We start from the raw sequence: 459,227 nt of genomic DNA, 5'->3' as shown, positions 1-459,227 counted from the left end.
CCCGGTTGTTGCTTCGGCATCAGTCGTAGCCTAGTCAGAGGCCTTCGGGCAGCTTGACAACATCTATGTAGCAGTCGGGTTGCCCACTAACCTGACAACTACTCTCTGCACAAGCTTGCTTGCTTTGGGGTCCAAGAACCCGCACTTGGCCAGCGTGGTGGACTAGTCCTTAATCCCTTCCTTCATTGAAAGGAGACCCGTGCCCCAGCAGTGGGTCGTGATGATATGAAATATTCTCTGTGGATGTAAGTACCTGCACTTGGCTCTCTCGAATGGAACCTTTCTTTGTTCATATCCCCATTGGTTTAAACTGCCTTCCAAAGCTTGGACCATTCCCCTCTACGCTGGTCCACTGCGGGTTCGTGGGTTCTCATATCTAGATGTGTTAAATCTAGATTATGCAAGTTTCCTCACGATGTTTTTCTTCACCGTAAGAGCGATGGTGGTATACATTGCACAATTCAATGAATTCATTGGTACATGTCAGCGCTGGGATTCGACTCGACTCGCATCTCTGGCGTGGGAAGCGTGCGCTTACCCGACTGAGCTACCACCGCTCTGAGCATGCTGATTATGAGCTGATAATGAGATAGGTACGTAAGCCTTTCTACACCAGTCTTAACTTTAGGTGAGTGTAGTTCTAATATTATCGTCGTGTATTGTTGTCTCGCGATAACCCCTCGCGCGCAGTATAGAGGTCACACGGACCGCGCATCGCTCATCGCTGTCACATTGTCCGGTGGGCTATTCTGGATGCAGTGCTATGAGAGAGAAAAATATCAACACATAACAGTATACACAACTGCACTGAAGGATACTATTAAATACCTAGATAGGTTTCCGTTTTGGAATTCCTAGCTTGTTACTGAATTATGGGGGTTTATGTAGTACCTACCTATATTTGAACTAAATCCGTAAGCTTCCGTTAAGGTAAATATGTAGGTACCTTACTTGTTACTGAACTTAATATTTTAACTATAGGATGTTCAAAATTGGTGTTGATACAAGCAGTGTTTTTTGTATCTCAAAATAACTATTCGGATGGGAGTGGACATTTTTGTAATGGAGTGGATATTTTTGAAATGTATCGTGCGATGTTTTAGTTTTGAAAACTATTATTATTACTTGTGCAATATTAATTTATAAATATTTATTACGGCGTTAAATCGTTGCTTTTAAATGGAGTCTAGTGAATATAATTTTTCGATGTTTGAGTCTCTTTAAGGGAAATTCGTAGTTTAACATTTAAGATAATAAATATACTGTGATTAATATAATTAACAATCTTGTGTAACAAGGTTATTTGTGATTTGTATTCAGTTGTCGTCTTGCCAAGTAATTTTATCAATTATTTAACGTGTCGAAAGCAATTAATTATTTTATTTGAATTTAAATACCTATCGCAGTTCATTCAACTTGATATGATTTAAGTAATTTAAGTTTTTAGTACCTATGAGTTAAGCATACTTATTTAATATTTTACAGTAAATTAAATAATGATGTACCTATCTACTTACCAAAATATATTACTTATATAATATTATTGACATATATAAACTTCCTTAACTTTTAACAACGTACATCACTGGCTATAGGTATGCATTGACTACGCCAACGTTATTAGGATAAGTGTCTCGACAGATGGTTTTTGATACATCAACTGTGTACTTACCTAAGTGTTATTGAATATATCTACTTACCTAAATTAAGTACTATTGATTGATATTTCAGACTAAGGTATGTAACAGTAAAGTAAGTAACAATCAACATACTTCATTTCCTTATTTTATACGTATGTATATAAATATATCTTACTGGCATTAAATACCGTAATTAGATCAAAATTAGAAAAGCTTACAGTTTTGTTGTAAAATTGAACCATTGCTGACAAAAATATGTCAAATTGCCATATCAAAATTGTATATTTGATGTACCTAAGCTATTTTGTACCGACCATACTTACATATAAATTTCATTGATAGTGAACATTGGACAATTGAACATACAAATAATTATAAATAATATATACCTAATGCTTCTTAAATTTATACTTGCAGTTTCATTTATTTGTTTATTTCTAGGTAAGTACATAACTGATTCTGAAGCGTCCATACTAGTCCATAGTCAAGCTAGCTTCAGTGATCGTAACTGATCACTGAGGTTAAGCAACACATGGCATGGTCAGCCATAGGACGGGTGACCGATGTCGAGTGGTTCTGTTCTGGACGCTTCCGTGCTTCGGACAGCACGTTAAGCCGTGGGTCCCGGTTGTTGCTTCGGCAGCAGTCGTTAAGCCTAGTCAGAGGCCTTCGGGCAGCTTGACAACATCTATGTAGCAGTCGGGTTGCCCACTTACCTGACAACTCTCTCTGCACAAGCTTGCTTGCATTGGGGTCCAAGAACCCGCACTTGGCCAGCGTGGTGGACTAGTCCTTAATCCCTTCCTTCATTGAAAGGAGACCCGTGCCCCAGCAGTGGGTCGTGATGATATGAAATATTCTATTCTCTGTGTATGTAAGTACCTGCACTTGGCTCTCTCGAATGGAACCTTTCTTTGTTCATATCCCCACCCCATTTGTTTAAACTGCCTTCCAAAGCTTAGACCATTCCCCTCTACGCTGGTCCACTGCGGGTTCGTGGGTTCTCATATCTAGATGTGTTAAATCTATGCAAGTTTCCTCACGATGTTTTTCTTCACCGTAAGAGCGATGGTGGTATACATTGTACAATTCAATGAATTCATTGGTACATGTCAGCGACGGGATTCGACTCGACTCGCATCTCTGGCGTGGGAAGCGGGCGCTTACCCGACTGAGCTACCACCGCTCTGAGCATGATGATTATGAGCTGATGATGAGATAGGTACGTAAGCCTTTCTACACCAGTCTTAACTTTAGGTGAGTGTAGTTCTAATATTATCGTCGTGTATTGTTGTCTCGCGATAACCCCTCGCGCGCAGTATAGAGGTCACACGGACCGCGCATCGCTCATCGCTGTCACATTGTCCGGTGGGCTATTCTGGATGCAGTGCTAGTGTAGAATGAGATGAGAGAGAAAAAATCTGCAGCAAAATTACCTTTCAATTTTAAAAAAAACTGCACTCTGCCATCATAGGTAAGTATTTTCATCGCATAAAAACATTATTACTGAGGATTTTATTGGAAAAAACTTCCTATTATTACTTGCCTACCTACTTAACTTAATCACCACCCAGATAATTGGTTTTAAAATTGGTGGAACGGTGCCGGTGTTATACAGCAAGAATAAAGTACCCAGATATTCTGTAATACCAGCCGAGCAGTTTTTAGGTGCTTGATAGGTCACAAATAATTATGTGATGATAATACAATTGATGAATATGACATCTTCAAAACTGCAGCCCAGTCTATAGCTCCACAAGAATACACCCCTATCACACAACCGTAGCACATTCGTAGGTACACATTATCACAGAGTCGTTAGTCTATACATAAACAGTGGCCGTCCGATATTACTCTTCAGTGTACCTTCGTCCATCGCCCGTCTGACACGTACTGTGGTTCAATAATAGACCCCCTGGAGATCCGATCTAGTGATTTATCAAACATGTTGTGGAAAGCAGCCTTTGTTATTGCGTTAGCAGTCGGTAAGTGTTTGTCGGATAATTTAATTAACTGAAGGTCGCGAAATTACTTAGCAGGGTTTCTTTAGGGTTGTTTCCAGGTGGTTTTAAAAAAATATATTTAAGAAGTTTATTCTAAAAGTTTTGCATTGCATTTTATTATCAACCTGTTGGAAATTGGACAACATTTTAAGTAGGTAGTTCCTTTGTGTGGGAGCTTTTAATTAAGTTAACGTAAGTAAATAAATGATTACATGATGAAGCTCATTATTATTTAGACTATAGATAGGTTTTAAAATAAAGTGTAGTTAAGAAAGGTCAGTGACCTTAGTAATTGATTTTACCAGTTTTATCACGCAGGATATGTGCGCAGAAAGTCTGTGACCTAAACTTGTGACCTAGATCCTAGCAAGTCCTGGATGTGGATCGATACAGGTGGATGCTGCCACCTGTTCGTAGGGTCTATAAATAGTACTTCACCAAATTATTAATTAATGAACTACATTCAAATAAGTACTAATTATATTTACGTAGGTAGGTTGTTAAATATTTCGTTGATCCTTGTTGGCCATCTTGTTGCCCAATTTAGTCCGGGTTCTTCGTTTTCAAATTCATATCGGTTTCTGTGATTGTATTCTACATCTAGATAGCGTAGCTAGTTAACACTAAGCTCCAGACACTAAAAGGATATTTTAAGTTAATCATCGATCAATAAATTGTATCTCAAAACGATTTCTTACATATTAAACTTGGAACTCGGTAGGGATCCGAACTTGGGACCTCTGCCCAGTCCGGTCGATAACATCGCCAACACATGAATGAAACTAACCACAACTGTTCACACAAGTCGGGCACGAGTCATTCATAGTCTGATTCACTGCGATCCCTTCTTCCTGCCTTCATGCAATAAACTACGTCCATTTACCAATTTACAAAGCAACGACCAATCACTCGGCTACATCTTCAGGGGTCCGGGCCGTGTTGTGACGGCGTATAACCGAACTAAACTTAGAAACCCCGGATAGTTATTATTGATGCATACTATGCATAGATGGAGCTTTCCCCGTGAGCTTTTCTTTGATTTGAAAGGTTTTCCCGTGGAAATTTCAGGTTAAACTTTCATTTAAATCGGCCTAGCCGTGTTTTAGTGAAAGAGTAACAAATATTCATCCATTCATGATTACAAACTTTCACGTTTGTAATATACCTACAGGGATGTGCATTGTAATATTACATGATGACCCGCTGGCGGAGCCATTACACTAAACTTTATCGTGGGGCGCCCTCCGCTCTCTGCCACTGAAGTGAGGTAGGAGACGGAGGATGGAAGAAGAGAAGAAGCGATAGACGCCTATGTCCAGTAGTGGGTGTGTGTTCACTGATTTATAAATTCTAGTGAGAAACATAAACTTGTAAGCTAGTGACAAGAATTAAACATTTAATACTTTAGTATTTAAGTACCTAACTTTATGTATTATTTGTTTACATCCACTGGAATTGTTCGAATGGGGTTATCACCGGGTTATATCAATATACCTATGTAATGATAATAGCTTTTATCAGTGAATGAGCCGAAGGAAGGTCAATGTACCCGACATGCTTTAACTACATATCGCATCTTACCTTGATTCTTAATTTCCCCGAGTTGCTCTTGAATTTTAAGTGAGAATTAGGTTGAGGCTGCAAAAACCATGTAGGTGTTAATAAAGATAGGTACTTATAAATACTTAATACAAATAAAGATATACTTAATAATACAAGTAATCCCGAAAATATCGTGACTACCAGTATTTTTGAGATAAATGTTGCGCAGATTATGTTGATCTTCCTTTGGGCCCATGACTGATACAACTCTACTCTGTAACTAACTAACTAACCTGAGTATCTACTTACTTACTAAATACCCTTAGGTGTACAAGGTTCTATAATTAAAAGAGATCTTAAGGCGGTAAAGATCGAAATTGATTCTGAAGAAGGCAATGATACCATCAGTTGCTACACTGATGAATGTAAGTATAAGTAAAATATAATTTATAGTGGTTCCTGTTGGATTCTTTCTTTTTCATTGCTGTACCCACTAACTTTTTTTTATTTTCTGATTGTAAATTATGACCTACCATCTATGTATATAATGTGCTGGTTTGTTCGTCTAGTAGGCGTTATCCTATTACGTTGGTAGTTTCTATATTATGTAGAGTAGAGGGTATTACTTATTTTAGTTGATTTTTTCTTCGTCTTGTTCTAATTGATTTGTAAGTAGTTCTTTCTATAGGCACATCATTATTATATACTTCAACAGTCTGATTTTGTTTTGTAGTGCTTTGAATGTGTACTTACGTAGGGATCCTAAATTTTAATAAATCTTCGTGTTGTATCTGTTTAGATAGGTAGTTTTAGAGATGAGCTAAATTACATAACTATAGGCTCATGTAGTCTATCTGTTACCTCTATATCAACATCACCAATTCTAGAAGACACAGTACTTACCTACTTAGTTAACTCAGTGTATATGAATTATGTGGTTTAATTTTCTAGAGCATGTCGTTTTCACCTGGATAAGTGGTAGTCCCATATTAGGTGTTATTATATAATTTATAAATTTCAGTCAGGTCAATTTAATTAATTAATTAAATACATTATTAATAAAAAGATATTAGCTGTCCAAATTATAGAAGTGGTACTTACCTAATTCAAATAAAAAAATAACCCAGATATAGAAGTTTAAGTCGTCCAACTAACAGAATGTGGAGATCGCCCATTTATCCAAGTCCCACTTACCCAGGCCTCACTTTACTTACCAACGCGGACTTTCCAGGTGTGACGGCGGAGTACAAGCTGTCGGATGAACAGAAGAACAAATTCCACGACATGGTGCTCGCCCAGTGCCAGAAGAACAAAGCCGATGGATCTGCACCGCAAGTAGAGGTAAGTAGTGGTACAGGGTGATGCAAAAAGGGTTGTTCAGAATGATCACCTGAGTCACGCCTTTTCGGCTTAGTATACCCTTTTTGCAACCACTTGTACCTATACGCATGCGATCACTATCATCTCCTCATCTCAACCCGTAGTCGTCCTCTGCTGGACATAGGCTTCTCCCAAGGAGCACGAACACTATGTCCTCTGCCTTTCTCATCCAGCCACTACCGGTCATCTGTCTAATATCGGCAGCCCAGCGGGCCGGAGGGCGCCCGTGCTACGCTAGCATATTTGTAGTCTCTACTCGAGAACTTGTTTACCCCACCGGTCATCGGTTTTACTTTAAACAAATTCCATACCCGAGTTCCTCAGGTGTGAAACTGACACTAACTACTTATACCTCTGTGCTTATGTTGAGAGTGGAAAATATGCCATAAAGATCGGAATAAAATCACGGTCTCACACGTCATGAGCACGGAATCCCTTTCAATTACTTATTGATAGGAATCAAGGCTTTGTTAATTGAACGTTTAAATCGACGATTATGGAGATTTCTGATTAACTAGCTTCTAATCAACAACAACAATCCCACCTATTGTAAATTCAAATTTACTCGTTAGGTTTTAGGAAGTAGGTACGAGCTATTATGTATACATACATCTACCGATACATGAACATATTAGGTAGGTACCTAATCTGCTAGCTAAAGTATCTCAATAAGTACCTTCTATAATGAATATTATAATTTGGTTCCAGGCGGCAGGCAATGACTTCCTCAAGTGCTTCGGGGACATCATCGACCCCAAGACCCTACGCGACGAGATCGAGGCCGCCAAGCCCAACGGAGCCCTCGACGAGGTCTTCAAGAAGTGAGTAGAATAGTCTTCTTCTTCTTAGCGTGTCGGTGACAAACATATACTATAGCTTGACTTTCAACTATTAGGTTTCTCACCGCGGTTAGAGGACTTCATTGAGTAACACACGAGTCCGCGTTGTTCTATGGAGGACTTCCAGTAAGATTAGCATTGTCAGTCAAAAAAATTAAAAGACAAGCAAGAGGGTGAATATCGCGAATTTCCAAAAGTCGTAGTTAGGTCATAAAAAAATTGTGTGACCTCCTATGTCTCCGGCACATATACGGCGCACCCTCAGCAGTCAGCTGATAAACCCTGTTCTATAGCTCTACTGCTATCGCCGACACGATAATACTCGTAAGCAGATCCGGTTATTTGGGTGGAAAATAATACCTACTAACTCTGCACCTTTTTTGCAACAGTTTGTTCTCAATGAGACATCATCTCATAAATGTGTGCTGTTAGTTTAAATTAATAAGAACCTTTGTTTTTTATGTGATTGCCTACTAACAACCTACCCAAGTTATTTTGCTTTTATTTAATTGTCACGAATTTTTGTTTGCTCCTACTTACAGTCATTACTTTTGTGTTATATGCGGGAACCTCTTAATGGCATCGAGTTGTTATGTGTTCATAAGTAATATTTAGTTATTAACAAAATGCTGTTGGTTCTCCACGGAAATGTAAAAATAAAAAATAAAATAAACCTCATTATCCACAGGTACTGCGCCAAATCGGCCCAGCTCAAGACCTGCGTGCACACTCTGACCGGCACAATATCCCCGTGCCTGGACGCCGGCGCGCGGCAGCACCTGCCGCTCTTGGACAACGGCACCGACCAGCTCCTCGACTTCGTGTGCTACAAGGACGGCGACCGGATCGCATGTAAGGGCTGGTAGTAGGGGATAGTTGGGTTGGAGTTATGGAGGTTAGAGGGACGTGCAGATGCCGTCAACTGAGGAGACAGGATCATCAACTGTACATGCTTGGATATTCTGGATAGGTGCAGTTGAATGTGCCAGAATATTTGTAAGGGATAAGGTTTCAACGTTATAGAATGTAAGCGGCGAACTCCCATTTCAAATCGCACGAAAGGTCCCCAAAATTTCTTGAAATAGCGCAAATACAACAATACTTTACAACCACCCACTGCTGGATACCACAGCCACTATATAAGGGCTGCCGCTTGAGCAACTAACACGCGTTCGCACTCTCGTTCGTTCGACAGCTACCTTCGCTCCTTTTCTTTTATAATAACTGCTCTATATCTTTCCCAATTCCAGTGTTCATCGCGGAGCAGGGCCCCGAGTGCATCCAGGCGAAGATGCCGGCGATCAGGGCGTGCGTGGAGCCGCTGCTCGGCAACGAGGCGCAGGCGGCGCAGCTCGAGACACTCACGCTCAATGTAAGATGCCTAATTACTGTTTGTGTAGTTAGAGTAAGGCCAGCCGAGCGTAATTTTGTGAGTTTCCCCGCCCCCCTCGTCCTCGCGCATCAGAATACGCGACTCACAAAATTACGCCTCACCCTTATACACTCACGGGCAATGAAACAGTTCCACTCACAAAATGCTGACACTAAACGACCTTAATTATTTCAAACATTTAATTTAAAATTTGAACAAAATATTATTGTTTTTAGTTGCTAATATCCTGATGCTCTGTTAAATGTACTTCAATGTTGCAGAAGGCGTCCTTAAGCTAGCCTTTTCCGTTTAGGAGTAATTTGGTGTTTTTCTCAGTGGAACCTTTTCATTGCCCGTGAGTGTATATATACCCTGAGGTATCCGCGCAGTGAGACGGGAGGGAAAATTGGCTAACTACCGCGCTCTATATCTAGTGAGGCGGAGTACCCAGTAATACAGGTTTTTAACCTGGCACAGGGGCTCTGGCTATTTTACTGTACTGTAATGTTTTTGAACAATAAACTATTTTCATTTTCATTTTCATCTCTCGCGTCTCTATATCTGTCTCTCTCTGTCACGCTTGTGGTGGCCTCACCCCGCATAAGTACCTCAGGGAGTGCACAGCACTATTGGTCACACTATAATCAATGGGATCGTAGGTTCACAGGGTACTGTAGTAAATGCTTGAGTACCTGGCTAGTAGGTGGATCACTAGGTACCGGTACCTACACAAATGTGTTTTCGCGGGGTTTCTAGTTGCCAATGATCAGTTTGTATGATCGTTCCCGAGGAAACTGCGGCGCGATGTGACGTTAAGTAATTTGGTAGATATACCTCCAGATATGATAAAGATAGTTAAGCACCAATTATAGAAAGATTTGGTACTTACCTAATAAGCGAAGTCATGATGTGTAGTTTCTAATCTAATCTGCTGTGCGCTTATACACCTGTATAACCCTTCCTTCTTCCCTCCCCAGGAGCAATGCGCGAAAGCGGACGCGTTATTCGCGTGCGTGGTGAAGGCGCTGGAGCAGTGCGACACGCCGACGCCCGCCAACATGGCCGAGGCGCTCTTCCGCTTCGTGCGCAAGGGGTCGCCTTGCAAGAGCGTCGTCGTAAGTATATTATTAGGGCGTCTTGCACAACAAAGTTAAATAAAATTAAATAGTTTGTCTCTTGCTCTGACAGTATAAGGTCATAGATTTAATTTAGTTAAACTTTGTTGTGCAAGACACCCTTATACTCACAATACAATAACAGTATATATGTCGCAGGCATCTGGTTTAATCTCCTTTTTGATTGAACCACTAGCCCGTTCATTGGATGGCGCTACTCAATTGTATGACTAGGCCGAACGTTGATTGTACAAGCGTGTCAAAACGTCCAACTAGTTAGCTGACTTAAAATCAGTCAGGTGGTGAATAAAACAAATATGGCGTCTAACAGCTGACACAAAAAACACCTATATTGTTAGTTTTTTGCAAATAAATTAGCTTTAAAGTGCGTTATTTGTGTTAAAATAGTGTGACAACATGGATTTACCTATTATTAGGCCGCGGGCGGATAGTTTCAAACATAAAATTGTGGCGAAACTGGATAATTATGATCAACAATTTATTGTTATTGTTTAGTTAATTTGTGAGATAAGAGCTTTGTAACATAGTCTTTTTGTTGACTGTTGTCTGGTCATGTTCACCCTAACCAGACATTAAAAAGTTGCTATACTAAATCCCATTCAACGACTTCGCTGAATGACGTTTAGTCAAGACGTCGAACGTTACAATCAACGACTTGACGAGTTGTCCTTAAGTCATACAATTGAATAGCGCCATCCAATGAACGGGCTAGTGGTTCAATCAAAAAGGAGATTAAACCAGATGCCTGCGACATATACATAGGAGCAATGCGCTATGGCGGACGGCGGCATTGTCTCTCTGAGAGCGGTCAGGTTCTCTATGGGGGTACTATTGTAAGTACCTGCACCCCGGCTCTCTCGAATGGAAACTTTGTGCATATCCCCTTGGTCTGAACTGCTTGTTGTGAGTTCAACCCTAGATAGCATGGTCTGTCAGACAGGGGTCAGGTGTATTTGGTCGACTGTAATTCTTATAGATGAATGGATGAGGTAGTCAGATTAGCGCTAATCGCTGGATCCAAACGAAAATAAACCTACCTACATAGGTAGGTACTTTAGATAGGTATTTAACGCAAACGAAATAGTTTACGTACGAGCTTACACAGAAATCAGCGCCTGTAGCGGTCATGATGATGAAACGAACACTAAGGAGATTTAGTAGATGACTGGGCACCTACTATTATAATGAAAAAGTTGAGGCTCAGTTAGGTAATAGCACCCACAGCGGTAACGCACTCATTGGATGATGAATAAGTTCTTTGTCATAAACAGGCTTTTTTTGTTTCAGAAAAACTAAGGTGTGGATTGAAGTCTTCAAAGCAAAACAGATCTTCTCCCTTCGTACATACTACATACAGTGCCATTTTCAATGCCCATGACTTTTATACTATCTAAGTAGTGTTAATACTCTCGATTGATTATAAAAAGCTTTAATTTAATTTATTCGTTTGAAATTTGGAAGACAATGCCAATTTAGCAGTTACCAAAATAAGATGTTTTCGTGGAAAAAAATTACCATATAACCTACCTATACCTATAGTAGCTAATGTTTACGGACTGAAATAAAACAGATTAAATTACCATCCCTTGTTTATTTTCAGCACAACTCACACAAAGTTATCACAACACCAACTAATCCCGTTACAATAATAGCTGTTAAAGTTAGAACCTTCATAAAGGTCTAAATAATCTGCTAATCTCATTAAACTTATTCATAAAAGGTAGATATTCCGTCAAGTCAATGAACCCGACACACGAAATCAAGCTAGCTTTCTGCTTTATTCCAAGTTTAGGCAATATCATGGGTCAATTGCCCCCTTTGTCTAATGACGAAATAATTAGGCCTTACTACAGTAAAAGTTTTGTTGTGGAAGATTTCAAATTATTGAAGTCATATTTTTATAAGCAATAAGTTTATCTGTGTTGATATTTGCACTATTCAGGTTAAGTACGGGGTTGGTATAGCTTTACATTTCACATAATTATACTGAATGATTATTAATAGTCATGTTTGCTCATTTGCGCATTACAAAATCAAAATAATAAATTATATAAGTATAAAAAATATCGTAGCAAAAATTCTATATGGTGTACTCTAATATGCTACACGAATTTTTAATTCAACATCGAAGTGGTAATTTTTTGGCCACTTTTTTAGCACATGATATAAAAGGGTGTGAGAATGTTTAACATTTGTTCACATAAAGTTATATTTGGGATTTGGGACAACCACATGCAATGAAGCGTATTGGCACCTATTTACTTTCACATTCACTTATAACTACCCCTATTGCTCAAATACTCATGCTTAGAAAACCAAACTTGAGCAAATACATAATAATATTATATAGTTTGTATTAATGCTTACCTATTTTTTGTTATGAACCTACATCTACAATGCAGTATCAAATGAAATACATAAAATACCCAAGTTTCATATGCACTAGTTACACTGTATACATAGATATGTACTAATTTGCGAATGGCCATTTTACTACATCTAGACAAACAATATTATAACTACATTGATGCACATAATATTTACGATAGCTCTGGATATTTTGAATAACAACAAAGCTCTTTATAATGCATTTTTAACACACGGAATGTCACGACATCATCCATAAAAAATTTAAAATTGTATTTCACTTTGTGCTCTCTATATTTATTACCAGACTGGAAGCTTACTGCTTGATTAAACATTAGTATCAAAATAAATAATCTACTTAAATTGTAATACGTATTTCTGCTATTACAATAATTAAAATGAATGGATTGCTCGATCGAGGACGGACAGGCAATATATCTCATGTGATTTTTATGATTATGTATACAGAAAAAACCGGACTCTTATCAAATACCCTGTGCGTATGGTAAAGCCTTAATTAAAACTGCCTATAATTATAATTAAACTGTTTTATATATCACAAAATTATACCACTCAAAGCTGCAGGCCACATCAAAAACACTTACCAAAGGAAATGAATCAATACATAAAAAACACTACATATTATTATTACAATAACGTGATCTTTGATAAAACTGCCCAGGCAGAAATAAGAGTAACATAATATCATCACTTTCTTTTGAAGGCAAGACTATTTCTACTCGACAACAATAGCTAGTTTTATTATTTGCTTACAGCAGGTCTCTATTTGACTTTACTTTTGTAATTATACTTTTGAAAATCAATTTCTACCCTAGACATCAGTACGCTTTCAAATTGATTCAGCAACTTAACCTTTTACGTTCTTGTTAAATGTTGGGAACTTGTGTCTTATCGCAATACATGTAATGATGGCTTATAGACTGTAGTTTCCTTACATGAGGTAGGCAGCGATGACGGATGTGAGGATGGTGGCGGTAGCGATGGACAGGCCACTGGCTGAGCCTGGCTTCTGCTCTGAAGGGTCCTGGAATTGAGTTTTTATTTATTAATTACACTTTTATGAATGTTGCAAAGACCCCATTAGAATACACAACACGGGGAAAGACATCTGACAGAACCCTTATTATATTCGAATAAGGGTAGTGTTTTGTTTGTATCATGTCTTTTCCCGTGGAATGGGATATAGCTAGGCCACTAATAAAAGATTCACATTGAATGTGTATGGAATGAAAGACAATAACAAATGTCATTAAAAAACTATGAAATAATGAGGGACGAACACAACGCATTTCCCCTATGTAGGTACAAACAGTTAACATCTAACTCTAAGTGAATGTAAGCGTACTATCGTTCAACAGACGCTAAAACCCGGCACTATTTATCAATGGGGAATTATAAAACGAGCGAACAAAAAAAAACTTTGCGACTGATGATGACATACTGTTTTAATAACTTGAGCGGTATGAATTTGAGTAAGCGAAAAATTAACTAAACTGACGACGAATATTGATTTATAATAAAATCCAGAACGAGCTTACAAAAAGTGGACTGTGATAAATCCATTTCAGATATTAAAATTTTATCCGAGCGACTTAATTACTAAGTGAGCGACTGGAAATACAGAGAGGGCAACTTCAATATTAAGATATATTCGATTTTTCTAAGTGAGGTTATACTTAGCGAACTACTAAAAAGTTCACTTTGAGCCAAGTTTTGTATGCTGCTTTATTAATTATTATTGGATACTGATATTCTATTTGAGGGCTTATGTTTTTTATTTTGATACGCTTTTTAATGAAAACTACAGATTTTTAAATGCACTGGCAAAAAGGATCGTGCGACTGTCCCGAATTTTTCAATAGATATGTATGCAAACACGTTTTGGGGCTATCAATTCGGCTCAAACTAACAACACCACCACTGGAAGCAAAATGATACCCATTGGACAAAAAAGAAAACGTAGCCGGCCCAATAAGTCCAAGCCCGCACTTATATACCAGTGACGATGAGTAGTAGGGCTCCTCATACCTATCAATGTTTCTTAGTATTAATAACAAGTTTTTTTTTTAGTTGACTGAAGCGTCTTATTTAAATTTTTGTTCATTTTATTGAAATAAATGCATGCATATTACTTTATTTTTATGGAGTACATTGTTTTATTTAATTACCCTTATATTTCAATAATAAAATTTCTCAACTAATAGAATAGTGTTTCTTCAAATAGTTATTTCATATTATTTTTATTTTTTAAATGTGAGCTCATTATACTCTGCTCATTAGTGTATTTTTCAAAGTGGTTTTTGTATTCGAAACACTTCATTTAAGATAAAATGCCGCTCAGTATAAAAAATACATTTGCCAAATATTGAAAAAAATGCAGGACGTAACGTTGACACTCAAACAAATATTAGGTCGCTCAAATATTATGAAGCTGCTCATTTTGTATTTTAAGTAACTCAAATTAATGTTTGTAAGTTGCTGTTCTGTTGATTTCTCGTCACTCGCAGTCAGTCGCTCACTTAGTAATTCTATAACCCAAATTAATTAATTTTGACACTTAGAACTGTAATTTACAGTCACTCGTTTTATTGCTACCCTTTATCAATGAGCCCTAATGATGCGCTTGGACAATACAAATGGTGGACCAACTAGTAATGGCCGCGGTCACATCTAACTTACACCTCGCCTGCCGTTCTTGTTTTTCTCTCCGTGTTCCTGATAAAATATTTATTAATTAGGAAGGTTTATATGGTAAATAACCAAAAACTTGCTGTACTACCACATAACTGTTTAAATCTAAAATTGATGATAAAAATATCCTTTTTTCGCTAAACAGGAGTTAAACACAGCCTAAGTTTTTGTAGTAAGACTATGTTTAACAATATTTTGAAATCTTTCAAAACAGTAGAAATAACTAACGAAACTATAATAATATGCCACTTTTTAGCGGCTTTATTTTCGTACAAAACTATGCTTATGCGCTAGGTCATATGGCCTGTATTTTTAACCAATACCTCTCGTAAGAAATGACAATAACAGCCTAGAATACTCACAGGGAACTTCACACAAGGCGTGGCCTTGCGCGCGAACTTGAACAGGCTCTCGACGATGTTGGCGGAGGTGGGCTGCTCGCACGTCTCCAGCGTCGCCACCACGCACTTCTGCAGCTGGGACAGCTGCTTGCACTCCTTCTCCTGGGGACGGGGAGGGGGTGGGGTTAGAAATATAGGGTGTTTGATGGAGAGCGTAAAGAATGGATAGAAAAATTATAAACGTTGACTATGAAATGTAGACCTCAATTAGTGTCTAATTCGCTAATAAAGAGCTAATTTCCTTGTAGAAGATGCCGGAAAAAATAATACCTACCTGTCATTAAATATCGTGAGTTGCACATTACATATCAAATTTGCAATGGAAATCGTGTTGCATGGATCGCCACTGGTAGACCTAATTCTCGTAGCCCTTCGATGTAAACAAAGCATGCAAATAACGTTGTCGAAATCCCATTTTAGTAAAAACATTTTTCATAACTCTAATAGTTGCATTGCAAAATAGATTTCCTTTAAGTCGTGTCCCAAAGGGACATGAAATGGTTCATCAATATTCCCCAAACAAGCAAGTACTTACACACATATTTGTGGGCGAAACGTATTTTGGGCGGATAACAGATGTCTGATAGGTAATAAACTTATAAATAAATTTAAAGATAACTATACACAACTGTTTAAGTTTTGTAAAGTCCTACCATTAGAAGAAAAAATTAAGTTGTCAATTTTAAAAGAAGAAAATCATCATATTTCCCAAATAGTTTATAAATCCCGCCCCAAAGCACTTCGAATTTTAACATCAACAAAAAAATGTATCTTGCCTAAATATCGGAATTGCTTTGGGATGAGACATTGGAGATACTTACTGCCCAAAACCATTAATGAATTGCCCCTAGATATGCAAAGTGTATATTTAAATTGTGGTTATAAAAAACAACTGAAGAGATGTTTCATAAAAAAATTATTGTAATCTGTACTGTATTCTTAACTATCTCATTGAATAACTTATAATATTTAATAACTAAATACCTACCATAAGTGATAACTACTAGCTAATTACTAATATACCTACTTGTTAAATAATGCATGTGATATAAAAATATTTTACTATTAAGTAGCTCTTAAACCCTTAATGGATTTCTGCTGCTTGTATTAGGCATATTGTATTTTTTTTTGTGTAATTTCTTATTCAATAAATAAAAAAAAATAAAAATAAATGAATGATAAACTCACATCAAAAGCGATGGTGGGTATGGAGTCGACACTCAGCTCGTTGGGGTCGAACTTGACGTCGCTGCCCATCGTCTCGTTGAAGCAGTTCTGGATGTCCTCCTGTTTCGACTTGAAGCAGTCTGGGCCGCCTTCCGCTATGAACACTGGGAATGGGAATAGTCAGGGTTAATTATTATTAACTAACATGGAAGTTAATTTAAGGTTTCACACTCCTTTCCATTTAAGGAACAGGTGAATTGAACCAATTTTCATTAAAATCGGTTCAGCCGTTTTGACGTGAAGAAGTAACAAACATACCCACATACTCACAAACTTTCGCCTTTATAATTGTTGTTGCAGTCCTATGGCACCCCAGAGGTGCAGAGGGTCTCCACTAACGTCCGCCACTTCCGCCTACCTTCGGCTGTACTTTTGGCCTCGCTCCAGCTTAGTCCAGCGGCTCGCACGCAGCTCGTTTTCGATGATTCGGCGTCATGTTTGTACAGGGCGTCTACGGAAGCGCTTGCGATTTAAAATATATCGCCTTTATAATATTAGCAGGATAATCAACTCACGCGCGATCCTGTCGCCGCCCTTGAAGCACACGAACTGTGCGAGCTGCTCCGTGATGTTGTACACCGTCTTGAGGTGCTTCCCCTCGTCCGCCGTGAAGCAGGGCTTGGCGGCCTCGGTCACGTTCTTGAAGCAACCCTCGAAGGATGGTGTCTTGTCGCAGTATCTGACTTTGTTCATCATCATGAACCATCACGGGTCTTCTTCCAACGAAGGAAGGATTTAGGCCACGCTGGCCTAGTGCGGGTTGGTGGACCGCAACACACGCAAGCTTGTTTTAAGAGAGTTGTCAGGTAAATGCAAAACCCGACAGTCAGATGTTTTCAAGCTTCCCGAAGGTCTCTGACTAGGCTTAACGACTGCTGCCGAAGCAGAAACCGGGAACCAAGCAAGCCGTTGTTCATAGATAGATATAACCAACTCACGCGCGATCCTGTCGCCTCCCTTGAAGCAGACGAACTGTGCGAGCTGCTCCGTGATGTTGTAGACCGTCTTGAGGTGCTTCCCCTCGTCCGCCGTGAAGCAGGGCTTGGCGGCCTCGGTCACGTTCTTGAAGCAACCCTCGAAGGATGGTGTCTTGTCGCAGTATCTGGTTGGTGGTAGATAGATATGTTATTAATTATTTATTTGCACACAAGAGCAGCTGCTGCTACTCTCGGGTTTGTTATCGACGTAGATATACGTCACTATATATCGCGATTTGCCATAAATACGGCGTTGTGATTGGTGGATTAAAAGAGTTGATCGGCGTCAATAGCGAACCAGTGCAGCCCTTTATTGACACAATTAAAGAACTTGTAAAATAAAGGTACAAAAGGCGAAAACTATTTCTTTCAGACAATCTTTGGGTTGGAAGGATATGTGAACCAAGAGGTTTATGTATACTAAGAATGATATTGATGTTCTATTTATCAATAGCAAAAAAGCCGTCATAGTGTTAGATTAGGAGACAATTTCTTGGGTGTCACAAACGTGCAGGTTGCTTATATTCAGTGTGAAGTTTTTTACACTGCGTGCACAACTGATTAATTTCTTTCCAAATTATCCTCGGAAAATTGTAACCTAAACAATTTGTTTCCTCAAAAGGGAGGAAATCACCTTGAAAATCATTTTCCTTCCAAAACTTTAGCCTTGTGTTTTATGGCGTTTCATTTTCCCTCCAGAACATGTGATGTTGTAAGCCAATTTAGCCATTAAAGCCGTTTCTACTAAGGTCAATGGCCCATGAAAGACAATAATTACATTACTTAGCCTAATTTACCTCTGATCACACACAGATCTAATACTTTTTCTATGAGATCATCACTTGCCACCGTCAAATTTAATTGACCTCAATGTGTGAACCGCGATCTCAGACTCTAAGGCACTGAGGATAAAGGTTAAGTACCTCTCAATAGATACATAATAGACACATTTGGCAGTTTGACCTTACCACAGTCGAATGACCAAGGAATGTATGTAGCTAGGATTCTATTTTTATCTCGCTGTAAGGTCTGACAAAGACGTTATCATTCGTTTATGAAGCATACTTCACCCGATGGGTCAAAGTTACAGTATAAACGTTGGACGGTTCATATTATTCTACTCTTTTTGATTGTGAGGGTGCTAGGTAGGTAGCTTGTGTCTGTCTGCACGAAATATAACATTTATGCATGTGGTTTTAAAATTAATGAGAATCGGAGACATTACACTACACACATTATGGCGACTAATGCTGGATGGTGGGTTGGGTTTTTTGCAGTCGTGAAGGCCAAATTATATTCTGTTACCTACACTAAGAACATCATCGAGGTACAAAATGATCCAGGTATTTGGAAGCCCATGGTTAGGTAAGTACAAACATTGTGTTTGCGCGCCTGCGTGTGTGTGTGTGTCACTCACTTCTTGAACACCTCGTCGACCTTGCCCTCGGGCTTGGCGTCCTCTATCTCCTTCTCCAGCACGGCGCGGTCCACCAGCCCGTTGATGCACGTCATGAAGTCTTTCGCCGCGTTCTGGAAAAAACATTCAATCTTATTCATTTGTCCTTCCATCTTGTTCCATCCACTGAAGTACTATCAGAGGATGAGGGCTACCGCTACGTGGCGACTCTCTCGTGCCACACAAATTTTCGATACCACCTACTGAGTATAGTGACCGATACAGTATTCTCGGCCGAGCACTCAGTTCATTGGTCAAGGATCGGCCGAGGATACTGTCTCGCCACTATACTCGGCAGGTGTAACAAGAGTGTTTCGGCAGACATGAATACCCATACATAGTTATACCATTATCTAACTCATAAATTATTGTATTTAATAGTTTTTATCTCGTCGGGCTCTGACCAGAAAACCTGAGGTAAATAGCCAGTAGCGGTTTTTTAGTACACATTTGTAGTACACATAGAAATGTGACTGCCTACTACCGGTCACACAAAAATGGTAGCAGGACAGAGTTATACTGCGCGAGTCGAATAATATGCCTAACTTTTAACTGCCAGGATACAAATAAACAGTGTCTGTTTTTAAGGCATAATTTGTCCTGCGTAAATCCTTATCATACACATGTAGGTATCATATATCATAAATAATCAATCGCCACAGAAAAAGTTAAAATATAATGTTATGATGTGAAGTGATAGTATTGCTATTAACTATTGATAAATATTATGAATAAATAGGGTAATGTGGTGTGTGATATGCATTTGTAGGTCACAGTTGTTGTGTTTAGTTTAAGTGATAGCTGATTACTGTACAGTGGGATACATTTGGCTTTTGTAGCGTAATTTGCGGGTGGAACTAGACTAAATTTAGTAGTATAGTGGTGTGATACTTTACTTTCATAATAAGGGTCATGGTCATGTGGGTACGCTTATGAATAACTATAGGTATGTAGGTATAGGTAGTACCAATTAAAAGGTATGTTAAAAAAAAAACCAACAGTAGGTAGGTATCAAAGAACTTTTAAGTGTGAACAAACTCTTTGTAGTGGTTTCATTATAATCTTTGTTCCAAAGCAAGCATCTTGATGAGTCAATGAAATGAAACACTTTTGTCATTTAAATAAGGTATTTACCTACATTAAAACAATGGCAAACTCCCAACGCTGAATCACAAAGATCTAGGGTTATTGAACAGTTAATAACTCGTTAGCATGATTATAATCCCTCTAGAGGAAACGACAAAACTACATTTTACTAATTGCCTATTATTAACGCGTGAGAGACAATCCAAGATTTCCATTTAGGTATATAGGTAATTATTAAGGAATATAAATATATTTTTTATATGTTTATAATTTAAATATCTGTATGCAGTAAGTACCTAATATAATAATAAATATGGCTACAGTTTTTGACCAACCCATGACCCATGAACTTAGACAAGTAAATATAAACTTAGGTGGTTGACATATCTTTGCCCATGAACAATAAGTAGGTACCTATTCGTTTATTTTAATCTAGATTTAACATGGGCAATGAATCGGTGGCAATTACGACATCACACACTAACTACATCAAACAAGGTCAACGCCCTTGTTACCTACAATGACGATAGCATACTTAGAATGACAATATACGAAGAAGATGGAGTGTCAGTGCAAAAGAAACGTTATGACAAAATATAACACCCCACTTCTAGCTCTTATTTTGATAAACCTATTTCGGTTAGAAGATTTGTAACATTATTCATTAGTACAATAGTTGTCATTAGGTTGAACTTAAAACGCTTTGACAGTAAACAAAATGTAGACAGTTTTTATTGCTTTGTTTTTGTATGTGACACAGCATCTTGTTCGTATATTGTTAATCTAAGGTAGAATGCGCGTGCGCAAGCGCTTGGAAAACTTAAGGAAATTACCGACTCGACGCTACCCAAGGTGAGTGAAACATGGTAAACACTAACTGCTTAATGAATGATGCATTGGAATTTTATTGTTACATAATTAAGTCTCTGCAACGATCAGCTTCATTAATATATTCATTACAGCAGTTTCCGAAATATCAACCGTCTTTCTGCCTTCATTGCACCTTTGCCTACCCTTGAAGGTATTCCAGGCAATGTTTAAATACATTGAGTCGTGTCTTGTAACTCACTTATCGACACACGAACGGCCGAGCCGGATGCATATTTATCAGTTGAAATAAATAATTTAAGATAACGAACGATAGAGGTCAAACGAGAGAAACTACGGAAGGGCCAGCCACCTCGTAAACAAACCAGATGTTTGACGGCTAATGGGGACTACCTGAGTTTGCGATTTGTTGAGCCGCTGACGGTTTCGGAACTCACAGAAGGATGCACAAATACAAAGTAAACTCAAAACACTTCTACTGCTTTAAACTACGTACTAGTTTCCGTATTCTTCCACACATTTCAGGTACTAGAAAAACACGTTTAACCATACAACTAGTACGAAAGGAACGTAACATCTACTAGCTATACTTACTTGCTACTGTTGCTAGCGAGCTAAGTACCTAGTTCATTTATACACCTAATAATTAAGCCGTCCCCAAAGCATTTCGGCTACAGATTCTGACTTATTTAAGTTGAAAATGGGAAAAAAACTTGTAGTTTCCTCAAGTACTTATTAAAAATCGACCTTCGTACCGGTGTCAAGTAAATGGAGGAGACCAATTAGACACGAGGAAATAATACTTAACTGTTCTTTACAAGTGTTTATAAGTATCAGGAAAAATTTGCACACATTTATCAGGGTGATGGAACAGGTGGCATTATGTGTGATAGCTGTTTCAAAGCCTCATCTGCTTTGCTGGAAATTTATCAGCACTACAGCTGTGCCCGCTAAGCTAGGCAAGATATTATACTGTGCGTTTAATGTACAAGCATGTCCATAGATTAAAGATATTATAAATTGAATAGTTTAGAGGAAATAAATTTTAATATAAGATATTCAGTTCAAAGCCATTGTATGGAAAACTGCACTCACTTACCATCATGAATTTAATTTAATCTTTTTAATTCTGTATTAAAGAGATAGACGTTATTCAAATCGTAAAGTACAATTTGATGAGTTATTTATTATCGTCATTCATGTTTAGTTCAAAGTCCGAGTGAGTACTAGATATCAGGAAATGATTCAAGAAGTTTGCACATAATTTACGTCTAATGTTCATTTGAAATCGCATGCTAGGTATTTGGTTTTCTGTTAGAGGAATCGTTAGTTAATTAAAATATTCTCCATTTATGCATCCATACGTATATGTATATTATGACCAAGATATTATGTTTGGCACCCACTGCAACAGACAGATACCCAAAACCAATGGCTATGGTAGTATTTATTTGTTTTCGGGTGAAATATTTAAAGCCCACAAATGCATTTTATGTAAATGATAATTAAATACAACAGTAAAATTCCTATATAAGGTGATTCATTTAAACTATTTATCATATCACATTGGTAATGATAGTGATGTACCTATTAACACAATGTGAATTAAGATTAATTTTAGATTATCATATTTAGGGCAGCTGATAAACCACATTATTATTTATACACATGGATTAAATTTAGGTAATGTTCATATTGCACATCCATAAGTTACATCAATGGAGTAGAATTGTACTTGTAAATATTTAAGATATAGCCTTGAACACAGTAAATTATGTGTATACTAAAATAGTTTTGAAGTACAACAAATTTAAATGCATGTAATTTGTATTCACTCTACGTAGTATGTAACAAACAGATTCTAACTATATTTCTTTAAATATATAACTAGTAGGCAACAAAATGGAGTAGGGATATGGCTGGCTGGATGAGGAAGGCCCAGGACAGACTGATGTGGTGCTGCATAAGAGAGGCCTGTGTCCAGCTGTGGAGAACTATAGTCTCTACCAGACAACCAAACAAATGTTTTAATGTTTAACACATATTCTATTCTCTGTGGGGTGTAAGTACCTGCACCTGGCTCTCTTGAGTGGAACCTTTGTGCATATCCCCATGGGCTAAACTGCCTTCCTAAGCTTAGACCATTTCCCACCACCCTGGTCCACGGTGGGTTGGTGGGTTAACATATCTAGATATGCAGGTTTCCTCACGATGTTTTCCGTCACCGTAAGAGCAATGGTATACATTGTACTTAAGTTAAAAGAACTCATTGGTACATGTCAGCGCCGGTGTTTAACACATACATATATAAATTCACCTCAACATTGCTGAAAGCGTCAGGCCCTCCATTCTTCTCGCATTTCTCCTTGAAGACGCGAGTGGTCTTGTTCTTCAGTTCCTCCACTTGTCCTTTGTCCACCTTCCCTTGCAGCTCTGGCGGCAGAGAGTCCACTGCGCTCGACAGTGACTCATCTGTTTGGCATACTGCTGTGCCTGCAATTATTGTGTTGTTTTGCTTGTAAATGAATTGTACTGTTTATTTACTAGGTTTTTAGGTATTGATGCTTATAGTTATGACAGTTATACTGAGAATTGTTGCTGACTAGTGTCAGCAAACTGATGGCAGCTACAAAATGCATTTAAATTGACACACACACAAAACAATTTTAAATTGATTAATATTTAACTTAATAATATACACTTAAAACATACAAGCAAAATAAATAACAATATCTCATTAAGTTATAAATAGTTATACCTAATGTGGAATTGTGGAATATCTCTTAATTAATGACAAGGAAAACAACCATTGTTAACCAGTTCTTCAACAGAAACCAGAAAAAAATACAGATTTGTACTTTATTTTTACCTGAATATTAATGCGAAAAAAGAGAGTTATTAACTAGATTAATTTAAGTAAAATTACTTAGATATTTGGGTATTTACGAAAGACGCATGTTAACTAGAGTACGGGAACGGCAATATTCAGGGATCTTGGAATTTTCCAATAAGAACAATAGATAGGTTACGAAATTAGGTCTTAATAAGTACTTACCGATGAGTAAAACTGACACAATAAAAAACTTTAGGGCCATCTCGAAGCTGCAGGCGGCAGGTAAAATCACGCAAACCCTAAATTCATAAGCTGCTTAACGACAAAACCGGTTTGGCCGAAATTGTTTTGTATAAGACAAGGTTAAGTTATTATTTTCAATGCCCTACTTTACACCTAAATCACTCCAGAGCAGACGGAGGACGATAATTATTATGGCACACACAACAACAAACACTTCTGGTACGTTTAAATTCACCGGAAATAATGAAATTAAATTTATTTTAGTGGTAGAAAATGAATGACTGCGTGAATCTGCCAATGTTCGTCATTGAGTGACACTGACAGGTGACAGCTGACAGAGCTAACTAGGGAAATTTTGACATTTGCATTTCACCTGTCACCTATATAGTCTGTGTTAAACGAAAAGTTATTATTCTGAGCTATAGTTCTGGCTCTGCCAAGAGCACCGCTACACATCTTCATAAATCTAAAAAGTAACTAAATTAAACATAGATGTACTATTTCAAAGCTATAACTTTATTTACTAACTTAAAAAGATCAAACTTAGTTAAGTACCTACCTATGTAAAAAAACCAGGGCGCCACCAACGCCGTCTATTCATCGGCCCACCTTGCCCTCGCCCACCTTGCCCTCGCCCACCTTGCCCTCGCCCACCCATTCGAGTAGTCTGATAATCATCCGTGGTGGTCGCAACGAGTATCTCCTCTTCAACCAGTTCGGGCGCCACATACACCTCATACACGAAGTACAAAAAACCAATCGTAAAGAAACTGACGAAGCACGTCGCATACTGCGTCATGCAAGCAGTGTTGCTGCAGACGGCACATCTTATACCTGAGGTGATGAGGAATGCGAGGCATAGAGGCAGGATGGATATAGTTTGCAGGGCGCAAGTGATGATGTTATAGAAGAACTGCGTGATGAGCCGCAGCAGATGTTCCGTCATCACGATTATGGTCATCAGGGTTCTGGCGACGATGAAGGCGATGCACGCACACACTGATTTCATCTCGTGCCACGGGTGGCATACTTTTTCTTTTCGGTCCATGGTGTGGTTTTCTTTTTCGGGAATACCTAGTTACAACGGTGCAGCAGTATTTTCTAAGGTGATTTATATATATATTTTAGTCCTTCAACAGTTATTGCAGATGATAAAGTGCCTACAAGCTATGATTTTATTGTAATATCAAACAGAACAAAGTGCAAAATACCATCGAAACACAATAAAACTCAGTTTAAATCTTTTGAAAGTGGTGAATTGGTTTTGTCTTGGTTTTGTCACTTTCATTATTCCCTTGTGTCACCATGTGTCACACCTTGTAATAATGATGAGATACCTACATACAAAGTCCTTGCCTACAACCTTGCCTACAACATAGGCGTACGTAGAGGATCGCGATCGTCGGACCCAACATAAGGAGGCCTTTTGGCAGCAGTGGCAGTTGGGTGTTAAGTAGTTCTGACGTCACTGCTGAAATGCTGAAGTAGCAGTGATCTGAAGTTGTATAATAGAAGCTGAAGAAGGAAGGCCGAGTAAATAAAAGAAAGTAAACATAGGTGGTGGAAGTGGTTTGATGCCAAAGGGGCGGTGGACATAGTTGTACTTGCACTTGTGTCCTTCGTAGAGGCCTAACATTGTCTGATGATGATGCGGGATAGTCTACAAAATAGTAGGTACCTACAGGTAGTTACCTCATGCAATACAATTCGGTAAACCACTAGAAATAAAACCAGGTTTTTATAGCATTGAGCATTTTGTTATATTGCTCACGGCGGCTGCTCCGCCACAGCGCAGCTGTCTGAAAACGCTATCAGACGCGATTCAGCATTGTAATCATCTATGTTTATTAAATACGCCCATATTAAGTAGAGAATGAGTATCGTAGCTAAACTACAAGCACAGCCAGCGCGCGGGGAGGGGCATGCCCCCCCGCTGCCACACACGAAACATTTGAACCCAGAGGTGAGGAGGAATATGCAGCAGAGTGGAAGCAGCGAGCACAGTTGAAGCAGAAACGTGACGAAGTTGTAGAACATCTGTATGATCATTCTCATGATGTGCTCCATCATCACTATCATCGTCATGAAGGTGCGGGCCAACATCAGGCACGTGCATGTCATAAGGGAGCAACATTCTTCAAGGAATTGGCACATGGTTGCGGTTTAAGGTATCGTCGGGCTAAAGTGATCGGTGTAACTTCATTTCACGTAAAATATTGGAGAGCTTCCTGTTTTATCTGAAAAGTAATAACGTTCGAAATCAAATCAAAATAACCATAACAATAACCTTAAATTATTTAAAATAGTCTAAGTAATACCTTCCTAATCCAAATCAATTTATAAATTTAGTTAAGTATGTTATCTTTACCTAATTTACACAAACGTTAGGCCAAACGTTGAAAATTATTCAGAATTTATGAAAAATTACGCTTAAAAACCACTTATAAACTTGAGCATGGCGTTGATTTGACAAAAACTTGACAATATCATACAAACAATGACTATGAACCATAGAACAACGCGGACTCGTCAATGCTTATGAACACGAGATGAACACTCGATTCCACGTTGTTCTATGCTTACAAAGAAGGAAAGTCGTTTAATCTATGTTTCTTGTTTCATAGACTAGAATATTATAACTGTTTACCAACACACCAATATTTTGTAAACATAACCTGATTTTTGTTTAGCAATAAAAATCTACACCAGTTAAGTATACCTACCTATCTACACCACACATAATTCTTCTTCTCAATATTCTTCCTAGCACAATGTGCTTGTTGGTAGAGGAATGCCGCAAGACTGTGACATGTTGCGCGCTGATGTGTGGTCGGTTAGCCATGATGACCTGCTCCATGTGCGACCAACTCTTCAAGCTCTGTCTCTACGAGTGCTCCGGTGCTATCGGCTTCTGCTTACAGGTAGACTTGGGCATATAGCATGGGTGTTAGCAGTATAGTTGGTTCTAAGCTGTGGTGGACCACCAGCTCTGATGCGATGGTTTAATTAATAATAAGTTTAATAGATCGTATGTAGAGGGACCTATTGATAGCATCTAAATTCATACGAGTCCCAGCTTTTTTATTTATCTATACTGCTACTGGTATCTACCTAGGTGAATGCTTTTGATGGCAAGATATAACTTAGCTTTTGAATAGGATGTAAGTACTGTGTACTGTACCTCCACTGTAGCATGGTAACGCATGCTGCATAGACCTGCCCTACATTGGACCTAAATTTTTACAGGTCGTGGCATTAATCCCGCTGGCTTGCACGTTTCTCTGTACGGCGAAGTTGCGATATTACATGTGCAGTTCATTAATATGCCAGTCACCCAGCACTGGAGCCCTGGGCCGACTCATTGTCCTCATCATACTGTGTGTCCTATACTACAGACATGTCTATATGAACCCCAACTACAGCCATGTTATCTCGCAGAAGTTCTACAAGCTCATGGATATAATGAGGACTAAGGAGAGCGAAACAGCATCATGATTCATGGTTCTGGAGAGAAAGGTTGCCAAATATCATTTATAACACACATCTCAACAACCTACCATCGCACAGGCTCGAGGTTGTACAGTGATCTGCGATTGCCTGACGACGAGTTATGCGATATGGAAGTGGTGAACATAAGGTAGTTAGGTTATCTATGTTCTTATGTATCGTATATTGTATAATGTGATGTGATTATTATTTCGAAATATTAGTTAATAAAATAACAAACTTTTAATGTTAAACCATTTACAATAATAGTTAACAACCAAGAATAGTAATCAGCAATAAAAACCATAAAACGTAACTAGGAACATCAATAAACTTTAAATATTCACAGTTGCCGTAGAACCCGTCTCTTCTAAGTTGTGCATCAGTTTCTTTGAGCCATGATAGTTTTTCCAGGGATTCCCCGTCTGGATCAGCTGGTGCTTCTCGCAGTTTCCTTACCGCAGTGTTATTTGATTGTTCAAATGTACTGCCCACTATCGGCATTGTTGTGGTGAATTCGGAAATAAATAACACTGTTGTTAAGCACATAAAATTTTGATTATTTAACATTTTCTCTGAATATGGGACGGTTTCGGATGGTATCGCTTGAGAATTTTGACAGGCACTTTACTTTTACTTTACTTTGGCACAAAGCCACAGATCCCTAGCCAAGAAATATATTCTAATTATTATTCTGAGAGTTCGTATCCGAATACCTGACACTGGCAGAAGTTATAAATTAACGAAAAGGGAAGTTGAAATTCGCGCGCTTGCAACTTGCGAGTTGCGAGCACTAGCAGCTAGCACTTGCGCACTTGCGAGTGAAGTAGAGTCAGTGGAGATGATAGGTAGGTGGGTAAAGCCAAAAACCAACAAAGGAACAATAATAAACACAGTTACCATTATCAGCAATATCAGTTTGTTACACTCCAGCCATCAAGGCACTGCACTGCCTACCTATCTACCTACAACGATTTCGTTCGAGGAGAATTTGGTATCAAATCGTAACTAGGTAAGTAAGTACTTAAATAAAACCGAAAATTACTTCAAATAACAAAAATCGTTAATTTATTGAATAACACACCTAAATTACACATTAAATTATAAATTGCAAATTAACATCAGTATTAGGTATTTGTTGAGAATAGAAACAATAAAAGCTTTGTGCAAGAAGTTTCCCCTTGCGTGCATGTCGAGAAAGTAGGTTTTATATCTCGCGGTGGTGGAGCAAAGAGGTCGGTACAAAGGAGTCTGCGGCAAGGAGTCTACAACTTGTAGGCCTGCCGCATCATCAGATCGAAGTAGCAGTCGTTATCGATCGACACGCTGATTCCGCTGTAGTAGTTCATGAACTCTTCCAGAGTTACCTGAAATAAGAAAATAATTTCGTATTTTTACAGACTCGGATGAAAGGACTGCAGTATGAATAGTTGTAAAAGGCGGCAGAGGGATATTATGGAGCAGTGATTTATAGTGATCACCAACAAGACTTGTTCAGTGGATTACATTTTAAGAGCTCATAGAGGTCACTTCACAAGATGTACACTGTGTAACATCTAGGCTTATAAGTTAAGTAGGTAGGTTTCCATATAATTTGGTTTTCAATTTACCTTTCCGTCAACAGTTCCCTCCACCTCAAAGTTGGCGAGGAATTTGTTCATAATCACATCTCCGGTCTCTTCACCACTCATGTATCTGAAATAGAATTAAGTAGGTAAGTAATCGGTTTCAGATTTTAGACCTTTCCATACCTACGTGCACGAGATACTGGACGAGGCAAATGTTCCACAACATACGCTGAGCTGGGTCTTTTTGAAGTTCTGGACAGCAACCTTTGTTTGTTTTGTATTGTAATTTTCTGTATTTGTTGTTGTTGTCAAATAAATGTTCCTTTCTTACTAGATATCTCTATAATCTCACCTGGGATGCGCGTTGAGCGAGTAGACGCCGCGGATGTCGTCGATGGTGATGACGCCGTCGCCCGTCTTGTCCAGCTTCTTGAACGCCTGCTCCACGATCGCGCGCCGGGACTCCGACATCGGTGGCTGGAATATGGAAACAGTCCACGTCAGGGGTCAGTCTCTACAAGGTAAATACAGTGGGTAGTCCGAAAGAGGCACTCAATTTCGAAGGTAAGGAGATCCAATGTCGAGATCTCACCGAGATAAACTACTTATATCTCGGGTGAAAATTTGCTGCCATGTTAACTAGCTCGGGGCTTGGGGATGCCAGGCTTCACATTAACATACTCATGTCCTTGTCTGCTGTGTTCATGTGCCAACCAACCAACAACCAGTGCCAACTTAACTTGCTTGGATACTGGTAGGTTACTAATGAAGTCAAAATCCATATAGACCGATGCCCTTAAGGACAGGTTGGATAAAGAAATGCGAGAATAGAGAAAATAATAAATTTCTATTGTTTACTCACACGAATGTGCCTAATAAATTCGTCCACACTAATAGAGCCGCTGTTGTCAGAGTCAAACTGCTTGAACAACGTCTCTGTGTCCTGAAATTGATAGCAACAAAACGTTAGTTACATTTTAAACAAATGAAAGTGTTGGTTTCTGGCTGTTGTAGCAAAGAGTATAGGGGTAAGTAATATGGGCGTATTTAGGTAAGCATAGGCATTTTTGAGGTTGAGTAGGTACGATAACCCCATTATTCTGAAGACATTTAGTTCAAGGACCCTGAAATCTAGTTTTAGAATCTAGTATGGTTGTAATGTGAGCATCTATGAATGGTGATATATCTTAAATATGTTTCATCACCTCGTGGCTGAGGTCGAGGCCGGTGTCCTTGATCCCCGCGTAGAACTCCTCCATGTTCAGCTGCTTGCTGCCATCATCGTCCATGCGGCGGAAAATTCTGGAAGAAACGCGATATTAGTTTAGGAAGAGAAATATGGGGGAGAAGAGGTATTGTTGAGATAATAAAATTATGTCACCATAATTAGATTGATTAGTCATCCACTGCTGGATATTAAACTTCCAAGTCAATAGCCTACTATGAAATCATTCAAATCCCAAGACAATTCGTTCCATAAAGCTAATATGGGAAAAATACTTAATTGTAATAAGAAATTAATAGGTATAGCACGTGACGCGTGGAAAGAAATTACATCCATAAGAGGACAATCTCTTTATGTAATGACGACCGAATGGCGTAGTGGTTAGTAACCCTGACTACTGAGCCGATGGTCCCGGGTTCGATTCCCGGCTGGGGCAGATATTTGTTTAAACACAGATATTTGTTCTCGGGTCTTGGATGTGCCCGTAAAATGGCAATAGGCCCGCCCCCTATTACATTGGGACTAACATAACACTCTGGCGAAAAGTGGGTGCAGCAATGCACTTCTGCCTACCCCGCAAGGGCGCATTAGTACAAGGCGTGAGTGCGTGTTTTTTTTTTCTCTTTATGTAAGTACTTGTAAGGTACAATACAAACTGAAAAAAAACTAACTGTAAACATGATACCTATTCCGGTGACACCCCCATACGGGCACCCCCAGCGGTAGATAAATCAGATGAATATTCATGACTGTAGAAAACTACCGGTACAATTATTTATACCTATACGACACCGTTTCCCGTTATTGTTATAACAGCGGTTTTTTTTTTCTATAGAACCGCACAAAACAATGTAAAATCGCGTGTTGTCTCATGCTCTGTCCCATAGAACATCTGCAAGTAGGAGAGCGAGATCCCTTCATCATCATCAGCCTATAGCAGTCCACTGCTGGACGTAGGCCTCTCGCATAGCACGCCACTGAATGCGATCTATAGCGAAATCCCTATTGCCCAATCATTCAAATTCACAGGAAAAGCTAGTAAGCTATTATTTTTTGTCTACAGCTAGCTAGCTACGTTGTTTACTGTCCCTAACTCGCTAAACCTCCCAGCTCGAAAAAGGTATATTGTTAGCGCTATTCTCTGTGTCTATATTACTCCTTTACCTGCCCAACCCCATGATGCCCGAGGCGCCGCGGCTCAGACACAGCAGGCGCAGCTTCTCCAGCGGGTCGGTGGTGCTGTTCAGCGCGCGGCTGCTCTTCTGCATCAGCTCCTCCTCCTGGCGGGAGGTGGCCGACTGCGGGCGGTGCCATGCGACTGTGGGCAGAGAGGAGTGGCGTTTTCTGAATTAATGTTCTCCGCAGAAAGCATGGGTAGACGAATCTCGGTTGACCTAAAAAATATTTTGGAGGTTGGAGGTCAGTAAGCGTGGTGCAAGAGGGCTGTATGGATCGTCCTCGAGAAGATGGACTGATAATTTCATTAGTTACGGTTGTGAATAAATGAAGAAGACCGTGGGCAAAGTGACGCTTCTTGAGAGCAACCTATGTCCAGAATGTTCAGGTTACATTTATGTCTAAAATTTCGTAATGGCCTGGCAGACCTTTAAGCCTAGATAAAATGACCTTTGTTTGCTATTTATTTTCTCATTTTCAGTAAGTAGCAACATGTATACCTACTTACCTAAATTATACGGGGTGCGACTTGGCACTTGACCATAGAAACGTCGCTACTGTTGAAACGTCTGATATTACAGACTGCATGGATATGAGCAAGGTCACAAGTGTTGCATGGAAGCAACACTACTGCAGTAGCATTAGTTAAATTTTAGACACTTGGGCCATGGGCCAAGTGCAATTCCTGCACTATAAGTTGGTGCCATATTTAATTTACCAAAGTAAAACTGTAAAAGGTACCTTGGTCTGCTGAAATATCTTTATAATAACTAGGGATGTAGCCATTAACTACCCTACCTGTACTAGGTGCTACTAGTATAAGGAAATAAAATCTGAAACTCTAAGGCATTTCCTGTCTACAATAATACTAATGCAAGATACGTATCATACGTATTATTGACTAATAATTATAATACAGATTAATCATACTTATACCAGATTTTTTCCAAAGAAGTAAGTACTTATCTAAATCACTTCTAGTAAGTACCTATACTTAGTATAGTAGTTAACTAGTTAACCTAAAGCAATCTAAAGTTAGTGGAGTGTATAATGAAACGGAAATTATGTACTATTGGCCCGGATGCCCCTCGGATTGATCGCCTTTCTACACCACACAATTTTCTTACATTACACTTTAGAAATGCCTTTTATTATCAACTAGATGTGGGAAATGCGCAATAAAAAGCCTATAGCCTATGTGCCCTCTGCTGTCGCGTAAGCTCTCCACACCAAATTTCATTAAAATCGGTTTAGTCGTACACACACATACTCACAAACTTTAGCCCTTATAATACACTCACGGGCAATAAAATCGTTCCACTGAGAAATGCACAAAAAAAAAACACGCACTCACGTCTTGTACTAATGAACTTGAACTATACTCCCTTGCGGGGTAGGCAGAGGTGCATTGCTGCACCCACTTTTCGCCAGAGTGTTGTGTCAGTCCCAATGTAATAGGGGGCGGGCCTATTGCCATTTTACGGGCACATCCAAGACCCGAGAACAAATATCTGTGTTTAAACAAATATCTGCCCCAGCCGGGAATCGAACCCGGGACCATCGGCTCAGTAGTCAGGTCACTAACCACTACGCCATTCGGTCGTCTAAATGCACCAAATAACTCCTAAAAGGATAGCTTAATAACGCCTTCTGCGACATTAAAGTACATTTAACCGAGCATGAGGATATAACCAAATGAAAAAGATTGTTTTTTTTAAAATTTTTTTTTTAAAATTGGTTTTTTTGGTGTCGGAAGTTTGTGAGTGGAACGTTTTCATTGCCCGTGAGTGTATTAGTAGAACTAGGAAGTCGTTAGGATATTTAATGTGTTTTCGTTGTCGAATAACTATAACATTTTTTAAAGCATAATCCTCTACTCTCTCTATTACTCTACTCACTCTATTACTAGGTAATAGGTAGCTACCTAGATAGGGGTGTTTCGTGCTCATATGTCATGAAGGTAAATTATTAGTGATTGTTAGTATTGTTACGGTAAAGTGGATAATACCGAACATAAATACACATTTCTCTGTTATTTTTAAGGTAGTGACATAATGCGTAGCATGTAACTTTGCGAAACTGCGTGGGGGTCAGTCTGTCCCTACCTTAAAAGTAAGTATCGTAACATTAAAATTGTATCACAAACAAAATCTCTGCCAACCGTGTGTAAGACATTCAGTTTCTTCATAAAACAACACCTAAGAACGCCAGCTCCGTCTACGTAATCTAGGTCTAGGTATCCTAGGTCCAATGACCCTGGTCCAGCGTGGCCCTCGGTCGAGCCAATGGGCAACCTAGGTACACTATAGTACACCCTGAGTTCCACCCTTACTTCAAAATTATTCCTTACTAGGTAGCAATTAAGAGCTTTCACAGTCCACTGTGGCGAGTCTGCGAGTGTTCTAGCTCACGCGACAAGCATGGTGGTTGACGATCGATAGTAAAGTTGTAGCTTTAATAATGTAATGTCCGATGTGGATAATTCTACGCTATTCCTTCTGGCAAATGCCACTAATTGATTATTTCAACTATAGATTTCTATTAGAAATTCATAGATATTAGGGTTTATGATAGGATCATAGAGCGATTGGATTACAGTGTAATGGTGTAAGTAAATTAAGTTTTACTTTCCTTGTATCCTCCCGAATAATTAAAATATAATAAAAGATTAAACAATAAGAAATAAACAATTAATTATAATATAAAGAAATAGATTTTTCTTAAATATCGTTGAGCTTTTCATCTATGAGATTTGAAGGTATTTACGTCCCAAAACACTTACTATTCGAGTGTGTTTTCTTTTTCCGATACATCTTCAAACATTTCCCTGTCCGCACTACTGTCAGTCTGTGGCAACACTATCACATGTTCACGCGACTGTACCAACCAACGTCTTCGGGCTGCGGGAGACTAAACTACACTGAAGCAGAAAACTTTTTAACGGCTTCAGTGAGCGAGGCCACAAGCACACAGCACCGCTACCTACATGGTACACCGCGGTTCAAGGATAGTTCAAAGAAAAGCCGCATCTAGTTAGCCATTTTGTTTACAAAATTCTCTTACAAATTGAAAAGCACAAGTCATTGCGTGCTTTCAGGTGGGTTTCCGAAACTTTATGCCATTTTACGGCATCGCCCGTGACCCAAATATGGGAACTATTCGAACGTTTGATGAAATCTATATTTGAAAATTGTTTCACGACTTTCAGGTTTGCTAAGGTCACTGATAAGCGTGCGTGTTGATATAATCTCAGGTCTACAATCTCAATTTCAGTGTTATCTACGGAGAGGACTAAAGCTCTAGTCTATGGATAGTTGAATACATAACATTGGTATACTGTAGCTACATACATAGACAATTTCTTACTTTCAGATTTGCACCCAGTCTGAAAACCTAAAAATTTAAATTACTTAACAAATTTAACCACCCGCTTTGATATATTATGTTATTGCATGGATGATTCCTCCAAATTACTTTATAATTTTATTACGCTAAAACCTCCCAATATCCCTTGTGTTGGGAGGTTTAACTAATAATAATACGATCGATCGCTAAGAACAATCTGTAACTACAGAATTAGACAAACAATCTTACGATCAGCTGGTTTATGCTGCCCACCTAGAATAAAATTTATACTTAATTAGGTACTTATTTTTGTTTGATCGGTAGTTTTCAAACTAGAGCCCGGAGCGAGAACCTAAACCAGAATACCTATGTCGTTTTTAGGGTTCCGTAGCCAAAATGGCAAAAACGGAACCCTTATAGTTTCGTCATGTCCGTCTGTCCGTCTGTCCGTCTGTCCGTCTGTCACAGCCGATTTACTCGGAAACTATAAGTACTACAGTGATGAAATTTGATGGGAATATGTGTTGTATGAACCGCTACAAAAATATGACACTAAATAGTAAAAAAAAGAATTGGGGGTGGGGCCCCCCATACATGTAACTGAGGGATGAAATTTTTTTTTTCGATGTACATACCCGTGTGGGGTTTCAATGGAAAGGTCTTTTAAAATGATATAAAGTTTTCTAAAAAACATTTTTCTTAAAGTGAACGGTTTTTGAGATATCAGCTCTCAAAGTCGTAAAAAGTATGTCCCCCCCCCTCTATTTTTATAACTACGGGGTATAAAATTCTAAAAAAAATAGAGGTGATGCATGCTAATTAACTCTTTCAACGATTTTTGGTTTGATCAAAGTATCTCTTATAGTTTTTGAGATAGGTTGATTTAACTGTAATTTTGGTTAAGTTATTTGCTACGGAACCCTTTGTGCGCGAGCCCGACTCGCACTTGGCCGGTTTTTTTTTACTATACTTACAGCATTTTATACTAAAATGCTGTTTAACTTGATATTGTCAGGTTTGAAACTTACTGATAAACTAAGAAATATGTTTGGATTTTAATCATGTTTCAATGTTGTTTTTCTAAGTAAGTTGGTTTTGGTTAGGTAGGTAACCAAAATAAAATAAAAAACTGTAGTGAACTTACTGACGCTATCCATGGTTTCTTTCACCTCCTTAGGTGGCGCCTCTTTGTAGTTGAAGCAAGCTGAAAAGAAAAGAAGAATACTTAGTCAGGCAGAGTTTTTCATACAGTTCTTCCTATAAACATGAGTGTAAGTCCAGCTCAATGACAACCCAGTCAATCAACCACAGCGCTGTCTGACTGTCGTAGGTTGTTTCTGCTTCAGTGGAGTACTCAGGTGAAGTGGAATGGGATAGGTTTAGGTTCGCCGCCTGTCATTGGACTCATAGGTAAAATGAGTTGTGAAGCATCAAATCAGAGGGAGTTTTACACCATTCGATTACTTTTATGTATTTCACATTACTTAATAATATTCTATCATTAATAATATTCTCCATGATGTTAAATTATTAATGAGCAACATACTTAGATTTATCAACCTACCCTACCCTACAGTGATGTTTATTTTCAAACGTTCAACACATTTAACCCATACACTAATTAAATAATGTACTTACCTATGATGTCATGTCATATAGTATGTAGGTATAATTAAATCCCATCAAGGGAAATTATGAGAGTGCTTACTTAGTAACAATAAACTGTGACCTAGATGCTCTGATATGGTGTCCCCATTTTAGCAGAACACTGTTATTTTATTCACTATTCTATGTTAGAAAGCATACTATCTAAGTACACTTTTTAATAGTGGTACTTACGTACATAATAGTACATACAGTAGTAAATGCATTGGACTGTTTTCAAACTTCGAATCAATTTAAAAGTTAAGTATTAAATGATTCGTATTAATTTAGTCAGAAAATTATGTAATAGCTAAGGTAAAGGCCTTTCGAAAAGAATGCCTCCGATGCAATGTGAACAGACTTTTACAGGCAGGTAGGTAACTAGTTACATTATTGCAATTTTAAGTCCAATTCCGAAAATGGCTAATGTTAGAAAGCTTCGGAATCCGATGGTTTCAATCAATTTCCAAGGTAAATCGAAGTACCATAAACCCATATAATTATGTAAAATCGATCAGTCTGTCTGGTCTCAAGGACAAGTCTCATACATATTGTATCAGTGAGGCGTATTCACATGGCATGAAATAGATTAACAGCTTTTATCATCAGTACACTGATACACTGAATTGACTGAATCTGAAGAATAAGATGTTTCGGATTCGATTCCGGACTTCAGGATGACAATTAATTATTTTGTCCACTCTTCAGTTAGTACCTAATTCAGACTTTCAGACTTATTAAACAATTAATCCATAATTCTAACTTTCCTATCTATTAGTCGAACTTTTATATTACGAGCTTTTTATTCATGCTTTAATTTTTTATTTCCTCAAGTGCAGAGTTAAGCTCGGGAGGACTCCGAAAAGCGGCTTGCATCCCTCGAGTAACATGTATTGGACGCACCTTAGTTTAAAATACATATTATGTACTTATATTAAAAATGTATGTGTCCGAAACGGTTCATTCACAGTTGACTAACCCGTGGAAGGGTCATCAATAGAACGATCATAAATTTTAGATTATGTGTCAAGATACAAGTTATTAATTCTTACCTTTTACATATATCACTCTTAAATTATTTAATAACGAGTTCTAATCAAGACCAATCACCTAATGCACAATTTTCTATGTTGGTTGTCTTTAATTTGCGTAGGCGACAGAGTAAATATTATTGCTTCCTAAGTACTTATGTTTATCTTATCACTGATCACTGAAGCTGAACCAGGTAGGTACTCGTATATAGGTACTTAAGTTAATTAACTGGGTAGGTAACTGAACTTACCGCCAAAAAAGAGTCCTCGTTTATTTTTAAACCAAAGGGAAGGGCAAGGAAAATCGTGATGATACTGCCAACTGCCACAGATGACAACCGAGTGTTGAATACTGGCGAGTGTCGCACGGTGGCATAATGAAAGTGATCGATAAAAACTCACACACTACTTAAATAATTATGAACTCTATCAGTACAAACTGTGTGTTTAGTTCTCACCTGTGTTTGCAGTCGTTTATTTTATTTCATCCATCAATTTTACATTAGGTTACGTGAAAAGAAATCACTGTAAAACACACACACATACACACGCACTCACATATACACACACAATAAGATCCCTAAATTTTTACGATATTTTTTTCTGTTTGATCAATTTAAAGTGTGTAAGTATAGCTGTATATGTAGGTACCTTTTTTATTTTATTTCTGGCCAGTATGAAATGTTGATATAGGTGAGCTTTTATTTCCGCGAGAGAAGTAGGCGGAGGTCGAGTACAGAGTGTGATGCAACTGCACACTGCAGCAGAAGGACTGATGCTGCGCAGTATTTGCAACATCCGGTTTTTGACGCAAAGCAAAAGTTACCTATTTAAGTAATTAATACTTATTTATTTAATTTTTTACATGTATTTTTTTCAATAACCTGTCTTACCTATTTACTTATTAGTAGAAGGGTTAGTCACTTCACAAGTTCACATAATCATGATATCACCTTAAAGTAAGAACCTAGATACAAATATTAAAATAAAATAATTACTTGCTACGCTTTTGCTACGATTCTGCTACGAGTGTGCTACGATCTTGCTACGCTCGTGAAATGTTCATGGAAATGGAACGATTTTCTACTGACTGATGTTGGACATAATAACGTTATTTTCAATTTTACATACAAATTTAAACTTAAACCGTGTCTACTGTCTACTAACAATCTCGGAGTCTTGTTACTTGAATAAATGAATTTAATTATTATTATTATAGCACCTTTTTCGTAGCAGATTGAAAATAGGTAAGTACTGAAATAAAAACCTAAGTATCGTGCTAGGTAGATAGGAATCATAATAAAGCGACATCATAAATGTACAAAAGTTAGTGAAGCAGAACAAAAGACATGGGTGTGCTAGACGAGCTATTGTTTGATCAATGATCCAATATAATATCAGTATACCGTATACCTATTATACGTATCTAATATCGAACGCAATTATGCGTAGCTATGCGTGACGAAACACATGTCATAGCTAATTTAGGGGAAATAGGACATCCTGATATTGTTATATTCAGCTATGCTTACTAGCCTACCTATTTACCTTTACCTATCTAATAAGTAAATGAAGTAGTTAGCTATTCCCGTGAGCTTCGCATCGCCATAAGGTTATCCCGTGGGAATTCCGGGTTATACCACCTAAGTATTCGATGTGTTAATCCAGAGTGTCAGGTAAACACACGCCAACTTTAAGAAAGAAACACCTCAATTTTGCTGGCATTCTGCGTGGCCTAGACTAAATCTGAAGTAAATGCTCCATAATATACACTCGCGAGCAACCAAATCGACTCAAGCCTTGACGGCGCAAACATACATTAATACAAGTAAAATTATGAATAGAAATAATAAAAATGATATGTCATTTAAAAGCTTAAGATGTCAGTTTTAATTTGATATCATTATTATTGAAATCCATTCATCATTTTTGAAATAAATGATGTCTGAACGCAATTGTAGGAAAAACGGGAATTTAGGAAAAAAGGGTATGGGTATCGTATTATACAAATTAAACAAAAAATGTTAAGATAAAAATTTATTTATTTAAATCAATACTTTGTATTGCCCCCTCTTGCCCTAATTACAGCCTGCAGCCTGTTTCTCATAGACCTTATCAACTTTTTGACAGTTTCCTGAGGAATGCCGTCCCACTCCTCTAATAAAGCTGTCTTCAGCTCGTCCACGCTTGCAGGGACTGGATTCCTGGCCCGAACTCTTCTTTTGAGCTCGTCCCATAAGTGTTCGATGGGATTCAGGTCAGGACTGAGCGCAGGCCAGTCCATCGTGCGCAATTCCTTCTCTCTCAGAAACTGCCGACTGACTCGTGCCGTGTGGCAGCGGGCATTGTCGTGCATTAGCACGAAGTCTTCACCGACAAATTCTGCATAGGGCACAACATGACCGAGTAGAATGTCGGTGATGTACCGATCAGCTGTTAACCCGCCTCCTCGGCCGCCTCCAGGCACGAAAACAAGTGCGGTTTTTCCCTCTAGAGAAATACCAGCCCACATCATGCAGGAACCGCCGCCATATGCTACTGTTTCAGCGAAACAACATTGGGCAAATCGTTCCCCCGGACGCCGGTAGACCCGGCCTCTCCTGTCACTGCCATGCAGACACACTCTGCACTCATCAGTAAACAGGACCGACCGCCATTGCGCAATGCTCCAATCGAGATGCTCTCGAGCAAACTGAAGACGCGCTTGTCGGTGGCCTGCAGTCAATTTGGGGCCTGATGCAGGTCTTTTTGGTGTCAAGTTGGCTTCCTTCAAGCGTCTTCTCACTGTCCACTCGCTGACAGCCACTTGTCGTACACGTCTCAGTTCTTGCTGCACATCAACGCCCGTAAGGTGTCGATTGCGCAGCGAGGTTGAGACAATGAAGCGGTCGTCTCTCTCTGAAGTGCAGCGGTGGCGGCCCGTTCTTGGTCTTCGATTGAAGGCACCAGTCTCTTGGAACCGTCTGTATACTCGGGATACAGCAGACTGGCTCAAGTGGAGCTGGGCAGCGACTGCTCGCTGACTTAACCCTTGTTGCAGCAAGGCAACAACTTGAGCAGCTTCTTCTGGTGTGGTATCCATGGGTTTGCGAAAACAAGGAATACAATGCAACGAGATGTGTACCGGTCAACTTGCAACAAGCGACTGATAAGGTACACCGGATGTGGAAAGGTTTTATAGCGGGATCAGGTAGCGCAAGGCGTGGATTCCTAATGAGGTAATTAACACTGACGGGCAATTAAAATGCGTCATTAAATCTGCGCTTAGTTTTTTTTTATGGTATTGATCTTAATTGAAAGCCTAATTCTTCAGCTTTCGAATGACATATCACTTTTATATTTACCATTTATCGTTTTAGGAAAATCAATGTATATGTGCGCCGTGAAGGCTTGAGTCGATTTGGTTGCTCGCGAGTGTAGTCTGGGAGGCGGTATACCTACTTACCTACATTACTACCGGTTGTACCTATTAGCCCAACTTGCTTTTCTTTTGACCTTTTGAGTAACCTCTGTTGTCAACAGGTGAACATGGAAGACTGTTACCAGAAGCAAGTTTTTCCAAAGGATTTTCTTTGAGAGGTCGGTACAGAGACCAGTGAAAGAGTACGTCCTCGCCTCGCAGGATACGGAAGCGTGGTAACTAGGTAGGTACTTAGTACTTACTGAATACAATTATTTTAGACTTACCGGCCATTGAGGCGCTATTCATCTTGCCTTGCGTGAAATCAATTTTGAATTAAATAAATATTTGTTCTCCACTATTCAATATTTTTATAATCTATAGATAAAAAATTAACACTGCACTGAAAGAAACTAATGACAGAATAAGTAGGTATTATTATCTATGGTTATTATTTGGATTTAATTTCTTCCTTTTTTAAAGGAGGTAACAAGCCGTGCGTTTATTTTGTGTACCACGTCATAATCGAATTTTATATTCGTTGCTATGAGGTTGCTAAACAACGCTTCACAGGAATGAGGGAATCATTTTCTGGTTTACCCTACGATACGTACGAGTATTCTGCTTTTGCTGTAAGGGAGAGTGGCTGTAGACCTACTTCGTACCTATCACATATACAATAGGTAGTTACCAAAGACTTACGAGGATACGAGGTAGGGACAAACATTATAATATCGTCTCTAGCTCTATCATACCTTCTGTTCCAGCTTCATGGTTTCAAGAACTCTATCTAGACCAGGGAAACCAGAAAAGTACGAAAATGGTTTGTGCAAAGCTTTAGCCGTTCTTATTCTGAGATAATCTATACACTCCGTTCTACGCAACGCAGTTCAAACGAAGATCCGTTGCAACATTTTTTAGCAATCAATACCTATCAATAAAATAGTTTTATTCCATAAAAATAGTATTATAAAGTTTTAAAAATATTCACGTACTCGATTGTAGTGATAACCAAGTGCAAGGTCGTTATTATTCTTAGTGATAAGTTCATAACACATAAAATACAGAGTAAAACGGAACGCACTAATTTTTAGGTTATTTTCTTGTTGACTTTATTTAAATTGATAGTTTTTCTTTGTTTTACTTTAATTATAGTTATTTGTAATAAGTAACTATCTAATACTACAACAAATAAACAAAAACTATGTCATCAAGGAAAAAAGGCAACGCCCGTGGCAATGGAAAGCGGACGAATCATCATGTTGATAAAGATTACGCGGAACGATTTAATGAATTGGCGGTGGATTCCTCAGAGGAGAGCTCAAGTGGCTCCCAGTCCGACGGGGAAGGCACTGAACCAGCATTCACAGTAGCCATGTGGGACCTCAACCATTGTGACCCTAAAAAGTGCTCCGGCCGAAAGTTGTCACGACATAACCTCATAAAGAATCTCAAGTTAGGCCAACGATTTCCAGGACTAGTTTTGTCTCCAGTCGGAACTCAGTGTGTTAGCCCTAATGACAAGGACATCATGGAGAAGTCTGGGCTAGCTGTGATTGACTGCTCTTGGGCAAAAATCGATGAGACTCCGTTTGGAAGAATGAAGTCACCGTGCCCGAGGTTATTGCCATTTCTAGTAGCAGCAAACCCTATAAACTATGGTAAACCGTACCAGTTGAGCTGTGTGGAAGCGTTAGCGGCAGCTATGTTTATTACTGGACACAAACAAGAAGCCAAATTCTATTTATCTAAGTTCTCTTGGGGACATTCATTCTTAGAACTAAATTCAGAAGCACTAGATCTCTACTCACAATGCACTGATAGCAAGAGTGTGTTGGAAGCTCAAGAAAAGTTTTTGGAATCAGCGAGGAATGAAAAAGATGAGCGACCTATGTGGCCACCCAGTGAATCATCCTCGGGCAGTGATGATGAAGAAACCTAGCATAATATTTACGAATAATTAGTTTTAAGGTAATTAATAAAACTTTTAATTGTTCATATTCTATGTAATATAATGTTATATTTTATTCAATCAATCTCTTTTTACTTTCATATTTACTCAATCTTACAGGATGCTCGAGTATGTTCATCACTGAATAGAAGAAAGAGCTCAAGGTTATTTAATTTATTAATACTTGGTAGTCTAGTTGCATGGAGAATAGGTAGAGGAACATAATTTTTTCGTTATTGATTCCAAACATTGTACTGTATGCTACGCTAAAAAAGTACAATTTAGCGCCATCTAGTTATTCATACTCGAACTGAATCAACTAGTGAATGAGTAACATGTAAACGCTTCAATCTATTTCGTAATATCTCTCCTAGATGGCGTTATTTCTACAAAACCTAAACTACATAATCATCCAATAGATGGCGCTGCTTGGTATATTGTTTTAGGGGTCCGTGGTTCAACGAACCATGTGGGGCCAAACTACACCGCGCGGCTTGAAGCGTCCGTCAGTTAGCTAACTTTGTGTCGCGCGGCGGTCGTGTCGCTCAGTGTCAGTGTACTAATATCGCGGGGAATTCTCCGAAATAACTACTTTGTGTGAAAAAGTTGTGAAAAGAGTTTGTTTTGTGTGTTGTTTGTCAGTGTGAGAGGATTCCTGTTGTTGGATACTTGGCAAGTGTTGGACGAAAGTTTTTAAAAGGTAAGTTTGTAAGTTATCCGCTAACTCCAGTGCAACCTGTCACGCAGGTGGCTTGAGTCACTAACCTCTGAATCAAATACAGCCTTCCAGCGATTTACTATGAAGTTGTAATTAATCTTGTAATGATTATGATTTTTTACTAGTGGTTTAAAGGTTGTTAAAGTTTTGATATAAGTATTAAGTACATTGATAGAGTCCTCAACTATACTAAGGCGGTTAACTTATTTATTAAGTCAGCCATGGACTAGAAGACTAATTAATGACATTGTCAATAGTTATGGAATGGATAACTCTACTAAAAAAAAAAAAACACGCACTCACGCCTTGTACTAATGTACTCCCTTGCGGGGTAGGCAGAGGTGCATTGCTGCACCCACTTTTCGCCAGAGTGTTATGTTAGTCCCAATGTAATAGGGGGCGGGCCTATTGCCATTTTACGGGCACATCCAAGACCCGAGAACAAATATCTGTGTTTAAACAAATATCTGCCCCAGCCGGGAATCGAACCCGGGACCATCGGCTCAGTAGTCAGGTCACTAACCACTACGCCATTCGGTCGCCTACTAAATACATACTATACTATTGTAGTATTTAAATTTTAAAGTAAGTTTTCAAAAAATTCTACAAACTGTAACAAAATGTAGGTATGTAGAGCTCTCTAGAGCTGTACCTATCTATCTGTATCTTCTACCTATCTATCTAGTAGCATAGTAACTAGGTACTTATAGAGTGGCGTGTAAAACTAAACAACGAACATGCTGAAACTTTCAAAAGCACCTATAATTTATTACATAGCTCCTGCATACATAAGTCTAACAAATGTTCGGTCGGTGGGTTCCGCATTGACAAATGTTTCTGAGTTAGAGATCCTTTTCTACCCACAAACTTTTGCCTTCATGGGGTACAGACGAGGATATATCTGTCGTAGGTAAGTATCCAAGATATGTGCTTTAAATGTTAGATACAAGTACAAGGCGAAGAGTGTTACATAACTTTTACAACTTCATTTTATAATTAAGCACATAGTTAAAAAAAATATGAAAAACGTAAGCAGTTGAGGCATACCGATCTGCCTACTAACACCTCAGGAGAAAAAACTCGTTTGTTATTTTTTAAATGGATGGCCTATTATTAATTTTGATGAAACATAAATACTTACTAAACATATTTATTATGTCAAAAAGTAACTGCAACTTACATAGGGTAAATATGAAATACCTAGGGTTAATAACTTCTATGGAGGTCGGACCTTAACAAAACAATTACCTAAATAGGGAATATGCGTAATTTTTTTTTATACTTTTATTGGATAGTTTTACATCACTTTATTATAGTAAAAAAAAATTCAACGCCAAAATAAGTAATTTAAGGTATTTTAAAGAAAGTTAAAAAATTACAACCATCACGACCACTTTGAAATTCCCGTCAGGATGGCGGGCTGTCGTGACGTCATAATCGTTTAATTTCACGGCTCAGAATAATGAGTCCCGTCAGTTGGCATAGATTTTTTACCTAATCAAGTAATCACAGAGTACTTTTGTATTTTCAACAAACCAATGTTGTCATGGTAACAAGCGAAAAAGGAAGTGTATAAAGTGTGATCAGTGGCTGTTTTGTAATGGTAATAAAGTGTGACCAGAGGCTCTTTTGTAATGGGAGCTCGTAAATAGCTGCTAGTAGCTCTTTTTTTGAAAAGATGGCTCAGGAGTTTCTTGCCTCCGTTCTTCTCCTTAGACAGAAAGAGCCCCCCTTATCCGAACGGAGAGTAGTTTGTAAAAATTGACGTTCATCAGAAAATTTTATATTTTTACGATGAATAAAAAATTTTGAGTTTGAGTTTGAGTTTGAGTTTGAAATGGGAGAGCGCAAACCAGAGGACTTTTGTACACAATATTACGCTATTATGGCAATATGAATATAAAGTAATATTTGTATTGTATGTAAGTACTTACTGTAACTCTGGTTCTCAGTAAGAGAGACTAGGGTTAGTGGGTCATTCTATTCTATTATCTGTGGGGGTGTAAGAAGAAGAACCTGCACCTGGCTCTCTTGAATGGAAACATTGTGCATATCTCAAAGGTCTAAACCCCCTTATCTAAACTATCGAATAAGAGTATAAAAATATATGCATATTCCCTAATATTTGGGCACACGGCTCTCGACTTTTCAATAGTCTTTGCTGTCCTTTTCCGCAGCTGGCCACAGTTTACTCGTTCATACTGCGTAATAAATTTAATGTGTCCAGTTCTTCGGATTACGAGAATTCTTCCATAACTTAATTTAGAAAAAAATGACAACTTTTGAAATATACTAACGACTGCCATTATAACCTAAAAGTAGAAAGAGCAACTTGTGTCATGTTCATGTCATAATACTTACAATACAAATTTAATTTTATTGTGTTGCAATATGGAGCATATTTGAGTGGCTCGTTGACTAGCGAATGGCTGTTTACGCCTCATTGCAATAGAACAACTAGTGGCAGCCCATACACTACCAACAAAAAATATAAAAAGTCCTAAACTTTGCAAACAAACAAGCATATCAAACAAGAAGTGGAGAGGTTATAGGAGGCTAGGATCTACTCGTATTGGAAGAATTTTTATGTGATCCATCGTATCTGATCACAACGAGCATCACAAATACTCGGTGACATTAACATTTCTTTGTTTACACTTGACATTTATTTAACTACAGTGAAACTATAAAGTCCTGAAATTAAATGAGGGCACTGCTATCTTTCATGTAGCAACCCTATATAGCGAAACATAACTGACTTGTATACGCAAACGCAAAGAAGTTATTATTCTGAGATTGATATATAAGAATTATGACGTCACATCCGCCCTAAGAAAATGGGTGACGTTTCTCGGAAGTTAGAATTTACCGAAGCTTTTTTGTACTTTTCAACTTCATTTACTAGCTCAAAAATAAATTATAATCAAAAATTATTATGGAGTCGTAGTTATGAAACAACAAAGTTTATTATAAATAATATTTGACCTTTATTTGAACCACTTGCATATTCCCTATTATTAAATGATCTACCTACTGAAATAAGGGATGAAACAAATAAGGCAAGATTCTCAAGATTGTTAAAGAAACATTTGTTAAGTAAAATATAGATACCTATTGTCTGATGTTTAAACAAGTATCAAGTTAAATTTATTGTTAAGCACTAAGTTTCTTAAAAATAGAATATAATATAATTAGTTTATTAAGAGTGAAGTCTGAATCCACAGACAAACCAGTAAACTGGTTTTGTGGGTCATTGTTAATTGTACTGTGTTTTTTATGATTACTTAATAAATACATTGAAACAACAAAAACAACATGTGAGACTCTATCATGTACCTGCCTGCAGTAAGGTTTGTTTGTACCTGCTTATAGCTATCAGTAGGTACAAAGTTTACAGAAATTTAGTTTCCCATTTTTATTCCTTTCATGTTTCTTTGGATAGGACCTTGGGGTGAAGCTTTGATCTTCATTGATAAATAATTTGTAAAAAGTTTGTTCCTCTTTATAGGTAGAAGATATACAAGTTTCCGCTTTTCTTAAGCTAGAGATGGGTTTTTACGGAAACATTTTTGTTATATCTACTTACTGGATAAAAAGACAATGTTATAAACACTACCTATCTGACGGTACTAATACATTTCTCTACAAAATGGAAACGAACTCAATCCCATTTAAAAGTTATGGGGTTATTTAAAAGTTATTTTCCATCTTCACCAACATTCCTGGTACCTCCCCTAACCTAACTTTAAACTCGCAGCACACTCCAAACCCATCCAAATCAATCTCCGTAACCCAACTTACCTTACACCATCTAGCCACAGGACGATCTTTGAATCGAGTCTACCAAAGGAAATAGTGCGTATCTATGTGCGAAAACAAAAGAGAGACTATCGACCAAACGCTCAAAACTGAGGGGCGAGTGTATACCACCCTCTTTATGAGTCAGAGGGGAGTACCCTAGGTAGACGGCCCTCGCGAAGTGCACTTCTATATGTATCGATCAGGGTTGTTTGGGCCCGAATTTTCGGCGGCAACGTGGTTTGGTCGTGGTTAGGCCTCTTCTGTTGAATGTACGGTCAGCTTCGTAAGTAGCTCCTAAGGTTGCCTGTAAGAGGTCGCTTTTAGCGATACGGCCGCCTGTTGTGCATTGTTTCTAGTCTATAAGTATGTTTTTGTATGTCTGATTTATGTGATGTTCAATAAAATAATATTCTATTCTAGCTCTATACCCAAGTAACATTTCATTCGAGCTTAGGTTGTAAGAAATGCCTTTAGGTTTTATAAGGGTTGTGAAAAGGTTAATGCTTTGCTATCTGGTCATATTGAGTACTTGAGAATGATTACTAAGTCCTAAAACTAATTGTTTATTAATACAACCTTGTAGCTGCTGATAAGAGTTTATATTAACGTTATTTTAACATGTATTTCAGGAGCATATAGTTCTAGGATCTTATAGTTGTCGTAGACTCCTGATTTACTTCTAGAAAAGCTAGCATTAATGCTAAAGTGAGAGCTTAAGGTTAAATTTTTAACCTTGATACAACCATAAAGTTATGGAATATTTAAATTACTTTTAAGTATTTTTTAAAACCTATCTTAAACCTTTAGGTTGATAAGAGTTGTCTAGGCAAACAAATTAGGACTACTTGGTGAAAACCAAAAGCATTAAGCACTGGCTATGAGCTAAAGGCATGATTTAAGTCCTACAAGAATATTTTAAAGCTTTAGAGGCATCCTCAAAATATGTTTATTGCTTTTTAGTAATTTCCTAATGGCCGCCATATTTTTTCACTGAAATAAAAAAAAAAACTTACCAAAAAGATACATTTTAATTAATAAGGGAAAATTCAGTAGCGTTTCCTATACTATTCCAAATATATGTTTTTTTTATATAGACAGTACTTTTATTTCTAATATAAATTTACACCAAACATAAAATTTTATCTATTTTTTTTAATTAAAATATCTTCAAATTTATCATTTACAAAAGGCCCGTCACTTATACAGAACTATTATCCGAAAGTATCACAATAAAGTGCTAGTCGCACAAGGTTTTCATATTTCCTGACTTCAGCCTAACTACTTACTATATTTTTTATTAATACAACACTTACAAGTTAGCCATTTTGAGTCTTGGAAAGTGTCAGGTAATGGCGCCATTTATTATAATTATTATAAAATCTTACACAGAAACATTTTAAGACCCGAGAGTTCTGGGAAGGCATTACAAATATCCATCAAATGTGTTTCAAGTTATAGTAGAGTTACATCCAGGACTAATTTAGAACTTAAAAGCTGTCTTTCAAGGTTATGTTAACGTTAAATTAAGGTTGTGAAGGTTTTATTTAGGTTCTGTGTAAGTTGTTCAAAAGGTTCTGGGTTTGAGCTATAGGTTTTGCTGTAGCTCTCAGAAAGGTTCTAAAACGTGGGCCCTTTTTGCACTCAGGAGGTTAATATAAGGTTAATATAAGGTTATCGAGCCTTCTAAGTCTCACGAGTTGATTTCCATACAAAGGTTCTAGAACCTTTTCAAAACCTTTTTAAAACCAAAAATGTTACTTGGGTATATAGGTAAGGTCAACCGGGGCCATTGCGCCACAATACTTTGACTTTCATATTCATTTGAACATAACAAACAGACTATACGCCCTATTAAGCTATAACTTGTGATACATATTAGGAAATTTTATCTAGTTTCGTATGTTGATGCAATTTTGTAGAATTTTAAATATCTTCTACGTGTAAACAACGTTTCTACAAAAAATGGGATTTTTAGGCGCAATAACCCCTAGTGGGGCTAATGCCTCTTTCACTAGTTTTGTGTGCTTGGAAGAGCTTTTTACAAGTTTAAGTAGATATAATGTATAGATGTACTATTAACGTAGCTAATTATTAGCTTGTAAACTAAATACTGCGCTTAGTTAAAGAGAATTAGTTGATCAAAAATTTTCGGGGCTATTGCGCCTACACACCCTAATTTCTTGTAGTGGCATTTACCCCATCCAAGATTCCAGGGGTGCTCAACATTTTATTTATGAATACTTTATAGGTCTTAAAAAAGTATAAATACTTCATGACAAATTAAAATACAGTATAAAAGCATACAAGGGCATATTTTTTCTAATTTGCAATCAAACCACAACTTTAAATTAGTAAGTATACCATTTTTAAAGTCTGACGGAATTTTGCTCTTACAAGGATAATCTTTACAAAACTATTTAGAGTTTTAAAAACAAGTGGGATCATTCTGTTAATATGACTATTTTTTATTTATTGTATGATTATTTTCTATATACTGTGTTAACAACATTATAATGTCGACACCAAATGACGCCAATTTTTTAAAATATTTAGTTTAGTATATATTCAAATTATTTACGTTTTAGTTGGATTACCAATCTAAGAATGTTAATTCTGATACGCTGTTAAATGTTCTTCAATATTGCAGAAGGCGTCATTAACCTAGTATATTTCGTTTAGGAGTAATTTGGTGCTAATGTCACTGGAACTTTTTCATTGCTCGTGAGTGTATAAAATACATTTATCATAACATAAAATGTTTAGAACCTCTGAAAATGGGGCTATTGCGCCGCAATAGAGGCAATAACCCCATCAGCCCAGAGGCATTTACCCCAAAAAAAAAAGCTAAGCCTACAAAATTTTTATTGCATATTGTATCCGAATCTTACATTATTTCAATAAAATAATCAAAACAATATGTAAAGCAACAAAACAATAACAGTATTTACAGTTAGGAAACATAGATTCTTTTAAACAAACACACATTTGGAACGATTAAAAAAAACGTGCCAGGAAACCGGAGGTGGCCAAAAGAAGTGAAAAAATTAAAATGGCAGATTATTTAAGAAAATTTCCCCGGATACGACATCTATTGGTCAGTAGTAAAAGTTTGAGTTCCAAAGATAGATAGCAGATGACTCCAGTAGTTCTAAAATATGTGGTTCGGAAGATAAATGGATTCGAGGCATTAGCCCCATAGGCGACTTGGCCCCGGTTGACCTTACACTTTTCTAGGCCGTTTGTGAGTGACCGGGTTAGTACAAAAGTGCATCTTACCCTAGCTATGAAGCTAACTGTATTTTTGTGTGTAAAATAGATCCTAAATATGTTATTAACTATATAACTTCGAATACATGCTTACGAGTATATTATTTATCTGGGCAGCACTAGGTGCATTAGAGTTCTAACGTTTTAACGGATAATAATTTGTAATAGTCCATATATAAAATAATAACCTCTAACTCGTAATGAATACCATAAATTTATAAAATTCACTTCGTTCCGTTTGGATCTAAACAACCGATACAAATTGGGGAAGACGTAAATTGATTTCACCCAATAAATTCTGCATCTGGAGTCGTTTGCTCGCAACTTTGCTCCCCTCCTTTTATCCTATCATTATATCTACTTCTCTGACTTTAACCTTTGTGATCTATGTAGATGTAGACATTACAGACGCATAAAATATCATCAGTACAGTCAGCGAAAGAGTCAATTACCACTCTTAATATATGTAATATAGAGTTTGTGTGTATTGTATCGATTATAAATAATCTATTCTGAATTTATATTACTCTATCTTATTCAATTAACCTATCTTCCATATCATATAAGGTAGGTACTTACTGCAATTGCCATTGATCATTGCAATAAGTAGACATGCTGAACTTACGAGTAGTAGGTATCTCCACGAATGATGTAATATTAAAATAATACATTACCCCTCAATGGCATCAATAATGTAAGGTTATAAGTACTAAATCATTTAAGTAAGTGGGTCCTCCATATCTATGAAAACTATTGAAAACTATGCGCCGATGATAATCAATTTAACCGGAACGTATAATAATAACTTTACAACATAAATATGCATAGAAAGGTTAACGTTCTTTGCGGTTTCCGTCTTGAAATGGATCTGTCCACTAGAACTATCTCTGTAACCGGTTCTAAAGATATCATCCAAATATGGAGATTCTTGCGGCGTATAAAATACTTATTTCGCAGCAGAAATCTACTTTTTCGCAGAATAAAAAACTGGTCTAAAGGCTGTACATTTATAAGTTTGGTATCGAAAGGTAGTCTGGTAGAGATTGCTATAAGCAATGAGGCCGCCTCTTTGTACTGTTTTAATTTTTAAAGTTTTCTTTTGTTGTAATTTCTGTTCTAGGTGCAAATAAAGTGAATTGTATTGTATTATATTGTATTGTACAATAGATACATACCTAGTGTGTATCTAAGTATGTAATTGTCTCGTAGTTCAAGCAAAATGAACCCTTCATGCATTTGAAAATCTTACAGTCAAAAGTTTAATTTGCACAGTGTTGTGTGGTACCTCCCCTAATATCCATCTTGGGGCCTCAATACAAAATGACGGGAAGTGTTCTTTTGTAATTTATCTACAGGGGGCTGTAACTCGTGATTCAAATTGCCTTGTATCAAGTTACATATTGAGCTTTTTGGCACTTACGATAATTAAAGAGACTCAAAAAACTAATATCTTGTTTAACTTAAGAATATAACACCATGTACACACTTAGTATGCAATAAATCATTTGAATTTGAATTTGAATTTGAACTTGCTTCTAAAATTACGATCTTTTTTCCAGTTGGAAAATAACATTTATGTTTAGTTATTTTATTGCCGAAATTAGACTTTTATGACTACACTATCATTTATTTTAGCAAAATTTATATAGCTACCATCCCAGTATAATAGTCGCAAGAGACCGTTACAAAGTTGTAACGCAATTGAAGTTTGGAAACAGCAGTATCTACCGACCTATTGAAGGTTTACCTTCTCTAATAGAATTTTGATGTCCTTATAGAGATATAAAATTATACTGTTCAGGAGCACTCTTCTGCGATTTCCCATGAAATTGAAGTAATATTGGCGGATGGCGGACAAAATAAGATATCCCCGGCACTATGGAGGTAAAATGTAATATTCAATGTGCCTCCTGTAAAACCGGCTAAGTGGCAATCGAATTGGCGTAGAAGGATTCTGTACCTATTTATAATTAGAACATACTTCAGTAGGTATTCCCATAAAATAAAAGAAACAAAGTGTTCATATTTAATAAAAATTCTAAATTATCATGGAAAACTTTTTATAGTAAGTACATAAAGTTAGAGAGAGAAACACCTAGTATGTACAATGTAGGTTTTTATTTTATAATCTTATTTTCTCATTAATTATGTTCATTACAATATGCAGCCCGCACTTATGCTAAAATGTGACATCACACCATACCACGACGCGACCCCCTACGCTTGTCACTTCAATCCCCGAATCGGCCATCATCCCTTTTTCGCCGTATATTTTAGTCGTTTCTTTGAATAATCCGTGTGCGAAATGTGTAATAATATTCCGTTGACGTGTCACTGAATAATTACCAGAGTCCCGCTTAAAAATGTGCGCGAAATCTCTCTAGCGTGTTCATTAAAACTTTAATCAAGTTGAAATTTTTCGCGTGGTTTATTCTCTGATTAGGGAATTTTGATAAGGAAGGATTGTGTTTGGTAGAATTAGTTGCTGGCTGAAAGTGTATGTGGCATTGAACTTCGTATTCTATGTACCAGGTACCTACGTATAACTATTCAAGTTAGGGTCCATTTAGGGTCCCTCCTTCCCCCTGCTTTCCTGTCTCTGTTTCGGTCTTAGTTTATGTCAGGTAGGTATTATACATATATACGTTTTTGATACATGGTCTATAAATAATAACTAAATAGGGTTCTCTAGGGTTCATTTATTTAAAAGATTCTGCCTGCTAAATTTACTCAGAATAACTTTCTCGGATAATATTTATGAACAAAAACATAAATTAGTTTTGGTATTGTATGTAATAACATTAGTCCATTATTGTTCGCCCAAAACTAGGGAAATGGCATCCCGGGGGCCTATTCTCAGACCCACAAGCAATGCAGCTTTTCCTTATATTATCGAATTGTTTTGAAAGTCGTGCAAAACTTGAAATACGGTATGTCTAAGTGTTTCACAAAAATACAACTAGGAGATTCACTATAAAACATCGCTTTTCGTTCTAAGGCCGATGCTCGTGCATTGTTGCTAGTACTTTTCATATCTGTTAGGTATTTGTTTTGAAAACATTCATTTTTATTTTGGTGAACCTATCATAAAATTAAAGTTGTATGTTTTGGCTTCATTTGTAACTTATATACGTATAACAATTGTAAATTATAACCACAGAATGTAACCATCCTTAGTGCGAAAGTCAGAGAATAGGGGCTTCTTGTTATCTCGAGCCATTTGCAATGTCTTGGTCTTGAAAGTTATTTATGCTCCTGGCTATTATTATATTCCGTGTAGATGATACAACGTGATAATCTGTTATAATAACAATTGTCTTTACATATTGTTTCTCTGTTTGCGCTAGATTTGTGTGTGTCTAAGGATGGGGTATAAATAATGGTTAATTCAAAAATCATACGCTCCTTATGCTATTTAGGTACAATTATGTTCAACAGCAGGAACAGACATAAGTAAATCTAGCATATGTTATATCCCCTTATACCGAATGGGATGGGACGGATAATCAACGAGACTGGAGAGATACAAAACCGATAATTATTGTTTTAGTCACAAGTCACTCTATGTTGTATAAATAAATAAATAAGGTGTTCATGAACTCTACGAATTAAAAGAATATGTTGGATGATGCAATGAACGTGAAATTCGTAATTACCCACCAATTCTATTACATCCACATCAAATCCCAATCTGAATCGAATCAAAGATAATAGAGCTCAACATTTATTTCGTGAAATCGGCTGACTGGCCGTTTGTTCCAGTCACCTTTTTAAAACAAAACACGGTGACATTGTCGCGAATCTCCCGCCGAAACGCCGCCATTTTCCAACATGGCCGCCGCGCGAAACCCCTTTACGACTGCTCCGTGAAAATGACTGTTGCGCGCGGATGTTAAAGTTTTATACCATGTTTATGCCGGCTCTAGCCACACACGGGTGTTATTATTAGTGTCGAAAAGCGCAAACAACTTGTTTTGTTCAGTTTTTGTTTTCATTAGGCGCGCGAACTGGGCGGGGTTACCGAACCGTTGCTGGTAGACAGCTTTATGTTTGCAACGACGCCTTAGTTTAACAATGCGTTGTGTCTAGTTTTACGGAGCGACACACGAAAAAAATAAGCTATAGCAACAATAATAAAGAGTTAAATAAATAAATAACAAATATTGTAAGTTATGAAAAAATTAAACTATTCAACATTTTCAATCTAGTTAGTTAATTCATTTTCATGGCTTTAATTCTACACGCAAAAACACACAGCGACACTACGCATCAAACTTATGGAACTTATGGCGCCTATCTACTACCTCTATATATCTCTAGTATTGGTTGGGTTGGTCGAGAGTAATTATTTATAAGTACTTAGGTACAAATGCCTTCCCTACGGTATGCGGTATTTTCACTAAAACGATAGTTCTAAAACTCGCACTAACCAAACTAACTTCTTTATTGGCGATTATCCGATAAAGTGAGTTTAATTCTCGATGTCAGTCCCGGGGGAATCCCGGATCGATGGAGTGATTCATTCGTCGGGATTGTTTTGGCAACTTTCACTTGACAGCGCAAGGAAAAGGGAAGAAAAGAAAATATGTTGTGCAACTTCAATCCCAAACGTTGCCAACTCTGTTGCTGCAACAGACGGGGAAAGTTGGAATGCGAAGAATATGGCTAGGAATTTTCGAATTTTGTATTATTTTTGTGCTTATTTGAAACAATGTTTATAAATGCGAGTTTAACTGTTTTGATTTACGTACAAGAATTCTGCTGTTGAGTCCATCATTGTTTTTAATAGATTTTTATTTACTTCACACAGTAATTTATCATCCGTTAGTAAATATGAATCTAAATATAGACAAAAACGTGTACTACTTGTTTGGTACTGCGAGTAAGATTAACGTACAACCTTTCCAAAACCGACACGCGAATACATTAAACCAGTGTTTTTCAACCTTTTTCATGACGCGACCCCCCTGGTATTAAAAAAATATTTCGCGACCCCCTTGACCCTTCGGTTTTTTTAACATGTAGGTATGTATAAAGGGGCCAAAAAAAAATTTGGGTTTTGTTTTATTGGCTACCATTTTAAATGTCCTAAATATAGTCAACGTTTCTTATTAGTTATGTTAAATACGAGGTGTTGCAAAAAGGGTATACTAAGCCGAAACCTACAAGTGCATCATGGTATATCTAAGCCCGAAAATGAAATCAGAATTTCAAAACTTGCGAAAAAAAATACACTTTTTGCAACACCCTGTATAATTCAATTCTGTTATTATTAACATCCACTGGATTCACTTTGAAAAATCTGAAATAGTTGTTAATTTAGACGTAATTTTGAAAACCTTCATATTTCATATCAGAGGATGTTAATAATAAAGTTAATACACTCACCTGAAAAGAAAGGTTCCACTGAAAAAAGCACCTAATTACTCCTAAACGGAAAAGGCTAGCTTAATGACGCCTTTTGCAAAATAGAAGTATATTTAACAGAGCATCAGGATATTACCAACAAATAACGGTAATAGTTTGTAAATTCTTTTAATTACATCTTTGAAAAAATTGGGGTCGTTTGGTGACGGAATTTAGTGATTGGAACTATTTCATTGCCCGTGGGTGTATTATTTATTATTATTTTCTGCACTCATTGGAAGCAAACATGACCTGAATCAATAAAAAAAACCTTCTCTTATTTAATAATTTACGGTGGGAGGCAAGATGAAGTAAGAGTAGAGTCGAGCTAATTGTATTCTTCTTCTGTATGTAGGTATCAACGAAAGATTTCTCGGGAAAACTACAGATTTTGGCCGGATTTAGTAGTAATTTGCTATAAAAATACATGCTCGCAAGGATGGAGTAAAATGCTTATGATCGCTGATCTATCTAATAAAGAAATTAATATTAATTTATTTAATAATATAATATATTTTTTTACTAAAGTACCCAGTTTTTTCGACCTCTGGCGACCCCCCTACAGAAGCTTCGCGACCCCCCAGGGGGTCGCGACCCACAGGTTGAAAAACACTGCATTAAACAAATTGTCCTTCCTTTATGAACCGCAAAGTTTCAAAGTTTTCCGTGTTTGTAAACTTATACATACTGTGGATTCTCCTGTACAAGTAAAAACACAATCTTTCAATGCTATTAACTTTCCCGTTTTACAGTATATCGTGCCGTCGAATAAGGGAGCCTACCCATTTGTCAGTGGCTGTCCACTTTTATTACATTACCTCCCTATTCGCAGCTAGTTAATGGCGAAACTTGTATTCGGTTGCCAAAATAATTATCCCCTTATACATTTACCGCCCTCTTCCATGAATATCAAATGAGGATGCAGTCGTTTTGTGGAAACTTCTAGAATTGCATTGGAATGTTATGGGTCTATTCCAAGATGTCTGTATGAATCTAGATAGAATATCTCCAACTTGCATTGGCAAAAGAAGCTACTCTAATACTTTTATCCGGCTTCGTTTCTTCTAAGCAGTTAAAAAGGTCTATTCATCAAATACCCATTCTTGCTTGAGGTCGCCGCCCGTGATCCGTCATAATCGAAACTCCCAAATCTCTTTGTCATTTTGTGAGGCACGCGCCTTTATAACTGTCAACCACAACTGTGCTCTTTGATGGCCCCTTGCAAGTAGGAAACCAGCCTGCGAAGACCCCCGATATCTACCTGCACTGTTCACAATACGATGATTGAGCACGCTTAGGTAGGAGATAAAACAGGTCTTCGCTTTTTTTGTCTACATCGACGGTCTTTTATAATGGAACCCTCTTTGGCGTTTGCTATGTCATTGTCGGTTATAGCCTGCTGATGATCATGTAGAGTAGGGAATGCTGCGAATGTAAATTGTCAGTTCTTAGACGTTTTCTAACAGACATTAGGGCTAAACGCTGTCATTCTTCTAGGTCATCGGTAATAGCTCGGATGGGATTGGCATTACCCATAATGTCCATCATCATCACCATGCTACATAGTGGCACAGTAGGTAGCTTACGGCGACATCATAATAGAATAAAAAAAATAGTGTTGAAAACAGTTTTCTTCTTATTGTTGGACAGCCACCTTTCCATAAGTGCGTCCTGTATGATATTGTTTTAGGGAAATGTTTGCCTATTCCGGACTACTACTACCTAAAGTTCATTTACTACTAGTAAATATACAAAGTTAACTTAATCAAGTACCCTAGTTAGTAAATACCGATATGCATGTATGTAGAAATAAAGATAAAACTCGAATAGGTACGGTGATTTGATTACTTATATATTTTAATTTGAATCGGAGGGTCCAAACGTGACCCGAATAAGTATTAATTACATTTTCACATTTTTTGCTCCCGATCCCGACCCTTTTTTTAAAGGACAATATTTCTGATAAATGGACCAGATTTCAACGATTTATAACGGGATTTATTCGGAAATCCAATAATGGTCCTGTTACAAAGATTAAGCCTATGCTTAATCGAATTTACTAGATAGGATAGGTTAATTTATGTTCACCGGTAATATAAACAATGTTATAGTGTTAACTTTTCTTACATGGCATTTGGATGTAGTGATAAGAGATTTATACTTGTTATCCATACATTATTTATTTATTAATTTCACTTAGGGCCGATTTTTCAATGCTCAGATAGACAACCAGATAGCGTTTATTCGACAGATAGTGAAATATTGAATTTTTCAACCGTCAGATAAAACTTATTCGTCCAATAACTCAGTTAACTGGAGAATAAATCTATCTGCTGCTTGAGCCGCCAGATAGTGCTTATTCGATTGATAATTTGACATTTGAGGTTATGAAGTAAGTAATTTTTTGTGTTTATACCAATTCTAAACTATACAAGCGCAGAGAATAATCGTCTTTTCAATGGATATTTTCGATGATATTGATGATTTGGTGATCGAAAAAGAGGCAGTAGGTAATGAACGAATGTATTAATCCTGTTGAAAGGAAAGTCAGAGTCGTCAAAACGAGGCCTGATCATTACAGCATGTGGGATGCAAAAGAATTTCATCGCCGAAGCATTAATTTAAAAAAAACAGAAATGTAGTAGCACTTCCTTGATAATAAAATATTAAGGTACATTATAGTTTTTCATTTTATGATAAGTAGGTAACCTATGCTACATATACCTAAGTATCTAAGACATCCCTCCTGCTTGGCGGCATGATCTTCTATGTCCAGTAGTGGACGGCTATAGGCTGAGGAGAAAAGAGAGAAACCATCCAGTACTTGATAATAAAACATAGGTGTTATTTCTTTCAGTTTTTATTCATTAAATTTAAATTAAGGATACGTTTAATGCTAATGTTGGAGCAAATGCCTAACACCTTTTCTTCTACATCGTTAAATGAAGGTGCATTTGAGGGCCCAGCTCCAGTTTTGTATATCTCCTGCCTTTGCAGGGAAGACTTCTTCTTACGACTTCTTCTTCATTGTTTTTTTGATGCCCTCGTACTTAAATTAGAGTCCAGCATGAGAACAATTTCACAGACCAATTTCCTGTTACCAGTGGTGTCAAGCAAGGCTGCGTAATGGCCCCAACGCTCTTTGCCATTTACTTCGCTGCAACGATGAACGATGCGCTAGCAAAATGCAACAACCCAATAACGCTTAACGTCCGATCAGACAAAAGCGTCTTTAATATTTCACGCTTTAAAGCAAGAAGCAAAGTCCAGAAACTCCCTGTACTCGAGATATTATATGCTGATGACGTCTGTTTGGTAGCAGATAGCGCTGAAAACCTGCAGCTGTACTTAGACAACTTAGACGAATCGTGTCGCAAATTCGGACTGGTAATAAGCGTGTCGAAAACACAGATCCTGAAACAACCTGCAAGGGGAACATCTGCAAATGAGACCGCAATTTATCTGGACAGAAAACAATTAGAGGAGGTCCAATGCTTTCGTTACCTTGGAAACCTAATTCGCAGTGACAATCGCCTCGAGTCTGAGCTCTCTGCTCGTATTGCCAGTGCTGCTGCTGCCTTCGGAAGGCTCAATGGAAGAGTATGGGACTCACATGACCTACAGCTCCGAACAAAACTAAGCGTCTACAAAGCAATAATATTACCACTGCTCCTCTATTCCTCGGAGACCTGGTGCCTTTATAGAGGCGATATTAGACGATTGGATGTGTTCCACATGAGGTGCCTACGATCAGTTCTGCGAGTCACCTGGGAGGATCGTGTGCCTAACTCGGAGATTCTTCGTCGCGCCAACATGACCGGCATGGAGAGCCTACTTATGAAAGGACAGCTAAGATGGTGTGGCCACCTGGTGCGGATGGACGACTCCAGATTGCCAAAGTCTGTCTTTTACTCTGAGCTGTCGAATGGGAAGCGGAGAGTCGGAGGCCAGCACTTACGGTACAAGGACGTACTGAAGCGTCACCTGGTATCGTGCGACATATCTTGTGAGACGTGGGAGGAACTGGCCCAGAACAGACGCGAATGGCGAAATGCAGTCATGAAAGGCACGGCCAATTTTGAACACGCCCGGCTCCAAGACCTTGACACCAAACGCCAGCATCGGAAAGCTCGCCCAAAGCCCACCTACGACTACACATACAACTCAAGTGGCCAGCTCTTCTGCTACACCTGCCGAAGAGTATTCAAAACAAAGTTCGGGTTCGCCAGCCACTGTCGAGCACACGCCCGGAACTAGCTCGGTGTCGCCGTCGACGGATACGTCGTGGAGGACATCACTTAAATTAAAGGATTTTCAATGAGCGGACTGGTTATACCACTGGAGTTAAAAGAAACTCAATTTTCTTCCATGCAGTCTCCTTATCTTTATTTGTTGCTGCATCGGTCTTTTTATTTTCTATGACATGTTTGAATAAAATTTATCTACCACTCACTAACACAGTAACTTCATTAATATTAAAATTCGCCGAACGCTATCTTTTTTGTGATTCCATTGCGATCCAAAAATAACAAATATAAATACCAAAATTGAAACAACTCAATAAACAACCAAACCAAACAGTCAGTGAGGCTTGTGGCTTGACAGTGACAGTCAAAATAGTAGTCTGTCCTGCTTTAGCACTAGGTGTCTACATATACTTGTTTCACCTTTCCAGAGTTCAAGTAGAAAAATCGGTAAGATAGTTACCTATGGAATAAATCACAATTGAAAAATGGTTTAACAACTACCAAGCCGATAAACAGCCAAATAAATTTATTCATTTGATAGTTATTTGACCTATTATCCTGGCATTGAAAAACCGGCCCTTAATATAATATTATATTTTTTTATTAAAAGTCATTTGTATAGATACAGTATACACATCTACACATAAAAACTATAGTGAGAAATCCATAGACATGAGTGCTAGCCAGCCCTCTGTCTCTACACTCACATCATATTCACTACGCTCGGATGCCATTACGGTGATTGATTTACAAATTTAAAAGCTTAAGGGATTCAGGGACTTTCAGTCTAGCCCCCTTATTCATAGAGAAGTTACAAAACGTTTTAACTAATAAACTGTTTTGTCCCTCTCCAACAAAGATCAATTTGTTCTTTGACAGAGAGGGACAAAACAGTTAATTAGTTAAAACGTTTTGTAACTTCTCTATGAATAAGGGGGTAGAATTTTACCGTCAGATTTTTATATATTCACATAAAGTACGTACCAACTTCAAATAGGTTTAGAGTAAGTACTCTATCTAGTTCAGTGAAATAATGGCCGCTAGATGGTATGTTTGACCTCGTTAGGACGACCAGGTATGGGAAAATTATCCCTAAGTTACTTTTAATGCACTTTATAATTTGTGCTTGAAATCATATGACCTGCGTCCTTTATATGTTAAACTTTGGCTGTGAATTGTGAAGTTGGAAGTTCGACGACAAATTACGACACTACGAATTTAAACCAAGTTTAATGGTTATTTAACCCTTCGTTACTTTACTTTAATAGTCACTAGACGTCTAGACGTATATGTTATTACTTATAATTATGTGTTACAAAAAGTTTTGTTTATGTTGCAAAACAAAATAAATTCGTGTAAGTGAAGTTAAGTATTTACAAATATCTAGAAACGTGCATCAGAAGTGAAGGGGCACAGAATAAATTCAACATTTTATTACTTATTTTACTTACTACCTTCGTGACGAGACCCATAAACGGTTTTACGTTCATTTTACTGACTCCATAATTCAAGGAATTTGGAAATATATTCTTAGAAATAGGGGTATTAATGAAGGGGTGAGAAATTGTATGTATGTAAAATGTCTGAGTCTAGTCTCTATTCGTGTTTGATGTTAGATTTCTTTTAGATTTGTATACCTTCAACTCTGTCGTTGTTGGATTGCAGTTGAAATGCGGTCCGTCTGTCTAGCTAGACCCTAACAACCTAACAAGGAGTTGTGGGTTTTAGGTTTTTACTCTAGTACAGTGTCTTAAATAATTTAAATACAAAACTGGCTGCCTATTTGTATACAGACTGGAACGAAAAGACTACTTTCATCAGCTTTACTTAGGTTATTTTAACTGATTATTTGAATATAATTTATAGCATGAACATTGCATATCGATAAAAGGACTGCAGAAATAAACATGAGTAATTAATTATTCCCTAATCAAAGATGCAAACCGAGTCTCGGGTATCTAAAATTAGTATCGACTAATGCAATATGCAAGGAACAAGGCGCCTGTAATGTGAACATTAGTAGAAGCTGTCTAGGTTAGGTTTGCATGTACTTGTACATACTGAAAATAGTTGCTTGTATTTAGGAAAGTGACCTTAATTGGGACGGATATTTCTAAATCTTAGGTGGAAGGAATCTCACCAAACGCTAAACGTATTTAGTAGCCTGTCAAACGGCTATCAGTTAGTACAAAATGTTTTTTTTTTTTTATAATCTTTATTAATTTTTAGGGATTTTGGTACCTATACATATATTTTTTTTTTTATTTATTAAAGTTAAGTTATGATGGGATTGACATGGTCGCATATGTGTACAAAATGTATTTAAAATTTGATTTAAATACAATTTTAAATGAGTTTAGCGTTTGGTAAAAGTGGCCCTTATAGTTCTTAAATAGGCACCATAAGAGGTTATGTCAGATATTAATCGTTGTTTCATCGATGCACGACAGCTCCCTTTGCGCTAACTATGTCCAATGCCAAATGAGACACAACTCACATATCCAAAATTCGGAGCACTACCAGTGGTCGAAGTTCTAGATTTAAAAAGCTGTTGATTTTGTACCCATTCGTCATAAAAAGTCAAAACATCTGATTTTGTTAGATGTGTCCCTATAAAACAGGTGCTGTCTCATTGATAGCACTGCCAGCGCTATATATGACAGAGGCTTAGTACCAATTTCTCCATAGTTGGTTAGAGCATAACCAGGGAGTACCTAGTGGTTGACTTTTGACATAATAATATCTGTCATGAATTTAATATGGAGATGACGTTTAATTTATAAATCAATCCCTGTCGGTTAGACAACCGACAATGGAGAAATTGTCACTTAGGATATCTAGGCTGCTAGTTACAGTACACATACAATAGGTTCACGTAAATGCACTGGCGTGGTTGCGCCGCCTGATGCGGTGTTATTGTCATTCAAAATCACTTCAAATTTACGCGTAACAACTTAATTGGATATTCAAGTACTATCAAGTATATCCACGCTAGCCGTTGCTCCCCTTATTCCAAAACAATATCATTGTGCTAAACTCGTAGTGTGTGTTTCAAATATTTACTTTAACTTTTTATTATCAAATCTACATAATTTCAAAAAAGGTTTTAGATGTGTTGATATTTAGAGTTGGATTAGTTTGATCACGGGTCTCCGACACCCCAAATTTTTGTAACTTCCCAAATATGATTCCCGAAATATAAAGTATACACTATGCTATTACATTACGAAAAATACGTTTTCGCATCATCCTGTATGCGTGGAGCGTGCAATTTCGCACAGCCGGTGGTTGCTGATGTCATTAATTTGTTGACAAAATACGAGAATTCTGATTTCGGCGGATAATGTTTCGGCTAATTGTAGCGTTAAATGAGGGCTGCGATTCTGTTGGACAAATTGTAGCTAAGCATTTGTAACCACAATCCATTCATATACTGGCGTGAATTGAATGCCTATTTATCTTAAAGGTAATTACCGAATAAATTATTCACAACAAAGTAGCAGAGTACCTACCATACCTTTGACTTTATTATAGGTAATTCCAACTTTCTGAACCCGCGCGAAATAATATGTGTTCTAAATATCATGACTCATGGTGTAGATAGGCCCTAGCCGCATACATATTTTTTTTTGTCGAGATTAAGACATTTCTTTGGCCCAGCAGTGGGAAAATAGAAAGAAATTTCTTGCCAATAGCACGTTAAATCCCTTTAGTCGTTTTATAATTTGGTAACTACGTGCTTTAAATAATGGTTAATGCTAACATAGATAGAAATGCTAGTGAATTTATTTGTCTACATAGTCTACAATTCACAGACACTAATATTTTGGTCAAAGTTATGTGGTATCATATGAACATTCAACCCTTATCGCAGGGGACGACGTCGTAAACCCTTAAAACAAAAGTCTAAAACAATAACATCAACATATTTTTCGAATTTAACGAACCTAAATGGGACATATTCATACACACAACAAAAGTATCAGAAATCTTATTAGCATATTCAGTGAGTACTGAAAATAATCGGCCTTCATGCGGACATTATTGTGCTTCGAACGCACCTACCGAGAATAGAGAATAAAGAGAAGTGACACCGCTATAACTAGGTGCAATCTTCACTTTCATTGTCATTCTTCAGAAATTGAAATAAACTAAACTAAATATTGTTCTTGTTTAGAATCGGCTTTAGACTACAAATATCGTATATCTTTATAAAAATGAATTGCTGTTCGTTAGTCTCGCTAAAACTCGAGAACGGCTGAACCGATTTTGCTAATTTTGCTCTTGAAATATTCGTGGAAGTCCATGGAAGGTTTAAAAGGTAAAAAAGGGTAGGGTAGGGTAGGGTAGGGTAGGGTAGTGTAGGGTAGTGTAGTGTAGGGTAGTGTAGTGTAGGGTAGTGTAGGGTAGTGTAGGGTAGTGTAGGGTAGTGTAGGGTAGTGTAGGGTAGTGTAGGGTAGTGTAGGGTAGTGTAGGGTAGTGTAGGGTAGTGTAGGGTAGTGTAGGGTAGGGTAGGGTAGGGTAGGGTAGGGTAGGGTAGGGTAGTGTAGGGTAGTGTAGTGTAGGGTAGTGTAGGGTAGTGTAGGGTAGTGTAGGGTAGTGTAGGGTAGTGTAGGGTAGTGTAGGGTAGTGTAGGGTAGTGTAGGGTAGTGTAGGGTAGTGTAGGGTAGTGTAGTGTAGTGTAGTGTAGTGTAGTGTAGTGTAGTGTAGTGTAGTGTAGTGTAGTGTAGTGTAGTGTAGTGTAGTGTAGTGTAGTATAGGGCAGTGTAGGGTAGTGTAGCGTAGGGTAGGATAGGGTAATAGGCGGTATGAAGTTCGCCGGGTCAGCTAGTATAGGTATATATACCTACCTTTTTTATTATATTTTACGAGTGATTTATTTTTAAATCTTATTTATAAATAAATATCATTTTACCACATAACTATTGGTATTTTCCAATAACTTAGATTAAAAAAAATGCGCGAAATTTTATTCATTGTTATTATTTATACCAAATATCTCAAGAGACAGATGTTTTGCTGCTTTGACCCCCTTTAATCACTTCTCTATATTTTTTGTTTTGTCCCTGTCCTTTTTAACCCTTTCTCTGTGGGGTCTGTCGGACCCTACACATTAGGGATTTAAAACCTAATCCCTAGACCTAACATGGGTTAAGCGGCATGGATAGACAAAGCTCCAACTGGAAACGAACGATAAAAGGATTATTTCATCGGAATTCATTGTTTTCGGATTAATGTAAATAAATATGGATTCTAGTTGGATCGGTTGATAGGTACAGATGATTCAGCATTCCCAACCAACTCTAGTAGGGTAAAGTGTTACGATAGTTATGTATGAGACGGGCCAATTTATATCCGTTACTTAAAAAGTTACCAGTGGTAGTTACGATCCAGCTATCAGTTTAAATTTTGCGCCACTATCTCTTTCACTGTTCCCTTACCCAGGTCCATAGTGTCCATTTAAATTCACGACGTCACGTCAGTCACTTGTTGCCTAGACCTCTCTTAAAATCTAATCTACCTCCATAAAGGCTTCCCCAATTCATCAAAATGTAAGTTGCCGTGTACATCATAGAGAAGCTAGAACACTAAACTCATTAGAGACCTAATTTGGAATGCTAGACGCCAAAGGTATTACGCCACATGAAAGGGAGTAAGGGACAAGCTTTAAATACCTAACTAGATTACCCTCCTGCTAAAGGGTTAACTGGAAGTGGCTAGACTTCATTAAAATGGGATACCTGATAGGATGACAGGTGATGTTTATGTAAGTTTAGATGCTTACGTTTCGTCTAATATTATGTATGTTGAAAGCTCCAGGCTCGCGAAATATCGCGTCTTCTTGTTTAGAGCTAAATGACAAAAAATAATCTTGTTTTTTTTGGTAGAGCAGCGTAAGGTTTGTCACCGTTTTGAAATACTTATATTATATTAATTAGCCAGTCAGATTAGCGTCAGGCTATGACTGTCTAGGCTAGGGTTTATACCTATTATATGGTAAAAGATTCGATACGTCACTCGGAAATACTCCTTGCGTGCTGCAAAATTCATTGTAGATGTATCATAATAATACGGGTTTGGTATAGGTGAGTTTTAGTTTCGTCCAATTAAGGCAGGTAAGATTTTTTTTCATTGAAACCCCGGGGGCGGTACTTTGTTGAGGAGGGTAGGTGGTCATTAACCCAACAAGATACATTAGAACAACTTGTGCAACAAAAAATGGTTCTGGTGTATTAGGTGTTGGTTGAATATACATAGAACTGCATGCAGATATTAAAGCAGAGCTAAAAACAGAAGTTTCTTTAATTTGTTATCTGTTTCTGTTGTATTTTTTTAAGTTTTTTAATTTATGAAAACCATGTTACCTATTGAAATATTGAAATTGAAACATATTCAGAAGTTTAAATTTTACGATAGGCGGGGGGTTTTAACTTCAAATAGATACCTTTTATAATTTTTTTTTAATTTGGGGACATGATCTCGGTCTAATAATTGATTTCAAAATTTTGCTTCCAGTGATTTCACAATAATGGTATTCCAAAAAAATACTGCGACTAAGTTCAAAATTACCTTTTACCTAATTTGAGCCAATAACAAGTAACAACCCAAAGACCTTCACCGCTGAGAATTTCCAAAAAAAGCCACTGTACCGTTCAACAGAAGATCTAAATTCGATTACAGACTGTAAGTAGTAATTATATGACCATCATCATCAGTCAGGATGGAGGTTCTCGTACGTCCATTCGTCCGTAAACAGGTTTCAGACCTGCTGGACTAGCTTCTGGGAAGACCTTGCTTTTTTTCTACATCCTTCGTAGAGGAACTTACATTCTTGTCTCAATAGTAGTCTTTGATATGTCCAGACTCTTTACTTTAGCTGGAGTAGATTAGGTATTTGTTTTCTTGATTATTACTAAAATTACACGATGATCTTTTGACCATAAAGTCATAGGAACATGAATTTTATTAAACTCTCCATATTTTTGGCTTCTTTCTGAAAGTAAGTAGGTAGCTTAATAAAAAACTGTTGCGAAATGGCAGTTTTGTTCCAAACTCTTTTATTTTTGAGTCTAACTATTGTTTTTCCATTTCAGTTACTTTGCAATAGTCCCGTGACCCTTTTGAAGTGCAAAGTAAGGGAGAAAATAGATCGTTTCGCCCTAAGGATAGATAAACAAAAGTTTTTGCTACATCCGATATCTGATGTTTATACATTGTCTTCTAACCAATCTTTCTATAAAACAAAAGTGTATTTTTTATACTTATCTAGAATTTTGTTTTTTAAGCACTATATTGTTATTTTTGAACTTTTTCGGGTCACTCCATCGGTCAATTATTAGGTACGTTATGCGTCTTGTAATGCATAATCATCTCATAAATAACGAATCATAATATTAAGACACAAGGACGTCAGCCAAACAATATATTATGATGAGTATGGTCACAGTTTCCGCTACAGTCATTGCCTTCATATAAAATTGTATAATAAAAGGCCGTATAAAATACATATACGCAGTACAACTGTTGTATTTATTATGCACGACGTATTTTACAAACTTCAAATAACAAGTGTCAGAAATACGTGTATTCCCAAAATTACCTGTAATAATCCTTACAAATAAAACCACTCAAGAACTCTAGACTGATCACGTACTGTATCTATAAATTATAACTTCCAAAAAAGGTTGTCCAAACTTTGGACTCACCGCTAACAAACATCTTGTCTGAAATTCTTGTTATTTATAGCGTTGCCGCCGTGCCTTCTTCCAACGGTCGATATACCTACGTACATTGTAACCATCGGAAGTGGAAGCAAGTTTAACTCAACTTCTTACATTGGAAAGAAAGTTTTCGATTTGGGATGTTCGGAAAACATTGAAAGTTTCATGGAATTCATCACTTTATTTGTTGCTTTTATGCGGGCTGATTGTAAACGGAATTTTGTATCACACAGTCCAATTGCTTCTAGCTACAATAAAGGTGCCTAATAACAGGTGTCACCTAAATGTGTCGGGTAAAGCCCCTTATCCATATTTCAATCTTTAGGTGCCTGACAATGTTGTTGCTACAACTCGGTTTCCTATGTGTATTTCACCATCAGTGTAGTTAGTAATTACTTGCGGTGAAGTGAATATTTAATGCACAACTTTATGTACATATTTATCACAGCAGATATATTTATCTCCAAGTTAATCATCGTATAAATATTTATAAAACATTTTCATGAATTTTAAAATATATTATTTTTTTCAACTTAAAATTGTATTGTCTGTTCAGTCTTTAACTACCATTTATGTCCTAAATTATACTTGACCATTAAAAATTCGCATTAGGTATTAAAATCTATAAAATATAGTAGCTAATTTCTTATCTAAAATTTCAAAATATGACTCACGATCGTCCTTGTTCATATTGGAGGGCGCTGCCAGGGCGGCCCGCGCCAGCAGCACCACACACATCAGTCGCAGCGTCATCGCCATCATCGCACTCGGCTCTGTTGTCTAACCTGCCACGGACTGACCCGCCGGCTACCTTGACGACCTATTTATAACCTCACCGTCATTCGGTGCCGTTTGCAGTGACGATTTTGGTTACTTTTTTATTTGGTTTAAAGAAAATTTAAATTGGAAAAAGTGAGAGTTTTTATGATAACATCATTGTATCTGTACCTACCTACTACGTACTGTTTTACATCGACATTTGATATCCCTTGTTTAATATCATACAATTTGTCAGTTTCTAAGCATAAACCTGTTCTTTCATCAGAATTCAGTCTTTGCTATTATAATCTTGTATCGTCATTGATTGGACAATTAATTAGCTTTCAATTCACGAAATTAGTATATCCCTATCAGATAAACCTTCTAAATTTAACTAATGATGTAACGTATTATACGAATACTAATTATCCCCCATGCTCCATTATATCCCCGTACGTAATTAACAAAGCCACGGGGTGTTGTTTGCCTCGGATGTATTCTGCGGAATTAACTTTGTAAATCATCACATCGTTGTTCTGAAACAAAAGCAAGCTATGACGCTTATTGAATTTCTGTATTCATATTTTGACTATTAAATAATTCAACATTAATTAATGCATTCACTTATTGGGAATTATCTACTCTGGCGTTAATTGTGGACTGTGGTATTGTTGAAACTATATCATAATCAGGGCGATTAATTATTTACTCTAAATTAGGCTCTCAATATTCATGTGAAACCTCAGTCCATAAATTTTGAAATGGCAGACTTCACACTCATATCTCATTGACTAACGTAGGCATTATTGAAATGGGTATTTAGCCGTTTTGGCAATAGTAGGTATGTTTATATTAAATTTAGGTTTGTTATAACTGACTTTTAAATTTTATTTGTGATTTAATTTTACAGTTGTCTTTTTAGAATCTCTCGTAATACAAGTTGAATTCAAGGCCATGTTAGATAATTTGGTGTTATGAATATAATCCTGAGAGTAAATCATGATGCAGAAGTTGTTTTCGCTGTTTCTTTTTTGCGCACCGTCCATGTATGTAATGTTAGCACCGTGACCGCCCACGGCTAATGCTCCACTGATGTCCTTGGCAATTGAATAATCTCGTCTATTCAACCAATTTGTCCTGGATTCGGCCTACTGCGTCGCTAGTACAAACCTTGTTTATAGTTTAGTGACAAATTTCATATCGGCTACTGCAAAATCGTTAGTAACATCAATTTGATTTTCGCTCAAATTATCATTTATAGCTGTTAGCCCACCAATATTTTTAAACTCAATTCCCGTCATAATTGACTAATTTATATTTTTATCAAATAACGCTGGGTGTATGTCAAAGAGCGATGGACAAATAGACAACCAGTAATTTTTATGTATCTAAATTGTATCTGATTCACCCGCAATTAACCCGGTAGTTGCGGCGTGTGTGATTGCATTGTTGTATGAACGTTTATTGTATTGACCCTTTGAACTGCAAATGCATTGAGTTACGACTTGTAAACAGTTTCTCATTGACTTGTTACTCTAATATCCCCACATTCTACAGGATTACCTAATCAATATAATCTATACAATTTTATTTTATATAAAAAAACTACACAATTTTACACTTAAAATTTCAAACCAAAACCAGTAAAAGATTTTCTAGAAAACCAGGGTTGCAAAAAGCCGTTTAATTTTTTAACAGCACACTCTCCGTAACCAAATTCATTGCGGGAGCAAAACAACGCGTGTCCAGTACACAGATCGATAGTGTTTGAAACATCTTTTGTCGGGGGTCGGACACCCCATGGCTAAGTGCACCCCCCACTGCATAATGCGCGACATGACGAGCGCTTTGTGTTGCCACATCAATGTTTATAATTCCCTTTGTTTTATTTTAGTCATTTGTTACTTCTTGACTTTTTAAAGTGTCATTCTCGTTTGTTTTTGTAAGTGTTTGTTAAGGGCGTTTTTAACTAATTGTTGTTTTATTAATTTTTTAAGTTAAATATAGGTACGGGTAAAAGCGTTCATAAATTGCCAAGGTCCAAAAATATAACAGTACACATTAAGGTTGTCACCCCTTAAATCAAACTTACGAGCACGTACCACAAAAAACAAGTGGAAACAAAAAGAAAACAACAAACAGTCGTCTCATTCGTTTGAAACGTGAGTCATTTCGCGCGTGGCCGCGTAACGGGCGGCAGACAATCATAAAACGGCAAAAAGTTGGGAGTTTAGTTAAAAACATCCAGTTTACTTGTTAACAGTTTCCTAGGTCCCAGAATTATGGCGGAACTTGGTGCTGTACTGCGAATTTATGAGTGGAGACGAGCGGGCGCGCGACATAATAGCAGTTTCACTCCGAATTTGCATATTGCGCTTGCGGTGACTCCCCCAAGTTGTAGCTTATTTCTTTCACACTTATTTTGTTTTGTCCTTCTGTTCTTCTGACTTATAAACTTTGTGTAAATCTAGGGGTCCAACGGACCAACGTTACTTAAAATACCACTGAAGCTAAGAATATCTTCCATTCCATCAAATCCACGAACCCTTTTAGACAGTCAGTGCATTTTAACCGTCAGCTTTTCACCAAAATGGTCAAAGTTCTGTTTAATGGGGGCAGACAGAGCAGCTCTAATGTAGTTAGCCCATCTCCACGGTGTGCATTCGCCTAAATAGATCTCCGCTGAGCTCCGCCGGTGACGCTGACAAAAGATTCCCAGTCATTCGTCGAGAACGCAAAAAGGCGAAACATACTCAGTGAACTAAACTTTTGTAATAGGAAAAAACTGAAGTTACTTCATGACGAAAACTTTTTGGAGTTTCGGAAAGCCGACAAATAATTGAGAAGCAAATTTTTGTAACTCATTTCCCAATAGCTGCGTCTTAGTTTACTTTGCCGAAGTGAGATTTAACGACAACTTTATAGAATACTTACTGTTATTTTTTAAAAGTTGATTTATTGTTTTTTATTTGTTACAGGTTGGTGATTATACCTACATCACGTACACATATGCCGTGGTAAAATATATCAGGTGTAAGTTTCTTTAAATTTAAACTTACAACGAGATTAGTGAGTTATGATAGAAGTACTTAATACATTATTTTCATTTAACATATAGATTAGGTACTTACGTTATACGTATTTCTTGTAAAGTATTTTCGAAGCTATTATGTATTATGTTATTTTGATGTGAAAATTCTATATCTCTTTTACATGCATAGTGCCTGAACATTGAGTTCAAAATTATCGGCTTGAAAGAGGGTCAAATTGTGGGTGGGTCGAGGGGTGGTTTTGAATTAAAATTGCGATCACGAGTCGTACCCCGCACCCCCTCGTAATGATGTAATGATGCCGTCTAGATTCAAAGGGGAATCTGTCACGCATTTCATTAAATTTGATGTGTGTTACATCAATAAGAATTATGCATATAAAATATTTTGTATTCTACTTTGTCAGTTTATGTAAAACTAACTTATACCATTAAAGACATTACAACTAGGAAAACTATTCCTCTAAATTCAGTTGAATTCGCAGAAACATTATTACATTCCTGGAACTTCTACGGATATTACATGAAATGTTTAGGTCTATTATTTTAGTTTGTTGGAAAATACCAAAATGTTATTAAATTAAGTTCACAGTACCGTCTGGACTTGCCGGCACGCAAGCTTGATTAAAATCTTGACAGCATAATGATAAAAGATCGGGGTTGGTCTGATATTAAGTGAATTTATGCACAAGTAAAGTAACTAGCTATTTCAATGAGCTAGTAAAATATAAATTACTTATGTGTAAAATAAACACCAATAAATATAAATTTATTACACCGGCAAAACATTCAAAACAATCTAGCAGACTTTAAAACACATTATTCAAGGTGCATTTAGCCTTAGCCTTATTTTAGTCGAACGACTTACATTAAGCGTTTTAGCAAGTTGCAAGCACTGTCCGTCTTCCCCCAAGTCAACTTAAGGGGTAGGCAAGGGGAGGGGGTGTCTAATTGCTCCGATTCAGAACTACCAGTCGACCGGAGCCATGGTCTTGATTGATTGTTATTGTTCGCAAACGATACGGAAAATCGTTTTACATCCCCTAAGCGCATTTGCGTGTATTTAGATGACGTCATTTGCTTTTACTAGTGTTACTATTTGTATTGGTGTAGATTTTATGTTTTAATTGGCGCTTTGTGTTTATTGACATACTACATTCTTTTTCGGATTTAGATTCCTCGCTTTCAATCAAATTAGTTCGAATCCGGCCTTTCAAATTCGGATATAATTAAATTCTAATTTGTCTCACTCCACTACTCGATGTGTAACAAATGCTTATTTCTGCTTCATTTGCAACCGACTGTTTTCGGAATACCTCGTGCCAATCCGATGCATACCTTCGATTCATTCAAATCTGCGTAACCTAATATGAGCATTGTCTCTTTGTAATAGAGTGTAGTGAGCTCATGTCGGCATTCCGAGCCGTTGAACAGACAGAACAATGTTGGAAGGCTGGCATATTCCCGACACGTGCCTCGCATGGGGAACGGCTAACGATGTTCTATGGCCTTGAAATTCGAACTTCTGCCAGACCGCGGCGTTGCTGGTTGAATTTTAAAGCGTGTTCGAATATCGATTTTGACTGCGATTTCGCTTTCTGTCGGTAACTTTTAAGTTGAAATAATTTCAGGGCTTGTCTGTCTATTCGTAATTGATCTAATTATTACAGAACAAAAGAAACGTTACGTCTTTTACAGATTGTATCTATTCTTGTTTTTGTACTAACTTATTATAACTAAAAACTTTTAGCAGGAACTGTTATTGTAATTCACGTATTTTTGTAAAATGATTCAAGAAACCGGGAAACTCATGGCTAAGAATGGGCACCTCGTTTTGTAGCGGGACTCCGCTACAAAGTTCGAATCTCTTGAAGAAAATATGTGTTCACAAAGTTGCCCCGCCATTCTGCTAGCGTGGGACGAAACGCGAATTTGCGAAGCTTTTGTTCGTTTTAAACCTATAACTTGGTGCAACGGAGAATATATTATGCTACATTAGATTACATCAGTACGAGTATTGTATTGAATCTTTCTCCAATATTGCTAACTCTATTTCATTGGTATGTTCCCTCCCTTCATTTCAATTTATCTTTTCAGTGGTACAATGTGACTATTTATTGTACCATAAAGTAACAATATTGATGCCTACAGCTATTGAGATTTGAGGCTTCTTAATAACGATTTCCCTCACTGGACGCGTCGAGGTAATCCAGTTCAGATTTTGCGGAGATATTTCGCCGGTCTACCCACAGATTCTTCGAGTATATGCTCAAATTTACAAACTTGATTTTGAAATCCACAATGCATAGTAACTGCGGAAATCCAGTGCCTATATCCACCAATAGTGTCTGAATATCGACGAATAGATCAATCAGGATTGGCCACGTTCGTGCCGCCTCAGAATAGCCTATGAAGATACAAGCAATTCACCATATCGTGAGAGTACGCTGCCAGCCATGAGACACTTGTAGAATAATAAAATTGACTTTTAACTATTTTAGTAAAGCAGTTTGATTAGTATAGAATCTTATTTTTATAGTTATTTCTGTGCAAAAGGTTGCTTTCTATTCCTGAAACTTTAAGATGTATCCCGTGGTAATTCCGAGATAAATGTATACATACGCGTGCCATTCAGATTTTTCATAAGGGTATCTCTTATTAACAAATAGGTATAACACTTATTTTGTACTAGTAGCTTTTAACTAAAGGTTTTTAATGTCCCTATTTCCGTAATTTATCTATCAGCAGTGTCATGTTTAGTCCATGTGCATGGTAATCTGAACTGTATTCATATTCAGTAAAGAGATCTATTTCAAAAGAAGCCAGCATCTTACAGATACAAAGTGATCCCCAGGGGTCTATTCTTCGCCTTACAGCAGTCGGCAGTAAATTGAAAATAATGAACCTGTTTTATCTTTACGTAAAAGTAAAATCTATTAAGAAAGATTTACTCATGAAGGGAGGAAAAGTGTTATTATATATTTATTTTATTATTTATTACTTGATATAACAGTACTCGTACTAAAGTGTCATAACACTAAATACATTATCTATGATAAACGGAAAGTTCAGAATTGCTAAGTGCTTACAGCAATCAATAAGTGTATTTCAATATCGTTCTTATTAACCTGTTTAATTAAAGCAGATTATTCTTTCTGCGATAATAGTTATCCTCTGAATTGTAGTAAGTGATAAATAGAATAGCTCCGCGGGTGGTACATGCATCAGGGAAAAGCAAAGAAAAACGTTGAAAACTAAAAGAAAACTCAGTAAAAAGGAATGTGGAAAAATCGCGATCATTTATTAGGACGTCGGGGATAGAAACTATCGTTATTTGGCCGTTAGAACTATTTTCAACTTTTATTTTTTATACATTTTACTAAATGGTTTCTATTTTAGTTTGAAATGCTTTGTTTATTGTTTGTTACGCAAAGGGCAAATATTTACTGAATATACATATGAAGCGAGACACATAAATTGAACTAAAAATTATCATATAATTCAGGCTTGGTAGTGTTTATTAGTAAAATTTACTTATAATTTTGCAATTTTCAATATCAATAGGTGACTTGCATGTCGCGTCAATGCTCAATTCTTGACAATGATAATGTATTGAGCATTGAGCATGAGCATTATAACGTGTAAGGTTGAACGTACACCTACATAATATAAGGCTGGGGGCACACTGGGAGCGTTCCCAGGAATCGAACCGCGACGGCCGAGGGGTTAAGGACCACTGCAACACGCATTTACATTTAATTGAATACAGGAATTTGTCTTGCATTCCGTTATGGAATTTAAATACTGTTCTGTGTGATTAGGACGTCTGTTTAATAAGGGTTTTCTACTACTTGAGATTGTGGGAGTTGAAAGTGTTCTGAGTGTATTTGTAAGACTGTAGATAATAATAATTTACTTACCACAAAAAGTGATGTCAATTTCATATAATGCATGCATTATATGAAATTGACATCACTTTTTGTGGTGCACACACTTGGCCACAGGCAGTCGCATACACACAAAAGTATAAAACCCTGTGTTTGTCGTTCAGGTGTTAAAAATGTTACGTGCGTATTGACACGAGCGTCGTCGAGACTGGGGGGTCACTCTATATGACAAAAAACTAAGTTTCAGAGGGCTGCTACGCGAGCCACGACTCTATCTCGTTGTACTCTCGATTGCACGGCAGCTTATTGTTTTTCGCCAGTGTAGAGTAACCCTCCTGCGGTCGCTGCCGCATACAAATGTGTCCCATCATCGTCTTTTACCACTATTCCAATACCTACTCTCACATATGTATAATATGTATATAGTTTGTATAAACTTACGCGTATTTCGAAGCTGTTTTTTTGTGTGTAGATGTTATATTTTGGGTATACCTACGGTGTTTTCAAACCGGTTTTAAAATTGCAATTTTATCTTCAATGTTAAATAAAATTATAACAGAATTGAAAAGGGATCTAATCCATCAACTGCTAATCCACCACCGCAAGTGATTTCACTTTGTTTCGGCGTTAAATCCTAACTAATATTATAAATGCGAAAGTAACTGTGTCTGTCTGTCTGTCTGTTACGCTTTCACGCCAAAACTACTGAACGGATTTGAATTAAATTTGGTATACATACGGTAAGTATAGACCCTGGGAAAGAACATAGGCTACTTTTTATCCCAGAATTCCTACGGGAAAACATTTTTAAGGCGAAGCGAAGCGCGCCGGATCAGCTAGTATTTAATATTCCTAATAACATTCTCAATACTACCACAGCATATAAACTCAGTAGGTAATATAGCTTAGCCTCTCCCCAGCACGTCTAACATGGCTCTCCAATGGCCGTCGGCAGTGCTAGCACGGCTCCCGGGGCGAACATCGAACATGCTCCAGAGTAGTCTAGAATTAGATCCGTGACATGAGAGAATACGCTAAGCTGAGAGCTAAGTCAATTGTTGGAGGAGACAAGGGTTTTGTGCGTACTGTGTTTCTATGTTTGTCCATAGAGTGACAACGGTCTCGTCGGTATTGTAGGGTGGAGAAGACAGCCTAAATACACTATGTTCATCATTATGTCAAAAATATCTTCTACTACGAAAAGATCGAAAAAACTTTTGTTGTTTTAAAAAACTTTACTAAAATATGGAGACCTGACCACTACCATTGAACATTAGCACACATTAGCAATTAACAATCCATAAGCAGAGTCACTTGCCTGTGAAATCTTGCGTACCTTGTATAGATCTGACAGATCTTAGACATTGTTAAATGCGAACGTGTCAGTGGTAGTATGGTAGCTTGTAAGTTATATTTGTACTTACCACTCATTATTATAGCTAAACGAGAGAAATCAGAATCAGTGTGACAGTTATCATTTGTCAGAGTAAAAGACATCAACGCGTAGCTTGAACTTATTTTTAAAGACTTACCCCCTTATTCATAAAAAAGTTACTGAACGGATTAACTATTGAACTGTTTTGTCCCTCTCTGACAGAGAACAATTTGTTCTTTGACAGAGAGTGACAAAACAGTTCAATAGCTAATCCGTCCAGAACGTATTGTAAATTTACAACAGGGTTAATTAACTTTGAAACAAACGAGTTTCGACTCTTTACGTCAGTTAAAAGGTTGAAATTCGTACATCTCGACGTAAATGTTAAGCCTATTGTAGAGTGTCAAAATGCTCTATGAATTTGGGGGTTAGTTAACTGAAATATCAATTTAGGATAATGGCAATTAATTATGTAGCTGTTCCCTTCTAGTGAGTGTCCTTAACCAGAAAGAGGCACCTGAGTCGTCAGCTCGGGAAAGGGAGAAACAGAGTCTAGTCTTTGCTTCAACGTTTAGCAGTTCTCACCAAGCGGAACATTATCTAAATATCATTCTTATTGCGTAGGTAGTAAAGATTGAAATACGTCAAGATTTATAAGTCGTCGAGTCTTTAAGGGACCCTCTTAGCACACCTGTCGATCAACAATGTCCCGACCTTGAGTGTAAACTAGTTTTCGAACTTCGATGTGTGTATATGCACAATTTTTGTTTTATTACTTATCGGTTATTGTAGCTAAAGATTGCATCTCAATACGTAGGTAAACTTAAAAATATTCACAATTAGTTGTACTGTTATGAAAATTTACATATATTTTATCACGAATTTATTAAACCACTTCTAAGCCTATTCAATGCAGAATTTTAATCATTTCATTATTCTCCCTATTTCTCATTCATTTACAATTTTCATATATTACCAAGATTTATGTTTATAAACCCGCAGCTCTACATTTTTCAAGTGCTTATTTTACAGACATGTAGCCCTCCCCTCCCCTCCCTTACCCCCGGTACTTTAGCAGCAGAGGGAAGAGGGTTAAAGCAAACAGTATTAAACAGCAACACAATCTCAACAAGTCGCTGCTCAGTTTGAAAGCTGCTTACGCGCGTCGGGCGGCACAGAGTAGAGACACATATAGACAATTCAATGAAAGAAAGAAAGAAAAAAAACATTTATTTGCCAAAAACATGCAATACAATGAAATTAACGGTAAAAAATAAAATAGCAGATAAGCAAATAGGATAACCCGAGAGCAAGTTTATGTGAATAAACATATATCTGAAGGGCTAGCACGGGGCGCATTTAAGACGTGACAAGAGTTTTGCATCGCGCTCACTCACATCACGCAGCGTAAAGAGCGAGCGCGACGGAAAACTTTTGTCACGCCTTATTAGCGCTCCGTGCTACAGGGCCTGCACCGGCCGGGGTAATGAAGACGGGACCTTCGACACAGCAGTAAGATTCACCAACCACTGAGGCCTACCCCTAAACTGGTAACATTAGACAGTGTATCTACATTATCTCTCGGTTATGTCAACATCTCTCAGTCATTTTAGGGATTATCGTCAGGCTTAAGTTACATGTATATTACTGTAAGTACTCGTATGTATTTAAAATGTAGAGCCAAGTTCACTTAATATTCCCCTGAAAAATATATTTGTCATTATTTGGAGGCGACATTTGCGTGTACAGATCTTTTCTTTAAAAATGAATATTCTGGACTCTGGCATATATATTATCTTTGTATAATATAGCAATCAGATGTCTAGCTTCGCATCTACGTACCGTTTCTAAAAAACTCACTGTATTTTACAGTACACGTTGCAAATTTGAAAATTTAATGAAGTAGGAAAGCGGCGGTGGAGGCGAGACGCCGCGGTCCAAGTTCTCCAGTATCACTCACGTGTATTAAATTTCAATTATATATGTGTGTATTTCAATTACACAGAGTGGAATTTTGTGAGTGAGCGTCTCAAATATAGTTTTGTACCGTCCCACTGCCTACTTGGGGACTATAGAGGTATACTATTGATTGACGCAATATAAACTTTCAAAGCACTGCTGCGCTAACCACAATAAAATGTATTTCTCGTTGCAACGAACGTATAAGAAATTTGTACTTCGTCAAACAAGAGTAGAATCGCTAAAAACCAAGTAAAACCTAGTAAAAATTTTAAAAGTTTTTGATATATTTTAACGAGTCTTAAAACAACTGTGACACTAATGTCGGGTACATTGACCAGCCTTGGGGTCGAGCATTGATAAATTTCAACCTATGTATGTGTATAAGTAAATGAAACGGCAACTGCTCTTATTGAACTTGGGCCTGGAGGAACTTCCCCTTAAATTAGCAAAGGGTGAAAACTTATTAAATTAATTCAAGTCTTTATTGCGTCGGTTGCTTCACCTATTTGTCTAAAAGCTTCTTCCTTCACAGGCTTAGTACCTTAGTAGGTAATGGATAATGTTAAATAACACGGATGCTCCGTCCGACAGATGCAAAATAAGTAAAGTAGCTAAACCGCAAAAAAAAGACCTGTTCCATACATTTTGGTCGAGTAGGTATTGACATTTAATATGGAACAGCCGTTTTTTCTGTCGCGATTTCAGGTTTGGCCCCATAATGAAAGTTGGTCAGTATGAATAGGAGAACACGTGGTGAAAATATTATGAGCGTCTCCAAAATCACCCTGTCTAACTGTTAAGGTAGCGACTCACTTTACTTATTTGGTCGATGTAAGCACAATTTAAATATTCGGCACGACACTATAGCGAGCACTATACCAGTGAGCAAAATGTATATTTGCATACTCATATTTACACAGAGCGTGGGTAAATTCATGTGAGTTACCACCTTTAGCCTAGTCACGACACTAATCTGACAAAATTCAAAATAATAATGGTGGATTCCCACATTATAGTTGGTTAGTTCACGTCACAGAGCGTTAAACTTGGCTCGTTCTAGTTGCGTGGTCGGTTACGTTCTTTTCTTAGTAACGCCACGGTTCAGGGACCATGTAGAGGCCAATGTCAAGGTCTTAACCAATTATACTTTTAGTTCGTTGATTCAGAGCAATACAGCGATAGAAATGATAGGGTGTTTGAAGTGCATTGCTGTGCGGTTTTATTTATACTTTATTGCACAATTTACAATAGTAATAATGTACAATCCCACCTGATTGTACTTAATGCTAAAAGTATTTTCTGCCAGTCAACCTGCAGGAGGTACAAAAATAGCAAAAAGTACGGTGCGGTTAACTGGGTTCTAGTCGCAACTCTGTGCCTGAGCGTCGATGTAATCCTGATGATAGTTATTATGATGCTTGCGTTGCGTGAGGTCGTTAAATATAAATAAATAGATAGAGATATTACCTACACTTGCTAGGCTATGTTGCTAATACCAATCGGTCGGTAATCGATATATACAGACTTAGTACATAATATTTACCGAAAATGAAAAAAAACACCTGAAAAATACAAGTAGGTTTTTGTAATTACAAAGTTTGGACTCAACGCAAATTAATTAAGCCTAATTTATTGGTTTACCGTCCCTCTTTTACTGGCAATGGTTGTTTTAATTGTATGGCCCTAATAAAACGTTTATCTTATTTTAAAACTTTTTATGTAGGTATATAATATAATATAGGTAGGTATAGGTATCTTTTTGTTTGTGCTGGCCATAGAACAACGCGGAGTCGGGTATGCTGGCAGCTGGTATTCCATTGTCTACCTACTTTGATTGTGTAGACTATCAATAAAGTATGTCTTTGGTGCTATTATAATCTTATGATTTTATAATCTTAACTGTGTACAGTAAATGAATATATTTAGTGTTATGATTTTATATTATATCTGCGTACAGTGAACAAATGTGTGGCCCTCGAATTTAGAATAGATAGTACAAAAACTTTAACTATTTCCAATTTGCCATTATGTCTATAAAGTCATAAGTCTATATAGTATTTTGTTAAAGGCGTGGTTATATCTTGTTGCTCGAGCGTTTTTTATGTTATGAACAAACATTTTTGAGTCTCACCACGCCACGGTGGTGTAAAAAAGTTGTGTTGGCCAGTTTAATGGTGCATGACACGCACACGGGTAAAATTAAACGAATTCCTTCCAAAATATATTTTTATACCCTCTTTGTATTGAAAGACTACGAGTACCTATTATGTTCTGAACAGTAGAAGATGTCTTATAAAACCTCGTACCAAAAACGCCCTCTGTACACGTAGGTACTTCTGGAAAGCGGCAGTTCTATAGTAACGTAAATAATAATGGTTTAGGGTATATGATGTGATTCGGGAATCGGATATGAGTAAGCACAGCTCAAACCCGCTTTATTTCCGATGTGTTACGTTTACTAACATAATATTACGTTATTATGCTCATAATATGTGCCCCGTTATAAATCTAACCACAAATAGTGTGGATGTAGCATAGATGTGTCCATTCAGTATTTCATTCGCGCAACCGGATTTGAGATGAATTTCTCACGTCTCGCGACCTCTTTGAGTCTCCTAGTCTAGTGTATATCTAGTCTAGGTAGAGACTAGATTTCTGTTTCCGACAACCTTATGAAACTTTATAAAAACAAGTCAGCTCAAGTTACTGCTTAGGTAGCTTAGGGATAGAGTAGTTGTATAGAGATATTTATAGAGTAAAATTATATTTCCGAAATGTATGTAAATTCCGCACTATCGAAGTCAAAGCTGCTAAAAGCTAAGCTATTTTCTATACTGTATATGGAAAAATAAATTCAAATTATGTCAGTATTAGTGCTCGTATAGATATTTTTCAGGTCATCTGTGAGGATTGAGGTTCACCTATTTATTTATATTCTACATTTGAAAACCAACACAGTCATTCTGGTATACGTTCAGGTATTGATTGAAAAACTTTGATGAAACATGGAAAATTTACTTCTGAAAACGATACATTTTATAGTAAGACTGTGCAGTTGATATTTCATGTTAAAGGGTTAATTTCGAAAAACCAATATTAGCAACAGCTGAACTACATTTCACTCGCAGCAAAATGCACCAAAACCTTTCCGCACGAGCTCCTTACAAAATCCTTCCATTGGCTTCCTTATCCCCCTCCCAGGCCCCAACAATAACCTAAACCTGTCTGGGTCTAGATACAGACATGTCCTAGGTACCTAGATATACTGCAGATAGCAGATAAGGGACCGGTTTCTAGGCACCATAAAAGTCGAGCTCCGTATTTGGTGCGATTCGTGAAAACTGGGTGGATTGGATGTGGTATAGTTCTGTAGCTGATAATATAAATAATGTCAAATAATTTAATCCAAATTTTTTTACGATAATTGCGATGTCAAGTCGTGATCAAATAAATGACTTATTATCGTAACGTATTGAATATTGATCTTGGATAGAGTTTAGCTAATCAATTAATAAATATTATTATTTTCTTATATCATAAACTCAACCATTGTAACCTATATTCAGAAAATAAATTGTTTGATTTTGAACCTATCGACTTCAATCATTGCATAAGTTGTAAATAGTGTGTGGTCGTTACTAGTTTTTTGGTTGGAGGCAGAGAGAGCTTCTTTCCTAGAAGCTGGCAGGATAACCATACAATATTTTATATATTCTTTAATTTTTCAAAAATAGTTTCTTAGATCCATGGCCGGTACATAAAGGCCAGCAAACCGGCTCTGTATCCTAACTGTATCTCCGGCTATCGCGACGGTGCATATCTCCGTGCTGTACTCTACGATTTTCTTATTGAAATGTAATCGCATTTGGGAAATTATTCCTGGAAAAATCGGCCTTAGATGCATGTATGGCCGATGGCAAGGTTTAAGGTTTGATAACTTTTTTTTAAAGTTTAAAATGAAATCGGTGTGTGTAGTTCTTCATAAAAAAATATCAAACATTCAACAAGTACCTATTTCTTAAGAATTAGAAATATAAATGTAATTCTCACGATTTATAAATATGTTAACTCCTGTGAAATGTGAAAGTACATTAACATTTATAATTACAATTTAGCAAGCCAAATTATGAAGATTTCAGCTGGGACTTGATCGTAGCAAATGTCTCATTTAGGTATTTTACATTTATTGTCTCCTTCTTCGTATTTATTTAACCTTTAATAGGGCAAAGGGAAAGTAGTTCCCACCTTATTTTGAACTCTAGAAACTTGGTTTACTGGCGAAAACCAATGAAAATATATTGATGCTGATTCTGAAGGCAGAAATTCTAATTTTAGTGCTGTCAAAACCTTAATTTCTTTAATTAAAATTCAACTCTATTAGTGTTGCCGCAAATGTCATTTTTAGCTAGCAAAATTTATAGTTTGACAGCGTTAAAATTATAATTTCTGCCTTCAGAATAGCTACCATTGTCTTATTAAAGATTATAGACATTAAGCTAGCCTTTTCCGTAAGGTGTAATTTGGTGCTATTGTCACTGGATCTTTTTCATTGCTCGTGAGTGTATAATACAACAAATTTGATGTCCATTTAAATTCAGACATATAATAAAACAAACCATGCGATGACTTCAATGAGAGACGTATTTTATATTCCCACTTGATTGCTCTTGTCGTTATTACGGCTTCGTATAACAAAGGGCTTCTCTTTAATTAAATGACACTTAACACTTTTTAACTCAGTCCCTTTAAAAAAACACTTCACAACACCATACAAAATTTAAACTATCGCGTACACTTAGGGTGGGTTGCACCATTTAACTTTAACTATTACAAACGTCAAATCCGGGTACACTACATAAATCCGAATTACTTTTTTACGAATATGAAAATAACGATTTTTTAAATTACGAATTTCATAGTTGCGAATAATTCACAATCCCGAATTTTAAGTTTCCGAATAACGAAAATCACGAATAGGATAATAAACGAAATTTCAAACAACAGATTTATTCAAATTACGAAAGTAAATTTTCCGAATATTATAATTTCGATGTTTCAAAAGAATGTTTTTTATTATATCGAAATGTTAAAATTACGAATCCCGAACTTTTAATATTCCGAAAATACCAGTTCCCGAATGTATCTTAGTTAACAAGAAATAGTTATCTATTAGGAATAGTGTGTTTATTAACAGTATAATCCGTATACAATTTAACAATATTGTTTAATCTACATAATATATATTATGTGAAACGCTCCGCTCCGCTTCGCTGCGCTCCGCTTTGTTTTTCGATATCTATGTGCACCTAACACGCTCCTCCTCGCTTTGCTCGTCGTCGCACCTATCTTTAGGTTTAGGTCCTAAGATTTTTAAGTTTAAACACCATAAAAATCCGAGCAATTATTTTGCTCTTTATTTGAAACGCTCCGCTCCGCTTCACTGCGCTCGGCTTTGTTTTTCGATATCTATGTGCACCTAACACGCTCCTCCTCGCTTTGCTCGTCGTCGCACCTATCTTTAGGTTTAGGTCCTAAGGTTTTTAAGGGTAACACCATAAAAATCCGAGCAATTGTTTCGCTCTATATTTGAAACGCTCCGCTCCGCTCCGCTTTGTCTTTCGATATTCATGTGCACCTAACACGCTCCTCCTCGCTTTGCTCGTCGTCGCACCTATCTTTAGGTTTTGGTTCTAAGGTTTTTAAGACGTTTTTTTTTGTTGTTGTCAAAATCACGAATTATCACATTTTCAATCGGGATTTAAATTTTTCGTGATTATAATAAATCGGTATTTTATTTTTGTATACTTAAGTAATCGTGTTTTTTTACGTTCGTGTATTTGACAATCGTAATAACAAGTCTTCGTGGATATAATATTCGAAATTATAATTTACGTGATTTTTATAATTCGGAATTTTAAAAATTCGGTATTGCAATATTTCGTAAATTACACATTCGGTATTTTCAAATTCGGAAAAAAGTTTTTCGGAATATTTGGGTGTTCCCGCCAAATCCCTTGACGAGAGAGTTCAATCTTCAAGGGATTTGACGTTTGTAATAGTTAAAGTTAAACGGTGCAACCCACCCTTAAAGTTACATGTCGTTGTACAAAGAGATACGAGTTGTAGTTACATGGAAATAAGGTTGAAAACCTGAAAACCTATCCGGTTCCAATTCGTTAACGTTATTTTGCCGAAATACACGAGGGCACTTGTTTTACTCTTCATGCCCAAACATAGTGCAGTGGCCGTTCATAGTCCATTAATGAGAAATACGTAAACATGAACACAGATAACACAGAAAGAAGTTAACTCTATACTAGAAAGTAGTGTTCTTCCAATATTTAATGCAAAATTGGCTTAAAAGCGAAGCTAAGAGAGTTTTATCTATGCATTACAGTACTTACAGTAAATTGAATAATGTATTTTAGCATCGATCTAGAAATGTATTTACCGTCATTTGTATTAGGTAAGTATATGTAACCCTAGAGAGCCATGACTTATCTGAAGGCTTTGCAGGAGAATCCTACACACGAGTTCACCAGGAAACTACACAAGATCCGAGTGTAATGGACTCCATCTGTTTTGACTGCGGCAAGCGTTTTCATTTATTCTTTTTAAACTTTTTAACTTCACCCTCCAGTCGTCGTCGGGCAAATCTGTTTTTATTCTCTCTGTACGTTCTTATGTAGGTATACCTACAGGGTTTTACAAAGTGGTGTAGTATCATGAAAGAGGGTCGTGACTAGGGGGGTCATTCAGAACCACTTTCGTTCTAAGATTTTTGAAAATTTATGATTTTACTCATATTATTATAAACATAAAGTTTGCTGTTAAATTTTTCGTTTAAAATAGCACCATTGACCACGTAGCTATAACTACCTATACATACTGAACTGTCTGTGGTGAAAATCCATCAGCCATGAATGATGGAAAGTTTTACCTATTCCGTAAACAGTCTGCTGTGATTGATCTTTCGTACTTGACCTTTCATGTTAACTGGTATTAAATAAGGGAAAATTTCAACCTCAGTGAAGCTTCGTATTAATAATTATAACGCCTTTTGAGTCATCTGTCGAATTTCAAAATGATCACTTTTTTGCTCTCCTACTTCTACATTCTAACTGAAGGTATATAATATGTCGAGTAGACTAATAGGGCTAGTACGTTTGACGTGACAAAAGTTTTGCATCGCGCTCACTCACTTCGCGCAGCCTCAAGAGCGAGCGCGACGGAGAACTTTTGTCACGTCTTAATAGCGCCCTGTCCTACATGGCCTGGCCTTTTTGAGAAAAACGCCTAGAAACATACTTTGTTTATTTGCTGCGTTATTAACAGCCTTTAAGTCATGCGGTTGGGAATTAGTCTCCTAGATTTGAATTAAGTATAAAGGCTATAGCTATGCTTGGGGTTTCTCTGATGGATCGTATCAGAAATGAGGTTACGAGTATCCGTCAGAGGACTAAGGTTACCGACATAGCTGTCAAAATATGCAAGCTGAAGTGGCAGTGGGCTGGTCATATCTGCCGAAGAATCGATAACCGTTGGGGTAGACGAGTTCTCGAGTGGAGACCACGAACAGGCAAACGCAGCGTGGGAAGCCCTCCTGTCCGCTGGACTGACGACCTTAGGTGGGTGGCGGGTAGTGGTTGGATGACGAAGGCCAAGGCCGAGTGTTGTGGCGCTCCTTGGGAGAGGCATATGTCCAGCAGTGGATGATTATTGGCTGATGATGATGATGATGATGATAACGGCTATAGCCTCTTCCACGTGAGCCCAACCTACCATAGACAACTAGAGATACCGTACGCATAGTTCACATCACAAGTCCCAAGGTTGAGGAGACACGTAAGGTTTTCCTTTCTTCCTCACAAGCAGTGACCACGGGAGGCGGCGGTTGGCCGGCCAAGCGTAGGTACCGGTAACGCACACTCACTTTCATACTGTAAATAGTAGCTTTTTTACTAGAGGTATGTCATAATACTCACAATGTAAGCAATAAGACTGCCATTTTAAACTGTTATACACTCACGAGTAATGAAAAAGTTCCAGTGACATGGAACGAACATGGAGATTTCATTGCTTGTAAGTGTATTTTTTTGGTTTTTGATGCAAAGAAAGTGTATTATAATGTAAAAATCATCAATATAAGAATCACAACCACCTACTACGATGTACCTACCCAAATTCCTACGTAATAACATCTTATCACATACATAATATATCACGCCGTCACATTCAAACTAAATCTCACCCACTCAACTCTCAGTCTGTGAGATACATAGGTACGCGATAATGACGTCACAAGTCTCACAAGCCCGGCAGTTCAACGGTTTGTGACGTCACGAGATAAGCATCGAACAAGCTTGTCATTACATTCGTCTGACACGGTCTGACGCTAACTGGTACTGCCGCTACATGGGTTCGTTATAAATGTATCTATATCGCCAATGTATCTATAATGCCATTCACCATAAATACGGCGCTGAGATTGGCTGAGTTTATCGACGTCGATAACGAATCCGTGTAGCAGTAGCAGCAAACATTAGCAATCGACGATCCAACAGCATTGCTTACAAGTCAAATCTGATGTAACTTTTTGGATGTGACAGATGTTTGACAGATAAGCGATAATGTGTCGAAAGTGTTGCGGTAGCTAAACTTGTTTAGTTTTATATTTTACTAATTTTTTTTCGTTTGTTTCAGGAATAAGAAGTGGCGGAAAATATTGTTGCAGAATTGAAAAAGTTGGGACAAAGGTAAGCTTTTGTTGTAATTAACTAATAATGTCCAATCTTGGTCACATAATATTTAATTTTATTATTCACGGAAAACTTAACTATGTGACATCTATAAACTACAACTGCTATATGAGTGCTATTATTAGCATTCGAACATACAGCGTCTACACTCGGAAATATCTGCGATGGTGTTGCTAAAGTAATTACTCGCCTTGCTGGGCTTCAGAAGTTAGCGACCGTTCTTGGCACCACTACGTAATAGATCTATTTTTGGATTTGCTTTTGTGCGATATGAGTAGGTTTCAGACAAGTGTATTGTAAAATAAGTGTCGCTCGCCAGTCAAACATCTGTCAGATCCATACAATTTACGTCCGATTTGACAAGCGAGCGACGTTACTTAAGGATCTTTAATTAATAAATGTTGGGTGGTGGTAACCCCTCAAGTGGTTTGACACTCGAGTAAGATTAGCATTTCTTTGAAGTAGGCTTACCACTAACCGGAGTTGGCAAATCCGTATTAGTTCACATATTATTAGCGACATGATTGTCGTGATTTACACACCATGCTAATTAAGACATTACACGGAACGCTAAGCATGATGTGATGCGATAGACTCACGAATTCACGACACTGTAAGCAAATTAATTCGCGCAATATATAGTAGATTTATTGTATACAGGATGGTTTTTATTAGTGGCCTAGATAGAGCATCTGTAGGTAATATCTGTAGGTAGTAATGAAGACTGAAATTCTGAAAATAAAACAGTTTCTATGAGAGCTCTCCGTGAGAAACTCTCAAAACTGTGAAATTTATATCACTAAGATAATGGGACTAGTTTTCAGGAAAATTTCAGAGCAATTTGTCTTACTTTGCTTGCCCGCGGCAGTTTGGTTTGTAACGGAAATACTAGTTTTAATTGTTCCTCTTTCTTGTACGAAGTCAAAATTATACAGATAAGTTTATTAATTATTGTAAAATATATTCATTGTAGTCACATCGTCAAAACATTAATTCATACCTCAATATTACGATTCTTTAATGCTGTCCTACTGAGTTACCAATTCGCGCGAATTAACAATTGTACTAAGTAGATTAGCAAGTAGCACTGCAGATAAATTTTAAGCTTCTTTTAAGTTTATACAAACGTTAAGTCAACAAGCAACAAGTCTTATCCCCGAGGATTACCGGATTGCTTGCAAGTCGCTAAGCTGGTTTAGTACAGAACTAGTCATTTTCTAATCGTTTCTATTTTCCGAAAGAACGCCCTCAAACAAAGGTTTCTAGAATACTTATGCGAACAGTGACTATACCTAACACGCACTGGATAAATTTGTTTCTTACGACCCACGACACAAGAACGTTCCAAAGTCAAAGACATCACGGCTTCTGCCCCTCACTATACGGCTAATCGGAAAGTTGATACGCGCTAACTGATATCTGATTCTCCAGGAAAGCTCTCCCCGGATAAGCGGGAATTCCGGGAAATATCCGGGAACTTGCGAAGGCTACTCGAGGGGCTGGGGGTCACTCTCTAAATCGACGAACGATTTCATGAAAATTGACATGAAATCGTCACGCTTGATACAACCAGATAGAGTCGATGTTATCGCTGCATTTTTGTTTTTCTTAAGCTTCGGAGTGTTGCGCTAACCACGGCTCTATGTATATCGATGTGTTAATCGTGCCGATTGCACGTCAGCTCTCGTTCGTTAGTTTTCCGTCAGTATAGAGAGACCCCCCTGATCCGTATCACTCTGCATGTAGCTGGCGACGACGGATAAAGTTTCCTTTCAATGGGCTAATGTGTAATTAAAGGGACATTTTCGTAGGTTTTAATCCCTGTCGGTAGAAAGGGATGGTTGGACTGTCTTTGTGTGCGTTGAAGTTGTATAAATATGTTTATTTGTGCATATCTCGAACATGGGTTTTAATTCAATCTATGGGTTATTTGGTTGTCGTCAGTATAACCGTTGAATAGTACAAAATTGTCTACTTGTTGTTTGTATAGATTTTAAATCAATACGTTCGTGTAATCCTTCAAAAGCAATCCCCAAGCACGTGCAAACGGAAACCATAATCATATCATGCAGTAAGTTTTCTTGGAATCGAATGGAAATTTTGCACAAGAAATTCAATAACCCAAATTGAAGACGGTATCAAAAACTTTATCACTTTATCCTATGCAGCTTGCTCGTATCGGGAACCGGTCGGGGACGGCTAAATTAATAAAGTCCTCGCCGTTTTACGATTTGAATCGTCATAAAGCGGCCAAGTCTGACACCGGCCATTACGTTCAAAGTTTTACGATATGGAGGCGGCTTTATACAGCCGGCGACTAATACTTTTACAATCTTTTAAATTTTAACTGTTTCTAAAGTAGGTACATTTGGCGGTTTTGATTGTAATTGCAGTTTGGTAAGTGGGTGCTTGGGCTAACTGTACGTAAATGGTTTCATTAAGTAAAAGTTTTTGGGTTGAGATGTTAGCGTCACACGATATTCCTCTTCAGACTTTTCCTTCGTGCTATACTCGTATATATACTACTTTTGCGAGACCTCATAAGGGATGTTCTTCTTCTCCCTTATCTTATATTTCGGCTACATTATTATCTTTCTACTTTCACCAATAAATGACTTTATTTCTCATCTAAGGCCACTTTCGGGGTCCATGTGACATGAATGTTTTGCTTCCCACACAGCCTATCCCACGTCTCTCATGTTCTGTCATAGCTGGACATTAGTGATGCTGTTTGCCAATATCACCGCGGAATGAATGATGAAGACATACGCTTGGCAATAAATCGAAAGCTAACAAAATCACATGTAATCCGTCAGAAATACCGTAACAAAACGACAGTATGTAGTGAGATTGAGCGAGCCGAATCGCTAGTGAAAGTGATTATAGTTTGATAAAGAATGCGGTGTGATACCAGAAATTCGTGTTTTTGCCTCTTTCCATAACTTGTCTACAACATTATATGCCTATTTAAGTATAATATTGCTTCTTCTCACGCCTAACATGCTACACATAATGTAGTCAGAACTTTAAGTATATACTTACCATAGTAAAGTTTACATGTACTTCTCATATGTGTAAATTGTGATAAAAAAATACAAAGTAGTTATTATTAAATTAAACGTCCTAAATAATTTACGTCCAATTTTGCAATCAGCTAAAGGGTAATGCCTATCCGACATGCCCACGGGACCTAGTGAACTGAATTTTATATTCTACAGGGCCTGTCCCTACATAATTCAAATTAGACGAGTGACAAGGGGCGAAGGGTGGCGGTCAAACGGGGACCCGCCTGGGATGCCAGGTGTAACGGGGTAACTCACAATTTTTTTTTGTTCTCGATTATGTTGTCAACATTAATTATTTTTATTTATGGGGCCATTTCTGAAATACCTATGTGTTTTTTAAAGAATTAATAAACATATAAATAAAGATAAGTATTAAAGTTAAGGATCGTACATACCTTTTATTACATCTACTTACATTAAAAAAATGTACAAATTACAGATAAGAAATATGTACGTACGTAATAAAATATAATTTACCTATTATGAAAACAAAAGCGCTCACTGTTAAAGTAAAGACCGAGTTAATATAATTGTATAAGTATACCAATGTATATGTTGAATGTGGCAACACTAAGGCTTCAAAATGACAGCTTTAGGTTAAAATTTCGAAACTGGCGATAAATCGACCAGTCCAAATTGTGAATTAGGCAAGTACGGAGTACCAACAAGAATTTTCAACGGAATTCGGGGATCGGAAATGTCGGAAATAAATTATTAGAATTGTTTGACCTTTGCCTTTTGAGATATAAACAACACCCATAGGTATCATTATTTTGGTTTTTACAACATTTATGCTTATACACGGTGTTGCAAAAGTGGTATAAGGAAGGGATAGACTCAAGTGGTCATTCTGAACAACTTTATTCTACGTCTTTTAGAAATGAAAATCACAAAAACATGAACCTGTTTTGCTTATCCATAGAAACTTGGTGGTCACGTTACTTTTCACTATGGAAAACCTTTTTTTGCTAATAAGTATTAAAAATTCATTCGTAATGATCCCCAGAGTCACCACCTGTCGGCTTACATCCTTTTTGTAACACTCTGTATATTTATTTACCCTTAGACATTTTTATTTTCCTATTCGTATTGCTACATAGTTAAAATAACATACCATACATAATATATCTCGTGGCCATCGGTAAATACAAGTGAGGGTTTTCCTCTTCCATCGTGTTTTACTTCATTACGCTTTTATTCATATAAGTTTCCGGAACTTGAGGGAAGATAACAGTTTCGGTACTTCTATTTTCGTTTGGCGCAATAATTTTGTGTCTAGAAAATTAAACCGAATTGGTACCATTAGGTATTTCTGCGGTGCGTCATGTCTCTTTAACGGCGATGCACCGCGGCAATGGGGTCTCTCCCTTGCAATACAAATAAAAACCAGTCCTAAACATTAAGGCGAACTTAATTCAACAAGTCCTGAAACTCCTGAAGGAAACTACTTCATATATGAAAGCCATCAACTTACCCGCGTCTGTACTCCCCAAATAATCCTTTAAATTAAGCCTGACTCCTGTCTGACTTTAACTCCATGAATAATAATTTCTTCAACTTCAAATTCAAGTACTTTTCAGGGTTATTTCAGTTCAGGGCATTGGTTCAATGTAAGTCCCGGCGACCTGGGTTCGGTTTGCCATGGTTTTTCAGTTTCAGTTCGTTGATAGGATGAACGGTGAAGACTTTGGTTTAAAAACTGAGATTATCCAATCACACAACATAATATATTATTCCAGTTTTTGTGGTAGGACCCTGAATGTGTAACCCTCTTATTGTAAAACGTAGACTTGACGTAGTCCAGTTTATAACTACGGCTCTAGACTACTGAAAGGTATGAAGCTTTCGACTAAAACTCTTTCTAAGCCAGAATTATTCTACGTTTTATAATAAGAGGGTTTGAGTCTGAAAATAATATGGTAGTTTGCCAGGTTGGATCGCAGACTTCGCTCCATAGCCGTATAGTTAAAGTGCCTAAAAACCTTATCTAAATAAACAGCTTTAAAATGTTCAGATTTCAATTAAGTACTGAAACATTTGAATTTATTTGAAATTTATATCAGGCCACTTTGTTATATGAGTCGTTGTAGAAAATAGATATATTATTTTTAATCCAAATATAAATTTTTAGTTATAGAAATGCGAAAAGTGTACCTAGTGCACCGGTTGATTTTTGTTAGAGGTAAAAGTACAAATACAAAGCAAATTATAACTTAAAATTATTAAGTGAGTGAAAAACAACAGAGTATTTTCTGATGATTAAAATATCACCATCAAACGAGGAAACCTTTTAAAGCAAAGCGAAGCAGATAGTATGGTTGGTACGGTATAAAAGGAACTTAGTCACCGAAAAATACGATGCAAAATAGCTTAACCATTTTATATTAAGAAATTCAAACTAGTATTGCTTTAAATAAGTTAGCGCATAAAATGGCAAGGTGTGGAGGCGAAGTTTATGCGTCCAGACGAAGACATTTTGGCGAGCCGCCTAGTCGCACCCGCGATATACACGCTACAGTAGGTACTGTCACTGTATTGTTAAAATACGCATGGCTATGCTGCATTATAATATTCATTATATCTAAACACTCATGAGCAATGAATAAGTTCCATTAAAATAAACGAAAACGCTAGGTTAATGACTCCGCATTATAGATTTAATGGCTTAATTTATTGGCACCCGTGTCAGTATAAACATATTTCGCTAATCTTAATTCGGTAAAAAAGTAAAAAATAACTTTATATATAATACACAAAACTTTGTATATTAAATACACTTTGTTTAGTTGAGTTTTCTTATGTTTTTCACAACTTTTACACTTGAGCTTGAAGCTGCTAACCTGGTTTGCACATAAACTAATACCACCGCTCTCTATAGTTAAGTAAGAAGAAACAGAAAATCATAATCACTTAGCCAAACCGCACAGTTATACCTCGCCTCGGTATAACCGGTTTAGTACCTTATCCACTACTATTTACCTTTCAATCTATTCATTTCCAATAGTTATCTCATTCGAGCTTTATACATGAAATTGAGATGGAAGATGTAGAGTGCCCAGACGTCATAAAGGGGGTTAAGAATTCAGTTGAATGTTGGTATCTACTGCTCCAATTTCTTATAAAGGTACTTTGGACCATTTTTAACCGACTTCAAAAAAAGGAGGAGGTTCTCAATTCGTCGGGATCTTTTTTTTTTTTTTTTTTTTTTTATATTTTTTTTTATGTATGTTCACCGATTACTCCGCCGTTTATGAACCGATTTTGAAAATTCTTTTTTTGTTGTATTGGGTTGAGCTCCCAAGTGGTCCCATTTTTTTTTCAGAATTTTATCTCACCCCCAATGGTGGGTAAAGGGGTAAAAACAGGGTATGAATTTCCATTTTGGGCACATATTAACCGATTCTAATGAAATTAAGAACGTAAATATAGTTCTTATAACAAAAAAATATGATGGTGACCTTGAGCTGATCTGATGATGGAAACGAAGGCAGTCAGGGGAACTCCTCAACGGTATATAGCAACTACTTCGTGTTTAGGCTTGAATGATTCGTATTGATTAGTAGGACTTTTTGGTATCATTTGCACCTTACTTTTGATTGAAAATTATTACAAATAAACTAAAAACTATTAAATAAAATAATAATTAAAAAAATTAAAAAACCGACTTCAAAAAACCACTAAAATGTAAGAAATAATTTAAGGTTTACACAAATTCTACTCGTATGAGACAGTACAAATATACCTAAGCAGGAACTGTTCTTTTTTGAAGTTGGTGCCATATTTCTTCAGATTACTTTGTCACCGCACCAACATCAAAAAAGAACAGTTCCTGCTTAGGTATATTTGTACTGTCTCATACGAGTAGAATTTGTGTAAACCTTAAATTATTTCTTACATTTTAGTGGTTTTTTGAAGTCGGTTTTTTAATTTTTTTAATTATTATTTTTATAGTAATAGTAAAGTTAGCTTGTGTGGTCACGATCCCGTTTACGGCAAATTGAAGGTTAAATATTTGGCTAGAGTTATTTTGTTCTAAGCCTTTTTAGGAGCGTAGGTATGACAAATGTAACGGTAACGGTTATAAACGATGGAACCTTGTACTAGGACTGCTAAAAATAAGCTACGTATGTAATTTACATAATTTAAATTAGGAAATTTTGAAAAACCTATTTTTTATATCATGGGTTACCCTTCAGACCCTGTCACAGGGTTAAATTAAATTAAATTGCTTATTGGAATCCAGCTGACGCATTCCTCTCTGCCGTTGCGTGAAACTAATCAGTAGGGCTACTTTAGCTTGACGAAAACGAACAAACGAAAGCTGTCATGCAATCCGTACGATTATTACAACGAGATAGAGTCGTGATATGTGGGGATATCTCACACACGGCCATCCGACCCCAAGCTATGGGTATCGGACAGCTGATATATCTACACAATTACAGTTCCCCAAAATTGATAATGCACATAGAAATCTTCGTCATTGTTCGGCAACGGTCGTATTCCCGAGCGTTAGAAAACTATTATGTATTTAGAGTGGTTAAGTGCATTTTCTTCATGAAATTTTAGTAGAATTATGTAATTGGTGCTAAAAGAGATAATTGATTTATCAGTAACGAAATTTGATTCGATAATTCATAATATTCCATAATATTAAAATTTACTTCGAAAATGTTACAGTAGGTACTTTTCAAGTGTCTTACTGAAGCTGATGTAAAGATGGATGAAAGAAGGTTTAATATATAATTATATATTAAATTTATAATTATTAATAATTTAAAACACAAGGTTTATATTATAAGGAGAAATGGATTTCAAACACAGGTTTATATAAAAAAATTGAATTCTCAGTTCAAAAGTATTTACAGCACTGATTATTTCACATTAATAAAAATGTTTACATTAAAGTCTCAGTTCAAAAGTATGTACAGCGCTGATCATTCACAATAATATTACAATTACAAATTTGGTCTTTTTTGTGTGGCTTTATTGGCAAAGTGAAGTCTATCAATGTGACGCATATTTTATTCTTAAATGTGCCTCATAATATGGCATCGTCAAAAATAATTAAAGTTGAAATTAAATTCACATTTGAAAAAAATAACAAGAACGATGTGTAATTGCAGCTCTTTATAATTCCACAAAAGTAATATTGATCTTGACCTTGAGACCCTTGACTGATCGGTGACAGCCACCGACCGCCCAAATTGTTTTCGATTATGTGTCACATGATATTGACTACTATTTCTTTCGAACAAGGATCAAAATGCAAGTGCTTTGTTTAAGGCACTGATTCGGGTGTTTCCGGGAATACGACAGTTTGCGAAGATTTGCATGCGCATTATTAATATGGGAGAACTGTACATAGATAGATAGATACATATTAAATATAAATATCATCACCCAAGACCCGAGTACAAATATTTGTCTTTAAACAAATATCTGCCCCAGCTGGGAATCGAACCCGGGACCTTCGGCTTAGCAGTCAGGGTCACTAACCACACCCGTCGGCCGCCAAGATAAGTTCCGTAAGTTAGTTTTTCGTAAACTAGAGTGACCCCAGACCCAAATCGAGACATTACTGACATGTCTCGATTCCGGATCCCTATCGAGACGAGGGCAGACCCATTTGTATTAGTGCGCGTGAATTTCGCGCCAAATTAGAACTTGTCAAAGACGTGTGTGGGCATTGACCGTAAGTCACTGGTAATCGTTTTGTACTTGTGTATTTGTTTTGGATTTTTGAATAAACAAAGCATAATATGAAAATGGCGGCCACAAAAAATCTAAACCACGTTTAAAAAAATACTTAGGATGAGGGAAACATCTAGTCAGTACAAAGACTTGATCTTTCAGCACCTATATCATCGTTGTCCAATACCTCATAATAATAAAGTTTACACCACGATATATTGTAGTCATTGGCTACACATCAGCATATGTTTCATCAATGGCTGTTCTGGCGGTTCATGGCGCCATAAAGAAATGGCCATTCTCCTTTGGATGAGATGACATGAATATCTTCGCCATTCTTATGTTGTTTGTTTTTCTCAACTCTCTAAATATCCCATTGTCATTTAGGTACCACATATCACTTGTCCCAAGCTAAACTTGCATTTACTTATGTATGACAAAGCCGTATAAACTCGCAGCCAAACACATCAAGAAGTTACTGTACAGGTGCAACTATATTAAACTATACGCTATGTGGAAGTTAGTACGTTGTTAATAGCACTGCAGCATGAGTCACCCGGGATCGATATGGCAGTGTATTCAGGGAGCCTACAGTACATACTGAGGTGTTTGAGGTGTGTTTACGGAGGGGTGTTTAAGTCTAAAGGGAAATTTTGCTAAGGATTTTTTTATTTAGCGGTTATTGTAACTTCATTGTTGGGGAGTCCGCGTTGTTCTATGTTGTGGAAAGACCACAGGCGTCTTGGCAATGACATATTAGTTTCGAAAGGAGTCTCTTCGGATGATGACGTCATCATCTGTTCCTTATGATTTTCTGTTCGGAGAGTTGCTGACTGAGGAATTCTATCACAAGGAGGGTAACACAGTTGGGGGTTTTAACTAATATCTGCTCCGGCCGGGATTGAAACCCGGGACTATACAAACTAAACATATTCCTACTGCTGTAGATAAAATTCAACACTGTATTCTACTGTTTCAGTTTCCACTTCGTACTATCGATTTATCTCAGTGCTATTATTTATGTAAATAATTTAAAACCCTTTTCGCTATTTATTCGCCCCTTAAAGGAATTTGGCATTGGAATTTTCCACGTGAAACCTTCCACAACAGGCTCAGTGAACAGGTTAATATTTATGAAATCGAAAGTTATCTGCAAAGAGTACGCTATGTCTGAGTTAAGCTGCGTACAGACCGGCCAAACGAACGCCAACGAACGGGTTTCGTTGACCTTCGTTGCTGCAATCGACCCTGTATTATCCTAATCCTAATCCTAACTTATATTATAAATGCGAAAGTAACTGGGTCTGTCCGTCTGTCTGTCTGTCTGTCTGTCTGTCTGTCTCTCTGTCTGTTACTCTTTCACGCCAAAACTACTGAACGGATTTGAATGAAATTTGTTGGTATACATACGGTCTAGACCCTGGGAAAGAACATAGGCTACTTTTTATCCCGGAATTCCCACGGGAAAAGTTTTTAAGGCGAAGCGAAGCGCGCGGGAACAGCTAGTGTATGATAAATATCCATCGTTGGGCGTTCGTTGGGCCGGTCTGTACGCAGCTTTAGTTAAATTTAATACGCACTTTAGGGCGCCCTCCCATACTTTATTCATAAAGGCACTTTTGGTAACGCAGATAGAATTGAAATTCATGTCTTATTTATGAGCGCGGTGACTGCACAAATTGATTTCTCGTTTTTACAATGCAAATGTTTTTTGTAGAATATTTTATGTTAATTGAGAATAGTCTACATAATATTGTCTCTTTAATCGGTAACGATTTGCAAAATTTCATAGCTGAAATAAATAAGTACTCCTTTTTGTTTTGCCATAGTCGAGTAATTCGAGTCAGAAGCCAATCATTTCAATAATATCCTACGTAATTTTCTAACCTCAAACAACAAAATGATGCGATATCTTCGCTCGCATTACACAGTTTGCATTCAGTACCCGCGAGGGGCAATGCCTGCTCTCAGTCCGTATAATTCCTGGCGCGGTAATTCTCGTTTTACTGCCGGTAAATGGAGTACAGGCGTCGTAAACCTGCGCCCGAGGAAAAATGCACTGTTCCAAATTCAATTTGTGCGCGCTGCGTGAGGGTCAAAAAATACGTTTAGTGTAATAGAAGTGAATCGGGGCGGGCGGGAGTGGAGGTAGTTGTAGGTTTATATTCGATTTTTCGGCTTGATAATATACAGGTTTTGCGAAAATAGTGTAGTAAGCCAAAAAGTCCGTAATTTTGTCAATTTCTAATTCATGTTTTTTTTTTAAATCGCAAATTAAATTGTCATATAGTACTTTGTAAGTAAAACGAATATTTTTTAAATTTCAAACGTCTTAAATTTTAGAATGAGGCTCTGACCTGCCTAAGTTTGTCAAAGTAAATTAAAGAATATTAGCATTATAATGAAAGCTGATGCTACAGAGCAGAAATAAAGCGTCAGCTATTTTATAAAACGTCACAGATTAGTTATTTTCCGGCCATTTCAGACCAAGTTGAGTTGACTGAATAAGCTAACCAGAATTGGCCCTGAACAATTCCTAACTGACACTTGGCCTAAATAAAGTTTTCAAATGAAATTACTTTACTTATGCTATATACATACCATTTTATTAAACGAGTGAAGGAAGTCGCTTTTAGCATGAGTCTACTTTAAATATCCTCATCTGTATGCTTTTAATAGTTGGGTTTTGATAGTTAACGTTATTTACTTACTCATCAATGATACACCGTAAAAGCTACGATGAAATTCATACATGAGCTAGTTTTATAGCAATTATAATAAATCTTTATATTACCGAGCTTTTGATTAGTGCGAGACGCAATTTGCGTTCTAATAACATTTATAGTAATAAAATTCGTTAAATTTTCCAACTGAAAAATACTCATAATTTTTATATGCCTCGCTGACTTACCTCTACAAACCCTCCAAAGCCATTGTAATTGGTACGAAAACCTGTGACAGAATTTAAAGCATACTTAGTCACTGACTACGGTATCGTGTGGCAATAATATCTTAGACACACGTTTATGCCTTCATTATGCGGCGGCGGCGGCGGCGGCGGCGCGTAACGATATGAAATATGATCTTTTAGGAGCAGCCTGCGCCGGCTAGATAACGCGGCACACACGGGGCACCGTTTGCTTCGTCAGAGAAGAGGAATAATAAACACGCACTCACGCCTTGTACTAATGTACTCTGCGGGGTAGGCAGAGGTGCATTGCTGCACCCACTTTTCGCCAGAGTGTTATGTAAGTCCCAATGTAATATTGCCATTTTACGGGCACATCCAAGACCCGAGAACAAATATCTGTGTTTAAACAAATATCTTCCCCAGCCGGGAATCGAACCCGGGACCATCGGCTCAGTAGTCAGGGTCACTAACCACTACGCCATTCGGTCGTCTCTCAAGGAATAATATACAATACAATACTCTTTATTTGCACCAAAAACAGAAAAAAATGCAAAATAAAGCTTAAAAATAAAAACTTATTGCTTATAGCAATCTCTACCAGACAACCTTTGGATGGAATATACTCTTACTTATTAATGAAAAAGTTCCACTTACAAAAATCCGACACCAAATGACCAATTTTTATTAAAACATTTTATTTAGGTAATTTAAAATTTGATCACTATATTTACTTTTTTAGTTGGTAGTATTCTGATGCGCTGTTAAATGTACCTAATTGAATATTGCAGACAGCGCCATTAACCTAGCATTTTCCGATTAGGAGTAATTTGGTATTATTGTCACTGGAACATTTTCAATGCTCGTGAGAATATAATAGAATGAGATATTTTTTGACACCAAAATACAGCACTCACAAATGAATAAACATTAACAATCTACATTAAAAAGGTGGGTTGTAACTTGGTACGTACAAGATCACGTAAAGTAACGTGTGCACACGGATTTATTCCGATGATGAAGGCTTTGGTATCTCATATATATACTCTATCTTAATGCTCATAAATTGTAATGAAAAACTTGAATAAAAATCACTAATTTGCAAGTGTGAGGATATTTCACTCCCCGTAGGTATATGGCCTTCTTGCCAACTGTGTCTCAAAGATGTCCCACAGAGATTTCGGCCAAGAACATTAGGTAGATAAAGGTAATAAAATATGCAAGTAACTTGCTCAGTTCTTCAGTTAACTTGAGAACTTATTGTTTTGTTTTTGGGTTCGTCCTGCGTAATTATCTGGGCAATTTCACAAATATAAAGGTACAATGGCAGTTGTGAATAGTCAGATTGCATTTTGATTAACTTGATTAAACATATTAAGTAATGCAAATACAATACAGTCATTATAAAATAATTCGTCAATTCGGCTACGAAACCCCGTAGCACGCCTACGCCGTAGCGCCGTAGCGAAACTTACTACGAAAAACTCCACTACAACAAATCTCTAACAGTCATTACGAACCAATAAGATTAACCTTATAGCAATATACCGACTCATTGGTCAATATAACCACCATTAGGGAGTAATCAGCGACGCCGGGACATTGATAGATGGACTGTTTTTACGAAGCAGGGGAGTAACCTGAGGCACAGATGGCCGCCGGCTGTATAATTGCAAGCACCACTTCGGCTAAATTAAAATTCAGGAGAAAGGTGAGGGAGGCGGTTATTTATGATAGCTTATTGGGCTTATTAATATTGAAATCTCCGTTCCCTGAATTTGCTAAGGCTAGCAAACATGATGGAATTTTTGTTGTGGTTTTTTTATTTTCGTTAAAAGTTCAAATTTTGCATTTCATAACCTTGCTCTAAGTGAGAACTTCAAACTGAAACGAGATCTCTGCAGACAATATCCCGCCCCCGTCGCCGAAATATTTTCAGGAGTAGAGCTCAAAGCTAATGAAATAATAAAATATAAAATGCAATTCATTATACCGCCAGCAATATAGTAAAACACAAACGTATTTCCAGACAAAGCCCGACCCAACAACGCAGCAGAAGTTGAAATTAATTTTCAGAAAGAAGTGAATTTGTGAAACAAAAGGAACTACTTGTGAATAAGAGATGAAATTTCGCCATTTTGTCTCTTTCGTTCCCTAATTTCCTGGTGCTGTTCGACTTTGATTATGGAATGAACCTGTCCACCCCTCAACCCTAGATATTGCTTCAAAAATAACTGCCATTCGTACCAAAAGATTTTGTATACTGGGTTTCACGGTATCTTTATCGATGTAGATTAAACTCGTTTAATGCACGTTCTACCAATCACATATCTCGGTTTATCGCGATACATTAACGTTTTACGTCCATAACGGTATCGTGCAGCAAAGACTAGACTAGACTTAGTAATTATAATTATATACATATATATATTTGTTATTATAATTGTAATTATAAAGTACTCTAGAGTTCAGCGAATAGAGTTTTTGCCGGACCTTCCCAAAACCTTGACCTTCCCATTACGTTTTTGTTAAAACTTCGTATCTTACGTAATAATTCTGAAAAAACAAGTATTCGGCTAAAATATATAACTGGTACAAGGGAAAGCTTTCACGATACCATTATCGCCATTATTACCATTATATTGGTAGCAGCTACCATCCCAGAATCATTTACACTGTAAAATGTTACTTACCGCCGTATTTTTCGAAAAGAGGTGTTATCATTTTGACGTTGGCATCTGTGTGTCATTCCTTCCTTCTGCATACGTAAGACATAATTTGAATGCAGTTTTTTAATTGTTGAATTTACTTATTATAATTTTTATATTTACTCGCCATATTGCAATAATTACTACCGATAACATAATGCGTACCTACACGCTGCCATCACCACATGTTAATCAATGTTTTAAATTGTTTATGACGTCACGTATTCGCACTAATATGTCGTTACGTACCATTGGGGAAATGTATGATTCGTTTTTAAAACAATACCTATCCGTTTAAAAGCGGTCCTGATGTTTGAAAACGCCGACATTTAGCAATAGTAATTCCTATCATCTTCATTATCAGCCCTTAGTCGTCCAGTCCACTGCTGGACTTAGGCCTCACCCAACACTTTGTCCTCATCTTACCTGTCTGAGGTGGTGAGTCCTAAGAGGCAACATATTAGCTCTTTTATATGATGGAACACAGTAAACTTTAATATAGCTGTTAGACATTACAGAAATTCCTAAAGTTTGGCAAAAAATACAAATTAAATTGCTTTGAATGAAATGCTCAATGTTGTATTTTCAGGTAGACTGAGACTTAATATAATATTTATAAACATTTTACCATCGATGGATTCCCCAATAATACCTTCACTTCATAACAGTATTCACAATGTTTAGTAGCTCGTTAACAAAGAGCTAATGTTCAAACATAACGGTGGGGCGCGCTCGATCGAAAAATTAATGACATTCATCGGTTTACGGTAATTAATACCTAAGCCCTTTGTTTTGACGACCGAATGGCGTAGTGGTTAGTGACACTGACTGCTATGCCGAAGGTCCCGGGATCGATTCCCGGCTGGGAATATTTGTTCAAACACAGATATTTATTCTCGGGTCTTGGATGTGCCCGTAAAATGGCAATAGGCCCGCCCCCTATTACATTGGGACTAACATAACACTGGCGAAAAGTGGGTGCAGCAATGCACCTCTGCCTACCCCGCACGGGAGTACAAAGTGTAAGTGTTTATTTTTTTTCTTTTGTTTTAGTATTTTCGCTCACAGTGCTACATGGGATAAGCTTTGCGCTTTTACCGAAGCTGTCTTTATTGTCTAGTCTGGGGTTTGATAGTGGGTCCTGTCAGTACGATTTTAATAACTTTTTTGTTAGGTATTTCCTCTAAATTTGGTGAACTATCAGTAATTAGATGACAAAACAATTTTTATATACAATGCTGCAAAGTAAATAATAATGTTAAAAAGCGAAAAATACACAGTCAATAACCTAACGTTTGTTTAGTCATGTCACGCATAACAAATAAAACAAACATAGCTAACAATGGGAATGGGACCTGAAATAAAACCCTAACTAATATTTTTTTCTCAACCTCTAGTGTTCCACTGCTGGGCAAAGGTCTCTCCTTGAACTTTCCACGTATCCCTTTCTTGGGCCTGCTCACACCATTCCGTGCTAAAATAGTCCAGGTCCAGGTGGACTATTTTAACTAATATTATAAATGCGAAAGTAACTGTGGCCTGTCTGTTACTCTTTCACGCCAAAACTACTGAACGGATTTGAATGAAATTTGGTAAATTAGAAATTTGGTCTAGGCCCTGAGAAAGAACATAGGCTACTTTTTATTGCGGAATTCCCGCGGGAAAACTTTTAAAGGCGAAGCGAAGCTCGCGGGAACAGCTAGTATTATATATGTTTTTTACACAAAATTCAAACATTGCAGCTGCAATAATATTTTCAGAACCGCAAACTACAGCCCCGTTTAGCGGATTCATTGTATTCGTTGTGGATTTACCCGTTTGCTCCATATTGCCTGGTGATAGGGCACAAAGTGGCTAGCACGCATTCATTCGAGAGGGTATAAAATTTCACGCATCACCAATTAACTAACAACAACCTCCGCCGCTGTTTGTTCAGGACACGCCAGTGATTTAGTACCTTCCTACTATACAGGATGTTAAAAAAAGACTACAGTTTTTTTTCTACGACTTTTGAAAACTCTTGAAAGAATATTTGGATTCCACATAGAAAATTTGTTGGTGAAGTGATTTTTAAAGCCTTTGTGTAGTTTAATTTTAAGACTTTTGGAAGACCCTGTATATCTGCTACCTCCTCTACTAAATGTTCATAGTTCATACGAATGTGCTTCTAAGTACTTTATGTCTGATTCAGATTAGTATCAGTCGTAGGCATGAGGTTTTTTTTTATTAAAATATAAATTATCCTTCATTGACCCTCCTATTTCACACACATTAATATTATTCCGTTATCTATTTCAGATCTCAAACTGCAATACAAGGGGTGTTTGAAAAAGGTCAGTGACTAATGTATTTTATTAGTAAAATCTAATTTATTTACTAACACGCCTTTAGAATAATTAGTTTTCACAAAACATCTGGCTTCCATCTGACGTGTAATTAATTAAAGCATAAAGACATTGAACAAATGACGTTCCCCGGACACAAGTAGGTACGATCAGCAACACAAGAATTAAGTGAAAATGCTTTAATCTTTATGTAACAACTAGCTGCTGCCGCGAGCTTCGCTTTGCCTTAAAAAGTTTTCGCGTAGAATACCGGGATAAAAAGTAACATATGTGTTAATCCAGGGTGTCAGCTAACTCCATACCAAATTTCGTTGTTGAGCCGTTTTGACGTGAAGAAGTAACAAACATGTACATAGATACGCACAAACTTTCGCATTTATAATTTTAGTAGGATTATGTTTTGCTCGTATAATATCACAAATGAGCTATAAGCGACAAGACCACCTTTTGTACCCTAATTAAGTTTGAATGTAAATTAAATATAATTTATTTCTTGGTGTTTTCAAAAGCAAATAAAGAGCACTCTATTTATCTATCTATATTCTTAATCAAAGCGACTTTCTATTGCCAGCTAGTTTGAGGTCAGGTGGCCGTGTGTGAGATGTCCCAACATATTTATTTACTTATTTAAATACAAAAAGTAATGAATAATTGCATCAAACCTGCAACAGTTTGACTGAACTAAGTATACCAAGATGCAAATGAAAGTACAGCAGTTTTGTAAGCAAGTTCTGTAGCTCACAGTACAGTCGCTATCACAAGTGTACATGTAATTAATTTAAAGTCAACGCCGGACAGTCGACGCAAAAACGTCTGAATTATTCATGGCCGGTGGCTTCGCGGACTGCCAGCTTTCAGGATGGAATATTGTGACTGAATGTACTCACAGCAAGTTACCTGCGTGTGTGAAAGTCTATTTTTTTCTCAGTTATTAAATTGTCAATTTTAAATGTCAGGTTGTGAAATGTGATTATCAGATTTTATTTAGAAGATAAGTTAGTAGGTTTTATGTTAAAAACCTCATAGAAACTAAAGTCACGCAATAACTGAAATTACCTTAATTATTATCCTTAGTATACGTGCCCTAGAAAATTGCCTTGACGGTCCCCCCCACAACTCTCATAGTATGGTTAATTGTGATATTGTTAAGGAATTTACGTGGATTAATTGCTGAAATGAAATTCTTTTTTCATGTACGTAGTACAGAGCTCACGGTTTTTGGCTCGAAATGAAGAAGGTAAAATAAAAACCCAAGTTTACTGTTTGCGACAGAAACTGCCCGTATTTTTGCACTTTTATCCAGATTTTACGTACAAATAATAATAAAAAGGTTATACAGGTAAAACTGTTCTTGTATTCTGGAATATACGCACAAGTTTTAAAGTGCCGTACAACCTGCCACGCAGACCGATTACACCTCTGTGCCCCCCGCTGCGAACAACAGTCCTCGGAGCTAATGCCGCTATTCCCAGACTTTGTAAAATTTTAAACAAACACAGCGGATCTATAGATATTTTTACCGACTCTGTTGCAAAAATAAAGAAGCACATTACTTCACAAGAATAATTATTGACCCTACCTACTAACTCTGCAATATGCTGTTTATATTATGTTTCACCTTTTTATTGCACGGAAATGTTTGTTTTTCTTTCGAAACGTATCCTTGTCACAAAACATAAATATTATTTCACAGATATACATAGCTTAGCTTTGATCAATTACTTTACAAAAGTAACTATTCTAAGAATACTTTTTCTTGAAACACTTCTATTGTCTAGTATCTACCTGATATGAACCAGATCTTAGTACATACATATTTACAAATCAAACCTCTCGATCTGTGCAAATACGAAGTCAAGCGGATAGGAAAAAATGAACACTTACTCGTAGGAAACCTGATCCGTGAACTCGACGGAGGATGTTGTAATTTACATAGAGACAGAAACGCAGGATGTCCACTTCAATAAGTGCAAGCAAGACAGATATCAGCACAATTGATTAAAGGAGATGATAAGTTACAACATTGAGAGTACAAGAAACTATCGCGTCATTATTTATTTTCAACCGTAACGCTTCTCGGCATACGATTGTACGTTATGTTGGTTGTTTTAATTCTACAAAATAATTTAACATGAAAACTTACTGTTATTTTGTAATTGATTAAATTGGTAGGTATGTCTCGATTGCCAATCGTAAACTGTAATAATAGGTACTTATTTTTGTTTAATTTTATTCTTATATTTGCTTTATTATACTTCAGCTAGCATTTTATTCTACGATCGAAGTGCATTTTACCACCAAGTTTATTTCTAAAGTAGGATAGGTATGCTTGTTGAATAACCTACTGACATATCTACATTATTTCCATGTGCTGAGAAATTGTCCCTATGCATGCCACAGTGGATAGGCATTTTAATAGTAACAAGTGAGGTAATTTGCTTGCAAAATGACCACTAGAGGAAATGATATTATTAGACTTGATGGCATGAGGCATTATTTAATCTATTAAGCTAGCTAGCTACGAGTATCTTCTAAAGGGCTCTTGGTTTGGTTGAGGCTTATGTAAGTTTGTAAATAGTTTATTGGTGGATGAAGAAACAGATTGTTAGGTGCACTTACATATCCCAGAGAAGAGATTTACGCTGGGTGTATCGTAGTACCACATTGTACTTTTTATGCAAACATAATTGTAAAATTGGTGGCGTATGACACGAGGTTGCATAAGACGATGAGTCGCGCATTTCTATACATTAATAAATTATAAGCAACGGCCTTCGGCCCGCTGGACCGACGACGACCTTATATAGGACGCTTTTATATATATATACACGTGGCCCGTAGTAGCTGGATGAGGAGGGCTGTGTCCAGCAGTGGATGACTATTAGCTGATGATAATGATGAAAGTATAATGATATGTTATGTTGAGTATAGGTATACCTACAATATATCTTTGTACTCTATGTTATAAAAAGAAAATAGATTAAAGATGTGAACGTTTCCATTGTGGAGCTATTTCGAGCATTCCTCCATTGTGCCGTTGTGTTTTATCGAAGGAAATCCTCCGTGACAGAACGGAATTGCAACCTTTATACTATTGTTCTCGATACGCGATAAGTTATAGCTTTCTTTGGAGATATTATGAGAAACATGTCGATATTTTAGTTCTGTTGTTGCGGCACAGTTTTAATTTTTAAACCGGTATTGTTGCAAACAGAAGCATTTTCAAAATTAACGTTACCAAAAAGTTTTTGTTTATTTATTTAAAACAGTTTATTTTCAAATTTTATCTGTGGACATGTACCTAATGTTATTCATGGTGTTAAAAAGAGTAAAGTAATCCGAAAATTACTGTAGCACTGAGGATACTACAACCTTTGTTCCAATAATTTTCAAAAAAACGTATCAAATATTTTTATAGTTCCTTTGGTTTTTCAATGGCATCAGCAATGAAACTAAATCACAATAAAAGTAATTTATATTCAAAATATTCCAATCAATGAACGACTCCCGACAGTCTTTGGTCTAGACGCGGCTTAAAAAGTAAACTGTAACTAGAATTTATTGATTACGGCGAATATTTGAAACCGATAAATGAGGAGTTTCTCAATAAATTGAGGGGTTAGTTAATTTGTCTGTGACATTGTGGTGGTATAAATATCCCAACTCCCTCCCAGAAACTAATCGGCTAACAAATTATTTTAATAGTTTAAGTTTTACTTTTAATTAATCTGCACATAAACATGTTATTTTACTTGAATTTTACCGTCGACACTAGCGCCGCATGGTCGTTGGTCGTGCTGTATCTATTTGTCACTAAAGTTACGTTCGGCGTTCCGTAAACTTGTAAGTTTGTCGCCATTTTCAGGCTAGCTGTAAATTTTACAACAGTTAGACTTTATGATGTGAGAGTCTTAAAATGTACATATAGTACCCATGTATAGTAGAAAAAAAGTCTTCACTGTAGTGAACACAAATTGTTTATTAACTTTTTAAAAAGAAATCAAGTGTGTAATGAATCATTTAAGTAACAATTTTATAGTCTATTCCAATATTCTCTTTATTTAATTTAAAACTTTCTTCATCTTAGCTTGTCGCTAATAAATACTAGACCTATGGGTTATTACCGTGGTAAAAATCACGCAATGAATCGCATAATTTTATGACGTGTATATTTATATTATACACTGTATAACCCTATAATATATAAATGAAAACTGACCCTATCTCTTTAATATAAACACGCTTAAAGAAATAGTAAGCTTAAATAAAGCTTCAGATCATTTACTTCGGTGTGGTCTCTATTTAAATTTCAGAATATTTCCTTCATCTCCTCGACATAAACTTCGACGTCTCATTTGAATATTTCCCTTTGAACCCTTAGTACTTGCCTTCCATTGCGTATTTAATACACCCTTTTTATAACCGAAACAAGCAAGCTGTCACTATAACTCTTACGAGAACAGCAATCGATTCCTACCATAAAGAACAAGCTGAGCCTTGTATAAAATTGTCTACAGCATCGTAAAGCGTTTATTACCACGCACAAAAGGCTAATATCGACTGAACAAGATGGTGGCATGACTAATAATAGGGATGCTTCGTACTATCGACATCTATCGACTAGTCAGGAAGAAATATTAATTTTGTAGTAAGTATAGATGTAGAGGGTACCTAATGGGTCCTTTTGAAAGCTTTTTAAGCTCCCGCCTGCCCGAGGCAGATCTGATCATTAATAACTACTCTATGATTACTTTGATAAAGTAAATCTTTTTTAGTTTCCGCTGCTTAATATTGAATGATTTTAAGTTACTGCGATGGCGAAAGGATCTGAGACCACTAAATAAATTTATCGGACCATTGATTGAATCGGGCCAATAGTGTAATCTATGAAAGAAAGTGCTTATTATTATTACATAAAAATACAAAATCTTTATAGGTATTTATAAAAAAAAATGTAAGCTCATATAATTTGTCGCTGATTCGATATAAACTCACGCCATCCCTATTGATATTTAACGGCTGCATATTTCAAATAGCTGCACGCTACAGTGAAGGCCCGATTGCCTTCTGTTCATTCGATGCAAATTTATACTGAATCTTCGGATAGCAGGCATCTTGGACGAGCACACAATATGGTGCCTGGTATACGCCCGGCCGATGGAAGCTCTTTGTTTGAACTCTATGGGATGAATGCCTTTAAAAGGTTTCAGATAATTTGCTTCTAGAATTATATTTATAAGCTACTAAATTGGCTTATGGGCCATATAATTTTCCGTACAATATGGTTAAGTGGTTGTTAAATTCTGTTCTGAATGCAAAAAATATACCTAAAGAAATACAGATACACTCACGAGCAATGTAAAAGTTCCAGAGATATGGAACGTCAATGGTAGATGGAACTTTTTCATTGCTTGTGAGATTTTTTTCCGGACATGAAAGTATCAAAAAAATGATAATGTGGTGCTTAAAACCTGACATGTTACGTGAAAACATGATTCATATTTTTAGTGTAAAAATACACCTAGAGTTTTCTTTAAAAGACGAAAATAATTCTTGGTAGAACAGTTACCGCAATCTGTCGACGTTATTTCACAACGTTACTCCTAAGATTTCATATGACGTCTGAGAAATGACGTTCAGCTGCTGGCAGCACCAGTAACCTTTTTACTTTAATGTTTGTGCTGGCAACACTGCGATATAAAAAGCGCGCCTTTGAAAATTCTCCACGTTTTCTTTACTTTTTAATCTCTATGTGCAAGAGAACTATTTTAATCGCATTTAAAATACAACGTTTGTGTAAAAATGTTACGTCGTATTTTATTTCTGACAACATACAATCTATACATAGTTTACATTTTCTACAGAAGCACAGTCTTTACGTGTTGCTTTCAAAATGGATACTAGTCAGTTTATGTAATGTCTGGTCTGGGGGGCTATTCCCTGTATTCTTTAAATTTTTATTTCTATCTCGTTTCGGATTTTTGTATTTTGAGCATACACAGATACTTTACTATCCGTCACAATTTACTTCGGGGGCCTCATCCAAGAGTATAAATTTGCCATATTGAACATGTGCAAGCTTAACTTGGGTCGGACAAGTAAAAATATAAAAAAAAATCAAAATTGTCGTGCGCGTCTTGAGCCCCGTGCTAGCCGTATGCGGGTAGAGAATAGGGCCCCAGTGGGTCGGAGCGGAAACGTGAAATATCGGCCAATACAGGGATTTGCCGCGTTCGGAATCGTTTCTGTTTTACCGTCTTGCACTTTTAGTAATACGGCTTAAAGCTATTGCAATGAAGGAGATATAAATACATACATACATATAGAAAGTTTGTTGTTTTATGCAGCATTTCAGATCCTTATATATGTATTCTAGAAAATAATCAGTATTCAGCTCTGTTCTTATTTGCCAACATATAGAAAGCTAAGTATAGCTTAATATATAACTTAGCACACTTTGAAACTCTAAAAAGTAAACTGAAATAACTTCCATTAAAAGTTACCGACGAAAATCTATTTTGTGGGATATCTCGGATGCTCTCTGACACTTTGACACCGCTCGAATTAATCTGAATGTTGAGCTACTTTGCTAAGAATTTGCAGAAAATATATACCTATTTACTTAAATATGTATATATTTATTAAAACTGTCGACGATTTTAGATAGTGTTCTGGTGTTGTTTACGACAGGCATGTATGTATGACCATCAATAGACTTACATGAATATGCCCAAGTTAAATACCTTGCAAACTTAATTCTCATAATTTATGACTAGCCAGTTTTTTTATGTTGCTAGAATTTATGCAGATTTTATGTATGTATGTACCTATCTAATTAATATGACATTGAAATCGGTGGATAGTCAGGATGCTGCAGTAAGACATTATAATCATAACTGGTAAATCATTGTTTAGAAATAGCACTAGTGTCACAGTTCAATGTTACTGTAACAGCCACTCATTCCAAATGAGGAAAAGTATATTTTCTCGAATTCTCGATATTCAGACCACAACCCTTCCATCCATTCCTCAAATAGGATCTGGAACCCGGCAGCTAAAGGATCAAGAAAGGTCTTCTAACTGGTGCCGAAACTAAGCCAACCAACGATCTTGACCTCCGCAATGCTTAGCAATCCTAACTCGAAAGTATGGTAAAATAATGGGCTAGAGCTCTTGTAAAATGGTGGGCTATGCGAAGTGTCAGTTTGACGGTGATTACGTCACTTCATTCTGAGTAATTGTGGGCCTAATGGCGCTTTGAGCTGAGATTTAGTTACTCGGTTACATTTCGGGATATGTCGATGTAGAGTATGGCGACAAATTAGAATTTTAGTCGTAATTTTATTCTGAACCCATGTGTGACATTTGTGAATTTCTCAAAGAGCCTTTCATTTGTGATTTAGGCTGAGGGAACGACAATTTAAATTCAATATGGTGCTATATAATACTACAGTATATCTTTGTGTTTTCATAAACTCCCTAGTATTTTCATGAAAATCACATACCTAGTGCTACGACATAATACCTACATAATTTCAGTTGAATTGAATATCATTGTTTCAATCCCTCCAGTACATATATACAGGATGTAAATGACATGCTCTCGATAAATTTATCCATATCATACATACTCTAAGAAACATACCTTCGGAAATGAACTATTTTCAATCTCCCGTACGAATACCAAAGCAGTCAAACTATGTACGGAAGATCGAAAGAAAGTTAATTTGCAAACGTATGTTGTTTCTTTAAGAAAGCAGTCGCGTTCACGAGTAGAATACGTCGTTACAAATACTAATATTTGGAAGCGTCACTTCCACATACGAGGCAAGTGGAATAAAAGCACAAAAATATGGATTAAGCTCGGCTTCCTAAAAGCTTCGTTTCGAAGTAGTTTTTACGACATAACAGGTCGCCATAGAGTGCTTCCTACTTTAAAGTTTGTTAATTCAACACCAGGTGAAGTTTCATCAGCGAGGAAGTGTAACACGCGCTCTTGTATAGCGGTACTTACACACTTCTTATCAACACTTCGTTTACATTATGCTGTACCTGGGTTACCTGGATGAATCACTTTTAGCGATAAGGCCGCCTATTGAGTTAGGTATATCCACTGTATAATATGGTTATTTGTTTTCTGTTAAATTAATAAAATAGTATTATATTCTATTGTAACCTAAGAAAGATCCTAGGATTACTCACAAACTCACTAATAAAGGCAAAACTTTCAATCTAGATTTCTTGCGATTAAGCGGTTCGTACGTTAACCACATCACCACATTCCTCTACTTGAATATTATTCTCCCAAAGCACGGGAGGGACTTAAACGTAACCGGTTATCCCGCTCCTGTCTGACAATCTGACGCGTTTCCGGTCCCCCCCCCCTCCCCGCCCACTTCCGGTCTCCGGGAGAGGAGCCTGATACCCGAGTCTATGGTTAATTAATACTAATTACTTTGGTTAACTTGAATTAATGGACAAAACTGGGGGAGATTATAACATGTGAAATTTGATGGCACCGTTGTAATTGTTTCATTTGAATTTATTAAAAGAAAGCTTCACTTTATTAAAACGATTAAGATTTGAGATAATTGTCTAGTTAGGTACTGTTTAAAAAAAACATAGGCAGCAGTGATTGTATAGAAAATACAGTATACCTACATGTGAACGCGTTTAGATTGGATTTGGATTTGATACGATACATAAATCATGGACAGCCGTGGCAGCACTTTTTCACATATCAGAGCTTTTGCACCTGGACAAAGGAAAACGTCCAATAAGCGTTATTCATTTTCCCGCCATTCACTGACCAATAGAATGTCATTCGAGTTTTAAACTTGATTCAGCGGCAACACCGAACCATTAACAAACAAAACAAAAACAAACAATACTGGCCAACAACAAAAACGAGTAGAAAAATAAACTACGAGCATAGAGTAGCTGGTCCAGTCATGCGTGCAGGTAAATGCGGACTAAACTGGTTTCTACTGGAATTAGTGTAGCCGCAGATTGCCTTCAAATTACCCCCCCTTGGGGACATTGTACCCTAACTCCGAGCAATACAGAGTATTCGTAACAAGAAATCAGCCTTTCGCGTGCACAAAATTAATCCCCGAACATGCTATAAATGGCCCAACTTGAGGCTCAGAATATGAAGTGGCTCATTTCCATATATGATTTTATTTAAGCTGTCGGTTATGTGTGTTTGTCCCTCGGAAGGGTAATCTTCTTAGGCCCGAAGTCCCAAAGGGATGGCCTCAGACAACGGCCATTTTCATTCGTCGCTTTTATCGAAGCGTACTTTACAGGGGTCGAAATTTGGATGAAATTTTCCCAAGTCGTTGACGCGGCCGTTAAGAAGGGCTTCAGCAAATTTCTATGCTCTGACTTTAAACTAGTAGGCATACCCTCAAATTCAAAGACAGTATTGTAAATTTACAAAATGGTTAAAATTTACTTTGAAATACACGAGTTTGAACTCTTTATGTTAGTCTAAAAGGTGAAATTCGTATATCACAACTTAAATTTTAAACCTATTGTAAAGTGTCAAAAAGCTCTATGAATTTGGGGGATATTTTGTATGAGGTCGAAATCTACAGCTTGAATATTACATAAATTACATGCAAGACAAATGTCTGCCTGTTTTTTTTTTATTATTTTGAAAATTATTTTGAGCCATGTTCCATCTGAATATTCGTTCAGCAGTTTTATGGATTATACCTCGATTGAAATTTTAAGTTTCAATCGAGGTATAAGACATTGCTTTTTTAATCTAAAAAAAACCATCCCGATCTGGCATTCACGAAAAACGCCTCAAAACTTGATTAAATGGAATGAAACCCAATTTGTTGGGTTCAGTGAAGGCATCGGCTCATTTCCTCGGGGACCCGTTCCGGGTTCGATTCCCGGTCAATAAACATGTGTCACACGACTATTTACACTTCGTTCGAAATGACACCGCGACGTGGAAAAAAGGAAATGATGTTGGTTAGGCGGAGTCTACCATTTTTTGTAATACACTCGAGCACAAATCACTCCGTGCAAACCATTCATAACTAGGTAAATATTTCAGGTAAACTCTTTTGTTCGATGTTTCCTGATAAATGAGAACTTTATCTTGACTTGGCATCATATAACCTACGTATTAGCATTTTGCTCGCATACTCGTACAGGTTGCAGGTTCTATCATTTATACATTTATTCAGTAAGCATCGAGTATATTTTTGGAAAACAAAATTGAGTTCATCGATTTATAACACTGATTTAAATGAATATATTTATTAAAATATGATTTAAATACACTCACCTTCCGTTGCCATTCCATATCTCATTTTCATTGTTCGTGTATTTATTCTATTTAGCTAGTAATCTAATTAAAATATATTGTATTATTTTTTCGGGTACGTAACAAAATGCAAGCAGCTTAACAACTAGGCCACATGGGAAGTATGCCACAGTGGGTGTGGAGACAAAGACACGATGTTCCCGAGTCTTGAGGGAAGCCGTACTGCACCGGGGGTCAGTCTATATGACGAAAACTATGTTTTAGAGCTGCTGCTCGAGCCCCGACTCAATCTTGTTGTAATAAACGCATAGAACAACGCGGACTCGGGTGGCCATTCTTACTCAATGTAATAAACGTGCCGATTGCACGGCAGCTCTCATTTCTTCGTTTGTCGCCAGTATAGAGTAACTCTCCTGGTTTTCAACAAAAACTCTAATTGGTGAACTTCCGTGTGTGCTGTGTCTCCAGGGTTGCCATGTGTCACTTTTCTTTGCCGGAATCTGACGTTTTTTGCCATGAGAATCTGGGTTGCGGAAGTTGAAATAAAGAACTGAATTTAAAATATAGGGTATAGGTACCTTATTATATACCTAGGTGTAGGTAACATTTTAACTTTTTATTTATTTAAACCTCGATGATTCATTTGGGTCTAACCTGGAATATAAATCGTACGACATAAGAAGAATAGAACCTTAATAATCTTCCAGGGCCTGTTAATAAATTCCAGAAGTTATGATTAGTCCGACAATCCAAGAAAGTCTATAAGTTTGAAACCTCATTTTGAAGAACTTTCTAGAATGTTCCTTTATGTAATGTTGCCACAAGCCTTAACGCTGTATGTATGTTAGTTAAGGAAATACTCTCTTTATTTCTTATATATCTTAACCGCATCAGTCCACTTGTGTTAGTTAACATTATTATATTTTTTACTGTGTTCAATGTTCATCTAAACAAGACTGTTAGTTAGCTTTTGTACTTAACTACTTTTGACAGAATATGTTTTATGATTGCTGAAGATATCTGAAAATCTTGTCATAAATATTTTACTTACCTTTGTGTTCTAGAGGTAGGAACTTATTTTTAAATTTAAATAAAATTAATCATACTACACGTATTTAAATTTAGGTGAATCTAGTTAGTAGTAGTGTTAATTAGTACCTATATATCCCAAAAAAAGTAATACCAATACTTAAATGAAAAAATGCAGTCACTTCGCTTCTTATTTGTTAGGTAAGTACTGATTATCACAACAGACGCTCCCACCCCAGTGGTAAGGGCCGATGAAGCAATACAATCAAACGGTAAAGACGTGACTGTCTGTCCATGCCCATGCTTCTGTCTAGACCGGCGAGATGCCATCTAGGTCTCCTATAGCGGGACCTAGTACATGTTAATAGGGGAAATCTGATAGTGCGGGAAAACCAACGAGTTGTCTGCCGACTGTAGTAGATGTCTAGATTAGAATTGTAGAGACGTGTAACTTGCGTGGACGTCAGGTTATTCATAATTAGATACTGTTAAATAAAAAAGTGTAAGTCGTTGCTTTTTTTTAAACTATATAGACGGCCGAAAATGTATAATATTTTTTGCGTGTGTATGTAGGTATGTGTCTGTGCCATCTAGCTCCGAGTGATTGATCGATTCGAAAGGATATGTGCTTCTCTGAAAATGTATTTAGTCAAAATATTTTCATTCTTCCAAAAGTAATATTCCCATATGTGACAATAATCTACGAAACAAAAACGGCGGAGTAAAAAGTATATTGTGGCTTTAAATTCTAAGAAGCTATTTATTCTATTCAGGTAAGGTAAAAACTATTCATTTACCTACTGGTAACCCAGTGACCAAATTATAAGTACGCACTTGAAGCCTATAGTATAAAGCCATACTGCTCAGGTTTCACCATCCGACCCACGGGTCATTACTGGCTACTTACCGCCATGACCCGGAAATGCTAAGTAACTTTAACATCTTCTGACAAATAAGGAAGGAAACCATAAATGTATTGCCCGCTGCTTTTATGTCCTCGCTTCCTTTTTACAATACTTACCCTAAATATACGAGTATATTCTGCTGGGACAGTTAGTCACGGAAAAACTAGTTATGCTATTAAAAATAATTCTTCATACTACCTTTCTACTTTGCAATATCATGATTAGGTATAAAGAGGAATCCCTGAACGCAGCAGCAAATCGGAACCATAATACACAGTTACAGCAGTTGAACAAATCATTAGCCCCTTATCTAAACTCAACTCAAAGTCGCCCTCGCAAAATAGGTAAGATAACATCATAATTTGTGCACATAATTACAGCCCTTCTTGCCACAGTTCCGAGGAGGGAGTCGTATCTGAATTCAATTTTATTCGGAATGAAATAACCAACAAAATGTTACCGTTCCCCTTGACATGACAAGGAAACTCGTAGCTCGATCCCCGAGCACTTCTGCACCCTCGAACTCACTCTTGACTGCTCAAGGACCATCTATGAGTTGCTAAGAAAAACCTACCGCACATGCCTCCAGCCCTGAATTTCAGACCGCCTTTACAGACTATTGTTGACTGGCACGCCTAAACAATGACTCCGTTTTCTATTCCTTCCGTGAACCAGATTACTGTGGTCTCTTTGCTCTCGATAGCTTTGCGTCTTCAAGTTGTATTGTTGCAGTCGCGGCGGGGGCCGGGGCGGGTCATGGTACGGTGGTGTTGAGATGTTAGATGTTGAGGTGTTCGAAGGGTGCTAACGCTATTATGTTCTTTGGCTCTGCGCAGCTCAAGTAGTTGTTGTGAAGTCAAGCGGCGGGTTTTATTAAGCCGATGCGATCTTGTAGTATCTATGCTCTGTGTTGTTTATGGTGCGACGCCCGTGGCTTTTGATCCTCACCTCGAATAACTAGTTAGCTTAGTAGCATTATGTTTTAAAGGTGAGTATACTAACTAGCTTTTGTTTTCAATTATTAACTAGATTCTCCATATTTTATCCTTTTCCACAACTAGAATATGAACTTAATTCCGTAAAGCTCGTGTTGAGAGTTTTTATCCATCGTTCTATTGTAAACTCTTATATTTTTCTTCATAATCGCAGAGCTGCGTAAGTTTAGTTTGCCCTTATTTTTATTGAAAGCTTTCACCCTGGTAATTAGTCTCGCGTCTGAATTAAAACATGCAAATACCATCTTTAGTTTTATAAGAAAAATATCGAAATGAGCGAATAGTCCCAGCATTTGCCACAACCTTCCCCTATTTAATCCTCATTAAAGTCCAAAAGCTTTTGCCATTTTAAAAGCCTCCTGTGCGGACCTCACGTAATTATTTAATATTCAAAAAAGCCAGCTGCCCTGCTTTCAGGAAACCCAATATTCTGTACGACTTCTATTGTTTCAGGCAAATACCTCAGGCCATTTTACTTAGGCCCCTCGTTTCAAAGAGAACTCAAACGAACCTGGGGTCCGGGGCCCGTTTGAAAGAATTTATGACGACTTGTTTTTCTGTAGAACAAGTCTATTAAAGCCCTATGCTCTAATTACTAGTAGTACCTAAAGGTTTTGAATATCATTTAGTAGTACTTACTTAGTAAAATTTATTCAGAGGTTTGCTTACTCTATTTTCTTATTAGGAACATTATTTTATGTACCAACTTAGATGTAGTTTCCAGTGTATTAATAAATCATGAAATATATGAAAATAATCCTTCAACCACAGAACCAACAGAAGCATTAGAAACTTTCTTTGAGGCCTACACGTGAGATCCTAAATGAAACAAACAAATACAAATTAACACTCAAATTTAACTCTTACAGCCCTTCAGATATGAATATTGCAAGTCCAAATTTTCGCCAAGCCAGTTCCCATACAGTACCAAGGCATGGCAGACTAATGGCATGTACCCTGGATTAGAATTTAAGCACGAAACGCCCAGCACAATACAAAGTACCCAATACACCTCTACTCATACGCACGTACGGTTAACACGTTCGAACAACAGGATAAGGGAGAATTGCCATGGCAGCATGGATTTGATTGTTAAATAAATGATAAATAAAATAGGTAAATTATATAAAAATTATGCTTGTATTACTGTATTGTAACGGCTGCACCGATTTTAATGAAACATAACTACAAAATCATATTTGTTTCTTGAATTGTTAACTCTTTTATAGAGTGAATGTAAGATCGGAAAGCCTTTATCCTCATGATCATCAGCCAATATTTGTTTACTGCACTCCTAGACGTACCGACTCCTCTCACAAAACACCTCCTCTTATTTATTTAATGATGATTTTAATCATCCTCATCTTCTATTATTTAATGTTCTTTTTGCATTAACCAGTCAGTATAAATCTTGGCACCTCTGTAGCGGCGATCACTAAGCGCACACACACCACCGTGACGACCACCTCACACTGGAGGGTTACTCCACATATATTGACGAAAAACGAACGAACGAGAGCTATGCAAACGGCACATTTAACACAACGAGATAGGGTCCTGGCTCGCGCAGTAGCGCTCTGAAACTTGGTTTTTCGACATATAGAGTGACCCTACATGAGCTCTCCACAAAAGTTACAACACCTGCATACAGCTGTTTAGAGGGGTATGATCTTAGACGTCTATTATACTGTAATTATTAATTAGTTGCTTGATTTGTAAAGAAAGTGGTAGGTGAATAGGGTTTAGGTAATTACTTATTTAATTACAATATTATTCCACACTAAGAGCTGAGAGCTATTGTAGTTGGATTGATAAAGTACTAATTTCATCCCACGTTCATTTTTAGGAGATTCATCTTGACTGTTTCAATAGCGCAACGTGAACTGGGCAACTACACAATAGCGGAGTATTGGCTGTTACTGAAACAACAGATTATTGCTTTCACTTTGATTGGTTTTTACGTTCTTATGGAAGAAAATTTTATGTTTAGGTTTTTTTTGCAAACTGCTCAAAATGCAATGCTGTTTTACTCATGAAACATGTCATGATTTTTTGTTATTATCTTCCTGCAGTCTATCGCAACTCTTAAACCAACATTTTTTCACATCACACAATGTCAACTGGTAGATAATGCTATTTAATTTCGCATATGTACATAAAATCAGAAGATAGTATAAATTATGTAATAAATGGTCATAATAATACCGAAATATAAGAAAAAACGAAAGCCCTTAATGACATCGTACCTGCAACAATTTTTACACCCCTCGAAACATTGAAAGTGAATCACACAGTTCATTACAGTAAATCAAGTGATACAACGTGCCGTGAAATAACACCTTTATATCATGAAAATGGATGAAATACGAGACGCATTGAGGGGTCAAGCCCCTTTTATACGAGTGTAATATCTCGAGGATACAAAGAGGCTTAGTCCTGATTTGGAGTAGTAGAGGTGAAAGATATCACCGGTACTGAAACGTGATGAGAACAGTGAATTGCTTTCATTGATCTTCGGCCAACAATCTTCTGCTTGAAATAGGTCCCCAGTACTAACTGCTACTTTCAATAACTCTATCTATCGATAGCTGACACCTGACAGTCACTTTCATACTATTATACGAGTATTGTGACAGAATGCAACTTTTTTATGTGTCAAAATCGTATTATGATAGTAATTATTAGCTATCGATAGATGTAGTTAGATATTGAAACTGGCAGTTAGTCATTCAATCAAAAACCCGTCAAAAATTGTTTTGTTCAGCGAGCTGGAGGGTGTCCCACGCTACGAGTACGTTTGCCTTTTCGCATGCAACACTCCAGAACTAGTCTATTCCAACTTTAATCCGTTCTTCAGAATAATGTAATTTTTGAAAGACCTACTGTTTTTAAAAGCGCCCTGTTAATGTAAAAAAATATCCCAGATTTTAAAACTTTTAATCACCAAACTATGCAAATTAACAAGAGACTTAAGAATTTTCACAACAGTATCACATGATTATTCCTGTATCACTTTCATATTTAATCTGTTGAAGTGAGGAAAACTTTTACGACATCATTATAAAGCTCTTATAAAGACTAGTGTCAGATAGTTTCTGACACTAGTCTTTATAATTTGTGTGGCTAGACTTAAAACACTTTGTTCGTGGGAAACAGGAAAATTAAGCTTTAACTCTGAGGAAGTACCGTTGTAGCTGATTCAAAAGCCCTTCATTCTAGTTACTTGATTGATTTTTCAATTATTAGAATGAGCATGGTTATTAATATGAAGTACCTAATTATGATTTTGGAATGCTTTAAACGTCTCCATTGAATTATAGGAATATACATTTAATCGTATATTATAAAACCACGATTATACGACCTACTAATAAAAAAATTAACACAGGAATATAAACTACTTATTGACTTTAATTAAACATTGTCAATATATCCGGATAAAAAGATAAAAAATCTATGTAACATAACTGACTGCCACTCCGCCTGAAAAACGGCGGTGGCGGCGGTGCGATGATGCTCTCTTCACAATAAGCTTTTCCAGCTTGTAATTACTGTTCAGTGAATTTACCGCATCGATACCCTGTGAAAGCTCACTGAAAAGCCCGACGTATGATTCACAAGGAGGCACAAAAGAAGGCTCTTCGCCCTCACGTCGCCATTGTGTAGCGCTCGCGTTATCCCCTCCGATTTATTTATTTTTACACCAGAGCCTTTCAAAGCTTTCATTCCAGACGTGTTGCTACGGCAACGGTTTAATAACGTCTTCATTACATTGTGTGCTTAGGCTTTATATCGCCCACACGTATATTTGCTTAGCAAATGTTTTAAGTAAACCTCTGTACCGCATTAGCAAACAGACAAGCTAGAATCTTTTTACTGGACAAAAATAAACATCTTCATTAAGAACTCTTAAGCCGTGCTATAAACGAACAAAAACTGCATCAAACGCCATCCGACCGAAAAAAAACTCACGACATCAAACTTCCGACATTTTTCCGCGTGGAAACGCTCGTAGGGCGCGTATTCTGGAACAATAACGCCGCCTAAGTAAGTAGTCGGATACCTGGCAGACCACTCAGCGTCTCTCTTAATTAAGGGGGTGATGTTGCCACGAGAATAGCCCCGCAGACGTATTCGTCTGACGCCCCTAGTCGTAACGACGACGGCGGTGTACCTAGAGACTCGTGGCATGGTTTGTATGTTCACTTTAAAATTACGGGAATTGTTTGAAAATATATACTGAAATTGAAATTTGTTGTACTTGTGCATATTATATATTATGTTTCTGTTGGTGGGTTTCACGGGAGCCGTTTTCATCGATATTATTATGATAGGTAATGCTTTTATTTAATGGTCAGATAAATACAAAATTAACCTTAACAAATAATACATGTAAAGAAATAGTTCAAAGTTCGAAGCTACTAAGGCTTGTGGTGTATTTTAACGCAGAAGCTAAGTTTTAAAGTTCTATAGTAATACCCGCTTGGTTTGTTAATCAGGGTGTCCACTATCTGGAAAGTCAGGGAAAGTCAGGGAAAAGTCAGGGAAGCTCTAGGTGGTCAGGGAAAGTCAGTGAAATTGATGGGCCACCTGGAAAGTCAGGGAAAAATTACCTTTTTCTAGCATAATTTTTAGTACTTTCCCTTACTAGTAATACTTATTTTTTACGTGAAATACATAAGTCATAAAAAAAATCTCGATTAGTTTTGGAATATTTTTGAGTGATCCTTACTATTATATAATAATCATATGACAGATGAAAAAAAATAGTAGGAATTCCAAAAGATAGATCCAAGACTCAGCTGGTAAAATTATGTCCCGTATATACAGATTGATGCAAAAGATGTTCACCGTTTACTCCGCCGTTTATGAACCGATTTTGAAAATTCTTTTTTTGTTGTTGTTAGCTACGGTGTGTCGGGACGAGGTGACGTAGTGGGGAGCGGACAAGTAAAACAACCATTAGAGTTGAATGCCTCTATTCGACTGACCAGCGGTGCTTACCCTACAATAATATAAGCTTGTCTATAACTACACGGGAACTGTATCCCGAAGACACATCAAACAGCTCAACCCATTTAGAGTAGGCATCAACTATGATTAGGTAAGTTTTACCGTTAATGGGACCCAGAAAATCTAAATGCACACGATGCCATGCGCGTGGCGGGAACGGCCAGGGAGCGAGGGGCGCGCGGGGCGGGGAGGGCCGCAGCGCTGCGCATACGTCACAGCGCGCGACGAACAAATCGATATCAGCTGACATGCCCGGCCAATAAAACCGGTTTCGCGCATCTGATTTCATTTTATATGAACCTAGATGACCTACATGTAGTTCAGACAGTACCTTATTACGACAGACGGACGGGACAACTAACTTGTGACCTCTTAACAAGCAGCCGTTTTCCACCGAAAGTTCATACCTACATGAAAAATAAGGAATGAAAGCCTTGTCGGTAACGGCTTTTGGCCAACCATTCAAAATAAACTTACAAATAGCCGATAACACGGAGTCTTTGTCAGTCTCACAGCTAATATCCTGCAAATTTAAGAAGGTACATCCATCATACACAAAATTTATATAGGTCGCGTTATCAACGTTGCTATCCAGCTGAGCATCTAACTGTATCGATGATGAATCATCCTGTGACGAAGTAGCCCGACTAAGGTAGTCCGCAGCATTATGCGCGCTAGGCACATATTCTAATTTGAAGTTATATGATGATAGGTAAATAGCATAACGCTGCAAACGGTTAGCGGTGACTTCCGGGATGCCTTTGTCGGGGTTAAAAATCGAAAGTAACGGCTTGTGATCTGTTTTGAGAATGAACGGCTCAGAACGGCCGTACAAATATTGGTGATACTTACGTACACCGAATATTATAGCCGTGGCCTCTTTCTGAATTTGGCTGTAGGCTTTCTCAGGCGAAGTAAGGGAACGCGACGCATATGCGATGGGGCGCTCCACGCCGGGAGCAGCCGCCCCGGCCGCCGCCGGCTCCACCTGGCTCAGGATAGCGGCTAGCCCTGTCGGCGACGCGTCCACTGTCAGAATGAGAGTGGCGTTTGGGTTAAAGTGGGCCAACGTTTCGTCTGACGAAAGTACACGTTTAACCGCTGCAACCGCGTCTTGTTGAGGTTTTCCCCAATGCCATGGGACGTTTTTTTGAAGCAACTCATGAAGAGGGCTCATTATGGAAGCTGCATTTCTCACAAAACTTCTGTAATAATTTACAAGCCCTAGGAAGGACTTAAGTTCAGACACGTTTGTGGGAATTTTAGCTTGTAAGATGGACTTAACCTTGCTAGGGCACTTATGAAGTCCATTCTTATCAATGATGAATCCAAGATAAGCTACAGAATTTTGAAAAAGCGAACATTTTTCCTTTTGTAACACAAACCCTGCACTTTCTAACCTTTTAAAAACTTCTTCTAAGTTAGCTAAATGCTCCGTGTCATCCGTACCTGTGATTAAAATGTCATCTTGGAACAATAGAACTTTATCTAGGCCCGATAGCAGTTTTTCAATGGTACGCTGAAAAATAGCGGCTGCACTTGACAAACCAAACACAAGACGCGTAAACTTATACAACCCTTTGTGGGTATTGATGCAGGTTAACATTTGGGATGCTGGGCTCAGGACCAGCTGATTATAAGCCCGGGAGAGATCAAGTTTGCTGAACTTCTCCCCCCCATGGAGCTTAGTGAACAACTCATCCACAAGCGGCAGAGGATATTTGTCTACAATCAACTGCTTATTCAAAGACACTGAGTAATCAGCACAAAGTCTAACTCGACCGTCTTGCCTCAGGACAGGTACTATAGGACTAGCATAGTCTGATGATGTAACAGGAACCAGTATCCCTAACTCAACTAATTTATTTAATTCATTTTCAACTTTCTCCTTTAAGGCAAAGGGAAGACGCCGTGATTTATAATAAATTGGTTTGGATCCTGGCTTTAGGTTTAGATCAACAATTAAATCCTTACAACATCCTAACGAATCGGAGAACAGAGTCGGGTATTTATCAATTAATTTGTCTGTCAAACTATTGCAAGAGTTAACGGAGGATATCTGTAAGTTGAACTTAGCTATGAAGTCTCTGCCTAATAATGATGGACCACCATCGCGAACCACATAAACAATTATATCAGCTGTTCGTGACTTGTAAGAAAAGGACAGGTTGAGAGTTCCGACAGTTACAATGTTGCTACCATTGTAGCTCTGCAGAAATACACTGCTGTGTTGTAACGGAGTGCCAGAAAAATATTTTAAATAAACTAACTCCGAGATGATAGTCACAGCTGAGCCTGTGTCAATTTCAAAGTTTAAACTCACACCATTCACAAGTACACATTCACGCATAGGTTCACCACGACTGCTACGTATATTATAAATAACACGCTTACCATCATCGCCGTCGGCATCGTCAGAGCAACACTCAATAAAATGATTCACTCTTTTTCCAGGGCACGCCTTCCTAAGGTGACCCTTGACGCCACAACGGCCACATTTATATTTTGCAAACTTGCAATTTACACTTTCATGGCCAGCATAACCACACGCCGAACAACGCACAGGACCTCCGCACTGGTCTTGGTTATGGCTGCCGCCGTCCGTGACGCCTCGCGAGCCTCGCGCGGCTGCCAGCTTGTGCACAGGCAACGCGGCCTGCACGGGGGCTGGCGACGCCTGCGCAGCTCCTAGCCGCGCCGACTGGATGCCCTCCGCCTGAGCCAACGCCTTGCTGAGCGTCAGGTCCGACAGGTCCATGGTGAACAACTTGTCGCGTTCTGGCCCGGACACCATGCCCAGGACGAAGCGATCCCGTAGTGTTTCATCCAGGTTGCTAGAGACGAAGCTGCAGTGGATCGCGAGTCCCCTGACTCGCGCCGCCCATTCCGCCATGCTTTCCGCCATGTGTTGAGTCGCGGCATAAAACTTGTACCGCTCCGCGAATCCACATTTTGTAGTTTGGAAATGATCGTCCAGAAGTTCTACCACTTCAGAATAATTCAGAGTCCCCACTGTTTTCGGCAATGCTAAATCGCGAACGAGTTTATAGGTATTCTCTGACAAACTAGACAAAAGGATCGCACGTCGTTTACATAACGATTTGTCCACTTCACTCCCTAAATCATTGGCAAGAAACCATTGCTCCAGTCTATCCTTGTATAGACTCCAGTCCTGCACTTCATGATTAAACACGGAGAGGGATCCGACCGAGATTTTTGCCATTTTGGTTATTATTGCACGCACGAGGTTACACTTGAACTTTGGACCCGCCCGTCGCCAGTGTTAGCTACGGTGTGTCGGGACGAGGTGACGTAGTGGGGAGCGGACAAGTAAAACAACCATTAGAGTTGAATGCCTCTATTCGACTGACCAGCGGTGCTTACCCTACAATAATATAACAGTTGTATTGGGTTGAGCTCCCAGGTGGTCCCATTTTTTTTTGAGAATTTTATCTCACCCCCAAGGGCACCTTACTTTTGATTGAAAATTATTGCAAATAAACTAAAAACTATAAAATAAAATAATAATTAAAAAAATTAAAAAACCAACTTCAAAAAACCACTAAAATGTAAGAAATAATTTAAGGTAAATTCTACTCGTATGTGACAGTACAAATAAATACGAGTAGAATTTGTGTAAACCTTAAATTATTTCTTACATTTTAGTGGTTTTTTGAAGAAACAACAAATCTTTTTGATTTTGATGTCAATCGCTTCAGAATAATATATTCTAGAGTTGTAGGTTTCGCTTTAAAAAAAACATTGTTTTTGTTTAACGGCGCAGTTTTGATCACAAAAATTGCGTTGCTTTAGGTGCCTATAAGTTCAATCTATAGCAAATTTAGAGAAAAAAAAACTATAAACCTAGTAATTTATTGTGTTTTAAGTGTTTTATGTACAATAAAGTTATACTACTACTACTACATCATCATCAGCCAATAATCATCCACTGCTGGACATAGGCCTCTCCCAAGGAGCACCACAACACTCGGTCCTCGGCCTTCCTCATCCAACCACTACCCGCCACCCGCCTAAGGTCGTCAGTCCAGCGGGCAGGAGGGCGTCCCACGCTGCGTTTGCCGGTTCGTGGTCTCCACTCGAGAACTCGTCTACCCCAACGGTTATCGGTTCTTCGGCAGATATGACCAGCCCACTGCCACTTCAGCTTGTATATTTTGACAGCTATGTCGGTAACCTTAGTCCTCTGACGGATAACCTCATTTCTGATACGATCCATCAGAGAAACCCCAAGCATAGCTCTCTCCATAGCACGCTGAGCGACTTTAAATCGGTGGACCAGTCCTACCGTCAGTTTCCACGTCTCTGCACCATACGTCATCACTGGCAGGACGCACTGGTTGAAGACTCTGCGGAATGGCCGAGGAAAATATGTGACGAAGTTTCCCGAATGCAGCCCAACCCAGTTGGATGCGCCTTGCAGCCTCCTTGTCGAAGTTGCTTCTGCCTAGCCGAATAGTCTGCCCGAGGTAGACATATTCTTGCACAACTTCGATTGTTGCCTCACCAACGGCGACCGGCTCCGGTTTGATGTGAGCATTGTACATGACTTTCGTCTTGTCCAAGTTCATATCGAGGCCTACACGTCGGGAAGCAGCATTTAGGCCACTTAGCATCCAGCTGAGTTCCTGCAGAGATTCTGCCATAATAACGATGTCGTCCGCGAAGCGGAGGTGTGACATGTACTTGCCATTTATACATATGCCATGCCTTTTCCAGTCCAACGTCTTAAAGACTACTACTACTACTACTTAAATATCCTAAAAAATCATGGAGATTGGATAATATTTAAAAGTTGAAGAACGTTAGTGTGTGTGCTAGTGCTATACTTCCGTCTTAATATACCATTTTTGCCGACCCTGCATACATATTTTACGCAATCGAGTTTTAATAAGTGTCAAACCAATGAACGCAAAAATTTGAAATCAAGATTTCGTCTTCAAATTACTTAAATTAGGTTTATATTTTGATCTTTGGTCAGGGAAATTTTCTGAAACGGTCAGGGAAAGTCAGGGAAAAGTCAGGGAATTTTTTGGAGCATTCTGAGTGGACACCCTGGTTAATTTCGCTTACCTAACATCTCTGCACACAGTGTCTTTACTACAGCAGCTGTAAACTGTGGTCCATCTCACCCCACTGCATAGCTAAGTCGGTATTTGTAGTCGGAGTCAGGAGTCAGGGTTCGTAAGTGACTTGGTAGATATTGCTTTGGGGTGCAGCAAGCCTATTTGTGAAATGTCATGCGTGCGATGCGTGTCAAGCGAAGTAGAATCTAAACTTAGAATAATCAATGAAATTGAGTTGACTGCAAAGCTATTTCTAGTTATAATAATAGCTCAATCATAGTATAGTTGGTCTTGTGTAAATTATAGCTTTGCTTTGAATCAATACTATTCTATGCGAGTAGGTAAAAAACGTATTTTAGCTATTGAAAACGGCATAAATACTTTTTGAAAGAAATTAAATTATCAACTACCTACTACTACTCACATAAGTAATTTAATTACAACAGACAATCAATAGTAATTCTCATCATCATGACCTTATAGAAAATCCTTCACGACACAAGTTAATATTAAAAACCAGACTTTCTCACAAAACCACCACCTTATAAGGAATGCCTCGTACATATCTTTTAAATTAACTTTATTCATGGCTCTTATTTCGTTAGGCAGAGATGCTCAATTCGATTACTGTAATTGTTACTTACCGCTCCGTCCAATTATCATTTGATGCAGTCGAAAATAGTCCTTACGGGTTAACTTTTAAGGTTTGTGAAGGTATGTTATGTTGCATTTACACTCAACAGGGTTGTCAGGCCTAGTAATACAGGTTGTGCTACCGTTAAAGTGGGATCTAAACGGGATTCGCAGCTAAAGGCGAGGAGTACGGAAGGGTACTATCGCAGTATATTAATCTAGTTTATTAGTTATCTTAATACGGCTGGGTATAATTTTATACCGAGGAATGTGTGAATGATATTATGAAGCCTGCGGATAAGCTCGCGTCTAGTTATCGTGTTGGTCTTATTTATGCATTCTGTAAATTCAAAGGCGGTAAAAATTAATGTTAAAATAAATATATAATCGATTTTTAACGTGAAGAAAAGATAGGAGGCCTACAGATGTAGATAATTTGTTATTGGCTGATGATCATAATGAACAAAAAACTAATTTATTTTACCTAAATAGGTACGTTAATTATTCCATATTTGAACTAAAACAGTAAAATGGTTTAACAAAATATAACCCCTGCTAAGTGTGGCGCTCTAGTGTGTCTGACTGGGCGATGTAAAACCAAATAGGTTTAAAAGCTGCCTTTACCCCACTGTGAAGCACCCTAATAACGATAACCTACTTCAGTAGTTTAGTTTTAAGGCTTCATCTCACTGGTTCGTTGACCACACAGCGACCACAAAAACAGAAGAAAATATCCAAAATTATACGTACTAGGTCCTACTCACGATAGTGACATGGTATGATGTTTTTTTATCGAAGTGGCGAGTACCTTGATTGCAGGGATGTAAGAAATATTGTTATCAATAATCGATAAAATTAAAATTTTGCTCTAACATTTTGAAAACAATGTAGATAATTATAGTGTATTGTGTTTTAAAGTCTTCAAAATATAATAAATTAGGTGCTAAGAGGGGTTCCGGAAGGTTTCCCAAAGGTCGTTCATCGCTAAGCTATTATAACAAAAAAAGTACTAAGCACACCTCATGATAATTATGAATATTCTCTCTGGTAAGTCACGACACCATATTATTATATCGCTCTTGTAATACGTTCTACTCATAAAGAATTCCGAAGTAATTTGTGCTAGCAACTTAGAGTGGTGTAGTCCATCATAGAACGATGACCCGTTGCTGTAATAAATGCAACGATCGATAAACAACACTAGGGTATCCTGGTTATTTATAGACGAGAAAATCATAAGGTTTTTAAAGAAATTACGGTTTAAATTTTGAAGAAATGGTTTTTCCGTATACTACTAATACTAGTGACAAAAAAATCTTTCTACTAGAATACACAAATAACAGTTACTTTTAAAAACGATCAGTCATCAATTAACCAACTGTTACATTTAACAGTTACATATAACAATTAACATAACGGTAAATTTGAAAGAAATAGGTAGGTACGAGGTATTATTGACATAGGTATTTTAAGTGTGTTCTCCATAACGCTATAGTCATAACTGAAGATCTTTTAGACATCACTATAGTAATAGCAATTTTGTGCTTTGTTCCTAGAAGTTTTCTAAGTAACATTTTAAATTTAGAACATTACTTCCATGAGAACATTACACACTTTAACATATACCTGAACACAGTTTTTGTTTCTGCATAGCTTTTTGGTGTAAACTGATGATCTCATAATATAATCATAAATACACTAAAGATTTGACATAAGAAAAGCTAAATATGGGTACCAACTTACTAATGAGTAATATTACAGTTGATCTTGAAATTGAAACCAACTCCATTACAATTGAAGTGCCTCCACTACACTAACAAGGTTAAACTTATTATAACCGTTAGATATTTCAAATTGTACTGTTATCGGAGCTTCGGAGTTTCTCACTCAAAGTTATTAATCATGACGTTTATTGCTTGAACTTAATTGCAATTAAGTTCACTTTTCGGTATAATTTAATGTTAGTTTATTCTCTTGCAATAAATATGAACATAAGTAATTAAATTTGTTCATGGGATAGAATCAAAAGTGAACCATGCCGGACCATTCAATATGAATAATGTTTTGAAAAGTAGACAATTCTTGCAGCTTGAAAAAGGTATGGCCAATTTCCTTCAACCGTTTTACTCTTTAGAGCTAGATCTAGATCAGAAGAAGACTAACGACATCGCCAACCGTTTCTCCAAATCCCCTTTCTTCTCACATTTTTATTTCCGAAACCAAATAAGAAATCCAACTAACATAGAGTCGTAAAGTTTATTATTTTAAAAAATGTAAAAAAAAAAACTCCAAAATTGATTAAATCCTATCATGTTGTCTAGGGACGCTTTTACACAGATTGGGATCTCTTTTAGTAGATGAGAACTATATTACCATAAACATAGTACACAAGGCAACATCATTGATGTGAAAGCAAACAGATATAACACAACAGAATTAGAAATATCTGCCGCCGTCGTACCACCACATTCTTATCTAATGCTAACATTGCTAATGCGTCTTGGCGGTAAATACGCTAGCAGTGTCAAACGCCAGTGTTCTGCGTGACCCAGTCCCTCAAGGCGGCTATGTTCGTGAAGACAGTCGGAGACAGCGGCAGCGCGCACCCCCGCGCGTAGGACACGATCCCGAACGCCACTCCCCGGAATACTGCTGGCCCTCCGGAGTCTCCCTGGAAGGATAAGGAGGAGATTTGAGTTTCATGTGTAATTGTCTTGAATATTCTACGTGATATGTACTGATATCAGCATCTGGCCCTGTAGCACGGGGCGTTATTAAGACGTGACAAAAGTTCTCCGTCGCGCTCGCTCTTGAGGCTGCGCGATGTGAGTGAGCGCGATGCAAAACTCTTGTCACGTCTTAAATGCGCCCCGTACTAGCCCTTCTGTATGATGTTATATAAAGAAAGTCTTTGTTGTCTTAGGAAATGATGATGTCTTCGTGGGTTTCTAAATTCATTACCGTTTGTAATCGTGCGTTTTGCTATCAATATTGGACAGCGAAGCTGACTAAAGCATATATATAAAGGAAGAATAGCTAACAAATCATAGATATAATCAGCAGGATTAAAACAGGAGTTAACAACTTTTCTGCTCCAAGCATTGTAAATTCTTAGCCTAAGACACCGCGCCCGCGAGATGGACGGACGATTTAGTCAAGTCCGCAGGGTTACCGCTCGATGCGGGCCGCCTCCGATAGGTGGTGGAAAACATTAGGGGAGGTCTATGTTCAGCAGTCCTATAGCTGAGATGATGATGTTGATGATGAAGATAGGGAAGATCCTGACCTGACAAGAAGACACGCCGCCGATGAGGAAATGTCCCCCGCAGAACATGTTGTTAGTCAGAGAGTCGGAGTAGGAGAGGCGGCACAGCCAGTGCGGGACGACCGGGACTTGAGCCTCCATCATGATGCGGGGGATCTGGCGGCCGCGCGGCTGGAAGGGTAGAGAATATGCATATTAGAGTTTTACACATGATGTAGGGCAAAAGTGTGCCGGGCCGCAGCGCAAAAGGCTTTTTATAACGTCCCGGCATGGATTGCGATCCGTAATCCAATACATTAGACAGGTTAAAATATGCAGACAAGAAAAAGGGATAATTATTTGCTATAAGTTGTAGATATAAGAAGTTTGAAATGATGAGCTGATAGAACTTCTTAGAGCAACTTTTGTAATTGTGAAATTACTATTAAATACTGAAAGTTTAACAAAACTTATGCATCCGTGACGCAGGACCTTCATTCAGCGTTGTTTGTGTAGAAATCGTATTAAATCATCGAGTATAGTTATTCATTAGTATACCTCTCTCATCAACAAATAAAAGTTACTCACAGCAGTCAACCCCCACCCAGTCACCGTCAGCCTAACAAGCGGCACGGGCTGCCGGCGCTGCGGGAGTCTGATCGGCCTCACACTCGCACTGAAGCTCAGAGGCCGGGCCAGCCTCAAGACAGCGATGTCCTTGTCGAAGCGAGGCATCCCGTACTGGGGGTGCACGGTGACGTTGGAGACGCGAGCGATGCGGCCGCCGGAGTCGCGCCGGGTCGAACCCACACGCAGGCGGATGGATGATGGGGATACCCTGGGTGAAAAGGGGTTCGTGAGAAGTGGGAGTATAAGATTTATGTTAGTGGTCTTGTCTTGTTGAGGAACTTATGGTTTAGGAATTTTCATCTGTATGGTAAATAGGCATGTTTTCATATTTTCTGTAGCAATGTGGTCAGTGACCACTAGCTACTTTAGAATATTGTTTGGTGTAAATTTGTGTACCTTGTAGTACCTATAAGCTAGCAATGCAAAATTTTGAATGGACTTGATACCGGTCGAACACTCGAAGAAGAATTGGGATAATCATCAGTCGCTCGATAACAGTTTCGAAACTATAATATGTACCATTCTGTAACCTACCCCTGACGCAACTCTTGCACCCGTAATCAACTTACCCTCTAACACAGTGCGCGGCAGTCATCACATAATCCGGGCTGATGATGAAGCCGCCACAGAAGGAGTTGCCGTTGATGACCATGGACGCCTGGTACGGGTGTCTATTGACGGAGCTGGCTCGTCCTCCGATGATCTGCCCGCTGAGTTCAGGACATGCTGCCTCCAGGTCTATATCGTCGTCTGGCGCGGATAGTTCGGTGCTATCTACGGCGTTGCTGTCGGTATCTGCATCTGTGTCTTGCAACTCTGTGGAGTGGTTGTTGAATTGGGTTTTTGTTGTTTTTTTTTAACTATACATATATATAAGGCTTAATTTAATAGACACTCTTATTTAAACATAAAGCCACTGTAAGAATCCCATAAAGGGCAAGATCATAATTATGTATAATCAAAGTTACAGATCTTATGCCGTTTTGTTATAAATGAAGGTCTTATCGCTTAAAGCTGTTGATTATGTTCTCGGATTCTATTTAGTTTCTCCAAATCTCCAGCTTTCATAGATTGGACGTAGTTTATTGAATTATCTCGAACTAGTCGCTGAGCTGGATTTCCTTCCGGGTTATACAAGTTCAATATCAAAATCTTAACATTTAATAAAAGTCTTATCTAATAGCTCATTATATAGGAGCAACATGCGGTTCCCAAGACCATAAAGTACGATTTGGTAATCGAAAAATACGTAAAATGAAGCAATAATGAAGCTTATTAAATAGTCGATAAAAATAATCAAATGCTTACCCGCCGCTACCAGCAAATAAACGAACACTAACAGTCTCATTAACGAATACATTATCACTTAAACAGTATACACAAATAAAATTAATCAATCAGCCTTGTTATTTACCAAATATACATTTTTAATTCAAATTTCAGGCCACTTTTCACAACAACTACTGTAAAGTGTTTCCTAAAGAGCACGCGATATTAGAATGACAGTATTTTGCTAATCATTGCCAAATTTACTATGAAATTGCTAGATTAGCCACGGTGTTCGCCCAATGTCGTGACCTTTTAATTAAGGTTTTATGGGTCACTGAGATTACTGAAAAACTGTATTCAAAGGTAATCTGAAACATTATGCTTATTAGAATAGATTCGTAGTAAACAACACGAATTCACAAACAACAAAATGAAATGAAATTAATAGGGACTTGTCGAAATGTTTGCAATGCTTACAAAAATTCAAATTACTACCCACCAACAGTATTTCGACAGCCACAAAATAAATTAAACCGGAGATTCGAGAAATTTCAGTTATTTTGCCTAAATATTTGTGTACGAAAAATATTTACCGATTGTGTGTTTGGCATAGACGTGTAGGTATTATTTACCTACTAAATAAAATAACACAAAAAAGTCTGAACAATTTATTTACCTATCGTAGGTAGGATGTTAAAATTACTTCTCTATACTACTCGTACTAGGTATAATGAGTCGCGTAGACTTATTCTAACTACTTACTATATAGTTTAACGTTCATTACCACCACTATGATTGTACCGACCTTCACCTCACGACCATCAGACTGTGACGATTCACCTCTTTTATTAATTCTCTCTTTAGCGGGTCAATCGCCACAAAAACTCTTCCGTGTCTAATTTGCATAGAATGCAGGTGATGATTTTTAACAATGATATCATTTAAAATACAGGGTGTTGCCAAAATGGTATAACTAAGCCGAAACCGAATGTTTATTCTCCATAGGATTTATTATTTCTATGGAAAATGAATCTTTTTTTTTCGCGAATTTTGAAATTCTGATTTCAGTTTCGGGCTTAGATATGACATGCTGCACATGCTGGTTTCGGTTTTGTATACCGTTTTAGCAACCTCCTGTATAAATTATTCAGTCACTACTTGCCATGTCACGGTGCTTTTAATTTAACCGTTTTCATTAAGTTCGCACTTCTGCAGTAAAAATGCAAATAAGTGCTAAACGTCATAAAGTCGTAAAGTTCAACGGTTATTGAGTAATTAAGTCGAAACCCGTTTTGGCATCTTCATGCATATTCTATACGGTCTTGCTTGGGAGCTTTTATGTTATTGAACTTGTAAAAAAAGCTATGGCACATCGTTTTGTTGGTATGACCCTTTCTGATGTAGGTTTGATTAGCATTCTGTCATGTTTTCTGTGAGCAGCTCAGGTCTACCTAACATGTATTGTTTTGTTTCTTTAAGATGTAACAAGGCTTTCATGAAGCTTTGAGCTTCTAAAGCCATACTCAACTTTTACCTAAAAGTGGAGATCACCATGATAAAACGTTACACTTTGTACTGTTTTGAAGTTCAATTAAATTGTATATCTGTAAAATTTGGTGTGTATTTCAGTGTGAAAAACTTGCGAAACCATTCGAATATCATATCAATTTACTGGTTAACGCATAAATAGGTATTGATGCGGTATGTACGTAAAGACAGTGTAAGTGACAGGGTTTAATTTGCGACCCGCAATGCTCAGGGGACCACGACAAGGAGAGCGTGGAAAGCTAATCATCTGGACCCTTTCGGCCATCGATTGAGCAAGGCAACTCTAATTAAAATCACATGCGTCAATTTCGGGACCAAATGTAACCGTTTCCTGTAACAGAGCGACAATTCTGTACCGGACGGTAGGTATTTTTTTTTACATTCGACTAACAAATACCTACACTCACGAGCAAAGCAATGGAAAAGTTCCACCTGTTATTGCCGCTCCATTTATGTCACTGGAACTTTTTCATTGCTCATATTCGTGACTCTCGTGAGTGAATTATAAAAGCATATGGTTGAGAATTAGATACCGTGGAGCGGTGGTAGCTCAGTCGGGTAAGCGCCCGCTTCTCACGCCAGAGATGCGGGTTCGAATCCCGGCGCTGACATGTACCAATGAGTTCTTTTCTGAATTTAAGTACAATGTATACCATCGCTCTTACGGTGAAGGAAAACATCGTGAGGAAACCTGCATATCTAGATTTAGCACATCTAGATATGTGAACCCACCAACCCGCAGAGGACCAGCGTGGTGGGAAATGGTCCAAGCTTAGGAAGGCAGTTTAGACCTTGGGGATATGCACAAAGGTTCCATTCGAGAGAGCCAGGTGCAGGTACTGACACCCCCACAGAAAATAGAATAGAATAGAATAGATACCGTGAAATATACTTAAACATATTATGTTTTTGCGATCCTACTGACATGAATTCCGTGCTTCGTATGTTGAGGGAAAATAAGATTCACATAATGATAATGCTGGGTCATAAGGACGGATGACCGGCTGTGCCGCATAGGGAACTAGGTTAAAAACATCAGTCGATACGACTATACAAACTTATTACTCAACATAAATATTATAACACTCACTTGACATATCTCTGCGCTCACGTCTTGTCTATAATTGCCTTGTGACATATTTAGGTTCATTGGCATAAGGGATTGCTTGGACCCTAGACCAGCTCTAATTTGCCACCGTTTTGAAGGCACATACAAAACACCTACGTTAAAACAAAATCTACCCTTCCTGAGGCAAACCCGAGACTTGTAGTCTTACTACATACCACTAACCGATACACCATCCACCTATTCCTCAAACATGGAATGTAATGCGGAAATACATTTCGTTCCTTGCGATGTGCGGTGACTCTGCGAATGTCAGCTGAAGTCAGCTCCAATATCTGGAGCTCTCGAGTCGAGGCGGACTCGGTTGAACCGCATCGATATCTCAAGTTATCGGACCCACTTACTAACTACGTCTTATACATTGACGTCCTAGTTTCTTGAAAACTTGCATGAATTTGGAATTGCATATCTTGTCTTTCGAACTAATTTAGATATTATCTTATTTAGATCTGTTAATAACTCTTTCTTAGATAATTAGGATATTTTTATTTATTTATAATAAGTACTCTGTAGGTTTTGGTAGATATTAGATTAGTTCGGAAGTGGAGCCTTCAACTCTACTTTTCAGTTAGATCGTAGGGATACAGATTTACGGACCCTTTCATGCTTTTTGTTTTGATGACATTTAAGTAACTTAAAACTTTTACCAAGAGTTCAATCATGCGGCTTATATTCAATCTCAAGAAATAATCAATCCAGCTCAAGTGACGCGATATTTTAAATTTAAAGCCAAAGTTCACTCACCGACCCTCTGATCAAAGATTCCCTCGTTTTATGGGTTGGTAAATATTACAGAATAATAACGGCCTCGCGCTTTTGGTAAATATCAACTTAAGTTTTCCCCAAAGATTTAAGCTGTCTCGTCAAAACATGTAGGTAAGCTTTGAAAGAAGTGTGGATCGATTCATTTATGTTCGGGGCCTTCACTCTGACTTCAAGAATACGGAGTTACTGACTAAAGCTGTGCTAACCACGACCTTATTTTGTAGTATCGGAAGGTATGGCAGTGCTCCCGTATACTGTAGTCGCTATGCTAGAGTGTCCTACCTTTACGCACGTGTGTGACGCATGCAGATTAGACGCCAGGAACATTTCTTTTCTCTTTGATATTTTCAGTCTTTTACGTGGATTGACTCAAAATTAAGATACGGTTGTATAAAAAGAAACATGTTCATAATGTGAAAATAAAGAACTAAACTAGTTTACCCCGACTTTTCTGTATATTTTGATTTATTTTCAACTCTACATCCTTAGAAAAATTGTCCCGCAAAACTGGGAATAACTTTGGTAAATTGAAGACGCTCGCCAGATTGTACGCTGACACGTGAAATCTCGCTCCAGTGCAAAGTTCTTGCAATTTTGAGCAATCGGCCAAGTTTTCTTATTCCACTTTTTTCCACTTACCTGGAATTGATTGAACTTCTTGCGATGTAATTGGCAGACATAATGTTCGATAATGAAAGTAATTAAGCCTTTTACGTTCAGAAATGTCCTCTTAGAAGTTCTAGAAATGAGCTTGCCGCGATTTATAGATAGTTACTTTACTAGCACATAAATAACTCGTTTATCGTCAAACGGCTTGGCAACGCACATACATCGGTAACGGATTTGTTCCGGTCGTTTCAGTTAACTTTTTTAGTTTAGTTTTTCTCGTCTGTTCATTCCAACCGTCCGGGAAAACATTCATTTAAAGGGAATTAAAATGGTGACGTTTTAATACACTAAGCACGGATACAGCCATCTTCTTGTAAATCTTTGGCTGAGGTACTAGAGCAGCATAACAAGCTTAGCGTCAGCGGTTCCGGTTCACGAGTACAAGAGACACTCAAGAACGCCCTCCATTGTCCCTCCTATAATATCTGTGCGCCTGGTATCTTCACCTGAAAAATTAGCTGCAGATTTATGTTTTTTGCAAATGAACCAAGAGAACCAATTAACAACGTAAATTAAAATTCAATGCAAGATATCACTTGATTCAGAAAATTCAGCCAATGAACATTGACAAAAGACCCTGTAATATTGATAAATGCGACTCACTCCCTTCTCGCAAATAAGGGAGCTTTGTTTCCGCCTCCAGATTATTTACGTCTTTAGATTTAACTCGCTTTTGTTTGAAAACGTTTTATCATTAATTGGACTTATAATTACTTAGTTAATATCTTACTCACCATAATTACGTTTAAAAGTTTCATTTAAATATTTATTATTATTTTTTCCTCCTCAAATATTTATAACTCATAAATGACAGTATATTAATTGTATGGATCATTCCATTCGATTAGTCTCAAGAACCTTATCCATGTTAACCATCTTTAGAATTTTATAGGCCAGGAAAGATAACAGATTAGTCACCAAATAACCGACCTAATAGACTTTTTCTTGTTTCAGATGTACATAAATAGATAAGGACACAAGAATCCACTTCGAAGTCGGTTTAAAAAGGTGAGTAATTAATATTCCCATATGATAAAGATAAGGATCGAAGTAAATGAGTCTCTTTCAAGCTCTATCCCACGCTATTCAACAATGTCTTGTAATTATTCATTACTTTTATGAAAATATAATGTTAACTAGGTAAGTAGTAAATAAAGTAGACTAGTATTGTTGATAAAGTATCATTGAAGAATAGGACCCAATTTGTGAATCTTAATGTATGCAATTTTAAAATTAGAATAACTTATCTTGATTTAAAATTAATTTCGAACCTTTTTCGTAGGTACTTATAATATTTTTTTGTGTAAGATACTGTACAAAGTTGTGGTCATTTATGGCCGAATTGAAAACCAGAACCAATACTTACTTTAATATCGATCCGAAGTACAGCTTCGTTTATATGCCTTATTTAATTATGCATGCAGATTAAAACCTCTTAAATACATAACAGAAATGTAATAAAAACCAGTAGCATTCCAAATGACATTATCCGAAGATCAAACGATTTTACCCGGCGATAATATTTTTATGTGTTTCGTTCTCTCGTAAAATGCCTGTTAGAGGTGCTCCCCCAAATATTGTCTTCGTTATAGTTATATTATCTGTGGTTGTAGTAAACGAATATGGCCGCTTCTTCCTTTATGGTGTGCGTGATAATGATGATATTATTTGAGGCGGTTTTTGTCTTTCTTTTGTTGCTGGTAGGGTTTTTTTGTGTGAGCCTTTATAAAGCGTGGCAAAAGCGTTATTGTGAAGTCAACTTTTAAAAGACGCGATCGAATTCGTCCATCAATTTCTCTCCACATAACACAGAATATAACTGAACATCTCTCTGTTTAACCTACCTACATAGGTTGAGTCCCAATTCGACTGTATGTTTTTTTCAGCGTAAAATCACCAGCACCCAATCATTAAAATCCTGCTGCTACGAGACCCGAATACGAAATTCCATTTTCAAAATTATGAAAATTAAAAATGGAGCGAGCACAGATCTTGTTTTGCCAGTGAACCGTATTCAGTGATCGATGTCCGTACTGCGTTTGTAATAGGGCTGGGAATGGCGTGGCGGGTGGTGTCGATTGTCGATTCGTGGCACGTTTAATTGATCGCACCATTAGCAATACGATCTCGATTCTCAACTTCACTTTGAACTACGAATTGCTTTTAAACAGACGCGGTCATTTTCATTACGGGTCTATAGAAACATTCTGTTGTTTTTCTCGCTTGCCTTTTGTAAAATCGTCTGAAAAAGTTCCGTAACTGCGTCCTATTAAAAAAAAACATGGATAAGTAGTTATGCTTTTAATTCTACCAGATAAAATATATAGAACATTTTTTGTTCATATATGACGAAGAAAATTCTAGAAAAAAAAATATATCCCTGCCGCAGCTCTTCGCTTGATAAATTGACATCATTTCTGAGACTGGCTTTGGAAAAACGTGGCTTATTTTCTAATTTTCCCTCACGTTGGTACTGACATTAGTTTTATTGGATACCATAATTTTTTTGGCGGACCCTGAAGTCCTTTTTATTTCTACTCTAGCGTTAAAATAAATAATTTTAAGTGCACGAAGTAGTAATTATGAATGCTTAAGGTAGATAGGTTCAAAATATAATTTGCCTCCACATCCTTAGATTCTCGTCAGGACGAAAGTCAATATTTTTATTTTATTTGCATAACCATTTATTATTTTTAACATTTTTAGCTCTTTGGATGGAAGTATGATAATATGATAGCCTTCTAAACCATAATTTGGTAAAAAAATATTATAATTTTACTAGTATTTTCAAAACTAGGTCACAATATCGGTTGGTTTCATCAATCGTTCAAAATACAGTTTCCATCTCATTACCCAGATCGCTTCACCCTTTGGCTTGAGGGTCACTTCAGGACCCTAGTCATTGTTGAACCCTAATTTGTATAGCTCTCAGCACTAATGACCCATACACGTATTTGTTTGAGGCTGTTCTCACACTGCCTGTATCACGATGCGTGTGCGTGAATTGTATGAACACATGAACGCACGTTGGTAGATACGTTTTCTGTGTGTTGGACTGTGCGTGTTTTCTATACGAGCGGAGATACTTATAAGGAACGAACGTTTGGACACGCATTCACGCAACATGATGCGCGCAAGTGTGTGTTATACCTACGTACCTTAAAATTGGTGTGAATTCACGAAGACTGTGTTATACCTACGTACCTTAAAATTGGTTTTTATTAATTCGGAAAGAAACGAACAACTTTTTTACTTCATGATAAGGTAGAGCAAACTTTTTGGAACCTAAAACTTTTACAGCAAATTGCATAGGTACACAATAAAGAGAATACAGTGAATTTACTGCACTATCTAAAGCCTTAATTTAAATGCTTAGTATTTTCCGCTACATTATCATTAATTACGAAACAATTTCTATGTGAGAATTAAATTTCGCACCTTTGATCATTTAATTAAAATAAACCAAAAGGACTTTTACACAGTGTTGTCGCAGGTTTTTCTTACAACATTATAATTATGAAGGTATCTAATTCATAATTAAAAACATTATATTATATGAATGCACCAACGTTTATATTTCACCTAACTTACAAGTTACAATTTATTTCAAATATTTGCTACACTACCAATCTCTTTACGAAATTGGCGCGCTAATCAAGTAAGCTGATAACAAGACTGGGTAATGGGTATCGCTTTCATCAAAACCTATTTTCACTCCAATATACTTCAGTGGGCTACAAATGAAGGCTTCGCGAGAGGCTCCAATCCGAATAGCTCAATTCCCTAATCCTGATTAAAAGTTGTTTGTACTACCTACTGCTCGGTACAAATTGTTAGCAACAACAGTGTTGGAGACTAATTGTAATTTATCGAATTTTCGATGCTGGCTGTAGATTTATTGTAAACAAAATTTGATCTACGTAGGCATAGGTATAAACAGTCACTAGAAGTTCTTGTTTTGATTGCAATGCACTGTATATACGAGTGTGCCTGGCTTTACGGTACCATCCAATGGAAGCCATTGGCTTTTGCCCTGATTATCTATGCTAGCACATAGCAACTTTTTTATCCCGGAATTCCCACGGAAAACCTTTAAGGCCAAGCGAAGCTCGCAGGAAAAGCTAGTAATTGTATAATTGCTATAGAACCGCTGGGTGCCTAGTTGCCTACCAGGAACACACACATATCACGGAGATAACTCGTTGATTTACATACGAGCGAGAGAACTTCGTGCGAGTACAGTTACACGCGGCGCCATCTGTCGGCGACTTGCGGAACTCTTGCAGAACTGTACGCAATGACAGTGTGCTGTCTTCTTGTAATTTAATACTTGACTTGTATTTGTATGTAATTTATTGTAATTTTCGCAACTACCATGTAGCTTAATTAACCTGCTATTCCTAGTATTGGCTATAATGCTATCCATGGATCCATCGAAGATTTGTTTTGCGAAGCTCAGTCCATTCGGCCACAGACAGACCCAGTTCAATTTATAACTTATAACACAATTTTTTATGTAGGTTAGGTAATAATAATAAATTATCTAGTCTTCACAAGTCCAGCTGAATATGTTTTTGCTTGATAAATTGTGAGCGGTCTCCGAATACTGTTCGTAAATGTAGCTTTATCTTCGGGCGCACAAACTATTTCACTGCCACTATAAATAATGCTACACTGAATTCTGTCTGTCCTGTCCACGACTTCAGACTTCCAGCATCTAGTAACTGTCTCTTGTGCCTAGTGCTTAACTAAACTAATAGCAACTTTGTGCTGGCTTTTAAGTTGTTGCAATTTAGTGTTGGAGCTTGGTTATGATTATTACTTATGAGTAAAACTCAAAATATTGTTATAAGACTTCTAAAATGGTTTTATGTTTAGGTATAACACATCACATCGTGAATGATTTGTGTTGTGTTGTACCTATAATATGTATTTAAAATTTTCATTTCATTATCGAGAAACATCTAGAAACATAAGTGAAAAACAAGCTTATTTTTGCCTTAAAAGGTTTACCCGTGGTAATTCTGGGATAAAAGTAGCCTCTTTGTTAACTTAGAAGGTCAGCTTACTACTTTTGCCTAAAATATTAATTCAAAGTAGGATTATTATCATTTCGCAATAAGGGGTAAGTATCTAACTATTAACGTGTACCTACCTAGCCAGAATAAATATAGTAATGCGACTAAAACACTCCTTCCAGCAACAATTTAATCTGCCCCAAGCTGAGGTAATCCTAAAAAGTAAAAACACTTTTACAGGTTTGCTGTAAAACTTTTATGGAACATTCATTTTATATGCTCGTTTTTACAGTGCGTGTGTCTGACTCCCATGTTTATTAAAAATTATAGTATTTATAGTAATGTTTAATTAATAGCTGAGTACTAAGTTTAGTACCGACTGAAGTGAATGAACTGATCGGAAATTCTTTTAGCATTAATTCCACCGGATTCTTCACTATTGTTCAATGTGCAATTCAAGTATAAATTTTCAAATAAGTTTAGTGATATCGGTTTATTGCACTAACTTAACGGGAGCATAGAGTATATTATAAACGCAGGTACCTTCTATATATGTGGTATGTGTGTACTTTTGACATACAATATATTCACTTTTCATCTATAGCTGTAGATAGAGCGAGGCATGTAAGCTTATACGCTATCGCGATCTGAGGTGGAACGGAAGAGATAAATCATTGATGTCCTGACCCTTATACCGCAGTCCATGCTTCAAAGTCTATTTTAATATACTGTACGACAGAGATATGAAACAACGGTGAAAAAAGAGATCATACTTCGATATTACACACGCCAAAGAGAATAACTATCCAATATCCAAGAGAGAGAATCCTTAGCTCGGTACTAAATTATTCATCAGCTATTTTTACCACCCAAGGGCTTAAGTTGCTGGATAAAGTTGCCTCAATAACGGTTTCAAAGTAGCGTACTCAAGTTTTAGACAGAAGTATAAGTAGACGCATTAATAAATATTATTACGGCACCTTAGGCTATGGCCACTGTAAAGTTGTCGTAATGATCGCAGGATCGCTGGCTACTTAACTACCGTTCTAACAATATTCTTGCCTTCTAACAATTTCCTTACTCTGGTCGGCACTTAAATGCCATAAACTTAGCTCAAGGGCGCTAGAGGCCAGCATTTCACGTTCCATGGTTGTGTTTAGTGGGAGGAATGAAAACTTGCATCCTTAGGTTTGTTTAAATCAAATCAAACTCTTTATTCGTGTACACAGGTAAATGGAGATCTTATACAATTGGTAGTAGGTACATTCCATGTACTGCTTATTAAGCATACGAACATTAAGGGTCTGTTCCACAATGTCTGGTTAGTGGCTACCTGACGGATAAAATACATGCTGTCACTTTCTGTTATTATTTTTTAGACAGTGACAGCATGTATTTTATCCGACAGGTAGCGACTAACCAGACATTGTGGAACAGGGGCTTAGTGATATAGCACACTAGTTAATACACATGCAAACTAATAGTAACAGGCAAATGTACAAAAGAAGGTATCCAATTAACAATATTATCAATCAATAATTAAATTTAAATTAAATAGGTATTAAATAATAGCTAAGGTGAGTAAATAAATAGATTGTAAGTAATTAGAAAAAGTCAATGTCATAAAGTAAATAATTTGTAACCGAGTAGTCCATTGTCAATCTCATTCGTTACCTATATTGTAGTATCTCCAAAAAATTCTGTTATCGTATAATAGCATTTATCAGTCAATAATTTAAATAATTTTCTTTTAAATAATTTTAGGTCTAAATCTCTAATACTGTTCGGTATTTTGTTATAGATAAGTGGTGACATGCAGAAAACACTTTTATTCATTAAAGCAGTCTTTGAGCTTTGGATACATATCCTATTCCTATGGATCGAACGGATTCTACTGGAGTGATGTACATCTGCTGCTTTGATGAAGAGATTAGGATTTGTTTTTACAAATACCGCGACTTTGTAGATATAAAGACTTGTTAGAGTTAATATTTCATTTTTTTTAAAGTACGGCTTACAGCTGTCTGTCGTTTTAAGACCACACATTGATCTGATAATTCTTTTTTGCGCTTTAAATATTGTATCTTTTTTAGTGCAGTTGCCCCAAAAAATTATCCCATAACGAAGTGTGGATGCCACATATGCATGATAGGCTATTATAAGTGTATCCATATTAACAATACCTCTCAGTCTGAAAAGCATATATGAGTGTTTACTGAGCTTTGAACAAAGATCATTCGCATGATCTTTGTTCAAAGCTCCACCAATTACGGAACCATTTATGCCACCAATTACGGAAGCTACAGATGTAGATACCGATACAAAGTAACTGTTCTGTTTCAATATTCCTAATTTCGATTTACTTACACACAGTATTCGATCCTTCCTAAAGTTATACCTGTCTAAGATGCCAATCTGATTCGATAAAATAAAAACTAATTTTATTCCACAGATGGACAACCCAACCGACAGCAGAATCCGCAGGCGGCGCAGAAGGTGAGTGCCACCATGAGGGGCTGCTGGCGCGTGCTGGCGGCCTGGCTGCTGCTGGGCGCGGCGCGGGGCTACCTGGTGCTGGTGCCCGACTCGGCCCCCGCCGGCCACGCCGTGCTCGACGCCGCCGTCTACAAGCTCGGCTCTGAAAGGACCTACTCCATCGACGTGCACCGCACCGCCAACTTCGTGCACCACATCCTGCGAGTGAACAGGACATCCGGCCTCGTCACGCTGAGGAAGCGCCTGCGCTGCGACGGCGTCGTCTACCCTAACCTCTTCACGTTCTACGTAGACTCCACGTCGGACAGAATCAGAGATATTGACTACTACAGTCTCCCGATCAGGGTACTGGTGACGGGCGAGGACTGCAGTCGGCGACATGCGGATCTTTATGATATAGACTTTGATAGAGTCTACGATCAGAGCGACTCGGCCCTGCAGTATGAAGACGAGCCCACGATCAGGGATAAAAGAGAAGCCCCCTATCAGGAGAGTGTAGACTGGAGGTTGCTGGAAGAGGATGAGTTGATGTCTAGTCACAGCGTGCTGTCCACGGCCTATCCGTGGTCTAACGCTCACTTCGAGGAGTTCCCGGTAGACAAATACAGGAACAGACACAAAAGATCTCACGCGCTACTACCGTTCGACATGGCCATAGAAGTGAAAATCACTGAAGCGAAGCAATGGATCTCAGAAACGTACGCAAGCTTCTCAATACCAACCACGGACCGGTGGCAGGGGATCTGTCTGAAGAAATCCCAGTTCATCAATTCCTTAACGGCGTTCTTGCCGCGGACAGTGCAAAAGACGTGTAAAGTGCAGTTTCTGGACGTAAGCGACCCTCGATTCATGATCGAGAACAGCCAAGGAGACCTAGTCGCGAGTGATGACGTGTGTATTCAGGAGCCGATGTGGAAAGTTTCCATTCTCTTCGCGTTCAACTGCGAGAGTCCGTTCATCATCGACTCGGACCACCGGCTGAAGATCGTGTACCACCACCAGGAGCTGAACGACACGGACCTGGCGCGGCGGGTCAAGCGGGAGCTGCGGAACCAGTCGCCGTACTTCGAGCAGGCGCTGTACGTGGCCGCGGTCGCCGAGGAGCAGGACCCGGGCGTCGTGGTCACCACTGTGCGGGCCAGGTGAGGATTTTTTTCTCTTTTTTATGCGCTATGGCAATCTATAGCAGTGGGCTGTGGCTGTAATAAGCAATCTCTTGCTCTACTTTGTATCTACTTGGATCGTTGTAGTAGGCCAGGTTAGTGACGTCATCGTTTAACATATTCATAGTCTTAACCGCCATCATCATCATCCATTAACGGTTTTAATGACGCTCTTAATCAGTTTATCACTTTGTAAGTTCTATTAATATGGCGGTTGTATTTAGCGCTTTATTTTATGCTTCAAAAGCGTTATTTATATCAGTCTAATGAAAATGTAATGGCGTAGTTTTACATGAATAGTAGTCTCCATTACCTGAAAAAATAGCTCGGCGGCGTTTTCGCCTTCGCTCCGACAAAGTTGCGCCGCCACCGCAACCAATATAAATTGCCCCGCAGCGGGCGCGAAACCATTCTCTAGGCAGATTCCTACCTTAAAATAAGTGCTCATTCAATAGTTGGTAAACTAGGCCAAACTCCCTCGGGATATAGATATATTTCCGGGAAGAAGAATTGCTTTCACAATCGAACTGAAAATGCCGATACGGTTTGGTTAAACCGCTGAGAAGTTATATCCAGACTAGCTTTTTAATTGATCCGGTGTGCCATGGCGCGAAGGTAACGAAAAACTTGTTTTGTTTAACGATCGCGACATTGACGTTATGAGCCATTGCACTCTGTCAGATAATTAACACATACATACACAGCGTGTAATATTTACTAGAATACAAGGCGACTAACTACTGTTGCAGCATCAAATGAAAACTAAAAAATAAACTCAATTATTTAGATAGTTAAAACTATTCGACACATCTAGTTAACGGCTAGTCCTTATAAAAATTGACGTTAAAACTTTGCACATATAGTGTCGCCCTCTATGTGAATAAGTATGATGGAGATTCCGTCAAACGATGCGATACGTTTTTTATCGCAAATGATACTGTGATGTGTGCGCAGAACAATAGTCGGGGAAATTGGTGCAGGAATTTATGATGGGAATATTGCTTTCTTTTCGCACGTCTATTGATAGCATATTTTAATAGAAATAACTGTTTGGTAATAAACTTTAATAGAGGAAAAGGGCAAAGGTCAATAATCGGTGAACGTGACTTCCTACAATTGAAGATATAGAAAAACCAGCGCTTATTGTGAGTCACCTCTGTGCTTCCTTTGAAGTTACAGTGCCGATGTGTTGCAATTTTAACCCCATTTTTGACCACATTTGATACGTAGCACAGATCCAACCAATTATCACCATCTCTACCACACAACTTCAACCACATTTCTCCCCCACAGAGACCCAGAAAACAGTCCAGTCTCCTACTCCATGTCAAGTCTCCTGGACTCCCGCTCTGCCGGCATGTTCGCCGTAGACTCCCGGACTGGTGTCGTCACTACGCAGGCCAGGCTGGATAGAGAGAGGCTGGATGTGCACTACTTCAGGGTGGTGGCGCAAGATGACACGTTCCCGCCTCGCACTGGGACTACCACGCTTCAGGTGAGGGAGTTATTATAGGAATTAATGAATCATCAAATATGTATAAATTTACTGTGTTTCGTGAATATATTTTTTATGTTGTAAATAAGCTGGATGATGAAAGTACAAGACTTCTGTGTACTGGCTCAAGATGTTAATTACAACGCTTGGTGAGTGTCAAGATTTTGTCAGTACTGTGTAAGTGTACTCATAATTGCCCACCAAAAAGTCTCGCAAACAGAGCCACTGAGCCATACAGGCGGTAGGCACTAATAGGTTACCTACTATTAAATACTACAGAAAAAACTTCTCTGTAAGGCCAAAATTAATGGCATAGTAGGTAAGTACCTTAATTCCTATTAAATCTACCATCTGGATACACAAATTACACCCAATTCCTGTCAACTCTTCCAGATAAACGTCCTAGACTGCAACGACCACTCGCCGGTGTTCGAGATGCAGCAGTACGAGGCGTCGGTACGCGAGGGAGCCAGCCCCGGCACCACCGTGCTCACGCTGAAGGCCACTGACCAGGATATTGGCAAGAATAATGAGGTTGGTGCTGTTGAGATTGTCTATATTCTAGACCCTTAAGGACCAAGTGTGAATCAGTGTACATAAAATATAGATAAAAGCAATCGAACACCAGCGCTACTACAGACGATACGACTACTCCCTGAATAACTTGCACTTTTGGACCTCATCCAACGCCATATCTGCTGTGATCATCACTTTCGTCTTGTGCCACATTGTTACTGAATTGCATAGCTGCTCTTACCAACGTCATTGTCTTCGCCGCACTTGCGTTCCAAAATGGCTCAAAATAACTGGCCAGGATAGAACAACAACAATATACATACTATGTAGAATAGATGCAGATTAGAGGAGTTATTATTGCGCTATATAAATAGTCAGAGTACCAAAAACACACAAACATTCCCATTTCATTCCATCACTTTTCACACTTCCAGGTGGACTACTCCATCGAGTCCGTGACCTCAGAGACCCTGAACCCCGACGACGACAACGAGTCTCTAGACAGCTCCAACGAGCAAGTCCTCGGGGAATCCCAGGAGGTCTTCAGGGTCGACGGGAGAAGTGGCGCGCTGCTTACTAGAGCTGCTCTGGATAGGGAGAAGGTGGCCCGGTATACTGTGGTGGTGAAGGCTACGGATCAGGCGAATCCGCTGTCGGATAGGCTGTCTAGCACGTGAGTTTTTTTTTTTCTTTTGGTGTTTTGGTTTGTAAGAACGAGAGCTTGCTTTTGTTTTGTCACTGTAGACCACGTTTTTGAAGTCGACAGTGACTGACAGTGTTACGAAATGGATAAATCATACCATATTATCATCCTAAACCATCACTGCTGGACTGACTTCTCCAAAAATTCGCCACTACAAGGTAGCCGGTTAGGGTTAGATGAAGAATTTAGAGACTGTGTCCTCTGCGGCAGATTCGTCACAGTCTAATGGCTTCTTCGTCCAACCGCTATCCGGCTACCTGTCTAAGTTCATCGGCTCAGCAGATTATAATCAGCATCCAGTTGTATTTACATGATTATTACAGCACTCGTTTTATGTTCTTAAACTTAGCATTAAATTACTGCTGCTATATTTAGTATTGTTTTCAAAACATAATCTCATCTATTCCTCACCTCCCAGTGCGACAGTCCACGTGAACATCCTGGACGACAACGACAACTACCCGCAGTTCAGCGAGCGCACCTACACGGTCGCCGTCGACGAGGACGTCACGGTCAGCGACAACCCCGTCATCGCAAGGATCAAGTATGTCACATTTTGCATCTGGCGTTTCAAAAATTTCTTCAGTGATTTGGTTTGTAAAGTGTTTTCTAGAATTTCGTATGCAGTGCGTGTTAGTTTTTGCCAAAGTTGATTTAATCCTTGTCATCATCAGACAAAACATAACTTACTTTGCTAATATTTAGTCCTTGCTCACAGTAGCAACATGATACAAGGGTAAGAGCCTTCAATCCCACCGATATCCTTCATTTTATTACATCCACGAAGTATTAATTCGCCATATTCATTAATAATTGGTATATTTCATTTATTTTCGTTTATATTTGAAAATAATTGAATTTTTGAATATTATATTAAGTACAGTATGCAATAATTCTATTTTGTCCCTCACAGATTCGTGATATTTTGGTATCTTTACATAACATACCTTTATGTCGATGTCGGTATTAAACTTTGAACCTCTTCCCTCCAGAGCCACGGACGCGGACGTAGGCTCGAACGCGGCGATACGGTACGCGATCATCGGAGGCAACACTCAAATGCAGTTCTCCATAGACAGCCTCAGCGGAGACGTGTCGCTGGTGAAGCCGCTCGACTACGAACAAGTCCGGAGCTACAGGCTCGTTGTTAGAGCTCAAGGTGAGATGATAATATATACTCTATGCATATAATATAATAATATACTCTTTCCCCCTTATTTATAGAAAAGTTATAAGTTAACAAATTGTTCTTTGACAGAGAGGGGCAAAACAGTTCAATAGCTAATACGTCCGATAACTTTTCTATAAATAATGGGGTTTATTTGCAGTATGATCACAATCAGTCTTTAAAAATCCACCTCTTGGTCATCCACAACCTTTGTAAGAGCGCCACAACACTCAGTCCTTCCATTTCTGGATCCAATCACGTCCGTTATTTATACCTATTACAATTTATTAACTACTAACCACAACTGTATCTCGTTGTAATAAACTCGATTGCATGAAAGCTCTCGGACGTCATTTTTTACAACCTACAGTAGGATAACTGCATGTATCTTGGACCTTCTTAGCCTACAAGCCATTAACGTTACATCAACGCACCTTTTCTTCCCAGACGGAGGCAGTCCCTCTCGATCTAACACAACGCAGCTGCTAGTTAACGTGAAGGACGTCAACGACAACGCGCCGCGCTTCTACACGTCACTGTTCCAGGAGTCCGTCAGCGAGAATGTGCCTGTGGGGTACAGCATTGTTAGGGTGAGTCGTGTTTTAGCCGGGATAAAAATAAATACAGACAAATTGAGTGAACCTCCTTTTTTCGAAGTCGGTAAATAATGGAGGGTGTACTTACTACCTTTTTTATTTTCACTTTTGTTTTTTACTGATGTCTTACTGGTAAAATCATTTTGGTCTTACCTCTATTACTTATTGTGAAGTACCTACTGTTTATTACTTCAATGATTACGTGTGACACAGAAAATACATATCTAACGCTCTAAAATTTCTTTCGCATCTGTCAAATAAATACATTGTAAAAGACGCCGTTTTTATCGGTAAATCGCTTGCTGGTCTGCGTATTTTTCTTTTACTCCAATCAAATGGTATCATCCCTTCCTGATTTCATAAGTGACTTTTTACCTCGACCTACATCTCTAATCCGTTCCTTACCCCAGGTGCAAGCCTACGACGCCGACGAAGGCGTCAACGCCGACATTACCTACACGCTACAAGACAAGGAGCACGACGACGCGGTGCCCGTCACCATCGACCCGCGCTCGGGCTGGGTGCACACCCGCGCGCCGCTGGACCGCGAGCGCACCAACAAGTATCTACTGCAGGTGCGTACCTACACACTGGTGCACGGTGCCCGTCACATCGACCCGCGCTCGGGCTGGGTGCACACCCGCGCGCCGCTGGACCGCGAGCGCACCAACAAGTATCTACTGCAGGTGCGTACCTACACACTGGTGCACGGTGCCCGTCACCATCGACCCGCGCTCGGGCTGGGTGCACACCCGCGCGCCGCTGGACCGCGAGCGCACCAACAAGTATCTACTGCAGGTGCGTACCTACACACTGGTGCACGGTGCCCGTCACCATCGACCTGCGCTCGGGCTGGGTGCACACCCGCGCGCCGCTGGACCGCGAGCGCACCAACAAGTATCTACTGCAGGTGCGTACCTACACACTGGTGCACGGTGCCCGTCACATCGACCCCCGCTCGGGCTGGGTACCGCTGGACAGCGGTGCACAAGGAGTACGAATCTAAGGCCTAGCCAGACGTGATACCGCTGTCGCGTGACACGTAGTCAGTACATATCAAAGACCGAACAGCGCTATTGTTGAAATCGTTCTCAATAGACCTTTAGGCTAGCATCGATGTGTAAGCTCGGACGCAGATGTTACAGAGCAAAACAGACAATCTGCTCTGTACTTTGCCGCAAGAAATATAAAAACAAAAAAAACCTCACTAACACCCCTATCCCCCCCAGGTGACAGCAACAGACGGCGGCACCCCACCCAAATCCGCCACCGCATCAGTCACAGTCGTGATCCAGGACGTGAACGACAATGACCCGTCGTTCCAGCCGCCGCAGTATGAAGTGGAGCTGGCGGAGGACGAGCCGCCCGGGACGCCGGTCGTGACGGTTACGGCTACTGACGCTGATGAGGATAATAGGTGCGATAATGAAACGCTAGCTAAGATATGGAAACTTAAGTACATTAATAGTTTTAAGACCATCAGTGTTACACCTAAATATTTGCAATAAATTAATAGCTGATCTATCATCAGTCAAATCAACACCGATAAGCGTGAAACTACACTACAAAAACACCTGCTACATCGTCACTAGAGGTGTTTTATGCATATACACAGTATTACCCCCTAAATAGGTAGGCATAGCAACTATAATGCTGAATGGTGAATCACTTTCATTCCTGTAAATTAATAAATATGTAGGATGTTTCAGAAAGGGTAGGTATCGTAAGCACAAAGTGGAACTAAAAAGACATCTAACTTTGGAAAGAGTTCTTTACAGTTATGACACTTATATGACTAATTCCAATTCCACCATTCTCTCAACAGATTGCACTACGAAATCACGGGCGGCAACACACGGGGTCGATTCTCAATCACATCTCAAAATGGCCGCGGTTTAATAACCGTCGCCCAACCGCTAGACTTCAAGCAGGAACGAAGATACGTTCTGACGGTGACCGCCACGGACTCTGGAGGCAGAAGTGATACCGCCATGGTGCATATTAATATTACTGATGCGAATAATTACGCGCCTGTGTTTGAGAACGCGCCGTATACTGCGTCGGTAAGTCATGTTTTGTAATTAAGATTATTACTTTTATTAAAGCCATCTTTAGGATAGATGAAGAAAGAGTTGATCTACGGCACAGGTCTTTATTTCGGTTGTTTTCTATATCATGTAGCAGTAGACCTTCAATATAACGTCCGTAAATAAAGAAACAATATGAAAATGGCTAACGCACTCATGCTGCATGTCTTCCAATAATCCTTCTTACTCCCACTTATGTAACGGAAGTTGTACCTGCATATTTTATATCTAGAGGTGCACGATTGTTGGCTCATGAATATAAGTACATACTTAATTACACTCAGCATCTCTACCTTTATATACACATTGCCTAATTCCACCCCCCTTCACAGGTATTCGAGGACGCGCCAGTCGGCACCACAGTCCTAGTAGTGTCAGCGACAGACAGCGACGTGGGCATCAACGCACAGATCACATACAGCCTCAGCTCGGAGATATCCAACGAAGCCGTCACTCACAAGGACCACGAGTTTCTGATCAACCCGCACACGGGGGCTGTCACTACGAATAAACTGCTGGATAGGGAGACTATGAGCGGTGAGTTGTGAGGTTTGGCGGTTGATGGCGGTAGTTTCATTCGTTCTCGGACATAATTTTTTTAGTAACGCGCATTTCCCTCAGAATAATTACGGGCCGCGTTCTGTGCCGCGCAAACCACAGATACAAAATAGTGACAGTTTCACGTTCCCGCCCGATCTATGAATGTCTATGGTTTTTTTTTCACTTACTTATTATTATTATGTCACATCGCATCGAATGTTTGCATGATGTTGTAAAAACTTTGCTGGGAACCTAAAACCTGTTTAAGTTATAAAAGATTGTGTGTAAATGTTATACCGTCTTTTATACTTAGTTATAGTAGTTAATAATATATATAGTCGTTAATAATAATAAGTTTAGGTAAATTTAACATTATTTTTAGAAGCTTATCCAATATAAAAGTACCTATCTTCGCAAAAAAAAAAATTGTTTGTGCCTGTGAATCATTAGGTAATCAATCTAGCTGATATAATACATAAGTACCTTTCTCGTCAAGACTGTCAGAAGGTAATCCCCAAGGATGAGCCAGTAATTTAATAGTACTGTGGCCTGCACAGAAACCTGACCCCCTCCCAGCATTGTCACTCTAAGAGGACTCAAGTTGTATGCAGCCACTGAACAATGGACTACATTTACTCCGTATTCTTTATAAGCCCTCGTCTGTCAACCGACCTTTATAAAACGACGGACATACTTAATGTATCGGCGCCTTCTAAAAGTCGGTTGGTCTGCCTGTATTTTAGTAAGCGATATTGCCTATGTGAACTAGATTTATCCTGCTAGAGCAGACTATAAGAAAGTGTAAAAAAAACCACAAGGATAGCATAAATAATAACGCTTACATCCCTCCCAGGCTACCTACTAACGGTGACGGCGCGCGACGGCGGCGCCCCCCCACTGTCGGACACGACGGACGTGGAGATCTCCGTGGTGGACGTGAATGACAACGCGCCGCAGTTCAAGCAGCAGCTGTACAGCGCCACTATTGTAGAAGATGCGTTAGTTGGTAAGTCTGTAGAAAGTTGATAATCCAAATGGTGACAAAATTAAGCGTTGCATATCGTGTAAAGTAGGGTCGCTATTTTATAGCTAATTATTTACCTAGTAACCATACCTGTGTGTCAATCTGATCAATAAGCATAATGCAATACACAGTAAGCGCGTAATGTAGCACAAACATTTCAGACATGTATCACGCACCCTGGTGCCATTTTTGTAAGGGTCTTTAATAATGATAATTAATTAATGACACTATTCTAATCTCAATTCAACAGGAACATCAGTGACTCAAGTCAGCGCCACCGATGCGGACGTTGGTTTAAACGGGCGAGTGCATTACGAACTAGACCCTAAGGACAGGGAGGAAGGTTCATTTGTGATCGACCCGGCGTCCGGCGTCATACGGACCAATAAGGCGCTGGATAGAGAGTCCGTCGCGTTTTATAATTTGAAGACTTTGGCGATAGATGGCGGTAGTCCGCCCATGAGCTCTTCGGTAAGTTGTTTTAATTGTAATATTTGATTGTTATATATTTCCTTTTTTATATTTACTATAAAGTAACTGTGCCAAGTGTATCTGTAGTGCGAGAAAAGGAAAAATAATGGGCATAATAAAACACCAAAATAAATGGGCAAGCACTATTAATTGGTATAAAAATTACCCAAACTTTTTAGACATATTATAATTACATTTCAATTTTACCCTCTGATCATCATTAATGAACGACTGCTACATGCAAATTTAGCAGGCTTGAATTTTGGTGATTATAACAGTTTACAATAACCCAACCCTTCACCCCACAGGTGATAGTCCATGTCAAAATCGAAGACATCAACGACTCCCCGCCACAGTTCTCGAGCGACTGCCTCACGTTCTACATCGCGGAGAACAGCCCAGTCGGCTCCACTGTGGGCGAGGTGTACGCAAGGGACCCTGATGAAGGCGGGAATGCTCAAGTGCACTACTCGATTAAAGGTAGGAATGAAGGATCAATTAATGATGAATGATTTTGATTTAATAGGTGTTATTTGTTTTTGTGTAATACAAGTGTGTGTGTCGTAAGCGTTTTGGTAGGAATGAAGGATGAATTAATGGTAAAGAGATTGAGTCTTGAAAGGCGTTAATTGTTTTGGTGTAATACAAGTGTGTCAAAAGCGTCACTTATGTATGCAGAGGTTTATACTTCTAGAAACATCAAGGATATCATTAGCGTGTTTTGCGGTGCTAGGTGCTTCTAGAAATCAGGTTTTCTTCACTGCAAGGCCACTTTGGTACATCTATTGTAATTTCTTCCATTAACTTATGTTTCCCAACGGTATCCTAACCCACTCAACCCCTTTTTCCCCCTTAGGAGGCGACGACGCAGCCAGCTTCACCCTAGAGACCCGACAAGGTTCCCCGCGCGCGCACCTCGTGACGGCGGCCGAGCTGGACTACGAGAGCAGCCGCAAGAAGTACGAGCTGGTGCTGCGCGCCGCCAGCCCGCCGCTGTGGAACGACGCCAGGATTGGTCAGTGCTGTAGCCAATCAGCGTTTAGTTTTGGACATTGTTTTTTACTATAGCCACAGCGCTTCTAGAAAGAATGAATGAATTCCATTTTACTATACGTCACGTCGCCGTGCCAGCTATATAGTGAAACCTGGGCGCCATTTAAGGTTCTTACCGCTGCATTAGTAGTGGTAGGAACCATAAATAATTGGATGCGAAAAGCTATAGATTGCATCCAGTTGCGTGCTTTGGGAAAGGTCTACGTCCAGCAATGGACTGATTTGATCGCTCGCTGTAAAAAAGCGCTAGGATTGGTTAGAGCCTTCATGATAGAACGCATAGTGGCTGTGCCTATAGTCCCGGGTTCGACCCCTGCCTGTCCCCCGGAGCCCCGGCGGCCCCCGCGCCTCGTGGCCGCGGCCGAGCTGGACTACGAGAGCAGCCGCAAGAAGTACGAGCTGGTGCTGCGCGCCGCCAGCCCGCCGCTGTGGAACGACGCAAGGATTGGTCAGTGTGCAGCGAATCAGCGTTTAGCGTTGTTGATTATTTGTTACTTGACTATTATTTATAGCCACAGCGCTTCTAGAGTGAGTTGATGAATTCCATTTACTATACGTTACGTCGCCGTGCCAGCTATATAGTGAAACCAGGGCGCCATTTAAGGTTCTTACCGCTGCATTACTAGTGGTAGGAACCTTAAATGATTGGATGCGGAAAGCTATAGATTGCATCCAGTAGCGTGCTTTGGGAAAGGCCTACGACGAGCAATGGACTGATTTGATCGCTCGCTGTTAAAAAGCGCTAGAATTGGTAAGAATCTTTATGATAGAGCGCAGTGGCTATGTCAATAGTCCCGGGTTCGACCCCCGCCTGTCCCCCGGAGCCCCGGCGGCCCCCGCGCCTCGTGACGGCGGCCGAGCTGGACTACGAGAGCAGCCGCAAGAAGTACGAGCTGGTGCTGCGCGCCGCCAGCCCGCCGCTGTGGAACGACGCCAGGATTGGTCAGTGGTGTAGCCAATCAGCGTTCAGTATTGGACATTGTTTGTTACTTATAGATAGCTGCAGCGCTTCTAGCGTGAAATAATGAAATCCATTTATAACAATACCCGGAGGCACGCTGTCGTCATGTCGACGTCACGCTCCGCCAGCTATATTGTGGTGGAACCTAAGAGCTATCTAGACCCAGTTTCAGCTACTACAGCATTTTAGCTTTTTCCGCCGCTGTAGAAAGATGCTAGTAGGATTGCCAAGAGTTTTCATGATAGAACGCATAGTGGCTGTGTCTATAGTCCCGGGTTCGACCCCCGCCAGTCCCCCGGAGCCCCGGCGGCCCCCGCGCCTCGTGGCCGCGGCCGAGCTGGACTACGAGAGCAGCCGCAAGAAGTACGAGCTGGCGCTGCGCACCGCCAGCCCGCCGCTGTGGAACGACGCACGGATTGGTCAGTGCTGTAGCCAATCAGCGATCAGCGCAGCGTTGGACAATTACTGTTTTTTAGAGCTAAGCGCAGCTATTTTAACAGCTGCAACATTCTCGCTTTGATACTATTACCTAGTAAAACCCTTCACCAGAGCTCCTCTACTTTACTCTCACTCATTTTTGACTGCTCAAACCCTCTTACTAATACTAGGGGAGTCTGGAGTCTGACTTCTGCGTGTGGTTCAACACACTCCTAATAAATTTATTATTTTTATAATTAATAATTCTGAAATTTGTAATTGTAATGTATGAATTAATTTGATTTTATTTATTATATTTAATCAATGTTAATTTACCAATTAATTCAATTATTATATTTTCCCTTCCAACAGAGATCCTGGTGACGGATGTAAACGACAACGCTCCAGTGCTGAAGGACTTCCACATCATATTCAACAACTACAAGGACTGTTTTCCCGTGGGCCCATTCGGCAAGGTTCCTGCATTCGACGCCGATGTTACAGATAAGGTTTGTTCATTTTTTTCATACATTCTTGAGTTCCTTTTTATATTGACTTCGGACTGAGGGCTTTGGCCTAAAATGGCATAAAAATATTCCTCCTATTGTATCTCAATTGCTTTAAATCTAACAGGAACTGTTAGTACTTTGTGAAAGCGTATCAATGCAAACTTAAATTATAATCCCCTCGTAGCCAGATACAACAACGGCCAATCTCATTGAAAAGCCATCTACGCAGTATATTATATTTCCCAAGTATCTCTGTTGTGAACTCTCCTGGCCCAATATGTCCGTAAAACCAGTCTCTCCTCTCATCAACAAGGTTCATAATCTCCCATTTACCCCACAGCTCCAGTACCGTATCCTGTCGGGCAACAACGCTAACTTGGTCCTCCTCAACGAGACGTCCGGTGAACTGACCCTGTCTCCGCAACTCAACACCAACGTGCCCAAGATAGCTACCATGGAGGTTTCTGTTAATGGTAAATATATCATTTTAGTTATAGTTTACCTTAAATTATATTTTTGTATGTAGATAGAATAAAATTGAACTGACTTTAGAGAAATAAAGAAGAAAGCTAGCTACAAGCGCTGATAAGCACACTGCGACTGGATAAATATCCATAGAAAAATCGGAGTCGCCGTAGCTATCCCCATACCTACAGTTATTATAAATTCAACAAACTTGCTTCATGTTAGTTACTTCTTTTATTGGTAATTGGTAAGTATGTTTAGTTTATTAAATCCTATGGCTATTACCTTTATCCAACATAATTATTATAACTAAACCAACCTCTCATTTTCCACCACTAGATGGCGTGAACGAGGTAAAAGCCGTGATGCAGCTGTCAGTGCGTCTGATCACGGAGCAGATGCTGCTGAACTCCATCACGGTGCGGCTGAACGACATGAGCACGGAGCGGTTCCTGTCGCCGCTGCTCGGCTTCTTCATCGACGGATTAGCGGCGATTGTTCCGTGTCCCAAGGAGAATATCTATGTGTTTAGTGTTCAGGTGAGATTTTATTCTTAGCATGTCGGTGAATACTAGAGCTTGGTTTGTAATTGAGGTGAACGGTAGGTAAGGTAGATAAGATTAAAGCCAGTAAGATTAAAGTCGTCGAAAAATATAAGAGGCCCGTTTGGACAGCTATGAAATAGATGGAATGACAGCTAGTGTCAAATCAAAATAATTAAAAATCCAAACAATAAGGTGGAATTTCACCAAACGCTAAACATATTTAGTAGCCTGTCAAACGTTTGTCAGTTAGTACAAAATGTATTTAAAATTTGATTTAAACATAATTTTAAATACGTTTAGCGTTTGGTAAAAGTGACCCTAAGTAATTTTTGGTGCATCAAAAGTTCTTTTTTCCTTTCGAGCGTTAAATAATAAGCCAGATTATATGTCTTTTTATGTTTTTCATCAAGTAAATCAAGAGTAAATTGCAAATTTCTATAGCTATCCAAACGGGCAAAGGTAGGTATATTTCGACAACTGTAGTACCTAGTAGGCCGGACGCATATACAGTTTAGCAGTTGAGCTAATACGTCACTAGGGTAGTTGTAGGTCAGATATTCCTGCAGCTGTGATGCAGCTGTCAGTGCGTCTGATCACAGAGCAGATGCTGCTGAACTCCATCACGGTGCGGCTGAACGACATGAGCACGGAGCGGTTCCTGTCGCCGCTGCTCGGCTTCTTCATCGACGGGCTGGCGGCCATCGTGCCCTGTCCCAAGGAGAATATCTATGTGTTTAGTGTTCAGGTGAGGTTTTATTCGGGTTTGTTTCCCTGGTATGTCGGTTTCGAAGTTTAGTTGTTAAGTTGATAGTGAGATTAGCGTTAGGTATTCGCTGACTGTCCAGTGTGCGCCGGACGCATATAAAGTTGATGTTTCTGTTTAGATAGGTACTTAAGTACCTTTATATAACCTAACTATATTTGTGACCCACAGAAGATGGCGTTTAGAATTCGTAATCATTGAAATATTTATCTATAAAGAATTAGCTTTTGGACAACATTTTTCTGACTTTATGATTTACTTACTGCACAATTAAATTTCCCCATTTCCAGTCAATCCCATAATGAAAGTTGTTTACTATGTGCTATTTTGTGACAGTGCATTGATAAAATTCCACCCTACATAATATCCATAATATCCAATCCTTCCCCAGGACGACACCGACGTGCACGGCAGCATCCTGAACGTGTCGTTCTCGGCGCGCCGGCCGGAAGCGGAAGTGGGGGTGGGGGGGGACGCCTCCCCCTACTACTCCCCCCTGCATCTGCGGGAGAGGGTGTACTTGAACAGGGCTACGCTGGCCAGGCTGGCTACTGTGCAGGTTGGTTAAAGTACTTACTACGAAAATTAACAAAAACAAACAAGAAACAAGGATAATGAAAAGTACTTTTGGCAAATATGGTTTCAATTCCATGTGATAAATGCACTGGAATCCAGAAAGGCATAGCTAGAAAACCATAAATAAGAGCATTTATGACAGTTTGCAAGATGTAGGTAACTATACCTAGGATTACTTGACAACGGGTCTATGACCTCTAACAAACAGATAATCTGTCACTGGTATCTACCTAAAGATTCAGCAAATTCTTATTCCCCTACAACTGCAACTTAAACACATCTCCCTTCTCCTTTCCCAGGTGCTCCCGTTCGACGACAACGTGTGCGTTCACGAACCATGTCTCAACTACGAGGAGTGCCTCACAGTACTGAAGTTCGGCAACGCGAGCGGCTTCGTGCACAGCGACACGGTTCTATTCAGACCCATCTACCCGGTCACCACGTTCACTTGCCAGTGTCCACATGGGATTACTGGTGAGTTTTGTGTTTTGGACTGCTATCGATTATAGATTGGCAAGTTGCTTGGCGACCCTCCTTGCGGGGTGAAAGACGCGGAGGGGACGAGGTACCCAAGACGACAGCGGGTAGCGGGAGGGGGAGCGGTGAAGGGCAACGCGTGCACTGCATGTCATTGTTACGGCAGTCTCGGCCGCGCAGCCGAGGCGGCAACATGTCTTATATAGTCTGTCATAATTTGAGTGCGACCCACATGAGATCATTGATCCTGAGACCATTAGTCTTAGGATTGGTGTTGAGGCCTTTTTAATATTATTATTAGGTATCTATAATTCGTCAACAAAATAACGTTAAAAACAACAAATCGTATAATGTCTCAATATAGGGGCTTCTTGTAGAACAGCGTACCGGATCAGTCATGCTACGCGGCTAAAGGTTGGTACTGCGCAGTCAGATACGAAAAAGTAAACAACAAAGACGAAGAGTCCATAATGACAGTTCGTCAGTTGTCAGTTCTTGTAACTAGGTAAGCAACCAAAATTTATGTGATTTAATGAAAGTAATTAATGAGCAAAACACAGAGAAAAATTACAAAATTGATGAAATTTTGAAAGAAAATGGTCATATCGTGCTTCGCCTAACCCCATACCACCTGGAATTAAATACTATTGAACTTGTGTGGCGGTACGTGAAAGGCGAGCTCGCAAGAACGTCGATTGACTCTAACTTAGATAAAGAGATAAAAGACTTAAGAGTTGCTTTTCTCTAATTATTCGCCTGAAAAGTGGAGAAATTGTGACGACCATGTCATAAAAAATTAAGACGAATATTATAAATCTGATAGAGTATTTGACGATGTATTGGACAGGTATGTTATTGTTTATTTATAATTTAATGTAAATTAAACATAAAATATTATAGGTGTACACTGAACTAATATGACTGGCGTACTCTGGTACATTATACTTCAAAGTAGGTATAATGTTTTTTGGTTTTTGTCTTAGATTTATAATTGAAGTTAATGAAAACGATGATGAAGATGAGGATGACGACGACGATGAACAAGTTCAAACAGAGAGTGAACATGAAAGTGACATGGAAATTGATTTATAAAATAAAACACTTTTACATAAATAAATTCAAATTGGTAGATATTCTGAAGGTAAACATCCAAATTTTAATGCTGTCAAACTATAAATTTTAAGCTAAATATGACATTTACGCTTAGAGTATATATTTGTCTAGAGAAGAAATGGCCGTGTTCTGAATTCTCCTTCTCACTCAAATCATAGATGTTTCTACAAAATAAAAAAAACCTAATTATGGGGAATTTTATCTTACGATTATTATAAAAAATAATACTTGACATATCGTCGGTTGATAGGAAAAACACACAAAGGCAGATTTTTCTTACATAATACTTTATTTATATTTGTTTTAAATATAATTATTTATTGTACACAAACTGAGTGGATTGTATGATTGATTGATCCGAGCGAAACAACCCTCTTCAAAATGTGCCGAACACAATTTTTGTATGATTCTTTGGTTCCCAATTTGTAGGTCTGGTAGCGTTTATCCATTTTCTTAATGTTTTTTCTCCTGTCGGAAACCTATGAAGCAGAGATAAATGGGTGAGTATGAGCATTATGATTGTGGGCCAAATATGTGATGGAGGTTATTTTTAAAGGAAACACCTAAGTATTTTATAGCTATACAATAAACTTAATATGCATATACAGAAGAAATCACACATTTATTCAATTAGAATTCCCAGAATCTAAGTTATTCATCTTCTACCCATATCAATTATGGCCAGCAGCATCGAATTCTTATATTATAAACTTAGTTACAATTTCTAGTATTTTCTTTACATAATATTATATTGTTTCTGGGTAAAATAAATTTTCAATAACTGGCAACACCATGAGATTTGTTATTATATGGTACCTCGTAATTTTTACTTAAAATTGATACTAAAAGACCTTACAGTATTAAAATTGGTATCGTTTTATATTAAAATCAAGCCAACAGATAGTACTGTAGTGAATGTAAGCTTGTAAAACTTGATATTATCTACTTACATGTGAAAAGATATCTCATCCATAGTTCCATCGTGTTTTCGTTCACTATGCTCTGTACAACCGAACAAACTATACCCACCCATGTCTCACATTCGTTAAGTGGTGATAATATTCTAATAAACTTAATAAACATCCACAAACCACTAGCAAATTAACAATAAATAACTTTTAGAAATTCTTTGTTGTAACTGTCAGCCTTTGTTTGTCATAGTATTCATTGTTTGGCAAAGAGAACTGCCAAAACTGACGTAAACAGGCGCCAGAGCAAAAAGGACAAAAAAACCTGTACAGCTTAACGTTTCTCTCTTACGCTTTAATGTAGCTAAGCGTCTCTTTTTCGCAATGTCACAACTGTCACGATTATACCCCTGTGCATTTACGGGAACACTCATAGAATAAAATTTTACTTACGTCAGAAATAGTTACAAGCTATCGCGAGATTAATCCGGGCACACTTTTCTACGTGTGTAGCATGTCGTGCTACCTCGCCCCCGCCACTTCTTTCACCCCGCAAGGAGGGTCGCCAAGTAACTTGCCACATTATAACAATTCTGCTATTGGTGATTATGAATATTATGATAACATAGCTACGAGAAGGATAGTTTGATGTCACGTGATCGAGAGTTTTCTTAGCTTAGTTTGGATCGTATTAAAAGATTCAGAATACATAAGTTGTTAGTATACTAAGTGAAAAGCCAAATTTCTATTGCGCCAGTTATTTCCCGCGATTACCTATCCCGAAAAAATACCGACCGGTCGCCTTATATTAGGCCTAACAATGAAATTACATACCTACTTCGTTAAATTTACTGCAGCAATTCCGTCTACCCCACAGTAAAGTAGGTACATTACCTAACAGATGATTTATTTAGGTAGGTAAAGTAAATTACTACCTAAATAAATCATCACCTACTCATATATACCTTATATATTTTTTTATCCAGGCTCCCACGACCACTACATGTGCGACACAGAAGTGGACCTTTGCTACTCGTCACCCTGTGCTAATGGCGGCTCGTGCCTGCGCCGCGAGGGCGGGTACACCTGCGTCTGCGCAGCTGGGTTTACTGGTAATTTATACATACTTATAATATCCAGTACAAAATGTACAGCGAAAAGCGGGTGACTCACTTGCAAATCACCTCTGACTACCCCTTCGAACATTACAGTCGTGAGCATATACCTATATGTATATGTGTTATAATATCCATTGGTACGATACAACTGGATAGTTTGTTTGAGAGAACTGGCCACTCAATGAGCAGCATAACGCACACAACACTCTGTTCTCGACCTTAATATAACCGTTAAATGAGTGGCTAATACCGACATTTCTAAGGATGTTGATCTAGCGGGCTGGATGGTTTCCAAAGTCTACGTTAGCCTTTACGTGGAAGTAATTAGCATACTTTTATGGATATCTATTTAAAGCTATCCTCTTCTATCTTGTCTTATACCCTTATACTCCACATAACCCAGAAATTAACCCCACAGGAACAAACTGCGAAACAATCCTAACCAACGCGACCTGCAGCCTCAACGGCGAGGGCACCTACTGCCGCGGCGGCGCGCAGTGCGTGGCGCGTGCTGAGGGCGGCGTGCTCTGCCAGGGCTGCTCGCTGGAGCCGGAGTACACCACCCCGGCGTGCGAGCTGAAGGCACGGAGCTTCCCGCCGCACTCCGCGCTCACGTTCAACGGGCTTAAGATGCGCCATCGACTCAGCTTGAGGCTCAGGTTGGTGTTGTATAGCGTGGGACACCCTCTAGCTCCGCATATAAGTGTAGAACACCTTCTAGTTTCGCATATAGGTGTGGCACGCCCTCTAGCTATCTATGTAGGGCCTCGGGCGGGTGCTCTGCCAGGGCTGCTCGCTGGAGCCGGAGTACACCACCCCGGCCTGCGAGCTGAAGGCACGGAGCTTCCCGCCGCACTCCGCGCTCACGTTCAACGGCCTTAAGATGCGCCATCGGCTCAGCTTGAGGCTCAGGTTGGTAGTTGTAGCGTGGGACACCCTTTAGCTGCGCATATAGATCCTCGGGCGGCGTGATCTGCAAGGGCTGCTCACTCAAGATACGCCATCGGCTCAGCCTGTGTCTCAGGTTGGTAGAGTGTATCGTGGGACTCTCTAGCTCCGCATATAGGCGTATAACACCCTCTAAGTTTCGCATATAGGTGTGGCACGCCCTCTAACTATCTATGTAGGGCCTCGGGCGGGTGCTCTGCCAGGGCTGCTCGCTGGAGCCGGAGTACACCACCCCGGCGTGCGAGCTGAAGGCACGGAGCTTCCCGCCGCACTCCGCGTTGACATTCGGAGGTCTTAAGATGCGCCATCGGCTCAGCTTGAGTCTCAGGTTGGTAGTGTGTGGGACACCCTCATGCTCGTATGTGGAGCATAATAGTACCTACTTCATATCCTACATGGGAGCATGGTACGGTCAGGTGCAGAGAAACCTGACCTCCCTCATAATAACAATGCTTGTGAGAGGGGTCAGGTTTCTATATCCCTCTCAGGGAGTCTGTATTTAGGCACTGGTTAAAAAAAAACATGCGACTTGCTGATTAGGTCATTTCATTTCCAATTTTAAAGAAAAAATCAAAATGGCATTTCGGAGCCAGTCGCTCCATCTATACCTACTTTAGTTCAAGTGTTACTTACTCATATGCCTTACAATTCTGTAACTGTAGGACCTGACCCTCCTCTCATAGTAAAAATACTTCTGAGTGGGGTCAGGTATATCTGCCTCTTAACAATACTTTTGTATACCATTATCTATATTTATTTTTTTATATAACTCATAATTTAATTCATTCATTCATTCCTCCACCAGATTCGCCACCCAACAATCCTCGGGCCTCCTCCTATACAACGGTCGGTACAACGAGCGCCACGACTACATAGCCCTGGAGCTGATCAGCGGCGGCGCGGGGCGCGGGGGCGGGGCGGGGCTGCGGTTCTCATTCTCACTGGGAGGCGCGAGTACTAGTGTCACTGTGGAGGCGGACGTGGCTAGCGGGGAGTGGCATACTGTGCATATTGATTACTTTAATCGGGTAAGATATTATACAGTAACTAGAAGGGCAAGCTTGACAATGCTACGTCTACAAACCTACGTTCTGTTTCTAGCGAAAATTTAGGAAAGTATCTGTTACGTCGTGAAAGAAAATAACCTTCCGGAGGATCTCGTCTACATTCCTATTCCGACTAATCACTTTCACATTTTGACGTAAAAGTATGGCGTAGCTGGAAAGGAGATTTATATCCGCCTAGGTATATAGGTATGTTTTCCTAAATTTCTATCCTGGTTTCCGAGCGCCTAATCTCTGTCACCAAGTTTCGTGCTTCTATACTAAACCTAAACAAACAACTGACCAATAACACACGTTTGTATCCCCAGACGGCGACGATGTCATTGGACGACTGCGACAAGCGGCTCGCATTGGCCGGCGCGGCGCAGTTCGGGGTGAAGTACGCATGCGCGAACACCTCCACTAGAGAGCTGCCGAAACGATGTGATATACCGACGGAGACTTGCCATAGGTAATTAAAATTGCTAAAGAATGCTGCTTGACATCCTACATTACCTACATGGTCGTCGCCGCTAGACTAGCTCTCACAAGCTTGTGTGGCTTACCTAGCTAGTCATCCCATACGTATTTAACGCATAATGGCCCACCATAGAGGCTAAGGCGAAAAATGTGCCCGCCACGATATACGGAGACGCCACCATAACCATCATGCAAAGAGTATAGAGCTACATTTTATCAGGTGCTTTTGTTTGGTTTGAAACCTTTTGATAAAGATAAGATAAAAAGTCTTTATTCGGTGTTTTGTTATATAGCTTTCATAGAAGAAAAGTGTTTGTAGAGTTGTAGATTTTTTTTTATCCTATGTATGTAAAGAATAATAATAGATCATCAGTCCCAATGTCCACAGGTTCCTAGACCTGACGGGTCCGCTTCAGATCGGCGGGCTGCCGAACATCCCCAGCAGCTTCCAAGTGAAGAACAAGGACTTCGTGGGCTGCATCTCTGATCTTTACATCGATCACAAGTTCGTCGATTTGAACAGGTAAAATACTATTAATCTTATTTGTGTCTACGAAGCTTTCTTTGAAACGAATTACAAAATAATATGAATAAGGGTTCCTATAATGTGGCAAGTTACTTGGCGACCCTCCTTGCGGGGTGAAAGAAGTGGCGGGGGCGAGGTAGCACGACATGCTACACACGTAGAAAAGTGTGCCCGGATTAATCTCGCGATAGCTTGTAACTATTTCTGACCTAAGTAAAATTTTATTCTATGAGTGTTCCCGTAAATGACATATTTAGCTTAAAATTTATAGTTTGACAGCATTAAAATTTGGGTGTTTACCTTCAGAATATCTACCAATTTGAATTTATTTATGTAAAAGTGTTTTATTTTATAAATCAATTTCCATGTCACTTTCACGTTCACTCTCCGTTTGAACTTGTTCATCGTCGTCGTCATCCTCATCTTCATCATCGTTTTCATTAACTTCAATTATAAATCTAAGACAAAAACCAAAAAACATTATACCTACTTTGAAGTATAATGTACTAGAGTACGCCAGTCATATTAGTTCAGTGTACACCTATAATATTTTATGTTTAATTTACATTAAATTATAAACAAACAATAACATACCTGTCCAATACATCGTCAAATACTCTATCAGATTTATAATATTCGTCTTAATTTTTTATGACATGGCCGTCACAATTTCTCCACTTTTCAGGCGAATAATTAGAGAAAAGCAACTCTAAGTCTTTTATCTCTTTATCTAAGTTAGAGTCAATCGACATTCTTGCGAGCTCGCCTTTCACGTACCGCCACACAAGTTCAATAGGATTTAATTCCAGGTGGTATGGGGGTAGGCGAAGCACGATATGACCATTTTCTTTCAAAAATTTCATCAATTTTGTAATTTTTCTCTGTGTTTTGCTCATTAATTACTTTCATTAAATCACATAAATTTTGGTTGCTTTCCTAGTTACAAGAACTGACAACTGACGCACTGTCATATGGACTCTTCGTCTCTGTTGTTTACTTTTTCATATCTGACTGCGCAGTACCAACCTTTAGCCGCGTAGCATGACTGATCCGGTACGCTGTTCTACAAGAAGCCCCTATATTGAGACATTATACGATTTTTTGTTCTTAACGTTATTTTGTTAACGAATTATAGATACCTAATAATAATATAATGATAATATTGAAAAGGCCTCAACACTCATCCTAAGACTAATGGTCTCAGGATCAATGATCTCATGTGGGTCGCACTCAAATTATGACAGACTATATAAGACATGTGGCCGCCTCGGCTGCGCGGCCGAGACTGCCGTAACAATGACATGCAGTGCACGCGTTGCCCTTCCCCGCTACCCTCCCGCTACCCGCTGTCGTCTTGGGTACCTCGTCCCTTCCGCGTCTTTCACCCCGCAAGGAGGGTCGCCAAGCAACTTGCCAATCTATAGTAGACTTAAGGAACGCTAATTAAAAGAAAATAAATCACCATCGTAACATAGGTATATATCGGAAATGTGAAATACCGTGACGATGAAGACTGAACACAGCACCGTTTACTTATACCGAGTACGGTAACAAAACCTTCAAACGTCCTGGGTTCGATTCGTTACTATAACTTCAACTGTGTTCTTTGAAACCAGAGGAAAAATAATCAATACATTTAGTACTTCTATATTTTTTCTATTAATTTATTTACTTATCACCCAACCCCCGCCCCCAGCTTCGTAGCCGACAACGGCACAATCCCCGGGTGTCCGGAGAAGCGCGCGCACTGCGGCTCGGCCCCGTGCTACAACGGCGCCGAGTGCCGCGCCCTGTGGGACGCCCCGCGCTGCGTGTGCCCCGAGGGGTATACGGGCAAGGACTGTGCTGAGAGTGAGTACCTACGTGTTGAAATAACACGATAAAATACTATTTGACAGCGCATCTAGATGTATGAACCCACAGTGGACCAGCGTGGTGGGTAATGCTCCAAACTTAGGGCCTATTCGAAGCTGTCCGCGTGGCTAAGAGCGACGAATTCATCCGCAACAGACGCAAAACCTTATTAGCGTGCGGACGGTCCGCGTCGCACTGAACCGGGCCTTAGGAAGGCAGTTTAGACGTCAATGAGACATCGCAAAGGTGAGAGAGTCAGATGAAAGTACCAGGATAGCATAGACCCCGGGTGTCCGGAGAAGCGCGCGCACTGCGGCTCGGCCCCGTGCTACAACGGCGCCGAGTGCCGCGCCCTGTGGGACGCCCCGCGCTGCGTGTGCCCCGAGGGGTATACGGGCAAGGACTGCGCTGAGAGTGAGTAGATGATGGACTAATACAATAAAATGATTATTTAGGAAATCGAGATCTAGCGCATTTAGAAGTGACCAACCCGCAGTTGACAATGGTCCAAGCTTAGGGCCAATTTAGTGCGACGTGGATGAGACAGGCAGACGTCCGCGGCGGACGATAATAAGTATGAAACCTTACAGCGCGTTCAAAGCCTCAAATTCATCCGCAATGGACGCAAAACTTCATCCGCGTGCGGACTGTCCGCGTCGCACTGAACCGGGCCTTAGGAAGGCAGTTTAGAAATCAATGAGACATCACAAAGGTGAGAGAGAAACTACTAGGAATAGAATAGCATAGACCCCGGGGAGATATCACAAAGGTTCCATTCGATAAAGCCAGGTTCAGGTACCAGGATAGCATAGACCCCGGGTGTCCGGAGAAGCGCGCGCACTGCGGCTCGGCCCCGTGCTACAACGGCGCCGAGTGCCGCGCCCTGTGGGACGCCCCGCGCTGCGTGTGCCCCGAGGGGTATACGGGCAAGGACTGTGCTGAGCGTGAGTAATACTCTCCTGGCCTTCACTGTCCACAGCACGTGCTGAGCAGGTGCCTTTTTGACACTCTGGACAGCGACCCTTATTTTTTTCTCTGTTGTCTATTTTTTTTGCTGTATGTCAGGATGTCAAATAAATATTTATTCCTTTATTTTTTTTCTAATGTAAGTACTAAATTTTACTTTCCCCCCTCCCTACCCCCAGCGACTTCCCCCCCCTGGCGGTTCAGCGGCGACGGCGTGCTCTCGTTCAACCCTCTACTACGGCCCATCCAGCTGCCGTGGCTCAACGCGCTGTCTCTGAGGACGTGGCAGCAGGACGCCTTCTTGATGTCCATACAAGTCGGCCAGAATAGTACTGTTGCTATTAGTGTAAGTAATAGGGTTTAGTTATGTTTATAATAATTTGCTGGATATTCTTCGCTATTTCATCGGCCCTCTTTATCCAGCTAGCAGCTTTACTGACTATGCTTAAGCCTTGACTCTTGACTATACTTCATAGTATTCGCATTCCTTTGCATTCCTTTAGGTGCGAGCGAGAGGACCTATAATCTGATTTATAATGGCTAAAGCATATACTAACATGGCTAAAGTGTAACTCAAATTTCCGATACTGAAATAATATCGGTACTTACCCAAGATTGGAGAATGATCACTGATATGAGATAAAAGTATGGGCGCTGTAATATTTTATCTTTTTGATTTTCTTCATTCCAAATCATCTTTAGATAAACCCAAATCCTGATAGGATTAAACACTAATTTATGACATTACATTTTACTTTCACAGTTAAAATCCGGCCTGCTCCAGTATACCTACAACGGCGAAACCATGCTATTCCCCACGGCATCACTGGCCGACGGCGAATGGCACAGAGTGGAAATAAAATGGCTCGGCACAGATATAGCAGTGGCCATAGACTACGGACTGAGGAATGTGCTACAGCCGATGCTAGCCAATAAGGTGCAAGGACAGTACATTGGGAAGATCCTGATTGGCGGGCCGGATTCTACTGCGGGGCTATTGGTGAATGAGATGGGCTACTTCGAAGGTTGCATACAGGTGAGGCAAATGAATAACATAATTTATGCTCTCGACTTAAATCGATAAAGGGGTAGTTTGTGGTGACCTATACCGCCAATGGGACTTGAAAAGCTCATTTTGGTCAAGTTACGTAGTTCGCAGTATACAACAATTTTATCTTATTTCAGGATGTGAGAGTGGGGACGCAACAGTCGCTACTGAACCGCCCGACTGTCAGAGAGAACGTGCGAGACGGGTGCGAGTCCAAGGCTGACTGTGCGCTGGCTGTTTGTCCGCCATTTGTAAGTATTTCTGAACAATTATGATGTTATGGAAACATTTTATCCCCATTTCATCACTCACTACACATCCGCTGCAGGATACCTAAAACATCCTCCTCGTCCTATTTATCTCTAGTGATTAAGGCACATTATGCGTTCACTTCTCGCCAACTACCGTACACTATTAATATTGATAGAAATGAAAATTTTGCTCCGTATATATAAAATGACAGTGACAGTTTGAGGCACCAATCTACACCTTTTTTCACGGGGATGGACATTTGATACAAACTAAAACTTCCCTTATTCGAATGTAATAAGGGTCCTGTCAGATGTCTTTCCCCGTGAAACAAGGTATAAGTCTGGTTGCCAAGTTCTCCGTTCATGGCAATCAGATCACTACTACCAAGCCTACTTAAAACTTACCTTTACCATATTAACCCTACCTTCTACCCCTACAGAGCAAATGCGTGACATCCTGGGACCGCACAACCTGCGAATGCGAGCCCGGACGCGCGGGCCCGCAGTGCGTGGGTGCGTGCGCGCTGCTCCCGTGCGGGGGCGCCGCGTGCGTGGAGCAGCCGGGCGGGTACCAGTGTCGCTGCCCGCCCCGGCACAAGCTCACTGGTCAGTGCACGGAGTAGTCACAGTAGTCACATGGTACAAACCAACAAAGTAAAAGGCTGATGAACAAAAGGTGTAGTGGTTCATGTGGTTGCTGCTTAGTTACCCTGACTGCTATGTCGAAGGTCGCGGATTCGGTCCCCGTCTGGGAGATAAATTTGTAGGTACTCGGGACTTGGGTATTAATGTGGATATAATAATGTATCTGTGTAGATATATCAGCTTTCCGATCTATCTATATCTATAGATAAAATCCTCTATTAAATTACTTGACCGTCACTGGAAGCTTTATTAATGAGAGAGCATTTCCGTTTCCGTCGAAGACTATCCAGTAACCTTCCTCTTTGTGTGTCAATTCCGGTGCTCAGTGGCGCCACCTGGCGGTCGTGCGGTGCAACTTTACTTCGTAAGTTGCTCACCGCGCCCTTCCCTCATTGGCGTTTTAAACTCCGTCGAGGCAACATCGTGCGCAGCAGACTGTCTCTGCGACCGTTTAAATATTAAATTTAAAAAATATATTTTAAATTCAGTGTTGAAAAAGTTAGAACAAAATTTAAAAGTGTAAGTGTAGCACCTACATGTAAGTAACCTTTTAATATTTTTTAAACAACTGGCTTTTAAATTTACATAATCTATACACACAAGGCACACTATAGGCACAAGATCATTTAATTTAACGGTTTCCCGTTCGGATCTTGTTATTAGTGTATATTAGACCAGTTAAAAGATATTTTAATTTTGTTTTTCGTTAAAATCATCCTACCCTCATGTTTGAGGTAAAAGTTTAGTTAAGATTAGTTGTGTACCGGTGTTATTATTGCAGTAGTACCTAATATGGAGCCTGTGCCGGGCCCGAGTCATGGGTCGGTCCCTGTGCCAGACCGGGACGGAGGCACCCCCCCGCGCCGCCGCCGCCGCCGTCGCCGCGTCAGCAGCAGCAGCAGCTCCAGCAGCTGCTCGTCCAGCTCCAGCGACACGTGCTCGTCTGCGAAACGCAGCAAGCGCTCCCGCCGGCACCGCCGTAAGAAGAGTAAGCACGAGAGTCGTACTGATCAAAGGATGGATCAGCTGTTCAAGGAACTGGGTGAGCTTCGCAAATATATTACTCCTTCTGGCAATACCGACTTGCCGTGTGACGGCATGCAGGACAATGACGCAACATCAGTATGCTCTGGAGTTAGCGGGCATCTTTATGATAGCGTTGCAGGTTCACAAGACCTCGACCAACGAGAGGAAAGTCCTAAACTGACGAAAGATTTCACTTTTAGTCTGGAAACTAAATTAAAAGAACCTTCCATTCCAAAAACACCTGACGTTTTTCTAAAGATGCTTTCTGATGTCCAGCGCCTTGGTAGCACTGCTTGGTCAGAGGTTAGGTACGCCGACACGCAGAAGACTTATAATCATACTCCAGGCTTCATAGACCTCGAAACAAACGAGGAGGTGAAAATGTATGATACCTTGCGTAATCAAGCAAATACAGAGAAGGCCTATGCTGCCATCACTTACTGCGTACTAAAGCAAAAAGAGGCATTACAAGAAAACTTACGTAATATTTTAACCTGGGCAAAAGATAATGATGGTATAACGTTTGATACTCTAAATAATAAGATTGATGAGTTGTTCCAAAGTGGCAGTTTCCATAAAATTACATCAGACTTATTACAATTAGTCTGCGGTCACCGGGCAGAAAGCATAGAGATGCGTCGAGACGCTATTACCACTCAGGTTCGGGACCCGTTAGTCAAAGCCACCCTTTCTAGGATACCACCGTCTTCCACATACTTGTTTGAGTCTGAATCTTTCACCGCTGCGTTAGAAAAGGCTGGTGGGGTCCGCAAGGCATTCTGGCCACCGAGGTCAGAACAACAAGCCCAAAAATCAAGTCAGGGTAACAGCCGCCCCTCGCGGGGGCAGGCGACCCGGAGACAAGCAGTTCCATCGCGTGGAGCTCATGGCTTTCAAGAGCCACATTATGTGTCTGGGCCATCTTACAACCCACCCTCGCGGGGTGGATACAAATCTAGTGCCCCCACGCAAAGAACTCAACAACTAAGGGTCGATAATAGCTCATATTCAAGAGCGCCCTTTCAAAATCGAGGCTCGCGGCCCGATAGTGGGAGTTCTAGGGGAAGACAGAGTACCCAAAGGGGAAACAAGACAAGACATAGGGGGTATAAACAATGACTCAGCTCCATTCCAAGCAGGTCAGTTAGCACAATACCAAAATCAGTGGCAACTAATGGGAGCACCAACGATTATTTTGAAATTGATCCAGGGGTATCGCATACCGTTTTGGCAAAAGCCTCCGTTAATTTTTCCAAATGTAAACAAAGGTCCATTTCACACACCTGTCTCGAACGAAATGTCTGCAGTCGTGGAAAAAATGAAATCGCAGGGCATTTTAAAAATAGCTCAACCGTCCCCAAGTTTCATATCCCCCATGTTTCTGGTACCGAAGGCGGACGGATCAGCCCGCCCCATTTTCAATCTCAAAGCTCTGAATTACTACGTCATGACAGAACCCTTTCATTTGATAAACATGTATCGCGTCCCAGACTTTCTACAACCCCAAGACTGGCTTTGCAAGATCGACCTTTCCCAAGCATACTTCCATCTGAAAGTCACGAAGTCACAGAGGCGCTTTCTTCGCCTAATATACAATCAAGAACTGTTAGAGATGACCTCCTTACCGTTCGGTCTGAGCACGGCTCCCAAAACTTTTTCAATCCTATCAAACTGGGTCGCCCAAATGTTGCGAGACAAGTGGAACGTCAGGATATTAGTATTCCTGGACGACTATTTGATCGTACATCAGGATATAGATATACTTCAGGAACATGTTCGACTAACAGTACATACATTACAGACGTTAGGATGGGTAATAAATTTCGAGAAGTCAGTTCTCCAGCCTCAAAAGAGTATAATATACCTAGGTATTCTATGGGCACCTTGGGAAAATCACAAATCGTTGCCACAGGAAAAGATTGTTTCCATGAGACAAAAGATCAGTCGTGTTCTCGATCAAGACACAGTAAACATAAAAGACGTCCAGAAAATAGTGGGGTTACTGAACTTCGCCAGTTTTGTCGTACCACGGGGTCGTCTAAATCATCGACACTTAATAATGTTCCTAAATACCATACCGCCCAACTCGACAAAAACTTACACACTAACTGTAGATGTCATCGCAGAACTAAAGTGGTGGATACAGAATTGCCAAATGTCGTCTCTATTGCATCAACCACCTCCGGTAAACTTCCTGACCACGGATGCCTCGGACGAGGCCTGGGGCGCCCAACTAAACCACCTAGCCCTATCGGGAACTTGGTCTCTTCAGGACCAAAAGTTGCACTGCAACCAAAAAGAGATGCTTGCAATTCTGTATGCCCTTCAGAGTCAAGCCCACACAATTTCCGGCAGGTCGTTATTAATTCAATGCGACAACAAAACCGCAGTCGCTCATTTAAAGAAAGAGGGAGGCACCAAATCACCACCTCTAATGGAATTGACTTATCAAATCCTGAGCTTGCTAGACCATTACCAGATAGTGTTCAGCATACACTATCTACCAGGCAGATACAACAGCAATGCCGACAGTCTGTCGCGACACAAACTACCCCCGGAGTGGCATCTTTTGCCAGCGTGTATGCAGACCATATTTTCAAAATGGGGAACTCCAGTGATCGACCTGTTCGCCTCAGCCACCGCGCACGTAGTCTGCAATTATGCAACTCGAGATCTTACAGATCACCAAGCCCTTCTTCACGATGCGTTCAGCGTGACCTGGCATTACCAGCTTGCGTGGATTTTCCCACCACCGTTCTTGATCCCAAAAGTACTGATGCACCTGAATCACTCAACAGGAGTATACTTAATAGTTGCACCCCGGTGGGAGAAAGTGTTCTGGCGAGCAGATCTAAGAGCCAGAGCCCTATCTGCCCCAATGACTCTGAAGAACCTACAGAAACACCTAGTAGACACCTCGACAGGCCTCGCTCCCCCGCAAGTAGACGAGATTGTTCTAGAGGTGTGGAGATGTGGGGGTGGTCCCAGGCGATAGAGTCATGGAACACTGATCAAATATCACTTTTGAAGGACTCATGGCGGCAGTCAACTTTAAAAACTTACCAAATCGCTTGGAAGAGGTGGGTAACTTGGTGTAGTAGAAAACAGTTGGATGCAAAAAACCCTACAGGTTCAGAATTGGCACAGTTCTTATCCGATTTATATTTAGTTAATAGACTGTCTTACAATACAATTCTTTTGCATAAATCCGTGGTTTCCACCCTTTGCAATACCGAAATATCGAGTGTTTTAAGTTCGCATGTGTTAGTAAAACACGTGCTAAAATCAATTGCTCTAAAAAATCCGAAGGTAAATAATAAATCACCAATTTGGGACGTAAGCAAATTAATTTCCTTTATATCTAACTACGCAATTGACCAAAATAATACTTTTCAAGTATCCCGTCATACGGCTATACTCCTTTTGCTATGCTCCGGTAGGCGTATTCATGATTTAACGTTACTTGCAGTTGATTTGGATCATTATGTAAAATCGGATCAATTTGTAATATTTTGGCCACAATTTGGTTCAAAGACCGACAACAGTAACTATAGTCAGTCCGGCTGGAAGTTACTAGTCAACGAAAATAATTTAAATCTGAATCCCCCCTTTTGGATAGATAGGACTATCACGTTATTGCAGGAGCGACGTGAAGTATCAGGAACTGATAATCTTTTCATTACTGTAAGGGGGGTGGCAAAACCAGCTTCACGTACAGTGATCGCAGGATGGGTTAAAACTATATTTATTTAAGGAAGCCGATATTGAAGCTAGCCCAGGAAGTGTTAGATCTGCAGTAGCTTCTAAGAGTTGGTTTGAAAATCAACATATTGATGATATTCTGGCTCGCGGTAACTGGAGGTCAGCCAATACTTTTAGGAAGTTTTACAGACGTGAAATAAGAATGAATTGTAATAATCAGTCTAGTAGTGTCACACGATTATTTAATCCTATTGATTCTTGATGTTAACTAATTGTTAATTTAAATAATGATTATAGTTCATTACTGTAGTTTAATTAATAAGTGTTCCTAACATAACATTATTTTATATCTAATCACAGGCCTTGTACCTACCTTGATTATATGATTCTTAAATAAAGAGAAAAATGCTAATAATACATTGTCTTTTAATATGTTATATAATTAGTCACATTGGCGATCTCAATTACAGAAGCAGTGGCGTCACCAGGCGATAACAAACAGGTCTCATTAATAAAGCTTCCAGTGACGGTCAAGTAATTTAATAGCAGCGTTTTACCTGAAATAAAACGCATATTAAAGTACTTACCTAACTGGAAGCTTTAAGTCATTTCTGCCTGGTGAATTCGAGCCAATAAGGGAAGGGCGCGGTGAGCAACTTACGAAGTAAAGTTGCACCGCACGACCGCCAGGTGGCGCCACTGAGCACCGGAATTGACACACAAAGAGGAAGGTTACTGGATAGTCTTCGACGGAAACGGAAATGCTCTCTCATTAATAAAGCTTCCAGTTAGGTAAGTACTTTAATATGCGTTTTATTTCAGGTAAAACGCTGCTATTAAAAATCACGCGCAAGGTCTATGAAAGAGCTCAAAACAACTTACCTAACTTCCTTCCAGACTCAAGTATCACTAAAAGCGACCTCTTACAGGCAACCCTCTATCTAATATCAACAAAAATAAACCATCATTCCTCTCCCTCCAGACACGGGCTGCGTGGAGATAGCCGCCCACTCGTGCCCGTCGGGCTGGTGGGGCAACGAGGCGTGCGGCCCCTGCGAGTGTCGCCTCAACGACGGGTACCACCCGCATTGTGATAGGAAAACTGGGCAGTGCCATTGCAAGGTGAGTCTTATTCATGTGACAGTAGGGTTGCATAGTTACAATATTTTAGTCAGGCGTATGGTTAAACAAAAGAAAGCAGCTTCGTGACAAGCATCCGCTTTGGGTATCCGCATATAGGAGGCCCGGCTGGGTTTAAAGTTTTAGTTTTTCGGCAACGAGGCGTGCGGCCCCTGCGAGTGTCGCCTCAGCGACGGGTACCACCCGCATTGTGACAGGAAGACCGGGCAGTGCCATTGCAAAGTGAGTCTGATTGTACGGTCAGGTGCAGAAAAACCTGACCCCCCGCTCATAGTAACAATGCTTCTGAGAGGAGTCAGGTTTCTCTGCCCCTTACTTACGTACTTACAACCAGTTAAACGTGTGTGTAGAAGTTTCAGAATCATCTTTAGGGTAGTTTACCTACGCAAAGAAATTGTCCGCAGCATCAATTGGTCACCTTTAGGTTCTTCCTTATGTAAACCTGTGCTTACTTCTAGCAAGTACCTATATTTTCATAGTATACAAAAAGAGAAGTATAGCTGTCTACAGCATACAATAAGGCGCATAGGTTTCTCCTACATGTTATTCACAAAGTTGTACTTGCACAGAACATGCAAGGTAGTTAATCAAAATACTATTTCCACAGGAGAACCACTACAAGCCTGCCGACTCGTCCGTCTGTCTGCCGTGTGCCTGCTACCCCGCCGGGTCTAACAACAGCTCCTGTGATCCACTTACAGGTTGGTTTACAAAACACACATAGGTACCTTAGTAAAAATCTGAAAATCTGTAAGCTGACTGTGGCGAGTCTGGCTCGATAAACAAAGAAACGACCTCATTCAGATGTCCTCCTCCTCATTCATCATCTAATATCATCATCACTACTGGCTACTGGAGATTGACCTTCCTCTGGAGAGACATATGGCTAAAAACACTCGGGGTCACATTATATCGCTCTAAAAACAAAACACAATAATGATTCAGCCGCTACCACAGACAGCTGATGAGTTACACGAATCACGACTTTTACTCGCGAGAATGTCACAAAAACAATCATTTCCGAACATACACATACTTTACCTTTGTAATCATCAGCTTATACATATACTTATGTTTGAAACCCCAGGTCAATGCCACTGCCGCAGCGGCGTGATCGGGCGCGCGTGTGACAGATGTGCCCACGTCTACGCTGAAGTGGTGCCGAGCGGATGTGAAGGTAATAATTTAATTATCCATTTATATTCATCCTGCATCCATTCTTCTTCTGCCTTCTTTCCTGAATAAAGGCTGTTTTCTTTCGATACGATTCGGAACTAATGAATTTTAATATTCGTATAAACTATTCATTAGGTACTTTAGCCATTAGTTAGAACCATTAACTTTAGGCTCTACAATCTCTACATCCTAAAGTTATACCTTTTAAAAAGTGTGTTTTTTCTTGCAGTTGTGTATGATGGATGTCCACGGTCATTCGCGCGGGGCGTGTGGTGGCCGAGGACGAAGTTTGGCAACGAAGCTATCACGGACTGTCCCACAGGTAAATATATCTATGTATAAACGTTGGCTATAATTAGTCGAGTGTTCGTCTATTAGTATCAATCAATTGCTACCGTTTCAGGCTCTACAGTATAATCATGAAAGTTATCCTAAATGTCAGTATGATGCGTTAGTGACGAATTACTGTATTTGACAAATAGAGAACGAGCGACATAGCGTAAATGGAGTTTTTTTATCATAACCAGCTGTTGCTACAAATATTCTGATATCTGCAGGTTCAAGCGGCAAGGCGTCCCGATCATGTGTCAAGGAGAGCGTGGTGCCCTGGCAGGAGCCTGACATGTTCAACTGCACCACCGCCACCTTCTACCAGCTCAGGAAACAGGTGCGTGCAGAGTAGAACAGGGATTTCAAGGACTCAAATAATTATATGATGTGTACTTTATTATACTTCCGGCGCGCCCTGGGCAATCGGACTGGCTAAAACATTATGTGGGCTAACGTTCATGTCATTTTATTGTTTGCATGATTCCCTACTTGGATAAATTTTTATCATGCGGTTAAGTTTAAGTTGGTATTATATTCGGAGCTATGATTTAACCCTGGGCAGTTACCGACACTATTCTGATTGGCCAGCTATCCTTTCACCACAGTGACAACCCCTAGATGCGCTGTACTGGTCACCGACACGATATGACGACGACTACAGCCTTAGACAGATTACAACCTATTAGTATCTAACCCCATCCTTTCCACAGCTGCACAAGATTGAGACAGGCGAGCTGCAAGTGAACACCTTCGTCGGGGTCCGCCTGGCCGAAGACCTCTCCACCGCTTGCGCCAACACGCCGACACTATATGGAGCTGATGTGCTGGTGGGAGAAGGGGTCTTGTTGGAGCTACTCAACCATGAGATCAAGCAGGCTGGGCTGAATCTTACGCATAGCCAGGACAAGGATTATATACGGGTGAGTGGTGGATAATTAGGGATAGAGACTAAAATACTAGGACTTGAATATCGTCGGTAGATCGAGAGCAACGCTATGGTTATTGTAATGATGCAAAAATCCCCTAAGCTAATGAGGAAGGATATTTTTGATGGTTGACTTTTATTTCGATGTTTTATTATCGATTCCTCTGTGACTTTTTCCCTGACTTATTAGCTTTTTCCAGCTGCAACTCGTCTTAGAATGGTTTCCCGTTTAAATTATATGATTTAAAAATATCCATCATATTTAATGTACTTACATATTAAGTCAAAAGAATAAAGTACCAAAAACCCTCACAATTATTTATTAATTTTTTATTTTATTTTATTTGGAAAGTAATAATTTATAGTACCTGATGATCTAAAATACACATTTGTCCACAGAACATAGTGAACTCAGCAAACACAATCGTGGACACGAAGTACAGCGTCGAATGGCGTCGAATCCACGAGCTGACGGGCCACGGGGTCGAGCTGTTGTTGCAGAAGTTCGACAAATACATCTCAGTGCTGGCGGAGAACCAACGAGACACGTATACGAGCCCCTTCGAGATCGCTACTAAGCATATGGGTAAGTTAGAAGGATTTTAGTTACAAACATTTGTTTTGCTACATTTTCGTCATGGAGTTGATCCTTAGACAACTGAGTTGATCGTATGGTGCGGCGGTCAGCGCTGATTCTGATCTCTGGTTCGATTCCAAGTCTGGCAAATAAATACCTACTTAATTGCTTTCGGATTTTGGATGTATCCGAAAGATTTGTACCTAGTTATTGCATCGAAACTCACATAACACCAGCATAATAGTTGGTAAAATTATTCACCATCCGGCAGAATTTTAAGTGAAAATGTCTTTGAAACAAAATCTAATATTTACCACAATTTCTTCCCACAGTAATCGGCGTAGACGTAGTAACAGCGGAATCGATCTACGGCTTCGAACCCTCACAACTGAACCAGCTACACAAAAACCTGGACTCTGAATCTTACACCACTGAAAGAGTCATCTTGCCCGACACTTCTGCCTTCATCCATTCGCCTATTCAAGGACCAGGGTACTATGGGACTGGGAAGGTGTTGAAGAAGAAAGCTTTAAGTCCTACAGTTTCGTTCCCGAAGTATAATAACTATGTGAAGAATAAGAACAAGTTTGATAAGTACAGTCGAGTGCTGCTGCCGTTGGATCTGCTGGGGATCAGTGATCGCAGCTTTCAGGGTAAGCAGATTGTGTTTACAATAGAAAATTTACTATACTTAACTTTAAGTATTCGTTTTGTGACAACTCTCGTAAATACATAAACAATAATATACAATCCTCGTAATAACAATTTTCGTGCAAATCCACCAAAACAGAAAATACCTGTACAAAAATAAAACTTAAAAATAAAAACAGTACAAAAAGGCGGCCTTATTTATTATTATTATATTGTCAATCTCTACCAGACAACCAATATTTTATGTGAATGGTGGTATTTACAAAGTTGCAGTAGGAGGGATTGACGATTACAGATTACAGCGAGATAACATGAGTCCATCCGCCATTTTAAATTGAGTCTTTATGTGAATACGGTTGGACAGCTTTCCCGTTGGAATTCCTGCATCATACCTTACATAAATTTTATTCTTTTCTCTATTCGCATTCTAACTCACTCCCTCTTTCCAGAAAACCTGGACACGCCCTACGAGTCCCGGGCCGTATTCTCCTACATCCAGTATTCGCGCAACTCATCCCTGCTCATGCCTATGAGTATGGACGAGTCTGTGTCAAGAAGATGGGGGGTCAATATGACAGTTGGGTCGGCCATATTGCAAGTGGCGCTATTTGTGCCTCAGTATGTGTATACGAGGTACTCGGATGGCAGTGTGAGGCAGTATGATGAAGGTATGTGTTTTAGATACAATAGGTCCTGTTTTATTTGTATGATTAAAGGGTAATTTTGGATAATGTGGGGTAGGGCAGCCTCCAATCAGCTTGGAAGACCTTAGTCAAGTAAATGTAGCCTAGCCGATAGTATTAGAATGGAAGCTGATGGTAGAAAACATCTTAGAATGAGAGACACAGGACCTGTAAAATTATCTTTTGCGTAACTCTGAGTCATATACAAAACAGCTCTTTGTAGTTTTCACAGATACTGCAGTATAGTTTCTATTTTCTATTTGTTTCCAGGTATAACCTACAACAACAGAGGCAACCCTAACAGTCCACATCCCCACTCGAATCATCAAAACCCCAACCCTAAAACCCCGTGGCCCCAAGACGATGACCACGCCCCAGTAGTGATACAACCAACGTACAAAAAACAAGAAAACCCATCCAATACCAACATGCAAGAAAATGAGACTGACAACTTACCTGAAAAAATTGACGGCGAAAATGGACCGAAGGTTATGGCGTTAACTATGGATTCTAAAGAATCGAGAAATAGTGGGAATGTTACCAAAGATGGGGTTAAGAAGTTGGTGTATAAGAGTTTGGGTGGCATAACGTTGAAGACGCCGATACGACTGCAAATGTGGCTGGACATAGACAAAGATACGTTTAGTTCGAGGACCAATCCGCAATGCGTTCATTGGTCTACTTTGAGAGGGTAAAGGGTTTCATATAATTATTATATAATAGTTATAATAGTTTACTTTGTAGTCTAGTGTAGATTCTTTACTGCAATATCAAAAAATGTATTTGCTGCCGAATTTCACGTAGATTATGAACTGCCGCACACCTGGACAAATTCCTACACTACAATGCACGGTTGCCCTTTAATCCTATCCTAACTTATAATATAAACTAGCTGTCCCCCCAGGTACGCTTCGCCTTAAAAAGTATTCCCGTGGGAATTCCGGGATAAAAAGTAGTCTATGTTCTTTCTCAGGGTCTAGATTATATGTATACCAAATTTCATTCAAATCCGTTCAGTAGTTTTGGCGTGAAAGAGTAACAGCTAGTTTCTTATATACATCCCGCGCACCCGTCGGCACCCAAACCTTTTGCCACGGTGCCAAACTTAAATAGGTAACAGACACGATAAGAAGAATAACAATATTTCCACCCCCAGCCACGGCGAATGGTCCCGAGTGGGGTGCCACACAGAGATCGACTACGACTGGTCGCCGTACTCGGGAGAGCCGCTGCTAGTCAACTGCACCTGCAACCATCTGTCCACCTTTGCGGTCCTGGTAGATGTTGTTGATGTTGAGGTGAGTTTTCAGGTTTTAATTTACTTAAAGTACGGAGGTTCTATGTTGGAATTCAACTTTTTATGTAGGTATCATCATCATCACGTCCTCACTTCTGGGGCACGGGTCTCCTTCCAATGAAGGAAGGGTTTAGGTCTGGTCCACCACGCTGGTATAGCGCGGGTTGGTGGACCTATGTAGGTATATTAAAGTCGACTACGATTGGTCGCCGTACTCTGGAGAGCCGCTGCTAGTCAACTGCACGTGCAACCATCAGTCCACCTTTGCGGTCCTGGTAGATGTTGTTGATGTTGAGGTGAGTGGTTTCAACCGACTTCAAAGAAAAAGGAGGGTGTTTATTGGTTTTTAAGGTTTTTATATGTTTAGATAGGGTTTATGTGATAATGAGAGGGCTGGTACAATATACCTAATATTGCATAGAAAGCCACTTGCATAATAAGTAAATCTTTGAAAAGCTTAAAATATGATAGTATATTTCATAAATGTTTCATTACAAGTAAAGAAGAAAATTCTGTCTCTAAATCTGGATAACGGAACATCTGTGTCAGTTTTGGAACTTAACGACTTTAGTCTCTATCGAACAAGTATTTCGATATGGTTGCTTATTTGAACAACAAAACAATGGTTTTAAAACTGCATTTCCGTTGAAAACTCATAAGTCATCCCACCCGAAAATGACGACCGAATGGCGTAGAGGTTAGTGACCCTGACTACTGAGCCGATGGTCCCGGGTTCGATTCCCGGCTGGGGCAGATATTTGTTTAAACACAGATATTTGTTCTCGGGTCTTGGATGAGCCCGTAAAATGGCAATAGGCTCGCCCCCTATTACATCATCATCATCATTGGCCACTGCATCTTGACAGATGATTGTTACAGCGGCTGTGGGTTTTGGGAGCCACATTTTCTCATGTGGCTGAACAGGCCTATACGGGCCTTACACTGCTTGCCACATCGGACACAGGCATAATTCGGGTTTGGCGATGCTTCCAGATGTTGATTAAGCCTCTTAGTTTTTAACTTTTCCAACCATTTCCCATCGTGTTTTGATTTGCCCTGATGCAGCAGTTGTCTCCATACTGGTCTGTCCAATGCCAGGGACTCCCAGTTATCTTTATCTATCTCGAAGTCGTCCATATCGCGCTTGCATGAGTCCTTGAATCTCAGTAATGGCCGCCCAACTGGTCTGGTAGCATTGGCCAGTTGTCCCAACATCACTCTACGGGGCAGTCTTTCTGTGTCCTGTCTTTGGACATGCCCCAGCCATTGCAGGCGTCTCTGCTTCAGGATGGCAGTAATGCTGGTCGTGCGTGTGGTGTTGAGGACGCATTCGTTGGTAACCTTGTCCCTCCACGAGACTCCGATAATTATCCGCAGGCAGCGCATGTGAAATGCGTTAATACGGCGCTCCTGTTTTCTGTAGGTTGTCCAAGTTTCAGAACCATACAGTAAGGTACTGAGAACGCATGAATTGTACACAAGGACTTTGGTTCGGGTGGTGAGCTTAGAATTTCTCCACACCCTTGTGTACAGCTTCCCAAATGCCGTTGAAGCTCTGCCAATGCGGGAGTCAATTTCTTTGTCATTGGACAAGTTAGACGTGGTTGTTGAGCCTAGGTAACAGAAGTGGTCAACCACTTGCAGCGTGGACTCGTTGAGTGTAATCGTAGGCGGAATAGTTGTGCCTTGTGCCATAACGACTGTTTTCCTGGTATTTACACTCATTGAGAACATGTCACATGCCCGACCAAATCGCGTGACCAGGTGCTGAAGTTCTTCTTCGGTGTTGGCCACAATTGCGGCATCGTCGGCGAAGAGCAGTTCTCTGACGAGTAGGTCAAGACGGTTTCTCTTGGCCTTCAAAAGGTTTATATTGAAGAGCTTTCCGTCGTGTCTCGTATGCAGGTGCACTCCTTCCTCGGATCCATCAAAGGCAGCAGATAGAAGCGCCGAAAAGAATATGCCGAAGAGAGTTGGAGCCAAAACGCAGCCTTGCCTTACTCCACGGTTGACGTCAAATGCTGCTGATACATCCCCATCAAAAACAACGCACCCGCGCATGTTATCATGAAAGGACTTGATTAGGGCGAGCATCTTCGGCGGGCAACCGACTTTATTTAGGACTTCGTAGAGGCCATTTCTGCTGACGGTGTCAAAAGCCTTGTTTAGGTCGACGAATGCCATAAATAGTGGTTTGCGTTGTTCACGACATTTTTCCTGAAGCTGGCGAAGGGTGAAAATCATGTCAGTTGTCGATCTGTTTGCGCGAAAGCCACACTGTGACTCTGGGTATACTCTGTCAGCCAAGATATGTAGTCTGGACAGTATGACTCTGGCAAAAGCTTTACCTACGACACTAAGCAGTGATATTCCCCTGTAGTTGTCACATACGCCACGGTCTCCTTTTCCTTTATAAAGTGTGACAATGTTGGCATCCCTCATTTCCTGTGGCACGGTGCCCATCTCCCAACAGCGAAGCAGCAGCACGTATAAGGGATTAGTAGCGGCTGGAAGCTTGATCAGCTCAGCTGGTATGTTATCACTGCCTGTACTTTTCCCGGTTTTTAATGCTTGCAGAGCGCGCAGAAATTCGGCAAATGTAGGAGGTGTATCTAGGCTTTCAAGTGTAGGAAAATGAGGTATAGTTCTAGCAGCCTCAGGACTGATGTTTACCTCCTCAAAGTACAAATTGTTGTAGTGCCGCGCCCAGCGATCTAGTTGGAGGGATTTATCGCTTATCGGGGACCCGTCCGTGTCCTTGATGGTCGCACGTTTTCTAGCTACCGGTCCCATGGCCCGCTTGATTCCCTGATGCATGCCTCGAATATCACCAATGTCGTGACAATGTTGTATGGATGTGCAGAGGTCTATCCAATACTGGTTCGCGCATTGCCGTGCGGTACGCTGGAGGTTTGCTTTAGCAATTTTGAAAGCACTCTTTGTGTGGTCGTTTCCGTTGGCAACCAGGTTTATATGTGCTTTCCTTTTGGCCTCAACGAGTGGTTGAAGAAGTTCTTCGAACTCTGAATACCAATCTGTCTTCTCTTTAGCCTTCTTGCCAAATACTCTCTTAGCAGCTACCAGCAGTGTCACCTTTATTTTGTTCCAAAGTGTCTCCAGGTCTATTATTCCTTTGAGGTGGCTGTCCGATAAATGTTTTTCTATAAATTCATGGAACCTTGTTAGTTGTGCCTCATCTGGTCTACGTGGAATATTGAGAATGGCTTGTCTCTTATTTTTGGTCTTGGAAGCATGAAACTTTTTGGACGTAAGACGAGTCTTGGCAATGACGAGGGCGTGGTCGGTGTCGCAAATCGCACTGTGGTAAGCGCGAGAGTTAAGCGTATCGCGTAAGTCCCGCCGTCTGGTGATGATGAGGTCTAACTGATGCCAGTGACCCGAGCGAGGATGTTTCCAGGAAACCTTATGTGCAGGTTTGTTTTTAAAATAGGTGTTGGTGACGCAAAGCTGATGTGTGGCACATAGTTCTAAAAGGCGTTGGCCATTGTCATTTATGTTACCTATTCCATGTTTACCCATGCAGTCTGGCCAGTTCTCGTTGGACCGACCAATTCTCGCATTAAAGTCTCCAAGTAGGACAAGCTTATCGGACTTGCTTATTCCCTCCATGCACTCGCCCAGGCTTTGGTAGAAAGCTTCTTTTACATGTGCTTCGGCTTTAAGGGTCGGTGCGTATGCTGATACTACTGTGATTGGACCAGATTCCGTCATGAATCGAACAGTAATTAAGCGTTCGGATATGCACACCGGTGATTCAGTGCAGTCTAGCAGATGGTTTCTGATAGCTATGCCAACACCATAGTCACGTCTCTCGCCTTCGTCCCTGCCTTTCCACCAGAAAGTGTAGTTTTCCTCGCGCAGACTGCCCTCTCCCGATAGTCTCGTCTCCTGCAGGCCCGCCACATCCACACGCATACGAAGCAGTTCTCTGTCGATGGTAGTTGTTTTTCGTACCGATGGAATGTCGTCGACAGGTTCATCCTGACCAGGTGTCATGGTCCTAACATTCCATGTGGCAAAGCGTAGGTCGGTTGTGTTTGGTGCAATTTTATGTTTTGTTTTGTTTTTGGGTAAATGAATGACTCATCATTTGTACAATTTACTTGCTGCTCTATTTACCCCAATAAAGCACAACAATGAGGGACGGGTCAGTACCTAATTGACTGGGGGCTGCCCAGTTTAAGGCGGGCGGTGACTGGCCAATAAGTCGCAATGGACTTTCCCACCGTCGAGAGACACCCCTAGCGCCCATAATATACGTCCATTTATATGAGCTTATGACTGGTAACCAGTGGCGGATTTACCTATAGGCCAAAAAGGCCAGTGCCTAGGGCGGCAGATTTCGAGGGGCGGCAAATTTAGCTAATTTTTTTAAACAGTTTTTTTTTATAATTGTACTTATACAACTGTACATAGTCCATATATAAATAAACGATTAATAAACGCACTTTAATATATACTGAGGTATACTTTTGTATTTATGTGACCATAAATTTTAAAATATTCTAATAGCGTTTCAATAAAAATTAAATAATAAAAAACTCGTAACACAGGATCTTCGGAGCCTAGCATAAGCACCATCTCTCCACAACTTCGTGTACCCAATATTGTTTTAAATATTACGATGTAGATCGGCTCGTTTCCGAGTTAGAGAAATGGCAAAAGGCCTACCACACGAGTTAAACGAGAAGTTTTCTTTTCCAACTAAAATGAGTGAATTGTTACCATCGACCCTAACGGCCATTTCGTTAAAAAAAAATATCCTTATAATTTAGAATCTGATTTAGTTAAGGAATGCCTACACTTTCAATGCCACGTTTCTTCTGAAAGAATTTCGATAAAACCAGATTCTGGATTATTACTAAATCTATCTTTTTCACTGCAAAAACATAATTTGGAGCATATTTATCAAAACTGATATAGCATTTCGCATGGCACTGTGCACTTTTCTTGCTTAAAACGGGGTAAATACTATCTAAGATCTACTTTAAGAAAAGCTTAATAATCTATTTTGTGCATAGTCAGAACTCATGAAAAATATTTGATATGACAGTATACTTAATTTATAATTTTGCAAAATTAAAATCGCCGAAGAAAATAAGTAATGTAAAATTATTTGAACTTATTGTCTGTCACCATTAACTAATTGTTACATATTTTAATAGACATTTATTGTATTGTTTTTAAATGTGCAATAAACATATTTAACAAAAAAAGTGTTTGGTAAGAGTTGTTAGGGTTAGAGAATGAGCCGTTACAGAGGTTTTAAGTCTTTAAAGCGCTCTAAAGTCGGGTTTTTTTTGTTTTGATTTTAATAGTGTATATGTTACTGTAAAAGCCCGAACAATGGTAAATCCTAGGATTCACCAGTAAATCTTACGATTTACCAACATGAGTTGGTAAATGTAAGGATTTGTGAAAATGGGTCATTTTTTTCGGGCTTTTACCATTAGAATTTGGTAAATGCTAGGTTTTACCACTGACACCTAGTAAAAGTTGGTTTTGGGAATAAAACAAAGCTTAATTATTACCTATTCATTTATTTCAATCAAAAACTTAAATTATTTTCTTTCAGAATTTATATTATTTTTTATGAACAGTCATTTTAAAACCTTTAAATCAACATAATTATTTTAACAATGTGTAATAATCATATATTTTTTCATTTTGTAATTATTATCCACCTCTAAATTATTTCCTAAATAGTTAAAATTAAACTATTAAAATGTCTTCTCAAAAACATAACAGAATGGATATTATAGGTATTTTTTTTGTTAATTATTGACATATATAGATGCGAATTATCATTGAATGCTGGATTATTGGAAAATAACTTTATTTTCACTCATTCACTGAACGATAATTTAAACACGGAAACCGGAAGTAAAATAATTTTCACGTATTATTATTGTTGACGTCGAGTAAAGTAGAATGCAATAATAAATATTTTCTTAAGTTCGGTTAGTTATAAGTTATCATCATCATCACGACTCATTACGTCCCCACTGCTGGGGCACGGGTCTCCTTCCAATGAAGGAAGGGTTTCGATCTAGTCCACCACGCTGGCCTAGTGCGGGTTGGTGGACGCAACACAAGCAAGCTTGTGCTGAGCGAGTTGTCGGGTAAGTGGGCAACCCGACTGTCAGACGTTTTCAAGCCGCCCGAAGGCCTCTGACTAGGCTTAACGACTGCTGCCGAAGCAGCAACCGGGACCCACGGCTTAACGTCCCGTCCGAAGCACGAAAGCATCCAGAAAAGAACCACTTGAAATCGGTCACCCATCCAATGGCTGACCATGCTGGTTGTTGCTAAACCTCAGTGATCAGTTTCGATCACTGAAGCCCGCTCGACTACGGACGCTTTGTTCGACTACGGAGGTAATAAGTTATAACCTGGCTTTTTCAACATTTACCGTGCCTTAATGTAAATCCTAAGATTTACCAAGTGAATAGTGGTAAAAGTGCGAATCGCAAAATCTTTCGGGCTTTTACCATTAAGAGTTGGTAAATCTTAGGTTTTACGCGTAAATCTTAGGATTAACCGTTGTTCGGGCTTTTACAGTAACATATACTTATATATAAACCTGTTTATATCAAAATTAAACTTTCAGTACATAGCGGGTTGCAAAAATAATCTAGTCAATGACAGAAATATATAATTAAGTTCACGATCATCTAATAACAGGATTTAACTGTAACAGCTCGAGTACTAGCAGGGAGATGAGTTAAAGACGAATTACAAGTTCACAATACTCATTTATTCATTGAATCAGTCGTTCTTATATAGCTAGGATTTAGGACACTCTTAACTACTGCGCATGCGCGGCCCCAGCGCTGTACGGTGGTGTAGGCCTGCGCCGGTCGCGGCTGATATATAAACAGCTGGCGCGGGCGCGCAGTCAGTGGAGCGCCCGTCGTCGTGGGAAGCGGACGTCGAGCAGAGCAGCGGGCATCGGGTCGTCGGCGGCACCGCGAGGAGAGCGCGCAGGGCGCGCTTGGCCGATGAGTCATCACGCCGCGCTGTGGTATGCGAAGAATGCGGCTCTGGAATGCCGCCGCGCGTATGATTCACGTCGCATCGTCTGCGTATGCTACGCATAGTACTCCCCCTCAAGCGAAGCGTACGGTTTGCTTTACGGTCCGTCCTGACCGTGTTGTGTAGCTTGTAGATGTAGCTGTAGGTACTGCTGCCGACTCGTCTGCTTCTTTGCTTATGTAAGCTGGCTTGAGGCGGTCCAGTGATATCACTGCCGTGCGTAGAGGCAACCGTAACTTGTAGTATTTTTCGCTCCGTTCCAATACTTCGTACGGGCCGTCGTAGGGAGGTGTGAGCGGTTTTCTGACCGTGTCGTTGCGCACGAAGACGTGTGAGCATGTTCGTAGGTCCTTGTAGATGAATGGTCGCTCTCTCGTTGCTCGTGCCTTCTGCACAGGTGATATCGCGGCCATGGTGTCCGTCAGTCGCCGCACGTAGTCTGCATCTTCAATTTTGGACTGTGTAGGTACAAAAAAATCCGATGGTACTCGTAGAGTCGCTCCGTAGGTCATCTGCGCGGGACATAGCGCGTTCTCGCGTATCGCCGTGCGCAGGCCGAGTAGCACCGTAGGTAGTTCGTCGCTCCATGTCACGGTAGCGCCTCTCGCCATTAGCGCTGCCTTGAAGGTGCGGTGCCATCGCTCTACCTTGCCGTTTGCTTGCGGGTGGAATGCAGTGGTGTGGATCTTGTTGATGCCGAATCTCTTCATCAGTGTGCTGAACAGCGAGGACTCAAATTGCCGGCCCTGGTCGGTTGTACACCGGATTGGCATTCCAAACCGAACCAGCCAGTTCTCGTAGAAGGCCTTGGCTACGGCTTCCGCTGTGATTTCGCTTACTGGTACTGCTTCAGGCCAACTTGTGCAGCGGTCGATCATGGTTACACAGTAGCGGTATCCGTTTGACGGTTGTAGCGGCCCGACGATGTCGATGTGGACGTGCTCGAACCGTGCGGATGGCGGGAACTCGCCGAGTGGGGTGACGACATGCCGATGTACTTTCGCACGCTGGCAGCTGATGCACGTCCTCGTCCATTCGCCTACGTCCTTGTTCATCGATGGCCAGAAGAACTTTGCTGCCAGCTGCTTCTTGGTCGCTCGTATCCCCGGGTGGCACAGGTCGTGTTGCGCTTTGAATGCAGCACCACGGTATGCCGGCGGCAGGTACGGTCTGGGCGTCGCTGTAGACGTCTCGCAGGTGATAGTGTGACTCAGCCCCGGCAGTGCGACATCTGTGAACATAAGATTGGATTGTGATCTTAGTTTTCTTAATTCCTCGTCCGACGATTGATCTGCGGCCAGTTTGTTGTAGTCGATGGCCGATGGACATGCTATCTCCTCTATACGTGATAGAGAGTCTGCCACTGCATTGTCTTCCCCCTTCACGTACCCTATAATTATTTTAACAATGTGTAATAATCATATATTTTTTCATTTTGTAATTATTATCCACCTCTAAATTATTTCCTAAATAGTTAAAATTAAACTATTAAAATGTCTTCTCAAAAACATAACAGAATGGATATTATAGGTATTTTTTTTGTTAATTATTGACATATATAGATGCGAATTATCATTGAATGCTGGATTATTGGAAAATAACTTTATTTTCACTCATTCACTGAACGATAATTTAAACACGGAAACCGGAAGTAAAATAATTTTCACGTATTATTATTGTTGACGTCGAGTAAAGTAGAATGCAATAATAAATATTTTCTTAAGTTCGGTTAGTTATAAGTTATCATCATCATCACGACTCATTACGTCCCCACTGCTGGGGCACGGGTCTCCTTCCAATGAAGGAAGGGTTTCGATCTAGTCCACCACGCTGGCCTAGTGCGGGTTGGTGGACGCAACACAAGCAAGCTTGTGCTGAGCGAGTTGTCGGGTAAGTGGGCAACCCGACTGTCAGACGTTTTCAAGCCGCCCGAAGGCCTCTGACTAGGCTTAACGACTGCTGCCGAAGCAGCAACCGGGACCCACGGCTTAACGTCCCGTCCGAAGCACGAAAGCATCCAGAAAAGAACCACTTGAAATCGGTCACCCATCCAATGGCTGACCATGCTGGTTGTTGCTAAACCTCAGTGATCAGTTTCGATCACTGAAGCCCGCTCGACTACGGACGCTTTGTTCGACTACGGAGGTAATAAGTTATAACCTGGCTTTTTCAACATTTACCGTGCCTTAATGTAAATCCTAAGATTTACCAAGTGAATAGTGGTAAAAGTGCGAATCGCAAAATCTTTCGGGCTTTTACCATTAAGAGTTGGTAAATCTTAGGTTTTACGCGTAAATCTTAGGATTAACCGTTGTTCGGGCTTTTACAGTAACATATACTTATATATAAACCTGTTTATATCAAAATTAAACTTTCAGTACATAGCGGGTTGCAAAAATAATCTAGTCAATGACAGAAATATATAATTAAGTTCACGATCATCTAATAACAGGATTTAACTGTAACAGCTCGAGTACTAGCAGGGAGATGAGTTAAAGACGAATTACAAGTTCACAATACTCATTTATTCATTGAATCAGTCGTTCTTATATAGCTAGGATTTAGGACACTCTTAACTACTGCGCATGCGCGGCCCCAGCGCTGTACGGTGGTGTAGGCCTGCGCCGGTCGCGGCTGATATATAAACAGCTGGCGCGGGCGCGCAGTCAGTGGAGCGCCCGTCGTCGTGGGAAGCGGACGTCGAGCAGAGCAGCGGGCATCGGGTCGTCGGCGGCACCGCGAGGAGAGCGCGCAGGGCGCGCTTGGCCGATGAGTCATCACGCCGCGCTGTGGTATGCGAAGAATGCGGCTCTGGAATGCCGCCGCGCGTATGATTCACGTCGCATCGTCTGCGTATGCTACGCATAGTACTCCCCCTCAAGCGAAGCGTACGGTTTGCTTTACGGTCCGTCCTGACCGTGTTGTGTAGCTTGTAGATGTAGCTGTAGGTACTGCTGCCGACTCGTCTGCTTCTTTGCTTATGTAAGCTGGCTTGAGGCGGTCCAGTGATATCACTGCCGTGCGTAGAGGCAACCGTAACTTGTAGTATTTTTCGCTCCGTTCCAATACTTCGTACGGGCCGTCGTAGGGAGGTGTGAGCGGTTTTCTGACCGTGTCGTTGCGCACGAAGACGTGTGAGCATGTTCGTAGGTCCTTGTAGATGAATGGTCGCTCTCTCGTTGCTCGTGCCTTCTGCACAGGTGATATCGCGGCCATGGTGTCCGTCAGTCGCCGCACGTAGTCTGCATCTTCAATTTTGGACTGTGTAGGTACAAAAAAATCCGATGGTACTCGTAGAGTCGCTCCGTAGGTCATCTGCGCGGGACATAGCGCGTTCTCGCGTATCGCCGTGCGCAGGCCGAGTAGCACCGTAGGTAGTTCGTCGCTCCATGTCACGGTAGCGCCTCTCGCCATTAGCGCTGCCTTGAAGGTGCGGTGCCATCGCTCTACCTTGCCGTTTGCTTGCGGGTGGAATGCAGTGGTGTGGATCTTGTTGATGCCGAATCTCTTCATCAGTGTGCTGAACAGCGAGGACTCAAATTGCCGGCCCTGGTCGGTTGTACACCGGATTGGCATTCCAAACCGAACCAGCCAGTTCTCGTAGAAGGCCTTGGCTACGGCTTCCGCTGTGATTTCGCTTACTGGTACTGCTTCAGGCCAACTTGTGCAGCGGTCGATCATGGTTACACAGTAGCGGTATCCGTTTGACGGTTGTAGCGGCCCGACGATGTCGATGTGGACGTGCTCGAACCGTGCGGATGGCGGGAACTCGCCGAGTGGGGTGACGACATGCCGATGTACTTTCGCACGCTGGCAGCTGATGCACGTCCTCGTCCATTCGCCTACGTCCTTGTTCATCGATGGCCAGAAGAACTTTGCTGCCAGCTGCTTCTTGGTCGCTCGTATCCCCGGGTGGCACAGGTCGTGTTGCGCTTTGAATGCAGCACCACGGTATGCCGGCGGCAGGTACGGTCTGGGCGTCGCTGTAGACGTCTCGCAGGTGATAGTGTGACTCAGCCCCGGCAGTGCGACATCTGTGAACATAAGATTGGATTGTGATCTTAGTTTTCTTAATTCCTCGTCCGACGATTGATCTGCGGCCAGTTTGTTGTAGTCGATGGCCGATGGACATGCTATCTCCTCTATACGTGATAGAGAGTCTGCCACTGCATTGTCTTCCCCCTTCACGTACCCTATCTTCGTGCAGAATTGGCTCACGAAGTGGAGTTGCCGCTCTCGCCGGGGTGTGTCACTACTGCTTGCCGGTCTGCTCATTGCGTAGGTGAGTGGCTTGTGGTCTGTGTAGATGGTGACGTCACATCCCTCTATTAGCCGTCTGAAGTGCTTCACGGCTGTGTACATGGCTAGCAGTTCGCGGTCGTACACACTGTAGCGTCGCTGCGTCTCGCTCATCGCTTTTGAAAAGAATGCCAGCGGTCTCCAGACTCCGTTGACGCGTTGCTGCAGCACCGCTCCTAGGCTGAGGTCAGATGCATCGGTCATGAGTCCCAGTGAGCTGCCGTGAACTGGGTATGAGAGCGTGGTGGCTTCCAAAATGCTTTGGCGGCATTTTTCGAAGGCCGAGTCCGACTCCGGCGTCCATTCAATCGGCGTCTTATCATTTTTCTTCCGGTTGTGTAAGTGTTTATTCAGCGCGCTTTGTTGCTCAGCTTGGCGAGGCAGGCACTCTCTGTAGAAGTTGAGGATTCCGAGAAAACGTCGCAACTCTACTACCGTCTTCGGTTTCGGGAAAGTAGAGATTGCCTTTATCCTCTCTTCTGTAGGTCGTATTCCTTCAGCTGATACTTCGTAGCCCAGGAAGTTCAGTTTCTCTTGACCAAATTCGCACTTGTTCACGTTCAGCGTCACTCCCGTTCTGGCGTGAAATTCCTCGCGCCTGGTTCCTGCAGTTCGAAGCTGTCGTCGACCCACGTATCGGCAGGGGTCGCGGTTTCGCGTACACCGGTGGGCCAGTCGTCTCTATGTGGTGTATGACGTCATGCTTAGCCGGCGCCTTGAGTGACATCGGTCGCAGGATGTCCGGGAACTTCGTCAGGATGTGATGCTTGGTCGGAGCTGATGACGTGGATGGACTCTTCACTGGTACGGACTTCGATGGTGTCCACTGCGAGCTCCGTTATTCTGTCCACTAGTTTTTTCTTGTGCAGGTCTACCAGCAGCTTGAAGTTGCGCAGGAAGTCGGCACCGAGAATCGACGTTTTCACATCCGCCACTATGAATGTCCACTGGAAGCAGCGCCTGAGTCCTAGGTCCAGTCGTAGTGTTCGCTCTCCATAGGTGTTGATCGGCGTATCATTTGCCGCGTACAACTTGTAGGCGCTGTTGACTTGCGTTTTCTTGTTGGTGGCGGCTAACACGGAGATGTCGGCGCCTGTGTCGACGAGGAAACGCTCTCTAGTGTTGCGATCGAAGACACACAGGCGGTTGCTTCCGCTGGCAACACCGACCTCCGCCACGGTCGGTGTCGGCTCTAGTTTTCCGACATTTTCTTCCTCTTGCAGCACGGGGATTCGCAGCGCGTTGCCCTGTCGCTGAATCGCCAGTGGTATTTGCATTCCCACGTATCAGTTCCCGGTCGTGGGGCTTGCCGTTGCCGTGACCATGACCTGGATCGGGACCTGGGACGTCCTCGGTAGGGTCTGCGCTCCTGTTGCCGGCCTCGCAATTCCGCTACTTCCAGCGACAGTTTTTCTAACTGCTTGCTAAGTACGCATAGTTGCGCCGAGACTGTGACGTCGGCTGTATTTGGCGTGTAAGTCGTGTGACTATTCTGTACTGCGGCTATCGTTGTGGGCTCTGAGTACTCCAGCATCTTGTCCGCCATCGCAGCTAGGGTGTCCAGTGACGACTCGGAGTTCACGGACAGCACGACACGTAGCTGAGCCGGTAGGTGGTCCAACCATTCGATGCGCAAGCCTTCTTCAGTTATAAGGCCGTTGCTGAGCTCGCGCATTTTCCGCAGATGCTGAGAAGGTTTCTGATCTCCCAGCTCTAGTCCTCGTATGAGCTGCTGGAAGTTCTTCACCTCGGATTTCTCATACACGGTGAGCAATCTTTGCTTAATCGTCGCGTATTTTCCTGTCTCGGGCGGTCGGTACAAAATATCCGTGACATGTTGAAGGTCCACTGGCTGCAGTTGTTGCAGCACGTAGCGGAACTTCTGGTCATCTGAAGTCTTCAGTGGGTCGACGACAGCTTCGAACTGCAGGAACCAGGCGCGAGGAATTTCACGCCAGAACGGGAGTAGTCGCGACTGCACGGAGATTGCAGCTAGCTCCGCTTGCTGATTGCTCGTCGACGCAGGTGAAGGTGCCAGTACCGGTGTGGCATCTTTGATCAGGTCTTCAGATTTTTCCATCTTCAGGTGTTCTTAAAGTCGGAGGGTCACCACTGTAACAGCTCGAGTACTAGCAGTGAGATGAGTTAAAGACGAATTACAAGTTCACAATACTCATTTATTCATTGAATCAGTCGTTCTTATATAGCTAGGATTTAGGACACTCTTAACTACTGCGCATGCGCGGCCCCAGCGCTGTACGGTGGTGTAGGCCTGCGCCGGTCGCGGCTGATATATAAACAGCTGGCGCGGGCGCGCAGTCAGTGGAGCGCCCGTCGTCGTGGGAAGCGGACGTCGAGCAGAGCAGCGGGCATCGGGTCGTCGGCGGCACCGCGAGGAGAGCGCGCAGGGCGCGCTTGGCCGATGAGTCATCACGCCGCGCTGTGGTATGCGAAGAATGCGGCTCTGGAATGCCGCCGCGCGTATGATTCACGTCGCATCGTCTGCGTATGCTACGCATATAACTATTGAATTTCAAAAGTCAGTAGGGGCGGCAAAAATTTAATGGTCTACGGGCGGCAAATTTGTAAATCCGCCACTGCTGGTAATTGTGGCTCTCCGTGTTGTTATCCGTGCCTGGCACGGGTGAAGTGACCTCTCCACAAGCGCTGTATCGCCTGGGACACAGTTAAGTGACACAGACTTGCCCAGCATCTGTGGCACTCTCTCGACGTCCCCAGCTGAATCCTCAGGAAAGAACAAGTCGATACGTGGGGAGCTGGTTTCGTTGCAGGAACTGCCGCTTTTCAAGTTGGTCTTTACTCGCGCCTAACGGTATTCCAGATCCGGTGCCTCTTCCGCCAACATTGCCGTTCCGAAGCCTGTCTTCTCCGCCGCTGTTGCCGTTGAGGTCTTCACCTGTAACCCTAGGCAGGGGACCGTGTTATACCCCACAGTACTGGGTCCTCACACTGAACTTTGCCATCGCAGCGCCCCGGCCTACTAGGATGCGCAATGCCCACTCCCGCGACGTGGACGCGCCAGATGAGATTTACCCAACTGAATAATAGAGAATTGGACTCTATCATTCGTTGGGCCGGGTTAACGATCTTGATCTTATAATTATATACAATTATTATCATTATCTTTAAAACAGACCGACGCCCTATTACATGGGACTAACATAACACTCTGGCGAAAAGTGGGTGCAGCAACGCACCTCTGCCTACCCCGCAAGGGAGTACATTAGTACAAGGCGTGAGTGCGTGTGTGTGTCATCCCACCCACCAACAAGTCCGTATAAATAATTAAGCTCTTAGGTATTATCTCGGCAACATACCCTAAAACATCATTTTTTTCTTGCAGTTCATCCCCGAGCCATCTCTCCTCGAAGCCGTGACCTCCTACACAGCCTTCCTCATCTCCATCCCGCTACTAACAGTCACATGGCTAGCACTGGTGGTGTCGCGCGCCGGCACCGTGTCCAACACCATACACAGCCATCTGCTGTTCTGCGTCGTGACGTCACACGTGCTGTATCTGGTGGCGCTGAAGGCGAGGACTGAGCTTGTGCAGAATGAGGTGAGAATACGAGGATTGTTGGACATAAATGTCGCCAATAAAGCGCAAAAACATGGTTTTTTCAGCCACCCTGGTCCAACCAATACCGGATACCCAAGGTTGTCAGTCTAGCGGCCTGAATGGCTTCCGACACTACGTTTGGTCGCTCGGCCTGTACTCGAGACCTAGATAATAAATATCATACCCTAATGGTTACTATCAGTCTCGAGAGAAACAATAAGGCAAATGATTTCAGACTGAAATGACTATATTTTGTAGAGATACCACCACCGAAAATTTGCAATTAACAATCCATAAGCATCGTCGCTAGCTTGTTCTTATGTGTCGGTTGTGGTATACGGTAGCTGGACTCGTAGTTGACCCTACCATTCATTTATCCATTATTGTGTTTAACAAATAAATAATATCTTATCTACAGGAGAACCTTCTTATCTCCCCAAAACCACACAATTCAACCTCCCTCTCCATTCCAGTTCGCGTGCAAGCTAATCGCCATGGGCCTCCACTACTTCTGGGTGGCCTCCTTCGCTTGGACAGCTTGTGACGCCTATCAACTACGGCGGCTGGTGAGAGAGCTCCGAGATGTGAACCACAGCGGCGCTCCGTACCATTTATGTGCGGCCTACGGAGCCCCGGCCGTGTTGCTGGCGCTGAGTGTAGCGCATCACCAGCACCAGTATGGGAATAATTTGTTGTGAGTGTCGATGATTTTGTTTGTTAGCTGTCGATCGATGGGTAATTTTGAAATGCTGAGTTTATGTTGGTGTTAAAATAAATAAATAAAATAAATAAATAAAATCAATGTAACATACACTGGCTGACATCGTCTAAATTGATATTTTGTACAAGTTTATTGTACCTACTTCCTTTGGTTCTAGTTACCTTTTTAACCGACTTAAAAAAGAGGAGGTTCTCAATTCGTCGGGATCTTTTTTTTTTGCACAGCCCTTTTTCTAAAGGAACGTCAAATAGGAGCTGTTAAACGGAGCTGTTAGCAACGTTATAAGTTCTAGAAAGATAACGCTACCCCGAAACTTCCCGAAGCTTTCCACCAATGTTTTCAAACTTCCACTCATAAAACACCCCCATTGTTTTAGCTACTTCCAATCATAAAACATCACCTTTTCCCCCCCAACAGTTGCTGGGTATCAGTGCACGAGGGCGCCGTGTGGTGGGTGGTGGGCGCGTGCGCGGCGTGCGCGGCGTGCGCGCTGCTGTGGCTGTGCGGGGCCACGCGCGCCGCCTTCACCGCGAGGGACCACCAAGTCAATACTGGCAACCTCAGGTTATTATTACTCCGTGTACCGTCAGCGAAAGAGATGTGTGCCACCCGATGCAACTATTTTTATTTTATTATCCAATTATGGATGATAAATGACATGAAAAATACTTCACCTTTATGTGTGTGTTCGTCTATCGTCCACCCTTGAGGTTTAGAGCCAAGGCAGATATTAAGGGGCGCAGCCTGGAGCTTTTTACTTTTTCAAACTATTATCGTCGTAGTTGGAGCTCGGGTGCTGAGTGGGAGAGCTATCCACGGCAAGCCTTGAAGTTGGAATGATGATGAACCGGTCGAAGACGAAAGTTATGACCAATAGCACGAAACGTAGGGTTGAGGTAGACGGGCAGGAAATACAATACGTCAATGAGTACATTTATTTGGGCCAGATAGCGTCCTTCGAAAACAGGCAGGAAAAGGAAATTGATCGTAGGATTGAAAACGCCTGGAAGAGCTTCTGGTCCATGAAGTCGCTAATGAAGGGCAACCTACCTTTGTCCCTGAAGCGTAAACTCATTGACATGTGTATCCTGCCTGTCCTAACCTACGGTGCTCAAACATGGTCAGTGGTCACTGACTGAGTCTCAAAAGTCCAAACTCAAGGTTTGTCAGAGAGCGATGGAGCGCAGTATTTTGGGAGTAAAGCGAACAGATCGCATTCGCAACACCGACCTGCGCTCCAAAACTCAAATAGCTGACGTGGGTGCCAAGACTGCTAAACTGAAGTGGGACTGGGCGGGGCATGTCTGCCGTATGCAGCCGAAGAGGTGGGCAAAAAATGCCACCAAATGGATACCCAACAACGGCCGCCGGCGCAGAGGCAGACCAAGAAGGAGATGGCGGGACGACTTGGACAATTTTAACACGGAATGGTGTGAGCAGGCCCAAGAAAGGGATAAGTGGAATGTTCAGGGAGAGACCTTTGCCCAGCAGTGGGACACTAAAGGTTAAGAAAAAAAAAATCGTCGTAGTCCTCATCGAAATACATAATATCTAAAAACAAACGAGCTACTTTACCCACGACGTCGCCTTACTAGTACTTAACCCCTACCATTTCTTCCACAGAACCCTCCTAGCATTCAGCATCATCTGCCTCCCCCTCCTCTCCGTGTCCTGGGCGGCGGCGCTGCTGCTGGGCAGCGAGGCGGCGCGGCGCGGGGCGCTGGGCGCGGCGCTGGCGGCGGCGGTCACGGCGCACGCCGCCTGCGTGGCCGCGCAGCACGCTTGCAACCGCCGCCTCAGGATCAACGTTAAACGGTTAGTGTGACCCCAGTAGCTAGAGAGACTCCTTTAGGTATATTCGGCTGTGCTAAACTACATAAATACGTATTCTCACAACGTATTGCACAGAGAGGTAGACAAAGGTGACTCGCAAGCGAGTCACTCGCTCTTCGCTTTAGGTTGCGAGCCGTATGCTGTTGAGCTACATGAAAGCAAACGCGATTATTTCCGATGCGCATTTATTTCTAAAATAAAGTATAAGTTTCTTAGCGAGTCACGCGCTTTTCGCTTTAGGTTGCGAGCCGTATGCTGTTAAACTACATCAAAGCAAACCCTATTAATGCGATGCGTGTTTGTTTTCAAAATAAGGTAAGCTTATTATAGCAATGTCATTTTTTTTAACTTGAGTTTCTTCGAGCTATAGCCCTGTAAGTACCTTATACACGTCAGCCGCACCCTGGTTAGTCTATAGTCAGCGTCTGCCTGGCTAGCTAACTCCTCGTGGGCGGCGGCGCTGCTGCTGGGCGGGAGGCGGCGCGGCGCGGGGCGCTGGGCGCGGCGCTGGCGGCGGCGGTCACGGCGCACGCCGCCTGCGTGGCCGCGCAGCACGCCTGCAACCGCCGCCTCAGGGTGAATGTTAAACGGTTAGTGTTATCCCAGCGGCTAAAGAAACTCCTATGGGTTTATTGAATAAGGAACTTTAGGTTTGGTCAGTACGTCCAGTACAGTTTTGATAGTATGTCGAATACTATAAACGCTTACGTTTCTCCCAATAAAGTGCACCTCTAGTGAAAACTATCATGAAACTTTTGACTGATAATGTATGCAGATGCCAGAAGAAAAACTAAACTTTATTCGTTTTAGTGCAATGCAAAACCTGTACTAGAGGCTCAGTAATAGTCTATGCTGGACATACACAAGCATCTTAGAAAAAATCCACACCATCGCTCTTCCTCATTCATCTACTACTGCTCATTTCTAATTGAATGTTTGTTTCAGGACGGTTCTGAAATGTATGGGAAAGAAGGTGCCCCTAGCTGATACCTCGGTCATCATTAGCAGCGGTGCCATGACCGGTGTTAACAGGTATGACATACATAATAACTTCTCACACTTTTTCATTCAACATACGAGTAGTTAAAAAAACTCGCGTTTTTCTGTTTCTATGTTATACCTACAACACGTTCCATTTGTAAAGTTACGACAAGCGATTGTGAATGCTGTAGGTATGCCGGCCGTTTACATTTATAAGTATTTTTCGTCTGTTACTTTGGTGACCAATAAAAACAAATTCTTTTAAGGGGACTTAGTTCCATCCTTTACTTCACTACCTCACATCATTATTACAACATCTTCATCAACACCTTCCTCCCACCAGATCCTCCCTGGCGTACCACAGCTCTGCGGAGGCGGGCCGGCAGCTGCGCAACATCGGCATCTCCGCGTCCAGCACCACGTCCAGGTCTACCAACAAGACCAGCTCCAGCCCCTACAGGTGAGGGTATACACTGATGAAAAAAGGAGAGATGTTTGTGGCTTTGTGGGTGGACCCATGTTGGGGGCCAAGATGCTTTGGTTTTGTTTTGGTGCAACCCATGTCGGGGCGCCAAAATATGATTAATAAAAACAAAATGGCTACCGTTATTATCATCTCATTAAGAAGCTATCATACTAAAGACTCACTGATTTTGCTATGATGACTTATGAGACCGTCAAAGTGAATTTACGGTTTCTTTTGAATGAGCTTTTTGAATAACGACGCCGCTTTAGACGGCTGAACAGATTTTGATGAAACATGAAGAATGAGATTACAACTTAAAACAACATATTTCTCTACAGCCGCAGCGACGGGCAACTGCGTCATACGTCTACCTCCACGTCCAACTACAACACGAGTGCGAGCGACATGCCGGCCTACCTGCGCGGGTTCGACTCTTCGCTGCACTCTAGGAGAGATGGTGAGTGTTTAAATAATTGTTCTTCTAGATCAAAATTAAATACAGGGGGACCTTGCTGATCAAATACTTACTTGAATATTTAGGGGGCTCTACTTTAAATGTGCGCAGGCAAATCCACCTAGTTATCTATCGACTTTGTCTGATACGTGCATCGCTCTCTGGGCATACATCTAGGGCCTCCTGATTGGCTAATCCTATTGCAATGAAGACAGCCATAGTTACCCTAACAATTTCCCTTCAACCCGCAGAAGAACCGCGCCGCCGCCGCAAGTCCACCAAAAACGAGCCAGCCTCCACGGCGACGGGCGAGGAGGCCACCGACACCGAGAGCGACGGCTCCGCGCGGAGTCTCGACCTCGCGTCGAGTCACTCGTCTGATGATGAGGAGACTTCGAATAGGAGGAGTACTGGCACTGGTGAGTTGATGCTTCTAGACGTAGATGGCGAAGAAGTTCCCGACGGTTTACATAGATGGCAGCACTTGATTTTTCTAGAAATAATGAGGAAGCTTACGTAATGGCGGAGAAGTTCCCGACGGTTTACATAGATGGCAGCACATGATACTGATAGTATAGTTTACGTTTTTTATAACGAGAGCGACGGCTCCGCGCGCAGCCTCGACCTCGCCTCCAGGCACTCCTCTGATGATGAGGAGACTTCCAACAGGAGGAGTACTGGCACTGGTGAGTAGATGTTTCTAGATTTGTATGTAGTTAGGAAGCTTAAAGCGGAGAAGTTCCCGACGGTTTACATAGATGGCAGCACATGACACTTGTGGATATAGTTTACGTTCTTCTATAACGAGATCGACGACTCCGCGCGCAGCCTCGACCTCGCGTCCATCCACTCCTCTGATGATGACGAGACTTCCAACAGGAGGAGTACTGGCACTGGTGAGTTGATGCTTCTAGACGTAGATTGCGAAGTAGTTCGCGACGGTTTATATAGATGGCAGCACTTGATTTTTCTAGAAATAATGAGGAAGCTTACGTAATGACGGAGAAGTTCCTGACGGTTTACATAGATGGCAGCACATGATACTTGTGGATATCAGTCAGTTTACATTCTTTATAACGAGAGCGACGGCTCCGCGCGCTGCCTCGACCTCGCGTCGAGTCACTCGTCTGATGATGAGGAGACCTCGAATAGGAGGAGTACTGGCACTGTGGTGAGTAGATGTTTGACGTACTTAATGGCGGAGAAGTTTACATGGAGGGCAGAACATGATACCTACTTGTGTATATAGTTTTCGTTCTTTATAATAAGTACTGTTGATATCTCTTGCATCTACAGATTGTTGCAAAAGTGGTAAATATTATTCAGCTTGTTTGGTTTTTGTTCTACGACTTTTCTGACGCAAATCTTTTTTTAAAACACTGCAGAACACAGTTACTAAGATTGTCGGGTTTGCATAAGTACTTCTAAAGTATGTCATCCCAGTTTAGAGACAAATAGTAACAAGCAGGCATTTAGAACTACGTGATATACCGAAGTATTTATAGTGACCAGGCAGCTCTCGACAACTCGGTCATAAACTACTTACTACAGGCACTATACCGTCTATACCTTCAGTCAGACAATAGTCTGACATAATAGAGACAAATAGTAACAGTATAATGTTGTTCCAGTGACCCGCGGCTCCACCAGCAACAGCGGCGCGGGCTACCTGCCCAACATCACCGAGGGCGCGCCGCTCGCCATGCCACCCAGGTGGCCGCATGGTATGGCGGAAGGTAATCTTGTCATGCTTCAGAACTACCTCCATAATAACATACTTAAAATGCTCATAGCATTTTAAGTGCATGACCGTTGTCCTATTAGCATCCAAAACTATAAATATGTAGAATTAATTATAGTTTTTTAAGAACGTCAATATTCTACAAACTATCTTATTAGCTTTTAGTGATAAGACCGCCTTTTGTACCCTAATTAAGTTACATTTTGTTAATTTTATTATTCTGTTTTGGTGTACAAATAAAGTGTATTCTATCTATCTATTCTATCTATCTAAAGGAGATTTGTGTGGGCAAACCATCCTAATCTTGTAAATGTGAAAGTTTGTAAATGTAGATGTAAAAACTACTTGAAATCATTTTGATGAAATTCGTTACGGAGGAAGCTGACAACCTGCATATACACATATACTACATTTTATCCCATAATTTCCAGGTGAAAATTGTTATAAGGTGAAGCAAATCTTGCGGTATAAGCTTTTTAAACTAACTATGTACCTATTTCCAATCAGAAGGCGCGCCCCCGATGGCCCGCTGGGCGGGGTCGTCGCCTGCGCCGCTGCCCGCGCCGGACCTCACGTCTGACGTCTACCGGCGAGCGCCGCCGCACAAGTTAGTACTCTTCTTTCATACTTATAACTTTAAGGCCCTGTTTCACAATGTCTGGTTAATAACTAACTTTGGGATAAAAATTAAAAAACATGCTGTCACTGTCAAAAAAATAATAACAGAAAGTGACAGCATGTATTTTATCTTACAGGTAGCCACTAACCAGGCATTGTGAAACAGGGCCTAAGTATAGTTTACACGAAGGCAGCACTATCACATGACTGGCGTATAGCGTTGGCTTGATATATGTCTTGTGTAAACACCCATAGAGGCATTGGCAAACGTTTGGGAAGATTTAGGGTTCATCATCATTAAACAATCGTCTACTGTGGGTTATATGCCTTCCACAATGAACCTCTGCGTTTCAACCTGTCTAAAGTCATCATTGCAGTAGGCTGAAGGACTACTCTAATACCATTGTCTCATTATGTTGGCTCTATTATTAGGGATAAAGTAGAGATACAATGGAGACCACTTACATTTTTAAATACTCTTACAGCTACGGAGCAATGGAAGACGAGCTCCTATACGGCATGGTGCCAACAGAAGCCGACAAACAGATCCCTTACGACCCCACCTACACCGTCTCACCCACTATGTACCGCCTGCCCACCAACCCATACGGCTCCAAGACATACCTCTCATCGAGAACATCCGACTATGGGTACAGCCCAACTAAATACCTCAGTCCTGAAACTAATCTGTACGGATCCCGAGATTTCCGGGATTCCGGGGTGACCATGCGGGAGCAGGAGGGCTATCCCTCGAATTACCGGGATTCCGGGATAGCAACGATGTTGAAGAATGATTACCAGAGGAAGATGGAGAGTCAGTACGGTGATTACAACGATCGTATGTCGGAGGGCTCGGATAAACATCATCCGCACGATAAATATCTGTTCCCGTATACTGGTAAGTTTGGGTTTTGTTTTCTTTGTTTAGAGTGGCTTAAGATTTTGTCCCGCTAGCTTTGTAACCGTCTTATTTTCTTATGATTTGCAAATTACAGTTACTGATTTCGATGAACCTACTCTACTTTTGTTTACTTTTCAAAGTATTAACTACTTCTTAATTAAACGAGTAAATTATTACCTTATTTCCTTAATCTACGACTTACTCGGTTCCCCATCCCCTATATACCAGCACTCTCCATAGTATAAATATAAATGTAAGTTCTCTAAACGCAATAGAACACCAAAAATTTATTACTTTCCTCACGTTATGCGAGTTCCGCTTACAACACGCTTCTGACGTATTATTTTGCCCGCTTTAGCCGAGGAGGACCACTCCAACACTCGCGCGCTCAACCAGACCCCGCAGCTGAGGCACAGTGACCTGGCGCAAACAGGTAAACTATTCCACCAGACACCCTGTCTGGAAGAAATGTTTGAGTGATAAGACCGTCTTTTGTACCTATGATGTTAGGATTACGTAGTTATGTAATTGTGTCCTGTTTGTGTGTAGGTACAAATAAATACATTATTATACGTCGATCTATTAAAATTATAGATATTTGCTTCTTCATCATCATCAGCCGCCAACAATCCACTTTAGAACTTTTCTACCCCAACCATTATCGGTTCTCAACAGCTCTGACTGACGACATTTCATAAATCGACATTCACATTATATTGATCATGTTATCTGAGTTAAATAAATAATAATAATAAAGAAAGTGTTAAATAAAATTATATTTGTTTGACAGGAGAGCCGCCGCCACAGATGGGGGCGCCACTCGCCAGCATGGGAGAGACTAGCGAGTAAGATATTTTTTGCTCTTATCTAATTCGTAAGCTCTTATAAATTTATTTTATTTACTTACATAATATTTCAGTACCCAACCGTAACCTTTACATAAATGTGTTTTTTTATTTCTTAAATGGGATTAAATTTATGGGTATAGAGTCCGAGTTCCGACAAAGCTAACTTTGCAACAGAAACAAAAAAGGTTTATGTATTTGGTCAACAATTATTTTATTATTCTTTGTATACATATTCTGTCACTGACTGTTAAGAAAAAAAATACTCTCCCATCTTTTACCAGTTGCAAAGTTAGAGTTGTAGAACTCTATTTTCCATAAACTTCTTATAATACTTTTAATTTCATTGTAATTGAATGTTAATTGTAATAATTATCACTAGATGGTGGCGGTTGTATGAGAAACACTCACAATAATCATCTTTTGCTTTGCTAATCCGGTGGCGTTGCTGCGATCATCTGACATCTTAGAGATGAGGTACCTACTTTTTAACTTTATTAAGGGCCTGTTTCACAATGTCTGGTTAGTGGTTACCAGTGAGATAAAATACATGTTGTCACTGTCTAAAAATAATAACAGAGTGTGACAGCATGTCTTTTATCTCACAGGTAGCCACTAACCAGACATTGTGAAACAGGGCCTAAGTCTAATAACTTTGTGCATGTCTGCATTGCATTCCCATTCAGTCGCTAAATGGTTTAATAAACTTACCCCCTTATTCATAGAGGAGTTACAGAACGTTCTAACTAATACACTGTTTTGTCCCTCTCCGACAAAGAACAATTTGTTCTTTGACAGAGAGGGACAAAACAGTTTATTAGTTAAAACGTATTGTAACTTTTCTCTGAATAAGGGGGTTAGTCTATAGACCTAGTGGGTAGAATTTAATCACTGGACGACCCGAAGGTAGTCTGGTGTATACCTAAGAATACATTTTTAGCGACTGAAAGAGGGATAATCCAGTAAATAAAGTAACAATATTAAAATGGCGGCCGTTACATAAGTGGAAATATGAAGCATTTAAATACCTACCATTAGGTACAGATAGCATGGGTCATGTGATCGAGTTAAAGCCAGATAGCATGAGTCCGTCCACCATATTCATATTGTTCCTTTATTCACAGACGTATCGTTTTAAATGTTTGATAAACAATCTGAACTAAATGGAGTGTCGGTGCAATAGCCTATCTCTAAAAACTTTTTTTTCCTTCAGGAAATCTACTACTGAAGATGACGCAGAGACTAGGGTTTAAGACTACAAGATCTGAGTACAATATTTCCATTGAATCTCAATTAGACATTAGTTAGTCTGTAATCTATAAAATGTATTTAATTTAACGTAAAGACTTTAATTAATTTTGTATAAAGACTGCATACACAATCAGAACTCACTGCCATGTTTTGTATGTAATTATTAAATAGGTATGTTATATAGCGATTTTATTTATTTGAAGATGTGAGTAAGTACCTACCTACAGTATATCTGGGTATTAGTACCTACTTAATGGTGTTCTAAAAATATTGAGGCCCTATTTTACAATGTGTGGTTAGTGGCTACCTGTAAGATAAAAGACATGCTGTCACTGTCAAAAAAATAATAACAGAGAGTGACAGCATGTCTTTTATCTTACAGGTAGCCACTAACCAGACATTGAGAAACAGGGCCTGAAGATGCTATTTATATAAAGAATTTAATGTTAACAGCTTATGGTAAAACAATTACGCAACTTTAAAAGGCGAAATTTCGTAGAAAAATATTTAGACTGTTTTAGCACCTAGTGTTTGTAAATAGGAGCGCCTATCTAGGCAACATAGTAGGTAACTTATCTGATATTTTTGTATGAGAAACCAAATAAATAACTTGTAGGTAATTCGCAGAGTACATGTTTCAAATTAAAAGTTAAGAATCTTGTAAATGTGTGTTTTATAGTATTTTTAATGTCTTTAAATTTATGTTTAAGTACCTACCCATGTCTCAAATAACTTAGCTAGGTACCTAATGCTGTAACTTTGTACTAGGTCATTAGCTTGAAAATTACTCAAAATATGTAAATAGATAAGTACATATAATAACTTATAGTACTTATTGTGTGCATTTAGAGATTTTTAACGAAGAGTCCACCTATTTTGTAAATACTCTAAATATCTTATTCTAAAGTCTATGTCGACATGTTTGACCTGTAGTGTTTTGTAAGGCAAAGCTTTATTAGTCGGTAGGTATATTTAACTGTAAGGGTTGCCATATATTATGTTTTTAATGCGTGTAGATTGCCTGCAGTGTGACTTTGCGTGGTGTTAAAATTGAATGTGAAATCTTCTTACTATTCATACTTACCTAAATCATAAAATCAGTCATTCATTTTGCTACAACTATGGCACTTTCGAGTATACCCTATTACCTATGCTTTATGTGTTAGAACATAAGTTTCGTTATTCTTCCTTCAAACCATAGAAAGTTCTTACATAAGATCTTGTTCAGGATATTTCGTTGGGTAGCTGACATTTTGTTTCAAAGATTGTAAGAGAGAGGCTTATGCACGATCCTTTCACTATACTTTAATGTTTTTAACTACCGTGATAAAGTATTGTACTTCTACCCTTCAGAATAAAGATCTACCTATTTGCCTGCATACCAGTGTACCAATACTCACTAGGTAATGTTTTAAAGTTGATCCTTATAATTTTTATGCGTAGGTAGATAGGTACATGTGCTATTCTATTACATTCCATGAATTGATGCATTCCTTTTTGTGATATAATGAATCATCGTTTTAGGTATTTTTTGTACAGAACAGTTTGTATTTGTTCATATTGAAATAATAAAGTATTTTAAGCCAAAATTACTTCTTGGTTGTATTTATTTCATCGTTGCGATTTTAGCTAAATGCTGCAGTTGAAATTTTCTTCAAACCTGGACTAAAAAATATTCGACAGATGGCAGCACTACAGCTTTAACCGTCCACGCTATGATCGAAGCTTCCACGGCAGGTATTTGTGGTAGGTCCACTCTGTGGTGGTAGTGTCCGCGCCACGACTGACGCCTTACGGCAAAATCGGGAACTTACCTAGCCTGTCATATTATTTTGCGGCTATCGTACTAGTAGCAAGTCGCTAGATGCGCCACTATCTAGCGACTTGCTACTAGTCGAGCAGAACTATTATTGCTATATACCTACCTTAGAATAATCACGGCCTCTCTATACACTATGCAGGTTAGACTTTTATCAGTGAACTAGCTGTAGGTACCCTGCGGTGTCACCGCGCCCGCGGTTAAAGATCAGTAAAGAAAGATCAGTTTACAAAAAAAAAACATTAAAATCGGTTCAGCCGTTTTGACGTGAAGTAACAAATATGCACAATAACAAACATTCGCCTTTATAATATTAGTGGGATTTCTCTTAGGTTCCTAGATCAATATACTGAACTAAAGCAGTCGGTCCTGCACCAAGCTCTCTCTAGTCCAGTCGTGTCGCTTATCCTTACTAATATTATAAATGCGAAAGTAACTGTGTCTGTCTGTTACTTTTTCACGCCAAAACTACTGAACGGATTTAAATGAAATTTGGTACACATACGGTCTAGACCCTGGGAAAGAACATAGGCTACTTTTTATCTCGGAATTCCCACGGGAAAACTTTTTGAGGCGAAGCGAAGCGCGCGGGAACAGCTAGTTTATAATATAAATAACACAACAAAGTAACTTTTGTCTATTTATTCATCAACATACATAATAATATATCTACATTTGCACAAATAGTATATTTTAACTTAGATTTACATCAGTTAAATGACACTTAGGACTGATATAATACTTTTTATAAACACTTTGTTCTAGATTTGTGCACAAATGTGCAGGGGTCCTGCTTACACATAGCACAATCTATGGCATTCATTTATAACTGTACTGAATTTTGAAGGATATGATTTACAATTAGGTACAATAAATTATTAGGATATCCATAAATTACAGGGAAGCAAACTAATATTTACAAATCGCAAGTAAAACCTTTAGTACTTCAAAATTCTTTTTTTAAGTAACAATGTTAGATCGGAAAAATTTATAGCACACAAATTACATCGCTTGATTAAAATATATTATGTACATGTTTGAACACGGCTGTTGGATTACATTCAATGATGATAAATGGGTTTCATGGAATGTTAGAGCCTTAAGTGGCTAGAGACTATTACACCCTTAAAACAAAACTGTCTGTGGCAAAGATGTCTGTGTCTGAGGTTGCTATTGAACTAGCCGATTCACAACTGAATGTTTAAAACAAAACCTAATAAACAACTGTATCCAACACTCCCAATACAGGGGTTGTTCCTTTGATGGTGTCTGATGTTTCAATAAAATGCTTTTATTACAAATCAAATTCATTACATTTTTATGTAACTTAATAAATATGTGACTTCCAATTTAAGATCTTAAGTAAGGCAAAACATCAGACACCATCCTAACTTGTAGTATTACGCAGCACACATCAACAGTTAGTGTAATTTACAAAAGTGAGTCCAACACTTATTACTAAAATAATGAAGATTTCAAACTATTCTGACATTTGATATATTGATGTTTCTTGCACCGGAGTTGAGTTGATTGTTGTTGGAAGAGGCGGTGGTAGCACAACACTGAAAAGTAAAAATAAAAGTAAATATACACAATAAATATCAATCACCATTATTTTATTTTAGTATGACTAAGTGGGAATTCCAACTTAGCCCCTACAGGTACCCAAAGTTTACTCGGGAGCTAGGCTGGCTGAGCTGAAATCAAGGGGATATGTACAAAGGTTCCACTCGAGAGAGCCACATACAGGAACTTCACCCCCTATGAGAATATAATAGAATAGAATAGTACCCAAAGTTGAATGGGAACCAAGTTATACTTTTGAGGGGAGGCCTATGTCCAGCAATGGATAAGTTCAATTCACATGAGTTTGCTGTGATGATAAAGTCAAATAAATTATGATAAAATTATAACTCAGCCAAATGGAATTGAAACAATAAAAAATAGGAAATAATCATAATGATAATTACTATTATAAAGTCAAATTCAACTTACTCATCAATTTGAACCATCTTCTGTTCTTCAACTACTGGTTGCCCATCCTGACTTTAGATGTCATGTAAATGCCAACAATCAGACCAAAGAGACCGATGGCAGAACCAAAGATCTCTACAATGAGAATCTTCACAAAGAGTGCTGGGTTGGCAGCGTCAGACAGGGCAGCTCCAGAGCCCACAATGCCCACAGCCATACCACAGAACAAGTTGACGAGTCCCACAGCCAGGCCAGCCCCAAACATCACATAGCCCGCCATCCAGTTCTGCTGCTTGATGGTGAGGTCGGTGAGCGGCTCGGTGTACTGCTCCAGCATGCCCGACAGCACGATGGCGGTGATCAGCCCGTAGATGGCGACGGCTTCGCAGAAGATGACGGAGATCAAGTTCTTGGTCTTGATTCTGGGCGCCTTGACTCCTCCGCCCACGATGCTGGTGCCGGTGGTGTGGATGCCCAGCGCCGCCCCCACCACGGAGAACGCGACGGCGAACGCGATCCCGAGCGTTCCCCACATGTAGGGGGAAGTATTCTCCAGGAACCATCCGAAACTTATTTGCTCACCCTTGCCGTTGAGCAGATAGTACATAGAAAATATCACTACCGCCAACACCACCAGCAACGAAAACAGGTAACTCAGGAAGTATCTCATCTTGAGATATTTATTGGTGCAACTGGAGCTGTTTTACCCGAAATTCCCGTATGGGACGGCCTTTTTCGCCCAAATTTTGGCCTGACAGAAAAACTAGACGAAGAAGTCTTGTGATCACAAGATGTCAGAGACAAAAAATTGTTGCCACATTCAAAAAATAAATTTAATAAAGAAGAAATGTGAGCGTGTTGCTGTGTTCCAGATTACAGATCTTGAACACCTGAAATTTGCAGTTTTCAATCGCGACTCGCATACGACGAATACAAAATTCGTCTTTTCGTTGTCTTCGTACACAGTGTACACAGTCAACAAGAGTGAATATCACTTGGAGCACTTGGAGATTCGAGAAACATAACAAATCTCAGAATAAAGTTTATAAATACGTCCTTGACTTGTTTCTGTCTTTAGTCTGTGTTAGGTACTGTTTTTTTTTACTGAAAAAATAATTTTCCTTGAATCGGAAATAGCCGATATTTTTGCTTTTGTAAGCTAGAAATTGATTTCTTCTTCAAAATGTGATCCGGTCGCTGAAAACTTAACAATTAACTACCCAAGGATATGTGTACCACAGATGAAAAAGATGAGGCAAGGAGAATAACAACGAAATATGTGAAAACATCAACACAACATGTTGCCTGCATACGCCAGATTTATTGTCCGACACTTCTATTTGTTTATTTTTATCGTAAGTTTGATATCCAGTACACTTACTTTAATACCGCTGCTATGTCACGATATTCCATCATTTACGGACCCTGTGGCCGGCTTCGAGACCCGGGGCACGACCTTGGCCCATCGTTTTGTTGCGTGGGAGAACCTCATTGAGGAAACCAGACCCTCCCGACGGCTCGCCGTCAATCCCCAGGAAATAGAAGACCAAATACGCATGAACGAAACCTTCCACAACAGAAGCATGCATGCAAAACCAAAGTTGAGCCATGGTAAATCGCACAAAAACAGAACAAAGAATAAAAAGAAAAAAGTTAACACCAACATAGGCATTGAATACACCATGTATGACACTTCACACTCTGTAAATTACTCAAAAGATCATGTGCACTGGGGCTATGGCAAAAATGTTACCTTGGAAGATGAAAAAGCAGTGCTGATCAAAGATCATACGCGAAAGCAGTGGATCACACTTAAAGAGTTGGAAAGAGGGCCCGGTCCACCGTTATTCCACAACCTTGCATCTGGAACTTGTGGGCCACCAGTATCAGATTATGCCCATTTAGTTATCAAAAGTATGGATAACACTTCTCTACTGTCATATGAAAATGTGGAAAAGATGTGTAAACTTCAGTCAATACTCATAGAAGCAGGCGGCGAAGAATATCATAAGCTGTGCCAAAGGTCAACACACTCGGAGGAGCTTTGCTGCCCGGTTTGGAGTGTGCCAAATTATATAGCATTAATGTCTGGCAAGTATTCTTGTGAAAATTTATCTAGGGAAGATGTGAATATGTCTGTAGTAGTATTGCAACAGTGTGCAGATTATTTTCATAATTTTACTTTGATGGCCTCCTGTGACTTGGACCGTTGTAGAGTCCCTAAATTTTGTTCTGATTACAATGCAGTGTATAATTTACTATTCTATATGCTAGACACAGATGCATTTACGCCCACAGATTCCTCAAAAACTTTTGTAGCGAATGCCATGTTATTTTTGCCATTACCTAGTAGTAGTACAGTCATGCCATATTATAAGAAATTACAAAGTTCAAATTTATCTTATGACACACTTGTCATACCTGCCATAGATTTTGGATTGAAAAATGCTCTCTTTGATTTGTGGATCATACAAGATACTTGGCTTATAGGGTTAGGATGTATTTTTGTATTGCTATGTGTATGGATTTATACAAGATCTTTACTTCTTACTTTGATGTTGTTTACAGCCATTACATATTCTCTTGGTATAGCATACTTCATGTATGTGTATGTGTTCAATTTGAACTTCTTTCCTTTTATGAATTTATTAGTGATAGTTGTAATTATAGGTATTGGAGCTGATGATGCATTTCTCTATATGAAAGTGTGGAGTATGATAAGTAAGCAACTCATCAGGGATAATATAGTTAGTGATGATGATAATGGTCTCAGTAATATTAAAAATATGTCCAGTGCAGGTGAAACTATCCTGGTTCAAGCATTGGAGGAGACTCTTAGACATTCAATGGTGACAATGTTCATAACGACACTGACAACTGCAGTTGCATTTTTTGCTTCTTATGTAAGCTACATTCCTGCTATTAATTGTTTTAGTGTTTTTGCTGGAACAACTGTTGTGGTCAATTTCTTCTTGATGGTAACTTGGCTACCAGTATCAGTGTATATTATAGATGTTAAGATGTGCAAAAGTAAACAGGTATTATTAGATTATATTTTTAAATATATTAAACAAATGTGGGAAGAAGTAAGAATAGTTCTTAATGCATTTATTATCAGATGTGTGGAAAAGTTACATATAGTATTGGTTGTAGTGTTGGGCGCTACAGGAATCTACAGTATTGTTGCAGTATTCTATTTTCCTGGTCTTCAGTTACCAGAATCTAGGGAATTCCAGCTCTTTCAAAGCTTGCATCCTTTTGAACAGTATGATCTGCATTATAGGGATAAATTCTTATTTGAAAGACTGGGTAAGGATCTAGGTACGGGTAGCAGAATGCCTCTTCGATGGGTTTGGGGAGTGAAGGCTATAGACAATGGCAACCATATGGACCCTGCGTCGAGGGGAAAACTTGTATTTGAAGAGGATTTTTCAATATCCGAGCCAGAGTCTCAATTATGGTTATTACAGTTCTGTGATAAATTAAAAGCTCAGCCATTCTTTCAACAAACTTTAGGACCTCTTTTACCGAATTGCTTTATTGAGAGCTTTAAAAAATATATGGATAGGCGATGTGTTGATAGTTTTGATAAAATTGATAGATCTCCGTGTTGTGAGGTTTCCGAATTTCCGTACGAAAAAGAAGTATTTGATCTATGCATTATAAAGGCAATGACCGCGTTGTACCAGACCCCCCGCGAGCTGTTCCTCCCCGGGGTGGCGGGGCCCAAGTTCCTGAGGAGCGCCAGACCTCCCAAAATTGTTGCGTTAGTTGTAGAGTTTGAGAGTGTTGTACCCTATTCCATGTCATACAAAACAATGCAAGATTTCTTCACGAAAGCAGAAAACTGGACTCAACACGAACTGGAAACAGCTCCTCCTGGCATGAAATCCGGGTGGTTTTTGTCGGATTTGCAGTTTTACGATCTGCAAAGAACTTTGGCAAGTGGGACTGTAATCGCTTTGTTGTTGTCTGCTACGTTAGGGTTTGTCGTTCTCATCCCAGCTACTCTGAACTTCGTCATCAGCTTGTGCGCTTTGGTTGCGATGATTTTCTCATCAACTGTGACGATAACGATTTTAGTGTGGTACGGTTGGAAATTGAATGTTTTGGAGAGTGTGGCTATATCGACATCTGCTGGGTTAGCAGTAGACTTCAGTCTTCACTATGCTTTGAGTTACACAAACGCTATCGGCACTAAGTTTGCTCGAGTGAAGTACGCTCTATCGGCATCGGCCGGACCTACTGCAGCAGCTGCTCTTACAACGGGATTTGCTGGTATTTTTCTGTTAAGATCTAAGCTTCTTCCCTACTCTCAAATCGGTACGTTTCTGGCTCTGATAATGTCCGTCAGCTGGACATATGCCACCTTCTTCCTTTGCTCTCTACTCTACATTGTTGGCGCCGAGTCGACCAAAGAGTCATCTAAAGAAGAAAGGAAATCGGTGTCGCGAGTCAGCTCTATATGTTCTGGAGTTCCCAACTTGGAGAGTCATGAGCTAGAGCACCTGGCGGACAGTAGCCGCACTAACATGACGCAGTCCCAGAGCCCGCCGTCGACCGCCAGTGTCACCACTGTACTCCACGAAGACTTGGACATTTCTATATCCAATCACTCGCATGCTAGAATGGAGACGATATCTAGTACTTAAGGAATTAGGCATGGTTAACGACTGAATGGTTAGAATTAAGACTACTTAATTTATTGTAAATAGGTACAATGTAACCTACCTTGATATTAGTGCCAAATTACTATTTTGGATAACTTAAACAAGAAATCTCTATAGATGTTACAGTTACAGATCACAATTTTCTTATAAGTAATGAATGACTTACCTAGATTTTATGATAATGATTTATTTTTATTGAAATCTATATTCATCGTTGCAGACTGTTATAAAGTATTAAACGTGTTTAATATAATTCATGTTGTTAAATTTAATAAAATGACTATTCACTGTAGTAGAAAAAAATCATTGTGACAATAATTAGAAAGACACCATCGACAATATAAAATCCAACGAGCTTAGCTTGCGCACGCGTTTATTTCTGTGTCCAAATATTTATTTACTGCCCCATAAAATGCTATTGCGCCTGGTATGTCACTACTACCGTGTTTACCGCACTTATGGTCATTAGGTATACAACTATAGGTACATACAAGGTACATACCCATGCCGCGCTTGAAGTTTGTCAAATTATACTTAAGTATGCAAAACATGTTGTTGATATGCTGTGTCAGTGCTAGGCGCAATACCATTTTATATATGACTTGGGGTTTATAAAATGACATGCTTGCCATAATTTACTTTACAATATTCCTTGATAATGGCGATTGTGTCAACATTTGAGACTATTGACGAATGTATTTTAGTTACCAGACTATTAAACTATTAATTTAATATGAAATAATAAGTACCTGCCACCTACATAGGTACATATTTCCATGATGTTTAGCCTCACCCACCGTAACTGAAATAGTTGAGATTCTTATCCACAAACCTTATCTAATTTTATAGAATAATATTTATTGCCCGTGCCAAAAGTGTATTGGCTTAGCGTCTTATAAGTACACACCTTGTTTACACATACAGCCCATCGTTTCTATTACCTACTTATTATGGTACTTACTTAAATGTGTTACATAAGTTGTATTAGCTATGATTCGATCATAGCAGTTCTCATTAGGTACACTACAAAACTATCTCTGTTTCAATGTGTATGTAAACATGATGGTTGTCTAGGTTTCTATAAGTACCTACAGTTTACCTAAATCTAGATGTAACCATGTATAATTTAGTAATTTGTGTCTTCAGATAATTATGTGTTAAATGTCGACAAAACTTAAGAAAGTACTTAATAAAGTGTTATTTTGTATTAATACAAACAAGTTTTTTTTTACTTCAGCACTTTTCGCAAGCTGTCACCTACTTACAGTAAAACTATAAAGTCATGAAAACGGAAGTGGATTCTAACTAATTGTTACAGACCGTATTTAATCGATGTATTACATATATTTATTAAAGGACAAATCCTTTAAAATGCCACACCCTAACCGTATTTAATTTTTAAATGTATAAAAAGTCTTAGCAAAGTCTTCGAACTCTTTATTGTCATGACTTTATAGTTGAACTTTAACTTCCTCTCGAAAAAATCTGTTGATATTAGTTTGTTGTATGCAGGTAAAACGTAGCAATTTCAAAGTTATATTTTCGCTAACAAATAAAACATAAAATATACATAGTTCAAATAATATATTTTATAGATTTTTGATATCGTATTTTATAATTAAGTATACTTATCAAAAATTTATTAAACACACAAATATGTAAAAGCTTGAGCTTCAGGAGAGGCTGTATGAACAGTAACTGCTTCAGTTGCTTCAGATAATACCTAAGTACTTAGGTACCTGTAACATCAAAGTCATTCTTTCAGCATTATTTTAGTTGAATTGAATTGAATTTATTGAATTATAGGTACGAATTAATACATAAAAAACAAGCTTAAAGATACTACTTACATCTTTATTCGTAAAATAACAATATTATGTCTAAAACCATGGGCGTACCCAGGTAGGAGCAGGGGGGGGCAGCTGCCCCCCCCTAGCTCTTTCGAACCTAAGATTTTTTCTAGCATTTGTTTAAAAAAATGCATAACTAATATCGCCTTATATGCCTGAAAGTGCTAGGGGAAAATAATAAAAAAAAACATAAATTTTCTGTTTTCCCGAAAAGTAATATGTTTCAACACCACTAACACACATTTGTGCATTACAATATTTTACTTAGGATACCTACTTAATTGACTGAAATAAAAAACAGAAAATATTAATTAATCAATTTCTTAAATCAATCATTGCAACTATATCTTAAAAAAAAATATAATTCAGAAAACTTAGCTGTTTGAGTTATTTTTATATTTTAATGAGATAGTTTTGACTTCCATCATGTAAATGACAACTTTTAAGGGGTGAAATATAAAAAGAAAACATTATTAGCTCAAATCTATAGTTTCTGTCTCTATTATTAGGTATATAAAAAAAACACGCACTCACGCCTTGTACTAATGTACTCCCTTGCGGGGTAGGCAGAGGTGCATTGCTGCACCCACTTTTCGCCAGAGTGTTATGTTAGTAGGTATATACCTATTGAAAATAATAATAATGATAATCATAAAGGGGCAGGGCAGCTTCTGGCCAGCTGTTGGGAACTCCAACTCATAAGGGACTCCACCCATCAGATTTCAGAGGCAGGACCCCTGTACCTCATCTCTGGCTTGCCTTTATTTTGGTGTCCAGAACACTGAAGAGGAACAGGATCTCCCTCTTTTTGCTTGGCTAGCTTGAGGAGTTTCACTAGAGCAAAAATGCTCGTAGAAGGAAGTGTTACCCAGTAAGGTATAAATAGGGATCTTGACCGATAACTCGATTATGTATTTTTTAGGCATTAACAACAATAATATGCACAAACGATGCGTTTCGGTTCGAAGGGGCGAAATAAGTTTAACAATAAAAAAATGTACAAAATGGAGCACACATTCGTATCACTCAGGTTCGAAAGGACTAGAAGATAAAATAAACGTAAATTTTCATGCCAAGTGGGAATTAAAAACGTGTTACCTACTCTGCGCAAAATGAAACAGGTATGAGCTGCCCCTCCCTAGCTGAAATCCTGGGTACGCCCTAAAACACAAGCCATCCAGAACATTTTTATCAGAAACAGCATTGCAAAACATTACAAATATATACTTCACTTTCCGCCATTGTCACGATTTAAAAAAGAAAAATACTTTGGTGTGTTCCAGTTCCAGGACATACTCTAAGGTTCCAGGTTATGATTGAATACTAGAATACTTTTCATGAACTTTCGAAAAAGTCTATGGTTTCTGCGGTTTTATTTTATTTCTTGGCATGAAATGAACTGGAACGCTGCTGGGAGTCGACCAGCCCGCAGCAGGCCGCGTCGCAGATATCTTACTAAAAAATTTCGCTCGGAGCGGGCCGTTTGCCACATGAAGGGTTAAGCGTCATTGCTGTAGAGAACGCATGGAAGTAGGAGTGCGGGGTCAGCGGACCAATCAACAGCTGGTACCGCGAGTACCTACTGGAGCGCTCCTTCCGAGTTAGAGTGGGACAGGGGTACAGCGGGGCGCAGTCGGCGGCGGGGCGCGGGGTGCCGCAGGGCTCCGGCTGCGGCCCGCTATGCTACCTGATGCACGTTAACAGCCTGTGCAACGTGATCCGCCATTGCTCGTCGTACATATTCGCGGACGACCTGTGCACGCTGCGGGCCGGCCGCGACATGGACGAGGTCACGCCTCTCGTGCAGGAGGATATCGACAATATCACCCGCTGGGCCCATGACAACGGCATTGTTATCAATTCAGATAAAACGAACCTAATTGTTATTCAATCTCCTTATTCATGTATTCCTAAGATTCCATGTAAATTGGTTGCACATGACTTCTCTTGTATTCATAGTAATGGTTCAAATTGTAATTGTCATATTCTCAATAAAGTACCTCATGTTAAATACCTCGGCATGTGTATAGATGAAAATATGGGTTGGATAGATCATGTAGACTACATTGTAAGCAAACTTCGTATATTGTTATGTAAATTCAACCAACTTAGCTATAAAGTCCCAAAATTTATGCATAGAGAAAAGAACACTACGTTTTAAGAGATGGGAGTACAAGGGAAAAAAAAGAAAAAAATACTTGTATTATTTTTTTTTATTCACGCGTACTAACAGACGGTACCAACAAAACAAAAATTATGACGTACAAAACTGCCAACATAGCCCCGCTGAAATAGTGATGTGCTTCTTATGGATATTTTTTATCGATAACTAGTAAAAAAAAAGTGCGAGTGTATGTATTACTTTAATTTCAGTTTTACACAATAGGATTTCAGTGTTACACAATGACACCAACGTTAAGTCTCGGTTCAACGTTATGTTATGTTCCTATTTGAACACAAAAATATAATCCATAAAATAAACTCGAGATTTTCCGTTGACGTAAGTGCTATGATATAATGTTGAAATAAAATAAAAGTGGAAAAATATAATTATATTTATTTAGTATAAAATAAAGTGTCTGCAGTAAGTCCCACACATGGAATTGTTTTTTTTTTTCATTTGTGTTCTTAAAATGTTGTGGTAGAAAATGATTGCCACAAATTCGTTTAAGTTGATGTAGCTTTTCAATAGGCACATAAACCAGATCCTCCTTACCGGTCATCTTAACCCACTGTTTACATCTGCAAACAACATTTTTATAATTATTATTAAACAATTAAATATTATTTAAGTAGGTATAATAAAAGTCACTGGTAATTTTTGTATGGAGATCCGAATTTGATTTTCGCTAATTTCCAAAACTAGTAGACAAAAGTTGTTCTGATTGATGAGCTGTGCGTACTAATGATAAATAAAAATATCGATATCGATAAAAAAAAAACATTCATGCACTATTATTGGTTGTGCTGACCCTCCAGTTATTTTATTAGACTTTAACTTTTTTATACATATAAATAATCTAAATCCTATGCTTTAGCCTTTAATTGTAGCTTACCTTTCCTCATCCAGTGGAAATTTGGCCATGAAAATTCTCTTTTGGCCATCTATACGACCGGCTAGCGGCTCTTAAACCACATATTTCACAAGTTTTATAAAACATAATTATTATCAATAATATCAAGCAACACTAATAGTTAGGTACCTCCACACAAACACTGCACTTATCCACAGTAATAATAATATATAAATAACTGTTAAATCTTAATTTATTTATGATTTAAAATTATTTTTCAAACTAAACGATTGACTGACTGTCAATGACAGATGACAAAAGCCAAAGATGTCTATGATAGCGTAAAAAGTACTCTGTGAGCGGTGCTCGCCATTATTTTTCGTACGCGTTCCATACTTATTTTTTTCCAGACTGTCTTTCGCCAGATTTATGTTAAAAACTATTTACCTTTCATTGGTTGATTCTATTATTAGTTATGGTATTGAGTGCTATGGTTCAACTTTTAAAACTCATATAGATAAAATTGAAACTTTACAAATCCGATTCTTAAAACTATTGGTAGACAAAAAAACTAAAGCCAAACTAAATCATGATTATAAAAAGCTTTTTAAAATATGCAAAATTCTTCCAGCATCGTTAAAATATAAACACAATGTAGCCGTAAGCAACCATAGCAGCCAGAACCATAAAATAACAAAACAGCACGGACTTAATACAAGATCCGCAGCCCAAGGAAAGTTTGAAACTACAAGGGTTAATAACTACTTTGGCGGAAGAACGCTAAAAAGACAGGTTCCTAGATTAATGAATGAAATGCCATCTCATATTAGACTCGAGAAGAATATAAATAAAATTTCAGTAATGTATCCAAAGTACCTAATTGCCTATAATGTATCAAATTAACTTTATACCGTATGTATATGTCATCAACACCTTAAATCTAAAACTAATCTAAAACTCTAAAACTAATTGTTCCTGTTTAACTATAATGTAAGCTAGGTATATATAAATGTGCATATGTACTACTAAGCTATGATAAATTTGTTATTTAGTGCGACTCCTTACCCACAGTCAAGCCATATTAACATTTGGTTTTGTGGGATGTATGTAATAGCATAAGTTGTTTTTCTTTGAATAAAGATTTATTCTATTCTATTCTATTCTAAGGTAATAAGTACGTAAGTACTTATTACTTCCATGAGAGAACGCATGAGGGCAGACATAGAATTTCCTCTGTGGAAATAAAATGTGAGCTGACACAAAATCTGTGTTCTGAGTCTTTGAAAGTTTCAAAGTTTAGTACAACCATGGAAGCATGAAAGTATAATAAGTACGTAAATTTTTGTTGACTTCCAACGTTTTTTTTTTTTTTTTTTTTTTCTAAATGAAACCTATTTACTGAAGTCGGCCATAAGGGACTTATTCAGCTTTACCCTAACTGTGGGGGAGGCGCCGATAGGCGCCTTCACCCAGTTAAAAAGAGAGACCTACCTAAATGACCCGTCACCAGATGGAGGTGGTGAGAACCGGCCAGGGATGTACCTGACGCGGGTATAGTACCTGTTTTGGTGGAGAAGGATCCTAGCCCTACGATTCGGACCGGCAAAAGGCCGAGACCGAGTGTGAGTCCCTCCCCCGGGTCTGGGCGGGGTGTGTAAAAGTTAAGTGGGACAGTTGCCGAGGCAGGGGTCGGGGAGTCAAAGGTTTGCAACTCCCTAATACGGACAGTGATCTCATCGTCCGGGTCACAGAGAACGTGTCTCGGACGACGTCGTCTCTGTTTGAACTCAGGGAAAACGTGATAGTTAGCCGGTTGGCTAATTTAGTGGGTTCGTGTGATTAACCGCTTGGTCGAAGTAGCGGTTTGAGGAGACTTTGAGATACTGTCGGATAGTAGGGATTTGCAAATCTTTGTGCAAGTTGAAATTGCGGACGTACCAAGGCGCGCCTGTCGCCCTGCGCAGAAATCTATTTTGGATTGCTTGTAAAGAATTGATATATCTGTTCGAAGCATGAGCAAACACTACGCTAGCGTAGGTCATGACGGGTCTTATGCAAGTTAGATAGAGTCTCACTTTGCTGCGTAGTGAGAGCTTTTTGCTTCAAAACAGAGGAGTTAGTCTTCCTAAATAGAGAGAAGCTCTATTCCTAACCCTACGTATATGACTAGCAAAAGACAGTCTGCTGTCGAAAGTGACACCCAGATATTTGACATGGTCGGACCAAGGGATAGGCTTGCCGAACAGAGTGATGTTGGGTTGAGGAGCAGTGTTGGGCCGGCGGAGAGCCCGTGAAAAGTACACTGCGGTGCTTTTCTCCGGGTTCACCTCCATTCTCCATTTGCGAAACCATTCGCCGAGGGCGTTGGTTGCGCTTTGGAGATGCCCGTGCTGGACTTTGCCTTTAACCCTATCCCTTAAGTAGATCGCTGTGTCGTCAGCATATAATGCTAGCGACACATGCGTATGTCTGGGGATGTCACTTGTGTATAAGGAGAAGAGAAGAGGAGCTAGAACTGACCCTTGCGGGACACCTGCACGAATCGGATGAAGAGATGATCTGGAACCCTCGACGCGAAACTGGAAGTACCTGTGGAGCAAGAAACTGTGGAGAATAAGCACTAACCGATCCGGGATGCCTAACGTGAAGAGCTTAAAGATGAGGCCGTTGTGCCACACCTTGTCGAAAGCCTTCGCTATGTCGAAGAAGAGAGCTGCAGTGCCTTTCGGCCTCTTCCTATGGAAACCATCTAAGATGTATTCCGTGATACGATGAACCTGGTTGACGCAAGAGTGCTGGGCCCTAAAACCAAATTGTTCGTTAGGGATGAGGCCCTGAGCGTATGCTATCTTTTTGAGCCTGTCGGATAGCAGCCGCTCATAGACCTTACCTAGGGAAATTAATAGACTGATGGGGCGGTAACTAGAAGGTAAATTTCTAGCTTTGCCAGTTTTATGTATTCCTATGACGTCTGCTATTTTCCACAGGTCTGGAAAATAGCAGTTCGCCATAGCTGAATTAAATATGGTTACTAGTAAGAGGATAAGCGAGGCTGAGAGGTTCTTAAGGACTCTGTTGGAGACGCCATCAGAGCCAGGAGCCTTCTTGCAATGAAGGTCCTTTATGACTAACTTAACTTCGGATACCGTCACGAGGTCGAGAGAATCTACTGGAGGTAAGCTAACCCTACGTCCTACTTCCTCGTCTACGACTTGGATGAATGTGCTGTCGGGATGCTCTTCCGAAGGAGAGCATTGCGCCTCTAGACTTAGGGCGAGACATTCAGCCTTTTCATCGTCGTCGAAGGCGAGGGAGTTATCAGGTTTCGACAGGGGGGGCATGTCTACTACGGTATCCGATTTAAGCGCGCGTGTAAGACGCCAGAAAGCAGTGTGGGTTGGCCTAATATCATCCAGCAGGCTATCCCACCGCTCTGAACGTAGAGCCTTCATCCTAGATTTGCATTTGAGATGCAGAGAGCGGAGCCTATCCTTGTTTTCCCTGCTTGGAAAGAGATCGTGTGCCCTAGTGGCGGCGTGCTTTGCCCTGAGCAGGGCCTTCATATCATCAGGCAACCTCCAACGATGAGGGGTCATCGCAGGAACCCGCCTGGTGCAGTCAGTGATGACTGTTTGAAGGTGACCGCTCAAGGCATTGATCGCCGTATCTATCTCTACTGTGGAGTTAATTTGAGAAGGTAAGTTTGCTATGTCAGAAGGACTAGCCGAACCTAAACGCTGACTAAGCCTATCCCAGTTAGTTATGGTTTTGGTAGGAGAGAAGAGGGAGTTGGCATCTCCGAGACCCAGTATGACCGGTCTGTGATCGGAGTCAAGCTCGTGTATTACCTCTAGCTTATTTAAAGAAAGAGAAATGTTCTTTAAAAGTGCAATGTCTAAAATGTCTGGCTGATGCTCAGGATTGAATGGATAATGTGTAGGCTCCATTGGAGCCACCACATCAAACATGTATTCATCCATGAAATTAAAAAGAATATAACCGTTTGGGTTATTGACTCTACAGTTAAAAGATTTATGTTTACTGTTAAAATCCCCTGCAAGTATGACATTATTCCCCATATCCAAAAGTGACTTAAGGTCCTCAGTTTTAATTACTTTTCCTGATGGCTGATAGCAAGAGGCAATATACAGATCCGGATGTCCGGTCATAGCCAGCCTGCACACTGAGGCCTCGAGGCTGACAAGCTCCGGGGTATTGACACAACAGACATGAAGTCCACTACGGTAGTAGATAAGTGTACCACCGAGGGTGGACGACAGTCTGTCATGCCGTATGATTTTATAGTTACTAATGTTGCGATTCTTCATGTGAGGCTTTAGAAAAGTTTCCTGCACAAGAAGGATGTCAATGTGATGATCGTTGAGGAACTTGTGAATCTGTTCTTTTTGATCTTTAAGAGAGTTGGCATTGAAGAATCCCAACATTAGTGACCTAGGTTTAGTTCTACAGGTGTTACAAGTCATTGCGAAAGTTTATTGGAAAGGGCGGAAAGTTCCGAGCTTAGATGGTGGAACTGAGCGAACACATTCTGTTGGATCAACAGCATGCGTTCACTCAGTTGGGTTATCGCGAGCTGAAAGTCCCTGTTTGGATCACCGTTGTCCCTCCTCGGGGATGGAAGCGAGGACTGAGACAGCGGTGATGGTCCTAAAGAGGGCGGGCAGGTCGCGGGAGGCGGGGGAACCACCCGAGAGGGTGCATTCATCCGACTCGACGACGGTGCCTGCCTTGGTCCTTGTGAGGCTATGGTTGGGGGTCGAACCCAAGCGTTAGGTGGGGTGGCTACCGACGCGTCCGCAGGGGCCGCTAAAGGCGCTTGTGGACTAGGGTTTTTCTTTATAGATGATGATGAAGTTTGTTGTTGACTGGGCTTGGATTTGGGAGCCCTACGGTTACGAGGGCGCTGGGGGCAGCCGCCATATGAGGCTGTGTGTCCCAGCGTCCCACACAGAACACAACCAGGGGCCTCCGTACACTCCTTGGGATCTTTTGGGCGCGGGCAGTCGTGGGTGTGATGGTCGCCCAGACACTTTACGCACCGCGCCCTGACGTGACAGTTCCTAGAGGAGTGCCCGTAGGATTGGCAGTTGTGGCACTGCGTGGGACTCGACTTCTTGTAGGGCTTCTCAATCTTGAGCCCAGAGATTTGGCATATGGCCGTTATATTGAATATCTTTTTCCCCTCAGGGGAAAGGTCAAGGATGACGAGGATCATGTCGTAAATGACCCGCTTGCCTCGCCCGTACATGCGGTGAACCTCATGCACCGGCAGAGACTGCGCCTTCAGATCCGACATGATCTCCGCAGAGTCGAGTTCCTTGGGAACTCCCCGGATCACTACCCTTAGGCGGCGGTCCTCTGGGAGCTCCCAGTGGTAGTACTCGACCTTGCGCTCGTCGAGAAGTTTGGTAAGAAGGCGATGATCGCCAGAGGTGGGCACCTGGACCAAAATACCATCTCTGGTGTTTTTGGCCTTGGTGAAACCGATTTTGTTTGCGGCAAGGGCCTGGGAAATAGAGTTCCAGGAACCTTTGTCGCGGAGCATCAGAGATGGAGGGGCTCTCGCCTTCGGACCTTTCGGAACAGCGGGAGCAGAGGGCGAGGGGGTAGGAGAGGAAGGGGGGAGCTGGGTTCTGACAGCTTTCGCTGCCGGACGAGGAAGCTTCGACTTCGCCTTCCGCTTGGCTCCAACGACGGTGAAGCCGTCGTCAGGGTCAGCGGATGAAGCGGAGTCCGAGAGGTCCGAAGGATGAGCTACGTCCATAGCCTCAGGCGACGACGACCTACTGTGCTGAGCACATTGGAGGGACAGAGACACGGGCGATGACGGGATGACCCGGGGCACACGGCGAGCAGGAGACGCTGGAACGATTTCATCGGGTGACGCAGGCGAGAAGTCAGCGTCAGGAGATGACGGACATGGCTCCACAGGAGAAGCCGGAGGGCTGATGGCGGCAGGCGAAGCAGGATGGCTGGATGCAGGAGCGGCAGGCGACGCAGAACCAAGCTGAAATTTGGTGAGGACCTTCTGGAAAAGCGAAGGGTCCTCACGTTGTATGAAAAGGAGCAGCTTTTCAAACATGGAGTCCATAGTGGAATCCATGTTGAAAAGAGGTTAAGTGTTACCTCCCTGCCTTGCGGCAGGGGGGCAGATAGAGTACCTACTGCGTACCTGTAAAAAGGTACGCGTGCCTGACTGACCCTAACAGTCCCTAGGCAGGCGCAGGTAGTGCAATTGCGCCTGCGTGTACCTGAGTTCAGGTAGTTGTCCCTACGGGTACCTGAGTTCAGGTCCTAACGGTCCCTACACTAACAGCCCAAAGGACCGAGAAGCCGGGCCGTAGACCGACTCCAAACAGTCCAATGGGAATAGGAAATAGGGATGAGGAGGGGGTGGGAGGGAGACAACTGGAGATCAACTAGGAGTTCCCCCAAGGCTGATGGTTCCAGTCCCGTCCGGTAAGTTGATATTTCCAAAAGGGAAATATCGGGCAGCCGGGTCAGTGCCCCGTAATCGGGTTCGTTAACACCGCAAGGTATCAGCCGATACGACCACACAAGAATGGTGTGGATTTTCAAAATCGTATGCAAGTCCAGAAACAATAATCGTTTGTAAAGAGTCCGGAAACAAGGAGGTCCGTCCTCGGCGCGCGGCGAGCGGTGACTGGCACCGGTCGACCACGGCGAGGGGTCGGGGGCGGCGACGGCGGGGCGTCGCGGAGAGCGGCGACGGCGGGGCGTCGCAGCGGGGCGGCAGGCAAGGAGACTGCAGCGGAGGTACACGTCTGCTCGGCAGGAGCGCTGAGAGGCGTGTGTAACTTCCAACGTTATAAGCACTAAGCACTTTATAAGACATGAACCCCATGATTCTCAAAATAATAACATCTTCTTGTATAGTGATGAAAGTGAACGGACATCTACAAATATGACAGACTGAAAGTTGGTGCCTCTCTCTTGTCAGAGTTGTCATTGTCAGTGTCACCTTTGTTGTGTCATTGTGTCAGTCAGCTATTGCTTGTGAAGCGAAAGCAAATAGGTATTTCGAAAAATTTGTGAAAAAAGTTAAAAATTAAGCAATATAAACAATTTAAGCTTAACTTTTCGGGCTAATTTCACATCATCACAATGTTCGCGTCAAATCCAAATTACACGAAACTCAAAACTCACCTCAGATTAGCCATAAATCGACTAAAACTATTGGAGAAGAAGAAAACTGAGTTGGCTTTAAAAGCGCGTCGGGAAATAGCTGAATATATCGGGGCTGGTAAAAGTGAACGCGCTAAAATACGAGTAGAACATATTATAAGGTAAATATGACGAATGAATACTTAATTAAGTGGCCCAAGATTGGGAATTTCAACAATATTATAGTGTGAGTCATACTAATAAACATTAGCCTTGAACAAAGCTTGGTAGTGATTCATGTTATATTGGTTTGGTAAACATGTCATCTAATCATTGGTACTAAATTAAAAGAAATTATGCAACAACTATATGTAGATGTGGTGTTGGGCTAGCTAAAATAACTAGCATTAAACATTTTGGTTGTTAATATGCGTAACTGAAGTTCATTTTCCCTTGTAAAATAAAACTATATGGACTTAACATCTTACATAGGACTCACACTATGTTTTACAAGGGTCCGAGACTTAAGTTCGACAGTCACTTGCTCGACACACGATTTTTCGAAAAATTTATTTGTCAATCATTTTTGTTCATCATCATAGACTGTCAACCTGTAATGATCTGTACCTACTTTGTATGTTTCTATGTGTATGCAATAAAGAGTTTAAATGAAATGAAATCATCATTTATTCTTTGAAATTCTAAACCTCTTGCTATTTTTTGTGACAATTGCACTAAAAAATTCCATCTCCATTTAAATTTATCGGAATACCGTATTTAGTAATACAGTTGTATCGAACTTGCGACCCCTCGTATAATAGTTTTTCGAAAAAAATAGTTCATTCGAAACAAAAATGAACAACAAATAAATTTTTCGAAAAATCGTGTGTCCGTCAAGTGACTGTCGAACTTAAGTCTCGGACCCGTTTTACAAAGTATCTTTAAAATACCCAAAATCTAATTCTCACCATACACCTTATATCCCATTCCACGGGGAAAGCCATCTGACAGAACCCTTATTACATTTGAATATGGCTAGTTTTTGTTTGAATCAGATGTTTTTCCCCGTGAAATGGGATATAGGTGTAGAAAAGTGCGTATATTTTATATTACAGAGAAGACTACATGGTAGAAGCTATGGAAATAGTGGAGATGTATTGTGACTTAATCCTGGCGAGGTTTGGCCTCGTGACACAGATGAAGGAAATGGATGAGGGTCTTGCAGAGGCCATTTCAAGCCTCATCTGGGTAGCTCCGAGAATGCATACTGATGTCCAGGTTAGTAACAATACTGTTCTTCATATTTTTATGATGATTATTATGATAAAACAAATACAAGCCTAATGCCTAGTTGCACCATAGTATGTTAGATCGTTAACACCTCTGTAACATGGTGTCATCTAAAATAAAAATTCTACATTGAATTCTTGAAAGATCAAAAGTCAACAACTAATCCCTTGTTATGATATAACATGGTGTTAATGATCTAACAAAGTATGGTGAAACTGGGCTAAACATAGCACCCTGCAGGAGGCCAGTCCTCAATGATAGGTGAATATTTTTTTTCAAGAATCTCAACTATTGGCATGTTAGCTGTTAAAAAGTTTAAACCAATATTGGTCTATACAGAATAGCATACAGTCTTACAAAAGTTGTTTCATAAAGGCCACACTACTCTATGCTATTTAAAGTCATCTTAAATCCTATATTTTCTTAAAAACTTATGTTACACTTACAGGAACTAAAGGTGATATCAGACTTGTTCACTCACAAGTATGGCAAGATTTACGCAGACGCTTGCAGAAGTGAGAATGTGAACACAATAAGTGAAAAGTTAAAGCATAAGATGTCGGTACAGAGCCCTCCCAAGATCCTGGTGGAGAAATACTTGATAGAAATAGCTAAGAATTACAATGTGGAGTACACACCTGATGAGCACGTGATGAGGGAGGAAGAAGGTAAGTGTGTAACATGAATTGCATTATTGTTTACTTTGAAATATGCTTAAATATTTACGAATTTCACACATATTTAATTACATAAATACTTCTCTACATAAATGCCTATCTGGATAAAAATAATGGTTTCCAGGATTTTTCTAAATGCAAAGTACATTTATGCATTGTTTGTTCTTGTTCCTAAGTACATATCTACCTTAATGTATAAGTATTAAAGTTTTATCTGTAAGTAGGTATGTAGTAAATATATTCTATTTTGTTCAGACATATTATTATACATGCCTACATATAACAATAACCCTTTTTTATAAGTTCTTTTGTTTTTTAGTGTATTTTTGGTGTGTGGTGCTGGACACCGAATATATATTTTTTGTCTACCCTCAGGAAAAGACGCGCTGCTGATCGACATCGGCGGCCCCCCGCAGCCGCCCGGGTTCATCGGCTACCCGCCGCCGCCCGGCATGCCCATGCCGCCGCAACAGCACCAGCCGCCGCCGCAGCCCTTCCAGTATCCCACGGTGAGATATGTGACTCTTTGTATGGTTGAGACATGGAAAAATGAGGTCCACTATAATAGTGACTCCGTAAGTGGTCTTCTTAGCGAGTCGAGCATTAGCTATTAGTGTTTGACAAACATTAAGCTTTGTGCGTAGTGAAATTACTTGCCAGTCAGATTAGTATCTGTTTTGATGGTTTTAGAAACTTTCCTTTTCAACATTTGTACACATATAAAAAAAACTTCGTAGATTTACTGCCGGTTACTGACCTCTTGCAAGGACAGTCCTAGTCCTCTAAATAGGATCCGTAGTTTAAACATAGACATAAATACATAATACCATTTGTATCTTTAAGCCAATTTTATCCAACCTGTACAATTCCAGCCATCAGGCGGCCGAGCAGGAGGCTTCATAGCGTCGGGGGGCGGCGGTCCCCCCAACTTCGGGGGCCCGAGCCAGCCGATGGGCTACCCCATGCCCCCAGACGCCAAGGACATCAGCAACAGCTTCATGCAGGTACGAATATTTATTTTGACACTTATTGCGTTCATGTTTTTGTGCAGTAAACTGTTGATGCAACAGACTTACCCCCTTATTCATAAAAAAGTTACTGGAAGGATTAGCTATTGAACTGTTTTGTCACTTTCTGTCAAAGAACAAATTGTTCTCGGTCAGAGAGGGACAGAACAGTTCAATAGTTAATCCGTTCAGTAACTTTTTTATGAATAAGGGGGTTAGTTATTTATTTCTGCATGATTTATTCTACACATAAGTAGTCAAAGTTATAAATTATAAAGTCATGTAAAAAGCGTTTAGTCGAAAGCTAATTAAATAGTAATCAGCTACTGAGTAAGAAGTTGCACACCTAAAAGTTTTTAGAATGCTGATGTAGGTACTTTTAAGTATTGTATTGAATATTCTTACGTCCCTAGATATTCTTTTACCAACTTAGCACTATATCAATATTCTCTTATAAATCGTACTGTGCCTGCTTCTTTTATTGTTAGAACTAGACTTGCTTGCATGTATTGTAATGTATGTTATATTTAGTTGTTTTAGCATCGGCTCGTATTATTTTCAGGAAGAAATGCACAATCTTCCACCCGCTTACGACAGCATACACCACAATCAGGTAATCTTACATTTCGTTTGCTTCAAGTCTCATTTCATTATTGCATCTTGATATCATTATATCACAACACCATAGCACCTATTGTGTATATTCAGCAAATTATATCTGTTACCACCACCAGAAAAACTCATTTTATGGATTAACATAGTTATAAGTAAAACATAGATGAGTACATAATCAATAGAGCTTCTATGTACCAATCAATTACATATTTTTCAGCTCATTTATCTTTTACTTGCGAATCTTATGATCACTGGCCCTGATGAGTCATGTCCATAGTTCCGTTATCGATGTAGATAAACACTATACGCGATTTGCGATAAATAACGCGTTGCGATGGAACGGCACGCAAGTGTTTTTTTCTCTTTCAGTTTATCCACGTCGATAACGGACCCGCTGTTATATTTATGTTTGCGTCTGCATTACCTATTCTAATAATAAATCTATTTATGTAGGTTAATTTACACCCGCACCCTCAAACCTTCCTCTCATTGTTCCAGCCGGGCCCCACCCCGACTCCGCAGCCGCGCTTCAGAGTGCCCCCCACCGACCCGTTCCCCGAACTACCGGAGTTGCCCTCAGTGCCGTCAGACCTCATCCTGCCCTCCGTGCCCACGTCCAACAACCACTCTAATACGAATGTACAGGATGCGCCGAATGCCCCCGATGAGATCGACTTTGAAGACCTGAACCGGCGGTTCGAAGAGTTGAAGAAGAAGAAGTAAATGAAGATAAATAAGTTAACCTATATTTTTGTTGTTGTAAGTTTTTATATAGCATGATTTTATTACAATGCTTGCAAGAATTAAGCTGTATTGAAATGGCAGATGGAGTCGTGTTGTCTCGCCCTATCCGTAATTCTTTCCTGCTCCAACTTACATAACGGCTGCCATTTTCATATTGTATCTGTGCGTATATGTTTGTTATGCAAAGACCAAAAATACTTATATAGTAGGTTGGGTTTAAGTATTTGGTATTGTTGGAATATCATGTCGTATTTCAGGTCACAAAGTATTATTTATGAACATCTTATAGCTAGGCTGTGAGGCATGCCTGCCTTGCTGATTAACGCTACACTTATCATAAATTAAGAATTGGTTGAGTCTATGTATTCAATTAATTTGATTTTATAAAACATTGCATGAACGTGGTATTTACAATGACTACCGAGGCCTAAAATTGTCACTAAGAACCTGTAAAGTGCTCCAATCTTGTTGGTATAAATTGAATTTCATTTTAAGTGAGAGTATTTAAGGTTAAAGATGGGTTTATCTAAAGTCTTATTGCAGATCTAGAACTGGAGTCTTTATAAATTAGTTACATTTATTTTATAAGGTGAACACAATGTACTATTGTAATCTTTGTTATCTGACTATTGTAAATTATGTATACTGTATAAATTCTATAATTAGTTTAACATAAAAACACAATGTAATTATTTTAAATATATTTTTTTATTGCAATACAGCACTTTTAATTACATAAAGTAATCATGTTGAAATAGATCAATGGATTCAGCATTTAAGTAATACTTTCAGAATAAAATTCTTGGGAAACATGTATAACATTTGTGAGGACATCATCTGATAAAATTAAACGTGTCGGTTTTTATTGCATTTACTAACATACTAAACAGCATGCTTTATAAGTTAATACATAATATTTATTTCAGTCGTTGGCATTTCATACCGTATCAAGATTATAGTGGTTCAAAAGCAAGCATAGTTTTGGCGGTGACTATCCGTTGACCTAAAGGCACACACTATAAAACGGTACAAACTTTATTACAAATAAAAAGCCAAAACAAATAAAACGCTTTCTAACCTTACATAATCACATGTGCTGTATTTGTGAGTTTCCACAGCCGCAGTCCAGTCTTGGAAAAAGTAATTAAACACATGCATGTTCATAGGTGATAATGATCCGTTTTGAGTATTCTCAAAGCCTAAACGGTTAGTTCCCATTTATCATTATCGTATCTATGTGACGTAACAACTGTGAATTTATTTCGGTTGTATTGAATTTGTATGAAAACCGTTTCTTGCCAATGGAAACAAACCGTGTTAAACTTAGCGACCGCCTTTCCCACTGAAGTTGTTATTTTACAGTCACAGGGTCATATACCAACAAATCTTATAGCGACGCTATCCGAAAACAAAACAAATGGTACTAAACGTAACTTGTATTAATATTTTCGGCATTTAAGCTACAGTGAAAGGAACTTATGCCTCCTTATACAGATAAATTTTGAATTTTGGGCCGCCTTTTCAATAGTCAGATAAATGTTATCTGAGGAATAAAATTGTTTCTCTCACAGTCTATTACAAACATTGAGACGAGGCAGCATAAGATTTTTTCCCAAACAACTTTTATCTGACCATTGAGAAATCTGTCAGTGGCACTTTATTGAATCCCCGTCCATCGCTACAAGACATGATGCTACCCCTTAGTCTTCATCTCCACGGCATATAGCTCATAACAGGCGCAGTATCTCGCGACTGCAGACAGCTATCTTCCTGGTATCTTGTTCAGCTGCGTCCTTCTTCACTCGGTTGTTGAGTTGCACGTTGGATATCAACTTCGCCTGGATCTGCAGCTTGTTGGGAGATTCCGCAAGTAGTGTGCCCAGCGCTACTAGGCCTCTGTGGGTGGACGAATGTGTTATTGTTATTAAGGAGAAATACGAGGTATGGTTTGATTAAAGTCATCGAATATTTTTTATTAATAAATGCAGGTAGGTAAGTATTTCTTAATGAATACAAATTTTGTACGGTTTGTTTAGCTTGCAAAGTGTTATTTTCCTCTGTTGTAAGTCAGTATTTGCCTCGGCCGGCCTTTACTAATGCAACATATTCATTCAACTCTAATGTAAGTACCTGAAGTAAGCCTCATCATCCGTGGTTCTATTCAGTAGCTGCACAATACAGTCAGCTAGATCTGAAGTGTCTTGTTGTTGCGCGAGAGCGACCGACAAATTCAGCAGAAGGGACGTGGCTGCGATCTGAAACGAATACGTTAACCGTAAATATAGCAGCGAAATTATCATTAGTGGTGTTAAAGTTCTAAAACATTGTGTGATCCAGATTCCTGTTGCCTTTATGTAGTTATGACATACATTGGTTGGTGCAAATGGGTAAGTTCAGATTCAGGTTAACAAACACTTATTATTAGTTCTTCAAGATAATATTGTGTGCATGCCAATAAATAAGATATTATGTAAAAGCAAGACAGATAATTTCTCATTATTAAAATGAATATGGCCTTTTCCGAAAAGAGAGAAGTTTATGAAACTTCTCCTTCATCATGATTTGACGACATTTTCTTTTTTTTTTTTTCGTCCCATTACCTGTGCGTTATTACTGAGCGCGTTCAGACACAGCAGCGCATGTAGTATGCTCTCATGCGCAGCTAATACGAGCATCTCCCCGGCGAGCGCCGAGAACGCGTTCACTAGCACACGCATCGCTAGCATCTGGTTGGCGGGTATGTTGTCTGTAATGGAGGGTTAAAGGCACAGAGTTAGTAACCGGACTGTTTTCAATCTGCCTATAAAAATTCATTCATTGTACCTCCGAATACAATACCTTCCGGATAAAAAGTTAATTAACAAACCACTTCTACGTTACGTTGGGCATTCAGCGATTGAAACTAATTTGACTGGCAAATCCCTTCGTGACTAACCCATAGTGTTTTTCTCCAACTAAACAATATTTCTTTTTTAGTTACTTTCTAAGAGTCCATCTCTTACCGCCAGCTCTTACCAGTCACTCTCTCCCACCATGTGATTTTAAAACCATCATACATAATTATGTCTAAACAGCCAATTTTTGAATTGATTTACGAAAGAAGAAAGATAGATAAGAAAAACATAAACCATTACTTACCGGGAGTAAGAAACGAGAGTAGGTATTGTATAAATGCGGGTCCGTTCGTTGTGTCGAACAGAGCGCTGTTAATTTCCTTATTCCGAACCGCTAGTCGAGTCACATCCAACACTGGGAAGAGGATTTCTGAAAATGGGGAGGAAAACTCATTTATTAGGCCTAAATCAGATATCGCTAAAATTCCATATTAATTAATTGAAGACTTTAGTGTCATTGATAAGATAATTATTTATAGATGTAACTGTACCTTTTGGCCATTCGAGAATTTTCTTCAATAAGGCTAACGTTTCCGAACTGTGAGTACTATTCTGAAATAGATAAATAAAACATATTATAGTATTTTGGAAAATAGACGCATTTTTCCTGAAATAAAAATGACATATTATGTATCTAGCCTATCTGAAACCTAGTTAAACATTGTGAGATTTGGCGTTTCGACTTTCTCCGTGTTCGGCATCATAAGGGTCACAGTGACAGTTAAATAAAGTCCATTTTTCTCTCCACCTTTAGTTTGCAAGGTGCGGGTGCCTATATAAATAGAGTGAGTCGCCCGCGCGCCTCAGTTGTAATATCACCATGCAGAAATGACTAGGTTTCAGATAGGCTAGATACATAATATATCATTTTTATTTCAGGAAAAATGCGTCTATTATGTAGTCTGAGCCTATCTGAAACCTAGTTAAACATTGTGAGATGTGTTTATTATCGCATGGTGGAGAGAAAACCAACTGTGACCCATAAGCTACTGATGAGTGTATCAGTAGATAAATATTTGAATCTATAAATTTATAATGCATAGATTTCTAGGTAATAGATATACTAAAAAGAAAGGTATAAGTATACATAAGACTTAAGTACTTCCTTAATATTCCTGACTTGTCAGAAAGTTATGGAAGGTATGTACCTATACATATAGGTAGGTATTTATACATATGGATACACACAGTGCCTCTTCGAAAGCAATACTTATAAGTAATTATTGATCAAAATCTTGTTATTGTCAAGGCAATATTTTTAACATACACTAGCCGAATGGATGGAACCAGTGAAATACTTTGCAACAATATTTAAAAGTTGTAAAATGTAGAATATCGATCCAGGCCGCTGGGGCTCAGGTCAGCACATGCTGACTAGGGTATGTAATTCTGGACTGACCTCAGAAATGCAGCAGCCGACCCTGGAGCCTCGAGGACCTGCTCAGTCAGCCCTGTATGACGACACGGCCTGCAACACCTGGCGCGGCATCTAGTCCTTGGAACGAGGAGTGGTGCTTGAAGGGAAGATAATTTTACTAAATATCTCAGCCTCATCAGCTACTGGAAAAGATTAGATGAAGGCTGTGACACTGGCGGATAACTAAGTATTCAGTTTTTCAAAACATGATGCAGGTCACTATATTCATATTCTAGATTGACAAGTAACACACAGTCTAATTTTGTATTCTAACTAACTCGGCGGTTAACGAGTTCCTGTGCAGTCCTACTAGGAAGGAAAGTTATTTTATAAGCCTTTGCACCGATTTTGTGGGCTACTATCATTCTGTATCATCATGTGTGAATATTATGAGCTCTGGCAGCATTCCTTATTGGTAGATGACATCAATTAATAAAGATTGATTAACACAACAATAACAATTATAATAGTTGATAAATGAAACCCGGCTAACATGTCTTAACTGGGTAAGTAAATGATCAGTCATGCCACCAGGATAAGTAAAATGTTCAGTACTTCATATGAAAAACATTAACAAGGTCACCTTTAGGTATGTTCGTCAACACTAAGGGCAGGTCTCGGCCAAAACCTTAAGGCTTCGCCTTGTTGCAACTTCAAAGATACGTATGTAGGTACCTACTTACATTGTTGTAGGTTCGATTTTAAAACCATTAAGTCAACCTAGATAAAACAAAATAAAATAGCTCGATTAAATAAAGATGGTACGTAAAGATGTTAGTTGTACCTGATCAGACCTGATGCAACGACAGCCAACATAGACTCTCTAATCTGTGGAAGCAACAATCATGGTGGCGGGAACATGGACAGTTGGACGAGCCACCTCGAGCCTGACTTATCAATCAGAACTGACAGTTCGCCAACAGCAGATAGCTTGCGGCTATCTATAGGTAAACTTAGGTAGTTAGCTATACCCAAGAAAAATTCCTTGGACATCGATATTACAGTGGAACTGCGAATAACTGTGACATTCTTTAAAACAAAAAGGCTTGTTGTGGTTGTCCAGCTAAGGAAGGTTACCTACTTCAGCGACCTGGTATTGCATTCTGAAAGAACTGCGAAGAGCTACTATTATGACTAATAATTATTACTTATTTAGAAAGTTTTCAGCAAACTCTAATAAATCAAGCAGCTACCACGTCACCGCTGCCCGGTTATAACTCTGTACTAGCTTAGTAGATATATATACCAGTTCTAGCCTTCAGCTAGAGGCCAGGAGCTCCTAAATGAGATGCGAGTACGAGCATGACACAAGTAATTTTTTACTTGGTAACTAGTTACGTAACTAACTGAAAGATCCATAAAACAGTTGAGGATTACTAAAATGGAATTGTGAAAACGGCACGTCTGCATCTTAACCAGTCAGTCTAAGTAGTTTCAGCAGATACAGTGTTGAAAAAAAGTTATGAAACGTTTGCGCCAGAATCAAATTAAAATACATTTTCAATAGAGAAGCCGTTTAGGCATGAATAGGTACTTTCACCCTTTGGATTGTGCTCCAAATGATGACCTTCGAAATTCATAGAAATTTAATGACGACTGCCATTGTTTATTATCTAGCCCCGTACATTGAGTAGGGCTGCGGCTACACGTGATGTGATACACAGTAGGTATATGCATGTTCCCAGAATAGTGGAAGTTATAATTTTACCAAAAGGTAGTCGTCTCGTGCAAGAGCACCGTTACTCGATTTATTCGATACACAACTAGTAGACAGCTGCTGCGTAGGAGGTTCACGCATTTTTCAACAAAGAGCTCGGATACACACTCACAATCCACTGGGACATAAGGAAGACAGCTAATATGGTGCCACTCAGAAACCGCGATGACACTCCGATCATGATCACCCGACAGTAGGATCATAATAAATTCGGTAACTTGTGAAGCGGTATGGTATAGCAACAGTGACTTTCACGAAATCAGGAATTAGCTCAGTGCTTTTAGGTTGAACACTCGCCGGTGGGATTCACTTTGCTCACAGCCGAGAAAAGAAAATACTCAAAGCTGGAATCTGCCGATGTGTCATGACACTTAAGATAGTGTCTGGGGGGTCACTTTATATCACGAAAAACGAACTTTCAGTGCACTGCGGCGCGAGCTATCTGTTTGTATGTATTAAACGTGCCGATTACACGACAGCTCTCGTTCGTTCGTTTCTCATCAGTATAAAGTAACGCTCCTGTACTTACCGTGCGTCACCATTCCCATGAGCAGTCCAATGATCTTTAGGCAGTTTAGAACAAAAGCTGCATTAGACAGTTTCTTCAGCAGAGACATCGAAATAAAAAATTGATTGCACAACTATCCCCAGGAGCAGTCTACAGGTCACTTTGGGCAGTTCAGAAGAAAGCTGCTTTAATAGAATACCCTACCTCAGCGGAGGCATCAAATTGAAGTGCTATAACACTTTTAGAAGCGGTGCACGTACGTTACCCGATTTGTCGTCATCCATGCCGATGCGGCTACGGCGACTGCAGGTGGTTACTCAGGCTTCGTTGGTGTGCCCTTGTATGGCTATGCTTGGCAGTAAACGTTCGTCTGCATATGCCAAAATCACTGATGAATAGCGCACGTTACTCGATACCTTCTAAATAAGTCACTCCTAATGATGGCTGATGATGATGATGACCGTGCTAGCAATAGTGCAGGCGGTTCCGCTGAGCATAAAATCTCTTCCCAGACAGGGGGCGTTTGGATCCGGCAACCAGAACAGGAGTGCCAGGTGTGCGCAGCGATGCAGGTGGGACAACACAGCGGCCAGGGCAGGAGTACATGGTTGGGTCTATGCAGCGATGCAGGTAGCACAAACCGGTGGCCAGGGCCAGGACCGGGTGTACGCTGCGATGCAGGTGGCACGAGACGGCGACCAGCGCAGGAGCACAGGGCCGGGTGTATGCTGCGATGCAGGTGGCACGAACCGGTGGCCAGGGCAGGAGCGCAGGGCCGGGTGTACGCTGCGATGCAGGTGGCACGAGACGGCGGCCAGCGCGGGAGCACAGGGCCGGGTGCAGGTTACACGAAACTTCAATTTCACCGAATCGGCCTGCCGGTAGGCAGAAGGATACTTCAGCGGGTAGGTACCGGCGGATCACATTACTTGTCGCACATGCCACAATGTCCCAACATACTGAAACTCGGAGCCACGTGCTTCCTGTAAAAAATCCTATGACGGTCCTGGAAAGCTCCTGTTTGTAAAGCCTTACATAAGCTATAATCAAGTGCATTATTGTAATAGCAAAGTTTCTATCAACTGTTTTCTAAAAATATTAGAAATTGAGGGTAGAAAAATATATTTTTATTATTTTTTCCTGTATAAAATTAACATATGCTTTACTTAAAGCGGTCATTAATGTAAGTATCTAGCTCAAGCGCCACTAGTAGGACCGGAATATGTGATCAATCATTACCACGACTATTGAATGGGACCCTACTGCGTGGGATAAAAACCCCAAGCGCCGGAGCATTATGACCAGTGGCTGAGCTTTTAAAAGCAGTAAATAATAGCATTTTACTCACGGCTTATCAACTCAAACCTTCGTTGCGAAATCCTCAGTAATGGCTGCGTCAGCAGCCGGCAGGTCCCGCTCCCCGACGCCACGTGTCGCGGCGGCCGCGCCCCGCGCCGCCTGGTCCGCATCACGCTACAGCTCCCGGCAGCGAGGACTCCGCAAATTCAATATTATATTTTTCCCCGTTCGGAGCGAAGCCGACGAGAACCGTGGCTACATTGAGCCATTTTGCCGAAGTGTTCACTTCAAAAATCAAAAACCAACTGAGGCGCGCGGGCGACTCACTCTATTTATATAGGCACCCGCACCTTGCAAACTAAAGGTGGAGAGAAAAATGGACTTTATTTAACTGTCACTGTGACCCTTATGATGCCGAACACGGAGAAAGTCGAAACGCCAAATCTCACAATGTTTAACTAGGTTTCAGATAGGCTCAGACTACATAATAAACGTTCATAGTAATGTTAAAATGCAATTGAAGAGAAGAAGCAATCTTTAAACAGGTGGGCTTTATTAACAGAAGAAGCATGATATGGATTTTTAGATTTTATTTTGCCTAGTTATAATTTAGTTTATCTAAAAGTTAATACGCAGGTTAGCTGAATTCTGTGTAATTCAAATTTCACAGATGAAAATACCTTGCAGGGCCGTGTAGAAATTTTGCCGCTTAACAAAAAAGTTACAGTGCCGTTCCATAGAAGGGCAGGTGGAACTTCTTCATTACTCGCAAGTATAGTACCTATACATAATGTAGGTAATATACATGTAATGAATGTACTCACCAGTTCTCCCAACTTGACGATGTTCTCTAGTTGCGCTTCACTAAGCGCGGCGCTGCCGTCGCCCAGCTTGCCGTTGAACTCCTTCAGCTTGTCGAATATCGCCTTCAGGTTCGCCTGATCGAAGCTGGAAACATTTATAAAGTATGTCAAGGGGGGTTTAGAAAAATTTTGTTTGGGTCTTGAAGTGAAAATGGTATTTCACCAGCCAGCGCGCTACTATGGGCTTCGGGGGTGTAGGCGGCGTCGTCAGTGAATGGGTCCACGCGATTCACGTAGCTTCAGTGTACGGAGCTTTTAAAACCATTGATAACGGTTACATACGGATTCAACAGCGCTCCATATTAAGTGAACGAAAGATGCTTTCTCGAGCGACATATCACCTGTATCTTTTTATACGTATACGTCGGACGAACCCAGCCCAGGGAAGTCTGGACACGCTAAGAATACCTATAAACTCACCGTATATACTGATCATGCGGTATCAGCTTGTTAGCCATCGCGTCACTGTGGGCCGCAGTGGTATACGCGTTGCTGCCAGTGAACGGGTCTCGGACAAACCATAATCAGTAAAGCTGTATTTTTTTCTACGGATACGCTAAGAATACCTATAAACTCACCGTATATACTGATCATGCGGTATCAGTTTATTAGCCATCGCGTCGCTATGGGCCGCAGTGGTATACGCGTTGCTGCCAGTGAATGTTTTCGTACAATAGGAGGCTTACGGAAGGTGTATAGTAGGGTCCAGCCAACTTTAGCATATCAAGGTTTTACGAATCACTTGGAGAGTTCTTTAGCGCTATTGATCGTTTATGAATAAAGTTTTTTTGACATTTGCTTACAGCAGGCCTATAGGTCTCCCGTAACTTTTTATGAATAAGACCGTAGATCAATAAAAATCTAGGATCTTACCGTATATACTGATCATGCGGTATCAGTTTATTAGCCATCGCGTCGCTATGGGCCGCAGTGGTATACGCGTTGCTGCCAGTGAAGGGGTCGGCGGCGGGCGAGCCGGGCACGTAGCGAGACTCTTTGAACCACTGATTACAGTTACGTACAGATTCAACAGCTCACCGTATGTAGATATCGAATACCGTATCACCTCATTATTGTATACGTCCGGCACAGTCGTACAACATACTAGTTCCTTATAGATATACATCCGGCTAGTCAGCAACAGATCTTATTGCCACTGGCCAAACCTTATTACAACTGTGGCAAAGACTAACGGTCTTATTCATAAAAAAACCTTAAAGTAGGTTTACTGAGCTCAATAGTTACGGAACACTTTAAGCCTATTTGAGGTTTCATAAAAATCTCTATTCATAATCGTTCCGTAAACCTTCAATAACTATAGTGATGCTAATACATTTCACAGACCAAACATTTTGACATTTACCCTATTAAGTTGCCGGTCTGACGAAACCATAAACAAAAATAGCGAAAACTTTCATTCATTTATCAATATCTATTATCTATGTTAGCCACGGCTCGGCACTTAAAAAAATTTACGTTGGCTTAAAGGCGCAGTGGCCAAGCCAAAACCCACAAAAAAAAATAATTAAATTTTTACGTTACCATGGCAACTTATTTTCAGCAAATATTAACTCTCAACAAATGTCAAATCGTCAATAAAGCAGAACAGCTGTTGACCGGCCGCCATGTTTTTGTACAATAGGAGGCTTACGGAAGGTGTATAGTAGGGTCCAGCCAACTTTAGCATATCAAGGTTTTACGAATCACTTGGAGAGTTCTTTAGCGCTATTGATCGTTTATGAATAAAGTTTTTTTGACATTTGCTTACAGCAGGCCTATAGGTCTCCCGTAACTTTTTATGAATAAGACCGTAGATCAATAAAAATCTAGCTCTTTTGTTTTAAGAATAAGTAGGATCTTACCGTATATACTGATCATGCGGTATCAGTTTGTTAGCCATCGCGTCGCTATGGGCCGCAGTGGTATACGCGTTGCTGCCAGTGAAGGGGTCGGCGGCGGGCGCCGAGCCGGGCACGTAGCGGGACTCTTAGAACCACTGATGACAGTAACATACGGATTCAATAGCGCACCATATTTAGTGGTCGAAAGCCGCCTCCTCGTAGGACGTATCACTTGTTTCTTATATTATACTTCCGGCACAGTCGTATAACAAACCAATTCTTTATGTACGGTGACAAAGGCTATTCTCGTTCTAGTTACACTAAAAATACCTTTAAACTCACCGTATATATTGATTGTGCGGTATCAGTTTGTTAGCCAGCGCGTCACTATGCGCCGCGGTGGTATACGCGTTGCCGCCAGTGAAGGGGTCGGCGGCGGGCGCGGCGCGCGCGGGCGCCGAGCCGGGCACGTAGCGAGACTCGCTCTTAGAACCACTGGTGTATTTAGCATTAAGCCCACCTTTTGTGTGCTTATACCTACGTTATACCTAATTGTGTAATAAAGTATTTTTTTAAACAGTTACATACGGATCTTAACAGCGCACTGTATATAGTGGTGGAAAAATGCCTGTTTCTTATATATTTCCGGCGCAGTCGTATAACAAACCAATTTTTTATGTACGGTGACAAAGTCTATTCTCGCTCTAGCCACGCTAAAAACGACCTAGAATCCTACCGTATATACTGATCGTGCGGTATCAGTTTGTTAGCCATCGCATCACTATGCGCGGCGGTGGTATACACGTTGCTGCCAGTGAAGGGGTCGGCGGCGGGCGCGGCGCGGGAGACTCGCTCTTAGAACCACTGATAACAGTTACATACGGATTCAAGAGCTCACCATAGTCACCGTATTTAGTGATCGAAATGAGCCGCCTCGTAGGACATACGTCCGGATCACTAGGATGCCAAGCAGTAAACAGTCGTTAATCTGGTCTGGTCGTCCTTATGCCACGGTGTCAAACCCTACCATCCATCTTGTATTTATAACCATCACGCCAAAAACTAACTAGAAACTCACCGTATATACTGATCATGCGGTATCAGTTTGTTAGCCAGTGCGTCGCTATGCGCGGCAGTGGTATACGCGTTGCTGCCAGTGAAAGGGTCGGCGGCGGGCGCGGCGCGGGGCGGTGCCGAGCCGGGCACGTAACGAGACTCGCCAGTGAACGGGTCCGCGAAACTGGAGGCGAAGAGGTGGATAGTAAGTGAGTGAAAGATATGTATGTATCTCTCATCAACAGTTGTCTTATTCCTATTGTACTTATTCGACTTTACAATTGTAATATAATGTTGTGTGTTAAAGTTATATTGTATTCAATACTACTGTTAATACTAAATAAATATTTACAGTAGATCATAATCTTACACAATTGGTAAATAAAACACTAAAATGAATGGTCTTCCAAACATAAGTAGGATCTACTTATAGTAAGTTTGTCTTACCCATTGCTAGCGGGAGTAGTTTGCGTGGTGTCCAGTTTGGCGTTTGTTATTATGAAGTTGGCCACTTGCTCCAAGTACACTTGAGGAAGATCGTGTCTGTAAAAGAGTTATCATTCATTTAATATATTCAATGTAGCTTTTTAATTTAAAATTAAGGTATTAATGTGCAAGACGCCCTAAATTCCATGACACGCTATGGTGAAACCTAAAAAGCTGAACGTCCACTGCCGGCTAAACTAAGTTAGTTCGAATAGTTGAGCCAGTTTTTCATACATAGTACATAGTTTGCGGTGGACGCACATGTATGAAAAACTGGATCAACTATGCGAACTAACTTAGTATAACTAGTTCAGTAGCTGGCGCGTTTCAAATATTATAGGGCTTCCACTATGTTATTGTATTTTTGCCATATCGTTATGTCTGGTAGGTAAAGTTGGTTTTCCTTTGCATTCGTCAAAAATGTATGGGATTTCAAATGTCTAAAAACCAATAATATAATGGACAGAGTATAGTAGGAGAAACAACATTAACATTATACTGACTGGTGTATGAAGGCTTGCGCAGCCACCCACGGGTCCTGCGTCTTGTTGAACGGCAGCTTGATGGGAGGCGCCCCGTCCTTGATGTCCACGCTGAACACGAAGTCGTACTCCTGGAAGGGATGGAAGAAATATGAATTAGGACGTAACTTACTTATTCCGCTGGCTCAGCGACCCGAAATGAATCTTGGCCTCAGACATTAAAGTGAGCCATTAGGACGAAAAATATTTTTAATTATCCTAATGTGTTTTTGTTTCATTGTCCCTGACTAAGAAGTATCGCTTTAATACGTCTTGACTATGCGGTGAAATTCTTAATTTCAAAGACAGTGTGCGACACTACCCAGTATCCACAGCGATTATCTTAAAAAGATATCTGGTATTGGTTATGTGTGGAAGAATAATCTGTGACTCCGAAATATCGAGTCCTATTTCGAGCAGTATATTTTTTGATATTGATCGATGACGATTTTGGAAAGCCAATCTACAGCAAAATATGGTATCCATTTTTAAAAAAGATATATATGCTATGAGAAAAAAGATATATATGCTATGATTGTACACTTTTGTACCTTCTACAATCTCCAAACCTTCTATTCATTCATGAAAACATACACGGTCTGTGACTTTGAAAAGGTACAAAGTATAAAGTAGCTACTTACGAAGCTTACCATGCCTATACGTTAATCATTATCATATACGTTATTAACTCTTAACTGGAATCTACCTGTCCCTGATACATAGTCTTCCCCTCACTGGCCGGGTTAGATCCCATGACGTCACCGATCTCGTTCCACTTGTGCTCCGCCGCCGACCACGAGTAGCACTTCACGTTGGTGCCGCGCCGCACCAGCTTGGTCTGGCCGTCGGACTTGCCCGGTTCTAGCAGGACCTCGGGGCCTGGTAATCTGGTTGCAAAGATGGGAAATTTGAACAATTTTGTTCATGGTGTGTCGGTGATAAACAGTTGAGCTAGCAGATAGATAACAGAGCTGGTGTATTATAGTACAAGTGCGTGATACTAAATAGGCTTTTTATGCCTATCATCATCATCACCAGCCTATTTCAACCCACTGCACGGTATAGGCCTCCTCCATGTTTTTCTGTCTGTGATTTTTTTAAATCAACTGATGAGTATTTTATTCAGTAGGGACCAACGGCACATATCATGTGGGATTGTATCCGTCGAGCTAGATCGACAACCTTAGGTAGCTGGTAAATTGAATTGATTTGGGGCACCTTTTCGGCTTCGGTGTGTGAGTTTGGTACAAAAGTGTAGGTATACAGCTACAATTGAAGCCCTCAATTCCTGATGTAAATTAACATAAATGTATGTTCATACTCAGTAAGTTTGAACCCGCCGATCTCCTGCTTGGAAGCGGCCTGCACCTTCTCCACTTCCTCTTCATAGGCGGCGAGCGTGGCGGCGTCGGCGAAGCGCGCCGGGTCCGCCGTGAACACACGCACTATGCCGTCCGATGAGCCTGGAAAGATTTGTCAAATTGACAGACTATCGTTATTGAATGGTTGGCTGGCACAAATTGCTTAAGGCAATAAGCTTACCTTGTATGCTTAATATTTCTACCTAACTTTATATTTTGTAACTGAAGTGAGTATAAATAAATAAACATGTCCTTTTCTTATGTATAATTTCACTGCTCCGAGGTAGGCTGGAAGAAATTACTCTTATATTCCATTTCACGGGGAAAGTCATCTGTTACAAATAAAAACTACTCTTATTCAAATGTAATAAGGGTACTGTCAGATGTCTTTCCCCGTGAAAAAGGGTACTTATATAGTACTAATGCCGTCATTTGTACCGTCTATGTTGTGCATTTCCTATTGTAATTTCTGTGTTTGTGTGCAATAAATAATTATCTATCTATCTATGTTGGATATTATGACATATGCCACTGACCAGTGACGATGTCCCCGTTCTCCAGACACTGCACGGCCCACACGCTCTGTGCGGGCACGGGCACGGCTCGCAGGCACTCGCCGCGGCTCCACACCCGCACGGCGCCGTCCTCGCCGGACGTCGCGAAGCACGACGGGTCCACTGACGGGTTCATGCTGATACTGTGGGTAGAGGGGGCAGTTAGGGTATTGGGAATTGGAAACTTTGCCTTTATGACTCTGTTATATTTTTGTGTTATGATTGACTGGATAAATTATGGGTTTATATTGATTTTAATCTGTCAGGCTGGCTGGAGCATAAAAATACAAATACAAGCATAATTTGATATTTTGTGTCCATTTATTATGTATTAGGTAGGTATTAAATTGCCTACTTTCATTTAGAAATCTTATCAAATGAAACCATTGGTTAAGGGATGAAAACCAATGTAAAATTTTAGGGCATGGGCTCCTATTTCCCTATTCAGAGTAATTTATTTCAGAAGGCTAAGCGAAGCTTTCAAACAAAGGCTTTGTGCATGTAAGTAAGATAAATCAATTAACAAATCAAACCTGTAAATGTAGTTAGTATGCCCGTAGTAGGTGTTAAGACACTCCCCCTTGTTGGTCCAGAGTCTGATGGAAGCATCGTTGGAGACACTGAGGAATGTCTCCGGACTCGCCACGGCCAGCCCTCGCACGCAGTCTGTGTGGCCTGGAATTGTTCACGATCATGATAAGTATTTGTTATACTTCTAATAATGTAATCTATTCTGGGAGGGGGCTGTTTGTCCATATGCCTATCTTGAGTGAATTTTTGGTCTGTAGTTAGCCAGCATAAATCCTGAGTAAATTGGAGCTACAAGCATTTTGAACTGATCATTATAATCATGGACAAAATATTTTAGTTTTTAGCAACTACTGTGCCAATTTTAACTACCTGTAAGAGCCTTCACTTGGCTGCCATCTTTATTCCACAGCATGATAGTCTTATCAGCAGAAGCTGTAGCATAGAGTCCGCTGTTGAGCTCTACTATTGCCCATACGGCTGCCTGATGGCCCTTGAGGGTGACGGGAATGCTGCTCGGGTTGTTGATGTTCCATACTTTAGCTGTGCTATCCCAACTGGAGCTGTGAACATGAATAATAGGTAACGCTAAGAATCTAAGGACAGGATTTCAGGAGTGAGGAATGATGGGATATACTCCTGTATGAGAATTATGTAAGTTCTGCTTGTGTATGTAGCATGTATTTACTATCATATTAATAAGGGGGACTTAGTGAATATGACAGCATCACTGATACTTTAATAAAAAACATAAGGAACAATATTATGACATAAATTAATACCTAAAATGTACTATGTATAGTCATCATAAGACCCAACCTACCTTAGAAGTATGCCAGAGTCTCTACCGGGAGCTACAAAGCAGACTGCATTCTCATGACTCTCCAGTGTGATCTGTACAGTGGCGTCCTGCAGGTTGTACCCCAGTATAGTGTTGTCATTGCTTCCAGTTACAACTAAACCATCAGGAAAAGCCTCACAGGGGGGTAACCAACAAACACAAGAAACAAAGTTTTTGTGCCCTTTGTAAGTTACTACGTTTCTGTAATCTTTTACTCTGAAAGAATAATAAATTATAAGTGAAATGTCGTAAAGATTTAGTAAGGATATCACGTATTTTACCATTAAAACAGTCAAGATACGAACCCTTCCGGGTGCCATAGTTTTGCAGTTCTATCACGGGAAGCAGACAATATACAGTATTCTTTTGATGTGGCTACACATCGCACATCCATTGAGTGCCCACACAATACAGCACTTAGTTTATAATCTGGAATAGCCATTGGAAACCCAATAATTATTGTTTTCAACTAAAAACGAGAGAAAGAAACAATAGCGACACTTTTTTACAGAACGAAGTTGTCATGTCATCTCCACAGAGTAGATTTGATTGGCTAGGTTGGTTTGTTTTGGCTAGCTTATCTGTGAATAAGATAAAAATTGCATCTGCAAATTCGGAGTAAGCCTCATTTTTAAAATATTTATTTGAACGCAGCGTTAAGCTTGTCTGTGGTGCTTATGATGGCAGTACTACCAACATAAAAATAAAAAATTCTGACAGTTGCCAATGACAGAAGTCTGAATACCGCGAAAATTTAAAACAAAAGTGCAATGCCAAAAACTTTATTATATTTTCGTAGTATTCCTTTTATGTTATTTTATTTGCTGAGCGATACATATGATCAGTTAAAAATGTTTTACTATGTCAAGCTTGTTTCCAAGGCATTATATTCATAAGAACTTTATCAAAGTTCAGAGATTTATCGTTTTTGTTGTTGCGAAGTTATATATTTTGTATACGTATGTCTATGTTAGTATAGAGAAAGATGGCGTCGACGGTCTGTGTTTCTAGGTGCCGACTCTTTGTAAAATTAGAAATAAATCGTGGATTGTGTTTATCATCTGTTTTTAGGGATTTGTCAAATAACAGGGTGAGTATGGTATTTTATTTCATTGTGAAAGTGTGGCCTTCATAGATAACTTTAATTTGTCAGATAATGTTTCTCTCTTTCAATATTTTTAGGTTAGAAAGCTGTCAAACGTCACCGAAATAGTCCAATATTTTTGTTTTTACTGGTTCTAAATTTAATTTGAGGTATTCATTTGTCTACTAATCTAATAAGGTGGTATTACTTTTTAAATTATTATACACCTTTGTGTTGTTATATGTTAGCGCCAATAAGTTTCTGATAAGAACCGAATTTATATTATTTTTGAGCGGCTAAAACAAGTACCTTTACCTACATACGGAAACATTACTGTACTTATAGTAATTTTATTTATTTGTTATTATTACCACTTTAAAAGTATATACAAGGTACACTGGTTTACTGTTTGAATTACTTACTTAGAATATCTTATATCAGATAAGTATAAGAACTGGATTAAAATGATACTTTCAGTACTATAAAAATAGCTTAATTTCATTTTTTCATTAACATACCTACCTATCTTTCTAAGTAATTTTTCAGATAGCAAGAGGATATTTACAAAAAATAAGATCATTTTTTAGTTCAAATGAAATGAAAATGATACCTACTTATTTTAAGTTAATCTTTGTAGTTTGCCTATTTATTCCTTATGTAAATAACAAAAAGTAGTCTTATTTCATCACTTAACATAAAATTTATAGTAAAATAATTAATAAGAAATGTGAGTGAAAGAATTACTAATGGCTACAAACTCCCTCACACAGAACTGAGCTATGTACAACTTCACAGAGTAATCCTAGATTAATTATCAATAGATTAAAATTATCTATAAAAAAATTGCTATGTATATTTTAAATAAAATCATGAAATTTTGAAATTACTTAATTAATATTTCTAATACTAATCTTACCATCATAGAGAAAAAATAAATAATCTTACCATGAAAAAAGATTTCTAATACTAATCTTACCATCATAGAGAAAAAATAAATAATCTTACCATGAAAAAAGATGAAAACTAGACACATTTTGATGTTCAGCACTGTCAAATACGCAATACTCAATTATTTTGTTTTATTTTTACATTTTCGTGGAGAACCAACAGCATTTTGTTAATAACTAAATATTACTTATGAACACATAACAACTTGATGCCATTAACAGGTTCCCGCATATAACAACAATTGAAATTATTTATTTCAAACTATTTATTATGTGTCAAGCATGGCTTAAACTTTTTTCTAATCCAGTAAAACTTTACTCATCTATTCCTTTATGTAGCTTAGCTAGACATGAAGGAAGTTCAACATAAATTAAACTTCTAGTAATTATACATGGATGTATGGGAATTGGATGAGATCATCAAACTTTATATTCTTAATGATTATAATACAATGACCCTGATTGAACCCATTAATGTGTAGGTCACGGACCAGCTAAATCGATAAGAAATATAATTGACCAATTACTAATAACTACCTAATTAATATGTTTGAAGAGTTTTATCAAATTCATATTGTGAATACAAATTCATTCAAAGTGATCCTTATCGGCTTTATGGGTTCTTGTCATAAACTTGTTGACTGATAAGGAGGTTTGCTATTTTAGTCAGGATGGTATATCTTTTCTAAACCAAAGTTAATCAAATTTATAAAGTTCTTGATTTAAGATTTATTTATTTGAAAGGTGTTTGTCTAATTAACAACTTCTTATTTTTTTTCTCCAGCCTATATTATGATCTATACAAAAGGTAAGTAGGTAGGTAAAATATATTCAAATTGTTTTGTTTTTGTTTGTAAACATAATATACATGGCTAGTATCATTATTTTGTTTATTTTCCTTGTAATTATAATTTAATGTGTGATGAAGAAATGGTTATTATAGGTCATATTTAAGTAACACAATATATTCTTATTTAAATACTATCAACTCCTGTTAAACTAGTTTGGTAAATGGATTTGTAATAACTTGTGTCCCATTTACTTTTTCTGTATCTACCATTAAATTTTCTAAATTTGTTAAAGCATACCTACTGCTAAACTATCGTGATTATAGTATTAGTACCAACGTCTGCTGATCTGCTAAACGGCATTGAACTTCACATAATGTTCATGGCAATTGTGCCACAATGGCAAGTTACTGGAGGTTTACTCTAGTTTGCTACAAAAACAAACGAAAACGTGTTGCCGTGTATTAGGTCGCGGTACGTAAGGTACGTTTAAGACTTCAATGTAGAGTTGAATCGTTATTAGCGCAGCAGAGCGTTCCGAAATTTTGTCTTAGGCTAGAGTTCCCCCTGGTTACGAGTTCACGAAGATAATAGTGTAATTCCGGTAAACTACTTGACTTCTAAAAAAACATAAATAATCTGAAGCATTTAAGTAAGTAAATACATGTATTATATGCGTTTTATTAACTGTACTTTTTAGATTTCAATAACGTCGCATCTTTCAACCTGCTCTCATGAATACGGACTGGTTGTATTAAAAATAACTGTATATTTATTTTCTGAATTCATTTGAGATACCTACTTTTATAGTATGTGGTGCAAAGTTACGATTGGTTGCCATTTGAAGTGTATATGTTTTCTATTACTACGGCCTTTTTAAGATAAGTTTAATGATACGAAGGAACTCTTCGTATCATTAAACTTATCTTAAAAAGGCCGTACTCGAAAACTCGTACACGATCTTAGCTATTCTGGAGGCTGCCAAGACGTCATATTATATCATCAGAGGGTAATATTAACCTCACCATAATCGCATGTATTACACATAGGTTTACAGTGCCACAAACTTATCTGTTCCGGTGACAGCTCACGTAAATGTGTAATATTTCTTCATTCTATAAGATTTTAAGTTTGCCAGTAGTGGTTATTCGCTCTTTTGGTTTCAATAAACCCATCTAATCTATATCAATACCTACATAATTCATTAGTAAATAATGAGATATGGATCAATTTAGTTCGCTCCCACCGGAACAGATAAGTTTGTCGCACTATACAGTATACATTTATGTTACGATGACAGAATATACAACTGTTGATTCATCCCGAGGAATTTTAACAATCGACCATTCCTTATCTTATCAAAAATTCTGACACTGAACTTGGGAGATCGTTTGTTTTATTAATCATTATTATTTATAATTTTAGTATGAAACTGTGTATATGATAGTGAACCAGAATTGTATACCTAATAACCTAGGTACTTACTGACATTTTAACATTGGTATATGGAGGATCTTTAAAGTAATTATGACGAAAAATCGTTTCAGCATATCTCAGATCTCAGTCAGATACTGGTAGTTAGGACGACATGGAACCCTTAACGCCTTGCTCCATGATTATATCCAGGTTATGTTTAACTCCTTTTAATATACTTAATTGATACTTTAATCTAATCTATCTATCTAAGCGTAATTCCTGCTCATCGACATATCAGCGAATCATGCTATAGTATATCTAAGTTGTTCTAACTTGACTGTTCCATTCGTGAAACCTGCAGTAATAAATATTGCTGATGATATTTGTTTCGTCCCCAGGAGTCATGGTGTCGGAGATGGCGGCCGCCTCGTCGGTCCTTCTATACCAGCATCTGCGCCCACGGATCCAAAGCGACGCCAACCAAACTTGAACCAGCTGCCACTGACGGTAAGACTCGGGTATTGAATGCAACACATCATCTTTAATAATAATTTTATTAATTTATACAAAGTTTAAGACCATCACCAACTGGTATAGATTGGAATGTTACAGTTCCCTATGATATTTAGTATTCTAGGGTGTACTTTAAGCTCTAAGATATACGTTTAGGTTACGCTGTTATTTATATTGTTAAATCTAGCACTACATTTACAAGCAATAATTTAATAGCATCAATAGAATACAGATCACATTTGACGTAAACAGCTTAGCTTACAATTAATAATATTAAATTATTTTAAAGACTTATTACTATTTAGACTATCGTAACAGGATTCTAAAACTTCAAACTCCTCGAATACCATCTCACCGAATTTTCCAGTCACAGCTTTACTCTGATCTAGATTTTCGTTGACGTAGTAGTATTTCTTCTCGAAGCTGTGAGGATCATCAGATTCTGCCGCGTTAGTTTGTTCATCAACAGACTCACCCTTTTTTGGGGTTTCGTTCACTGTTTCTTCCTTATTGCAGACAGGAGTGCTAGGCTGGGGTGCCACAATAACTGTCTTTTTAATACTCTCTTTTGGCTTTAAGTCTACTTTCGATGTTTGAGGTGACAACATTTTCTCTTTGTTTTCAAAGGGTGTCTTAGCGATGCCTTTGTTGTAGCTTTCGAGCCGACAGATCTTATTCTTTACTGAATTTTCATCGTCACAAACAAGTGGAGGGTCGTCTGTTTTCATCTGTGAGTTGCGGAATTTAAGACGAGATCCCTTGTTTTCGTCTGAACCTGTTAGTTCCAGACGACTACTGCAACTGTTCGACTTTACTAGCTTGAACTTGAATCCTGGAAAGCCTTCTGTGCGTTTGTTGTTCTCCTGCAAATCTTGGTTTCCAGAGTCAGAGGAAGTACTCGAATTGTTCTGTCTCTCTGACACAATAGTTTTATGTTTGTCGGACGAAAGACAAGAGCATTTTTCTCCTCGGCATTTTGTCTGACATGAGTAGCAGTCCCTGCTACAATTCTTTTGAAGTCCCTTTATTTCCTCCATGATTGCTTTCGTCATCGGACTGACAGTAGAGCCTTGTTTGGAATTCAAAACTTTACCTCCATAGTACGTTACAGAAGTACCACAGTCTCTTATCTTCTTCATTATATCAGGGCTAACATATTGACTCTCACAGCAAAAGTCATGATTTATAGAATCACATAAATATTCATCACTGGAACTGTATGCATTCTCTTTCAAGTTTTTGTGGGAGTACGGACTCAGCCCATCGGTTTCATATTCGTTGTTGGAGCTCAGGTCTCCACTGGACACTCCACTTGAAAGACTAGCATTATCCCATTTCTTGTTCCCGAAACTCGTGTCTATAGTTAGTTGTCGTATCACCTTCTTCCGCACTCCTACTTTGTTTTTAGAATCTTCATTCAAGTTTCTGTATGATGTAGCCCTTCTGGTCAATCCCAACTCATCAATTAATGGTGGATCTTGAGACATTGTTATCGGACTCTTCATCTTCAAGGTATCTTCAAATAAATTTCTTACTTTTTTAACGGTGTCTGGATTTGGAAGTTCTTCTTCTATTATTTCTTTATTGACACGTATAGGGTGATAAAAGAAATGCCTGCGAACTGCATTTTTCTTATCGTTCAAATTACCAGCATTTTCGTTTCTCTTCAGCAGGGTCGGTGCAATTTTGCATGTGTCTGTGCCGGCATTTTTCCTCGGGCTTGGTTCCACCTTTGTTCGTACTGGTTCTATTATCACAATGTTATTGTTTACTAATAATTCTTGGAAACTATAATCTTGTAAGTATTGTAGAAGTCCATCGAATTGAGCCTCTTTGCGATAGTTAGCGATCATACTATTTTTAAATAGTTCTGATTTCATAACTTTGTATCTCACGTGATCAAATTCGTCACATCCTTGGTCGAAACCCTTAGCTTTTATGAGGGTGGCTTGAGTTTTCTGATTTTGGTTGTCATTGTTGCTAAGTTCTACTATCTCTATCTCTGGAGTATCTCTTGTCCAAGATTCTTGTTCCTTTTTACGTGCATTCTCTATTTGAGAGTTATCGTAAATATTGCTTTCGCAATCTTTCACAATTTTTTGAACTGTAGTCTCCTCGATTTCAGAGTCACTTTTAACTTTCTCTGTTTCATCTTTCCAAAGTTGTATTTTACTTTGACTGATTTTTCGAATACTATCAACAATTTTCACGCTTTCTATGGATTTAATTATATTACCAACGGATATTTCTGGAACACATGTTTCGCCGCCTTTAGGTTTGTCATCTTCTTTAGTTCCATTATCTTTATGGTTTTTCTCATAAATAACCTCTCGTTCCTTTATTTCCTCCGTTTTAGTTTTTGTTGGAGTAAATTCGGGTTTGGAATTTTCCTTACTTTCAGGTGATTTATCTATTAGTTTAGACCAGTAGTTTTTCACAGAGTGCAGTTTTTCCTGATATTCTATGTCTGTTTTTATAGCATTATTTAACTTTTCTTTCACACCATGTTCACCCTTTCCTTCTTCCTCTTTCTTCTGCGAAATATCTAACTGAACGGGATACATAATATCTTTAGTTTGGTTCTCAGGTTTACTTTCTGATGACATACTTTGTTTTCTGGTTTTAGAGTCAACAACTTGTAAAATTTGCGGTCTTGTCATATTGCTATTAATTTTTTGTGATGCTGCTTCTGCGGCCTTTTTGTTATCGTTATCTTTGATTATAAGCTTTGGTGGTGGCTTCTCGAACTTATACTGGACAGAAGCTATCTTGTCACCAGCAGCCTTCTTTAGCTTTGGTAAGTTAGTCTTGACTACTTTATTTAATTTAATAGTTATGAATGGATCCTTAGGTGTATAATAGCTTGAAGTATCAACAGAATTATGTTTGTTTTTGTTCTTATCAATTGGCTCTTCAATTTGGATTCTGTGGAATTTTATTTCTGTACAAGGTTTAGGAGTAACTGGTTGCTTCACTGGCTCTTGCTTAGAAATATCCTTATGTACTCTCTTCTTGCTTTCGGTGTTCTGGTTCAATGGCGGATCAATAACAATTGTTTGGTGTCCACTTAGTGGCAGTATAGCAATGTTGGATTCAGCCGATGTTTTGAAAGATTGGACTCGAGTTAACAAAGAGTGTGCTTTGTTATCGTCAACGTTTTGATTCTTAATAAATGATTGATCGATAGGTTTGCTTATGCTTCTCACAACAGTGCTTGGGCTTGGCAAGCGATCTAACTCATTATCTGCTGGTTCACGTTGACGAAGTGAATAATGTTTTTTCACTCCAGTGCGTGCTTTTTGTGACGCTAGATTTATATCATCGTTTGAACGAGATTTCGATAAATGTACTTGTGGTTTATAAATGCAACTATTTATCTTTAGACTTTCAGACTTCGTAATGACTTTAGTATTTCTTATTGTATTTTCGATTTCATTGATTTCTCTTTCGTTTTGGTGTGTGTCTGCACGGAAGTAGTTTATGTCTTTATCGTCGGCATTTGAACTTTCAATTGTTATGATAGACTTTAAATCATCTTCTAATTTTGTGAAATTCTGTATTTCAGGCTCTGAATACTCAGGAAGATAAATACTCGAGGTTTGTATGCTAGTTACGTTGTTATTATTGTGATTAACGTAAGACTGGTTCAGTTGTCCGTAGTTGCCACTGCTCTTGTTTGTCAGTATTTCCCGAAAATTTGAGTGTGCTATCTCATATGTGTTCTCACAGGAAATATCTTCAGGATCTTCTTCTCTTAGCTGAGCATCAATTCTCTCAGATTTCCTTAGGCATTTGCTGATATTTATATCAGGCAAAGAATAGTACTGATTTTCAATTAATGTAGTCACAAAAGGCTCTGTGGTAATGTTTTTTGTAGAAGCACAGTGACGTTGACCGCTTTGGGTAGAATAATCGTCACTTTCTATGTATGTATTGCTAATGTACACTTCGCTGCTTGATTTCTTCTGGACTTCGTTGAATATATTGGTATTAGATTTGTTTGACTGAAATGAATCTCTTCTAATATCTGCAAACGTTCTCTTTTTATTGACTCTTGTGTAAATAGGGTCAGGTTCTTGATTTTTATCTTGAGTGGTGACAGTTTGCGATACGTTCGAAGTATTTTCTAAGTATTGTGACTCGCAATATTCATCAATCTTCTCAGCAAGAGAGTTTGCCAAGTGTTCAAGTTTGTGAGATTTATCCGTCGATGATGCTATCGATATTGAAATATAGGATGTTATGCTTTCAGGACTGGACACAGTCTCATCATTCTCAGAGACAACAGATTGTAAGTCACCTTCGTTTTTATGTTCATTTACTAGAACCGTTGGAATGTGATTTTTATCAGGCTCTGGTACCGGGCTTTTGAGTGATACTTCTTCAAAGTAATCTTTGTCATTAGTTCCTTCAGTTTGTGGTTTTTCTTTTTCACTGTTTGTGATAGATAGACTATCGTTGGTATACGATTTAGGAGTTATATTTTTAGATCTCTCCCGCACTTCGCTCTCAGTGTCTAGGTCGTCAGTGGTTATGTATAGTTGCTTGCTGTCATTAGGTGATACGATCGAGCGTTCCGAATCAGGGGTGCCGGATTTATAGTTTCCTTTCAGATGAGCTTCAAAGTTGTAATGCTTTCGCACATAGTTGGAGTCTAAGCTATCGATCTCACTAGGGTTTCTTGAGTGGCCGATGCTATCCTCCGACAAGTTAGTGTGCTTTATGTCCTCGGTTAAGTTTGGCCAGCTGCCACTGATGGATCTGGAGTGGTTGCTCTCAACTCTGGAAACTGCGTCTTCTTTATCAGATTTGGCTTCGGCGTTTTCCGCGCGGTTGTCACTTTCCCTCTGGGCGTTGATGTCACCAAAACAGGAGGCAGTACTATCTATGTAAATGTTCTCGAGAACTTCCTCCTTTGTTTGGTACTTCGCTCGACCAGGTAATCTGAAAAGCGATAAGTCAACGATTTAGTAAAATTATTATTTACTCTTAAATAATTCTAACAGAGTAAACGCTTGAAAATTAGGTAATGCCGCCACCGCTAAATAATATATATATTTTTTATTTTAGGTACCTAACTCTTTTATTTATTTATTAAATTTAAACCGCGAAACGGCTCGTGAAAAAAGCTGGTGGATTGCTTGCGAGTCACCTCTGACTACCCCTTGGATTACAGTCGTGAAAAATTGTACATATGCAATATGCATGTATGTGTCTTTATTTATTTGTTTTTTCCTTACTTCGTTCTTTAATTAAGAAATTCATTCGTTCATTTATTTATTAACAATAAAACACCCTGTAAAATGATAAATGTTGTTGCACGAAGTTCTTAAACATATTTGTCTATACCTAAGTACACCAAATCGGCGCACTCTCGTGGAGGCTCTCTGTACCACTGGGGTACCTTAGGACTACGACAACAACAACAACAAGTACACCAAATACGATATTTGCGAAGGAAACTTTGATTTTCCTGAATAATTGCGCTTCTAAGCCGTCCAATTACTTTAAGTTATGTTACTTTAAAAGTAGTTTCATTGCACTGTAACGCCTTAATAGGATATGCTACGGCCGCATGACAATATAAATAAAATATATAAGACTAGCTGTTCCCGCGCGCTTCGCTTCGCCTTAAAAGTTTTCCCGTGGGAATTCCGGGATAAAAAGTAGCCTATGTTCTTTCCCAGGGTCTAGACCGTCTGTATACAAAATTTCATTCAAATCCGTTCAGTAGTTTTGGCGTGAAAGAGTAACAGACAGACAGACAGACAGACAGACAGACAGACAGACAGACACAGTTACTTTCGCATTTATAATATTAGTTAGGATTAAAGTATAATGAAAACAATTACCTGTCTTTGAAGCAGGGTTTGTCGAACAATCGTGCTCGAGGAATGAGCTGGGACCGCTTGTTTTTGGCGTGATTCTGAATCTGCAGATCTGTGAACGTCTCCTCGCGTATGACGGCCAAACTCCGGCTGCGGCGCAAGTTCGACCCTTCGGGCTCCTTGTGTTTGCACAGTCTCCCGTAGCTACCGTTGAACTCTGTGTCCGAGTTCGAGAATCTCTTCTGCAGTAACTCCTCCGCCGCCTTCGACCGCGTCAAGTGTTGGTAGAACTCGTCTTGCGGCAGTTGTACTGGTACCTTGTAGTACTCGGCTAGCTTGCTCTGGTACTTCTCGTGTTTCTTCTTGCTCTCGCACAGCTCCTTCTCTTTCTCTTTTTCTTTCTCCTTGCTCTTAGTCAGTTTCCGCTTCTTCGGACGCTCATCCGTGTTCTTCTTGGCCTCGTGTGCGTTCCGCGGGCGGTCGAACTCCAAGGTCTCCGTGGGGTTCTCGAAGTACTGGATGTCGCCGACGGCGCTGGCCACCGACCTGTAGTCGTCCTGGCTAGACTTCCTCTCGACCAGTTCTCGAAGGCGACTTCTTGTGGAGCTGGTGTTGGACGTGACGCTCTCCGGCCGCTTCGGGGAGAAGTCCAAGTTGGAAGACGATCTCCTGAAGAGACTTGTCTTTATGGAGCTGAAGTCACAGTCGTCGTCGTGACAAGAAGCCGCTGAGAAGTTCTGTGTCCTTATCCGGTCTACGTGATTCTGGCTAGAATACGACGCGACCGAGTCCACCGAGTGCCTGCAATTGAAAACAGAAACTGATTAGATTAGGGATCCTTGTTTCCGCGCGGCAGATAATACTGTTAGTTTAAGATTACTTTAGCTCTTGGGACGGTCAATTTGAGTCATTGTTTGTGTTAATGACGTCAAGTCAAGTAGGAATAAGGGTAAATATTGTGTTAAGTATTATGGGTTTACTATTTTTGTTTGCATAGACGTAATATACGAGCCCTGACCGTTTAATAATCTCGAGAGCTTATGGGTATTGCTCGGTTCAAAGGAATGGTTTAATCATTAGCTAGTGTCAGCTTGTGGACTGCACTGGCGGCAGTGTAGAGACGTCCGACGGGGTTGGAGCGATGCCAGGTTCCTGCAGTGGATGGTCATTACGATAGTTTTTCAGGAAGCTTTACAGTTTCACAGACAAATTAACTACCATTGTCTTCAAAGAAAAATATGTCAGGGCCGTTTTCTTTCTAATTGAAGTAGAAAAAAATATCTACTGCACATTCAATTTGTTTATTTAACAATGTATACGAGTATTTATTTAGGCACACAGACAGACATTCATGACACCTTTTTCATATAAGATTAATTGCGTTGCAGATGCATAATTAATTAGTTTATTACGCATGTCTGTCTACATTTATCGGCATTATAAATATATTGATTTATATACCATTAGACGTAAATGAATTGCGACAATCTGCATTACATTGATCGGCAGGAGCTACAGGTGTCCCTATCTTCCTACACAATAAACTTACTGCTAATCAAACTATAACGCCATCCTGACTTTGAAATTAAATTATCTTTTCAGCCTTAATTTGGAAGTTCAGTTTTATGATTGACCCGAAAGCAGCTTTTGCATTAATGAAGATGCTGAATGAACGAACTCTTGAACGAAACGGGGGTTTCCTAAGTACCCACTATCACGGCGGTGGATGACCAAATTATTTCGGCGGCGCCTCAAAATGATGTTGTCTTCCGTTCCACCATTACATTATTCATCGTGCAACCGGCCCACTTAGGCGAAATGGCTGAGACTTCATTTTATTTCATGTTTTCATTAAATATTGCGTTTCCGCGCGGCCAAGATGCTAATGACACTCCGTCTAAACATGTGCAGACTGGAGTGGACATTTTGAATGTGTGTGCTCCAAAGATGGCGCCAAATTATTTACGGAGCACTTAACAGAGGTCAGTATTCACGTGAGGTTAATTTAACCAGAGAAGAGTCTCGGGCATGAGCTAGGGTAGACGACAAATAGACGATGCATTAAAAATATACAAATTTAGTATCAGAAACCTAGATCATAGCGCTATTATTATTTATCATCACTACTGTGTCATCAAGTGAACTACACATGTATTTCAGTATTCTATGATCTCGTTAAATAGTTAAACTCGCTCAACCCGTATGCTAACTTAGTTAATCTACAAAGTTACACTAAATTTTGCACTAACAAAGTTTTACACACACGCTAGCGAAGGGTTTAGTTGCCAGTTCTCTTTCCCTAAACTTTAGAATAATGTTGGAACATCAATCAAACCGAAATTCAATTTCAAGCAGGCCTTTCAAAAATTTCATTTATACGTTATTCCTAATTTACTTTTGCAAAAAAACATGCTGTCCCCAAGTTTTACTTTTGGTCTTCTTGGGTTGAAATGTTTTCAAATAATAATTTTTATAAGTCCTTCTTTCTCGCTTCAAGTTGCAACGAAGCGACAAAGATATGATGTATTTTTATTCAAGCTGACCGGAACGACGTAGGCTACATTGTATCCCGGAATTCCCACGGGGAAGCCTTTTTAAGGCGAAGCGGCGCTAGCAGGTATAAGCTGTACCTACTAAATAATTTTAAAGTGTAGCTTGACCTACTCAGAAAAGCGACGGAATGAAATACGTTTTAACTTTATTCATACAGAGACAGATAAAGCTATTTGTTACGGGTATGCTGTCAGAAGTTTATTTTTTTAAACGGGATGGTTCACGTCGGGTTTTATTAGGCCTTTTTTATTTTTTACAGCATTCAGGAATGTTAACATTATTATTGTTGGCACGTAAACCGTGGCCGGGTCTGCCTAATGCACTCACTTGTAAAAAATTAGTAGAAAATTCGAGTACGAGACCCCATTTGGAGATAAATGTTTCTATTAGGAGCACCAGAATAGAAAAACAATATCAAATAGAAATAATATCTATGAACTTATAGTAAATGTATGTGTTAAAAAACACATCGAAGGGACCGTACAAATCATTATACAAACACATACAGATTTAAAAAAACCTTAGAATCTGTTAATCTGTTTGCGATTGCTTTACTATTTCGGTACACAGTTACATCTTTACTCTATAGAGATACGAAATTAGCCTGTTTGATAGTAACAGCAGGCACCTGGCGTTCAAAATATACGAATAACTGAAATAAGAGTACCTACGATCAAAGAGACTCGGAACACGAACCAAGAAAACGGTGTAACATCTTGGCAGATCTCACGTTAATTCTGGCATAGCGGTCAGTTCCTAAACCAAATCATATTTATTTACAAACCGTTTGACAATTATGCTTTATTGCAATCTGTATTCTTAAAAAAGCAATAGTTAAAATCCCAGTTTTTTAGTAAAATATATAAAAAAATATGAATCTATACAATATTTTAGTGCCGTTTTATTTATTTATATCTAGCGCAAAATATAGCGTAAGAAGAGCATTGATTATTGAGCTGTTATGTTACACGTACATAAATAAATATATTATGTAAAATATTCTTAATTGGTGACATAAAATATAATTTAATATCTTGAATTAATTTCATTAACTAGAACACTTTTATGTATTTGTTCTACTTAGAAATAAATATAACCGATAATCATTACGTAATACATACCTATCTAAGTATATTTCTAGACTTTTTTTATACGAATATAGCTGTAGAAATAATATATCTGAAATAAGTAGTTAGGATTTAAAAAAACGTAAATCCTCAGTATATGTAACGTGAAAAGTTGCATTGGCAACAGCCCGGGGTGGTCTTCACTAAATTTAGAAGTGATGACTTTTCAGGTAAACACTTTCTAAATAAAAATGCGTCACTTACTAAGAAGCTTGCAAAAGCGTCCAAGACATAAATATCTTATACTTATACCTAGTTGTTTTGAAAGAAGTTTAGGTACAATACGACAGAGTGATACTGATACATAAGGATTTCGACTTTTTGACTGACGCAAAGAGACGATACCATCGTTTACTGGTTGTTGTATTGTACACACCTTCCTAACTTTCTAAGTTATATCTATGAATAAAAACGCAAAAACTTAACATCTGTTTGTACAAGCACCAAAAGATCAATTAGTCAGATCATACACGTCGTCTATTCCATTGTAAACACGATTACTTTGGCGTCACCTTGAGTGGAGTTTATAATTATCTGCCCAGTTAATATTTTCACATTCTTCGCCGCCATGTCTAGTCTCGTCTGTTGATGGCTTCCTTGTGACAGTCTACTTGTTTTGTGTGTCCACGACATGCTCCATCTGGCGTATATTAATATCGACTGTCTGTGTAATGTCTGCCCATCTGTCACGCAGACTCGACAGCGGAATGAGATTTGTATGATTCGATGCGATCGTGGCAGGGGGTCACTCTATACTGACGAAAACGAGCGAATGAGAGCTGTCGTGCAATGGGCTCGTTTAGTAAAACGAGGTAGAGTCGTGGCTCGCGCAGCAGTACTCCGGAACTTAGTGTTTCGTCACATAGAGTGACCCCCTGAGACAATTAGCGTATTACTTGCGGACTATCATTCTGTAATCTTCATTTTAAGGTTAATAATACAATACGAGTTTGTGGATGTACTAGAAGCTGTGAAATAGTACATAGTATACATTTAATCTCTTTCTTGTTGCCTTCACCATCCAATAAATGCAAATGATCTTGTTTTCGTTACAGTCTCAAATTAGTGTCTAAACTCTAAACAGACATTTACCGTAACTTAAAGGTGTTAAAAGTTTATGGCTCATTGTCTATCACACGTGCAGTCATAACCGTCCAGTTTAAGTGCCAGCAAATTGTTATTTGTTTTGAAGTGCTTGTTTAGATAATTAGTGAAAGTGGAGGGTTACACTAGCTTGACATAAACAAATGCACGAGAGCTGCCATGAAAACGGTACGTTTCGGTAGCCAGAGTAGCCCCGCAGGGCGGTTCCGAAAGTTACTTTTTACTTTGTATCGGCATGATCTAGTGCGCTTCACATTTTCAGTTACAAAGTATCGCAGTCTATTTTTCTGTTCGGAAATCGTTTAGACGTGTGTCGCGCGGGGGCGGAGTCTAAAATAAGATTTGCGAACCACGCGACGCGACGATCCGAGGGAAAACGAACGTTTTTAATGTTCGCATCAATAAATTGTAGAAGATTTATAATTTTTTATCGTACCTAAGTCAGACGGATGTCGCCGCAGTTATTTTATTAATAAACGATACTGTTTTTTTTTATTTAATCTACAATGCAGTTTTTGATAAACAGTATTCCTATTTTATTTCAATTTTCTGTTATTTATTAACACTTGTGAGTATCGGAAAAGTAGGTTCATACTTTTTAGTGAACATTGCGGCTGAACAGCTTCTAATATTCGGTTTAGACTCAGAGGTAAGGTGACTCTAAATGCTAATTTAACTAATTTAAGTTAGCCATTTAAGCTGCCTTTTACTCGGTGAATAAGAAGCTAAATCATTTTATAGAAACATAATAATAGACCATAAGCAAGAAATGCATTTTTCTCAAGACGTAGAATAGATGATAAGAAAAAGTTATCCTTTTCGATTTATTGCCCAGTTATTACTTGAAGCGTACATCCTGGGAGCGAAAACCTTTCAAGTGAATTTTCCCCAACCACCGGCAAAGACATTGAAATAGACTTTACGACTTTAAGGTTTATTTTTATACGGACAAGATTGAATTTAGCTCGCCATTTCACTCCGCTGTGGGAATTTTTGCAGCCTTAGAATCAAAAGTTAGTTGTGAACTATAGCTGAATCGACTTTCGAGGAATGGATCAATACTGATATCTAATTAAGAACGTGGACATCGAGAAGTAGCGCAGTTAATATAATTAATCATTTCATTCAGGAACTGCAAATATTTTTCTTTTCTCTGCAACAATATTTCCTTAGCGAAGTGGTGCTGTGGCTGTGGGTATGTGCAATTGAGCGTTCATGTTTATGTAGTCACAGTACACTACCTATTAAGATTGAGATCAGTTGAATATGTCACAAGACTACAAGGTAATGTTAGGTGGGACACATGGTTGACCATGCCTTTTTCCACTTTCACTTTAAATTGATACTTAAAATATTGCATCACATAAAAGTTTGTGTTCTGAAACTTCAAACATTAAAATGAATTAAATATCAGCCTTGCGTGTCAACCTGATTCGATCACTCGAGTGAAATAGCACTTCGATGAAATCATTAGATACGATTTTAATTCGATTAAATTAACGGATGGCTTGCCAAAACAACAAATGATCCGTTAGACTGGCGTAACGAAAATAAACTCGATGACAGCAGATTTAAATAAGTGTAACGTACATAAGTAAACTACCTCTATCATTATTATTTATTACTTTCATAATCAATGAAATTACACGAATATCTGAGTTACAATCATCATAACTTTTCAAACTTTTGAAAGCAATAATACAAACAGAAAAGCAATGTGAAAAGTTTATCCCAGATCTGATGAAACTTTCGCATTCGGAAGCTATATTAAGTAAGTACTTGTTAAAATGTATAGATGTATGATTGGAGCCTCCAAAGTCTTAACAAACTTTCCCGAACAACTTAGGACTAGAAGCTACAATCTGCTAAGAATACTTAGCAGCTGTGCTGATTGTTAGTAAGTGAAGGATTACCGACAACGAAAAAGTACGTGTATTTACACGATTGACATTTCCTGTAAGGTAATGAAGAGAACATGTCGTATTTAAATCCTATACCTTTTTTCACGGGGAAAGACATCTGATACAAACAAAAACTACCCTTATTCGAATGTAATAAGGGTCCTGTCAGATGTCTTTCCCCGTGAAACATGGTATAGAGTTATGCATTTACGATACTACTAATATTTCGATTATCACATTTAGGTATCTCCTGTCTTTCAAAACGTACGGTAATGATTCTTCTGCCATAGAATTGAGATTTTTAACAATAAAGTTAAAATCTTTCATGGACGTCACGGTTTGTCTAGTTGTCGTCATCTAAATACCTAGGTACATTTTAAATGGTAAAATAATAACATTGACACTGGTAAGTTGGAAGACAACCATGTAATTTGCCAGCGACTGACTTCAATATCGCACAAGAACAAAAGATATGTTCGTTGACCGTAAACGTGCAAAAACACACTCGTAACTACAAATTATGAACGAGTTCAATTGACATTCATCGTTTTTACAAATCGAGGTCAGTGACTTCTGTATTCATTCAATATATTTCTGTTGTATTGTAAAATTTGTAACTGATATTCTGACTTTATTTTTTTTCTAGATGTCTTACCTACCTTTCTGTGGCTTCAGTTTCATACATTTTATACGGGAAACAATTTCTATATTAAATATAAAAACTAGTTAAGTACTTATTAAAGTGTCAAGTTTCACATCCCAGGGAAGGAAGTTGTCACAAAGTTAACTTATTGGTAAGTAAAAACATCTTATGTGGGAACCGGTTAACTTTATTTATGAACGATTTCGTGAATTGGAGTTGAAAATCTGATAAAATGATAAATGTGTGGTAATAACTGGCGTGGCGCTTATCGCGTTTTGTCTGAATTCGAATTCCATTACCGATAGCCGAATGTGGTTAGTCGCATATCAATTTATAGCTTTTTCATGAAAGTAAGGAAATTAAGGTGGTAGAATAAATTAGATTTTATATACCTATGATATTACATGCGCTTCGTGAAAGAGTCAAAGATAGGTATAGATACCTACACATGTATTACGACCTATGCTATTTACACACAAGTCACCTTTACAATTAAAGTTAATTTATGAACGTACCCATTCACTACATAAATAGTGACAGACTGGGTCGTGTAGTAACTATAATTAGTAACTAGATTTATTAAATAAATCTAATCAAGCTTGCCGCTCTTCCGTAGTACGCGAGTTGTTAATTGAATGTTAGCGACGCCAAGTTGTTGAACAATTATTATATCAAGATGTCTGAGTCTATCCCAGGTGCCGTCTCATAACTAGTACATCTATAAATTTATTCATTTTCTAAATCACACAAGAGAGCCATTGATGTTCCGCATTGATAGGAAACTTTACATAAAATAGCGCAACCTTAAAAAACTTGACCTGACTTTGACTCTATCAATCACGTCTAGGTATTAACTTTTGTTCTTAAGAACAAAAGTTATTTTAATTTTTTCGCAAATAATTAATACATAAAAAAAATTAGCTCATTAAAAATTTAACAAATTCCTACGAGCAATATCGCGACGATAACGCCATCAATGATATAAGTACTTAGTTATTTTTTTATGATCTTGATAGAGAGAGGGGAGATTTATTTAACAAAAGTTAAGTTTGCGTATCAATTTGTCCGTGAGAAACAAAATGTGCAAATTAATTGAAATCTGATGTAGAGTAGTGAATCAGGCTTATTCAGTTTAATTACCCGCATGAACGCTTTATCCAATTCTCACCGAAATGCTGCAACGGTGTTAAGGTTACAAGCTAATGTCACCTGTTAGGCAAGGTTAATTTGGTTCTTAACCGCCTGCCATATAGGTCCAGATTAACAAAGTACCTACAACATTTTTTGGATTTGTTGGCGTAGTATTGTATCTTCTTAAATTGTACAACCCATATAGCCAGCTATCTCATAAGGTTTTGCAAATTTTTTAAATTATTAACTACAAATTTTTGCATGTCGTGTATTTTGCCCTCAGGAGCTTTTGCAATTTAAAAAGTTTTCTCTCATGACACACACAAGACAGGCAAAATTACCTCCGAGAACGGAAAAGTTATACTGAAAAAAAATGCTAGGTACAGCCCATAAAAGTTTTGCTGTCTCATCGTAGCGCCACGACACAAATAGCTGTTACAAAATTAGAAGCTATTTTTACAAAGCAACGTAAGGGGTCCGATTATCCCTTTGACAACAGTCTTGAATCAAGCCTGCCTTCTTATTGCGTCCTCGCTAGAGTAGAATTCCGTGTTCAATAAGGAATCAATAGGCTCCGTAGCTTCTACTACGTAGTCTACATAGGCCCAGACTGGCTTGGGCTAAGATCAATTTATTTTCATTTTATTTTCGTGACTTGTCCGCTTTCGCAGTACCAAAGAGGACGTGACCTAAATGCATGAAACCTCTTTGCAAAACTTATTATGCCGTCACATGCACTGTCTATGACTCTAGAGTCTGAAAGGGTGTGGAAAGCGTTAAATTTACAACCGAAACAAATGCCAACAGCAATATTAAATTAGGACATCAATTATGCCTTGTAATTTGTGACACAGACGTGGTACGTCGTACTCTTCTTCATTCATATACCTAGGGCTACTAGTAAAAGAAAAAATAATCTTCCATCTTTTAACGGTTGCAAAGTTAGCGTGGCCGGCCACTACGGCTTTGTGATTATATTGCATAATGAATGCTACAGGATTCTTGAAACTACAAATAACTTTCTCGTTCAAAACGCCAGGCTCAATGCCTTGTCGATCGGCTTGGTAGCTTCTTGTTCAAGTTTTGACATTGGAGCTTCCTGCTTTCGGATTAACGATACTGCTCTTTGATAAGATGAGATGACTAAACTAAATAAGCGAAACTTCAGTAATACAGTTATAGTTCAAAATACTGTTATGAACATGAACATTATTATAACGATACCATTTAGATATATCTATCCGACATGGGAGGAAAACCTGAATGCAGGTAATATTTAATTTATTACCTACCTCGAATATTTTTCAAATTCGGAACCTATTTTCTTCATATCCCCAAAACAATATTCCTTTGCCACGTGTACTGTGAGCGTATGATAATGCCCTGCGGTTTTACAGCTTCAAAATGTGTTTTCGTTTGGATTGAATTTTCTATCCTCTCGGGATGGAACCCTGGCATATCCGTCCCGTCGCTCCGCAATGTATTGAGGGGAAGACCCGGGGTTTATCGACTCAAATGTGCATTCTCGTGGTGGCGTTCTCTCGCTTGCTGGTGTAGTCAACCATCGACTCGAAAACATGCATTCTCGGGACGTTTTCTCGCTTGTTGCTGTAAGCAGGTGTAGTCAACCATTTTACGATGCCTGTTTCGTTTGTTACACATAAGGGTGCTTCCACGTGAACGACTTATCGGTAGAGTTGGAAATAACTGCTGGTTTTAACAACATGTTGTATCGTTGTGTTAAAATAAACTAACGGTTAATTTAATAGTTAAGTTAATTTTCCGTTTAGTTGTTTTTTGCTTCTGTGTGTGTGAGTAAGTTTTCGTTAAATTAATATTATTTTGTTTATGGCTCTATTGTTGCGTTTTTTATTGGTCTGTCGTAATCATCGTATCATTATTATACTAATATTGATTCTTGTAATGCATATTAACTTGATATTAACACATACGCTGACTCATAATCTTAAACAAAACAGTAAAATGTTTATTTACTTACATTTTCTACCTTTGAAAGCCTAAAACTGTTTAAGTGTTTCTCACCTTTATGGCTATATGGACTTAGTTAAAAATATATATAAGAATAATCATATACTTATCACATTATGTATTCATGTATTGATTGCATTTTCATTCACTGTTACTTTAATATGAAAATGATGTAAATTATCTAATAAAATTATTACACTCATTCAAAATCGAAAGCAAACTTTTCAAAATGTAAACATGTCAAAATTTGTCACAGATCTGATACACAATTTCACAGATTATGCCACAGAACAAAAAAGGAAATGTTATGACAGAATTTATTTTTTAACAATGTTACCACATCAAAAAATAATGTGCCACACACAGAGACAGATACTTTTATAATGGAAAACACAAATATTACCAGAATCAAAAATTTTTTTTTTCTTTTTCACCCTCAGAATAGTAATGTCCTATCATTTGTTTCAGTGACAATTTTTAAAAAGAAAATATTATAGTGTGAACTTTCTAAGGTTTGAATAAAAAAAAGAGGACTGGTTTTAAGGCGCCGGCACACTAGCGGACGCGGCTTACGGATGGACACGGCTATCAGCCCCGACTGATAGTGTGCACGGTCTTTTGGGACAGTTCGTGCCAGATCGCTGTCGGACGTCTGAAAGCTGAACGACAAAGACGTCCGAGAGCGATCTGGCACGAACTGTCCCAAAAGAAAGTGCACACTATCAGTCGCAGCCGTGTCCGTAAGCCGCGTCCGCTAGTGTGTCGGCGCCTTCAAACTTTGTTATAAAAATATTTTTTCAGTAGAATACAACGAATAAGTATATAATAATAACATACTGAGTTTTAACCTATTATTAATACCCATACTATTATTAAAAACATAACTTTTGTCTTCTTATATTATAAATTCCAAAGCGCAATTAAGATAAAATATACACAAAACCTAATATTTTGTCAATGACAACAACAATGTCGGTAATGTTCATGTAGCTTTAAAATAATCGTTATCGATGCGTTCATTCATGTCAAAACAACAGTTCAAAAAAAAACTAAAGGTGCAAACTTCCTGTCGTTTTTTATCACAGGCAATTATGTCTCTTCTGCACGACAAAATAGAACTCATATTAGTTGATATAGGTGTTCCGTTGTTTACGACTTCGTTAATTGTAGGGCTACGCACAAAAACGAGTCTTCACAAATGACAATACAGTTCATTTTCAAAAATCATTTTGAAATCATTTCGTTGTTTTTTGTGTCATAGACAAAAATGTATCTTATTAGCTGGTAAATAGAGTTTAGTTTCAAACATTATCAAAATTAATTTGTAAATCGTGGTGTTGTTTTTTGTGTCATAGACCAAAATGAATCTTCACAAGTGATAATAAAGATCAGTTTCAAATATTTTTAAAAATTAACTTTAAAGTCGTTTAGTTTATTTTAATAAACACAACTTTTGTTAATTCCTAACAACATGTCGTTTTTACAGTTATAGTTTTTAACGACCATCTCTACTATCGGACGTGTGCGTTGCACTATTGCTATCATAACGTTCTATTTTCCTACAAAAAGTCGGTCACAGATTGTCGGTCAGGCACTTTAAGTCATCATTATACACACACAACACACACCTTGTATGTTACCTTTACAGTGTTGATTGACAAGATTGTCGAACTAACAAACCGTCAATGTTATAAGGAATAAAAGGTGGTATGTAAGTTGGACAAGGTACAAAAGTGTATAGCTAGCTATGAAGCTGACTGTACTACTGTATCAGGTTTTTGCCAGTGAGGTGTTTAGGGCCAATGTATTGAGATTCTTCAGGCACAGTCCAGACACGACAGTAAATACCTAACTATCTATCTTCCCGGCCTGGTATCGAACTCGAGATAGTCGTTCTCGTTACAATCGGGTCCTCATCATGACTCAACAAGGGTTTCATATCGTTTCAGTAAGAAAGCTCAGACGGCAGTTAGCTTTTTTAAATACTTTGTTATCCGGATATCAATATTTTACTTCATAATCTCATCTCATAGTTGCACAATTGTTGTCGTTACTTTCGAAAGTTTAAAGAAGCCAAAATACCTATGTCTCTAATATCTGATACCAAACTTTATACTTAGAATAGAATAATATTTATTCAGATAACTATAGGTAGTATTTTATAGTTAAAATTGTTTGCAAACTTTAGCAAAACCTAAACTTGCTTGGCAGTTGAATGTTTTCTACGAATGCACCAACATTTCATTGCACATAGCCCGCGCTCACCGCATATTATGCAACATTTATTTTTAAACATTCCACTGATAAAACTTTACCTGCGATACAATTTGAGATAAACCACTCTACGTACACTGCTGACGTAGACGTATCTAGCAACCGTCTCCCGCAGAACGAGTCCTTGTTCCTAACGCAATAAGGGAGGTTCTTGTGCGATGCGATAAGATAATCTTTCTGACTCATCTAAAGCGAAAATGTATGGAAAATATTGTCACAACAAAAAGAGGTTTTATTATGAAATTTGCTCTAGTTTTTTGACGCTAGTTTGTCTATTTGTTAGGAAAAACTTCTAAAACCGGTGCAGAATATTGTTTGAAATATATTTTTCATTGTTTTCCAACTTTTGCTTTGGACAAAAGTGGCAAGTTAGCCTTTGTTTGAAACTGAATTTTGTCACCGTATTTTGAAAAAACTTTCACGCACATAATGCCTCTCCACTACTTTGTGTTGCTATAACTTTTACGAAACATATGTTATATGCACTTATTATCCACAATATTTTATCTTCGTACCCAATCTAACAACAGCATCCGTGTCCAATTATAGAATGACAAATCATAAGCGCAAAAATATCACCCAAAGACACAAAAAACCGAGTGCTAAGTGTTCCAACTGGCTGAAGATGTTTGAATACAATTTTTTTTCATTAAATCGATGTTACTCGAGCGATTGAACTGCTCTCAGCAGCCCAGTGGAGCGGGCCGCATGCAACGGTCAGTACGGGACAGCACTAGTCATATACATAAAAAACGGTTTCTTTTACTGTTATCTGTTATAACTATAACTATGTTTCGTTGTTTACAAATAAAGGCTATGGTTAGTAGTCATTGATTTGTTGGCACACATTTGATTTTTAGAAATACTTAGGTAAAAGTGATCAGTTAATTGGACAAAACTTCTCGAGTAAAAGCTACGTAGGTAGGTAAGTAAAATACAAATTATAAACATGAATAATTTTACGAGTACATGCATGTCGTGTTGTCGTGATCCTATCTCTAGATAGAGAGGCATATTGTTTCATAAACCAAACCATGGGTATCTCGACTGCATATTTCTAATCCTTATTGCACTGCAATAAGGTGCAGTATGTGGAAAATAAAAGTAGTGTGCCACTTTCTCGTTACAGCTATTATTCTCGAATGTGTAATTGTTAATAAGATGTAGTGAAAACTATATTGCACAAGCAATTACTACAGAATTTCTGTCTGTGCACATTTTAAATTTTATGATTTAAGTTTATTTGGTATCGTGTTAAGAAAATGAGATGCTGACTCGCCTTCATTCCTAATATCATAACGGTAATACGGGAGTGACCCCATACGATTTTATACGTATGATACGAAACATACCTACTACGGTTCTACCTACTTATTCATAGTTATACCTGTCATGCAAAATAGAAATAATAAAAAAGCTTACACCGACCTTAATAAAAATACTTTTATCGCCGGGCCACTCAAATATAAACAAAGGGTCAGAACCGGACATAATTAAAACATGCATTAGTTAATTACAGCTGCAAATAAAATATAGCATGTGGTCCCCCTACACTACGGCAGTAGGACGTAGTGTAGGGCCGTGCGACGCGACACGCAATAATTATTTCGCCGGCCCAAACAGGCTGTCTAGCGTAGTTCCTGTGCCTTTTGTCTTGTTTAAAAACCCATATGTGGAAGAGATTTAAAAAAGATATCTACCGGCCAGCGAATTCGAATTTAGAGTTAGCGCGGTAAATTTTTGGCTAACTTTTGTTATGCTGATTGAATTTACATTTGTCAAGGCTTGGTTTGCCCAATCTAAACAAAAGGTTTTTCGGACATGTTTATTTTAGGTGCGGTGCGTTTGAATTTTGTGTTTGAACTTTGAACACGCTATGAATTCAAGTAATAAGTACCTACAAAGATTTATCAAAGCAGTAAATTTTTCGGTATTTTAACCTTGCACGTTTTGTTCTTGATCTATGACATGTGCCAGTGTACCTGTTAGATTTACCTTAGCGATATCGCACCAGTCAAGATGTTACTCGTCAGAGCTACCACAACAGTTGGCAACATTGTCAAAAGCTGACTTTATGATGATTAATGATAATTCGCTCACAAGTAAGTAGGTTCGTGGCATTGTTTGCCGTTCTGGGTTCTGGGTGAGAGGTCAGGACAACCTTTAAAAACCAAGTTTATGACTTTTGCCCTTCAGCAGAACTAGTCATCTGTGTGGTTATCCAATTGTTTGTTTTTTTATATTCAGGAGGAATTAGCAGCTTCCATAAGTCATAATAATATAACGCTGACTTTATTTATTCAGCACAGCCTACTAAGTACATTATAGTACCTTCCTACCTTTAAGTAATAAATAATCGTGTAATAGCAGTAATATAGCCTACTAGTAAACAGGTTAATCGTTTGAGCATACACATAACGTTTAATTTGAACTGCGAAGTGACAATTACCGTAGGAAACTACGCTTTCAAATTAATCAGTAGTCTAGGGACCGGCCGGCATTGGTTAACCGATGTGAAATGGCTCTTTCCTCTTTCATTCCTCGACTGATATACTTATTTAACTTTGTGGTTTATGAGTAAGGTTAGTTCCTACAGCTATGTTTTCCTGTGGCTTCATTTGAGAAGGACTTTCAATTAATTGCGGTGTATCAGTTTCATATTCGTTTTCAAAACGTCGTAAGGAAAATTTTATATTATCTTTATTTAGCACATTCAGATGTGTAAAGTTTGAACCCACCATTCATCAACAATTAGTACACCCCAAGAGTCTAGCTAGAGTATGGATAATTCACTTTGATTGAGTTTATACAATCACGGGCCAAGAAACAGTTCCATTTACAAAATACCGTCACCAAATGACCCCAACTTGCTTAAACATTCAAATGTTTAAGATTGTAAGAATATTGAACAAAATATTTTACGTTTTTAGTTGATAATATTCTCATGCACCGTTAAACGTAATAAAGTATGTGTACGTATAATGTTAGTTTTTTTTTCCGTTTAGGAGTAATTTGGTTATATTCTCGATTGAACTTTTTAATTACCAGAGTGAGTGTATTATTATCTCGTTGTTAGGATATCCGAGATCCTAATGCAATAAACAATGCAGCTATATTCAATACCCTGAGAAGTACAATTTACATACATCGTGTCTGTTTGTATGGCAACTTATTAATTTAATGTCGTTATAGTTTGAATAATGTATGAAATATGAAATGATTGTAACACTGCTCTAGTAAAATTTGACCCCTGTGTTTATGATCAAGGAGCTAGTAAACAGGAAGTTTTCTACTAGAATACTTATTATTACATAAAGCGAGGATATTTTAATATACCACAGTATTTATGTATTCCAAACTGGTTTTTATGTGACAGTGAAAGTAATGATCTCAATATAATCTCACCTTGATACAGTTTTCGTGTTTGTTCTGAGGATATTCGTCAAGTTGCATAACAAATCAAGTTTGGAATAAGTGAAGGATTTTGTACGTAGTTATAGGTAAGGTGTAATATTGAGTGTAAAAATTAGCACATCACGTTTCAAGGTGAGCCATAAAGTGAATTTCTTCATCTTCTTTGGAATCTATTCTTTATGTATTTGTACAAAGAAAAGTTGATTATTGTCTTTGTTGGGCAATTTATTTAGTGCCAGATATAGGTATGACTAATTTTCAGTATACCGGAGCTCTGGGCTCAAAAAGGTATACCTTCGTATAGTTTCGAAAAAGAATATGTTGTTATTAATATAAGGCGGTGCGTTTAATACGTGAGTCTAATGTACCTAATGACAAAGAAGTCGAAATTATTAGAAGCCTTTTGCAATCTAATTAAACAAGTAAGACCGATACATTCATTTTATAAGACATGGATTTTGGCTGTACTATCCTTTATATTGATTCCGAGACAACATGTTGTTAGTATTAAAAATATTGTTTAAGTTCAGAAATAAGATACACTACATTCAATTTAAATGTGAAACATTACGAGAGAGATTACTGAAAAGTTCTCACTGTGAGAACCGATCTGAAATATCTTAATCTGTATCACTATCAGCTGATAACTGATAACTGTGTTTGCTAGATCGAGAGAAAGAGACACTGGGTAAACGAACACCATCGCTTACACAATAATAGGAGTAGCTCATACAATGGTGTTTTGTATTCATTTTTGAACCCAACCATATGTGAGTATAAAAGAGGCTGTGAAACAAACTCTATCTAGCATCAAGCATGATTGCATGACCCAATTTATCTGATAGCTTTACCCAATCGCACATCTCGCCCAAACAAATAAAAATACTGAAAAAAGACAGAAAAACGTGCGGCGCCAGTGTTTCCGCATAATCTAACACCAGGATCTCTATGTTGTTGTTAGAAGATAATACTGAGAACCGTAATTACACAGCTAACAATTAACCACCACAATGTTTACCAATAACAATCAAACGAAAAAAAAAACAAATGTCACGACTGCGTACTTGAATAAGTTAATTATGCAATTGACTGTACCTTTAGATGCATGTCAGTATTTCCCACGTATATTCACTGAGGTGATGTTTCACTGATTATAATTTTAGCGTGCACTTTTGTCACTCGCGAGGTGGTGGTGGTGTGCGCGGAGGCTGTCGCGCGGTGTCGGCGCGTCTGAGCCTGCGCGCGCGCATCACGTGCGCCCGCCGCCGCGCTGGTGGCGCCGCCGCGCCGGCTGTGCAGCGGCCACTACACGAACTAACCGCACTTTACACGCCCCAACGACTCCACTACTCGCTCACGGTTATCTACTCAAGTGATAATGGTGAAATAGGGAATGTCGTAAAGCGAATGCTCTCTCGTTTCCTTGCAACTTGCAAGACATTATGTAAAACTACGAGTTGCAGTAAACAGTTGTCGCGAAGACAAATAATACGTGTTGTCATCTCGCAGAGCACCTATGCAAGGGGAATGTAAACACTGGGGCGTTGTTTCTAAATGTTCAAGGTGTTTGTTGAATCCAAGAGCGAAATATTGCAAAGCAAAAGCTGAAATGGAATGATCTTCACTCCACAAATGTACTTACATTATTTACTATTCAAATTTGACTCTTATTTCTTCACGCCGAGAACAACGTAGTGTGTTACGACATCACGATTCAATCAGGTGCATCTCGCGAAGGAAGCAAATAGCATCCAAAGTCGTTCGTCATTCTCTTAACGCTGGGTAAAACCCCGTCTTGATCGGTAAATAATGCTTGATTGACAGCACTGTGAAGCTTTTGAAAATAGTTTGTACGTATTAACGTAGCCTAGAATTAAATTTAAAACCGTCTAGACTCTAGTAGACTTATATCTAGTCTTTTGATACGACATTGCCCAGAGCTCTATCACGGTACCCATTCAAATCTGTATCCATTTTCACAGACAGACGCCCGACTTATATCACCCGTGTTCTTCGTTCGACGGTTAATGTGCCGTACGGTGAACGATGGCATTATGTTTTACAAAGCAATGGCTAGATATGTAGATAAGTAGTTAGCGGTCTAGGCACGTCTTCATTTTGCATGTCACCGTGGCGTGCTCGTAACAAGCTCTGTGCATAATTTTACAGCTGTAACACTGGACATGCCTGGAGAACATTATTTAGTATCGCTAATGTGTTGCTTTGATTTTTTACATCATGTGTAACAGTTATTCTGTTTTGTTGCAAGAGAATAAGCTAGTGTTTTACGTCATTAGTAGCATTTAAATGTACTCGTAAGATTAGTAGAATAATGGTGTTAAGCAGATATTTTTAAAGTTTATTTTATGTTAACAATTTAGTATTTTTTTTCTAATGTGTAATTTTTAATGCAATGCCTCATATGTCATTGTAAGATAAAATTTATCGTAGTTGTTATTACAAGAACCTTGCTTAATATAATCGTTATGTCTTGGTTTACCTTATATAGTACTTTTCGGTAGCTTTAGATTTAAGGTTACGTCTCTACAGATAATTAAAGGCTTTAAATATACAAAAACAACATAAACGTAGCCAGAAAGTTACTATAAATAACCTACATTATGAAATTTAATGTGAGCCCTAAAATCTTCGGTTGATATCCGATTTGGAGAAGTCCCAAGTGATTTTAAGTAACGGCACTTTAAAGTAGTTTGACCATTAACCCCGTTTAGACATCTTTGTAGAAACATTTCAGTACCTACGAAAAGGAAATTATCCGAAATCGGTTGAGTTCACTAGGAACTCAAAACCGTATAACCCATTAGATGATCTTGTAAAATTACAATTACTATACCTCTCTTGCACTCTCTAACACAAAGAGGTCTTTAGTTAAAGTCGGATTAAGTTGGATTATTCTGGTAAGGTACCGGCTAATCTTGCAGACATGTCTCCAATCCCATTCTACGGAGATGCCAGCAGTATTCAGTCAGCTGGGGATTAAGCTTCTACCTGTAACGTCCCGGAATAAATACAGACGGGAGTCTACGGTTTCAGGAGCTTCGGGATAGAGAGCTATGAATGAAGTCTTATATGTGAGCTTTCTTATTACATGCTTCAATTACAGGACGACTATTGTTGAATTCTTTGGATGACGATGACTTCATTGTAAATATTGTAATTCATAATAGGTAATTATTACTGTTTTTGTGTAAAAACCTCAAATAGTGGCAGAAACGGATACCGGTCAATCTCTTTTCCAAATTTGAATGCCTCCATCATTAAACCCAAGCTCTCGTATTTCTACGGACGTCATCTTTTTTTTGTGTAATAGGTACTAGGCAAAATATAAATACCCCTCTTGGCCTCTTGATCATGATTAGGTACCTAATCACGACTTTTTTGGACTTCTAACAAATAATAACAATATACTTAATGATTTACCGCTTATACGATGTCTAATTATCTATGAATGATTGAAAATTTAGTATAGTCAGAGGCATGTATGAATACACCAAAGAACTTAATTATAATAGAGGTAGTTTGGTAGTTATAGTATCTAAATTATGGTATCTTGCAGTTTTACGAAAAAAAAACTAATAAGGTCGGTACTGTAACTTTTTTTCATAAATTTTACTAAATAAGTAAATAATTGCCTGAATGTTGTTGTTTCATTGTTAATGACTTTGGCCTTGACGTGACTATTACACTTTCAGTTTTTGTCAGGGTTCAACGGTTATCCTTTTTCTAAATTATACGATTGCGTACCCTTGTGGTACCTAACTACTTCACTTTTAAATAAATCAATGAACCATAGATACACTTTTTAGGGTTCCGTAGCCAAAATGGCAAAAACGGAACCCTTATAGTTTCGTCATGTCCGTCTGTCCGTCTGTCCGTCTGTCCGTCTGTCACAGCCGATTTACTCGGAAACTATAAGTACTACAGTGATGAAATTTGATGGGAATATGTGTTGTATGAACCGCTACAAAAATATGACACTAAATAGTAAAAAAAAGAATTGGGGGTGGGGCCCCCCATACATGTAACTGAGGGATGAAATTTTTTTTTTCGATGTACATACCCGTGTGGGGTATCAATGGAAAGGTCTTTTAAAATGATATAAAGTTTTCTAAAAAACATTTTTCTTAAAGTGAACGGTTTTTGAGATATCAGCTCTCAAAGTCGTAAAAAGTATGTCCCCCCCCCTCTATTTTTATAACTACGGGGTATAAAATTCTAAAAAAAATAGAGGTGATGCATGCTAATTAACTCTTTCAACGATTTTTGGTTTGATCAAAGTATCTCTTATAGTTTTTGAGATAGGTTGATTTAACTGTAATTTTGGTTAAGTTATTGTGCTTACACTGATACATATATAAAATTAATATTCATACATAAAAGTACAAGGCAAAATATCGGGAGAGTTTAGGCTCCATTCACCAGGTGTATAAATTGACATAATAAGTTTATTATATTTGCTGCTACGGAACCCTTTGTGCGCGAGCCCGACTCGCACTTGGCCGGTTTTTATTTGTTTTTTTCGTTATATGTAATTATGTTCTTTATAGTTGAAGGATAATGCCTACCTTGGCGCTTTAAGCATTAATTAAATAGAACTTGTGGGAAAAAGATCTATAAAAACTACAGGATGAGATTTTATCAGTAATTCCCGTTTGCAGTTCAATAATGTATCCGACCAAATGAGCAACTTTCATTATGAAACTAACCCTGAAACAGCGGTCTTTAGAGTAATTTGCCGACGGCTATTATACTGATAAAGGGTCACCCTGTATAAACTGTACAATAACGGAATTTTGTTGGTGGAACTTTTTTACTGCTCTCGAGTTTACCTCCTACAATACGTCCTCGCCACGTCTTCCCATGAATAATTCTAAATTACTTACTTATCTGTAAAATTACATTGCGGTGGTCAAGGTGAATTCGGGTGACGAATTTTATCATAACACTTAAATAAAAACCAATCATTTATAATTGATAATGTTAGCTTAGGTCAGTAACCTTTATCAATGATTATAGGCTATGTTAATCGTACTAAACGTGGCTTATACTTTCGCTTAGCAGTTCCATTAAAAACATTATTTAGGTCAGATACTGTAACATTAATAAACTAGCATAATTTAGAAGGGAATTAGGCCCTTTCAGTAACTCCGATAAGAAAACCTTTTTGAACTGTTAGTCAATGGTTGCATGCTATACACGCGTTACTTTTGAATATTTTCTGTGTCAAATATAAAATAAGATTTGAAATAGTAACCGTTTAGTACTATCTAATAACAGTACAATTAAGTATATTAGTAAATAGGTATCACAGATATACCGTGATGAGTTAATTATCTAGTAAGTATATAAACGGGGCAATTATTGAGGACAGGACGGCGTGGACAACAACAATATAAACAAAAAGTTATGAATGGGTTATTGCATGCAGTGAATTCTTTTTAAAATAAACATCTCATTTGTAAATATTGTTGTCAACAACATGTGGTTTCTGAGTTCTGGTGAATAACAATAAATTTTCCTATAAGTAATAGTGTAATGTGAGCGAAATCCGATAAATGAAAACGGATAAGTACAACCAATATTTGCGTTCACAAGTTTAAAGTAAACAACAGTACTTGGTCGAAACTCGACGACAACTCAAGAACGTTGATGGAAGGAAAACGTGTTCACGATACGTGAAAATACAATTTATATCTATCTAATCTATAGGTACTTACCGAACAAACCACATTCATTCATTTATGTATTCTATTCCACCTATCTATATCCTATACCCATTATACCACTATAAATTATAATTTATAATATTTGTGGATCCTAGTTAGAAGGTTGAACTGTAAATTCTCCCTGATGATGGCTTTTAAATGCTGCATTTGAACATTACGAGGTGGAATTCCGAATTTAATATCTGGTGCTAACTAAATCTGAAAAGCTTCTTGAAAACAGCTGAATTAATGTCAAACAACACCTATCACTCTCAGTAGATTGAATTGGTACAAATATAAGAGTTGGTATACCATCTACAGAATCAAAAGTTTACTATAGGTAGTCTAGACAGAGTTGATAGCTGATAAATTAAACGGCTAATATCTTGTAAGGGTACCTAAGTAAAGTATACAAAACATTTCCAGCGTGATCAAAGGCTTAAGTTAAATCAACAGTATCTTGCTTTCCAAATCTTTGATCTCAAAACAGGCGTCTATTTGCCAATATTAAGTACCTACCATCGAATGGTATTTAAAAAAAATCTTTTTCTACCGATGCGTCCAAATAAATAATGAGGTAATATCACGTAATATTATAAAATCAAAGTTGTATTTAAGATAACATTAATCCATCGATCAATCATGTCTACTCCCGATATGATAGATTGTATTTTCGACGTAGCGTCGTGAGGACAAAACGATTGGCTTTCGTAGGTACTTTATTTTCATTAGCTGTGAGTGATCCGGAGGCAGATCTAAATGTACCAAAATGTCTCAAAAATCCATAACACAGTTTTTCCGAAAAGCTAATTATATTCCACGATAACCTTTTAAAACTTAGAAATATATAAAATAAATATTTCTGACATAGCCAGCCTATCCTGGACATAGACTAGAATATTATAACTATCCTGGACACGCAAATAAACTCCACATTTTAGATGGGAGTGGATTTCAGTCTATGAATTTAACAAACATCTAAACTCTATGAATGGGTACAAATTGCCGGCAGTGTTAATTAATTGATTATAGCACAAATGTTGCGTTTGTCACGTAGTTTGATTTAACTGATTGAATCAGTTTCATTTCATGCTTCATTTACTGTGATTTCGTCCTTCATTAGATGAAGGTATACATTAAATACTATAATTTTTTCATGAAATTTCAATTGTTTAATATTGAATTAGTTTTAATTATACATACCTACACGTTGATAAGTGAAATGGTTTCAACACGGTTACAAATACGATAACACTCTTCTTCTTCAATCGTGTAAATGCACTAAGCTAACTCCCTCCAGTGTTTTGCTACTCTTATTGCGTGTGGGCAGAAGGAGAAAATCGTGGCTCCGCAATATAAGAGAATGGACGGGAGTGGCCAGCGTGGAACAGCTGATGCGCTTGGCGAAGAATAGAGAGGAGTATGCAGAGCTGACCGCCAACCTCCAGTAGTGGAGAGGCACCAGAAGAAGAAGATTGCGAGATCACTAAGCATAACGATAACACTTATAAGTAATATGTGATGATAGTCCAGATCTAAACACGCTAAGTGAGATTTAAAATCAGTGTAAAAGTCTGAAAATAGATTTAAGAATTTCAGTAAAAGCCTATTAGCGTGGCACTGTATGCCAAGTTATCCCTCAACAGTTTGAATGCACTGAGTACCTTTGTTATAACTTTATTTAATTTATAAAGTTTCCAATAACTTTATTATTGGAATCTTTACCGTCCTATTGTTTCATTAGTAACTAAGTTATATAGATATAACTAACAGTCTTAAATAATGCACATTTAATTAAATATTACACCTAGTATATACCTCTATGAACAAAAGTGTTTCACCTAACGCTAATATTTTACTTTCTACCATAACAAAACGGTGGTTTCACCTATTTTTGTCCCTAGAGTGTACTTTTCCTTAATGGGGATAAAAATAGGCCTTATTAGTTAGATTTACGACAAAGGGTAAGAATAAATTCGACCCTATCTCGCTAAAGTGTTACCCTTGTTAGCCAAAACAGTCCAAGATAAAAATAAATGAAGGTATAATTATGAAGGCAAAGAAAATACTGACTCTTAATAGCTTTTTGTACCTTTCCAGATTAAAAATAATGTATTACTTCATTGTTTCAGGTAATTATCAGCCGTTCTTCTCTTACCTATGTTTCAAGTAAGGTACGAGTATGTAGGTACTTTGTAAAATGTAGCATGTGCCCTATGACGTTTCAATGGAAAATAAACATGTCAGCTAAATAAAATTAGTTTTCCCTTGAAAACGAACCAATGACAAAACTATATTTTACAAAGTTTAGGTAGAGTTATTTCAATTTTAGAAGCGTAAAATCGTAAAACTTAAAGTTTGTCTTGTCTCTGGGCCGGTGCGACTGGGTTCATTTTTCTTTTACAATGTGTCCAAGTTTAAGCGGTAACTCTGAAATCTTCGGCAAGGAGGTCCGTGTTCCTTTATGTACCGGCCTACTTGCTCAATTTAACACTTGCTAACTAAAGTATAGTATAACTCGTGCTGCGTAAGAGTGAAAATTCTATGCACGTTTTATTTTAGAAATGTATACTGTATATGTCACATAGTTACATACTTATATATATTGTGTCATGGATTTAACATAAATTTTTTTTTTTTTGTTTGTGCTACGATGACTCTCCTTGGGTGGTATTGCAAACTGTATAGTGCGACAAACTTATCTGTTCCGGTGACAGTTAACTAAATGGCTCCATATCTTATTATTTACTAATAAATTATATATTGATATAGATTAGATGGGTTTATTAAAACCGCAAGGGTAAATTACCATTACGAGAAAACTTAACATCCTAATGAATGAAGAAATATTAGACATTTAAGTGAGCTCTCACCGGAACAGATAAGTTTGTGGCACTGTAAGTACAAGCGGTGGGACCCGGCTATTGGATTGTTCTTATACACTCACGAGCATTGAAAAAGTTGCAGTGACATATGGAACGTCACTGGCAGGTAATTTTTTTTTTATTGCGCGTAATTTTATTTGTTTTTGACATCGTAGAAAAGCGCAGCAGCATTATTAACCTGACTGTACTTAAACAGTTGTAAGACCCCTATCCTAGTGTTAGGGTTTCGTGAATTGGGTTACGAAAGGGTGTTGATGTTATAGTTCACTTAACTTTGTCGGAAGCCTTGGGTTTTCTCTTGGCATTTAAATCCTGCAGGAATAATTCGATAGGTAGCTAATACGTGTAAGGTTTCATCATTGCAAGAACAGATAAATAGGTATTATCTGAAAAACGTTTGGATAAAATAGATTTAAATCTGAGTTATTTAACTACAATACTCATCATCACACATACCATAAGTAATATACTCGCCAAAGTTTAATGCCTCAACAAAAATGTCAAGGCCGCCTTCGAATAATCTTCTCATCATGTAATAATAGCCAATTATTCCTCAGAACAATGACTGACGGAATTACACGCTTCTAGATATCATCTCGTGACCGGATGTCGATGTAGGGGTAGGAAGTGGGGACACGTGGACCGTGAACCGGGGCTGGGGGGTCAGTCTACATAGGTATATGACAAAAACAAAGTTTTCGAGCGCTGCCGCGCGAGCCACGACTCTGTCTCGTTGTATTAAACGTGCCGATTGCACGATGCCCCTATCATAGGCTAACGTGGCAATACTTGTATGATACTACACAAACATATGGAAAAAGAACAGCGCCAACTTAGTCACTTTTGCAACTAAAAAAATTGCCTTAAATTTTGACAGTGACGTTAACGGTTCGAGAATCTTGTAATCGCTGCACAGTTCTCGTTCGGGAGTTTATCTTCAGTCTGTAGTAACCCTCTAGCCCCGCTTGACGATACAAGAAGTTTTGGAGAATCATGAAATGCAAGCGGTATATTTAATGCAACGAGATATAGTCTTGGTTAGCACAGCTGCTTCGAAACATCATTTTCGTGAAGATAAAGTGCCAATCCAGATGGATTTTTTGAGACAAGCCTGCAAATTGGGGCACCTTGGGCAGTTGGATACTAACCTATCTGATCTCATCCTTTCGCCACCGCCAGTGTCCAACCTTTGTCCAGAATTAGTATTTGCCACCTGGATTAAACAATACCTGTATTGATCTATATCTAAATGTAGCTTGTACTATTAGGTACTAAAAAACTTTTCTTGGAAGGTGTTAAATCGATACTCGTGTTCTTTATTAAAACAGAAACATTGAAGATATACAGTAAGGGCGTTTAAAATAACTTAAGGTAGCTTAAGTAGCAAGTAGGTTTTCACGTTGATGAGAATCTCATATTAGATTTAGTTATTTAAGTTCTTCTCAGTGGGTCTTTGACAAATACTAGAGCTGGGCTAGGGTTTTGTCACCGTGGTGAAAGGATTGGCGAGTCATTTTTGGAGTATTGTGTAGGTATCTAGAGTTATGTTGTCGTTATTTTTACAGGGTATAAAGGTCAGTTGATACGTTTCTCGCGAAGGTTCCTTTTATTTACCCCGGTATATTATTTAAGTTGTTATTGTCACTGCCTGTAAATAGGCTGATTACATAGCATTCACTTCACCTTTACATGCTCACGTATGTAATGCATGTTCAACATATTTATTCTGACTGACCTTATGGAACAAACGACCCACTTATGTGCACTTGGCATCTATCACCATTAGACATTAGAGAATAATGGGAATGCGTTTCTTCTTACGGTTGGTTTATACACGAACATTATCTACCTATGTCTATGGTGTCAGATTATGCATGAAGAATTTGTCAAAAAAGTTATTTCAGTTAGAAAAACCTCTGATTAGCATTAAGTACTGAAACTATTTATTTTATATATGTGTTTATACCCTTTCAGTTTGAACTGAAACTAATACCCTATATACAATAATTTGAAATATATTTTGTTAATATAAACATATTGTTCAAAGTGACATGCTACAATATTATAAATAATTTAGAAAAGTGGCTGATTTATGAGAGAACATTAGGTAAAATGACTTCACAATTAACCCGCCAGTGGTGACGTGAATTTGACTTACATCGTTGGTGACGCCGGTCTCACGCACCGGGATTTTCAAACTTATTTTTTTTACTTAATTAACTACACATGCTACTTAAAATTAGTTTAATTTTAAAGATAAGTGTTTGTTTGACAATAAAACAAAGCATTATCATAAATCACGGCTCGTTTATTAGTCCTTTTACCATGGTACTTAGAACACTTAATATTTACATAATTTTTCAAGTATCATCTTAAAAATTAAAAAAATACAACAATGATGTAATTTTTTATAACTAAGTCCACCTTTTATAGTTTTATAACACTACGAACTTCATAAGAAAAAACAAAAATTTATATACTTCTATCAAAAAAATAATAATAATAATACACTAAAAGTCATTGTTTCTCCACAGCCAAACAGTCTCTGCAAGACGGCACTTACATGGTCGTAACACATATATTTCTTACATTTTGTGACAAATATATTAAATTTTTCTTTTATTTTCGCTATTCACATTCATAACATTGTCAATTTTTTGAAGGTCCAGCTATCTCCGTCGTCATTTTCAAGGACATGCTGAAACTAGCTGATATTACTGTAAAAACTTATTGATATCTATTAAGTACTTATATTTGTATAAATACCTACAACTACCTATCTATTAAAAATAGTTCAATCATGAAATTTACAATCACAAAACAAAAATACAGTCAAGAAAAATAAAAAAAATTTATGAAAAATTTAAAAAACATCTTTAAATTTGACTTACATAGTCGGTGACCCCGGTCTCACGCACCGGGTTGGCGCCAAAACTCCGAAACCTGCGCACGAGTCACCGTCGCAGTGTGGACTGACGATGGGGGATGGGAAATGAGGCAGCTACCCGAAATCACAACAAAAATCGATGGCTAGTGAGAAAGTTATTCGACTTTTTCGAACCACCCGGTCTCACAGACATATACGTCACCACTGGCGGGTTAAGAACCTCAGATAACAAACCGAGACCACTTAGGCCCTGGTTAATTTGTCTTTCAAAAGACATTCTAAATTATGCTGCAGGTATATATTTCAGCAATGTTACTTTAATTTACATTGGAGTACGTAATTTGTATGGCTACGATGTACATTTAATACTTTATAGTCAATTATTTTCTCTGTTCACAATTTTTCCGAATATAGGTATACAAATACAAATACAGGTGTGAACCCTTGAACTCTGGCCATGTAGCACAGGGCGCTATTAAGACGTGACAAAAGTCTCCGTCGCGCTCGCTCTTGAGACTGCGTGAAGTGAGTGAGCGCGATGCAAAACTTTTGTCACGTCTTAATAGCGCCCCGTACTAGCCCTTCTGGTTTCTAAAACGACATAACTTGTTTCTTTCTCAAGTGCATACCTTTGTATGACCATAATTTATCCTTTTTATTGGGGCGATAAAATGAAAGCTTTTCCCATTAAGTTTCCGGAAAAGGATATTACTGTTTTACGATGTCAAAGCGACTAACTCGGCGATTTTTTTGTTTGTATTGATCGTCGCTTTCTTTACCCTATTGGTTTTAAGTTTAGTTTTTATACTTCGTACTATTACTTAAAGTGGATGCTATTTTTCGTGGGCAAGGCAAAACAAAGGCTTATATTATATTATATCCTTTCCAAAAATTATCCATTTGTAATTTCAATAAAACGTACCAAGATAACGTTATTTCCGCTGTTCGATTTTCAAAAGCGTTCTTTATTTTGACAGTTGCAATTTTCACAAATGCAGCGAGCAAGAGTTTGACATTTCTCGTTCCATTTACAAATTATTTACAAGATAGGGACTATGAATTAAAGTTTCAAACTTATTTTCATGGTATAGACAAAAAAAAATGTAAATTTGCCATAGAAATATTTATTGTACCTACCTACCATGCTTTATTTATTTACCTTATACTTACACGAAATAGTCGGGTGTATATTATATGGTTCCTTTTAGTTCTTACCTGTAAAAAGAAAAACAAAGAAATTAGTAAATGTAAAATGAAAAATAAATGAAATTAATAGTAGTATATGTTGATTAAGATCTATTGCCAAATAGTTTAACAGTGTATGTTCATTATTCTACGCTCTGTGGTTAATTGCAAGGGAAAGTTTTAATATAAATAAGAGCATGAGTTTCTGAAACAGCTTCACTGCAGTGGCAGTCGGTGCAGAGATGAACTGGGAGCATTTCACACTCCATTACCTTCTAGCTCGTTGAAAGATGAAACAAAAGAAGGATACATTTTATTTTACATAGTTATTTCTTTCTTACAGTTTTATGTTTACTATAACAAAATGCAAAAGCCATTATTACAAAGAGTTGCTTTTCGCCGACTTAGGTATATAGTATGTATTGTTCTTCAATGTTAAATAAAGCATTTAAAATACAAGAAATATACTTTCAGTTTGCGTTTTCCACCTAGTACCTACAAAATGATTTAATATCATAATTTATGTTTAGGTTTAATTAGAGTTTTAAGTGACAAATCTGTAACAACTTTTTTGGAAATAAAATTATCATTATCATTATCATTATCAATGAGGAACGCTGAAAAGGTTAGTAGGTATTCCGAGCGGCGCTAAAGGCTTTTCGTTTGTCGCCACACACTGCTGAGTCAGGGATTCAGCTAGAACATGGAATTTCAAATAAATCATTTTGACGAAGGTGAACTCAACACAATGAGAGCATGTACTAACAAGCATAAAACATTTTCTCGCTAAACTCGGTTCATGGAGTGAAGAGTAACGAGATACACAGATATAGTCAACTTTATAAGTAGCTATACATATTGGTACCTTGTGAAACTCACTAACTGTCAGTGTTCGAGTGAATAAAAGGCGTTTTATGAGTTTGACAAGGTACACAGCAGATGTATACTTAGCTAGAAGTAAAAGATTCTGTATAGTATAGTAATGATAATAATAAATAAGCCTACATAATATTATTATTTGAGTATATGTACCTTTATCTGGTAGATTTGAATAAGTAAGTACCTACGTATACTGCAAAATATTTTATGATTGTGTTGTTGATGTTTCGCTTTAAATTAAATAGTTTTTTCATGAATCTTCACGGTATTTAATAAATTAGTTTCGTTTAGGCGTGAAAGACAGTCAACTTGAAAGACGGACAACACTGGCTGAAAATATACATATACACAAAAAAAACTAATGTACTCTCTCGCGGAGTAGGCAGAGGTGCATTGCTGCACCCACTTACATATACACGCGAGCAATTAAAAGGTTCCACCTGCCATTGCCGTTCCATATGTCACTGAAACTTTTGCATGGCTCTTGAGTGTATTTTAGTACCTTATACTGTTGATAAGTATTATACTTGAATACGGTGTTATGTACCTAGGTGTTTCATCAGCTGATGATTTGAGCTATCTACTAGCTAGATGAGCTAGCTGCTAACGAACGAAGCAATATTGACATTGCGTTGGTTGCGTTTCCTATTTATTTCGACATGAAACGTAAACACGTCGTGATCTTCTGTTTGGTACATTGCAAATTTTTGCATTAACATAAAAAAATATAATATGCAGTGAACACAGTTTAATCACATAACAAATAATAGATTTTATTTACAATAACGACCGAAATAATACTTTTTTTAATTTAGATTTAGGGCCGTGTTGGTAGTTAGCATGAAGGGTATACAACTAACAATAACAATAATAGGCTATACATTATGGTGTTGATTTCGGATGGGTAACCCTACCTGTCAGTCATTTATTTGCTTTCGTGCGTGTGCCTGAGACATGCTCATAGATATGAAACGTAGCGTGTGCATGTATACAGGGTGTTGCAAAATTGGTATATCAAGCCGAAAAGGGTCCACACAACTCGTTCTGGAAAAGTCATTGGCGATGTCAGATTTGGGCGCACGAATAAAAAAAAGTTCCATACAAAACTTAATCCATATTTTATTTGTAACTTTTTTGGCAACCCTAATTTTTTTTATGTTAGCCCTGGTACCCCACTTCCGTATAACTACATGTACATACATCACATGCCACGCGAGCACCTTATGACCCTAGTACCCCACTTTTGTATAAGTATTAGATATAGCACACACCGCGCGCCGCATGACCTCCTGGCTGGCGGACACGGCCCGTCCCTAGTACATTTTTTTACGGTTTTGTATCTTTACCAACCTAAAGTACTGAATAAAAAATTAGGACAGGTATTAATTTTAAACATTAAACATACCTCTCCAATCCAAAAGTAGGTAACAGCAATATCCTCCGGTATTGCACTGACACAATAACGACGACACATTGTTTTTGTCATTCACTGCTATCACTTTACACTTAATTCCTTGGTAGGTAGGTATTAAAACGATCTTTTAGCGAAATAATAACTTAGCACTTTCACTTTTTCACTGCTCGCTATCAAAAAAGTTCGATGACGCAACCACACGAAATTTAGAATAGAATAGAATACTACTTTATTGACTTAAAAACAATTTACACAAAAGTTCATTATTATTCACCGTAGGAACCTCACGCGCCGAACTCATAGAAAGGGTTCAATGTGTCGACCTTGTTGCTGGATACACAGCCTGGTGCGTCGGCGCACAGAATCCACCGCGCGACGGATCATGGGCGGGTCGATGCCGGCAAAAGCATCGACTATCCGCTGCCGCATTTGCTCTTCTGTGCCACACTCGACTGCGTAAACAGTGGTCTTCACGTGACCCCACAAAAAAAAGTCCAGCGGCAGAAAACGAGACGCGGAGCGAAGTCCCTGACCGTCAGCTCCTGCGTCTTACGCAGGTGGTACGGATGCTGGCCGTCCCGGTTCAGCGTGCGCCACACGGTCCAGTGGTCAACGCCAAGTACAGCGGCGGCGCGGCGGGTGCTCCGGGTGGGGTCCTCGGCGAAGTGCTGGAGGATGTGTTCGTCGATGACTCCGTGCCGGTCGGCGACGGGCCTCCCTCCTGGGTTCCGCTCGCGGACCGAGCCAGTCGTGTGCAGGCGGTTCACCACGCGACGGAAGCAGGGGTACGAGGGCAGGCGCCTCGGTGCTGCCACATCCACATATCGGTCCCTGTACAGCTCACGGGCTGCCCAAAGGTTTCCGCGACACTCCCCCACACACATCACCATGTCGTAGTATTCAGCGTTCGTGTATTCAGCCATCTCGCGAAAACTTAAACAACACTAACGACTCGCGATGCACTTTGCAAATGAAGATTTTCTTTACACTAGTAAACTTTTTCCCGCCAAATTGAACAATTCTCTTATTGGATATTATGCAAAAGCTATTTGTCTCTTTTTGCCACAGTGATTAGGCAATGCAAAAACAATAGCATCTATCTTTGTTACGCATAGACAGCCTAAAAATAACCATAACACAACTCTTTCTCTTTCTATCTTATGGGATACCAGAATAAAATATGAAATCCCCTGAAAACAGCCTTGGCTTGGTTGAGCATGTAATACATACGTCCTACGCATCCGCATTGACCGGTGTTTTGTAACTCACAGAAAATCTAACTAACTAATCTAAGTTGCTCAGGTAACTTCAGGAGTACCTAGGTACCTACCTACTATTCATAGGATGAATTTCGTTGTTCTTACAACCTACTAGAAGAAATACCTACCAAACATCAAAAAAATCTGAGGCGGGCGGGCGGCGCGGCATTTTGTCAAACGCGGCGGGCGGCGATGTCCGCAAAGCCTTTGCCGCCAATACCGCACCGCGCGATTGTAGGTAAAACCAATACCCGTATTACATTTGAATAAGGTTAGTTTTTGTCTGTTTCAGATGTTTTATTCATTTGACGAAACGCTCTCGGTTTAAAGTACAGATAGGTAGCATGTTATTTCATAATTTCATTATTCATCAAGTAGATAAGGTGAAGTTGGTAATGCGGAAAATCGGGTTAGTAATTCCGATTTCTTTTAAACACAGCCATAAGGTACAGCTGGGTTATTCCGAATTTCGGAAAATTCCGATTTTTGCAGATTTCTTCTAAACGCAGCCATACTTTGAACCGTGGAACCATTCACCTTGATGGCAACTTAATCTTCTACTGCGCTTGGGTTGACTCAGGGCGCTAGGACCGAGCATCATCATCATCATCAGCCAATAATCATCCACTGCTGGACATAGGCCTCTCCCAAGGAGCGCCACAACACTCGGTCCTCGGCCTTCCTCATCCAACCACTACCCGCCACCCGCCTAAGGTCGTCAGTCCAGCGGGCAGGAGGGCGTCCCACGCTGCGTTTGCCTGTTCGTGGTCTCCACTCGAGAACTCGTCTACCCCAACGGTTATCGGTTCTTCGGCAGATATGACCAGGCCACTGCCACTTCAGCTTGCATATTTTGACAGCTATGTCGGTAACCTTAGTCCTCTGACGGATAACCTCATTTCTGATACGATCCATCAGAGAAACCCCAAGCATAGCTCTCTCCATAGCACGCTGAGCGACTTTAAATCGGTGGACCAGTCCTACCGTCAGTGTCCACGTCTCTGCACCATACGTCATCACTGGTAGGACCAAGCGTGAGTGCTAAAACGTAAAATTTTTAAAAAAGTACAAATTTCCGCATTTTTGAATTTTCGGAATTTTCCGCACATTGGTAATTAAGAATTCAGATAATTAATTTAACTGATTGTTTCTTCATCCAAAAGATTGTCGTATTTGTTCACTATGTTCGGAATTTAAAAACCCTAGCTAATTTTTTTCTGACTTTCCCGGAATTAAACGACAAGGGTAATTCCGAATGTTGGAACATTTTAATATGAAATTCTGTGGATCGGGTAATTCCGAATTATAAATATCATTATAAATGTAAGTGCTTCTTGTAAGTGCTTCTGGGCAGTTGTAGGCAATATTTTGAAATAAGTTTTTGCGAGATTATCGCTGATCGAAAAATACATATGGTCCTTTGGCTTAAATAACCTAAAACTCATTTTAAATCTCATTCGGAATTACCCTCGTGCAAGATAAAAAATATGAGCTTTTGAAACTAAAATATTCACGTATTCCGTGGGATTGGTATGGTTGATGGAGATAAGTATGTTAAGCGGTGTTTTAGGTAGTATATTAAAGTATGTGATTGGATACAGCATGTTTAAGTACTGCAGACGGGATGTCCACTTTCAACATTTCTGCGGCTATCAGATCAGAACTGGGACCTTTTCATGCCATGGATATCTGTAACTGAGAGTGGGTCCGTACTGTACTTATGGCCAGCTTATCCGGATGTGTGTTTGTGAGACATTTATCGTCAGTGGTTGTTAGCAAAGGCTATAGCGTTTGAGAAAACCTCCCAATAAACCTGACACCAGCGCAAAAAATGGCCTTCTGCTGAAAAAATAAATGTTTATGAAAAATAATTAATAAACCATACAAAATACTTATTGAATAACACCCAGATAACAAAGATCAAAATGACACAGTCATACTTTAAATATTACAGCTAAATAATGTGGTTATAATTCAAAATAAAAAGTTCAGGTACAAATCTTTTACTAGCCAGGTGAAGCTGGGTTATTCCGAAAGGTTTTTGGTCAAGTTTGGTACATTAGTATTTTGTCACATTATCAGAAAAGGTTGAGGTTAGGTAAGGTAAATTTTGAGTTTAAAAAGTTGATATTTTTTTTCATTACACGAGGGTAATTCCGAATGGATGCGGGCAATTCCGATTACATCTAAAAATTAGTTTTGAGTAGTTCATTTAAGCTAAAGGTGCATATGTATTTTTCTATCAACTTTAACCTCGTAAAAACATATTTCGCAATATTGCCTAGAACTGCCAAGAGATAGCTTTTACAAATTCATTATTATAACCCGATCCACAGAATTTCATAGTTAAATGTTTCATCATTCGAAATTACCCTAGTCGGCTAATTCCGGAAAAAAATTAGCTCACAACGTAGTGAAAAAAACGACAATATTTTTGATAAAAAAACAATAAGTTTACCGATAACGTGCCGGTAATTCCGGAAATCAAAAATGCGGGAATTTGCATTTTTTATTCATTTTACGATTTAACACGCACGCTGACAAAGTTGCGATTAAGGTGAATGGTTCCACGGTTCAAAGTATGGTTGCGTTTGGTAGAAATCGGCAACAATCGGAATTACCCGATTTTCGGCATTGGCCGACTTCACCTTAAATAATTGGATTCATCATCATCATCATAATTATACATAATAATAATAATACACTGCTGGACGTAGGCCTCGCCCGAGGAGCGCCACAACACTCGGTCCTTGCCCTTCCTCATCCAGTCACTACCGGCTACCCTCCTAAACTCCTAAGGTTGTTATCACAAAAATCATATGAAGGGTAGGGAATCTCGTTTTTAGTAAGCAGGTAAGTCACTTCTTGTAGGTACGAGTCTGAGGGAATTTTATCTCCTTAAACCTTGATTCCTAAAAACAGTTTATTAAGTAAGTACTTACTTAATTTTGAGTGAAGGCGCGGCGCGGCGGCGGCGGCGGTACCGTAGCGTAGCGGCTTCACTCAAAGAAGGCGGCCGCGGCTAAGCGGCTGTACTCAAAGAGGGCTGCCGCGGTTCGTCAAAGCAGTTACAAATGCACATTTTATTGTTGATAAGGTAGGTACTTTGATTTAGTCACATCGCAGTGCTAAGCATTACATATTTTTACCGCGAAATGTTTATGAAATGTTGTTTGTAGAGTTAGGTATAAGTATGTTGTGCGTTAAATAAATAAATTAGGTAATTAATAACATAAATGTTGCAAGTAAGTACTTATTTACCTACCAACTACGTAATCTAAGTAGGTAATGAAATGAATGATAGTAAATGATGAATTTGATTCTAGGTAGGTAATTACATTTCGTCAGCACGCAAGCAAGTAAGAATTTCATCTCCATAATCCTTGATTCCTAAAAAGTTTATCTTTTTCCCTAATTTTAGGGGAACGAGAATCTGGGGTAAAATGGCATTGATTGTCCATGATGTCCTAGTAACCAGAGACGAATTGAGTCAATGAAAAGGTCGGATATTGTACATTTCAGTTGAGGAATGCACTTGTGTTGACAAAAGGCTTAGCTTAATAATGTAGTTACTTTTACTAGGACAATCTGAGTTCATTGGTTCTCAAAGTTTTTTCAGGTAAAGTGGATACCGTAGATACGTTGAGGTAGGTAAGTACCTACTTCTTCTCCTAAGCGTGTCGGTGAAAATATTAGAGCTGAACTAGGGTTTGTCACTGTCGTGTTGGTATTGGTTATGATTATGAAGGTAAAAGTACGTATTAATACTCATTACTCACACTATGAAAGTAAGAAGTAGTAATTCACTCAATCGAATCGAATTCGTGAATAAAATACCTACAATAGTACATTGCACATTGTTCTGTTACCTAAGTGGTGAAAGCTTATTTAGAAGCAGAGTTATCCTTAAGTACCTACATCACCAAAATATTCCCTCACGTCACTCTGCTATGAAACGAGCTCAATGCCTTTTTTCATGCAATTCTTTCGGTGATTATCAGTTTGAACAAGCGTCGCGTGGGACTGATTACCAGGAGACCATTATGCGCTGCTCGCGCGCGAATTCTTAAAGTTGGAGAGCCATTGGTCAAAAGTAATAAATTTTTATTGGTTTTGCTATTGGTCAAAACTCTCGTCTCTCTTTTTATCTTCTTTCTATCTTTGTTTAATAATGGTTTAGATAAGATAGTGCCTATGGGATACCAGAATCAAATAAATAAATTACCTGATACTAGCTTTGGCAGAACCCGATCGTTGGGGAGATATGATTAATTAGTAAGTAAAGTACACACACCTGCATTGACCCGTGTGTTGCGCTCGCGATTAACAGAAAATCAGTAGGTAGGTATGAATAGGAAGGAAATACGTTATTCTTCTAACTAGATCAAAGAAGTTCCGCGGCGCGGCGCGGCCCGCGGCCCGCGGCGCGTCAGGCGGCGATATCAAAGCCAAGGGCGGCGGCTTTGACAAATGCACATTTTGTTGTAATTTAGGTACTTTGATTTAGTCACATTGCAAACTTTTAAGCATACACAAGTGTAGTGTAGACTGTGTAGTGCTTTTACATATTTCTGTCGCGAAATGTTTGTTGTAAAGACAGTTTTTAATTTATTTAGTACCTACTATGGAAGAAATAGGTAGGTAAATTTATTGTGCGTTAAAACCAAGTGATAGTGGGTAAGTGTGATTGTGTTTATCAGAATATTCGGGATGTTGGATGTCGCACGTAAGTACCTACCTAGTTACACGATTAATTTGATTCTAGGCTGTAGTAGGCATTTGTAGGTACCTATGACGTAAATTATCTTAGTTTTACATTTCCTGAACACTACATGTAAGCACTTACTTAAATGTAGCTAAATTCAAATTCTGTTGTGAATTAGTTTTCCCTACTTTTAGGGAAAAGAGAAAATGGGGTAAAATGGCAATTATTCAAATTTTGTGCATGATGTCCTAGTAACAGAGACAGAGTTCATTGACATGTAGGTCAGTGGGTCTTGTAATCAGCTGTTTTAGGGTTGTTAGACAACTTTTTTTCTGCGTGATTTTTTGAAACTTCAATCGTCAATAACTCGAAAACGGTAAACTTTTTTGAAATTCTGATTTCAGTTTCGGGCTTAGATATAACATGCTGCACATGCTGGTTTCGGCTTGATATACCCTTTTTGCAACACCCTGTATATAGATAAAATAAATAATATTTCTAGTGTTTTTATTTTTACATTACAGGGTGTTGCAGAAGTGGTGCACCATTTTTGCAACCATCTTTTGTAACCATATAAACCATATAAACCATCTAAAACTTATCACGAATTTCCAAAAGTCGTAGAACAAAAGTTGTTCAGAATAATCTTGAGTACCCTTGTTTTAACACCCTGTATATAAGGCAGTAAACAATATATTCGTACTCCGTGAAATCCACTAGCACTCGGTAAACTATGAGTAGATTTACGCCTGATTGTGCACGCGTCTGACCGTGTTAAGCCGAAGCTGTCCGCTCATTAATATTTACATATTCATGGCAGTTTTCAGCCTGACGTGACGCCCGGATATCTGTGGCGGCCTGAGAGATATCTGCATTAGATTGTGTTATCTGACGGTTACTGTTGCTATTGACGAGTAGTTAGAGCTATCTGGTTGAATAGCGCTAGGCAGGTATTGTTGAGTGGTTAAATTTTCTGTTTGTTGAGTAAGTAGCATAAATTATCTATTATTTTCTGAACCCAGATGCTACTCATGTCAGTTTTTTGTGATAACATTTCAAAAAATAAACCAATACCTATTAGAAAATGCACAAGATATCTTTAAGTAAACGTCAGACCATAGAGTAGGTTATATATAACGGGGAGGGGGGTCACGCCGGGCATCTCGTCTGGCGGTGGATTCATCGGGCGGGCGGAAATAATAGGCTCTTCGTATAGTTCGTATCTTGATTATTCAGATTACAATCAACACTTAATGTAACAATGCAAGATCGCGATGATGCAGACGGATTACTTTTAGAAACGCGGCAAGTTCGATACAGCACACTGTTTCCCGTGTCACGTCCAACTCGTCCAAGCTCAGAATCCAGAATGGCGGCATGGCCCCTTCACTTTTTAAACGTCACGTGACCTCTTACTTTTTAAAATGTTGCCAGGGCTGTATCGACCTTACCCAAGGAAAATCCCTTGACGTTTCTGATTCGATTACGACGCGTTTACACGCTCAAATCAACATCGATGCGGCGTTTGTCTGCCAACGCTGCGACACGGCCATCATGACATCTCACACGTCCTCGTGTGAGTTATCTGGAAAGAAAGAAAAACAACCGCAGTAACTGAATTTTACTCGGCCAGTCCTGACCTAGTCAGGGAAGAAAGCAGTGGGCTCATGAACTCTGCATTCATCACACTGATGAACTATGAAGCTTTAACTTGAACAGTATCAGACAAAAAGTCATTAAATCTCAAAATTGGATATCAAAGTTCAATTATTTACACGTTTCAAAAAGGAAAATTTCAAAACAGCTTAAACCCATTGATGGAACAGCAATAACGTTAAAAATAATCGAAGAATGTATACACAGCTTAAATTAATCATACTCTCATCCAAGACAACCTATCTCTGGCGTCTGATAGTGACTCAAGACAACCTCTATCCGGCTTCAGTCTACTACCACTTCCATCTAGTGGTATCAGACATCAGACAAAACAAATCAATACCCACTCGAGAGTTAATCCACTATCTTTAACTCTGTACTAAACAAAAACACGGATCAGGATCTGATTACCAATGGTCCTTGCTCACTTGTCCGGCAACCTCCATCCGGTTACCCAAGTACTCATCACGAATGCACACCTCTATCCGGTGTCATTCCAGTGCCATTAAACAATTGAGCAAGACACACCACAGAAACACACAATTCAATCGATTGCTTCATCATTACTTAGCATAAAAAAGATCGTTATAAAAAAATAGGGAATCAACTTTCGAACATTTACCTAATGAGGTCATGGACGCATGTTCATAACCCTAATGACCTTAGCTTAACAGGACCTCAGAATTTGATCAACCTCAATGTCATAACCTTTTTTTTTAAAGTCAACAGGTCTGGCAACCCGACAGATTAACAGTTCCAGGACTCGAACCTCGAAAATAATTCCACAGTACCGGTCACACTAACCTCATCCACGTAATGAAACATCTAGCCTCTAAACTTTGAAACTACAGTCATAGTTTAAACGAAAACAGCTCACCAGATTAATGCAACATCCCAGCAGGCGCGCTCACTACGCATAGATCGACCTTCTTCTCCTTGGCTGCACCGCATCCACTCGCTCCTCCACTGGCAGCATCCCGGTCCTCTCTGCGACGCTTTGGACAGCTGGATGCGAAGTGTCCCTGGCCCTGGCAGTGGAAGCCAGTGACCGCAGTCTTCGCTGTAGATGGAGGCGGTATCCTCTTGAAATTGTCACTTGGTTGGGATGGGGAACGCTCTTCTGGTCTCCTCCAACCACATCTTCTTTGTAAGCAGAACGTGGACTTGTGCCTTAATTTCTCACAGTAGTTGCACTTTATGGAAACAGAAGCACTGAAGCTGCGAATTTTCTTGCTATCGGGGTAGTCCTCGCTATTAGCTACTTTCCGTTTTAGAAACGAAACAGCCTTGAGCTTTTGCTGAAGCTGGGTGCGCGTAGTCACTTCCGTAGTGAAAGCCAGTCGTTGGACACGTCGGTCAAATCGGGAAACATGTGCCAACACTGAAGCCAAAGCAAGCTGTTCGGTATTCATATTCTTCCAGCGTGACATTATTGCAGTCATCAGCGAGGCAGCATAAGTAGCAAGGCACCCGTTTTCTTTCGGTTTACTGTCACTCAAATTAATTAGGAATGAAACTGTATTTCTGGGCACTCGTACCTTTGTATGAAAAGCTCCGTGAAGTCACTCCATGTCATCCAGGGGAAAGATACAGTTGACAGCCACGTGGACGCATGACCTTTCAGAGCGCGGCTCAAGGCCACCATAAGCCGTGCGCCTTGCAGATTCTCGTCGTTAACGCACAGGTCCGCAGTCGACATCCAAGAACGTGCGTCGACATCGGATTTACTGGGATCGTAATCAGGTAACCTCAGCTCGGACGACGACGACGACGGCGTTTTCATAGCTCGAACAAGCGTCAGGAAATTCCGATACTGTTGTTCTAGAAGCTGCTGCCATTTCTCGTAGTTCGTGTCGTGGTGTGAAGCACGTGGGGTGGCGTCTTCTGATCCCACATCTGATAACGGGGAGGGGGGTCACGCCGGGCATCTCGTCTGGCGGTGGATTCATCGGGCGGGCGGAAATAATAGGCTCTTCGTATAGTTCGTATCTTGATTATTCAGATTACAATCAACACTTAATGTAACAATGCAAGATCGCGATGATGCAGACGGATTACTTTTAGAAACGCGGCAAGTTCGATACAGCACACTGTTTCCCGTGTCACGTCCAACTCGTCCAAGCTCAGAATCCAGAATGGCGGCATGGCCCCTTCACTTTTTAAACGTCACGTGACCTCTTACTTTTTAAAATGTTGCCAGGGCTGTATCGACCTTACCCAAGGAAAATCCCTTGACGTTTCTGATTCGATTACGACGCGTTTACACGCTCAAATCAACATCGATGCGGCGTTTGTCTGCCAACGCTGCGACATATAAGTATAATTTAAATGCAAATCGAAGGGATGGGTAATGGCTAGGTATAGTACCCTAAAAAATCTAAAGATAGTTAATAGGTATTTAGGGATTCCCAAAGATTACTTTTGAATTTATGGGATCACTATCGTATCCAATCCAGTCCTGGACTAAGGCCACCCGAACAGAATGGATGATGAATTGATGACCATTTTACTGACCAAACTGTTACTCTTCAGCCATCTGTCACTGTTAATAGAGGTTCATCTAGCTGCAGCATTATCTAGATTCTAGCTGATTGTTTACACTTCGTTCACCCCCTCCACTGACTTCTAGGGTGTCTAACCACCATGGTGCACCAGATATATGCTATGCTGCGTTGCTATGCGATGCGTTTGATATCCACCAATCATATTCATTGATCCACATAAATGGTGGAAACGGACTTCTTACACATAGTCTCAGCATAACTGTAGTACCTAGATGCATAGGAAATCTCTGGTGGAAAAGCACCCTTCCCCATGAAAATAACTATACAAACTCGAAACAGTAATTATTTATCTTTTTATAAATCTAAAATAAAAAGTTAGGAACATGAAAAAGGTGAGTCCCTTAAATCGCTTTACTTCAAATAACTAGAAGTAAACTTATATTAACGATTTTCATGTCTTTCTTGACCCAACCAAATTGCTCCGTAAAATGTAAATGTGTATTAAAATATTAATGGTTACTGAAAATGTTTTCGGTGTTGCGAATTCAAAGACTCCGCGTGATGAAATTGATATAATAATTTTCCCTTTAAATCATGTACTTAAATACATACATAGGTATTATAAATTTTGTTTTATATCATTTTATTGTATGAGTAACTTTGAGTAATTAAGTTTGTACAGCATGCTTATAGTTTTAGTTTGGTAGCGTTATTAAAACTGAAAGGAAACTACGAGAAATATATTATTTTTAAGTATATTATAAAATCAAACGTTGAAAGCTTTTAGGGGTCTCACTTACACTTTGAAAAAGCTTAGCTGCTTTGAACAGCCTGTTGTTAAGTTGAGCAACGTATTGCGCCTTATCGCGCTATAAATAAGCACTTTATTCCCACACGTGCTACATGTTGCGTGTTACAAACTGACAGGCGCTTTGAAATATTCCGAGAGCTCTGCTGAGGGTCTAGTACAGGTTTGATAGTTTGTCGAAAACTATAAAAGTTAACGTTTTCTCGCATACTAAGTGGCGCCTCTAATAGAAACTATCATGAAACTTTTGACAGATAGTGTATGCAGATGACAGGAGAAAACGTAAACTTTTTTCGTTTTCATAAATAGCAAAACCCGTAATGCTACTCTAGAGTAGAGGGCGTGTTAGGTATTTGAGATAGTACGGGCTGTATACTTTTTTGTCGACCTAATGTAGTCTAGTATTGTATAGAAACCATCACATACATTGTAAGAAAACCGGACAAGTACCTACTTGTTGGATATATGAAATGGCGCTTTTTGGACGTGTACATAATTATGTGTCTATACAATTGATGGTTGTTGATTTTGAATTATTTCGTATTCTAGACCTGTCTACCTACTCGTATATATACATGTGATTTTAAACAGAAAAAAATCTACTATACAGCTCAGGTTCAAAAAGAGAAAATTTATTAATTAACGCAGACGCTCCCCTCTTTTGTCTTTCTCTTATAAAATAGGCCTTCATTTAAGCGTATGTAAAGTGTTAAAAGTTTAATTCATACACCTATATCGTGTATGTACAATGTCTTACATATTAATCACGTCTTTGTCGTACCTACACGTTTTGTAGACGGCTTCCTTTCAACAATGAGATTGAGTAACGCGGTTAGTACGCCTTGATTAATTTGAGGTACGTCAATATGTATAGTGTTAGGGCGAGGCCCCATCTCTGGGATGGGGTATTTTTCAGGGTTAGCTCATAAAAAATACTATATGGAAAACCACGCAGCGCGGCAACGCACTGCAGCAATGGGGCCTCGCTCTTAGTATTAAGAATATATACCAGTTTTAAGTCAGTCTTGTTTTGTCGTTTAATTGTTATTTATCACGTGGAAGGGGTCAGATCTCTGCGTCGCTGACTGTAACTGCGTAAATGGTTTTCCAGCGTTATTTCTCTACTCAGAAATGTAATAAAATGAAAGAATTCACCCAGGTCACATACAAACAAACGCTATGCTAAGTTGAAGAATTAGTTGGGAATGCAATTTCACGCTCAGGCCACGACATTACAAATAACATTACATTTGCGACGTAAACTTTCAAATTACCTAATTTGTTACACGACCAACTGACTGACTGCCGTAACAATTTAACTTTTCATCGTTCACAATTCTGAGTTACACCTAAAAGTGAGCGGAGAGAGAGACCGAAGAAGTTGATGACACAGAGTACCTTGGTGTATTGAAACGTATGTATTGAATGATTCATTTAGATTTGGATATTTTACACTCGCAACCAATGAAAAAGTTCCAGTAACATATGGAACGGCAGTGGCTAGTGGAACTTAATGGCGAGTATATTTTATAGATGAAATGCCTTGAACTACGAGTTTGGTCGGGGTTATAGTTACTATTACTACTAAAATAAACCAAAATACACATATACTGTGTTTTTAAGAAAGTATGTAAAATGTATTTTTCTGCGTTTTTTTATCGTAGCACGCGCTCAACCGATAATCGTATTTTGACGTGATTTCGTGACATAAAAGAGTACCAACAATTACATTGACAGGCGAATTAATCAAAGTTAAACGTGTTGCTTTTTAATTTGTTTTTATCATACAATGTGTACCTACAGTGTTTAAGATATTAGAAATTAAATCAATACAGACACGGCATGAACTAAATATAATTTTCGTTTAAGTGCATACGTACTATACAAACATTAATATAGCCGTCATTTAAAATAGGCTTTTGATTTAAACAACATTGTTTTAAATCTTAACAAAAGTTTTTTATTAGGTCTTCTTTTGTTCTAAAAAACACTCTAGTTAATAGCGACAGCTTTCCATTCCTTGTTGTAAAAAAGTTGCAATGGGTACTTAATCGCATTCTGCAAAGCTTATTGTACTTTCATTGTATTATTTAAACTATGTTTAAAACTCAAGCAATGGGTTCATGTTTAATTGTTTATCTGATCTACTCTCTGAAGGATCTCTACTATTATTGTTCTCTATGACGACCGAATGGTGTAGTGGTTAGTGACTCTGACTGCTATGCTGAAGGTCCCGGGTTCGAGCCTGGCTGGGGCCGATACTTGTTTAAAGGCAGATATTTGTAAGCTGAAAGGGAAGTGTCTTAGACGATATTTCTGAACAACTCAGTGTTGCAGCGTCTTAGACACAGTAGTGCGCAAAATATTTTATGCCAAGTCGCCCACGGCTTACGCCGACCAACAGTCTGCATTATCACCTCAACTCGTAGTTGGCTGTCGTCGTCATGAATACAAAGAGCTCTGGCGGTCGCTGTCCGTGAAGAATTGCCCTCAAACAGTTTAATAAAACCTTACCGAGATACGCCTCTGGAAGGTTCCTCTAGTCTGACAAAAAACGAACAAACGACAGTTGTCCGATAGTACGATTAAAACAACGAGATAGAGTCGTGGGTAGCGCAACGGAGCTGCGAAACTTAGTTTCTCGTAAGGTAGAGTAAACCCCCTGCTCAAGGCTTAGCTAGAGGCTTGGCCTAGCTTAGAGGCTTTTGTTACGAAGCCGAAAATATCGTGGAATTGAAGATTTCTAGATTAAATGAAAGAACCAAACTATTGTCCGACCTGAGATTACACCTGAGGCATATAAATGGTGTGTCAAATTCATAAAGAAACGTTTCATTTTTCATAACACACTTCACGAAATGTAATTATGATTTCATAATATTAGAAAGATCCTTTTTATGATGACAGAATTCAGTCGCTGAATTCATTTTATGTATTAGTGATTAAAAACAGTTATTTTAAACATAGGTAAGCAACTAAGCATTTATAAACCCAAACGTGACTGTGTACCAACAGCGTTTTCAAAAAATAAGGTCAATATACTTGCCGTCTGTATGAATTCAACACAATCGATTCCTTCCTATAATATTCCGTACATCTTACGTGTTTAGCGAAGGCCTATTTACCGGACCGAAAGACATTTACATCACAAAAGGGAGGTCGTTAAAATGTTGTTGGTGTTTAATCAGCTACACGTTTCAGGCCCGTTTCTTATTTATTTAGGCTCAAAAGAACTGAATAAAACAATTATAGGACATAATGGGAGGTCGGGTCGCTTTGTTTGATCGGAATTACTGTTGGGGCCATCAGAGCTTGATTAATAGTCGTAATTGGACTGTAATGCTGGTCGGATTGGGAGATTTTGGGTAAGATGGAAAAAATAGCTTAAAAACGATTTATTTCTATCTATTTATTTAGGTAGATATATCAGCTGTCCGATACCCATAACACAGGCTCTGCCTAGCTTGGGGTCGGATGGCCGTGTGTGAGATGTCGCCACATATTTATTTATTTAGGTTCCGGTAATTTTGTGATTAGGAAATTTAACTCAAATGCTTATGTGGACGAACTTATTAATATTGTTTACCCCAACTTAATATTAACATAATTCGTGTAGCATCATCGCGACGAAAAAATAGTCATTTCTAAAATAATCTAGAAAGTTATTTCATTAAAACATTCTAATAAAGATCCGAACATTACTTTGACATTTTTAATTGGGAATATCTCAGCATATTTCATAAAATGATAATGAAATTCCTTCCTGTGACCCGTGTGTGTTCGTGATACCAAAAGGATACATAAAAGCTCAGTCTAAAGCGTTCTTCATTATCTTAATTAGAAAATTAAATATTTGCCCCTATTTCTGGATAGACGTGATGTTATAAAAGGCATTTTACCCGCGGCTTCAAGTATTCGAATATGGTCTCTAATATTCTCTCTTCTAATGTGTATTCGATGTTTTATAAGATCTCATATTTTTTAAACAGACTACATACAGAGTTAATGTATAGTAATCCGAAGTATACTGTCACTTACAACTTATGTATAAAAAGTCTTTCGATCATGCCAATTGTTCGTACAAAATTGTACCTCAGGCAGATAAAGGAGACTGAAAAAGACATAACATTCATTTGTCTCAAAAACCGTAGCTGCCTACGTTCCGCTACGCTGACTCTCGTAGCGCTACGAAAGCGTAGCTCGTAGCCCGTAGCTCGTAGCGAGTGCTTGCATCCCCGTTTATCCTCGTGTTTCATTCAATAGACACTCGTAATGATGCAGACTTCATTTTATAGAATTTCACTTCTTGATGCTGAATCTTCTTCATGCTAACTGGTAGAATATGTTTTAGCAATAAGTGCACCTCATTGAATGAACATTTTATAACTTTCGTAAAATGAGCTATTAAATAAATATCCTTCAGTAGATTTCCTTCCAATAATTTTGGTAATCCCTCCGAAATAGATTGCGGAAACGGCTACGCTCACTTGCCAAATAAGCCGTAATGAAGAAATAAGGAAAATTACTTATTGGTGGACAGCTTATTCAATCAATTCGTCCCAATTATCGTTTCTTCTGGTCCCTCCTTAAATTAATTTTCCGGTTGCCCTGGGCTTTTGTGTACGATGAGAGTAACCTGAAATTGAATTCTTTTTCAAACGTGGCCCTGAATATTGTAGAGGGTAGCATGGTTTATAACGGTTGCTGTAGACTGTTGGGATCTGATGGTTTATGTGCACACTACGCGTCTCTGACGGCTGCCGTACGTCACTGGAACTGAGTATTTAGCCTTTGGATTGACCGATTTCTCCGGTTACGTACTTAGTACACATGTCTACATATAGGATATTGTGATAAACCACTCGTAGTCGTAATATTAGCAATGATAAATACCAACTACAGAGTGTTGTAGCTTTTGAACGTCTAGTATCATAAACACCGAAATCTAAAAATTATTATCTGACTAATACTATGCTTTCAAGTCTTCGCAATAATAATATTTGCACTAACTTTCCATTATGTTTGCTAAATGAACAGTATGCGAGTGACAATGTGAATAGCGCGGCGTATTATGTAGTTGAAGCTAATATAATTAGCCAGACGGCGTACGGTACACCACACGTTCATTAAATGAATGGAGAATAAATTATAAGGTGCAATTTACTGTGCATATGACGCTACAGTGTGCATAGCTTATTGTGGCTTATTACTTGGCTGGTAAGGGTTTTAATTACATATTTTGTAGGGCTTGTCTTTATTAAATAATGTATTCTAACGGTATTTGTAGTTACATGATACCTAGAGACTTTTCTTTTTAAAATCGTAAGTGTGTATTCTGCCTTTATTGCGCTTATGCTACATGTATGTATATTATATTGTACAATATGGAATCCCTCTTACCTGATGTATATGAAACATGTCAGAACGCTTCAGCGTAAGTGTCCAGACTAAGAATAAGTTATATTCTCTCACATTAAATTTAAACTTAGTTTATTTGCTTTCTATATAATTTTACTTTATAACATGTTATTAGGTAAACCTTCCTATATTGGTTTATAAGTTGCACCTCAGACCTATGAATTGTGTCTGGAGTTGTAAATAAATAAATAAATTATACCTATGTAATTTCACTTAAAAAAATATATTTTTTTCTCTTCCTTGACTAAGCAAGCTCGTAAACTATACCTAGCGAAGTCATAAATCAATAAGTTGTGGCTTTGTCTTCGGTCTGTTTCGGAAGTCCTCTTTCAACCCCAGTTTCATTTGGGACTTAACATCTAAAGATGGATTGCTCAGTCTTTGAGATACCATTCAAACAATTTTCTTGGAAACCGGAATAATATTTAAACAGATTATTTCTGGACTAGCTCCCATAATTAGGTAGGTATTAGACTAAGATTCTTTTGTTATTGATTTAGTAAGCAAATAAATTTGGTATAAGTATGTTTTTTGGGTATTTTAGTAGAATTCATTAGAACATGACTTTACAAGCATGACAAATGGTTGCGGCGAAGTAAAGTTTCACGATTCAAATCGTCCATCCATCGAAGTGCCTTATCTTACCTATAGTGACATTGAAAAATTACACCCCAGCGTAACAATGATAGATCACACCGGCACCGCTTTCTAGCTAGATAATAAATACAGCTAAATGGAAAAACATAATAAGTTGATAGCGAATATAAAGACCACCACTTAGTTATTTTTCCCTAAAAGATAATGATATCCACTTCCATCCTTCAGTAGTGTCATTAATCTTGTTTACGACGGGCTGTGCCGTTCTTAGTAATCTATTAATTAACTAAGGTTTTTTTGCTCTCCTCATATATAACTTAGCCTGCGTTCCCAGTAGGCAAACTGCCCTCCTATTACTAGACGTGTTAAACGCTGCAAATTACATAGCGAGAGCGCGAAACTATTACTACTACTACATCTACTACTACTAACTGAGTCGGTGCCCCAAACCTTCGCTTTGTTCATAAAGAAACGTAAGTTATTCTGTAATTCCTATACAAATACATAATATTATGGAATAAGGCTCTCAAGGTCTGAATAGTATTTCAGGACAAAACAAGGCAGAAGCTCTTAGTATTTTGGAAGATATCCAAGTTGGGTCTAGGCTATCCGATAGATGTGTCCCATAACTTGGGGAATAATCGTCTGCGGCCTAGTTTGGGCAAAAATAGACTAGGTTAACAGACGGAACACAATTGGAACAGGAAATTCGTGTCAGCTGTATAAATAGACCTCTAGTGGCTTATTATAACTTACTGGCTTGTCCGTGAAAGCCTCTGCCTCTCGCCTTTAGAGGATCGAGTCAAATTATATTATATGTTGCATTATTTTTGTTACAGGTAAGACCGAATGAATAAGTACGCTGACTACTCACTACACCACCTAAAATAATGGAAATGTATGTAAAACTCTAGCTTGGTGAAAATGAATTTACGTAGGAGGTGGATTCATGGAGTCTCTTAGCTTAGGAAACTTTTACATAGGATACTGTTTAGGGTGTCTTGGTGAAAACGGGCATAAGAAAGTCTTGTTAAACATATTCTTCCGACCAACTTTTGACAGCCAATATTATCTTTCACACACATATATATATATATATATATAAAATAAATTTTATATAGAATCTAATAAACATAGTGGGTATGTATTCAAAACGAGCATCTGCAACTATGATAAAAACAAATAAAGCGTGCTTGTTTGTTAATATCGCTGGCTGTGTTTGTCATGTTGTATTTTAAGCGCTTTTTATGGGAGCGTACTCGTACGTATGTCGGGACAAAGGTGAAATAAAGGCAAAGGTGAAATGAGAAATAGCTCCAATTGTACCTTTACATTCTCGTGTCATAACTTTGGCACATAAATCCTAGCTTTATTACTATGTACGCAGTGGGAAATATTTTGATTTACAGGCTTTAATTCAGTTGTGCAGAGATAAGTTATGCTGAAATCCATAACATTAATTAAAATATTGGTTCTATATAAAAAAAAGAATTTGTTAAAAAAATCTTATGAAAATTCATATATTCTCCACTTGTATCGTATGTGACCGGACCGACGCACAGTGAAACGTACGTCTCTCATATTTAATTTTAATTAAAAACTTATGCTTATGCTATATGGAGGGGATTGTGGTACTGAAGCCATTGATAGAGTAAAAGAAGGCAGTGATATATCAATTTACCTAGTAGATGTTTTTTTTCATTGCTCGCGAGTGTTTTTAGCGGATCCGGTTACCAAAACATGAACGCGTCATGCAAGGTCGCTAGAAAAAGTTCCGGTCTTTAGGGAAATGAGTGTGGACTGTGAATTCACCCGCAATAAACAAAGCCCTTTGCCAGAGTAAAAATACAAAGAAGAATAAACACCTACCGCGTATATTTTACCGTTGTGGATCAACGTTACTTTTGCATGTTTTTGAATTTATCATAATTTAGATATTTGTGAGGGAAAAAATCAAGATCTTTGTAACTCCAAATTACTTCGCAGTAGGTACTTACTTGAAAGGACGATTGTTTCACTAGACGAATCGTTTCAGAGTCGGTAATACACATTCTCAGTATGGTATACTACTTCGTTCTTAACTTCTCTTAAAAAGGTTATCCAATGTTTCTTTTTTCTCCAATACTCGAAGTATAATTTAGATCAAGAGTTTTCAACTTGAGGTATTTTTGTCATCTCCTCGAACCTGAGTGTAAATACAAACATGCTCCAACACAAATGTTTGCTCCAATAAGCTCGTTCGCTCGGCGTGTTGGCTTAGCACGGATTGTGTCGAGTTGGCGTCGCCAGACGTTCCCGTGTAGTTACCTATACCTATAGACTGTACTATAATAATAGTCATTCAATCTCGCCACCTAAAAAAAAGATGCCTTGACCATTTTGAGAATAAAAAATCTATACTCTTTGGTGAATTTACCAAAGCCATTGAACGATAATTGTTCACAATTACATGGCGGCATATCGAATGTAAAATTTAATAAGACTTAGCCAGCGGCCTTACTAAAACATGTTGCTGAAAACTGAAACGATGAAGAGTGAAAGCTTCGAATTAAATTCAACCATTATCTTTGACAAGTGGTTGGCAAAAACGTACTTTTTCATAAGTACGGCCCTGTAACTTTATTAGGAATTATTTGGCACAGACAAGGCGCAAAATATCCTAGATTCGCAAGATTGTATCGTTGAAACTTTGTTATTAAATTACTTTTTTCCCCAGAGCTTTTTAGCGCCACATTTGTTCCTTAAGGACTCGCTAAGAGACCATTTTGTAAGGATCCTTTGGAAAAGTAATCGAATATGTTTATATACGCTTTTGACATTTTCGTTAAAAGCTTTTTTGCGTTGAGTTTGTGTGTTTAAGCTACTCTGACTGTGATTTGTGCCTACATATTTTTGGTAGCGTAGGTGATATATACAGTACAGTGATTAGATAAAATGAGAATAGTGATCCGTTACAGTATATTTACTTTATAACATTATTTGTTTTGTTATGTATAATATATTTTAAAATGCCTACATTGTTAAATCTTGCAAATAGTTATTTTATTACTTTTGATTTGTTCTGGTTTAGCGTTTGCTCAACAGTTTTGCTCTCACTGCTCACTCAGCTGTTTATTACAGCTAGTGTCCCGGGTCATGTATATTATTTCAACCATTTAATTGGTCACTCAGCGTCTGGTTTATGTTATCTTCTTCTCTACAGCAGCAATTTTATCCCCGTTGTCGACTGGTTGATCTCTCTTCGTAAAAGCCGATAGCTTTCTATATTTTGTGTTGTACAGGGCCAGTGACAGTGAAATGACCTGTGATATTCGCTCAATTTCATATTGTGTGTACAGAAATGTGGCGCCGAAGGCTGGTAAACAAACAAGTGGTACAGCTAGCAAATACAACATGTCAGGTTTTTTTTATTTATTGGCACGAACATTATAATTTGTTTAAACATTCGGGCTTCGACATTGATACAAAACGTGATTAAAAATAGCAATAACATTTTTAGTCAAAATTTGATACATTATGGACATTGACAGATGTAAAGTTGTTTTATGGATTATCTCATAACATGCAGAGGCAGAGCGTATGCAAAGCTGATGAACCCACTTGTGTGACTTTCTAAACAGATAATACTGAATGCAATGCGTGCGTTGCGTACGATGCCGGAAAAGTGAGAGTCTCTTTAAAATACGGCAGATATATATAAATTACGTTGCTGAATAAATTATTCCAAAGATTTTAAAGCAACCTACTTTTGTTGCTGTTGCTGACGGTACATGACGCAGTTGTCAACGGCTTTGTCTCAACTCAATATAATGAATATCTGGTAGAGTCAGACCCCGCAGGGTCCGCTCTGCTTGCCGTTATTGGGTCCTTGGTCTGTGTTGTGTGATCTAAGTATAGTATATTTCGAATATCATTAGACAAAAGGTCAAACTGAGGTTTGATTTCAACCAAATTTTGCTCTTTATTGGTCTATATTCAAAATGTAGTATCAAAAAAAAAAAACACGCACTCACGCCTTCTACTAATGTACTCCCTTGCGGGGTAGGCAGAGGTGCATTGCTGCACCCACTTTTCGCCAGAGTGTTAAGTTAGTCCCAATGTAATAGGGGGCGGGCCTATTGCCATTTTACGGGCACATCCAAGACCCGAGAACAAATATCTGTGTTTAAATAAATATCTGCCCCAGCCGGGAATCGAACCCGGGACCATCGGCTCAGTAGTCAGGGTCACTAACCACTACGCCATTCGGCGTAGTATCACTATTGGTAGAAATGCTTTCTTAATTTGATCTTTTAGCGCTATTAGTTTTTTATCTTACATCTTCATTGTTAAGGCAAACACGCCAATAGCCAGATAATTATTACAACGGATATTCCTGTACAATCTAAAGAGAGCCTTAATATTTTCTGTAGAATTAAGGGGGTTTTTTGGATGCCTCGATTACTAAAAGCAAGGAGACGCGAAAACTCAACGATCGCTCTTGTCAGACATATCGAGGCCATTCGGAGGCTGCTTAGTCCGCAATGCGTAGCGCAGCCGAATTCTACTAAATCGACGGCGATATATTGTGTGTCGATAGGACTATTTATTTCTCAGTAGATCTTCTGAGTGTGTCAGCGACAAACACAAGAAGTGGACTGAATAAAGTATATTTCTCGCTAGATAATGAATGAACGAAGCTCGTTCATATTGGGTATAGATATGTCCATTCTTGTAAAGTATTTTTATTTTTCAACGATTTCAAAAAGTTGTTCAGAATTACGACCTAAGTCATCTCCTTTCACCTTAGTACACCGCTTTTGTAATACTCCGTACGTATTTCACCGCTCGTTGGAAGTACTTAAACAACACATACAAAGCTAGTGTAATTCATTGTTTCTTCCTCAGTAATATTATGAGCGTTGTTGTTTATAGTGTACTAAAAGTGAACAACTTAATACGCCGTGCATGTTCAAATTGTTCAATATTATAATGAGCAGACTTCCGCAGTGCGTAACTGGAGAGAAAGCGTGATAAGGGCCAAAGTACTTACATTGAACGTTTTATTATCCAAATCGTACGAAAAGAGGCGAAGAGGAAAAGATTTGGCTAATCCGTTTTAATACGGGTTCAAGTTACTCCCTTTTTCTTGAGACTGGCGGTTATTTTATTGGAAAAAGTGACGGATTTATATTCTTGGTAAGAGAGTCCTTGGAAAAACCTGAATCTCATAAAGTAAAACTGTGCGACGGAGTTCTGTAGGTACTTTTAGGTGTATAGTTTGTGAAGATAGGGCTTTTAACTTAATGTTTAAAGCGATTAAATGTTTGGTTTTACTTAACGAAATAATTTTTTTAATGCATATAAATATATGAGAAGGGGCCCCGCGGAGAAAAAAATACACCCTGAATTTCAACAGACACGGCTTAAATCTAGAGCAAACGATAATATAGCACTTAAACTTCCATCCTACAGAATGCAGGCTGCGCCGCCATTCATCCCGGCTTTCAGCTGCCTCTGTGAATGGTGCCGTCTCTGGCGCTTTATTCAGGACCAGCCAGCGATAACAACGGCTAACTAGCGCCGCTAGTGGAAAAACTTCTATTTAAAACCTTTTGACGACCGAATGGCGTAGTGGTTAGTGACCCTGACTACTGAGCCGAGGGTCCCGGGTTCGATTCCCGGCTGGGGCAGATATTTGTTTAAACACAGATATTTGTTCTCGGGTCTTGGGTGTTGATATTTATATTTAGTATCTATCTATCTATGTATTTGTGTAGATATATCAGCTGTCCGACACCCATAACACAGGTTCTACCTAGCTTGGGGTCGGATGGCCGTGTGTGAGATGTCCCCACATATTATTATTATTATTATTATTTTACCCTAAACTTTGTTAAATTTTTAAAATCTTTTTTTAAGCTTATTTTTAAGAAAATAAAACTGACTCTCATCTCTCTCTCTCTTACGTCGAACAGAAAAGGCGTCGTAATAAAATTTTACAACCAAGTTGATCCTTGTTTCTATAGAATGTGTTTTATATGAGTTGCGAAACTTCAATGCACGAAAACTACTATCGCTTTCTAGGTATCATAAATATGTACTTGAATTCAGCCTAACAACAAATGAAGTAAGTAGGTTTCGGTGGTTTATGAATTTTGACGCGCATAATTAATTGATGGTATTTTTGTGATTGTTATTATACTCGTAATTATTGTGTCCCGATTCCGTTTCTAAGTTTTCCGAGAACTCAAAAGATTCCTTGTGACCTGAAAATATTTACTCAAAGGCAAATTTAGAATAAATCTCAAATATTCCAGGCGGTTCGTCTGGAATAATATTGTAGAGATGTTGAAGTTTAATTTATATTTAAATTTAGGTCGCCTGCGCGGAAAGCTAAATTAATTTTATGTAATAATAATCTTCCTTTTTATGTTCGATTTAACGATGACATCCTTTTGTATACTCTTTAGTACCTATGTGAATGAGGTATGGTAGATCTTTTAGGACAGAAATCGTCCGGTGTCAACATGCGATCACCTTTGGCTTCGATGTTATACCCAAGTACCTAATCATAATTTACAAACTCAACGGCTTTTCATATCGGCACCGTACTAAACGACGTTCTTGATAAAAATCTCCATCAAACGAGTATTTTGCCTTAGAAAGTCGCGTGGAAAATGAAAAACTTGTATCAGCCAATCAGTATGCACCGAGCTATCTGCGTGCTGATTGGCTAAACAAAGAAAGCGTAGTGAATGTGCGTACTGGGCTATATGTGCGGTGAGTGCGAGCGATTGTGATCCGACTGTCGGGTGAATGGTACAGTCAGCAAAAGATACGGCCGCGGATACTCCTGTACAGAGCAGCCCCAAGAAAATACCTACAGGTAGATCGGTCGATGAGTTTTAGTGGTTTTGTTTTTGGCCGTATATTCACATATGTGAGACTAAGACTCATGGGTGGAAGATAGATGTATCGAATAATGTTGAATATATGTATAGAAAGCATCTCTATAGGATATGTTAAGTATTTTTCATGTCACGATATCATAAAATTACAGTGTTTGGGCTGGGATGACATACTTATCATTAGATTGTCTTCTAACGAGAAAAGTGAGATATAAAAAGTTAGCATAAATTTGAAGTGTCCTCTGACTACCCCTTTGGGGATTACAGTCGTGAGCATATGTACCTATGTATGTATGTAAAATAGTCAGCCAAATTTATTTTATAATATAATGTCATAATATTTTGATGTATATTGTTTATAATGTCTAGAAATATGAAAACAACAGCTCTAATAGTTATACTGGAGCTGCTGTATTCATAGACACTCTAAACCACATGAGCGAATTTTTACGTCCTCCTGATTCCAATTTAGATAAACCTCTGAAGGCTTGCTCTGAAGCAATTTGTGTACTTAATTTTCTCTGAAAAATGTTTCTCTCATATAAATACCTGTATGAAAAGGTTAGATTTTTACGTGGTAGACGTTGTAAAAGCTTGCTTTCTCACCTCACAACTATGAACTCATTTGAAACTCTTTCTGGGAGTACAAGCGAGTGCTCAACTTTTTCACTCTATCGCTGTTTCTTTGCTTCAATTGTTAGCTTTTTACGGAGTTTTTTTTTCTTAGGATTGGAATTGTTTTCCTCACTTGCAAAGTTTCTGTTGTAGGTCGAGTTAAATCTTTTACGTCAATGCTTTGTTGGTCGGTTTATTTGTTGTTTGGCTCCGACTTTACTGCAGAGAGCACAAAGTACTAAATACTTGCCAATGGAATAAAAACTTCATATCGGTCAAGGCTTTGTTCACATTAAAATATATGTTGCAAAAGTGGTATAGTAAGCCGTGAGGGGATATTAAGGAGGTCATTCAAAACAACTTTTGTTCTAGTACTTCTATAAATCCGCGAAAAATAAACAATGAACACGAATTGGTTTATGTTCCTTAGCTAGTAGGTGATAAGCGTAATAAGCGCTACCCAACATAATAAGTGCTTTTCCTTGCAAAGTTCACGAAGCAGACTTTAATTAGTAATAAATTATCCGAGCCGATACCACCACCATGTGTTACCTTCAGGCGAAATTGTTTCCGCGAAAATTCCTTCAGCTACAAAACTTGTATGCATTAAAGTTGGTTAAAGTTAATAAATAATGTATTTAAATTACCTTAGAAGTTAAAAGTTTTTATTTCTTAACTTCTACACGTAAGCCTCAAGTTTACAACTAGATGCTATACTTGTCTACACCATTACATTTCTTATTCATCGTTTAATTAATAAAACCATGGGGGCTATTCTATGTTAGAGTCCGGGGCGGCGTAGCGGTGCCGACGCCTCATAATCGGCGCTTTCAGATTCGGTGCCCTTACATAACTTCGCTTCAGGTAAATATTTTCAGCGCAAACCTAGCAGACATCGAGAAAACGAGTGGCACTCAGATATTTTATATTCATGAACGGACCCGTGGCCGAGTGGCGGTTGATAACGATCCCCGGTGAAGTCTTCGTGGCCGTCTGATGCGGCCATCTGCATAACCAGGGACTCTTACTGCTGAAACACGGGTTGGGTTAAAATGAAGTTCTTAGGATAATGAAGGGTGAATCGGATCAGAAGATATAACTTTAGCGCCTTAAAACATTGAGTGCCAATGAGTGTATGACAGATTTCATGTTGCTATAAATTTCTGGTTATAACATGGTCAGCCTTACTCAATGGGGCATGGCTTTTCATTAATTAACTTAAAATACTCTACTTACCAGATATATTGGAACATGGTGAACATGTAAGCTTTACAAAAAAAAAACTTTCTAATAGAAAAGTAGTTAAGAAGCTGAAAATACATAAAAGCAGTTTGCCATTTTGAAGCAAAGTATTGGTATCTCGACTACTATCGGAAAAGGCTTTTAAAGTGTTTAGAAACGAATTTTACGGTGCTTACCCGACACAAATCGTTTGACTCTTTTGTACCTCTAGAAACAATACTTTATGTTTTATAAAGTTTGATTTGATACATAATAAACGCTAAAAAGTTTACTAAACCCATGAGTCCAAGAAATCTTACATATTTTTTCCAAGTATTTGGCCAGTAAATGGATTGGGGTTAGATTGTTTATAGCCGATATATCCGAAATATCGGACCATACGGTGTCATAACACAGAATGCTTCCGTTTATTATGAAGATTTATAAAATATACTGAAGCAAGTTCGCCCCTATTCGGCAGTCTTGCTGAATATTTCATTATTATACTGTATCCTAATCAATTCTAGTGTCGTAGACGACTGAGTCCTCTTGCAGGACATTTCATACTGTAAGATCTATCAGTCTAGTTAGATGACCAATGAAACGGATTTATGAATGAAATAGGTGTTTATATCTGTGTTTTTTATATTATGAGACTTGTTAAGCTGAGTTAATTTGAAATTGGCTTTATTTAAAGGACAATGGGCATAGCTTGAAGCAACGATCAATCGATTAGTATAATGGTTCGGCTGAATTCAACATGGGTTTATCGCATCCCCAATTTGCCAATGAAAGCTTTCCGCCTTCGGTATCGCATATCGTTGACGGCTTAGAACAACGCGGACTCGGGTGTACTTTGATAGTAACATCAGTGCAATGTGGAAATGTAATTTATGCTGTGCGGCATACCTACTTATTCTTATTATTACTAAATTATTGACAATCGATACATTCGATTCTCATTGCTGCAAGCATTGCATGTAATTATATCTAGCTGTACCACATAACAACATGTCATTGCCAATTTTGTGGCGTACCCAAACATTATCATGTAAACCTGTTTATCACAAAAGAAACCCTGGGGGAAATTGGTTTGTGATCTAATTTGCTTGTGATTTGCCGTTCATTACGTTATACGTTGGTGAAAATGATTCATATTTAATCGTATGCCTTCGAGGTGAACTCTCATAATTTAAAATACGTGCATATCACATATTTATATTTATATTTTTTCACCTGTGTATTTTCCTGGCTGTCATGTCAGTGCTCCATTTCAATTTCCAACAAAGCGCATTGATGCGGGGCTGTCAAAACGCATACAAAGAGCAGGGACGCGTGTGCCCAATATCTGTGTATAATTCGGCCACGGTATTGCCTATCTGTCGCTATCACAGTGTTCCCGTGAGGCTTTCACGGCGAATGTTTGTTCAACAAGTTGATTGGTTTGCTCAAGCGATTGCTCAACTCTGGAAGTATTTGCCTTTTGCGATGAGTGGCATTTAACGGTGGAATTAAAAGAGGAATTTATGTGGGCTTAAAAGTTTATAGGTTGTAAACGTGGAATGGTACTTTGCTAAAAGAAACTACTGGTGATTTGCAGTCACTGAATAACCGCGCTTCTTTCATTATCTTCCTATAATATAAATATTTAACTCGTTCTGTAACCTTGTATATTTTATTCGCGATAAAAAATACTTATACTAAACTTTAACGATTATCCCTAAACCCCGAAACCGGGAAGAGAAAAGTCCATTCTATGTCGTAGCGCGTGTGAAATTGCGAGGGTCGAAGTACACGGAAACTTTCAACAACAACTTAACGAGCATATTAACCGTGACGACGTTGAACTCCACGGACACCGAAACTTCGACAACGACAACGGTAACGTAACGTTACAACTTTCCGTCAACATGTATTAGGCCTATTTGTATAAATAAGTGGCAACTTCCAGGCCGACCTTCTCAATAAACTGTTGAAACATACTCTACAATATCCTGCCTTGTCGTCTATAGATTGTTCATATTAATTTTAAGAGTTTTGGCTGAAACAAAGTACATTTTATATTATTTGATGATAATTGTCTACATTAAAACAAATATTGCTTCGTTATAGATAGGTTTGAATCGCAAATTAAACACTTGCTAATATTGGAACAATTTTCCACTATAATGAAATGTCAATGGGGCTCTCAGTGCTGTGAATAGAATGAAAAGCCATTCATTCACTCGTGAGTACCGGCAACAAGTTATAATGTACAGGGTGCTGTATAAATAATCAAGGGTCCTTCACTCAAATGTTCTCCACTCAATTGAGAGTAGCCGGGTTCAACCACCGGTAGGGTCTTTGATTAAGTTTGGGATTTTATGTTTTATTCTTTTGATGTTGTCCTCTTGGTGAGTGTGGTAGGAAGCTTATGTACAATGCTTCTTTGGTTTGTAACAATCAACGGATTGTTGTCTTAGTTTCAGCAAGTATTTACAATTAAGTACACAGTCCTGTTAGTCATCATCTTGCTACTCCAGAACTTTCATCTAGATATGTAGGTAGAAGTTACCAACCCTACATTATTCATAATTAAATAAAGGTTTACATTTGCAGACACGTCAATTACAGTGAAGACCGAATGTCGGCTGGCGTGCTAGGAAACCCCAAGTCTTACCTTGCCGAGGCGTGCGATTGGTGGGGAAGCCGCTAATTGATATATCATGCAGCATATACACTATTTATATCATAGAAATACATTGTACTAGATCCGGTACCGTTTTGCTTCGGGAGTAAAAAGTACTTCATTTAATTTGTATACAGACTCCAATGTTTTTTTAACTTAAATACTCTGTCTACCGCTCTACCGTACAATGTAAAGTGAAACTTCAGACATTATTGTTATCACAACTTAGACACCTAAATGCTGTAGTGTAGTGCGGCTCTGAAACCAGCAAGCCTTTACAGCAGCTGCCCACATTTTAACGCAATATGCTACCTGTTGCTACTGGCATAAGATTGATTTTGAAGAGAGGTCCGTAAGCTAACATTTCATGACTAAAGTAGTTTGTGGGGAGAGATTTAGGGGTAAATTCACTGAAGTCGAACTGCTACGAACAGCACCAGTAGGTAATGTCCAAGATTACGAAACCAAGAAGTTGATAAAGTTTTCAGAAATTAAGTGAACATATCAGTTATGTAATACTAGCTGCTTTAGAGAAAATATGTTTATGTTTGCTATTGGTCTTGCTCTTTCAATCAATCAATCATCTGCAAAACAATCATTATTTTGCCACTATTAAGTATATCTTCTTTTAAAACATATACATGATAAAATAGGAGCAATTTATAGCTTTATTTTACGTTCGTTGTAGAATGTATTGGTGCATTGTACATTACAAATCCCTCGTTAATCCTACAACTACAAGCTATTGGAAATGTCGCTAACGTTCTATCTCATCGCTCCCCGGACACACACACACACACACACGCACGCACACACACACACACACACACACACACACACACGCACACTCTCACTCCAATGCACTAACACAAGAGCGGTCTAATTAATCCAATGCAAATGTGGCATTTACAAATGAGACTAGCCGGCGTGGCGTTAGAATTTCGGATTGTCCTGAAGTCCTGAAACATTGGAATGTTGTACGAATATTTCACTGCATTATTTAGCTGTGTTCTAATGTAGAAAAAAGAATCCATTGCGTCACCACCCCATTCATACCGCAGTCCATTCGTCGTCATCATCATCATCAATCCGTAATCTGCCCTTGCTGGAAAATGGGCATACTTACTTAGGTCGCTCCCTGTTTTCGGGATTTCTACTGCTACTGGGTACCTTTCTGTGAGTTTACCGGTAAGGTTAAGTTAAGGTTTACTGTGCAGTGGACCGGCGGGCATCCCACATAATGCTGACGTCATCATGGTCTCCACTCATAAGCTGTTTATGCAGCTGGTCATCGGTTCTTTGGAATATGTACTAGCTGAGTATATCGGCTACTTTAGTTCCCCATCAATTACTTTAAACTTGATACATAATGCAGTGTAAATTACATGCAATGATAGTAATAATATAATGTTAAATTGTTAAATTAAATACTTTGACAATTTTATAAGGTAAATGTAACCTAGAAAAAACCGGCCAAGTGCGAGTCGGGCTCGCGCACAAAGGGTTCCGTAGCAGCAAATATAATTTACAGTTAAATCAACCTATCTCAAAAACTATAAGAGATACTTTGATCAAACCAAAAATCGTTGAAAGAGTTAATTAGCATGCATCACCTCTATTTTTTTTAGAATTTTATACCCCGTAGTTATAAAAATAGAGGGGGGGGGACATACTTTTTACGACTTTGAGAGCTGATATCTCAAAAACCGTTCACTTTAAGAAAAATGTTTTTTAGAAAACTTTATATCATTTTAAAAGACCTTTCCATTGATACCCCACACGGGTATGTACATCGAAAAAAAAAAATTCATCCCTCAGTTACATGTATGGGGGGCCCCACCCCCAATTCTTTTTTTTACTATTTAGTGTCATATTTTTGTAGCGGTTCATACAACACATATTCCCATCAAATTTCATCACTGTAGTACTTATAGTTTCCGAGTAAATCGGCTGTGACAGACGGACAGACGGACAGACGGACAGACGGACATGACGAAACTATAAGGGTTCCGTTTTTGCCATTTTGGCTACGGAACCCTAAAAAACTATACTTGTTCTACCTTTGTGGTTTTTCATTTGGGCGGTGCGGAGTTCATTGGTAAACACAATGGTCTGTCGTGGTCTGTCGTCTGACTGACGAATGACAGCGTCCCTATTCGTTAGATCTCGCGGCTCTTGTTAATTAAATTGTACGGACCCGACGTGAATCACGATTGGGGTTCATTGTCACTCGGTGACAATCCTAATTTAGATGTCTAGCTAGATAGAGAAAGATGAAATTTTGTTTCATAGTAAGTATGCCTTGCTTAATGCTATATATGTATAAAATAAAATAAATTGAAATATGTACTACGTCAAATTACAAAACTATATAATATATTTCTGCTTTATTATAATAAATTTACGCATCTAGGCCAATAGGCTACGAATACTAAAGAGCAGGAAAGCATTCCATATCAGTATCTGGCCATCTCTAGTTTAACCATAAATTACGGCCAAACACAACTTATCTGGGCTAAAAGCGTAACTAAACCATTTAATTGTATGTTTTAAGTAAACTAAACTGCTTCACTTTCCCTCATTCATACGTAGCATATTCTAGAACCGGGGTCAGTAGACTTTGAAGTGTCTATCACAACACATCATGAGATTCGAGAGATGGATTATAGCGTTCCTTATCATTTTTATTCTTAGGACATGAAAAGTCTGAATTTGTCTCTACATAGTTACGTATATTTTTAATGCCTACCTTTTTTTTAATAGAAATACTAATGTGACAAAACTTATTGACAGGCGAATAAACAACATTTCAGTTCATTTCTTATCATAACGATGCGACGACGTAGCGTAGGTACAACCGGCAAGCACTCACTCCATGTTCAAGATTCAAATAGCTTGTATAGAAGCTGTAATACGAAGGGCAATCCTTTGCCACCGCATGTGAGAGCATCATGTTGCAAGACGGGTGTAACAAATGGCTTTATTAAAAACGAGACTTTGTTATAAATTGTGGAACGGTGGTAGCACTTAGAAAGAACTCAGTTTTAGAGAAAAGTTGAAATTAAAATGGCTGAATTTATTCGCTATGATTACCGTGAACTTGTCAGCCCTGCCTATAAAGTAACTACTTAATACGAATAAATATGTAAATGCATTATTTTAGGTTACCTTTAAGATATATGGAGTCAGCTGTCAGGTATGCCGAAAGTTTTTCATTTTACATCGACATTACAGTGCCACAAACTTATCTGTTCCGGTGACAGCTCACATAAATATCTAATATTTCTTAATTCTATAAGATTTTAAGTTTGCTCGTATAGTTATTTCGCTTTTGCGGTGTTAATAAACCCATCTAATCTTTTACAATACACAAGTCATTAATAAGTAATGAAATATGGATCAATTTAGTTAGCTCTCACCGGAACAGATAAGTTTGTGGCACTATATATTTATGTCGACATTCATAGAAAAAATCGGGTAATTTGATACGTCTTTTGATATCATATACTTTCCTATACAATCAAATATGAGCATGGATATTTCAAATTCGTGGAAAATCCTTTTCTCACTGTTCCCCCACACATATCAAGTCCAATTTAGGATTCGCACCAAAATGTAATAACGAAATACAAAACTCTCTTTTATGTTTCCCGTAATGGAGGCTACAATACAATGTAATTTAATATCTGACATGACGGTGTATGTGCTAGTTCATGTGTGTATTGTGTATGGAGCTTTAGGAACTTGACTGTGTTTGTTAAAGCTGGCTTCCCACATTCGGGAACCAATTTGGATTCACTAACAAATAGTATGTAGTATATGTCATTTATAGGAAAAATCTTGGTATTAGTTTAAAATTTCAGAGGCTATTTATTAAATTATACAGGTTACGCTTTTCATCAACTTTTCTTTATGTGGGAAAAAACATTCATTTTGAAAGAGTGACGGTATGTAAATAAACTGATCATCCGTTTTTTACAGAAAATAGATGTTCATTTATTTATACACCATTTACAGACCTAGGAAAATTAGGTAGTTAGTTAAGTATTTAAAAATATTCCATAAGATTCGACTTTAACTTTGAAACTTAAGTTTGAAACTTAATTCACCATCAGTTGAATTGTTGGTAGGTATCATCAAGAGATATATAACAATTCAATTTACACGTAAATTTTCACAAATCATGCGGGTTGTAATACGAGTATAAACCGACATCAAACCACAACCCCCTACGGATCAGATCAGCTTCATGACAGCAGTAACGTATGAAATCTAATTACATGGAAATCAAAGGGGTTGAATATCGCATTAGTAATATGCATATTCGAAACGGTAATTTAGCGCAGCCAACGAGTTTCAAATTAACCGTATAATATTTGAATTAAGCAAGTGTGGATAGTATTGATTAGATAAACCGTTTGATGTTTTAGTTGTTTACCTTTGCAAAGCGAATTGCAATGAAAAAGAGAGATATTCTATTTACAATTATAATAATAATAATAATACTAAACGTTTATTGCAGGCAGTTACCCATAGTTCACAAATAACTTACATAAAAAATTATACATTAAAATTAAAATAAAAACAATACATACAATATATAAAAATAAAAATAATTCAAAGATAGCTTTGTACCTAAAACAGGTTGGGTCATTTTCGATTTGCGGTCAACTGTACAAAGAGCCAATGTTTTAGAATTGGGCACCTATAGTCATAGGCAACATTTGTCAAAATTACATTTCCAGTGCTACGCAGTCTGTGCCAGAAAGAGGCTATCCGGGACCTCATGATGGCAAAGAAGTCTGGCACCCTCGCCTCGGCGAACATGCTCGACGCACTGCAATACCGCGGCTGGCGCATGAGAATAAATAATGTTTTTATTAGTACGTTGTTAAGAAAATCCCTAAAAACAGCCGCTGAAAAAGTTATAGAGATCATTATTTTCCCAACTTACTAGAGCAATAACTTATAACGAATCACCTATTGTACAGACCGCAACAACCTCAACTTGGAATAACATGAGCAAGCGGACCCGCACGTCCGATCTGACCGTACATCGTTGTATGCAAATTACCAACAGGAAAGGGAAGCTTTGTCAAACACAAGTAACTACACATAAGACGTGCTGTTCACGAAATCTGCGCCTAATAATTTTATTTACATATCAATAAAATTATTAGTAAAAACTGAATAAATACTATAAGAAAAGCCGATTTTATTAAGCCTTGAAATGAATTCTACAGGTGTTCCAAAGCGATGTCACGTGAGAAGAGATATTTTTCTTTGAAGTAGCATAGCTAGATGCTAATGCTATGTATCTGGATATCTTCAGTATTTAGGTAACTTAGTTCCCCTTCATGTGGCATAGATTTGAGACACCCTGTATTGCACAATACTCGCTCCTTTACATGAGTGAAACCGATTAACTGTACTTATCCCTTGTCTCTTGTAAAACTTCTTTAGAAGAAGAAAGCAGACATAGTTTAAATAATAAATTAGAAGAAAGCAGACATAGTTTTCACATAAAATTTAAGAAGTAAGTACCATAAGAATATCTAGTGAATTGGGTTCCCTTCAGTAAGGAAATGGCTGGAATGCTAAGTGAAAGTCTTTATGAACTTCAACCATTACGATCACCTGTGTAAAGGCGCCCTAATACACAGTTCCATTTGTAAAACTAACGTGGCAGTGTTTTTTTCTTTTACTACCGTCGCCGGCGAATGGAGGCATAAAAGACTCATACTAACATGCGACCTGCCGGTGTATTTGTCCATACTTGATTTGTTCCCTTCCGATTTTATGACTGTGTGAATGTTTTTTTCTGAATGCTGATTTATCGTGCAGTTTTGTAATATGTTAAAGCATGTAATGTAAAGTTACCTTTACAAGTAAATTTTGTACCTTGACAAACTAATTAACTGTCTTTCCAACATTCATGGTTTTTATGTAAGTTTTCATTATTCCGAATGTGATAACAACTCTATTATTAGTCCAAGTTTGTAGACAAGTTATAAAAGCAACCTTCTATTTCTAAATTTCGCACCGAAAACGAAGATTTGTGAAGAAAACTTTGCTCACAGCCAAAGAAAATGGCTCCAACATTGAAGTGATAAATCTCCTTTATTACCTACGCAGCCCGACTGTCCGCGTGATAATTCAATATTTACACTTTCAAGTCGTTCGTGCATTTTGGGGCAGTAATATAGACGTTCATTTGTAATGTGAATCTACTAGGTATAACTAATTACCGTCACCGTCGTATGTCACCGTCCTAAGTCCAAAAGGTGATTTTGCCATTTTAAAATGTTTTTTTTTCGGGAAAATTGTATCTATATGTACCAAATTAAGTATGTACTGAGAGAAAAATAAAAATACCTAGGGGAGACCGGGGACAAAAGTAACAGCGGGTAGAAAGTAACAAAGACTCTGTGGACTTCCCCAATAGCCTTAACGCCCCAAGCGACAGCTGGTAGTCAGCATGCGATGCCCCCCGCGCATGATATAATTTTCCGCGCCCGTGCCGCGGTGCAAGGTTGTTTTAGTGAGCATTTCGTGATTTTACACACCCAAAGTAAGTTTTTTGGTGTTTATTCATTTAGTGTTTACGTAGAATTAAGATGCCAAGAACCATATGACTATTTGTTCATTGATTCATTATAAGATTGTCTGTAGCATGTCATAAATTGTTTTCGAATAACACGTGCTGTTTTAAAGTTATGTCGCCTGATATTTCAAAAATGGGGATGGGTACAAAAGTAACAGCTCGCGGCAGGACAAAAGTAACGAATTACTTACGTAAGTTTGCCATGTCACATTATAAATTTTTATTTTTTGTTGTTTTGATTAGATATTTGTGTCATAATATTGTATATTATGGCACAAATAAAACAACTTCTTATAAAATAGTCAGTTTAAATGATGGATCTCATTTACAGTTTATATTAAGAAGTTTTTTTTAGTTTTGTCAATAAGTCATAAGTTTTTTTTAGTTTCGATAGTTTTTTAAGAAGTTTTCTTAACTAAATAATTTGCTTGTTTTTTTGTTCTTTCTTTTGAATCGTATTTATAACATTGGGCAGAATTTATGGGTTGTTACTTTCGACCCATGCCTTGTTACTTTCGTCCTGACCATGGGGTCGAAAGTAACGATTTCCCTTTTTTTTTTGAGGCTTTAGAAATGCTAAAATTCAAGATGTATTAAGTAAAGTAATAATGGATATTTGTAGACAATATACGAAAGTTTTATGTGACTATATTTATTTTATCGTAAATGTTATTAATTACGAGAAATCAGACAGAATCTACAAACTGTTACTTTTGTCCCCGGTCTCCCCTACGTAAGATCAGAGAGAAGTAAGTTGGATACTATTCAAATTTTGCCGCCATTTAGTGTAAAATGTGTTAATTTCCTCATGTTTTTATACAACATGCGTCTTCAATAGCCCGATTCTATCGCGCCTCTCTAACATCGCCTCAGTCTCGATAAGATAATTAACTCATTGCTCAAAAAGTAAGTTTTTATTGCACACGAAGTGTTGCGGGTAGCGTGAAGCGATGCCTCATGTGTGTCATCAGCAGAAATATCTAGCTTGGAGAAACTCTCGCACGCTCCGCTGCCCCCCAGCACTTTTTACCACCCCCCCTCCTACTACGCAACGCAGAAAAAATACCAACATCCATTAAAATTCTTTACTATGACCGCCTAGATTAATCTATTCAGCGAAAACCGCCGTTTTGTTAATAGTCTGGCGCACGTGTGGTTTTTTCGTCAAGTGGCTGTAATTGAGTGTTTACCGTTGCATGTGTCATAGGTCTCAACATTTTTTTAATGCTGATATCAATTATCAATTTTATATTGGTACCCGACGGACCGCAATGGTCAGCAACCAATAATCATCCACAGGGAGCAATAGGCAACTCTGTCTTGGGCCTTCCTCATCCAACCACTAGATACTGGGCCGGAGATTCACGTATTGGTATATTGGTGTAGCTTTCTATAATTGATGTAGTGACACGTAAATCGTGAATCGGATGCGTGTTCGATATGGGTAGGTGACGACTTTTATTGTTTGTTAACAAATAATATAATTTGTACAATCCGTACATTGTGTGGGCACACATTGACTATAATTATTTTATAATAATAATAATAATAATAATAATGCGGCAGGGCAGCTTGTGGCGAGCTGTTGGGCATTAGTGACCCCACCCACCCGATGCCGGGGAGAACCCCTGTTCCTCATCTCTGGCTTGCCTTTATTGGTTGTCCAGAGTGAACACTGACGAGGAACAGGATCTCCCACCTCTTGCTTGCCTTCATTGGCTGGCTTGAGTGGTGTACCGCTAGAGCAGAAATGCTCGGAGGAAGGAAGTATATCCAGTAAGTGCTTGTAGGGGTCTTGACCGGCATCCGCGATTGCTCTGAGAGCCTTGGTATACCTCTCCACCCTCAGCACCTCATGCCATGTTGCCCTCTTGTTGCTACGTCACTGTAATGTGCTAGCGACTATTTTGGGGGGTCCATTTACTGTGTGTGCGAGTCACTGATGTGTTTATGGTCATCCTCTATGGAGTCTATGGTCACCTCTTGTCAGACTACTAATAAAATGGCGGCAAAAAAGCAAATACATATTTCTATTATTTATTATTATCTAAGCTAACCCGCAAATACTTCAATGGCGACGAGGACGGATAAAATTTAAGCACCACGGGTGAAAGGTGAATAAGTTTATTTGGCGGGGGGCGAAATAATTAATACAGTATTTGGGCAAGTCTCAAATGGCAAGCGGAGCAGTGGGCGAGAGATGCGAGTCGATAGGCTCGCGGTTCGCTGCAACTTCGAGGACGGCCGGGGCAGGCGCGGCGGGACCGAGCGACAGGCACGAGACCGGCGCGCGATCAGCTACCGGCGAAGATACCCGAAGAGAAATCGGCCAACATTCTTTCCCTAGACTTCGGATGTGGAACAGCAGGCGGCGACGGCGAGTGCGACAGGCGCGCCAGGCCACTGAATCACTAAGAAGGAAAGTTCCACAGTCATCAACATCAGGCGGTATGCAGCAGAGGCCGAGGCCCTCGCTGTGCGTGGAGGGAGCAGGCGGTGTGCCGCGAGGCGGTGCGCGACTCAGCTGCGGCCGCGGTGGACGCGCCCGGCGGATAACTGGCCGCGATAAGGCGACTGAACGTCCACGACTGTTCGCGATTTTAGGGTTGAGACTTTGGGGAGATGTGTGATAACGATGAGACATAATAAGTGGCTAGTTATTTTATTAGGTGCATGTTTTTCTATACATTATTTTCTATGATATTTTTGTATACAAGTTTTTTAGGTTATATTTTAGTTTTACAATTAAAGGTGGAGGAATGATGTGTTTATGGTCATCCTCTATGGAGTCTATGGTCACCTCTTGTCAGACTACTAATAAAATGGCGGCAAACAAGCAAATACATATTTCTATTATTTATTATTATCTAAGCTAACCCGCAAATACTTCAGTCACCCCCTGCCTTTTTATACGTATGTGAAACATATAGTTCAGGCAGCGGCCATAGTCCTTCCATAGTCCCAGTTACTCAGTCCATTTAGCACCCCAATCCATAACCCTGTATTAGTTTGCTCCATATCCTACAATAGTCCTGAACTAACCGGGGGTTTTCCTTGGGTTTACTTCTATAGTTTACATAGGGAAAATCGTCGGTTGGTGTCACATTTCATATAGATTAATGTTGTCAAACGGGCCTCTACATGTTGGCTTCGGCCCCATGCACGCCTTCCAAATGTCCGGGACCCTATGGTCCCGAGATGGTAACGACACAACATAATAATAATTGTAATAATAATAATTGCTATGAGTAGGACATTGAAAAAAAATTATAATATATAGTTTAAAAATACCTATATTAAAAGTTTTATGGAGTATCCCTGTTATTCCTTTAAAGTTTTATAAAGTACCTATTCCTTAAACAATTTGTTCTTTGACAAAGTGACAAAACAGTTCAGTAGTTAAATATATTATTATTTTTAAATTTAATAACAGTGTATACATTTATACCTCTCGGGGTCAGGATTATAGAATTTAGGTATATATTTATTATTAACTATGTAGGTTTTTATGTATTATTATATGTAGGTATTTACATGTAGGTATATACTTTATAAATATCTCTTGTTTTCACAAGATACCCATTTTCATTCTTTCTATTTCCTATAAATGTGGTTGTCTGGAAGAGATTATTTTTAGTAATTAGGCCATCGATTGTGCTATTTATTTTCTTTTCATGTTTGTAATACTGTTTCTGTTTGTGTGCTGGAATAAAGAGTATTTTTTATTTAAAGTACTCAAAAACAACTTGTCTCTTATTATGTCATCTACATACGAGATTACATACTGGCACAAAGTTTGTACTGAATGATGCCGCATGTCTTCCCCTGTTGGAGAGGAAGTTTGGTCCCTGTGCCAAGAAGTTCACGTTTAAATAATAACTACACTCGGAATAAAAACACAGTCTAAAAAAGAACAGCACAGCTAATTATGTACCTATATACTTAACAAACTAACAAACCGAAAATGTTTAAATGATGAATGAATTGTAATCCATCTTAACCTAACCTGTGACTCACAAGTAAACTATTTTGATTTTATTTTATCAGTTATATGATACGAAAGTGTTGGTATAGCTACTAATGAAGTACCTACAACGCCACAATATTCAGCTGAAAACCAAAAGAAAAACTAGTCAAAAGTAATAATGTCCCCTTTGATTTTAAATGATGATGATATTGCACAAATATAAAAAAATACATGTACAAGGTGGGCTTAATGCTAAGAGCATTTTCTACCAGCCAACCTACAGGAGGTGCAGGAAAACTATTTATTTCCAAATAGGCCTCCATAAGTAGGTGTACTGTACCTGCGGTACTACAGTACCTCTGTGTTTAGCTAAAAGCCTTCATTTCGTTCTGTTCACACCGCTCGGAGGCTCTCTTAAAACTTGATACAGTTTCTAACTAAAGCTTTGTATAATGGACGGAATAATATGCATTTCGAAATTATCTTTTGAGTAACACACATACGCTGTTTTAATTGAACGTAGGAAAGTATATTAACAATACTCTAACACACACAATAGGTTCGTATAAATATCAAATAGAGTGGTATTGTAGACCACTAGAGCTTAACAGAGATTACATAGAGTAGTATAGCTTAATAAATGAAGTGGCTCCCAATAGTCCCAATAATATTGTTTCTGAGCATGTGAAAGGTTTATGTCAGCATGCCTGGTTCATCAAGCCTAGGCCTAGGGTATTTTGAAATGAATTTTTTATCATATTCTTATCAAATTACGGATTGTGAACTATAACTAATTATTCTGTACTCGGCTCTACTATTACTACTAAACCACAAATGCTATATTTTATTTCTTTCGTTAAGTTCGCGGGGGAAGCTAGTATTTAAATAAAATAAATGACTTTCATTTGACTCATAATTCATCTGCCCATAAAATAAATCTCATACAACAAAAACAGTAGGAAGCGGCGCCCAGTGGAATCATATTACACAATAATTGCCCGTCGAATTAATAAAAACTTCCATAATAACGGACCGTTCTCAGCTGAGCAGCTGCACAGTTAGGGCGCGCTCCAATTGTTTATGTATTCTAGATGAGTGTGTGCGCCCGCCTTATGATTCGAATTTGCAATCATTTTGACTACAACGTATAGGAACGTGAACTAAGTGCGACTGAGAGGTCTGATACGAATGTTTCGCACGTTTGTAATAGCACAAGTGTAGTATTACTTGAGTGTAGTAGCAATAGCAATGTTTTTGACGCCTTGTGGCGCCACACCGCAAAGATTTCGCACTGGGTTTTGAGGGGTATGAGTGTCTACATAAATTACCTCTCATTACGCCTTCTAAGGCAAAATGAGCTTCTTAAAAGGCCAACTTTTATAGTGAATGTGACCTTAAACCATTAGGACCATGAATGAACTTCATTTGTCACGTTTGAATAATCTGCAATAACTCTACAAATTGTTAATTACTCTGCTGCGAGGCTGACCACATAAACATGCGACGACGGCAACATTTTTACTCGCAGAAATGGAAAATATTTGTACTAAAAACTTCAGACGCGACCGACGTTTGAATAAATGAATTTAAGTTGACTTCAAGTTTACGCAGCCGCCATCAGGCTTCCAGAAGTTATTTGAATTAAACTTAGGTATTGCTTTTCATTTATATTCTAGTAGATTTTTTTATTTTTTTTTACTGCATTGTGTATTGTAGATTATAAAATGAATATTTTATATAATTTGAAGCGATTCCCGATTTTTACTGTTTATTTTATTATCATAATTACTTTGAAGTAAACAAAAATACTTTGGCAATTTTACACAGCTTCTATTTTTTATCGCTTTGTGAAATTCATTATAATTTTAACGCTACGAAAATAATGTTAGGTAAGAGGCCTCTTAAGTGCTTTTGCATTTGGTGCGTGAACTCGTGAATATTTAGTTATGTCTATAGAAGGGCTCTTTAGGTTCTACATTCGTAAAAGGTGTTATTTATTTTGGTAAAAAATATTGAAATGTACTTTGTAGTTAATGACGTGAAGGAGGTTTTAAAAGTGCCGACATTAATCGCGTGTGTGGGTGAAGCGACTTACGAGCTAATGGTGAACTTGTGCAGCCCGAATAAACCGAAAGATAAGAGTTTTAGTGAATTAATTAAACTCGTCGGTGATCACCTGCAACCTAAACCTTCAATTTTAGCCGAACGATTTAGATTTAGGCAGTGTCGGCAGGCGTGTGACGTAACAGTGTCATCGTATGTGGCGGTTTTAAAGAAAATGGCGATGAATTGTGATTTCGGTACCACTTTAGACGATAATCTACGGGATCAATTCGTGTGCGGGATAAATAGTGACACTATACGGCAACGGTTATTTGCGGAAGACGGTATAAGTTTTTCGAAAGCAGTGCAGCTAGCGAACACAATAGAGGCGGCCAACAGAGATGCGCACGCGGTCGAGGCGGCGCAACGGCCATCGGCTGACGTGCACCGGGTGCAGGCGGCGGGGTGTGCAGCCTGCGGAGACGCGCGCCATCGCTGGGCTGAGTGTCGGTTCCGCTTGTTCGAGTGCAGCAAGTGTCGGAGGACCGGCCACCTGAGGAGAATGTGCCCCGACGAGGCAGCCGCGGGCGCGAGCATGGCGCGGGGCGGCAGCGCAAGACAGCCGGAGCCGGCACAGCCACCGGTGGCAGGCGGCAGCAGGGGCGGGTGGCGCGGCCGCGGCTCCTGGCGAGGCCCGCGGGGCGGCGGCGGCGCGGGGCAGCGGCGCGGGGGGCGCTGGCACCAGCCCACCCACCACCTGCGGGACGAGGACCCGGCGGCGGCGGAGGACCGCGCCCAGGACCCGGAGCAAGAGGACGACGAACCCGTGTATCAAATGTCACTGAGGAACTATCAGCCGGTCAGTTTAAACATTTTGGTAAATAATGTTGTGTTGAAAATGGAGATAGATACAGGTTCTGCTTTATCTTGTATTAGCAAACAAACCTATGAGGCATGTTTCCCCTCAGTACCCCTAAGAGAATGTGTACTTAGTTTGACCTTTTATGATGGCTCCAAAATTAGGCCATTAGGTTACCTGGAAGTTAAATGCACATATAAAGGCTTATCTAAAACGCTAGATTTATATGTTATAGATAAGGGAACGACATCTTTGTTAGGACGACAGTGGCTCACAGAATTGATGGTTGATATACCTAAATTTAATTTAAATAACTTGTCCGCTTCTCCAACTGTACCAAACATAAATAAACATGTGAATGATATTCATTCCAGATATAATGAATTATTCGAAGGTGGACTAGGGCGTTTCACGGGCGGGGCGGCGCACTTGGTGGTGAAGGCGGGCGCGACGCCGGTGTTCTGCCGCGCGCGGCCGCTGCCGTACGCGCTGCGGGCGCGCGTGGACGCCGAGCTCGACGCCATGCTGGCCAGCGGGGTCATCGAACCCGTCGAGTCGTCGGACTGGGCCACCCCGCTGGTGATAGCCAACAAGCCGGATGGCTCCTTGAGAATATGTGCGGATTACAAGGTGACCCTTAACCCTTACTTAGCTGTCGATAAATATCCTGTGCCAAAAATAGAAGATCTATTCACGAATCTAAATGGCAGTAGTCTGTACAGCCGGATTGATTTATCACAAGCATATAACCAAGTTGAATTAAACGATCCGCAAAAATACACAGTTATTAATACACATCGTGGGTTATTTAAGTACAATCGTTTGGTCTATGGTCTGGCATCTAGTCCCGGAATATTTCAACGCTTAATGATAAATTTATTTAAGGATATACCTAATGTAGTGATATTCTTGGACGACATATTAATAGCAAGTTCGACATTAGAATCTCACATCGAAACATTGTATAAAGTTTTAGATCGCATTAGAGATTACGGTTTGAAGATAAAAAAACAAAAGTGCGTATTCTTTACGAATGAAATTAAGTTCCTGGGATATATAATCGATAAAAATGGTATTCGAGTGGACCCGGAGAAGGTTAGGTCGATCCTGGAAATGAGGGCCCCAAAGGATTTGTATGAACTTAGGTCATTTTTGGGAATGGTCAATTTCTACGGGAAATTTATTAAGAATTTAAGTTTTATCTTAGCTCCTCTATATGAGTTACTTAAGAAAAATAATTCTTGGATATGGGGCAGGAAACAAACGGAAGCGTTCGTAACAATCAAAAACCTTCTGTCTAGTACAGGTGTGTTAGCGCACTACGACCCCTCGCAGGAGGCGGTGGTCACGTGCGACGCGAGTGCGCACGGGCTGGGGGTCGTCCTGGCGCAGCGCGACGCGGCCGGCGCCGAGCGAGCCGTCGTCTATGTGTCGGGCGCACTCACGCCCGCTGAAATCAATTATAGCCAAATACACAAGGAAGCGTTAGCTATTGTGTTTGCAGTTACGAAATTACATCAATATTTATATGGGCGTCATTTCACATTGAGAACTGATCATAAGCCTCTTGTGAGCATCTTCGGCCCCGGGAAGCGTATTCCAAGTATGACTGCCAGTAGGTTACAAAGATGGGCATTAACGTTATCAGCGTACGATTTTAACATAGAATATGTCAGTACAGATAAAAATACGGCGGATTGTTTATCGAGAATGATCTCGGCACACAAAAGTGATAGCGTCAAGTTAGGTGAACAACCGGAGCAGACCTATTTACACTTTGCTTCCGATGCGCTATTATTAGATTATAATGACCTTAAAAAAATTACTCAACGGGACCCATTGTTAAGTCGGGTAATTAGTTATGTAAAAGACGGTTGGCCAAAAGAAACGGAAATAAAAGAATTAAAACCATTTTTCAATCGGAAAAACGAGATTTATATAGAATTAGGATGTCTGATGTGGGGTCACAGAGTCATAATTCCATCAGAATGCCGTTCTAAAGTATTGAAAGAATTACATGACTCACACATGGGGGTAACAAAAACAAAAGCAATTAGTCGAAGTTATGTCTGGTGGCCGGGGATAGACGAAGCGATAGCAGAAACGTGTGCGCGATGTGCGGTGTGCGCCGCCGTGGCCGACGCGCCGCCGGCCCACGCGCCGCGCGCCTGGCCGTGGCCGGACAGGCCCTGGACCCGCCTGCATCTAGACTTCATGGGACCCATTGCAGGGCACACCTATCTAGTCTTAGTTGACTCTTGTACAAAATGGATAGAAGTAATTAAAATGGTTTCGACGTCAGCAAAACAAGTTATAATTAAATTAAGAGAAATTTTTGCTACTTTTGGCCTGCCAAAACAGGTGGTAAGCGACAACGGCCCGCCCTTCACCAGCATGGAATTCAAAGATTTTTTGTCAAGTAACGGAATTACGCAAACCTTTTCGGCTCCTTATCACCCGGCATCAAACGGATTAGCCGAAAATGCCGTACGTACTTGTAAAAAAGTTATAAAGAAAGCTTTATTAGAAAAAGTTGACCCTGAAATTGCCTTATGTAGATTTTTATTGTTATATCGGAATACAGAACACTGTACCACTGGGGAAAGTCCCGCTCAGCTGTTGCAAGGTCGTACATTACGGACCAGGCTTGACAAGCTAAAGCCAGATAGGGAGCAGCACGTACAAGCGGCACAACAGCGCCAGCTGGCGGCGGCGGGCGGCGGGCAGCGAGCCGTGGCGCCGGGCCAGGCCGTGTGGTGCCGCGACTACCGCGCCACGCAGGGCACGCGCTGGAGCCCCGGGGTTGTCGTCGATAGGCTTGGTACTACGGACTACAATGTCAGACTGGTAGATGGAACGGTAATACATAGACATATAGACCAATTAAAAATCAGGCCAGTAGGAGAGGAAGAACCCTCAGACAATACAGCATCACCTTACTTAGCCAATACAGTGGTATCTCCGCTCATATTCCCAAGTGAGTCACCGGGGGTAAGCGCAGACTCGGGTCCGCCGGGGGGGTCGCGGCGCGCGAGCGGGGGCGAGGGGCGGGGGTCGCCGGCCGCGCCTGCACCACAGCAAAGCCAAGCTCCCGCGCCCGTGGAACGTCGTTACCCATTAAGAGACCGTAGGCCTCCTGTTCGTCTCGGTATAGATATAGACGATTTATTTTGTATAGAATAGTTAAATGTAAGCAGCTCTGTTATTAATAATTAAGGTCTAATCACTGTCTGTCTCGATATAGATATTATAATATAAGTAAACTATTTATTTTGTATAGCATACTTTATCAATGTAAACAGCTCTAAATGAGTCATCACCTGTGCCCTTGTCGAGAAAGAAGTAGTTAGGTACCTACCTACCGAATGCAAGTTTGTAATCTTCCAACTAGTTATTATGAGAAGTAGGATATAAGTTATATGTTTAGTTAGTAGTGTACCTGGTTACAATTTATATGTATAAGTAATATAAGTTTGTTAGTATTCAGACTATGTTAGTATTTAAGGGTGGAGGTGTAGTGTAGGGTAGCTTCATAAAGTACATGAGTCAGTCTTGCAAATCAACTGGTTGAGTGAACAGCGTATTTTATTTACTACAATAAAGTTATCGATAAGTTATTTATGTTCATATTTTATAAGTAGAAGAAATTTAATTGAATATGAAATGCTTCAATAACAAATATAAATGTAACAAATCCAAATCAAAACTTTTGCAGCGTATGCGAGTGGTAGGTACACACGGCAAAGTTAAATGGTTGGCAGGGCAGAGGGCACACTAACGTAGGTAGTGTATGTGTGTGTCGGCGACGTCGACGTAATTATTTAGTTCTGGGCAACCCACACACGGATATTGTAAGCATGTAGTTGTGCCAGTGACAATGATTCATTGTTTTTATGATATGAAGCAAAATTTTGCAAGGCATTGTAATAGATTGAATGGCTCGGTTGGTATGATACAAGAATACAATAATAGGTATGGTGGTTCAAATCCCACTGAACTTACAATATTCTTTTTTGTTTTTTTTTTTATAGATTTAATTTATTTTTTAAGATGGTTAATAATAGTATTGTGGTATAAACGAATAAAAGCAACACAGAAAGTAAATGAAACAAGTTATTAATTGTTAAAATTACCAAATTTATTCTTGCCGTAACATAAACATTAAGGATGTTACGTTTTTGTTGTTTTTCGTTTTAAAACATAGTTGTAGTTTATATTAATAAGGAAAATTTTCAAATAGCAGTTTTAAATCATAATAAACATCAGAAAAGGATGGACTGGCTGTTTTACTAAAGTAAATAGGCAAGTCATTAGTTATATGAATCAACATGTTAATTAGCTAGAAATAAGATAACTTATTCCAACATCAGTAACAATAACATCATTAACACATTGGCTTACCCATCATTGTAAATAATAATAAGTCTTTAACAAAATAACTAAAATCTTATACAAATGGAAAAATAAAAATTACTGAGCTAACCACAATAATTATAATTTTCACCACTTTTTCGCCATAATGTCTTACGTCCATCCTTGTCTGACTTAAAGGACTTTTCATCACTAAATATCACCATATTGTTGCACCAATCAAAGTTTAAAATAGTCAGTCGCAAAACGCACTCTGTTTCGACATCGTCGGATCTGATCGGTTAGAGCAATTTTCTTCGTCGGCTTCCGACACCGCAACCCAGCAGCACGCAAGTGAACCCGTACGGTTCGTAGGGATAGATTATGTGTTGTGGCCGTAGAATGGGTGCTGCAGAACGGATCAGCGCTATGTGCAGCTACGATATCTCGATGGCGTGGTGATGCATCCGTATAGACGACTACTGTCTACATGTCCCGAATCTGCGTATCGGTGAACCCATAATTGAACAGTTCTCCTCTGCAAACAAAAAAAACAAATACTTAGCTTATACAAATACAAATATTCTAACAGTCAAATAAAATATTTACAATTCTATGTTACTTACCGTTAAACGTCTTGCGATTTCACTAATTGTAATGTTTTGTTCATATAAATACGATTATCTCCGCCTTTTTGAACATGGTTGAGTGACTTTCCATACTGACTGCGAAGAGTAATTAATTAAATTGACAAATCACAAAGTGAATCACTTTGCAGACGCAGAGGTGAATTGTCACTAAAACTAAAAACAAATTTCGTTTATTCATATTGTATGAGGGTAGAATGGTTTTAATTCTCAAATGAAGAACGAATCATATATTTTTGGCGAAGAGAAATAGTCGACAGCTATGCAGCTTGTAGTCATTTGTCAGTTTCAAATATATTAATTTTATACTCAACAGCGTTTAAATTAACGCAAAATTTGAATGAAGTTAAATAAAAATAACCATCCGTGGACTCGAACTCACGACCTATGTTTCATTAGTCTAACATTCTACCAATGAGCTACGAAGTGTATAGACACAGGTAGTGAAATTTAGCTTCACATCAATTTTATAACTATTTCACTAACACTACCGGTTGATATTTTTATGTCACAGCTGCGGGCGTTTGCCTACGCGCAAACTCGTTTGTGCTGTTGTGTGTGTGTGTGTGTGGTTTGTTACTGGTGTGTAAACCGATTTCTGCGTTTATGCACACATAGACAACGTTAGTGTGCACACATACACTACGTTAGTGTGCCCTGCCGACCATTTGACGTTGCCGTGTGTACCTACATAAAATTGAAAACTCATTCGAAAACCGAAACAGGATATATGAAACTCAACACTGGCCAAGTTTTCCTTATAGAACGTTCTAGAATATGTTTGCACTGCGGTACTGTAACTACTAGTTGGCACAGAGTTCGAGTTGTATCGTTAGGTTTGTAGAGGTATGAAACTTTTAAACTCAACTTACGTTTCTTTAAGTTTCAGTTAGTAAATTAAATTAACTCCTTGAAACTACGAACTATTATAAAATGAAAGACTATTCTCTTCGCCTTATAGGTCTAATTTAATTCTTAATGTGATGAATTAGTTTTCAGTCGCGCATAAATCAGTTTTGAAAGCGTATATATAAGCAGGTCTGTGATATAATTGTTTAATGTGTTTATATCATACCAATCAAAGTCAAAGTCAAAATTTTTTATTCATCGTACAAATATAAAATTTTCTGATGAACGTCAATTTTTACAAATTACTCTCCGTTCGGATAAGGGGGGGCTCTTTCTGTCTAAGGAGAAGAACGGAGGCAAGAAACTCCTGAGCCATCTTTTCAAAAAAAAAAATCAAATCAAAGTCAATGGTACCTTATAATACATAGGTACATGTAGACTGTCCTTAATGTAACACCCGGTATATTGAGATGGTATCAGAACCCCTTGAACAAAATAACTTGTAAGTTCGTAGCAATTTGAAGGATCTCCGCCATCCATTATAGTTGCACAAAGTTCTCTTTGAGTTCACTCTTGTAAACTTATCGGTTCCTTTACGAACTTAATTCAAGATATTTCGGTCTGTGGTTGTGGATATTAATTAATACCATCAGCATATTGTTGGTTTAAAAAAACTTTCATATCATTGATTTTGTCTAAAACTCAAGACACAGCGTATCTATTCCAAAGTTACCCCCTTATTCATAAAAAAGTTACTGGACGCTTTAGCTAATGAACTTTTTTTTCACTCTCTGACAGAGAACAATTTGTTCTTTGAAAGAGAGGGACAAAACAGTCCAATAACTAAAGCGTCCAGTAACTTTTTTATGAATAAGGGGGTGAGTCTTTTCAGTCAGTAAAAGCGAAAGTCAATCAAAAGTGAATAATACTCAAACAAGCTTAGGTAAGTACTTAGTTAAGTTTGCATAGAACCTAATATTAGTTCCTGAAACTTCGAGCTAAGCCAACCCATATTTGTGTGGGCTTTCAGAGCATAGATAATTCGTATTTAATGTAAATATGAGCGAATTACATTACACAGTTAGGTATTTAAATTGAAATAATGTGTTTGTTACTTTCAAAAAGTTAGGTTATTATTGCCTGTAAAAATTATTGAAAGCGTTGATGTCCTCTTCTCCCAACCTAACAAGGGTTGGCAGGAATAAATTTATTTTTGGCAATAAGCCCGCCTTTGTACATTGTTAGTTTTATTTCAATGTTCTTCTTCTTTTCTTTCATTGTAACTTTATAATGTACAATAAAGTGTTCATAAATATATAAATAAAACATTTTTTTTGTATGATTAAAAAATATAATATTGATTAAACTAATACCTACTACAAAAATAAACGAAAATTCTTCCTTGTTAGTCAGTACAATCACCAAAACAAAGCTTTAAGAGGAAAATAAAAAGGTCGCGAGCTTTCGTCGCCGCAGGGAAAATAAAGGAAGCCAAAAACAAATCTTAATACACATTTTATCGTCTTAGCCTAAATAACAGTACGACCAATTAGTGCTTAGCCTTCAAGCAATGTTACGTCTAGTACCAGACTCGGGATTAAACTAAGCAACGATGTCGGCCCTAAACCAATTTGCGAATCTGCTATATGAATACCTAGACATACCTACACTTGTAATTGGCGAGATAAAGGGTCTTGACAGACAGATATTCAGACGGACAACAAAGTGATTTTACAAGGTTAAAATTGTTACGGAATCCTAAAAGCATTGCGTAAAATGCTTTGAGAACCATTTTCTTGCAGATACATAGAGTTTTTGCAAATATATTTTTGTAAGTATAATACTAAACAACAATAATGAAAATGAATGCCCCAATTCGTGGCAAATTGCCCAGACGTTAGCAAATGTTCACGTTGTAACGGAACGCGTAAATCAAAGTAACTGATGTCACACATTAAATATAACTTATATTGTGAACAGTGACTTATGGGTTAAATAGTTGATGATATACCTACGAGTATACTTACTTGTTATGTCCTGTTATTACTACCATGAGTGGTTCGGTTAATAGTAAACAAAACACTAAAAGTGAAGTAAATACCTACGATACAACCAACCATATACGCAATATTCATTCAGAAGCTGTATTCTAGATTTGGTAAAACTTTTATAGGTACAATTGTACCCGGCGGTTTCCCATCCGATATTTTGTGCTATATTGCCAGTGGCAATAAAAAAGCGTTTGTCTGAATAGGCCTTTAGCATTCATTGCCACAGTGTTTTCTGGTTATTTTCATATAACTACTGAACGGATAATTTTATGTTGACACTAGATTAGTATTGCGGACTGCTATGGAAATGTAAATTTCTTTAGATAGCAACCACAAACTTTAAGGTTATTGTATTAACTTTTTGGTAAAGTGGTGTTTGTTTATAGTGGTATGAAGTTTTTTAATAACGTATGCTTATCCTGTTATTTTTTTTGTTTCAGGTATGTAAGAGACAGTAGCATCCAGCCAGCTACAATGATGGTATACCTATCATCGCAATTTAAAGGATTGTTGAATGCTAATGTGTGTACGGAAATACATATTTTAGTGTGTAGTTTAGTAAGTACTGTAGTTGTATTATAGGTATACCTATACATTTATTATATTTTATGTCTTTTCTGCATTATTTGTGTCGTGTCCGTAAAACTATATTTTTTATAGCTTACGTTTAACGAAAATATGTAACAGTATTAATATAGGATATTTTACGATTACTTTCTATCTATTGAGTGAAGTTGTTTCACGGGATACATGAGTATTATTATGGTACCTACCCATAGAACAACGCGGACTCGGGTGACCATTCATACTCAATGTGCCTACCAGATATTTCTTTTATATGGCTGCCATAAACTTTGACAATGATGCATAGGTGCCTACTCCCAATATATTTATATAATATGTTCTGTAAGTAGTATAATTAGTATAAACCATTGACTACTTCTTACTTTTTAAAGGCAACTCCATTATAGTTTTTAAACTTTGTGCAAGTGCGAAGTTCACCATCAGGGTAATTGCTCTATCCAATTACCCAATAACGATGAAACAAAGTTGTTCCGTGAATGGAGAATTTAGAGATAATATCCAATCTAGTACAGTCCGGTATATATCCGGTATAATCCTTTATATTTTTGAACAATTAATACCTACTTTTAAACCTACATTTTAGGAGACGGTGAATAGTTTTGCCAGAACTCTCATAGTTTACCTTTTTGTGTATAATACCTATATTTTTTACATTTAACGAAGCAGCCTAATTCGTTTTAATATTCGACGGTTGAATTGCGCAGACCTTTCTCGAATATTATTAGCCGATGTTCCTACTTGCTTGGATGTAAACAGTGCGAATAAATAATTTTGAGAAAGTGGTAAATACATTTGAATGTGTAAGTGCAGTTACAATGCGTGTAACGGTATAATTTCATATTTATGTGAATATTTAATCTTAATGTAGATAAAATAGTAGTAGTAATGGTAGAGAATGGCTTATAGAAAATAAATACAACTAAGCTAGCATTAGTTCTTATAACTAGAGCATAATAAAATAGGCAGCCTTATCCCAAAAAGATATTGAAGAAGTGTGTAATAGGTTTATTAAATTAACCTCGACTTATAGGGAGGTCAACCACCATTTAAGACCAATGTCCAGACTCTAGCATATCGGAAGTAAAGAAGTGTATTTTCAAAATAAAATGGTGTTAGTTATTGCCATTTACTTCATTGCAACTTTACGAGTACAATACAAAACAATACAATTCACTTTATTTGCACCAAGAACAAAAAATACTAAAAAACAAAACTTAAAAAATAAAACAGTACAAGGAGGCGACCTTATTGCTTATAGCAATCTCCACCAGACAATGTGCTAAACACATTTGAACTCTTGTTCTTCTCCCTTGAATTTCTCAGAAACATCAACCTACATCTTACTCTTTTAGTAACAACTGGAGTTACACCTTATGCTCATTAGCTAACGAAATAACGCACTCAAAGTTACAAAGTAAGATCTCCAGAACTCCAAAGTCTATATTTATACACTCTCAACTGAGCTTAGCTATTACGGAACGAGATGCAACTAACCGTACCCTGAAACTTACACAAACAATACAATGAGCTTCCAAAGGCAGTATGTTCCCAATTTGGCTTTGGCATTGAACCCAGACTAACAATAAGTCCGATCACACAAAGGAAATGAGACATGGTCGATTGAATCTTTAAGATTACACGCTTTTTGGTTTGATTAAATTCACAAGTATCCTTTTACGGCTCCGAATACGCTATCCTCGTCAAGACTAACGTTTGAGTCTTCGTCATAAATTAACACTTTAACATAAATCTACAGTCTTCAGTCTCCGTAGTAAGGGTGCAATCTGAACTGCCTGTCTTCTGTGTAGAACACTTATCTATGTCACATACCTCCGTCTCTTCTGATTGGCCTTCCGTCGTTCGCTGGCGGGCGGGTCGCTGGCGTAGGCGTTCGCATCCTCCGCGCTGTGGCTGGCGCCCATCGCTACCCCATGCCCCTCACTCACACAATCACGACACCCCCTGTGCAGCCGCCGCACACACTGGAACCACCGGGAGAGCTGGTCTCGCACCTCGGAGGGGTAACCTCTCATGTGACTGTCACATGTCTTGTCGCGTGTCGCCGGCGGCGCGGGCGGCGGGCGGCGGAAATGTGAAGCGTAGCGGCGCACGCGCAGCCCGCCAAGTATTGTAGTTGGGGCGGCGCGAGGCGCAAGCGGCGGCGGGCGTTGTGGTTGGATCGGCATTTGTCTTTGCACTGACATGTATACGTATATTTCAATATTATGTAGGTAAATTGTTTTTTTCATGTAGTTACCTACCTATGGTGATCCGTATAAAGTACAATCGATTAAGGTACGTTTCCGACGAGAGCGAATCCGAAATCCATTTTCAAACGTAGCGTCACTCACTGTCCTTTTGTCATGTGACCGGTCACTCTGACGCTACCTTCATTCAAATAGCCTTAACGTGGCTTTTAAATCGTTGACTATAACATTAAAGTTCAAATTAAAAAATATCTATAAATATATCTCCTAATACCTATCGTTAGTAAAACAAGTAAGCTTCACCAATCGCTTGTAGCTTGCATCCATCTCTCCACAATGAAGCGGCTAATTACAGATGGGCGCGCGTCGGTTCGCTCTCGTTTCTACACATTACCGCGGCTTTCCCATTGGAAAACGTCCGGAATACGGATCCGGAAGCCGGGCCGGCACGCCCCTGACTGCACTGACAACTGTCACCGGGTAATTACTGCTCTGTGCTGTTCATTGGTCCAGCTCACATGGACCTTTCGTTTCAGGGATTTGATTTCTATGTAACGTTGTTCGGTTTCTGGTGTGGACAGTGTTGTAAACATTAGAGCTGGCCTACGGTTGTCGTGGTGAGGGTATTAGACAGTCAGCTGGCTGCCCACAGGGTGTCCCATAACTTCCTATTTACTTATAAGGTGCAGTCGATATGTCACTCGGGAGACCCAAGAATGTGTCTACCTTTTATCAAAACTTTGTAGACGAAACTTGATTCTTTTACTAACTGTTTATTCCGGTAAAAGTAAATAACCTAGATCAAGTTGTAGATAAATGGCCAGGTAGTTGTTGACAGTTGAGCAGCAGTATTTCCCGCCCAGATTAAACTCTATGGGCAACTTCCGGTTTCGCCGATGCGGGAAAAGTTCACCGGATGTGGGTGTTCAGCTGTTCACACCTAATCCTGCGGTTATAGGTGGCGCATAAAATAGGTTTACGGTGAATTTTGTGTTTGGAATTTTAAACAATTTATGCGTATAGATTTCCCAGAAGCGTGAAAAGAAAATGGTATGAATTTAAGCTCTTTTTCTCTATTAAGAATATAAATGTCGATTCTTAATAGAATAGAAGAGAATAAATCTTTATTCAAATAAAACAACTTATGCTATTACATACATTAAGGCACAATATTTAATTAAAGTACTCGTACATCTATTATTGACGAATAATGAGTGTGCGCGGCTAATATAATCTACTTTCAGTATAAAATCTAATCGTATGCTACTACGAAATGCACTACGAGAGCGTTGTTGTTTTTATCAACAAAATTATTCTCGACTAATTACTGAATTTCAGTTTTCACAAACATGTCATAGAACGCTCGGTTGCGAAAATACCGACGCGTCAGAATAATCCGTCTCAATTTTCTAGCCATCTTTGAGATGCTGATAATGACTGCAAGACGTAACTCCAGCGCTATATAGTTCCACATGGCTGGACCTCGCAGACCGTTGTCCAAAGACGCGATCTCCCTCACACACGAGAGATTAGAGGCCAGAGCAAGAGGGATAGACGCAAAGAACGGTAGCTACTACTGTTAAAATTATAATTAGTAGTGCGAGCATCGCTTAGGTGATTTATTTCGTGTACCGTTTTGTAGTGTTGGTCAATAGAGCACTTTTACACCGTGTAGCTATCAGCGAGTTAAATAAGCACTAACATGTAATCGATTAGAATCGCATCAGGATTATGCTAGAGGATAAAATCCTAGCAAAAGTGGAAACCATCAACGCCAACTGGAATCACTGGACGATGCCCACTATCACTTGGGTGAACGGGGTACCTGGATGTGGGAAGACAACCTGGGTGATAAATAACTTCGATGTGAGCAAAGACACCATTATCACAACAACAACTGAGGCGGCCATCGACATAAGAAACAGGCTAGCGCATCGTATTGGTGACATGGTCAGAACTAGGGTGCGTACGATGGCATCAGTCCTGGTAAACGTCTTTAGAGAACATGTCGGATGCCAACGCCTGATAATTGACGAAGCCCTGATGAACCATTTCGGGGCAATCGTAATGGCCGCCCACCTGTCTCGTGCCTGTGATATTGCTCTGATCGGAGACATCAATCAGCTACCATATATCGACAGAGAGAACCTATTCGAGCTTAGGTACAATCGCCCAACACTGGTAGCAAACAGGAGCTGTTGTGCTCATACAGAAACCCCATGGATGTTGCATACGCCCTAAAGGAAGTATACTCAGGCATATACGCAGCAACAGCGCGCATCCAATCCCTGCAGCTGAAAAGGTTAACAGACGCAGTAATTCCCAAATCCCAAACCAACACTCTGTTCCGGGTACACACACAGGAAGAAAAAGAGACCTTGACCAGCCAAGGGTATGGTGAAGGAATGGGCTCACGCGTCCTTACCATACACGAAGCACAGGGATTGACGTACGAATCCGTTATTATCATAAGAACAAAAGATAAAATAAAGCTGCATGATAGCGTACCTCACGCAGTAGTGGCGCTGTCGAGGCACACCACCGCCTGCACCTACTATGCGGATGACACCGAGGACGCTATCGGCAACCTCGCTAAAACGGCAATAACAGCGCCAAAGAAACGCATCCTCGAGTACAATCTAAAAATGGCAGTTAAGAATCGAGACGAAGAGGTCATTGCACTTTCTGGGGAAATGTTAAGAAGGCAAAACGGGGCGGAATAAAACATAAAATATAATTTTGCTTAAGAGCGCAAAATATAGGCCAAATTGGGAAAATAATTTGTATAACTAACCTATTGATCATTATATCATAACTAACAATTAAAATAAGTTATCTTTAAGAACAGAGTCACACACTAACATCAGGCAAAACATGACCTATACCGACTGAGGGGCCGAGCCATTGCCAGGTGTCCAGGTGCCAAGTTCTCCGAAGACAGCTGGCATTGGCCCTGTCCTTGTTAAGTTTGTTGCCATTACTAATGTAAGTGTGACTCTGAAAACCATTAATTAAAAAAAAAGGAAAAAAAAAAATAAAAAAAGTTTTCTTGTATAATGAGATACACGGCTGGGGGTTTTTAGTCGGTTAACGCCCGACACTACCTGGGTCCTCTTCCCAGGTGTCCATGTGGATTTTCCCCCAGCAATGGAAAAAAAAAAAAGAGAAAAAAGAAAAAAAAAAAAGAACAATATATATATAAAAGATAGAATATATATAAATGAAACTTCCTTACCGAGTAGAAAGTAGATAAAAGAATTAAAAACTATCTCATAAAAATTACCACTCTTCAAAAGGCACGGACATAAAGTCTGTGGAGTGATAATCATTTATTAAAAAAAAAAAAAAAAAACATGTAATCGATTTTTACAGTGAACGTTGAACCCTAAAGTGCATTACATAATTACACATGCATCTAATTTGAATTGCAAACAGAACTAGAGTTTATCTATAGTTCGCTACTCTACTTACCTACCTACAACCATGCCGATCTCAACCATGCTAAGCTTCCTAAGATTAGGCGGCGAAGAAAGTTCTTCGAAAGTGTGAATGTGTCATGAATGTGCTGACAGAAATGTAAAGTATAAAAAATCTTAAATAAATTAAAAAATCTTAAAATTATCGGAAAACTGATAGTAGTATCGACATGGTAAAATTTCCAAAGTATTTATGCACTAACAACTATTTTATTTGCGTTTACGGTAAAGGATTTTTTATTTTGGTATTTATTATTATGGTACCTACCTAAATAAATAAATACAGTATATTTTGCTGAATTTGCTCTTCACAAAAACAACCATATTTATGAGGACAAAATAAATTGGATATTCTTTTTTGTTCAGAAGAATATTGAGAGGATTGTTTACTATTACGATATTTTCTTTATGAAATCGAAGGTCTTCATAACATTAGTAGGTGGGATTAACATATTATGTATAGGTACATTAACGTTAATTTACTTAAGCTTCCTAAAATTGAATTTGAATTTGAATTTGAATTTGAATTTATCGTGAAAGTCTTAATTCAATTTTTTTATAAATATCCAAGAACTTTTGATAAACTTTAAGCTCGCATGCAAGCAAGTTACTGAAAAAGTCCAAGAATATCATGAAAAATATTAATTGTCTCTTCGAGCCTTCGAGCCAGTCGTACAATACTTATTTATTTATATACACTTGATTGCACACAAAAAACAAATATTACACGGAAGCATTTTAAAAACATAGCTATTAATTTGCGCACAAAGGCTTATTGCTAAAAAAGCACTACCAGCCAACCTTTGATTGGTGGTTATCGGTTGTATATGCTGTAGGTCTTAAAATGTACAAGAATAAAATAATACGTATATTAATACGTGTAATTTGTACCGCCATTCACCGCTGAAAACGGAAATACTGTTACGTACACGTATTAATAGTCGGTTAAGTTGTTCACCACAATAGAGTAGTTATGTGAAAACTCCACAGCTCTTTGTTAAAGGAGAATTGTGTGGGTGCTTTTCTTTTATAAAGAAATGGAGAGCTATATTTTATGTGCTTTTAGTACAAAGTACTAGAGTGTTGCAAAATTTGTATTGCAAGCTGAAAGAAGGTTGCTGAGGTCGTCATTTTAGACACGATTTTTGTACGACTTCTATTTAAGAAGGTCATAGTAAATAACCTCCCTAAAACCTTATAAATAAATGAATACTACTCTACTGACATTATGTATAATTTATCCCTATTTATTTACTTAAGGCTTTTTTTTTTAATATGTGCCTAAATAATATAATATGTAATAGCTGGTATAAGGACTGATACCAGCTACGTCCGATATAAACAGAGGAGAATTCATATGAATTCTATGTATTATGTATTTATGCGTAATATGTTTACTTCAAGTTAATCCCCATCACTAATTTCAGGTAAAACGAAGTCAGTAGCCAAACGCGCGACTGAAGTAGCCAAAGAAGGAGGTCGGTTTATAAAAAAAATATGGCATGCTGCATCTGTTTGTTGTTCCTTTGACACCTCTGCATCATCAGCGAATAATCGCCCTGTTTGAAATTAGTCTCTGCCAATGAGAGCCATAAAATTTGCTCATCTAACCACTACAAGATATGGTTATGGTTATATACGCGTATGGTTGTCGGTCCAGTGAGCTAGACGGTCTCCCACGCTACGTTTGCCTGTTTGCTGCTCTTGTATAGATCTTATCGCTAGTTTGGCTGAGACAGATATTTGGGTCAGAGATGCCTTGAGTATATGTGTGTTTTCATTTTTTACTAATGTGTTGTGTGTGTGTGTGACATACATAATTTACGTAGTGCTTCAAATATCTACATTCATAAAAACGGTTTTTAAATAAGTTTGCGTCTGATAATTAATAACATTACCAAATTACCTATTCATAACATAAGATTCAATTCATTTAAAAGTAAAGTTTTGCAAGTGCTTTTTGATTGTGGAAATATGAAAGTACATCCTAACTAATATTAAATGCGAAAGTAACTGCGTCTGTCTGTCTGTCTCTTTCACACCAAAACTACTGAACGGATTTGAATGAAATTTGGTATACATATGGTCTAGCTAGACCCTGAGAAAGAACATAGGCTAAGGCGAAGCGAAGTTCGCGGGAACAGATAGTAATATATAATATGCCATAGAACAACGCGGACTCGGGTGTACCCTCGGGAAGCGTCATAGCGATCTTTCTTGATACAAAAAAGTCTGCCAATTTTTGCGGGGGGAAATTTTACCGTTTACCATGATTATGTCTCATGGGACATATCATTATGAGTTTTAATTCCCAGCAATAAGGGTTACGTGAAGTGACATTTAATAATGAACAGAGTGTCTTCATTTTTCTTGCCAATGGATGTAACAATTATCGATAAGTGTTATCGATGAATTCGAGAACATGGATTAGAAATACTAATTTCAAATTAATTAGGTATAGTTAAATTTAATTAGGAATGATTAATAAACGAAGTCACCCGCTTTTCCCTGTAAATTTATACTCACGTGATAGGTCGCGAGCCGTATCGCCGTTTTTGAATGAGTACAATGCACTGAAGTTGTCGAGTAAGTGGGCAACCCGACGGTCAGATGCTTTCAAGCCGCCCCTTCGGGCGGCCTCTGACTAGGCTTAACGACTGGTGCCGAAGGAGCAACCGGGACCCACGGCTTAACGTCCCTTCCGAAGCACGGAAGCGTCCAGAAAAGAACCATTTGAAATCGGTAACTCATGCTGTACCTACCAATGGCTGACCGTGACCGTGTCAGTTGTTGCTTAACCTCAGTGATCAGTTACGATTACTGAAGCCAATTCGACTACGGACGCTTCCCAACTATGACCTTTTTTGTCGATTAATACATATCTACATACCGGTACATCACTATTGCATTTTTTTTACATTGGTTGCTAGGAAACAGCTAATAACAATAAACCATGACCAAATTTGTGATCAAATCCGGAATCCGGATATTCTATGAATTGAAGCTGTCATTTTAGTATGTAAACAAATCATTTTCTATGAAACGAACGCTTTGCCAACTAGATTGAGTCTAGTGAAAATTGAGACTGCAACTCGTTTTTATAAATCGGTGGGCCTTTCTGGCCTACCACCCCGCCAGAGGGGAACGTCTGCCTATTTCGTCTCCAGACCATTCATACTCAATGTAATATGCACATCTAAAATCAATCTGCGACCACTTCAGAAATCCTTGAGATTGAGATATCACGAGACGAAATTGTAAGAATCTCCGCAAATTTTGTCTAAGAAATACAAGAAAGAGTACAGTGCAAGCCGTGCGATGAAATAAAGTGCTTCATCTTTATTAATAGAGAAAAGAGTATAATAAAGACAAATTTTATGCAGATAACTTTAAACTAGAAGTCAAGTCACGTACGCTTTTATAAAAAACTTCCTCGCAAACTAAAGTCTTATATTTCTTGCAGATTTCTTAAATATGTATGCAATACTTGTGTATTATTGTATGTAAAAAGGCATGAACTACTTATATTATAGTACATGTGTACCACCTTCAATTTCTTTCAACTGTTCAACTTTCTTTATACTTCAGGTTTAATTATGCAATCTCGATAGTCAACTTAATCTAGCTAGCATATTCTACTATTGTATTTGTATTGTTTTTTCTAAATGATAAACTTGCGGTTTTACACTAAATTAACTTTCAGCAATAAAAATCGAATAGTGGCTCAGTTTCTCACTTGACAAAATCTAGCTAAGCATGAACTTAAGCCTACACTACTCAACGCTAATTCAGCTAATTACAGCGCTGCATTCCATGCTTAAGACCAATGCAAACGAGCGCGTGAATTCAAAACTAGGTTTTCCATAGATCTATTGCTGTCGCGCCATGCCCGAACCTTCCCCGTAGAGCGCGACAGGGACAACTACAGCTCGGGCCGAAAATACCTAGGAAAATTAAACAAAATCGACGTTTCGCTGTCCCCTGTGTTCTCCTTCAATACTCCATCGATTTAATTACTTTTTTCATTCTTTATTACAAAAAAGTATAGGCTAGGTCCCTATTTCTTTCTTTTTTAAATATAATGTCGTTAAAATAGTTTTATGGACAAAGAAAAAACGCGGATTTTTTGAAAAAAAAAAAAATAAGTTTTTAAACGTTCATATCTTTTTTTGTAATTAATATATGACAAAAAATAAAACATACGTACCTAGCTACAGCCATGATAAATTAAATATAAAAAACTTATTGCTCTAGTGGCATTATCCAGGGATGGAACAGGGGACTACGTTTGTATGAAGAAACTGCCGTTTTCATTCCTCTTAAGTTTTATTTAACTTGGCGCTCCGAGATATGAAACGACAGAGTCACAGTCACTTCTACTAAAATACTGGGGAGTTTGATACCTATGTTGTTGTCTTCGGTTGTCCTATGACAAAAAAAAACAAAGATTCAGAAGCAGTCTAAGTATAAGTATAGCCATAGGTAATGTTTTGTTTCCTACAAGAATTTTCAGATGAATTCAATAGTCTTGTGTCCGGTGTTTCATTTAAATAAGTAAATACTCTACTAATTGGCATTTAGTTTTTTCGTAAATATCTGTTTACTCGCAGCTCGCAGCAGCGTTTCATATAAAATGTTTAATTGCGTCGTCAATCTCAGTGCTAATTAGCGTCGACATTTTCAGGAAAAGTAGATTTTAAATGTAATTTCGCTTTTGATATTGAAATATTATTTTGAATAACAGATTTTTCACTTTGATATGAAAATTTCTGCTTTCATGACGATCAATTAACAATGTTTGTATGATTAATATTTTAATAGTTTGCTGGAATGGCGTAACAGTCCAGATATTGGCAATAGAGAACTATGAAGTAAGCATTTTGGCTTGACCATAGCAGTGGCAAACAGTAAAAGCTTCATAAAAAATACCTACAATAAATTTCCACAGAAAACGGCTAGTTTTACGTGAATAACGTTATTGTCCAAGAGATGTTTGGCCAGCGAGAAAGCCTGGAATGCTTTAGACCAACTGCAGAATAAATCAGACATGTCACTGCTGAAACTTTACTCATGTTTTGTATGTCGGAATAAAAGTGTGTCTGTATAGGTCGCTATCCAGAGAATCGTATGGAATTCCTATTGCACATCCAAATTTCAGCGCAATTTGGAAATAATTTCCGTTTGAAATTTACGAGTTTTCATAAAAAAAGGTTCAATCCAAAAAAACTTTACAACTGTAAGTTGCTTATTTCGGTAAGCTTTCTACATATAATTATCTGCTAGTTAGAAGCAATACAATGCTGTGTCGTAGTTTCATAAAAAAATAACGGCGAAAGATCTACCATTGTGTGACTGGTGGATGTAAAACCACAAATTGATGTTTAAATATGTGTTTTCCACACATGTGCTGCACGGCCGGTGGATAATGTATCGCTAAGTCAATAAAGTCTCAACGCACGATCAGTTCCCTGATTGGTTGTCTATGGACGGCATTAACATTCTTTTGTCTCGATCAATCTCTATCGGATGTGATACTTACAGCTCCGCGGCATGGCAGCTTCTTCTTAGCGGTGATAAACACGAGACGCAAGAGGGAGTCTAGGGTTGGTCATGGTCACCGTTTGTCATTATAATATATGTTACATCGGTACTACTCTTGCTTTAGCTAAATCCTAATCCTAATCCTTACTAATATTATAAATGCGAAAGTAACTGTGTCTGTCTGTCTGTATGTCTGTTACTCTTTCACGATAAAACTATTGAACGGATTTGAATGAAATTTGGTATACAGATGGTCTAGTCCCTGAGAAATAAATAAAAAAATAAATATGTGGGGACATCTCACACACGGCCATCCGACCCCAAGCTAGGCAGAACCTGTGTTATGGGTGTCGGACAGCTGATATATCTACACAAATACATAGATAGAAAGAACATAGGCTACTTTTTATCCCGGAATACCCGCGGGAAAACATTTAAGGTGAAGCGAAGCTCGCGGGTGCAGCTAGTAATCTTTAAAAGTAATAGCAAAAAATAGATTCCTATCTTTTGACTATGGGGTACGGAACACCATGCTCGCGTGACAAAACCAAACAATGTGCTTATGTTTCTTTTTTCAAACAGTTGCACATAATATCTGTGGCGTTCTCATTAGAAATAATTTTATCTAATCTGTTTAAAACATCAGACAAATGTTTTAATAGCCATAAGTTACTCTCTCGCAGTGAAAGTGAGACACATCTAGTTACCATATGCTTGACTCGGTTACGGCCACCGCTCCTAGTATACAGGGTGGTGCAAAAGTGATACAGTTAAGTAAGCCGAAAGGGGGGTGACTCGGTGGGTCATTCTGAACAAATTATTTGTAGAAAAGTTGGTTACGTGACGTTTTACTAAATATATTTATATTATAAGATAAGTTGATTTATATTTTTTTCGGGAATTTACTAAAGTCGTACTCAAAGCAAAAGTTTTTCAGAATGACCCACTGAGTCACTCCTTTTAGGCTTACTATACCACTATTTCAACACCCTGCATAATAAGAATAAAATCCTTTTTCTTTTCATCACAAAGATTTATTAAAAGTTATCACAATAATGTTGCGTGCTATGTGTGCGTAAATTTTTTTTTAGCTATTGATATGTGATTGCTTATTTTTTAATCACTTTATACTAATTTAATGCATCGATTTTATGATCTTATCTTTGTTTAATACCTATCCGTGTCTAATAAAGTGTAACGTTGTTAATTATAAAGTGATCAGTTTTTAAAAACTGTATTATCTTTCTCTGTGTCACGAGATTTTCTTACGTGTGATAAAAAAAAATGTTACAGCCCTAATACAGTTTACCTACCCTTAGGAACCTTACATGCCCTGAGAAAAAAGTAATCGTGTTTATACATAATAGATCATAAATCCATGAACCTACGCAAAAAATAAGAGGTTTTTCTGAAAAAATATTCCCCGTTCAATAAACTTATCGGAGGTAATCGAGATAAGGGTTGACGTATGAATATGTAATTCTAGACGTTCTTACAAATCCTTCCAGGAGAAATATTATGTTCCTATTCGGCTGGCTTAGGTATACAAGGTAAACCATGATGAATAATCTTACAAATTAATTGACGTGACGTATTTCATAGCCATTTTCGTAGCCATATTTGTAACTTACAGTTTCAATCAATAATAATATCACCGCCCGCCTACGAGAGCTTTTAATATAGTAAGTGGAAGTACTAGGCTAAATAATTTAATTACGCATTCATTAATGTTCAGTAATTACTTTTCCCTGATTCTACGGAAAGTTTTCGGTTCTTATTTGCAGTTTAAAGCAAGCCTACATTTAGTGTGGCGTCTACTCAAATTGTATTTACATCTAAATTATTAAAGCTGAGTCGATGTGCGTTGCGTAGTAAGTAGGTTGGTTGGTATGATAAAGGGTGTTGACAAATATAGCGCCATAAATACCTAATGTAACTTTATAAAATCATATAGTGTATGCGTAGATTGTCCAGTATGTATTGTGCCTATATTAGTATGCAGACATCTAACATGTCTTTCTGTCTTCACCGATTACACTCCACTTGAAAGCATAACTACTCATTTGGTACAGTCGCGAAGAAAAATATTCTCCCTTTGAAAATTAAACTCTAAAAACTGCTACCGTCAAAAAGGCAAAAACTTTTTCTCCTTTAAAAAAAAGTGACGCTTTGATCCAGTCTTTGTTCATTATAAGTTACAACCTAATTAACTTTTTCTGGCTAAAGTTAATCATTTCTAAAGACTTCTTCGCAATGCGGTCTCTTGAGTAATTGTCGCTACTTAATACTGGCAGGGTACAAAGGAGGTCAATAAAAATGTAATTAAACCTCTGCAGGGATTTCGTAATTTTTGGGACTTAGGCGGATGAAACTGGATTGAAACTAATGGGTTCCTTCAATTAAAATATTTTTTTATGAAACAGTAAATATGGTTAATCGAGTACAGTTTTCAGCTTCACTTTTTCAAGAATTTGTGCTTCTTCTGCTTACGATTATCTTGTCGGTGACAAACACAAGAGCTGGGCTAGGGCTTCTCACCGTGTTACGAAAATTGCCTGGAAATCAGATAGGTAAGCTTCAGTTACTGATTTCCCAGCGTGAGCCGATTACACCGAACGTATATTATTATTGGGTACCTGCAGGCTACAGGTGAAACGTCACTCGAGGTTCCGTGCGCCCCAAATAGTTCGTGCTACCCAAGAAATGTTTGTATTCTTTCTTTTTCTTTCCATTGAATTTCTTTACAAATTACAAAGTCCCATAGAAATAAATGTTTTGCTAACAACAGTCCGCGCTCGCGAGAAGTGGAGCGAATCGGCAATCAGGCTGTGTCGAGTCCACAGCAATTACCTACATTATTATATTATTAGCCGTCCATATTGTTTGTGCGACGCACACAGATGATCGCCTCGGAGGAAATTTATTACATTCTAAACATAATTAAATAGTTGTGCTTAGGCACGAGTGGGCTTGTCGCGTTGTGGGGGGATTTCTCCTCTGGAAATACTTTTGCATACGTAAATATACAGGGTGTTGCAAAAAGCGTAGACTAAGCCGAAAGGGGGTGACTCTTTTTGCAACACCCTGTATATGTAGTCACGAATCGCGACTGACAACGGTGCTTGTCCACAAAAACTAAATACCCGAAAAGGACCCGCTTCTGCGCTCGCTCCCTGAGCAATGTTGCTTTTTGCTTGTTTTTGTCAACTTAATCCTTTGGGTTGTATTTTGGACACTACTCCGAAAGTAAAGTACACGTTAAATCATGGCTTGATTTGAAACGAACTTTTTTTGTGGAACATTCTATTCTATTCTATTCTCATAGGGGGTGAAGTTCCTGTACGTGGCTCTCTCGAGTGGAACCTTTGTACATATCCCCTTGATTTCAGCTCAGCCAGCCTAGCTCCCGAGTAAACTGGAGTAGCAGGCCTGGGTGTTGTAATAGCTGAGGTAGGCGCTCTGTTGGTCCAAGAATAGATAATCTTGTTTCTGTAGTAGGTGGACAAGCTAACAGAATATGTTCAACCGTCTCATCTACTTCCTTACATGTCCTACATAAGGGACTAGTTGAGTTACCTATGGTATATAAGTGTTTATTCACGCAACAATGTCCTGTTATTAATCCTACCATTAATGATATATTACTACGGGACAGGTTGAGTAAGTAGCGTGTAAGTTTATGGTTGTGTGATACAATAAACGCTTTAGTTTGTCTGCAATCTACACGATTTTTCCACTCCTGATTGTGTTCAGATAGTGTTTTATCGGTTAGACATTGCCTTATTGCCTTTGATGACAAACTAATAAATGGTTCTGGCCCTATTGGTAGGGTATCTGATCCCATTCTTGCTAGTCGGTCAGCCTCGCAATTTCCTATGTTGTCGTTATGACTTTTAATCCATTGTACTGTTACATTATTTGAAATGCTTAGGTTTTCCAGTGTTCTGTGACATACTAAAATTAATTTAGATTTTGTTACAGTTTTGCCTAAGGCACCTAAAATAGCCATACTGTCTGTGTAGAAGCAGATATTGCTATTTTTTGTGTCTTTTATTTGTGTAGCTCCGTCAAGTAGGCTGGCAGCTTCTGCCTGAAAAACAGTAGCTTTGTTCCCGAAGCTGACAGAGTATTGTAAATCAAGTTCGGGGCAGAAGACACCTCCACCGCTGCTCTTCTTGTTCTTGGCTCCGTCAATGTAGATATTGATGTCGTAATTGTTTTCGTCTGATGTGCCACACTGATCTCGCTGGATAGTGTAGCTTCTGTTGAAGATAAACGTCTTTATAGTAGTGTCGCTGCATTCAGTGGACCCGGGAGCCGACAACTTGGCAATGTCAAGTATGCGACTGTGTCCCTGTGCAGTGGTATTCGTTGACCAGAGTCCCAGGTTACTTAGCCTTATCGCCGCCGCTTTAGCTTCCTGCTTGATGATAATATCGAGCGGTGGAAGTCCTAGAATTATTTCTAGGGCGGCTGTTGGGGTTGACTTCATACATCCGGTGATTGAAACGCATGCAAGTCTTTGAAACTGTCGTAGTTTGTTTTTCACAGTGGTGAGGTTTGATCTTTGCCACCACACTACTGCTCCATAGGTTATTATAGGTCTGACCACCGCTGTGTACAGCCATTTGCATAGCTTCGGTTTTAATCCCCATTTAGATCCAACAAGTTTACTAGTTTGATAAAGAGATATTGTTGCTTCACTCAGGGTCTTGTCAATATGCTTAGACCAGCTTAAACGGTGGTCTAGCCATACGCCAAGATATTTTACCTCATTTGTCAACTTTAAGGTTGTATTAAATAGTTTAGGTAGTTTTAAATTGCCTATTTTAGTATTTTTAGTAAATAGCACCATTTCTGTTTTGGTCGGGTTCACCGACAGTTCATGTTTATGGCACCATTCCTCTATAATGTTTAGTGCAAGTTGCATTCTTTCACATAAGGTGTTAACAAACAAGCCCCCGATGAGAATAGTGATGTCATCGGCGTAGGCTATTGTTGTAAAACCTTTATTATTTAGATCGCAAAGTAGATCATTCACAACTAAAACCCACAGCAATGGAGATAACACTCCACCCTGCGGACATCCCTTTGCTACTTTGCATCTTATTGTATTTGTTGAAGTAAAAGATACTGTTCTTGATTTAAGCATATTTGTTATCCAGGCACTGATGACCGGGTCTACATCATGATTTTTAAGGTTATTACTTATGCTATTGAACAAAGTTTTATCAAAAGCTCCTTCAATATCGATAAAAACTGCAAGGCAGGATTGTTGTAACAATATTGAGTTTTCGATTTTGCTTACCACTGTGTGTAAAGCCGACTCTGTCGACTTACCTGGTTGGTACGCATGTTGATTAGGATGAACAGGTTTCACAGAAAGTGCACCGTCACGTATATATCTATCGCAAAGTCGTTCTAAAGTTTTTAGAAGAAATGATGACAGACTGATGGGTCTATAGGCTTTCGGAGAAGTGTAGTCATCTTTACCTGGTTTAGGTAAAAATACTACCCTCACCTCTCTCCATCCCTTTGGTATATATCCCAGGGCCAGACAGGCCCGGTAGATAATTTGTGGAACATTATTATGCCGTTGACCCGCACTTTCCCGAGTATTTTTCTTATCAGTGATTTGTAGGTATATGATGAGCAATTCACAACTAACAGGCATTTACTCTTGTCGATTTTCACCGTGCATGTAATTACGGGTCTAACTTATCTAACCAGTAACCGCTGCCACGGGTTCGTTATCGATAAACTCGTTTAATCACAGCGCCGTACTTATGGCGAATCGCGATATAGTGCCATCTATCTTCGTCGATAACGAACCCGTGTAGTGGAAGCTGACATGAACACTAGAGCTAGAGTGATAACTAGCTCTTATTTAACTAATATTTTCAAAATTTAATAATTAAACTGAAGTGTGCACTCTAGTCGGTTATAGGAAGGAAATGTAACCTCATATTGTATATGTTTGGAACTCTGTATTCTTATAACTGTTTGTGTACCAATATAATAAAATAAATAAAGAAGCTGCACAACAACGCTCCACTAACCGGTCCTTCAACCCTGTCCACAGAGGTGACAGTGACGTACCGGCGCGGGCTGCCGGTGATCACGGTGCCGCTGCCGTCGCGCCGCGAGCGCTGCCGGTTCACGCTGCGGCCCGTCTCGCAGACCGTCGGCGACCTGCTGGACCAGGTCAGTACTGTGGAGCATCTATTTATTTATTTATAAACACTTTATTGTACATTTAAAGTTACAATTAATAAAAGGTGAAGAACATTAAAGAAAACTAACAATGTACAAAGGCGGGCTTATTGCCAAAAAGCAATTTCTTCCAGCCAACCCTTGTTAGGTTGGGAGAAGTGGACATTAAGGCTTTCAATCAATTAATAGCACAATAAAATATTAACAAATTAGCCTATCAGTACCTATATCTTAATCTTACTTAAACCTACCTACAAAATATGCATAACTATAGTACAATAGTATATATATGATTTTATACATGTCCCTACATATAATAATACATATATACATATATAAATACTACTTACATAAATATTATAAAAACCTACACAAATAAATCAGACAACTGTGAAAACATAATACTTAACTATTTCTGCCAACCCAGGGTATTAATAATCATTACTGTGGATCGTTATTACTGTGGAGCATTGTAAATGACGTTACTGTGGAGCATCATGTTTCTGGTATGGTACAGAAAGGTAGCGGAAGCAGTCCGTCTATGATCTATAAGTCAGTACTGTGGAGCGTCAGTACTGTAGAGCATCAGTGCCTACTGTGCAGCATCATTACTAAGAATCTTCATTACTGTGGATCTTCATGGTATGGTATGGTATAAAGGTGGTGGTGATGTTCAGCCGCGGCGCATTCTACTAGGTTTTAGAGATTAAAATAAACTTAACAGTTAGGATGGTATTTACAATCGCTTCTTATACTTATAACCGCAAATCTTACCTATGTTAATCAGAGACTATTTCCTACTTCATATTCTTCCTTTTTTGAGTAGATACGTTAGTGAATGGAGAGATAGGCGTCACATAACAAAGTTTGCTCTGCCTAAGGAAAGAATGATTGTGTTTGAAAACATATTAGGTAACTCTATTTGTAAAGGACCGACGGCAAACATCTTTTCTACCCTCCGCCACGTTTGTTGACTTGGATTCGAACTTCGAACCTTTGTACGTCGGCAGAGAATCTCTGAGGTCACTCTAGCTTAATACTATGGAATTTTCGGAGCTTGCTGCTCTGCGCTAATGTTTCATGATAGCTCTGGTTCGTTGGTTCATTTTTTTCAAGCGGGAGTAACTCTCCTGGGTCCCATATCGAACGTAATATATAAACACGCCATATACTCCCTCTTAATTAAGGTAGGCAAAGGTGAATTTGTACATATGTATAGTGAGGCGGCCCGCAATAGGCCCTATTACGAGTAGCATCATCCGGGCTCTATAAAGATCCGAAGAAATTTATTTAATTTATTTAATGAATTAAAAAACACAGATTTTAAGCCTAGTTACAGTCACTTAAAACTAAGTTTTAATATCTAGGTAATTAAAGTAATTATCTTACTTATACAATTTATCATTTGTATGTTAACAGGACTTAAAATTTATAATAATAACTACTCACCCCTGATACCTGAACTAGGTGTTAACCTGTATCTCAGGCACCAGGTTTCTTCCAGCAGGTGCATAAACAAAAGCTACCAATTACAAATTTATAAATGATAATATGTTTTTGTAATTAAGTTGACAAGGAAAAGGACAGCAAGTAATCATCAAAGCATAGTAGGTGCAAATTATAGTATAGGTATAAGTATTATATAATATTATAAGAGGTTTACGTGGGTAAAAAGTTCTATCGGTCGTCGGTTCCATATCTCCAGTGCAAATATGCCGACCATAAAACGTACAACGCATTTATAGGTCGTAAAACTGACCGGTGAAGATCCTCACGACTTCAGTCATTAGCTTAGATAGTCCCCCGACTTGTGCTGCGGGTCACTCTATATGGCAAAAAAACTAAGTTTGGGAACGTTGCTGCGCGGGACACGACTCTATCTTGTTGTGTTCAACGTGCCTATTCGACGACAGCTCTCGTTCGTTAGATTTTTGTGAGTATATAAAGTAACCCCCTGACCTTGTACTTACATCTTAATGACGGGGACAGCCCCAAACATAAAACCGCCCGCACTGAATGCTGAAACACCTAGTCTAGCGCTCATTTTAGCGCTTTTGGGAATGTTGTTCTGTATGGCTAGCGTTTTTGGTGGACTCGTTTCAGGCCCTAGCTTTCGCTCCTTTGACATTAAAAAGTAGATGTACCTATATACTAATGAAAACGAATCTATTAAATATTTTCAAAGTCTCGTGAAGACACGACTACGGGCTATAGAGGTGAATATTTTTTTTCGTTAGGTTTCTTCCAAGACTTTTCCCTTGTCTATAAGGTATCCCCTTGGAAAACGCTCTGTTCTCTTCCAACCACTACCGGGTACTTATCTAAAAAAGTCCTTGTTCCAATGGGCTAGAAAACTGTTCTACTGCTTTAAATTAAGGCATATTCAAACCGCAGAGTTGTCCACTACCGCTGGGAGTAGGTAACTGAAATATAATACTTAACTACCTACCAAAAAATTAGTACATTTCAGTAAACAGGCTTACTATTCTTTTTTTTTTTTGTACCCCTTATTACCTATTTTTCCTGCACCTCTTGCGGGTTGACTCGCAGAAAATGATTTTAGCATTAAGTCCACCCTTTGTACTTTTGTTTGTAATATTTGTATAATAAAATGACAATAAAGTAAAAATATTGAATACTGCGGCCACTATTGCCATAAGCCGCTGCCCACAGCGCCAGTCGATAACTCTGCGGGCTAAATAGTCCTATATTATAAAATACCCGAATTACCAAACCTCTACCCATCTCCCTCTAACACCACCTCTTCCCCAGGTGAAGGCGGAAGACCGCGGGGTGGAGCGCGCGGCCGCGTTGGCTGCCGACGAGCGCGTGCGCATCGCGGCGAGCGACACCATCGAGGCGCTGCTCGAGAATGACTTCCGGCTGCTGATTAATGACACGGAGTACTATGTCAAGACGCCTGCGCAGGTTAGTGAAGAACTAAAAGGCTAAAGTAGTGTATGAATTCAAGGATATTAGCGCCGTCGCTAAGCACAGCGAAAAACGGGCATTGCCCTTTTTATATTTCTCTCTGGCACTCGCACTATTGCACTCATGCTCGCACAGTAACTTTGATGGTAAAGGTCAACGTTCGATTTTCGTAGTAAGGAGTATTTTAGTAGTACGGAGACGAGCGCGTGCGCATCGCGGCGAGTGACACCATCGAGGCGCTGCTCGAGAACGACTTCCGTCTGCTGATTAATGACACGGAGTACTATGTCAAGACGCCCGCGCAGGTTAGTACAAGGCTATTTAGTGTATGAATACGGGTATAGTCGCTACTAAGCACAGCGAAAAAAGCGCATTGCCCTTTTTAGGTTTTTGTCACGGAGTACTACGTCAAGACGCCGGCTCAGGTCAGTGAAGAACATTTATGAATTCCTGGATAGTCATTTAGAGAGCGGTCGCTAAGCGCAGCGAAAAACGGGCGTTGCCCTTTTTATATTTTTGTCATTGTCGCAAGCGTAATAGGGCCCTCACGCTAGCAGAATTACCGTAATGACCGGCGGCGGCAGAGATTTTAATTGGTTGGAGATGCAAAGGTCAACGTTCGATTTTCTCTGTGCTTATCGACCGGCTTTTACTCGTAGTAGTACGGTTATGAGCGCGTAGTGGCTTAGTATACCATTTTCGCACCTATGTACCTGTATAATTAACAGGCAATACAGCACTTGAGTGCAAATGTTGATCGAGTTATGTTACTATAAGAGATAACTTAAGAACCGTTAGGTAATACAAAACCCATTTCAAGGAGCACTAGAATTAAATATGAACAATACATTTATAGCCATTGCTATCTCATATATGGTATCCCAAACAACACACTTCTATCTGATTGTCTATTAACGGCAGTACTCCAACTAAGTTATTCAGCAATTATTTCTGTCAAGTTGGTAGTGCCGCAGCACTGAAGTTTTCACAAGCTCATGCATTATTCTTGCAGTTTGCCGCCTTATTATGAAATATTTTGAGCTAGCACTAGCCACTAACCTAGCCTAGCTCGGATAACGCACGCCTAGGTACTTTGTCTCATGGATGAAATTACAACGATGACTGAGAAGAAGTTAAGTATAGTTTATAGTCGATTTTAGAGAGGAAAAACTCGTGTCCTATATCTAACATATGTGATTTAGTTTTTTTAATAATAATTATAACAATAGTGCTGTGTTTTGCCAATTCTGTATGAAAAATTACTCTCTACCTATAATATTATTTACAAGTACATATATGTAACTAGGTTATCATGCATATTCAGTTTAATAAAGGTAAAAGGGACTCCATTGAGTGCAATCTATCTACCGTGATTAATAAATTCCCAACGGCTATAAGTCATATTAAACAAATTCACGGAAAAATATTTTGAGCACTACACAATATACATACCTACATTTACTCGTAGTTATTTATGTTTCCGTACTACGTAATTCTGTGGCTGCATATTTATGTACCCATATGCAAGTATAACATCTATGCATTCACCCAATGGATAGTTTAGGATGACTCGAAAGCGAAGTAGTAAATGTTAGTACAAATTTTCTTAGTGTTGGCATTTGTTTCTGTTGCAAGGTTAGCTTTGTGGTACTCTAACTTCCTGGTACATGTCCGATGGATAGCCTAACTGGCGTCTGGGTGTAAGGGTTGTCGACGCCAGGGGGTTACTCTATATGACGAAAAAGAGCGCTGTTACGCGTGCCACGACTCAGTCTCGTTGTAAACGTGCCGCTTGCACGACAGCTCTCATTCGCTCGTATTTCGTCAGTATAGAGTAACCCTACAGTGGTGCAAGAGGCGTGTGGGCGCGGTAAGGGCTGTCGACTGCACTCGTGCTAACGACTGCTGTTTTGTGCGGTCACCGACTAGGGAACTAGGATTGTTGTGGAATTCTAGATAGGCCGCTATTGGGTTGATGTTTAGATTTTGTATCAGTATACAGTACTATATAATAGATCATTTAATCTGTATTCAGAAACCAATTTTGTTAAAAATACATACTTTATAATCTTTGATATGGTCTAAGTACTACTAATATAAGTTGATCAAATCTTCGTTATCGATTCAAGTCTCAAGAGTGAAGTCACAAACGTAAACTAAACATTTATTGAAGTATTTAATTTTCATTGCACATAAATTTAGCCGAAACTGCGTGTTTTACGAGGCATATTCCTAGAACAATAAAATCGCCACTCATTTAACCGCTACTGAACTGCTGTTAACTCCAGTTTATATTTGTGTTGTGACAAGTGGATTAAATTCAGGGTGTCAACGACTGAGCGGAATCAAAGAGATTTCCGTTTCAGTCAGTTGTCATGTTGTCAAACCTAGTTTATCTGAGGTTTATTTTACCCAATTTTACCCTATAGTCCTTGTATGTCGGGAATAACAAGATTGACGCGGAGTTACAGAGAGGAACTTTAGGCTAATGTCGACCTTAAATGTATTGCTGACATGCTTTGACATTATACGTACAGAAACAGACAGACATAGATTTAATGCCGACATTAGCTTAAAGCTCCTTATCTGAAATCTCTCATGAGCCACCTATGACACTGAAACTTTTCAATGCCAATTCTCACTAAAATATAATAAAAATCAACTAAGGAGGTTACCTCAATGCTGAATCCGTTCCTCACGTATAAACTGCCTCATAAGATAGGACGTGGGACGGTTCATAGGCCCTCGGACGTGCCTGAGAGCTGAGGGTGTTAATATTGAGGATATCGAAGAGAACTTTAAGTATGTAATGGTACCCTATTAAACTTTGTATAGGTACTTACTTTGCTTACCGTATATTTTTGATGAGCAGACACACTGTATAGTTTAACATACTGGTATAGCTTATTGAATTTCGGTAAGTTTTATAATATAAATACAAGGACAACATTTTGTTATAAAATACTTTATTTTGAGAGCATATAATTATTTCAATTAAACAAATATACTGATTCTGAAACGATCGCTGGAGTAAGTTAATTTATTAGCATTGCTTAATTAGCATATTGAGATTCACAGCTCGGCGCTCCGGTAGATCTCTATACACCTTTAAAATATGTACGCTTTGTTATCGCATAAAAGTATTTGAATAAAATTTATTTGTGGCCATTTATCGCGCCACCTCTTTAAGTTCAAGCGAACTGGAGAATTATTCCAAGCACTACTCTTAGCTTCCGTCAGACTCGTAATTTCCAAGTTCTGTAGAACGAATACTTAAGTTTCGTTGCTAATCGCTTTAATTGCACTTAAATAGTTTTCAATTTGGGGTGAAAATCCAACTTGGGTAATAAATTTTCGCCTTTTGTTTGTGGAAAATATATTGCATTACAGAATTTTGTTTGCAACCTACAAAAAAGCTTGTATGTTTGTATCTCTATCAGTATCTGTCGAGCAAAACACAGATCCGAGAAAAAGTTTGTTCTTGTCCAGAAGTGCCATGAAGATTAAATTTACACTATATATTCTGTTTGTCTGTCTTTCTTTACTATAACCTTATACTTTACTTACTACTATATTTACGAATTGTGGCGTAAAGAAAAAGCTGCAAAGTTAATTTTCGTTCTGAAATTTCCACTAGAAAACCTTTTAAAATTTTGCAGGCAAAAGCATAAAGAAATAATGTAGTTTTTCTGAAGTCTAAAAGTAATTTAGAGGAAGACTCATTTTATTTAAAATTTTATGACTCAGCTCGTCAAAATGTGTTGAAGGAAAGTAAATTAATTCCTTTTGCGGCAAAAAACGTAATACCTTCGAGAGAAAACTAAATAGTACTTGAAATTTATGGAAAAGATAAAATTTCACTCCATCTTATGACGAATTTGAATAGAATTTATGTTTAAATAAACGTTTTATTGAAATGCCTTACGAACGCTAAACGAATTTAAGGATCTATTTAAATAGTAATAATATAAAGACATAACATTTATGTACACCCTATGTTGACTATGAAAGTCTTCATTTACGCCACTGAATATGAGCTTTGGTATTTATTTCTACATTAAATCTTCCTCGTCATACTTAACTACACATATTTTACTTAAATATTGTATTCTGTTGTGTTGTGGTTCTTCATTTTTATTAAAAATTTAACCAACCGATATCCGCCTTCACATTATGCTTCAGTGTATTAAAACGTACTACCAAGCATAAAAACCGTTCGACGTCGTATCGTAATGTGTCTCATTACCACTAGAGAGAGTGTTAGACGTCACGACTTTGTATCGTATTTATGTGAATGGGAGCTCTTACTTAAACTCCACTTTGTCTCCAATTCCAGGAGCGTCTAAGCGCGGAGGAGGTGGCGCGGCTGAGCGACGTGCGTAACCTGGTGAACCAGCTGTACGAGGCGCTGAACGTGCGGGAACACCAGGTCAAGAAGGAGCGGGAGCTGAGGGCGCAGCTCGAGAAGATCACTACGGAGCTGGAGCCGTTGGAACAGGTTAGTGGAACAGTGAAGCAAGAGGCATAAAGTTGGTAATGGTAGAGAATCTGTTGTGTTTATCTGTATAAGGTGTTGAATGTCAGGGAACACCAGGTCAAGAAGGAGAGGAAATTGAGGGCCCAGCTCGAGAAGATCACTACGGAGTTGGAGCCATTGGAACAGGTTAGTGGAGATGCAGAGGTGGTAGCTAATGGTACTGATTCTTTTGTGTTTATCTGTCTGAGGTGCTCAATGTCAGGGAACACCAGGTCAAGAAGGAGAGGGAGCTGAGGGCTCAGCTCGAGAAGATCACTACGGAACTGGAGCCGTTGGAACAGGTTAGTAGGGCTTTATTAGTAAAGGCGTGTTATCTGTATGAGGTGTCCAATGTCAGGGAACACCAGGTCAAGAAGGAGAGGGAGCTGAGGGCTCAGCTCGAGAAGATCACTACGGAACTGGAGCCGTTGGAACAGGTTAGTAGGGCTTTATAAGCACTTTGCGTGGTAAAGAGGTGATAATGATAGAGAATCTGTTGGTTTTATCTGTCTGAGGGGCTTAATGTCAAGGAGTGACGGGTCAAGAAGGAGAGAGAGCTCAGGGCGCAGCTCGAGAAGATCACTACGGAACTGGAGCCGTTGGAACAGGTCAGTGGAGGAGTGGCGTGTGAGGCGTAGGCCTATGAATAGCCATCGTTGGCACGCTGAGAACGCGATCCAATGCTCGGTCTGTATACATGTGTCGTCGGGGACGACCATACTATAGTAGAACAATTCCAAGGAGCGCACTGATACCTGTAATACAGATTATATCTAGTACAGGTATTGGAAGTTTTCCATATCTTAGTACATAAGGGTAATAGTAATACTGTAACTTCTATAATGTTGAATCAATATGTACCTTTACTTGAACAATAAAACTATATTTTTTTTTTTTATACAGACCTAGCATTGGACGTGCGGTCGGTGGGTACGCGTCTAATGATACTTACTTTGTTATGTTTATAACTGACCGACAAGGTTTTGACTACGCGATCGTTGATGAAATGAGGTAGAGCTATAGAAACTGGCAGTTAATCATTACCCATTCCAACAGAAACGCCAGTCCCTCGAGGTGGACGCGACGAGGCGCACCTCAGTCCTGACCTGGGTGGGGCTGTCCCTCATGGGCGTCCAGTTCGGAGTACTAGCCCGACTGACGTGGTGGGAGTACTCGTGGGACATCATGGAGCCCGTCACGTACTTCGTCACCTACGGCACGGCCATGGCTACTTATGCGTACTTCGTGCTTACTAAGCAGGTGGGTTGTAAGATGTGATGTGTGGTTATAGAGCGTGGGATAGATCTTCGTGCTAATGCTAGAGTTTACTTCCTACTAGAGAAGTTTTGGAGTCTATATATCTACAGAAATCCAGTGGCAGAAAAAATATGCGTTATGCACGAATCTAAACATGTACACCGTTAGAGTAGTGTCGCCACCTACCGGTACACGCGCTGCACTAGTTTGACGCTATATATTTTGCGTTGATTTTCACAGTACTCGATTCGATTATCTAAGAAAAACCTACACTAGGCCCTCTATGCGATAATACTAATAATTAACATAAGTTGTTTAAAATGACTTTCTGTTTCATCTTACTATACTATACCCTATTTTAACAACCTGTATACCTAAACTAAACAGTTTTTGATGTACATTTCAGGAGTACGTACTCCCGGAGGTGAAGGACCGGCAGCACCTGCTCGCGCTGCACAAGCGCGCCAAGAAAGTGGGGCTCGACATCAACCACTACAACACACTCAAAGATGAGGTACGATAGTCCAGCTTCATTTTATACTAGCGCAACCTTAGGGTAAGGACGAGGTGTCTTTTATACTAGCGCGAGCTTGGCCCGTGGGACTTCCGGGATAAAAGTGAGACTATAGAAGTCAGAATTTGCTTCATCATCATCATCAGCCTTTCAGCCTGTAATGTTACACTGCTGGACAAACGCCTGTGTCAAGGAGCGCTACAACATTCAGTCCTCGCCAGCTCCAGCGCAAACTGGCTACCTGTCTTAAGGTCGTTGGTCCAGCAGGCCGGAAGACGTCAGGAGTGTGAACCAATAGCATGAAGATGTGTTAAATAGTCGTCCATCAATTCTTATTTTATACAGGTTGTAACTTAGTTTTTAACTTTAACTGTAATCTTCTTAGCATGCACTAGAGTTTTTACACTGGTTTGTCACCGTGGTACAACAATTTTACCCTGTATTTATAAACACCCCACAATCACATTCCAGGTGAGCAAACTGGAGAAAGACTTAGCCCGCCTTCGCGACCCCCTCCACATCCACCTGCCTCCCGCCACGCCGGCCGAGCGCCGCTCCCCGCTCACCAAGATCAAAGACATGCTAGAGGAGACCAGCAAGAAGATGAAGATCACGTAATATTGGCGGTAAACAGCGGCGTGGAAATGGTGAGGTTGGTATTGGATCTGTTGTTATTCTGAGGATTAATTGAGGCGAGAGGCATTGTTCTGAGGACTCGTGTTGAATGAATCGAACACGTGGGCCCGTTGTTATTCTGAGGACACATAAATGGAATACAGGTTGCTTGTAGGATTGAGGCTTTAAAATGGCGTGTGCATTTAATTTTGCCCACCTGCAACTGCATGTGTGTAGTATAAAGTTAACTATTATGCTATGTTATCCGCCACATTAGAAACTCGTCAGAAGTTATAGCAACATTTTACAGATATGCCAGTTACAAGGGTACTTTGACTTTTAAGTAACATTTTTTTCACTTGGAGTTACCTAATGACTAGTCTCCGATAGGTCTGTAAACGGCAATGTTAACGACTCCTACAATCCGTTGCCATTTGAGACTTGACACTGCTAAGTTACCTGTGACTCTGACCTATGTTTGATCCATTCGATACGAGCAATCAAGCATCCTATATTGCATTATGTAATGTCAAAGCAACAAAGTACAAGCTTAAACTATGACCAATGTATTTAATATGATAATCCACCGCCATTTTCATGTTTCCAATGAACCAGCATTATTAAGTTATTATTGCTTGACAAGGTCTTATATTCTGATGACAAAATGTCATTATAAATTATCTTTAGTTAGTAAAATCTCGAAATACTATAAATTGCTCTCATTTCCTTTAAATAACTTGCGATCGAGATAATATTATTACTTAATAATTTTGATAAATTCAGTTTGGGTTTTTTATTGGACGGAAAAAACATATTAAATTAAACCATCTAATTCACCCTATAAATTTCTGTAGAATTTTTATGATAAAATGTTAATTGTAATTATAAATTTATTGCAGCATCAGAATTGAGTAGGTAATGGTTAGTTTTTATATATACTTTTATTATATTAAGATGAATTTAAATTAATTTAACGAGGAAACAAATTAAGTAGATTAAAATTTTTATTATTGAAAATTACAGTTAGCGAATTTTTTAGTAAAATGTTTACGATTGAATTATGTTTTTGCTCAAATTTCGTTTCCTAAATACATAAGGCCTAAAAAACCTAAGGCTTGACTTTATATCTACTATTTGTTCTGTGCCAATAAATGGATAAACAGTAGATTTGTACCGTTAAGTTAACAACTACAATAGCATGTAATGATCTAGTCCTTCTTAATAAAATATTGTAATATGTACCCCTTATCAGTAATAACACAAAGTACATAGTGTATCAATGACGCACCGGAATATTTACTATGTTTTAAAAACTGAATTGAAATAATACTGAAATATAAAAATCAGTAGTAGGTAGTTGTGAATAAACGTTCCGATCTAAAAGGTAGGTGCATAATGGTTTTTTATTTCGGGATGTCATAATGACTATGTTATTTGCCTAACTTTTTTGTGCAGTACTGTAGACTATCTGTATGTAATGAATGTAAAAACTGATATTTCTATGCACAAAAATATTAGACAATTTAGATGATACCTACATACATAGTTCTAATCAAAAGGTGCTTCTTCTTAGTTTTGTTGATATACATACTTATCTATTAAATATAGTATATTTTCGTGTTGTTTTGTAAATTTAAGATGGCCTTTTCTAATCTAAAACTTGTTCTTAAGATAGTGTTTTTCGTTTTATAATTTTAACTTTGATATGTTTACATCTGCGTTTCATTAAAAGAATTTTCTTATTGAGGATAATGTATTTATTGACTAACATGTCTATCTGTATGGCACTAATATATGAACCTCTTATTGTTAGCCGCTTAAAAAAGCGTTTAAATTCAACGAGCTTTTAATTCAGGATAAATGAAATTATTTGTTCAATATAAGTTTGCAGTTTTTAAGTACAGTGATAACTTAATAGCTGCAATCCTAGGTGTTTCAATGCTGTAGGTAAATTAAATGGCTGTGAAAAGTTTTCAGTCCATAAATAGGTTAAAATTCAAACGGGTAACATAACGATTAAATTCAGAGATTCCTTCAGATCTGATTAGTAAAATTATAATATTTAAAATGTCGTATTTTATTTTATACTTATCAGATTGTTAAATATTACCTACTGTAAGGATTTCAATATCTTTGTTTTCATAACTTTATGGCTAAAATTGTTTTATACATTTATGTATGTTATTATAACTAGAAATTTAGGGCTGTGTGCACCGAGATATAAACAAAACGGCCGATGATTATGATTATAACTATATATGCTGGCTACTGCAGTCGATCTCGGTTATACGACAGTAACTGGCTAATTATTTCTCTAATTGCTAAGTAGTATATAATATAAACGCCCAAGTTTTCGCGTTGTGAAGTGGTCCTGACCTCAAATAACATTTGAGATCTAAATACAATGTATATACAAGTGTATAATAGAACTATCGACTCACTCACGCATGTATAAGCTAGCACACATTCGCTCAAATTTGGCTTTCCTTGTGATTTGCATATTTGCCTTTCAAACCTTTTTCTATCTAACTCCTATTCATAAATATTGACTTTTTATATACATTTAGGCATAAGTTTGGAGCAAAGCTTCGTTTGGTATAAATAAATAAAAGTTTATTTACTGTAGCTTTAGGAATATGTTAAGTTTAACACAAATATTATTTGTAATCGTAATTTTGTAAACCACTAGTGGACATCGGTACCTAGAATCGGTAAAATATTTAGGGTAAATCTGGAGACCCAAAAGAACCGTTGAAGACTTCTTTAAATAAGTATAGGAATAATACAAGTTTTCACAATAGTGTTAGGGTATTTCTTAGCTGTAATTAGAAAGATCTAAGAGGGTTGATGGTATATGTAGCATAACAATTCAGCAACATTTGAAGATAATCACCAAAAATTGCTATCGGATGAGGCTTATGGTCAAATTTTATTTCTATAGCCATCGTTTAAATCTGATGGAAGCTCTGTATCAACTAATTGGTAGAAATTACAGGACCTGTCATATTTAATGACAACGCGATAGCAGGTAAATTTTATAGAGAGAACTCTTCTGCTCTGGTTAGGTTAGATAGACAACCGTAGTATAAAGTTCTTACTCGCTGTCGCCTATTGGTGGACAGGTGGCTCTCATTGGTCGAAAACTAACGACCTTAGTTATCTTTCCAAATTGTAAATTGGCTCCTATTATTATTCGATCCAACTGCAGATTCAAACTTCATATACCTATATTATTAACTTCTATACAATTTCTCATACATATTGTATTAACCCAATTATTATACTTACTTACATTTTGGATATAACAAAATAGACTCTACACTGTTATAGTGTCACGATCTGATACCTAGTTGACTACTTTGTATAAAATTATAACTATTTAACTAATTATTAGAACATAACTTTTCACTGTTACTAATCACTTAATCAAATTGCCAAATTTAACCTTCCAATTACTAACTTTTCTCGTTGAACTTCGTTACACCATTTCGTATATATTAACCCTAATAATTATATTATTATATCAGTAACAGCGTGGAAGTTATAACAAGAAGAGCCTACCTAAATATCTACCTACATCGTTTTAGTTGGAACCATTGTTCGTCGTCTCTTAAATATTTCCTGGTTTGGCGATCCACTTTCCAATCAAATACTTACTGTTCTGACTTCCACGTTGTGTTGCCAATCCCATTTTGTATTGAAGTGTGGAAGCCAGGCAAGGGAAGTACCCATACAGACGACAGAACCCTGCCTTGTAACAAGCAACATCGCACCCTACTCCTTGATATTAATATAGTTACTATTTTACATTTTGTTAAATTTGCAGTCGTGTTGTTCGAATAAAATTTGTAAAGAAATCCTCTTGCGTTTAATTTAATATGTACACCTAACAAACGAACTCAAGTGCATTATGGAAGAAAACGCCATGCTGCATTTACAAAACTTTATTCGGAATAATTTATTCGATCCTTTCATAAATTTTACAAAAAAAAAACACTTCGTACAAAACTAAGCTCTAACTACTCGGTATTACTCGATGAACCTTATGGCATAAACGGACTGACATGGCAAGGAACTAAAATTAAAGGTGAAATGCAACGTTATGTTTTGTCCTTCTCTAACGCTTCGGCCGGCGACAGTGGCTTGGAGTCATACGGATACAGGTCTATGCTCTGGACATGCGCCCTCACGGACACGCCTGGGGGAATCCCGAAGTAATCTCTCCCTACATTTCGAATGATAGTCGAACCCGGCTTAGTGTAAATGATGGTAGTTTCTGGCTTGCCGTAAGGTCCAGAATTCGAGGAGCCTCCAGGTCTATCACCAAAACTGGACCCTGGCTTCAGACCAAGCTCACCCGGGCCATCATCATGAATGATAGTGTCTCCAGGTTTGCTATGAATATTGAATCCTACAGCGTAAATGGGACCTTTCTCGCCACTGCTACCGCCACTACCTCCTGAACTACTGAAGCTGCCCCCGGAGCTCGGACCATCTTCCGGCTCTTCTTCTTTATCATAACTGCCGCTAGTTGGTCCGGCGTTTCCGAAGCCAGGAGGCCCTACGTTGCCGTAGTTGTTGGTGGGCCTGGCGCTACTGAAAGTATTGCCAGTGGGGCGAGCAGCGGGCGGTCGGACTGTACCAGAGGTAGTCGGTCTGACATTCCCGAATGTGCTTCCACCCGCGCCACCGTAGCTACCACCTACGGTACTGCTGGGCCCAGCGCCCCCGTAACCTCCGTCGCCGCCTACATCTCCATAATCGTTGCTTCCTCCTACAATGTCATAATCACTGTCGGGGGGACTTTGAAAGGGTTTAAGCGGGACGTAGGGCTTCTTGGTAGTCGCATAGGGACCGGCGGGAGGCCTGCCCGGCCGACCTGGTCGTCTGCCTGCAAACGGATATCAATTATGACCTCAAGCATCTTCAGAGTGCACGATGGTGCGGCAAGGTTCAGTGATGGTGTAATAAAAACCAGTTTGGTCGTGAAGTTTTTTTATTAAAGCATAAGTTTCAGGTCCGTGCAGTTAAGTTCTCTTATAAAAATAAATTAGGACGAGTGTTTAACCCTTTCTGTGCAGTCCTATTTACAAATTCTATTCACAATCATGCTTAGTCATCTTTATCACCTGGTGGTTTGGTGGGTTTCACTTCGAATTCTTCGGGGGATCCCAAATGTACGTCTTCTGCGCTGCCGCCGCTGGGGCTGCTGGGGCCGAAGCCTCCGCCGGCCGCGCCGCCCGGCCCGTAGCCCGCGCCGGGGCTGGCGGGACCAAACCCCGCCGGACCGGGGCTGCCCTGGCCAAACCCCGAGTTTGGTTTCGATTGGCCGAAGCCTCCTGAACTAGTTTGTCCGAAACTTCCCGATCCTTGGCCATCACCACCAAGGTTTTCAGAGCTCGACCCAGATCCGGGTTTGTTACTGGGTTTGTCATTCCCGGGGAACGGTGGTGGCTTTACGTGGCCTGAAGCGGCGGTTCCATCGGGACCTTGAAAAGAATACGCTATCATCAGCATCACTGCATGATTTTGGATACTACAACGTTCAAGCAAACTAAAGATAGTGCAATAAAGCCAAAAAACAAAAGAGCTGAATTACTCACGTTTGAAAACATCTTCAGCATTAGTGTCGTCAGGCGAGAAGCTCGGGGCGGCGGCGGCGTTGATGAAGTCAGGGTCGTAGGCACTCGGGATGGTGGGAAAGCCAGGAGGGATGAAGGGATCCCGTCCGTTCTTCACGATGCGGTACCCAATACCTGGACCAGCGATGTAGTGGACCGTCCTGGGAAATATTTCGATGGAAACTTGTGATTTTAAAGGTTTTATGGAAGCAGGTTTTTGTTGCATGTTCATTATTTGCTGATTCTTATTGTCATATATATATGTAGAATAGTATTGATTTAAGCTCACCTCTGGACACCCTTGTCGTCCAGGAAAGTGTAAGATCCTCTGACGTTTCCGTTGGAGTCGCTGCTCTCAGTTCTCCTTTGGTCGGGGCCCGCTGAGATGAATCTGGGGAGATATTTGGTAAGTTACATAAAGCATCTACCATTTTATATTCTTTCATAACCGGTAACCGTTTTGTATTGGACGATTCCCAAACTCATATGAAATCTCGACCACTTTGTCAAAATGGTGCAGAATTATTATTTAGTGGTGTGGTCTAGAATTGAAGACATAGGCATCCTGATCAGCAACATTTATTTTCCGTATCAGTCGGGCTTTTCGTACTATGTAGGTAGTTGTTTACGATTCATAGCTATGTCCAATTGTAATGTAAATGTTATATCTCTGTAAGTAGGTATATAGCATAAGGAACTCAAACCACCTCAATCACATCCCTCAACCACCCAAATCACCCCATCTCCCTACCTGTACGACCCATCCAGTCCCCTCTGCACAGCGGTCCTGCCGCGCTGCTTGCTCTCGGCCCTCACCAGCGGCTGCCGGTGGAACGGAGACCCGATGACGTTGGGGCTGTCGGGGAAGGAGGACGACACGTGGAAGCCCGTGTCCCGGCCAGCGATGTAGGACACGTCGTGCCGCTCGCCGATGTCGTCCACGAAGGAGTAGTGACCTGGGCAGAAAGGGGAGTTAGGGTTTTATTAGAATCCTTCGTATAACTGAGATAACCTAACTTGTTTCCTAACAGAAGTTCATATTGCATGTAAAATTTATAATCGCTTGACTATTTATGTGAAATGTAGTAATTACCTATTATGTACATATATTTCAGAAAATAAACCACCAAGATAGGTAGCTCTCCAATGGGAGAGGCCTATACAGGGTGTTGCAAAAAGGGTATACTAAGCCGAAACCTACATGTGCAGCATGTTATATCTAAGCCCGAAACTGAAATCAGAATTTGAAAATTCGCGAAAAAAAAATTTCATTTTCCATAGAAACTTAGTTACGTGACTAACTAAGTTTCTATGGAAAATGAAAATTTTTTTACTATGTGGAAAAAAAACATTTTTTCGCGAATTTCCAAATTCTGATTTCAGTTTCGGGCTTAGATATAACATGCTGCACATGTAGGTTTCGGCTTAGTATACCAATTTTGCAACACCCTGTATACAGCAGTGTATGTTAGTTGTGGTGGAAATTTTATTTTATTTATTTTATTTTAAAGCAGTATCAAACAGGTTGTTAACAATACATGTCACAAATGATTAAACATGGCTAACTTACATACTTAACTAATTAACATCCCACAATAGATACTGACAACATGTCTTGTTAGTTGCTTACATAGTATTATATAAGTACAAAAGTTAAGAATTTAAGGTTGAAATAGTTATACTTAAATTAAAGTTTAAATTACTGGTTTTAGTTTTACATAAGTAGTTAAGTTAAATTTATTACTAACCAACAGTTTCCATATAAAGCTCAGGTTCATATAATTTTGGATATAAAATATAATATAAACTAGTGAAAGGAAGAATAAATAAGTGATCGCAATGTAGTTTTATTACTAACAAATATGTCCAAATTTGGTTCACGAATGGTTAATTCGTTATACTGCCTACAAATGCGAGCAATTGGAGAGTTCGAATCTCTGTTTGTTCTACGTGTCTTAATATGAAATGTCTTGTAGACTCTACCTGCTCTTGGTGCTTTTGTGACAAAGTTTATGTAAATTTCAGACAAAAGTGACGTATGAAGACTTCCGTGGATTATTTTATGTAGAGTCAAAATATCTGTAGAGCAGCGTCTATTCTTTAACGAATCTAATCCAAAATGAAGTAGTCTACTTTCATATGAACGTAACTTGTATTTAAGACCAAAACGGAAGGATAATATTCTTAAGAATTTTCTCTGAATGCGTTCCAAGAGGTTAATGTGGACCATATAAAACGGGTTCCAGATTATACTGGCATACTCTAATTTCGATCTAACAAGACAATTGAAAAGTGTAATATATGTGTAAGGATTTTTAAACTCCTTGCAAACTCTAAGAATGAAGCCTAACGTTTGATTGCATGAGCTAATCAGCTTTTCGTAGTGAAATTTAAATGTTAATTTTTTATCTAATATGACTCCCAAATCTTTTACTGTCTCCTCAGTTTTCAACACGGTGTTATTAATTTTGTATGTATAATCTCGGGATTTGGCTAGATTACTAAATTTGACAACGAAACACTTAGAAATATTTAAACACATTTTATTTGATATGCACCAATTATTAAGAGTTGATATATCGTTTTGTATATCCAAACAGTCAGCATCAGATGATATCTTTTTAAAAATCTTAAGGTCATCTGCGTATAGGAGAGAGTTACATTTTAGTTTTTTAGGAAGGTCGTTTATGAATAAAATGAAAAATAATGGTCCGAGGTGTGACCCTTGAGGAACACCTGATGTTACCAAACTTGGAACAGATTTGAAACCCTTAAGAGTTACCAACTGAGACCTATTTGTCAAGTAACTATCAATCCATCGGTATAAAGAGCCATGAATACCAAAAGATTGTAATTTTAATTTCAAGATTTCATGATTCACTTTGTCGAAGGCCTTTTTAAAATCTGTATAAACCGAGTGGATTTCTTTTTTGTCATCAAATGCGTCATAAATGTGGTTCGTGAATTCTAAAAGATTCGATACTGTGGATTTTTGCTTTACAAAACCGTGTTGTTTTTCTGATATTAAGGGTTTAACTGATGCGTAAATGTAGTCATACACCAAGCTCTAAAATAGTTTGGCAATGATGGCCAATATGCTTATAGGTCGATAATTTTCACATTTAGATGCATCACCACACTTTAGAATAGGAACGACATGAGCTTCTTTCCATTTGTCGGGAAATATACCAAATTTCAATGATTTGTTAAAAATTATTTCCAACGGAATAACAAGTTCGGCTGCACATGATTTTATGAAAGTAGTGGGAATACCATCTGGTCCTGATCCTTTGGAGTCGTCCATGTGTTTTATTTTAGTTAAGATTTCATCATTAGTTATGTAAATATTGCTCAAGCAGTTGGTGGCATTTTCACAGGAAATCTCGTCGGTGTCAAAACTAGAGGGACTCTCAAAAGTAGAGGCAAAGAATTCATTAAACAAATTACATATAATATTGGGGTCAGAAGTTGTGATGTTATTGTAGGACATTGATTGGGGTATTTTCCCACATGATCGTTTAGAATGAATGAAAGACCAAAATGCTTTTGATGTGCCACTTAAGAGAGAATGTTCGGTACTGGCTATGAACTCCTTGTAACATTTTTTAATCATGATTTTGCTTCTTTCACGAAGTAGACAGAATGAGTTGTAGTCTCTTGGATTTCCAAAACGTTTACATTTTTTATGGTATTTTAGTTTTTCTTTAATACAATGAATAAGGGCATCGTTGTACCATACAGGGTATTTGATAGCGTCGTTTCGTTTTAAGGGCGTATGCTCGGATATTATTTTTTCTAATTTGTTGTAGAATGTGGTTATATCAGTATTTATATCGTTTGAATTCAGAAGCTCAAGCCAATTAACTTTTCGTAGGTCATTTTTGCACATATCAATATTACATTTTCTAAAATTTAGAATTCTATTTTTGGTGTTTGATTTTATGGATGGGGTTTCGTCGAAATCAATAAATATTTTAAATACCGGATGGTGTCTATCAACTTTGGTCAAAGAATGAATTTCGTGGTTTAATTTAATACTTGTCATGTTGGTAAGGCAGAGATCAAGAGTAGTATCGTTATCATTTCGCAGATAGTTTACCTGTCGCAAGGAATCCAATGATATAAACTCTAAAAGTATATCGGACTTCCAATTGGCATTCGCTATGGGCAGATAGTTATTTGTGGATCTCTCTAAACACCATTCAATATTGGGCACATTGAAGTCACCAACCAAGAGAAACTTATCTTCAGAATCTACAACAATTTTAGAGTTAACTTCAAAAAATCTTTCATAAGTATCTTTTATAACTGTAGGAGGTAAATAGACTGCACATAGATGAAAAGTGTTGTTAGAGTTAGGATTTATCGTAAGCCAAATATCCTCAGCACCTGTCTCCCATTCGTATCTACGGATTGCAGTTATGTGATTTTTTATAGCTATGAGCACGCCACCGCCGTCATGTTTGTGACTGTCAGAGGAAATACGGTCCCTACGAAATAAAGTATATGTATCGTCGAATAATTCTCTATCGAAAACGCCAGGATTGAGATTCGTTTCTGTAAGGCATACTATATCATAGTTAATTGTTAGAGAGTTTAAATAGAAACTGTTAGTTTTTGATCTAATACGATTTACATTTTGATAATATATAGATAACATTATTATTTTATTTAATGACAAGTTGGATCATGGCAATAAGAGCAATATGTTTTAAGTTATACAGTGCTAAGATTTAACGTATCCAGAAAGATTTCATTTTTGATAAGTATCGGTTTGCTGCCGTCAGTTTTTCTAATGAACACTCTCCCATATCTAACCCAAGTATATTTAAAGCCATTTTTCTTAGAGAACTGGCGGGCTTTGGCTTGCAGTGATTTGATTTCCGATGGTAGGTGCTCAGTTACAAAAACCGGTACAGGATCGCCATTAACATCAAGTAATTTTGAGTGTAGCTTGTTGTTTGGGTTACTTTTATTATAACGCAGAACAGAAGAAATGATGCGGTCTCTATGCTTAGCCGAGCGTAGAGTCAGGATGATGCTGCGAGGTCTCGGTGACGATGGATTTAATTTAGCAACTCTTCGGCAGGCGACTATGTCATCATCAGACATTGGCTCAGAAATGGTTTCACATAATTTTTTAACAATAGTTTGAGGATTTTCGTTGCGTTTCTCGGGTACCCCTTGGATCTCTACGTTGCAACTTTTGAGACTTTGCTCGAATGAATTAATCTTGTGAGAGTGCTCTAGTAAGGTCCGCTGGAGCTCCAAATTTTCCTTAGTAATCGTCGATATAGTAAGCTTTTACGCATTGACTTCTTTTTTAAGGTCTTCGTATTCCTGAGACATAAAAGTGAAGGAGTGTTTTAACTCTTCCAAGTCTTGGGTGAAAGTCTTAATGATCGCTTTGATCTCGCTTAGAACAACGTTCTTAAGTTGAAGCATGTTTTCTTCAAGCAAACACTGCATCTTCGCTGTAATTTTTGTTGAAAATTCGTTCAGTTGATCACTCATGATGTTGAATTAAAGGATTCCGTAGTGTAGAAAGTTAACACCAGATTAATGCCGCCTTCGTTGTTTACTATATGATGCGTAATTTCGCTATGCGGTCTCAATGGGCAGATGGTCCTGTCGGGCGCACGTTCGACTCAAGTGGTGAAGTCCGCCGGTTCGTGCCTCGGCCGCGCGATTTATTTTTCTCTTTGAACAGTTCCAATGGATGAATTATGAGTGTAATGTGACGTGATACGCACCGCTCAAGCTCGTCGTCAGCTCCTCGGCACGACTCGGAGATTCGATTCGGATGCCCGAGCAAGAGGTCCGACACTTCGCAATATGGCCGCCAGGTCTTACGGCAATCTCCCCAAGAAGAAAAAGGAGGCACCGATATCCAAACGAATGCAACACACAAAATCTCCAATTCACAATTCAAAATAATAATTGTAATTCACAGTAAAGCAACAAAAACACGTCCATCCGCTTCGACAGACACGATGAATACGCCATAAATACTTACCTAAATATTATTATCGTATCCTTTACCTGCTTGGTTTATATCCGCGTACAAAAAACACGCAGATTATTTCAAAGATTGCTTTTATCTACTAACAGAAATCTAAGCCATTGTCCCGCTAATGATGTAAATGACTGTGATGTTGTAATTATATCAATCGTTTATTTTAGATCCCTATACGCAAACTTGTTGTACAAAATTGTTAATATGGTTTCAGACCTGTCAATGAGTACCTACCTACACTTGTATCTAAAACTAATAAGTACTGTATGATTTCTCCTAAAGATTTTAAACTTTATGCACCTCAGTACCTCTCTATTCGTCTATGTCTAAGAAGAATTTTGAGATTCCTAGTGATTAGTAAATACCCAAGTATTGTATTTATCTTGTATGAATAAACTTTAACTCCCCCTAGAAGAGCACCTAAACTTATGCAAAGAATATTCATTACGTAATTACAATAATGGAGATTCTTACAAAAGATAATGAATTGTGATAATATGCAGCTTTATCTCCCTGCCTAATTATAATTACATCTCTGAATGTTCGAAGGTCGGCCGGAAGAAAATATTAATTAGCATCGAATTTGAATACGTCGGTTTAACCACTCGTAACTAACCAGTGAAAAATAATAGAGTTATTCAATTATAATTGCAGGAGGAAGTTATCTTATAAATACGTCTTCAGCCAAGCGTAGAGTTTGTGGCAGAGCCCATATTCTATTAGGACGGGGTAATTAGGCTGCTGTGCAGGGATATTTGTAATGTTGTTACATTATTAGAGCATATCTCCTTGGCCCACTGCTTATCATTATCATCTTTCCAAATCTATTTCAGAGATACTAAGCCAGAAACTAAGGATTTTTAACTAAATGCCTGAGAATAACACTCATGTATGTACGGTCAGGTGCAGAGAAACCTGACCTCCCTCTCATAGTAACAATGCTTCTGAGGGGGGTCAGGTTTATCTGCCCCTTACTGTACCTACATAAAGATCTTAAATTTTCATCGATGCACGCACCCGGTTTTGTGTCGATCCCAATCTTAGATACAAATTTAACTATTATACTGGATTAGATTGCATATGCAATTATTACACTGCATATCTGAATAACGATTCTCTATCAATCCTTGTAAAGCTCACGTTAATGACGTGGGCAAACTCACCCTTAACATCTCCCCTCGAGTCCGCATTCTCAGTCTTGGAGTAAGTTCGGGTCTGGATCTTGAACTCGTAGGAGGGGTCCTCACTGGGGTCGGCATAGGGGTCGTCCTTGTTGCCGATGGGGCCGCGGGGGCGCTGGTCCAGGTCGATCTTGCGGTGGATGTTGGGGCCTTTGGCGCGGAAACTGGGAAGGGTGGGGTAAAGTTGGGTTGTTAGTTTGGGTGTAGATGTGGTTGCAAAATTACGTATAGGTACTTTTACGTAAGGCTGGGTTAATGTAGGTCATTATAATTTACTTAATACGATTATTTACTAATATAATTTTATCATATTTCAGTGTTTTACATACAAATATCTTAGTAAAATAATATAATAATAAATATTGTACAAGCTTATTTTACATCTTAATTTTATAAGTAGGTTGTTGCACTTTTAAGAGCTTTACAGATTCCGATGTTTTTATTGTTCAGTTCGGTACACCAAATATTTGTATTCTAGCATCATTATAATATCTAGACTGGAACAGCTCTACAATACTTACGATTCTAATGTGTTTAAGGTGAATCAGACCTACAAAGCGCCTGTTCAACTCTTTTCCAATAGGTATCACTACGTCTCTCTTCATTGACTATTTCTAACTTTTCTGAAGACTTCTTAACTTCCCTAAGCTTACAATTATTACAATCTGTTGTCCTGACCACTTACCCCCTAGGCCCGGCGGTGTACACAGTCTCCTTGACGGTGTTGGTGGCGGGGTCGCGGGCCCCGAACCGCCCCCCGACCACCTTGTTGGCGTTCCCGTGCGCCAGGTGGTAGCTCGAGCCGATGTCCTTGTTTGAGTACCTGTAGGTTACAGATTAGATGAATCTCCATTCATAATCTTCAATCTAGTCAGTAAATATACTTACTACTTAGATTAAAAAAACCACACTATTTTAATCAAAAATACCACCCCGAGAGAGACACAGCCCAAAGGTACCCATGACACTGGCAGCATAATTACGCGGCACAGCCAGGGATAACCTTTGCATAAGGAGTGCCCCTGAACAAAATCCCAGATCACGACTCCCCAAGCGTCTACCGATTTCCCTTAAGAAGACCCTCCCCCCTCCCCAAACCTCCATCGTCTCCACAGCCAATGTCAGCCTAGTCAATTGCTTTTTACAAAATGATAGTGTCCTGTTTACTTTCATTTGTATCAGTACTCAAAGTACCCAAGTAATTCTCTTGTGTTGACAAGGTCTTGAACCTCCGTTATGTCAGTTGTAAAAGCAGAGAATGTTCAACTTACTTTACACACACGAGCAATGAAAAAGTTCCACTTACACGTCGACACCAAATGACCCCAATTTTTTAAAACATTTAATTTTGAATTTGATCAAAGTATTTACGTTTTCAGTGGGTAATATTCCGATGCACTGTAAAATGTACTGCAATATTGCAGACAATAAGCTAGTCTTTTCCGTTTAGGAGTATTTTGGTGCTTTTTGTCACTGAAACTTTATCGCTCGTGTGTGTATGATGATTAATAAAGGAGGAATTTTGATTAAACTCTTTCTAGACACAATTAAATTGATAATTAATCTGTATCTGCACTTAGGTGATGATGATCCAGGTGAGATCACAATATAGATACCGAACTGTATCCACTTTCACAAGCCCATCCACACAATTACCCAAAATCGAAGGATCCATCCGTGTTCACAGTATTATAGTCGCCATCGTTAGTCCTAGACTTGCCAGGGATGACCTGGGTCCTAGCCACCACACACACACTCAACACAACACACACTATCTTAACCATTATCACTTTTATATTTAAAAAAATCTTAATTTATCATTGCATTTTTGCGCACAGTTTTCGGCGTTCGGCTATGTGCTACCTGGTTCGACTATGGGAGTAAAAAACAAAGCCTCTCTTATATAGGGTGTGGAAAATGGCTGCTGCTTGGAGTCATGTGCCGTGAAAATGCTGAGCGGACGTCATTGTTATTAATATTAGGTGCGTGTTCCGGCGAGAGGTCAAGATACTCGCGGCTAGCTGAAGCTAGTGGATGATGTTACTTTATTTGAATATATTAGGTATGTAGGTGTATGTAAGAAATTAGATATTACTATTATTATTATTATTTTGAAGTCTACATGAAATTACATATTACCAAAAGGGTTCTATCTTAGTTATCATAAGCTAGGGTTTGTCACCGTGGTGGAAGCATTAGTACCTAAGTCAGATTACTCTGAATAATAGCGTCACTCGCTAACTTAACTGCCCAGAGTGCGTCGGATGCATACTAAGAACAGTTGATAATTTGATATATGTTACTCGGCGAGGCTTCTTTCGTGCACGCCAACGAGCCGAAATGTAAACCATTCCCTGTTCGCACAGTCACACTCTTCTTTAACTACTAGCTTATAGCTTCACCTGCAGCTCGCCGACAGTACGCCGCGGCCGGAGCCTCCACACTCAGTGCGGAGATGCAGCGAGGTCACTCCACCTTACTATAAACTAAGTTTTCGAGCACTATTGCGCTGACCACAACTCTATCTCGTTGCACTAAACCTACAGATTGTATGACAGCTCTGGTTCGTTGGTTTTTTTATAGAGCTAGAGTGGCCCCCGGGGCGAGGGCCGCCGCATCCTGTGTTCCGTCTCAACCAGGAACCACGCAATATGTAATGCTGTTATTTACTTTATTTCAATAAAAAAACACGTGTACGAGTATGTAGTAAGATCAGCAGGGCGATCACGAACAATATAGAATCGAATTCGAGTGCGACTAGTGGCAACTTGACAGCACTTTCGAACACTTTTTACATATAAAATTGACAGTTGTCGCACTCGCATTCGATTCTATACGTTAGCTCGAATTTTCGTAATACGGGTACAGGTAGGTTTGTCTTGAGTCTGAACATAACAAAACAAATTGGTTATTATGAGTTCTAACCTTTTTTTCCTGCGTAACTATTATCAAATATAATAATAAATAGTTTTTTTAAGTAGGTAGGTATAATGATTTTCATTATCCATGACAGTTACAGAGTGTCCACTTATTGCGTTTGTTACTATAGTTAATGTGTTGTTACTATGTAGAGCATTAACCTTAGTTTTATGACCTTTATAACAAGGGTATTAATCCTTAAACGATTCGTCAGCAAATCTGTGATTTAGACTGTAACTAACCGAATAATGAGAAACCAGGTCTTAACATATTCTAAAATGTAGTTATTTTTGTATCTTCCATACTAACATAATTCAAGTAGGTATTATAATATGGTAGATAGGTGATCTAAATTAAAGTTTGTTTCCGGGAGACCCTAAATAATTGTCACAGTGGGTCAGTTTGATTAGTGATAGTGATAGTGGTAACATTTCACCATTTTCGGGACCATGTAATTTGTATAAGTACATACAAGTGCCTATAGTGTATGTTAGTAGTCTATCAAACAACTTAATTAACGAAAACATTTCAAGTACACTTGTGAGAACAATGGACAACATTTCATTTTCTTTACCCTATATTTTTATTAGCTATTCGGAAAGTTTATAGAAAATTAGTGAACCCGTATTTTTTTATTTTGTATATACATTAATTTTTGCATGTTATTTTTAACTTTAAAGTTAATTATTTAAAAAACGGAAGTGACGTCACATCTTAGACTCAATTTTTATTTTTGTCTATTGCCTGAGTCTCGAAAAAAAACATAAATGACACTGACAAGTGACATTTAAACTTTGTTTACATGCCAACCAACAAATGGGTCATTTTCAAATGACATTGATATTTCTGATGATGGAAAGTAGGTACTTATCATGTAAAAAAATAAGCAGAAGCATTTTTTCAACTGTGTAGGCGGTGGCATGCTCTGGGACATATTATATAGAGGTCATCTCTTAATAATAAATAAAAAAAATAGTCAGAAAGTGTCAGAACAGAATTAATGAAAATGACCCAAATAAACAACAACGTCACGATAAAACGTCAACGTCAATCAAAAATGAAAGTGACAGTTACTTTGTTTTTAAATCTATGGGCTTTGATCATCAAAATGCATCGCACCTGATGCATGACGTCATCAGCACTTTTTTACTATTTTATGATTTTCTCGAAAATGATACATCCAAAAAATACAAAAACTTTTTTTTTGTGGCCTTTACAGCTAAATCTCGAAATGGTTTTCGATTTATTGCAGCTTTAGTTTTTTGAAATGTTGTCCATTGCATGTAACATCGGCCTTAGGAAGATGTATCCGTGTTACATGTTTGTCGGTATAACCCTTTTACCAGTAGTGGTTGTAATATGCTTAAATACCATATTTTGAACCTTATGGAAATAACTTACGGTCATAAACCAATGAAATAATTTAAAGGTGTAATGAGTATCTCTGCGTCCGCTGTTTGTGATGCTTCCTTGTCTGTCTGTCTGTCTGTCCGAAGGATCCATAGACTCTTCACTATAATTAGTGTACATTGTTGGGATTTTGTTTAGTATACAGGTGTTGCAAAGATGGCTCAGGGGTCACAGTAGATCACTGATGTTTTAAGTTTACAACTTATGAAAATACTCAAAAAAAAGTGTAAGTACCTATCGAAAGATCCAGAACGAATGAATCTAAGTAGATGGAGAGATAATTTGCACTATTTCTATAAGCTAAAATACTACTTAAATGTATTTAGTATGCAAACTGCCTACGAAGCTACAACGGAAGTTGTATTCATAAAGCTCATTACGATAATCATCATTTCTCACACCACTGTCGAACTACAACCATTCACATAACCAAGCTCTACCTATACTTAATTTTATACAGGATCTAACTAAACTAGCACGGCTTGAACCATGTTTTTGCTCAGTTAACATTGCAAACTTCGTTTATGTGAAAGATCGAGATATTTTGGTTAATAGGAGGGCATTGAGTGGTCCTCGCGTACAGACAGCAAAAGAGATGTGTATTCCCCCTTCACTACAAACACTTTCATTTATTTATTTATTTATTTATTTATTATGGTTCACCAACATTTGTTACATCAAAACTATTACAATTCTATAACTAAATACAAACTAGATGCACAAACAATTATAGGTAAACACTGCATGCACAAAATTAAAAAAAAATCGTCAATTTAGTGGCTACTTAAAATAAATTTAACTACTTATACTAATTATAAAAATAAAATTAAAATTGATTAAATTGAATTGAATTAAAATTGAATTAAAAATTTAGATTAATATATTAATTGATTGAGAAATTAATTGTATTTTTAAATTTAAACAAAGAGTCAGCATGAATATCAATTGATCCAGAACATTTATTTAATAATCTGCTTAACCTAGGAATGGCAGAGTTAAAACCGAGAACTGTATTACGGTGAGGCGGACACAAAGGTTTTATTGGTTGTCTGGGAAGTCTTCGAGGCACCAAAAAATTAAACTTGGACAAAATTTGTGGACAATCAATTCTATTTCTAATTATTTTAAACAGAAAACTTAGGTCTAGTAGATCTCTTCGTTTTTCTAAGGAAGTAATTTTCAAAAAATCTAATCGATCAACGTATTGTTTTTTTTTATTTAAAATTCCTGCAAAATATGATAAGTGTCCCACGAAACGCTTTTGGATACGCTCAATTCTGGCAATATGGGTTGAGTAGTGGGGACGCCATACTACACTACAATACTCTAACACACTCCGAACAAATGCATTATAGAGTAAGATTTTTGTGTTCGGGTTCCGGAAGGCTTTGCTATTTCGAAGGACAAAACCAAGAGCTTTATTTGATTTTTTTACAATGTGGTCAATATGCGGCACAAAAGTTAATTTTTTATCCAGTATAACGCCAAGATCTCTTACTGTTGTGACTTCTAGCAAAGTATTTGACTGAATATTATATGTAGACAATATTTCGTTAATATTACGAGTGAACCTAATATAAAAACATTTTTTTGCATTTAAAAACATGCCATTCATTTTGCACCACTCGTTTAGCACATTAAGGTCATTTTGTAAAAGTATTGATTCATCTGCGGATTTAATTACCTTTGCAAGTTTTAGATCATCAGCAAATAAAAATGGTGTCGAATTTTGTAGCAAACCAGGGAGATCATTTATAAAAATATTAAAGAGAATCGGGCCCAAATGCGATCCTTGTGGGACTCCCGAAGTTACTGAGTAGTTCCTTGATTGAAAGCCGTTGACAACAACATAAAAATTGCGATCAGTCAAGTAAGATCCTAGCCATAACAAAAGCGACCCGAAAATTCCATAAATACTCAGTTTTTTTATTAAATTTTTATGATCTACTTTATCGAATGCCTTACTGAAATCAGTATACACGACATCGACTTGCCTATGCTCATCAATAGCTTCCGATAAAAATTCCACAAATGAAACTAAATTGGTGCACGTAGACCTCGATTTCATAAACCCGTGTTGATGATCTGAGAAATGTCTTCGGAAGTGATTATGAATGTGGGGATATACGAGGAGTTCAAATACTTTACTGAATATTGTAAGTATAGAAATTGGTCTGTATTCATCGATTTGGGTGTCATCACCGCCTTTGGATACAGGTACAACCTTAGCAGTCTTCCATGCCATAGGGAAACTACCGGTTGCCAATGATCTATTGTAAATGGTATGAAGTGGTTTCGCGAGACTGGATGCTAGTCGAGTTATAAATATAGGTGGAATTCCATCCGGACCAGGACCTTTCGAGATATCAAGAGATTTTAGTTTTGTGACAATGTCATTTATATTCAAGTGCAAGGTACCCATACAGTCTGCATGCTTCTCAACCAATCTCAAGCAATCTGTAACAACTCCGGCGTTAGCTTCGGAGCTATTGGTTCCGTACACGGAGGAAAAGAACTCGGCAAACATGTCGCATATCTCGACGCCACTGTCAGAAGTCTTATGTTCATAAGATAACTGACCCGGATACGAACCCAGACCCTTTTTTTTGCTTTTTAAGTAAGACCAGAAATATTTGGGATTGTTTTTTATGTTGTCTTCTATATGTTGTGTATACTCATTGTAGCATTGAACAGACAATTTCTCACAACGCTTTGATATAAGTTTTAGTGATAATTCATCAAAGGGATTTTTAAAAATTTTAAACTTCCGTCTTAATTTATTTTTTTCTTTTAGTAAATTAATTAGGTTTTTATTGAACCACACTGGATATTTTTTAATATTACTTGTAGATTTAACGTTTGGCACATGTTGTTGTATAGCGTTATTGAGTTTTTCGTAAAATACTCTGACCATATCATCGACATTGTTACATTCTGAAAAAACAGTGTCCCAATCAATGTCATCAAGAAAAGCTTGAATTGAATCATAGTCGCCTTTATGATAGTTTAATTTTGTTTTTTGCTGATTCGATTTCAACCTTACTGTATCACTTACTTTAAAATCAATATCTATGTCTAACGTAGGATGCAAAGGATCGTTCTTGCTGAGTTCGTTAAATGACTTACTTACATTACATCCAGCCATATTTGTAAGTACAAGATCTAATATTTTACCCTTATTATTTAATATAGAATTATGTTGTTTAAAATTATTTAACCTTGTGAAATCAATTAATATATCGCCCAAAGTTGAAGCTTTATGATTCACATTAGCATCGTTAACTAAATCCCAATCAATAGAACTGACATTGTAATCGCCTATCATACATATTTGCTCATTTTTACAACTATCAAAAACTCTGTTGCAGTGTTTTAGGTATTTTTTCAATAATGATGAGTCCACTGGAGGGGGTAAATAGCTAGCGCATAAAACAAAGCTGCACTTATGGTTAGGGATTTCTATAGTCAGCCATATATCTTCGAAATCGCTTTCCCATTGTAACATACGTTTGCAATTGTACTTATTGGAAACTGCTACCATTACACCTCCACCATCTTTTTTATAACTATATTTAGATGACTCCCTATCTCTTCTTATTATATTGTATCTAGCGTCAAAAAGTTCATTATTCATTATGCCTCCATGTAACCAAGACTCTGTTAAAACGATGATATCATAATTATTACATAAAACATTACGAGAAAATATATGGGTCTTTGTTTTAAGACCTCGCACATTTTGGTAATACAAACTTAAACTAGAGAATTTTATACAATAATAGATGAATAGAGCATACAATTATTAACAGAATATCTATGAACTAACTAATCTATTTAGAGTTTCCATGTTCTTGACGAATATAAATTGTGTATCAATATCCTTGCGCATGAATACACGACCTCCTCTGACCCACACGAATTTGTAATTCAATTCTTTAGCTTTTAGGCGTGCGGATGCATGTAGCTGTTTATTGGCTGGTGAAAGATGTTCGGTCACATAGATTGGTCTTTTGGTGCCGGTCAGTCCAATGTGTGAGGTGTTTAACTTATTATCATTGTGATGTTTATTATATTTTATGGTTGCAGCAAGAAAATTGTTTCTATGCTTGATCGAGCTTAATTGCACTATGATTGAACGAGGGCGTGTAGTAGTCGGGTTTACTTTGGCAACTCTTGTGCAGTTAACTATGTCGTCCTCAGTTATTGTGCATCCTACTACTCCAGCGATCGTTGTAATTGTTTTTATAAGATTTTCGCTCTTATTTTCAGGGACACACTGTATTTCGATATTGTTTTCACGCGATTTCTGCTCAAGATCACTCAGTCGAACAGTTAGTTCTTGTACAGTCTTGGTCAGTTGAAGGTTGTTATCTTTTAATATATTCATCATTTCAGCGTTACGTTTTTGCTCCTTAATTATGTCTTCATATTGGCGGTTCATGAAGTCCAGTGAGTCCTTAAAAGATTGAATCTCATCTCTTATTGATTTAAGCTCTGTATTAACCACAGTCATTGATTTTGTGAGCTCTGGTAGGAGATTACGCATTTCAGTTCTGATTATATTGCGAATATCTTCATTGGATGGCGATTGGATCGCGGATGCGGGTTCTGGTGAAGCTCTTGCTGGGCGTTTAGGGTTCCTTTTGGAAGGCTGTTTTGCATTTTGGGGCTTTTTTGATATAGCGGTTTCATCATTGTTACCACGTCTGGGTTTCAAACTCCTACATAGTGGACATGACCATCCGTCTGACTCTGAGTCATCAACGACGTCAATGATACAGTCGCGGTGAAAGACTTTAGAGCAGTGACAACACTTGATAAATTCGTCGCTGTCTTTTCCTAGCACACAGCAACCCCAGTGAAGTGATGAGCTTTCCATTGTAAATTTTTCGATAAAAAAAATGTAAAAAGATTTTTTTTTCTGTGGTGGAATTGAACTTGCACTCGCTCATACAATATAATTTAAAATCAAAAAAGAAGGTGTCTGAGCGGGATTCGATCCTGCACCCACTCTGCACTTTGTACCCAGGGAGTCCCCGTCTTAACGAGTAAGCCACTTGGTATTATGTCTCAGGTTACGAAATTTGCATATAAGTCAATGATATGATTAACTTTGGGACAAGTCCGGTTTCGTTAGGCGATGAGAGTTTTATTTCGCACAACAGTTACGCACTTTTTTCACTACTACCGCACTTATTGATTTTGGGTTTGTTATACTCTCACAAAAATCAAGATTATTGCTCAAATAAACTGTTTATTTACAATTCACTTTCACATTTATATTTGGTGAACCAATGTACACATATTTAAAATACTGTCTAAGGTGAATCTGCAGTGTTTGCACACTTTAGGAAATAAAAACTGCGGAGCAACTAAACAGCGACCTCTCTTGACAAAATGATCAAGATGACAAGATAAGTGACATGAAAAAATGTTTATAGACCAATAGACCTTGTATGTATCGATATAATTAATATTCTTTGATTCGTCTACTTATCTTTCCACAACGACCTTGTAATTTTACGATCAAACTTTTTGCGTTGTGACTTGTGGATGGATATTTTACATTAATTATCTCTTTTGTTGCCTGTAAATACCATTGTTTTAACTAAAGTTTATTAGTGGTATTAGTATGAAAGATATTTGTAGTGATAACTAGTTTAGACAATGCTGGTAGTAATGTATAGTATTTTGTTTATTGGTCATTGATTTAGTGCCGAGATGGAGATTAAATTTTCAATGGAAATGTACAATAACAGGTCACATCCGTTTTTGGCGGACTTTAACTTACAACGAAAAGTTAGGTGTTCTCTTTGTATGTGTCTTACGGTGTGCTAATGTTTTATTAAAGTTTAGAAGTCCTTTGGAACTTTTTTAAATTATGTACGCTACCAATCAGAGGTCAAAAGGTGGCTGGTAAGACAGATTGGATGCGGAAAGCTATAGTTCGCATCCAGTGGTGACCTCTGGGAGAGGCCTACGTCTAGCAGTGGACAAGAAAAGAGAAAGAGAAAGAAGCTTTGGTTGGTACTCGTACATATTAATCAACGTTATTAAAATACTTACATAATAAATAACATATCACTGATAACCTGCATAATTATTATGCTTTTCAATTATGTATAAGTACATTACGTTCAGATCTTATTTGGGTCAAGTTTTAGATCGAGTTTAGTGTCTACCATATACCTACTTAGGTACCTATTATATTGTGATCAACCAACCGTGGTACAGTTAGTTTAACATTGAATAGGGATAGCGCAGCACAGGATATTGCTACACCGATCTGCATAGGATTATGAGTACTTCTGGAGATGATGGAGAGCTTACAATTTACAATACTTTGTTAACGAGGTTTGGAAACAACGAGTTGTTTGTCGAATGTTCGAAGGACTAACTAATGGCCGGGGTGGATCGTCAGATAACTCTACATTCAATTTTAAAACAAAGACACAAAGAACCTTTATTTTCTACTTCAAAAATTATTACTAGAACTACCTTACATTACAAGGAATATATTTTTGAAAGAATAGTAAAAAACTCTTTTTACAAAATTTCGCAACAAAATCTTATTTATTTCATTTTGATTTCAGTTAACTATTATTCAATTAGGTACCAGAAAACAAGATAGGTTCTATTTTTCTTCCCCTAAAATCTGATGGGTGGCGGTGAATCGATCGTGTAAATCGTGTATGAAGGGTTACTAAGTCAATTAAAAATTTCTAGACTACCGATTATTCTTATCCTATAATAGGTGCATAATATTGGTAGTCCACAGTAGTTTCCACATTTGGCCACGGGGCGTGCAGCGGCGCTGCTGGCTCCTGAGGTCGCCCACACAATGGGTCTCTTCGAAGGGCATCTATATCTTCACGCCTCATGCACTCCTGGTACCTGACCCGAAATTATGAGCACTATTGATGAGGATCCTGTGGCCAAGACGGCGGAACCACAGATTAACGGACCTACGGAGTTTGCTTGCGAAACCCTATCTACGGGTTGTGGTAAAAAGAGCGTGTTATGAATTTGTTGTGTTTCTGTGAATGTGTCTGTGGTACCGTGGCTCCCAAACGGATGAACAGCAATGATTTCAAAAGGAAGGATACGCCCTTCAGAACATTTTACTCAAACCTTCTTCATACAAGCAAAATAACTGCCATCTGTCATAATTTGTTGGAACTATGTCAGAGCCGAGCTACTTAGCTCACGACGCAACCTTGTACGTGCGTTCATATTTTACCGTCACCGGACAGTAGGTACATAATAATATGAGTGAGTTGCATGCGGACGTTCGTACAAGGTTACATCGTGCGGCCATTGTAGACTTTGGTAGTAAAATAAATTATCGCTTTAAAATGTGTTTATTTATTAATTAAGGATGATACGATATTCCATATTCCTTTTTGACCTTCGTATCATAGTTTTTTAGCCTTTCACAACAAAAATAGGCATATTTATCACAAGAAACAAAGACTCATCTCTCCGTCACAGACAACTGTCGACTGAGGACCGTTGGCCCTAAAATGTCTATTTTAGGGCCAACGCGCGGGTGCCATTTTCTTGAGTGGTTTGGCCTGTCCTTACGCAGTAATATATATGTCAATGATGAACAGTGAATAGTTCCGGCAGCAAAGGCAAGGGTCATCAGTTTTGTTCTTGCCTGTACTGAGCTAGCCATTAAATTCGGTAAAATTAGATCAAATATGAACCTAAACTGAGTTTACTCAATAATTTCTGTTTAGTAAATAAATTTAAGCATAAAATGCCAATTTATAAAAAAGGATGTATTATGATTTTTATTCAGTTTAGACTATTTTAGTTTGTTCTCACGGATTTAGATGTTTTTATAACATTCTGAGACTACGACGGAGAAACCCCAAATATGTGTTTAAAAAAATATAAACTGAAAAACTTATACAATTAGTGCTTAGTAAGTAAACAAGTTTCTTCTTAATGTACGTTCTTACACAATATCTTATTTACTTAGGTCATGGGTATCCTAAATCTTTATAGCTTTTTCATTAGTTGTACAATTGAAGTCCCAAGATTATCCAAAACACCTGTGAGGCAAAAGGCTAATTGTATTTTCATAAATCACCTAGACAGTACCAAACCCATGTTTAAAATCAGCATTAATTACATCAGAGATTTGCGTCAAGACGTTTATTTATGGACAGTGTCGTATCCAGGAGTGTAGATTGTGGGCGCGATCTCGAAAAAATATTGAGGGTAGAAGCATAAGTATTACGTTTGAATAACGATGTAATTAATTATTGTTATATAATATTAATATTTATATATATATTTTAGTTTTATATATATATATATATATAGTATATAGGTATATATTATGTTTATCTATATATTCAGAACTTATATGTAGTTACGTATTTTATATTAGGTATATTTGGTAATTATTATTAAGTGACTTGTTTTTAATTTTGTAGTAATAGTGTTGTTTTCTTTTTGCACACCTTATAATAAAATTTTCTTGCACCTCCTGTGGGTTGACTGGTAGAAAATGCTTGTAGCATTAAGTCCACCCTTTGCACTTATTTTTATATTTGTGCAATAAAGGATTAAATAATAATAATAATAATAATTACTTTTTTAAGTACATAATTAGTGCTTATCTCAAACATACGATGCGGATTAACAATTTGTTAAATAGATACTTGTATATTTTTAATATACCTAGTAGTTAGTGGTGGTTTTAATCAGAATTTCGAGTTGACATTTATCTGTAAGCACATACATTTAATTTAAAGGTAACATTTTTTTATCTATTAAGATAGACGGTACTATTTTAGTTTAGCTTAAATAGTTTTATTTATTAAAATATTATTTACAGGATAAAACAGCCATCCTGGGGTCTGACTGCATTTCAGATTTGTCAGACCTACATGATATTATGAGAATAATAAAAATACTTAGCCCCACCCTAACTCCGGCCCTGTTAAAGAACGAGGAAAAACAATTGAATTCATAGGCAAATGCACTCGAGCACTGGAGGCCGTATGTGTGAACCATTACGAGCTGATAGCCTTTGAGAACTCAGTATTGTACTCCCAGAATGTACATTATGATTAGGAAGCGTTTTTTTACACTATTTAGATCTTGTTTTGTTTCATTATCGTCTTATCTTGAATGCGTTCAGCGTTTGAAGTGTTGTTTGTTGTTTTTAACATCCGGCGGATGAGGTGATCAGACTGTTGATCATCATCAGGCCGAATTCGTTCGACATAGGCTCTTCCTCATCCAACCACCACTGGCTACCTGACTAGTCAGTCATTCATGGTACGGTACTTTCTGGTCTCCACTCGATCATTCCTTTACCTTTCTGTTCATCAGTTTCGGTATATAGTTAATAGAGCCGTAAGAGTTATCAAGTGAAACCACCGTTGAAGAGAGACAAGAAGTTTAAGGATGAACCCGAACAGGGTGGAAATTAAGCCGTTATTGACGTCCGTTGCCATGTAAATGTATCCAGGGTTTTAGAGTTTAATAAGAAGTGGATGGTAAAAGGGATGTAAATTATACATATTGTTTACAACTGCATAAGTACATATACTTAATTAATATTGAGCATGCAATCAGATAATATTTTAATTTAAATCAGGAAACAGAAAAAAAACTTGTCTTGTCGTGGGAACATTGCATTTAAAGTTTGGTTCTAATAAGTTTTTTTCTTGTTTAATCTGTATGTTTTCCGTGAAACTAGGACTAGGTAGCTATTTAATGAGCAGTCAGCTGACAGGGAAACGGGGTTATTGTACCGATTGAAAGGATCAATACTGTGAGAATGAGAATGTTCAAATTTATTAATAATATTAATTTAAATGATTCAGTATGTATGTACAGTACATTAGGAGGCGCATGACCGCAACATGTTCAGTATGACTGAGATGAACCTTAATGAGGCATTACATTATTACTTTTTTAATTTGTAAAACTGATTTCAAACAAATCTGTGTGAGTATATTTCTTTATTAAGGAATGGAATAAAATTTAAAGTTTTAAACATTTCAATTTAAATCCTGTCTTTCACCATAAGTATAACATTAGGTATTGATTTGGGCCGATCCCGGCGGCGCTGCAATGCCGGGCCGACCCGTGACGGGAGTGGAGCGAGCCCCGAATGTCCCATCGGATTACAAAAATCAGATTAATATACTGGTCCCTCAGTGAGGGAACTTTCAGATATTAAGCTGAAAAGAACAGATACTACACTTTGATCTTAGCCAAAAGGCCGAGAAGCGATACTGTAGATATGTCAAATGGGAAAAAATCTTAATACCGCGATGTACAAGTTGTCTCAGTAGCGCCATCTTTGTTAAGTATTGTGAACTAACTAGTCGCTAGCGGGCGAACAGCTGTAAATAGGGTGACTGAATAGCAAGACCCTGTAAACTTGATCTAGACACAATGACACAATACAACCCTTTGGGTTGACATGGCAACCTAAAATAGATCTTCTGTACCTTTTCTTACGGATTTGCACGTTAACATGTTAACATTATGACTTTCAGTTATTATGATGAAAATAATCCTAGTAACGATAGTGACGAAGATAAAGATAAAAATGTAAGAAATGATTGTAGGATTAATGAAGATAAGTAAGAAACTCCAATAAGAACCAAGAAAGAAATTATAAAAATCTTTATTAGGGTACAACTTAAATCTAAAATTATTAATCTATCAGTTCGTTAAAAGCCTTAGAAACAAAATTCGACTATGAAATAGATGATGAAGATATTGCACAATGTAGAACAACAGGACAAATTAAATTAATACTGCCAGAAACAGAAATGAGTACTGAAATTTAAATTACAGAAACTAAGTGCATGATATTAATTTCTAAACATGATAAGTAAGAATCCGTGGTTAAGAATATGTTCACTGCAAGTATTTTCATATCAATACATAGGTATTTATCAATCTTAATTATTCTATCCACAACATTGCATTCCCAGTGAGCGACTTATCTACCGCCACCGTTCTTACCGCACACGGGCCACCGGCCACAGCCACAAACGCCGCCACGAGAAGCTTTTGTATGGGAACGATTTGAAGCGTGTGGCCGCCACCGGCGTCAACCGTGTGCGGCGAGTCCATATAAAATGTACGAAAATTACAGGAAATATGCCAGTGGCGACATTTTGTGGTTGTGGCCGGTGGTCCGTGTGCCCTTATAGCTTCATCTCGCTCTATCACATACGCTTAGTATAAGGTTATTGAGCATCACAATTTAGTAGGTTATAAACTATTCATCTTACAGCTACGTTATTTACAATTTCTACTTAATTCCTAACAGTAACTCCAACTGGTAACGTTTTGATCACATCTCTTCGACAATTTCGTAATTGCAAATCCACCTTATCATTTAATTAGGTTTCTAAGTTATGCCAATTTACATTATTATGAATCTCTGTACTGACATATTATTTATTTATCAATTGAATCGTTTTCGTTTCGCTCCTCTCATTAAACAGTATAATTTATAGTGACCAGAAGATTCTCGGATTTTAATTTCACATTCATTTATCCTTATCAACTATATTTATTGGTGTAGTTGTGTTCAGAGTCCGGAGTTCCCGCAGTATTCGCCGATCCTGTCGGAGATGCACTCGAAGATATCGAAGGAGACGTCGCAATTCCGACCGTTATCTGAAAACATATAAAATGCCATATTTAAGATACGTATGTATTTCTGATACGCATAGGATTTGAATTAGAGGCTTTATGAATTTTGCTTAGGTCTTATTGGTTAAACGGTTGGTTGGCTATCGTGGCAATAATGGCTCGTTCTACCGACCTATTTAGAATTGTTTTGGCACCGCTACGGGTAATATAAGTTGCAGATTAAATTAGCTTAAAATTTGCTAATGCAAATTTCTGATGCAAATAATACTGAACTTGATGTACGAATATCAGGTGAAATAAAATTATGTAATTGAGACGAGACGTCGTAAATACAAGTCGCAATTAATACAGCCGCAGGCGTAATAGCGACATGCAAAACTTATAAAACCATCAATGATGTCGATTATGAAGACATACATTCTAATTTTAGTGCTATCATTATTTATTTACCATTAAGTTAGCGTTTCCGTTAATCAGATTTTTCATTGGCAAAACTTATAGTTTTGACATTTCTAAAAATATTTATTTATTTATTTTATTCTTTATTGCACAGATATAAAATAAATGTACAAAAGGTGGGCTTAATGCTAAGAGCATTTTCTATCAGCCAACCTACAGGAGGTACAAGAAAACTGGTACAAAGATGTGCAAAAAAAAAACAAAAAAAAACATGAAAGATGAAAGAACTAAAAACACGTCACTTAATAATTATCTAAATACCTATATATAATAAATATTGTTTGTGCTTTCAAAATCGTCATCAACAACGACCCATAGGCACAGTCCTAACCTAACCTAACCCGTAGCCTTACACCCATCAACAACACTACTGACCCATAGGCACAGTCCTGGAGAAGCGGTCGTGGTGTCTCATGAGACACCCTCGTGACGCCTCCAGCACCGCCATGAAGTAGCCGCGTTCGTTCACCCCGTCCGAGTACAGCCCCACCAGCCCCTCCAGCGTCGGGAACCCGTAGCCGTCCACCTGGGTAAGGAGAAGGGGAGTGTTAAAGTCAGTTTTTTAATATCTGATTCCAAATTGACAGAATCTGAACAATTCATCAACAGTCCATTGTCTCGACATCGATATTAATCGCGGAGAATCCGTCAATTTAGTATTTGAGATAAAAAATAAACTTTAGTTTAAAGGGTCAAATGTTTGCTGCATACTCGTAGTTCACAAGAGATAAGCAAAAAAGAATCGTAGTATCGATTGAGCACTGATGGCTTCAGACGTGATTATTGATAATTATAGATACAGCGACATCATTTTTTTGTCATACAAAAGAATTCAACGCGTAGCCAAAGAAAGTTATTATACTTAAATTTTGGGCTAGTAACTTTCTTTAATCAATAAATTCATGAATATTTATTTATTTTGACATTTTTACATTAAAATTGTATGCCTTCCAAAATGCTACCACTAAGTACTACACATATATTGCTATACATTGAAGGAAGGATGCTATATTATCATTCTTTACAAGAACTTTCTTTGGTCCCACGTTGAATTCTTTTGTATGACGCAACGGCAAGCGAAGCCATTTTCGGCTAAAACGGGAAAATGTATGCGCTAAAAGCTTTTTTTTCAATTTATGTATAAATAAATAAATGTATAATAAACTATAAGTAGTTGCACATGTTGATACTTACAGCCTTAACTTTGCGGTAGACACACTGCAGCAAGCACTGAAACCAAATGAAAAGCCGTCATTAGCATAAATGATAAATTATAGCTCAAGTGGTAGTGTAGTCCGAACCTGCTTTCGATGGTCGCGGGTTCGAATTACTCAGGGCAAACATTCGTGTGATGATCACTTTGTTGTCCTTATGTCCAGATGTTTGTCTACTATATTATAATAATATTATTATGTAAGTATGTATCTCAAGAATCGATGAGCGGTGTTAAACTAGTACGGTTAAGTGGTCAACCTGACTGTAAGGTGTTTGTACAGAAGTTAGATACCAGAGTAAATCTTTCTGAGTTCAGGTGGAAGGACGAATGAATGGGACTAATGGGAGATATGAGAGTTGTTGAATGAGAAAGACAAATGAGAGCCATGTCCATGCCAGGAAGAGTGGACTATAGATGGCATCCAGGGACGTATTTTGGGAGAGGCCTACGCCCAAAAGGGCTAGCTTGGGGTGCATTTAAGACGTCACCATAGTTCTCCGTCGCACTCGAGGCTGCGCTATGTGAGTGAGCGCGATGCAAAACTTTTGCCAAGTCTTAATTGCGCCCGTTCTAGCCCTTCAGCAGTGGACTGCTATAGGCTGATGGTGATGAAGAGAGGACCACATAGTCTGCCATGCTGATGCAGTAACCTACCCCGGCGATGCGTTTCTCGTCGTGGCTGAAGGGCACCTCGCGCTTGTTGCGGCGGCGCTGCGCCGGCATCGTGTGCTCCTCCTTGATCACGTCCAGAGCCTCTGCAACCAGATACAAAAAATGTATGTTAAGGAATATATATAACACGGATGTAGTACCTACATAATGACGAAATTAAAAGGAAGACTAGAAAGTAGACTTGTACGGAACCCAAAGCGCGTGTGTCCAACTCGCACTTGGCCGGATTTTTTAATGTAAGTACTTACTGTTTTTTTAAGATTAAATATTTGTCAGAGTAATTTCATCCTGTATAATTATATCGATTAGAATAATAAAATAGGTAATGTATTTTTTTATTGTAGTTTGAGTGCTGCCCCAGTTTAAAAAAATCTTTCAATGCTAAAAGTATACTTCCCTTTTAGGTGCGCTTATAAAATTAATATTGTATACCAGGTAATAAATCATAGTAGGACGTGCATTATACATAAATAACAATAAAACGCAACCACCGAAGAAGAAAAAAGAAAGCATACTTTCTAAGCACCTTTATTATCGAGGCATTTATAAGTGAAACTAGGTTATGCTCATCGTATAAGCCACCTAACCCTTCGATGCAACCGGTTATTACAACCAGACCCACCGACTTGCTACTTGTGCAAGGGTTATGCAATGCGAAATGGGTCAAATACTGTTTGCAGTCTAGTGTTAAAATGATACAACTGGGGTATGCCTTGTTAGCAAGGCAACTAATGTTTTGTTTGAGCTTTCATAATGTGTTGATGATCTCAATAAACCGTCAATGTTAGAATGAATAAATAGGCAGTTTAACTTTGACAAGGTGCAATGAATTATGTAATCAGATGATGCTGACTGTATGTATCATATGGAAATTTTGTAGCTGAAAAGCTATTTTACATCTTCTTCTTCTTCTTCAAGTGCCTCTCCATGGAGGTTGGCAGTCAGCTCCGCTGTTTTACATCATGTACACTTAAAGCTGCACAGATGTTTTACTAAACGAGAACGCTTGAGTATGCAATTGTACCAATGTGAGTCAATGGTGACCTCACTTAATACAGTTAATCACTTTACAAGGCAAGTTTCCATATAAAGGTTTACGCCGGGCTCGCTGCGATGATATTTGGGGCCTGGGCTTGCACGACATCGAATTTCCTGAGACACTTATAAATATATATTTTTTAAGTAAGTAGGTAGGCTACACTTACTAACAACTCACTCGTTGAGTAATATCACGAAGCGAATCGTATGCACTAACATGTAAGTTAGTAGTATGTAGGATATATTTGTTTACCTTTATTAAAATTAAATATTTATACTTTTACATGTAGGTACACAAGGTATGTAACTAAAATTATGCCCCTTTTATTTATTTTTATATTAAAACAATAATACATAATTGATTAAGTAGGTACAGCGACATAAACCACGAATAACTACACTACTGACCTCATCGCAAAATATAACAAAGCGTTATCTTTGTACCATCAAAAAAGTTACGAAACAGCGTATCTGAGTTTACTATTTTGTACAACTTCATTACCTAAATTCCCATACTATCTCGATTTGAATGAATAAGCCAAATATTTTATGTGAACGGCATTTTTATCGTGTATTTATTTTTGGAAGGTTACAAAACATTATTAAGGTATTGAGGTACTTGAAGGAAACTTCCACCAAATATACATTGTCCTAAAATCTGGGAATTGGAAATGAGGCATAGTGTTCCTTACAGTCGATGCATAAATTAAAACCCACACACGCACTCACGCCTTGTACTAATGTACTCCCTTGCGGGGTAGGCAGAGGTGCATTGCTGCACCCACTTTTCGCCAGAGTGTTATGTTAGTCCCAATGTAATAGGGGGCGGGCCTATTGCCATTTTTCGGGCACATCCAAGACCCGAGAACAAATATCTGTGTTTAAACAAATATCTGCCCCAGCCGGGAATCGAACCCGGGACCATCGGCTCAGTAGTCAGGTCACTAACCACTACGCCATTCGGTCGTCTATAGTTTTTTTTAATATACTTCAAACAGGTGATACAGCACTCGAAGAGACTACTTTGAGCACTTCTATCTACAGGTTGAGTCTTTCGTAGATGCACATCCGAAAGTAGGCCACAGAGCCATTTCCATGATATCCCAAGGTCACTATAACAAAAGTTGTTTATAACGAAGAGCTCTGCCTCTGTGATATTCTTTCATATCTGCATCCACGATAGACTCACAATGTATAACGTATAAGCTGTTAACAAATCTATTAAGAAGAAGAAGAAGCCCCTCACCTCGCAGTATAGAGAGCTTGATCTCATCCTGGCACAGCGTGATGACTCTCTCGATCTTCTGCGGCGCCGTCGGGGGGTTCTTGCACCGCGTGTCCTGGAATATACATCATATAAGAGTTTAGCTTTACAATACAATACAATACACTTTAATTGCACCAAGAATAAAAAATACAAAAAAAAAAAAAAAACATTACTTAGAGGCGGCCTTATTGCTTATAACAATCTCTACCAGACAACCTTTGGATGGAAGTGAGTGAGTCTATAATGATTGTGTGGTAGTTGTGGTGCAAGTATATACATTTAGGCACAGTCTTTAATCCATGTGCTAGATGGTCCGATGATATTTGCATGGTAGCAGGGAAGCAGTGGATGCGAGCGGCACAGGACCGAAAAGATTGCAGTAGAAAAGGAGGCCTATACCCAACAGTGGGCGATTGAAGCCTGAGGATGATGATGATGAAATAATAAAGTTTGAAGAAATATTTACACAACACAACATTTTCGTTACTTAACCATAAATAAGATTTCACATACTAAATTAGAATCTAGGTACTGCATGGCATTTTAGAACATAATTATATGCAGTAGGATATAACATTTATCGACTTTCCGGTCAAACAGGAAAAAGTGGAAACTTAATACCTAATATATATGATTTCAAGGTAGACCTACATTTATGCTGATCAACATCAAATTTAGATATAAACATAACATTGACATATATTATATTGGATATAAAATATTATAATTGTGATGCATAATATAAAGCCATCAAATATAAATCATAAAGATCATCAGACAACTTCAAAGAAAATGGTCTTAGTGCCCAAAGGTCTACATAGGATCACTCTCTGTTCCATCACTCTAAAGTCTAAACTAATGGGACAGGTGACCGACACGACTGGAGAGAGCTAGGCGCTGTACCGACGGCTTTACAGGTGCCTAGCTCTCTCTCGAATGATGTGTATATATTTTTTCAAACATCTGATGATATCACCAACCGAACCTAGTGAACTAGCAAAACAACATAAACTGCAATAAAAAGAAAAACTAATTGATGGATCTTTGGGTATTGCAGATCCATATAAAGATACCAAATCGCAAAAATCTATTATATTACATGAAAATAAACATTCCGAAGAAAGTTTGTATGCTGAGTAGCACCCGTTTTGCGGTCACATTTACATTCGGCATCCACCTCAATAGCCCTTCTATAAACCAGTGTAAGCTGACACCTGGAACCAGACAAGCTACCTCACAAGAGAGACCAAGTTATATTCCACCTACTCACTGTCATGGGAACACGGACGGGGTCAAAGACTCCGATGCATTTTAGTAATTACATTGAAATTTCCATTTTTGCACTTTTTACATCGATACAGTGTTTGGGAACAATAGCTTATTTATGATAATATTGAAGTTTATCATGAGAATTTTCCTTGATAGGAATAGTATCTATTTAATAATTAGTAAGTACTTGGTAGGTTTATTAGCTAAATCAAAATTATCGATGTAATTCTTTTGCGACGATGTAATGTAATATTCTTGATGGGTATTATGTACCTCCATAAAACGTATGATCAAATATGTGTATTTATTTAATATACACATTAAAACTTTATTTTTTTCTAAGTCTGTACTTATTTCTTAGCTTTTTACGATAAAATTGTAGTTACATTTATTATATTATTTACCTATTTACGTTAAGAATCTAACCTAGGACAGATGTAACATTGACAATATTAAATCGAGCATGAACTGAAATTCTATGCACCCGAAAATGGTCGTTCCGTAGTTCAATGAAGGTGTTAATTAGTTTAGTGCATATGCAACCTTCACGCATGTACAACCTTGCCGTGGTTTGTGCTTAGCATTCATTATACAGACTGACAAATAGACGGAAAATAGCTTACTCATGTACTTACATAACTCTACATAAGTATTGTAAATAAACAAATACAGGGTGTTGAAAATGTTATTCGGGCTTAGATATGACATGCTGCACATGCTGGTTTCGGCTTAGTATGCAACACCCTGTATAACAGTACCTATACACTTTAGTTAGATCTAAAGATTGATGTTAGAACAGCTTTACCAAACTATGCATTTCGGCAGGCCTAGAATCCTGTGTAGCTATATCGGTAAATGGTTTAAAAAATATATAAACACCTAATATATACCTAGGTACGTACGACACTAGTTATTTATGTATGTATAGGTGCCTAGTTTAATTAATTACTTATTTCCAACCACAATAAAACAATTATCCACATCCGATATTTTATTATTTCCAGTTAAAATAATAAACCATTCTTTTAACTGCATCGTGAATGTTATATATTTTATGAGGTACAGTTTTACAATAGCTAATTTATGCGTTTATGACATACAAATACGAGTATCACTTGCTATTACGAGAGACCTAGACACTATACAGACCCTATCAGTTTTATTATTTTAAAGATGGTAGGATCCTAAAGATTAATATTTGAATATATTATTATTATATTAACCGGCGTCGCCTCATCGCCATCGTATGTTTTGATCATAACAATCCATTGCAATTACTCTATCTACAGGGTGTTACATAAATGGTGAATATACAAAGGGTGACAAAAAATTGGATTATTCTATTGGCTTTGTTTATATAGGTAAACCTACGTACTTATACTGACCAATATGTGATGTCCCAGAAATATGAACACACCATAATCCGAATGCGACAAGGTTGCAACAGCCGGTTATGGTTGGCTCGCATACAACCTTATCGCCCTCGAGGTTGCATAACATCAGCACCGTCCAAGTGTCCACTGCCTGTAGTTACATCTTGAGCAAGAAGTATTGCAGTCGAGGTGAAATGTATTATCGTGAGTTGACCTCTTTATAGTACAGGCTTTACTTTTACTTCAGGACTAAGTTGTATAGTTTATGTTAAGGTGGTGTATCACATACCGTTCGTCGATATATCACAACTATTGTACCAAAGAAAAAAATCACAAATTTTCTTTCTGGCTAACACACAAAACTAAAACAAAATTTGATTTGTGGTGGAAGTGGGGTTTTATTAATTGTCGAGACGTTTCTTTTGCACTGACACTCCATATAGTTCGTATTTAAATATTGTTGCAAATCAATAATTTCATAGGTGAATTGGAAATATTCTTTTGTCATGGAGAAGTTTGCCATATTTAATGCATAATTGTAAAGATCAAACTTTGTCCATCTTAAGGATTAAAGATTATTAATGTAATAATGATGAATTTCGTATTATGGTATTTAAATACATATTATGTAGGTACGGTGGCCTGCGCCTAAAAGTATACAGGCGGAGTTTTAAAAATAGCGATCTCAAGCTCACATGCTGCTCAAGCACATCCACATAAACACCACTGCTACACACATCACACACAACACGTCCCGGATTTTTTACAGATGTAGCTGGTTCCTTCATCATCAGGGATCGCTATTTCAAAAACACCCGCCTGTATACTTTTAGGCGCAGGCCACCGTACATTACTTGACAAATTTAGTGTGGGAAAAGGTCAATACAGTATGCGTATGATGTTTTCATGTACGCTTTTTTAATGTAAATGAAAGCGATTTCAAACCTTGAACTCAGGTAAAGATCAAAATCTTCTTAGTCGAGCATGTAGTATAGACAGTAAAACAGATACTCCTCAGTGGAAAAAGTTTGTTATCAAATACGAGAGTGACTGGTGTATAAATATTTGAAGAATATAGCTAGGATGTTGTTATGTAGGTATTCGATAGACATACAATTTATGAAAAACCGTGTTTTAACTAGCATTCGTCAGTAGATTTGAATATGAAGAATAAGTGTAAGCATTGGGTCTGGATACTTATCTCTTTCCTGACTGTACCAACTACTATATCTCACATACACAATATTTTTTATTAATTTTGCTATAAATTGCACCCCTAGCAAGCGATTCTTTCATCGAAAGGACCGTGATTACACATAAGTACCTCGGCGGTTCATTATTAAGAAACTACTTTGCCAGTATCCAATAAAAATGTGTTTATTACCCCAATTACTGCCTTTATAGCATGTTACCCCATTCGGGGTTGCCTAAGATAAAATAAAACGATGAATTTAGTACCCATGCATTCCTAGTTATGTTGGGATTTCAAGTTAATTTATGATCTATATTGGTGTCGGTCCTATATTTCTCTACTAGCGAGATTCGCTTTGCCCTAAAAGTTTTTTTTTCTGTGGGAATTCCGGTATAAGTAATATTACATTATACCAATTTCGGGTTCGATTCCCGGCTGGGGATTTGTTTAAACACAGATATTTGTTCTCAGGTCTTGGATGTGCCCGTAAAATGGCAATAGGCCCGCCCCCTATTACATTGGGACTAACATAACACTCTGGCGAAAAGTGGGTGCAGCAATGCACCTCTGCCTACCCCACAAGGGAGTACATTAGTACAAGGCGTGAGTGCGTGTTTTTTTTTATACCAATTTATTGCAAATGTGTGTTTGTGCCTATGTGTTTGCTACGAATAATTCAATCAGGTCAGGCGTTCTCATATTCTTATAATTTAAATCAGAGAAACTGGGGTTACCCTAGCTAACCACAAATCTTTCTCGTTGCATTGAACTACCGATTACAATCAGATGACAGCTGTCGTTCGTTAGTTCTTTGCAAATTACAATAATCCGCTTGTTTCGCACAGTCTCCGACCCCAAACTTATAACATTCGTACTATTCTTTGGGAAAATATTAATGGTAAGATGATAAATATTTTCGAATTACATTTTTCAAGTGTGTAGAATGAGTGATGGTGATGAGGCGGCGCCCACGCCCGAGCATTTTATATTCACTTGTGTGAATGTCACGCGCAAACTAACGACATATTGTTGAATACACAAGGTTTTTAATACACAGTAATGAAATAATAAAATAAATCTTAACAAATTTAGGTCCTTACGCACTAAATCACAGATAGAGTAAGTATTAAATATATTGTTCATTGAAAAGAAGTGAACTTAAATAAGAACCGTTAATTTTTCCAATTATATTTCACGAAAAAAATCGGTGTTCCGGGTGGATTCTTTACCAAAATCTAGAGCTTAGGATTGAATTTTTTTGTATGCATTATTACTTATTAAGTCCTATGCTATGTTACAAATCCATATGAATGTTTTTAAAACCTTAGCTACAGTGCCAGTGAGAGCGAACTAAATTGATCCATATCTCATAATTTACTAAAGAATTATATATTAATATAGATTAGATTGATTTATTGAAACCTCAAGAGCGAATTACCACTACTGGCAAACTTAAAATCTTATAGAATGAAGAAATATTACACATTTACGTGAGCTGTCACCGGAACAGATAAGTTTGTCGCACTGTAGGTATTTCTCTGCCACTAAACATGCTAAGCACGGGGGCTAGTCCACTAATTGAGTCAGCACGAGTGGGTGCCGGCCTCGCTAACTAGAGATGTACTGCTGTAGACCCACGTATAATGTGTAGGTGGATTTTACCTATAAATGGTGTTATTGGTTACGCCATAATGCGTATGCGCAGGTTATGCATAGGTTGACTTGATTTTTTTATTTGTAGATGATGTTATGTTTGCACTGTGGAGCCTACGTTCAATTTAAACACAATATTAGTGCAATCATATCAAAATTAAGAATTAATATTTCCGTAACACGAACGTTCCTATGTAAAAGCGTACCTACCATATGCACCTCAGCATCTCAGTTATAGAAGCTAAATTAAAAACGAATGAATAAAAAAATAGATTAGTATGTACCTTTTCGTATGACGTAAAACTCCTTAAAATTATTCTTCTAGCAAACCTAGACTTTCCAAGGAGGCAATTTAGATTTTAATGTGGTTATTGCAACAAAACACTGTTTCGTTTATACATTATAATTATTAGTTCGTGTCCTTGCTCCTAATAGATATACATTATTTTTATTAGGCTATAATTCAAAGGACTTGTGAAAACGTTACTACAAATGCTTAGTTCAGTGCTCAATCATTTAAACTAGCTTACATCAGCTGTAACCGCAGATATTTTGTAACTCGAAGTTAAAACGATCAACTGATCGCATCGCATCGATCGATCCAGTTTTCTGCAATAGAGGATGTTTCATGAAGTTATTGTACGCTTTGATTTCATCACATTTCCTTTTTATGAAAACTTCACTTCCGATTGTGTTCGTCCAAATCGAGATAGTTCCATCCATAAATATTTATTCGTTCAAAATATTTACATAATACATAAATATAGATAGATACATACCTACCAGGTGTCCCATGAATGAGCAGTACCATAAATACTGAAGATATAATTCTACTGAAAAGATATTATTATTTTATTTAAATTTTATACTTATCGTCTAGGCTCCGCTAGCCCACTCCGCCTTACACTTAGCCTCCGTTAGAATGAAAAGCTTTTCCCAGCATCTAACTTATCTAGGTTTGTACAATCGAAATGAAAAGTGCGTAAATCTCCTGTTTTGCATCACATCACAGCTCTCATCTCACTTCCCTCTCGTTGCGTCAGGGATTACCAACGTTTGGTCGCAATTTGAATCGAAGTGAAAAGTGTCGGTTTGTGGTTTATTGGTTAGCTGCAGCGGTTACGAGCGTAATTGTACGCACCTACCTGCGTTACATATTGTTTGACGGATGATATTGTAATGTCTATATGCATGAAAACAACATTTTTGTTTGCTATTCCCGCCTCCGAAAAATTTCCAAATTTCAATAACTGTGACTGACGACTAATCTGACAGCTAATTTTCTTCCTGCGAATCCAATGTATTGTAGTAACGCACAGCTTACTGAAAAAGAGCTTGCTTATGCTCCAACAGCTTCAATGCCAGTAGCCAAATGAGCATAGCCCTAGAAATATTTAATATTCTGAATAATATAAAATCATCATTTTATGCAAATAATAATTATCTTGAAAAAAATATGTATATTTGAACGAGGACACACATTGTAATCGTAAGTCGAGCGCGACGGTGTGTAATGGCGGGTGGCGGGCTAGTGGCGCACACCTACTGCCTGGATTAATTATAAAATCCCTAGCAATTTACCAATTTATTAGAACGCGAAATTTATGATTTAATCATACAGTTTGTTCGTGGAAAAATGTTCCTCGATGAAAACTCGATTCTATGTAGAATTGCCGGCCCAGTTTCACAATTATATTGAGAGCCGCGCATGCTTGCATGTTTATTTATGTTTCGACATTTTGTTTTTGACATGACATAAGTATTTATTAACTACCGCAGTTACCTTCAGCGTGTGTTGCGTTAATTGGCTAATTTTTAAAAGCTAATTAGACAGAAGTTTACTTGAGACCAATAAATCTAAGCAGGTTACGAAATATTTTCGTATTCTTTGTGCTGTATATATACTTATCATTACAAGCTTAATTATCATTGTAAGCATCTTCATCAGTCATCTGTCCCACCAGGCTCCACGAGTGATAGATCTGAGAGTCATGTTTTGTAATGTGCACACACTTGGACCATAATAAATAATCTACCTCCAATATTGGTATTACCAATTATAGGCAGAAAATACCGCGATACTTCAAGTGTCGTACATCAAAAGTTGTTTAGAATGAACCCCTCAGTGAGAGCGGTGGTAGCTCAGTTGACCAATAGTTATAATACCAATGAGTTCTTTGGAGTTTAGAAGTATACAATTATGGCTGGATATGGTATAAGTACCTATATCCTAGTAGCAAAATTATTATCATCATTATAAAATTTCCTACATAACATATTAAACCAGCGAATAGAAAACAGCGACAGATCGCTCGTACCATAGAGTCATAGACCATAGAGCACGCGCGTGTATGTGTGCGGCGGAAACTGCAACACTTTCTCTTGTTTTGTTGCGCGCCAATTTTTGATGACACCTGTCTTTCTTTTATTTATGTGTACAAACTATGATTACCCTGAGGTACCTATAATAGGTTGGTATAGTTCTTGATTTTCAGTGCTAAATTGCATGCAGGTAGGATAATTAGGTGCCTATACATATGTGAATAAAATTAGTCTTCCTATCTACACCAACATTCTTAAATTCTAACTAACTTTGAGAATTTAAGAATGTTATGCGTTCTAATTTTGGACGACAACCTTTACGTCTTCGTTAATTACTAAGTTTTAGTCTAGACTAGATAAATCTAGATACAAATGTTGTAACATGAAGGTGATTTGTTGTCAGTAGGTATTGCAGACCAGTTCTGTGACACATAGGCCTCAAGGTTAGTAAGTAGAGCGGAGTTATGGCTGTCGTGATAAGTAATATACTTATCTAAGACCTAAAACATGACGTGTAAACCAGTGCATATTTTTATTTCTGTGTCATACTATATACATATATAGCTATGAGTAGTCTTTAACTGTTGTTATCTAAATAAACTAATTACATACTTACAAACCAAGGATTGTTACAATTCTATTTACCATCGCATGAAACCTATTTGCTCCCCATAAATTGTTGGTGCATACAGTCATTATCAAAACAAAAGTTTGTTTGTTCACGATCTAATCTTATAAAAATGTCTTGATAACTTACACTTTCCGAGGGTATCGCGCTGCCGCACAGCGATATAGCGAACATGCAGAAGCAGCAGGCCAGCGCACTCAACCGACGAACCATTTTCTCTATCCAACAATTTCCCACAACAAAAACACAACTTCCAGAAAAACTGAACGCGCGATTAAATTTGAATTTTTGACAAAAGAACTGATTTATTTTTTTAGGTCGCGTTCAGTGGCCAGCTGGCGAAAGGCGCGACCGATCACAGTATGGGCCGCGACTCGCGAATGCGCCGATTTTTGAAAGGCCCGCGTAGGAGGGCGATCGAAGGTTTCGCGCCTTTTTCGCTCGCCGTGTGGCGCGTTCCGTTTTACGCAGATTTTGTTTGATAAAGTAAATTGTTTTGAGGATATTATCTCGGATAAAACAAATTAGTAAGTAGATTGTAAAATCAGAATTTTGTAGATAGCGGTAAAAGAAATCAGAACGGATAAGTTATAATTCACATAATATTTATAATTACATACTTACCGATAGGTACATACCTACTTACTTGATTTACAGCGTTCCGTTATGCGTCGTACTTACTGCTATAAATTAATGTAGGGGCTGGATTAAAAATTATTTATTATGATCTTACCTTAGCCCTCCGCCCGAACAGTATGATATTATATTCGCTTTTTTAGAACTAAAACATAATACAATAGGCGGCCTTATCGCTAAAAGCGACCACCACCAGGCAACCTAAAGTCGAAGGAGAGACTTTGTATGTAAATGGGGAAGTTGTACAAATATTATACTTAATTAAAAGTAGACTGATGTGTTGTTGCACTCTGCACAAGGTTACTTTCATCAGATTATATTATAAGTATTCCATGATGGAGTAAGAATATTACATTCACCCAAGAAGCTAAACTACTTCAAGTTACATATACATATATTTTGGTAAATAAGTGTATGTTAGCACGCTTGGTATATTTCACCATAAGCTTTTGAGACTTGCATTGCATGCTTATGTTGCACAAATACTAGGTATTAACCAACTGATTATCCCATTAACCTTCATCATAGACGACATGATTTCAAATCGGTAGAGGTACCTATCTATATTGTATTTTATATATCTAAGTTAGTATCTATTACGACTAGCTGTAATTAATAAACAGAACCATTTTTTAATTCTTTTCATATTTTCTTTTTAATTTGTTAACAATCGTAATATTTGTAAAGTTTACTTCATACACTTAAAAAACAAAAGACTACCGTCACACGTCGCCCAACGCCCTCACCATCTTCTCAAACACCTCGACCCCCCGCACCAGCGAGTCTACATGCAGCCTCTCGTCGTGGCTGTGCAGCAGCAGCGGGGTGCGGGGTGCGGGGGAGGGGGGGAGGGGGGAGGGGAGACCACGAGCAGAGCTGGTGCAGGGAGATAGATATACAATTATACAGTATGCTACTACAGCGGAAACTGTAAGTCTGTCGCGCTTAAAAATAAATCTATGATAGCTCGTTTTTAAACCAATATACCTATTGCGCAACTCGTCTTCCGATATATGGAGAATTTTTTAATATCAGAATTTGGAATTAACAAGAGTAGTACTCGTATTTAGTAAGATAAACCTTTAATTTCACAAAATTTTGTTTTGATACATTTAAAAAACAAAAGAAAACCGTCACACGTCGCCTAAAGCCTTAACCATCTTCTCAAACACCTCGACCCCCCGCACCAGCGAGTCTACATGCAGCCTCTCGTCGTGGCTGTGCAGCAGCAGCGGGGTGCGGGGGAGGGGGGACAGGCCGAGGGCAGGCACCCCCGCGCGCCGGAGGTATTGTGCGTCAGTCGCGCCCGGGCAGATCACTGGGGTTAGGGTGTAGCCTCTGGAATATGAAGAGATTATAGTTAAACGTCATAATGGTTTCTGTTTCCGGTAAACGTGTTCTGGAGGGGAGACCGGGACTAGGCAAACGTAGTGTAGGACGCCTTCCGGCTAGATGAGGTGATGACTTGCGAAAGATGGCTGGTAATGATTGAATGCGCAAAACTATAGATCGCATTCAGTGGCGTGCTTAGGGAGAGACCATGTATGTCCAGCGGTGGACTGCTATAGGCTGATTATGATGATCATCATTTCCGCTCTCTGGGTTGGCTGGCTAGTCTGAAAATAAGGGGATATGTACAAAGGTTCCACTGGACAAATAAAACGTATTCGGACAGGAACTTCGCTCATTGACAGAATAGAATAGAATCGTCAGACCGTATTAGCACACTACTGGACATAGGCTTGCTGCCTCGGTCTTCCTCGTCCTACCTCGACCAGCTCACCACGGATGAATGAATTACTTTAGAATACTTTAGATTACAAATATTAAAAGTACCTACTCTTAGATGGAGATGAAAGTTTTACAAAAATTTTAATATCTAAGATAAGAAAAGATACAACCGCGATCTCCAATATCCCTCAAGCCAACTTACTCTTTCTCAGCAGTGTCTCTAATAGCGACCCAGAACGGGTTGGAGTCGTCTATGCGGGTGTTGGGCACCTGCACCTTCTGCTGCAGCACCTCCATGGTCACGTCTCCAGCCTCCTCACACCATGCCAGGACCTGGAGGGGAATAGCTTTGATGATCATCAATAAATCAATTTAGAAATGAAGAAGAAAAAGGTCCAACGATATGTAGGGTTGAAAATCATTGTAATATTTGATTCTTGTATACTTAACCCTTTTCTTGGAAATATTTTTCCACCAAAAGGTTGTCTGGATGAAATCGCTTTTAGCGATGATACCGCCATTTGGACGCAAATAAAGAATAACTTATCTAATAACGGCAAATCGATGCAGCTCTGCCTTATATTTTTAAACCTATGTATACAGCAGCTATTGTGGGCGCACCGAATAACATAAAGTACCTTATTCTGAAAGTCTTTGAGGTTTTCTTCTGGAGCGAGCCTCACGTCGAACTTCGCTGAAAGACTTTCAGGAACCACGTTCACCTGGACTCCCCCCTGTACAAAAAAAGAGTTTTTTTTTTACTAAATAAGTACCTAATTTTAATGGATAGGCTACGAATAACAATTGTTTAAATGTTGATAAATGTCTACCTTTCGGTTTTGACCATGATTTATATAAATGATGTGTATGAGCCACTCATACATGAGATTAATTGAGGGCGCGCATGTAAGCGCTGTCATCAAATAATCTCATGTATGAGTGGCTCATACATACATACTCGCACTCAGGGCCCTGTACATGATGACTGATTGTATTTCGACAGTTAAATCGGCAATTTTCCTTATTTCCCTTATTGTAAAACTAACACCGATTTCTTCATACCGTGTCAGTGACAGACACTAGAGCTATACAGTGCGACAAACTTATCTGTTCCGGTGAGAGCGAACTAAATTGATCCATATCTCATTATTTACTAATGAATTATATATTGATATAGATTAAATGGGTTTACTGAAACCACAAGAGTGAATTACCACTACTGGCAAACTTAAAATCTTATAGAATGAAGAAATATTACACATTTACGTGAGCTGTCACCGGAACAGATAAGTTTGTGGCACTATACTAGGGTTTGTCACCGTTGTGAAGACTTAGCTAGTCAGTGTGTGTCAGATTAGTGTCAGCATCTGACTTGCCACGGTGAGCCAGATGCAACAGGTGGATACGTCACTTGACGAGGATCCTTCCATGCAGCCTCACACTGCCAGTTTTGGGATCAGTCAGGTTTGACAAAACTTTGAGGTTCTCCTTATAATATAAGTTATCAGTGCAAAACAGCACGCGCTTACTTCCAGTACAGTAAGGTTGATGGAGGTGACCAGCCCCAGTGGAAGACCAGACTCCAGTTTCTTTCTCTCCTCAGTTCGCATCTCAAACAGCTTCTTCATCACGTAGTGGAGCTGAAACAACACAATCAGCATCATCATCCACATTAACGAAGCCGTATGAAGATGGACGGCATTTCAAACAGATTCTATATTATCGCAAATATTTAAAGCTCCTTTCTACTCCTAATTAGCCGCCGTTTTCATAATATTTATTTATCTGCACTCGTTATACGGTAATTTTGCATAGCACGGGTCGCAAGATGCGCATTACGAATTACAAGACGAGGCAAAAAAAACCGTCGTGTTCGCTCTCGAGACCGCGCGTAGTCAATGAGAGTGACGCAACACATTTTCCACGTCTTCTCGTGCGATTCTTACGCTCCGTGCTAGGCATGCAGGATTAAACTTCAGTAACAAGTTCACCTTATCCCCGACGGAGTTGGCGGGCAGCAGCGCGCCGTGGCAGGGCGCCGCGCGGGCCGTCAGCTTGAACGCTGCAACCAATTCATGTATAATTAATACACTCACGAGCGGTGGTAGCTCAGTCGGGTAAGCGCCTGCTTCTCACGCCAGAGATGCGGGTTTGAATCCCGGCCCTGACATGAACCAATGAGTTTTTTGAATTTAAGTACAATGTATACCATCGCTCTTATATACGGTGAAGGAAAACATCGTGAGGAAACTACATCTAGATATGTGAACCCACCAACCAGCGTGGTGGGAAATGGTTCAAGCTTAGGAAGGCAGTTAGACCTTGGGGATATGCACAAAGGTTCCACTCGAGAGAGCCAGGTGCAGGTACCTACACCCCCACAGAGAATAGAATAGAATATAATACACTCACGAGCAATAAAAAAGTTCCAGTGACAATAGCACAAATTACCTAAAACGTCTGCAACATTGAAGTAAATTTTAACAGCGCGACAGAATTTTACCACCTAAAAAAGGAAATATTTTGATCAAATTGTATAAATAATGTTTTAAAAAAGTGGGGTAATTCCACAATTCGGTGTCATCATTTTGTAAGTGGAACCGTTTTAATTGCTCGTGTCGAGAGTGTATACTCGATCAATCATCATCAACATCATCATTATGCAGTAGGCAAATAAGTACTTAATTAAATTAGTGACTGATACTGCAATTATATTTTCGATAAGTATTACTTGTTAAGTATGTAGGTATATTGGCGTGGCGAAAACGTTAAAAAAAGGTTGTTTCTGCCGTCTAGCTTCTACGTAAGTACTAGGTATGAGGGGGTTTATTTCTAGCAAATGGAATTAGCGTTATGAATAGTTTAACCTAGCCATTTTGGGGACAGATAATAAAGTAGTAGGTATACTCAGGGACTTGACTTTGGGTATACGGTATTCTATACTTATATTATTTTTTTTCAAACGAGTACTGAGTATGTCTTTCACACATTTACGATATTAACAAAGTGAGATGGGTCATTGTCAGGACCAATACAACGCAGTAAAAAAATAGGGGGATCAATAGCAACGCAGTAAAACAATTTCAGTATACGTTTGTAAAAAAAATATACTATAATCATGGATAAGTAGGTGGTACCCCATTTATGCATAATATTACTGTGCTAACTTGTAGGGTCGGTCATTGTTGGTTTAGGTACTCTACTTGATAATAGATGGCGTTGATAGCAGTCCCCTACATCGCGGTATGGTTGAGTTTCTGAACCATACAGATTCATTTGTAAATACTTGTATAATTTAGTGCCTAGTCAAACCAGCCAACCGTCAAAGAGGGTTTGTTCGTTCGTTTGGCTCGGCACCCACAAGTGTCTAACAGTCAAATTCATAGAAAATAGTTAAGAAACATAATGTTATTATGATACAAATTCTTATTTAAGAAATCGCATTTAACGATTACGACAAGACTTACAATAAGTAAGTAAATAAATAAAAGTTTAAAGAACTTACTATTATTGTAAGTTTAAAGAACTTTTATTTATTTACTTACTATTATTGTAAGTACTCTAATTTTTTATTCCGCGAAATTCTGACATTTTATAAGTGATACCACTAAAAAGCTCTTCATCGAAAAAAGGTAAAATTTGTATCAATTTAAGGGCAATATTTTTTTAATGTTTTCATAGAAAAACATAAATCTAAATATTTACTTGCTCAAGTGAAGTAGGTAATACAAAAATAACAAATATTTCAATACTATAGCTGTTGCCACGAGCTTCGCTTCACCTTAATTAGTTTTCCCGTGGGAATTCCGCGATAAAAAGGCTATAATAGCTTATGTGTTAATCCAGGGTGTCAGCTAACTCCATTCCAAATTTCATTAAAATCGGTTCAGTTGTTTTGACGTGAAAAAGTAACAAAGGTACACACATACTCACAAACTTTCGCATTTATAATATTATAAGTAAAATCACGACTCACGACCATTGTATCGAATTAATTTTAATTACTTTATTTTATTCTTTAGCATGGCATCACTTGCTACTAAATTCAGGGATAACAAACCTTTTTAATCGATTTCAAATAAAAGATTCTCAATTCGGTAAGTACATAATATGTTCGGTATACAGGTACCTATGTAAGATTATTGGAACTGTACCATATTAACATATGACAATCCATTAAGCCTAATAAAGAAATATGAAAATTTTTATTGTATAAGTATGTTTATACAGGGTGTTGCAAAAAGGGTATACTAAGCCGACATCAGCATGTGCAGCATGGTATATCTAAACCCGAAACTAAAATCAGAATTTCAAAATTCGCGAAAAAAATATATTTATTTTTCATAGAAACTTGGATGGAAAATGATATTTTTTTTTCGCGAATTTCCAAATTCTGATTTCAGTTTCGGGCTTAGATATACCATGCTGCACATGTAGGTTTCGGCTTAGTATACCAATTTTGCAACACCTTGTATGTTTGTTGGTATGTATGTTTGTCCACGAATATCTATTTTTTTTTGTGAGATTTAATGTTTGATTGTGATTTTTGAAATTTTTTTGCACTTCCCTACTTTCTGCTCCTGAACCTCCTGCAGGTTGACTGGTTGAGAATGCTCTTAGCATTAAGTCCACCTGATTGTACATCTACTTTTTTAAATTGTTCAATAAAAGCATAAATAAATAAATAAATAATATCTCGGAAACGATTGATCCGATTGTTACTATTCCTTTTTAGAGTTCCGTACCTGAAAAGGAAAAAAGGAACCCTTATTGTTGTCCGTCTGTCTGTCACCACCCTTTTTCTCAGAAACGGATAAAGATATCAAGCTAATATTTCATATAGATGTACATAATGATGAAATTACAAATATAAATATATATAATTATACATAAAGACAAAATATCTCCGGTAAGTAGACTTGTATGGAACCCTCAGTGCGCGAGTCCAACTGGCAGTTGGCCGGTTTCTTATCGTTGACCTTTCGCGTTGTGATAGTTTGTTGATTTTTATAAACGTTATGGAGCCACAACCTGGCCCTTCCCAGGAAGCGGCCCCATCTGACAGAGCACAAGAGTCAGACTTTCTCTCTCCCAGAAAGAAGCGTCCTCGTGGTTCTTTTGCGCCTAACGTAAAGACCATCATTCTAAATATTTAAAAATATAATATAGAAAATTGTCCGGATACAACTGATGTTCAGACTCGTATTGAAAAAAGTACCCAGCCAAAAAAGGTTTGTAATCTCTGACATGTCAAAAATTGATAACTGTCAGAATTCCGTGAGATTAAAGATTATAGGTTAGACGACTCGAAATTACCCTGGGGGCTAGAGATGTATTTTTTTTGTTCTAGTATTGTCCAATATGTCCAAATTTATACCGAAAGATTTAGTATAATCGATCATTTTCATTTAAACTTCCTGCCATTATATTAGGTCCTTACATATGAAATTGGCGTTTTGTCGTACTGGCCACTTTGATCTCAAATATTACCTTTATGGTTAGGAATTCCAAATTCAAATTCATACAGCTATTTACTCATGCATTTGTGTTTTAAACCCCCTAATTCATTTGTTTTTTCTTCTTTTCTTTTTTTCTTTGTGTCACTCTGTTTACAAAATGGAAAACTTGAAATATCACGTTATTTACGAGTATGAGTTCCACCGTGGCACCAGTGCTGCAGAAACGGCTCGAAGGATTAATGATGTGTATGGTGACGGTGTCGCAAAAGAAAACACAGTGCGTTTTTGGTTCCAACGTTTTCCTTCTGGAAATTTCGACCTGCAGAACAAGCCTCGTGGACGGCCGGAGACCAAAGTTGATAATGAAGAATTGAAGGCTATTGTGGAAGCGGATCCATCGCAAACCACGTCCGAATTAGCTGCAGGCTCCGGTGTTAGTGATAAAACTATTCTAATCCACTTGAAGCAAATTGGGAAGGTGAAAAAGCTTGAAAGGTGGGTACCTCATGAATTGAGTGAAGCAAACCGACAATCGCGCGTCGACTGCTGCGTTACGTTACTCAACCGGCACAATAATGAAGGAATTTTAAATCGAATCATTACCTGTGATGAAAAGTGGATCCTCTACGATAATCGGAAGCGCTCATCACAATGGCTGAACCCTGGCGAACCAGCCAAATCCTGCCCTAAGCGAAAATTGACTAAAAAAAAAGTTGCTTGTAAGTGTTTGGTGGACTAGTGCCGGTGTCGTTCACTACAGCTTTCTTAAATCTGGCCAGACGATTACGGCAGATATCTATTGTCAGCAACTGCAAACCATGATGGAAAAGCTAGCTGCTAAACAACCGAGGCTGGTCAATCGCTCTAGGCCACTGCTGCTTCAGGACAACGCTAGACCACACACTGCACAACAGACTGCTACCAAATTAGAGGAGCTTCAATTAGAATGTCTTAGACATCCACCGTACTCTCCGGACCTTGCTCCAACAGATTACCATTTTTTTCGCAATTTGGATAACTACTTGCAAGGAAAAAAAATCAACTCCGATGGGGCAGTCCAAACCGCCTTCAAAGATTTTATTGATTCCCGCCTCATTTTAGTAAAGGGATCAATGAACTACCTATGAGATGGCAAAAGTGCATACATAGCAATGGTACATACTTTGATTAATTTAATATATTTCATTTAAAAAAAAACGACTTTATGTTCCTCCTATAGAAAACGCCAATTTCATATGTAAGGACCTAATATATCGATAACTCTGCAGAGTGATTTGATTTACTTGTAAGGTAATTGGATAATACCAGTCCTTATAATAAAAAAATGGTCCGTTTACGTTACGGGCCAACTGTCCCATACCAACGAGTTAAAGGATTAATACTAACACAAGCGTCTTTTGCAACTGAATTTAGGTTAAAAGGAAACAAAATTTACCTAATAATTATAATCACTATGAATTATAGTCCGTCCGATGCCCATCTTAATAGTTAATTTCACAAGCAGGGGAAGTACTAGACAAGATTTAGTGCTGATTAATGTTGCGCCTAGAGTCTAGACCTAGACAAACGATAGTATCTAGGACTCACAAAGTACAAATATTATGAAACATGTGCTTATTCGCGTTATCTCCTGTAAACTGGGGAAGTTTACGATTTATGAAGCAACCGGTACAGTGGGACATACGTTAAACGTAGTTTATGCTTGGCTCGTTCGTTCGTGCATGTCGTAAGAGTATAAGAGTAATTTTCCACCGTAGTGGTTACATTAATGTTTCTCCCACTGTACTCTTACATGCAAATATATAGCCAGTTCGTGTAAGTACATGAAACAGTTTAATTATTTACTTCTTTATCAGGCCACGTATTACCATAGAGTTATAAAATTTGAATAGTTAATTCTTTTTATTATGAAATTTCGCAGCAAAATTAGATTATAATTATTAAAAGATGGTAGTTATACGTAGAGATAGATAGAGACTCGATACACAGTCAATAAAAGAGATGAACTTTTCTCAAGGTGACATATGATATGAGTGGACGAATATTGAATCAATATTTACACACAAGCTCTATTGTTGTTGTATTCTTCAATCCATCTTTTACCTCTGACACAGTCTGAAACTGCGAAAATAAGGTGAAGGTGGATGCTTAATTTTTCTGTTGACTTCTTTATACATAACCTGCAGTCATTCATGGTTGGTATAGTTAGCCATAGTTTCACCATAGTCTGTTAGATCATTAACACCGCTGTTACATTGTTAAGTGTCATCTAAAATAAAATTTCTACATTCAATTCTTGACACATGTGTCAATAGACAACAACTAATGCCTTTTTATATACTACTTACCAACAGGGTGTTAATGATCTAACAGAGTATGGTGTAATAGACGTCCTCTCCCCGTAGAACACAACGATGTCGTCGCCCAGCTCGGCGGGCGGCATGGACTCGTCCAGCTCGAGCCCCACATTCATGGCGCGGAACTGAGGAGTCTCCGTGAACGCGTGCATGCCTTCATATGCCCTGATTATACCTACTGAGTAGATTACCGAGACAGTAGCCTCGCGCACTACTAGAAATTAAGGAGTAGGTACTCGGCCGAGGTTACTGTCTTCTTCTGTACTTGTTATTCTATGCTGTCTTGTCACTCTACTCGATAGGTGTGGTGTAGTCAGGGTTATAAGCTGAGGATAGATGCTTGCTTAACTCTTCAGTTCACTTCTGCACGTAACATGCATCAGCTGTAATAGCTAGACTCACGTATAGACGTCCTCTCCCCGTAGAACACCACGATGTCGTCGCCCTGGTCGGCGGGCGGCATGGACTCGTCCAGTTCTAGCCCCACATTCATGGCGCGGAACTCAGGAGTCTGCGTGAACGCGTGCATGCCTTCTGCGCCGCCGATCTCCTCATCTGTGGTGGAAATTATACAGGATGTTAATAAAGATTATAGTACGCTGAAAGGGGGTGGCTCGCGTGTCTACTGCTACTAGCTTGACTACTAACTATGTACTAGCATATATCGCGATCTTCACTTCCCTTTAAATGGTTTTCTGTGAAGTTCAGGATAAAGCACATCTATGTGTTAATCCAGCGCGTCAGCTTACTTTACATTCAATACCAAAAACTTTCTGGAACTTATCCGACGCCCTTTGCTTTCGAAAAGGTTGTTTTTTTACTGAATTGCGTAGCTCAAACCTCATACCTGGCACAATGGTAACATGCACAGTCCTCCTCAGCCGCACCCCAGCTTGCATCAGCCGTCTCACCGCCTCCAGGTGCTGAATAGCCAGCTGCTTGGTGTCCTGGCTGCCGCGGGCGTAGATCCAGCCGTCAGCCGTCAGATGCGCCGAGAACGGGGGGTGAGTCCAGTGCTCCTGGAATAGGGTAGTTTTTAGTGGCGAAAGGTTCTTATTGGTTTCCCTTTAGATAGACTGATTTGATATTTAATATGTGCCTCAGATGTTTCATGATAGATGAGCATATTTATTTCACAACGCCTTCGCTTATGAAGATAGGTAGTATAAATGGCATGAAAATCTAAACTCTTCTTTTTCAAATTATTTTTGTGTGTCGATGACAAAATACTAGAGCTACGTTCATCATCGCAGTGAAAGGCTGAAAGGATTGGCCAGTCAGATTAGCGTTTGTCGCATTCAACCGTCTACCACTTTTGCAACAACGATAGCGCCTAATTATAAAGTAATAGTTACAGCTCACATAAACACAATTCCTGCCATGAATATTTCTGCCGAGTTCGCAGTGGACCAGCATGATGGGAAATGGTCCAAACTTAGGAAAGCAGTTTAGACCTTGGAAAATGCACAAAGGTTCCACTCGAGAGAGTCAGGTATTTACACCCCCACAGAGAATAGAATATACGTATGTTAATACAGGGTGTCGGCTTCCCGCGAAAAAGTAACACAGAGTTTCGCGTTTATAATAGTTACGCTCCCGAACAATGAAAACATTAATCCTCCATCCGAAATGGATAAGGCCAGTTTATTAACGCCGTCTGCTATGTTGATGTACATTTAACAGCGCATCAGAATATTACCAAGTAAAAATGTAAATGTTAATTTCAAATTTTAAATTAAGTATAAAGTTTTAAAAAATTGGAGCTGTATGCATTAGGATGACCCCAGACGTGGCAGTAAAACAATTATTTAAAAGCTCTAAAATCATGACAGGTGCTGGAGAACTTCAGTCTCGTGATCAGTGTATTATTGCAAAATATTTAAATAACTATGATAAAATTTGCATGAATTCGCCATGGAAATCTATTATACCTAAGAACTTACTAATATTATGTTAATTGTAAATATTGTAATATATTTATACTGTTTTATCTTACTTTCATGTGACTAATTTACTTGCAAATCTTACAATGTACTTACCCACGTATGTTGGCACGTGTTTCTTACTTACTTCACAAATCTAAGTACAAAAACCGGCCAAGTGCGAGTCGGGCTCGCGCACAAAGGGTTCCGTAGCAGCAAAATTACAGTTAAATCAACCTATCTCAAAAACTATAAGAGATACTTTGATCAAACCAAAAATCGTTGAAAGAGTTAATTAGCATGCATCACCTCTATTTTTTTTAGAATTTTATACCCCGTAGTTATAAAAATAGAGGGGGGGGGGGACATACTTTTTACGACTTTGAGAGCTGATATCTCAAAAACCGTTCACTTTAAGAAAAATGTTTTTTAGAAAACTTTATATCATTTTAAAAGACCTTTCCATTGATACCCCACACGGGTATGTACATCGAAAAAAAAAATTTCATCCCTCAGTTACATGTATGGGGGGCCCCACCCCCAATTCTTTTTTTTACTATTTAGTGTCATATTTTTGTAGCGGTTCATACAACACATATTCCCATCAAATTTCATCACTGTAGTACTTATAGTTTCCGAGTAAATCGGCTGTGACAGACGGACAGACGGACAGACGGACAGACGGACATGACGAAACTATAAGGGTTCCGTTTTTGCCATTTTGGCTACGGAACCCTAAAAACGAACTTCATGGTCTGACTAGAAAACCTTTCTTTACAAATTCGCACTTAAATTTTTCATATATTATCATTTAAGAAGGAAGGTACCTAGGGTAACGTAACGTACCTTGGGACGCTTGTACCTCGGGACAATGATTTTATTTTTAAAACTGGCAAATTTAACAAAGTATCATTCTACCCTATGCGTAGTGTTTTACTCGCTTGGCCAAACTAGTGAGTCTCGTGATCATACCGGGATCGAGTGTGAGGTGAAGACAAAATTAAGTTTTTTGGAGACAAAATTTACTTTAGTATAGTTTTTTGAGTTACTTTATCTCATTGAGGCATGCTCAAAATTGAGACATGGATATCACGTATATATTTTCAGTTATTTTATTTTTATGATACGGCAATTATCTGAAAGATTCCTAACATAAAAATAAAGATACTGATTTTTTTTTGTTAAAAATTGCTTTTTTGTGCCTTGGGACACAATTAAATTTGTACCTTGGGACACTATTTCCTATGGTTTTGTACTATGGAGACTGCTAACTTCTAAATTACGTCTTATATCTCTGTTCTTATAAGTGGCATAGTGAAACTGGAATGGAGAGAGTTGCAGTCAGTCTGGAACGTTTGAAACAAGCAGTAGATAAAGTAAAAACAGGAGAAAATATTCCTATTTATTTTATATAAAGTGAATGTTCCTTTTTGTAAAAATATAATTTCGTTATAAACTAATGATAATATGATGTCAATGTAATTATAAAATTTCGATGATTACAGGACTTTTTGCTAAAAATATTATAAATCAATTTGTCCCAAAGTACACTTAAGAGTGTCCCAAAGTACAAACGTGTAACGTACCTTGGGTCAAAACAAGCATTTTTACTTTAATCTTAATTTCAAAAAATCTGGCTATTCCAAAGCTCCACCACAAATACTAGTGATAAAAGATTATATATCCTACCGAATAAAGTAAATTTCACATTAATATCTTAGTTGTAAGCTGCAATATCTTCATTCAAAGTTGGGGTAGTCGAAAGTGTCCCTAGGTACGTTACGTTACCCTACTTATCATAACAATAACGTATTCACAAATATACACTTCTATTCTATTCTATTCTTTTCTGGTAGGGGGCGAAGTTCCTGTACGTGGCTCTCTCGAGTGGAACCTTTGTACGTATCCCCTTGATTTCAGCTCAGCCAGCCTAGCTCCCGAGTAAACTGGAGTAGCAAGCCTGGGTGTTGCAATAGCTGAGATAGGCGCTCTGTTGGTCCAAGAATAGATAATCTTGTTTCTGTAGTAGGTGGACAAGCTAACAGAATATGTTCAACCGTCTCATCTACTTCCTTACATGTCCTACATAAGGGACTAGTTGAGTTACCTATGGTATATAAGTGTTTATTCACGCAACAGTGTCCTGTTAATAATCCTACCATTAATGATACGTATATTACTACGGGACGGTAGCGTGTAAATTTATAGTTGTGTGATGGAATGAACGCTTTAGTTTGTCTACAGTCTACTCGGTTTTGCCACTCGTGATTGTGTTCGGATAGTGTTTTATCTGTAAGACATTGCCTTATTGCCTTTGGTGACAGAGTAATAAATGGTTGTGGTTGTGTTATAGGTAGGATATTCGACCCCGTTCTCGCTAATCGGTCAGCCTCGCAATTTCCAATGATATCGTTATGACCTTTCGTCCATTGTATTGTTACATCTTTCAAAATGCTCAATGTTTCCAGTGTTCTGTGACATTCTAAAATTAAATTAGATTTTGTCGCAGCTCTTCCTAAGGCACATAGAATAGCCATGCTGTCTGTGTAGAAGCATATCTAGCAATTTTTTGTGTCTTTTATTTGTGTAGCTCCGTCAAGTAGGCTGGCGTGGCGGCTGGCTGAAAAACAGTAGCATTATTCCCAAAGCTGACAGAGTATTCCAGGTTGAGTTCCGGGCAGAATACTCCTCCACCGCTGCCCTTTTTGTTTTTAGCTCCATCGATGTAGATATTGACGTCGTAGTTATTGTCATCCAATGTGCACGGATCTCGTTTGATAGTGTAGCTTCTATCGAAGATAAAAGTTGTTATCATAGCGTCGCTGCATTCAGTGGACCCGGGCGCCGACATCTTGGCAGTGTCAAGTATCCGGCCGGCTGTGGCCCTGTGCAGAATTCTTTGTTGACCAAAGTCCAAGGTTACTTAGCCTTATCGCCGCCGCTTTGGCCTCCTGCTTGATGATCATATCAAGCGGCGGAAGTCCAAGAATTATCTCTAGGGCAGCTGTTGGAGTTGACTTCATACAGCCGGTAATTGAAACACAGGCAAGTCTTTGAAACTGTCGTAGTTTGTTTTTCACAGTGGTGAGGTTTGATCTTTGCCACCAAACTACTGCTCCATAGGTTATTATAGGTCTGACCACCGCTGTGTACAGCCATTTGCACAGCTTCGGTTTTAATCCTCATTTAGATCCATCCAACAAGTTTACTAGTTTGATAAAGAGATATTGTTGCTTTACTCAGGGTCTTGTCAATATGCTTAGACCAGCTTAAACGGTGGTCTAGCCATATTTTTCCTCATTTGTCAACTTTAAGGTTGTATTAAATAGTTTAGGTAGTTTTAAATTGCCTATTTTAGTCTTTTTAGTAAATAGCACCATTTCTGTTTTGGTCGGGTTCACCGATAGTTCATGTTAACACTTAACATAGGTAGGTACTTTATATATTAACCAATGAATTTACTTAGAATTTGTTGTGTTAAAATTAAAAATTATCATCAAATTAATTTTGTTTTCAAGAAAACTTCTGCAAATTTTCAAGAGTTGTACAACAACAGTTGTTCCAAATGACCTACAGAGTCACCGCTTTCAGCTTACCATACTGTTTATCTTTTTGCAACACCCTGTATATTTGGCTTACTACAACCACCATTATATTTACACCCTGTATACCCAGTATACCTCATAAACCGGCACGACATCCATATGTGAGTTGAGCATGATGGACGGCAGCTCTGGACATAGGCCCTGCCACGTGATGATGACCACGGGCTTCCCTGGGACCACATCCACGACCCTCATAGGCAGGCCCAGGCTAGCGGCGTATCTCCTGAAGAACGCCACACATGGCTCTGGGGAATTTTGAAAGAAAAAGTTTATGTAAAGGAGATAGCGATGTTTGGTATGTATAATGTCGGGACATGATGAATGTCTGAACTATGTTGGTATGGAAATTAGAATCATCATCAGCCTATATAGTTGAAGCGGGTTCCGTTCATCTGGCATAATCTTTATTGACCAAAACTCATTTCGCATAACTCGTATGGTCTAAACTTTTTTGGCCGAACCATCACTTTGCCAAGACTTATGTGGCATAAGGCTCGTTTCGTCTAGAACTCTTTAAGGCACAATCTTTATACACCTAAGTTTCGTTTGCTCAAATTTATGTTCGTCTATACCTATGTATAATCTTGTTTCTCCTAATGTTATCTTAATAAATAATATATTAAGTATGTAGTAAATGTAAAAATTGTGGTATTTTTCTCCTAAATCCCGAAAATTGCGATATTGTATGATCAAAAAATCGAAAGTTATCGATCAATATAATTATTACAAACCCCATGAGATCTAAACCTAAAAATAGGTGCGACGACGAGCAAAGCGAGGAGGAGCGTGTTAGGTGCACATGTTCATCAAAACCAAAGCGGAGCGCAGCGAAGCGGAGCGAAGCGGAGCGGAGCGTTTTCCAAACAGCGGAAACAATACAAGGCACCAGTTTGCGCTATGTAGGGAGACGCTCCGTAAAAGTTAAAGCCAAACGAATATTATTACTTTGTATAAACCTATGCCATAGCATTATTAGGCTATTCAAGATTTGGCCATACCATTACTAGGCTAAACAATGTTATGCGAAATAACTTTTTACTAAACGAGATTTATGCCATACGATTTTCGGCGTAACGAGACTTTGACCAAACGTTACTATGCAATACGAGATTAGGCAAAAAAATCTTATGCCAAAAAAGGTAGAACCAGTTGAAGCAGTCCACTGCTGGACATATGTAGGCCTCTCCCAATACACGCCACTGCATGCAATCTATAGCTTTCCGCATCCAATAATTACCAGTCAACTTTCGCAAGTCTTCACCCCACACCAGAATACGTTTATAAATTAGAATAATGAGGTGTTTATAGCAATATCTGGTTAAGGCCCGCCCCATACACGGATTGCTTGCAGGGGGCTCCAAATGTCCCTCCTACAGTCAGGATCAACTGCTTCAAGTTACGACTGCATAGTGGACTACAGACTTTTACGTGCGTACAACATACACGAATCCATCAAGCAGTTGCAACTGCTTCGATAGTTGGCAATCTCAAGCTATAGACTCTGACGGCAAGACCGGTCCGTGTATGGCGGCCATAAGTGTGATACATATTTTTATGCCGTACCTATATTATTATTTTTGGATTATAATTGTTATTTTGTTGTACCAATAGTAATCCAGAAAGTTATCATATCTTCATGCTATCACACTGAAATGATAAAGAGCTATCTATTATTTAAGTAAATAAACTAAGAACAGAACCCGTACTAAAAAAATATCTACTTACAACCTTTTTTTCGTGCTTTGGATCCCCAAGTTATTAAAAAATCCCCTGCTAAGCTTTAGTGGAAAAAAGTTGATAATCAACTATCGTAAATCGAATCCTGTTTGGTCCTCTCTCTAGCCTTTCTAACTTACAGAATAGTAGTTAGTATTTTTTTTAAATACATTGGTATATAGAATCAAATACTTACCATAGTCGGGATTTGGATGAACGCTTTCTATTCTAAGATATTCTCTGAACAGCTGAACACTCTCAATATTCTCCCAGCGAGCCATGACGTCCAGTGGCAATGTACTCCGATAAACAACTGACAGTCAACAAATAGCAATATTTACTTATATTAGCTAGTACATAATACTCGTATCAGCTACAGTCATTAACTTATTGTTGATTTAGAGCTCTAGTTGAGATTTCTCACTCGCATTGTGCGGCGCATTGTCAATAGTAGCTACAGTTTACGTGTGGGGACCGCAACGTAGCGTGGGACGCCCTCCATTCTGCAGAATCTGGAAGACTGTTTAAAGGTAGTCATAGTAAGAAAAATGCCTCTCATACCAGGGAGGTAACTCAAAATCAGTGGTTTGTCCCTAAGGGCAAACATATGCGCTGTGTTGCTTCCCTTTTGGTCTGCTTCAACACACACATTTCCCATAATTTACCTGTACCTAGATAGGTACAGGTAAATTAGATAATTTGATGTAACTACTTATGCGTTATGTTTAAGTGGAACAAATAAATGATTTATCTATCTATCATATTCATCAGCCAATAAGTCAGTATGCTAAGTCCACTCCTGGACTTGGTTTCTTCCAATGAGCTGAAGAACACAGTCTTCGCCCTTCCACATTCGACAACTACCAGATCTTTCATGTTTTTCAGGTACCTACGTACCTATGCTTATAATTTTGAGTAATATAGATTGTGAATGTGAAGGAATCAATATAAGTACTTCTTTACACACACATTCACTTGTTTGCGTGTTGGTGACGAAACACTGAAGTGTGCTGAAGTGGGATTAGTGTTTGTTATTGAGGTGGAAGGAAATAACCGGAAGTCAGATTAGCTTCAGATGTAATCGTCATCAAAATAATAAAAAAGAGAGACATTTAATACACAGCATAGAAGTATTCTTTACTATTCAACGTTTCCTATAGACGCTGATGAAATTGGGGATAGATGAACTTGTTTGTATATTTGTTGTTGTAAAAGTGTGCATCGAAGAGTGGCCCATTAGTTCCCGATAGTTCCTCATCCACATTGTCTCCAAATAACCTCACAATTCTCAGCATGTCTGCGCGGGACAGCTGGTCGAATTCTAGGCCCTTTGTCTTGAGTTGTGGATCTGAAATATGTATAGTGATAAGTATTCTTCTAAGGAAAATCAAGACGACCGAATGGCGTAGTGGTTAGTGACCCTGACTACTGAGCCGAAGGTCCCGGGTTCGATTCCCGGCTGGGGCAGATATTTGTTTAAACACAGATATTTGTTCTCGGGTCTTGGATGTGCCCGTAAAATGGCAATAGGCCCGCCCCCTATTACATTGGGACTAACAGAACACTCTGGCGAAAAGTGGATGCAGCAATGCACCTCTGCCTACCCCGCAAGGGAGTAAGTACATTAGTACAAGGCGTGAGTGAGTGTGTGTAATTGAAGAATTTGTACCAAACATCACTTCCGAGCTTATTTCTAATACCAACAAGATAACACCTTGGCTCTTGGCACTCAGAATAATCACCAGGACCTCTCAGCCATCGATCATTTATGACAACGTCAATTTTGACGCTAATGAAGTGCTAATGAATCGATCGCTAAACAATCTGCATGAAAAGTTCGTAATTTATTAACATGTTCAAGTTCTTCGTGATCCTGACCATATGCTGCGTGGCCGTACTCCTGCCTGTGTTCTCCTTGTTCTACCTGCTATCCAACAAGGGGGAGAACATAAACCTTGGCTGGTTTCTGGAGAGCACCTCCCCCTACATGTGGGCCAACATCGGCGTGGCCCTGGCCGTCTCACTGTCGGTAGTAGGAGCTTCAGCGGGCATACACACCGTCGGGACTTCAATAATCGGTGGAGGCGTCCGGACTCCAAGGATCAAAACCAAGAACCTCATATCGGTGATTTTCTGCGAAGCTGTCGCCATCTATGGACTGATTACTGCGATTATACTCGCAGGTATACTCGAAGTGGTGGCTGAGCCCATGGACCCTGCGACTAAGAACCAGAATTATCTGGCTGGGTACGTGCTGTTTGGGTCAGGGCTGTGTGTCGGAGCGGTGAACCTCGTGTGTGGCATGTGTGTTGGCCAGGTCGGATCTGGGGCCGCACTGGCTGATGCTGCCAACCCTAGCCTCTTCGTGAAGATACTGATTATAGAGATTTTCGGATCGGCTATCGGACTGTTTGGTTTGATTGTAGGTATTTACATGACGTCGCGGGTCAAAATGGGGAATATAGGATAATATAAGTGTAACGCTTTCTTTCTTGTTTCATTTTCGTAGTTATACAGAATTAATTAACTTACCCGTGAACGGCTTAACTTTCGCATCAACCAAAGTTTTCATGTGTTCACTAAGCGAGTTTGTAAATAAAATTACTGTGATCAAATATTGCAGTAACCAATAAGCCATGAGTGCTACACTTCCACTTTAATATCGCAGCAATGCATACTGTTTAGGCACAGGTTGTAAAACAATGGTAACAAAAAAATATGAAAAACGATAAAACCGAATGCTTCTCTTCTACAATGTAGGTAGATGAAAACAGAAGTGAGCTGCTTAGTCGGTTATTCCGATCTCATACTGATACCCTGAAATCCCTTAATATTCACCTGAGCCTTCCAAAAGAAATAAAACAATAAAACTTAATATTAAGACGTATTTATTTAATATATTATAATTATGTAACATTGGCACGTAAGGTGTTTCATTTACCATTTTGTATCGAACTATCACAAATGCTTTAAAATAATATGTTTTAAATATACCTAAGAGTATTACGATATAATTAATTACTTACAGATATTCGTATTTTTCAGAAAAGTACAGGAATGGCGTCGTGAAAAAATTGAAAATTTTAATTTTATGAATTTGATACGGTTTTTATAGAGACGTAAGTAATAATACATACATGTTCGTGTATAAACATTATGACTTTTATACAAGCAGCTAAGTAACAGAATCATCTTCATGTACCCAACAATTACCAATGAAATAGTACCTAATTAAATTTCTGGTGTTTTTAAAATTATACGTGATCAGCTAACGGGCCCAACAGTCATAAATATTACAACATCGAAATTACATCAAAGTACCTACAATTTTATCCTCAGACATCTATCGATAGAAAATACTTTATTTTGTAAATACCTAAGTATAAGGGAGTCGTCATTGTAAAACTCATCTAAAAATATACATTAGTTATGTACGATTTTGTAGTATAACTTTCCTAAAAATATTCCTACTCTTACTTACATTATTTAACAGGTAGATTCGTTAGCACCATTCAACATAAGTAATTTTAGTATGTGTTTACGTACAAGTCCTTGACTGTTTACAGTGCAAATATAAATTACTTACTTACATTTTTTTAATACACATCGACATTGCAAAAAAAATATGTAAATACACTTCATTATGTTTTTGGCATATAATTTCAGACAGGCACCTCTAAAAATGAAAATTTTGGTACAGTTTTTCATTTCTACATGTAAGTACCTAAATTTGTTATACATTATACTTAATTTATGTTTAAAATAAATAATACTTTTTATTTATTACAAGTCCTATAACAGCAATCATTCGTCATTATAGCAATATAAATACAATCATATATTCATTATTACAGAAATAATGGAAAAACACTTCGAATAATTTTAAACGCGTTTTAGGAAAAGCTTGCCGCATATCTTTCGCTTGCTCTTTAGTCTAAGCAGTCATGCCGGTAACATTAATTTAATATACAAACATATTCACGACACTCAACAAAGCAAAGGCTCAAGCCACAAGGAAGTGATTTAAAACATGGTCCATTCTTTCAAACATTTTGAAAGTGAACTTTCACGCCAGTTCTCCTTTGGAGTTATTCTTCTGCAAAGACTTGGTCCTGCCGCAGAAGTAGTCTTCGATCTCTTGCAGCGTCTTGCCCTTCGTCTCAGGGAGGAATATGTAGAAGAATATTGTTCCTGAAATTATAAAGATAATAATGGTGTTTGTATTCATATGCAAAAGGTACTTTGAAATTATTTCGGCGATTAAATTCATTGGAAATAAGTTATTCACAGATAGATTATTCTACATTATTAGAATTATATTCAGCAATTTATCTGAATGGTCATAATCTGGACGAAGAAAAACATATTCCTATTGCAAAATCCCACTGACGAAGGTGGGCGGTATAGACGATATCAAGAGGTGTTAACCTTTAGACAAGAAGCCGGTAGTGGATGGATGAGAAAGGATTGTGTTGCGGCATTTCTTGTGAGAGGCCCATTACCAACAGTGAACGATAACGCTGATGATACCTAACGATGCTTACCAAACAACGACATGGTTCCATAGAGCGCGAAGGCTCCGTAGTCGTTGAGCGTGTGTCTGATGAGAGGGAATGTCTTCACCACTGAGAACACCGACAGGTGAGCGGCACAGGTCGTCATGCCACCCACTATTCCTCGGATCTGTGACGGAAATTTGAGGATGTTAGGTTACCATAGAAACATGGAAAGAGGCTCTTTAGTGCGTTGATAATTATTATCTTAAGAAGAAGGTGTAGATGATATGAGATTCCGCCCAACAGCATAAGTAACTTTAAAAGTTTTACTATGGAAATTCTAACATGTCCAAAACTATGAATTGTTATGAATTGAAGCGTCAATATAACACAAAACCGAAGACATCACTAACCTGAGTAGGGTAAACCTCCCCAATCATGACCCAGGGTATGATGAGGTAGCCGAGCGTGCAGGCCACGGTGAAGAGGAAGATACTGGCCACAGGGATCCACGTGTGGACCGGCACGATGTTGTTGGCCTTCCAATATTGGAGCCAATACATGTACGCGCTGAGAGTGATCATTGTCACTCCGCAGCCGATTGCTGGAAGAGATATGGATTATGATTTAGCTTTTTGGTATAACTGAATGGAAATTAAAAACCCTGAAGGCTCCGATGCATGACGACAAAATGGGCTACGATCTTTTGTCCTGGCTTTTGGCACCACTGATTTGATAAAATCTCGCTCTTAGTTCTATTATTTGTGGTCACTTGGCCAGACACAGTTTTTATGTGATGAAGCTTAATAATAGTTGAGTGGAGGCAACACAGCGTTAGGAGAATACATCTCCACATTCACTCATGAAGCTCCACCTAAACTTCAAAAGTATACAAACCTGACACAAACGTCAGCAGTCTCCGCCCGCAGCGCCGGCACAGTATGCAGCCCACCACCGTGAAGATGACACGAATGACACCCAGTGTGATGGTCGCCCAGTACTTGTCCAGGGTAGACCCGGACGCCTGGAGGAAGAAGATGGTATGATTAGGTACGGGTAAAAATAAACTGCCTGAAAATAAGTATTAAAATGGATCAAAATCAAAATAAGTATATCTAACATCGGAGACATGTCACCATGTCAGATGGTAATGGAATAGTACTTGGAACGTTGACTCTTTCTCATGTTATGGTTGATGAAGATGATATTCCTCACTTTAATCGTAGAAAATAGGGCAAGCTGAAGCTACTGATGGTAAACATGATAATATTAACCTCAAAAACTTCAACGGCATAGAACGTGATGGTGTTGACTCCGCACCACTGGTAGATGAAGAAGTAGACCGCTAATATCGTAAAAGGCTTCAGGGCTGAAGGCGACAGGAGAGCTTTGATGATTTCACGAGGAGTCTTGAGACTGAAAACAAAGAAACGGTTTTAGTTTTTGATGACGTGATTCCTGACTGTATTATATAACTACCCTGATATTTACATCAAGATTTGAAGAAGAGAAGTAGCAGAACTATTCAAAAATTTAATACTACTATAAAGTAGATTGGTGAGGCCTTCGCTATTTCCAACACATTTTTTGGCTTATGATGATGATTTTAATAACATATCGGTCAACGGGACTGCAGTAGTAAAAAGCTACAGAGACAACTTTGATTTCAACAATAACTGTTTTTGCCTAAAGTAAAAAAAAACGGATGACGCCAACAATATCTCATTAATTATATTATAACTTACGGGTCCACATGGTTCTTCTCCTTAAACGTGATCATCCGCTGTATCTCCTCGTCCACATTGCAGGTGGAGCCCCGCAGCTTGTTCAGCGACTTCTCTGCGCCCTCCCTCTTGTCTTGCTGCAGGAGATAGTTGGGGGTCTCTGGCAGCAGGATCATGCCCACGAAGGAGATGAAGGGAACTATCGCGCTGACCCCCGCCAGGATCTGCCATGAGGTCGCGCTGCCGATCACGTACTGGAATGGAAGAGTTTATGGGGTTAATGAGTTAATGGTGTATAGGTATTTCTTGGGATTTGATGAACTGTAAAGTGGACTGCTATACTATAAAAATGCTCTTTGGAAATAATAAGTGCTTATAAATAACAAATGCGGATGCTCACATGGCGAAGTGCTTATGTGTATCTCTGACTGTTGTGTTGTGCCGTGAGTCCCGGCTTAGATTCCCGGCTTCGGTAGATATTTGTTTAATGACAAATAGTTGACTCTGGTTAAGGGTGTTCAATGTTTGTGTTCTGTCTCCAACCCGCCCGCCAAACATGGATATTATAGCGCTCCGGCCTTTCATGTTCTATAGTGGATTTTTTACGGGCTCTGTGCGTGTGTAAGAAAATATTGGATGGAAATTTTCATAAATATAGATTTTTTTGTAAACAATTATTTTTAACCGATTTTTCATAGATTAACCGTTCAACAGTAGAATCTTATAAACCCAGGAGGTTAGAGTGGGTGTGTGTTTAAAATATCTTCCGTGTTTATTTTTTCCGTTTACATTTTCGCGAGGTTCACCTTCATGTATCAAGTTTTAGAATCAACAAGTCAGTTGGAGCGATGCTATCCGCCTCTCCTGAATGATTGATAGGTTGCGTAAATTTCATATTTAAAGAAATAACTGTTTACTTTCAGCCACGTGATATCATTAAACATTTGCTTTTTACATAATACGTTGCTTGAAAAATCCAGTCAGGAAAAATACTTTCATAATTTTTATTTTACTAATATAATTTTGAGTTTAGTTACCCGGAGGTTGTTGGCCTTTATCACCAATTAATCGTGCGGCTTGGATATTGAGGATGTTGATGTTGAATAAACTTTGAAACAAAACTTACCTAAGTATTTAGTACTTTTTAGTTAAACTATTTTGAAATACTACCAACACCTAAGTAGGTACTTAAGTGTAAAATAAATCGTGACCCTCTCTCGTGACGACGTCGACTGGTCTAACTGACGACAAACAATGTGTTGATGTTATTGTCGTCACAAATGTTTGCGGTCGCCATATGGACTAATTTCACACTAAACAAAAACAATGCCATACACCATTTATCTAGAGATAAGCCTCAGCATCACGACATGTCTCGACTCCCTATTCTATAAGATTTCGTATACGGCACGTCTTAGACGATATTAAAGACGATTTGATCGCGATCACAATAGACCATAAAGAGGCAAGCGAAGCGCGGGACGCCATCCTGCCCGCTGAATCGACGACCTGAGACAAATAGTCGGTAGTAGTGGCTGACTGGAGACTTTTGGGAGTGGAAAATGACTGGATGTTGATGAAACAACAGGATTAAGATGTACCTAAGTTTTACAGTTATCTTTTAATTACGAAATTCCCACTGGAAAAGTGGAAAACCTGCTCGTAGAAGGTAAGTACTCTGACGTTACGGATTAGCACCGCTGTTTATTTTGTAGATAACTTTGGTATTTTCTTTTGTTTGATAGGAAGCTGTGAATCGTGAAATTTATCATGTCAGTTCGTTGTCTGGAGATGGTTTGTTTTGGTTAAATTTGCGCACGTCAAGCTCTTATTTTTGGCCATTTTATTAAAGTAGGTAACTTTATATTTACAGGGTGTTGCAAAACAACAAAGTAGTGTAAGTGTATCTTGGACATCTTGGAAGCTTAGCTTGTTTAGGTAGATGCTTACTTAAATAATAATCGTGTTACTATTGTTTTCGCGTAGATTCCCAATGTTTGTCTAACACTTACCTATCATGGTCAGAATAACAAGGGTAAAATATATTTATTTGCAATATTCATACGCAAGTGGTTTCTCAATGACTATCGTGACAATTTCATTTGATGAGTTAGATGAGTTATATTCTAGTGCCTACGAGCTAATCAATTTATCGTGATCAAAATATTTGATGTCGCATTTTGTTTGTATACTTTTACATTCGTTAGGCAGATGGTGTTAATGAAGTTTTTTATAAGGGTAATATTTTCTTATCTACCTGTGGTTTATAAAACTTCTCATTACAACCCTTATAGTAATCTCTAAAACTCTTTTGCAGAAGCAAGCGAGGTACTATCCCACATCCACTTTACCTAAATAGGTTACCTATAAAAAATACCACAAACAATTTAAATTCAACCAGAAATTACTCAAACAAATGTGTTCCATGCCCTTGTACAAAACGCGCACTTTAAACAAATAAATAAATGTCTTTGTTCCCAACAGAATGTACTGTTTACTACAACCACACATTCATTCACTGTAATTATCACCGCAAGTACTTGCATAACATTTAAATCCATTGTATTTATGCTTATTAGTACAATTAGGTGACTGTAAAAACGTCACAGAATGTATTCATTGGTGACTCCTTTACTTACATCCTATACAGAGGTACAAACAACTTAGCTTAAATTAAGGTAGCCAGTATCTAGTTGAATGCCAGTTTTATTCAAGCCCAAAACCCAAAAGTAATTATGCTAGACTAGAACCTATCTTTGCACCGGGAGCCTCCCTTTGTGAAGTATCAAATGTCCTTTTTTAACGTCCATCGCATTTATTACCATTCCCTAACCGACCTAATAAGGTTTAGTCATAGTCCACCACGCTGGACTAGTACGGGTTGGTGGATCCAAACACAAGCGAGCTTGTTTTAAGAGAGTAGTCAGGTAAGTGGGCAACCCGACTGTCAGATGTTTCCAAGCTGCCCTCTGACATCTCTAAATCAGTGGTACATGATTTACATACCTGTATGAGGACACCAGAGGAGACTCCCACAGAGGCGAGGGCCCCCAGCATGCCGCGCAGGTGCGGCTGAGACACCTCGCACGTGTACACGCGCGCTGGCGCCCCCACCATGCCGGAGCCCAGGCCTATTAGCAGCCTCCCTGGGAGATGAAAAGGTGCAAGTTTATAAGAGATCTATCGTTTTATGTTTTCTACGTACTCATCACCAACAACCAACTCTCGGAAACGATTCTTTTTTAAGATTCCCTCAGCTACTTTTCGCTATTAAATCACGAAGGAAGGCAGACCCATCCATAAAATAATCGACTACATTTTTAAGTCATATTAATGGGTGCTCAGTCGATGGATGTTGTCGTTTCGGTAGACCGAGACCGAGACGTATAAAGAGGCATGGTTTTGACGATTTTACTGATTACTTGGCTAAATAGAGCACAATGATTGGTGGCCATCCTGAAAACACATTATATCCTTACCTACATACAGCATGGGCACATTCTGCGCGAACGCCACCAACAGCCAGCCGAGGATGAGCGGGATCTCCGTGACGATGAGCGTGGGACGCCGCCCGATGGCGTCCATCAGGTACCCGCTGAGAATGCAGCCGACTGGCGTGCCGGCGGAGCTGAGGCTTGCTGGAAGGTGAGGGTGGAAGTTAGGTGATAGAAAATTAAGCGTGTACAGAAATAGCCGTAAATGTATTGGTCCAAACAGTTATATATCCAAAAGGTTTTGTTAGTGAATAAATCTATCATTGTTCGGAATGTTCGGTTAGGAAATAAATAAGAAGAAGACTCTTTCATGATAGACATATGAAAATCAGTTATCTGTTGTAAATACAGTAACGTTAGGGAGAGATGTGCATGTCCACTGCCACAAAAATATGCCCTTTGTGAACCTCCCGTTCAAATGCAACATGCGCAGATGGCCACTCATTTAGTCAAGTTACTAACATGTCTGATACTGATAGTAAACTAACCGATCCAGCTGGCCTGGTCCTCAGTGACGGGCAGCGTGGAGTTGGCCCCCTGCATCTGCGGCAGCGCCACGGCGGAGAAGCCGAACGCCATGCCCGTGTTGATGGTGCCCAGGTTCGCCACCACTGATGCTAGCACCTGGAGACAATAGAGGTGTGAGTGGCAGATGTTTAATGAAGTATAAGGGGGGTCACTCTATATATCGCTGAACGAAACAACGATAATTGTCACGCAATTCGTTCGTTCTTTCTCCTTAGTATTCAGACAATGACTTTCACACTGGTCCACAACAGCTTCTACACTAGATCTCTCTAGCGACTGCGATGGTTCACCATGGTGACAAACCCTAGTCCAGATATAGTATTTTGCACCGACCGATACGCTAAGGATAAAATAATGGTAAAATGGTTAAACTTGACTCCGGTTTGGGACCAGAAGGTATACCACGGAGCGCAAGACGTGCAGGTCAAGATGTGACAAAAGTTTTCCGTCGCACTCGCTCTCAAAGCTACGCAAAACTTTTGTCGCGTCTTGGCGTCCGCGCCTTGCGACCCGTGCTACATAGGCCTCTTGCTTGTTTGGAAGCAGCAGTTACCTGTCGCATGGCCTTCCCCCGTCCCGCCTTGTCTGCCGCTTTCTGCGTCTGCGCCTTGGTGATGGTGGCCGCCGCGCCATTCTTGATGAACGGCTGAGAGTCGCTTCTGGGGACAAGCAACACGTTGTGGTTTAAATTCTCATTTTCAGTTTAATTCTGACTAAGTAATCCCGTTTTCACAGTAAGTGGCAACGTCATAATGCGGCCGACCTGAATTAGTGAATAACGGATATCGATCATCAGTAATCATTACACTGAGTTAATCATGTGGACCATTCCATGTCGGCTCTCATCCTACTACAGAAAGTAATTTGCAAAGTTCGTCCGTTTTTACACACAGAGCCAGTAGATTCAGATTGGAGACACCCTGTTTCATGCCAGTCACCCCTCCCTGAATGACCGAATAGTTTACACACAAACAGTAAACCCTGTTCCATGTTAGTCGCCTTAAACATCCCTGAATGACCGTATTGTCATAAAAAATTGTTGTAAATACTATACATATTATCGTTTACACACAAACAGTAAACCCTTATTTGACGTGAGGAAGTTATCAATTATGATATGGTATCTGTAGTGTCTTTGACCTATCTTCGTTGTGACCTTTAGGTCGTGGAAGAGTGATATAATACCAAGTACGAGAATTCGACGACCAAACTAGTTGTCTATCGACTTACACCTTTGTCGTAGCTAGGTAAACTAAAAGTTTATGTTTTTGGTATTATTATGTGGGTCCAGTGTATCACAGAGATATCTGATTACCCTAACATTACATATACATTATTTACTACCTACAATATGGCTCTAAGAATTACGGGAAATTTAATTATAATATAGGAAGCCCCGGCTTGATGGGGTGACGACCTGCGAAAGGTGGCTGGTAATAATTGGAATCGGAAAGCTATAGTTCGCATCCAATGGCATGCTTTGGGAGAGGCCTCCGTCCAGCAGTAGACTATATACTATAGGCTAAAGAAGAAGTACATACATAGGTATATAAATGAATATTATTTACCGATCTGGAACTTCGGTATTAATTATAGTTTCCTCATAGTGGATTCCATCCATTGTGTATTTTGAACGTAAGTGCTATCGTTTATAAAGCTCTTTCTTATGCTGAAATGGTCACATTGTTAATTGTTTGCACGAGAAAGTTGATTCATATTATATACCTACTCTTTAAAACAAGTATTTTATGCAATTTTATGGTTGTTTTCATAGGTTAGGTGCCTAACTGATGGTAAAATTACCAAAGTACTCTGTGAAAATGACATAAATTTACAAAATCTCCCAAAGGGTTTTTTTATGAAGACGAGCAAAGGAATTTAATATAACGGCCTATAATGGTCCAAATAACTATTATCGGTTCATTATGAAATAACCATAATACATACAGTGAAACTATAAAGTCCTGAAATTAATGTTTGAGGAACTAAAATTTTCAGGAGCCTGGCACCAATAGAAAAGAAACATAAAAGTCATAACAATTGTTTATGTCAATAGGCGGTTGGCTGTTTTTTTTTAATTTTCTTATTAATTATAAGGATAATCTAGATAAAAGCAACAATTTACGCTTTTTTGCAATTAGGAATATGAAGAAAAATATTCGTAGTCAAGCTAGTGAAGTTATTTATCGAGTTTTAATACAATGTTTAGCGGAACATCAAGCTGGACACATTTTGTCGAATTTGGAGGATGTTTACGCTCGTACAGCGTCTATGACTAACGTGACCATTTATTTTTTTTGTCAAAGCGGGACACCTGCGGAATTCCATATCCCTCAAAGATGCATATATTATCTTTCTTTCTTATCTTCTTATCTTTTCGCTCAGTTTGCTCAGTGCATCAATTGAAAGTTCAATCCCTACGATGAAAGAGTGAAATGTGAAAGAGATGCACGAATGGTGAATGATTTTTTATTTATATTTATCTAATAATCTTGTTAAGTTGGTATATTTAGGATACCTAAGTACTTACTATGTTTTTATAAATATACCAGACGGGTACACTACATAAATTCGAATAACGTTTTTACGAATATTTTTTTTTTTTTTTTTTGTCCTCTTTCTCATCTTCCATCGACATTCTGTCTTCATCAGATTGTATGTTCATTATCCCTCCTTGTTTTGGGTGATGGTCCAGTGAACATCATCTCCTTGGTTTCTAATTCCACCTTATCTCCACTTAGATTCTGTCACTGAGGGACAGGATGTGCCATCGCTTCAACCGTCGAGTATCCTCGGGGTCACTCATCAGTAGATCTCTCGCTAATTTGTTGGTATGTCCCTGTAACCTGTCCTGATATTTGGAGCTGTATGAGCATATTTCCTCTTTCACTGTGGGCATCCCCAGGTACTCGTGTATTTCAGCATTTCGGGTATACCAAGTAGCACCAGATATGTCCCTGAGTACTTTATTCTGAAAGCGTTGTAGGATTTCCAGGTTGGAGTTGCTTGCAGATCCCCAGAGTTGGATGCCGTAAGTCCAGATTGGCTTTATGGTGCACTTGTACACCAGCAGTTTGTTGTTGAGTGAGAGAGGCGACTGTCTTCCTATCAGCCAATTCAGCTTCTGATATTGTAGGTTAGCTTCTGTTTTTTTGGCTTTAATGTGTTCAGCCCAAGTAAGTCGTCTATCTAGTCTCAGACCAAGGTACTTCACACAATTTTTATGCGGTAGTTGTTCCCGTCCCAAGTTTACAGGGGGGCAGTCACCTTTGCGTAGGGTGAATGTGACGTGAACCGATTTTGTGGCACTGGATTTGATCCTCCATTTTTGCAGCCAGACATCAATCTCGTCCAGTTGTGCTTGCAGTTTCTGTGAGGCTAGGATGGGGTCTTTATTGCTCGAAAGACAGGCTGTGTCATCAGCGTAAGTTGCCATAACAACATCATCATCTTTGCAAGGCAAGTCGGCTGTGTAGATGGAGTATAGCACTGGACCGAGGACTGAACCCTGTGGGACAGATGCTAGGATCTCATATAGTTTTGAAGTAGTTTCTCCTATTTTGACTTGGAATTTCCTGCCATGTAGGTAAGATTTTAGCACCATGAAGAAGGAATTAGGTAACAGGTTTTTTATTTTAAATAGGAGACCCTTGTGCCACACCCTATCGAAGGCCTGTTGTATATCTAGGAAGGCTGCAGAGCAGTACTCTTTTTTTTCTAGGGACAGTCGTATCTTTTCCACAATGCGGTGTATTTGTTCAACAGTGGAGTGCTCTTCTCGAAATCCGAACTGATGATCAGGGATAACTTTTTCTTCATCGAGTATAGGTTTTAATCTTCGCAGGAACACCTTTTCAAACACTTTGGATAGTAATGGTAGCAGGCTTATAGGCCTGTATGAGCCAGGATCAGTGGGTGGCTTGCCATCTTTGGGGGTCATACATATCTGCGACACTTTCCATAGTTTAGGATAATATTGTATTCGAAAGACAGCATTGAATAGCATTGTCAGGAAAACTACTGGCTTTCTAGGAAGATGCTTCAGAATTTCCCCAGTTATGAGGTCAAAACCCGGTGCCTTTTTGTTGCTTAGCTTCATTATTGTTCGGTGTAGCTCGTTGGGTGTCATTAGTTTTATTGGAGGTGATAGTTGTTGGTCACTATTTATCACTTGGTCTATTTCTTTTTCAAATTCCATCATATTTGAACTGTTTGGTGTGAAAACTTGACTAAGGTGCTCTGCAAAGACATCAACTTTCTCTTGTGGTGTTTTAGCCCAAGCACCCTGCGGTGTTCTGATAGGAGAAATTGGTTGCTGTGGCCTTTTCAAGTTTTTTGTTATCTTCCACAATGAGTAGTTGTCTTTCTTTGTGGCTGAGAGTTGAGATAACTTATCTTTAAAGGTTGCATTTTGATTTTCTTCTATTATCTCCTTTAGTTCTCTGGCTGCTCTATTTAGATTCATTTTGTCTTGAGAAGATCGACTCAGTTGCCACTGCCTTCTGAGTTTTCGTTTTTCACCGATTTTTCTTCTTATTTCCAATGGTATGTTTACTGGTTTTGCTGAGAATTTGATTTCAGGTGTTGAACGCCAGGCTGCTTCTTGTATTTTATTTGTTATATAAAAAGTGGCTTCATCAATATCTTCTTCTGTTTTCAGTCTCACTTTTAGATAGTTTTTACGAATATGAAAATAACGATTTTTTAAATTATGAATTTCATAGTTCTAGTAAATTTTAAGATTCTGAATAACGAAAATTACGAAAAATTTATAAACGAATTTCAAAACACAGATTTATTAAAATTACCAAAGTATTCGATTGTTATAATTTCGATGTTTTAAATGTACGATTTTTTATTTAATATTCCGAAAACACAAATCCCCGAATGTAACTTAGTTAACAATAACATTTTTTTTTGCTCGCTCTGCTTTGCTGCGCTTCGCTTTGCTTTTCGACATCAATGTACACCTAAACGCTCTTTCTCGCTTTGCTCGTCGTCGCAACTATCTTTAAGTTTAGGTCCTAAGGTTTTTAAGGTTAAACACCGTAAAAATCCGAACAACTGTTTTGCTTTGTTGTGTAACTTAACAACAAATACTTACTACAAATAGTTTTCTATTTAACAATATTTTACTTTATATTTGAAACGCTCCGCTTTGTTTTTCGATATCTATGTGCACCTAACACGCTTCTCCTCGCTTTGATCGTCGTCGCACCTGTCTTTAGGTTTTGGTTCTAAAGTTTTTGAAATGTTCATTTTAGTTTTGACAAAAAAACGAATTATCATATTTTCGTGATTATAATAAATCTGTAACGTTCGTGCATTTAACAATCGTAATAACAAACCTTCGTGATTATTATATTAATTAGATTTTTATAAATCGATATTAAAAAAAACGTTATTGCAATATTTTGTAAATTAGGTACATATTCGGTGTTTCAAATTCGAAAAAGTTTTTCGAAATTTTTGCGTGTTCTCATATCAGACGCTACAAAATTCTTGATCATACTTTGTTTTTTTTAATAATTTGAGTAATTTAATTTAAAGTTCTTATCAATAGTGCATCTTATCTTATTTTCACATTCACAGTTAATACAGATTACTTTTTTGGAAAACATGTACTCCCACGCATTTTTTCTTTGTTAGGAATTGGTAGGTGAGCGAGATAAATTTCTATACACGATAGAGCAAGAGCGAGTCAATGATCGTCACTGAACAAAGTTACTCGCGGAGTCTCGGTGGAACTCGGACTCATATTACTCCCTATAGTCTATGTGAGTAAGTGATAAGAAGATAAATAGTCGTCTCAAGTGATTAAAAGAAAGAAAGGAAATATGGGATGAAGTTACAAAATGTAGGTAATTTAAATTATCGTTTGTTCTGTTTAAGAAAGCGGGACATTTTTGCCCCCGCGGGGGACAGCGGGACGCACAGCTTGAAAGCGGGACTGTCCCGCCCAAAGCGGGACGTATGGTCACGTTAGTAATAAACCAACCTCTTATTCGGTAATTACCGAGTTTTCTTATTAGAATGTCGACAATAAATGATAATGAAAGCAAATTCGCTATGGTATATTCCCAGAATTATCGAATACAACGTTCCAAAACATGTTTCATCAATTTCATCATAAGTATACTTGTACCTATGATACATAACCGTTAAATAAATAATTTCTTTCCTATCAATTCGCCCACCAATAAAACAAACTGAGTTCTAAATAGTCCGAATTCCAATTCAGTTTCAACATGACGTCAATTGGTATTCAATTAATCATGCTGCGCCCACGATATACTCATATATGTACAGATAGATATATACCTAATATATAAGTTATCGTTATAAATATAGACGCTGTCTCACAGGGTTGTTGATGCTCCGGATGATTTTAAGCTCCTTATAAGGGCAGTTATAAGTTTGAGCAGTGGGTTTGTGTTGTCAATATTGCTTTTAGATATTATAGATGCACTTGGCTCAAATGGCTCGAGGTTGATATGGTGATTTATGGTGTGGACCAGTGTGCTTCATATTATTTGCCATGAGCATCAAAATAGGATCAATTGTTCAAAATGTATGCGTAAAATAATATCTACATACATAGGTGTTAATTTATAAATAAAAGTACTTAATAGGTATAACACCTACACCTCACCACTTCCCAATACATGAATTGAATGTATTACCAACATAAATACCTAATTTAGTATTCTGAAGATAAATACTGTGACCTAGGGCGCAGTGTGACGTAGGTGAAGGTTTCTTATTTAATTTACAATCGGATAAAGTTTCCTTTAACATATTTTATCTTATTTTATCCTTTAGTAAGCATATTGTTAGTACTCGTAAACGTTATTTCGATAATCTCATGTTATTGAAATAATTTATTTAATAGAGGTTACACTTCACCCCTGACCTAAAAATTGTGTACCCAGACAAGTACATATAACATACGATTTGTTTATTTTATAGAATTTTGTGTAGCATACTTACTTATGTCACTCCCTACTCCCCCCCGCTCATTATTATTATTATTAAACTCTTTATTGAACAAAATAAATTGTTACAAAGGCGAACTTAATGCTAGCAGCTTTTTCTACCAGTTAACCTTTGGTGATGTTGAAAAAGTGATTGGTAGTGCTTACGATAGAAGATGGTCTAAATTGAGTACCTAACCAAAATATTAATATAACTATACCTATACAATATAAGTAAATAATTATATACATGATACATACATACATACATTACATACATACACATATACATACATAAACTTAAAATTACTATCATCATCATCGCATAGATAGGGATCAGTTAAGCTGAATGTTCTGCTCTTGGAGGTAGTGGAGACGAACTTTAGATTTAAAAAGATCTATAGACTTAGTTTGCTCATCACCTAGGAGTCAGGACTTTTGGTATGTTAACAATCTAAGCCCCCTGAACAAGTTTCTGAAAGAATCGCTTAGTTACCTGCAAACGCACTCTACACCTCATTTTGGGTCATTTATTGACTGGACTATAAGAGTCGAAATATCGTCGTATACTTATCCTAACTAATATTATAAATGCGAAAGTAACTGTGTCTGTCTGTCTGTCTGTTACTCTTTCACGCCAAAACTACTGAACGGATTTGAATGAAATTTGGTATACAGATGGTCTAGACCCTAAGAAAGAACATAGGCTACTTTTTATCCCGGAATTCCCGCGGGAAAACTTTTTAAGGCGAAGCGAAGCTCGCGGGAACTGCTAGTAGAAAATATAGAAAAAGCGCGCCTCTTTGTCGCTGCGGCCTCGACGCCGCCTCGACTCTCGTGCATTGGGTGGAGCGCCTATGGGTAAACCCGAACTCACGTTGCCGTTGTTCTATGTGTAAATTAGAACAAATTTCTAGATCTCTCACATTTCAAGATGTTTTCGTGTGATAGCAGTGATAGTAGAAATTTCTGTTTGTAAATATATCACTAAGAAAATAACAAGTCATTTTATACCAGTGATAATGATAACGTAAAGCCAAAATACATAGTTTGATAAATTTGGGGCATAAAAGTTTAAAGCATATTAAATAATGTTATCTCCTTGACGTGTGGTAAACATAAAAGTACCTACTTTCTGCATTTTATCACGATTTCTTGAGTTAATTTAAAATTAAGTGGATAACTACATATGTATAAGTTAATTTCCCCTGAATATTTTACTGTCATTTGAGTAAGGAATGCTGAAATTTCATAGCTGTCTTCATAGCGTTCTTCTTTTTTCAATAACTAAACTTCGACCGACCAACTACACAGAGGTGTTGGGTGTATATTGTGTTATGTATGGAGATCATAAATTATGCTACTCGTAGAAATACGTACGGTAAAGTATGAAGAGGATGAAAAGCTGACTCACATCCTACTAGTATTATAAACGCGAAAGTTTGTATTTATGGATCGTTGGATATTTGTTACTCTTTTCACATAAAACGCTTCAGCAATTTAGATGACATGACATATTTTTTTATGATTTATGTACTAAGTTATACCGTGGATTAACATAAAGGGTACATTTTTATTCCGAAATTTTCACGGGAAACCTTTTTAACAGAAGTGAAGCGCGCGGGCAACAGCTAGTTTTAAGTATATTTTTGGCTACATTAGTCCGATCCATCACTCTACCGTCGATGGCTGGCTCTCACCAGTAACAAATCAATTACCATGTATACGTCAATTTGTATGTACTTGCCTATAATACATATACAATACATTTTATTTGCTCTCGAGGATCGATACCGAATGGTAAAAATAAATTGATATGTTTAGTTCAGTTGCTAGCGCCTTCGTCGTAAGGTCAGCGTAACAGCATTGCTTCGAGAACTATGATAAGCCGATACGAGATGATGATGATATCCTCTTCGTCGTATCCGACAACAGCGACTCTTGCTACACTCTGTTATGTGCTCTTATGTGACTGGCAAGTCCGAACTTCGTCTTGACACCCTGTCACACTGAGCACAGTAGAGCTGTCCCATTCTGTTGTATGTATGTTGTATGAGGGCTTAGGGCGTGTCTTCCGAGAGTGGTGTTTCACGTCAATGTCTTGAAGTCGAGACTTTTCAGCTTACGGGCAGCGGTTTCGGATGAAACTTCCGTAGAACCCAGTTTCCGTGGTACACCCTCAGGTGTTTGGCGAAAATTCCACAATACCGGAATTAAACACTTGTGCCGCAAATAGGTGTACCGCTAACTACAGTAATAGGTTTATGGCCTAAACCTGGGTTAACTGCCAAAAACGGCCCAGTGTGAAGAAATAGGTTTACGTAGCTAAATGTATTGGGGCACTGCTGGGTTTTTTCATGCGTTATGGTCTTATGGTATGGTCAAAACTCAATACAGGTATTGAACGATTCTGTACTACAGAAATATAAATGAAGTCAGCATACAGCGGATATGTTAACACTTATGGAAATTTCATTAATAGGTATAACACCCACACCTCACCACTTCCCAATACATGAATTGAATGTATTAACAACATAAATACCTAATTTAGTATTCTGAAGATAAATACTGTGACCTAGGGCGCAGTGTGACGTAGGTGAAGGTTTCTTATTTAATTTACAATCGGATAAAGTTTCCTTTAACATATTTTATCTTATTTTATCCTTTAGTAAGTATATTGTTAGTACTCGTAAACGTTATTTCGATAATCTCATGTTATTGAAATAATTTATTTAATAGAGGTTACACTTCACCCCTGACCTAAAAATTGTGTACCCAGACAAGTATAACAAACGATTTGTTTATTTTATAGAATTTTGTGTAGCATACTTACTCACTCCCTCCTCCCCCCAGCTCATCACCTAGGAGTCAGGACTTTTGGTATGTTAACAATCTAAGCCCCCTGAACAAGTTTCTGAAGGAATCGCTTAGTTACCTGCAAACGCACTCTACACCTCATTTTGGGTCATTTATTGACTGGACTATAAGAGTCGAAATATTGTCGTATATAGAAAATATAGAAAAAGCGCGCCTCTTTGTCGCTGCGGCCTCGACGCCGCCTCGACTCTCGTCATTGAGTGGAGCGCCTATGGGTAAACCCGAACTCACGTTGTTCTATGTGTAAATTAGAACAAATTTCTAAATCTCTCACTTTCAAGATGTTTTCGTGTGATACCAGTAATAGTAGAAATTTCTGTTTGTAAATATTTCACTGAGAAAATAACAAGTCATTTTATACCAGTGATAATGATAACGTAAAGCCAAAATACATAGTTTGATAAATTTGGGGCATAAAAGTTTAAAGCATATTAAATAATGTTATCTCCTTGACGTGTGGTAAACATAAAAGTACCTACTTTCTGCATTTTATCACGATTTCCTGAGTTAATTTAAAATTAAGTGGATAACTATAAGTTAATTTCCCCTGAATATTTTACTAAATCTTCTGTCATTTGAGTAAGGAATGCTGAAATTTCATAGCTTTCTTCATAGCGTTCTTCTTTTTTCAATAACTAAACTTCGACCGACCAACTACACAGAGGTGTTAGGTGTATATTGTGTTATGTATGGAGATCATAAATTATGCTACTCGTAGAAATACGTACGGTAGTATGAAAAGGATGAAAAGCTGACTCACATCCTACTAGTATTATAAACGCGAAAGTTTGTATTTATGGATCGTTGGATATTTGTTACTCTTTTCACATAAAACGCTTCAGCAATTTAGATGACATGACATAATTTTTTATGATTTATGTACTAAGTTATACCGTGGATCAACATAAAGGGTACATTTTTATTCCGAAATTTTCACGGGAAACGTTTTAACAGAAGTGAAGCGCGCGGGCAACAGCTAGTTTTAAGTATATTTTTGGCTACATTAGTCCGATCCATCACTCTACCGTCGATGGCTGGCTCTCACCAGTAACAAATCAATTACCATGTATACGTCAATTTGTATGTACTTGCCTATAATACATATACAATACATTTTATTTGCTTTCGAGGATCGAAACCGAATGGTAAAAATAAACTGATATGTTTAGTTCAGTTGCTAGCGCCTTCGTCGTATGGTCAGCGTAACAGCATTGCTTCGAGAACTATGATAAGCCGATACGAGATGATGATTTTGTCCTCTTCGTCGTATCCGACAACAGCGACTCTTGCTACTACACTCTGTTATGTGCTCTTATGTGGCTGGCAAGTCAGAACTTCGTCTTGAACACCCTGTCACACTGAGCACAGTAGAGCTGTCCCATTCTGTTGTATGATGTTGTATGAGGGCTTAGGGCGTATCTTCCGAGAGTGGCGTTTCACGTCAAGGTCTTGAAGTCGAGACTTTTCAGCTTACGGTCAGCGGTTCCGGATGAATCTTCCGTAGAACCCAGGGGTTCCGTGGTACGCCCTCAGGTGTTTGGCGAAAATTCCACAATACCAAAATTAAACACTTGTAACGCAAATAGGTGTAAGTACCGCTAACTACAGTAATAGGTTTATGGCCTAAACCTGGGTTAACTGCCAAAAACGGCCCAGTGTGAAGAAATAGGGTTACGTAGCTAAATGTATTGGGGCATTGCTGGGCTTTTTTCATGCGTTATGGTATGTTCAAAACTCAATATAGGTATTGAACGATTCTGTACTACAGAAATATAAATGAAGTCGGCATACAGCGGATATGTTAACACTTATGGAAATTTCATAAAGTCGGCAAGACGCTACATGTATGATGTTAGGAAATTTTAAAGTGAGTCAAATAAGTACTCATAAAATGTACCATTGAACGAAAAGGAAATTTCCGACAAAACTCATTACATTACACTGTTATTAGTAATCTTACGGAATTCTGACAGTTATCAATTTTAGACAAATCAGAGATCACAAACCTTTTTGGGCTGGGCACTTTTTCAATACGAGTCTGGACATCTGAGACTATAATATATATTTTTTTAGTCCCTGTATCTATTTTATTAAGTGCGGCGCTCCAAATTAAAAGGGGATTTACCTACATACTTAATATATTATTTATTAAGATAACATTAGGAGACACAAGATTATACATAGGTATCGACGAACATAAATTTTAGCAAACGAAACTTAGGTGTTTAAAGATTGTGCCTAAAGAGTTTTAGACGAAACGAGCCTTATGTCACATAAGTCTTGGCAAAGTGATGGTTCGACCAAAAAAGTTTAGACCATACAAGTTATGCGAAATGAGTTTTGGTCAATAAAGATTATGCCAGATGAGCGGAACCCGCCTCCAGCATCTCCATACTGCCTTCCTAAGCTTGGACCATTTCCCACCACGCTGGTCCACTGCGGTGTTGGTGGGTTCACATATGATCACAGATGTTTTCCTTCTCCGTAAGAGCGATGGTATACATTGTACTTAAATTCAAAGAACTCATTGTTACCTACATGTCAGCGCCGAGATTCGAACCCGCATCTCTTGCTTGAGAAGCGGGCGCTTACCCGACTGAGCCAGTTGGACTCGCGCAGTGAGTGTTCCGTACAAGTATACTTAATTACCTGAGGTAGTTTTCCTTTTAATTTCATCATAATTATGTACATCTATACGAAATATCAGCTTGATATCTTTACCCGTTTCCGAGAAAAAAGGTGGTGACAACAAAGTGTGATCTTATAAGGGTTCCTTTTTTTCCTTTTGAGGTACGGAACCCTCAAAAAGAATAGTGACAATCGGATCAATCGTTTCGGAGATATGCGTGGACAAACATACATACCAACAAGCATATAAACGTACATAGGTACATAAACATTTATAAAATTTTGAATATTTGTTTATTAGCCCTAATACTCGTATATTGTCATATGTCAATATGGTGCAGTTCCAATAATCTTACATACATACCGAACATATTATATGTACTTACCGAATAGACAATCTTTTTTTGAAATTGATTAAAAAGGTTTATTATCCCTGAATTTAGTAGGAAGTGATGCCATGCTAAAGAATAAAATAAAGCAACTAAAATTAATTCGATACATGGGTCGTGAGTCGTGATCCTACTTCATATTATAAATGCGAAAGTTTGTAAGTGTACTTATATGTGTATGTATGTATGTATGTATCTGTGTATGTTTGTTATTTCTTCACGTCAAAACGGCTGAACCGATTTTAATGAAATTTGGAATGAAGTTAGCTGACATCCTGGATTAACACATATGTTACTTTTTATCGCGGAATTCCCACGGGAAAACTTATTAAGGCGAAGCGAAGCTCGCGGGAACAGCTATTATATTGAAATATTTATTATTTTTGTATTAGTTTACTTGAGCAAGTAAATATTTAGATTTATCTTTTTGTATAAAAATATTAAGAAAAAATTATTGCCCAGAAATGGATCGCAATTTTTCATTTTTTCGGTAAAGAACTTTTTTAGTAGCATCACTTATAAAATGTCAGAATTCTTTCCAATTAAAAATCAGAGATTAGGTTGGCGTAAAAATGTCTGGCCTTCAGTATTTTGGCAATGCACATTTTACGTTCATTGCCAAGCTGTCTTCAGTGTCAAAGCTCGATGTGCAGTGAATATGCCATTATGTTGCAGACCGTACCACGATGCACGGGGGTCACTCTTTAAATTATCGAACGAACAAGAATTATCACGCAATCCGCACGCTTAGTACCTAAAACAAAATAGAGCCTAGTGCACTATGTATTTTTTTCAAAAATATATTGATTTAAGCTGCACTCAGTGACATACACATAATAAAACAAATATATGTATATTTATCTTTGAAGATAGGAAATGAATAATTAGTTATATCGTTATTACCTGCACACTATAGTGGCATGTGCCAAACACATGATAAGGTGAAAGTACTTATATTGACATTATCTGCGATCGGCTCGATTACAAAATCAATTTATGTATACTTAGTTTGATGACATGATCCCACCTATAAAAGCATTGTTATGTGAATGTCAAAACTGAATTAGCGGCACCTTTGCGTATTTAATTTTATCTTATCCTACAGGGCGGTACAGCTCTTGCCTTCGTCGTGTGTCAGCTCTGTACATTCATCACAAGAGATAGATAGAAGTATACCTGCCAGCGCCTACACTTCTACTCTCTAAACTACCTACTGAAGGCGGATGGAATACACGAAGAATAGCAATCAGTAGATCGTCCTATATTTTACCTGTGACTTCTATATTTCACCTGTGACTTCTATATTTCACCTGTGACATATAGTAGAGGCTGGGAGTATACTTATAGTGCCACAAACTTATCTGTTCCGGTGAGAGCGAACTAAATTGGTCCATATAATCTATGTCATGTCAATATGAAATTCATTAGTAAGTAATGAGGTATGGACCAATTTAGTTCGCTCTCACCGGAACAGATAAGTTTGTGGCACTATATCTATTTTGTTGACTGACAGCATGCAAGTCCCGTTTTTATATTTGGCTATCGAGTTAAAGCATCATGCGGTTCCAACTTCCAACAGCAGAATCAAACGTAAAACCGCATTAACTCTATAATTTTATTATTCCATAAAGTAAGTAGTAAGTAAAGCCATTCGGCTTACGGTGGCTGCCTAAAGGTTAAAGCAAATAAAATGATGCAGTTATTATGATGCAGCAATCTGGTTATTTAGGTGTTTGGGCAAGAGGCAATAACTAATCGTGTGTAATCTAGGCAGGGTACGCGCTTCGACTATTTACAAAACTAATCAAAGGGTACGCGTAACCTATACCTATTTAGGTACCTAAGTGGGAATATTTTATTAACATCAGGACCAGCTCACCTATGGCCATTATATGAGCATTAAATTTAATATAAGTACCTACACATTATGTTGCTAGAAATGTAGTTTGAACTAATGTACGGTGGCCTGCGCCTAAAAGTATACAGGCGGAGTTTTTAAAATAGCGATCTCAAGCTCACATGCTGCTCAAGCACATCCACATAAACACCACTGCTACACACATCACACACAACACGTCCCCGGATTTATAACAGATGTAGCTGGTCCCTTCATAATCAAGGATCGCTATTTTAAAAACTCCGCCTGTATACTTTTAGGCGCAGGCCACCGTACCTAGTTACCTAACTAGTTTCTATTTCTCTAGTGTTTAATTTAAGGTTAATTCTGCCACAATTACAGCTTCCATTGTACCATGGAATAAAGTCGCAAATCTTCTGAGCGAACTAATCCTAACTTCCTAACTAATATTATAAATGCGAAAGTAACTGTGTCTGTCTGTCTGTCTGTCTGTCTGTCTGTCTGTTACTCTTTTACGCTAAAACTACTGAACGGATTTGAATGAAATTTGGTATACATACGGTCTAGACCCTGGGAAAGAACATAGGCTACTTTTTATCCCGGAATTCCCACGGGAAAACTTTTTAAGGCGAAGCGAAGCGCGCGGGAACAGCTAGATCGTATTAAAATATCGTTTCCTTAAGCTGCGTACAGACTGGCCAAACGAACGCCAACGAACGGGTTTCGTTGACCTTCGTTGCTGCAATCTGCCCTGTATTATGTATGATAAATATCTATCGTTGGGCGTTCGTTGGGCGTTCGTTGGGCGTTCGTTGGGCCGGTCTGTAGTGGATGTCTGTATGGTAGTGGCTGGATAGGAACCATTCATACCTAAAGTAAGAGAGCTGATGACGACATATGACAACGATGATTAAAGAGTTGAACATCATTTTATTGTGTGAATACATACCTACGTATTTTTTCAGATTATGAGTGAAGACATTAGGTATATTGCCATTTTAACACAAAGGATAATTTGGCTGAAAGCCGAGAGAAATTACACAAAGCCGAGGGAAATTCACAGAATACAACCAAGAGTTCTTTGTCTGTAAATATGTCTTTAGGTCATTATCTGAAAGCTACGTGTATTACCCCTAATGGCAGTAAACTTTTCTCTAATCATCCTATTATGACGATCAGTGGCGGATTAACCTATAAGCACGACAAGCACGGGCTTGGGGCCCCGGGCCTCCAGGGGCCCCCATCCTCTGCTGCTGTTTCATTTTATACCTACATTTTATTCATCCACAATATGTCCGATGTTATGAGTTTGCTCTGATTAAAGGGCCTACCACACGCGTAAGTATCACCACAGTTTTGCCTGCGCAGGCCGGCTTAAACACGGAATACCGTGCGTGTGGTTGGTAAAGGGCCTACCACACGCGTAAGTATCACCACAGTTTTGCCTGCGCAGGCCGGCTTGTACGTTGTCGTACATGGAATACCGTGCGAATGGGTGGCAAAACTGTATACCGCGTCAACACCGAAGCGCGGCTTGCGCATTTTTCGACATGTTTGAAATATTAATAATTTTGCCATTCATTAGAGTATTTTCTAAATCCTTGAGTAGTTTAAATTAACATGTGAATGTTTTTTTCAATTTTACAACAACTTTTTTGTCCACTTCGATCGTGTACGGTTTGATTTTTGGGAGTAGCAGGCAACTAGACTTTTTTCTAGTGAAAATATGCCAGTTGAAAATATACCAATATACCAATAATACCAATTGAAAATATACCAGTAGAAGAAATAGTTCCACATTGGGAAACATTGTTTCTAGTTTCCACGCCGATGATTTTGACAAAAATGAGGCTTGCGCGTACTTAACTGTGCCGTGCATATACAGGGTTATTGGTAAGTAGACCGGATCCTTTCAGGAGGTGATAGAGGAAGACCTTTCCAGTCGATTGAACCCTATAATGCATTATCCGAAACTTATCCATTTCAGACGACCGAATGGCGTAGTGGTTAGTGACCCTGACTACTGAGCCGATGGTCCCGGGTTCGATTCCCGGCTGGGGCATATATTTGTTTAAACACAGATATTTGTTCGCGGGTCTTGGATGTGCCCGTAAAATGGCAATAGGCCCGCCCCCTATTACATTGGGACTAACATAACACTCTGGCGAAAAGTGGGTGCAGCAATGCAAGGGAGTACATTAGTACAAGGCGTGAGTGCGTGTTTTTTTTTGGTTTTTTTGTTATCCATTTCTAAAATATTTAATATTTAAGTTTTTTTTTTAATTTTTCCCAAATGTTTAAAACCGAAAAAAAATACCCATATTTCAATATTTTATTTGGTTGTTTTGCATAAGTAATACCTTAATAAAGTAATTAAAATAATCAAATGTGCATTATTCGACTTAAATTAGACACAATAAGTACCTCAAAATAGTTAAACATGAAATATGGCTAGTTTTTTTTTATTTTCGGTTTTAAACATAAAATTTTGGCAAAAAATAATAAAGGCTTAAATATTTAATATCTTAGAAATGATGAAGTTTCGGATAATGCATTATAGGGTTCAATCGACTGGAAATGCCTTCCTCTATCACCTCCTGAAAGGATCCGGTCTACTTACCAATAACCCTTTATACTCTAAGGTGCCGTCCTATACTCTAAGGTGTGATAGCTCGGCGTACCTGCGCAGTTGTAACGGTGGTGATGCTTGTGCGAATGTGCGTGTCGTAGGCCTTTAAGGCAAGCAATTTTTTTTAAAAATGTTTTACCTACATCCTTTATTATAGAAAAGTTATAGGACGTTTTAGCTATTGAACTGTTTTGTCACTTTTTGTCAAGGAACAAATTGTTCTAAATTAGGGGCCTACACAGGCTTTGTGCTTAGGGCCACCGATGCTCTTAATCCGCCACTGATGACGATATTGATTCTATTATATTCTATTCTATTCTCTGTGGGGGTGTAAGTACCTGCACCTGGCTCTCTCGAGTGGAACCTTTGTGCATATCCCCAAGGTCTAAACTGCCTTCCTAAGCTTGGACCATTTCCCACCACGCTAGCTGGTCCACTGCGGGTTGGTGGGTTCACATATCTAGATGTGCTAAATCTAGATATGCAGGTTTCCTCACGATGTTTTCCTTCACCGTAAGAGCGATGGTATACATTGTACTTAAGTTAAAAGAACTCATTGGTACATGTCAGCGCCGGGATTCGAACCCGCATATCTTGCGTGAGAAGCGGGCGCTAACCCGACTGAGCTACCACCGCTCCGATATTGATTCAAAAATTTAGTTATTTAAAGTGAGAAAATGAATTTGATAAGAGCACAAACTACCGACTTAGCTATACTTAATAAATCCTAAAACAAAAAAGAACATCGCAGGTAAATAAAAAAAGTTACGTACGTAATAAGGCGCAAAACTAAACTTTTCATAGATTTCTTCTTCATAGATTTTCAGATATGCCATATAAAAGAATTCAACGCTCACTATTCGTTGAAAACTCAAACAGTGTTGTAATAAAATAATCTTAATTACTTTTCTATATGTATATGTACCTACTTAGTTATTGTTTAATAATATGTATATATAATACCAATTGCTTATGTACTTAATTATACCAATTATTAAGGTAAATAAATCAATAAACTGTGAACAAGAACCACACAGGGCCGATATACATGGCATACACAAAATGAGGCCTCTTCCCAACAGTGAGCGACACAAGTCTGATGATGATGATTCGATGATTATATAATTTAATTATGTAGTGTGTTAGGTATGTAAATATGAAGATTAGTAAAGGTTAGTACATACTGCTGATCGGTGGCAGATCCGGATTTGTCTACAGTGTATGGACCCTTAACCTGCTGAGACTTCATCAAGTGAGCCCTGTGAACAGTTCACTCCATTACTTACTATGTACAGTTAGCAAAAGAGATATTTTGTATGCCACACCAGCTCAAAAGAAAAAACCCGTAAGCTACATGGAATCAAACAATCACTAAACCCGTAGGAAAAAACTTTTTTTAACGCAAACATTTTATTGCGCGGTTAGTGGTAATTTCACACAATCATAAATGAAATTGTACAAATGGAAATGGTAGCTGGCATCAAAACCAACCAACATATGTATTATATTATTATTATACATATACTTACTTAACTTCAGGACAAACAACCCACGCAAACCAGAAGAGCGGGTGTTTCGCTTCCGACACACCTCTAAATACCCCTTTCTATAGACTAATAGACTAATACAGTCTATGCCCTTACTAATAACCAAATAAATAGATTATTTAGGCCTAGCACACACGGACTACCGACCACCACAGCCACTGATGGCCAGTGGCCGCGACTTAACCACTTAACTTTAACTTTTCCATACATTTTGTATGGGTACGCCGCCACGTGTAGCCGCAGCATGAAAATGTATGGAAAGTCCCGGTCGCTGTGGTTTTGGTGGTAGGTACCCTTGGTTTAATTTTAGCGCATCCCAGCATTACATAATATTATGAGCTGAACTTTAATTGAGAAAAAAAAACACAGGAGATGAATTTAAGTTGTACCGATATAGAAATTAAAGTGAAATTTTATGTAGAGCATTTCCGTTTATAAAGAGCATGTTTGCTGTTTTAAATATTGGATTAGCATTAGTATATTAGTTCGTTACACTCGTGATTTTTATCAAAACACTCACGCGCTTACAGGAAAGTATACAATAGTACCTAGTTATTATGTACATAGATATACATTACATACATAGGTACATAGAACCAACCAACTGATAAACTGTGCAAACGTTTAATGAATGACTTTAAATAGAAACAAAGAGTATATTCCTCCCGGCATGTTGCTATCATGCGGTTATTGAATGGTTATTTATTTCCGACTGCGGCTAAAATGTGGGCTATAAGTTTGACCGGCAAGTGAGAATGTGCATCAGTTCCTTCATTTAAATAAGTACATTTTTTAATGGATTATGAATAATGAGATAAAACAATGATTTGCCTTGTTATCCATGAAATAATATAAAAGGCATCTATGTATATTTTATTTTATGAACTTTAAACTTTGTTATATTTGTTTAAACTTAGATCGTTAGATAGAGATATAGAGAGTAATCTGTCAAGCGCTATTTTCAGTTTCAGCATATTTCAGTATATAGAGTTAGTTGAAATGGCTGCAAGATCGGCTTACACACTACCTACAATCTGAGATCTTATAGTAGGTACCAGTGTATGGCTGTACATAAATTTATATTAAAAACTATATTTACTTGGGTACCTATATTGAAATTAATTTATATCCGGACATAAGTAAATAAAATTTAAAAAGAGTGTTGCAAATTGGGTTTTATGGACATATTCATATTCACACAAATAAATACGAACTTTATTCTGGTCACCTGATCATCAAGGTCCTGTTATTTGACCTCAATATGTTAATCCGTTTTGTTTATTTTGGGGCAATGGCTGATTGTAAGCATTGTTATGTGAAAAGATATTAAGTATCTACTTAATTGATTATATTGTGCCTATGTAAGTAGCTAATTTTGTAATTATTGCAACATTTAGTATCGCACGTTGCTAATAATGATTCCTTATCTGAAGATAAAAGAAATACTACAAAAAAAAAATGTCACCGTAACGATAGCTTAGTATAAACCGCCGAAAACATACGAGTAAGTATATAAGTAATAGAGACAATGCACATAAAACATTTGTAGCAAACAATAAGTCTAATAAACTAAATGAATTATTTTCATTTCCTCTCATTAAGCTCGGTCAACTGCACTACAACAATATTGACATCACTTCATTGTTGTGTTTTCAAGCTGATAATTAAAATGTGTGTTTAATGACCGACTGACAACCACAATCAACACGTAAACAAACATATAACCCAGACAAATTAAGGATGGGGTTTTGAAATGTTGGCAATTCCACGTGAGACTTGAGTCTTAACCACATCTTTAATTAATTAAGTAATGAAACTGTAATTATCCCAACAAGGTTCTGTGTAAAATAGAAAGCTGGAATTTTTTCTACTCACTTTTCATCCGCCATGGCCGTTCAGTGTAAACAACAATAAATTAAATATTAAACCGCAACTAAATTAAACGTTTGCCTAAATTTAAACCACACTAAATCACAGCGAGATCGTTTTCTTAAGACTACTATCACAATTTTGTTACTTTATGAACTTGTTTTTGTTTGTAGGCACATTTATAAATGTCGTGTGCCGTTTCCGCGGCGGCAAGCACGCATGTTCCCGCGCTTTTATCTGTCACGACTCACGACCGAGCGCGTCCAATAAGGATTCAACACTGTCCCGTTTTGCGCGGTTTTTGCATTTGTTATCTATTTATATGTAAATATTTGGCGGCAATTTCCCTGTGGTATCTGCTGCTGATATCAGTCAGCCGGTTCTCCCAATGTTAATGATGTTGGTAAACACCACGTGATGTGGAACTGATGGATCAGAAAATGAAAGTAAGTAGGTAATAGATTCTTAGGTACTACATCAAGATCATAAAGAACCATGTCTTATTATTATTTGTTACTATACTTACATAAGATGATTGGCGCCATCGCCATCCAATCCAGGAGCTGGTAGGTAAAGCGGACTATTAACTTTCATGCCGATTGCCGATGGTCATGAATTCTATTCTTGGTCGCAATGGCTATGGCTATAGTGGTATTTACGACTCGATCCTTATAGCATCGCGAGATTTTTACTAGGTACATAGCAGATTACACTACATACATAGTTCATGGTATAATTATCACTAGTTAGGATTGACTCTACAAGCAACTCTACTATTTTACGATCAAATGGCGTAGTGGTTAGTGGCCCTGACTGCTACGCCGAAGGTCCCGGGTTCGATTCCCGGCTGGGGCAGATATTTGTTTAAAGACAGATATTTGTTCTCGGGTCTTGGGTGTTGATATTTATATTTAATATCTATCTATCTATGTATTTGTGTAGACATATCAGCTTTCCGATACCCATAACACAGGCTCTGCCTAGCTTGGGGTCGGATGGCCGTGTGTGAGATGTCCCCACATATTATTAT

The 459,227-nt window shown here is 38.7% G+C and overlaps 19 protein-coding genes, 1 long non-coding RNA gene and 1 other non-coding gene across 34 annotated transcripts; 8 read left to right on the top strand and 13 right to left on the bottom strand.

Moving 5' to 3' along the window:
* The first annotated feature begins 3,469 nt into the window (after nt 1-3,469).
* Nucleotides 3,470-11,494, top strand: LOC105381828 (27 kDa hemolymph protein). Of its 2 annotated transcripts, XM_038122463.2 has the most exons (8): nt 3,484-3,625; nt 5,512-5,610; nt 6,417-6,526; nt 7,274-7,386; nt 8,093-8,256; nt 8,655-8,776; nt 9,754-9,891; nt 11,200-11,494. In XM_038122463.2, exons 1-8 carry the CDS (start codon nt 3,586-3,588, stop codon nt 11,206-11,208), a joined length of 795 nt encoding a protein of 264 aa, XP_037978391.2. In that variant the 5' UTR covers nt 3,484-3,585; the 3' UTR covers nt 11,209-11,494. The 2 variants fall into 2 exon arrangements, with proteins under 2 accessions (XP_037978392.2, XP_037978391.2); XM_038122464.2 differs by lacking the exon at nt 5,512-5,610 and having other exon boundaries at nt 3,470-3,625.
* On the bottom strand, nt 11,489-24,355 carry LOC105381827 (27 kDa glycoprotein). 2 transcript variants are annotated; one of them, XM_048628882.1, is made up of 8 exons: nt 24,022-24,355; nt 23,284-23,459; nt 19,014-19,126; nt 17,558-17,721; nt 16,581-16,723; nt 15,354-15,494; nt 14,980-15,015; nt 11,489-13,324 (listed from the first exon to the last, which is right to left on the bottom strand). In XM_048628882.1, exons 1-8 carry the CDS (start codon nt 24,059-24,061, stop codon nt 13,232-13,234), a joined length of 906 nt encoding a protein of 301 aa, XP_048484839.1. In that variant the 5' UTR covers nt 24,062-24,355; the 3' UTR covers nt 11,489-13,231. The 2 variants fall into 2 exon arrangements, with proteins under 2 accessions (XP_048484839.1, XP_037978390.2); XM_038122462.2 differs by lacking the exon at nt 14,980-15,015.
* A 2,309-nt stretch (nt 24,356-26,664) lies between these two features.
* On the top strand, nt 26,665-27,776 carry LOC105389220. The gene is made up of 2 exons (XM_011560301.3): nt 26,665-26,963; nt 27,289-27,776. The coding sequence occupies exons 1-2, from the start codon at nt 26,814-26,816 to the stop codon at nt 27,535-27,537; spliced, it is 399 nt and encodes a 132-aa protein (XP_011558603.3). The 5' UTR covers nt 26,665-26,813; the 3' UTR covers nt 27,538-27,776.
* Nucleotides 27,777-28,569: 793 nt separating this feature from the next.
* Nucleotides 28,570-68,850, bottom strand: LOC105389222 (calcyphosin-like protein). 9 transcript variants are annotated; one of them, XM_048628883.1, is made up of 10 exons: nt 68,703-68,850; nt 35,987-36,046; nt 35,092-35,115; nt 34,864-34,890; nt 31,486-31,639; nt 30,302-30,398; nt 29,959-30,039; nt 29,449-29,573; nt 29,139-29,223; nt 28,570-28,895 (listed from the first exon to the last, which is right to left on the bottom strand). In XM_048628883.1, exons 1-10 carry the CDS (start codon nt 68,788-68,790, stop codon nt 28,794-28,796), a joined length of 843 nt encoding a protein of 280 aa, XP_048484840.1. In that variant the 5' UTR covers nt 68,791-68,850; the 3' UTR covers nt 28,570-28,793. The 9 variants fall into 9 exon arrangements, with proteins under 9 accessions (XP_048484840.1, XP_048484842.1, XP_037961486.2 ...); XM_048628885.1 differs by lacking the exon at nt 68,703-68,850 and adding an exon at nt 41,205-41,339; XM_038105558.2 differs by lacking the exon at nt 34,864-34,890 and having other exon boundaries at nt 68,703-68,849.
* LOC105389221 (18S rRNA aminocarboxypropyltransferase) lies at nt 42,036-43,192 on the top strand. The gene is made up of 2 exons (XM_038105565.2): nt 42,036-42,888; nt 42,989-43,192. The coding sequence occupies exon 1, from the start codon at nt 42,122-42,124 to the stop codon at nt 42,857-42,859; it is 738 nt and encodes a 245-aa protein (XP_037961493.1). The 5' UTR covers nt 42,036-42,121; the 3' UTR covers nt 42,860-42,888; nt 42,989-43,192.
* LOC105381823 (protocadherin-like wing polarity protein stan) lies at nt 43,388-209,522 on the top strand. The gene is made up of 59 exons (XM_048628886.1): nt 43,388-43,568; nt 87,764-87,816; nt 104,493-104,527; nt 138,689-138,742; nt 145,205-146,390; nt 147,705-147,906; nt 148,300-148,440; nt 148,857-149,095; nt 149,544-149,669; nt 150,118-150,284; nt 150,741-150,883; nt 151,300-151,464; nt 152,119-152,306; nt 152,715-152,952; nt 153,309-153,513; nt 154,370-154,522; nt 154,791-155,011; nt 155,320-155,491; nt 155,868-156,026; nt 157,815-157,951; nt 158,292-158,424; nt 158,756-158,955; nt 160,116-160,283; nt 160,600-160,774; nt 163,785-163,910; nt 164,335-164,575; nt 165,670-165,892; nt 166,237-166,379; nt 166,776-166,910; nt 168,610-168,764; nt 169,913-170,079; nt 170,497-170,769; nt 170,919-171,032; nt 171,473-171,638; nt 177,388-177,527; nt 178,153-178,246; nt 178,633-178,722; nt 178,951-179,043; nt 179,279-179,388; nt 179,762-179,971; nt 180,376-180,562; nt 180,886-181,206; nt 181,654-181,872; nt 182,158-182,578; nt 183,044-183,185; nt 197,904-198,119; nt 198,593-198,813; nt 199,258-199,404; nt 200,464-200,655; nt 201,619-201,705; nt 201,998-202,114; nt 202,459-202,577; nt 202,826-202,993; nt 204,206-204,310; nt 204,823-204,922; nt 205,419-205,831; nt 206,193-206,267; nt 206,625-206,679; nt 207,893-209,522. The coding sequence occupies exons 5-59, from the start codon at nt 145,261-145,263 to the stop codon at nt 207,930-207,932; spliced, it is 10,287 nt and encodes a 3,428-aa protein (XP_048484843.1). The 5' UTR covers nt 43,388-43,568; nt 87,764-87,816; nt 104,493-104,527; nt 138,689-138,742; nt 145,205-145,260; the 3' UTR covers nt 207,933-209,522.
* LOC105389234 (trypsin) lies at nt 130,980-135,147 on the bottom strand. The gene is made up of 5 exons (XM_048629129.1): nt 135,078-135,147; nt 132,927-133,173; nt 132,316-132,565; nt 131,770-131,919; nt 130,980-131,154 (listed from the first exon to the last, which is right to left on the bottom strand). The coding sequence occupies exons 1-5, from the start codon at nt 135,145-135,147 to the stop codon at nt 131,008-131,010; spliced, it is 864 nt and encodes a 287-aa protein (XP_048485086.1). The 3' UTR covers nt 130,980-131,007.
* Nucleotides 209,523-210,376: 854 nt separating the features above from the next.
* LOC105387828 (V-type proton ATPase 21 kDa proteolipid subunit c'') lies at nt 210,377-212,521 on the bottom strand. The gene is made up of 2 exons (XM_011558615.3): nt 211,745-212,521; nt 210,377-211,311 (listed from the first exon to the last, which is right to left on the bottom strand). Exon 1 carries the CDS (start codon nt 212,391-212,393, stop codon nt 211,776-211,778), a length of 618 nt encoding a protein of 205 aa, XP_011556917.1. The 5' UTR covers nt 212,394-212,521; the 3' UTR covers nt 210,377-211,311; nt 211,745-211,775.
* Nucleotides 212,522-212,816: 295 nt separating this feature from the next.
* On the top strand, nt 212,817-217,610 carry LOC105387821 (protein dispatched). Its single transcript, XM_011558605.3, has one exon. It carries the CDS (start codon nt 213,022-213,024, stop codon nt 216,373-216,375), a length of 3,354 nt encoding a protein of 1,117 aa, XP_011556907.3. The 5' UTR covers nt 212,817-213,021; the 3' UTR covers nt 216,376-217,610.
* Nucleotides 217,611-220,587: 2,977 nt separating this feature from the next.
* LOC125490258 lies at nt 220,588-221,514 on the bottom strand. Its single transcript, XR_007267576.1, has 2 exons — nt 221,300-221,514; nt 220,588-220,985 (listed from the first exon to the last, which is right to left on the bottom strand). It is a non-coding gene; the product is annotated as an uncharacterized LOC125490258 (long non-coding RNA).
* Nucleotides 221,515-228,262: 6,748 nt separating this feature from the next.
* On the top strand, nt 228,263-233,453 carry LOC105387835 (IST1 homolog). Of its 2 annotated transcripts, none has more exons than XM_038105324.2 (7): nt 228,263-228,585; nt 229,519-229,681; nt 230,142-230,361; nt 230,746-230,879; nt 231,243-231,374; nt 231,940-231,990; nt 232,491-233,453. In XM_038105324.2, exons 1-7 carry the CDS (start codon nt 228,404-228,406, stop codon nt 232,713-232,715), a joined length of 1,107 nt encoding a protein of 368 aa, XP_037961252.2. In that variant the 5' UTR covers nt 228,263-228,403; the 3' UTR covers nt 232,716-233,453. The 2 variants fall into 2 exon arrangements, with proteins under 2 accessions (XP_037961252.2, XP_048484836.1); XM_048628879.1 differs by having other exon boundaries at nt 230,142-230,367; nt 230,752-230,879.
* Nucleotides 233,426-249,155, bottom strand: LOC105387820 (phospholipase A-2-activating protein). Its single transcript, XM_048628880.1, has 16 exons — nt 248,928-249,155; nt 248,605-248,838; nt 248,154-248,344; nt 247,787-247,928; nt 247,236-247,396; nt 246,660-246,801; nt 246,045-246,225; nt 245,321-245,430; nt 244,779-244,874; nt 244,354-244,515; nt 241,396-241,519; nt 236,122-236,182; nt 235,875-236,000; nt 235,337-235,482; nt 234,867-234,991; nt 233,426-234,632 (listed from the first exon to the last, which is right to left on the bottom strand). Exons 1-16 carry the CDS (start codon nt 249,062-249,064, stop codon nt 234,464-234,466), a joined length of 2,307 nt encoding a protein of 768 aa, XP_048484837.1. The 5' UTR covers nt 249,065-249,155; the 3' UTR covers nt 233,426-234,463.
* A 281-nt stretch (nt 249,156-249,436) lies between these two features.
* Nucleotides 249,437-369,622, top strand: LOC105387819 (calcium uniporter protein, mitochondrial). Of its 2 annotated transcripts, XM_048629024.1 has the most exons (9): nt 249,437-249,712; nt 253,256-253,364; nt 347,717-347,767; nt 357,913-358,034; nt 360,816-360,971; nt 365,311-365,472; nt 366,547-366,750; nt 367,154-367,261; nt 367,733-369,622. In XM_048629024.1, exons 1-9 carry the CDS (start codon nt 249,608-249,610, stop codon nt 367,877-367,879), a joined length of 1,164 nt encoding a protein of 387 aa, XP_048484981.1. In that variant the 5' UTR covers nt 249,437-249,607; the 3' UTR covers nt 367,880-369,622. The 2 variants fall into 2 exon arrangements, with proteins under 2 accessions (XP_048484981.1, XP_048484982.1); XM_048629025.1 differs by lacking the exon at nt 347,717-347,767 and having other exon boundaries at nt 249,443-249,712.
* Nucleotides 253,393-342,599, bottom strand: LOC105387825 (protein javelin). Its single transcript, XM_011558611.3, has 3 exons — nt 342,437-342,599; nt 259,223-259,999; nt 253,393-258,314 (listed from the first exon to the last, which is right to left on the bottom strand). Exons 1-3 carry the CDS (start codon nt 342,526-342,528, stop codon nt 253,649-253,651), a joined length of 5,535 nt encoding a protein of 1,844 aa, XP_011556913.3. The 5' UTR covers nt 342,529-342,599; the 3' UTR covers nt 253,393-253,648.
* Nucleotides 369,623-371,805: 2,183 nt separating the features above from the next.
* On the bottom strand, nt 371,806-382,587 carry LOC119694937 (collagen alpha-1(I) chain). 2 transcript variants are annotated; one of them, XM_038122617.2, is made up of 9 exons: nt 382,351-382,587; nt 381,380-381,517; nt 380,677-380,858; nt 374,249-374,453; nt 373,787-373,888; nt 373,480-373,658; nt 373,006-373,365; nt 372,234-372,767; nt 371,806-372,200 (listed from the first exon to the last, which is right to left on the bottom strand). In XM_038122617.2, the coding sequence occupies exons 1-9, from the start codon at nt 382,476-382,478 to the stop codon at nt 371,977-371,979; spliced, it is 2,052 nt and encodes a 683-aa protein (XP_037978545.2). In that variant the 5' UTR covers nt 382,479-382,587; the 3' UTR covers nt 371,806-371,976. The 2 variants fall into 2 exon arrangements, with proteins under 2 accessions (XP_037978545.2, XP_037978543.2); XM_038122615.2 differs by having other exon boundaries at nt 371,806-372,767.
* Nucleotides 382,588-395,091: 12,504 nt separating this feature from the next.
* On the bottom strand, nt 395,092-395,284 carry LOC119690498. Its single transcript, XR_005253601.2, has one exon. It is a non-coding gene; the product is annotated as a U2 spliceosomal RNA (small nuclear RNA).
* A 1,283-nt stretch (nt 395,285-396,567) lies between these two features.
* On the bottom strand, nt 396,568-410,150 carry LOC105387824 (general odorant-binding protein 70). The gene is made up of 6 exons (XM_048628923.1): nt 409,885-410,150; nt 401,298-401,391; nt 398,996-399,096; nt 398,320-398,355; nt 397,501-397,651; nt 396,568-396,690 (listed from the first exon to the last, which is right to left on the bottom strand). Exons 1-6 carry the CDS (start codon nt 409,966-409,968, stop codon nt 396,602-396,604), a joined length of 555 nt encoding a protein of 184 aa, XP_048484880.1. The 5' UTR covers nt 409,969-410,150; the 3' UTR covers nt 396,568-396,601.
* A 1,355-nt stretch (nt 410,151-411,505) lies between these two features.
* On the bottom strand, nt 411,506-412,458 carry LOC125490264 (aminoacylase-1-like). The gene is made up of 2 exons (XM_048628924.1): nt 412,325-412,458; nt 411,506-411,729 (listed from the first exon to the last, which is right to left on the bottom strand). The coding sequence occupies exons 1-2, from the start codon at nt 412,417-412,419 to the stop codon at nt 411,525-411,527; spliced, it is 300 nt and encodes a 99-aa protein (XP_048484881.1). The 5' UTR covers nt 412,420-412,458; the 3' UTR covers nt 411,506-411,524.
* A 109-nt stretch (nt 412,459-412,567) lies between these two features.
* Nucleotides 412,568-427,536, bottom strand: LOC105396315 (aminoacylase-1). The gene is made up of 8 exons (XM_048629127.1): nt 427,378-427,536; nt 425,541-425,710; nt 420,786-420,957; nt 420,341-420,493; nt 414,114-414,184; nt 413,652-413,762; nt 412,724-412,856; nt 412,568-412,608 (listed from the first exon to the last, which is right to left on the bottom strand). Exons 1-8 carry the CDS (start codon nt 427,460-427,462, stop codon nt 412,568-412,570), a joined length of 936 nt encoding a protein of 311 aa, XP_048485084.1. The 5' UTR covers nt 427,463-427,536.
* Nucleotides 427,537-428,986: 1,450 nt separating this feature from the next.
* LOC105396314 (V-type proton ATPase 21 kDa proteolipid subunit c'') lies at nt 428,987-429,668 on the top strand. The gene has a single exon (XM_038122501.2). The coding sequence runs from the start codon at nt 429,034-429,036 to the stop codon at nt 429,649-429,651; it is 618 nt and encodes a 205-aa protein (XP_037978429.1). The 5' UTR covers nt 428,987-429,033; the 3' UTR covers nt 429,652-429,668.
* A 384-nt stretch (nt 429,669-430,052) lies between these two features.
* On the bottom strand, nt 430,053-458,504 carry LOC105396313 (facilitated trehalose transporter Tret1). The gene is made up of 12 exons (XM_038122498.2): nt 458,204-458,504; nt 455,966-456,040; nt 437,977-438,082; nt 437,384-437,519; nt 436,881-437,039; nt 436,408-436,547; nt 433,423-433,655; nt 432,952-433,093; nt 432,575-432,701; nt 432,091-432,281; nt 431,726-431,864; nt 430,053-431,372 (listed from the first exon to the last, which is right to left on the bottom strand). The coding sequence occupies exons 1-12, from the start codon at nt 458,215-458,217 to the stop codon at nt 431,248-431,250; spliced, it is 1,587 nt and encodes a 528-aa protein (XP_037978426.2). The 5' UTR covers nt 458,218-458,504; the 3' UTR covers nt 430,053-431,247.
* Nucleotides 458,505-459,227: the final 723 nt, after the last annotated feature.

This window comes from Plutella xylostella, chromosome 22 (assembly GCF_932276165.1).
Source record: "Plutella xylostella chromosome 22, ilPluXylo3.1, whole genome shotgun sequence".
NCBI lineage: Eukaryota > Metazoa > Arthropoda > Insecta > Lepidoptera > Plutellidae > Plutella > Plutella xylostella.
Note: the sequence above shows the minus strand (reverse complement) of the source record. Positions and strands in the feature narration are given on the sequence as shown.

Coding starts and splice junctions, on each gene's coding strand:
- LOC105389222 (XM_048628883.1), bottom strand. CDS start 68,790: ATGATGGCGATGACGCTGCGACTGATGTGTGTGGTGCTGCTGGCGCGG. Junction 35,116..35,986: donor AGAAACCATGGATAGCGTCA/GTAAGTTCACTA, acceptor ATTTTATTCTAG/GTGGGCAGCATAAACCAGCT. Junction 34,891..35,091: donor GCAGCATAAACCAGCTGATC/GTAAGATTGTTT, acceptor TTAAATTTTTAG/GTTTTCAGACTGGGTGCAAA.
- LOC125490264 (XM_048628924.1), bottom strand. CDS start 412,419: ATGGAGGTGCTGCAGCAGAAGGTGCAGGTGCCCAACACCCGCATAGAC. Junction 411,730..412,324: donor AGAGACACTGCTGAGAAAGA/GTAAGTTGGCTT, acceptor TTCATATTCCAG/AGGCTACACCCTAACCCCAG.
- LOC105396314 (XM_038122501.2), top strand. CDS start 429,034: ATGTTCAAGTTCTTCGTGATCCTGACCATATGCTGCGTGGCCGTACTC.
- LOC105387825 (XM_011558611.3), bottom strand. CDS start 342,528: ATGGGCGCCAGCCACAGCGCGGAGGATGCGAACGCCTACGCCAGCGAC. Junction 260,000..342,436: donor GCCAATCAGAAGAGACGGAG/GTATGTGACATA, acceptor TTTCAATTGCAG/GCACTCGGTGGACTCGGTCG. Junction 258,315..259,222: donor AAACCCTGCTTCAAAGACAG/GTAATTGTTTTC, acceptor ATCGCTTTTCAG/ATTACCTGGTCGAGCGAAGT.
- LOC105381828 (XM_038122463.2), top strand. CDS start 3,586: ATGTTGTGGAAAGCAGCCTTTGTTATTGCGTTAGCAGTCG. Junction 6,527..7,273: donor GATCTGCACCGCAAGTAGAG/GTAAGTAGTGGT, acceptor ATTTGGTTCCAG/GCGGCAGGCAATGACTTCCT. Junction 7,387..8,092: donor CTCGACGAGGTCTTCAAGAA/GTGAGTAGAATA, acceptor CATTATCCACAG/GTACTGCGCCAAATCGGCCC.
- LOC105381827 (XM_048628882.1), bottom strand. CDS start 24,061: ATGGCCCTAAAGTTTTTTATTGTGTCAGTTTTACTCATCG. Junction 17,722..19,013: donor GTCGACGAGGTGTTCAAGAA/GTGAGTGACACA, acceptor ACCACCAACCAG/ATACTGCGACAAGACACCAT. Junction 13,325..14,979: donor ACAAGAACGGCAGGCGAGGT/GTAAGTTAGATG, acceptor ACTCAATTCCAG/GACCCTTCAGAGCAGAAGCC.
- LOC105396313 (XM_038122498.2), bottom strand. Junction 438,083..455,965: donor GGATCTGCCACCGATCAGCA/GTATGTACTAAC, acceptor GCTTGTCCCCAG/AAGCGACTCTCAGCCGTTCA. Junction 437,040..437,383: donor GGACCAGGCCAGCTGGATCG/GTTAGTTTACTA, acceptor CTCACCTTCCAG/CAAGCCTCAGCTCCGCCGGC.
- LOC119694937 (XM_038122615.2), bottom strand. CDS start 382,478: ATGGTTAAGATAGTGTGTGTTGTGTTGAGTGTGTGTGTGGTGGCTAGG. Junction 381,518..382,350: donor GATGGATCCTTCGATTTTGG/GTAATTGTGTGG, acceptor TGTAACCTACAG/GTACTCAAACAAGGACATCG. Junction 373,889..374,248: donor GGACTGGATGGGTCGTACAG/GTAGGGAGATGG, acceptor ATATCTCCCCAG/ATTCATCTCAGCGGGCCCCG.
- LOC105387835 (XM_038105324.2), top strand. CDS start 228,404: ATGTTCGCGTCAAATCCAAATTACACGAAACTCAAAACTCACCTCAGA. Junction 231,375..231,939: donor TCAGCAACAGCTTCATGCAG/GTACGAATATTT, acceptor TATTATTTTCAG/GAAGAAATGCACAATCTTCC. Junction 231,991..232,490: donor ACAGCATACACCACAATCAG/GTAATCTTACAT, acceptor TCATTGTTCCAG/CCGGGCCCCACCCCGACTCC.
- LOC105387819 (XM_048629024.1), top strand. CDS start 249,608: ATGGCGTCGACGGTCTGTGTTTCTAGGTGCCGACTCTTTGTAAAATTA. Junction 253,365..347,716: donor TGAACCAGCTGCCACTGACG/GTAAGACTCGGG, acceptor CACTAATTTCAG/GTAAAACGAAGTCAGTAGCC. Junction 365,473..366,546: donor AGCTGGAGCCGTTGGAACAG/GTTAGTGGAACA, acceptor CCATTCCAACAG/AAACGCCAGTCCCTCGAGGT.
- LOC105387824 (XM_048628923.1), bottom strand. CDS start 409,968: ATGGTTCGTCGGTTGAGTGCGCTGGCCTGCTGCTTCTGCATGTTCGCT. Junction 398,356..398,995: donor ACGAGAAACGCATCGCCGGG/GTAGGTTACTGC, acceptor ATTTGGTTTCAG/TGCTTGCTGCAGTGTGTCTA. Junction 396,691..397,500: donor CTCCAGGACTGTGCCTATGG/GTCAGTAGTGTT, acceptor ATATGTTTTCAG/ATAACGGTCGGAATTGCGAC.
- LOC105389220 (XM_011560301.3), top strand. CDS start 26,814: ATGTGCTTGTTGGTAGAGGAATGCCGCAAGACTGTGACATGTTGCGCG. Junction 26,964..27,288: donor CTATCGGCTTCTGCTTACAG/GTAGACTTGGGC, acceptor AAATTTTTACAG/GTCGTGGCATTAATCCCGCT.
- LOC105396315 (XM_048629127.1), bottom strand. CDS start 427,462: ATGGCTCGCTGGGAGAATATTGAGAGTGTTCAGCTGTTCAGAGAATAT. Junction 413,763..414,113: donor CCAACTCCGTCGGGGATAAG/GTGAACTTGTTA, acceptor GTGTTGTTTCAG/CTCCACTACGTGATGAAGAA. Junction 412,857..413,651: donor TCAACCTTACTGTACTGGAA/GTAAGCGCGTGC, acceptor TTTTTTGTACAG/GGGGGAGTCCAGGTGAACGT.
- LOC105387820 (XM_048628880.1), bottom strand. CDS start 249,064: ATGGCTATTCCAGATTATAAACTAAGTGCTGTATTGTGTGGGCACTCA. Junction 246,802..247,235: donor GAACGGGGACATCGTCACTG/GTCAGTGGCATA, acceptor AAATCTTTCCAG/GCTCATCGGACGGCATAGTG. Junction 244,875..245,320: donor GCGCAAGCCTTCATACACCA/GTCAGTATAATG, acceptor ACTCTTTTACAG/ACACGATCTTCCTCAAGTGT.
- LOC105387828 (XM_011558615.3), bottom strand. CDS start 212,393: ATGAGATACTTCCTGAGTTACCTGTTTTCGTTGCTGGTGGTGTTGGCG.
- LOC105389221 (XM_038105565.2), top strand. CDS start 42,122: ATGTCATCAAGGAAAAAAGGCAACGCCCGTGGCAATGGAAAGCGGACG.
- LOC105389234 (XM_048629129.1), bottom strand. CDS start 135,147: ATGGCTTTAGAAGCTCAAAGCTTCATGAAAGCCTTGTTACATCTTAAA. Junction 133,174..135,077: donor AACAAAACAATACATGTTAG/GTAGACCTGAGC, acceptor ACCACTCCACAG/AGTTGCAAGACACAGATGCA. Junction 132,566..132,926: donor GCCGCGCACTGTGTTAGAGG/GTAAGTTGATTA, acceptor CTTTTCACCCAG/GGTATCCCCATCATCCATCC.
- LOC105387821 (XM_011558605.3), top strand. CDS start 213,022: ATGTTGCCTGCATACGCCAGATTTATTGTCCGACACTTCTATTTGTTT.
- LOC105381823 (XM_048628886.1), top strand. CDS start 145,261: ATGAGGGGCTGCTGGCGCGTGCTGGCGGCCTGGCTGCTGCTGGGCGCG. Junction 179,389..179,761: donor TCTACCAGCTCAGGAAACAG/GTGCGTGCAGAG, acceptor TCCTTTCCACAG/CTGCACAAGATTGAGACAGG. Junction 179,972..180,375: donor AGGACAAGGATTATATACGG/GTGAGTGGTGGA, acceptor ATTTGTCCACAG/AACATAGTGAACTCAGCAAA.